General features: G+C 46.2%; 7 protein-coding genes and 2 long non-coding RNA genes across 31 annotated transcripts in view; 3 read left to right on the top strand and 6 right to left on the bottom strand.

Moving 5' to 3' along the window:
• Window positions 1–69,882: 69,882 nt before the first annotated feature.
• INSYN1 (inhibitory synaptic factor 1) lies at window positions 69,883–83,156 on the top strand. Of its 3 annotated transcripts, XM_054078138.1 has the most exons (4): window positions 69,883–70,074; window positions 70,997–71,156; window positions 71,422–72,191; window positions 82,433–83,156. In XM_054078138.1, exons 3-4 carry the CDS (start codon window positions 72,012–72,014, stop codon window positions 83,123–83,125), a joined length of 873 nt encoding a protein of 290 aa, XP_053934113.1. In that variant the 5' UTR covers window positions 69,883–70,074; window positions 70,997–71,156; window positions 71,422–72,011; the 3' UTR covers window positions 83,126–83,156. The 3 variants fall into 3 exon arrangements, with proteins under 3 accessions (XP_053934113.1, XP_053934112.1, XP_053934114.1); XM_054078137.1 differs by lacking the exons at window positions 69,883–70,074; window positions 82,433–83,156 and adding an exon at window positions 70,211–70,661 and having other exon boundaries at window positions 71,422–72,007; XM_054078139.1 differs by lacking the exon at window positions 69,883–70,074 and having other exon boundaries at window positions 70,685–71,156.
• Window positions 83,157–94,441: 11,285 nt separating this feature from the next.
• Window positions 94,442–97,665, bottom strand: LOC104066318 (zona pellucida sperm-binding protein 3). The gene is made up of 9 exons (XM_009568901.2): window positions 97,258–97,665; window positions 96,356–96,474; window positions 96,168–96,271; window positions 95,775–95,952; window positions 95,578–95,698; window positions 95,380–95,471; window positions 95,165–95,310; window positions 94,790–94,909; window positions 94,442–94,572 (listed from the first exon to the last, which is right to left on the bottom strand). The coding sequence occupies exons 1-9, from the start codon at window positions 97,663–97,665 to the stop codon at window positions 94,442–94,444; spliced, it is 1,419 nt and encodes a 472-aa protein (XP_009567196.2).
• A 2,060-nt stretch (window positions 97,666–99,725) lies between these two features.
• Window positions 99,726–114,955, bottom strand: CD276 (CD276 molecule). 2 transcript variants are annotated; one of them, XM_054078109.1, is made up of 8 exons: window positions 114,835–114,955; window positions 112,018–112,165; window positions 110,255–110,605; window positions 109,566–109,862; window positions 108,451–108,591; window positions 106,818–106,859; window positions 106,316–106,351; window positions 99,726–104,949 (listed from the first exon to the last, which is right to left on the bottom strand). In XM_054078109.1, the coding sequence occupies exons 1-8, from the start codon at window positions 114,934–114,936 to the stop codon at window positions 104,927–104,929; spliced, it is 1,140 nt and encodes a 379-aa protein (XP_053934084.1). In that variant the 5' UTR covers window positions 114,937–114,955; the 3' UTR covers window positions 99,726–104,926. The 2 variants fall into 2 exon arrangements, with proteins under 2 accessions (XP_053934084.1, XP_053934085.1); XM_054078110.1 differs by lacking the exon at window positions 114,835–114,955 and adding an exon at window positions 112,297–112,545.
• A 17,848-nt stretch (window positions 114,956–132,803) lies between these two features.
• On the top strand, window positions 132,804–188,926 carry NPTN (neuroplastin). Of its 2 annotated transcripts, none has more exons than XM_054077333.1 (9): window positions 132,804–133,036; window positions 156,701–157,048; window positions 162,312–162,480; window positions 166,701–166,795; window positions 175,709–175,842; window positions 177,085–177,358; window positions 186,894–186,915; window positions 187,387–187,460; window positions 188,456–188,926. In XM_054077333.1, the coding sequence occupies exons 1-8, from the start codon at window positions 132,949–132,951 to the stop codon at window positions 187,445–187,447; spliced, it is 1,191 nt and encodes a 396-aa protein (XP_053933308.1). In that variant the 5' UTR covers window positions 132,804–132,948; the 3' UTR covers window positions 187,448–187,460; window positions 188,456–188,926. The 2 variants fall into 2 exon arrangements, with proteins under 2 accessions (XP_053933308.1, XP_053933307.1); XM_054077332.1 differs by lacking the exon at window positions 188,456–188,926 and adding an exon at window positions 187,889–188,170.
• REC114 (REC114 meiotic recombination protein) lies at window positions 188,314–208,345 on the bottom strand. Its single transcript, XM_054077334.1, has 6 exons — window positions 208,191–208,345; window positions 207,088–207,177; window positions 196,650–196,733; window positions 193,203–193,403; window positions 191,320–191,388; window positions 188,314–189,212 (listed from the first exon to the last, which is right to left on the bottom strand). Exons 1-6 carry the CDS (start codon window positions 208,311–208,313, stop codon window positions 189,051–189,053), a joined length of 729 nt encoding a protein of 242 aa, XP_053933309.1. The 5' UTR covers window positions 208,314–208,345; the 3' UTR covers window positions 188,314–189,050.
• A 491-nt stretch (window positions 208,346–208,836) lies between these two features.
• Window positions 208,837–351,876, top strand: HCN4 (hyperpolarization activated cyclic nucleotide gated potassium channel 4). 4 transcript variants are annotated; one of them, XM_054078238.1, is made up of 9 exons: window positions 208,837–209,137; window positions 216,785–216,876; window positions 275,816–276,239; window positions 308,353–308,514; window positions 316,387–316,605; window positions 330,134–330,280; window positions 332,209–332,449; window positions 334,348–334,512; window positions 347,501–351,876. In XM_054078238.1, exons 2-9 carry the CDS (start codon window positions 216,794–216,796, stop codon window positions 349,072–349,074), a joined length of 3,015 nt encoding a protein of 1,004 aa, XP_053934213.1. In that variant the 5' UTR covers window positions 208,837–209,137; window positions 216,785–216,793; the 3' UTR covers window positions 349,075–351,876. The 4 variants fall into 4 exon arrangements, 3 of the variants coding, with proteins under 3 accessions (XP_053934213.1, XP_053934211.1, XP_053934212.1); XR_008451958.1 differs by lacking the exons at window positions 208,837–209,137; window positions 216,785–216,876 and adding an exon at window positions 247,091–248,427 and having other exon boundaries at window positions 347,501–349,847; window positions 351,338–351,876; XM_054078236.1 differs by lacking the exons at window positions 208,837–209,137; window positions 216,785–216,876 and adding an exon at window positions 247,091–248,427.
• Window positions 351,877–361,760: 9,884 nt separating this feature from the next.
• On the bottom strand, window positions 361,761–536,894 carry NEO1 (neogenin 1). 11 transcript variants are annotated; one of them, XM_054078014.1, is made up of 29 exons: window positions 536,691–536,894; window positions 484,023–484,340; window positions 467,738–468,013; window positions 463,784–463,937; window positions 456,779–456,915; window positions 429,491–429,645; window positions 428,610–428,730; window positions 411,654–411,873; window positions 405,206–405,360; window positions 404,521–404,669; window positions 403,339–403,477; window positions 399,390–399,439; window positions 398,532–398,676; window positions 397,421–397,531; window positions 393,615–393,809; window positions 392,703–392,798; window positions 391,326–391,549; window positions 386,546–386,684; window positions 383,781–383,888; window positions 382,372–382,566; window positions 381,644–381,676; window positions 377,160–377,228; window positions 376,170–376,317; window positions 374,171–374,409; window positions 373,363–373,455; window positions 368,606–368,764; window positions 367,024–367,278; window positions 366,586–366,726; window positions 361,761–364,572 (listed from the first exon to the last, which is right to left on the bottom strand). In XM_054078014.1, the coding sequence occupies exons 1-29, from the start codon at window positions 536,794–536,796 to the stop codon at window positions 364,556–364,558; spliced, it is 4,347 nt and encodes a 1,448-aa protein (XP_053933989.1). In that variant the 5' UTR covers window positions 536,797–536,894; the 3' UTR covers window positions 361,761–364,555. The 11 variants fall into 11 exon arrangements, with proteins under 11 accessions (XP_053933989.1, XP_053933987.1, XP_053933993.1 ...); XM_054078012.1 differs by lacking the exon at window positions 536,691–536,894 and adding an exon at window positions 528,522–528,594 and having other exon boundaries at window positions 366,590–366,726; XM_054078008.1 differs by having other exon boundaries at window positions 361,762–364,572; window positions 366,590–366,726.
• Window positions 536,895–537,600: 706 nt separating this feature from the next.
• LOC128853390 (uncharacterized) lies at window positions 537,601–575,970 on the bottom strand. Of its 6 annotated transcripts, none has more exons than XR_008451909.1 (13): window positions 575,828–575,970; window positions 569,997–570,090; window positions 561,141–561,272; window positions 555,452–559,703; window positions 555,065–555,184; window positions 554,398–554,575; window positions 548,132–548,278; window positions 547,065–547,989; window positions 546,778–546,876; window positions 543,036–543,136; window positions 541,062–542,896; window positions 539,911–540,024; window positions 537,601–538,418 (listed from the first exon to the last, which is right to left on the bottom strand). It is a non-coding gene; the product is annotated as an uncharacterized LOC128853390 (long non-coding RNA). The 6 variants fall into 6 exon arrangements; XR_008451911.1 differs by having other exon boundaries at window positions 541,200–542,896; XR_008451910.1 differs by having other exon boundaries at window positions 537,601–538,582; window positions 539,911–542,896.
• Window positions 575,971–576,423: 453 nt separating this feature from the next.
• Window positions 576,424–576,716, bottom strand: part of LOC128853391 (uncharacterized) — a 3,141-nt gene continuing 2,848 nt past the window's right edge. The window contains exon 4 of the long non-coding RNA XR_008451914.1: window positions 576,424–576,716. This exon is cut by the window's right edge and continues 195 nt beyond it. This is a non-coding gene — a long non-coding RNA (uncharacterized LOC128853391).

Raw genomic sequence — 576,716 nt, 5'->3', positions numbered from 1 at the left:
GAAGAAGAAAAGAAGGTTTATTGCCAAGCTGAGTAGATATGGACTCCTGTCTTATAGCCAAGCCCCACTAGAGACAAAAAAAAAAGTGGTATTAGACCTCTCCATCCTCCCCAAGCATTGGATCAAGGGTTCCTGCTGCAGCTCCTGGCGTGGGGAATAGCTCTTTAAACATTTAACACACTAAAACCAGCAGTGAGCAAGATGGAAAATCAAAAAACACACCCGGAGCAATCTGATTTTCAGCCTTTAGAGACACAGAGCCATTAAACTTTCATGTCTGCCCCTCGCCTCCTTGCTGCCCAGCTCTGATCTGATTTAGTAAACACATGGTCCCAAGGACCAGAACCTGCTGGAGGCGAGGTAGGGAAGATAAATAAGGCACCAGAGCCTGGGCACAGGATGCTGAAACACAAGATGCTAAGAAAAAGGTGGTTTCTTGGGGTTTTTCTTTTCAGGATAACTTTCTTCCTGTGCCAGGAGACAGCCCTTCCACCAGCCCTGCAAGACTGCCTGAAGGGACATCACTGTGCCCATTAGAAAGGTGACCAGAATGAGCACTTATATATAAATGATATAAAGATACATAAATAAAAATACATAAAATACATATAAATAAACACATATTTAATATAAATAGATTATGTATATATTTGTATTTTAGTGACATTTTCATAGAATCATGGAATGGCTTGGGTTGCAAGGGACCTTGGGATGGGCTTTAATGTCCCTTCCAAACCAAACCTTTCTATGATTCTATAAATACAGGAACCTCCCCCTTGAAAACAGGCAGGAGATGGAGATGCCAATGACACCAGCAATAAAACCATGGGACATTTCAGTATCTCGCAGTCAGATAGGTACAGCCATGGGATGCCCTCTTAGGATGATGCCCTTAAAACAGTATCCACTCTAACTGAACATCCTTGCATCCTGACAGGGAAAACCTGCCAGCCCACCTACCCAAGGGGACATTTGGAGAAGGAATGGGTACAGAATAACAGACCCATGATGAGTACAGAATAACAGACCCATGCTCACAGGATCTCCTGGAACCCTCCAGTTCTTCCAGGCAGGCTGGGGGTGGTTAGGGTGAAGTTCAAGTACCTGACGCATCTACAGCAGCATGAAAGTGTTTAATTTTCCAGCACCTTGACTCAAACTTTTGGTACAATTCATCACCTGCTGTTTCTCCACATTAAGTATGTTTGGCCTCCTTCTGCAGAGACCTTTCTGGGACACTTTCCAGCCTTCTGTCTCTGTTTATCTTGCACCCGTGATAAGGAAAGAGAAAAAAATCCCACACAACTCAACCTCCAGGCAGGCAATCTGGTCTCTTTGCTGCACATCGCATCTTCCTTCCCTTTCTTGTTGACCTGCTCTTGTTTCTATTCTTTGTTTTTCCCTCTTCTCCCTTCGGCTGTTCTGATAAAACCTGGCCTTTAGGAGACTGAGGGAGGAGAGGGATTCATTTTGCTGCAGCCCCAAAAGCCAATTTACCTGTCTTTAGTCCTCTTAAATGGACCGCGTTGCTCTGCAGCATCCCAGGCCCAATTAATATCAGAGTGGAAACTGCCTGGTGTGCATCTTTGTGAAAAAAAAAAGGGTAGCATTTTTTGTAGGAAGGATTTGCTGTCAGCCAGGGATGCAAATAAGTGTTGGTTATGCAGGGAGAGAAACTGCTTTTTGCTCAGACCAGGTTTTCCCCCCACCTTGTTGTTTCTGACAGCCCAAAGTTCAAACTTCTTCTGTAATCGTGCTTGGGGTTGCCCTGACCCGGGTGCAGGACCTCGCACTTAGTCTTGTTGAACTTCATGAGGTTTGCTCAACCCATCCTCTCCATGTCCCTGTGGATGGCATCCCTTCCCTCCAGCACATCAACCGCACCACACAGACTGGTGGTGTTGGCAAACCTGCAGAAGGTACACTCAATCCCACTGTCCACATCAGATGGTCCCAGGTTCATCCTGGGGCCACCATCCTATCTCTTGGGCTCCTCTGCCGGGTCGGGCACACCAGGCTTCACAGCACCGGAGAAAGAAAAACAAGAGGGGGAATAGATATCCCAAGAGCCCTCCCAGAAACACAAGGGGAAACAGGATTTTTGAGAAAAGATGAGCAATATTCTAGGTGCAAACATGGGCAGGGGAGGTGCTGGGCTGCTTTGAGCCTATGCCCACGGCTCCTTTTTTGTATCTGCCTGTCTTCACAACATCATCAGGTCCATTATGGCAGAGGGAAGCCCTCCCCAGGGGCAAATAGAGAGAAAAGAAATCCATCCATCTGAATGCATTTGGCCAGCAGACGCATGGTACCAGCTCATCATGATGCCCCCAAGCTGGTGATGCTCCTCTGCCTGCCAACTTGTCCCCACTACTTGAGCATGCCAAAATTTATCCCAACTCTAAGGGCACTGAAAGAAGGGGGAGAAAAAACAAGTGTGAGAAATCCCTGATGCATTTATTAAAGATCATTTTGGTCACAGCAGAAAATTGCTGGCAGCTCAAGGCCCATCATCTAAGCAGCTGCCATGTGGCCTCCAACCCTTCCCTGCTGGAAGCGTGCCTGGAAATGAGCTGGCCCCAGTACCAGAGTCCTACCCGAAGGACTGGAGGGGATTTATTCCTTGAAATCAAACCCAGTGAATATCCTACCTGATTTTGCATAGGGAAACCGATGCACACAGTGTGTTCCTGCTGTGGAGCTGAGCTCTGTAGGGCCAGCCCAGGCTGGCATAGGCATCCCCAAGGGTCTCAGAGTCCTCTGGCAGTGTGAGGTCACCCTGGAAGAGCAAGAGAAAGATTAGGATGCCTAGTACAATTGTGCCAGCCTGGAAACAGGGAGGAAGCATCATTTGGTGCACAGTCCCTGCAAGTGAGCACAGCAATGAGAGTGAAGGTGGGAAAGGATTGTCTCTCCCATCCCCACCATCTGTCCAGCCTGGCCTCCTGCTACACCCCACCAGAGAAGAAACCATCAGCTAGAGCCTGGGTGCTGCCCAAACGCTTCTTTTTCTTTATGCAAATGGTCAAGCCAGAGCTGCCAGGCTCCCACCAGTGCCGGGGCAGAGGGAAGGGTGGAGGTACATCTGCCTGGGTGGAGCCCCTGGTTCCTATGGTGGCATGGTGGCTCCCTATAGACATCCGGTATCACTTCACAGGTGACTCGACACCGCTCAGTGTGGGCATCATCACCCTCCTGCTCCAACCCTAGCACCTGCCAAGGCCATCAGCAGCAGTGGCAATGCAGCATGATGCCACCACTCAGCTGGAGCTGTGTCCCCTGCTCCTCTACCACCAAACTTCCCAACTGCTCCCTGGCTGTGTTGGTCAAGAGTGGTCCTCTGGAGGGGATACCTGGCAGATCCACCATGTGCTCCAACATCCTGCTCCTCCTCAGGAGTCCCAAGCAGGCTGGGGCTGAGCTGATGTCCCAGCTTGGGGACACATTGACCGGTGTGTGCAGGGTGGATGCTCCAAGCCTGCGGCACTGGCGCTGCCAAGGCAAGTCTCATGCAGATTGGCAGTGAAACTTCTCCCAACAGGAAATCTTCACCTTTAATCAGAACATCTCCAAGGCATGACTTTCAAAGGAAAAGCAAGTCTAAGCTGAAGAATTTGAAATCCCTCTTTCATAGCAGGAGACACGTCAGCCTCCCTTCCTCCTCCCACAACCCTCTCTCACCCCCACTTCGCTCAAATGGAATTTAAAAGCCACAGCGTGCCAGCCTGCTATCCCAAGGGGGGTGAGGAGCAATTTCCTCTCCTTTGCGCACTTCAAAGGTGCTCCTGCTCATGATCTGAGAGCGTCTCCCTCTGGTTCCCTTCCCCTGCAGCTTGTTTCCTTGTCTGGCAGCCTCTGTACTTCCAGCTCCTCTTGCTCTCTCCCTCGCCCACGTAGCTGGAAGAGAGCTGCGTGCGGATGGCAGATCGGCTCAGCTTTCAGAGGCGCCAGGTTAGCAACCCTCAAGGACTTTTCTTTAATACTTCTCCAATTTTTCTCCTTTTTTTTTTTTAGCTTTTTCCCTGCCTGTTAACTCATTTCAGCTCCAAGGTGCTGGATGTGTATCTACTTAATGCTTGGATAATAGGAATCCCTGTCTGATACTGCATAAATGTGGATCCTTTATGATTCATTGTAGGAGCATGTGGCTTCAAGCTCCAGTTTCCACCCATTTGTGCAAGGAAACCACATCCCATTCCCCAAGGCCGGGATAAGCCCATACATCAAGCAGGTACATCACAGCACGCCCACCCCAAGAAGATGTACAGAAGCTGGAGATTAGGCAGAAGGTCTCACCAGGGCCCTTCCTACGATATCAGAGGAGAACCAGTTCAGATCCACTTTGGAGAGAGGATCCAATAAAGAAACAAACTCCAGTGTGCCAAACCCAGAAAGGAATTTGGAGCAAGATGCCCCTTAGGGAAGTTTGGACTGAGCACAAATGATTGCTTCTCAAACTGCTCTCATGCCCTGAAGCCTATGCAGCATGAAATTTTACTTGTACGTTTGTGGTCCTTTTGCATCCAAATCAGATGAAAACAGCAAAAACACTGTCCCACAATCTGACTAAGCTCCTACCCCTGCTTCTGCTGGCAGGGGGATAACAGGCGCAGGCACAGCCCAAGGAGGAGAGCATCCTGAACAACGCTAACATGGACAGCCCTTGGCTTTCCAACCAGTGTGTCCTCCTTGCAGGCACAGGTTTCTGGCAGAGGAGATGAAACAGTAGACAAAAGGTGCATTCCAGCACCAATGAGGCTTTTATCATAGGATCATAAAATTGCTTGGTCGGAAAAGACCTTAGAGATGGTAGAAGCCAACCATACTTATCCACTACTAAACCATCTCTGGGCACTAAATCTACTTGTCTTTTAAACGCTTTCAGAGGTGGTGCCTTCACCACTTCTCTGGGCAGCCTGTGCCACTGCCTGAGAAGCCTTCCAGTGACGAAATGTTTCCTAATATCCAGCATAAATGTCCCCTGGTGCAACTTGAGGCCATTCCCTCTCATCCTATCGCCTGTCGCTTGGGAAAAGGGACCAGGACCCATATCACAACAACCTCCTTTCAGTCAGTTCTACACAGTCATAAAGTCTCCCCTCAGCCTCCTCTTCAGCGTAAACAACCCCAGGTCCCTCAGGTGCTTTTCATAGCTTTTAATCAGCTTGCAGAAGAACTAAATCCATTCCTGGTGGTGAGAAGGAAGCACGTGCCCCACCTCGAAGGCTGACAGGAAAGGAAACAACCCCAAACCAGAGGAACTGGAATAAGGTTGGTTCTCCAGCTCATCACAGAATTGCCTTCTGTGTCGGGACCAAGTAACTTGTCCTGTCATTGTCTTTCAACCCCCTACGCTGTAACAGACTAGGTTAAACCTAGTGTTAAACTGAAAAGAGTGAGAATCAAAAAGTCAAATAAATCATAGATGCAGATTGATTTATATGGTTTAAATAAAGCCTTTAAAATGGAGACATTATCCACTGGAAACTCTTAATGAAAAGTTAGCAATGTTCTCAGGAGCAGCAATATTCTCAGCATGAAGGCAGGACATCTATTAAAGCCAGTAAAATTAGATGAATGGGGCTCAAAGCTCGTGATTTTTAATGCACCAGTTGGACATTGTGAATTTAAGCTAATGCCATTCGGAATTAACTCTGCTCCCAAGGTATTTCAAAGAGTAATTTAGCAGATATTTGAGGGATTAGGAGATGCTGAAGTTATAGCAGATGATATTTTAATTTGGACTGTGGAACCTCAAGGAACACCATGAAAGACAGAGGCAACTTCTGCAGACAAGCGAGAGGAAGAGAGTCCTCTTTGCATATTTAAGAAGTCCAAATGCCATGGGTATAATTGGCCTCAGGTGAATCATGTTAACTGTGGTGTTCTCCAGAATAAACGTCAATTGGCTGATGAAATGACCTTCAGAACTATTTCAACACAGAGGCCAAGATGATTTAAGTCAGCAGTCAGCAAGCTGGCTTCTGCAAAGGTGCCCTTTATCTGCTGCCCAAGTAGGGTTCGGAGATTCAGCTGCTGGAAACTTCCTGCCAGGGATGCTTTGGCCTCTCTTCCAGATATCTCCTTAACCATGATGGATACGTTGAGCCGTGATGTGAATTCTAAATCTAAATACGTGTCCTAGAGGAATTAAGATTCCAGCAGTGCTACAGGCTTGGGGAAAAGTGGCTGGAAAGCTGCCTGGTGGAAAAGGACCTGGGGGTGCTGGTTGACAGTGGCTGAACATGAGCCAACAGTGGCCCAGGTGGGCAAGAAGACCAACAGCGTCCTGGCTTGGATCAAAAGTGATGTAGCCAGCAGGAGCAGGGAGGTCATCCTTCTCCTATGCTCAGCATTGGTGAGGCTGCACCTCGAATCCTGTACTCAGTGTTGGGGCCCTCAGTAAAAGAAAGACACTGAAGGGCTGGAGAGCATCCAGAGAAGGGGAACAGAGCTGGTGAAGAGGCTGGAGAACAGGTCTTATGAGGAGCAGCTGAGGAAACTGGGGTTGTTTAGTCTAGAGAAAAGGAGGTTGAGGGGAGACCTTATGACTGCCTACAGCTGCCTGAAAGGAGGTTGTAGCGACATGGGTCCTGGTCTATTCTCCCAACTCACAGGCGCTAGGACAAGAGGGAATGGCCTCAAGTCGCACCAGGGGACATTTAGGCTGGGCATTGAGAAACATTTCTTCACTGGAAGGGTTACCAGGCACTGGTAGAGGCTGCCTAGGGAAGTGGTGGGGCCACCATCCCTGGAGGTACTTCAAAGATAGGTAGATTTAGTGCTCAGATATGGTTTAGTAGTGGACATGTACAGTCAGACTCAATGATCTCAAAGGTCTTTTCCAACTAAAAGGTTCTATGACTTAAAAATGAGTGAGAAATGCAAACAGTCAATGAGAAGATGCTGGGGAAACCCCTGCAATGAGATGTGTGCACATGGTGGTGTCCCACTCTATGGACTGGCCTAGCAGTCTCCAAAACATGAATGAGCTGAATGTCACCAGAGGGCTTCTGGCTGCTCAAATGGACTCCATGACATTATATGGAAGTTTTCCTTTAAAAGAAAAGCTTTAAAAAGTCAAAACTATAAAATTGCCAGGAACCATTTACCTTCAACTGAGCCACCAAGCCACGTCACCTATCCAGGGACCCAGGGCTGGAGATAGCCGTGGTCATCTCCAACACATCCAACCAGAGGGAGAAGGGTCCAAGTCCCGCAGAAAGATTGAGAAGTCCTCGCTGAGCAGTCGCACTAAGAGCTGCTGATTTTCTTCTGTTGCTGACTGAAAAATGAGGAAAAAAGGGGAGGAAAAAAAGACTATTTACCCTGTTTATAATATTGCTCTGGATCAACATATTAATTATTGATACAGCTAGAGACGAAAGCAGTCTCCAAACACCTCCCATCGCATCAAATTCATGTGTGAAGTTTCCATCCATCAAAATCCCTGGAAAGAAACAGCCTGAGAGCAAGTCTTCAGGTGGAGGAGAAAGCAAAGAGAGTGGGAAGACCACCCTGCCAGGAGAGAGGTCCCAAGGTTCAGATCAACTCCAGGAGCAGTAGAGCAAGGAGTCAGTCCTCTGGGATTCACTGCTGGAGTTTGAGTGCAGGGTGACATGACCACCCGCATGGGGACATGCAAATTGATTTTTGGGGAGGGAAGTTGACAATATAAAGACAGGCTCCTGCCGGCTGCAATAACTGCTATGCAGCGGGTGCTCCAGAATTAGGCAGAGCGCTGCTCCAAGAAAGGCTGGCTAGGAATTAATAATTCATGCTAAAAATCTGAGCCAAATTCCTTGATGTGAGTTCACAGCCTCCCTCCCCGAGCCAGCTGGTGCTACCCTGACCACTGTGCCTCCTCCTCAAAGAGGTGCCTGAGCTGGAAAAAGAAGGAAAAGCTCCCATGGTAAGTAGAAAAGTATGATTTTTAAGCCAGGCAGGCAGTGTGTTGGGGATCTGGTCTTATCTCCCTCCCAGAGTCACTCAGACAAGGAGGAGAAGCAAGAAATAACGTTCCTGATTGAAATTCCAGGGAAGGACCAGGGAGACATTGCTCCGCGGTGCAATTACCCGCACTGGATTGCAGCCAGGACGCAGCCCGATATCAGGTCTGGGTCCAGCTGTGCAGCTTCATTACAGCTGAACCACAGCCGTGGCATTGATCTGATTCCTCCTTTGGGGATGAGGAAAGGCCAGTTCGAGCCATGGGGTAAGAAGGTGCTGGAGCAATTCTCCTGCTTGAGAGTGACCACTCCACAGTGGTACCCAGGAAAGTGCCCACATCACTGGACTCCCTGCTTACCCTCGCACGACTCGGGGCTGCCTTTCTCTCCTGCTCACGCATCCCCAGGTGCAGCAGAATCCAAGCATTGGCAGTGATGAAGCTCATCCAGGACCAGCTTTGGCAGTGGGATAGGGGACCACATCACCCCAGCATGGCTCTACAAGGGACATGGGGACACCTCATCTCTGTTAATCTTAAGGGCATCCCGCTGGCAAGGCAGACAATGCGTGTTTTGTTTTTTGCAGTAGGGTTGAAGAATTGAGCACCCATGGGTGTCCCAGTCCACGCCGCAAGGACCGAGGCAGACAGAGGAGGGGCTATTTTGCCTCATCCATTTGAAGGCAGCAGTTTAAGTCCTTGTAGAATCATTGAGGTTGGAAAAGACCTCTAAGATCAAGTCCAACCACGAACACAACCCCACCGTGCCGAATAAACCAACCTCACTGGTGGCCATGTTCAAAGAGACACAGGCAGGTTTGGATGGATAAGTTCTTGGGTACAGACTACTTTTATCTGCTGTCATTGAGGGTCACTGTGGGACATCTCCGGTGACAAAAGAAGGGTTTAATCAGCCTCATTTGACCAAAAAGCCTGGGTCCCATGCTAATTCCCAGGGGACTCTCTACCTTCAGGGGTTTGTACAATCACTGAATACTTAATAGCTTGTCCTCACACAACCCAACTTTTTTTTTTCCTAGTCTAGAAGTTTTCTCTCCTGCTCATCAGCAAATCAAATTTCTTAATAGCAAAGTGAAATAACCTGAGAAGTAATGGAAAAAAGGGAAGGATTGAGTTTTCCCAGGGACCTTGATCTCTTTTATCATCTCATTGTCTTCAGAGGAGTGGTTTCCTTTCAATCTAATTATCTAGTGGATATGTGTTGCCGGCTCTCTTACGCATCCTGGCTTCTATCAAAACAAAAAGAAAAAAAAAAAGAAGATAAATCCGCTTTTATTGTTTTTTGATGAGAAATTCATGCTAATAACTTACATTTGGGAAATAATTTCGGCAAGTTCACTTTGTTTTCCTGAGAGACATCCCACAGGAGCTCTGCAACGGAAGAAATGGCCACAAGGAAGAGACAGCTGTTGCTGAGAAGAAGAAAGGGATATGCACGCTAGTATGCTTCCTGAAGGAATGAACCCAGGTGTTCAGAAACAATAGCCCACGTGAGTCTTCCCATGGCTGGTGGCTGCTTTAGAGAAGAGCTTCCAGTAACCAGGGTCCATCCCTTTGTCCATCAAACAGAGAGGAGACAACCATGGGGAAAAGAGGAGAAGGTTTCTGAAGGCATGAGGGACCTATTAGGAAGACAGTTGCCTCGGACCATGGAGGAAGAAACAGTGCAAGATGAAGACCATGCAGAAAGACGTGATGGACTTCATCATTTCATTATTTCATTTCGCTCTTGAGAAAGGAGATGAAGACAGTAACACAAGAGATGAGTGTGTGCATGGGGAGAGATAGGGCTGGCCAAGAAGAAGGTGGGCTCGGAGGGAAAGCAATAGCATGGAGGGACCATGGGGATCAGGACAGCAGGAAACACAGTGTCCTGCCCTGCCAGGGGACTTAGAAGCAGCAGCACCTGGTAATGAATGTAATTACACAGCTGAATTTCCCTCTAGAAAATGCTCAACATCTATCTCTCCTCAAGCCTGACAATGTCAGGGTCACACAGGTAAATAAGGGATGTGCTTGATTGTCTGTAGGAAAAGCTGAGCTTCTGTCTCAGGCAGCATCAAGACTCAGGCAACTGGGGATTAAAGAAAAAAAATGAGACCGTGAAAACAGAGGAGAAAGGGTAAATCTCCAGACAAGCACCCCCTAGAGCCTGTCCCCCTTGAAACTGAGGTCCTTGCTGTTCCAGCACAGCATGTGTAAGAGCATCCATACCATGAGAACACCAGAGTGGCTCCTAAAGGGTTAAATTGCACTCACCTCCCGCTGATCAAGCAGAGGGGAAGGAAGCCCTGTTTTGCTTTTCTGTCTCCCAGAAGACTCAAATAACTGCCACCAGTACAAACCAAGTTCCACATGACTGGCACTTTACCAGCAACATAGTCAAGAGGCGCTCCATCACTGAACTTCCTACTTGAGAAAGGGATGTTTTCTCTTCTTCATCACTCTTTGTTGCTAATTTGATATAATAACTAGGTACTAGTCTATCAAAACAAACATATTAGTGTCTCTTACCACACCTGTGACTGTTGGAGATGCGCCTCTTGCTGGGGCCACTCAAGCCCTCTGTACCTGGCATGAGGGACAAAGGAGGCTTCTTGGAGAACCATGTTTAGGCAACATCAGCTGCAAAGGTGGAAAGGGCATTGTGTCCAAAGAAAGTATCTGGGGCTTGGAACAGGTTGATTCATGCTCCCCAGGAGGAAGGAGCACTGAGCTGTGCTAGCAAAAGGGACAACATTCTGCTCCATGGTGGCCGTGCCGGCATCAAGAAGGTTAAACATCAGCAGGACAGTGGGGACAGCACAAAATCGAGGTGCGCTGAGAACAAAATTAATCAAGGGCACCACAGGATGCGGCGTGAAAAAAATATTTAACTGCCTGCCCACCAATCTCTGCAGCCTGGTAATGCACAAACAGCACTGAGCTGCTCATTTATAAATGAGCGTTTGACCCGGTCTGTGCGGCTGAGAGCTGGCGGGAAGCAGTACCTGCCAGGAATGCCGAGATGGATCTGAGTCACCCTGGCAGGAGTGAGAGGTGGAGGAGGGACATGGCTTGAAAGCAACCTAACTTGATGTTTGCAACCCCAACGAGAGCATGGAAAGAAGGGTTTATTCATTCCCCAAGACTATGAAGACCTTGCTGACATCTCCTGGGGCTTCAGGTGCCTCCTTGTCACCAACGTTCCTTCATCCCAGCCCATTGCAGGGATGTGCCCCAGCTTCCCATTGCATCCCCAAATGCACAACCCACGTAACTGAGTGAACCCCTCACTACTGATAACAGCCCTAAACTGTTCTGTTCAAGAGGAACGGTGGTCAAAGTTAGGAATAGTTGCAGAATGCAACAGGTAGAGTGAGGAACAGTTCAAAAGCCAAAATACGTTCAAAGAAGACAGAGAGAAAGGGGGAGGTTTATAGTTAGATTGGTGATGATACATAAAGGCGAGAGAGATAATGCAGAAAAGAACAGACAGATATATACTGAAAGATACTCTGGACAAACCAGAGACAGATTAATAGATAGAAATGGATTAGACAAACAGACCATGGGGAGGGAAAGGAGAAAGAACCATGAATCATAGAATGATTTGGGTTGGAAAGGACCTCAAAGCCCATCCACTTCCTGCCCCTTGCCATGGGCAGGGACACCTCCCACTGGATCAGGTTGCTCCAAGCCCCATCCAACCTGGCCTTGAACACCTCCAGGGATGGGGCAGCCACCACTGCTCTGGGCAACCTGGGCCAGGGCCTCCCCACCCTCACAGGAAAATATTTCTTCCTAAGATCTCATCTCAATCTCCCCTCTTTCAGCTGAAAACCCTTCCCTCTCATCCTATCCCTGCACTCCCTGATCAAGAGCCCCTCCCCAGCTTTCCTGGAGCCCCTTTCAGTACTGGAAGCTGCTCTAAGGTCTTCCCAGATACTTCTCTTCTCCAGGCTGAACAACCCCAACTCTCTCAGCCTGTCCTCGTATGGGAGGTGCTCCAGCTTTGTGGCCTCCTCTGGACTTGCTGGAGGTTGCTCCAGCCTCTGCCCTGCTCTCTGCATGCTCTGTCAGGAAGAGACCAAGGGGGTCCTGGTGGCTCTGGCTACCAGGAGCAATACTGTCCTGGAAGGATGCGTGGTGCATCTGTTTCCCCTTGCACCCCCTTGCTCAGAGATCACCCACCCCTGGGGATATCCCCAGCATCCCCCTCCTCAGCTGGCACACATACCATCATGGGCCATGACTCATGCATGCAGCCACCCCTGCTGCACTCCCCCTTCCCTTCCCACCCCGAAGCACCTAAAGATACTTCCAGCTCCACTCTGACACCTTCTCCTGCGCTCACAAACCCCCACGCCTGCTCTCTCCCACGCACCCCCTGCCTCTCAGTGATGCCCCCTGCACCTCATCTCTCCCATAGAATGGGATCCCATGGGGGTGCTGTGGACAGTCCACACCTGGCTGTGATGCTCCAGCCCATTTCTCCCCCACTGCTCGCTTCTGTCAGCATCCTGCTGTTCGTATTAATGCACCTCTCGCAATACAAGCTGAGATGGAGGAGATATATTTAGCCTAAATCTCTCACAGGTGATTTGGGCAGGAGGAGGCAGGGTTTAATTTTTCCACTGTGAGCCTCAGGGTCGTATCTCTCCCATAACTCTTGCTTTGCAGAGCCCTCGATCCCAGTGATGTCCCACAGCCGTGAGCTCCCTGGGCTGGTTGTCCCCTGTGCAAAGCAGGCTGAGCTCGCTTTTCTTTCCCTGAAGGCTCGTGTTAGGAAAGAAAGGACTTTTTTATTCCCTCCCACAGAGTATCACCAGAGCATGGCACAGGTGAGATGGTGCACCCCAAAGTGGTTCTGGCTTGACCTGCTGGCGTCACATCTGTGACCTCCAGAGATGCGAGTTTGCCCCTGCAAAGTCTGGAGCCAATGTGGTGGCTGTCACTGCTGTCAGGTTACACCAGCCAGGCTCTGATCCCACCACCCCATCCCAAGTATAAAAGAATCTCTCCCATCCTTCAAAGGCCCAAAATGGTCATCGGCGCTCACTTTCCATCTACCCAACAGAAACATCTGAGAGGGGCCCAGGTGTACCCACTGAAGGCAAAGGGCACTCAGCATCTGTTCCCAAGATCTGGCCAAAGACAGGCAACCACACATCACACCAACCAACCAGGAAAAAAGAGCTCCCTGAGCATTTTTCCAGCACACTTTTGCTATTTTACATGAAATATTTTCCTGCGCAGCCCCAGAGACACGGGCACCCTGGAGATTTGCACGTAGGCAAGCGCCAGCCGAGCCCTCCTCCTAATGAACAAGAAATCTGGCCATAAAGACTGCCAAAACCCAGAGTGGAAAAAGACAGAAGGCAGCCAGGGGAATGTACATTGATAAATAAGTTTTATGGAAATCCCCATCTTTTATAGAGTTGCTGAGTTTCAAATGAATCTCAACAGCTACTGTGGGATGCCGGGTATGGGTGGGTGGGATACCAGACCCCTCCCTGCATCTGTACCTCATGTTTCCAACATGGCTTCAAAGAAACAAGGGGTTTGTGTTTTCTTTCCTTCCAAAGGGTGGCAGGACACAACCTCTTCTTTGTCCAACTTTGCTGGAGTCAAATATTTCAGCAGAGGCACCTGCATTTGCACGCTGTTGTTGCTACAGCATCACACAGGGGTATCGCTCCCAGCTTCACCGCATCGCTCCATCAGGCCTGATCCTGCATGACCATCAAGGTCAACATCTCCTTTGCCCAAACAGATGGCCTCCTTGACTCATCACATGGTGACAGAGCGATACTGAGAGACGTACACAGCCAGACCTCCATGGAGAGAATTTCCGTGCCACCAGCACAGAGCACACGGCTCCTTTAACCCAGCATCAAATTTATATCCAAAACATGTTTTCTGAAAGATGCTTTAGCCCCATTTTACTCACAACAACCCCGTGTAATGTTCCAGCCTTAGGGAAGAGTGGCTTGAAAGCTGCCCAGTGGAAAAGGATGAACCTGAATGATTCTATGCTTCATTGCAAGGCAAACCCCTCTTAGCGCTGGAGTCCTCCATTGCTACCTCTAACCATGACAGACACACAAATGAGATCCTACCGGATTAATCCAGCATCGTTCCTATGGAGGAGCCTACAAAGAGCATCAGCTCAGGAGAGCTTTGCACTCCCAAAAATAACAAGTGATGGAGATGGCTCAAAGGTATCGATTGGCCCTTCAAGCATAACCCATCCTTGGAGCAGCCACAGGCTGTTTGCAGTCACCCACAGGAGGACAGATACTTCCAGTCTGCTCTTCCTTGCACTTGAACCCTTTTCCAAGGTCCTGGGACACTCTGAGAGAAATCCCTGGGATACATCAACATCAGTGCTGCTTGGAGCAGCTCAGAAACCTCCCCCACAGCTCCGAGATGCCTCTGCCAGCCACATTTCCACATCTAACGCCAGAGCTTCAAGCACCAGGCAGGGTAACAACACACTCAACATCGTTTGGAGGGCACCTTATAAATTTTTTAAGAGTGTTGGCAGCAATAGAGATCGAGGGCTGTGAGCAATGCCGATCTGCTGCAAACAAAATCCAGTTTGTAACTGATTTGTGAGTGTTGGTTTGATGTTGCTGTACTTGCAATGATGCTGAATGTTTCCCAGTCCCATATTCCCCATGGTCCTGCCACTCTGCTTGCCTAAGGGAATCACCTGTGACCATACAGCTGCACTCTGTATCCATGCAGGTCAAAAAGAGGAGGTCCTGGGCTGCAGATGGCTATGCAGGAGCAATGTGTTGGCTTGTTCTAGCCCATTTTGACCCCAGCCATGGATACATCCATATGTAAGGTGCCTATGGGTGTGTACACACAAGGGCTATCACTTCCCTGGTTTTCTTCTGCAAGAAAACAAAAGCCCATAGAAAAATTGGAAAAATGGAAAAAAAATCTGATTTTTGGAAATGTTTTATCATCAACAGGACTCATCTTCTGACAGGGCGACTCCACTGAAACATCCCAAACCCACCTCTGCCTATACATAGCCCCATCACCTACGCATCTTCAGAGGCATCCCAGGTGCTGGTGTGGTCCCACTATGTGCCCAGCAGGGAGAGCACCAGGATCTGGCTCCTCTCGGAGCAGGGAGGTGTAAAGGGTTAAGGGGAACAGCAGTATCCTATGGCTCAGCCCTCCTGTGGTATAAATACTTATTTGTATCCCTCCCAGGACAGAAATGTGTATAAAATCATATATGAAAAGATAACACTCTGGGGCCATGAGTGAGTTTTGCAATGGGGTGCACTCAGCAGCATGGACCGGGAGCACCAGGCTTGGCAAATCCATCCCATGGGGATCATGAGCAGGACTAAGCTGACACCCCCTTAGCAACTTGCCTGGGGTTCAGGCTGGTGGGGTGCAAAATTTTGAAGCTCTGTGCTTACGTGAGACATCGGCAGTGCTGGATGAGACCCAGGAGATGGATACCACCCTCCCTCCGCCCTCTCCTTGAGCGAATGCCCCATGAGCTCAGTCACTGCTCAAATCTGAAGCCTTCCTTCGCCAGCTTTGAGTTTTCCTGTTTAACAAATTCACAAACACTTCTGGGATGACCAGAACAGCTTTTTTTTCCCTGCAATTAGCCATTCTCCTCCCTCTCCTTCCCTCTCTAATGACTCATAACACACAAAGTCAAGTCACACATTGGGGCAGCCTGAGGGATGCTCCAGGCAGGTCCACGCTTCAATAGCTACCAAGCAAGGGCCAGATCCTGCTCCACCACCACTTGTCTCATTACCCTCTGCCTAATTAAATTCAAGACAGTCTCTCACTACCGACAAAGGAGGCTGGGGGCTGGTCTGCTCCTGCTGAGCTGTTGGCTTTACGAAGCTCCTCTGCATGTTTTCAGGCACAGCTACCAAAGAGCAGAGCTGAAGGTGGATGCCAGTGCAACCGGAGACAATGTCCTCCCCAACCTTTTCCATCTGGAAAACATCAGCTCAGAGCGATAAATGCATCTCCAGTTAAAGAATGATAGACAAAAACCCAAAACCAATCCCTGGTTCCCACTGGGCCAAGTGGGAATTTGGCTTCTGGTTGCCCATGTGTGGTCCCACCACGCTGGGCTCACATGAGTCAGGCAGGAGGGACCCTGGAGCCACCTCCTCACTGAATTTTATTCTAATTACTTTTCTAAACTTCTCTTCAAGGTCTAAATTTAACTTACCAGTGCTAAAGGAGGTGTTGCAGCATTAGAAACTCCCCTGCTTATTTCAAACCAGCTCTGCTCACCTGCATTGAACCCTCCCCCATCTCCACTGTGGGGTTTGGCACATCCTTGTGAACCAGAGGCCATGCTGAGTGATATCAAACAAATCTCCTTTGGCAAAATAATGCACTAAACATGAGAACTAGGCTCGGATAGGTCCCAGGGATTAGGTCCTGCCCTGTATCATGCAGCTCCCCTGGGCAGAGGTAGTCTAGCAGGCATCACATTCCAAGTATGTTTTCCCTCTTGCCCATTAAATAGAATCACTGAATGTTTTGGGCTGGAAGGGACCTCAAAGCCCTCCCCATCCCAACCCCCTGCCATGAGCAGGGACACCTTCCACTGGATGAGGCTGTTCAAAGCCCCATCCAACCTGGCCTGGAACACCTCCAGGGATGGGGCAGCCACCACTGCTCTGGGAAACCTGGGCCAGAGCCTCCCCACCCTCACAGGAAAACATTTCTCCCTAAGATCTCATCTCAATCTCCCTTATTTCATCTGAAAACCATTCCCTCTCGTGCTGTCCCTGCACTCCCTGATCCAGAGCCCCTCCCCAGCTTTCCTGGAGCCCCTTTCACTACTGGAAGCTGCTCTAAGGTCTTCCCAGATACTTCTCTTCTCCAGGCTGAACAAGCCCAATCCTTTCAGCCTGTTTTCATAGCAGAGGTGCTTCAGCCCTCAGATTATCTTTATGGCCTCCTCTGGACTCACTCCAACAGCTCCATGTCCTTCCTGTGCTGAGGACTCCAGAACTGGATGCACAGTCCCAGGTAAGTTGTCATGAGAGCAGAGCAGATGGGCAGAATCCCCTCCCTCTCCCTGCTGGTTACATTCCCAAAGCAGCCCAGAATACCCTTGGCTTTCTGAGCTGCAAGTGCATCCCAAAAACTTTTTCTTAAAAAGAAATGTAAAGCAGGAACCACGCAAAACAAAACTTGCAGGAGCAAGGAAATAGTCAAAGTGAGTCCGAGTCCACCATGCCCTAGCACCTGCAAGCAAATATATCGCATAATCCCACTCCTAAATGGATTAAATTCCTTCTTAAACCCAGATGGTCCCTGGCTGTCCTTAAAATCCCTCCAGAAACTCTCCTGCTAGTTGAAAACCTTCCGCTATTTTTTTCAAGTGCCTACATCCTGATGGGCTGTGCTACTCCTTGCTGTGGCTGAGCATCTTGTTTCAGCTGCAGAAACAACAAATACAAGCAGTATTCAATTCCCTCTGTCTTAAAAGCTGCTTTATCACCCAGAGAGGAAAGGATTACCACGTACATTGCAAACACGCAGTACAGAAGCCTCAAATTTTGTACTTTTTAATACGCTCATGTATTTTAAAACCCTCTTTTTTTCTCTGTTTTAAACCAGCATTAAAGTTTGCCTGCAAGTAGTGACTACACTTCAACACAACTAAAAATACAGAGTTTGGGATTGCACTTACTTCCATAGCAGCTTTGCTTGAGCCGACAAAATAGGACTGGAAATGCCACGTGCTTGGTGAGAAATTTAGCTTCAGGTGGCAGGGGACCAATGGCTGGCAGGATGGCAGCGTGTCAATGAGCATCCTCTTCCGTTTGTGCACCTGCTTTTCTATTTCTACACCTACTGGGGAAGAACACAATTATTAATAATTAAGATAATTAAAAGAGTAATCAGAGCAGGGCAACTTCTGGATGCTGAGCACTCTCCTTGAAGACCCTGGAGCTAGAGTTTCATGCTTTGATAGGGGCCCTTCCCTAAATGTTTGGTGCTTGCACTTTGTCTCCGTGATAACTAAGGAGACGCAAGCAAAAACCAAGCAGAGTTCCATATTTGTGTGGCTTCTGACTTTGTTATTCACATTAAAACATGCAGTCTGGAGCCGTAGGGCATGGAGAAGAACTCCAAATGTATCCCAAGTCCAGAGCCCCAGAATATGGATGGGGAGCCTAAACCCATCTGAAGCCTTGGAGTGAAGTGTTATGGATGGGGACCCCAAACCCATCCCATGTCCCAGAGCCATGGGGGCATGGTTGGGAACTCCAAACACATCCCGAGTCCCAGAGTCACAGGACATGAATGTGACCCCAAACATGTTCCATGCCCCAGAGCACAGGGCATGGTTGGAGACCTCAAACCCATCCAGAGCCCCAGAGCCAAAGGATGTGGATAGAGATCCCAACCCCATCCTGAGCCCTAGAACCTTAGGGTGTGGATGGGGACCCCAAATCCACCCAGAGTCTCAGGCTTGGGTGGGGACCTCAAACTCATCCTGAGCCCTAAAGCTATGGGGCATAGCCAGGAGCAATATTAGCTGTTGGAAAGTTTCTTTTTCTGACCTGAACCTCCTCTTCTCTGCACCGTCCAGGACAGCCAGCGTGGTACATTCCCTCCTCTTCCTCCTCCACCTCCTCCTCCTCCTCCTCACCTTCACTGTTTTGTCTGCCTGCTGATTTCCATTTTACGTGTCAATCATATCCCAATCAGAGCTGCTGTTCCCAGGGAGTGGGCTGTGACAGGCAATATTTGCTCCTGGCAAATTGCCTGTCATGCAATGGGCGAGAATCAGCATGTGCAGGCATCTGGCCCATGACTATCCCTGCTACTTGCTCCAATGTCAGCTTCTCCTCCACTACTCCGGGTCCCACCAGGCTGGTCTGTACCACGTGCAATACAAAACACCATCAAATGGAGCTTACAGGCAGGTCAGGCAGCATCCTCAAAAAAGTCTACTAGCCAGAGATGGAAGGTTTGGGGATCTGCAGTGACCCTATAACTTCCCTCAGTGCCTTCCACACAAGTCAAGCTGCTCCATGAAGCCAGGAGGGGATGCCAGCCAACCATACAGCCAAGTTCATCTTGTTTACAATAAGATGCTTGTTATTCTTACAATCTACTTTAAGGAGCGGTTCTGATCCCACCACAGACTCTGGGAACCAGGTGTCCCCCGAGCAGCGTGCCATAGGTGCCCACTTGGGACAATCAAGGTCTCAGAGCAGCCGCAAGTGTGCCTCCACTGTCCAAAGCCAGGACATCTTAGTGACCATGCCACTCCTTCACAATTTATTTCTCCTTTAATTAAGTTGGTGTTCTCCAACAGGGAAAGAAAAGCAACCAAATGCTTCCTCCTGGGAAGTTCTTCCCCACTCCACAAGCCCCTGGTAGCATCAGTTTCCTTCCTCCAGCCCCAGAGCCTGCCCCAGACCCTCAAACCATCACCACTACTAAAACACAAGATCGTCTTTATCAGCCCTCTTCATCTTCTGCCGCATTACCTCATCACCCATACATCAAACTGCATTTTGCGTTTGCCTCAAAATCGAAGAGAATTCAGTTTATTTGATTCTCAGACTCTTAAAGTGCAATATCGTAACAGCTGGAGACGAGGATTTATCCCTTGCCAAAAAAAGGTACAACCCCTTGGAGCAGCACTGGCCAGCATCAAGGGATTTTTCTGAATGGGAAGGAAATGAAAACAAGCTTAAGTTATTTCTGCAGAGGGGCAGAGGGGGAAATAATACCTTTCCTGCTGCTGGCGTGCTGCTTTGATCTTTACTTTGTAGTTACCATAGTGACAAATAAAAAAGGCATAGGTGGAATAAATTGCTGAAAGTTGATGATGTCCTATATATACTCCAGCGCACGCGAGTGCAGCCTGCAAACATTCCCCAGCTGCTGCCATGTATGCTTGGCTACAGCATGCGGCTCACAGAGAGTGTTTATGCTCTGCCTCACAGTAAGTGATATTTATGCGTGTCTCAGAGACAGAAAGCTCCATCATTGGTGTTTCATGGTCTGGAGGAAGGAGGCAGAGAGTTTGTCTTGTCTACAAAATTAAGTGGTACTATTGCAACTCAGTGATGGAGCATCTTCATCCTCATCTGGGACTAGAGGGGACTTGGGTGCTAAGGATGGGGGAAGCAATAAAAAGGACATCTGCTTTTCATAGAGCGGTTAGGGCTGGAAGGGACTTCAAAGCCTATCCTGTTCCAACCCCCTGCCATGGGCAGGGACACCTCCCACTGGATCAGGGGCTCCAAGCCCCATCCAACCTGGCCTTGAACACCTCCAGGGATGGGGCAGCCACCACTGCTCTGGGCAACCTGGGCCAGGGCCTCCCCACCTTCACAGGAAAATATTTCTCCCTAAGATCTCATTTCAATCTCCCCTCTTTCAGCTCAAAACCAACTTCACCCAATCTCCACCAGTGTCTTAAGATGTCTTTCTACGCTAAAAATAAGAAAAACTCTGTTAGCAGCAATTCCTCTTCCATGGAGAGGCTCGTTGCAGGTTTGGATGGATTCCCAGTGAGAAACTGGGATGTGTTTCCACACTGGGCAGCCCCTCTGACTGGCCCGTCCCCGTCCTGTGAAGTATGGGAACACCTGGATGCAAGAAGCCGCGAGATGTTGTTGCAGGCTCTGATCATCGCAATTTTCCCATGCATGGGCAGTTGGACACTGCTAATTCTTATGTGCCCATTGATAGAGCAGCCCAAACATTTGCAGGGCTCTGAGCACAAGGGGCCACATAAAGGTGCTGAGCAAGCAACAATGATGCTGGCCCCCCCTCACGCACATACACATAATAAAACATAACAAAAAACCCCAGACCAGCAGGGCCAGTATCAGCACAGCGGAAGAGCTTTGAGGGCTGAAAAAGAGCTGGGACAAAAGGAGTTACCACAAAGCAAAGACCGCATGGGTTATTGCACCCACCTGGCAGGCAGTGAGATGGGGAAAAAAAACAAAGTCCCAGATAAAGACCATAGGAGATCCCAGCCACTCCTGAGCACCCACCAACTCCTTTAAATCCAAGAACCCCCAAGGATGGAGGCACACTCAAGGGATGCAACCAGCCTCAGGCTTTGCCAGCCTCGCCTTGCTTAGATGCTGTTGACACACAGCTCTTAAGTCAATCCATGCACAACTAATACGCTACATCTGCTGTGTATTTTGCTCGGCATTTGTTTGCTTTAGTTCTGTTGAATCTCTTCCCGTGCTCCCTGGTAAGCTCTAATGATGTGCGGCGGCTGCTGTTGTTGCACCATTACGCCGCGATAATCTTTGGACAATTATTTGCTGGATTCATCCCGTTGCTGGATGAAACGGTGCTTTCACCGTCTGTCAGTTATATATTTCTCCGAGCTGAAGCCAGACCATGGGGAACCATTCTGGCAGTAATTTAAGGGTTCCCAGTGCCAGAAACATCCTACAGAAGCATCTCTGGCTTCAGATGCTTGATAATGATTAACTCTAGGTTGGGTCATGGGGCAGTAGGCAATGCCTGTAGGCAATGGGATAGTCTACATCCAAAGAGGAGATGGGGATGGGTCCTGAGTGCTTGCACACACTTGGTTCCTAAAGATACCACTTCTTGTTCCAAGATTATTCCAGTTTTTATTTTCCCTTAAGTCCTAGGAAAAGCAAGTCTTTTCTAAGCCAGACTCCTAGAGAAAGTCTATAGAATCATAGGATGTCCCAAGTTGGAAGGGACCCACAAGGATCACCAAGTCCGACTTCTGTCCCTGCACAGGACAGCCCCAACATTCACACTGTGCCTGAGGGCATTGGCCAAATGCTTCTGGAATATAGTCAGGCTCGGAACCATGACTGCTTCCCTGGGGAGCTGTTCCAGTGCTCCACCACTCTCTGGGTGAAGAACCCGGTCCTAATACCCAGCCTAAACCTCCCCTGGCACATCTTCCTGCCAGACCCTTAGTCCTCACTGTGATGTCTCCTACAAAGGTCACCCTTCCCTATCCCTCATAGTCCATGCATACTGGTGGGGCTTCCTACACAGAAGAGGCAGCCCATGAATCCAAAGTTAATGCAGCACAGGAAAAAAAAAACCCCACATATCTGGTGAATAGGAAGGTCTGAACTCCAGGCTAAGCTAGGGGAGTAAATTATCCAGCAAAGCTCCATACAGAGCCTTACAGGAGAGAAAGGGATGCTTCCGCACCAGGGAGGGCTAAGGAGATGGCTCAGGCCCCCTGCGTTTAAAGCTTTTTAGTCTCAAAGACACACACAAAAAAGAGATCTTTTTTTTCATTGTTATTATTTTAAAACAAACCCTCAGAAGCTAATTTGACTTGGGGGATCCTCCTTGAACATCTTGGAGGTAACTCCATTGCAGATCAAAACACCTGGTACTTTACATGGAGCTTTCATCTTCCCTCTCCGCCTCTGCTGTTCCTGTAATTAGAGACAAAGGTCTTTTGTCTCCAGCTAAACCTCCCCTTTCCCTCTCCCTTCCAGCAGATACTGACTCTGTTTGATTTTTGATGACCAGCCTATTTTTTTTTTTACCAAGCTTGCTCCTGTGTGCCCCATTAGCCTGGTTTCAAGATGCTACAAGTTGTCTTTTTTTTTTGCAGCATCTTCCTCCCCTGCATCATTAATGTTGTTGCATACACGCTCTTAAGGATGCCCTCCCAACCCATCCAAGTGCATGCTCAAGGCACCACTGGTTTTTAAGTGGCTGCTTCAATTTAACCGATGCCCGCCCAGACCTGGAGCAAGCGCAGGCAGCATTAGGACCTGAGTTTCTCCCCCCCTCCCTCGACCTCCTCTTTTAAAGAGGGCTTTACCTTTCACTCATCTCCAGGTCAGAAAGGAGAGAGGAGGCACTTCCAATGCAGCCCTAGAGCTTTTTTGCCCTGGGACACATATTAATGGGTTATAGAGATAATCAGCTGCTTACATCTGTTCTCCCATTACCTTCTCATCAATATTGCATAAACCCATCTCCGTGGGCTCAACCTGTCCTTGAAAACCCACATTAAGATGGGGAATAAGAGCCCCACCTGGAACAGACCACACCTGACACATCAGCGGGCACTGAGGCCAGTGCCAAAGAGGCCAAATGAGCCAGCAGCATGGGGCAATGCTGTAAAAATACCTTTTTATTTCAGCTGTGCCACTCACAGAAGGAATTGTTTGATTCAAATAAGTATAATGAGTGGGGCCAGTCTGTAAAATGAGCTTTCCCAACGGCAGGAGGAGACAGAAACTTGGCCACCTGCCCCAGCACTGCATCCTCATGTCACTGCTTCCCATCTCACCTTTAATCCTTTACATTATTACAACAGGATATGAAATTGCTGGAGGGGTGAGAGAAGAGATACCGCTGACATTACACCGTTTGCTTTCATTATTCGTGATTAAATGCATCATTCCAATAACCATCTCCAAAGGGGATGGAGAGACTGTACCAAGCACGGGTCACGATGCTCTCAAACTCTGGCAACAAGGAGATCTGGGAGAAAAGAAACTAAGCCAGGACGTCTTGCAGAAATATCCAATGGGATAATAAAATCAGAATCCTGAAGGAGAAACCAAAGTCTTGTTTTCAAAAGCAGACACCAGTTTTCAGATGGCGCAGTAGTCTGGGGGGCTTGACCAAAGTCCTGGGACTCCGCAGTAATGGGTGAGGGACTGACGTGGTACCTGAGCCCAGTACTCGGTGTTTTGCTTGAATATCAATTTGTAGAGCTCATGGGATTTCTGGGGAGATGCTACAACCTCCAACTTGTGATCTATGTCTGGCAGCAGCATTCCTGCCACTGGTACTTCTCTTCCCATCAACCCTGGGTACCTGAACACAGCATCTGCTCTTTAAATGAAGGCTAAGCTGAAGCACCACCTTTATAAGCCTGGAAATACGATGCTGCTTTGAATGGTGCTACCACAAATCCAACATCCAGGGATGCTGGGAGCTCCTTTTCCCCTTCTGATCCATGTCCACAATGTAGATCAAAATCCTGAAGAACCTAAAAACTTGGGAGCTGCCAGAGCATCCTTTGCAGGCATCATTTGTTTATTAAGAGAGGATAATGAAAGAATTAGCAGGGGGAAAAAAGCAACCAGGGAGCAGCAGAGAATACCCGATGTATGTAAAAATATCAAGAAGCCTCATTACTCTCAGAGGGGTCTGCACTCCCCATCCTCTTGCAATACACCAAACCACCCCAAAATTTTCACCAAGAGATTCCTACACTGCTTGTGAACAGGAGAAAGGGGAAACAAGAGGTAAATACCTCCCTTCTTGGTCCAGCATGGTATAGAGGCCATGCACAAGCCAATTGCTTTTTGAGTGTAGATATCCCTATTTCTGTACAATGGGCATTTGCTCCTGTCCGGTCTCCAGTAGGATGAGCCAAACCCAGTAAAAAGCAGAGAACACAAGGCATTTTACTGGTCAGCACTGCTGCCTTTCTAGGAAAGGAGAAAATACAGTGGCGAGTTTCTAGAGCAGCAAGAGTTAAAAACTTCTCCTGTCTGTCAGCACCATCTAGTCTCCTACAAGTTAAGGAAGAAAATGAAAGGGGGGAAGAAAAGGCTGACAACATCAAATTAAACCAGCAGCCATCCTTTTCCCCTGTTACTTTAAAACACAAGCTCATGCAGCATCCTACTTTCAGGGAGAACCAAAGTGATTTTATTCCCCTGCAAAAGAGATGCTCGGGGTCCGGCACGTTAACAGGGATGTGGCCAGGGTTGTACCCTTTGGTCAAGGCACCGCCATGCATCATATCAAACAAGCATCACAATCAGGCGCCTGCATCCATGGTTAAATCAAGCCCAATTATGACAGGTGTGATTTTATATCGCCATTTGGCTTTTATAGCCATTGTAAATGGTCCAGCTGGCATCAGACTGGCAGTAGTTCATAGCGAGAGATGCACTGAGATAACTAAAAGGAGGAGAGGGGTTTTTACTTTCACGCTGTGTCTGAAATACATCCCTGCGTGTCTCAGACTGACCAAGGAGCCAAGGCTGGAGAAAAGCCAAAGCATCACAGGGGAAGCTGCTCTCCAACATTCGCTCTTTGACTGCCATCAGCAAAGCCAGGGAGCACACAATGTCCCCATGGCTGGGGACAGGATGAGGCAATTTGCCTAATAAGGGGCTGCGGCTGATGTGCTTTGCAGTTCACCCCCAAAACCAAAGATGGTGGGATGGCAAGTGGACATTGGATACGGTTTGTGCCCTTTCAGCCAGGCACGATGTACAAGAAGGACCATCCTCAAAGGTAACATTCACCACAGAGCCAAAAGGATGGGTACTGCCTGGGGCTGATGCTATTTTAGCATCTCCCCATCACTTGATCCACAGCCCCTGGGGCTTGAAACTGTGGACCCGATCCTGCTTGTTGCTCATCGCCCTGGACACAATCAGGAGCCGGCGCCTGAGCCAAGGCTGCACCATCCCCAGGTTACTACAAGCCTTTTAAACATATCAGACTAATTCTCATGCCACCCACGAGTGGAGATCAGCCAAGAAGTGACCCTAAAAATCCACGTCCCACCAGCCTTGAGTAGGATGCCTTCTCCTGGAGGAAAATCACTAAGGATGGGAAGAGCAGGATTTTAACAGCAAGCAGGGAAGGCAGCTCCATAACCAACTCTGTGACCTCCGTAAGGCCAGGAGGCACCTGGACGGCCCCAGTGGGAGATGTATGGGACTTTGGTTTGGTTTTAAATTAACATGAGAGATTTTCATTAGCTTAGGAGGCTGGGAAAGGGGTAGAAGCCCTGCGCCAGCCCTCCTCCTCTCCAGCTATTTCGAGTCAATTCAAGGTAAAAAAAAAAATAAAAAGCAAATAAAAAGCAAACATAGCAGGAATCGCCCCGTTTGCCCGAGCGATCGCACTGCTCCAAGTAAACCCCCGGAGAAGGATGAAGTGTCTTGGCCGCTGCGGTAGAGCATCACAGCAGCTGGAGTGTGGAAAGGAGGAAGAGATTTACTATCCCCGGTGCTTGTGTTTCTCCTTCCCTCCCCCTCTTTTTTGTAATAATAATTGTAAAAGGAGGGGGGGGGGGGGGGAACACGACGACGCCTCTCCTGCACCTCCCCATGATGCTGCCTTATTTAAAAAAGTGACAATTAGTCATTTGAAGAAACAACAAAGAGAGCCGGCGCCGGAGAGGCGCGATTTGAATTTCAATGTGTAATGAGAGGGATGGGGAGATGAGGTTCTGGGAGGAGAGCTGCCAATCTCTCCGCAAAAACCCACGGCCACCCCTTTCCACCCCAGCTCTCTCTGCTCAGGGACCCAAATATAGCTCCAAACAAGCAGCCTGCTCCATCTGCCCCAAAATTCACCCTGACTTGCTCCCCTGGCTTCAGCTCCCTGCCAGATTTTGGCATGGGTGCTTTGCATAGGACACTGCACACCCCCTGCAAAGATGCTCTGGAATTAGACACCATGTGCAGAAAGGCTGGGGGGGCCCAAAAATCCCACCTGAAGGTAGCTGGTCCCCAAGGAGCCTGGCCCAAAGGTCCTGAGCAGCTTTTTGTGTCTGGTGCCTGCAGATGCAGGCTGGGGCGGCCAGGATGCAGGAAGGGAGGAAGGAATGCATGTTGGGGCAGACAGGATGCAGGGAAGGAAGAAAGGATGCAGGTTGGGGCAGACAGGATGCAGGGAGGGAGGAAAGAATGCAGGTTGGGGTGGCCAGGATGCAGGGAAGGAGGGAGGGATGGTCATAGGCTGGGGAGGGAAGGATGCAGGGATGGATGGATGCAGGCTGGGGCGACAAGGATGGAGGGCTCAGCACAGGGACCCCCTTCACCACACTTCTCCATCCTTCCCCCTGCAATCCCTCTGGAGAGTTTTAAGTGAAAATGAATTTGCAGGGGGCTGGAGTTCTAATATATAAGCTACGTCTCACCTTGTTTTCAAGAGCGCATTCATGGGCTCACCCTATTTCACACATCCACAGCTCTAGTTTGCCAGGAAAACCCGCAAAACATGACCCAAGGTCACTCTAAAACTGAGCCAAACCCAGGAAAACAGAAGCCAAACACATTTCTCACCACAGCAAAACAAGCCCAAGAGGGCATAAGGAGCTATGAAATGCCCAAAGCCAAAAGCTGGGCTGAAGCAAAGCCCCCCTGGCCCCATCTGCCCCAGGGAGGAGCTTCAGGGGAGGCTCCCAGCTGCTGGCCCTTCTCTTACAGCACATTTCACATTTTACTCAGGACACGGCTCAGAATTCAGAGGCGGAGAGCCGCCAGCCGGAGAGAATATAAATGCAGCCCCACAGCCTGACGAATGAACAATATCTTTATTAGCATCTTCCTTTTATTATAGGTTATAGGGATTTTTTTTTTCCCTTTCGTTGCCTTCCTCCTCCTTCTTTTATTCCCACAGTGACATTTATGGGACTAGACGGGCAGGATGCCTTTGCACAGCATCCTCCAGGGGACATAAAGCCACGCTGGGGACACGGGTTCCCCTTCAAGGAGAGCAGCAGACAGGTACAGCAAAGCGATTGCAATGGCCAAGAAGCGGCTGGCGCATTTCCCCCATCAGCAGCAAAGTGGGAAAAAACACCCATATGACTTTCCAAGGTTTTTGCTTCTCAAGGAAAGTGTGGAGCTGGGGGCTCATTATCCTGACGAGCCAGACGTCGCAGATGGAGGGACGACAGGCAGAGCTAGACACACTCTCTAGCATCAAATATAGGCAACCCATCTTCTTCCTGCCTTGGAGCCAGCCCATTTACACCACAAATTTACACCACTCCATGATTATTGAGTCAGAGCATCCTTTCACTACTGTGTTCCTGACATTGCATTCCCCCAGGGACCTCCCGTGTTCTCCAGCATCTTCAGCCACTGCAGAGAAAGCTCCCTCCCGTCCCCATGGGCTCCTCTTGGTACCCTGCATCCTGGTGGAGACGGAGATGTTCAGTGACGTGTTTAAAAGCAAGCTGACCTCTTTAGCCATGCATGGATGCTGCTGAACAGCTGGCGGGCCGGGGAAACATCTGCGGCTCCCCCTCCTAGGAGATGCAAACAGCCTCTGGGTGAGGCTGGGAGGCTTGGCAGGATCGGGCCCAGCACGGATGCTGGGGGCTTAGGCAGAGGGATCATGCTTAAAAAAAAAAGGATGCCTGTATAATAATAACTATACCAGCGATGTGCCCATCCCAGCAGAGCCATGAGCTTCCCAAAAGCATTCCAACCTGCTACTGAGATTCCGAAGGAGCAACACGACTTGGTTTGCAAAGAGGAGCAATCCCACGGTTTAATCTCATTCTCTCCCCATGGAGTAAAAATGAATTATTTTTTATTATTATTATCCTTTTTCTTCCCATCCTGTAGGTGAGACTTTGCATTTAGAGGAGAAGAGCAGATTGCAGCTTTTAATTAAAAGCTCTAAGCCTTTTCCTGCTTCGAGTTGCTCTCGGAGCAAGCTCTAAACAACATTCAGCATAGAGGAAGCAGCCCTGACTGCTGCTTTTCTTCAAAAAAAAATAAAAAATAAAATAGCACAAGGCACAGAACAGGGAGTCCTTCCAACAATCTGTTTGCTGTACCCTGGAAAATAATAGCAACCCATATGGAAAGCCCACACAGCCATTTTCCAGGTGCTTTGTATGGCGTGAAATCCATGGAATAAATTACCTGTGTAACAGAGGCGGGGATGCTAGAGATGTGTTTATTGGCTGCATCTCATTCCTTTCGGAGGCAAACACACAGCGCAGTGTTGGATTTCCCCCTCCATGGGAAAAGTCACCCTAAATATCAGCAGTGTCAGGCATCACCGTGGCAGAGCCCTGTTCCCAGCCCAGCTGGGAGCAGCCGAGGAGAGGGGAAAAGGAAAAGGCTGAGAAACGTGTTCCAGGCATATCTGATCACAGGGGGTGGCATTTAATGTTTTTTCTCCTTGTTGCTTGTTTGAGGTGTTTATGGGGTGCCTGGATCCTACAGCTGAGCAGTGGGTACGTTTACAGGCTGCAGTGAGGGAGCAAACCTGGCACTAAAAGAGAAACTGAGGCACAGCGACAACAAGACATTTTGTTTCAGGATGATGCTTGAATCATAGAATGACCCGAGTTGGAAGGGAACCACAAGGATCATAGAGTCCAACTCCTGTCCCTTCATAGGACAACCCCAACTCTCACACCGCCTGCCTGAGGACATCGGCCAAGTGCTTCTGCAATGTTGTCAGCCTTGGTGCTGTGACTGCTTCCCTGGGGAGCTCTCCCAGTGCTCCACCACCCTCAATCAGACACATGAGGGAGACCAGAGTAGCTAAAAAAGTGTTGAAAAGATTCAGTTCTTGGAGATGCCAGCAAAGCTTTGGCTGGTCCATGAATAAAACCCCAAAGCCACTTGCAGGCACACAGGTATCTTTCTCACACGCAAAATTGCACTCCCACATCCCCCTGCGAGGGCAACCAGCTCTTCTTTTAAATGAGGGGATGAAGAACACAGAGAAACGCTCCTAAAGAGGATGCTGCTCTTCGATAGACATTTCCTAAACACCTTGAAAACCTGTTTTTTCTCAGAAAACACATGGTAATTCTGTTCTCCTTCTGCTTGGATGGTTTATTTTGTTTTATTCTTTTCCTGGTCAAAAAGCCCATCAGTTCTGGTACATGCACAAGCTGCCTGACCCTCCCTCCAAGCCGGTGAAGGAGCTGCTGCAGGTCCTGGCACAGGGTCATCACCAGCTTGTAGCATCATCAACTCCTCCACACCCTAAGAAATTCTCTGCATCTCCCTTTGAGCCCCCTAAACTGAAAGGTTTAATCCCTTCTCCCTCCTGTTTTTAAACCCAGAGCAAGCAGATTTCCAAGCCAGAGCCTCCAGGACAGGCTCTGCTCCAGGTCCTTGGATGATTTCACCTCCTGGATGTCACACATGGATGGCAAGGACTGAGACAGGCTCCTGCATCCCAAAACTCTATTAGGGATGCCCCTGCAGGTCTGCTCGGATGGGATGCAAAATTTATTTGATTAAACTGGGAAGTAAATGCTTTTTCAACCTGATGGGAAGAAAAACAAGCCTTGCTTTCTGGAGAGCTGGTGCCAGCATCTTCTAGGGTGAAAATGAACAAACCAGTTTGGTTTCTTCCCTCTCCTCAAAAGCAAAGCATCCAAGAGAGAGCTCGGCAAAGACCGCCACAAACTCATCACAGAAGTTCAAGCTCCCACTCCTCCTCCTGAACCATGCCAATGTGTTTTTCCCACCTCCCCATCCTTAAGCCGCTTACTTAGAGAGAGACGTACGCAAATCCAGACAGAAAATTAAAATAATGTGAAAAAAAAGTAAGACTAATTAAAGCTATGATCATCCCACACTGCAGAAGCATTTTAGCTATTCCTAGCTGATAAATTAGAGGGGGATGGCACCTCGGATGCTTGCCTACCTGGCTGAGCTTTTACAGCCGTTTACCCAGCCTTGCAAACATATTATTTGATGAGGGGAGAGTAATTAGGAAGATGCACCATAAACTTTTATAACTATTCGGTTCTTCCCCTCCCTTCATGTCTGCTCCTACCTCAAAGGCATCACCTAGCGCTATCTTTGATCCCATCTCCTCAATCTCCATTATTTCTCTTTTAAACTCTCGACCCCAGCCTGATAATCCACTCCTTGCACAGTGTCAGCTCTGGTCTCACCCTTTGCTTTTCTTTCAAGCATTTCTAGGCCATGGGCAGGGATGTGGTGCAGGCGGTTTTGTCATAGAATCATGGGATGGTTTGAGTTGGAAGGGATCTTAAAGCCCATCCAGTTCCAACCCCTGCCATGGGCAGGGACACCTCCCACTGGATCAGGTTGCTCTAAGCCCCATCCAACCTGGCCTTGAACACCTCCAGGGATGGGGCAGCCACCACTGCTCTGGGCAACCTGGGCCAGGGTCTCACCAGCCTCACAGGAAAACATTTCTTACTAAGGTCTCATCTCAGTCTCATGTCTTTCAAGCTTTAAACCATTCTCCCTTATCCTGTCCCTGCACTCCCTGATCAAAAGCCCCTCCCCAACTTTCCTGGAGCCCCTTTCAGTACTAGAAGGCCACTTCCCTCCTTCACATCCCCATGGGATATCACATCCTCTGCCACAGATGAAACACAGCTTGGCATGGGGACATGCAGCTCCAACATCTCCCCCAGGTCATGGTTGTGGGGAGTTCTATTTCATTGCAAGGTCTTCAGGGAATTAGTGAAATCCTCTGAAGCCCAGCCAGGAAGGAATCATAGAATGTCCTGAGTTGGAAGGGACCCACAAGAATCATCAAGTCCAACTCCCGTCCCCACATGGGACAACCTCAAAATTCACACCACCTGTCTGAGGGTGTTGCCTAAACACTTATTGACTATTGTTAGGTTTTTGCCTCTAAAAGGGTGACCAGTGGCATTTCAATCCATTGCAGCAGGATGCTAATGGGTAAGATAAGCACGTAATCACACTTGCGGCCCATGCCGGTGCTGCTGGGCTCTGCCCCAGCTCTAGCTCAGCCCCTCACCCCAGTGCTGTCTCCAAGCGAGTCCTTCATCGTAGCCCACCCCACATCCCTTCTGCCACAGCACTGCACACACTCAGGACCATGCCTGGTGCAGACCTTGCACAGGGCAGCACCACCCAGGAGCCCATCCTGACCATCTCAGCTCAGCTGGCACCTGTGTAGGCAAGGACCTCCATCCCACAGATCCAAATCTAGAGTCCAAATCCCACCGCCCAGCAAGGAGAGCGGCACCTCAGAAGTACTAAGCAGCCCCCATGCCTGGCAGCAGCCACGATCTGGGGATGCTGAGCCATAGCCTGCTCCCCACAGAGGATGTTAGCAGGGCCAAAGGGCTCTATAAGAGCTTCAGATTCCACCCAGACAGTGAGAAAAGCAGATTATGTGGTTAACCCACAGCTGGAGGTGAGAGCAGGATGTCCCCACACATCAGGGTTTGCCCCTCCAAGGAAGGGACACACAGCACCCTCAGGAGAAGCCCACAGAGGGGACATCTGTTCCTAGGAGAGGGTTACCACTGCGAAAGCCAAACAACTGACAACCCACAGTACCTCCAACTCAACATCCCACCCACTTCAGCAGCCAGCAACAGCCTCCCCTGCCCTTAAACCCCACTCACCTCATGGTACCTCAGTTTTAGGGGACTGGGGATGGCACACAGAAGGGTCCCTGCAAGGACACACACACTCCTGGGGTCCCCATAGCCCTACAGTTGCTCTAAAAATACAGCTGTCCTCGATTCCCCAGCCCTCTAAAATAGCAGCACCCACAGGTGCTGGCAGTTGGGTTCCTGCCCCAAACCCACCCCAGCTGCTGTAGAAGGAGCAGCAATTAGAAAACCCCAATTAGAAAGCTCAATTTCAGCACATTAAAATGCACTGAGACGGGTGCGGTAGCAGAAGGACGAGTCTGGGTCTGCATCCAGAGAGGCAAACATGAAAGATGCTGAAAGCCCTTGCCTGAGCCAGGAACGGAATCAGAGGATGGACAAGCATAAATAAGTTTTTTCCTCTACTAAAATGACTTTTCCTGTCTCTGATTAATTAAAAATACGTGACCACCAGTTTTTCTAAGCAGTGGCAGGAGCCCCTAATCTCTGCTTCACAGCCCTCAGTTGATGTGGCCAGTGGAAAAGGCTCAGGCACATCATTTTGGGCACCTCCTGACACCCCCATTTTCCTCCTTTGGAGCCATCCTGCTGCAAATAAATAGAACCAGAGACACATTTGCCCCCAAGACACCAACCTCTCTTTTAAATTTGATTAAAATTGAACATGGAACAACCTCATGGGAGGAGGATGGGACAGAGAGACACATGCAGAATACCTTGCTTCCTTCAGAACTCCCCCCAGAAAGACATCATGCAGCCCCTGTCCCCATCCTCACTGGGCAGGGAGCAGCACGTATCTCAGGATTGATATTATTCTCATTTTGGGTGCAGGCTACAAAAACCCCATCGTTTGAGCCCAGGGGAGACCCTCCAAGCTCTCGCCCTGGGCAGACCTTGGGGAAGATGCTCATCTCCAAGATGCCTGTCAGCCTCAGTACCAAATTTACAGAATAAAACCAGCCCAGGGTGTGAAGAATTTAATAATACAAGCTGTTGCGTGACAAAGCCTGGAGAGTAATATCCATATTACGGTTATTATTAAATCGGAGCAGCCTCCTATGTTTTGTCCTGCCTGTAATTTAAATGGATCCTTGGCTATATTTGGGTGCTTTCGCAGGGAAAAAAAACCATGAATTATAGCTGAATAACCATAAAAAGTGTCAGACAAGCAACATTTCTCTTTCTAAAATCTAAATATGAAATATATATATTTTCAGTATTTTATAGGTGTTTGCAACCTCCCAGCACTGCCAAAGACTCCACCACTGCCTTGCTGGGCGCCCTTGGCCCAGTGAAGCAAGCATAGAAACATAGAATCATAGCATTGTTAAGGTTGGCAAAGACCTCTAAGCTCACCCAATCCAACCATCAGCCCAACCTCATCGTGCCTTCTCAACCATCCCAAAGTGCAACAGCTACACGCTTTTTGAACCCCCCCCACAAGTGGAGACTCCACCACTGCCCTGGGCAGCCTCTGCCAGGGCTTCACCACTCTTTCTGTAAAGAAATTTTTCTTTATATCCAATCTAAACTTCCCCTGGCACAATTTAAGGCCATTTTCTCTCATCTTGTTACTTGGGAGAAGAGCCCAGCACCCACCTCGCTCCAACCTCCTTTCTGGGAGCTGCAGAGGGCGATGAGATCTCCCTTCAGCCTCCTCTTCTCCGGGTTAAACATCCCCAGGTCTCCCAGCCACCCCCAGAACCCCTGGGCTCCAGACCCTTCCCAGCTCTGTTCCCTTCCCCAGACGTGCTCCAGCCCCTCAATGTCTTTCTTGTACTGAGAGGTCCAAAACTGAATCCAGGGTTCGAGATGTGGCCTCACCAGTTTCAGGTACAGGGGATGACCTTTTCCCTTGTCCTGCCAGCCACACCATGGCTGATCCAAGCCAGGATGCTGTTGGCCTTCTTGGCTACCTGGGCCACTGCTGGCTCATGTTCAGCCACTGTCAAACAGCACCCACAGGTCCGTTTCCACCAGGCAGCTTTCCAGCCACTCTTCCCCCTACATTGCATGGGGTTGTTGGGACTCAGGTGCAGGAGCTGGCACTTGGTCTTGTTGAACTCCATCCCACTGGCCTTGGCCTATGGATCCAGGCTGTTCGTGTCCCTCTGCAGAGCCTTCTTGTCCTCAGCAGATCAAGACCCCAGGCCAACTTGGTGTTGTCTGCAAACTGACTGAGGGAACATTTGATCCCTCATCCAGATCATGGATAAAGATATTAAACAGAGCCAGCCCTGACGCTGAGCCCTGGGGACACCACTTATGACCAGCCAACAACTGGATTTAACTCCAACAGACACAGCAAGGATATTCCTGTCCAAGCCATGAGCCACCAGCTTCTCTGGGAGAATGCTGTGGGAGACAGTGTCCAAGGCTTCACTGAAATTGAGTCAGACAACATCCACAGCCTTTCCCTCATCCACTAAGCGGTCACAGGGTTGTAGAAGTATATCAGGTTGGTCAAACAGAACCTGCCCTTCAGGAACCCGTGCTGGCTGGGCCCGATCCCCTGGTTGGCCTGCACTTGCCTGGTGAGCACATTCAAGATTAACTGCTCCATACTCTTTCCTGGAACTGAGGTCAGGCTGGCAATGGGAAACTTTGCATGAGGAGAGGATATTTCCCCAGAGGTTCCCCTGAGACATTTCAATCCTCATCTGAGGGAATGTTTTCCTTTCTTCTTCGGCTTTTCAATGTCCCTGCTCATTTACTCAGCTGTTGCTCCCGAGTCCCACTGGCCAGCAGCGTTTGATGAACATCACGGAGCTCCTTCCTCATTAAAACCCGAAGCTCTAAAGTTTAATACCCGATAAAATAAGTAAGAAATAAAAGACCTCACCGGTTTCCCCAACTTCAAAGTGCTTTTGAAGATCAGTCAGAAGAGCACCAGTGGAGTTACAGCCTCCCCCATCAGCCTTCTCTCCTGGGAAGTGGTCAGCCCGCGGCACAGAGCCGGTGGTTGATGGAGAGCAATGGGGGGGTCTCAGCAAGGCCCATGGGAAGGGATTTGGGCTGGACAACTTCATGTGAGAGAGCCCAGAGACCACAGGGTTGGCATTTGCAGGGAATTCATGGCTGGGTGTGTTTAAATGTACCTTTTCTAGCACTAAGAATGCTGTTCCTCATGGAGAATGTTGCTGCGAGGAGCCACTTTGCTATCCCCCAAGTGGAAAATCACCTTAAAATTCGATATTTCATGCAAACACTGTGCAGGAAGACCACAGGGGAAAGGAAAACTTGCCTTCACAAGAGATACCTCGCTCACCAGGCCTGACGAGGAGGTGATGGCCACTGACTGCAATGGGGACGAGCCACGCAAATGCCTTGGTTGGGAAACAAAAGCCAGGCTGGCCCAGGCTCTCAGGAGTGAAGGATTAACATCATTTGCTCTGGCGTGTGAGCAGAGGCGCTGAATTAGCAAAGCCAGGCTCAGAGGCAGGCGCCCAAGCTGGTGACAATGCCGTGACTGAGGTCAGGCCTATTTATAAAGAGGCTGAACTTGGCTTTTCCGCTGGCAAGTTTGCAGAGGGAAAATAACTTCTTGGCTTCACCACCAAGTTTTTGATGGGGAATATCGATCAGCAATGCAACAGTGGAGACAGAAACGAGGCTGGTGGTTCTGAACCGGGAAAGCTGCCGCAGGGGACCACAAGTGAAATGAGTTGTGTCGAGTCAATGTAATTCCTGATGCTGGCTTCCCTGTCTTGCTGGATCCTGGATGGGGGAGGAGGGGTGTCCTTCCTTGTGGGAGCAGAACCCCAGGGCCAAATCTATTCCTTTCTGTGCTATCAGGTTTGGGTTGATGCTTGCTCCCCCACGGGATGCACAAGCAAGCACAGACAGGGTGCCACCCAACCTCAGTGGTGACCAAGGTGCTCCTGACCTTGTGCCTCAGTTTCCCCTTCTGCTGCATGGGGACAAGCAACAGAGGGAGTTGTTAATACAGGAGCTTAGCGAAGCAGAGACCACACCAGAAGAATAATGCCTACCCCTACACATCCAAAATTGATCCCTAAAACCCAAGAGAGGACCTAAATAAAACTGAAATTGAGGGAGGGGATTCTGCTCCCCTATTCTGCTCTCGTGACACCTCACCTGGAGCTCTGCTTTCAGTTCTGGAGTCCTCAGCGCCGGAAGGACGTGGAGCTGTTAGAGCAAGCCCAGAAGAGGCCACAAAGGTGATCCGAGGGGTAGAACACTTCCATACAAGGGCAGGCTGAGAGAGTTGGGGTTGTTCAGCCTGGAGAAGAGAAGGCTGAGGGGAAACCTTGAAGCACCATTCCTGTACCTGAAGGGGACTCCAGAAATCTGGGGAGGGGCTCTGGATCAGGAAGCGCAGGGCAGGACGAGGGGGAAGGATTTTAAACTGAAAGAGGAGAGACTGAGTTGAGATCTTAGCAAGAAATATTTTCCCATGAGGGTGGGGAGGCCCTGGCCCAGGCTGCCCAGAGCAGTGGTGGCTGCCCCATCCCTGGAGGGGTTCCAGGCCAGGTTGGATGGGGCTTGGAGCAATGTGATCCAGTGGGAGGTGTCCCTGCCCATGGCAGGGGATTGGAACTGGATAGGCTTTGAGGTCCCTTCCTACCCAAATCATTCCATGATTCTATGATTCTAAATGGAGGTACCACTGGGAGCCAGAGCTAGCAGAGTCCTTGGTCTGCCTCCAACACTCTCTGAAGGGAATGAAGAAGAGCAAACGAACCCCATAATCCCTAAAGAGCACTTTGTAAGATCAACCTCCCCTTTGGAGCACACCCTGCCTGTCTGTAAAACACTTGGGCTCTCTCAGCCCACCAGATTTGAAAACAGAAAAGAAAAGCTGTTTCCCAGTAGGTGAAAATGAGTTTGCTTCTGGGAGGCAGGAATCACCTTTTCGTGGTAATTGTGAACAAAGAGCATCATTTACTAAATGCCTGTGAGGTGGTTAATTAGCAGAGAAGTGAGAGTCTAGCAATTAAAAGGCATTTTTTCCAATGATTCAGGAAGGCAGGGTCAAGAAATAGAAGCGGAGGAACAGAGAAAGCACTCAGCTTTGGTGTCCAGTGGTGTGTGGGGACAAGGAATGGCTCAGACCCAGGTGTGGCCCTCGATCCACCCCCCTCAAAAATTAAGCAAAGGCACTGCTTGCTTTTTGGGTTAGAGAAACCATTTCCCACATAGTCCTTACACTGCATGGTTGCCCTGTGCCTCAGTTTCCCCATCAGCACCACTAACTGGTATGGATGCGGGGGAGATGATGCTGTTGGTGCCGCTCCCAACTGAAAACCATCTGCTTCATGATATCCCGTTCCTCTCCCTGTGAGCATGTCTAACCTCACTTATCCCCCTGCTGAGGCCCTTCCTTGGGAACACAGCTGCCACATCCCCTCCTGTTTGTCCTTAACACCCCCAGGTCTACCTCGGCGGCATTACAATATCAGATGGATTTCAGCAAAGCCCCAGCCCTCTGCACTGTCGGGACCATCCCTATTTAATGGGTTATTTGCTTCCCCTTTCTGCTCTGCCACATTTTAGCATCTGCAAATATGTCCAAGCACTTATTTTTTGTATAATTTTTCAGCTCAGTGACAAATATAGCAAAGAGCAGAAGAGCAACACCAACAATCTCTCCATTAACCGGCTTTTAATCCATTTAACACGGGTTGCGCAGGGCTGGTGCGATGCTGGATTTTTATCAGGCTGGGATGCATGATTAAGTCAAATGCCTCACAGAAGTCAAAGTGCATTAAGTCAAGTTATCTTTATCAGCCAACCTTGCGATTTAATAAGAAAAATAGTCTTGAGGTTGCTTGGCAAGAGCAGGCTCCAGCGTCGCTGCAGGTGGCAATAACCCTCCATCCTGCCTGCTCTGGGATTGAGAAACACGTGTCATGCCCCTGAATTCATCCCGCCTGTCATTTAGCAGCATCGCTTTAGCATGTGGAGGGGATTTTAATACCCATTTAGGGAAAAGTGAGCCTTGGAAAGGGCTCTCCTCCACTCCATGAACAAGGGATTGCTGACCTGGAAGGTCCAGGGTGCTGGGAGAGGGCAGCACCCCTGGGGGAGCCCAGAAGGGGACCAGTTCCCTTCATCCTCAAAGCCATACACGTTGGGGACAAAAGCAGGTGGCAGATAAGGACACCTCGGGCACAAGGGGAAGAGCACAGTGCTGGCAAGAGCTGCTAGGAATGTCCTGCGAACATCATGGGTCAGGATGTGGTGCTGCCCATTTGGGATCTCCAGAGATGGGTAAAGGTGATAACCCGTGGGCACACAAGGGAAGAATTGGCTGCAGTGAGGGGTGACTGGAGAGACACTACCGTCCTTCCAGCCTCCTCAGCCTTGCTGGAGCAAATCAAGGTCAATTCCTATGGAGGATCCCACAGCATATGCCCACAAGACACTGTCTCCTGGTCCCAGTAAGTCAATGCAACTCCAGAACCAGGAGACTCCAATCTTCAGCAATGCAGGACTACCCCAAAAAAGCAACTCTACTGTCCCCACGTCCCTGCCATGAGTCTCCGGATACAAATCATCAGCTATAAAACATTCTGACTGGCAGGACTTCCCTTCTGCAAGCTTTCCAGGCATAGACAACAGCTGAGCAAGGAGAAAGGGAGGAAGGAGAGAGAGGACAGACTACAGAGGAGAAAGTAGACTTGTCCTGTTGGATAAAGCTGGAACGATGAGTATTCAGATGGGGGATGGGAACACCCTCCCACCTCTGAAGGGTAAGGTTTCTGCTCTGTCCTAAGAAAACACCACCAAAACATTTTGTTCTGGGTGGTTTGAAAGCATTGAAATGATGAATAAATCCTGGATGCACCATGGAAACAGGTACAGTAAATCCTGTGCTCTCTAAATCGCATCTCTCCAACTTCATCCCACCCCTAAAGCACTGCCGATACCTAATGACCCCAAGTCCCTAAGGCAGAGCAAGGACTAAAATCCTTCTTTGCACTCACCGTCTCGCCCCCGCCCCAGCCTAGCACCCCCGGCTTCCCACAAGGACTTTTTCTTGCTGTGTTTGACCTTTCTGTTCAATGTTTCATAAACTCCACACAAGATTTAAGTTCAGGCTTTTGGGAGCAACACGTTAAGGCAGGAATTAGAGGGAAAGCACCAAAGCGGCACTACCTGGGATGAAATTCCCTATCTGATCATAATGATTTGAAGCAGATAAAAATTGATGCTTGGAGGTTGATGGCAACACTCTAAATGACTTCACCCACCTCCCCAACCCCCTTTTTAAATATCCCAGTTCAAGGAAATGAGTGTGCGTAATGAAATCAGAACAGCTCAGATTGCCCACAGATGCTGGGATGTACCTCCTCTTCTGCAGAGGGATTTGCTCTAATGGCATCTCCTGGGCTGGGCAGCACAGCACCAGATTTGAGCATCTCTGTGTCAGATGGTCTGGGGTACTGCAGGCCTCCTTTTCTACATGAGAAATGTGGACAGCATCCATTTTTCACAGCCAGACTGCTGATGGCAAACTATTCACATGGCTGGAAGCCTCCACGTGCTGAGGGATACTCAGTCATTGTAGCATGCAAGCAGCACTTTGAAGGCCATCGACATGCAGCCAACATCTGTGTCTGCATTAGTTTTTGTTTCTTTCCTCCCTCACTGAGTAGATTTGTCCATTCCCAAGAGCTCACCATGAACCAGAGAGGGTTTTGCGCTGGTCCCCAGCACTGCAGAGCAACTTGGTTGCAACCGTTGGCAGCAAATGGGCCATTCCTTCAACCCTAGCAACCCTAGCTCAGATTCAGGGTAGGTTTCCCTTTGTTTGGTCCTCACAAGAGCATATCGTGGGACTCTTCACAGACCTATCTCAGCAGATCTAACTTGAAAATGCCTCCTAGAATCATAGAATGCTTTGGGTTGGAAAGAACTTCAAAGCCCATCCAGTTCCAACCTCCTGCTATGGGCAGGGACACCTCCTACTAGACCAGGCTGATCAAGGTCCCGTCCAAGCTGGCTTTGAATGCATCCAGTGAGGGAGCATCCATAACTCCATAACTTGCCCTCTTCAGATACTGGAAGGCCACTATAAGGTCTGCCCAGAGCCTTTTCTTTCTCAGGCTGAACTTTCTCAGCCTGTCCTCATAGCTGAGGTGCTCCAGCCCTTGGATCACCTTTGTGGCCTTCTTGTGGACCCATTCCAACAGTTCCATATCATTCTTATGTTGGAAATTTCAGGACTGGATCATAGAATCATTAAGGTTGGAAAAGATATCTGAGATCATCAGGTCCAACAATCAACACAAAACCACAAAGGAGCACTAGGTGCTTCTACGGCTTATGGTGGCTCTGCTTATGGGTGAATGGTGGGAGCTTGAAGAGCAGTGTTTGGACACGCTGCATCGTGGGATGCAGAGGTCAACCCAAATCAGCTCTTTGGTACTGATGCTCTTCACTGGGTTCGGTGGGAGGAAGGACAGAAGGTACCAGTGTAGACCAGTGTCTATCCCCACATGGAGCAGGTAACAGTATGGATATTTCATTTAGGGAACAAACCAAACATTTGAGTCAAAGAAACCGTATTTCAGTTGCTCTGAAACAGAAATTTTTGCAGAAAGCTTCAGGAAAATCAAAGAGAAAAAAAATGGGCTGAGGACAAGCGGAGCTATTTTCTTTGCCTCAGGATGATGTGTGTTTCTTTGCCCCAGAGTGGCATGTGCTATTTCAGGGTATATTCTCTATTTAGTTTGATTTTTAAATGGGGAAAAAAAAAAAAAAAGAAAAAAAAAAAAGGAAAAAGTCAACCTGGTTGTTTTTTGAAATTAGTGATGTGCCGGGATGGCAGAAACAAATCATTTCATTGAAAAGAAAACAAAAAAGGCAGGATGAAAGATTTCAGAAGTTCCTCCTTCACTTCCCACAAGGGCAAACGTTGACCCAATGCTCCCTGCACCCCTGAAACGCCAACGCCCACATATTGTACTCACAGAAAAAGCTGCATGGACAGCCACGACCAGGCTTTTATGGATGAGTCCTGGCTGGTGGGACCACTGTGAGGGTAGATGTCCAAGCAACTCCTAGATCCTGCTTCTTGGTCCATACCTCTAAATGGTACCACCTCCATCCATGCTCAGATTTGCAGGATCCTCACAGTGATCAATATTGAGCCTCGCCCTTAGGAAGGACTCAGGACACTGTCTTTGCTTGATTTTGGGGTAAGCATGGATGAAGGCCCCTATTCTGGAGCAGGGAGCAGCACCTCCATGCATTGGGTGTGGAAGCTGGAAGGGACCCCACTCCTCGCAGGGATGATATGTGTATCTCACCATCTCCCTTGTTTATCGGCAAGTTTACTAGGGGAAATCTAACCACCATTTTGGAGTTAATCCCTCAAAACAAATCCTTGCAAATCCTTTCATCCAGAAGTTTATTAATATTAGCTCCTCTCGAGCAGAAGTGAATTAAGTGCCTTTACCTCCCATTTGGCTTTTTGTTCCTCTTCTCCTCGCTGCTGTTAACGGGAGCAATTCAATTAAGGAAGAAATGACTTCCCAATAAAAATCCTTCCTTGCTGCCTCCCTCCTCCTTCCGCTCAAGGACTAATAATGTTTAATTGGGGAAATGAGCTCAGCCGGTAGTGCTGGTGGGGGCGAGGAGAGGGCCCAGCGGGCTCTGAGCATGGGCAGAGGGTCTTGACTCATCCCAGAAAAGGCAGATGCTTGACTGGGAAACCCCAGGAATGGAATGGAACAGAATCATTCAGGTTGGAAAAGACTTCTAAGCTCATCCAGTCCAACCATCAACACAACATCACTGTGGGAGACTCCACCAGTGCCCTGGGCAGCCTCTGCCAGTGCTTTACCACTCTTTCAATGAAGAAATTTTTCCTTGTATCCAATCTAAACCTCCCCTGGCACAATTTGAGGCCAATTCCTCTTGTCCTATCCCTTGTTATTTGGGAGAAGAGCCCAGCACCCAGCTCATTACAACTTCCATTCTGAGAGCTGCGGAGAACAACGAGGTCTCCCCTCAGCCTCCTCTTCTCCAGGCTAAACATCCCCAGGTCCCTCAGCTGCTCCTCGTAAGTCTTGTTCTCCATATTCTTCACCAGCTTCATTGCCCTCCTCTGGACACATTCCAGCAGCTCCCATAACTCACCAGGGAAAGGTCTTCCAACCCCAAACCCTTTGTCTCAGTGCCCAGCCAATACCATCCCGCTTTGTTCATGGAAAGGAGAACTCTTGAGGGCTTCACCAAACAGGGGCTGTGGACGGCAGGCAATGCCTGCCAGCTGCCCAGACACTCACTGCTACTCAAAAAGTCCCCAAACCTCCTCTGTCTTCATGAAAAAAAACAAAGGAATTGTAGCAGGTCCACCAGGACACAGATCTGATCTTGGCACCAGCAGAGGTGGTTGTGGTGGTGGGCTCAGGACCTCCATCCAGCACCGTGCAATTGGAAAAAGGGGATAATAACAGCAACAAGGCTTGAAAACAGAACAACAAGCTATGGGTGTAGCAAAAGTACAAGCCCCCTCCCAGAGGGGCTCCAAGAGGTCCCCAAGGGGTCCAAGCCCCTCTCCAAGGAATCCAAGCCTGCCTTTGCAGATTTCATCTCCAAGCATTATGCTGCCGCAGGCTTTGTCCCCGACAAGCGGCACTGGAAGAGGAGGCTCAGCCTGCCCAGGGAGCGGTGCCGCCCGTCAGCTCAGCTCCGTCGCAAAGGCTACGGCATTTCCCAGCTGTCAGAAAGGATTTGTTCAGTGCTGCACGCTCCCTCCTCCACTTCCTGCGGTGACAGCTCTTCTCCTAAACCTGGGGTTAGCCTGGGGAAGGAGGTTGCATCTCTCTGTCCAGTCCAGGCTCCTTCCATGCATTTGGCTTCTACCCATCTGCATCAGTGGCAGGAGGACACAATGGACCAAAGATGCTCAGCCGCAAGCTAAGGTGCTACATGCAGGGAGAAGACAGATGCAGGCAGGGACAGGGAGGAGATCCAGGATACAGAATATGCTGCAGCCTGGGAGAGCTGTCTCAGAGAGGCACATTTAACACTAACGCACATGATACATGCCCATCATCTCCACAGAGCTCCTACTGAAGTTGAGGGGCTACGAAACCCCATGACCCCCTCTATTTGGGGTGTCCCACTTACTGGCCAAACTCTGCCTCTGCCATCCCTGCTCCAGCACAAGCCCAGACGCAAGAAATTGCACTGCACCTTCACCAGGAGTGAAATTCTTTACTGTTGAACTGATGTGAGAAAAAGTCATGATATGTGGTCTGGAATGACCTCTTGACATGCTCCAGTTGCACATCACCCCAGGGCCTGTGTGCACCCAGCAATGGAGACCATCCTCATGCCCTTACTTACAGTTTCCCATGGTTCTCCTTCCAAAATATCCCCTTCCTCAGCCCTCGGTGTCATTCCACAACGCGTTCCTGCCGTGCCTGAGGATGCATTGAGGGGCATCACTTGCCCTGGATGCCAGCAAGGAAGGGTGAGGGATGGACACACAGCCTCACACAGCACCAAGAGAGGTGATAGAGCTTCCGAAGGGCTTGGGAATCCCTTCAGGAGGAAATGTCTCAGCAGCAGTTACTGTAATTGGTGAGACAGGTTTGTTGGGCAGAGGGTGGTTCAGATCAGGACAGATGCCTGTAGATGTTTCACAAGGGCATTTCAGGCCAAGCAAAGTTCTGGCCCCAGTCTTGGGGCTGGTGGCCCTGCATGCTTCCCAGGTGGCCTTTGGGTTGGCAGAGGGCAGAGATGGTACTGCCAGCACAAAAAGGGCTGTGTGATGCTCTGGCAGGGATCACGTCACCTGGACTGACCTGTCTTTATTGCAGGAGGGAACTCAGAACCACACAACTTCACCTCCAGCTTAGTCTATCATGTTGGCCAGTGACTGCCTCTTCTGAGAGCTGCTGGTAAGCTTCCAAGACAGGGCTGCAGCAAAGAGAGCTGCTCATGAAAGAACACTTCCATAAAGCAAAGTAGACTGAGCATGCCAGCGGTGAAGAAGGTTTCGTTTCCTACCTCTGCCTCTTTATATCCCTCTGGAGATAGATTCACAATGGTCGCATCATCACCAGGACCTGCACCTGGGTGTCCTCCACAAACATGTTCCTTCCAGACTATTAAGTTCAGACCCTGAAGTTTTCCACACACACAGAGGTCCCATCTTTATCCCATCAGGGTGCTTACACCCAGCCCATGCCCCAGCAAGTCAGGTCTCACCTTACCATAGCTGACTTAAAGAAACAGCAACCGTGCTCATCCAGGCACATCTGCACAGGGGTCATCACCTGAGGAACAGCAAAAGCTTGGGACTAGTCACAGTCTCATAGAACATCCTGAGTTGGAAGGGACCCACAGGGATTGAGTCCACTGCCTGCCCCCACACAGGGCAACCCTGAAATTTACACTGTGTGTCTGAGGGATTGGCCAAATGCTTCCGGAATATTGTCAGCCTTAGCATCATGACTGCTTTCCCAGGGAGCTGTTCCAGTGCTCCATCACCCTCTGGGTGAAGAACCTTTCCCTAATATTTAACTTAACCCACCCCTGGTCCATCTTCCTGCCATTTCCTCCAGTGCTATTATTGGTCACCAGAGAGAAGAGATCAGTGCCTGCTCCTCCTCCGCCCCTTGCGCTGAAGCTGTAGACCACCATAAGGTCTCCCCTCAGTCTCCTCTTCTCCAGGTTGAACAGACCAAGTGACTTCAGCTGCTCCTCATATGGTTTCCCTTCTAAACACTCAACCAGCTTTGTGGCCTCTGGACACTCCCCAGTAGCTTTACATCAACAAGGATACGCTGGAATCCTTGAGGTGGGGTGGGAATGGGACTGTCCCCCGTCCTGAGGCTGGAAACAGTAAAAAAGCCCCAAGGATGAAGCTCTCTGCATCAACATTTTCTTCTCCCGTGCAAGGGGAAGACACCAAGCTGCTCCACAGGGCAGGTAATACAGCAAGCAGCCAGCCTTCGCCCCTCCTTGGGCTTTGCTGATGGGATGGCTGCTCATTAGCGAGTAGCGCTAATTAAGAGGAATGAACCTAATTAGCAAGAGCAGAGTGAACAGCCACCACCTGCTCCCCTTTGCACCAGGAGCAGTTTTACAGGGGATTATTCGGCTTCTGGACCATGTTGAGGGTAGTAAATGCTGGCCAGACGCATGTCCCACCTGGGATGAAGCAGCTCCTCGGAGACACACAGGCATTTGCAGACCCAGATCACAGGAGTTTCAGCAGAAATCAGGCTTCATTTTTCCTAATGACAGTCACAGAAAAGTACAGTTGAAAGTATTTTCAACCCTTTGACGTGCCTGCCTTTGATTTCTTCAAAACAAAATGAGGTTTCCACAAATAAATTAATTTCTTTTTAACAAGAAGTTTCTTGTCAGGTCCTCTGACACCTGCTGACCCAAAATGGAAACTTTTAAATATATTTTTTTCTGAAAAAAATAAAAATATTCAGTTCACATTGACCCAAATTCTGAGATTTTTTATTATTAGTTTCAACTCTGGACAGTGACTGGAAGAAACAGGTGCCCTCCCAGCACCAAGGGACACTCAGCTAATGCTACCAAACATTGGGAGAACAGAAACATTATAAACCATCCAAGTGGGATCAGCAATTCCTGCCTCTGAAGGAGGCTAAGAGAAGATGTGGAGGCTTGCAAGCAGCAATATGAGACCATAGAGATGCTCTTCCTGTGTTTAAAAACTCATTGCTGGTTTTAGCACAGGAATGCTAGAGGCTGAATCCAGACCATGATGCTTAAAACCCCCTTGAAACCTCTTCTCCACGAGCTGGTGAAGCCCATTTTGTCCTCCAGAGCATCCTGCAGCAAGGAGTCCCACGAGTGAACATCCCATTGCAGTGAAATGCACTAAAAACCAGGTGATTTGGGTTTCTTAATTAAATTAAAAGACATAAACCAAGTTATATAGGACAAGCTTGGCCTTGGAGCTGCCACAGAAACTTGGCAGGACATGGCTTGCAGATGCCAATGGGGAAGGAGGAGAGAGCTGAGCCACCAGCAGTTCCATGAAGCTCTGGATTTCACCTTTAATGTATTTCAGCTCGTGATTCAAACACATTATCTGCATGAAATGCTGCATTAGCATCAAAATGAGGGGAGTTCTGTTCAATATATTAAAGTGTCTCTGATGGGTTTGAAGGTAGCTTAGCACAAGAGAGGCATTAAGGAAGCAAATGCCACATTTGTATTCAAAAGAGCTTTCTTTTTTTCATTTAAAGCCATTGATGTAAGAAGTGGTGCTTAAGACCAGCTTATAAAAGCGGGAGCGCATCTTTGCTATGAGACAAAAAGCGGTGTTTATGGCAAATGGTAAAGGAAAGCAAATAGCCCATTTAGGAAATATATTTCTTTGGGGTTTTGGCACAAGAGCCGTAAGAGTGGAGGGCACGCAGGGACAGGGTCTTCCCATGGCGCTGCCATCCAGAGCCACTTTCTGCACTACTATCCCCTGTGATGCCTTATTTTTGGTTGAAGCCTGGAATTAGAAATGGCTTTTCCCAGCTGGCCACCCCCATCGTGCTTTTTCCTGGAAAAAAAAAAAAGGCAATTTATTGACCTAAGCGCCTGGCAAACACCCAGTTTGCCTTTTTCTGCAAAATTTCAGCAGAAAAAAAAAAATCCCATGTAGGCACTTCTATTTTTTTTTTTTTCATTTTAATTTGGACGGGTTTGTGCTTGACAAAACAGCTTCAAACTTAATTTGAACATCAAAAGTCCAAGTCCTGTCAGAGCAAATGATACCGATGCATCCACCAGGACAATTCCAATAGTCTCGTTCACAAAGAATTTTAAGAAGTGGCAATTCTGCTTCAGAATATTCTTGATATCTTTATGCCACTCAACTGAGGGGAAAAAAAAGCCTATTTTTCACTCTGTTCTGAGAAAAGAAGGTTTTGCCTCAAAATCAGACTCCACACCACAGTCCTGTTTAGAACATGATGAATTTTTCCTTGCTGTTAGTCATCAAACGATTTGGGTCAGGAAGTACCTAAAGCCCATCCAGCGTAGGGACACCTCCCAGTGGATCAGGGGCTCCGAGCCCCATCCAACCTGGCCTTGAACCCCTCCAGGGATGGGGCAGCCACCACTGCTCTGGGCAGCCTGGGCCAGGGCCTCCCCACCCTCACAGGAAAATATTTCTTCCTAAAAATCTCATCTCAATCTCCCCTCTTTCAGCTGAAAATCTTTCTCCTTCATTCTATCCCTGCACTCCATGATCAAGAGCCCCTCCCCAGCTTTCCTGTAGGACCCCTTCAGTTGCAGAAAGGGTGCTTCAAGGTCTCCTCTGAGCCTTTTCTTCTCCAGGCTGAGGAACCCCAACTCACATTGGCTTCTTATCCCCCCCAGCACCCCAAGTCTTTCTCTTCCAGGCTGTTTCAAACCCCTTCTCTGCCCAGCCTGTGTCTGTATTTGGGATTTCCCCAACCCAGGTGCAATGACCTAATGCTCAACAAGGAGCATTGTAGCTAAAAACACTGAGATTTCTGCTGAACTGGGAAGATCGAAATGGTTTGGTTTCATTATCTGAAGAAAACAGAAACTGTGCTGAAAGCTCGGGGCCAGCATTAACTGGCTTCATCCATCTTTGCCACCTCCAAGGGCAATTAATAATCCTTTGTCTTTCCAAATGGAGAAAGCGAGGGGTTAAATTAATTGCTTCTGACCACTTAATGAGTCAGGGAGAGACCCAGGGAAGCTCCGCTCACCGCTGCCTGCAAATCAGCCAGGGGAAAAATAGACTTTTCTTGCCAGAGGTGCATTGCTTTCAGAAATATTGATGCCTCAGAGCTGGCATAGTCATATCACCCCCCAGACACGGGGCTGGCAGAGGCTCTCACTCTGTGAAATTCAACCTGGCCATTGGGGTGAATTAAACAAATCGGGATATTTGTTCCAAAGGGACCTGTGAGCGGCACTTCCAGGGAAAGATGCTTTCTCATAGGCACTGGGAAATTTGGGGTTGTTAACAGAGCAAAATAGACAGATGCTGGGACCATGACCATGCTATGACCTGTCACTGATGTCATCGCTCCCTGGAGAGCCACACCAAGAGGAAAATACACCAGCAGAAAAGCTGGACACGTTGCAAGCCTTAAAAAAATTAACAGCTCCTTCCTGCCAATGGCACTAAATCACAGCCTGCAGGATGCGTGTTTTCCTCACCAGGCCTCCAGCCTTCCTCCCTGCATTCACGGTCTTCCTCCATCACTCCACAAGGCAAAATTAGGCATCTTGGGGACATCTCAGTCATCCCTACTTTTCCACTCAGCTCCTCCAAACACAAGCGCTCCCAGGGGACACCCAGCCAACAGAGCAACCCCCCCCCCCCGAGCCCCGTGAGGATAGAGCTGTTTGCTAGGAGAGCATCTCCCAGTTTGGGGGCAAATCCTGCTCCCACTCAGCTACCTCCCACTCCCAACTTTCTTACCCACCCCGGCTCTTTTTCTCCCTCCTCCCTCAGCCATGTCACGGAAGAAAGGACAGAAACAATGTGGAGGAAATTGATAAGCATGGCTCGAAACTCAGAGAAAGAGAACATTTGCCTGGGAGAAGCTGTGATTAGATCCGTGTGTGTGTATGTGTCCTTTGCCAGCACTCCTAAAAATAGAGCTTGGCTGCACAGACTGTCACACGCATGCAGACATGCTCTCGCTGAAGCTATATTTACCAGTCTTGGAGACAGCCAGATTCCCATAGGAGCCGTACGTCCCCCCAAGTCCAAGAACACAGGGTTCACGTGGCCAGGAAGGGACCACAGCGGTGGCAAGGGACCTCCTTGTGCATCCCTGAGAGCTCAAGGGCATGGAGAGAAATGGGGTGGGGAGCACAACAGTGGGGAAATTCACTTCTGGAAGGTCCTTGAGACCATATTGAAAAACAAAGATCTTGATTTAGAGATGTGCACACAGGACAGACATCAGATGCCAGCCAGATGGCCGGCCCACTCCTGGCCCTATCCCTCTGCCTAGCTCCTAAAGAAGCAGCCCCCAAAAGAGGTACTTATACCCTAACACATCTTTCTATATCTCTTCAAAATCAAGCACTTGTGGTCCAAACAGAAGCTCTCACGGCCAAGTCCTCCAAGCCTGATATCTGGACAGCACAAATACCCACAGCCGTGGCTTGAAGGAGGTCCACAGTGAGCTCCAGCACTTCTTCAATAAATGAGACCACTGCTCAGTGCCATCAGCTGTGATGATGTATTTGTGGGTTTGGGCATGAATAGGTTTGGAAGGAGGAAGGTCCCACAGCTGGTTATTGGAGAAAGAAAAACTGGAGCACGACCTACATCGCCTGCTGGAAACCAGCTCCTCCGCCCCTCTTCACCTCGTGATAGAGCGGGGAGTGTTTAAAGGGACAAAATTGAGGCATTTTAGTCTCATTCATGAGATTTCTGAAGAGGATATTTGACGATCGAGGCATTATTATCTACATAGGTCTTCACAAAGGTTGCGTGCAATTAGCATTATTCAGAGATATGCAATTAGCATTATCCAGAGATATGTATTTGGGGTGGGAAAATAATTGTTTCTTCTCAGAGAAGTTGTTTTGTGCACAGTTTTCACAGCTCTGAGCTTTTTGGTCCAATTAGGAATTGGAAAAGTGCCATTTGCCCCAGCTTACTCCTGGAAATGGAGCAGCCAGCAGCAAAGGATGGTTCTGTGACTGTGGCTTTTAATCAGTGGATTTCGGACAAGCTTGAAGTGCCTGCAGATCCAATGTGCACCTACACAACAAACTGGCCCAAAGCCACATGCAGCATCATTCCCTGGTGACCAATGCCATATCCCAGCAGCTCTGCTCCCCATCCTTCCCAGTGCAGAGCACCTGATCCTGTGCTATCCGCAGGATAGTAAGTCATCTCCAGACCGAGGGTGTGGTTCAGCTTTGGTTGCAAACTTTCCCCCTCCAAAGCTTTGGGGTGATGCTCGGGTGGACCTCGGCTGGAGATAGGTTCTCGGGGCAGGGGAGCAGGTGACTGCAGCTCTAAGGGAGGCGGCACATGGGTTCCTCCTCACAGCCTCTTGGCAAAACAAAATTATCTGTGCAGAGAGCAGCGACCAACTTCTGGGACTTGTCTTCATTTTTCAATTCAAATATCCTGTTTAATCAGCTGGTTACAGTATCACCTTGTGAAATGTCATTAGCAGAGGGCAAGATTTAAGTGCCATCCAGTTAATGAAATGCAGGGTGGCTTGCTCTGAACGTGCAGATTTGGGTGTCTGGGCATAGAGAGGGCACTTTGTGCTCAGCAGCCTCAGAGAACAACATTGAAAGTGGCAGCAGAAGAGAACTCTCCAACAGGGAAAGATCAGTTCAGCGTGCTAACAGCCGCTGGTTCCGGTAGCAAGCTGCAGCACCCTAAATCATGAAAATAAACACTAAAAAAAAACTGCTTTGATTTAGCTTGGTGAAGATCTAAGCTGTATATAGAGTTGTACTGTAAATTAGGAATTCGAGGGTCATTTAGTGAGGACAGCTCCATAAATCCAGCCCCCTTTCGCCCTCTTGCTTTAAGTTTAAAGCCTAGGCAAAGGCAAGGTCTAGACCTACCCAGATGCTCATAGTTACTTTACTGCCTGCAGGAGTTGTCCTTGACATGGGGCTCCAGACAATCATTCACTCGCTCTGCAAATACCACTCGTCTCGGTCCAGGACGGTCCTTTCTCCATTGCTGACAATTTGATCACTACATCCATAGAGTCCTTTGAACTGAATTCAGCCGGTCTCTGGAGACATCAATGCTCTCAGGATCTGACTAAATCCAGATAGCAATGCTTCACAAGCTCTTTAGGCAAGAGAAAAGGCGTTGGGTGACTTAAAATTGCTTGAAGGCATCAGTTGCTTGGACATAGTGGAGTACCTTGACATAGCAGGTGACTTCACTTGAGTTGGGACTCTAGAGCACAGCAAGGAGCACCACTCGCAGCCATGCAATGCTGTGGGAGTACTCATTCCCAAATCCCGCCCCCATCCCTCCTAGGAGGAAGGTTAACTTAATGACAAGCACAGAGAAATCACATCTCAAGGTTAGACACGGGGCTGATGGTCATGCCAAGAACAAACTCCAATGTCCTGACTCCACCATGGACTTGGCAGGCAGGTAGGCATCACTGCACACCTAGCCCAGCTTCCCAGCTCAGAGAGACCACGGGAAGCCACCACATGGTCCTGATGTTTCTTTCAGAAAGAGCTGTGTCTTGCAAAAACACATCAGCTGTCACCAGCAGTGCTTGCTCCCGGGCATCCCACTGCCAGGTGGCTCCACACTGTGCCAGTCCCCAGTGTCACTCCCCGCTCTCCCCTGCTGCAGCCAAGGACCTTTACAAATAAATAATGTTCCACTCCAATCTGTTTGAACAAGCTGGCCTCTTCGCTGCCACCGGGGAGGGCAGCAGATGAGAAAGAGTTGAGGAACCACATGGAAAACACCTGCTCGTTGCCCAGAAATGCTTGTAAAAAGCAAACAGGCTGCCTCAGTTGCGTCTAGCAGTGCGGCAAACAGCATCAACTTCCAAAACACCGGGGTAGCCCTGAGAGAGGACTCAAGGACCTCAGAGCCTCCTATTAAAGACATGAAGACTTTGAGGGGTGGTGGCCTGGGGTGAGGGCCTGGTTGCAGTTGAGGGAGGGCAGGCTCAGGCACCAGGACAAGTTCACCTCTGCTGCAAGAGCATTCACTTGCTGGCAGCTTGAGGCGGGGACGGCGCTTGCTTGGCTGCGCTCAGATGGCTTCGCATCCATCCTCAGGGGTGTTAAACCCCTTCATTTCCCCAGCAAGAGCATCACTTAAACGCAAGCTACAGCAGAGCCACAAGTGGGCTCTAGAGCTAATGCACGAATTATATTTCAAAAGCACTTCTGCCCATCACTGGCTCTGAAATACAGGAAAATTGCTGTAATAAAAAGCCATCCTCTCCAGATGCGAAAGGTGGCGAGGAGGGCAGGAGGGAGCAGGGGCCTTGCTGTGAGGCCAGCAGCAGGGCAGCCCTTTGGGATGGGATTATACAGCACCCTTCACCTCTGCGTACAAGGTGATGCCCCCCAGGCAGCCAGCCAGGGGCAGATCTTTCCCAGCACTGCTGACACAGGGGGATAAAAACCCCACAGGGGATCAGAAGGAGCCAGGGGTGAAGAACCCGTGCTATAAATCAGAGCGAAGGTCCTGTTCCTCCACCAGAGCCTCGAGGGTGGGTTCCGGGGAAGCATCCCTGGGGCACAGTGACCACAGTTTCCTCTACAGACTCTCTCTTTTATAGGTTTTCTAAACCTGAGGATAAGCACCTGATGACATGGGTCATCCTTAAGGCTCTATAGCCACCGTAGGAGCACCTGTTATCAGTAACAAACCAGCACCAGGCCCGGACTCACTGAGTCTAAGAGAAGCAAACGAGCTGCTGTGCCCTTCGTGCTGAACCCAGACACTCTGGAGCAGAGTTGTCCCAATAAATCATGTTTAAATGAGCAATAGGAAAAGGACTGTTCGTAAAAATCATTAGAAGAGTAATTTCCAAGAACGAATCACAGAATCACAAGGTTGGAAAGGACCCATTGGATCATCGAGTCCAACCATTCCTAACACTCCGTAAACCATGTCCCTAAGCACTTCATCCACCCGTTCCTTAAACACCTCCAGGGAAGGCGACTCGACCCCCTCCCTGGGCAGCTGTTCCAGTGCCCGATGACTCTTTCTGTGAAGAATTTTTTTCTGATATCCAACCTGAACCTCCCCTGACAGAGCTTCAGGCCATTCCCTCTAGTAACATTCAGCATTCACTTTTCACAACAGGCTGCAAAACTGCTTGCAACAAGCTGTTCCAGACAGGAGTCAGCAAGAGGAGACACCTCAACCACTTGCCCTTGCATGGCCACGATGCCTCACTGCTGACCACCAAGCCAAGACACAGAAGATGCAAACCACCACAGCCCTTCTACATCTTAGTCTGAAGCAGCATCAACCGCAGCAGAGGCAGCCCCAGGGACTACCTGGAGAGGAAATCATGCTGCGGAACCAGTAATGACAACAGGCACCCCAGGTTGGCACCCACAAAGGTCACTTCGCAATCACTGGATTTCAGGGACCTGTCTCCCATGCCGATAACACTCCTGTCTACACCAGCTGGTTATGTGGTACTGTTTGTCACCATTGGCCAAAAAACCAACCAGCCCAACTTCAGGGAAGCTGCTATGGCTCAGGAGGGACTCACAGTGCAGATCCCCCCTCATGCAAAGCTGAAGCCTCACCCTCTGACCTGCGATTTGATAAGATCAGGCTGATTCTCATTTGGGTTTTTTTTTTTCAGCCCAGAAGTGGATGCAGCAGTGTGCCCAGTAGCTGGGTATAAACGGGAACAACCCCTGGAAGAAAAGCGGGTCTGGAGCTGGCTCAACCCTCCACCCACTCAGAGTTGGAGATAAGACACAGGAGTCCCCAAAACAACCTCAAAAGCCCCATATTCGCTTCATCTTGTGCCCACAGGCCACGTTCTGCACACAGGAGCTGTGGCTGCGAGAGGCCAAAAGCAGTTCCCTGCACTCATTGCTCCTGCTTCCAGCAAAGCAGTGTTTGAGGGGAGGATCAAACAGCATCATCAGTGTTAACCAGAAAGCCCCCGCTCCACTCCACACTGTTGTCAGCTCCCGTTGCTGTGCAACCCCACTGGTTTGGGGATTGCTGCGCAATCGCAGCTGAGCAGCATTGGGAGGATGCAGAAGGCAGCTGCAGTGGCTCTCCCACTCCGAGCACCTTCCCAGCGGAAGAGCCCCAACCCCTTCTGCTACCCCCTCCCCAACACATGGGGTGCCTCCAACCCCACCCTTGCAGCATTCAGAGACAGTGCTGGGATCTTCACCCCTGAATCCAAAAAAGGCTGGAAAACATGACATGGATGGACTCCGAGGATACAGGACACAGAAGCAACCCAACATTTTGCCTAGGTCTAAGAGATGGAGGAGACCAACTCATCCTGGGCTTGGCAAGACAAAGCTGCTCAGCTTTGACAGCACTGAAGACCCCTCTAACGGCAAACCCACCCTCTTGCTCAGCTCCACAGGGTGCGGGATAAAGTCAGCACTTCAACCCATGGGTTAAGGCAAGGCCAGTAGGAGAACATGGAGAAATGCTGCAGGACTTCATGCATGGGGAAGGCCCTGGTGAATAAAGCCCCCAGGGAGCCCAGGCAGGTATTAACCAGGTCCTGCAAACAGTGATACCCACTCATACAGCAAAAGTATCAGGCAAGTGTCTTGTCTGCCCCAGTAAAAGCCCTGGTGGCAGAAAATGATAAAGTTTTCGTGGAAGACGGAAAATATTCAAAGCTGCTTTAATTTCCTGGTGGATCCTCCACTCAGCTCATGCTTCCAAACTCGTTAGCTGCCATCCGATTCTTCCCTGACAGCAGGATCACTAATTTTGCACATCCCAAAATAATATTTGCCAAGCAGCACTCCTCGCTATGATTAAAACAATACTGAGCACTAAAAATATATGGCTCTTGGGGGAATCCTGCCTGCCCAAGACAACAAACTATACAAGACACATAAAGGAGGAGCTTCTTTCTGATTAAAGGCAAAGCAGGTCTATGCTCTGCAATGAGAAGGACAGGAGGGATGAAAGGCAACGAGGGGAAAACTGAGCATGAGGGAGGAGCAACAAGGGGTGAAGGTTTCCTCAAGCACGATACCTGTGATCGGAGAGCCAGGGCTGGGAAAGGGACAGTGGACATCTACCAGCAATTGAGCCCAACACCTGGAGATGATCCCAGATGTCATCTCAGTACTTTCTTGTATGACTCTTGCCTGTAGGAACTCCTGTCACTGGTCAAATCATCTTCTCAAATAGGTTACACTACTAATAGCTCCTGCCAGCTAAGGGATAAAATATCTGTGTGTAAGCGGTTCGTTATTCAAGCAGCCCCCGTGGCTGGATACAATTAATCAAGGCAAATATTTGCATTTTTATTCCATTAACTAGCAAATGAATTGTCAGGCAACACCCGCTCCCAGTCCTCAGCAGCGAGGAATTGTCCCCAGGAGCATCTCTCCATCATGGTGGCTTTACATGTTTGCCAATCAATCCATCCTTTTTACATTTTCTCCCTATTTCCAATTTAAATATATTCCCTACCTGCTCTTGTGCCAATATGGACTTTTAACCTCTCCCCCCACCCCCACCCCGGTCCTCTTTACCCTCAGGATATTGCTCGATGCCCATGTGCTGCAGACCCTCCTCAGAGCCAATATTTTGGTATTTCTAGGTCAATGCAACCCAAGAGCTGCCAAGCCCCGTGCCCTTCCCCAGCTAAGTAATTAATAATCACTTCTCTGATCCTGTGATTAGCATGGCCGGTAGCCAAGGTCACACCACAGAGAGCTTCACGGAGCTCAGCCTCTGATGGATGCCCCATCATCTTCTACAGTCTAGACAAGAGCAAAGCCCTTCTTGGTAGATCACGGGCCGGGTCCCTGCAGAGCAGCCCCAAACATGAGCCGTGGTTTTGAACTCAGTCTGCTCGCTGCTCCCTTTGATCTCCCCTTCATTAGTCTTTCTCCTTTGCTTTCAAACGTAATTAATATTTCCCTGATCAAAAGCTACAGTGCAAGGAGAGCTTTAACAACTCTTGTTTCACTGTGTGTTCCCATTAAAGGAGGGATCAGGCAGAGAGGAGGAATGAGACCTAATTTGGAGACTCAAAACCACAGCAGTTATCCCTCCCTTTGCCCCATCCCCAGGGCCTCACTGCCAGGACCAGCAGCAGAGTCGGAACACACTGCATCCCGCTTCTTCCCAGCCACCAAAGCACAGTTTCTCCAGGGGACTCGGGGTCTATGTGATGGCCACATAGGCTCATGCCAAACACCCATCCAACCCATCAGCAGCACCCGGAGGAGGAGAGGACCAGGGCAAGCACATGGATATTTTTTCCCAGCTGTCACCCCACTCCTGAGCCAGAGGACCATATCTTCCATAACCTTTACTGGATTTCCGCACCAGCCCCAACCTATCCCCAATTCTTGTCACTCAGCAAACTCAAGGCCAAGCTTTGAGAAATCCTAGTCCTCTCCCCAAACCCTTACAACAGCCTCGTTACTTGGCTACTCAATCCACAATCGGATAATCCAAGAGCTACATGATCAAAACCCCTTGGTTTAACACCCTCCACTGCCACAAACCCCCAGCAGATATCCCACAGGGGCCTAACCAGCTCATGGAGCTGCGGAAAGCAGCTGCAATTGCTGAGATCAGAGGGAATAGTGCAGGGCACGAGGTGGCTTCTGAGAAGAGTGAGAGTTTTGGGCACCAACAATGTCCAGGCTGGTCCCTCTCTCCCAGCGCTGACCCGTTGTGAACTATTAGATGCTGCTTGCAAGTACCACAAAGCATCCCACATCTCTTCTGCCAGCCACATGCCTCTCACAGACCAAATTCACCCACTGGGAACAAGCCAGAGCCAAGCTGCATCCCAGCACTCCAGGAAAAAGGTGCTGATCCAATCCCAGCCTTTGCTGCGGACCAAGGGTCTCCGGAGCCCCAGCTCCTCCCTGCACGGGGCAAAACACCATTTCCTTAAGCAAGCTGGGAAGGAGATGCTGATGTTACATTTTCATCTGTCAGTGAGCACTTTTCAGTTTTGCTGAGAGGAAAAAAATCCCAAACCACCATGCAAAGCATGTTCATCCCTGGCCAGAGACACCTTCCCCAGAGACATCTGAATTGTGATAAAAGCATCTTGTCCACACACGGCGTCCCCGGCTCCAGCATCCTCTCCCCTCCTGCTTCCCCTGCGACTGAAAGACAAAAAGAAACTGGAGATATTTTTTACATCAAGGGCTGCTTTTTGGGCTCGCTAGAGCTTTGCTAACCTGCTTGTGTCGAGCCTTTGCAACAGCCAGGACGGCAGCATGTCCCATGCAGGGTCCCACTGACACCAGAGCCAAGGTCACTACACCCAGGTGACGTTACCCAGCAGGCACATCCAAGGGGTTGGCTTTGCTCCCTGGCGCTGTCAGCCTGGCCAGACCTTGCAAAGTCACATAAGGTGACAATTTTCCAAAGAATTTAACTCACCGTGATAAAAAGCTGGCTAAAATATCCTCCTGTCTGTACCTATCCCTGCTGGGAAACAGTTCTGGGGGGGAACAGGCTGTTTTACCAGCATTTTCCAAGGGGGAAGGAAAGGGAGCAAGCTCCTTCCCAAGTTAGGAACCGCAGGAGAAGATTATTTCCTTTGAAAGTGCATTTGATCGGGCTCTATTTTTTATTTGTGCCTCAGCAGGCACAATGATACGTATCTGTTCAAAGGCAAACAGAGAACACAACGCTCTGCTCTGCTCGGACAACCCCAACTGCTCCCCCACCATTATCATGGTTCAGCTTTCCTCTCGCCAAAACCATCAGCTTTTATTCCATCTGTGAGCAAGGGAACCAAGCATCCTGCAATGCTGAGCCCTGGCAGCCCTCAGGCATTTTGGGAATGAGCCTCTGCCCCCAAAACATGGATTTTTTTTTTCCTCCTTTTCATCCTCACAGCAAGCAGGAGAATAATGCATGCTTCAGGGTAAAGAACAGGAAAAGCCTGAAGCTTCTCAGGTCAGAGAAGCTACAAAAGAAGTCTCATTTCAAGATGTTTTCACAACATCTCCTTCACTTGTGCTGCTGCCACAGCCCCTCCCCGACTCAGTCCTAGGGATAGGACAGGGACAATGGCTTTAAATTAAAAGGGGAAAGATTTAGATTAGACATTAGGAAGAAACTCTTCAGGATGAGTGTGGGGAAGCCCTGGCCCAGGTCATCCAGAGAAGCGGTGGCTGCCCCATCCCTGGAAGTGTTCAAGGTCAGGTTGGATGGGGCTTGGAGCAGCCAGCAGGAGGTGCAACCAAATGGGCTTCCAGGTCTCTTCCAACCCACCCAATTCTATTTTATTTGCTTTGCCTTAGTCTCATGCTGACAACATGAGAGTGTGGGAACGGGGTGATCTTCCACCTGAGGTGGGTTTCCAGTAGAGCTGCCGGCCCAGCCCCTGGAGCTCCCATGGCTGGGGAAAGGTTGGTCCTCCTGTGCAGCACAGATGGACCTTGAGAGGGCACATTTCCTCATGGGTAAAGTTGAGAGAAACTTTGAGTTGTTCTGAGGTGTTACTAGAATGGATTTTAAGCAGTAGAAGGCATTTATGCTGGCAGCTTGAGCTTGGGCAGGAGAGAACAAGCAGATTGAGCATGGGAAGAGCATCCCACATCCAGAGCTATTGCATGAGGAAGACATGGGAAGGACAATGTCCAGGAGACATCTCACAAGCTTTGGCCTCCAGGGTTGCCACAGCAGCAGGAAGGGTAGCACGTCCCCTGAGGTCCCATCTCTGTTGCTCTCCCAACTTTCTTCGCGTGAAAGAAATTTGAGGTATCTTAGCCACAAAATCCACACAGTGAGAGCTGGGGAGGTTTTGTGGGAGATGTCCAGTCTGCTGGATTTGCAAAGTGCACTCATTCTGGGTGCACTGGGGAGCACAAAACAGTTGCTGATCAGGCATCAGGACCCAACAAGAGACTGTGGTGCTTCTGCTCCTACAGCCACAGCATCCTTGGAGTTTCTAGCTGGGCAGATAGGATGTGCCTTCAATAGAGCTCACCCTCCTGCCCAATCCCAACACCTTTTCTCCCTTCCTACAGCTGGTGGGGTGGGAGGTCAGGTGGGAGAACAAGGGAAGACAACCCCAGTGAGATGGCAACCGCAGCCCACCTGGCTCCAGGCACTCAAACCCCACAGGAGGATGAATGCCCCATTTTGTGCCCAGGTTGTCCCCCTCCAGGGGATGCAATGCTCCGAGGACAGGATATCACACCAAGATGCAAGGCCCACACATAGCCCTGGGGGTTTGCAGGGTGCTGTGCTTCTCCAGAGTAACAGGTGGTAGGAGGAGAGGAGATGGCCTCAAGTTGTGCCAGGAGACATTTAGACTGGACATCAGGAAAAGTTTCTTCACTGAAAGGGTTCTCTGGCAGAGGCTGCCCAGGGCAGTGGTGGAGTCTCCATCCCTGGAGGTGTCTAAAAGACGGGCAGATGAACTGCTTAGGGATGTGGTTTAGTAGTGGACAAGTACAGTTGGACTCAGTCTCAGAGGTCTTTTCCAACCAAATCATTCCACGATTCAAACAGACCAGAAAGACGCCCAACCACATCTTCAAAGCCTCAGTATGCGCTGGAAGGGCAGAGCCCAGAGTTCGCAGAACTGTCGCAAGGCACCAGCCAGTGGCTCCACAAATGGGTTAATTTTGTCTGCATGGGGAGAGCTGGTGCTTTCCTATCGCTGTGCAGAAGCGGAGCAGATACACTGGATCAGGGTGGGGACAGCACCCTCCAAAAGCACCAGAAGCACTGAAGCCCTACAGTGCACGAGCAGTTCATCACCCCCAGAGCTGTAACTCAACCACAACCCAAACTTGGTGATCTGAGCACACACGTGTGCAATTTTACACCCATCCACCATGAGTGAGATCTCGGATGCTCTAGCAACACGTCCCTGCCTCACCCAAACACACAGCACCCTCCCTCACTCCTGCCCACGCACCCATAAAGCTGTTTAAACAAACCATCCTGGTTTTCCTACAAGCTTTAAGGGAAGATATATATATTGCAGCTGCTTCCATACTTAAGCACTTGGCTCTTACCAAAGAGAGGGAGCAGGGCAGAGTGATGGGTAATCCAAGCCTTGTAGCAAACGTCTGAGTCAGAAAGGTTGGACCCCTGTAACTAAAGTGATGCCTTCTAAAGTTTCAGGCATGGCACACACATCTCACCACCCTCTTTGAGGCAAAAAAATGTTTCAGGAACATTTGTCTAATCCTTTCCAAGTTATGAAGACTTAAATCCTTTGCATTTTCATCAAGTGTATTCCACCTCACGAGGAGGAACAGATCCTCTCTAAGAGCTCAGAGAAAAGCATAGTCAAGCATGGAGTCAGGAGCACTGTTTCACAGCATCCGAGCCACACCCCACCCCTTACAGGACCTTTCGGCAAAGAAATAAATCAGTCACAGAATTATTTATGCCTATTTTCCCCAAAGCTCAGAAGCAGCCAGCTGTATTTTGTTCATCCTGTCCCAAAAGGCTCCTAACAAAGAGGAGACCAAAGCTGGAATGTGTGCCAGCTGATTTTGAAAGCTATGAATGACTGCAAGGAAGCAGCTGGGAAGTCCGCAGGCAGACACAGCCCTTTGGGATGCCCTATGCCCTGTAGGGCCTCCATTTCTTCTTTCGAGATGTGGGAAGAAGAGGGAGAAGAGGCTGCATGTTGTTCTGATAGCTCTCAGCATCACCTAGACCTGCTCCCTGCCCCAGCCTCTCCTCCACAGGCAGTGCTGGAATAAGAAAGGCTTGGAGACAACTCTTGCAGGGGCCAGTAAACCCTCCCAGGCTTATCAGAGCAATTAAACTCCTCCCTCACACCATTCATGAGAGCATGTGTCCTCAAGCAGCTCACCTGGCCCCAGGGACAACAGATTTTGCTTTTAAACTAACAAAAAAGGAGTAGCAATACAGGAAAACCACAGCCACATGAGGACCAACACTCAATAGCAGATGGTAGGAAGGACCTGCTGGTGAAAAAGCTGTAAACCCAGGGCAAAGAGCAGAGTGAAGGAAAGGGGGTGGATGTTTACAGCCCATTTTCTCATTTCCCAACAGAACTGGGAAATGGGGACTGCCCCTCGCTCATCTTCATTTCTAAGCTCTTGAGATGATCTCAAAAAACCTGGAAGTCCCAAACTTCTGTAGCCTACAAAGCCTTTCCACCAGCCTGATGGGTGGGCATCTCCTTGCCAAGCCAAGCACAACACAACCCTGCCTGCACCTCCCCAAATTTCTTCCAATGGGCTGAGACGTTGCTCACCGCAGACCTTGCCTAGTAGCATCCCACCAGGGCAGGGGGACACCAAAATGAACACTTCTTAATGGAAGAAGGAAAGTGAACATCAGTCTGAGGAGGAATAGCCAAAAAGCAGCAAGGCAAAACAACTAGAAGCCATTCAAAGTCAGTCTTTCAAGGTTTGAAGGAACCCTGCCTTAATTTAATCAACTGTGAAAACCCATTTAGCATCTTAAAGTCCATTATAAATATTCATCTGGAGGGTATTTTATGCAAAACTGCCACTGCGACTTAAAAGCTGCTGCAAAACATCAACAGCCACATTAAAATGCCCATCTTGTGGCAGTCACCTCCTGGTGGGTTTAGTGAAGGTGGCAGCAGGAGGTGACCCAAGGGAAGGGACAAACAATGCAAGAAGCCGCTTGCCAGCTCCAGAGAAACGAAGTCTCAAGCAGTGTTTGGTCTCAATCCTGGGTTTCCAGCCTGGTTGGACCCACAGGTCCCTGCGGCACAGTGCGGGGTGATGCACAAGCCCTGCAGCATCAAAAGGCACAAGGATGGGGCTTTCCCAGGGTCACAGCCTAAATCCAAGCAGGATGCAGAAGTCCCTTTCTCCTCCCTACCAGCTCATGGGGGATTTTAGGGGTAATTCTTGGCTTCCCCACCCCCTCAGAGGTACCACAGTTGTTTATTTAACAAGCCCTGGCTCTGCCACAGCAGGAAATTAGAAGGCAAGCAGCTCTCCACTGTGGCCTCTGATTAACAAAATGTATTATTAGCATCCCAAAGTATGCTTTGCCAGAGCCTATAAATACAAGCCAGCAGTGACTCAGCAAAGCTGTAGCTATCCCCTCCCACCCCCCCAGTTTCCCAGGTAGTTGCATCTTGGGGTGTGCATTTGTGCACAGTCCTGGCTCCAGGGATGCTGCACAGGTCGTCATGGAAACCCAACGCTGCTGAAATCATCCCAGAGACTCCTGCATTAAATTCCCCCCTCAGCCAGGCCAGGGATGCCCCAAACAGACGTAGGACCAGGCGGTGGCATAGATTGGCAGAGCGTGACGGAAGAAAATTTGAGTTTGACAGGGGTTTTTTTTAAGCTATTTCTGGACTTCAAAGCCACACAGACAACAAAGATTCATAGAATCATGGAATGGTTTGTGTTGGAAGGGACCTTAAAGCCCATTCACTTCCAACACCCTGCCATGGGCAGGGACACCTCCCACTGGATCAGGAGCTCCAAGCCCCATCCAACCTGGCCTTGAACACCTCCGGGGATGGGGCAGCCACCACTGCTCTGGGCAACCTGGGCCAGGGCCTCCCCATCCTCAGAGGAAAACATTTCTTCCTAAGATCTCATCTCAATCTCCCCTCTCTCAGCCTAAAACTGTTCATCTCCATCCTATCCCTGATCAAGGGCCCCTCTCCAGCTTTCCTGGAGCCCCTTTCAGCACTGAAAGCTGGATGATCTTTAAGGTCCCTTCAAACCCAAACAATTCTATGGTAAAAAGGGTTTCCCACCACCCAGGGTAGCTCTGTCTACCAATTAATCCTGGCCTTGTAAACAAGCAAATTTATACATCTGCTCCCAAAATACATCAACGCCAGTAACATTGGGGCTTCTAGCAGCCTTTCATACATCACATTAATGGACTCACCCAGCCCTAAGGCACAAAACCCTTTGGTTGTTACTAAGCTTAAAGGATTTTCATTTGCAAATTCACCATGCTAAACAGGGCCTTGGAGTAGAGACAGGCAAAGTTTTCCAGGAAAAAACCCTCAGCCCAATAAAACCCCACAGAATGCTTGGCAACCCCCAAATTTCCATGCCTTTGTCCAAGTTTCAAAGAGCTGTTTGTGCCCAGAGGATGCCAGCGCTGTTTTGCTGCAGCATTTAAACAAGCAGCCGCCACAGAAAAGGAGATTTGCATTCAGAAACTCCCTGTGATTTTGCTTTTCCATTCCTATTGCAGAAAAAAAGATTTAGTTTAAAAGCAATTTTGATAGAAATTTCTGTTTTGGCTAATAGCAACTGGAACACCATGGAACGGCTCAGAACATCCTGGACCAGACACCATGGAAATGAGCACTGCTGGGCAAGACGGGAGCTGTAATTAAGTACTCCATTAATAATATATTTCCAGGTAGGTATCAGCAGCTTAATTGGTGAAATAAGAGGGAAATAGCAGCATTTGTGCCCCATCCTAAGTCCTGCCCCAGAAGCAGCCGCATCCCCGTGCCCACAGCCGACTCTGCAGCGACCCATTCACCGCATCGCATGGCTGCCCTCCAGGGCCAGAGGTCCCCCTGATTAATTATTTACTATCACACACCATAAATCATGGAGAATTTGAAAGGCAAACCTATGCATACAACGTAAGCAAGGTCACCTTCCCCCTGCCAGGGCTCAGGTCTCACATTCCTGGGTCCGACACAAAGATACCAGCCCTGCAGGAAAAGATGCTGTAATTACATCCAGCCCTCGTGATGGTCACACACAGCAACCAGAGATTCGGTCTCTCCATCCCAGCACCAAAATGATTCAAGCAAACAAAGAAGCAAGCAAGTCTAGTGTGAAGTTGTCAGGGAATCATAGAATGGTTTGGGTTGGAAGGGACCTCAAAGCTCATCCAATTCTCCTGCCATGGGCAGGGACACCTCCCACTGGATCAGGGGCTCCAAGCCCCATCCAACCTGGCCTTGAATGCCTCCAGGGATGGGGCAGCCACCACTGCTCTGGGCAACCTGGGCCAGGGCCTCACCACCCTCACAGGAAAACATTTCTCCCTAAGATCTTTTCTCAATCTCCCCTCTTTCATCTTGAGATCAAGAAATCCTTAAACTAAAGTCACCTCAGCAAGCAACGCTGTGGCCAGGCTCTGCCAGGACCGCTGATCCCAAAGAATGCTCGGCTAGTCCTGCAGACTTGGCCCTGCAAGTCTAATTTTGCTTTTGGAGACCCCTTAAATCATTTGGGGTCTTCAAAGCCAAGAAAGCAGCAAATCCCTATGCCTGCTAATTTTATCCTTCCTATTTATGGCCATTTTCCCCAGTCCAGCCACGCCAGAGTATCTCTGAGCCCTCGCCAGCACAGCTTGGTCCCCACAGAGCTACAGAAGGAGGAGGAGAGCCAGAAACACTGACAAGGTCAGGGACAAGGCTTTTAAAAATGTAAATGAAGCCCAAGGAGTTGGCCTAATCCTGCAGGCAGGCACTCTGCAACACGCGAAAATGAGATTAACACAAGGTCCCCTTGGCGCAGGTCGGGCCCATCTGCTTGGTATTCTCCTTGCAGAGGGTCTCCCCAAGGACAGGAGCAAGCCCAGGGCTCTCAAGGACATCTCCTGCCCCAACGCCGTCCTGCTCAGGACTAATTATCCCAGTAGGCCTCAAATGGGGGGAAAAAAAATGATACAGTTTTGGGCCAAATCAGCAGTTCATTCAAAGAACATCATTGCTGATGCTGCATCCCTCAAAGGGAAAGGAAAGTGCAAGGGAAGCTGGAAAACCTGCTTCCAAAGCTTTGGGGGAAAGCTTATTTTCCCTTTCAGCATTTATTTGGGTAGGGTTATTCTGAAAAGCAGCTGGAAAAATCCACTTTGCTGTCAAGCTCCAGTGCTGGCCCAGAGCCCTTGGCCACTGCTGGGACTCCTCCAAGCCCAGCCTTGCTGCATCCCTGGTTCCTCCCTGCTCCTCCCAGCTGGGCAGTCCCAGAGAAGCACAAAGCCTGCTGAGCCACGTTTCAAATCAGCGTCTTTAGGAAAGCTTTCCTCTTCAAATATGGCACATCAAATTCCAAACAAGACAGTCGTGTGCAAGTGGAGGATGGCAGGAAAGAGGCTTTAATGCTTAACCCCAGCAGATGCTTTCCAAGGGCTCAATTCCAAGCTAAGGACTGTCTGACTGCTGCCCACCAGCCTCCCAGTACATTCGCTGCTCTTCTGGAGCATTTTCAGCCCAAATACAGAAACAGAAGGGAAATTGAGGCACAGGGGGATTCATGCAATCTGCCAGCTCAGTAGAAAGCAGCACCTGGAGTTTTTCAGCCAAGCGCTTTCCCCCGGAGCCTCTTCCCCTCCATCTCTACTCCTTTAGCAAAAGTAAAAGGATGCATTTTTAAGGCTACCCATTTAGGGCACCTCCAACTCTGCCAGTCTCCGTGCTCAGCCCCTGCTCAAATACCAGCAAGGATATTCTGAGGTCTCCCCTCTGGTAATTCCTGGCTCTGTTTGCACAGGTAAGTCATCCCCGAGCAGACTCGGCTCCCCTCACTGGGGTGATTAATAGTGGTGTTGCTAGTAAAACAAAAGGCCATTAAGAGCGCTAATATTTGCTCTCCCTACTTCATTTCATACTTCAATGCGAGCCCTGTGCACTTTCTCCAACAAGAAACTAATAAGGGTGTGAAGCCACATTGATTTTCCCTGCTACAGGGAATCGGATACACCTCCCTGAGCCAAGGGACACCCAGACCCACCGGCCGTGAAAGCAGGGGTACTCCCAGCTCCATCCACACAGATAAGGAATGAAACCAAGAGCAGGATAGAAATGATGGGCATGGTCTGTCTCCATCTGAGACAGTGTTATAACATAAAGAGCAGCAATTTCATAGGGCTTTTAGCTGACCTTTTTAGTTGGAGAGAGCCCCATACTCATATCCAGCTCAGCCTTACTGCAATATTAACACAGAAAAAGCTTCATCCAAAGCAGCTCCAAGCAGGCCAGATCCCACAGCCTCTAAGGAGTTTGGAAATAAAGAAATAAACCCAAAGGGACCAAATCCCATGAAGAAAAGCCCACCTTTTGGGTTACTCACTGCTTACCAGTGACAGCTCCTTTATAGCCTGCACGGAGACAACCTCCTTTGGACAAAAATCTGAGCCCAAGGAAACTCCTCCTTGCTCTGAGACCCTTTAGGAAACACTGAAGCACCTTCAATCCTTTAATAGGAAGGCCCCACTCTCCTCAGGTGAAATGTGTCTGGGCTGAAAGACCTGGGAGGGAGGCTGATTGCCCTTGGGTTAATTTGGGCTATCAGCTGGGGTGGTGATTTGCTCCAATGCTTTGTACATGAGCTGGAAAAGTCAGCGTAACACAGGCCAATAGCCCCATGTGATGGGATACATATTTCCCATCAGAATACACCAGAATAGAACCTTTTCCTCACCGTAGGAGCAGTTTCCTATTTTGAAAGCATCTTTTATGGGAAGGCAGTTTTCCCATATCCCCTTCCCAACAATGCAGATAGTTTTACAGGTCGCACCCATGTTGCCACCCCAATTTAATTGGCTTTTTCTCTTTTTACATGCTTATAGCAACAAGCTGACCTACAATCACCCAGCTGCAACAAGTGTCCTGAGCATGCTGGCTAAGGAAACCTGTCGCTGCTCAACGCTAGTGACGATTTTTATTCCTCATCCTCACCACAGTCAGGCTGTGATCTCAAATCCAAGGATGCTCTGTTCACTGGAATGAGTGGACACTGGGAATTTGGGGGATATGGACCCTCAATGATGTGGCTTTGGGCTGGAGTTTGATGTTGAGGGTGCCACAACACCAATACCAGGCAGAGCACGCAGTGCTGGAGCTGCCGGCCTCTCCTGGAGAGCAATGGACTCAAGCCCCAAAGAGAGCCCATGGACCATCTCACCTAAAAGAATCCTGAATTATCAGCAAAACCAAGGATTTTGATTTCACTGCATCCCTTGCCCCAGGGAGCCAAGACCCCAGAAGTCAGGGGAGCCCCCTTCTCCCGCAAACCATATGCTGAGCATCACGGACCACGTTCTGGAGCATTTCAGAGATGAATTTCCACATCCCATTGTTTCAAATGACCCAAAGATAAAGTCAATCCAGGAGAAGGCTGTTTCACTATGAGCATCCTGTGGGATTTCTCCCAGGAAAAGGCACCATCTGCTGCTGCGGGAACACAGCACGATGGGACTTGCGGGTCTGCAGGCCAAGGAAGGGAAACGGAGATGGGGAAAAAAAAAAGCAGATTTTGAAATATTGCTCTAAACAGGTCTCTTCAGGGATTATTTTCTTTCTTCTCGGTTTCTTACCACATTCTCTGCAGGTTTTCCCTGGGTAGCTGGGACCCGAGGTGCTCCCTGGCTCAGCGCAGCTAACACATATTTCTGTGTTTTCACATCTCTCCATGCTAATCTTTAGGGAAAGAGGAATTGACAAACTGGTGAAAAACTGACTGACACTCCAATCAAAATACAAAAGAAACAGAAATAAATGGCTCTGAAAAGAATCGCTATTTAATTAGAAATTACATCTGTGCCAGTGAGTCACGGCGGGGAAGCGATACATCAGCGGGCTCGGCAGCGGAGGGCACCTGCCAGCAGCATGACAATGGGGACCAGCTCCATCCTGGAGCTGTGATGGGAGATTCTGGGGGCGACAGAGGGGACCCCCTGCCATGGGAGTCCCCTGCTAAGCCTTGCGGAGCCAGGACCCACCCTGCAGGAACCAGCCTGGCATGACCCTGGAAAATAAAATGCCTGCAAGCTTGCAAGCTTTGCAGAGAAATCCCCTTCCAGCAGTTTTCCTGCTGGAATGGGAAAATCCCAGTAAATCAGATCTAATGAAAGGCATAAATAAAGACTGCAGAATGAGGGAGGGAGGGAGAGAGATTAGGGAGGTGGGAATAAAACCGCTCCTCTCTTCGTTGCGCTCCGGCCATGTCCAGAGAAATGCTGACCCTCTAGCAGCGGGAAACCAAAGCTGGGGAGTGTTTGGGTATTCCCCCGGCTCCTCTGGGAGACGCTCAGGAAGATGGGATGGGGCTGGAGAGGATCTGGCAGGGAGATGGGAAACACGGATCCGTGACAAAGGACATGGGAGACAAGAATCAGTTATGAGGGACGTGAGATGGTGAGAGCAGGGTGGTCCATAACCCCCAGACCTGGGCTGTGATGTGCAGGTGGGAAGCAGCATCCATGGGGTTGCTTCTGCTGAAAGCTGCGTCCTTCACTGAGTTCCTTGCAGGGGGGAACTCGGGCTTTGCAAAGCGGCAAATCAAAGCAGAAAGTAAACTTTTCAAAACAATAAACAACACCCTCTTTCTATTCTTCCTCCACAAATGATGAACCCACCAGTAGCTGTGCTGTGCTGCCCAACAGCAGCTGGAAACACAGAGGCTTTCACAGCAGGAGTAAGGCAGGACAGACGGACATCCCTCCCCTCAGCTACCGCATTGGCCCTCAGGCAATGGGAGTGCTTTGGCATGGAACCAGCTGAGGAAGTCCATCCCGAGCTTTGGAGCAAAGGAAAGCAGGAGGGAAGAGCGGGGTGTGCTGCAGGCTTGGCTTGTCAGGTGCCTCATAAAGGCTGAGCCCTCCTTTCCAGGGGTAGAGCTCAATGGCTCCCCCTCATTTCCCATCCTCCAGGAACCATCTAAATGGTTTTAGAAGGTGGTAGGAAACACAAGTCCAGCCTCTAACCTCACGCTGAAGGCTTTGGACATTCCTGCAGGGACATTTCTGCTGCCTTAGTGTTTCCAAGACTTTCCAAGGAGGGTTTTCGGGCAGCACCAACACTCAGGGTTCTGCTCTCCTGTGCTGGTAGTGGGTATTTTTGAGCAGCTTTTATCAACCTAGCACGGACCTCAAGTCCTAGGGCTGCTGGTACCCATCACACAAGTGATGAGCAGATGCCTACAGAAGTGGAAAAGAGCAAGTCATGGATGGAGCAGTGTTTCTCCCCCATTCCCGCCTGTGGGTTATTCAGATCTTCCTCTGTCCAAAATCATTTAGTGTCTTTTATCGTCTTCCCTGGATCCACTGTGTGTATGTGTGTGTGTGTGTGAGCGCCCGGAGGTGAGATCTCACCTGATCCTGCTTCACTAATTTCCTGGGAGCAGCACCTCCATCTCAGTTTTACCACCTCCACTCTCTCCCCAAATTACTGTCCAAATATTCCCACTGTTTTCCGGCTCTGCTCTCTTAATGGCAGAGACAGCGCGTGAGCTAACCTGCTATGAGAGGGAATCAAAGCCTGGCAGCAGAGGAGAGACCACTGTAGTTGTTGGGGACCTGAGTGGCCACATTATCACCGAGTTTAGGTGTGAATTATTGCATGGAGGAGGTTCCTGCCTAACACTTCCCACCAGCCACACGGTTAACCTGGAAAATAACATTACAATAAGGCTGTGCACAGAGGGGATTCCTCGCCAACATCCGCCACGCACCCCAGCACTCCTGCCATCCCAGGGGTCCAATGCTGGACCTAGACCCAAAAGTCCAGTGGGAATCGGAAGAGCCCCCAAAGCATCATTTCAGGATGAGCTGCTCACTAAAGGATGAGTCAGTTCGGGTCCATGCCAAAAAGTGTGTTCAGCACTTTTGAACATACCCAGTAGGAGGCAATAAATAACACGTATGCGCACACGCTGCCTCGCCGCTGGCAGACCTGGGATTGCCACCTATCGTCACGGTTCAGCTCTAGGACAAGAAAAAATCCTTACTCCCATTGCTGGTTTGACTTTTCCAGGCTGGATCCTCGATTCGGTTCAATTCCCTCTCCTTGTCGGGGTTTCCCCCCCAGGCCAGACCCACAAACACACACACAGAGAGGATCATGGTTGCTCTGAAAAGGCAGCCTGCTCCTGTCCAGGCAGTCGGGACCCTCGCTAGGATGATGCTCCCCCGGGCAGTTATTTACAGGTCCTGTAGAAACTGGCCCCAAATATGACCCACGGGGTGGGGATGGACATTTCGCACCTAGAAGGGACCATCCTTAATGAGACGAGGATTTGCTGGGGGAGGAGGAAGAGCGGGGAAACTGAGGCACAGCCTCCCCCCTCATCCAAGAGCCCCCCCCCGGCGCTGCCTCAGTTTCCCTGAGCGCTGCCCCCTCCCCGCTCGGCACCGTTCGAAGGGGCTCCCGGCTCCTTTAAGCCCCCCCCTCCCGGCGGAGGCTCAGCCCCTTTCTCTGACACAGCAGCCGCCGGGGCGAGCCGAACCGGGAGCCGCGGGGAGCGGGGAGGCTGCGGCCGGGGCCGGGGGCCGGGGGGCCGGGCGCCCACCGCCGCTCCGCCCGCCCCATGGCTCTGCCCGGGCCGCCGGGGGCCGCCGCCCGCCCCGCTCCGCCCGCCCGGAGCCCACGGGGCGGCCGGCCCTGAGCCCGCATCGCCGCCGCCGGTCGGTCCCGGGGGCACCGGGGGAGGCTGCGGGGGCGCGGGCGGCGAGGGAGAGGGGTGCGGGCGGCGGGGATGGGAGGTGCGGGAGCTGAGGAGGGAGAGGATGCACCGGGGATGGAGGATGCGAACAGCGCGGATGAAGGATGCGGGCACGAGGGATGGAGGATGCGGGCACCGGGGATGCGGGCACGGGGGATGGAGGATGCGAACAGCGCGGATGAAGGATGCGGGCACGGGGAATGGAGGATGCGGGCACCGGGGATGGAGGATGCAGGCAACGGGGATGGGGGATGCGGGCACCGAGGATGAAAGATATGAGCAGCAAGGGTGGAGGATGCGGGCACAGGGGATGGAGGATGCGGGTACCGACTTCATCCCCAGTGCCCCAGAGGATGCGGGTACCGGGCATGGAGGGTGCAGGTGCCAGGGATGGAGGATGTGGCTACCGGCTTCTTCCATGCCCAGTGCCCCAGAGGATGGGGGTACCGACCTCTTCCATCCCCAGTGCCCTGGAGGATGCGGGTACCAGGGACAGAGAAAGCAAGCAGTAGGGATAGAGGATGCAGGCAGTGGGGATGGAGGATGCAGGTACTGGGGATGGAAATGCACGCATGCCGCCCCTGCCATCCACCCCTGAGCTGGGGGGATGTGCTCCCCCCCCTCCACTTCTACCTGTGCTGCTTTGCCCCTCCCAGAGGGAAACGGGATGGATTCGGGAGCAAGATGTGTTCCTCCCCCATCCTTGGCTGAGGAGATGTTGGGGCTTGAACCCAGGAGGGAAGGTGGTGTCAGGGAGGAGGCTGCATGACACCCCAGTCAAAGCGGAGGGGTCCCTTGGGACGTGCATGTTCCCCCCCCCCCCCGCTCTTCCCCCCTCCCATGGCAGACTGTCACCTCTAATAACGTCTCACCCCTTCCGACAGCGACCAAAGGAAAGTGGCCCCCGGACTCCTCCTGTGCCACGCAGAAGCCCTGAGGGAGGAGGAAGAGGAGGAGGGGAAGGAAGCCAGAAAAGGAGACGAAAAAAAAAATAAGGACAAGGAAGAGCTTGAACTGGAGCCAAGGGGGGTCTGGATCACAACGGTAAGTTCCTGAGCTGCATGGCTGTCTGTCTGTCCATCTACCCACCCATTTAGCTCAGTGAGAGCCCCCTGTGCCCAGTCTCTGGGTCTCAAACTGGGGAGGGAGCAAAAAGGGGGTGCCAGGGACAGTGCCAGGCTCTATCCTACTCCCCACCAGCGATCAAGGCAAGGCAGGAGTGGGCAGAGCCCCCCCCCCCCCCCCCCTCAGCTAGCTTTCTGGCTCCTGCAGGGATGGCTCCCTGATGTCTGTCTGTCTGTCCTTGCAGGAGGGGACCCTGGGCTTCCCAGGACGCCTGTACCCAGCTGGGAGACCTCCCCCCACCACCACCCAGTGTTGGAGCTGGCGACCTCGGAGCAAGGGCTGGACGCAGGGAGCAGCATTACTCCCCGGGGACACCCAGCCCTGCGTCCCTCTCCCTGGCATCGGGGAGCCGGCAAGGCGTGAGCCACTGGATTTTAGCTTCCTGGGACATCCGAGGGACTCTTCCTCTTCTTCTTCCTCCTCCTCCAGCTCTGCCGCAGCACGCAGGTGAAACCCTGCCCAACCAGGGAGCATTCACCTTCTCCGCTCGCCCCATGGCCACCCCACATCTCCCCACAGCCACTGGCTGAGCCCCCTCTGCAGCGTTCCCAACTCCGCATGGTGCACCCTGAGCCTGCTCCCCACTCTGAACCGGAGCCCCCCGACCTCGCAGGGAGGCGAGCGTGCGGCTGGGACTTTCTTGGAGGCAGGGGAACGTTAAGATGTTGAAAGCTCCCCAGCCGAGAGGGGCTGTGCGGACGCCAGGCCACCCGGCTAGGGGGGAGCAGGATGGACAGAGCCGTTGGGGCCAGGAACGGAGGCCGGTAGGGAAGGATGGACTCCCAGACCTGCCAGGACAGGCAGCCCAGTGACCAGCCCAGCAGCAGCAGCAGCAATTGTAGCAGCAAGAGTAATTGTGAAAGGGAAAGAATACGGAGTCGGATGAAAATGGTGATTGGGCAACTGGAAGGCATCTTACAGGAGCTCAAGGAGGTGGCCAAGGAGCTCCGAGAGGTAGGAAAGCCCTGGGGTGCCATCACATCCCTGCGCGGGTCGTGGTAGCTGCCCTGTTCCCATTCCCTGCCTCTGGGGCTGGGCTGGGGGGAGCGGGCCCAGCTCAGCACCCCCAGACCATCACCTCCCAGGGTGAGTTGCAATAGGATTTGGGGGTAGAGGAAAAAAAAAACCCAGCTATATTTTGTAAAATTATTCCTGACCTTGACACCGAGGTTCGCTCTGGGTCGGGGGTGCAGCCAAGGCACCGGCCCCCGAGGTGCTGTTGGTGGGAGAAGAACCGTGAGGTCACACACTGGGACTGGAGAAGCGGATGCTGCTGGTGCTGTGCGGCAGGCATGGATTTGCCTCTGCTCAGCCTTGTGTGTGTGTGTGGGGGGGGGGGGGGGTGTTTTTCAGGCCCCTTTCGAACTAGAGAGGGGAATGGCAAAGGGATGGTGCATCCCTCTTGCATTGCAGAGGGCACCAAAAATACTGGCATGTGCTCTGGGTGCTGTGAAGGGGGGTCCATAGGCTGGGCAGGGGGCCAAAGGGATTGGTTGTCCCATAGTCTGGCTGTTGGAGTCCATCACTCCTGCAAAAGCACACGTATATAAATGTATATACATAAATACACACACACAAAGTGTGGTTGGAGTTCCCTCCCAGTGTAGAAGCGCGACAGACCCAGTTTGGTGGAGGATTTAATGTGTTTGTGGCTCAAGGATTTGGGCAACACGTTCCTGGCAGAAAGGGATCTGGATGGGGCTGGTAATTTAGGACAGCTCTGCAGGTGACAGTGAAGCAGTGGATGGAAAGTGTGCGGTAGCCTTGAGCATAGCGTGCAGATTGCTTTTGCAATAGGGCAGGTGGGCGTTTGCATCCTCGCTGTGGCCTGAGCTGAGTGCAAAGGGGTTGTACCCAGAACCATGCGAAACCTCATCTGGCCCCAGGAAGGGCAGAAATTGCTGGAGGCTTTGCCATGGGGCCACTGTGGAGCAGCCCTGCGTGAGTCGGTGGCATTTGGGTGTCACTGAAATTGCTGATGGAGGTGCACCAACATCATCCTCTGCGCAGACGTGGCCATGGTCAGGGAGGTGACATCTGCCTGCCTGAAGCATCCCCTGGGATGCAGTGTCCTCCTTTGGGGTGGCTCTGCTCAATCCAGAAGATTTTAAAGAGGTTGTCCTGCTGGGGAAAGCCAGTGCCGGGGTATGTGTCACAGTCCACCACACCACCCAACTGGGTCCCTGCGAGGACTTCACCTGGCCGTGGGACTCCCAAGAGTTCCCTTTCTGTTGTGGCTTTGCTGGTCCTTCATGCAGCAGGAAACAAACCCTGCTACCTAAAGCAAAAAGCCCCCCGATTCCCACAACGCCAAATGGGGGAGCCCAAAACTCCTTCAACAAATCTCCGATGGATTAAAAACAGTCATTATAGTAATAATCAGGAAGCAGAGCTGTTTTCCGTTTAGTCCAAGCTCACTTCATATTCCTCCAGGAGCTTAGAGAGGCTTTAAAATGAGGATGATAGCAATTGGCCCCTTTGATTGAGCCCATGGATTTAAGGCCAAGTGGGACAACCATGATCACAGGAGCATCCCTCCTGCCAAGGATGTGGAGGGGTAAGGAGGACTGGGATAGAACAAATCTCTGACCGTTTCACAGCTGAGGCCAGGTTGTGCTTCCCGCCAAGATTTGAGTGGATCCGCAAGGTCCCTGTCCAGCTCCTAGGGCCAGAAGGACCTTGATCATCCCTGCAGCATTCTTGGTAGGCTGCCCAAGTCAGGTTTTGTCTCAGAGCAGAAAAGAGAAGGCAGGCTGAGGACACAGGGTGGGGTAAAGGGCTCTCAATATTCCTTGTGGACAAGTTTTGGGAAGCAGACTCAAAGGAGGAGGTATAACATTGGAGGGTGAAAGAGCTGAGCGAGGCACAGCAGGTCCCTGTGCTTTAAGGAGCAGAGAGGACACCCGTTCTCTGACCCTCATGCCAGGGAGACCTTGCTCTTGTGCAGCCTGGGGGCTCATTCCCCATAAGGTGGCTTCTCCGGAGAGTGCTGGGAAGCACTGAGGCCTGGAGATGAATTTTCCATGGAGCTGGCACATCCCTAGGCACCAGACTGTATCCCATAGCTGCCCTGGAAGAGCCCCACACACCATGGGACAACGTGGCCAGGCCAGCATAGAGCCAGCCACGAGGTCCCCACCACAAGGTGACTTCTAAACTTCAACCCTTCTCAACAAGCCCTACAACACAGCCATGAAACTTCGCAGCAATTAGTTGAATTTAGAGAAAGCAGCATAAGACTGCATGGGAGAGCAGGTTCTGGAGCTAAAACACAGCGGTCTAACCAGGCTAAACCAGGCTCCGATGACTCAAAAGAAACAGAGGTTCAGTTTTCCCCAAACCAAGGTGATGTTGGGCATTAGAGGCTTTGGAAATTCTGGATCTCTTACATGGAACTCTTTGAAGCCCATCCAGAAAAGTACGTGGTAGACAGCAGGCTGGCGAGTCGTAAGCTCTAGGATATCGGTGAAAGAAAAGAAGTAAACAAAATAAACCCTTGTGGTTTCCTACCTTGCACCTAGTGATGCTCTTCCTCGGCTGGAGGTAAGGGCCAGGACATGGGGACAAGGCTGGGGACAGGCAGCTCTGCAGCCCCAGGCAGGGAGTGATGGCCCCTGAGCCATGGGCTCATGGTGGGGGTCCCAGGAGAGGTGCTCAGGGCCTTTAAAGCCCATTCATCAGTGCCCACAGTGTCCCAGCACTTGTAATATTGGTGTATTCTCCAACAGAGCCACCATGGGGGCTTTGGAAATGTCCATCCCTGCAGCCATCTCCTCTGCTTGGGGCTTTGTCGGTGGGCTGGGGCATGGGGCTGGGTGTGCTCAGTGAGGGCAGTGGTGGACCTGATCCTGCTGCACCAGAGGCACCTGGTGGAGCCAGAAACCCTTCTCTGGGTGATGCTGGAGGGCACAGATAATGCTGAACCTGCTCCTTCCAGGTTCTCCTTGTCAGAGGAGCTGGATGCCAGGGCTTTGCAGGTCTGGAAGAAGAGGACAGGTCACAACCGCCTTGACAAAAATAAACCCTGAAGCATCAAAACCCCTTTGTAGGCACAAGGGATTTCATCTAGTAATGATTCCTGCTTCAAAACCACTCACCAGCTCTGGGTGTAGCTGGTTTTGGCTCACGTTAGGCTTTCCTCACGGGTGATCCTTCCTTCAGCAGAGGTTTTGAGTCCCGGACTCAGCTGAGATTGCAGGACGCTCCAGGGGAAGGCTTTGGTGGGGGACCCCAGAGCAGCTCTACTCCACATGGGGATGCAACATGGGGCCAGACCCTGATTCAGGCTCCATCCGCAGCTCCTGGGAGCAGTTCCCACCTGAAGGCTGTCATTCCAGATGTCCGTTTGATTCATGATGCTGTTTTACCAGTTTCCCCGCTCCCACTCTCCCTCCCTCCCTCTTTCCCTTTTGTGTATATAATTATTCCCCAGCACTCCAAGACAGGGCTGTATTATGTGCAGGGAAAATGATTATTAAAATCTTTGATTGAAATCACACACTGGAAGTAGAAATCAGGCAGGAGGCAGGCAGGGAAGGCGCTTCCGCCGAGCACTTGCCACGCTGCCTGCCCTCCCACACGCCTCCTGCCAGCCCAGTCCTTTCCCCATGGGATGCCACCAGGAAGAAGATATCCCAGGAGGTCCCAGCCATCTTCACTGCAAGGCTGAGCTCCTTCCCAGCCTTGGGGGGATCCCCATCCATGGGGTATACTCAGAGATGGGAAACAAAACAAAACATCTGTGCAAGTCTCCCTGTGTGCAACCCCTGCAAAATCCCATGGGAAGCATCCTATCCCCCCTTCCACCCCCTAACTTAGGAGCAGTGGGATCCCTCTACCAAGGGAAGCAACACCAAGGGGTCCTCTCCAAGCCTCCATTAGGAGGAAAATCCTCCTGCAACCCCTTGTGATAATAAACACCTTAATAATGTTGTAATCAATAGGTGATTAGCTGGGAACGCTTGGGAAAGTTCACAGCAAGAAGGCAGCTTATTATTCTAATAATAACAACGCGGTTTAGAGATCTGCGCGATGATTTTGAACTATTTAGCAGCTGATGATCTAGCAAATGATCCCGAGATCCACAGCCTGCTCATTTATAAGCATCAGCTCAGGAAAGAGAGGCCCCTGTAACCCTGCTTCGGTTTGCGAGCTCCAATTAATCATTTATTCCTTATTAAATATTTACTCAACTCGCCTGCATGGGGAAGTGGTTTGGGAGATGTGGAAAGGTCCATGCTCCGGGAGAGTTTGGCTCTGCTGGAGGTTTTTCCCCCATGGAGGGAAGAATTGATGTTCAAGTCGATGGTGTCAAACGCCTCCGGGATTATTTGATGCTTTGGGAATAGGGTTGGGGATTTTTTCGCGTGAGTCATGTGGTCCCATTGCGCGTCCCCATTGTGCAGCAGCCAGCGGGAAGGGAGGGTGTGAGGCCATGCGGGTTGGATCCAACCTGCAAAAGCAGCTGCGTAGCACAGGAAGATGCTTTGGTCCCCAAAATGTGCGGCTGAAGTGCGCAGTAGGCTTCTGGGGATGGGGACAGAGCCAGCAGCATGGAGCGGGGGAGGAGGGGGTGTACAAAAATCCTCTCTCAGCCCATCTGGGGACAAGAAGTTTGGCTCCAGGTTGGGAAAACAGTTACATCTCATGGGAGGACACACAGAGGGGACACACAGAGGTCCCCCCATCCTTGAAGCAAAGGTAGCTCAGGCAGCGCAGTGCCCTGTGCCCTCTGCTTTGATGTCCCCATCCCGGGCCCCTCTTTTGCCTGGCAGTACCCGCCCCAAGCACCAATCTGCTTCAAAGGCCACACAAGGATGAAGGGGCTGTTAGATCACACCACTTTGATCCCAGCATCTTCCAGCTCCTTCCCTGGCCTTGGGAATATGTGCATTACCAATTATCAGCCATGAAGCCTTTGAAGTCCCCTCTCATCCTTTCACCTCGTCCCTCACCTCTCCAGCATCTTCCCAAGCTTCCAGGAGGTTTAGCTCCTCACAAAGAAACAGCATGGCCAAAAAGTAGAAGCGGGAGCCACCAAGCCAGGAATCCCCATGTTTGATTTGCAGTTGAGACGATAACTAAAAATCCCGTTAAAAACCAACAGCGCTCCAGATGTTCAACATCTGGCTCAGCTGGGGAGGTAGACACGCAATCTGGGGCACCTACGCTTTTACCTGGAAATCTTCTGGCTGCCAGCGATGTTCAGGGGTGGGGGGACTGTACGTGAGGTGAGGGGAGCAACTCCCAGTTGGGCTGAATGGTGGGAACTGGTTTTTGGGGTGAGAGCGAACTTGTCGGCACAGTGGTTTAGCGTATTCTCGCTTGGTGCCGGTCTCTGTAGGGCATCACGGGGACACAGGCCCATCCTTCTGCCTTGCTCTAGGCCGTCCTCCACCTGCTCAAAGCTCATCCTTTTAGACGAAAGCTGAGCATCCTTGGGGCCCCAGCACCTGTTTTCAGGGCACTTGGACACAGCAGGATGAAGCCCCTCAGCGATGCCACACACAAGGTCAAGGGGAATTGGGTTTGCTCCCTAATTTCCCACTGCCAGGCAACCCTGGTTTGACCAAGAACGCTCTGTTGTCACCAAAAAGGTGGCTCTTTGCAAAAGGTGAGCAAGGACAGGGACACTCTCTCTTTGTCACCCCTATGGCACCTCCAGCACTTGCTGGGGACACCCCAGCCCTCCTCGCCTGCTTGTAGGGGTCCGGAGCCACCTTAGTTCCCAGGGGATGAGAGCATTACCGGGGTCTCACCCCAAACCACCCAACCCCAGGTGGTCATCCATCCTTCCCCACTGCTCTCCCTCTGTCTCCCTTTGCCAGCAGCGATGGCCTCAGCTAAAAATCTTTACCAACCTGCCTCAGGAAGGAGGAGAGGGGGGACAAAAGACCAAATCCTACTTTACATTTAAATCCTCAGCGGGTACGAAGTGTCACATAGGTATTTAACACACCCCCCGCGCTGCCACCACCACCACCCCCCGTTCAAAATAGAAAGCACTCTTAAAAATAGCCCCGAGTGAGCTGATGTGACACTAATCCCCGTGTGCTGTGGTGACTGCTGGGATGGGGACAAGGACCAGGATGGAGATGTGCCTCCTCCTGACACTCACCGAGCCTGAATTGCGGCAGGTTCCTTTAATGAGGAGGAGCAGGGACTCCAGGTCACAACGATCCAACTTGAAGCCCAAGGAGATGCTTGCCCTGCACCTGGTGCTGTAATCATGGAGCCTTCGTGCAAACAGAGGTGATCTCATTTTAGCTGAGGGATTCAGCAGAATCATTTGCTACCTTATTAAAAAATAATAATAGCCGGGTGTTTCCCAGAGACAGCTCTTTTCCTGTCCTTTTTCCTAATTCTTTCTTGTCACTGAGAAAGAAGAGGTCACATCATTCTTTTTTTTTTTCTTCTCCTCTTTTCTTCAGTTTCACCCTTTTGCCCCCAAAGAAAAGCATAAAAAAAAAAAAGGAATCTGGTGGTGCCTTGGGAACAGGAGCAATTGTCATTTCTAATTGCAAGACCTTCTTGCAGATGCTGGTGTGGACGCTCCCAGCTTGCCCTCATCACCCTTCAAAGCCAAAGCTTGAAAGACAGATGGGTCTCTGTCTGCCCTCCCCGGAGGTCTTACATGGGCAAGGAGGAAGGAACAATAGTTTGGAGATCGTGGGTGAGGAGCTTAGGTAAAGCCCGTTGCCTGCTGGGGCTTGGGATGAGAAGCACTCAGCTGACTGTCCTCTGCTTTGGGGACCCAAACTCCTTCCAGGAGACAGGGACAAGATGTAGAGCCAAGATCCATCCCCAAGGCAGGATCAGGGAGGGATTTCAATGTTCCTTCAAGAAGGGAAAGACTGTCATCCAGAGGGAGCTGGACAGGCTGGAGAGGGGAGACTATGTGAACCTCATGAGGTTCAACAAGGCCAAGTGCAAGGTCCTGCACCCAGGTAGGGGCAATCCCAAGCACAAACACAGGCTGGGCAGGGAATGGATTGGGAGCAGCCCTGAAGAGAAGGGCTTGGGGTGCTGATGGATGAGAAGCTCAGCATGAGCCAGAAACGCGCGCTTGCAGCCCAAAAAGCCAACCTTGTCCCTGCTCACATCCAAAGCAGTGGGACCAGAGGGACAGGAAGGGGATTCTGCCCCTTTGCTCATGTGAGACCCCACCTGGAGCCCTGCGTTCAGCTCTGGAGTCCTCAGCACAGGAAGGACATGGAGCTGTTGAAGCAAGTCCAGAGGTGTGGGATTGGATGGGCTTTGAGGTCCCTTCTGACCCAAACCATTCTAGGATTCTATGAGCCGGGACAGAAATCACCCACAGGGCTGACAAAAGATCAGGAGAGGACTAGTGCTCCTGGGATGAACTTATATGGGTTCCCAGGCTATGGGCAGGGTGGGGTGGGGTGTGTGTCACAGGTGGGGCTAATTGAGGCTGTTAGGGTGTGTTAATGCCCATCACTATGCACTCAGGTCTGATGGTGGGAGTGCTTCTCTCATTTCCAACCCGATTGTCATCCAGGCTCTCGTGCACCTTTTTTTTACCCAAAAGGTATTTTCTGGCGGCTTTAATTGCCAATGTGTCCAACATGCTCCTGGGCAGCAACCCCATCCCTTCACCCTGCATTTTCCTGGTGACACCAGCCAGTCCCATCTCAGAACAGGTCACCCCATTCCCAGGGGCTCCACAGTTGCTCTTCTCTGTGTTTGTACCAGGCAGCAAACGCACACATCCAGCCTCACCACCCTCATCCAAACTGTATTGCGGTGGTGGCCTATGGAAGTGATGCTATTTTGTCCTCCGGAGGTGCCTCTCCAGCTTAGCCCCGTGTTTTCCCACAGCATTTGGTAGCTCAGAAATGGTCCTCACCATAGCCAGAACCTGGAGATGTTCTGTGGGGACCTGCAGGTGATTTAAAAGAGGGGATGCCGTGTTCCTCCTGCTGGAGCCCCCAACAAGCAAACTGGGGTGGTTGGGGTCTCCCACCCCTGCTGCCATCTCCTTGGGAGCTTGGCAGAGCACGAGAGCTGCATGGGGAGGGCTGTCAAAAAAGTGATGAGCTGAAATAGGGAAATTTTATTCAAATTAGGTCAGCAGAGTGTAATGGAGCCACTTGGGCTGCTGGCAGCACCATCATCTGCTCAGGCTCCTGGTTTCAGATGCCCAGATGTATTAAATTACCCTTAACTCTGCCCACACCTCCTCATCCTCAAAGTCCTGTGAGGGGTTTGCAAGGAGCCCACTCTGCTGAGCTGTGGTTTGTGGTGCATTTCTAGTGATTTATGGTGTTGACCCAAACCTCTGTGCGCTGACGTCTGGCAGAGGGATGCAGAGGTGAAGGGCAACCTGGCACTACGACAGCAGCTTTGGGGTGCCCACCCTTGGCCACCTGTCACAAGGATGGGATGTCTGAGCCCAAGGATTCAGTTTCCCAAAAAAAAGTGCTTGAAAAAATAGAGTTATGGGATAACAACAGCACCAAAATTATGGGGAGATGTGCCGTGATTAATTGTTCTTGGTGGATGAGAAGGTCCAACATCTGTTGATGAACCATGGCACCAGTGGAGACACGGCAGAGTTTTTTGGCAGCACGATGAGAAGGAAACAAAACATATCTGGCAAGATATCACCCATTGATTTGTCTTCCCTCTCTTATTTTGGGAAATTTGTGGCTGATTCCTACCAGGAAAGGACGTGTGGAAGGGCAGGGGGAGGAAAAATGGGAAGAGAAACACAGTAGGGCAAAATAACCAGAAAAACAAAATGTTATGCATGGAGAAATCACCTGGAAAAGCCAAGCAAATTGTGTTTTTTCACTCCCAATTGTTCCTTGTGTGGGTAAAGGTCCAGGGAGCAGCAGGAGGGACACAATCCCGGTGCGCCAGAGGGCACCAATACCCATGAGTGCCTGTGATGGGGAGGGGGGCAAGAACAAAATAGATCAACTGGGTGCACAAATAGGTACGGGGAATGTTGAGGGGTTCCCTCCAGCACCCTCTTAGTCTGCCACTGCCCACCTCCCGCTTGGCAGTGCTGGGATCAGCCAGGCCCTCTGCCAGCTCCCCCGGAGACGGGGGGGGAGGTGAGCCAGAAACTCTGCCAAAAATACACACTTCCAACTGCTGCGGAGTTGAATTTTCGCGTCGTGCTCTGCCTCCTACACAAAATAAAGCCACACACCCCCGCACATATATATACATGCAGAAACACCCGCCAAGAAATACCATGAAGAAACAGTGATGGCTTCATCTGGGTGCCATGGCAGTGGGGGTTTGGGGGGAACTGAGGAACTCCAGGCAGGATTAGCGCTGTGCTCAGTGCTGGACGGCCCTTGAACTGTATGGGATTAAGACTGGAAGGTGGGTGATGAGCCTTTTGCATCAAAAACCTTGGCAAGTTCATTAGATGGAGACTATGGTCCATGAAAGCCACAGGAGGAAGGTGGTCCTTCCTCCCTTCCTTCCCCTTCCAGCCCTGCCGATGGCTTGAACAACAGCCACGTTCAAGCCATATTTTTAATTTTAAGGGCTTTTTATATTCATGCCACATGTGGGGTCCATCCTCTGTGCCGTGGTGGAGCCGCAACACCGCTACCCTGTCCCCAAGCCACCACAGGTCTTGATATACTCAACACCTTGCAAGAGATGAAGGACTTGGGATGGAGCCCATCAGCAACCTAGCCAGGGTGAAGGGTGACAATGCTGTCTCTGCAGCCTTCCCGTGTATTTTGTCTCATGGCCCTGGGATATTTTCCAACGCCTGCCTCAGTTTCCCCACCTGAAGAGCCACCTTTTCCAGGAGGAGATGGTGTCAGTTGCTGGTGGCTCCCCATGGTCAAATGCGAGGGACTAAGGGACACCACATGTGTGGGGATTTGGCGTGGAACTCAGGGTCGCAGGGCGCAAGGAAGACCCCAGGGCCACCCTGGGAAGGGCCAGTCCTGCCACTCTGAGCACCCAGTGGCGCACAAGACTTCACTGCCTGCTTGTGCCCCATGGGAGCTGTGCCACCAGGTGGGCTTTTGTTCCTGCTGAGGGGTTCCTGGAGCAGCTCCACTCAGGCCGAGGCCTCCCGATTCATCACACTGGTGGTGCCAAGGGGAATGGCAGAGATTTAGGGATGTGGTGCTAACATGGAGGAAAACTAGAAGGGTCGTGTCTTGTGGCTCCTCTCTGCCCATCCGTCCATCTGTTCACAGGTGGTGAACCAGATCGACCGACTGACATCTGACTTCGAGTTCGAGCTAGAGCCGGATGACTGGACAACGGCGACGGCCAGCAGCACCTCCAGCAGTGAGAAGGGGGGGGGCGTCTTTGAGCTGGGACCCCTCGATTTCACCACCTCCGACATCCTCTCCGACAGCTGGGAATTCTGCTCCTTCCTGGACGCTTCCACCCCCTCTGACCCCGGCGACGGTCCTGAGCCCCCCCGGCTGCAGCCCCCACCAACTCGCCAGCCCGATTACCGGCTGATGAACGGCGGGATCCCCATCACCAATGGTCCCCGGGGTGGAGGAACCCCGGATTCATCCAGCGAGGAAGCCTTTGGCACGACGACGACCAGCCAGAAGATCTCACATCACCGGCCAGCCGGCACACGGGAACGGGTCCGATTCAGCGACAAGGTGCTTTACCATGCTCTGTGCTGCGATGACGACCGGGATGGTGACAGCACAGTGTCTCTGGGGGATGATGGTCCCGAGGAGCCCAGCCGTAAGGTACTGGCGGGGCCACCCTCCAAGCATCCTTCCACCGGTGGTGGTGGTGGTGGTGGTGGACCCCCGGTGCGGCGGCTGACGAGGAATAGCAGCACGCAGACCGTAGCCGATAAAAGCACCCAGACGGTGCTGCCTTATATCCCGGCCAAGCAGAAAATGAAAAACAAAAACTGACGCCAGCTCCGCCACGCGGATTTGGGGAGGGTGGGGGGATGGGGAGATTCCTGGGGAGGGACAGAAAAAATATATATATATAAATATATATTTCAATAAATCAATACTAATAATAAAATCAACATGAAAAGGTGGCAAAGAAGACAAATGTCCCAACTACCTACCCATCATTTTCGAGGCTCAGGGAATTTTAAACTGCTTTTTTTTGTGGACAGAAGCTTCAGATCAATAAACCGTCCATCATGGAGAAATAAGAACAATAACACATATATATCATATGTATATATGTACCGAGAGAGGGAAGCCTGTATGGAGGGGACAGCCAGAACATCTAAGGTTGTGGATGGGGACGTGAGGATGCTGGAGCCGGGGGGTTGGCTGGACCAGGGATGGGAAACGTCTGAACATGAGCCAGCAGTGGCCCAGGTGACCAAGGAGGCCAACAGCATCCTGGCTTGGATCAGCCATGAGGTGTCCAGCAGGAGCAGGGAAGGAATCTTCCCCCTGTGCTTGGCTCTGGTGAGGCCACATCTCGAATCCTGTGTTCAGTTTTGGGGCCCTCAGTACAAGAAAGACATTGAGGGGCTGCGGTGCATCCGGAGAAGGGAGCAGAGCTGGGAAGAGTCTGGAGCCCAGCGGTTCTGGGAGCGGCTGAGGGACCTGGGGATGCTTAGCCTGGAGAAGAGGAGGCTGAGGGGAGACCTCATCGCTCTCTGCAGCTCCCGGAAAGGAGGTTGGAGCGAGGTGGGTGCTGGGCTCTTCTCCCAGATAACAAGCGATAGGACGAGAGGAAACTGCCTCAGGTTTCATCAGGGGAAGTTTAGATTGGATATTAGGAAAAATGTCTTTACTGACAGAGTGGTTGAAGCCCTGGCAGAGGCTGCAGCAGTGGATTCTCCATCCCTGCAGGGGTTCCAAAAACGTGCGGACACGGCTCCTGAGGACATGGTTTAAAAGGCGTGGTGGTTTTGGGTGGTTGGACTGAATAACATTAGAGGTCTTTTCCAATCTTAATGATTCCATGATTCTGTGATTTTATCCGTTTGTCTTAAGAAGAGCCGATGTGATCTGATCTATCATATCTGATGCCTGCGGAGCAGGGATGTAACCAGGGTTGTCACCCCCCAGCCAGCACATGGAGATAGAGAGGGGCTTGAAGAGAGAAAAACCACACCAGTGCCAAGAGCTGGGGTAGGGAACATCACCACCATCACCCCTCATTTCCATCTTGCATACCAGGTCCTGGGAAACGTTTGTGACCTCCAGATCTTGCAAGTGTCAGACTGATGGGAGAAATGTCTCCAGATTTCCTTTAGGTATCCACTCTTGGTTTTGCATTTCAAAAGCTGCAGCCCCAGTTTGGAAGGGAAAAAAAAGCTGGATTTGCTCTAAAAAATGAAGGAGTCTGGACCTCTGATGCCACTTGGCATTTTTTTTCAGCTTCCAGGTGTTGCCAAAGCCTTCAGCTTCCGAAGGAGTCAGTCCTAGAGACGAACACCCCATGTTCTCCCCATCGGCTCTTTCTCCTGCAGAGATACATTTGTGCCAACAGCCCTCGAGCACCCCTGGCACAAGGGTGTTTTTTCCAAACCTGGCAGCAAAAACCCACCACCTTGCCTCCTTATTTTTAATCCACATCAGAGATGCTCCGTTTCAAGCTTTTTTCCGAGTCTCACCCTGGAGCCTCACTGCTCCATGGGTGAGGGATGAGTGTGTGAAACACCCAACAAAGAGGAAGTGGCAGTGATCAAAACACTCTGAGTTCAACCCAAATCGTTGGAGGAGAAAAGCTTTTCACTTGAATTATATCTAATAATTTTATTTTTTTTAGTTTTTTTTTAATGTGGGGATCAGTGTACATTCCCACGATGTAGGAACCTGGGAAGGCTCAGTGCCTCCAGCTCAGGGAACATCCTTTCAGGTCCCCACCAGGACATCCCATCCTCAGATAATGCTGGGAGAGATAAAGCCCTGCAGAGGGGACCATGGGGAGGAAGGTAATGGTGATACATCATCGTCCTCCACATCTCCCCCTGCCTCCAGTGCTGGAACCCTGAGGGGAGCATCAGCCCCTCGTTCCTCACAACAAGGGATGTGCCCATCCCACATCCCAAGGAGGGGGCAGCCAGGTGGACCCAGCACCAGCACGGGGTGGTGAGCAATGGGGCAGCTTCTTCCGTTGCTCCGCATGCCAACAGCTGGTTACTTATTTATTTTTATGAGCTTTTTACAGCCTGACCCCATTGTAAAAGCATGATTAATAGCTCTAGCTTTGTTCTTTAATAACTCCTCCCGCCCGAAGGATGCCAGGAAGAGGATGAGGGAAAATTTCAGAGCAGACAGAGCTGCATGAGGAGATGTTTTTTGGCTGATCCAGATTTAGGGACATGTGCAACACCTGCAGCCCTGGAATGGGCTGCAAAAGCAGCCGGAGGGGAAACTGAGGCACAGCACAGGAATTCAAAGCTCCGGCTTCTGCACAGCTCAGGGCAAAGCCACTCACCTTGGGGCCAGCGATTTAAAACCAATTGCTGCAGCTAGGGCTGTATGGACAAGGGTAATAGCTTCTTCCCCCACGTTTCTATTAAGAATGAATTTATAGCCGTGCAAGCTTTATTTCCTGCTCTCCAATAAATCCAAGTGACGGCAGCGGTAAGCACTGTATTAACCTCTTGGGCCCACAGATGGAAAACCTTCATAAAACAGGGATAAACAGAGATGGGGCAATTCCTCCAGTCCCATTTGCTCAGGGTAAGGGGTAATAAAAACCACCACTGATATATGGGGAACCACAGGCGATGTCCTTGCTGCTTCTCTGCACACCTAGAGAAGTTTTGCAATTATTACTTAGTGGAAAACCTGCTGGATTTGGGTTTATTTTAGAGTAAAATTCAAGAGGATGTGGATGATTATTAAGACAAATACGGAGAAACCTTTCAAATTAGTCAAAATGTCTCCATTACACCACTAACGAAGTTATTAATGATGTTATTAATTGCACCACCAACCTAGTTATTAATGATATTGAATTAATGGACTTTGCTCTTGCAGGGACAAGATCCAGCTTCTTGGGATTAGCCTGTGGTCATGGGGAGGGTGATGGAGGATGCAGCTGGACCTGGGAAACCACCTCATTTTTTTCTCAACACTGTATCTTAATGAATTAACGAACCTTTCCTCTACAGCATTTCAGTAACGTCTCTGTCCTCCATCCCCAGTCCCTCTCTAGATCTCAAAACCTGTTCAGGAACACCTGGAACAGCAACCAGAGTCATCAGAGCCAGCAAAGGAAGGAGCAAGGGGCTCGTGTTTCCTCCAAGAAGCAGTAAAGAAACCATCAAGAAATAAAATGAGGACACGGACTGGCCAGTGATCCAGAACTGCAGACACCTCTGCCATGCATCCTGCTGTGTTTTGGCCAGGAAGGATGCTCAGTGGCTGTTGTTGCTGGAGCCAGGCTTTGACGGGGTTTAAAGCAGAATTTCAGTTTCACGTTCAAATCCTCCAGCTCTGCCCCCCCCAACACAGCTCCCGTTTGAGTTGACCTGAATTACGAGAGGCTCTGCTGGGGTTTGTGTTCCGAAGAGACTCCTCTGAGCTCACCCAGTCCCTCTGGCTCATGAAATACAGCTGGAAAGTTTGTCCCTAGAAGAAATCGTCTTGCTATATCTCACTTCGGTGAGGGCTGAAAATAGCCCCCAATTGCCTGGAGATTTCACTTCTGAGATCCCTTACATGAAAGACAGCCTTCAAAATGGATAGAAGGGTAATTTCCCACCTAAGGAAGAGTTCCAGTTGGAGGTCAGGCTTTGGAAAGGGCATTTCTGCAGGTAGCGGGAGCCCAAACTGCACCCACGGGTCCCTGTGCTCCTCCTGCCCACCCTGGGAAGCCAAAAATGCAGCTGTCTCCATACACCCCCTATGACAATCCTGTCTCAGGGGATTACAGCAAACTCTTCCCTGCAGGAATGGGCTTTATTTCACATGGCCCTGGCTCACACCAGGCTACAAGCAGCCCCCTTGGATCTCATCAGCTCAGGGAAAAAGCATCCCTGGATTTTTAGCTGCAGCCCCTCCCTGCACTACTCGGGGCTGGTAGCTCGCTGCAGCAGGAAGACAAATGCTTTGTTTTTGAAAGGAGAGTCTATGCCTCCTGCTCTGCTAATGTACAGCATCTTGTCTTGTTTGTTCCTTGCTGTTCCACAGCTGAATGACTGCAAGTGATGGACGGATGCTTGGTGCGATGATGCTTCCTCTTTATAGCTGGAAGAGGAGAGCTCCTTCAACCTCCCCTTCCAGCTTTCAGGAGTCAAATCCATCTTGAGCCCTGTGAGGGATCCACCAAGACTCTTGCTGCTCATCCTCAGCCCTCCGGTCAGGGAGAAAAGGAGCATCTCAGCCCCAGAAAATCATGGATCTGTTAGAGTGTGTTCAGAGGAGTCCACAAAGATGATCCAAGGGCTGGAGGACCTCCCCTTTGAGGACAGGCTGAAAGAATTGGCTTGTTCAGCCTGGAGAAGAGAAGGCTGCGGGGCGACCTTAGAGCAGCTTTCAGGACTGAAAGGGGCTCCAGGAAAGCTGAGGAGCGGCTCTGGATCAGGGAGTGCAGGGAGAGGATGAAGGGGAACAGACTTAATCTGAGAGAGGGGATATTGAGATGAGATCTCAGGAAGGAATGTTTTGCTGTGAGGGTGGGGAGGCCCTGGCCCAGGTTGCCCAGAGCAGTGGTGGCTGCGCCATCTCTGGAGGGGTTCCAGGCCAGGTTGGATGGGGCTTGGAGCAACCTGATCCAGGGGGAGGTGTCCCTGCCCGTGGCAAGGGGTGGAACTGGATGGGCTTTGAGGTCCCTTCCAACTTCTATGATCTCCCAAAAGCCACAGTCCCCATGAGCCAGCGCAGCTCAACTGTACCTTTCCAGCCCGATTTTACTCTGCGGTGCAGCGAGCCAGGGTTAACGTTCTCCACACCTCTGCTTATCTCCAGTCTCAGAGTCAGATAGCTTGCTGGCAGCAGTTATCTCCTTGCAAGAAAAGGCTGCACAGGAAGAAGCGAGGAGCCCTGCACCAAGCAGAGCATATCCATGCTGCTCACAGCATCCTGAAACTGTGCCCATTCCCAGCACCAACCCTCCTCCCTCCTCAGGTAGTTATTGCAGCATCCTGCAGCCCTTCACCTCCTCACCCCCACTCCAGTGTATCCCCATCAGAGGAGAAAGGTGGGTTCGGGGACATCCCCAAGCCACATATCACAGCACTTGGGGACTCAGCACTGGGTTATGGATTCACCCTGATGCAATTTGGCACTAAAACCCCAACCAGAGCAGCTTCCCTGGTCATGCTCCTCTCCAGGTTCTCCCAGCCAAGGCTTCCTGGCAGTCACAGGATGGAGACGTATAAGCCAAGCCCAGCCAGACGTGGGCCTGAAATAGGTGCCCATGGCCATGGCTTGCTAATTAATCCTCATTTGCATACAGCACTTGCCAGTCTGTAAGTTTACATCCTGCTGGAGGCCTCTGTACCACAGGATGGCTGCCAGTCACCCAACAGCCAGGACAGCTTCCCCGTGCTTGGGGATGGAGCAGTGGGCTCCAGTCTTTCCAACGGCTGATAAGCCAAAGAGGGAGAGGCAGCTGCAGGAAACCTGAAGAAAACCTCCTCTGCCAAGGGAAGGATGGGGAGCTGGGATAGATCCTCAGCAGCAGGCAGGAGCCTCTGCCCCACCCTCAGAAAGAGAGCAAGGAGGGGGTGAGTGGGACACTGGTGGCAACAGAAAGCTCAGAGCATCAGGCAAGGTGGGAATAAGTTTGTGTCAATGGGCATAGCTGGGAAGCAGCATCCCAGCAGGGACCAATAAGAGCAGGCTGAGCTTAAATAGGCTCCTGGGGCCACAGGCAGGGTGCAGGTGAGGGTTCCAGGTGAGGTTGCCCAGGCCATTTAATGCCCCCAGGGTGGTGGGAGGGCAGACTTGAGGTGATGGTGTCTGCCTGACACACTGAGCTGGAAGCTCCACCACTACCAGCCCAGCAAAGCCTCCTTCTGCAGCTCAGCCCTCGGTACCTGGTCGTGACCCTTACTGTGCCAATGGGTAATACATGTTCGTTTACTACATTATCTCACCTTATCAAATGTGTTTTGCTGGGTGACAGCTGGGTGCTCTCCCACCACTGGGTGGCAGTGGGCACACACGCACACACAGGGGGTTCCCTCCACCCTCAGCACCCCTTCAGACACCTCCTGAGGTGGGGGGGACCTCTGCCAGGCACCGATGCCATAGTGGTCCCATGTCACATCACCCCATACTTCTTCCCCAGTGGGCACCTGGCCATATTCTGGTGTCAGGAGGAGAGCATCCCCCCAAAATGCATCCAGAAAGAGCAAATGTGAGGCTAAAATGCTTCATACTTCCATACTCTGGAAACAGCAGCAATCTGGGTCTTGTCTTCACACTGGGACAAGGAGGACTTGGCTGGAGCAGCCCTCATTTGCAGTGCAGTGCAGCTCAGCACCACCACCACCATCACCACCACCTCCCAAGAAGAGCCCCAGGCTCTCCAGAGCTGTCGGGTCCAGCTGAGCCTGCCGAAATGCAGCCACGCTGCAGGAGCCCTGGAGGTACTTGTAAGACAAGGGATGACATGCTTGATGGGACTTCTTAATTAGATCTTGCTAAACCAAAATGTACCGGGGCTCCCCTGGCAGAGCAACATCAGACAAAACATTAATCATGCTCCAAATAAATCATTAAAACGTTGGGGCTCTTAGAAGAGGAAAAAAAAAAAAGCCCACCAGAAAATCAAAAGCATCTCCAGCCCAAAATAAGGAGCACTACTCCAGCAATGACCTGGCCTCCAGGTGAAGCAGAGCTGTGTCCCCAGGGCCATCTGAGCCAGGTGGGATCCAATGCTTTCATCAAAATCTGTGCTCAAATATGTCAGGATGAAGCTTGAGACCTCATAACCCACTACCTGGCTTACACCCCACCTCAGCTTTATGTTCAAATGTGTCTTTTCCCAACTACCACCAATGGCCTCAAAGGATTATTTCCCCAGTGGTAGGCTCAGAGGGTGCCCTGGGACATCATCCATAGTCACCTCCAAGATGCTGCCCAGATCCTGGGCTCCAGCAGGTGCCAGATGCAGTGCGGGAAAACCTCCTTCCCCAGCACTTGTGAAACACTTCAGGGAGAAAACAACAAAAACCAGGCTTGGAAAAATAGAAAGCTCTCCCTCCTTGTCCCTCTTCACCAGAGCAGAGATGACAACTCAGTGTGAACAACCCCGAGCGTAAATTAGGCATGTAGCCATTTGCATTAAAATACACAATTGAGTCAAAGTTGGTCCTTCCCACCCAAGCTGGTAGGATGGTGGGAAGGTTCCTTGGGACCCTGCATCCCCCCATCCCTCCATGAGCCTTGGCCAAAGCTTTTGGGGGAAGATGGGAGGAGAGGCGAGACAATGTTTTCCCCTGCATGGCCATCAAAAGCTGCCAGATGCCAGTCTTCAGAACCAAACATCACCCACGCTCTGCTTTCTTCTTCCTTACTTTTCCTGCAATCTCTTTCCTAAGAGCAAACTATTTATTAAAAAGCAAAGCCAGGGCTGTGGTGGGATGGGGCTCTCCCCTGGTTACAATCTGACAGTTGACAAATTTACTGCAATGATTGTATTTTCTAGCTTCTGGTTTTCCTCCTTGTAAGGCTGCGATGCCACAGGGAAACAGGATATTTTCTGCCAAGGGTCGAGCAGCCCCACAGCACTTGGACATCGCCACCAAGAGATGATGCTGCACACTCAGAAGCTGATAGGCACTCATAAAGCCTCACAGATGGGCAGTGCCTCTGAATTTCCTCTTCCTCCTCCCAGTCCATTCCCTACACATGACCTGGGTACAAAGCTAGCTGGGAATGAAGGTTGCCACCAAACCCCACTTTATTACATTAATATTTGCTGGTAATAAAGCTAGCTAGCACTTAGAGCTCCAATCAAATTAGGAAAGCTATAATGAACAATAAGTGGTGCATTAATTCATTAGCAGGGAATTACACTAAATTATCTCCGCAAATACTGCAAAACTTTAATTTACCGGTGGAGTTTTCAAATGGCTTTTGCTCCTTTGTCTCCATTTACACTGCAGCACATTTTTTCCAGCAGCAAAAAGTATGAGAAGTGAATTAACTCCAGCTCCTTGGGGAAACGCTTTTGAGTCTCTGCTGGGAATTAATACCCATAAGAGATACCAGAAGTTTTCCTTTTCTGCTTCTTCTCCAGCCTTGCACAGGGATTCTCAGGAAACACCATAGAATCATACAATGGTTTGGGCTAGAAGAGATTTCAAAGCCCACCCAGTTCCTACCCCCTCCCATGGGCAGGGACACCTCCCACTGGATCAGGTTGCTCCAAGCCCCATCCAACCTGGCCTTGAACACCTCCAGGGATGGGGCAGCCACCACTGCTCTGGGCAACCTGGGCCAGGGCCTCCCCACCAGGAGCTTTTCTGCAGGAGCAGAAATAAGGTACTCGGGACATCACAGATGTTATTCCGCAGTGAGTGGAAGGGAGACCCTCGCACCACAGGGCATCAGTGCCTGCAGCCTCCTGCTTAATGACCAGGTTTGCAGCAATACAGATGAAGCATTGAAGGCAAGAGGGCTCCTGGCTTAAGAAAAAAAGAGCAATAAATAAAGCTGGGAAGTCCTTGGGCTGCACGGAGATACGCCCCTGCAGCTGCAGGGCTCCGCTACACAGGGTCTGTATTTAATTGCAAGGCAGGCAGCTCAGGGATCATTAGGGAGGCTCCTTGCTTTAGAAACTGGAAAATAAACCCCTGCAATGACAGCCTAGCCTCAGCACCCTGGAGTTTTCAATCCAATTTGGAAATTGTTTGCCTTAACATGCCTACCTTACAGACCAGGAATCCCTTGCAGAAAGGTCCCCTCTGCTGTAGGGCAGATGGCAGTGCAATGAAGGAGATGGTCCCATAGGATGGGCTGAACCACCTGGAGTTTCAGTATGTCATATTTCCCACCTAAAAATAAACTGCAGTCCCTCAAGTTGGAGGAGAAAGGCACACCATGGTCAGAGAGAAGGACGTCTGGCTACACAGGCTCCGTGGGTACTGTAACAAGACTCTAAGGGATGGCTAAAATGGATATTACCTCCTTCCCCCTGAGTTTTCGCTCTCCCTGGCAAGGTGATCCCCAAAGAGGTGACCCCTAAAGACCCCTCAGATGCCACAGTAGTGCAAAAAAAGCTTGTGCACTCTTCCCTGGCTGTCTGAACACCCCTATCCCAGCTGGCCCAGGGCTGCTGTTTTCTCTAAAAGGTGAATCCCGTGGGTACATGGCCATGCCACACACCCAGACAGAGGACCTCCAAATCCACCCAGACTCCCTGCAGGCTTGCAAAAACAAGTTGCTACAAACCTTAGCTATCTTTCTGAGAAACCCTATTAACTAATCCTTTTATACTGCCATTAATTGTTCCTGCTGCCTAATAATTAACAGACTATGCCCAGAGAGGCACAGGGCAGAGCAGCTCCTGCTGTGCAGAAAAGAGATGGGCAGTGATGCTCACACCACTTCTACCAGACAGCACAAACCTGCAAATGAATGTACCAAGCAGCTCACTTTACCCTGAAATTCCTGTAAGAAGTACCTGATATTCTCCCATATGGTAAATTACTTTTCTTTTAATTAATTGCCTTGAAGGCCACTTACAGCCCATCACCAACATCTCCCTATAACAGGGCACTTACAAGAAGTTGGAGACGCAAGTGAATAACCGCAATGCATCCTCATTCCCCATTATTAGTTCCCACAAATTGATTGTTCTGCCAGCATCTTACAGCTAGCTAATTAAGCCTTTACTCAGATGCTCATGTGGGCAAGGGAAATGAATGCTAATAAAGTCCAGAAGCAGCAGTTACTGGACAGGGGTTGATGGGGCTCACAATGGGGAAGAGCGGGTAAGTTGATCATCACTGTCACATGCCACACACTTTGTCTTCATCCATCAAGCGATTGCACAGGGCTCAGTTAAACCAGACAGGACCGGTGGACCAGCAACGTCACCTATTACAGGTCCAGTGAGGGATCTCAGTGCCTTTGTGGCCAGGACAGAGACATCAGGCACTACCCAACCCTCAAGAGCATCCAGTGGCAAATTCCTGCACAGTGCTTTTATCAAATAAACACTCCATCCTCCACGAGACACTTTTACCCCTCCAGCTCCTTAACCCACATACAGCAATCCCAGCTTTTAGAACCACAGCTCAGGGCTGGATTTCAGGGAGTCATTTCTCTGCCAAGCCCTTCTCAACCCTTCTACCAAATTTTCTCTTGGTAAAGTCAAATCCTGGTGGCTCAGGACAACAGTAACAAAAGCAGCAGGACCTGCTCAGTAGTAGATGTCTTTGAAGGGAAGGAAGAATTCTAGAATCAAGGCTGGAAGAGAACTAATGGCTGAGGGCCTCCCTTTGCTTTATATTAAAAAAAAAACCTGCTTAAAGTGGATGGATTAGTAGCATTCCCTTTCTTTTCACCACAAAAGCTCCACCTCCCCATCCAGCCACTGGGCTCTGCTCTCCATACAGCAGAGGCCATTTCAGCCTGAAGCAACACATCTTCAGCCCTTGCTTATCCTCCACAAAAGTCTTTTCCCAGTTTTCCCAGCAGCAGAAACCTCATCCAGCCCCAGCACACAAAAATCCCAGATTTAGCTCTGCTGTTGTGTCCTATGGAAGGTGGCGCCTCCTCACCCAGGCTGCAATAACTCACACCAAGCCCAAGATACATCTGTGCTATCACATCCTCTAGTATCACACCTACTAAGGGAGAGCAAAGAGGAGTTCTAGAGTCAGGGATCCATTTAGTATCTGTTAGCAGCATCAATTTTTCCCTCATTCACCTGAAAGTGAGCCATACCTTGCTTGTAGCCAGCATGGAGGAGTCCATGCCACCAGGCCCAACACTGCATGAGAAGAGCACAATGTAGAGGGAGCCTCAACAGCAGCACTGGACACGTGGAAAGTCCGCCTGTGGGGACACACTTCCCATCTCCAAGTCCCATGGCTTGGGAGATGCTTTCAGTGGCAAGAACCCTCCCCTCCCCATTTTTGGTCCCACTAATGGTTCACTACTGGCTTTCTAAAAGTTGGGAGCCACTCCAGGAGATTGCTTACCTTGGAGGATGGAGCAGGAGCACAGCCCCAACTCCCAATCCACTAGAGAAGACCAAAGCAAAGGCTCACTGCTGTCCCTCCTCCCCACTGACGACACAAAGAGAGGACAGAAGCATTTCTCTTTATTACATTTGGGGAGTTACAAGGATGCTCCAGGAGGGCAGCTATGTTTTCGGCACACAAGAAACACTCCAAGAGCAGTTAAGCTCAGCAGAGTGGCTGCTGTGAGCATAGACACTTGGACCAGTGTGGGAAGTCTTTCAGCAGCACCTGGAAAAGACAAGATCCACTTAAATGTATTTAATGGCTTTCCACCCTCCGTCACTGGAGGAACTTGCAGGCAGATTTGGGAAGAAGCTTCCCAGACTGTCTTTTGGTGATTATTCTAGAAAGGCTGTCCGGGTGTGACATCACAGGGGTTTCATGTCTATCCCAACCTGGAGTCACCCTCAATTGTGATCTGAAAGCAGTCAGGACACACACATACCATGTGAGGTCTTCCCTGCTGGTGCAAGACCTCCCGAGGAACTCTGCAATCCCTGAGCTGGATCAAGGATTAATAGTGGTCCAACCGAGACATCAGCCTCTGCCGCCCTTGAGGGACCATCTAAGAAGATATAGACATGAATGAGTTCACAAGGGAGGCAACTCTGGATTTCAGCACTTGAAGAAAGGTGGATCCTGCAAAAGCAAGTTTTCCAGTAGGTTTAAAAGCAAGGACACTGACACAGTTACTTCCCGGAGAAGAGCTGAGTTTGTCCTTAAGACGAGATGCAGTTGTTAATCATTTTCCAGCACCTTGGCCATCCCAGCCAGGACAGTCACTCTGCCTTGGGGACACATTCTGGACACAGAGCCCTACCTTGTTTGGAAGGAATGTCTCTCTTCAACCGCCTCCCAGACCATCTGGCCAGAGGGTTAATTCTCCGGGAGTATCCTCCATAGGACAGACAGTTGCCAGTCTCACAGCAGCTGCAGATGTCTCCAGTACCCTCCAGAGGAACCCAACTGAAACAGAATTACCTGTAAGCCCTCTTCACCAGGCTGGGCCCCTCCCTGGGTGCACCAGCTACTCACAGGCTGCTGGCTCTGTTGAAGGAACAGGCCTTGTTCAATGGATTTGGGGCTTGGTCAGCTGGGGAGACCTTCAAGTGGCAAGTGATGTAGATCTGGAAGGGAAATTAAGCCAACATCCAAGGTTAATTGGATTTGTTCATGCAGAACAACACAGCTTCTGAACACACTGCAAGAGGAGGGATGGGTGCCACATCTCACCAAGTTCCTGTCATCTGCCACAAACTTGAATGCGCCAACCATGAACTGCAGCGTTTCCTGCTTTGGCCTTGGAGAGATGAAGGCTGAAGTGGTATCATCTGATCTCCCATCCACCAAGCACCTGGATAAGGGTCAGAAGTCAGGGACATCCCCAGACAGCTACAGCACCACCACCCAGAGAGCACCACACCTCTTACCCATTGAGGTCAATCAAGGCATATCGGGGAGAGGAGTTCCTGTCTGGAGTCAGAGTAGCAACACAGTCATCCACAAAGAGCCTCAGAGGTACATGACCCCCAGAAGCAACATCAGCCTGGAGGTGCAGGCTTTCCCCCAGCTGGAAGCCGTTAGAGAGCCTCTCAGTGCTCCAGTCATCTGAAAAGTAGATCCAAAGCTACGGGTCACTCCAGGAAAAAAAAGCACATTGCCCTCTCTAGTGCATAGGGCCTCTTAACTGAGCACCAACCCCATGTGTCACTTCCGTAAAATCCAGTTTTAGCCCAGATTGCAGCTCTGAGCGTTCAGCACGTGGCCAAGAGCTGGCAAGAGCAGGAACCAGAGGGAAACGGGACTACCAGGTCTGCACCCACCATTCATGAGACGCAAAGAAAACATCATCTTCTCCTCCGCTGACAGGGTCGAGTGGAAAGGAACCCATGTGGGCCGGACAGCCTTGCTGCTCACGTTGCTTTTCCTAAAGGGAAGAGATACGCGTTAATAAAGATACTGCCATCACCACAGGTCCGAAGGAGCAGAGGCACAGCCCCCATTTGCTCACCTAGGATAGTGACACTCAATAGGAACCACAGCCGTGTTTGTCCTTACAATGACCAGGTTGGCAGAAGGAGTAGGTTTGTAGAACAAACTTGTTTTGTAGATCAAGGAGTCTGGGGTTATCTGGAAGGGACATTTGGGAGAGACTCTAGTAAGTCTGTAAAACAAATCAGTCAACCAGAAGCTCAGCACCATCAGACACTACAGTCAGTACAAGGCAGGACACATGTTCATCAGCTGTAGAGTCACAGGGATGTAAAGTCCACATTCCCAGCCCAGGGCATGCAGGATGCCATGAAGCTTGTATCGGCATCCCAGCACAGGAGAACAAGGGTATCAGCCCCCCCGGAGGGCAGTACTGAGGACTTGGGCACTCCATGCTAGGTAGGTAAGGGGCTGTAGACAGTAGGTCTGCAAACCAAGTGAACTGGGGCACACCAGCTCTGAGCAGCCTTGTCTCCCAGCCAGCCCCTTTCTCCAATTCCTCAGCAACAGTCACTGCAGTTTCAAGCTATGCCAAGTCCTCCCATCTATTCAGGCATCCAGTTGCATCCGAGTCATAAAACCACTATGAGCCTTGCTTACTGTTGAGCGTGCACCTCATCTAGGCCTTGGTGATGGTACCCATACTCCAGAAATAAACTCTGCTGTGGTCATACCACCCCTCACCGGAGAGCTGCTCTAGCCATCCTCACCTCAGGCCCTGGCATCACCATTTCCTGGTCATTTCTAGGCTAAAGATCTTTGCCAAGATGAATGTCAGTGTGATGGCACACCAGAGCACATCAGCTGTCCCCAATAATTCCCATTTACCCACTCTCCACGAGATAAAGCCCAGAAAAGGTCCACTACCTACACACCACTACCAGGTATGGAGCAGCCCCTCACCCCAGTGTCCCACCTCACCTGCAAAGTGCTGCCACACTCATGCAGCCCAGCCACAAAGGTCACCGTGCTCTCAGCAGCGTTCTGGGACACAGGCAAGCAAGCAGACAAGCCAAGGGTCAAGTCCTCAGCCCTGACCAGGCGTCCTGTGCCAAAGAGGTCCCTGTGGACCGTGACCACCACCAGCGCCTCCTGGCACTGCACAGTCACAGGGTGCAACGGGGCAGCAGCCTGGAGTTGGGAAACATCCACCCAAGCCCACGGAGAGGATTGGGAGAAGGAAGGCACACGGGGCCGGCTCCAAGAGGAGTCTCCGCGGACCCTCAAGACCCCTGAGTCCCTTTGAGGGAAACCCCAAGGGATATAAGACATTGTCTCAGTCAGCATCCAGCAGAACAGAGCAACACCCAGGCTGCCTCCAAACCCCATCTTGACCCCAGTAAAACCAGCTCATGAAGGAAAGGCTGCTCAGGAGCCTTTTATACCAGCATTCCCAGCAGCCCAGCCCAATGGGGCACACCTGGGAGCTGCAAGAAGGCCCTCCTCCAGCCAGAACCATCCATGGGCAACAGGACCCAGCTGGGACCATCCTCTCCCTTCAGGGCATGGAGGGTCATTTCCCTGGACTTCCACCTGGGAATTGCCCAGGAGTAGTTTGCTCCACATCCCTCTGTCTTGCATTGGCATCAGCTGCTGTCACCTCAGTGGCCAACTGGCCACAAACCCTCTGCTCTTGTGCCTGTGTCATTCTTGCTACGTGAGAAGGAGCCAATTTTGGCCATCATCGTGACAAGGGTCCAGTCAGTCTCCCACAGCTTTTCTTCCCTCACATTGTCGGCATCAGCAATTGCTCAAATCCCAGGTCCAAGCGCACCATTCAAGGTATCATATTTAGAAATGGAGAGGACCTTAACCGCAATATCCACCTGGGCTCTGGCCTGTGCGTGTTGGCAATCTGTCCATGCTCGATTTCATGGGTATCTGCACTGGGTAATTGTATATCGAGTAATGAAGGCATCACAACCAGCTTATTTGCATAGAAAACAGAGGTACAAAAGCTGATCTTCCCATAACAGCAGCTGATAAGTGAATGGCAGGCATAATCAAGAGATTAATTGGTCCTCGTATGTTAATTATGCTAATTGGCACAGCTGCTCATGTGTACAGTATGATGACTAATGGCTCTACATCGCTGGATGAAGGGGTTGGGGGTCACTGAAAGCTGTTTGCAGTGCTGGCAGAGCCGGGTGAGTGGGATCCCCTTCACACAGGGGTGATGCCCTGCACAGGCTCCTCTTCAATAGTGCGGCTGAACAACCTGGGAGGGGTTTTTAGCCTGAGGAGTTGCATTCATGGTGCGTTTCTAAGGGAGCTTTACATGGGTGCGCAGGGAAATAAGGTTTACTGGACGAAGCATCTTCCTCCTGGTCTGCTAGGATCTGCAGCACGGGTTTGGGGTGGGGTGACCCACACCGATTGCTTATAGGAGAGACTGTAGCAATGAGCTGGATGGGTGAAGCTCCCAACAAGACCAGAAGGTGCACCCAAATTCCTCATGGGACCCCTTTCCCTTGCTGGCCCATGCATTAAGCATTCACAGTTTTCTCCCTGAAACATGCATAATGCCACACACACGCATATTCTCCTTTTCTGACATGATCTACATGTCCCAGCCTTGCCCCTGATATTTTTATGAGTGATGAATAAATGATACAACAAGAAAAACCTCTCCAGCAGCTCAAGGTCTCTTTATTAATTCAACAAGCTATAGGCCATCTCCAAACCTGGCTCATCCCTGTGCTAGGTTGGTGTCTTTTACTCTGCTGCAGGGGTGCTCCTGCAGCCAAAGTCACCCAGTTGGGTGGGAGGTGATGCTCCTGCTGCTCACAGCACCAGCACCCAGCCCTGCAGTAGGACACAGCGTTGAAGGTCCAGGGGTTGATACACCATGCCTCTTGCAAACCATCTCTACGAGGAACCGAGTCTACAAGGATGGGTGCCTGCGCTCCGTGTACCTTTGCTCCTGCTCCAAAGGGAGAGACATAGCTCATCTAGAAATCCAAGGAGCCACGGACACCCTGAGCTCTGCGTGTCATGGTAACACAGCCTAAAGCTTCTCGGCTCGAAGGTGGGTTTCTCACACCGTGCAATAGCTCCAGTCAAGGGATGGCAGGTCAAAGCACCCGGAGCAGGAAGGAGGGAAAAAAATTCAGGCATGTGGGAGGAAAGGGGGATGAGAGGTTCACTGGCCTTGAAAGTCTGAACTTCTTGGGTGGGGAACAGCTTTTACTCTCGTTTGGGTGCAGAAGAGATGAACAGGCAGCAACCCCCCTCGCATCTGCCACCTCCCAGCTCTCCGCAGCTAGTGCTTCACCAAGGCTCCAAGCGAAGAATACAGGACTTGTTGTGTGCAACCAGTTTTTATTTCATTTCCCTTTTGTTTCCCCCCAGTGCTACAATCGGGATACATCAGCTCTGCATCAGCTCAGCTCAGGGAATTTGCTGTCGGAACAGCAGGCAATCCAGAGCCAATGCAAAGCATTAGCACACTCAAATCCTTCTTTTTGGCAGAAAAAAAAGACCTTGGAAAACTCTCCACTTGTGCCATTGGTCCTGGTATCCAGATCCTTTTGATGGGGGATGAAGAGTGACATGGTATTCCTAAGGGAACCGGGTGGAATTGGCACTTTCAGAGCCAATTTCTCCCTCCCAGGACCTGTTTTTCAGAGCTGGATCCCAAGAGGGTTTCTCCCTGCAGCCGCAATGCGTGTGGTCCCGCTAACTCAGAGTTACAAAGGGGCTGAAAGACATTTCAATTACAGATTTGGCTATCCTGCATGATTTATCCTGGTGAACTCAAGCAATTTATCCATCAGTAGTTATAACGGATCTGAAGCAGAAAGAAAGCACAGGGAGTATTTATCGCGGTGACTCAGAAGTCGTTTAAGAGAGATTTGAAACGAAACGGTGATGTTGCTTAAAAAAACCCTACCTGGCATTAAGAAGTTGTCTCCAGCCAGGAAAATTAATGAGCAATATCATTTCCAAACTGCAATTCCCCTCTTTTCCCGCATTAGCCAAGTGCAGTTCATTTCTCTGGGATGCACAGCGTGGCACGGGGGAGAGGGAGCTGGGGGGATGTTTGACTGTCATTTTACGACTGGGTGGCACTTCAATGTCATTTTACCACCACTGTTCACGGTGAGTGAGACAAACCCCTCGGCAATGCTTTTGCTAGCGGGATCTGAGCCGCCGCTCTGCAGGCTCGGTGATAGCATCGTTTCTTGGAGATGGTGAACAGAGGTTGGTGTTGCTTAATGAGCCTTAAAGAAGCATGTGCTGTCTCAGGTAAGGAAATGTTGCTTAAACCTTGCCAGAGAAGCATTCAATTCCCCTATTCATACAGTGTTTAACCCTGCAGTGAAAAAAAAAACACAGCAAATAAACTGATTCCTTCAGATGAGCCATCCAGAGAAAAAGTGCTGACGGTGCAGTTCTTTTCCATGCCTGACAGAGAAATGATTTTTCTCATCTCAGGTGGTGAAGTTGTTGTGTGTAAAATGAAAAATTCAAGAGGAGACCCATCCCAAAGGGAGGATGCAATATTGCTTCTTACAGCATGGATCAAAGACTTCCACCATGCGACTGCATTGGAAATGGGACCAGCAGGGTGAGGGAGGAGACTTCTGCCCCTCCGCTCTCATGAGACCTCACCTGGAGCACTGCATTCAGTTCTGGAGTCCTCAGCACAGGAAGGACATGGAGCTGTTGGAGCGAGTCCAGAGGAGGCCACAAAGATGATCTGAGGGCTGGAGCACCTCTCATAAGAGGACAGGCTGAGTTGGGGTTGTTCATCCTGGAGAAGAGAAGGCTGCGGGGTGACATTAGAGCAGCTTCCAATACTGAAAGGGGCTCCAGAAAAGCCGGGGAGGGGCTCTTGATCAGGGAGTGCAGGGATAGGACGAAGATGAACAGTTTTAGGCTGAAAGAGGGGAGATTGAAACAAGATCTTAGGAATGAATGTTTTCCTGTGAGGGTGGGGAGGCCCTGTCCCAGGTCACCCAGAGCAGTGGTGGCTGCCCCATCCCTGGAGGTATTCAAGGCCAGGTTGGATGGGGCTTGGAGCAACCTGATCCAGTGGGAGGTGTCCCTGCCCATGGCAGGGAGTTAGAACTGGATGGGTTTTAGGATCCCTTCCAACCTAAACCATTCCATGATATGATTCTATGCTTTTTAGAGCAATTAAAATCTTTTTCGGATGCTGCTTCCCACGAGAAGCTACAAGAAGAGCTAGAAAATGTTTTTTTCATATTGCCTCTCCCTGTGACAAGCTCCCCCCACGTTCACAGCCTTGGCTTTGGGGATTTGCTCCTCACCTTCATCAACTGATCTGCAGGAAGATCCAGTCCCTGGTCCTGTTTGTGGGTTCTGCTTTCCCCAGGAAAATCAGATGTTAAGTCTGCAACATCCTTAAAATCAGAATCAGCTCAGCCAGCTGAATTTGGGGCTGGCCTGGCAATTTTGAGGCCAAGAACTGGGTGTTTGGGGCAGTGTAGGGGCTGGACCCCGCTTATCCTGATGAGGTACATCACCCCACAGAAAGAAGCCCGTGTAGAAAATGGTGGTTCTGGCAAATCCGTAATCTCTGGAGAAAAACACTGACCCACATTGCAGGGCAGGGGCACTCACGGGTGTTGGGCACCTCTTTGGTCCACCCCCCCTGGCAGGGTTTCCAGAGCATCCCTGCTCCCAGCAGGGACACAGCTTCATCCATGAGCAGGACAAGGGGACAACAGGGACAGGCAGCAATGCCACTCCAGCATCACAGAGGCACCATCTCCGCCCACGCCCTTGTATCCCATTCTATCCCACCCTCTTGCATCTCATCCCGACGTCTGCCCTCCTGCCTGCGCAGTCCTCAAGGCGAGGCAGCAACACAGCTCAGCAGCTCTCTCCTTCTCTCCCTCCATAATTAGGTCAATACAAGAAACAGGAGCCCTTTATTTATTATTGATGGGGAGAATCAAGCCACTATCGATCGGCACTGGGAAGAGATTCACCCTGGTGCTTTCTGAAATAACCTGCCAAATGTGATTTTTCTGTTGTCTTTTACCTATCAAAGGTGTTTGGATTAACTCACAGCTTTGCTTGCTCCCGGGAGGGATGAGAACAAACGTAAGCAAGCCCCGGCAGCCGAGTTGCTGCCAGCTCTCAGCACCAGGTCCTTTATGCTCTGCATCCCTGTTAAATCCCTTTCCTGGCTGCCAAGTTTGCTGTTATCCAGGAGCAGGTGGAGGATGATGTTGGGGCTTTGAGGGAATGGGAAAACTGTGCTGCATCAGGTACGCAGCATTGCAGCCAGCCAGCCTGCCTCATCCGTGGCTGGGTCTCACTCACAGCACCCATCAAATCATGTGTTGGATTAAGGCGACCTTCAAAAAAAGGATGGATGGTTTCCTCCCCCCAAAAGACCCATCACCTGGACAGCCCCAAAACCAGGATGGCACCTGGGGACAAAGGAGACAACTAAGCTCCTCCTGGGCTGCTTTATCCCATGTCAAAGCGCAGCACATCCTCCCTGGGAGTGTGGTGAGCAGGAGCTCACAGTTCAGGATGGCTCATCTACCTGAGCCCTCTAAGCACCACTTTCCCTCAGCTGCCGCAACTTAATTCTGATTTTATTCCTCAACATCTCCCTTCCCTGCACAGCCCAGATTGCATTTTGCCTAAACCACCTCAGATCTGCCCAAAGAAATGCCCCAGAAAGCTCCCAGCTGGAGACGTCCCTGAGAATGCCTTCTCAGGACCTTTCGAGCCAATCTCAGGACTTTTAAAGATGCCCTGGACCTAGTGACAACTCATCCCACTGTGACAAAGAGCTGGGGGTGGTTAATGGCTTCATTCCCCCAGCCCAGCATCTGGGTGCTAAATAATATTAATGGTACCTCCTGGCATCTCGTTAAAAACTGCACTGGCAGTTAATTCAGGCCATAGATCAAAGTCCCTAAATGAAATCACCATTCATCCCCTCCCTAATCTGAGTTTGATACCAGCCCGCTTTCCCTTGTCTTGCTTTTAGAAATATTTTTCTATTTAAACGTAGAGCCTGGCATCATGCCCGGGGAAGGGCAGCTAAAAATAAACCTCTGCAGGTGACTGAGATAGGTCCCTTTCCCACCAACCTCCATCAGACCCCACTTGCACCCCATCCCAGGGATTAGCCAGCCTGAATTTTAGAGCAATCCCAAACAGATGACAGTGTGCCTTTGGGATGTTGCTCTCTGTTCTGCTCAAGGTATGAAAACAAAGAAGAGGGATGAGGTCAGGCATCTCTCCATTGCTGGAGTGGTCTGCTCCGTGCACCAGGTGCTGCCCCATCCCTGGAGGTGTTCAAGGCCAGGTTGGATGGGGCTTGGAGCAGCCTGATCCAGTGGGAGGTGTCCCTACCCATGGCAGGGCGTTGGAACTGGATGGGCTTTGAGGTCCCTTCTAACCCAAATCATTGCATGCTTCTATGAAAGAGGGACAATAAAGGTTTTACTCTGGGTATTTCAATATTTAAACTAATTACCAGCTAATCTGCCTCCCAGAGACCACATCAAGCCCACAAAGCACTGTCCAAAACAACCCCCGAGTTTATTTGTCAAGGCACAAAAAAACCCCTTCCAATTCTGAATTTTAAATAACGATGAAAACCAGCAGAAGAGCCATCGGGGGGCACAACGGGAACCTGTCCACCCATCAGAGTGGGACAGGGACACACCACGCTGTTCGCCCCCACGCACCCTGTGGGTACCCAGCAGCGAAGGACCCCCAGGACACACAGGAGGGCAAAGACCCCTGATCCCACAGGAAAAACAAAGGCTCGACCCTACAGCACTGGCCAGGTTCATCCCCCAGCAGTGCTTTAGTCCCCAACACATCGTCTTTGTCACCGCAGGGAAGGCAGGGGGGCTTCACCTGGCCAGCAGGTCTCCCTGAGCCCCGACTTCCAACCTCCTTCAAAAATTCAAGGCAGAGGATAACCACCCTGATGGGATTTTGCATTTAAGGCAAAAATAGAAGTCCAGTGGGAACCACTCTGGTGCAATGTGAGAAAATAACCACCGCCGTACATCCCTAGAGCAATGCATATGTCAGAGATGAGAGTACTAGCTCTGTTACACTGTGCCTAGGGATCCCACAGGTCCCATTCATCTTCCTGGAGCCTCTGGAGCTTGACCAGTCACTCCCAAGGACCTCACTGATCCCATCACCTCTATCAAAGCCTCTGGGCTTGGAAAGGGCACTGAAATTTGCCCTGAAAGGCACTTTGAGGGCGGCTGGCTCGGCTGCAGCCACATGGGTGCAGGCACAGAGGGTGCTGGGGGTAAATGGTTGACCCCCGTGTACTCTCAGCCCCACATAGGGACAGACATATGGAAAAGGAGGAGCCTCCACCCCATGGCACACCATCCCTGGGAAGGATGCACTGGTCTTCAGGGCTTGCCGGGGACAAAGAGATGAAGCCTCTCTCCAATTCCAGGGAGCCCCAAAGACATGGCCAGGGTGGGAAGAGGGTGATTGGGCACAGGACCTGGGGGGGGGCAGCAGATCCATGACCTCCGCAGAGCACCTGGAGCACATCCCTACTGGGGACATCTCAGCTGGTCCAGGGCACAGGGTGCTGCTTGGGGTGTCGTAGCTCCCATCAATCGATTTCTTGTTCATTATCTGGAGAGGAAAAAAAAGGACTAAATAAAAATGGGCAAAGACATTAAAAAAGAATAATTCATGAGTCCACATTAATGAGTTCATTTGGTCACTGGCAACTGGGCTCTTCTTGCCCTGGAAAACTGGGATCCACACTCCCAGGGCTGATGCCAGCCTCAGGCAAATACAACCAGGCACATGTAGGTGTGTTTTTATCCTTCCACCCCTCCCTGTGGTTGAACCCCTCCCTCCTGCAGCCAGCAAACCCTGGGAGATGTTATTATTCAAGCTTTGCTTCTGCTGAAAAAGTAGTCGAGGAGTGAGCAAGGGATGTCTTGCACCTGTAGTTAAGGAAACAGGCTGCATTGGATGAAAAGCTGAGGGGCTGGGAAGCCGAGCATGGCCTGCAGCAGCTTGTGAGGGGGAGATAAGGGCAGGGAGGAAGAAAAAAAGGAGGAAAAGCAAAGTCTGTTGATGTTTCACTATAAGGGTGAAAGTAAAGGGAGCGAAGGCTTTTAAAAACCTGTTGGGGTGGGGAGAAAAATTGCATTAGAGAAAAACGTGTTTGGGGCTGTTCATAAAAGAGGGAGGGAGGGTCAAATTAGCAGTGATTCACCAACAGCAGAAGTCAAGCCTCTGCCTTTAATCAGAGAGGAAATAAATTAAAAGATTGAGATCTTGGGACGAGAATGAGTTGGGGAAGAGCGAGGGCGACCAGGAGAGCGCTGGAGCCTATCACTGGGCTGGGCTGGGTGATGAGCAGCACGGAGCCGGGAGTCTGGGAAAAGAGATTGAAAGGCAGAAACCAGAGGTGGGACTCTAATCCTTATGAACTCCCATGAGAAATTCAGTTCTGGGCTGCTGATCGGGAATTCTGCAGGGGGAGGGATGAAGCTCATGCCTCCCTCTCCACAAGGCAAGGAATAACCCCAGCAATTCTTCTCTTCCTCTTAGGAAACCCATGGCAATGCTCAAAAACAGAGCCAAACTCCTCCCAACGACCAAGGTTGGTGGCATGAGGTTTTTCTCAGTCCCAGGCTGCCCAAGAAAAGGAAAGACAAGACAAGAAATGCCACATCAGAGTTGTTGGTTGCATCGCTCCATCACTGCTGGGATACAAGCCAGAGCAAGCACAGCCCAAACTGAAGTGGAAATGGGTGCTGGGAAAAAACTGATCTGCAAAAATTTGATTGAAAACTAGGGAAAGAAACAGAAAAAAATATATTGAAAAAAAAGAAAAACAAAACTCCAAACCCCAGTGACGGATGATGGAGATGCAACAGATACTTTGCACTTAGAACTAAGCATCATCTCCAGTGTGCTTAGGAAGAAACCTCATCATGAGCCAGCTCGTGGTCCTGCACTGTTGCCTGGCAAACACACTCACCGTCTTGGCTCTCTGCACTCTTCAGGGGCCGCAGGGCTGCAAAAAGAAAAAAAGCAAGTGGTCAGACCCCATCGTTTGGGACAGGGGATTTTGCAAGGAAATATCTCTCCAGAGGAAACGGCCAAAAGCCCCATTTTAGGGAATCCAATAATTGTACCCACCAATTGCCATCAAAACCATTCCCCAGCTCCTAAACCTTCCTGGCAGTAAAGGAGTTGTCATCCCAAACTGGCTTGCTTGGCTGCCAGCAGATAAAGGTGATCACTGGGCATATAATTAACCCATTTGATGACAGCAGATTATCACAAGTGCTTTTCTATTAAGAGATGGAGTCGCTTATCAGGGAGCCTGAGGGGATGCAAAGGGCAGGTGAGCATAGGGAGGCCGAGCATCGTCAGAGGGTGCAGAGCACAACAGGGTCTTTGTTTGTGTAGGGGACAGTGGCACAAGCGCATGCAATAATATTCTCACCTATATAAATAAGGAAGCATCGTGCACCCACCTGTCTTGGGTTCTTCTCCCTCTTCATCCTGCTCCTCTGTCCCTGCAAAAGAGCAAGCCTGAGCGTGTGAGGTATCTGTCAGACTCCACCCCAACACCCACGCTGCATCCCACCTCCCCGGGCAGCCAGCTTTGGTGGATGCCTCTTGGATTGCCACCATCCCTGGCAGCTCAGAGCCACCCATGATCCCCGCACATCCTGGGCTGTGCTTGGGACCAGGCACTGCTGAGCTGCTGGTGATGTGAAGGGAGGAGGTGACTGGTACCCACCTGTACCCAGCACCCTGAGGTAGGTATTTCCCCCAACACAAGGCTGTGCTGGGGTGGCACATTCCCTACAAGCCAAGCAGAAAAAGCCACAGCTCTGGGCAACGCAGCACAGCCGCTCACCTCCCTATTTATAGCACACACACCATCTGGAGCACTGCTCGGCGAGGGGCTTAGTGGAGAGCCCATGGATCCCCCAGCACCTCCAGGACACCGAGGGATGAGCATCCCCTTCTTCCTCCTGCAGCGCCCACCAGGCTGCCAGGCTGTCACTCCATCTGGAAGCCCGTGAGCTTCGCACTCCATGGGTAAGACCTGCTGCAATGCTGCTCCTGGCCAGGAAAACCAGCAAAATCTGCTGCTCCTGCCTCCCACAGCTGCCAGGCTCAGGGGCAGGGTCCCTGTCTGGTTTCTGGCTGACCAAGGGCCGCAATAAAAGGTTATTGCTAAGGGTGTGCAGACAACAGTGCTAAACATCACAGGCTGGGAGCTGTGTCCCTGCTAAAGGGCTGAGGTCAGCTGGCCCGAGGCCACGGCTGAACGTCACGGCACTGCAAATCCCCTGACTGAGCAGGAAATGCTGTTAAGGGGCAAAAATGAATAAATATATATATTTCAGTCAGGGGAAAACCCTCTTAATCCCCATCAATAGGGACACCTTACAGCAGGGCATCACAGTGGCATCATCCTTCCTGGCAGAGAGGAGGAGCGAAGTGGGAGCCCCAGGGAGGAAGGCTGTAAGTCCCAGCCCTGCAGCACGATGCTGGCAGGGAAAGGCTTTGGCAGAGCAAATGCCTCTGGAGTCAGGGAGAGAAAACAAATGGGGAACCGAGCAAAGCTGCCTCTGCAGCCATTTTCAGAGCACAGCAGCTTTTTTAAAGCAACAAAGCTCCTGTTTTCCGAGCAAGCACCTCTCCATAATGAAACCAAACAGGAGAAGGATGCAGAAGACAAGAGCGCGGAGCATCTCTCTCATGCTGCTCCTATGTATCAAAGCACTTGGGATTTCCACAGTCATAAGTGCTAGAGGCACATTCTCAGAGGAGATGCTCCACGCATACCTGGTTGTGGGTACCAGATATTCATAGGATGCTTGGACCAGGAAGGTGAATGGCAGAGACACACTGGGTAGCAGGAAAACCAGGTGTATGTTTGAAAGTGCACATCCACCTGGAGTGATGCACACAGCCAGCATGGATCTATCTGCTGGTGCCTGCCAACCCCACTAGCTCTGAGTATCCTTTCATCCTTTAAAAGATGCCACCACCAAGGCAAACCCGTGCCCATTAAAATTTGTCCTAGCTCCTCCCATCCATCACCTCCTGCAAACCCCATCCCTTTCAGGGGGGTGTTCCCCACATCATTACCTGCGTTTTCCTCCTCTTCTTTGCAGCTCTGACGGACTTTCTTCTGGCAGATGTACACCATGACAGCAAACAGCCCCACGACGCAGATGGCCAGTCCCACCGTCACCCAGAGAGCCACAGCAGGGAAGGTGAGGTGTTGGCCTTGCAGAGGAGGAAAGAAAAATACCACCATGGTGAGCATTGCTGCCCGACCAGGGGAAAGTATGCCATGCATCCAGGACCCCGTGGTGGCAGAAGCTGAAGAGATGACGCTGCACCCACTCCCTTTCCCCCCTCATCTCACACCATGGGGCCAGGAAGGATGGGAACACCTCCCCCAAGGTCTGGGATGGCCTGGCAGGCACCATCAGGGCTTTGGGACTATCTCCTGGAGTGCTGGAAATCTGATTTTTCCCTGTCATATTGCTTCTTCTACAAATAAAGTCTTATCCTAGACCTTGATCCTCCACAGACATCACCCCAAGGTTCACCATGTGCCCTTGTGCTTGGGAACCCACACAGAAGCCATTCCTCTGCTCCCAGCCAGCAGCATTCATGCAAGTTTTTGGTGCATCCAGCCAAAATGTTTATGCTCCACCAGGGACTCACTTTCCCAATCCAGCAAGGGTAATTAAACCCTTATTAACAGTAGCAGGGAGTGCACAGATTATAAAGAGCTCTTGGAAGGCAGCAGGAGGAGCTTAAAGCGAAGACACAGGCTGAACATGCTTGATTAAACTTCTCCAGCCTGTATTTCTGAAGTAGGATTGCTGCAGCTGGGATGAAGAAGCCCAAGTTGAGAGCATCCCACAGCCACGTGCTAAGGAGAAGACAACTACCAAGCCCTGTACTGGCTTTCTGGGGTGCTTTAAACTTGGACAGGGCAACTTGAAAAGTTAGAGACTTAGAACTAAGGACGCCCGCTCTATCTGGGATGCTACAGTGGAGTTACAGGGAAGATAGCACAGCGTAAAGTCACCTTTGTAAGTCTGTCAGGAGAGAGGTAGAGTGAGGATATGGCAATGCAACTCCCAGGGCATCTCTGGGCCACAGTAGGGATCACAGTGCCAACACAGTCAGAATCTTCAGGCAGATCCCACCCCTTTCGTCCCCTGGTTTTGGCCCCCCCCGCTCACCTGTGAAGGTGACAGAGGCTTGGGTCTCCTGCTGCAGCACTGGGTTTCGCACCAGGCAGGAGTAGGTGCTGCTGGGTTCCACCAGCACCTGGAGGACGCTGTGCATGTCAAAGAGACCTTCCTCATTGGCCACCTGGGACGTGGTGATATTTTCTGTGATGTTCCTGCCCTGGCTGTCCTGCCAGAGGACACTGGCCTCGGGGTAGCCGCGGGAAGCATGGCAAGTCACGATCGCCAGATCTCCTGGCTTCAAGTCCTTGTGGGGCTCCAGGTTCATAGTTGGCTTGGAGTAGGGAGCTGCAAGGGAAAGGACAGCCAGCATAATGAAGAAGACCAAAGGACCAGGATACAGTGAGTGAGGCTCCAGTGAGGCTGGGCAAGCCCCAGGACAGACTTCCAGATGGAAGTGCCAATCAGCTGAAGCCTCCCCAGCTTCAGTTCGCTCATGGCTGTGCTTCCAGGTGTCTCTCAGCTGAGAGCCTCTGCATCCTGGCAAGAAAGGGACTGCAATCTCCTCCCAGGAATATTTTGGGGAGATGCAGCTGGCTGGTCTCTAACAGAGACCTGACTTGAAGGGAAGACCACAGCAAAGGATGGAGAGAGAAAAGCTCCTCAGAGGAGCAAAGCGTGATTGAGAACCCTCCTCTTTGGGGAGACACGTAGGGACACCCCACCTCTCCATTTCTCACCTGCCACCTGCAATGTCACGGCTGCACTGCTGTAGTGTTGGACCCAAACAAAGCAGGTGAAGCTGCCCTCATCTGAGATCTCCACACGTCGGAGAAGCAGTGAAACGTTGCCCTGGGCCAGCTGGTCATAGAAGAGGGCCGTCCGGTTGGCGTAGCTGTCACCCTGGTTTGCTAGCTGGTCTCGCCCACCGGAGAAGCTATGGACCAAGCGCTTGGTGTCTGTCAGATGCCAGAAGAGGGTCAGGTTGTCAAGGCTGAAGTTGGCCTCTGGGGAGAAGGAGCAGCGCAGGGTGGCATCTTGGCCAAAAAGTGCCACCACAGGCTCTTCCGGGACCTGGATCTCCATGGCACCTGCAGGAAGGTGGCAAGGACAAAAGCACGTGGTGGTGAGACGCTGCAACAGCCCCTCCTTTTCTCCTTTTGATGGACATCTAAGCAAATTGACAGATGCCCACGGGAGGGACCTCTTGCAGGTGGCATCTCAGGATTGTCCCCATCACCAGCCCCCAGCCAAGCCCTCCCTGCCTGCAGGGACACAGTCCCACACTCAGCGCCAAAGCTGGGGCATCACTGCCCTCAGCCACCAGCTGCAGCCATGGGCACCCAAACCCGCACAACCCTGCACACACAGCCCGGTTTCTCCCCATGAGGAGAGGAGGTCAGTGGGTGACTGCAGCCAGGACACAGTCCCATGGCCCCAGGACGAGCCAGCTCCAGCAGCGCCACGGCAGGGCTGGCAGGCACTAGATGGCACCAGTGTGATGCCAACTGACTGCCACAGCAAGATGCCAGCTTCATCCCAGTGCCGTGATGCCAAGCACAAAGCCCTGGCAGGATGCCAACCCTGACATTGCATCAGGGAGCAATGCCAACTATGCCAGGGCTGCCAGGCCCTCCGCACTCGGAGCTGGTCCTGAGGTGCTTGTCGGCAGCGAGCTGCGATGTCCCCCAAACCAGACCCAGGGCACCATCAGTGCTTCCTTCAGTAATTTCTCCCAACCCCAAAACAGGAAGGAAAACGGGAAAAATCTCACCTCAGAACAAGGGTTTGCTTTATAGTCTGACCTCAACATCATTGCAGGATAGAGCAAAGCCATTACCCACAGCAAATATCTCCCTGGAGATGATGCCAGCAATGAGACGTTAACTTTTAAGCAAGAGCCCGAATGGGAAGGATGAGGAGCTGCAGGAAGGAGCCAGGCTGGAGAAGATCTGCCAGGGGCCGCAGACAGGCAGACAGGCAGGAGGGGAGCACTTGGGCAGCCTGCCTGGCTCTTGGCAGACTCAAGAGTGTCACGTTTCCCTCCAGCTAATAATAAACGCCACTGGGTTTTAAGAACAGGATCCTGCCTGGCCAGAACTGCTGCCGAGCATCCCGAAAGGATTCAGCCTCAACATCTCTCCCAGGTTGAGGTGCTGCAGCCTAGGGGACAAGGAGCTGCAGTGCATGGGGACAGACCCAGGTAATCCAGCAACCTTCAGGATTTGGTCCTCCCATGGCTTTGTCATTCAACTGTGGCACATGGGAGGTGGTGGCCCCTGTTACAAGGGTGGCTCACGTGCACCAGAAGCCCTCACACCCACAGGGTGATGCTCTGGGCAGCTGGAGGACCACAAAATCAGGAAAAACACCCTGCAGGTGCTGCCCACAGGAACCACAGTTCGAAGGCAGCTTTTGCAGGATGAACGTGGTGTCCACGACATCTCCTTTGGGGTGGTGACATGCAGACCATGTCAACCCCAAACCCCCCAGCCCTACTCACCTGCCAGGCCGAGCACCAGCGCTCCCAGGGCAAGCAGTGGGTAGAGCATCTTTGGCACAAGCAAACGTTGAGTGAGAAAGCAGAAGTGAGCACAGCCCAGGCTGTCGTTCTCAAAGGAAATCTTCTCTCTCACTGCAAGTGTTCCAAGCTGGGGAAAAACAGAAGGAAACACTGAAAAGCTGCTGGGAACCAGGGGTAGAGAGTGGGAAACTGGCAACAGGCAGAGGATCCCATGCCAGCCATCCCCTTTGTCCACTATGCAGCAGCTGGAGCACCCACCCCGCCATAAAACACAGGATGAGGTTTGCTTCCAGTCTGGCACCAGCCAAAGGACCAATGCATCTCTGCATCAGGGACCCAGAAGCAGCTCCTGTGCCGGAGGCGTGTGCTGGTGCTCAGGGAAACCACAGTGAGCCTCTTCCCCTCCTCACTGCTTCTCCTCCCCTTTTGTTTCTCTCTTTCCCAGCTGTTCCCTGCAGCATTGGGCTGCTACATCCCTGTCCTCCAAGAGGAGGCAACTCACTCCCTGTGTCCAAACTGGCCAAAAATCAAACATGAAGTTTGCAGATTCCTGGCTCCGTCAGCAGCTCAAGGGCTGCGAGGTTCATCCCTGCTCCTGGCAGGAAAACCTCCAGCACGAGGCTGCCCGAAAAAAATAGGCAATAAAACCAGAGCATCTCAGAACTGGATGTGGGGAGAGGTGAGGGCAAGCTGCCCAGCACCGCTGGCTACCACAGCTCGCTTCTCAAGCATCCCTCCCAGCCATGCCAAGAGCTTGCCGGGCCCCTCGTGACTCGCATTCCTCCCTCATAGCATAAATGAGTCCCAGATATCACAGCCGGCATCACCGCTGCCCTGTTCCACCCCTGTCCCAGCGCAACCCAGATCCCTGCTGCTCCACCCAGAGCCTTTAGTGCTGATGGATTTCAGCACAATAGTTATATTGGCAATAAATTGGTGTCGTGGCACCAGTTTCCCAGTGTGCAGCAGGAACAATTTCAGCTATCTTCTCCCATGGGGGACACTGAGGCACATGGAGAGGGGAAACTGAGGCACAAATCTGCCCCAAGAGCTCCCAGGGAGCATCTCATCTTCTTCTCTCCTGAGCAAAAGGCTTTTTTTGGGGGAAAAAAAGCTTTTTTTCTTAACCCATATCCCTAACTCTTGCCTTTTCTCAAACAGACAAGCCTGGAGCCAGCCCCATGCCAAACGTCAGGAAGCTGAAAAGGGAGAGATCTGTGATGGGAGAGGGCAATGGGACATCACTCAGCTGCCCGGGCAAGGGAAATCATGACTCATCTCCCTCACGCTTTGCCTTGGAACTCTTTCCTTTTCCTGCTCATGCTGAAATAAATTACATTTTAAAGGTTTCATGACCTACAAGTCGTGCTGGACTGTCTCAGAGGTGTGACAGGAAGAGGACGGTCATGTCCCCAACACTCCTTCTGCAGTCAGGAGCCAGCGAGGAGTTTCTTTGCCTTTTGATGGGTCTCTCAGCAACTCAGTTTCTCCATCCCTGACGTATAAGCCCAGACGAAGGATGGGCTGCGTCCCAAAATGAAGATTTTATCTCAAGTTGGGGTACAACAAACCCCACAAACACATCCCTTGGAAGAGGGATGCCCTTGTGCACAGCAAGCCAGCAAGGCTGAACCCTCCAGAAACCCATGGGATAAGTAAATCCCCCGTTGCAACAGTCTTTTGGGACCATACATTACTCGATGTCCATGTAATACTTACTATCATGCAGCCAAAACACTGCTTTTTATAACACCCAGCCCCTTAGTTGCCAGACTATCACCCTGGGATGGGTGGAGAGGTCAAGAAAACATCTGCTGTCCTCAACACCTCTCCGGGTCAGTCCGAGAGTTTGCGTGTGCCTGGGCTGCGCCCTCCACTTTGCTCCTCTCTGTTTGGTCCCAGCTTTTTGGGGTGCTTGGGTTGAGCCGAGTTGGTGCCCAGCTCTGCTCCAGACTATTTTCAGTCCCCACTTAACTTCTGAGTGAGGAACAGAAGCTCCCTGTGTGCAAAGGGGGACCTTATGGGGAAAGGGGGGGCATGTTAGAGCGAGTCCACAGAAGTGCCACAATGATCCGAGGGCTGGAGCACCCCCTAATCGAGGATGGGCTGAGAGAGTTGGGGTTGTTCAGCCTGGAGAAGAGAAGGTTCCAGGGAGACCTTAGAGCAGCTTCCAGTACTGAAAGGGGCTCCAGGAAAGCTGGGGAGGGGCTCTGGATCAGGGAGTGCAGGGAGAGGACAAGGGGGAAGGGTTTTCAGCTGAAAGAGAGGAGACTGAGAAGAGATCTTAGGGAGAAATGTTTTCCTGTGAGGGTGGGGAGGCTCTGGCCCAGGTTGCCCAGAGCAGTGGTGGCTGCCCCATCCCTGGAGGGGTTCCAGGCCAGGTTGGATGGGGCTTGGAGCCCCCGATCCGGTGGGAGGTGTCCCTGCCCAGGGCAGGGGTGGGACTGGGTGGGCTCTTGAGATCCCTTCCAACCCAACCCATTCCATGGCTCTGTGCAGCCCCAGCTCCCGGCCAGGATGCGGTGCAAGGGACGGGTTCTCCTCTTGCTCACCCCGAGGAAAAAGGGAACAACCGCTTCCCCTCGGAGCGCGGGGTGCGTTTCAGCACCGCACAGTAACCCCAGATCAAAGCTGCCCCTTCCAGCCGCACGGATTTAGAAGGCTCGGGGGGTGTCGCCTGCCCTACGCCCACGGGAAACGGGGAGGTGTGGGGACTCCGCCTGCCAGAGGAGGGCCCCGCACCCCCCCAGGGCCCCCGGAGCCCCATTCATTCCGCCCCCCCCTCCGGGCACTTACCGGGCAGGCGGCGCGCGACGGGCGGGAGCGCGCGCTCCCTGCGGGCCGGGCCGGGCTGGGGCGGTGGCCACGGCCCTCATTGGCTGCGGCACCGCCCCTCATTGGCTGAGATCCCGCCCACCTCGACTATGGCCCCGCCCCCTCATTGATGAGGCCCCGCCCACATTGCATGGTCCCGCTCACATTGGTTGTGTCCTCGCCCACATTGGCCGCAGCCCCGCCTCTCTGTGGCTCTCATTGGCGAAGGCCCCCTCCCCCGCTGGTTCTCATTGGCTGAGACCACGCCCATGTTGGCTGAGAGCCCGCCTCTCATTGGCTCGCATTGACTTAGGCCACGCCCACAGCCCCTGAGGCTCCGCCCCTTTGGCTGCGGGCGCTTCCGCCTAGTGGCAGAGGGAGGAGGAGCTGGGCTTGGAATGGATGGGTCTGGTCGGGGTGGGGGGCGGGACTTGGGAGTGCACCGGGTTAAGGCACCGGGGTGCACGAAGCCAGGGATATTGGGGTGCACAGGGCCGGGGGATCGGGGTGTCTGGAGCCAGGGATGTTGGGGTGCAGAGGGGTGGGGGATTGGGGTGCAGGGGGCCATGACATTAGGGTGCGTGGAGCCAGGGATATTGGGGTGCAAGGAGCTCTGGATGCAGAGGGGCAGGGGACTGGGGTGCACGGAGCCAGCGATATTGGGGTGCGGGGGGCCAGGGATATTGGGTACAGGGGAGTGCACAAGGCTAGGGCACTGGGGTGCACAGAGACAGGGATATTGGGGTGCATGGGACTGCAGCGCTGGGAAATAGGTTTGCATAGTGCTGAAGCATTGGGGTGCACACGGCCAGGGGCTTGGGGTGCACAGTGATAGGGGCATAGGATGCGGTAAGCTGAGGCATGGGGGTACACGCATCCATGGAACTGGGGTACACACTGAGCCAGAGCATTGCTGTGTATAGAGCCGGGGGGGCACCAACCAGGAGATGCTGGCGTGCACAGAGCTGAGGAACCAGGACACACCTGTCCAGAGGAGTGGGGTCCACAGAGGTCCAGGACGCGTGGAACCTGGGGCGCTAAGGTGTACAGAGCCAGGGTGGGAAGGCCTCAAACCGGGAGGTGCAGACACATAGACCCAGGGGACCAGGGAGCACAGAGCCAGGGCATTGGAGTGCTCCTAGTCAAGGAACTGGGGTGCACAGAGCCAGGGCATTGGAGTGCTCATAGTCGAGGAACTGGGGTGCACAGAGCCAGGGCATTGGAGTGCTCATAGTCAAGGAACTGGGGTGCACAGAGCCAGGGCATTGGAGTGCTCCTAGTCAAGGAACTGGGGTGCACAGAGCCAGGGCATTGGAGTGCTCATAGTCGAGGAACTGGGGAGCATAGAGCCAGGTCCTGGCGAGGCAGGAGGGCTGAGCTATCTTCACCTAGAACATAAGGCAGCTGGAGTTCCCCTGCGGACACACACACCACTTCCCAGGATAAAACCTGGCTAATAATTCACTCACACCAGCTGCCCAGAGGCAGCAGCACCCCCACACTGTGCTCTGTGGGAAATGCTTCTGGGGGGTTAGGGGGTTCACCCCCAAATGGTTTGGAGCTGCAGTGCTGGAAGGGGTCATCCACAAGGGTCCCCCATCATGAAGAGCAGGACCTCGCAAACATGAGGCATCAGGGCAGCCTCCCTCCTGCATCAACCATTCAAAGGGACTGCAGTTTCCTCGGAAAATCCATCTTGCCGCCTTTTGGAGTTTGCTTTTCTGGGGGTGCAGCCTGGCTGGGCTCCAGGGGGATGCTGCGATCCCTCCTACAACTCATCGGGTTTCTCTTGGCCAGGGCAAGGCTGCAGTGCTGAGCTCCCTCCCACACTCCCGCACACAATGTCTTCTTTTATACAGCCCTGGGCAGGCGGATACCCAGTGCCGCTCCCCAACACGCACCAAGGGATGAGAGCAGGGAAGGGAGCCCAGGAGGAGAGGAGGAAGAGGAGGAGGAAGAGCAGGGCCTGGGGAGGGAGCCAGGCTCTTTGCAAGGGGGATTTTTCAATGGCACATGGAACAGATGTTGCCCCAAAGGGAGAGGCTTCTTAGTTTTAACTTGTTTTTCACACAGGGCCCCTCAACATCAGGTGTTGGGGTGCACAGAGGGACCAGGACACACCAATCCAGAGGACTTGGGTGCACAGAGCCAGGAGATGTTGGGATGCATGGAGATGGGGGACAAGGACACATCAATCCAAAGGACTGGGGTGCACACAGGCAAGGTACCAGGACACACCAATCCAGAGGACTGGGGTGCACAGAACCAGAGGCTCAGGGTCTCTCATGTGTCCCTGAGGCTCCGGTGGGTGCAGTCCGTGTCCCAGCACCAGGTGCCCGCGTGGGAGGTTTAGGTCTTCAGTTGCTCTAGAGCAGAGGAAGCTCCTCACCCTTTTGATTACAGAGGAAATCTGGAACAACCGAACCTGGGCAGTTTAAAACTAAAAGGTGAATAAAAATAACCCCAAACATCCTATGCTTAAAATAATTTGATTCTTTTTTTGGTGCTTGCAGGCAAAGAAGGATTTTACAGTGCCAAAACTGGTAATAAGGCTGCACAACTTGACCCAGGCACCGTGGGTGACAGCAGCAAGAACAAGAAAGGATGAAGTCAATATACTTCAAAAGCCTGTGACTAAATCAGGCAGTCTGTGCTCGATTCGCCGATGTGCCCTGCAAATCAAGAGCGTTTCCCTTTCCATGCCCAGCCTGGCGTGGGTAGTGCTTGATGTGCAGAGCGGCTGTGTGATCCCAGCCAGGGTTGGCTCTGTCTGAGGAGCTCCTGCAGACCAGACATGAGCCATGTCAACCCGGTTGGCAGATTGTCCCCATTTTGGGGGCTGATGGAGAAGATCCAACCATCAGGCTGAGGGAGTTGGGCTTGTTCAGCCTGGAGAAGAGAAGCCTCTGGAGACACCTTACACTGACCTTCCAGTACTGAAAGGGGCTCCAGGAAAGCTGGAGAGGGCAGGGATAGGATGGGGGGGGAATGATTTTGAGTTGAAAGAGGTAAGATTGAGATGACATCTTAGGAAGAAATGTTTTCTGTGAGGCTGGGGAGGCCCTGGCCCAGGTTACCCAGAGAAGTGGTGGCTGCCCCATCCCTGGAGGTGTTCCAGGCCAGGTTGGATGGGGATTTGAGCAACCTGATTGAGTTAAAGATATCTCTGTTCCTGAGAGGAACAGATGAAATGGTACTATGATCAGAAACTAATGCTGCAAGAGGGAGAAAGGAATGCGTTGCAGACATGCTCTGCATGAGCCGATTCCTTCTCCCAAGCCATCTCCAATGGGTCTACCTCCAGCATCAAAGCTCAGCAACCCTCAAAAAAGCAAGTGAAGCCAAATGGTTTCACCAAGACTCCCCCCAAAAAAGACAGGAACTCTCAGCATGGTGCAGGACAGGGCTTCACACCATCACAGTTTCATCCCTTTGTCCCTTCTCCCAAGTCTTCACATGATAAAAGCAGCATCGCAGCTTTCATATCTTAACTGTGAGTGCAACTCTGCTCCTGGTAGGCTTTGAAGATACAAAGTGATCATCTGAGCATCAGGAGCTTCCTTAGCATTAAATACAAACACACAAAAAAAGAGTGGAAACTATGAAGCTTTGGAAACAAAGGCAGATTTCTGAACATCAAACTAGCTAAAAATCAAAATCCATTACTGCTTGCAAGTCTGCTCATAATTAACAATGAAAGGGCTTCTGGGGAAGAACTCAAATAGTAGATGTTCTGCATCTCAAATGATTATTTTTGGCTAATCTCCCTTCCTCAAACCCTGCGGTACCCAAGTACGTGCATAAGAAATGTGCATAATAATGAAGCTGACAACATACAAATACAGAAAAGCAAAGAAAAGGTCTGTAAATCCAAAGTTTAATTTCATGCTTAGCCCCAATTTGATCAAGAAGAAGAGGGAGAGGGAAAGGGATGCTGGGGGGGAAAGGGTGCTGGGGTTAAATTGGAGCTTCCTGACAAGGTGTCCATAGTGCGCAGGTCAGCTCTGCACATCCCAAGGTTTGCATGCTTGCTTCTCCTTCCCATCAACAGCATGGAAATACTGCACAGCACCAGCAGTTTCCAGCTGCAAAGATGGAGAAATCAAATGTGTGATGCCCAGGAGGCTCTCCTGTATTTCCTTCCAGCACAGGGCATCTGGCATACATCATCTAAGAATCGTAGAATGGTTTGGGTTGGAAGACGCCTCAAAGATCATCCAGATCCAACCCCCTTGCCATAAGCAGGGACACCTCCCACTGATCAGGTTGCTCAAAGACCCATCCAACCTGGCTTTGAACACCTCCAGAGATGGGGCATCCATGACTTTTCTGCACAACCTGGGCCAGGGCTTCCCTACCCTCACAGAAAAACATTTCTTCCTTAGATCTCATCTCAATTTCCCTTCTTTCAGCCTCAAACTGCTCCCCCTTGTCCTACCCCTGCACTCCCTGACAAAAAACAGCCCCTCCCCAGCTTTCCTGGAGCCTGTTTCAGTACTGGAAGCTGCTCTAAGGTCTCCTTGGGGCCTTCTCTTCTCCAGGATGAGTGAGTCTAACTCTCAGCCTGTCCTCAAATGGGAGGTGCTCCAGCCCTCGGATCATCTTTGTGGCTTCCTCTGAACTCGCTCCAACAGCTCCACGTCCTTCCTGTGCTGAGGACTCCAGAGCTGGAGGCAGGGCTTCAGGTGAGGTCTCATGAGAGTGGAGTAGAGGGGCAGAATCCCTTCCCTCACCCCGCTGGTCCCACCGCTTTGGATGCAGCCCAGGACACGGTTGGCTTTCTGGACTGCAAGGGCATGATGGATTCAGCACAAGGCAGGGCAGTGGTGGGTAAATCCCAACTTGGCTATGTGCAGATTTCCATTGCCCCAAGGCTGCCTAAATCATCCATTCTGGAGCCCTCAGGAACCAAACATCAGCTGGATCCACGTGGTAGTAACTGCATTATCTCTATAGGTGAGCAGCTGCAGTTTCTCCACTGCAGAATCCTTGGACATATGCAAAACAGCTCTGCCTCAACTCACTGCAGCCTCAAATGAGTGCAAGAAACATCACATGCACAAAATGCAAAGGATGTGGAGGAGCAGGAAGGGGGTTTTGAGGCTGCTTTGAATCCAGAGGCAGAGCAGCAACCCAGTCCCAGGAGTTGACACACACCACAACACTTAACGTGAGGTTCCCGAGCCTTATTTTGATGAGGTTGCATCTGGATAACCTCAATGCTGCTCACTCAGGAGGAACAGAGCTAAAACACTTTGGATGTGGCTGTCTCGAGACATAGGGTCAAGCTGGAGACAGTGACTCACTCACCACTGGCCGAGCGCAGATGTTTTAGGTCTGTGCATGTGGCTTGAGGCTGCTTTAGAGACAGACTCAGTGTTTTTGCACCACACAAGGGTCATTCATAAGCAGAGCGCCCAGCAATGGACTCCAGATGCAGAACCACCCAGGTGGGATGCTAGCAAAACTGGGATGAGTTCCCAGATGTGGGTGCACACCTGGCCAAACCCTGATCCTGCACCTGGGTGGCATCCAGGTATGCACCAACCCTTCTCCTCTCCTTTCCAAGTCACCACCACCAGGAGATGCTCAAAATGCGGGCTTTGAGCCTTGGTTTGTCCTTCAGTTCAGACCATCTACTGCAAATGATTCCCCCCTAAATTCAGGAGGGGCTTATCCATCCTAAACTCCAGATGGGACCCAGAACAGCAATAGCCGAAGATGCTGGAGGTCTGGATTGCCAGTGCTGGTGCTCCCACAACTGCAGATGAACCAATCTCGCTGATTTTTCAAATAAAAGCTAACAATGTAGTGGGATGAGCACTTCAAATTCACATGGGGGAGCCCCAGTGCGAGAGAAGGGGTGGGAGCATGCACAGGGGAGTGAGAAAGGGTCAGCACAACGACCTTTACTCTCTTTTCCCCAGACTCTTGTGAAATAGCCCTGAGGGGTTGGCAAGGGGGAATGAGAGAGGGCAAGCACAATGTTACCCCATGACATGGGGCATTGCTACTCCCTGGAAAATGCTTATGAAAGCTCTTGTCAGCAGAGCCCTGCCGACACATATGTGTGCCAACAATGCTTATTTGCACCAAAGGGCTCTCAGAAGCAGGATGGTGAAGTTGTCCTGTTTGCAGAGGCTGTTCTACTGCACTGCAGGATGAAACAGATCCATTTTTCTTTCTGTTGCATTACCTTTGAGGCACAAAGGCGCAAGTTCTTAGGCTGAGCCACACACCAGGCCCTGAGAGAGGACTTCCCCTCCCCCAGACATGGAAAATTAGACTTTTTTCCTGTCTTCCGTTCCTCCCCCTTTGTTTCCACATCCTTCCCAGGCATTCCTTTCATCCCTTCCAGCCACCCTTGAGGCCATCAGCATCCACAGCAGGAAGCCTGCAGCCACCACCTCGGCTCTCCCCAACCGCCCTGTATGGTGCTAAGGGAGGCTGGGACTCATCACCAAAGAGCCAGCAAGGACAGAAGGAATTGCCCCAAATTTGAGAAAAAGAACTGCTCCATGGCAGGTGGTTGGCACTGGAGGGGCTTTAAGGTCCCTTTCAATCCAAACCATCCTATGATTGATTCTATGACAGCAACTATATGCACCTTCCTAAACACTGCCGCATATGCGGTCACCTCCTCCCTGCTCACTATCATTCCCAGCAAATGAATTTACCTGGTGTCCCCGTACCCATCTCCATTGCATCATGGCCTCTGTCTCCCAACCACGCCAGACAAATTGCCTCTTCATCGAAAAGCAGATAGGGGTTCAGGGTTTGCTGGTTTGGTCACAAAGCATGAACTGCATTTTGATCTCCTGGGGAATTAATTCAGCTCAGAGCAGGGCAGCTATCTGGAAATATTAGTAAGATGTTTTCTTATCAGAGAAAAGTCATGAGGCTTTTCTTTTCTCCAATACCACCTCTGCAAGATTACTTTCACCATGGTTTTCATCAGTTTGTGATTTGGAATTAAAAAAGTAAGTTTTATCTCTAAAGCCTTTCCTTATGGTGTTTTTTTTCTTCAATGAACTCAAACCCTCCCCATCGCAACAATAAGCAAACACCATGGAGGCAGCACAGCAGCAACAGCACAGCCGACCTCAAGTGCTCATACAAGGGAAATCAAGCAGAATAAATACCTGGGCAGTGCCGAAGTGGAGCTGTAACACCACAGGACAGGATCACCTCGTCCCAAGGGAAGCGGTGACACCACAGTCCAGCCATGCAGAACTTCAAAAGATCTCGCATTGGTGAAGAACAAACCCTGCCTGGGCCATTAAGGTACTCAACCCACTTACAGACAAGATAAGCTGCAAAAGATACGTGCTGCTCACAATTTGCGTGCACACAAATACCAGGTTCAGCTAAAAAACGTGCGGATTCTTAATGCAAACTCTTAATGGTTGATTCAACACTTCTACTTACAATTAGAAGCCATGTGAAGCTGGCTGAATCTTAGAGCAGGGCACAAATGAGCTAATGCAGTTTTATGTTATTCTACCACTAAATACAACCTTAATCACCCATGGGGCTACCTTGATGTAAATGGTGGGGAGTCTGAGGCTGCACTACATCCTAACACACTTTGGACCTCAGCTCCTGCCTGGGAGATGCCCACCAGCAATGGTGCAGGACCTGGCAGAGCTGCGGGCAGCAGGGCTCGCTTAGCAGCCTCCACCGGGGCGCTGCTCACCATCTGCTGTGTTAGCTCCTAAGGCAGAGCCTGCTGTCATCCTGCAGACGGACACACAGTCCAAATCCCTCCAGCACAAACTTCCATGGCACAGCAGCAGCCCTACAGGAAAAGAACCACGATGCCATTAGTGCCCCTGCGGTGAAACGTGCCAAACACCCCTTTGAAGCCCAGTTTCCTAGAGAAACTAAGTGCTGATCATATAGTTGGCTGACCCTCCTCTCCCTAGGGATGCAGTAGCAAACTTTACCTAAGTCTGAAACGAGGTCAGAGCCTAAGGGGTGGTTTGGTTCCTACCAGCTTTGGTAGAAATTCAGCAGCAAAAGTCAGAGCAATGCAGGTAGTCCGGGCTGGCAGCCAGCTGGCATTGCAGCACACGTCCTGGCTGCCCATCAGCTGCTCCCTCCCAGCCACAATCCATGCCATTACTGTCCAGAAGGGTCATGGAGGAGGAGGAGTTATTACAGTGGTGGGAAAGGGATGATCTGAAGGAAATTGAAGCTGTGAGAGGGAATAACCCCCACACTGCTGCTCCCGGAGCAGCTGATTTCAGGAAGCTAAGCACTAGCACATCACATTTCCAGACTCACCCACACATTTCTGGAGCCCACCCTGTGCTGCGCAGAACAGAGCTTTTTCCAAGAAAAGCCTTTCCCAAAGCAGCTCCTCCATCTTAGCACCATCCTCCTCTTCCTTCTCATTCTCCTCTTCCTCCGAGGCTGCTGCCAGCAAGGAAGGGAATACGGCAACAGCAGAAGTCACCATGAAGCTCATCTCCAGCTGATGCTTTAGGCTTATAAATCGCAGCTGTCCCGTGGCAAGGTGTCAAATGTGTCATGTACAAGATGCCACATTCACACCATTATCCCCATCACAGTCCTCCTCACCACCATCTGTTTGGAGCTGGGCCCCCTCGACAGGTGGCTGGTGGGACGGCAAGAGGAACCGTCAGCTTTTTAGGGGATCTTGCAGCACGGGATACACCGACTTTCTCCCAAATACCCTGCCACCCGCTTAGGAACAGTCCCACAGGGAGATTCCCACTCACAAAGCCAGGCAAAGATGTTGTCATGACAAATTGAAGATCAGCTGTTTGCTCCCCCACACTTTTTCAGCAGTTTGATGAGCCAGGGAGACCTGGGAGGGTGAATTGCAGCATGGATGGCCTTGTCCCGTAGCAGGACCCACCAGGGGATGCAGCCATAGGTCCTACCTGGCCTGCCCACCCAAGCAAATGGACTGAGAGCAGCCCTGAGGAGAAGGACTTGGGGTGCTGGTGGATGAGAAGCTCAACAGGAGACAGCAAAGTACAATTGCAGCCTAGAAAGATAACCACGCCCTGGGCTACATCCAAAGCAGTGGGACCAGCAGGGCAACGGAGGGGATTCTGCCCCTCTGCTCTGCTCTGCTCTGCTCTGGTAAAACCTCAACCGGAGCCCTGTGTTCAGTTCTGAAGTCCTCAGTGCAAGAAGAATATGGAGCTATTGCAGCAAGTCTAGAGGAGGCCACAAAGATGATCTGAGGGGTGGAGCAACTCTGCTATGAGGACAGGCTGAGAGAGTTGGGGTTGTTCAGCCTGGGAGGAGAGAAGGCTCCAGGGAGACATTAGAGCAGCTTCCAGTACTGAAAGGGGCTCCAGGAAAGCTGGGGAGGGGCTCTGGATCAGGGAGTGCAGGGAGAGGACAAGGGGGAAGGGTTTTCAGCTGAAAGAGGGAGACTGAGAAGAGATCTTAGGGAGAAATGTTTTGCTGTGAGGGTGGGGAGGCCCTGGCCCAGGTTGTCCAGAGCAGTGGTGGCTGCCCCATCCCTGGAGGTGTTCAAGGCCAGGTTGGATGAGGCTTGGTGCAACTGGGTCCATTGGGAGGTGTCCCTGCCCATTTCAGAGGGGTGGAACTGGGTGGGCTTTAAGGTCCCTTCCAGCCATGATTCTATGATTCAAACCTGTCAGGAATATAGGCAGATTCATGACAGTTTTTTGAGTCCATGTAAATACAGTCCTCTGGCAGATTTTTTTTAACCTTCTGCCTGTGGTTTGTTTGCATTGTGCTCAAATCGAGCCCAAAGGGCAAATGTCAGCAGAAACCTGAAATAACCACATACCTCTGCACCCTCCTCATCTGCTCTTTCTGGAAATCACATGGCCTCGGGACTGAGCTTTAACTAAAGGTTTGGAACCATTCCCAAAGCCCAACAGCATCATGGAGTGCAATGCTACTTGCTGGAGCCTGGAGATGCTGGAGAGGGGATGGAGGGTGAAGAGATGCTCCTTGTCACCCCTGAACAGCACCCACCCCTGCTTCTAGCACCCCAGCCTTATCAGAGCACAGCAATCAGAGCACACCCACCCAACCACAGGCTTTGAGAGGCAAAGCAGCCAGGACCACTGGCAAGGACCTCAGGAGATGAGATTTCCAGTCTTCCTGCTACTTTTCAGCCTTTTGCAGACTTGCCTCTTGCTCCTGGCAAGCTCAGAGATGGTTCTCTTTCCACTAACACATCCCCCAGGCTCGGCATCTAGAATCATAGAATCATAGAATGGTTTGGGTTGGAAGGGATCTCAAAGCCCATCCAGTTCCACTGCCATCAGCAGGGACACTTCCCACTGGATCAAGTTGCTCAAAGTCCCATCCAGCCTGGCCTTGAACGCCTCCAGGGATGGGGCAGCCACCACTGCTCTGGGCAGCCTGTGCCACTGCCTCACCACCCTCATCATGCAAAATTTCTTCCTAATGTCTAATCTAAATCTTCCCCCTCCTGATTGAAAGTCATTCCCCCTCATCCTATCACTACAAGGCATTGTAAAAAGTTCTTCCCCAGTTCTTTCCTGTAGCCCCCTTCAGTACTGGAGGCTGCTGTAAGATCTCCCTGGAGCCTTCTCTTCTCCAGGCTGAACAACCCCAACTCTACCAGTCTGTCCTAGCAGAATCCCCTCCCTTGACCTGCTGTCCACGCTTCTTTTGATGCAGCCCAGGATATGGTTGGCCTTCTGGGCTGTGAGGGCACATTGCCAGGTCATGAGTGTCTCATCAATCAGCACCCGGAGGTGCTTCTCCATAGGGCTGCTCTCAATCAAGTTGTCTCTCTTTTAACACATCCTTCGCTCTTCTTTAGGAGTTGCCCTGCCTACTTTATAATCCTGTATTCTAAATCTAGTTCTGCTTTCTCAAAGCACATGGGAAGGAGGTTTCAGTCTTTCCACTGAAACTGACTTTTTCCTTCACCCGTGTTTCCCTAAAACTGTAATTCAAATAACTTTAATTGTATGTTACTTTCTTTCTGAATTGCCCCATGGATAATTTATCTTCTTTCACTGTAGCTGTAGGGAGTACAATCTTATCTTACAGCTCCAGCAATGCTGACAATTTCCTATCTTCTGATGCCTTCTGCTCTTTACTATGTTGGGGCTTTGTTACAGAGTTGATTAAACCAAAATTGCTTTTTGCTGCAATTTTACTGCGATCTAACCCAGAAATGCCCAAAGAATCACACTCATCTTTCACAATGCTCATCTGTTCACTGCTATAAAAGTCCTCCCTGCTCAGTCTGGAGTGTCTCTAATTCTGTACCAGCCATAATGTTTGCCATCAATTAAACCTCCCCTATTGACACTCCTCCGAGCTTTTGTAGGTGAGATTCTGGAGATACTCAGCGGAGCCCACGGTCACTCACTGCTATCTCCTATTGTTCATTTTCTCCTATTGATAAAAAATGCTTCTGCTCATAAATTACTTTTCTTTTTGTGTTTGCATCCACAAGCTTTTCCCATCCCTCTCCACCGCAGCTTCCTCAGTAGCTTTTGTTTCTCAAAGGTGCCAGAAAGTCTGAAGCCCAAACATCATTCCCAATGCACACACAGCCTAAAAGCTCCATGAGAAACCCTTGATTGTCCCTCTTTATCTCATATCCAGGCCTTAGCAGGGCCTGGCACTGAGCAACACGGCCCCAGCCCCGAATCCAGATGATCTCTGCATGACAGCAAATCCACTGTCTTCCCTTCAGTGAGCAACAGGAGTGGGATTTAACCAGGAGACTAAGGCAATCACAGCACAGGCAGTGACCTCACCAACAAGGAGCATCCTGCACGATCAAAGCAGGACCAGGAACGTGACAGCCTCAAACAGCTCCTGGAATCATAGAATCATAGAATGGCTTGGATTGGAAGGGACCTTAAAGCCCATCCAGTTCCAATCCCCTTGCCATGGGCAGGGACACCTTCTACTGCATCAAGCTGCTCAAAGCCCCATCTAGCCTGGCCTTGAACCCCTCCAGGGATGGGGCAGCCACAACCTCCCTGGGAAACCTGTTCCACTGTCTCACCACTCTCATAATAAAGAAAGTCCAGCTAATATCTTTAATTTTGATTTAGCTGGTAAAGGCTGACCTGCAGTGGTCGTGTCTGATGTGACAACCAGCACACACAACGCATGTGGTCTCCTGCTGCCAACCATCATGAGCAATCTGTGCTGCTACAGGCTGTTGTTTGTCAGCTCCATAATGCACTCCGGGTCCGGCTGTTCCCTCTGTCATCCCCCCAGTGATCCAAGCCTGATCGTCTTCATTACATTTTAATCATCGGTGTTTAGTCAAACGTATCGGTGTTTCTGCCTGGTTGGCTGCACACGGCTGGGACCCAGGGGGAGGCAGCGAGAGGACTGTGGTCGATGTGAAGCCATGATAGCACAGCTGCCATCGATGTCTGGGTCACTGGGCTGCCTCCAGCCCCATCAAACCAGGCTTGAGCATCCACATAGATACACCCGTATGTGTGTGCTCCTTTAGGAAGAGACACACCTCTTAGGGGAGCTGGGACCAGGAACCACCAGCCCAGAGGGAAGAGTAGAGAGCCAGAGCCAAATATAGCCCCAACAAATACAGCCAAATACAGCCCCAACAAGGAGTTGAGGGACTACGTGCCTCACTGAGTTGTCCCATAATACAAAACCAAGCGTGCAGTGCTTTGAGAACAGGGCAAGCTCTTCTACTTTTTGAGCAAGCTATGCTTGCAGGCCGGAGAACAAGTCCTGGGGCACTAAAAGCCCTGAGCAGCCCCATCTAGGATCCATGAGCTTAGGAGCCCACTTAAGCTCAGCCTAGAACCCCCAGTCCTTCTTTGTATTGTAGGAGTGCTGGTCTCTTCACTTCAGTTCCTATATTTGTACCCAGTTATGGGCCCTGTTGATCTGAATCCTGATCCAGACTGATTTCCCAGCATAATCTCAGGTCTGTTTTGTTACCTTGGACCTGCCTGGAGATCATGTGGCAGTGTCTGACCCTGGCTACTCTCACCATAATTGATCCTGATCTGTGGATTGATTTCCCAGCTTGATCTTGAGCCCACCTTGGTGCTACAGATGTACCTGACTGGGACTCTCGGCTGCCCCTGGCTCCCTTCTGCTCTCCTTACTCGGATACCTTGGGGCTGATTTTCCCCTGCCAGCCATGATACCGCCTCATTTCCACATTCCTTGCTGAGCAGTGCCCTTGCTGCTCCCTGGTACAACACCTCTGCCTGCTATGGGCACCCCTTGACTAGAGCCATGCCTAGTTTCCAGGCTAACATAATGTGACGGGAATAGCCTGAGTGATAAAGTGTCCCAGGCCACCCCAGACAGGACACAGAGATGTCCCCGCATGCAATGAACAGCACTCATCTCTGTGCTCTTCCACCTCTTCAAGGAGATGAAGCTAGACCCTCACTGCAGGCATTGCCCAGCCTGGCTCACACTCACCCAGAGCAAGCCCTGTGCTAATCCATGGGTGCCACCTGCCGTCTACTTCTGACGGCATCAGCCCCAGCTGTGCCTTTGCATCATGCAAATTGCTCCAGATGTTAGGGTTTTCCCCCGTGCCTTCTTGGAGGGCTCTTGTTGAGACCCTCAGTGTGCGAGAGCGAGTTGAGGTGAAGCAATGCTGTTTCTGTGCCTCCTGCCCGTGGCTGGCTGGAGCTGCTCCCAGCAAGAGCAGGAGGTTAACAAGATAAGGGAATAGCTCTTGTGTGTCTGTAACTGGAAACTAAGCTGTTGGACCTGGCCCCCTAAAAAATGGGGGGAAGAAAAACATTGCTGCATGGCTGAGCTGTATGAAAAACTTGCAATTGAGAGAAATAACTTTGGGATTGGGTCAGAGAGAGGGAAGAAAAACACTTTCATTTTGTTCCTCTTGCTCCTTTTCTGCAGAAAGTAAGGTTAGACAAACTTCAAGTTTATATCATAATAAAGCTGAAATCAAATAAGCCAAAAGCTCTCATCGGGCTCTTTGTTTACATTGCAAAGCATTCTGACCAAAATTACCCTCGCTGTCACAGTGTTTGTTTAGCGTGAAAAGAAATTTCTTCTTTGGAGAAAAAAAACCCTCAGTTAAAACATTTTGACCAGTTCTGACAAGAATATTTGAACATGTAGGAGGATGGGAGTGAGCTCGAAATAACCCAAACCCATTACCCAGCGGGGCTGGGATGTGTAAAGCCAGCTTTCTGCAAAGGAAGAAAGCACATCGATATTCTCTTCTCATCACTACCCCAGGGGCTTTCACAAAGCCTGTTTCTCTCTCATTTTACAAGTTTTTCCTTGCCCTGTCATTCCTCAAAGCACATTTCTCTCCTACTTTACAAGCTTTTCCTCTCTTCCTCCTTCTTTACTTTTTCCATTCATTCCTTCTCTTCAGGATGAAAGCTTGGAAGGAGTGTCCTCTGCAGCACAGCCTTGTTTGCAAGAGCCTGAGTGCTTTTCTGGTGACTCATGGAGATGGGTGCCACCTCTGTCTAGTGGCTCCATTCTGTTATCTGATTAGGTTAACGGTATTCCCTGCCTGCCACTGTGCCTTTGGGGAGATGAATATACATTAATCTATTGCGTAAGCCAAAGGGCAGAGCTACCGCTTAGGATGGCTGGTACACCTCTGCCAAGCAGCAAGGCAGGCAGCAACCGCGGGCCAGCAGCCGGAGCTGGAGTCTGTCTGGCCTTACGGAATGTATATACACCCATGTATTGCATTGTGTTTGCTCAGTCATCTCTTCCCCTCCAGCACAAAACAAACACAGTGCGTTATCTTGATCATGCACTCAACAATGCAGCCTCACAGTGCCAGGCATTTGCGTTTGCAAATACACCTTGTCCGTCTCTTGATTTCAGCCTGTGGATCTGGATCTGTGCTCTCTTTAGCATGTCGCCCCTCAAAGTATTAACCAATGTTGTTCAGCATTTCTGAGTCCTGAAAACAGCCGCAATGGCTGTTTCACTGCCAGACGTCAGCCAGTGTTTCGTGCTCTACCCTACATTTTCAACTTGTCAATAACAGATTCAAAAGAAGGTAACTGCGAGTGAGACTTCCAGAGGCAAAGCTTTCTTCAAGTGCCAAAGTGTATCAATAAATACAGGGATATAACAGGGATCTCAAGTGTTTCCCATTGCAAGAAGACAGGCTCCAAGATGATACATCTGATGCCTCTGCTGTTCTGCAATGTGTGAACTGAAACTGTTTCCTGAATTTGCTGCTGCTGGGTTTTATTCTTCCTCTTTGCTTTTTTCAAATCCAAGATGTTCTCTCCTGCTTTTGCCGAAATCCTAAGGAATAAATGGAGAATAGTCAAAATTGAGACATCCCAGGTGAAAAGAAGATGGGTCTTGATTGAAGGAGAAATATGGGGACTTGGAGTTACTGTATTTGGAAGCTCTCTGAGTTCCCCTGCCACTCTCAAAGTCAGGAACCACCATGGCCACACAAACACCCTACACAACACTCAATCCACCTCTGTAAGAAATCTCTTTCCTCACGATAGAGCCACTGTGCTGAACCCAGTGCTGGCAAGTTTTGTTTTTCTCCACAACTCCACTGTAGGAGCAACCTGTTGTAAGAGGATACACTCCTATGTGGTAGAATAACAGGCTTTTAGCATATATTAGCCATGGCTGTATACATGAGTGAGGCAGGAATAGATCCTGAAGTATTAGGGATTTGAAGGAACCCTGTGTATGTCCCCTAAGAGACTCTTAAAGGCAATAGCAAGCTTGGGATCAGGTCCATCAGCACAGTCCTCTTCTGGCCATGGCAACCTTCTGCTTCAGTTTCTTGTGTTGTGTGTTCACAGCACCTCTGCATCAACCACAAATCCACAGGTTAGCTCAATCTGTGCAGTGTCTTCGTTAACCGCTGTGAGTAACTCTCTCTTTTCAGAGCCTTCAAGGGAAATCCCGGCAGCCACAGCCCCACAGTCTGGCCAAGCAAAGCTCCCAGCAAGCACCCACACCGGGATGAAACCAGCAGTAAACAGGGCAGCGTTGTCCCAGGGTTGTCCCCGGGACAGAGCCAGAGGAATGCAAACGTGACAAGTGAGTTACGCAATTGTGGGGAGAAGATCCAGCAAAACAACAGTGTGCTGAGGTGGTTACAGAGGGGAAAAAAAAAAGCCTTCTGCTAACTTGGGCGCAGGCCTCTGGCAGCATGAGTCACTGTGAGCTGCCATGGTTACGAAACGAGTATTACTGTGCAGCTACAAATCCTGCTCAGAGGCAAGTACATCACTAACTAGTTCCAAACTTGGAAAATGTTCAAGTGTAGGTAAGGCCTAATACCGAGTGGGTGTCTGCAAAAGCAGAGTTAGAGCAAAAGCCTCTGGAGCTAATATTCAGCAGGCAAAGCAGCATGCAAAAAGCAGAAAGGACACTGCCATGTGAAATCTTGATTTCTGGGTGCTTTTTGCCTATTCCTTCTGGTTTGCAAGGGATACTGTCAGAACTGTTCCACAGAGAAGTAAAAAGAGGATGTTTCTGCGCCATGGCAAGAAAACAAACAGTAGTGTCACAGATGATTCAGCTGGCACAAATCGTGAGTCATGGAAATGCACCATGGAAATCCTTCAGCACAGGATGCACGGCACAGTGGAATATCTGATGCACATCAAATCTAGTTCCAGGACATCCTTGGAGAGTTAGGCACAGCCAGGACTATGTACAGCACCAGCAGGTGCCCAAATGTTTCTCATGTTCCTGCGAAGCTGCAGTCGTTCAGCCCATGATGATTGTCAGCAGAAGTCCTGAAACGCTCCATCAGCAATTTCACTGGCTTCCAGTGAGTAGCAGCGCTTTTATAAAAGACTTGTCTGATCCTCCTTTTCAGTCTCCAAGGCATAGCAGCAATAAAAGGACTTGGACTCTGCTAACCAGATGCGATGGGACAGGCATCATGGTAAAGGATGAGGGATGCACAGTCAAGCAGCTTTGGGGGTCATCAGCGCAGCACAGAGCCAAGTGCAAGGAACAGATCTGACCTGGTATCTGTGTTTTAAAGACAGGACTATAAAGAGACACCCTGCCTAAAGCTCAACCACAGGCATTTTGCAGGATGCCTGGCAGATCTGGACAACTAGGAGTGAATTTTTGTGCTTTCTGCCCCCAACTCCACCACTAATCCGGAACATCCTCCCTGCAGTGCCCTGAGGGCACCATCATCCCCTGAAGGAACAACAGCCCCTGGCAGGGCCCTCATCCTCCCTGCAGTGCCCTGAGGGAATCACGGCCCACAGTGGGGCCCTGCGGTATTGTGTCCAGTTTGGAGTCCCCAACATAAGGATATGGAACTGTTGGAATAAGCCACGAAGATGAACCCAAGGCTGGAACACCACCCATCCAAGGATAGGCTGAGAGAGTTGGGTCTGTTCAGCTTGGAAAAGGCTCCAGAAAGACCTTAGAGAAACTTCTAGTACTGGAAAGCGCTCCAGGAAAGCTGGGGAGGGACTTTTTACAAGGGCATGGAGTGACAGGATGAGGGAGAATGACTTTAATTCAGAAGGGGGAAGATTTAGATTAGACATTAGGAAGATATTTTGCATGATGAAGCCGGAGAGGCCCTGGCCCAGGCTGCCCAGAGCAGTGGTGGCTGCCCCATCCCTGGAGGTGTTCAAGGCCAGGTTGGATGGGGCTTGGAGCAGCCTGATCCAGTGGGAGGTGTCCCTGCCCATGGCAGAAGGCTGGAACTGGTTGGGCTTTAAGGTCCCTTCCAACCCAAACCATTCCATGATTCTATGATTTTTAAATGGAGGTGATTCTGTGACCCCATCGCAGCCCCTGAGGGCACCATGGGCTCAAACAGGAGCGGCAGAGCTCGCCCCGGCGCCCCTGGAGCAGAGGGGACAGGGAAGGGGGACAGAAGAGTAACAGAAGGCAGGCGGCTCATGGGGCAACATGGCGGGCAGGCTGTCACGTGACACCCGCGAGGCTGACACGTGACCCCGCGCGCACCTCCCGCCTTCCTCCTCCTCTCGCAGAGTCTCGCGAGAGCGCGCGCTGCGCTGCGGTGCGGCAGGAGAGGTCGGCGGAGAAGGACGGAGCGGAGCCTCCTCGCTCCCGCCGCCGCCCGCCTCGCCCCGCCGCCCCGCGCCTCCCCCTTCGGCCGCGGGCAGGAGGATGCCGCGCTCCGGGCCGCTCCCCGCCGCCCTCTCGCTGCTCTTGGTCACGGCCGCGCTCCTGCCGGGACCCGCCGCGGCGCAGAACGGTGAGGAGGGGAGGGAGAGGGGGGGCGGGGGCGGCTACGGCGGGGGACGAGGGTCAAGAGGGAGCGGGAGCGCTCCTCGCGGCGCGCATCAGTGGGGGCAAGGGTTTCGGGGGGAAGTGCCCGTGTTTTGGGGTCCCGCAGGGGAAGGGAGGGGGTGACAGGGCCGCGGCGGTGTCGCGGTGTCCCGTCCCCCCCTCCCGTCCCTTTTCCTGAGGCTGCCGGTGGAATGGAACATCTCCCCCCCGCCTACTGAACCTGCATCTGCCGGGCTGCCTTAAATCATTTATAATGCCATAAACCCGTAGTTCCTTAGCAACTGCAGAGGTCCTCTGATAGGAGCGTAAAAGGAGAAGGAAAAAAACCCCCTTCTCTCTCCTTGGTAGGATAGCGTGAGCTAAATCGAGCGCGGCGTGCCTCCTCCCCGATGAGTTTGCAGCCAAGTGCAAGGCAATTGGTGGCGGGAGGGAGCGGGGCCGGAGCCTGGCTCCTGCCTGGAGGGAGGTCCTGCAGCGCTCATAAAAATGCGTGTCTTATCGTGCCATCCGAAGGAGAGAGCGAGCCGCCAAGGCAGGTTTGATCACATCCAGAAGTGCCCTTTCTGGAGCTGCTTCATATGTAGCATCACGGTGGAACTGATATCGGGGATGCTCTGGCCTATAAATGCAGCGAAGGGCAGAGATCTTGGCACAAAAAAGACTGATCTATGGCCATTTCATCTTTCTTTCTCTCTCGTTTCTCCCTGCTATGCAGACGTTATTCAGTCCTAGCATTTTCCTTCCATTGAGGTAAATTTTTGCCTTGCAGCATCAGGTCAGCTTAGTTGGCTGCTTGCTCTAGAACATGGGTGCTTTTGGTGTGTTTGATAATGATAGGAGAGATGTAGGTGAAAGAAATAACATTCCAAAGATCTCGTATCAGAATTATTGCATCATTATATGCAGGTTTTGCAGTCTGAAACCAGAACCGAGCCTCATTTTTCCTGTGAGGGTGGTGAGGCACTTGCCCAGGTTGCCCAGGGAAGCTATGGCTGCCCCATCCCTGTAAGTGTTCAAGGCCAGGTTGGATGGGGCTTTGAGCAGCCTGATCCAGTGGGAGGTGTCCCTACCTGTGGCGGGAGGCTGGACCTAGGTGAGCTTTAAGGTCCCTTCCAACCCAAACTATTCTTTGATGATTCTATGATATCTGTTAACAGAAGCAGCTTTGGCATCCATGCTGTCTGAATGAAAACTGTAGGCTTTCTGCAATATGAAGGAGTTCTTGCAGGGCCTGAGAGTGTCTAGGCAAATTCCATTGGTGTTCAGTGAGAATTAGGGACCTGACTCCCATGAACTTCTGGGAGTGTGCTGGTTGAGCTGTGTCGTGATAAAGTCTGGCTCTCTGTTGCAGGGGTGCTGTCTGCTCCCTGTGATAGCTGTGTCATCTGAGAATCTGCTTGGCAGGCTTAATCTGCCTGGTCTGTGTTTCCCGTGTATTTGGGTGAAGCAAGGTGAGCAGCCTTTCGGCACACAAGTTAAAGGGGTTGTGTGTCTGGAGCTGTTCCTGTGCAGAGCTACCAGGCAAGGTGTCAAATGCTGGTAGCTGCTGTAACAGTTCCAAATAGCTGTTTGGTTTGCAGTGCAAACATTCAGCGTTTAACAGTAGTTAAGCATTGTGACTGTATGAAATGAATTTTTGGGATAGATCGAAGGCTTCAGCCTCTGTGTTGTAATCATGACTTCCATTCCTGACATGAAGCTGGCCAAGCAGCAGCAGATCTTGGCAAGAGGTGAGGCTGCGACCCCAGGTGTATCTTGAAAGCTCATTAATTTTTATTTGGTTAACCAGGATCATCCTATCAGTGAAATGGAAAGGGAGGTTCTGAGTATCTGTCCTGCTGTAGGAGTTCACACAGGTGGGTGAAAACCTGCCTGTAAAGGAGTGGAGTGTTTGAAGCCAGGTGAAATGTGTCTGCCCTTCGGGATAAGGTGCATTGCTGCTGTTCCATTTTTACCCCAGTTTGATTGCTGTTGTCACAGAGGGAAAATGAATTTCAAGATCGTAGGCCCTGCCACAGAGGAACTGTGTTCTTTCAGAAAATAACAGCCAATGAGATGCTTAATGAAACAGAACAATTCCTGTTTTGCTTCAGGATGAAGAATAGGTACAGCCATTTCCTGAGCTGTGCACGCTCCTTGTAAGTAATTAAAAACACAGTGCTATGGTTTGAACAGATGTTAGTATGTCAGTGACAACATGTTTAAAAATGAAACATAGCTGACACACAGGTGTGTGCTTTGCAGGTATATGGAAGGATCCCAAAGCGTATGTGCAAGAATTGCATTATCCATTATTGATACGGAGCCGCCAGGGTAGGGAAAGGTGATAGTCCAAGTGCGGTTAAACATACAGTAACACTATGTGCGTGTAGGGTCATAAAGGAGTGGTCGTGTACTTGTTGAAACTGGAGGGCATGTCACCTCTCACTTGGCACAGAAAACACCCAGTGAAATCCTGAGTGTGTCTGGCCTTTGTTCTGCTTCTGACAGGAGCTCACTGTTGAATCACTGGTGATTTTTCCAGAATTAAGGTAATTCAGTTATTTTTCAATTGGATTCACCTATAGGTTTAAGCTCGCTGAAACTGCAAGTAGGTGTTTGACACTTCTATGGATTTTTTTTAAAGCAGTTGCATAAACACCTAAAGATCACAGCAAAATCTGGATGTCAGTAATCTAACTTTTTCTGAGTATTTGTCTGAGAAACTTGTCAGGTCCTTCAAGGCCACATTTCTGACGCACACTAGCTCTTTGCTCGTATCCAGAACACAGCTGAGATGAAGTGACAGAGAGGAGGGTTAGGAAAGAGATGAGGAAACATGGAGAGGAACAGCTGGAAAAAGCCAGTCTGTCAAGATCTGTCTTAAACCTGTAGTTTCCAACTGGTGTTTGTTGGAAAATCACTTTAGTGCTTCAAAACAGACAGCATCCTCCTTATGGAATGAATGGTGCTGGACCTGCTGCTTGGTGACGAATAACATGCCTTTTCCATTGCTGTTTTTTTACCTTAGCATTATCTGTCTTTCTTCAGCTGCTTGTTTAAAAATAAAGACTTCAGTGTGTTAATACTTTCACCTTAGAGTGTTGGGATTTAAAGGAGCATGGTTGTATTTTTGCCGTTGTCTAAAATAGGTGCTTGCACTGCTCGTGTGGAATCACGCCAACGCGTGAGTCGAATTGGTAGCGAGTCTTAAGGTTCTTCCCTTTTCAAGAGCTTTGGTCTGGCAAAGAGCGCTTCAAACCAGCGTTTATCATGAGTTGTGTAGAGGAGGGAATTCTTAAACATCAAGTTCTAAAATTGTGACTGCTCACTTAATAAAGACTGCTGGGGTTACTCAAAGCTAGAAATAGGTGGAAATAAAACCAAATTAAATTAGGTGGTACTTGTTTAGCTCGGCTCTCTTCACCCTCTGTTTGGATGAATAAGAAGGAGCTGACTAGCTAAAAATAGAAAGTGGCTTTTCTGTTGGCAGAAACCAGTGTATAATGACCATAAAATCAGGAAAGAATAGCTTCCTAGCGTGAGTTTGTTCTTAAGAGAGCAAGTGAAAAACCTTCTTTTCATCCTTGTAATGCTGTTTCTAACTGCTGATTTTTATCCATTTTGCACTGATTGTTTTCTGACTTGATTTTAATGATCCCCAGATAAAACTAAGAAACAGTTCCATGCAGCGTTTATGAAGCGTGAGTGTGGGCTGAGCATTGAGGAGAGTGTTCAAAGTTCTCTTTCCCACCATTGCTGTTCTCCTTCCTCCTACGGCTCCTGCATAGGAAACTGAAATACAAGGGATATGACTAATGGGTATAGCTCAAAAATTGCACCGAGTTCTGCCAGGTCTCAGCTGAGGGGTAAAGAGGCAACAGCTGCTGGTAGTGACACTTGAAACAATCATTTTAATTATGTTGAGAAAGGTTCAAAGCCTGGAACTGCTTTGCAGTGATAAAATACACTGAGTGTTAAGTATCCTTACAACGGGCTACTGTATGAAAACTACTTGTTAAATCCATGAATAAGGTGCATTCTCCACTTCACAAAGAGCTGTCTGTTGTTGTAAGGACTGCTTTGGAAGAGGCGGTGGTGAAAACTTGCATTATAAAGGACAGTGCTCACCTGTGATTCATCCTTGGGCTGTGAAAACAGTATTCAAACTCTTCTCAACTTCAAGTGCTGGAGGTTCTGCAGCTCTCACCGAGGAACCTACTTAAACTTTCAGCTTATCTGTTAGCTGAGATCTTTTGTAACTCTAAACTTGCTTTCCTGTCATCATTTTAGGCTTTTTATTCCTTTAATCCATGCAATTTAGAGAGAGCAGGGTGTTACCTTCTCATCAGTAATTCTTTTCTGTACTTCTCCAGGTTAATTGTCAGGATGTTCTTGGCAAGTTTCATTTTCCTGGCTGTTCTGGTGCCTCTCCCTGGATTTCCTTCAGTCACATTTTCTGGAGTGTGATGTGTAAAGCTGGACATGCTTCCAGTTGGGACCTGACCAAGGTTCAGCAGAGTGGAAGGATCGCTCAATGTGTCTGCAATGTGGCATTCACGTTTGCGTCACAAGACAAATGGTTTCTTACCATAAACCACTGTTGGCTCATGTCCAGTGAGATCCTTATGGTCATCAGATCTTACATGGGAGGGCTGCTGCTTTGCTTTCCTTTACTGCTTAAAATCAGATGTTCCTGTTACATGGCATCTCGACTGCTTCTGGTGTCTTCCCCCAGCTGTTTTGTATTTTATTTTCTTGAGCACCCTCTCCTTGCCTTGATATTTATCAGCTTAAATACCTTCTAGCCTGTCATTGGTCTTACTTTACTCTGTTTTCCATCTTCTTGCTTGTGTGCGCTTGTATGCTATATCTCATAAAAACCCACATGTGGTACACCAGCCTGCGTTAATGAGGTCCCTTGTATAGGGCAGTATTAAGAGCTTTACTAAAATTAGGAAATCTGTGCCTGTTCTTTCTCTTCTAGGGTCACCTTTGGTTTTTAACTTTGTAGTATGGGGTCAGATTGTCATGGGGAAGCTGTGTTGCATCACAAGTAGGCGATACAGCTCTGTTCTTCCATCCCTCAAGCCCTTCTCCATTTTTGAGCACTTCCAAACAGATTTATTCTGTGCCTTCTGGAGACTGAAACTGGATTGACTGGTCTGCAACTCATTGGGTTTTCCACTTTAAATGGAGTCACTGTTTGCCCTTTTCACCCGTCTTCCATGAGTCCTGCAGAAGAAGTTGCACCTAGCACCTTGACACCCTCAAGCTTCCCAGAGCAGTTGGTAATCTGATTCTAGGGCTCTTCTCCAAGACAGTTTATCTCTATGATCCTCCTTTTTTTGAATGGCATCTGTGACAGCAGGAGCTCTTTCCAGTTTTTCCCATGCACCCAAGATTCTGCCCACTCCAAAGCTGTGCTGAGGTTCACAGAAACCCAGCAGTGGTGAAGGTGCTGCTCCTGCTGGCAGAACCGGGCGCTTGATGTGCAGGTTTACTGTCTGATACAGCACATGAATGCTTGAGGATGGCTTTTGTATGTGCAGTCAAACTTCTTAAAGCAACCTGCTTGTCTGTGTTTCATAGTGATTGTTGTGACCAGGGATTATTTTCAGTTACTGCTAGAATAGGAAACCTGAGTTGTACAAAGTCAGAGGGGGGAGAATGTCTGCTAAAACATAACTCTGGAATTATCAAAAGCTCTACATCAAATATAATATCCAGTTGTTTGCACTGTGATAATTATCTGAAATGGTATTTGCATGCTTTTAGGACTCTTACTTGAAATATTAAATTTATTTTCACTCTGTAAGTTAAACACTTTTTTTGATATCTTGTACTACGTGGTCTTTTTTGGGGGGTTGGAGGAGATTGAGTCTAAACTAAATACAATTTCAACCTGGATTGAATGTCTGTATCTGTGTCAAAACTTGAGAGTATCTATCCACTAGTAAGATAAATACTGTAGGCTTTTAAAAATTCATGGCCTGTTGATAAGCTTGAAGCTTATTTGGGCCATCTGTGTGGATGAAGTCACCACTTAACGCGCTGACGCAAACTCATTCAAGAAAAAAAGACAATAACTTTTGAAGCTGTGAAGGGTTCTTCGTCATACGGTGTCAGAAGCTGTAGATCTCTGCTATAATTAAGAAAGAGGAGGTTTTTGAGAGTGAGGTTGGTTTTTTTCACCGTTCCTGTTCAGAGCGCAGTGGGTAACAGCACCGTCATGTCACCATAGTATTTTGGTTGCTGGTAGGTGTGCATGCATGGGAGAGAGTGTGAGCAGTGGGCTCTGATCCTGGGAAGCAGATGCCGAGTAAATGACCCCAAAGGCACACTGCTGAGGAGCTGTCAGGTAGGAGAGCCTTTATCCTTTCCTAATGGCTTTCATGTTGAAATGGGGTAGGAAGCAGAAATCTCTGCATTGCAGCTGATTTTGAAGCAGAGAGGAAGAGACATCGAAAGAGGGAGGAAGAGGCATCATGCTTGTCTTCTGCTCTTTGGAGATGTAAGTGGAACTCCAGCAGGTGTGATGGAGTCTTGGGGACACAGCGTTAGCTGCAATAGCTTTTGCTATCAGGTTGGAAGTGTTTTGATGTATCGAAGAAAAAGCAGAGGCGGGAACAAATTGTCCAGATGAGGAGGAGGAAAGTGCCCAAGACTAGGTGACTGGCTAAGTGGATTAGCATTGTGAGACCTTTTTGTAGAGGAAAATTAGATCATAATGTCCTGTTCTGGCTTGAATAAAGAGAAGAAGGCCTTAGATTGCTCTAATTTGTATAGGCTTCTTTTACATTACATGTTTTAAAATGAAGCATTAATGAATCTGTTGAGCCAAAGTGCTGCTTAGTGCAGCGTAGCAGTGGAGCTCCTTACTACTGCCCACATTCTGTGGGTTATTGCAAGCTTTGAGTGCACATCAGGAGTGTGGTGCCTCTCCCTAGAGCTTGTGCGGGTGGTTGGAAACCTAAACTCACTGCATTTTCTAACAGGCATAGTGAAGACAAAAGAGGAAGGGGAATATAATGGACTAGAAAAAGGAAGATGCAATCAGACCAGATCTTCAGCAGTAAAAGTGGAGGAAAAAAGGGTTTAATTCTGGGAAGCTGATAAAACTGTCAAAGAATATATTTTAAATTGAAAAAGAGAAAATTGAACTTAACTGCCTACCAGAGAGCTTGACAAGGATTCTGGCAATGCAGAAGGCTCCCAGCAGACATCACGGCAGACCAAAGGCAGACTGAAATAATTCGGTGAAGGCGTACAGCAGGAGTTTGAAAAAACAGATGCTTGAGTGCATTTTTAAAGAACGAGTCGATACCATATTGACTGATTGCTCTTGGATTTTTTTTTTCTTGTCCTAGTTTGTTAGAAAAGCTTTGTGATAGTTCACTAGGATGGTCTGCCTCAGCAGGCTCAAGCTGTAAACACAGAAGTATTCTAATTCCTATCTTATCCATTCAAAACTCCTAATAATGAATTAAGTGATGCCGAACTGGTTACAATGCAGTTATGAACTGGGATTCAGCTGCACTGTTTCTATTAGTGTTGTTCGATTCATGCAAGTGTTGTGATGTGAAGAAGCTCTTGTCTTTCTGTGATGCTAAATGTTGTATGTAGTGACTGACATAAGTATTTGAAATATTATGTGATGCCTTCTTGCTTGAGGAAAATCTGAAATGAATGTGACAGGCCAGAGCTTAAAAGAGCAGAGGAGATGGCTGTGTGAGTTCAGGTCCCTTGGCTTGGGAAGGAAAGGAAGGTGCCTTGGTAACAGGGTACCTTCCTGAGACCGTGGAAGGCGGTGTGAGAGTTGGATATGGGTGGGTTTGGTTTCTGTTGGTTTTGTTTTAATTCTCAGGCAGTAAAGGATAATTAGTAAAGCAGTGATTGAGAATGACAATATAACTGCTCCATGGAGATTGCTTTGATCTGTGATACGTAGCTTTTCGTGGCACTGTGAAAGCTGGTCTCTTGTCTTGGGCACAAGACTGGTGAGATTAGCCAGGCTGCTGCGTCCAAGGATTAATTTTCCCCTGCATTGTTGGTGGGGTGAGGGCAGCCTGGTGGTGGCAATCCCTAGTGTTACAGAACCGCAGCTTTTAATTTTTTTTTTTTATGATGCCAGACTACCTAAACGGTGAGTTCAGCAGTTAGTGGCTGTTGAGGGTTGCTGCTCCACTAGGAGAGAGTTGCCTTGGGGCTGGAGCACCTCTACTATGAGGACAGACTAGAGGATTGAGCTTCTTCAGCCTGGAGAAGAGAAGGCTTCCTGTACCTGAAGGGGGCTCCAGGAAAGCTGGGGAGGGACTTTTCACAAGGGCTTGTAGTGATAGGATGAGAGGTAATGACTTTAAATTGGAATGGGGAAGATTTAGACTAGATATTAGGAAGAAATTCAACATGATGAGGGTGGGGAGGCGCTGGCACAGGTTGTCCAGGGAAGTTGTGGCTGCCCCATTCCTGGAGGTTGGATGGGGCTTTGAGCAGCCAGATCCAGTGGGAGGTGTCCCTGCCCCTGGCAGGATGGTTGGAACTGGATGGATGGGTTTTAAAGTCTCTTCCAACCCAAACCATTCTATGATTCTATGAAATATTTTCAAATTCCGGAAGCGATTGAACCCCTTGGGTTTGCGACTCGGAGCCTGTCTGCTCCTGGTCTTTGGAAGTGGATGGGCTCCTGTATCTGTGCATGTTGGGAAGCTAGAGCTTCCCTGGTCTGGCTCTTACGGATTTTCCACTGCTTTTTAGTGCTGAGGAAGAAGTCTGACAAAGGGAGCAGAGCTCTTACTGGCCCTACGCTGCCTATGACCCATCCCATTAGAAATAAGTGGGTTGTAGGTAACCTGATGGTAAGATCTGAGTATGTCTTGGGTGTACTAGTGGGTTTGGTGCAGGTACTTCCAAATCACTGGTGAGAGGATTATCTTCAGCAGTTATTTCAGCAGTTAGACATTCTAGTTATACTTGGGAAGCTTTTCTTTTGTACAATTGCTCTAAGTCTGACCTGAGAGAGAAATATATTCAGGTTACCCCTCCCTTTGTGCTTAGCTTTGCTTTAAGAAGTGGTATATTTGGTGCCTCATCCGTCCCCATAGTGTAGATACTAACACTGCCACTTATTTCTGTTGATCTGGTTTCCTTTGGAGCCCTTTTGTTCTTAAAGCTTCATCCCTTTTCGTGGGCCTGAGGCTGACCATCAGTCTCTGCTGTGATGCGGTGTCTTCAGGACTGCCAAAGAAATGTTGCCTTTTGCAAAGTTGTCCTCTCCCTTCTAATACGTTTGGCTTTGTGTGTCTGTTGATGACTAACACCCATCAAATAATGCTTTAAGATTGCATTCACTTTTGCGTTTCCCTTTCCAGTGTAAGTGCTATCACCTCTGACCCTTGTATTTTTGGAAGTATTTGAGCTTTATCCTATCTCTTCCAATTCTTTCTTTATGCAAAATAGTTGGGAGTGATGCTTGAGTACCTGGCTGTAATCGTTCTGTACTGTGAGAGCTTCTCTGCTTGTTGTCAAACATGCCAGCAGTTTAAATGTTTTCATTTCCTTCTATAATTTCATTTGTATTTAGATTGGACATGGTGCAACTCTCCCCATTTTCCCCCTGTAACTTTGGCAGAGGGCAGTCTGTGGTGATGCAGCATTCCCTTCCTGGCTGTTTGTTTCCAGAAACAAACTGCTTGATGTCACCAGGACAGTTTGCATCTCTCTGCAGTTTTGAGGGTGCTGAGACTTAGATGTTTGCATGAGACTTAGGTGCACCTTATCAATGGTTTACTTCAGACTTAGTTTGCTAAATTTCTAAGTCACAGGTTGTTCAACACTTTGCTGCAAGCTCTGCAGTGCTCAATAGCAGCTTGTGGTCTCCCTTAAGGGTATAAGATAGCTTTAAGCAAAGTTGCATGTTTTGGGTCTCAGACTCCAAAGCTCGTATTTTTAGCAATACTAAGATCAATGTGGTGACCCCAATCTTGAGCCATATGGAGTAAGGAGAAAAAAAGAAAGGTTGGTTTTGGTTTCTAGGAAGAGAATTAGTTGGGAAAATGGAGCAAAAATGACAGGACAGAGAGAAATAGCTTTTAAGGAGCTATAAATAATGGCCAAGGCAGGAACTGTAAAAGGCCATGGCTGAACACAGAACTGTTTAGAGCATTCTTTTTCCCTATACCTCCATCTTCTCAAATTGTGCTTTAAGTAGATACAATGTGGTGTGCGGCTTTTCAGTGCACAACAAGCATCTGGGAGCTGTAGTTTTTTGTCAATGGCCTGTATCCATGTTTTTCAGCAAAGTGTTATCGCATTCTTTTCTCTTGTCCCAGTATTTGTCTCTTCTAGGCAGTAAATGAACCGCAGAGATGATTTCTCCTTTTAACAGCACCTACTAAATGTGCACCTGGTATGAGTGTGTACCCTGTCCTGCATCGCTGCTCTCCTCTTTGGGGCCTAGTGTCACAAAAAAGTGGATTTATAGTTCCCAAAGGGCTTTCCAAATAACGTACTGTCCTCTTTTTGCAAACTGAACCAGAGCTGTTGCCTCTCAGAGATGGAAAATTGCTAAATAAAGCTTTTGGGTTTCTTTGTGGAAGAGCAAACTTGCTCTGTGATGGCAATGAGGACATCACCTCTGTTTGGGAAAACCCTCAGCTGCAAACTCTTGAATGCTGACAGATCACTCCACGTTTCCCCCATTCTTACATTCTTGCTGTGAGCACCACTGTTAGAGGCCTGGTACAGAATAAATTCTTTCAGTGCTTTCATCTGCTCTCTAGTAAGGTATTGAAAAAAAATATCTCTTAATGCTGTTGTACTATAACTGCACAATTGGACAGGATTTTTGGTTCAAGAGCATGGGAAAGTCTTCTTAGCATCGTCATTGTGTTAAGCGTGACAGCTCTTTAACAGGGCTATGATATAAAGTAGATTAAGTATCTTTTACTGAGTTTAGGGAGATGATTCAAATTAGATATTAACCAAATTGTTTGGGTCAACATTTGTACTCTTCTCAGAGAACAAAATACCTCTGAAATGTAGTTAAATATACTTAAATATATCTCAGCTGTGAGTCTGGAGCAAGCTGGACTTGAGTTCTCTCAGTGGTTCATATGTGCTGGATCTTGCCACGGACTTCTGTGTAGAACTTAATTTTCTTTCATATCTCATGATTTTTACAGTGAAGTCATCTCGGACCTTGCCTTTATAGCTTTTCACTCCCATCAACCTATCTGTTTAAATGTGTTACCAGTGATGTGGTGGTACTGCTGCCAAGTTAAACTCAAGGCTTTCCGAATTAATGGCTTAGTGAGCTGTTCAGAGCTTTCCTGCTTTGATCCTTGCAGAAGCCTTCTAGCACATACAGGTTTGGGCTTTCTTTCCCCTGTTAATTAGTATTGGTAGCATGATGGTGGTGTTCTGTAAATATTCTTTATACAGAGCAAAGGGACAGGTTTCTGTCAGTACTTCATGTCAGCTCCCTTTTGTGCTGCCTGTATGAGACCAAATCTGTTTGGCCCTTGAGTGGATTGCTGCTTTTGCTGCGGAAGATATTGGGGTTAGGGAGCCCACTTGGGAGATTCCAGGTTGTGTTTGGACCTGTAAGGCTGACTTGCTTAGCTGGAAAACCCAGAAGCTCAAAAGTGGAGCTCTTCAACAACGACTGTCACTCCAGGGATTTGTTGCCCTTCAGCATGTAATTTGTGTGAGGTGTTAGGACAAAGTCAATGGATGGAGTGTCTCGGTTCCCTGGGATGAGCAGCCTGTGGCTGCAGGAAGGTGGTTTCTGCATACGGATTAGGATGCACAGTGTGAGTAATCACCAGTTGGGCTTGCGTTAATCTTGGCTGGTGTTGGACTTGAATTTCATCTCATATTTAGCGGTATTTGATGCTGAGGAGGAGCTGCCCCCAGAAGCTGATTTTTGAACTAACACTCTAGTGGTGTCAGAATGCCATGTGGGATCAGACCCCCGGTCCAAAGATGGATCTGATTTATGATGTGACCCTGAGGCCGCTGCGTGTGCTGGCAGACAGCGGTTGAAGGGCAAGGCTATTTCTATTGGCATGTCCTATATATGAGTGATAAGTGCTGGCAGGCAGCTTGATGTGGATGTTGGGGCAAGCAAAGCCTTCCTGTGGTCAAAGGCGTGTTTGTGGGCTGAGACCCATCCAAACAGGGAGAAGCTGAACTGTGCTGTGGGAATGGCTTGGGGAAAAAAGTGATTCCAAAATGCAACTTGGAACAAGCATCTCTCAGTTTGCACAGGAGCATAAGTAAATCTGGTAGACAAATTGTCATCTCTGCTACGTTTTTTAATACATTTCCTTTCTGCCTGCCTTCCTCTTTATTCCCTGTAACTGGGATGCTGTAATGGTGTTCTGCTGGAGAGCAGCCTGGCTTTGGGCTGTGTACACCTCACAGCTTGTGTGAGCAGTGAGATGGAGACTTAGCTTGCTAGAGATGTGCTGCTCTGGAGTTAGCAGGTAGTAGGCAATAATTCTCTCCAGCTGTGAAGAGCCTAAACTTTTGAACTAAATAAAGCATCCTTCCTCTAACCCCATCCCTGCAGTGGGGCTGATATTTTACACATTGTGCTCTGCTAAAGCCTGAGCTCTGGTTTACATGAAAATATATTGTACACAAAATGTATTGTAGCTTCTGCTAACAGCATTTTTTTTTTTTGCTGAATGATTTGCTTTAGCTCTGCCTCAGATTGTGTGATCTCTTACATAAGCCAACAGTTCTGCAAAGGGCATTTCTTTAAAAAGGTCGGTGTATTAAAATGCTCTGCTTCTTCATCACGGATGAGAGTGAGCAGCTTGTACTGCTGCAGAATGCATAAAAGGGAAAAAGAGGGTTTGCCATTCAGTGTGTGCTTCCTTTCTGCTGAAGAGGGATGTAATCAGTGGCCTCTCAAACAGGTTTGTTGGATGAGGAAAGGTCAAAGTAAAATTAAGGAGTACTTTAAACCTTTAGCTCTCTAGTGGCATAGTCTGGCGATTTTAAATAGCTAATCTGAACACAAGGTATTTTTGTTATCCTCAACAACGTTTTATAGTGTTTTCAATGGCTTTAGTTGCAAATCTGGTGCTCTTAAACATTGAGATCTTTACCATGCAGACTTTGGTTGCTGTGTTACATGTGAACACTGGAACGTTTAAATCGCTTTCTACTGCAACTCAGCTTCTCAGTGTTGCAAAGCTGATTTCCTTCCCACTTATTTTGAGGGAATCGGTTCCTAATTTATTTTCTTGCAGCGTACAGGAGCTTTTCTGCTCCTGTGTGTTTTTGCTTTAGAGAAATTCTTGTGTATTTCTTAGCTGCAGCGACAATATTTCTGTAGTGGCCTCAAAAAAGGAGTTAAAGATATTAAATGCTGGCTTGCTTATTTGTTTTTTCTCCCTCCATGGTTGATTGTAAATATTTCCTTCCTAAGCTGTGCCAGAGAGAAGCATAAATGTATAGAATGGGAAAATGATGCCTGTCTATTCTGAGGATGAGGCAAACTTAATCGTTGGAAAAACCATTTGAGAAACTAGCCTAAAAATTCACCTTGGAAGCAAATCTCTTGTGATAAACACTGGTTCAAATACATCAAGAGTTCCCTGACAGTGTGTGCTCTTTTGAACAGCCGGGCATGCAAAAGCAGCCGTTGCTGCACAATTACAGAGCTTCAAAAAAGCCTGGTGTCACATCCTGCACTGTGCGGGCATCAGGAAGCAGCAGTTCCAGCCTCTTCAGGGGGTGAGGTTGTGTGCCTGATGCCAGCGGCCAGTGTGAGTATTTGTTCTTGGAGCGTCTGTATATAACGGGATCATTTGCCTTCAGATTAGAAGAGTTTATAGCTAAAGGTCTTACTAGAGGGGGAGTGTGGATGCTTTGTGAACCCAATAACTGTTTTACGTGTCTGCTCTGAATTCTCAGTTGACTGGAGAATGAAAGCCGCCTTAAGTCACTTGGTTCTTGCATCACTCCTGCAATGCTGAACCCTTTGGTGTGTAGTCAGCCCAGGGGAATGTTTTCTGGTCATGTGTAGCAGCCAGGAACGTGATGATGACAAGAAACCTCTTTGGGATTTTTAGATATAATGGTAAGACTTCCTTATGTTGTGCTGGCGTTGCCCTGAATTGAGATGCCGGTTTCCTGGAGTCACTCAAATGGCTTTGTCATCTACACTTGTTTAATTGGCATTATGCAAGTTGTTGGTCCACATGAGCTACCAAATAGTTACCCCGCCTTGCCTTTCTTAAAGCACAATTGAAATGCCACAGAGCCAAATACAGTTCTGGTTAGGGTGTTGTCTTCTGTGCTGTGTGTGGTGTATGTGAGTTACTTCAGAGATGGTTCTTGACTGAGATCCTTTAGTATTTCTTTGAAATATGAAGAAATGTGCTTTTTGAGGCCCTGAACAAATTCATGGCCTTGCTGTTGATCTGGATATTGCTAGCTGTTTCACAGGCAAGTTAACATGTGCTTCAGCTTGATCAGATCTGGCTTCATAAAGTCTCTGTTAATCTAGCATTCATTTGGAGAGCATTGGGCCAAGCAATGTAAAGCGAATGAGAGTTTTCTATACCTCCTATAGGAGTGAATGCTTTAATACTGTCTGCAATGATATTTAAGTGTCCATCCAACCAGGATGCCTGAAGCAGAAAGAATTGCTTTAAGACACTAAGTCTAGGGCAGAGAGGCTTGGAGCTTTCTAGTTTATACTCCTTCAGTGCCTCTAAGCAGATGGGCTTACACAAAACAGCAGGCTTTGATAAGGAAGAAGCTATAAACTGAAAATAGAACTTGCAGTTGAAAATGAGCTATGATGGGGACTGCGGAACACACTTTAGGGACAAGTTTGTGCAAAAATAGCATCTTTTTACCCCATGTCTGCTCCTCATGTGTCAGCAGAATAGTTCATTTAGACATGTATACATAACTGCTTTAGTTACCAGCACTTTCAAGTCCTTTGCAGAAAAATATTTGGGTTGGTGGGATAGAGATCCTTAACAAAGAGAGCAATTAAATGTTGATCTCAAGCAATGCTTACTGTTTTGAAGTGGCCTGTATCTCAGTTTTATTCCATTGGTTTTCCATTAGCTCAGTGAAATACCAAGTTCCCCAGCTGTTTGTAAAGACTTAAGTCAGTGTTCCAGGTACTTCTCCAGACTGTGCTCTATTATAGTCCCAGAGAATTACAGGAACTTTGTTCTTTGCAGCTAAAGAACTAGGAAAAAAGATCTGTGGACTCCTGCACTTCAAACTGTGATGGTAGCTAGCAGGCTGGCATCAAAGTGGAGCCAGAATGAGGGAGCAGATACTGATTTCTTGTTATGACTGTTGTTCTCCTCCTGCTGGATATTCTAGGCTTGAATCTATTTCCACATCGTCTGCCTTGTGGTATCAAGCATACAGGTATGAGGTCATTGGAAAAGTAGAAATTAGCACTGTCTGCAGCTCATGGAATTGTGTGTGAGACAGATGTCCCAAGAAGGTTTCTGAACCCAAATGGTTTATGAAATGGCAATGTATTTGAAGTGAAAGTAATGTCCTGAAACTGGAAGTGCGGAGCTGTAATTGCTATGATACTCCAGTGCCTTTTCCACCCAGAGGTATTCCTGTGAACCTTGCCTTGTTGTGGGGTTTCTTCAGTGAATTATGCTTACCAAGATCAGATTTTGCACGATAGAAGTGACTGTAAAATAATAGTTGAACTTCAAAGTCATTATGGTGCGAGTTAAGCATTGCTGCTTTTATTCCAAGGGAACTTTTGAATAAAAGCATCCACAGCATGAATGTGCGTGGAAGATAAATCGGCAGCTTGAGACCTCAGCCTGATCTAAGTTCGCGTTTGAGGGAGGCAGCTGGGCCAGAGGACCTTTGGAAATCCTTTCTAGTCTGAGTTGGCTGGTTTGTAACTGAGAAGCTGATCACTGTATCCTTTCTCCATCCCTCTGCATCCATGCAGAGAAGTCTTTTTTGGCTGTGTGGAGCATATTCCCAGGATGGCTTCTCAGCAGTGAAGGCTCTAAACCATTTATTTGAAGACTTTTTACTTCAACAAACAAATGAAATTGATTTGTCCACAGATCTTTTTGCATGTCAAACTAAGTGAGGTTTTCTAATGCAGGGAGAAATGAGGAATGTTGGTCTGCATCCAGAAAATGTTAATCTTCATGTCTGCAGACCTGGAGAAAGTAATCCTCAGGTTTCTTTCTCTGTGAAATGAACCTAATGCTGCATCATGGGCTCATGCATTTTGTATGATGCTCTGTGGGTAATGTCTTTCTCTGTAGCAAGTCATAACCCACCTTCAGCTGTATAAAGCTGCACGATGAGATTGCAGGAATTAATGTCATGTATTGCTCCAGTTCTCGGTATGCTTACAGGCAACGTGGGCCTATCTGGACATCTGATGCGTGTGTCAAAGGGCTGCGTCTGTAGTTGGCTAAGGAATAGGGGAAAGCAGGCCAAGAGAAGTAATGTCATTTGTTGAGTTTAAGGAACTGGTGCCGTCCTTTTAGGAGACAAAGGTGGTCTGTGATGGTTATGGGTGCAGGGGCAGCTGTTGAGTTATGCTCAGCAAAGAGGGCAGGGAGTGCACTGTAACACTGAAACCCTTCTTTTATCAGTGAAGTGATTAAGAACAAACCCATTTCTTATCAGCGATATGATTAAAAACCACACTCTGCTGATAAAAGAATGGGAAACTATCAAGCCTGTTAGATGGTAGGTGAGAAAATGCAGGTGCTTTCCATGGAATTGAGGTATCTTAGCCTCCAGCTGGTGGGCAGTTCTCACTTTTTTGTAGATTTGCCTCATTTCAGATACTTTTGCTTTGTATAGGTAAACATTGGAAAGAAAGTCAACATTAATTAGGTGGCCTTTTTTCCATCCTGAATTGAAGGAAAAATGCAATATTTTGTCAAAGTGGTGGTATCTCAAAAATTTTACACTTAATTAACACTCTTCAGTGAAGAAGAAAAGGGTGTTAATTAGACAGAGGACCAGTTTAAGCAGTAGACCCTTGGTGCTCAGGTTTTCAAAGTCTATGATGAGTACAGTGGGAAAATGGAAGGAGGAGAGGAGAGGAGAAGGGCAGCTGCTCCTTGCAGTTTGCTTTGGTATCCTGGCACAAGTTACAAGTGTTGCCATGTAATGAAGGGGACAATAAGCTCAAGAACCTCAGGAGCGCAGGGTTGATGACATTTGCGAGGGTAACGTCTTGATACCTTGATAGCTGCATATCAATATGCAACCTGGAGCATTTTGGGTAACATGAGTCTATAGAATATGTAAAACTTCACTTTTTGTTATCCCACTGAGGAAAAGCATTCCTGAATTCATGGATTTACAAAAATGAATGACACTGTTAATAAGGGAGTCATCTTAGTTGGCCTTCAGGGAAGCAAAAATGGATCAGCCAGGCTCTTCTTTATTCAGTTTACAAGTAAGTGGAATTGCAGGCAAAGCTCTCGCTCAATACACAGAAATAAAATCTCCAGCTCTGTGCTGAAGGCTTGAGAGTAGTGGAGAAACGCTGAAATACAGACGTGTGTAGAGCTCATAGGACAAATGGGAGCCACCAGCCTCTTGCTGTGTACATTGCGGTTTTCACTGTGATTATAGTCAGGCTGGAAAGCATTCAGTCTCTAAGCAGGGTGTAAAGATGTGGACTGCTGTGTTGTGGGTTTGTGCTGAAAATCAGGTTTATTTTTGCACTAGCTTTGCATATGCTCTCTTTTTGAGCTTTGAACTCTGTTTTCATTCTTGATGTAAGTGGCATTCACTAAAATATAAAGATAGTATCAGGATAGAATAGGAGCTTTGTCTTGCTTGGTGTGCGCTGCTTTGCCCTCGACTATAAAATTGCTTTTTACAGTTATGTTCCTTGTGGTGGAAAATGCTCTTGGAAATATATTGCATCTCCTTCATTTGGGTCACCTTCGTATGCTCTTGTGTGCATGTCCTGCTTTGAACCTCCCTGAAGAGCCCCTTGTGCTCTTGGCCCACAGAGCTGTTTCTTGCCTGATCTTTGTAGGCTCTGTTTTCAAGATGGGCTCCTCTTAATGTTTGATGTTGATGGGCTTGGTCTTGTTTTTTGCCTTACTCTTCATGCTCAATACATGTGTAACTGACAGAAATTAGTTTGTTAGGGCTTTTTGCAATACTTGCATTTCATTTAAACTGGGATGTTTCTGTCCTTGCTGGGGCTGGTTTAACATTTCCTTTCCTCAGCTAACTCTTACGTACATTTTCTTAAGGCAAAACCTAGCTGTATTTTTTTTAAACCTCTTTCTCTAGACCAGACTTTAACTTGGGAAGACCAGTATTCCCGCTGCATGGCTTCTCCATTGCCATTGGCATTGATTCTCTTGCAATCCAGTGCATCTGATGTTAAATTTCAGTGAACATAAAGATATTTAAGTCAGTAATGCAATCATTTCTGCAGCGTGGGGGTTATGCCCATGGCAGGGGAGTTGGAACTAGATGATCTTCAAGATTCCTTCCAACCCTAACTATTCTATGTTTTTGAGGTATTGCTTTCTGTGTATTCTTAGATGAGTAGATTGCTGCTGGCATTGTATGCTTAATTGTTGATACCTCTATCAAGATCCTCTTTATGTGTGTTCATTGTAGCAGGTGAGGATGTTGGGAACCTCTTTGGCCATAGCAATAGTGGTCTTAAACTACTCAGGAGTTGCCTTTTGTGTCGTTCTTTCATTTGGGCTCCGGCCAATGTAGAACAGAAGCAGCTCTACAGGCATCTGAAGTTTGTCATGATTAAAGATTTCCATGTGCTTCAGATCTGTATGCATTTCTAGCTGTGTGCTGTATTTAACCCTGCAGTGTGGTGGTCATGTCAGCAAGAGGATGAGCCTTGTTCCTTCTACCAGCACCTCTTCTAGAGGTACACAGTCACTAACTCTCATCCAACTTCTGTTGATAAGGGAAGTGGCTGTAGTGGAAAGGGTGCTGCTGCCATGGGAAGCTGGACAGGGTGTTGACAGTACATAAAGCTGAGGTTCAGTTATGGGCCAGAGCTGGAATGTAGCTTGTCATGGCCTCCCTTGCTTTTGGCCAACAGGTAGCTCAAATATTGGCAGAAGAAAAATTAATCTTTCAAAGGTGTCTGTCATTGATAAAGTCTCATTAATGAAAGCAGTTTGCTTCGAGCGGTGAAGCTCTTACCCTTATTTAAATTATCTCTCTTTAGGGTTCTTGTCCACTCTCCTCTTCTGAACTTTACATTTGTTTAACATGGAGCTTTTCCAGCTCTCTGGCTCTGGTCTCTGCTGTACGTGTTTCTTTTACTGCATATGGAAATGTTTGGCTGCCCTTTTGAATAGCTCTGTGCTTCTCCTCGCCCCCCCGTTCGCATGCACCTGCCTTTCAGAGTGCGTTTTTAAACCAGGATTTAGTGGTTTATCACTGTGGTACCAGTTGTTAACACACAGGTTTTGCAAATGGGAAGAGCCCTACTGTGCGCTGGATCTCATTCATCTTTGGCAGAGTTTTATGTAGAGACTCATTTGTTTCTCTAATTTTAGAGCATTAGTCCCTTGCTTCCCTCACCTTTATCCTTACAATTGGTGGATGAGATCAAATTTTCAATAAACAACTCCCACTTCAGAAGTGATTTAATTTAATTGCCACTTGTTCTTCGTTCTGTCCTCCAGGCAGACAACCATCAATTATTAACAGCAACAAAATTGGTTGGAAACAGAGCAGCGTACTGGAATAGCTACACCTTTGGGACCATCATGTGTTCTTTTTCTTGCATTCTGGTACATCATGAACATTTGTGAAGACCTTCAGAGGGATGCTTAACAATAGATTTTTCCCTTGTTCTTTTACGCATGGTAGCAATTAGCTTTGAAAACATCCAACTGCCAAACACAACCCACCTCCTCAAACACCTTTTAATGAGGATAACTCCCTCTGTAATAGTGTAGCTCATTAGGACTGTAATGAAATCAACGCAGCTGTCAGTGCAATGAAAATTTAGCATCAAAACTTCATAAGAATATTTTCTTGTAAGCACTTGAAGAAGCGTGTTCCTGTTATCCTTGACATTAAGAATTCACTTAAGATTGGGGCTGTTCTGCTTCCCATGGGTCTGTATGGCTGTAAGCTGTGATCTGTGAATTACCGGCTCCTTTCTCCGCCCTCCCAGGAGCCCTGACCTTTGTGAGCTGTTGGATGTTGGCCCCGGTTCTGTACAGGGCTGACACTTTAAGCTGCAGCTGAAAAGGATTCTTGCAGACAGTGCTTCCTGCGGTTTACGCCTTGGAAATGACAGCTATAAATTACAAATAAGGTTTTCTGTTTTAAACAGGTATTGTATAATGACTTAAGCCAAGAGGTCAAGGCTTTGTTAGATTTGTTTGCATTTTGATATATATTTGTTCTTTTGATGCTCCCATCTCCAGAACTGCAGAACACGGTAATAACAAAGCAGTGAGTACTGTGCTTGGAGAAGACCAAGTAAGGAAACTGCTGTGCTCCGAGAGGCTCTTATGTAAGCAGTGAAATCTGTGTAGTGTCATTCCTGTTTGCTTTTGAGCAATTATGGAAATAACTGCCTGTTGCCAAGAAGCAGGAGTGCTTCAGTCTCCAGACTCCTGTTGTGTTACAGGGAGCATTCTCTAATATTCAGCCTTTTTTTTTTTCTTTTCTTTTTAAATGTGTCTGCCTTGGTACTGGCAGATTGCAGCTCTCTTTGTAGCCTCTGGTTGTATATCTTCATCGGAAATGGCCCTCTGGCAGATGTACAGTGGCTGGAAGCATCGCCTCGACTTACTGATGCTGTTTGATGTATTGCCTCTGCTATTTCTGAACGACTCGAATGCAGAACATTAACCCTAGACTCCAGTGTGGAGTTTTTAATAGCACTGCCGGTCCTTTGTAATGCTAAGGTTTTATTAATTTGCATATGGGGGCTTTTCTGCTATCTTCATTCCCATTTATCTTTCCAGGATTTTATTCTAACCTGGAATACCTTTTGAAAGAGCAAGTTTTTATCTTTTGATGGGGTGGAGAAGGCCGCCAAATCCAATTTGTGTTTTTTCTTTGCCTTTATGGAGTTATCTGTGCTGATGACCTGGTTGCTCAAATGAAGACAGCTCTGCATTGAAATTCATTGTAATCTGAGACATTGTTTTTCAAGAGGATTTGAAACTGACGGAAAGGTGGAGTTTAACACTGAAACCCGGAGAATATTTACTATAGAGACTTTTTGATGCGATTGTCCAGTTTAAAAGTGTTAAATTATTTTTAGGCTCAGTGCAGAAGTTATAAAGCATTTAACGGCTTAGCGAATGCAGAAAGTAATTCAAAACTGAAAGCTTTGACAGCTTGTTTTATTCAAATTCCTGCTACTCCTTTTTATAAGAGGATGTACAGTACTCTTTCACAGCACACATGTCTATTGTGTAGCCCCAGCAGCAGTGCAGATCACAGCTGGTTTAAAATACACTATTACAGCCCTTTGTCCCTGGCACAGCAGCCAGGTGAGAGGCCTTTCTTGGAGAAATGGTTGCTTGGTAGCCAGGAGAGCTGGAAAAGCGGGATTGAATTGCAGCTTTATGGTTTTAGGTCACTTCGCCTTTGACTTCAGGGATGCATTTCACTCCAGAGGAATTAATCGTCTTTTTGCGTCGGTGTTTAGTGGAAACTGGGGACCTGTAGGAGGGGGATCCCTACCTGAGCGATCACTATCTCTCTGATTGAGAGTGGCATCTGGATATTGTGGTGGAAGGTGGGGAAAAAGAAGGCTCTACTATAGGGGGGAGAACCACGTATGTTTGGAAAGAAGCTGGGCTGTTTTATATGCTGCTGTTTCAGCCTTTTACGCCTAGCACACTACACTAAGACAGATGCCAGTTTCGTAGTTTTACATATGCCTCTAAGGGAATACAAAGTCTTCCTTGTTCAACACCCCTTGAAACGCGGACAGTCCAGCAGAGCAAGATCATAACCCGGTCTCCTGTGTTCCCTTAAGCAACAGTGCAAAACCAGTGTGATGCTTGTTAACGTTGAGAAACAACAACAGTGTTGAGTGGAGTTTGTAACTGTGAGTAATTATGGCTCTTCAGAGCCATAGCTTTTCTCCTGTTTCCCTGCAGCAGTGGATTGTTTGCTATGGTATTTCTTTGGAGCATAGAGCTCGCCTCCTTTAGTGCTACAGGACACGGCTGGAGAATCCTTGTCAAATGAGTTTGTAATTGAAACCATTTCTGGGGGTGATATTACCTATCTTTGAGCATTGGTAGTGTTTCTTGCAGCTCAGTTGCTCCTCAGACAGGACTGTGCTGGGAGGGGGCGCTTCCTGCTTGTGCTCTGGAGACTCTTGGTCTTGTGTTCTTGTCCAAATGATTCTTTAGGGATGCATCCCTAGTGCAGGCTGTGTAACTGTCAGTGCACAGCTCTGTATTCCACTGCTCCCCGAGTGAGGTCCAGCAGTGTGGTGGGGAATGCTGTTTAATGAGCGTGCATCAGAAATCTTTCCAAGGCTTCAAGTTCACCTTTCCTTCTTCTAAAATCTGTCAAATTCTCTTTCTGAAAATAAGCTGGGAATTTCAGGAGAGGGATGAAACAATCTGAGCTTTATCAGCTGTGAGGCACTCTGACTCTGTGTGCCGATGAGAAGCCCTGCTGCCAGGGGAGCACAGCAACAGGACAGGGTTTGCTGCATAATCTGTCTGGCCAGCTGTATTCTAATCTCTTAGTTTTGGGGGAGGGCACGCGGGGGAAGAGACAAGCTTTAGGGCAACACTGTTTTCAATAGATACCTTGGAAAATAGGATTGAAGGACAATTTAGTATGTCTGTGCTCTTAATTGGTAAGTATTGAAGGATTTCACGCCGTAATACTGATATTTTGGCCTGATCATGAATGTTAGCACAGCATCTCCTTTCAGAAAGCAAAAACTGTGGTCTGTTGAAGTACCTTTGCTGTGTGTTTCCTAATGAACGGAACGATCTTTCTGCCTGTGTATGTATATACCACTGAAATTCCCTTTACCTTAGAAGGTTGTGACATTCCTGGAGCTGTCATGATCCAGCTACTTCAGGAAAGTATGTCACTTGTATCTTGGGAAATTCCCTTGCCTTGGAAGTCTGAAATAGATGGTCAAAGCAAGAGTTCACAATTGTGAGCTGTGTAGGGCAGGAGATTAGAGTTTTACCCTTTTTACCCCTGTAGATAGGTCACATAGAGCATGAAAACTCATCGGAGAATTTCATCTGGCCATGAACGCTTAATCCTTCCCAATTTTAAGGTCTGTGCAACTGAAAAAGGTTTATAAGCCCATCAGGCTGCTCTGCAGCTTGGAGGTACCTCCTAGCCACTGTGCATTGCAGCCCATGGCTTCCCAAATACAACTGCTACAGTTGGATCACCGGAGTGGGGAGGACAGGCACTTTGTGCTATGAAGCCGTGTCTCCTCTGAATACTCCAAGTGAGAGCACACTGTTCTCAAACTATCACCCTCCATCCACAAGTGCTCTGTTGTGCTTTTTCTATGACAATTGTGTTGTTGTAGATGCTAATGTCTTCTCTAACTGTTTTCTGCACCTCATTGCTTTGTTCTATATGAGATCTTCTGTTTTCTGCCACTCTGTCACTGCGTTTCTGCTGCCCCTCCATCTAGCTGGGTTTGTCAAGTCGCCCATGTCAGAAACTAAGCTCACGGGGGACGCCTTTGAACTGTACTGTGATGTGGTTGGGAACCCCACTCCAGAGATCCAGTGGTGGTATGCGGAAGTCAACCGGGCTGAGGCTTTCAAACAGCTGTGGGATGGCGCGCGGAAGCGCCGTGTCACCATTAACACTGCCTACGGGGCGAATGGGGTGAGTGTGCTGAGAATAACCCGCCTTACCTTGGAAGACTCTGGGACTTACGAGTGCAGGGCCAGCAACGATCCCAGGAGGAATGACTTGAGGCAAAATCCCTCCATAACGTGGATTCGAGCCCAGGCTACTATAAGCGTCCTTCAGAGTGAGTCCGGCCCCCCACAGTAGTGGTACTGTAGTAGCTAGAGGCAGTCTAGTGACCCTGCCCTCCCCTTACCCTGATGAAACCCTCTGCTACCTTCTCCTGCTGTTTGAACCCGAGACCGCTCCTCCGCCTGTAGTGCTGACGTTGTCTGCCATCTGTGTCTCTTCTCCGTAGGATCAAAGGACTTGAGGAAAATCTGTGGAGCTGTTTTATAGCTTCTGTATGAAAACAAACCCAGTGTTGAACTTGTGTTTCTTCCCTACCCCCTTTAGCTTTGTAGTAGGTTTCCAGCCACCCCACTGCTGCCTTCTCCGTGAGTGCCTTTCTATTTTATTTCTGTGTTCTTCCCAGGTCTAACAATTTTGTTTTTATTTCTTCTGTTCTCTTGGAATTGCTCTGAATGCCTTCTCACATGGTGTTGGTTGCATATATGCTTCTGTACAAACCCTTCCCTTTCAGTTCTATGTGACCTTTATTTACTGTGTAGATTTTTCCATGAAGTCATGGTGTTTCTTTTCCTTCCTGGACAGCGGTGTGTTCCTAACGCTTTCTCTGATGCAGCAGTGCTGACCTGATGCTGCCATTCTTAATCCAGCGTCTGCAAGGAGGGGGCATATCCTCCCTCAGCGCCGAACTAATAACTTGAGCCAAATGACTTTCATCTGAGAATGCAACTTTTGGCAGCAGCAAAGCTGTCAAAAGCAGATATTATGGTTGACCCAGAACTGCTTTTTCTTCTGTATTGTTACAAGACTTTTCCTATGTGTTCCGCCTGCTTTTAAAGCAGGCCCAGACGACTTTGGAAATCTGTTATCATCAGAGTCAGCAGAGAAGAACCCCATTTCATGTTGTGAAAGATGCAGAGCTCTTGCATTTGATGCAGACTTCTGAGTTGTAGGTAGAGTGAATTAAATCCACAACATGAGCCTGCTGCATGGAGGTACAGGAGAATTTCCTTTCTTGGTGATTTCTCAGTGTCCTAAGGTGGCAAAGAGTAGAGCATAGGTGTTGTCTTGCCATGAAAATATATATATATATATGAGAAAATAAGCCTTTTATGTACCGCTTTGTGTTTTGTCTGGTTACGAAGATGTCAAACTCTGTACTTAAGTCTCGGTTATGTTTTTTGATACCTTAAAGACACACCCAAAACTTCCCTCAAAGCACGGTGCTGCAGTCAGCACTGCTGGATCAGAGACCTGCCCTCTGGAAAATGGAAACAACATTGATGTCTGTGGAAAAATAGACAGTGAACCCAGTGATGTGGATTGACTTGAAACTTTAAGTGGCATTGGATCATTCAGTTCGACCTGCTCAGCTTTCAGTCCTCATGCCTGATCCCTCCTTTGTCCTTTGTGGTCCCAAAGGACTTGGATTGGTGGATTGCTTGCATGACCCACAACAGCAAGAGCCATGTAATTTTAGGAAATAATACTGCCTTAAGACAAAGCTAAAATAATTGTCTTGTGGGGAGTAACGTCTCCTGGAAGTCCTCACTGGCCCTGCTAAGATCTTTAGTTTTTCTTGAGTGTGGTCAGCCTGTGGTGGTCCTGTGCTCCTCTCTTTCTGCCTGGTCAGTTCTAGTAAACTGAGGGAGAAAATCCTTTGCATATGAAAAGTCACCATTTGGAAATTAATTAAGGTGAAGGTGTCTCCATATGGAAAGTGGGTTTTTACTCTCTCAGGCTTTGACACGACTACTAACCTGGTCCAGGGATTCAAGTTTAACCTTTCATCTTCCTCCCCAGTTAACATCATCTTATTGCATCTGGTGCTACTAATCCTGGAATGTGTACGGTGACTCCACTGCCAAGTGCCTTGTGCCTGGGATAATTCTTCTGCGTTTGTGTTTTGTTCATGGGGGGAATGTTGAACGGAATGCTTTAACAGTTTTACTCTGTAGTATTGTGTGTATTAAAAGATCTGAGCAGCTGCTGTCTGGGAAATGGACCGCGTGGACAACCAACTCCTGCGTGGCTGTGCTGGAAATGGAGATAAAGCAGGTTTCCAAGCAGTCCCAAGAAGATAGGGACAGCCTTATCTGAAGCTGCCGACAATGTCTCAGAGGCCGCATTGTGTGCGTGAACACGGTTTATCTCTGAAATGAGAATTTCTGACTGAACAGTGTTGGAGCTTCCAACTGTGTTGCTGCCGGCCTTATCTGACATCAGCATTACTGAAGAGGAACATCAAATGTATCAAAAGAGCAAAACCCCTTCTCACTGCCTTTTGAATCACAGCTTGTCTCCAAGACCAAAATGTGAATGCAAAGGGGTCAAGTGTGACATGATTTTTAAGTTAGCACCCAAAACCAGCATCTGACTTCTGTCTCATTCCTTGTGTGGGGAAAGAACTTCAGTTATGGATGGTTTTTGTTACTGTTGTCTTAAAAACTAATCCTACATAAAATGGGCAGTTTAAATGATGTGTAAAAATATACTCTTCAGTAACTTGCTCTTTGAAGTGGACGTCCTTCTTCAGATGTCACTCTCCTAGGAGTATTCCATTTGCAGTTTGTCTTCCAATTAAATTGGGTTAAGACTGCCCGATTGCTTTTTTTTTTAAATAAATAAATTGAAGTAACCTAAATGAAGGTAGAAGCTGTAAATGGGACTGTAGTTGCCTTTTATTTTTAATCCTAAAACTTAAAGAAGCTGCAAGTCAGACGCAAAAGACCCCAGCAAACTCCAGCAATGCAAGCTTTAGGCAGCTGGAAATATTCTCTGGATGCTTCAGCTCAGCAGAGACGTAGGTGGGAATAGGTGGGAATCAGCAGAAGCTGTTATGGTTCGTTGCTCTTAAAGGCTGAAGAGTCCATTAGCAACAGAACATGAAAGCCAGAAGATTATCGCTGTCAAAACCCTTCTGGATTAAGTCTTTCTGGTTTCTGAGGGACTAGATTCAAAATGTGGTGACTTTTCCCTGTTGCTGGGATTTGTGCAATGCTTTCCGATGGCAGCGTGTGTGCTCTCTGTGCCCTGGGTGGCTGCAGGCTGTGGCTCAGCACAACACGATCAGCAGCAGCATCTGTCCTAACAGTGCTTGTGAGATGCAGTTTGGTCCTGGTGACACCTGTCCTGCCAGCATTCTCCTCCTGAAAGGAAACCCAGCATTTATTTCACAGGCCGCAAACTTGCGGACACCACTTTCATCATCTAAGGAAAAGGTTTAAACCAAACCCCAGTGTAATCAGTGAAGTCTAGCAAAAGTTTCGTTCTCTGGATAATTGTCCTGACAGAGTTCCTATTTCTAACATGTTGCTCCACGTATTTTCAGAGCCCTATTAGTATCTGAGAATGCCACAAACTTTTTGTGGGGAGTTTGTATGGCTTTATATGCCTTTAACAAAATAATTTTGTGCCCAATAGGACCCAAACAGATCCTTCCCTGGTTAAAATTCCCAGCTTGGGAACAATGAGGCAGAAGCACAGTTGAAAATGTGTGATAACTGCAAAGCGTCTGAGAAGTGTCGGAAACCCCTCCGTTACTGCAGCACCTGCCAGTTTTGCTGCAATTAAATGACAGCCCTAGTTTTAAATAGCTGTGAAAGAAGCTGTGTAGCCAGCCTGTAAGAAAGGGGAGAGGACATAGAGGAGTCAAATGGCTTTGTCAGCATGTTAGTAGGTGGATATTTTTCCTCCTTGCCTCTCTAGGCAATGATCTGAGTTCCATGCTATTGGATGGGTGAATGTTTTATGAGTTAAAATGCAGCGTTTCTGACCTTACTGGTATTTTCCACTTCCCCTGGTTTTATGTCATCATTTGTATTCCAAGTGAATATCCCAAAGGCTGCATGGGTATGACTAAATCTATATTCCAAATATGTTACCACAAGGCATAACAATTTAGAAGATTAGAAATCCTTTGCTGACTGGCAAAAATAATGACTACGGTCATTGCTGACCGCCTTCCATGCCCTCCTGCGCCCTGCTGCTGACCAGAGGAGGCAGTCTGTGTCCTCAGAGAGGCTGGTGCTGTGGCAGTGCTGCTAGTGAATCGAGCAGCTGCCAACAGCCACGGCTGTGGAATCCATTTCACCCTCTAGAGTAAGGAAATGCATCGAAGTCTGAGGACACAGTGACATGTACACAGCAGAGGCTGCTGCAGGAGCGACCTTTGATTCACGCTGAAACTATAGCCTATACCAAATCTTGATATTCTTGGAAGACTAATAGCAAGAATTCTTAAGTTTCCCTTCAGCTCTGTCATCCTGTGTCAGGGGGTTGGGTTTTAGAACAGAATACTTGAAACTGTATATGAGCCACGAGACCTTCAATAGAAAGGTCTCTTTTTCTATGTTTGGGAAGAAACTTTTCTCCAGGTATTCTAAAAATCCCCTGGTCTTGTTTGTTAGAGTAGTAGCCAGCTGCCACATCTTAAGAAAACATGGAGGATAGTGCCCTTGTACTAATCCTACCATTTCTGAAAGGTTTTCCCCTAAAAATTGTGGATGGGGTGTCACCAGGTAAGGTTGTGGTGGGAAACAGCCAGAGTTGCAGCCAGCAAAGTGTGTAACTCTCAGTCTGTTTGTGAACAAGATTCACATTTTTTGTCTTCCTAAATGTTATTTTAGAAACAAAATAGCTCCCAACTCTAATAACAGCCTGGTGTATATTCTTACTTTTTATTGTTAAGCTTTACGGGCTGCTTTCAGCCATTCTTCATCACATTGTGCCTTACTTTCCCTGCGTGTTTGCTCAGCTTTCAGCCATCAGAAGAGTTGTGCTGTTTGAAATACCTTGCGTGCACGGGATATTTTCACTAGGTAGGTCTTTTTGCAGGGGGAAGGCAGAAATATGCAGAAGACTGTTTAACTTTGAGGGTTCTTCTGTATAGAAATGGGTTTGTTTTAAACCTCAAAGTAAGGAGAAAAACCAAGGACTATCCAGAAAGAAGTTGCCTGCGAGGACCGGCTGGTCTCTTATGTCCAGTCACAGGGCACACGTCCTCCGATGGCACCGTCAGTAGTGTGTGAGAAGTGATGAGCGGTATTGCATAGAGATCTGTAGTGATGTTAAATGTTAAAATAAACAATCTAAACTTAACAGTTCTCTTTTTTCCATGTAGGGGCGCTGATCCGTAAGGTGCTGCCTTCGCTAGTGGTCAGCTCTTCTGTTGTGACTTTCTTGGTGTCTCCCAACTTAGTGCAGTGCCATTCCTTGTGTAGTCTTTTTTCCTTCCTGATCCCCCTTTGGAGTTTTAGGCTAGTGTGGTACGGTTGCCAGTGAAGATTTGTTGCTATTTGACGTGTCCTTTGTTTCAGAGCCCAGGATCAATGCCAGCGAGGATGTAGTCATTCAGCGGTATGATTCGGCCGTCACATTGCAGTGTAACCTCACCACAAGTCCCAGCCCCCTTTCTGCCAGCTACTGGGTGAAGAACGGAGAGGAGATCCCTGGCACTAGGAAATCTTCAAACACTACAGAATACAAGTAAGGCTCTTGGGAATAATCTTCATGCTACACTGGAGACTGACAGACCTGGTAGACGTACAGCTTTGGAATAGGGAATGGGGTGCTGGGAGTCTGCGTTCACCTTCACAGTGGTCAGACAAATGGAGTTGATCTGCGTGAGAGGCTCCCCCAAAAGCACACTTGTGAATAGAGGAGCGATTCTGGAAAGGTGATTGTCTACATCTGTCCCAGCTGGCTCTTATAAATGTAGTGTCAGCACAAACATAATGTAAACATCTTAATCTAAACTCATTTAGTTCTTCTGTGGAGTATACCTGATGTGTGGATGCAGGCACAGACATACAGCCTAGTTTTCTTTTCTTCGGAGTACATTGCAGTCTCTATCTTGCTTATCTCTGTGAAGATGGATCTGCAGCTGTGAATCTCTATCATGCAGGGAAATGCAGCATATAAATCACTGCTGGTATCGGCTGTTGTAGTAGTTCTCTATCCTTGGGAGATGACAACATTCTTGGAGCTATTACTGATTGCCAGACCACTACTATGATATGATACCAAATCTTGATTAAGTCGGTGCAGCTGTATCACTTGTGCTTCTTATTTCTTGTATGTCCACATTTTAGCATTAACCTGTTCTCTGTGTGCGTGCTTTGGCTTTCTCTCTGCCTTCCATCAAAGGGTGTGAAGGAGAACATAATGTGTACAGCCACCTCTTTCATTTCACTGTAGTTTGCATCCAGCAGAAATCCTTTGAGTGTTCCTGTATACCTGACATGGGGCCTTTTTGCCCTGGAGCTGAGGAGCGAATGAAGCTTGCTCAGTTATCCCATCACTGCTTTGTAGGTGCCACTTTCTTGCTCTTTTTGTTTTCTTTCCATTTTCTTCACTTGAAGCCAGCGTGGGTAGCAAATACTGTTCAGTGTTAGGCTAAGAAAGAGCACAGCCCTTCGGACACGTTTTAACCACTGCTGGTAACTCACTCTTCTGAGACATTAGACCACTTCTGACCCACTACTCAGCTGTTACACCAGAAAGAAATGCTTATGTCTGGTCGAGGCCCTCTGTATTACAGAGCGTTGGGTGTACTCTTCCTTCTCGGTACACTACAGAAAGGAAATATGTCTACACACACAACTGCCTTTTCTCACCATCCAGCAGAGGACTGTGGGCTCTTTATAACACTTGTGTTGCCTCCTGGAACAGAACTGAGAAATATTCCAGGGTTTTATTGCCTTAGCAAAGCAGCCTTTCACCCACAGGATTATTGTGGAAGTTGTGCTTGATTCTGATAAAGATGTGTTCAGATTTTTCCTTCTGTTTTCCAATTTAGCTCACTTTGTATTATCTGTTCGGTTCTGTAGTTAAAAAGGTAGTCCCATTTAGATCAATAACTGCATCCTGGTATTTTCTCAGTGTGCTGTTTAACACTAGGGCTGAGTTTTAAAGGCTCTGCTTTCTTACCTAGCAGTTAACTTGATGAGTGGGCTTATCCAAAAGCACAGCTTGAGTGGTACAAAAGACAAATTGTATTGTGGTCACTGAAAATCACACATTGTTATTCAGGAAACCAAGTCTTGAGGCTCACCTCTCTGTAATCCATTCCAAGGAGAACTTTTCCTTCTAAATTCCTCTGTGAAGGAAGAATTAAACTTTGCTTCTGTTTTATCTTCCTGGAGAAGGCAGAAGTCAGGTGGCCAGCTGTAAGACACTTGGTTCCCAGTGAGTGAAGGCTTGGTAGAGCATGCTGCCCATCAAATTCCGCTTATTTGTGAGCTGCTTTGCTGTATATTGTGGTTTCAGGCTTTCTGTGGCACTTCTTCATTGCATTGTGGTCACACTGCATTTGATCTGTTCATTAACTTCTGGTTTGATTTGGTTACTTATTTCTTTTAGATCCAGAAATAACCACGTTCATGCAAGCAGTGTCAACATAGTTACAGTTTAAAGAGCTTATTTAACTTCAGCTTTTTTGTGGTTGATTGGTCTTGTGCATTCTACTTACTTGCCTTAAAATTGTTTCAGGTTCTTGGTGTTAAAGTCATTAAGATGTGGAGTTTTGCTCCAGTTCATTGAAGTTCGGTGGTGTTTACCATTCAGAAAGCTTCAGAATTTCTAAGTTAAAGAACTTGCCTTAAAAATCCTCCTTCATACGCTGTGTTAGAGATCAAACGCATCTTTCCTAAATCTTCATTCAGACCTGGCGTAGCTTGCTCGTGCTGGAAGGCAGCCGTAGTCAGAAAGCTCAGAATAGCTTTGCAGTTCACTATTTTCATTAAAAATGGGCAAGAATTATTGGTAGCATATTCTTGTACAAGCAGTCAGTGCTCGGAAGTGGTTCTGGCACTCCTGCACTTCGATTCCAGTAACCTGTCCCTAGGCTGCGATCATAGCTTAGAGGAGCAAAGTGGTGACTGCTTTCCCAATTCCCTGTCAATTAATTCTGAGTTGGGTAGCAGTTTACTGAGATAAATTGAAGAAAAAGGGATTTTTGCATCTGCTGAGAAATCTCCATCTCCAAAAAGCTCAGCTCTTCCTAAAACTCCGGGACTGGAGGGAGTTGTTGGCTAAACAAACTTGTTTGAGGTGCTCATCTGTCTTTAATGCTTTGCGGCTGTTTGTACTCACTTTAATGATTTATGTTGATAACACTGCAGTAGAGGCTGCCAGTCTCACACTTTAAAAGGAAGCTTATGTAGAACTGTAAGAATACAACACCTTCCTTTTTTCTTGCTTGTTAAGCATTCAATGTAGTGGGTAAAACCACAAATATGATTTCTTAACTATTACGGTCCTAAACACCAGGCATTCCCTGCCCTTCCTCACTATTGCAGAGTCTTAGGGCAGCTCAATAATGGAAGCAGTTGGGTGGGTTTTCCCCTCGCAGCTGGGTGAGGGGCAAACATTTACTGGCCCCTGCCAGCAGCATCCGGGTTGCTGCATGCTTCCTCGGACACTTCACCTGCCCGCAGCGCAAACAACAGTCATCACTGTGGTGTTTGATGCTACTGAATCGTTCCTTCTGCCATTAGAATAATCTTTGATTTGAACTCTGAAAAGTGGGTGTGTTGTTGCTTATCTGAAACACATTAACTTTACAACTGACTGGAGACTTTCACCAGTGACTGGAAAGTAAGTGCTGTGAAAACTTGAGTCAAAGTATTATGTTAAACTGAACAGTTTTTTCCATGTGCCTAAGCAGTTTCCATGTGTAATTACATTATTTATTACAGTGCTCTTCTGCAAGTTTTCTGTTCATCTTCCTGCTGTTTATTTAATGTCTTTTTGTGGAAGTTAATAATAAAAAAAGAAAGCCAAGAGGCCTTTCAGTAAAGGGACGGGTGAGAACTCTGCCGTACTCTGGACTGGGGGAGCTGTAAATTGTGTGTCCCATGGTAGCGTGCTGCTCTATTCTGAGATGTCCTCGATAGGTAAATAGCTGAAGAACATATGCCTAGAGCTTTTAAGTCATGTGTACCCAAAAGCTTTTTAAAGGACAGCAAAAGCTGGTACACCACCTCGAGGGTAAATTAGCTTGATTTTTTCGTTTCAATTTTTGCATTTGTTGCTGCTCTGATGTTCGCCTTGGTTGGCTTGCTTTTGTTTTGTTCTGCTAGTTGTTACTGTATTGGTCTTCCCTGTCTTTAAGTGGCATTGGATTCCTGGGTGGTGTCTTCCTTCAGGAGTTAACCAGCTTTAACAGTTTTTCCATATCCAGCCTGAATTAGAAAACCATTAACTGCCCAGTCCTGTGGCTGTTACAAACAAAGAGCAGCTTTGAGATGACAGTGGCAGCCTCGATTGTGTTTGTAAGCTGCAGCTTTCCCACTGGCCACATGTGATTTTATCAGTGCGGATAGTGCCTGTGAATCCTGTTGCTCCCTCAGTGGGAGGCGATATCCGCCCTGGGGGCTGGTGACTTGAGGATGCTGTGCATCAAACTGAGCGTAGTGCATAATTACCAGGTGTCAGGCTCCTTTGCTTGTCAACTAAGTGCAACTTCTCCAGCTGAATTGGTACTGACTTTCCAGTCTAGAGCTCACCCTTTCTGTAGACGAACAACATCCTTTGTATAAAGCAGGTACCTCTGTACGGCATACCTTGAAATAACAAGAAATAGCTGTGAAATTCAGTTACAAATCAAAGCGGGGGGTGGGGAGGGGCAGTAAATTCCTAGCCTGCTCGTTTTTGTTGCTAATACTCTACTTAACACAGGTCGTGTGTTCTCTCCCTGTCTGCAGGATTTTGAAGCCCAGAGCAGAAGAATCAGGGGAATACTTGTGCGTGTTTGTGTTTTCAAACTCTCCTGTAGCCAACGCCACTATAGAAGTGAGAGGTACTCCTTTTTGTTTCATTTTGTTTCCTCTCCCTGTGAAGGTGTTGTCACTGCCTCTGCCACCTCACCTGGTGTCCCTACAAGAGAGCTAACAAGACACCTTTCCTTGTGATATAGAGCCTGTGTCCAAGCCTTGGTTATAATTTCAAGGGAAAGTCTTGCATGCAATCATAGGTGAAAGATCTCATGGATATGGGAATATGACTGTTGCATTTGTGGTCCACATAGGGATGCTAAAACACTCTAATGTACATGCTGTGTTCCTCTGGAAAATCTGGCTGTCTGGCAGGATAGCAATTACTGCAGAATGTGTTTATGCTCATCCAAAGATAGCCATTTCCTCAATATTTCACAGTAAATGGGGCCATCAAAATGTGTTCAATGTATTTGGAATTTGTCTGTTCTGAATAGGGAAAAGGTAATGGTCAGCATCTTACCTGTAGCAGCTTGGGACCAGTTTTTTGTTTGCAGAGAACATTTCAGTTGCGTGGCTTCTGGTTCGGACAGATGCTCTGTTCAAGATAGGGCGGTTTTACTCTCGTGTACCTTTTTTTGTCTTGTGTGTGTTAGTAGTCTTTTGCCATCTTTGGACCCTAAAATCATGGATAGAAACTGCAAAATATAAGGGTTTGCACTGCATTTTACTGCAGTTTTTGAACGAAGGAACGGTGTTTCTGTTACACGTAAAACACAGAGGTAATGCAGAGGTGATGGTGTTTATATAGGGTTAAACTGCTGCCACAGTACAGTTTGTTCATGAATAACTGGAAATTCCCAGCCCGCTGCTCTGCAGCAGCTGTGATTTGCCCCTTGTGTGCTGCAGTATGATGGAGTTGATGCATTGTGGCAGCTTTTTCAGTCCAAGGCAGATGAATGCATGCAAAAATGTGTTAAAAATCTTGCAACCAGCCTATGTGGGACTATCCCAACACTTGCTTTATGAAGGTGCACTGCAAGCCTGTTTGAAATCTAAGCTAGCATTTCTTACCATCTTCTTACACCCCCAACTTAAACATAGAGCTTCCTCTGCTGCCATTTGAAAATAGCAAATGGGAAGGAGGCTGCTTCGCACTATTTCTTACCATCCCTGCACCAGTGACGCAGCCTCTCCTGATCTGTATTGTGATCGCTGCTCTTTAAATTAGCTGCCGTGGATCTGCAGCAAAAGCTGAGCGCTGACTTCTTTGCTGGGGATTTCTGGTGCCTCACTGCATGATCAGGTTCTTGAATGCAAAGCAAGGAAGTGGGAGTAATGCAGCAGCCTTTCTGAGATGACAAATGCACGGTGTTATTCCGAATGCCATCTTTCCTCTCCAGAGAACAGTGTCTTTTGAACTGTAAAAACGGTTTCCTGAGGAAGAGAAATATTGCTGTATAAATAAGGATTCTGACTGATACTGTCCCAAGAAAGGCTTGCTGATTTCCTGCATTGATCTGAAAAGTATTTTTTCAGTGATCTTGCATAAAGCAACCCATCAAAATATTCCCAGTGTTCAACCACCTCTGGCGCAGGGAAAAAGGAAATCGAAAATACATGCTCGTGTTAATGCCCGCCCCCCCCTTGCTGTTGGCCCAGCTAAGGGATGTGTGGTGTGTGAACACGTAAGAATGGGCTTTTACTGATTAAAAGCTGATGACTGCACCTCTAAAAGTAAACAATGCTTTGCTGGCAGCCTGTTGAGTTCAGCCTTGGTTGTACCTCTGATGAGCTCGTCCCTCGATGTTCAGTCCATGTGGGTGCAGGGAGGGTCTTCTGTTGTAGGGATTATTTTGCACTCTGCTCTTACACTCTAATTGCTAAATCTTCTAATATTATCTTAAGTCCTTTCTGCTTTCTCTGGGCTGCTGTGGGTGACAGACCACTTCCAGAGATAGGGAATTTAACTCTGGTAATAGATTAAGACCTTTTTTCAGCTTTATATAAATCTCTCAAAAGACCTTTTAGCAACGTTTGGCTCAGGGCTTCTCTGCTGTCCAATGCCAGGTGGGGCCGCCAGGAGAACTTGGCATAGAGGTTTGCAGGGATGTAGGATTTAACATTGTAGAAAGAAAAGCCAATATATCTGATTGCAGTACTGGCACGAGAAGCAGAGGGAGAATGATAATTAATCCTACTAACAACTTTTCACAGCAATTTATATATAAATACAAATGAGTTGTCATCAGCTGAAAGTTAATGACTCTGGTACCACTCTGGGAAGGTGTTGCAGCTGTAGCTTGCTCAGCAATCACAATTCCAGCACTTGATAGCCCTGTTTTCCTGCTGCCTTGTATGGAATCAGAGGAGTGAGTGATGGGCCTCAAATTCCTCCTGGGCAGAGAGAAGTACCAGGGCTCTCTGTAGTGGGAGTACTCTGGCAAGTCGTCTGCTAAGAAAGCTGGAGATCGGAATATTTGTACACTTCTGACCTGAAAAAGATGTGCTCCTAACTCCTGTTCCTTGGAAACCTGTGTGTTAATAAATGGGGACTGCATTGAAAGCACGAGTTAAAGAGAACTTTGCAGTCTCATTGCAATCCTAGTGCTGCACATAAATTCGTTCTGATCAGAGAGTGCTCATTTAAGTTACTACTCCTGGAAGAGCCACACAGGTATCTTTGTGTGTTATCGCACAGATTTTCTTGGATGTAAATGTCTCTGAATAATACCCATGCTAGTTGCAAAGAATACATAGGCTTTTTTCACTTTGCAAACAAAGGCATTCTCAGATTCCTGCAGTTTAGTGTAAATATTCTGTGTTCTGCAAGAGCTGTTCTAGTTCTCAAGGCAAATGGCTTTTTGATTCTACTTCATGCGCAGAAACATTACCTAGTTGTTAACCCAGGTGTCTGTCATGCCTCAGTGATGCATGAACCTTCTTTGACCACGCAGATGTTGTTATTTAATGCTTACCTGCATGCATGGCCTCTCATGGTGGTGGTGGATAAGCAATTGTACATAAATTTAATTGCTAACTGTAATTATATTGCATTTTTTAACTGCTGATGCACACAGAAAACATGGTTCTGAATACGAAAGCGCTCGTGGACCAAAATAGTGACTTTCTGACAACTTGTGAACAAATTTAACAAATGCCTGGCAGCAGATGTAATCCAGGGTACACCAGTGCCACTTGCCTTTTATGTAATGCTGCCTCTTTTCTTCCCGATTCCCTCCATGTGCCGTGTAAGGAGATGAAAAGGCAGAAACAGGAGCATCACTGTCCGAACTGCTGGGTGTGCTTGCACATTTAAAGCAGATTTTCTTGGATAAAGAAATTGCTAGGGCAGCACTAGTGTAGCAGCAGCTGGAAATACCAGGTTTTAATGTCAGTCTCGGAGTTCCCAGGAATGGCCAAAGTTGAGCTTCCCTTGCACTGTCAGTATTCGGATGAAGAGTCTGGTGGAGACCTTGAATACTCTTGCTCAAGTTATCTCAGACCTGCTAAGTGAGTGCAGCTCTAAGCCTGGAACAACAGGCTGCCGTGTAAATGCTGGTTCTGGGATTCTGCCTTGGAACAGGGATCTTCACCCCTTGCTTTGGCAGTGAAGTTGTTGCAGGTGAGCAGCTGGTGGTGTCTGATGTGGTCATTGTCAGCGGTGGTCGTGCCAAGCACAGCTGAGATGCAGTGCGCTCTCTGCTCCCTGCCTGGAAGGAGGCTTTTTTGTCATTACGGTATTGCCATCCAGTGGAAGTACCTGCAGTGCTTTTGCTGGTGGTGGTGGGTGCCAGAGCTCTGAAAACTTGAAGATTTTAAGGAAAAAAACCAGATAGTAGCTCTGAAGACTTCAGCTTCTGTAATCTTTCTGCTCTTATCAAGACCTTGGGAGGAAGGGGAGGAAATGAGTTTGTCTTTCCGTCTTCTGATGCTCCACGGGCCGTGGACTGGAGCTGAGCAGCAGCTGAGAAACAGATGGGGAAGAATGCACTGATGGTTTCCTCTGGCTGCCCGGAAGCAGGACACATGTCAAGAAACACATTGAGGCACGTAGCATGACTGACGGAGGGCATCTGTTCTCCCTGCCCTGCCTTCCCACCAAAGGCTCTCTTCTTTCCACGTGCCTGGAGAGGCAGAGCTTTTTTGTGCCTCTTCCTGTAAGGCCCTTCTGCCATTATCTCATCGAGGGCATTCCCCTGACTTCCCTCCTCATCCATCGCTCATTTTCACCTTCCTCTCCTATCCTCCACAACAGTTGCTGTTGATTCCCCAATAACAAGTGCTCAGACCTGTCCCGTTCCCTGCTTCTGAGACCTAAAAACACTATTGAAAAATGCTTCCCTACCCTCAAACTCCAGCTCAGCCAGAGGCTCTTGGTTCACACCCCGTACCTGCACCCAGAATGTTACTCTTCCCCTTTCCCTCTGGCTTCAGTCCGAGCAGCGTGGTGGAAAACAAGTGGTTATTGCAGCAGCTTTGGGAGATCTTGGTTCCTTGACTACAGTCTGTTTAACAAAACCTCTACTGTGTTTCACAACGAATGTGTTAAGAAATCAGACGCTTTCGTAGCACAACTGCAGCTTGGAGTGATCCGAAGCGTTACTCAGAAGATGGGAGGTCACGTTCTCGCTTCTTGCGATACCTTTGGTGTTCCAGCTCCCTGCCCAGGTATGAAGGTAGACACAGATTAGAATTATAATGCAGAAAAACAAATCTTTCAGAGCGCTTTTACTAGGTCACCCATAGGCATGGAATAGTTTTTACATGCAAGAATATTTTTAGGCACTTTTGCCCTTAAAGCGTTTTGTCTTTTAATGGGAAAACCTGAAGGGGTTTTGTTAACTGGGACATGGTTTGGAGGTGTTCTGCATATTAGATCTCCTTTCCTTTTAGTAATTCAGGTAAAGTATCTTGAAAATACCTGGAAATTAGGGGCTGAATACCTCCTGTATTTTAAGAAATAACATTGCATGCCCTATAACGAGAATAAAAACCTATTTTCTGGGCTGTGTTTGGAGCAGTCCATTCAGACGCACTGGTTGCACAGTCTATTTTGTGCCCTTTGGGGACTTGAGGTGTAAAGGCCCCATGTTTACACCGGCACAAACCCCCTTTCTATTGTGATTCAGTTAAAAACCATCACTAGAATGATGCTTTTCACAAGTTCACGCTTGTGACAAGAATGCTTAAACCTGTACTTAAATTATTTTGTAGTAGCAATTAATGTAAATTAACCCTGCCTCTGTTTGCCCTTCATTGGCTGCTTCAAACAAACTGTAGGTATTTTGTTTTCCTGTTTCACAATGTGAGAATAAAAATGCTGCTTGCTTTTTTGGCATTATCCTTGTTTGGTGGATGTCGGAGCTGACTGAGCGCGATGTGCCCACATCTCTACAGCCAGCTGCATCTGAACAGAGATGTGGAGTCTGCTGCTTAAAAGCTGAAGGGAGATCTAAATCCTTTCTGAACAAACCCTGCTTCATTCCATGCCTTATCTGTTACTGCAATGGAGCAGAACCGTGTGAGAGCAATCCTGACTTGAAACGCTTCACAGGGAAACATTGCTCTATGCTAAATCTGTGATTGAGGTCAGTTGCAGCGATGTTTTAATTGTAGTTTATACAGCAGAACGCCATTAGCCACGCAGTTCGGTAGATTAAGTACTGGATTAATATCTCAGCCATGTCTTGAAACTGGCTGGCATGAGATGCCCTGAAATATTAATATTGCACATAGAGCTCCCCTCAGACTGTGAACAGAAATAGTGTCTGTCCTGGGAGAGCTGGAAACGGCTGCCGCATAACCGTGCCCAGCAAGGCGAGAGCAGGATGTATTCTTGTCACTGATGTTCTCCCTGGGGTAACCCAGCAAAGATATCCTCTTCTTAAAGAAATAGTTATCCGTGGGCTGCAGGAGAACACTGGGTCACTCTGCAGTAGAAGTTCAGGTGGCCTAAAAAGCTTTTCCTCTTCCTTTATCTGTCAGCAGCAACCCGATGCAAAAGTAGGCCGGCTGCAGAGCGCTGACTTGGTGCACCCTGCTCCCCGCAAGGCTCTGCCATGCCTCCCTCTCTGCTGGTAGGTGGCAAAAACAAATGCTGACAGATGGAGACACTGTGGGGCTTCAGCTTTAAGCTGATGAATCCTATTGCTTCTTTTCCTAATGGGGGTAATTTGCAATCGGTTTTGACAGCCCTTCAGTCCCAGGTTTGGGACCATCGCCTTGCCTCTTGAAGTCTGTCACTTGGGCTCCACTGCTGCAGGCTTTTTGTTTCCCTTAGGCTGGATGTGATCTCTGCGCGTCAGCCTCGCGTAAGCAAAAATCACAGGGAAGTCACTGGGCTTACCTAGTTCCTGCTGAAGGGAGAACTCTCCCCACCTAGCAAGGAGGAGATGATGCCTTTCTGTATTTCACAAGATAGCATTCACTTCTTGCTGAACTGCCATCTGTTGGAATAGATGCTACATTCCTCTTAGAGGCTGCAGGCAGGGCTTTGGAAGGACATTGCAGCTGCCCACTGATGCTTAATATCCTGAAGATGTAATGCAGCACACTCAACTTTAAAGCTGATTTATTTTCTTCTTTGAGACCTTCAGCTTGAAAGCTTAATTTCCTCCAAGTATTCCTGCCCTTGGAGGCACAGGTACTCTGCAATGACTTGGCAGTGTGGAGCATTCTTTCCCTCCCAGCTCGCTTCAGTTTCTGTGCGTGGCATCTGCTCTTTGCACAAGGCCAGAGGATTGTTACAATCTGCAGTCTTCATTCAGTTTATAATTTTGTCTCTCAAAGTATTTTCGTGTTTGATGTGTAAAGACACATTTTAGGTGTCAGGTTTTTTGCAGATAAATAAAACCACTGGCACCTTGTTCTTACAATTTATATCCTGGTGTGTTTAGCATCATCTTGCAACTGGTTGGCATTTGTCTAGAGTGATCCACCGGTTTTGCTGTACAGTCATGTGTATTGAAGGTTGTTAGCAAATCCATTGCTTGCCTTTGTGGATCCTTACAGACTTGGATCAAGAACTTCCTTCACCCCCTTCCTTATGGGATAATACATTCATAGCATTTTTCTTCTGTAATGAGCTTTTATCAGCTCCTCGTTGAAAAGATGTTTACTTTAAAAAAAAAAAAAAAAAGAGGATCTTTAACATATTAGACTGTTTTGAAATGGCATCACTTCCTTAGGGGTCCTGCTGGCAGTCCTGGAGGTAGTTTTAATTTCTGGTGGGCACCGTTTCTGCCGAGAAGCTGGCCTTTGCACCCCTGCAGCAGCATCCGGCAGTGCATGCCGGCAGCTCTGGCTGTGGTTGAGTTGGAGCGAATCGCCTGTTAGAGAATGCAACTAAGAGTTGATGATTCTGGAAGCAGCAAGCCATGTTTCATTACATGGCAAATGGTCCGAGCTCCTGCGAAGCTCCTGGGTGTTGGAAATCCCATGTAGATTTACACAGGTGTTTTGAGAAAAGCCTGGGCTGATCAGCCTCTCCTGGTGGAGCCGTTTCAGGCAGATACACACGCACACACTAAGGAATGCTGGAGCTTAACTGTTGTTACAACCGTGACTGTTCTGTTGTTCAGAAGCTTATTGTAATTCTGCCTCTAACAACATTATCCACCAGTAGCATTACTGTCCCAAAAGAACCTTGTAGGAAGACGTGGGGTGTGTTCTGTTTCACAAGCCCTTGTCTTTGAATGACGAAAATTCCTTTAGTACTTAAACTTGCCAAACGTTTTCTCAGAGAGTCATGATGTAATTTTGGGGAGGAGCAGGTTCAGCTGATGTTGTCTGCCTGCCCAAGGTGTTTTGCTTGGTTTTTGTTCACTGCCACTGACGACAAGGTGAAATTTGCTTCATTCTTCCAGCTTGCAGCTGCAGTCAAGCTACCACAAACCTGTGCTCCCTCTCTGTTCCTGTCTGTAGGATCTGCTAGTGGTAAAGGGAACGTTCCTGGAGTAGATCCTAGAGTAAATTCCGGTGCCTGGGGGTCTTTTCCTGGAGCACTCAGATTGGACTTTGACTGGATTAACAGATCAGCATCCTGCAATCACACAGCAGGCCACGTGTGACATAATTAGCAAGCTAGAAAGCGAATGGGCTTTAAAGGTGGTCAGTACGGCACCAAAGCCATCTGCTTAAGCGAAGGTTCAGCTCAGGCAGTCCATTGATCCAGCGTAATCTCTCGTGAGGTCTTAGGCTGCAGAGGGCTGTTGTGTCAAATGTGGCAGTGAGCGGTGATGTTATTTATAGACAAATGAATTCAGAAGACCCTCTGTGGATATTCAGGGCTGTGTTTTGCTTGCGGTTGCCCAGCTTCTCCTGCAGCACTCTGTAGAATGCATGTATTTGTGGGTCGGCTGAATGAAATGATCTATGCTGGAGAGATTTTGACTTCTGCTGCGTTAAAGAACCCAGGAGCAGTGTCGCTGTAAGGCATAACAAGCGTAAAGTGTGACAAGTCACAGTGTGTTCGTGGACCAAATCTAAGATCTTGCTGCAAGGAAGAACACCTTGATTCAGCTGTCAGAAATTCATGTTAAGACAGTATCGATTCAGAGTCCTGACGCGAGGGGCAAGCTGTAACCAGAATCTCCAACAGCTGTTTCAAAGCTGAAGGTACTGCAGAGCCGCAGGGATGTGAGCAGTGGGGAGGGAGGCGTGGGTGTTTCCCAGCTTCCCGCTCCAGGGAACAGCTGGGACACCTTAGTTTCACAGGTTTGTGATAGGTAAGTCAAGTCTGATGATGCAATTTCTCCCTTGCCCCTCCATTTGTCTGCAAGCTAAGCCTGAAGGGCATTCTTATAGTTCTTCGGTTGAGATGCTGCTGGGAGAGACATGGGAATCGCAGTTTTCCTGCTCAAAGATAGGCTCAGCGCAGGAAAGGCAACAGCTTCCAGGGAGCCTCTCACTTATTCTCTGTTGAAATTCAGAGCTTGCAATAACTCCTTCTGCAAGGAGCTGCCTGTAAACACAGAGGTTTCTGGTTTGTTCCATAGCTATTCCTGACATCACTGGCCACAAGCGGAGTGAAAATAAAAATGAGGGGCAGGAGGCACTCATGTACTGCAAGTCTGTGGGCTTCCCGCATCCTGAGTGGGTGTGGCGCAAGAAGGTCAACGGAGTATTTGAGGTAAGGAAACCGAGTACGGGATGTGTGTGAACCTGCCAGAACCCCAGTAAGGGAGGAAATGGGCACATGGGTTTAGGGTTATATTACTTAGGGTGCCTTACAACTTCTCAAAATGCAGCTCCTCAGAAGTCGGAGTGAACCTGACATTTTTCAGTGAGTATAAAATAGGTATTTATATTGTTGCTGTGTGTACAGAGCTGCTTTTTGCGTTGCTGTTGGGCAAAGTATGAACTCGAGAAAGATAGGATGTTTGTGGTATCTGCTAGAGGTTACAAAATGTGACTTATGAAATGTGATTTAAAAATGCATTTGGTTATATAGTTCTCAAGCTATTCTCAGGATTTACTGGTTGAGTTCACAAGACTGAATATGAGCAGTGGTACCGGTTATGATTTAACGATCATACTTTTCCCATGAGGCAACTGACCTGGTGGGCCAAACAACTTGACCAGCAATTACAGCAGAAGAGAAGCTGGAGGTTGCTAAATCCTCAGCCCACTTGATGTTACGTTGCTATATGATCTGCCAGAGAGGGAGCGATTTGATTGATAGATAAGGAAAAATCATTAAGCAACTTAATAGTATGGGGTTATTGTTTATTGTCATGTCTGAGCTTAAGTTTTTGAGAGGCAGTGCTGTACGAGTGACTTTCCAAGTGCCGCAAGTCATCAGAGCCCTGTGTGGATTCCCCCTCACTGCCTTTCTGGTGAAGTTATTTGATGTGTTCATCCGGTATTAACTTTAAAGAACGTCCACACTTTGTCAAAAGTTTTATCACTTTTTAATTCTTTAAACGTAAGCAACTCTGGAAGTCTCTTTATCAAACGTAGGAAGAAGTGGTGGCTCAAATTCCAGCTTCTTTAAATATTCCTGAAGTCAGTGGCTTAGGCTGCCTGGACCACCGATCTGTGAGCAGTGCGTGTTTCTTTCAAATCCAGCAAAGGCAGAGTTTATTAGGGCCATCATACCTTAAATAGTTGAGAGTGCTGTCTAACACAGTGTGGAATAATCTTAACTGGTACTGTTGTTTCTTTCTCTCCCCTCTACATTGACATCGTTTTGTCCCCTGCTAGGGAATGTGTCCTTTCTCCTGGTGGTGGGCTTGTCTGTTGTCCTAAGGAACCAGCCTCTTCACAAGAATCCCTCACATCTTTTATAGTTTCCATGACACAGACATGAAAAGGCACCAGCACTTACTAAAGCTCTTCGTCTTCTTTTCTTTCACCTTTCTGCTCTTCTCAGGACATCAACAACTCCTCCGGCAGATTCTTTATTTTAAATAAAGACAACTACACCGAGCTCAGCATCACAAACCTACAGATAAATGAGGATCCTGGAGAGTACCAGTGCAATGCAACCAACCAGGTCGGCTCTGTCTCAGTCACAACCATCCTCCGTGTCCGCAGCCACCTGGCTCCCCTCTGGCCCTTTTTGGGGATTTTGGCAGAAATCGTTATCCTCGTTGTCATCATAGTTATTTATGAGAAAAGGAAGCGGCCGGATGAAGTCCCAGACGGTAAGTGTGCTCAAAGCCGCTTGTGAAGAGGGAAACAGAAGGCAAAGCGAACTTGTGGAAGCAGGACAGAGCGGGGCTTTGTGGCAGGAAGGATCAGCAGCGCAGCTTGCTCGGCTCTGAGCTCTTTCATTTCTCGTCTGCTCACTCTCCAGGGGTTAAGACCACCAAGCGCAGAGTGTCCCAGTGCTGTGCAAAGTCCTAGTGCTGGATTTCCCCAGGATCTCAGACTATGGGGTGGGAGGGCAGTTATTTCAATACCTTTAAAGCTCTTGTCGCACAAGGTGGGTCTTGTGCTTCCGTCTCTTTTCTTCTGTAGTAGCCCTGAGAAATCCTGCATGTTAGTCCTAAGGAGCGTAAGGCAGCACAGGGGAGAGCCAGAAACACTCTCATCCATGATGGCACTCCCTCTTCTGTGTGGCACCCGGATTGGACACTGGCCAGGGTTTGTAAGGACACGTTACACTTAAAGAGATTGGGACCACACAGGCGCTTCAAAAATAGAACATGTTTTCAGTGTTAAAAGAGTAGGGGTAGTGCTTTTAATTTGGTGTGTAACTGGGTTTGTATTTAGCAATACTGTGCAAACACTCTAATCCTGATAGCCACTGACTGTTATTTTCTAAAGATTAGGTGTTTATTGTCAGGTTTGATGGTAGCACTAATTTGTTAAATTGTTTGGTATACACAAAAAGTAGTAACTGCTGCATCTTCAAGCTTCTCCTTCCAAAGAAGGGGAAAGGGCAGTTTGAGGCTAAAGTGAGTATTGGGAAGAACCACATCAAGAAACAGGCTTTAATGTGACTCCTGACTGCTTACTACAGTTTATCAAGAAAACCTATCCAAGGAATCTTTTTGAGAAGAGGCTGCTATGCCATCGTGCTGTAGGAACGTGACCAGTCCAAGGGATGGAGCAGGCGCTTTAGAGTGCGTGGAGGGCGAGATGCTGCATCAGCACAGGGAGCACTGAATCTTAGTGTCTTCCTTGGCTGGATGAGCCTTTTGGCATGGTAGATTAACTTCCAAAGGCAGCTGTGTTGTAGCCTCTGCAGCAGCAACGAGTTGTTGAGCTGCACAAGGGATCGATACCACACAGCTTGATGTTTGCCTTTTGGGATGAAAATGTAGATGCGGAAACAGCGATCTGCTTGTGAAGTCTGAGCAAAGCCAGCTTCACGGTTCCTGAGCTGTGTTTCAGAGAATGAAAAAGAATAAGATGATAAATGTTCATCCTTTGAGAATGGCTGAGGCTTGGATCACTTCTGTAGGAGATCAAAACTGTCTCAAATAGCGCACACCTAGAGGAAACTGGCTTTGACTTTCACTACTTGAATAGCATTTACTAACTGCTTATACAGCATGCATTGAGAGTGGGGTGTGTATCCAGCGCATCTAAACTGTGTAGTGCATGTTCCTCTGCATAACTAACAGCTTCACAATCGCCAAGGGGTTTATACTGCAGGGATTTGTCCTCAAAGTGGCTCTCGACCAGTCCGGAAAACTTCGTGTGTATTTGAAAGACCAGTTTTTAGTGTTCTCTTGTCCCATATTGCTATGCCAGATTGACCTAACCTTGGTGTTGGGTTCGCCAGGGAGAAGCTCATCTCTGGTGGCTGTAGTTCCTTGTGCTTCAGACTTGCATTTGGTGAAGTGCAACAGGGACAGAAATGAGGTATTGGCGATTGTCATTTGATATGAAACTATGCATTGCAGGGAGCCTCAGATGAGCTTAACCCAACAGGAATTGTCTTTGACATGATCAGATTGCAGTGCAGTGACTACGTTTGCACAATTAGGCACACAGTGGAAGTGAGGGGCTGAAGTTTTCCTGGCTGGTCTGGCCACTCTTGGGTGCCAGAGCAATCTGGGCTCATCATCCGTGAGGGAAGTGTCCAAGATAATGAGCTAAGTAACCGAGGTTACGAAGTTCACTTGCTTGGTCTGCTGTTACTTTAAAGGCAGCTGAGCTTGAGTCCTGGAGAGTGATGCACCTCTGTGGTGGACAGGTGTTCTCTCTGTGCACTTTCTTGAAGGACAAAATCCATATCACAGTCACTATCTGTGTATTGGGTTTGCCTGGATGAAGGGACGCAGTCAGCGAAACATCGTCTCAGGTGATGGCCAGCTTGAGTCCCACATTCTCTGGGATATTCCTGCACGTTCTGTAACGGGCTTTGAAGCTTTCTGTGATGGGAAACACCCTACAAGAGGGGCATTTCACAAATGCAGATGTCAGAAATTGTTGATAGTCTGCTGATTCCCACACTTGGATGTTTTATATAGGTTATTCTTAGTTTTATTATGTTAAATAAATTGTTATGAAATGCCAAAGTTAATGTTTTAACGCAATGGCGTGATTATCATTTGAAATTTAAACTCTGCTTCCAAAACCCCACATCGGCCTCTGCACGCTGCAGCAAGCTGTAGCGGATAACATCAGTGAGCGACCCAGGCGAGTATTGGTCTGAACACCATGTTACATCATATAAATGTTGACAGCAGCTGGGATCTCTCTCAAATATCAGCTGTTTTCTCAAATTTTGGCGGCTTTTAGTCTTTGTTTTCTTGTGTTGTGCTTTAAGGACAAGGGTTCTCCTTGTGACAGACCTTCACATGAGGGTGTGGCTAACGGCAGTTGAGCTGTTAGTGCCTCCCTGCTAACAGGAGAAAAGAGCAGTCTCATCACCAGAGGAACCTCACTGGTGGCCCTTCTTGCTGGGAATTTTGTCCTTGGAACACTCTAAACATTCCCTCAGATACAGATTACTTTGTATTGCCCACCATCACCCCTCTCCCAGTCTTCCCTTGCGGAATAACTCTGGACTCTCCTTAGTCCCTCGATTTCCTTTGCTTTCATCGAGCTTGGTGCATCCTCCTGCTGCAGAGGAGGGGTCTTCTCCCACTAAACAGCCCAAGTGTTGGGGTGCAAGCCTTGCACCGGTACTCTGGCCCCTCTGCAGTGCTTCGGGGTGGCCATAGATCCCACCACAGGGAGAGGATGGAGGCGTCTCCCATGTTGTCAGGCTTGCTTTCCCCTTGAGACTCCCTGGAGGTACTGGCTAATGTCTGTCCTGCCAGGAGGCTCTTGGAAGCGAGAGTTTCTGCTTAGACCTTGTGCAGCGATGGCTTATTCAGAACACTAAAGACTTTTTAGAAAGTTTTGGAGAATGACAGTGATGCTAAAAGTGGCAACTCCCCCCCTGCATGCAGAAAAGCCAAAGCACTGCTGGAGCTGAAGGAACTGTTAAATCCTCAGTCTAGAAGTGCACTTGCAGCCCAAGCGGGCAGAGTCTGACTGGTGACAGTGTAGGATGAACTGCATGAGCTGCGTTTGTCCCAGGTCTTGCTGGGTGACACTGGTACCCACGCCGAGCTCTTGCCTCGTGCAGCACCCAGGCAGTGCTGTTCCCAGGTCCAGCTCAGTGAAGCCTTCACAAGTTAGTGGCAGCTCCTCGAGGGTGTCCAGCCCCTCAGAGGAAACCAGCCCAAGGTGAAGTGTGGAGCACAATGGCTCCAGGCTCCACTGGAATCATGGAATCACAGAATGGTCTGTGTTTGAAGGGACCTTAAAGCCCAACCAGTTCCAGCCTCCTGCCATGGGCAAGGACTCCTTCCACTGGATCAGGTTGCTCAAAGCCCCATCCAACCTGGCCTTGAACACCTCCAGGGATGGGGCAGCCGGCACTTCCCTGGGCAGCCTGGGCCAGTTCCCTTTCTCAGCTGTACCAGCCCACCTTCACGGAGGTGCTGCCTCCCAGGAACTGCTCAGCTTGCTTTTGGAGGAGTGTATTGAACTACTTAATACTTCTGCATCTCCAAGGAATTGCCCAGCTCTGTGTAACTTAAGGTAATGAGGTGGCATATCCTGAGCCCCGCCCCCCCAGTCCATCCTGACTGATGAAGAGCTGGTTTTAGGTGAACATGATGTTCCTCAGATGGATCATTGCACTGGTTTTATGTGCAGTGCCTTTGTACGCACACAAACAGGTTTTTGTGAGAACTTCATGGAAAAGCCTTACAGCCAAAAGAAAATAAGCAAGGCTTGAGGGCTGCACCTTCTTGGCGAGTCTAAACAAAGAAGTGCCCAGAAAGACTTTTGATAAGCGATGCTGAACAGAAGCACCCAGTTATTAGCAGGGGATGTGACTGTTTTGGAGAGAAACGTTATCCCTGTCCTGGATGGTGTCTGGGATGCTTTCCAGAGTGCTTAGGAACTCTAACTGGCCAGCCAAAATAAAGCCAATTGAATTAATTCCCCTTCTCTCATCTCCATGTTCCACAGGCTAAAAATGACCTGGTTTGTGTGCCAGCTACCTCATCTCTTGGCAGATAGGTAGGGTGACAGATAACCCGGTTGCTCTCCATTTCCCATTTCGCTGGAGAGCGAGGCCGCTCGGGTTCCAGAGCCTGTGGGGGACAAAAGGCTCTGTGTTACCAGACACTTTCCCAATGTGTTTGCTGCCCTTAGGAACGGTGTTACCTCTGGCTAGAGGCGCTGCTCTGCTGGAAGGGCGAGGACACTCCTTTAACTTTGGCATTTCCTGACTGCAGTTTTTTTGCATGGACCTTGCTTTTCACGTTTAGTTGAGTTGCTTTTCGTGCCATGGAACAGGGCTGCTCGGTAGCTCCTTTGCTGATGTTTCCTCCTTCACATAATTCAGTTTACTTTTTCTTCTGCTGCTGCATAGCAGAAAAAAGGACTCTGTATTTCCACCAGAAATGGTGCAAGGATGGGATTAGCAGATGCCCAGTGCAGGTTCTTGCTGTCATGCCTGTGGATTTAGGGGCATTCTCGTCCTCCTGCGAGGAGAGGTGGCTGCAGTGAGTCCCTCCAGTGACCTGCCCGCAATTGCGAGCTCCCTTGCACCCAAATTATGTGCCGGAAGGAGGAAGGGAGGACAGATTGTGCTTGAATTCCTGCATCTTTTCAAAATGAGAGTTTTGACTTGCTTTACCTATGGTGAAGCAATATACAGATCACATACCTTCCCCAGAGAGTGGCCAGGATGTGTAAAATCAGGAGTGGGTGAATAATGTGCAGCTCCCCATGGCTTCTGGTGATGAAAGCTGCATGTACGTGGCATGTCGAGGCCAGAGACGCTGGTGCATCATTGCATGTCCGATGGGAAAGGGGACTGCTGATGCGTTTTGCTCAGAATGCAAGCTGCTTGCACTTCCCCTGACAGTAAAAGGAAGCAAATGGCTTTTTATTCCCCTGTGGTATAGCTTAAGCTGCTTATTTTTGATAGACTTAGCAATCGGCCATTGTGACCTGAATGTAGTATATCAATGATCCTAAAGAAAGTGGTTTTCTGTTGTTATTGGATCAAATGGCCTAAAATTAGCCAAGACTATTTTAAAGGGTGTGCTCTGGGGTAAGTAGAAAGTAAAAACTTCTTGGCTACATTCCCCTGTCGGAATGTAACAGTTTTTACTTTAAAATCCATATTCTACATGACCTTTAGTTCACAGCCATGAGGAGACTGGGTTATAACATGTCCTTTTGCATTCTTCCCTTCTCGTTTCTCCACTTAATACTCAGACTTTCCATCAATGTTTTTCTGCTCCGGCTCTGTAGAAGCTCCATCCATATCCCCACTTTCTTTCTAATACTCTTTTTTTTCCCTTGACTTTCCCTGTTCCTGCTTTACTGTAAGTAATTTAAAGAACAAAATGTTTTCACTGAAATGGTTTACCTTGTAACGAGTTGATTTGGGGGTGTTTTTTTCCTGTTACCCACACCTTTCTCTCCCGTGCTTAAAATTCATCGAGGGGAGATTTTCAGACAGGCACACTGTGTGCAGCTATTGACCTGACTGAACGGCGCACATCATTGTGTCAGTGGTAATCGAATAGCCCGACTCCTCTGGGCTGTTACATCCTGATGTGTTAGATGCTATTCCAGGGTCAGAATTCCTCCAGCCTGATGTGAGTAATTGTGGCCAGAGAGTCTCTGCTGCTGACACACTTGTTCCTTCATTCCATTTCGGAGCACCTGCTTTAGTTTCATTGGTTTGCTTTGTGGAGCAAGACGAACGTCTCCATGCACCTCGTCTTTCCGCTCCCTCCCAAAGGTTCCTGTTAACACCACCAAAGGGAAGAGCACTGTAAGGTGGGGGTCCTTGCAAGAAAGCATCACGGTCCTGCACAACCATGGACCACCCCAAGTACTCGCTGTGGAGCCTTCCCAGAGTTTTATGAGTCAAGAACTGAAAAATTTATAGATTTCTTTTTCTGATTTGGGCAAATGCATCTAAAATCTTCTTCTCTAAAATGTTCTTCTCTAAAGTTTTTGAGCCACTGTCAGATTTTCTCTTTTCCAGAAAGGAAAACCTTACATTAGCTTTTAAATACAGAAATCCCCAATGGTCTCTAATACAAATTGCTTTGCAGACTGCAGAAGCTCTATGGCAGCACAGACCCCAGAGCTGCTGCAGACACTGGCTTTGCCTTTTGAACCTAAGTTTCATTCCAATAAAGCTTCCCTGCACTATTGATCTAGAATTGGTCAGAGTGGTGCTGGGTGCAGCGTAGGAACCATCGCTGCGGCTTTGGCTCCTCTGTGTGCAGATCCCTCTGCGAGTTTTATAGCCAAGTCCCTCCCAATGCAAAAATTGGAATGTGGAAGGATCCGTTAGTGTTTTGTTTTTAACCACCTCCAGTCACAAGAGGCTACGGAAGATTCATTTGATATTAAAAATAAATACTGTAATCTTCCACAAGAGGTAAAATAGCTGAGTAATGATTAAAATGCCTGATTAATTAAGGCTGAAAGTAAAGCGGGGCACAAAACACAGCCCCCTTCTCTGTCTGCCAGAGTGTGAATTGCATTCCCAGGCAGGTAACACAAGTGGAGGGGCTAAAGCAAATTTGTCATCCCCTTACAGCTTTAATGCCCAGGTATTTTTGCCTGGAAGGATTGATTACACTTGTTACACGATGCTTTAAAGGCAGCAGCAATTTTAACCTGTCAGTTCGGAATTGTGCTCTTTCAGGGTAGCACTGAGTGATGATCGCTGTGCCCACAGGGAAGGGTCGTCTGGTGGCATTTTTTACTTTTTATTAAACAAACAGTGGGGGTTTGGAGTCTGCAGATCCCCCCGAAAAGCAAATTCCTGCCAAGGGAGGGGTTTAGCGTGGTCAATTCTAAAACAGCTGCGTACCTGGCAGCGTTTCTGGAGCGGAATGGAATGAAGCAGCGTGCTGGGAGGATGCTCTCCATGGCCACAGGGTTACGCTTCGTTATAGAGCAGGGCTTCTGGCATAAAGGTTTTGAGTTATATTGATACTTGTCGGTTACTATGACTTCTTTTTTTTTCCCCCCTTCAATTGCATCATACCCTTAAAAAAATGGTGGTAAGTGAGAGATCTGCATGCTTTGGAGTTTGTTTAATCTCCGCTTCAGTCTATACAATGCACAAGTCATAACGTTAACACTTTTTCTTAAAACTTCTTCATTCACGTTCACGACTAATTTGGATTTCAGTTTGCTGTTTTTAATCTTTATTTAGTCTAATTTTGTACTTATTTTTCTGTTGTTCTGTTGCCCCCTGGTTTCGCTAAGGTTTCGGTCTCTGTCTGTACTGTACTAGGGATGCTTTTCCAGCAGTTCAGTGCTGGCCAGGGTAGGCACACACAGAGAAGTTTCCCTCAGTCTTGTTTTATCACTGCTTAGTGTGTAGCTGGGAAAGGGATGAGTGGTGGTGATCCACCATGTAATCTTAAGTATTCCAGTATTTTTGTTGGATCTTTGTTAGGAAAACACCCGATGGCAACCTCTGTAAATGTGATGCTTCTTTTTAAACACACAGAACTACTTATTCAAAATAGGCATCTAAATATTACGATTATTATATAGTGAGAGAGAGAGCTCATAATGGTGCAGTTTGATATTTCTGAAGTCCAGCAAAACAAACTCTCAAAGATGTTGATTACGCTTGTTAGTAAGCTGGGATAGTCAAGTCTTAAAGCAGAGTGGCATCGGTAGCAGTACTGATCCAGGATGGGGGACGAAGGGCTTCCCGTCTGTCCCAGGCTCTTCCCACCCCGCCTGCGGAGTGCGGCGCGCAGCCTGCTTTAAGATCTTCTGTGCCTCAAAAGATGCTTGTGGAGGGCAGTTCTAGATTTACTCTGCCGTGCTCTGTGTTTCAGTACCTGATGATGTGTCTCTGTATATCTCACTGTATATACAACAGCACATTGATGTCTGGTTGTCCCGACTAGTCCTAGTTCTCTGTACCTTGTCCGATAGTGTACTGTTGCTGGTAATGGACTTCTGTGGACACTGGTGTGTCGCTAGTCTGTTCTTTTGGCTGTAAAGCTCTTGGTTTGTGGTTAGTTCTTTATTTTTTTGAAGTATTTTTTTTGTTCCGGTCACTGTCTGTGCTAGCGGTGGCTTTGCCTATCCGTTGCCTTGAAGGACCAGGTGGAGTAATGTCCCCTCTGCCCGACATTACTCCCAGCGTGTGCTCATGCGGATGCCTACACTGTTAAGACTGTAATTTCCATAACTGCTTCATGTGCACTAAGCACCCTTGTGGAATCCTGCTGAGAGTTTCTTAAAGGCTTTGGTGAAAACCCCGTCTGGCACGAGGTGGGAACGGCAACTCTCGCGTGCCGGAACAGCAGGGCCTGAATTGATCCCCCAAAACAGGAGCCCTAACCTGACACTTTGGATTGGTTTTTGTACTGCTGTTAAAGTGCGCTGCAGCACGGGGGCAAAATAAGGTGGTTTCTAATTGAAAAAATGCTCAATTGGTCATGGAAGAGCCAGTGTGAAACTTCACCCGCTGGCAGATGTTTTTCCATTTCCTAAAAGAGAATATTTTTGCCTAGAGATGCAGGCAGAGCAGTGCTGTCAGCCTTTCTGTAGCTGATCTGTTGTGACTGGAAGTATTGCTGAGCCCTGGGCTCTGTTGGACACATGCACACTGCCTGTTGCTGTCCAAGGATTGCGCTTGGATACTTGGTTTACACCTTCAGCCTCCTCCTAACCTGGTCTGTTCTAATCAGACATTGAGAAAACTGGAGTGCGTAGAGGTTCTATCACCCATGGGGGAAGATGAGCCTGCGGCGTGTGCCCTGCTGTGCATACACCTGCAGTTACCCATCAGCGGTTGAAGAGTGGCTTAAAATAGATATATGTTAAAACCAAAATCAGTGCAAGAAAACCACCAGCAGGATTTTACAACTGAAACGTTGGTTTGTCTTCTCATCTATTTTATGAGATTGAACCACTGGAACTTGGGGACAAGATAAGCCTGACCATATTGCAACAATCTGTCCGCTACAGTTGCAGTTCTTCATGATAAGCATTCCAAGTGTTAACTAAACTCATTGAAGCAACATACCCGCCATTACAACCTGAACCCAGAAAAGTAACTCCATGAATCCTTGCACTCCCGGTGGAATGGCCTTTAATGCTGTAGATAGCTCGGTTTGCTGTTTGCGCTTCCGCTGGGGTTACGCTGCAAAAACTGACTCCTTTTTCTTTCCTTCCCTTGTCTTTCCCTGGATTGCATCGGAATTCTTGCGGCAGATGATGAACCAGCTGGGCCAATGTAAGTGCAACTTCAAGTAAACAACATCACTGGGCTTAAAATGGGTTTAGGGAAGTTTCCAGAACCCAGGACTGATGTTGGGTGCGATATCGCTGATGGTGATGGAGCCTTTTCTGTTGGTCATTGGCTCTGGAGGGACAAAAAGTGATCCCTGCAAGGTCCCTTGCTATAAAAACAAATCCTGCTGGATGAATCCAGAGCAGGGATTCGTGCTGAGGCCACTGCCTGGTGTAGCTGATTTGATAACTTCTTACAAACACTGTAAGTTGTACCAAGAAAGTAGTAAAACAGAATGAGTGATGCGGGAGGTCCGCTGCACTGGGCAAGATACCAGCAGGCTGGAAGTTGTGTTGTCTGTAGCTACGTCAGAGGGGGACATGTGAAATGCTCTTTAACCTAGTATGTACGACAGCATCTTTTCCTACACTCGGGATTGACTTTGGTGCATTGTCTTATTCTTTCTTTCTCCAGGAAAACCAATTCTACAAACAATCACAAAGACAAAAACTTACGCCAGAGAAACACAAATTAAAAATGCTTATCATGTAAGTATGACTCGCACGCATCTCGGGATGGTCAGGCTAAACCCTCCCCTTTCTGGCGTGGTCGGGGTGCGTAGCCAACACTTGTTCCATGCACTAAAACATTAGCAGCGGCTCAGCAGATGGCAGTGGCCTTCCTGCCACGCTCCACAGCACCTGGGGCTATCGGAAGATTTTGTTCATAAAACGCACAGGCAGTTTAATAATTCAGTAACTGTCGAACTTGGCACAATCACTACTATGGCTAATAAAAACCCCAACCCCTTCCTCTGCCCACCTTAACTCTGGACGCTGACCTTGGCAGGGCAGCCCGTACCTGCATTTAAGGCCGAAAGGGACGTTAAGCGCTTTGATTGCACGCTGTTAACGTCACGGGATGTTGAAAAACGCTGCCAGGCATTGACTGGCACCTTTTCTCATTTCTTTTTTAGAGCTTTAAGTTTCTGAGAGACTGATGGCAATAGGACCTGCTAAATTTAAGGGTTGGAACTCTTGGTTCTAGAACTCCAGTTCTGATTTTGTTTTTCCTTTCCAAGTGAGCACCAATCTGACTGTCTAACGCATGCCTTATTTAGCCTTTCCCGCAAGGATGACCTAGCCAGAGCAACTCTAATAACGCTTCAGTGTAGAAGGTGTAAACTATTTTGGGCTTGATGTGCTGTGAATGTTGCTTTTTTCTTTTCCTCCTGACTCTATTTAAAGATGAGGAGTAGTCAGCCGGTTCCGCATGCGCCATTTTTTACTTCCTGTAGCTGTTAACCTCGGCACAGCTCGAAGCCGCACCGCTGCCATCTCGTGATACTTTTTGTAAAGTACAGCAAAACTGAAAAAATCTCTACAGTATATATTTATATTGGGGGGAGGGGGAAAACCAAAATACAGTCATTGTGTTTCATTTTTAAGCTGCTGATATTCATTCCTTACTGTATGTCTGAAAGATGAGAGAATTATACTGTTCTGGTACTTAGAGAAATAATATAAATTGAAATTATCTTAAGGGCTTAACCTATAGAGAGAGAGACTGGGGTGTCCTGCAATCAGTCTTCACAAGCTGGAATGGTTCGACAGGTGGTGGAATGCAGTTGAAAACAAAAACAAACCTTCAGTTTATAAATATATATATATGATTGCTTTTTAAGTGATTTTTTTTTTTGTTAAATCATGTAAATTCTCAAATCCTTTTGCACTGATGTGTTCAACATATTCTTGTACATTCAATTCAGGCAAACTTTTATAATTTTCTTTTTTTTTTTTTGTTTTGTTTAAATGATGAAATGTTACAGCATGGTGATATTCTATGCAACTAGTTATACTCTTTAGTTTGACACTGTAATTTCTCATGATTTCAAGATTGTAGAACTAGACCTAACAGGGTTCTCATGATGTGCGTAACTGTAGATGCATGAACTTGTGTTCTGTGTATTTGTTGAAGTGCAATGATGTATAAAAAGTGGATTCACCTGTTTTTAAAAATAAAACACTGACCAAAATTGTGTGAGATTCTCAGATATTTAATCACGTGGAAGCTTGTGTCTCGCACGTGCTGGCTCCCCTGCAGCGTGTACGCAGGGGCAGGTAGCATGCCGGTGTTCCTCAGCCTTCTGCAAGCTTTTTCAGCTCCTTCTCCACATCTTCCACAAAAGCTGGGAAACTCTGATCCATGAGGCACAGGCGGATGAAGGGCCTTAGCTCCTGGGCGTTCCACACTGCATGCTGGTATGTGAGGGGGAGCTCACTGTTCTTTTTCAGCACCAACTGCAGACAGAAACAGAGGCTGCACTGCTCTGGGACAGAACAGGTACTGTCACCCAGGTTTTGTGACTGTGGCTGTGTCAACGCTTCCTTTCAGTGGTTAATAAAGATGTACCCACCATGTTATTAATGATGTTTGCACCCTTTCCCTCAGATGTGATTTAGGTGTGTGATTTTCTCATACCCAGCTTCAGTTACACAGGTCTGAATTCCTGCGCAATGATTTAAACCAGAAATGCCTTTATCCTGGGGAACACAGCTTCCTCGTGAATATCCATTCTGGGTGAGAGAAGGATCCTGAATGAAGCATATGTATGGCCTCTTGAATTGTGTAAGGACAACCACGCCTGTAGGTCTAAGCTCTGAATTTGGTGAGATGTCTTTTAGAAGTTATGGGGCACTTTTATAAGCTACGACATGCTTTTCCCGCCCCCTGAACCGCCTCCCCCAGCTCTTCCCCTTGACAGTGGCTGCACTGTGTGCATCGCACCACTCGTCAGCGTAAAACCAGAGTGGGGGGGTGCACAGCGTCACATGCTGAGGCTGAGGAAGTCCTGACCACCTCCTGGCATCCCTGGGCAATGCTGTGCTCATCCATTGGATGCACTGGAGAAACGTGCAGGTCCAACGGATTGGGAGGATACTGGGCAGCTCACAAGCATGTTCCAGGCTGCGGTTACTATGTCAGCAAGCTGAAACAGCTCAACGAACCTTTATTGTGGTGGGCTGCCAGCCTTCCTGCTGGGTGTAAGCCATGTTAATCAGTAACATCCCAGTTGAGAGCCCGGCTGCAGCCGGGGCTGGTGCTCCTTGTAAGCCACGTTACCCACAGTACGCGTTAATGACTGAGTGTACCACACTCTTCCATTGTTTGGGCTGCGGGTGTTTTCCAGACATCATCACCTTTAGCCTCCTTCACCCACCTGTGCTGAAGTCATTAAAGCCACAGCATTGGTTATGGATGCTTTTTGGATACATCACATGGGAGAATGCAAGCAAAGGAGGTCACTGCAGAGCTACTCTGAGGTAGGTGTGATGTGCAGAGGCAATCTGAGGTGAATGGAGTTATTCCACAGAGAATACCTAATCCTGCTCAGTCTGCATCTGCCTTTAAAAAACTTAAAATGCTGAGTTTGGCCTGTGTGTGCTGATACGAGAGGCACAGGCTAAACCAAGCCTCTCCCTATGGCAAAGGTGGAATAGCTGTTCGGTTCGGTCAGACTCTGACTTCTGCTGCCCCTGAACCTGCACCAGTGCAAGAGAACTGGCAGATGGACAGGACACTTGACAGTTTATTTATATTTTAATATTATTCTGCAAGAATTCAAGTAGGGAAAAGCAGTTCAGCCCTGAGCAAACTATGGCAAGCCTGGGGGCAGGGCACCAGAAATCACAGCTGTGGTCAGAAGTAGAGGAGGATACAGGAAACTACTCCATCAGGGAGTCTCCCTTTGTGCTAGGGAATCTGTTAGTAATTCAAGTGAGATGTGGATGAAAGCATACAGCAAACACAGGATGCAGATGTCACGCTCCTGCCTTACACAGCGACCACAGAACAATAGATTTAGGTGCTAAGTTGTTTATGATGTTGGTGTTAGTTTACATTTCCTAGTGTGACCTCTTAAAGCACAGACTGGCCACGAAAAATAAAGCTGCTGAAGGCAAACTGCCTTGTTTGATTGCTCGTACTTATCGATGCAGTCTGGCTGCATTGAACAAAGGCAATAACAAAACTGAGAATGGGAGAGCAGGGCCTGTAATACAGCTCTCGCCTCTGAGAGGAGAGTACAGGCAGCTCCGCTTTCTGAAAAGAGGTGTTTAGACATGAGAGTAACAAAGCCAAACAGTTGGATGTGACCTGGGTATTTGCTCCCAGTGTGGTGCTTTTCTCCTATGCAAATGGGGTGATTACGCCACAAAATACCTGGGCTTGCAGCTTATTTTCTAGCAGCAGATCATTACACAGGATCCAGTGGTGTTGGTAGAGCTGGTGGCATCCCGATGTTCAGTGAGACATTTACCAGAGGCTTACATCACAAGGAAGCTCACTCTCTGTGCTCAGCAGATATCGTTACAGGATCTAAATCTTGGATATTGGGTTTTTTTTTACCTGCGCTAGCTGTGTCACAGATCTTCTTTCTCCAAGGCTTGTGCAGTAATCTGGTAGAGGCTCATCTGGCTGGAAAATACCAAATGCAAATAAGGGCTCGTTACCAAGTGGAGTGTGGGTATGTGCGAGAAGGGAAGTAGTTCCATTTTTAGAGATGATGGGAAGAGAATGTGCTCAGCTACCTTACACAGTAAAAAGGCATCTTTTTATGGAACCTGAATGCACATCTGCTCAAGTGTTGAAAAACTAAAGAGATGAACTAATGGGCCTGTAGTTGACAGTTACCTTAGTTTTGACATGGCAGTTTAAACTACCTAGTGGAACTACCTTTAAATATGCTGCATGTGAGTGCTTACCAGGAGCATGCTTTTCCCTGCCCATAGGTCACATCACCAAGAAGATGTTTTAAGTTGTGAGTTCTATTTCCTGAGCAAGGTTTTCAGTCTTCCCTTCTGAAGCAAGGGCATTATTAATGACTGCTGGTGTTCAAGAGCACTCCACCTTGAAATACTTTACCTTTAATTCTTTGCTTTAGCCTATAAGGAAATGAGCAAAGCCCAAAGTGTAGGTAACCTGCTTAAAGAACAAACTGTATCTTGAATCTCTGCTGCTGAAGATCTTCCATGTGCCTGCCTGGAAATGGTGTGAGTCAAATTAGCAATGTGGGGTTTTGCCCTGCACTTGCTCTACTAAATGATTCCTCTGTCCAGTAGAGTAGGACCTTCCTAGATTATATCATGAAAATGCTGAAAGCCCTGATATTCCTTTTCCAGGGCTCAGTCTTGGTTCCAGTACTTTTATCACATATCCATGAGCTATCCTTGCTGAGCTGGTTTTAGAGCTGGTAAATGTGATCCTCTGGATACTCAAGAGAGCACGTATTTAAGAATTAGTCACCTGCAGAATCACTATCTGCCTTTGCCTTTTTCATTTCCCTTAGGTCTTTGTCTTGGAGAGGGGAAACGTTCTGTTTCTGGAAACATTCTACCCCAAAATCACTTTTAAATGTGTGGGGCTGAGCTCAAATGGATACAGTTCCACATTTGCAATTAGTAACCCTGCAGAACAGAAGGTAAACTCAATTTATGTAAATGGCTGCGCTCTGTCATTTTCTTGCTCTATAATTTATTGGAAAGTCTGCTGGGTGGTTCCCAGCAGTCCTCATTGAAAACCACACTGATGGAATTGCAGATGTGTTTTTTCGGTAACGGTCCAGCTCTCATGTTCTCGCCCCATTCTTTATTAATCTCAGGAGAAAGCATCAGAGACTTCCATCAAGCGACCACTGACTGGAAACTGGTAAATAACACTTGGCTGTAGCTTTTCTTCCATTTCTTCTAATGTTTGGTCATTTCCTATGTTTGCCTGAGCCCTGCTACATTGTGTCCTGCATTACCAGGCTCCTCAGCTATGGAAATTGAAACCCCAAGAGCAAAGCTTTTCCCCCACATATAAATCTCATTCCATGTGCTTACCAATTTTCTTCCTATAAGCACATGAAATACATTAATTCTGGGATTAGTGACCTTTTGGAGGTGAAACAATGGCACCCCATTGCTCCAATGTATATTACAATCGGCTAGTAAGGAGCCAGAACCACTGAACCATTTGTTTAAGCATTGTCCTATTACCCTTTTTTCCAGGCACTCTAAGAAAACAGGATGCTGACAGCCAGCTTAAGCAGCCGACTTCCCAACTAAAACACCCTGTTCACAGTCTCAGTTCCTCTGCATATCAAGTGAACTTTGGGGTTCACAAATCCTATTCCATATAGGTAGTCTCATAGTTGGAAGAAACTTTCTTCAGAAGTAAAATTTGTTGTTTGCAGATCTGAGACGAATAGCTGATTATTTTCTACCTGTCTCTGGGCTCTTTTCACTCACCGTATGCAGTCCTGATGCGCTTTGTTCAGGGTCCCTTGCTGGATTCTTGCTGTCACCCAGCTGACTGACCTGCTGGCTTTGTTCATCAGGGACTTGAACCGGCACGTACTCTGTGAGTTTCTGAACGCAACTGCAGCAGTGTTCCAGCATCTGTTCTTTGGAATCCCCACCAAATTGAACACGAAACATGCGGCATTCATTCTGCCGAGAAACCAAAGAGAAATTAAATCAACTGTGAATCCCCTCAAACTATTTTGATTTAATTGAATTCCTATGTCTTACAGTTAGGAAGGCAGCAATACATTTTTGGATCACTGCACTAACTTTAAAACAAAGAGACAAGTTTTCCCTGCAGGATCTTCACTTTGCCTAGAAGCTAAACAACAACAATAATTATTCCCAGTTTGAAAACCAGTTTTAAAGCCCAAGAAAAGCGAACAGGGTCACTTGTCAGCTAATTAAAAGTATGCCAACTCTGAGCAGTTATTTGTGACAAAAAATGACGCGGTACTGAAGTAAGCATAAGCCAACTCTGGAATGTGAAGTAAAAATTATGGGAACTATGTTCCATTTAGGATGTATGTTACTGTCTGCATCAAACCCAACCTTCCCTTCCTGCCTGGTGTCTGTGTGGAGCTTAAACATACACACTCAGTTTGGCACTGCAACTGAATGCTGCTGGTCCTGAAACAGCTGCTAACACAGTTGCTGAGGAGTGGAAGAAACTAATGCTTCAAGAGAAGTTCTGTTAAAACAGAGAGTTACTCACTAACACCTCCTTGCACACAGTCATTGCAAGCGTTCATAGCAAAACCCTGCTGCTCTCACAATGCTGCTGCCCATCAGGCCCTGGCTCGCTGCCATTCTCCCTAGCCAGGAAAGGGCGGATACTGTCTGCAGGGATGAATACCACAGACTCACAGAAAGCATCTTCCTCTTAAGTAATGAAATAATACTGAAAATAAAAAATTCCTAGGGAGAAGTGACATCCAGTTTGCGTTGTTGGGCTGCAACATAATAGGTATTATTTTTAAGCACCTGATGTCCAGCAAAGTGCACTACAAAAGGCATCTGAGGGGTCCGTCATGCAGGATAAGCTTGTCCTGAGAGCATTCAATTGATGGAAGGCAGATGCACATTCAATGCTCTTGTTTAAGGAGTGAGTTAATGGGACTTTCAGTTTCATCTTAAAATTTCAAATTTAAAACACAGTTAAAGTACTAGAAAAGAATAAAGTTTTCCTTGGACCAACCTAGATTATTTAAGTCTTCATCTTCTTGAGATTTCAATGTTTAACCCATTTCTTTAATGACTGGACATGCTGCTAGACTGCTGATTACACGGAGAGCTTTCACTTTAAAAAGTTCTGTCTCAAAAGATGAGCCAGCTTTTCATGACAGCCTGTGTGTTTACACGCATGTTATTTTAAGATGATTGCATTGCATAAAATGGTTTTTAGGACACTGTAAGCAGAAACGTTTATCTTGGTGCCTTCTAAAGGGAAAAAATGTCAAAATAATTCAAACTTAAGCACTCATTTTACCAGTTCCCAGTTACATTTCTTCTAATTAACTAAGATGTCAGCTTAACTGGGTCAGCCTCATGTAACCAGGAACTGATTTGTGCATGTGCCAGACAGGTAAGTGCTCATTAAAATGAGAGAAAGGTAACTTGCATCTTCATTTGAATTCCTTTGGGAGACTCGCAAAGAACACTTGTTTTAGTTACCCATGCGATCCTCTGAACTATTTGTATCGCCCTCTGCTTTTTCACTTAAGATTGCAGTTTATAAAAAACAGACTCTGGAAATTAAACAATTTTTCCCTTATTGGAAAGAGAGAGCACTCAAATTTGGCTAAGGTGATATCCGGTTTTAGTATAAAGATTAAAGATTTCAGTTCTGTTTTATGTCTTTATCCATGACCTGGACAAGGGGAGACCTTATCGCTCTTTGCAGTTCCCTGAAAGTAGGTTGTAGCAAGGTGGGTGCTGGTCTCTCCTCCCACATAACATGCAACAGGACAAGAGGAAATGGCCTCAAGTGCACCAGGGGAGGTTTAGATTGGATATTAGGAAATATGACTTCGCCAAAAGAGGTGTGACCATCCCTGGAGGAAGACATGTAGATGTGGCACTTAGGGACATGGCTTGACTGGACTTGGCAGTATTAGGTTTATGGTTGGACTTGATGATCTTTTTTTTTAGGTTTTCCAACCTAAATGATTCTGTGGTAAACTGAGTACTGGGCAGTAACACCAGAACCATATAAGAACTGAAGTCTTAAAGAACCTTGAGGTCACTTGTATCATCAGCTTTGCACCTCTTCCCTTTCTAGGGTGCAGAAGTAAGTTTAATGAAAATCGTATGAAGAGAAATTACAAGAATAAGAACATTTGTCTCGCTGCTTTTTGCAGATTGTTTCATATAAAAAAGTATTTATACATAGAGGCAGGTCAAAGACTAACCTGACAAAAGTGACTACTAGAGATGGAGCTGTATGAAGGGCAGTCACAGCCAGGCAGCTCTTCTGCCAGCAAAGTGTAAGACAAGAGCGTGCGTCTGACAGGTACGGCCTCAGGATCAGACACCCCTATGCTTCACTGAGTAAAACTTCCACTAGTACAGCTGAGTTTCAGTAGTGATCCCAACAGGTATCTGAACAAGGTACTGAACAAGGGGCTCACTATTATTTTCCAGAATTCCTGCTTCTAAGCTAAAGATGAATTCTCTTGTTGAGTAGGAATACTTCAACTAGAGGAGCTGCTTCTGCTGAAATAACAAAGCCTAGAAACCATCAGGGGAGAAGGGACAGATCTCAGTTTGAAACAGGCTTTGTTTCTGAAAAAGCCTGGTGAGAGCTCAGTCTAGATCAATAAGAAACTTCTGAGAGTTCACCTAAGAACCAAGAAAACTGAGATCGATGCAGAAGCTGGTAACAAGCAAGTAGGCTACCCAACCACTTTTCATGAGATCTGAGGGCAACACCAGGAACCCAAGTCCCTCTCATTGCCTTGAATACCAAATGCCTGAATTGCCAGCCTGCCCCTCCTGTGCCAGGTGTCAGCGCCACAAAATGGCCAAATAATCGTGTAGGTACTTTGCTTGCCAAAGTGAAGTATGAGTCATGGATAGCATGTTCCTGTACTGGTAGGAGAATTATTTCATCTTAGCTGTTGGCTACAGCAAATAGATTCTAAAATAAATACTAGTCTAGCTGTTTTAGCAGCTACCTCTCAGAAAGCAGCCCAAAAGACGTGAATTTTAGCAGTTACAAAATACATTAAAATAATTCAATCCATTCTTGCTTAATATCTGAAGTAAAAAAAAAATATTTTAATTCATACAATTTACAGTACCTCAGAACAGCCGGTTTAATTTGTCCCACGTTAAGAAATCTTATAGAGAAGTCCGTTAACTATTAGAAACATTAAAAGAAACTTGGCTTACCTTTGCCTGTGTGCGCAGCAGCAGACAGTCTGCTCTTCTTACCACCTTCAGCCACTTGTGGGAATCAATTAGTGAAAAGCCTTCCTGAAATAAAACAGGACAGCAAACATGTAACACTCAGAAGTAGATACTTAAGTTATGTGATGTAATTTAATCCCTAATGAAGATCACTCAGCTGCATATGTGCCACTTTTGCATCTGTCAAGCAATTGCCAGCCCTCAAAATTACAGCTGAATCTGTAGCTCCAGTAACAACAGCATGTCAAGGAACTCTCTAATCTCCATATATATTTGACATTTATATTTGTGCATGTTATGAAAGTCTCCATGAAATGCATAATAAAGCAGCTGTGACAGAGCTTTCAGTTCTTCTGCATCCTGTGAAGTTGCCCGGGAGGGCAGCAGAGGGCAGGCAAACCCGGAGAACGGGACAGCAGTGGGTTCAGCCAAGGCCCAGGGAGGCATTTCCTCCAGATGGAATCCAGGTAAACAAGAAGCAATTTTGATAACTTGATAAAGATGTTTTTACACTCCAGTTGCATCAACTGTCAGTCTCCTCAAACACGACAGACTGCTCAGCATTCTGTAAAAATACCCCAGGCAGCTGAAAAACATCATATACAAATTGCAAGGCAACAGCGTATGTTTCCCAAGGTGCTGCAAGGACTGCCACATAGTCAGTAGGGAGCAAAAAGACTAAGGGAATCACCAGACAAATTTAAGGGCGGAGAGGAAATTACCTCTGTCTTATCTGAACTTACAATGCTTTCAATGACCACAACTTTTTGCAAAGGCTACTTTTCAGAGGTGTCCTAAGGGCAAAGAATCCCAAGTTTTATCATCCTGTACCACCAAAAGTGTGTTTTTACCAGTTACTGTCCACCTTACATAGGTCCAGGCTGGGACACCATCTGCCAGTCTGTTTTGGTACAAGGAGTCACCTCGGTGAGATGCTGCCCCTTTAATGTGCTGGCACTGGCTTCATTGTCTCCTGCAGCAACTGCATGTAGCGTTTCAACTGATCCTTTAGGAGAGGAATGTCTAGAAAGCATTGCAGAGTTGAACTGAAGGCAAATGGGATCACAGACACATAGCTGACCAGACACCTGCTCTGGCAGAGCCACGGGAAGTATCCTTCCCAAAAGATTTGGGGTCAGAGGGAGAAAAGAATTCCCCTCTTCACTGCAAACCCAGGTGCTGATAGCAGGTGAGATGGGCCAGTCGCTCACAGCATGTCTGCACTGAGCGCTTTCAAAATGTCTCAAGGTATGACTTACTGAAGTGTGAAAGGCCGCAAGGTCAACATAGGAAGAGCTCACTTTGTGACCAATGGGAAGTACCAAGCCATCCTTTTATAGGAAACAGTAAAGGAATCTATATCCCACGAGGGAGAAACTTAAAACGATAGACCTCACAACAGACAAGAGCATCTCTCTTGGCAATTGCACCACAGAATCGTAGAACAGTTGACTACAGGAGTTTGGATTGTATATTGCCAAGCAAAACAAGTAACTAAGAACAGCAAAACCAAACAGAACAACTCAGCACAGCACTTGAGCAATACAATAGACTTAACTGGGCACAAGCAAGCTGTCTGGGAAAGAAGGGGATGTTTCAGAGAAGCTCAGCACTGCAGAGCTACTCAGATGAAACTTCACCTTTCAGTTATCATTACAGTAGGATCCTCTATATTTTCCTTAGTTCTAAGCAGCAAATAAGACTGATTCCGCAACATGTTAAGGTGGTGTGTTCTGTTGCTCATGGCTTTTCCGTGCTACCTCAGTCAGCACAGACTGTATTTGGGGCTGCCTGAATTACGACAAAGTAAGATTCTTCCTAACAAACTGACAATTAATGACAATTCTCTTTGTTGATGATATAGTTATGAACCTGCATATGCAGTTAGGTAAATGGATTCAGAGCAACAAGAAAGAAAAGCACAATAAATCTGTCCCTTGTCCCTCACGATTGCTGCTGACAGAAATACAGGAACAAAGCAGCTGTGGTCACTGCTCTTAAGAAGGCAACATTCCTAACTGCTTCATATCCTGAGCAGGGCTCTGCTGAGCAGTACTGGGCATGAGCAAAGACAGATGGCAGTATGAGATTAATCAGGAATAGAGACAAAAAGGCAACCTTAGAGCGGGCAGGAACCTAAGACTTCAAACATTCACCATTTGATGATATAAACAACAGCACTTTTTTAATGTTGGATCATTAAGTTTTGATCATGCACTCCTTACATTATTCTCCAGGGTTATGCATGTGAGAGCACTGTACTAAAGGAAAACAGCTTCATACAACTCTGACACAAATCCAAGTCTCTCAGAGGGAGGACTCTGAGAAGAACTACACTGAAGCAGAAAGCAAAGGAAGGCATTTCCCAAGTGTTTTGGAAGCAGGCAAGATGCCACCACACCCTGCATAAGGCAGAGAGCCACTAACGCTGGTCTGACCTTACAGCCCTCTAGTCTGCCACTAACTGGGAAATACTTGTGCTCCAATTTTACAGTTCAGCATTCAGAAAGCTGCTGGGTAACAAGGTCTGTGATCAATGTTGGAAGGTACTGCATATTATTTAGGAATATTTTCATTACTGTATCATCTAGAAACCCTATGGTGCTAGGCAACATGAACTAGGAACAGATTATCCATTTCTGTTAGATTGCAAGGCCTTTAGGCAATGCTATCTCTACTAAAAATATATATTTAAGAAATATTATTTATATAATGGTTCGGCTATGCTGGCTTACATCATTTAGTTTGTATTTACTCATTCTGGAGAAAGATCTTTTCAAATGAAACGGAACTACACGTGAATAATAGCTTAGAAAGAAAAACTTTTTTTTTGCCACAAATACTATATATTCTGACACTAAATTACAACTGATATTATAAAAGGCAAATGAGAACCCAGAGCAACAGACACAAAGACACATATTCTCCAGTCTCAGCTGCTACTTGTAACAGGCTCATGAAACGCAAATGAAACAGTTTGTTCTCAGAGTTCGCAGCTCAGAATGAATGCATGCACAGTATCATGTAATGGATTATGGAGTCAGCTGGGTATCCCACAGACTGGGATAGTGCATTTGCAAGAAATGATGAGCACAGCATGAGATCAAAGGAATTTATTGTATTAATTAATATCCCAGTGCATAGCTACCAGAGTGGTGCTGTCTGATAACTGAAGCAGGATGGCAGAAGACAAAAGCTAACGGCCTCAGACAGCATCCTGCTGCCACCGTTCTGAGCCAGGCTGGGCAGCATCGTGGTACACAATTTCCCAGAACACAAAGCAATCTCCTACTTGCAAAGGCCACACTCAGTTTGCAGGGAGGCACCTGTGAAAGTTCTTTAATCCAGTCATTTCCTAACATACCTAGAAACAGAAATTTTCCTTACTTGTATCTTTCTCAGAGATCTAAATAAGGCCAAATACTTTTTTTTTTATTTCTGCAGTATGAGCTGTCTTGAAAACTGAGTTGAGAGTAGGATTGTCAGTGTGATCAAAAAAAATGCCCCCCAGACATGGCAACTTGCAGTGTAAGTAAAGCAGAAAGTTGTCCCTGCAAAAATTTCCTGGCTACCCGTCAGTATCCAAATGTGTCACAGATAGCATTGTTGGGAAGATAAGAGCGCAGCAGAAACCATCTCAGTGTAAGCATGAGCCATCCCAACAGCTCTGCAGAATACAGAATAAGATGTGGAAAGAGGTAAAAGGCTAAAAACAACCACAGGCTGACAGCGAGCTAACTGGAACAAGGAATAAAAGGATGTTAATCTCTACATTATCTTTTTGAGTGCAATTTTTTTAACCCCCAATCTCTTAGATGCTAGAATCTTGCTGTTAAGCTCCTTTGATACTGGAAAAGAACTCATCAGGGCTGAACTCATTAAACAGAGTGCTCTGTCTCTGCAGAGGCTGGGAAACCCAGCAAACACATGACACAGGTCCCTCCTGAAACGCTGTGCCATCGGGACTCAGCAACCCATGGATGTCTTTGCCCGAAGTGCACAATGCTGGGTGGAGATGCTGGTGCTACTGGATATCAGCCTCTAGGAAGAGTTCCCCAGGATGGTACAAAACTGGGATTGTTCATCCTGGAGAAGAAAAGACTTTGGAGAGACCTTAGAGCAGCCTTCCAGTACCTGAACGGGGCCTACAGGAAAGGTGGGGGAGGGACTTTTTATAAGGACATATAGTGAAAGGACAAGGGACAATGGTTTTAAATTGGAAGGGGGAAGATTGAGTTTAGACATTAGTAAGAAATTCTTCACAATGAGGGTGGGGAGCCAGTGGCCCAGGTTGCCCCAGGAAGTGGTGGCAGGAAGTGTTCAAGGTCAGGCTGGATGGAGCCTTGAGCAACATGATCCAGTGGGAGATATCCCTGGCCTTGGCAGGGGGGTTGGAATGGGTGACCTTTAAGGTCCCTTCCAACCCAAACCATTCTATGATTCTATCATTGTGGTACTAAGTCAATAAAACTAAGATTCCTTCTACTCTTTCAAACAGCAATTATAGGACATTTAATAAAAACTGAGCCTGCCTCTAGCTTTGCAATGTGCTGCCACAAGGAGCATTAGCAACCTGCTCACTTCCCTAAGTTTCCATCAAATGTCCTCATTCACTGCGCAGGGACCTTCCTCTACCCAAGGTGCTGCTGTGAATACCATCTCAAACATTTGGTGCATAAGTTTCAGCACTGCAAAGAGAGCATCAGGAACATCAGAGTGTCTGCAGAATGCTTGCCTAATTAATGAGGTTAGAATCTACTGTATCCTAAGCACTGTTAGCTTATTAGGAGTCGTAAGGGGACCAGGAGGGCACTAAGGACGCTTAGTCTACACTTTAAAAGATCAGATCACAAATCGATTCCTCCGGATTAATTTTATCCTATTAAATAAGTCCTCTTCACAATTTCAATTTGTTTAATTTGTAGGATATTAAGAATTCTACCACCAGAATTAATTGCATTGAATAAAACAAACAATTTCAAGATATTCTGATATGCAGGAGGGCAAGGAGACAAGATTTGTGGTAAACAAACATGATGTATCTGGAGAATATGGCCAGCAATTGACAGAGATACTGTTGAGATATTCCTGTTAAAATTCCATTATCTACAGTATGCAAGAATGAGATTTTTTTCTACTAAAAAATGTGCAGTCAGCTAGACAACACTGCAGCAAAACCAGGTCCTAAAAATCTCATGTAATTTAATTCTAAATCAAAATATTGTTTTAGAAAAACAAAACCACAAAACCCAAACCACCCTTTTCATTTGTATTACACATTAAGGATTTTTTATGTTCCACACTCTGAAGTTCTATTTACCCCCCTCTTCATTCGGTTTGGTTGATCACAAGAAGTAGAGAGTATTTTAAAAGAAAAACAGTTGTCTCCTTGTTAAGTGTGTTTCATGTAGATCTCTGTCTCCTTTAAACATTATTTGTTATTATATGTTATTTGTAATAACAGCATGGATGTACTTTAATGACTGGTTCTGGAGCTTTCTCAGATACCATAACCGGCTTTCGAAGGACGCCTCATCCCAGCATATGCAGCACAAGGTATTTACTGAGCTGCCCGGTTCAGAAGTGCTGACACTCAGTGTATATGTTGTGGCATTCTTTTTGGCAAGAAAATAGTATTTCAATTTCCCTTACTGAAATGCCTGCTGAAAGGGAATTCACTAAATATTCTACCATTTTATGGCTCGTGAAAGTAATTTTGTAGTCTCCCTTACATATTAAAAAAAAAAAAAAATCAGTTGTTAGGGTATGTGAATATTTCATTACTATTTTATAAAAGTTCTTACAAGTGGATCATAAAAGAGTCATAGTCTCACTTGGCTCTAAATAGCTGCCTGTTCTTCAAGAAAAATAAAAGTTTTCTTAACACTCCTGCTTTAAGAAAATAAAACAGACTAAAAGAATACATAAATACATCCATTTCAGAGAAAAATATTTTGATATTAAGTTAGGAACACTTGAATATTCTTCCTAGAATGGGAAGAATCCTGTTAATCCAACCGCGAATGAAATAAAGATTTCAATTTCTACACAACACTTTTACCTCAGTTTTGTGCAAATGGCAGTGTAGTGAAGGTTGTACGTAGGTGAAAGGTAGGCACCAAAGAAGAGGATTCACTAACTAAATAACTCACAGAAAATTGCTCTCCTCTTGTTTAAACACTGAAAGGAGAGTACGTTACAGAAAACAGTTCATGTATTTTAGTATTTCATAAACCATCACTTGAATGAAAAAAATTTGATGAAAGAATCATTAAACAATGCAAGAAAATATGCCCTCATCCAAAAAAAGGGATGCTCACAAAGAGAGCAAACACTGGGAACTCTCTCCAGCATGTTGGCCAACCAAGATTAGTTTACCTGCAAACTAACTGAAGCTTATCAACACTGAGTTGAGGCAAGCATTAGTTCAGTTAACATCGCTGTTCACTGCAGAAGAATGAACAAAGAAAAGTTCTATGTGAAATGCAAAACAGCCAAAGCCTGCAAGTTCACACTTTTCAGTGTGTGATTTTGATTTTTTGCTGGCCTTTTTAAAAGCATCCATCCATAGCATTATCAGCGCAACACAGAGCTTGCCAGCAGCTACAAAGGTTTGTTTGGGCTTTTGTAAAACGTACACACCACTGAAGAACAGATGCATTCTGACTTCCATCTTCCTAAAGAAAACAGAAGGTACAAACCAAGATAGTTTACATCTAATAATGCACTGAGTTTACTACACTCCTTGCCAATTTTAAAGCAGAAGAGATAAGAATATCTCATACTACAGTACCGCACGTTTTAAAAGCATCCAATTAATAAGTTTTCTTTGTTACAGATGCGGGATGAAAAAAAACTGTTCCTGAGGGAGATTGTGTAAAAATTCTTGGGGTGGGGCGAAGATTCCTGCTCTGGCATTACTGCTGTGCTCAAGTAAAAAAGTTAGGAGCGTTCACCACTGACTGAATTCTTGAATTTAGTTCGCAGTTCAATTCAGTCTCGGATTACTGTTAGAAGGGAAAAAACCCCTTTATTTTTCATCAATAGAAATTTTACAAAAATACGATGTAGTGATTCAAGTTGAGAAGAAAATGCTGTCCCGGTGACACAGATCTTGTGCCTCGCTGTGTTCCTGCGCAGAGGTACAAGGTACAAAGCTATGATAATTGTTATCCAGTTCCCTCAAAACCAAGAGCCTGTAGTACATCAAAAGGTCTGAAAAGTAGGGATTAGAAGTTAGATCAAAAGGCTAGACATCAACAACTTAAAGGATGCAGTTACTACATTGCATGGAACAGTTCTGTAACTACATCAAAGAGAATTTCAATGCAAGTGAGTAAGGCAGCACGTATGCATTGGAGAATGCCTTGGCCATAAAAAGGAAATATTCAGTAGCCCAGGCCAGCAAGGAAATGTGAGCATACACAGTAAAAACATGAGCATTCTGTCAAACTTGATATGTTCCTTCTGGAGCAGAAATGCATGCATTATACTCTGTGACAAAATGTCCATTATAATGGACCCCCCATGAGAAGATGTGGTCTGTGACAGATTCAAAAGGACTGTCTGTACTAAGTGGTGCAAAGCCTGTTTAAATATTGTGACAGGTTTCTGACAGCTCCAGAGCGCTAGAGACTAGAGGGAGATAGAACCAGTGAGACGAACCACTTCTAAGGTTTGATTACTTCTACAGCAATGACATAGACTGCATGATACTGACACTTTTTTGTGATATGGCATCTCAATAAGGAGTTTGCAAAATTCTACCCCCGGCCTGTGCAGTTCTGGCGAGCTCAGAGTTTACTACACTGTAAGTTACTTCTGCTGTCCAGATCCTGTTGTCATCAGGCCTTAGAAGACTTCTGTCCAAAACCAGTGGTGTAAACTGTCCTTGGACAGTGACACAGAGTTTCCAGTGCCCCTGCCTGCTACTTGAAGCAAACCACGCAGAGATCCGGTAACAGCCATACTAATTTTGATATCAATGCTGTTATCAGCTACTGGCCAACAGCATCCCCACCTGTACTATCTTTTTCAGCACAGTCCCTGTGCATCACCTTGCTGTTCCGACAATGCTGGCTGCTCTCCTAAAGAGATTCCACAGCCTGTTCTTCGGAGACAGAAAAGATACCTGCAGACTGGATCGTCCCAGGAAGAATGATTTTATCACTGCATATCAGTCTTGCACAGCGCTGCGAAAAGAGACACACAGGCTTAAGGAAGAAATCTAGGCAGTAAGGCTAAGACAGATGTGCCGGACCAAATCCTTTGTAAACCGGAAACCTAACATAGCTCTGAAGATCCTGCCAATGTTCAGAACTGGCAGACTGGGTATTTGCTCAGTTTTTCAGGGAGTTGGATATGTTTAAGAGGAACAGTGGGAGGACTGCAACTGCTCCCACCTATAAGAAACAGAAATCGGCAAGAGTATGTTATACAGATGTATTTCAAACTAGTTTAGCTCTGTACACACAGAACATAGTGCAGCACGATCCCAGCTACGTGCACTCAGAAAACTGCACCCAAAGGAACTGACAACTGAGTTTTAAAATACATACACCACCAGTTTTAGGTAATTTTTGTCTAAAACTTAGTAAAATGTTGTTAGTGTTGGCACTAAGGTTGGTATGGAAGCCTTGCCAAAATAAAGAGGTTGGGTTTTTCTTTCAAACTTTCATTATTGGCTATCAGTCACGTTCACCGAGCACGGCCATTCCACCTCCAGTCTGCACTATTCTTACTGCAATACCTCAGTGTCTCTCAGAAGCTTAAATAGACCTGACAGAGCTCAGAAATCCCTCATCTGGCTTTTCAAGCAAGGCAGCTGCCTGAAAGCTTCACTGACCACTAAACCCAAGAGCTGGAAGGAAGTGCTTGTCCCAGCCAAGTCTTTAGAAACCTTTTCTTATACTTCCCGCGCTTTCATCTGCCCACTGTTCACTTGCCAGATCCAGCCTTTGCCAGATGCAGACTTTTAAGGCTACAGCTTTTGCCAGATGCAGTCTTTTAAGGCTACAGCTTTTGTCTGTGTCTTTTTTGCTCTGTAGTTAGTTATCAAAACTTGCTTTCAGTTACCCTTTATATGGCTATTTCAAGGACACTCTATAGCATAATAGCTGAAAATAGGCCCAGGCCCCGGAGAGGCTCATGCTGCACTGATTGATTCCAAGCAGAATCTGGCAAGAGATGGTAGCGAGTCGCGTTTCAGTTGTGTTTCTTTTGCCTACCTGGACTTTAAATGACTCCCTTCCTTTTTCTTATTCAGTGCAACTGCTGAATAACTTTTCCATGTTCCGTTTTTACCTTGTGCAAGAACATTCAACTTATCCTTACAAAATACGTGAGCCAAAGGCCGTGTCTTGTATGAGGAATATCCAGACCGAGAGCTGACAGCTCTCTGTTAGCTTATTCATTACCTATTCAATACTCTAAACACACTCACTGCCCCAAAAAAATCAAGGGTATCCTCGATTCTACCTCTACACTTGCAAGATATTTCTCCAAGTTTAAGATCTTTCAAGAGGCAAGCAAAAAACAGTTTATAAGTTTATACCTTTTTAAAGCTACAACATTCTTTCTTACATAGTCTGTTTTTTTTAAAAAAGCCTTTGTTATTTTAATACCGCAGCATCTTCTGGTGGCTCTCTAATATACTTATCAGCCAATTCTTACTTGTTATCATCACTGAGTACTGGCAATATGCACTGAACACGCTTGATTTCACTTTCCAGCACAGGCTTCTCTGTCACGAGCATCAAACCAGCTCCTTCCATAGGGAATGCACCTGTGAGCCTCTGCTGTCACTGTGAGATCTTTACAGTTTAGTAGCTGGGCATAGTTCAGTACAGGCAACAGCTGACACATCTCTGAAGCTGTTATTTTATCTCCATGAACAGAACATCTATGTTAGATCACATCACCCAACATTAAAAAAAACACTTTAGCCTTTGATAAACCAGATTATCAAAACCAAAACACTAACAGGTCATTAGCAAGAAAGTAGCTGGATCACACAGCAAATCTTATAGGGACTAGTAGTTACGTTTTTATCTATTTCTAAACAGTGTATTTTATCTGTCTTCTTAGGCAGAAGAAACATGAAACAACAAGTGCATATCTGTCAACACCAGCAGCAACATGAAACAACAAATGCATATCTGTCAATACCAGCAGCCATTTGTATTATATTTTAATGTAGATTTTTAGAGCAGCAGAAGAAACGTTGCTCCTCAGCATGAAATAATGCATTTAGTATTACTCCGATAAACATAAAGAGAAAGCAGCACAGGAGAATTACCATGAGTGAAATAAAACTGGAGTTTCATTTGGGCAGGAAAGAACACGAAACTGAGAGCAGAAACAAAGTTAATACTGGTGCTAATGTGAATGGAGAAAAGTTCTTTATCCATAAGAAACTTACCAGTACTGTTCTCCCCTGGGAAATAAAGAAATGGCCAGACACAACGATGGTAAGGATAAGGTGGCCCGATTCTTCATTTGATTCAAAAACCTTTAAAAAGACAGACAAAATAAAAACCTAGTCCCGCAAGCACAGAATCTGCAGTTTTCATTTCTAGTGCAAAATAAAACAGTTTCAGAGGTCAGTGCTAAAGTCAGGCATATAGTTCACCTCTCAGCAATGCAACTTGTCCTCCACTCCCATAGACAGGGGGCACATTTAAGTATGTGTTACTAATCACAGAATCGTAGAATTGTTAAGGTTGGAAAAGACCTCTAAGATCATGCAGCCCAACCCCACCGTCCCTACAAAACCATTACCCAAAGCACTACATTCAGAGTTTTTTTAAACCCCTCCAGGGACAGAGATTCCACCACTGCCCTGGGCAGCCTCTGCCAGTGCTTCACCACTCTTTTAATAAAGAAATGTTTCCTAACATCCAATCTAAACCTTGCTTGGTGCAGCTTGAGGCCATTTCCTCTCATCCTATCCTTTGTCACCTAGGAGAATAGACCAGCACCACCTCGCTACAACCTCCTCTCCAGAGCTGCAAAGAGTGATGAGGTTTCCCCTCAGCCTCCTCTTCTCCAGGCTCAACAGCTCCAGGTCCCTCAGCTGCTCCCAGAACCCCTAGGCTCCAGACCCTTCCCCAGCTCCATTCCCCTCTCTGGACACGCTCCAGCCCCTCAATGTCTTTCTTGTAGCGAGGGGCCAAAAACTGAACCCAGGATTCGAGATGTGGCCTCATCAGAATCAAACACAGGAGGACGATCCCTGCCCACACCATTGATCATTATAACTCCACACACAGATTTAAACACCTTAAACAGCTACACTGGCTCTCCCAATTATCTCTATAGTTTTTAATACCCTAAGTGTGACGAAAGGAAAGAAAAAAAAAAAAAAGGAAAAAGTGTCACTAACTACCCGACCACGGATGCGTTCGCACTAACAACACGTGAAGCAAAATCTCTGACTTTGGACTCGCCAAACGAGACCCGCAAAGGCCTCACGCGCCGCGGGGCGTCCACAGTGAACCCGAGCTGGGACAGCCCACCCATCACCTTCCAAGAGGAAACGTTGTGTCCTTCATCTCGATCCTCCATCGGGGGCTGGAAGCGGCCGTAGCGCTTCAAGGGCCACGTCGTGGCGCTGCCGAGGAGGGAGGCGTGACCCGGCGCCGCCATCGCGGCCCTGCGGGAAGCACGAGCCTCGCGCCGGCGGGCGGGAAGCGCAAACCAATGGGAGGGGCGAGAGAGAGCGCGAGCCAATGGGAGGCACGAGGTAGTGCGCGAGCCAATGGGACGCGTGAGTGAGTGCACGAGCCAATGAGAGGCGCGAGAGAGAGCGCGAGCCAGTGGGACGCGTGAGTGAGTGCACGAGCCAATGAGAGACGCGAGCTAGTGCGCGAGCCAATGGGACGCGTGAGCGAGTGCACGAGCCAATGAGAGGCGCGAGAGAGAGAGAGCGAGCCAGTGGGAGTCACGAGAGCGAGCGCGAGCCAATGGGAGGCGCAAGCGAGTGCGCGGGGGCGGGAAAGAGCCACCAATTAGAGGCGGCTGGGAAGCACGAGCCAATGAGAGGGGAGAAAGACAGTGCGTGGGCGGGAAAGTCCCGCCCACCGAGCCTATAAAAGGAGTGCACCCGGAAAGTGGGCGCGAGGTCGTTGGGCGTTGTTCTGGGGGCTGCGTGGTCCGGATCCGCCCAAGCAAACTGTGTCCGAGTCTCTGTGGAAAAGCTGTCCTGAACACTGACCTGCTTTTCTATGTCTGCCCGGGGCAATGGTGGATTTTGGATGCTTGGCAGGGTGTTGCACCAGCTCGTTGGAACTAGAGATCACCTAAAGGACCAGGTGATCCCTCAGGACCCTCCCAGCCTGACGGTCTGCGGTGCTGTGGCGCCTTTGTGGCACCTGAAGCAGGACCTGTGTTAAACAAGTTGAAGGACAGAACTTCCAAAGCCCCTTGCGTTCTAGCACTCCTCTCAGAAGCAGGAGGCCAGGTGTGGCTGGGTAAGGAGTTGAGATAATGGCTTAATAACATCTGGGTGGTCGTTATTAAGCAGATATTCTTTTATTTGCAGTGCTGGGGGTGTAGGGGTTTTGCACCTCTAAGCACACAGACCAAGCAAGAAGACCGCGTGTCTTTAAGTTACAAATCTATGAATATTCATTTCATCTCCCCAAAGTGTTCTACATATTCATTCTTTTTCGAGGCATCCTTAGCATCTCTCCATGCCTCATTCACATACACGGTTGGTCCTTTGAGTCGTTCTGAGGACCCCTTCTGAGGGTCCAAAGATGAAGGCTCGAAGCCTTCCTCCTTGGTAAACTTTTGACCTTAGGGGTTGCAGCCCAAACTTGTAAAAAAAAGGGTCCTTTTCTGCTTCCCTGCTTCCTTATCTTACCTTATAGGATGTCTGTTCCTTGCATAACTGGTCCTCCTTTAGAGAAAAATTTTGCTTAGCTCAAAGCATATATACTATAAGGTATAAAGGCTTAGACAATTGCCATTTATAAATGTCAAAAAGTAGTCCTGTTTTCAGTGCACGTTGTTAGGCTTGTTAGATTTGTACCACTGGATAAATGGGAATTGTCCTCCTCTCCCTTCCCATGTTGCTCCCTCTGTGCCATGTGGTTGCTCCTACAATTGCATGATATTGCCCTTTCTCTGGAAAAAAGAGTTGATGGTGGGATGACTCATAATGACTATGCTCCTGATCCTGAAAATGTCAGCAAATAAAACTCTCCAAGTCTCATTTTGGAGTTTTAGAAAGAGAGCATCCTTTATCAGGGCTGGGCAACATGCAGGAGTGATGTCCATCAATCAAGTGCAATGAGACAAAGGCTGTTATGGACTATATTTACCACTTACATGCAGATGTATAAATTTTTCTGGAAGTCTTATGCATATTCTATTACTTTCCAAGGTCTAATTTTAATGTTATGAAACTTTACAACAGCCAAAACTTGTTAATTTGGAGCTGGCTCCAGCTCTATGCTTGACCTTGGCTTTAAGATAGAAAAATACTGCAAACAGAGGTGAATACAGAAGAAGAGACATCTGTTCAGCACAGGTCACACTTCATGCAAGGTGTTATCATCTTCAAGGGACAATGTCTGGAAAACACCGTTTTAAGGAAAACATTCTATGAGACAAAGAAAACATGCTATCATAGGGACGTTCTGTCTAACTTTCAAAAACCACAACTGTTTAGACAAAACTTAGCTGTACTTTAGCTTAAATCGAAATGTTCCACTTTTAAATATTCCACGTATTGTATCACTCTAGTATTCCATTTATAGTGAAATGAAATACAAATGTGTGCATCAGCTGGCTGAGGTCATCGGTGGGGCATGGAGGGGCCAGCTACCCATCAGGAAGTTGTGCAGGAGAGTCCACTGACCTGCACGGGCTCAGGGATGGCGGTCACAGCTAGCTGCTGCTCAGCCATTCACATGGAGACCTTATAGTGACCTTCCAGTATCTGAAGGGGCTACAAGAAAGCTGAGGAGGAACTGTTTACAAAGGCTTGTAGTGATAGGACTAGGGGCAATGGCTATAAACTGGAGAGGGGCAGATTTAGACTGGACATGAGGAATTTCCTCACGGTGAGGGTGGTGAGGCACTGGCACAGGTTGCCCAGGGAAGTTGTGGCTGCCCTATCCCTGGAGGTGTTCAAGGCCAGGCTGGATGGGGCCAAGTGGGAGGTGTCCGTGCCCATGGTAGGGGGTTTGGAACTAGATGATCTTTAAGATCCCTTCCAACCCAAACTGTTCTATGATTCTTTGCCTGAGCGTGCCAGTCCAGCAGCTTTAATGATACGGTTGAAATGGAATGAGTAGCTACTGTCTTCTCTGAAATGAAACCTCCTGGTATAAGGGTATCCTGTTATTTAAACTGCGGTGGTTTAATCTGTTAAAAAATACTAGACTGACATATGTTATGTGGATGTTGTATTTTTCATCTGCTGTTACACTCCAGCAGCCAGATTAACATCTGAGGAACTATTTCCATGATAATTTTACAGTGTTTTCAAAAGGAGGGTGTTTATCTGAATGTTTTGCAGATTGGGAAATGCAGATGCAGAAGGGCATTAAATGACTTGACAAGGTCATCCAGAAAAATCTGTAATGAAACAGGGAATACAGCATGGGCCTCCTAGCTGCCAGTTCCCTGCTCTAATCACTGCTTCCCCAGGAGGACTTCACAAATTATGCTTGTCAAACATTCAGAATTGGCCTGTAGACTTGGGACTTTCTTGGAAACTACAGAAGAAACTAAATATTATTGTCAGAGAAAGATAGTATGAGTGCGTATATTGAATCTATTTGCCCCTAATTCAGCTGAAGTTCTGTGGAAAATTGTTTGTTTGCAGCATCTTCTAGTCTCTAGTTTACAAGAGTAATTTCTGGCAGACATGCTAAAGGCTTCTATAGGATGAAAACAGAAGCTTAGTTTTTCACCAAACTAGAAATTTCAAAGTGTGGTTTTGAAAGAGGCAGAAGTAAACCAGGAGTGTCAGGTACTCCCATCAAATCCTTCAAAAGTAATGTATTCTTGAAGTGGCACATGAAAAGAAGGAATTACTAGGGAGACAGAAGCAAGTCTCCATGTGTCAAAGGCTATCCAATTCTTCCCTTCACCTCATCAGTGTATGCTGTACCTTGCAGTTTATTTAGATCCAAAGCTCAGCCAGTGCAACTCAGCCATGACTGGGCAGTATCTCCTGCCATTCTTACCTAGACATACCATTCACAATTGTGTTTACTTTGGAAGCTGAAGCTTAAACATGGTTCTAGCACCCTTTAATTTTCTGATTGTAGGTTTTTGCTTCACCAGGGTCTACTAGTTTGCTTTTGGTTTTTGGATGTGAATGTATTATGCTTTTACAGGTGTATAAAGTAAGGTTTGAATGAGGACAATTGAGCATTGCATTAAGACTGACACATAAGCTCTTGCTGAATCTGATTTTGTTTGGGGAATTGAATGATTAGTTCTGTATTCAGAGAGCAGACATAGGAAGATGGTTAAAGTGCTTTTTTTTTTTTTTTGTAAAAGGCTACAGAGGTTGCCAATTTTTTTAAATTACAGAATAGAATGTAGAAGAAGGAGACTGTGAGGTGAGCCTGACAGATTAAAATGTGTTTCATCAGAGATGAGATAGCAAATCCCATGTACGTGCTGAGGGTTTATCATTGTGGAGTACTTCAGATTTGCTTGAGATTTCACAGACTGCAGTGGTAAAAGTTAATTCTCTCACTGCAGAAGTACATAGTCCAGTTAATTCTTGCTCAATAAGGATTCAATAACATGCTAATTGTTTTTTATGTAGAGAAGATGAGAAAGGATTTGTATTACTTGTGAGCAAAGCAAAACGATGCAGTGATTTACTAACCTGGATTATGTAGACTGTTGTTTTTGGCAGTAGGTTTTATTTAGGCAGTTGGTTTTGGCAGTGGGTATTTCACTAAGCCATCTACATTACTGATTTGTTATAGTAATGGTGGTGATAACAGCAATAATAAAATCATAGCACCATAACTTTACTGTCAAGTGTCAGTGTAGATTTGCCACAGGTGCAATGGATGAACTGGAGTAACATACAAATTGGACAAATATTAAGAAAATAGAGGCTACCAGATACACGAAATACGTAAAATAGACAACAAAAGTTGTATTTTAGAAATTCTGGAGGTTTCTCTGTGATACTGAAAACTTACTGCCTACTTCTGCCCAGCTGTTAAAGGAGTAAATAGGATTATGTACAGTGACATAAATATCAGGCTGGTGAAAAAGTCCTATTCAGAATACTTGATTATTGCTTTGATTTTTATAAGAAACTGCATTATCTTTTGTTTTAATTGGTCTGACTTCCTCAGCAACTGACAGATTCAGTCCACTAATCAGCGTTTCACGTGGATATTTGTTCCTCCTTTCATCCGAATGCAATCTGACAGTCAGCAGCCTCACTGCCCAGATATCTCAGTGCTATAATGACATTATGGTATTTGATTATTGCATAGCAGTGCTATACCCATCACAAAAATATCTTCATCCAGTTCTCTCAGTGTATGTCAGCATTGAAGGAAATGAATTTAAGAGTTTTCTTTTGCAGAAATTGGAAGCTGTGAAGGACCATGTGGTATTCTGGTCTCTGGTAGGATGGCCACTGTTGTCCTGAGCACTGTCATACATTGACATACCTGCTAGGAGACCTTATTCCACAGCTGTTGTGAACTGCAGTCGCTGCATTTCACTCATTAGTTTTATCCTTCTTTGCTGTCTCCCTTGCTAAAATGTACCCCTTGCAATTAGCTTTAAAATTTAAAGTGAAACACAGAAATCAAAGTGGTGTATTTCAGACTGAAAGTACTTCAAGAATTGCTGTAAGGTAGGAGCGAAGTCTGATGACTTGCATTAGGCATCAGGCTCAAATTATAATCTGCTGTTGTACTTCATAGTCTCTCTTTTCAATGGCCATGTCAAGATTGAGGTTGGATTAAGAATCCACCATTTAAGCACCACAAGAATTAAAGGAGCCTTCTGACTCAGTCTTCCAGAATTTTATGCAACTTATCTTTCTAATTTTCCAAAGTCAAAATGCCTTCTTCAATGAAGTCTTCAATTAGCCTCCTTTTCCAGAAGTTATTAATTTTCAATGTCTCCAGAAGTTGATTCCATAAGTTTGTATATTTTCTGTTTATATAATAGTAGCATTCCTAACTTGTCAAGTGTTGCATACCTAAATGACACTTTCATCTTACTCCCTGAATTACATTATTTGTGAGGATGCTTGAGATTTACAAGGAAGCTGTGGAAGCTGATGTAGACGTGTGTGTTGATGTGCACACTTAGTTACGTGACAGAAAATGTAGCCATGTTGTCTGTGGTTTGCTTGCCTTAATTGTCAGCTGCCAGGGGATCTGCTGGAGTGTTTCGATCTGAGCCAGGAGCTTTAAATGGATGGGTGGTTATAAAAATCTGTCTACATGAGGTTTCTGTGGCTGCTGTGCAACAAGAGGAATACCCCTGTGCCAGTTCTTTTACAAACAGCCAGTGTTGATAGAAAGCAGAGCTTGTCCACAGTCAGCAGGGACAGACGAAAGACAGCGTGACTGAATTTATATGAAGACCCCAGAGTTAATGACGTCTTTGGACTCGTTGTGTGTTTTGAGACTCTGTTCCTTAAAGCCTTAGACTTGTTCTAGGGAAAGGCACATTTATTCAAAGCATAGTTTACTTGCATTCCCTTTCTTTCCTTTCAAGTTTTCTGACTTTAGCACTCATGGCACAGGCAAAGGAGCCTCTGCCTCACAGATTTGCCATTTACATAAAACCCTCCACCCACAAACAGTCTCCACAGTGCATCCGTTTTACTGAGCGCCTTTCATTTTCCATGACCTTGAAAACATGAGGACATTTATTAATTAATTCAGATTTACAGGTGGGTGGAGGGGAGAATTGCAGATTGGAGAGAAGCAATTTATTGTATGCCCCTTATTTGATAAGGATTGTGGAAGGAGAAATAGACCTTGCTGTTACCAGGATTTCCCATGCCAATCAACCGTGTTTTTCATTTAACCATTAGGTAAATAGTGACCCTAGCAGGAAGAGAAGAGGCTGGACATAGAGTAATTATTGAGTTCCTGACAGTTTTGGATATGGACAGAAGCTGTAATTATCTCTGGTTTTTTAACTCTTGCACTGGTTAACTCTGTGTGTTTCCTAATGTAAGCCTGTATATACTGCTACAAACACAGCAATAATGGGACTCTGACTTGGATACAACTCCATCAAAGTTTTTTTTCTGCCCAATTATGTACTGGACTATTAAGAGATTTTGTAAAGAAAAAAAAAGCCGATTTTTTTTCGCTTGGGCTGCATTTGACTGGATTTAGCAGTTCTTGCAGTGTACTTGTAAGGAGATGTACCCCTTTGATTTGACCTGTAAGTCTCAGCCGCAGTGCTGCTGTCCTGAGAGTTGCCTGTGCATAGAAAAGAGAGAATAAGCCCTGACCTTTTGTGCATTCACAACGAAAGATATTCTCTCCCCAGTACCCAACTTAATTCCAAATTCTTTCTAGTATGCTGGATCTTGAGGACTTAGTGGAGCAGGTGAACAGAGCACTCTAAATATGTCTTGCTAGTGTAGTATATCTATGGCTCTTTCTCTATGCCTGGATAGAATAGAGTAGAATATTTCAGTTGGAACAACCCACATTAGAATCACTTAGAGCTTAATGATAGATAGGTCCAAGACTCAAAGCATCCTGTTCCAATTATGCAGCCATTTTGAGCAGAGACGAGTCTTTTCTAGCAGTCAGTAATATGAGATTTTGACATGAACTGAACAGTGGCCGTGCCTTTCACAAAGTGTAAACCCACCTTGCCACATTCAGCTATACCTCTGACATACAGCTGGAATATGTACCACACGAGAAGGAGCCTCGAGTCCCCTGAATCCCACACTGTTTAGGAAGCAAGCAGCGGAATGCTAATAAATTTAATTTACTTGCTTAATCTCCCCTGTGGTTTGTATTAATATGAATAGCATTATAGGAGCAGGGATGTGCTTATATAACAGTGTTCTCCTTCAGCTTAAGGTTAATGTAGTTACTCCTATTTACCACAAATGAAATGGAGGTCTTAATCTCTTGCGGCAGGATCCAAGTAACTTCCATGAGAGTTAGCTACGTTCTATTCCAGGAGTTTCTGAGTCAGGGAATGGGTATCAAGCATTTGTTTCCACAAATCCTGTAATATTTGATCCTGGAGACATTCGCATCTCACCAAAGATGACAGAATCAGTATATGTTAAAGAAGAATATTGATTAGAAATCTGCAGTGTTACACAGAAAATCTTTTTTTGTTGTAATAGCCTAGGACAAAATTAAAGACCTATTATTTCTCCAGCCCTCAAAGACTTCTGCTTTGATATTGGATTGCATGGTTCAGGGTCAAAACTGTGCTATACTGACATGCACACTATTATTTTCTTTTTAACTAAAAGTGGTGGGACTCATCATTTTTTCCTGTCAGTGCTTTGGGTCAGGTTCACTTTAGCCTACACTGATGAATTCTCACTGATGAAATCTCACTGATAATTGTAGACTGAAACAACATTACAGCCTCTTGGCATTTCACTCAAAGACATTTAACATAAGGGAATATTCTGATAGATTATCTTTTCTGAATCAGTATCACGCATATGATATCTCCCTGTTCTTGAGTGATATCTTCCTCTATATCATAAGAAATTAATCTGTTACATTGTGAGAAGTACAAATAAAAATCTCTTATGCTCCTATATATTAAAGGTGGCCAAAAACAACTCTTCTCCATTGTCCCTGGTTTCTTTGCGGCCACTTGCCAAGTAGGCAAATACGATTAAGCTGTAGATATTTCTTCGAGAGGTAGTTTTTTAATAATGCATTTTAATCTCTGAGCCTGCCTTAGTACCTCCTGGACAAGAACTGAGTTTTTTTTCCCTCCCATGTTTTTATAGAACCAAGCATAACATTACTGTTTCATAAATCTGGAATGTTTTCTCCATACTCTGTTATGTTTTTAGTAATTTTAATATAGGTAGTTGCTTAGTCCAGTCTAAGTTAGTTGCTGCATGGAAACTAAGAGGTATCTATTGTCATTCTTTGCAGAACCTCTGTATGATTCTGATCACCCAGCACATTCACAGCAGAACAGTTTTGCCAGCTTCAGCTGATTTCTTCCTGATACTGTTTGACAGAAGGTAAGAATGAGAACCTCTCTTGGTCTTATTTGTTATTGTTACACAAGACCTGAATAGACAGGGACGCAAATAAACACAATCTTAGTTGTTATTCTCAGCAAAAAAATCAAGTGTGATAGATGGAATGCCATTTGTGATAGAAGATATTTTGTTTTCCTGTCTTAGCATTACAGAGATACAGTGTTTGCTAGCATTCCTGGTGTCAGTGGAAAATTCAGATGTCATTTGACATAAGCTCTCACATTAATCAAGAAAAATGTAATTTTTAAGAGACATTGCTGCTGCCTGAACAGAAGTGAGGCTTAGGGTCACAGTGGGAGGCTGGAGATCATTCTCAAGCTGCTTTTTTTTCCTCATGTGCCGCAAAGCAATGTTTTTCAAAAAACAGCCCTTTCCAAAGTAAAACAATTTAATGGCTCCACTACATTAATTATAAAGGTAAATGTAAAAATATCTTAATTACCTGTTTGCGTATCGCCTATAGCCAGCTGTGGGCATACAGCACCGCAGCTTCAGAGTTTGCTTGCAGTCAGTCACCTAAGATGCAGTTAGGTTCTTACTTACTGCTCTGGTCTAAGACCAGTGCTGACAGCCATAATTTAATGGGATATTTTTACTCTAAAAGCGTAGTCTGAAAAGGCTAACTTGTTCTACCATATCAATGGATGCGTCTGCTGAGCCACCTGGAAGGCCTCTATTTTTAGGCATTTTCCTTAGAGCAGTTGTAATTTGAAATGACATATTGTTAGCTAAATACATGGCACAGTGGGCATTAATACATCTGGAGCCATGCAGGTCCTTGATTGTTAGCAGTGTAGAATCAGAGGCCTAGCGAGAGCCAGTTTGCTTTATCCAAGCAGGAAAACAAGCACAGATTACGTGGTATAGGACTTGCTTTCAACAGCCAGAGCTGCGCAGCGTTAACAAGTCAGCTACACAAAGATTGCAAAATGGTGAAGGACACGTATTCTGTCTAGGGCAAATTCAGACCATCAGTTGCCAGCTGATATGTGAGGCAGACACCAGTGACCATACACAGCAGGTTTGCAGTTTTGGCTGACATTGGTACGTTGTTATTTTTTAAAGAATTTAGCGAACTTAGTAGCAATAGCCATTATGAATGTGTTTATTTATGAAATTATTTCTTCAGCACGTTCACACAGTTTACGTGAACTTGATTGGGAATTAACATATCTTAAACTGCACATTTTGTGCATGCGTCAGCTACCTGCACGTGCTTGACTGATGAGGTCATGTCATCTGCCTGCTCACTCTGCAGTTGCTGTTGCAAATATAGTGGTAGACTTCTTTCTGTATGTATATGTGTTAGTGCAGAAAAGAGTGAGTGCTGGCCTACAGTGTTTCTCCTCTAATGATAATACACATTCTAGAGATCAGTGTGTTACCTGGTAATTTCAACTGACTGTAGGAGTTGTTTTCTTCTGTAATATCTATCTGCAGCAATGTGAAGGTGAGGAAGTCAATAGAACACTGGCCTGTTTGGTCTCACACTTTTTGTGAACTCATATATACACCCTAGATGTGCAATTGTATGTAGGAAATAGGTATTCTGAAGCACTTCATTTCTCCTGAAGTGCAGAACTGTTCTTATGACGTGGAGGGAAACTGCAGGACAGTAATTTCTCTGGTATTATTGATAGGAGGGCAAGAAAGAAAATGACAAAATCTGCTTGTTGGTATTGGTTTATTGGTTGCTAGGCAGAGCAGAGAGATAATCTTTGCCTTTTCTGTTCAGTCTCTATTGCCAGATGTTCTTCATGTAGCTGTGAAAAGACTAAACGAATGAGGATCCTAGAACACAGAGACACCCACAAAACAGGGGACACTTTCTGGTTTGTCTCCAAGCATTCTTTGCAATGAAAAGATTCTCTGTATTCCTCCATCTGTGCTGTGCCTCTGTCCTCTGGTTAGGACATGGGAATGATGCTGCTCTGCTTTATGGTTGTGAGGAGAGAGAAGAAACGCTAAAATGAATTCACAGTTGTGATGCATTCCTACTGCAAGAGGATGGAGAGCAGCGTGACTCGATAGACTAAAGCTGCTTCCTAAGTAATGCTGAACTCTTTCATTATGTCCCCATTAATTATATAGGAATGCAGCTCCAATTGCTTGTTGTGATTGTAGGAAAAGTCAGTAATTTCTATCAAGTGTATGTGGTTTCATTCCAACTAGAATGTCTGTTTCCAGATAATATATGGTTCCAGTCAGTCAGATGCTGCCATTATACCTTCAGTTCACCAAATGCTGTAGCTGTTCAGAAATCCAGGGTAATTGCGCTACAAACTTTGACCCTTCTTGTCAAAACAATCAGTAACTCAGGGAGAGAATATCTATCAAGGCTGCAGCATATTCCTGTGGGATATGGAAAACTTGCCCCCGTGGAACACGGGACGTGATTAATTCTGACTGTGTTAACACAAGAAGGTTATTGAATAGGATTTCCTTGTGAATGCTCAAATCCATTCCCACCAGAAAACCATTACAGCGATGTCAAACATACTTGCATTGTATTTTGAAAAACCACACTAAGATTGCATCAAAACAGCTCAGGGATTGCACAACTAAAAGTTAGAGAAGCATCTACAAACTTGTGCATTTTGTAGTATCACGTATTGCAAAACAATACGGGGACCCATTTTATTGAAGAAAAAGATTAGCTTTGCAGGTTCTCTGTGTCTCCTCAGTCTCCCTGTCTGTGTTTCCAGTAGCAACGATCCATTAGTCTCTCAGACTGGAATTTTCGTTCATGCTTCCATGTGTCCAGAGACTGGTTCCCACTCAAGGCAGTATATAATCACATTCCCCATTTCCAGCAGCTTAGCAGGTCACTGGGTTCCCCAGACACAGTGTCAGTATCACCTGGAATGAGGTTGGCCCACGAGGAAAGAATAGGTGGCAGCAATTCCAGCCATGATGCTGTCAGGTAGAGAGATGTCTTCCCTGGTGCTTGTAACCTCTGCTGTCTGAGGGCATGCCTGTGCTTGACAACTGCAGCTAGTGAATCAGGGAAGTGGGGGAACCTTTCCTGGTAGCACAGGTAGGATTTATTTCCCCTAGTGTACAACTTTGCATGTTGGATGTTTGCATCAAGCTGGTCACAACATAGCTCACTTTATAACTGTTGGAGAGAAGGAGATACTACCAGTGTCCAACCCATTGTAGAGACAGGTATACACATTTAGAGTGAGGGATTGTGCTTCCATTATGAATTGAGATGAGTAAATGATTTAGATCTACACTGCAGACATCCATGTTTGGTCAAACAAATCATACATCCGAGTGACGCATTCATCACTATTATCCTCTAGAAAGAAACTAAGGAGCTTGACAAATGTGTTCGGTTTTTGCTTCAAATGCAAGGTGTGCATCATCTCAACATTTGACAGCAAATCTGTGCACGTGTAGCTGGGTAACAAGTGACCTGCGTAGATTTTTCTCCCTCATGAGAGGATGCAGGAACAAGTAAGTGACAGATATTACTCATGATGCTGTAAGCACCGTTGAAAGATATTTTGGTGCAAAGTAATGGATGTAGTGTAGATGTGTAGAAGTCCCGATGAATTCAGTAAGATTTAAGTGTGCTTTAAAACTGCTTGAGTGCTGCACTAAGGTGAGCTCCCCTTAGACAGCAGTCGCCTTTCTGTTGCTCCATTAAGCTCACTAAAGTCCGTGGAAAGACTTGCAGCTATTAAAAGCCACGGGGAGGTAAGTGTCAACCTCTCCATGAAGTTCTAAAATCCTCCTTTAGCAACCGTTAAAAAGCTTTGCCCATGACTCACAAAGGCTTTGCTTTTTCTGTAGCTGTTTCTGGCAGGTACATGTTGGTGGACAGAGCAGTATGTCCTTCTGGAAGGTATAGAGAGCTGTACCATTTGATACTTTTCTGGTGCCACAAAAGGACTGGACACATCATCACAAAGCAGTTGACAAGATTGGTGTGGTTGCAGAGGTCCTCTTTATTGTCTGGTTACCTATATTCCCTTGAGAGAGTTTACTGCTTTTCATGGTCGTAATAATAAAGAGTGCTGGGCAGAGCACAAGTCACAAAACAAGCAATAAAAACGTGATTTCTGCCATCTCATTCATATATTGAACGCTTTCCAACTAGAATGTAGAGAGGACTCTGTAAAGAATCAAGACATCTTGTACATTTTCTTGCCATAAGATGTGTAATGCACAGGGTGTGGTTTGGAATGTATTGATTTACTCTCCGAGTCCCTGCCACAACTTTCTAAGAGCATCAAGCACCTTAGGAGATTATCTGCTAAGATACTGGATGCTATTAGGAGTTGCTTGGTTAGTGGAAATATGATATTAGGAATCTCACTCTTAATATAAGTTCAAAAATTCAGTAGAGCCATGGGAAAGGAACTAGTTTTCTGTCTTCCACACACCAAGACTTAGGCTATAGGGTTTTTGAACTTCACGTACTAACTAATGGTTCGTATACAAAGTGCTAGGAATAACCCACGTGTCACAAATTCTTCAGGAGCAACTAGTGTATTAGCTCTATAAATTATTCATGTTGTTAGTGTGAAATCTGAGAACACACTTTTATATGGACAAATCTTACTGATCAAATACAAGTTTTTCCAAGTAAAATCTAAATTCCTAGTAAATTTTAGTCTTTGTCGCAAAGAACAAATAAACAAGCAGAATATATATTGGTCACACAGCACTGCACAGTTCTAAGGCACAGGAGGAACACTAAACACTGTAATTGGTGCTGTATGCGGAAATTTCAAAGCAGTGGGCATAGTCCTTAGATGTTTAAAAAATTAATAAAATTAAATGTTATTTTCAGCATTGTGCCTATTTCAGAATTTCATAGGATTCCAGGTAGTTGCTTGGTCTATTTATTTTTGCTTTTGTGTAGTAATTTGTTACATCATTCCTTCTGCTCCTGAGGTCTGGAGATAGAAGCTTTACAGCTTCATTCATCAGTGCTTTTGCTATTTTTATGGTTGTTGTGGGATTTGGAATTGGTTAGGGTTCTATATCTGCTCTTAGCAATGTTTGGACCCATTTGCATTTTGCCCTGTGTGTGTGTAAGAAAGCACCCCATGCCTAAAGAATCTGAATGTTCTCACAGATGTTGTGACTGCTGTAAGGATTTTGGAATGTATAACTTCAAGCACTGGCTTCAATGTTACTGAAGCTCATTTGTAATGATGGGCAAAAGTGCGGGTCTGATTTTTTTTTTTTGTCAACTTGGATATCAAAATAAGCATTTCTTGCTCGTACAATGTCTTTGAGATACAATAAATTAACTGCAAATATTTGCTTCTTGATGTCTGCAAGGCAAGTCCCCACTTAAGCAGTTAACCCACCTTTGAGGGAACGGTGCTGGTGACCAAATGGCTGCTAATTTGCAGTCAATATTTTGCAACATGTGGTCAACTTTTGGGCTTCAACTCTGCTCTCTGTCTCACTGACCATACAGCCAGAAACTCATCCTGATGCCATCAGTGGAGTTACTCTGGAGTTTCTTACATTAAATCGAATTTTTAAAAATTTCATTGTTCTGCCTTCTGTGGTGGCATAAGGAATTCAAATTGCCTTTGCCATCTGCAGTGGACTGTTGGATCACTTTTCCCATGTGAGTGAACAGCTCACTGGTAGAACTTTGATGTATTATCAGTTTGCCTCTGACTAAGCTTGTCAGCTGTGGCAGTTTAAATACAGTTTCATCAACAACATAGTTAGATCTCAAAGGTTTTTTTGAAAGGAGCAGGTAGATTTCTGCTGTGCTGTGAAATTCCTGGTTTCACTTTAGAAGGTTTCCTTCTGTAGCTGTAAGGAGTATTTTTTTATGATAGCTGTACAGTCTGTAGAAATACCAAATCCTTATCACAGACTCAAGCAAATAAGCTAATTCCTGATTTTCTAGATCTAAGGAGTGGGTATATGGAGGCTGTATGCGGCTTTTTTCATGTGTTTGTCTATCTGAATAGCATTGGATGTGATGCATGAATATCTGTTAAGTTTTTTTTTTAAAGAGCACTGTTTAGATTGGGCATATATTGGATAAGAAACCCTGCCTCTGATGTCTGTTTCATTGTTTGTTGTCCAGATATATGCATGCTCATTTATATACATGTACACATATAGATGCGTGTCTACCTAGACCCTGGAAATAAACCCTCAGTTTTGAGCTTGGATCTTGTTGCTGGTCTGCCTATGTGATTAGAAGATGGTATGGTAGAGACTTCAGATTACTGCCAGAGCTGGATCATTCAGTTATCTGAATGCTGCATTTTGTAGAGTTCAGCATTGCTTCTTGGATTATGGCTCATTCATGGCCTAGAAGTGCAGTTGAAGGAAGAGGAATTGTTCAGCAGCTTAAGATTGCTCAATGTTAGTACCAGTCAGGGACTTGCTTTCCTGTATCCCAAGTCAGTAGGTGCCTGAACTGTAAGGAGAGGTTCATGTCATTCATGTGCTGGCTGTTTAATGGACACCACACTTCGGATTCATTTGAGAATGCTGCTTCCATAGCCCCATCTTTTTTTTGACCTCAGAGAAAATATTGGACCACCACTCTTCAGTTCAGTTTGAGCTGAAAGACTGAGTTAGAAAATCAAGTACTTGCTGGTAAAGGAGCACAAAAAAGAAATATGTATCGTACTCAGACCAGTGGGGTGTACAAGGTAGTACTAAAGCTGGGCAGCAGCAGATGCCTCCAGGTTAATACAGATCTAAGACCAACTCAAAAGAACCCCAGAACTTCAGTGGGGAGAAAAAAGTGAAAATATATAGTGTAGGAAATGGCTTTTATCTGAGTTTGGTTATTAACAGGGCACCTCTTTGTCCAGGACATCATCAATTATATCTTTCCCCCCCCAGAGCTGTTTACTGTAAAAATCTATTTTCAGAGCCTGCAGTAGTAGGAACAACAAGAAGAAAGGCAAAGGAAACCAACATTTTACCCTTCAGGTACAGAGAAAAAGGATCTATTAGTGGCAGGGAATGCTATTTTAGAAGCATTACCACTGTCCCACTTATTCACTGGTCTGATCCATCCATCTACCTTTCAAAAACCTGTAACAATGGCAGGAGAGGAAAAAAAAAGCCTTTAGAAATAGCTGTGTGTCTTGCTCCTGTTTAATTGGTGTATTGGGTGACTAAGCTCAAAGGGCTTTTTCCTTGCCTGTCCCTGTCCCAGTTCCTGCACTGCTGTGAAAGGTTGTCCTCACCTTGTTCCTGCTGGTGCAACACAATGCTCCAGCACAGCTGCAGAATGCTTTGGGTCCCTCTGCTGTATGTTACTGTCACTGACAGCAGGAAGGAGGATGAACTCCGATGAAAAGCATAGATGCACACAGTGCCTTTTTAACTGCAGGAAAAGGTGTCGTTCCTTTCTAACTGCAGTGAAGAATTTAAGTACTATAAAGGGCCAAAATCACCAGTCTGTGCAAGCCTTGCTCCACAGAATCCCGATAAGGCTTTTGGCTTATTAATTTTAAGGCACTGTGTTTTAGGGCAGGATGTGAGGGAGTTTGCACAGGAATGACGTTTGATGTAGTTTAGATTGTCCATCGAATAGTTCTAGGTGCCAGAAGTCACTGGGGGTTCAGTGCACCACTCCTGACCTTCCTTTTATCCAGGTAAACTTAAGAGCAAGAGAAGCAAATGTATGTCTGACAAATAATCCTTTGCAGAGTTAGAGCTGCTCTGGTTTTTACGCAGTTTTTTTCCTGGAGATCTTACCCACTTTAATAGTTACACTGTAACCTTGGGGAAGTCATGACCTTGCGTATGACCTCTGTGTAAGTTTGGGATATTAATCCTCTTCTTGAAGAAGGGCAAGAAAATGTCTATTAGGTTTCTTAGGAGGAGGACTGCTGTGAAAGTGAGCATCATTGCAATTCACATGCTTGAGTAAGACATGACTGCAGTTTGCTGTGAGCTCTGCAGTCATTAACAGTATTTTCTTAATTCTCTTGGACCAAGATTTTATAATTCTCTTACTTTAAAATCGATATAACATGAAGGCAAATCAGCCTATGGAATGGAAACGTACTTCAGGGCATACTCTTGTCCTTTTTAATGTCTTTAGACAGGAGTACATCCCACTGGAAGTAGTTCATGCCTATGTTGTGAAAAGCTTAATATGGGCAATTGAAGCCTACACATCCTTCAGATTACTCTCCTGCCCAAAAGCTCATCCCTTCTTTCAATCTACAGCCCTGCACTTAAATATGTATGATTTTCATAATGATAAATATTTAACAGCCTTGAAGAACTCCAGACTTTTACATATCTATCAAAGAATTCAAGCAGAAAAACTTGTCCTATCCTTGCATGTGCTGCTCTAAAAAGGGAGAAGTTTTGCTTTCCATGGATCATCCAGTTTTTAATAGGCGAGCAAGTTTGTGTCAGGGGACAGTAATCAAGAGAAGGCATTGATTCTGGCTCACTACTGTTGTAAGCACATGAGCTTGATTTAAGACTGTGGTTACTGGTGCCCGCCTCTAGTCGCTCTGTCTTCTTTTTGACCCTGCCCCAAATCCATAGTCCATATCCACCACCCCAGTTAGTCCTGAGACTGCAACTTCTTTTTGTTACTGACAGTGAATTACAGCTGCACAACAGAAGTGTATGGAAAAGGACAGAACTATGAATGAGAAAGTAATTGTGAAAGAATTGCTTCTTTAGTTCCCGTCCATGCATCCCTATCCCTCCCATCCACACACATCTTGGCCTCGCCAAGGAGTTCTAGGAGAAATTACCAAGTTTCAGGGAGCAGCAATAGCAGGGCTGTTCCTTAAGGAAGAGCAAGACAGCAGCTGATGGAGAGCACAGGCAGGGACAGCATCCTTACACAGTGCCAACTCACATTGTGAATGCAGAGTTGCTGTTCTCTTCATTCAAATGAAATGAATCTACTACAGCCAGTCACAGCCTGCACATTGCAAGCAATTTGTGGTAACACAATTCTTTTGTTTTCCAAAGTGTCAGCGCAAGCCAATTTGAAACAAGGGTTTATCTCCCCATTTCTTTAACTGGCTGTTTCCTGCAGATTCATAGGATAGAATAAATGAAGAGCACATAATAAGAAATTACTCTTGTTGAGGCTGCTGAGCCTCCAAAACTGCAGACAGGAAGAGACGTCACATCATTGTTATGGTGACAGTGAAGTCAGTGGAGGATGATCCTTCCTCCACCCTCAACTCTAGTTATGGCAATTCCACTATCCTGTCCTTATTCCTGATGCGTGCCAGCTGCCACTCATTAAGCAACAGGAGAGAACTTGCATCCACATAGGATTTACTAACCAAAAATAGGGAACATTTTCAAAAGGAAAATGTTTTTTGTTTCCTCCCTCTTTTCTACATACAGCAGCTTGAAGCATAAGTATCTTTTCTTCCTCAATTCCTAATTATTTATTTTTGAGGCATTCAGATAGCTGAACTGTTTTCTTGCCCACTCTGGGCTTTTCCATGGGCTGCTGCTGAACTGTCCTTTCAGACACTGCATTTTGATTTCTGTTCCATACGATACTTTGCTCCAATTGAAGACTAAAGCATTAGGCTATTCCCCAAAAGAGAAAGTCCATATTTCAGTCAAATGCTACAGCTGAGTCCTTGCAGTCCCATGCATGAGAAGCACCACAGAAGTTGCTTGTTGAGGGAGAAGCTATGTTTTCTCCTTTAGTGTTGTTTTTATGAGGTACAGTTTAGTCATGGGCTCTGTGCTTTGGGCTTGCCTGAGGCATTGCATCTAAAAGAGCTGTTTTAAAAGATACTTTGCATTAGATTCCTGAGAGTTAAAGATGATCTGACAACATTTAGTGCCATAACTGGTCTTCTTTGTGTTCCCTATTTTAGCACATTCTTAGTAAGAGAGCTTTGTGATAATCTCTCCCTAATCCTGCAGAAACCTGTTTTTTACTGGGTTGCCAAGGGCTGTGATCTATAGACATTGGATTTGGGATATAGATGCACTCTGGATCATGGTCCTTCTTACACCTGACCGGATCTTCCCAGGATTGATCATCTGGGTTCTCACCCTCTTCTTTTTGACTCTCATTTTCGGCTACTGAGAAGAGTTTTGAAAGTAGGATGTTCTTCCACAGATAAGCCATGATCGGCTTACAAGCCTGTTTACCTTCCTTTTCCTTTTTGATGACAAATAAACCTCCTTCTACCTTCAGTTTACTGATTGAAGAGAAGGCAGCTGCCTGAGTACAGCTTACATTCTCCAAAATAAACCAGATGCTCCTGTGAGGGTCAGTATGTTGAGTCTTGTACCAGTGTGAACCAGGCTGCAACTGATGACCCGAGCGCAGATAGTTGCTGCTTCTTTTTGTTCTACCAGACATCTGATTTCATAGAAGGTGATATAAATATTAACAAATAATTGGTGTTGTGGTTAATAAAGGAACGACATTTTTCCCTCGTCCTAGGAGCAGACACTGATTTTTGTAAAAATCTAGAGATCTCTGACCCAGAGAACAGATCTGTTCACTATTTATCACCTGCAGTGAATAACTTTCTTAACAACTAGTGAGTCAGGGATTTGATCTTGAATGATTCATGAAAATCAGAAGAATCGATCCCCAAGAAGGTCTGATAAGCAATTCACAGTCACAGCAGCATCCTCTCAGACTTCATTCCTGTTGTTCAGTTAACATCCTTGAACTTCTGCTAGTCTGTTTTTTTTCTACCTTGCCTCTAACCATGCTGAGTGAATCTAGGGAAAGCAATTCTGTCACTGTCTCTGTTAAGCTCACAGCATTGGTTTCTGAGTTACCACAACAACAAGGATTACGTGACAAGCAAATGAAGAACCAGACAGAGAATGGAGTTTTTAAAATGGGGATTACTGGTGGTGAAGATGTAATGGCCTCTTTGATGCTGTTACTATCTATAGCATAAATCCTTCTCAGTCTTTGGACTATTGACCTGCACACTGAAAAGGCTCCTTTGCAGCCCCTGTTGTCCAAAGACAGGGGAAAGCTTTGAGCAGAGGCATCTTCAAGGCACAGGAAAAACACAAGGCCAAGAGATAAGCTTGGTACTTTGAAGGCATTTTCTTTCAAGCACAATCCCAATGTTTTAGCTGAAACTGATATCTCGATTTTATCTGTGTTGCTTTTTCTCCAAGGTGTTCATTCAATACTGTGTGATTTCTAAAGATATCCTAAGCTGATCTCCTCAGGAGCCTCACAAATCAGCATTGCTGAAAAGAACTGTCTAATGACGTTTTGGAAACAATAATTTTCCCTGGCACTTGGGCCACTGTGCCTCTTGGAGTGTCTTCAGGCCTCCTGAGCAGTACAGCTGATCTTAGCAGTAGCGTTGTTCGTGTAGCAGCAACATCTCACTGTCAGGAAGCTCTCTTGGACTTTAGCCTATGCTGTCTTTATTCCACTCCCTTTTCCTTCATTCTCATTATAGCACTTCATAACCAATTAAATTTCCCTCTCTCCTTGGGTTCAAACCCTTCAGCGATTATGGGTGGCTATCATGGGTTTGCAGTCATTCCTGAGCCAAGCTATACACATTTAATTTTGTTAATTTAATCTGTCTCCACAAGTCAATCCCTTCAGCTTCCTAACCACTTGTGTTGCTTTTTACTGAACTCCCTACAAAATCTGTAGGGCCCCATCACAAAACACAGTGTTATAGATGTGGTTTCACCCTAGTAGGAGAGAAGACCTTTTCCTGTTTCCTGTTTCATAATACACTGCCACTACAGATTTTTCACCAAATTTGCTTTTTTTTTCTCTTCCTTTTTGCTGATACATTTTAGTGAAAACTTCCCTGCCATTTTCTGCCTACCCTAAGGCCTCAGGCCGTGCCCGTGGTCACATATAGAATGCAGGACTCGGGGAAGCTATTTGCCTTAGGTTGTTTGTAAGAGCAGTCCAACATTTTTAGATTGTTTTTTGTTGGGGGGAAGGATGATGGTCTTATTTACCAGGGTGGATAGAGCGAGTGGCAGGAGCCCTTCAAGGTGTAACAATTTAAATAGAACTAGTTTCAGGTAAGGAGTCATGGCCAGGGCTGAGAATAGGAGACAGGAATTCTGGTTATTAACTTTCTGCATCAGCCTTTGACCTCACACCTCAGATACAGAGGCACCTTCCTGACCAAGGAATGGCTCTGTCTGAAACTGCTTATTTTTAACTGCCCCTGGCAAGCTGAACAGAATCGGTTACAAATGTGTGTTTATCTCGTGTGCAAGCACAGCAGCGCCAGTCTGCAAGCCCCGCAGGGAGAACAAAGTTTATTCCAAAGGCAGCTATACACATTCTGACCTGTTTAGATTGGAGCTGGTTTAGGTGTTACCTGTTACATAGATAGTGATAAGGTGAAACTGTGCAAACAGCAAATTAGTTGAAAGTGTCAGTGTTGTAACAGAAACAGCATTGGTATATTGAATGGGGTTGGTGCTCAGGAGACCTTGGCCCTACAGCTGCCTTCAACACTGAATGACTACACCAGAATGATAAAATCACCTTCCCATCCTCATCCCCTCTTTGACTCTTTAGCTGGAACATTAACCTCTGAAACAAAAAGTGCCTGTCAGGGTGTGTTTTATGCAGTGCCTAACACAGCAGGGTCTGCTTTAGCTAGGATTCTCCTGTAAATCAACACAATGAAGCCTAGGACAATAGAACAAACTGCAGAAATAGAGCAGAGTGATCACCTCCTTACTGAGGCTGAACCATAACGGGGGTGATATCCCACAGAATTTGCTATGGACAAGAGTGGAAGCAAAGGGAATGCAATGAATCTAAACTGCTTATGAGCTAAGATACCCTGGGACAAGAATACATGGCCATAAGCTGGGCACAAGTGAGACTTAGGCTGAATAGCAGAAGAAGAGCTTCCTAATTGTCAAGCCAAGGATATTCTGGGAGTTTCTCACTAAGGAAGTTGGAGGCAAAAGACCTAACTTTTTGTACTAACTATAATGCCCTCTTTAAAGTTCATTAGTAACAGCATATAGGGCTTGCTTAATACTTTATTAAAACATGCGCAAGGCATAGAGTTTAGGGATAGATGCCTACTCCACATTTTCCTTTCTCAAAGCTATGTCAGAACTTTATTTCTCCTCTGTTCTTTTTTAACATTAATTTCTATGATGAATTTCATTCAGTTAACCTGAACAAGAATCAAAAACAAATTTGTGAAATCAGTTAAGCTCAAAGAGAGAGTTTGACCTGTCCATATTAAACCTGAGAAACTGTGGCTTCAGGGTCGAGACTTTTAACAGGACCTTTGTCTGGAGCACATTACCATAATGGAGATAATTTGTTCCTTGATTGCATCAGCCCACTTATGGAAGTTTGCAACTCAAGTGTACAAGCAAATGCACATTCTTCACTATCAGCGGGAATCGAGCCTCTGCTCCCCTGCCTGCCACATTTGATTTATGCCGCACACTCCCTAGGACTTGCCTGTTTCTTAAATAGGTCGGTCAATATGTAAAGTGGAACCTGAGCTAGTTATCGCAGGTGAGAAAATCGGTGTCTTGGGTTTCAGCACAATCTGCTGATACAACCTGGTGGGAAAATTACTTCAGTGTAAAAAGCTACTTTTGTGAAGGAACAAAGCAGAGAGGAATTTGAATCTACTTCAGGGTAGCTGAGAGACTCCACTTGGCATCTGCCTGTCTTTGTCCCACCTAACAATACATTTGCTTTAAAGTATATAGCAGAAGACAAAGCCTGATACTTCTTGGACTGTAATATCACAGGAATTCTGCCTGAGCAGATCAGTGTCTCTCCTGCTGGGATGCCAAGCCCAGCCAGAGCCAGTCATAACCTCGAAGCCCTGGCAACCCTTTGTTGTAAGAGCTGGCTTTACAGCATCCTTTTCCAGAAGGTTTTGCAGGGTAATGCTGACTGGCAGGCAGGACAATCTCATGTAGACCCTGCACGTGAAGAATTAACACAGTACATGGAGTGGGAAATACAGAGTAGGAAATACAGTCTGGGTCAGTTGTTTCTCCTTGGCATCTTCCTTCGGTCCGTGATTCACTGCTTTGTCCTTTCTCACAAGATGGCTCGTCCTGGAAGGAGAATCAAAATTGCTCCATCCTTTTTAACAGGGCGTGATGTAGGCTGCTGAAATTAGGGAACTGACACCCTTGTGAAGGCACTGCCCAGTACTGCGCAGTCGGAGCCCAGCACAGAAAGTTCTTCAGGGCTTCCCACACTTCTTCCTAAAAACATCTCAGCAGCTTTCCTGGTAAGGAATCCCTCCCTGATGTCTCTACCTTACCTTGTTATTTTGTGTGTCAGAGTGAAGCTGATCAAAAAGGTTACTGCTGCTGAAAGAGGGAAGCTTTATTTCCCCAGCTACCTCCTACACTCTGCTGCTTTTACTGCCTCTGGCTCTCATCAAGTGCTTTAATAAACTGATGTAGTCCACTGATCTGTCAGATAGCTGGAGAAGCAAACCAGACCCCCCCACACTTTTTCTGGATTAGTGAACAGAAATGTTTGTTCATGAAGGTCCCATGAGTGCAAGGAAAGGGGAAGGGAGAGCAGAGTTGGAGGGTGAAGACGACCTCTCCTCTTACAGCATCTGCCAGCTGGTAGATCAGTGTGTGAAACCACAGCTGTTGTTTCATCCTATTATTTCCTTAAACATTAGGGAAAACTGAAAACCTAAAAATAATTTTATGGTTCAGGGAGATCTATCTCATAATAATGCAAAAATACCTACAGGGTAATTATCACAGACAACAAAGCACATGAATGTGGTTTCCCTTGTAATTCTATTTCTAGATATATTTTGGCAGAGCTCAACCCTTAAGAGTGACTAGTCTTTTCCTTGGGTGGAATCTAAGCCAGACTCCTAGGTTAAAGAAAACAAAGGAGCTTGTCTCAGCGAGACACAGGGTGGTGATTGTACGTCCATATTGCTGTTCGAACTCCAACGTGTTATTCTGGGTGCAGGCTGTTCTCCTCTGGTCCATAGTTTGCCTGGTTTCGTCTGTCTGGAAATGGCAGCTGAGAGCATTTGATAAATGGATTGCAAGGTTGTCCAGCTCCACTGCGAGTGTCAGCCTCAGAAACGAGCTTATATAATGAGCTCCTGGATTCCCAGCAGCTATCCCTGCCGGAGCTGCCAGAGTCAGCTGGGAGAACCATTCTCCTGCTCTCTAGTGGCAGAAGCACAAAAAAGCCAAAAGCATTCTGCTTCAGAACAAACTCATATGTGCATGCCTTGTTTGAACAGTGCAGACCTGAAAATGGCTGCCAAATTCCCAGTTTGTAACTTGGAAAATGGGAGCATCTGAACTACCCCAAAAAGAACAAGGAACAGTTGAGTCCAGTATATATGTGTATGCATAGCGTTACCTGCAAGTGTCAGAGCAATTGTTATGCTGAAGTCTGGAAGCTTTTAAAGTGACAACATTTTGCTTTTCTAGAAGCCCTTGCAGGAATGATTTTGCAAAATCAAAGTTTTTCCCTGCTGTTGGCAGCAGTCAGCCCAGGACACGCAGTCACTCACTTTGGTGACAGCCAGTAGACAGCAGCCATAGGCAGACTCACTCACCAGCCTGCTGCTACTTCATGCTGGGATAGGTAAAGCAGCACTCGGGGAAGCAACAGCATTTTCATGCTAAGGGAGCAAACCTGCAACGTGGTTCATTGAGGAATAAAAGTGATGTCTGAGGCAGTCCTGAACACTGAAAGGAAGTGGCAGCCTTGTGCAGAAGATGGTCACCAGCATTGTCTGCCAGGGCTATCTCAAAGGCCACTCCTGGCAGTTCATGGAAAGTGAGGGAGATGTACCTTCATTCTTGGGAGAGCAGGGGTCCCGCATCAATTCATAGCTAACTGGTTTCTTGCAAAGCAGATGCACGCTGTCTTTTCAAAGACTGGAAAACTGAGAGATGAGCCAGTAAAACTGGAGGCAAAACTAGAGATCAAGTCCTTACCCACCTCTCTGCCTCTTACCTGAGCGGTGTCTAACTCATTGTTCCATTGTGGCTCACAAGTAGCCACTGAGGACACCAGCAGTGTTACACATCATCTACGATCCCTTATGCTGGTATAGACACTGTGATCCACCTGGAGCGACCCTTCCAAGACTGTGGTTATGTAGTAAAAGTAGTAATATCCGGGAGGTCACAGGCTTGTTGCCTGCCTGTCAGCTAAGGACACAGTCCTTAAACACATACCTGCAAATGCAGACCTACAAATATAGTTGAGTCCATCCTAATTAAAGGTGAATCTGGATTTTAAACATGCAAACATTTCAGAACGGTGAGGTGTATCAGAGCTTCTCTACACTCCTGTGTAATAAAATAAACAAAAAGTTCCCTTAAAGGCTTTAGCACAGGCAACTCAGAACAGATGAGTCAGTGCTGGAAAGCTGCAGATTATTCCCTTCTCCTTCCTCATCCAGTGGTAAATCAGGAATGAAAGCTTTTTCCTACAGTCACCTGCTGACATGCAAGTAGTACATGGTGTGATACCTGGATAGGCAATCCTCAGCTTAACTGCCTTGGTTGTTGAAGTATCTGTTTTAATCAGTGTTGCACAGCACCCTCTTCTGCTGAGAGGTGATGGGAAGTGGAACTCCCTGGTCTGTCCCTCTTTCCTTGTCTCTGAGAGGCATTTATATACTGAAGAACAAGGTAAGTATAAAAACTCAATTACAGCAAACACGGGGAGAATCAATATAGGAATGAGAAGCTGGCAGCCACGCAGATGGGGGTTTATCTCCGCAGCAGAATCCTGACACACGACATTACGAGAACATAGAGTGCTCAGATGAGTTATGAAGATTGATATTTATGCTGATGACTTGCAATTGTGCTATTTAAAAAACCCACCTATTTTGTAATGAAAACCTGCTGGCAAGATCTGATCAAAGAGACGAAATTGCAGGAAGAGTAAAATAAGATCAGTAAATCAAATGCTCTAAACCATCAGTGAGGCACTCTACAATTAGGGCTGAATTCAAGAAGGCAGAATTATTGGAACTGCAAGCATAAATCCATGTCATGCATGTGCTGCCATTTCTTCTGGGAAACACATGCTTACCTCTAGTATATCCAGGCTGACCTCTGTCAAGGGCAAAACGCTAACAACTGTCTCCTAACATAATGATTCCCATCAACTGTGGCATGTTTCAGTTCAACAGAGGCTACATACGTTTTCAGGATCTGTGCTTTATTACCTTAGGAAGGCTCTCAGATTGTGTGTTTTCACATCAGCTTACACAGAATATAGTCTGTGATGTTGATTCACGTGTGGAAGTGGCCACATAGCTGGGTAGGAGCAGAGGGACCTTGTGGCTGTTTGTGGAGGCTCAGAGACCTGGCTTTGCCGGGGAGATTGTTCAGTGTTATTGATATGAAGTGCAAAGCAACCTTGAAGCAGCAGCACCTTCTACCTTTTCTGACTGCAAGCTTTGTCTCTTTATTCTTTAATTCCACTTGTTCTATTTGTGTTATGAAAACTTCAGTTCCTGAAGTTCCAGTGTACAGTATCTGCAGTGCAGGAATTAACTGTGAATGAGGCCCTCTGAACAATGCAGGAAAACCTTCTGTACACTGCATTATTATCTCTTGTCTTGTACAGTGGAAGAAGAAAATGTGAGACTATCTAGTCATGAAGTTCCAGCCTGGGATTTCTTTTTTGGTCAGAGATGTCTACTTAGTGATCAATCCTATCGGATGGAGATTGAACAGGGTTGTTCCAATTTCAATGGTATGGCAGCTGGTAGAGGTTTAGTGAAAACAAACATGTTTTGGGATGCATTTGGGGAAATGCTTGACAGAAGATGCTTTGAGTTCAGTAACAACAGATGGATTTTGGTTTTAAGAGGCAGCATTGAACAAGCACAAATGGAGAGAAATAGCATGTTCCAATGGACTGATTATGAGATGAGGAATTAGGAAATCCTTTGTGTTAGTTTCTGGCCTGCCACTGCTTTGCTGAGAGGCCTTGGTGACATCTTCTAGATTCTCTGTAGTGAGCATCTTACTTATTTCATCTCATGTAGCATTAAAACTTGCTTCAGTGAACAGCCACAAAGATGAGCAGCTTGATGTGGTATAAATGTGCCTTGCTTAGAAAATTAAGCAGTGCATATGGTTCCCCTCTTTTAATTCTTAGTAGAAAGGAAAACACTGGTGATTGGCATTGTCCCAGCAGTGGACATGGGAGCAGTAATATGTGTGAATTTCTTGTTTGCACAGGGAGAAAAAACACAGATCCCAGAGCACTTCTGTCTAGTTTTCCTCTGTTTCAGGAAATCCTCCCTCTTTAGTCCCTTTATAAAGAGGAGCTAGAATGGAAGAGTGGAATTACAAAGAAAAAACCCCTCAAACTGCTTTGGATTTTGGGGAATCTTTAGGTTTTTAACTCACTTTCTTTGTAATATGCTGCAGAATCGTGACCAATGATTGGGAAGTGGCAGCAAAATTGTTACAGGTTTTTAATTCTGGATCCAGCACTGACTTTGTTGTGGTAATCTGGGCCAGATAACATCTTTTCCTCCTCTTTCCTATGGAGAAACTGGACAGGAGGTGTTGAAGTGAATTTGTGCACTTACAGGAAATAGCATATTTGGTGTGAAGTAGAGTGAACTTATTTCAGTAGCTTCATGTTTTTCATTCTGCGTATACTGAAAAACTGCTAGAGGGACCTTAGTAAATGAATGGTTAGTTATTATTCAGTCCTCAGTATGGCTCCATCCAGATCTTTAAAATGCCAGTTTATTAGTCATTTTACTTAGCTACAAGGCATTAATAAAACATGAAAGGCTAAAGCTGACTTCATTGCATTTGGAAATGCATGCAGTATAGTTACACAGACTGGGAAATCTTGTTATGTTGTCTTCATTTTCTACAGGAAAATTAATATTATGCACCCGCAAAGTTTACCATTTGTGGCTTTTAATTTAGATTCACCAATAGGCTACACTGCTGCGCTCCCAGCAAGATATCTGCAAGAAGCAGAGATCACCCTGTGAGTCTTTCTTAGCAGCAAGTCTACATTAAAATGGAATTGTGATTGTCCAGCCTGGTAGAAGCTCTCAGTGCTCAGCCCATGAAAAACAAAAGTCTCTATGTACTCCCATTTCATGTAGGCGTAAGCATCTGACCAGTGCGTGGGAACCCTCAAGGGACAATGACCCAAAGGCCATACGACACTATCATTTTCCACGTGGGCATATTAGGAGTTCCATCAGGAGTCTGAGAGAAGCCAAGGAATAGGAAGGAGAGGTGTTATCTTAGCGTCAGGCACATGTGACTAACGATTCCTCTCCAGGCTGATTTTAATCGGAATGCCAGAGCTGTCTCTGAAAAGTATCAGAAGTGTAAGCAAATCATAAAGCAAAACATGAGGAGGATGGTACAATTTCAACAAGAAGAGTGTGGAAAGATCTTAACTGACATGCAAAGTTATGTAGTGGGATAAGGCTCAATATTAAGCAAGAATTCTGCTGCATGCCAGCTCAAATAAGCAGTAGTTCAGTATTCTTGTCCTTTGAGTACAGTAACTACGTGATATACGCCCTCTATGTAGGCCAGGATTTACTCAACAGACTGCTCTGACCCCTGTTCTTACTGCTCCTCTGCTCTGGAGAGATACTTGCCACTCCAGGTAATGGACCAGCATGCATCTGAGGGTTCGCAGATGTTTGCAGAAGATGTTGGCATGAATGGAGTGAGGATATTGCAAGTCAGATGCGTTGTCACGTGGGTGTTATGGCAGTAGTATTAACAGCTCGAGGAAAGGTCGGTCCATTTCTGTTTTACATTTACTGGTTTTATAAACGACACATGCAGTGCTCGTTTACGATCCTAACTAAAGTGCAGCACATCCAAACCTGTGAATAGCTAGCTATTTTTCCCAGCTTAGAAGTAAATTTTTAAATCTTAGTCAAACAGATCACTTTAATAAAAAACAGAATCCTGAACTTCTGAGGACCAGAAACCTCCTACATGAACTTGGATAAATATGATCTAGTGCAGTCTTCCTGGGAAGGGTCAGAATGGCTTCTGTAAAGTGGAGTCCTAACAGTTTACAAATCTCCTGGACATCTTTGAAAAGTCACCAATAAATAGAGTAAGTGTGATCTGATTTATATTGTCCATTTGAATTTTCAAATGGCTTTGGTGATCTACTTTTTGAGGAAACTAAGCAGCCAAAGAGAATAAGGGAAGGTCCTAGCATGGGTAAGTGGTTGGGTAAACAAAAGAAACAGATGGTGAAAGTAAATGATCAAGCCTTACAGTAGTGCCAGCAGAGTTCTTTGGGGATTTGTGCTGGGATGTAGGCAGTTCATATTCATAAATGACCCAGGAAAGGGTGCAAGCATTCTAGCCACTAATACTAGTCATTTACTTTTCCAGTCGTCAGATTTTAATGTAGAAAGGAACATCGTTAACATTTACTTTAGCCTTTTGTGTGACAGGATCTAGGACTAACATGAATTAATTGCAGACTCAAGTCTAGTACCTAGGATTGAGCTAAAGCAGTTCTTTATTAGAAATACCTAATCTTGTTCATAAAATTTCCTGTGACACGGAATCTACGAAGAACTTCATCATGTTAATCTAGAGGTTAGTTGCCCTCAACATTAAAAATTATTAAATTAATTTTGGCCTGAATGTGTGTAGCTTTCAGGCAACGTTGCTATTGCAGCTGTCTGCTGATGTGAGGGTTCCTTTGTGTTCAGGTCTCCACCTCTCCATGTGGGTACTTACAGATTATTATCAAATAATTACTTATCCTGCTTTTTGCTTAACTAAAAAAGATTAAGCTCGTAGGATCTTCTCTGTTAAAGCATGTCTTCCAGCTCTTTTCCAGTGTGCAGGATCTTCAGTTTAGTTTTGGTGCTAACATCTTCTACTCCAAGCAGCAGAGGCAGTCCTGAGGACAGCTGAACCACCTCTTGAGACTCTTCTGCACTGGGAAGACCTGCCAAGGAAAGGGGAAGGGCAAAGCCACTAAAACAGCTCAGATACCACCCTCCTGTAGAGCCAGGAGTAAGTATGTGGTCGAGGGCTGCATGTTCCAGCCAGCTTAGACTAATAAATCTGTCTCTTGTAAAAAGCCAAAGTAAGCTGTCAAAGTCTTTAGACTACTTAAAGTCACAGGCAGATGTTTTAATGAATTCTGTGTTGGCCTTAGACTTGATGGTAAGATCAAGTCATTTTGGATTTCACGTTCTTTAGATCTCACAGCAAGACTCAATCTTCTCTATTTATTCCACTCCAGTCTTCTCCCTGCTAGAACAAGTAAAGCATTCTTGAGTACGGAGAAGTGTGGGTGGCAAACACCTGATCTGAACCTCTTCCCCTGCTGAGAAGTTTGAATTAAAAAAGGAACAACAAAATTGTGAGCTTTTCTCCCCCATTACTCATAAGCTGGGTATTTTTATCACCACACATTTCTAAATAAATCCTGTCACCTAATCCTGTTAAGTGAAACTTGTGAATCCAAGGAAGTAGAAGTCTGTTGCTCCACTGAAGCGGGGATTTGTGAAGGGTTTGCAGAATGGTGAAAAACAAAGAAAGAATTACAAGCAGAGGTGGCTAATAATATTTACAGTTTTACTTCAGCAGACCTTGAACAGCAGCCCATGGAGTACCCACTATGACTTGAAGTTGCTCAGGAGGAAAGTGGTGTTCAATGTTGTTTAACCTTAGGTGCCTCCTCTGGTTTAGCGTATGCACTGAGACATCGCCAGCATCAGAGTGCTGTTTAGTCTGACATCCCTCTAAGAGAGTAGGAGGAGAAAACGATTGCAGTGCCTAGTTCTGCTTTATTAAGTTACTTTTTATATCTATGTATACAAGTTTTTGTACAGCAGTAGCAAGGAGGAGCAGCAAGCAGAGATACATGCTCTTGACTAGTAATGTTCAGTTAGACAATGTAGGAACATGTATAACTGGAAAAGCTAAATGGACAGATGTCTTGTGTTACCTTGGGCAAGATTTTTATGCCAGATCCAGTGAAGGATGTAGGTGCTCAAAGGTGTTGTGTGTTGCAGTGTGTAACCCTTGGGAGCCCAGAGTGGGAACCTTTCCGGCTCTGCAGTGCTGATGAGCCAGCCTGTGTGCTAAGCAGCAGCAACCTGGCCACGAGAGGAATGCTGACAAAACCAAGGAGCCACAAATGGCTTCTCCCCATCGCCTCATCACAGTTCAGACTGGTGTGGGGCTGCATATACTTTCACATCATCTAGAACCCTGTCAGAAAGAATGAAGCTCTTTTTTATTTAAACAAAAGCAGAACAATTCTCACTCTTTCCTCCTAAATCGCAGCTGGTGAAGCAAATATCACTTTCCTGTTCCCATAGTGTCCCACAGGAAGCATCTTTGTGAAGTTGCTCCATTGAACAGGAGATTTAAGAGTCCATCAGTTGGTGGGAGAGCACAGGAGGGAATCTGGTTTAGGGGAAAATCAGGGAGGCTTGGCTTCTGGTCTTGCTCCCAGGAATGTTTCTACAAATCACACGGGAAAGGGCATTGTCTGAAAAGAAGACAGAGTCCAGGAAGCAGCATCTAGGACTGCTGTGTATTGCCATACCCTTACACCAAGCAGCGCAGAGCAGTAACATTAGATGCAGTGTGAAGTTTTCTCATTGATTTAATTGAAAAAGCTTCAGCATTCGCTGAAGAGCCAGGTGAGTGGGACCCTCCCCTTGCAAAAACACAGCACAAACACAAGACTACCATCTGCTGAGACAAATTTGTACAATGATGAACTGACACTATCAAGGCAGTGGCCTCAAGTGTCTGTAAAGCTTTGTTTAAATTCTTACACAAAGGTCAGTGGAGTGTCGAAAACAAATGAAAGCACAGGCTGTGAAAATCAATCAATGGGGAGTCCCTGGGTGACTTCTAGAACTGCCTTGGGGCAGGACTGGTGGCTCCCTCCTGTGCAGCTCAGCTCCAGGAGCATCTCAGCATCTGACATTGTTTAATCTGGGCCAGTTTGTGGGGCACTGAGGGAGATAAAAACTTAGTTTGTCCTTAGTCTGTATGCCTGAGAACTAGGGAGTTGTCTGCATGATGAATACTGCTTAATACTGCAGCATACAGTCTGGATAGATGGAGCATCCAGGAAAGGAGAGGCACAGATAGGAAAAAGTGGAATGAACTTTCTGCCTCCACCCTTCTGGGTTAATCTCTCTGTCAAGTGTACAGCACTTGCACTTCCTTTTATTAGGAAGTCCAAATCTCATTTTATTAGTAGCCACTGGGCTAATACATTGATTCCTAAAATACCATTTAGAGAAGAGAACAGAAAAAGTGCATTTTCTCCTACACATAGAACTTTCCCATTTCCAAACCCAGCTGGTTTTGTTTTAACTTTCAAAAAAAAAAAAAAAAAAAAAAGAAATAAAGACATTCACTTTTTGGTAAAGGTTTCCAGAATGTCAGCTTGGTTGAGAATGACCATAGAGAAGCTTAGAATGTGGAAGCTCATATCCTCCTTAACTGTAGCATCGCAGCACAACTTTATCATGCAGAAGAGCAAATGCAATGAAGGCAATTCTCTCTCTGCCCTTTTCCCGTGTTCTTAGTTTCTTCCCTTCTGCTGTGGATCCACCCTTCTGTATAGTTTGTCCTTGCTCGAGCTCCTCTCAACAAACCTTCCCTAAAACTAAATGCAAAAAGGAAACACACAGCTCTGAACTGGGACTCAAAGGCCATGAGATTGTTTATGCTGCTGCTATGTTCTGTTCCTCTGCTGTTTAGACTGGGATTGGACTAACTTCTTCTGCTGGGACTTTAGTATCAACAGAATCTTCAAGATGCCTCAGTAACACAATTAAACAAAAGTAGCAGATGAAAGACAGAGGCCTAAACTGGACCTAGAATGTTTTTTTGATCTGGAATTGAGGTAAAAGCTTGGTTAGCAGAAACATAATCGTGCATGTGCCAACTCAGGGAGTAATCTTCAGCTTTAGGATAACCACAACATCTTCCTGGAGTTGAGCAGGTTATATGCAGCACCTCTGAAGGGCTGGTTTCTAAAAGCAAAGCCCACACAGAGAAGGCCTTTATTTTAATCTCATAGAATTATTTGCAGCCTTATCAATTGAAGCCTCTTCCCTTTCCTCCATTTATCCCCTGGCTCAGAGAGACATGCAGCATTGCTGACAGCTGCAGACACTGCTGCTGAGCAACAGCCATGGCAGTGGCACCGATCGCCCTTTCCTCTTGTAAGATAATGGGAAAGTCTCGAGGACTCGGCCCCGGTTGTTTGCAAAGGTTGTACTTATGCCAGTACAGAACAAAATGCAGGCAGAAATACTGTATCTGCCTTGCCTTGTTTTTCTTGGCAGTGAAATTCTACTCCATGTAAGTTACTGAGCAGGAAGGATAACTACCTGAAACATCCCCTTGTGGATGGGTATCTGTAAGGCTATGATAAACTAGGATTCTTTGCTTGAAGCTCTCCTACTGCCACGTTGTTTAGACATGCTGGCTAAGCTTGTTTTTGCAATTGTGCTGTCTTCAGGAGTTCAGAAACCATGAATAAGCATGGAAATGTCTGAGTTTGTTCTCCAAAGTCATTAAGTGACTTCTAGCTGCTTACCCGAGGAAAGGAAGCTTATACAGTCATGCCTTGTATCCATAAGTCTGTCAGTGCCCTCCTAGCAATATGTCAACCTGTTTGATGGTTAAAACCAAATTTGACAGAGGGATTTTGTCTCAAAGACAGTATCTCCCTCTGTATTTGTGACAGTAGGTAGCTGGAGTAAAGAGAGGATTCCCTTTGAGTCATAGAATCATACAATTAAAGAATAATTTAGCTGGGAAGGAATCTCTGACAGTCTTCTGCTCAAAGCTGCTGCTGCCTACAGCACCAGCACTTTCTAAATTACCTGACATTAGAGAATTCATGACAGTACAATGCTGAATTATGGAAGAAAAGTTTGTGTTGAATCATGCATATTAGACATGGGAGAGTCGAGTCACAAGGCATAAATCTATGGGACATTTCATTTGTAGTGATTTTGCACACAGAGTATCTTGTTTCTGTCTCTTATTTCAAATTTAAAAATCTTCTGGCTGTCTTCAGCATTTGCTGCCAGGAGGCATTGTTAAGATACATCCATAGGGATTACAAGTTCTTAAATCAGAGCTGTACAAGTGCCTGACAGCTGGTATGGCTGTGAAACTTCAGTTTGCAGTTCCATCAACAACATGATGTTGGGTTCATTCAATTCACTTTCTGAAGAAGAGAACGGGTTAAAGTCAGCCCTGACAGAATTCAGCTCACCAAGAGCAGAGTCTGGACTTCCCAAAGGTGGGAGCTGCCCTTACTGTTGCTGGAGACAATAGCCCATTTCCTATCAAATCCAGCACTGTGATAATCAGGACTAGCACAACTCATGTAAACAGAAGGTAAATCGGCAGGACAGGCTTGTGAGGGGGAAGCCAATATTCTCTGTGAAGCTATAGCTCATTCAATGCTGGTGAAAGGCACTGTTTTGAGCAGGAGTTGTTTGATAGTCACTGAACTGATCCCTTTGAGCAAACCTTTGCATGCTGTCTCAGCCCTCTCCTGAATAATTCCAGGTGAGGCTAGATAAATAAACTAGTCCTCAGTCTTTAAATAGAAATTTGGTGGAATATACATTTGGAAGGCAATTTCTATTGAAGTCCAAGATACAAGCTTGATTGGAGCATTTCAGTGTGAATACTGGAAAATTCATTGGTAGAGTTTAGACCCTAATATAAAAATGTAGATACTTTGTAAACTAAGAGTACTAAATCATGTAGTTGCTCTAATCTCAGCAACTTCTCAGGTGCTGTGGAATCTCTCTCTTCCTCACAACTTCATAACTGGTTACCTGGCTCTATTTTTCTGTTTCTGTGAAGTTTCCTACAAGGGGAATATTGACAATCAGGTGGGAAGATGCTCTTGCTAATCAACGTGTTTCTTGCTCTGATTTTCAGCTACTTGCTTCAGTGAGGATTAGCAGCTTTTGCAAAATGTTTAAACATCCTGAGAAATCTCAGAGCTTTATTTTCTGCACAGTCTGTGACTTCTTTCCATAGATACCAACATGGCTGGTTCTTTGGATAATGTCCTCTTTTTGCAGTCCAATAGCAAAGCTGTGTGTGAGTTATAAGCGCATTCCCAGCAGCCCCCACGATATCCCAGACAAGTGCTCCTATTCTGGCCTTGGTGAAGAGAGAGGGATTGCTCCAGAGCTGTTTACCACTGGAAGCTGGAATGAATACAGCTTTCCAAGTACTTCCTGATTCAAGCTTTTCTGTCCTGTTGTGTATCTCATCTCCTGCCTCTCTTGCCAGGCTCTGCAGCCCATTGTTGTTAGGGATCTGTTTAGCATCTCTCAGCTCCTGCTGATAGACTTTGAACTGTTCTTTCTCTCAACCCAAAACAATTCTTGCACAGCCAAGGTGGACTTCTTCTTTCCCCCCTGACATCCAGTTCTGTTAGAGTCTTCTGTCTGCCCCCTGCTTCTGCCCTGGACTTCCCAGGGTCCAGCATCCATCCTGGCATGGATCTCATTTCCCATTGCTCAGCTGTTTCCTTTATCCTGGCCAGATGCTCAGGTGCTCTCTTTGCCTTAAATAGGTTTCAACATAAATTCCAGCAGTTCAATCCCCCACTTTACAGTTTGTATAAGGAACATAACAGAGCAATAAGAAAGCACTGGCTGAATTTCAATGAGTACAAGTGTGACAGCACACTTGTGTAATTAATGGGGGTGAGGGAGAGATAGGATTTGTGTATTTATGATGATTATTTCTTTATTATCTTCTAGGTATGATATAAAATGCAGCAGCAGTGAGTGCAAACTCTGCCACTAAGACTCTGAGGTAGAATTTCCCTGGTTTGTAGTGTTGAATATTTCATGAATTTCAAACGCCTATTATGAGTTACTTGCTGCCTGCTATGAACAATAGGCAGCTTTGAAAGGACTTGCTCCCATTCTTCTAGTCTATACTGTGTATTTGTTGACTCATTTTTTTATCTGAGAATCCAGAGGTTCTAGGGTGAAGACTGAAACTCTCACCCAAGAAAAGGTAGCCCTACCAAGCCCATGTGCAGAAAGCTTACAGGGCTGCTTTCTGTTCCCTAAGCTAGAGGGTGTCTGTTTTATGGCTCTCAGTCTATTCTTCTGTAGTCTGAACTCGTTGGGAGCGTGATTTTTCACATTTGCATTGCAACGCTGGGTTTTTATTAAAATAGCACTGGATATATATGTACATATATATGTATATATGAGCTGCCAGAATCCCCTGAGAAACAAATGAATCTTTGGCTGCTTCACCTGCATTCTCCCTACTCAATGCATTCCTTCCGTATCTATGCCAAGTCTTGAAGCAGTATCCGACAGACATTGTTAAAATGGAGATTATTTCCCTCAAAAACAGTTCTCTATTTTCCTGGCAGGTGGGTTCTTCGTACCCCCTTTGAATGTACTGGGCAGGTAATGATAGAAAAGACTGAGTCCTACAACAGCCTTAGCTTTTCTGCAGTGTTCTAAAAATGTGCCTGTACAGGTCCATTTGCTGACACGGAGAGCGCTGCCATAATGCTGACAATAAATAATGTCTGTGATAGTAGTTTCATACCATTAGACAAGAATAATTCCCAGCCTCCTGCATTTAGTTCTTGGAAGGCTCTCAAATAAAATATCATTACTTTGAAGTTCTCTGGACACAAAATTGCCATTGCATTTTAAGAACTTTAAAACTTTCTCTGAGTTTGGTACCAATAACTCCTGGAGCCAAGCTTTTAGAAGTGTTCTGGAACCCCCACTGGAGTTCAGAATAGCTACACAAGAAAGCACCTTCTAGTGTCCAGCCCTTTGGACTGCCTGCTCTGGGCTACCTGCTAGAAAAGGCCTAGATTTGAGACAGCACGTAGGTTCTTCTTTCAGGTTAAGCATTTCTTTTTTCAAAACAAGAATATAGTATTTGCTAAAATGGAGTGCTCAGAAAATTACTTCAGAGCAGACGTGATACTGAAGTGAAGCTTAATGCTTTGTAGATAGGTGTAAAGGTAACAAATGTGGTCCCAAAACAATAACTTCAGAAACTGCTCTCTGTCTGAGGAATCATGTGCATCATGTATAGACTGGACGCTGGTGGCTGGGAAGTGCTAGCTGGGGTTCTGGGCACAGGGATATCTGCATGCCTCTGTGATTGCACAGCAGCGTGCCAGTCATCCTGACTCAGTCTTGCACCTGATAATGTCTTTCCTAGCTACAGGAGTGATAAAGGAGCGTTCTGCTCCTCGGATGCTCTGTTGTGTTCTTTCCCCACTTCAGGGCTGTAAGAGAATCTTATTTGTGTCACCAAATAAGGCAGCACTCAGAGAACAATCCCAGAGAGGCCAGGAGATAAAGAGCTGTGGTATTTTCCGAGAGCCGGCTAGAATACCTATAGCCAAAAGAGGACGAATGGCTTGATTCCTTGAGCATGTCCTTTATTGCTCTGTCATTCTCTGGGAACATTAGGGACTGTGTTTAAGAAGCTGCATCAGTTTCAGATGTTATGCACCTCATTAATCAAAACCCATCCTTTTGGAAGGCAGTTGATTGCAGCTTAGGCACAGAAGTGCTTACACCTCAGCATCCCTAGTGTCTGGAGGAGGGAAGAAGAGGAAAAAACCCTGTAATGCTATCACTGGCTTAGTGCACATTATCTAATCTACAGGAGCATTTGAAAATTGAGATTTATTTTCCCCCCAAAAAGCTTGTTCTACCAGAAATTGAGATGAAAATAATAATATTAAATGATATTTGCACTGGGTAGCCTTACCGTAGAGTGTTTCCAATGAGTCACAGCCAGTCTAGGTTGTGCCAGGAGGTGGGAGGGAAAGAAGAGCAGGTGAATGCTTCAGAGAAAAGATTCAAGGGAGAGAGCAAGAGAGCAGGCAAACAAAGCTGAGGAAGCATGTGCTTGTCTGTGTGTGTGGTGAAGTCATTGCTGATGGCTGCATTTCCTCCGAGTAAGAGCTTTAAGGAATACCCTGCTGCTTTGAATGCCAGTGCTATCTTAGGCCAGTGGCAGGTGGGAAAGGTGGATATTTGCTTAGGAAAGCAAAAGCCTGGAGCTGGGGTGAGGATTTCCTCCCTACTTGTGGTGGGCATTCCTTGCTTGTGCTGAGCTTCCCTGCTTGTCTGCACAGTTCATGTGGTTTCCTTTTCCTAGGAGGTAGGATTTTAAATGTATAAAACAACAAACATTATAGAAAGCCTCAGATACCAGATCTATGCAAAACCAGATGCAAACAGCCTCTCATATAGTGAAACAGATTCTTAATTTGACTTCACTGGTTTCAAAGGCTTAGCACTAGGAAATAATTTGAATTAGTTTATCAATCCAAGGACTTCTTAACCATAACAGAATGAACAGCCATTCCCAAAGGAGCGCAGGGCCAGACTGGTTGCCACATCTTTTCCTCCTTTTCTCCAAAAATAGTTTCAACGAAAAGTAGAAGAAAACCTGATTGTAGCCTTTTCCCACTGCTTCGGCCTCTATTACACGAGGTGCGTTGCAGTGAAAGGAAGGATTCCCACCCGGAGAAAGGGAATGCCGCAGCAAAGCGCTGGCTCAGGAGCCCATGGGAAGGGGCTTCCCTGCGCGGAGGGGACCCCGCGCTTCCCGGCTCCTCGCCATCCTGCCCCGGAGCTCTTGGAGAGACAACTGCCTTTCTTTTTTTTGAATGACTTATACAGATCCAGCCCCGCAGGGGAGAACTAGCAGTGTTTTGTGTGTCTAAGCAAAACAAGGAAGGAAAAAGGCTCCTTCCAAACCTTGGCCGGTTGGCAGGCAGGTACGGACCCCAGCGTGCTTCCCAGCAGGCAAACTTGTGCCGGAGGAGGCAGGCGCTCCCCCAGCCCCTGCTTGGCATGCAGGGGAGGTTCTCAAGGTGAACCGCTGCTTTCCTCTAGATTGGGATTCGCCCCTGCCCGCAAATTGCCGCGTCTCCACAAGCAAACCTGCGACAAAACAGCCGCAACTCCAGAAGGAGACAGGATCGGCGGCAGCTCGGGAAAAAGGAATCGCCTTCCTGCTATTTTGTGTGTGTTTGTGCCGCTGCTGCGTTCGAACTCCCGGCAGCTTTCGCCGTTCCCGCAGGGGTGGCAGGAGCCGGGCAGTGCCTGCTGGCAGCCAGGCGTTGCCCTTTTAAGAAGCTCGGGTGCTGGCTCAGGTAGGCAGAGCCTGGGTGCAGTAGGCGCTCCTATGGCAACCCAATAGAACGGGATCGCTTCATGAATATTCCCCGGAGCAGGGGCTGCATGAGGAATAAGTGATGGCAGTGATGTAAGCAAGCAGTGGCTGCTGCAGGTTGCAGTTCATTGTGTTATTGGCCGGCAGGTTGAGGAGTTTGAGGCACCCGGGCTCGAGCTCCGCTTTCCGGATGATGTCTGCCCGCCGGGAGACACGGCACATTTGCATCTCGAAGCCAACATGGCAAGGCGGCTGCTGCTGCCGCTGCCGCCCTCCCTCGCCTTCCAGCCAGAAGTGTGTGGCTCTCCTCTAGACTTCTTGCCCGGTGCTCTGGATCTGAGCAGACAGGGATTGCAGTAACACTCACCAAGGGGAGGCGAGCAGCAAGTAGCCAAATCGGGACCACGGAGGAGAGGGGAGGGTTGCTTTTTTTGCCTTCCCTCTTCCCCCCCCTCCCCTCCCTCTGGATGCAGAGCCCGTGTTTTGATGCAGAGCCAGTGGATGCCACAGTCTGGTAAGGAGATGATGCGCCAGTCTCTGGTCCCGTCTGCCCCTTGAGCCGGGGGCAGGGGCCTGGGACAGAGCCAGTTGCCCCCCTCGGGCAGACCGGGGTCTCCCACCTCCGTGAGCAGCAGCAGCAGCAGAGGCAGCCCCGGCCATGGACAAGCTGCCCCCCTCCATGCGCAAGCGGCTCTACAGCCTGCCCCAGCAGATAGGACCCAAGGCGTCGATCATGGACGAGGAGGAAGACAGCGACAAGGACACCCGGAGGAAAAGCATACGGCTGAAGCCACTGCCTTCGCCCTCTGCTGGGAGCACCCGGGCGCTCGGGGGAGACCCCGGCCGAGGGGGGGACCCCGGCCTCTTGGAGACGGAGTCGGGCGGCAAGGGCGGCAAGACCAGCACCAACGGGGACTGCCGCCGCTTCAAAGGGAGCCTGTCCTCGCTGGCCAGCAGGCACCTCCACGACGCCGCTGAGGAGAAGAGGCTGATCGGCGGGGAAGGGGAGCCGGGGTCTCCCAGCGAGGACAAGAGCCCCCCCGGCAGCGGGGACCTGGAGCAGGGGCTGCCCGCACCGCCGCCGCCGGCATCCCCGCCGGAGCCCCCGCAGCAGCAGCCGCCCCGGGCTTGCTCCTCCACCTCCATCAAAGTGGAAGGGGGTGGAGGGTGCGACCAGATCACCCCAGATGAGGAGCAGAGGCTGGGCCAAGCCGGTTTCATGCAGAGGCAGTTCGGGGCCATGCTCCAGCCGGGGGTCAACAAATTCTCCTTGAGGATGTTTGGCAGCCAGAAGGCCGTGGAGAGGGAGCAGGAAAGGGTTAAGTCTGCCGGGTTCTGGATCATCCATCCTTACAGCGACTTCAGGTACTATCCCTCCTCCTGACCCGCTCAGGGAACTGCCCCTTCCCCTGCCGTCCAGCTCAGACCCTTCTGCACAGCGCACACACCCAGATGTAACTTTCCTTACTAATTTCCCAGGCAGAGGAGCTGGAGGATACATCCGAGATCTGCTCCAGTCAAAGAATCTGCAGATTTCGTTTATACTTTATTTTAGTGTCCCTACAGTACCATTAATTTTAAATTGTGTTCTTAAACCGACAAATGTCTTTTGCTTTGGCTTTTTATAAGGGAAAGCGTCTCCATAAGTTCAGTGTGAATGGGGAAAAATGTTCCCACCTGATGCACAACTCTAGACTAAAAGCGTGGTGCCTGCTGCTTAACTAGTCTCACATCTCCAGTCAGAACGCATGGTCTGCCTGATTAATGTTTCAGTTCTCATTTCATACCTCAAAGTCCTCTCCCTTCTCCTTCCCCAAGAGCTAAGGAAGGATGATGGTACTGTTGCTGTTCTGTACAGCTTCTTACTGCAGCATCGCTTATCAGGAATTGGTATGTGCATGGGGTAGCAGCATTTGTTAAGAAGGAACTTAACAGCTTCACAGTCTTAGAATAATTTTCTCTTTTGCATCTGTAGATCCTTATTTGAAAAAAACTGATTTGGTTAAGGAATAGTTAACATCATCTTTAGGAAAGTAATGGTTTGCTTTCACTCAGACTGTAACATTTCCATGAAGATTAATAAGGAGTTTAACTTGTAAACCCTAAAGCCAATTTTTATATAGTTCTGTATAACAGAGGGGTTGTGTTTGGGTATTTCTGAGTAAAGTATTGCCCACTGCACAGGTAAATTGTCCTCTGCAATATGTATGTAAAGTACAGCAATCAATAATTAATTACTTAGTGCAATCAATGGCTAAGGTTTATTGCTTCAACTTTAATTACAACTGGCTTACATCTCACATTTAAAAACACGCAGTAGAAGAACATTATTCTAGCACATATCTATCAAATGACATGTTTTATTGAATTCTCCAAGTCTTCAAGAAACCTTGCACTGTTCCCTAAAATGAAGAGAAGGAGTTCCAGGATGGATTTGGGTGCCCAAAGACAAGAATGACAGACGTCTCTTGGCACTGCCTTGTAGGGATTTAGCAAGCAGTCCACACGCTTAGAAGTTTCAGCACTGGCACTGGACAGATTCCTTGATATTTGCTTGGATTAACAAATGTTATTAGAAGGCTATGTGAATTGGAAGGCTGCACTGTCGCTTAAATTCAGTGCATTCAAGTGTCGCAAGCACACAGCTGACCAAGCATATGAGGGTTTCCAGTAGCTACATCGTGATACACAATCTTTGCAAGTACAATCTTCTTCAAACCCAGATTGGAAAGATTGGAAAGAGTGTAAGATTGCATCCTGATTGTGACTGATCAAGTAATACCTCACAAGCACAGTGAAATGATAGAGCTCTGAAAAGAACAAAACCAATTTCATATTCCTGGCTATAGATCTTTATACAAAGTATTATTTGCCAGGATTCTGCAGTTAAAAACAAACTACTGCGCTTTCATGGGTTATTCTAGCAAGGTGTTCTCTGTGTGTTATGCCCTCCTGGCATTTTGGGTTTAGTCTCTGGATTTTATTTGGTTTTATGCAAAAGCAGTGTTCAGTTTGCATATCTTTTATGGATCTGAGCAGTGGATTTAGTCTCTTCCATTTTTATGGCTACTTTTTCAGCACAGAACCAGACTGTCAAACTTCAGTAACAGGACTGTAGCAGTAGCTAGGGTAACTACCTTGCCCAAGGTGAGGTGAGTTCATTCCTCTAAGATTCCTAGCTAACCAGTGCTTATTCCTTAAAATGCCACAGTAGATGATGAGGTAAGTTTTTATTTCTGAGGTGCTTGGCTATAGAGCCACTCCTAGCCTTACACAAAGAAATGGAATTTGCAGGCAAGCTGGACTCTCCGGAGCCAGATGATCATAGTGAGTCTGCTAACATTCAAATGTTCATGTGTATGTAGATATATAAGAATGCATGGATGACTTGTTAGTATTAATAATAAACCCCTCTCCTAGTGTAGCTTTGCATTTCCACAGAGAAAGCACGGTGAGTTGGGTATCCGTGCCCTGGTTCAAGACGTTCTCTGCTTGGGCTCAGATTCCAAGCAGGCTGATACCTTGCTGCTTTGAGTTTCCCCTAAACTGATGCTAGGAGCCTTGCACACAAATAGGTGCTTTCTCCCCACTGCTCTGTACCAACATCAGGTGGGGCAGTGGTGTTGGTTGTACAGAGAGGAGCTGGATGCACTACTGTATGGTCAGGATGTAGATTTTTGGGGGAACCTTGTTCATTCCCATTTTGAGGGCACTTGAGCGTGTCTGTGTGTAGAGGGAACGCATGAAAAATGACCTATATACAATGACTACATTGAAGGAGAAGAAGTGGGAGCTCTCCCAGATTCTGTTTGGATTTTGTATTCCCTCCTTCTCTGAATGCTACTAAAGCATCTGGCTTGGAAACAACTCACATGAATAACGTTTTTTGACCTCTGAAATGCAGCAGATTGCACCAAAGAGCAGATAGTATCAAAATATTTGCAAGAGCTGTATCCTTGACCCAAAGGACTCTGTTCTCTGCTTTGCAAATTACGCAGTGCAATGCGTGATTGCAGATTTGGGAGCTTTAGGATCTCCTAAGAGGAATGAGTCTCTATTATCGTGCACTTTGCTGTCACCAAAGCTGTGCAGTGCTGATTGGTGTGCAAGTTCCAAGCTCTTATATACTTAGACCTAAATTTTGGGTTCTGCCTTTTTGGAGAAACCAGTTTCACCTCTGAGAGTGAGGTGCATCTCCAGGCATTTTGGTAGAGCTCTAGACTTCATGGCTCCTGTCTCCGTATTGTCTGAGATGTGAAGTTTTCAATGGAACACTCCAGCCCTGTTTGCTGGAGCTTGGTTCTGCTGTGAAATGACATTGGTGTAATTTCTCTGACTACGTGGAGTCGCTTCTTCTTCGTGCTGCGTGAGAGGAGTTTCTGTTCTAGAATAGAACAGAGGCTTTCATCACAATGTCATTAAGTTACCATTTTAGCCTCTAATATAGCTAATTCCAGTGGCAAATCTGTGACCCTCCAAGAGTCAAGCGAATTAATATAGATTCAGGCTCTGTTGATTTGTGCTTTTAGTCCATTGTGAGGGGAAAAGAGGCCAAATGACCTTTATGAAAACCAAACTCGGTGTCCCTGAGTTCTCATGACTAATGCAGTGGACTAGTTCTAGAAGCACTTAAAAGGTGTCTTAGCAATTCCTAATGAAAATAAGAATACTAGGTCCTGTTTCAAGGTGCAGATGTATGTGCCAGCTGCTTGAGTTCATTTGCATCTCTGGTTGATGGCACATCAGTGCAGAGCCCAACTATTTCCTGGATGAGGATTTATCTGTGACTTTGAAAGCTTTTTCACTGTGTAGATTGAATTGTAATTTATTGCTTAGAGGAAGCATTGATCCAGTACAATTGGTTTAATAAAAAAATTGCAGACAAACAGTGATCTATCTAGTTTGTAGCTGACTGAAACATATTGGTCGGAGCTGCTATCCAGAAGGGTTTGCAAAAAAGTGCAGCATGCTGCTTTTTGAAAAGCCTGAGGACAGATACGCTATCTGCCGGACCAAAATAGTCATTCAGGGGATGTAAATAGAAGTGCATTATTCACTGCCTGGTAATCTATCAACTTCTTCACAGAAAAGAGAAGCTGCTGCCTCCTTGAAAACAAACGGGAAGTATTCCACTCAGTAGCAGTCCCAACTTCAGATGTTAGAATTTCTTTTCTCTCTTCTCTGTAATACTTGTCTGTGAACAGCTCCTGCTTTTCATTTGCTTCCTCAGCCAGAGCCCCTGTCTGCTAGGGAGCCTTGGGACATTTCTGCGGCACCAAACGGTACAGATGCTTGGTTGCGATGTGTAAGGTAGGGACATTCCTGAAGAACAAAATTGCTTTCTCCCCTTCATGCTGCTCCAGACCTCTGAGCAGTGTCATCCAGACTGCCTTCTCCTGGGGAATCTGGAGGATTGACTCATTGTGGTACCCAATACCCAACCTGGTACCTCTGGGGAGACTGAGCAAGAATGGGAAAGATGCGTGTTTACCTTTCCCGCTCTCCTGAGCAGAACTGATTTCCAGAATGCCTCCTGGAGCGCTGCTCTGTTTGTCAGGTTTTCACTGTTCTTTTAGAAGGGTGAACAATTTGTGAAGCATACAACACTGCTCACTGACTTCAGCAGTTCCGTTAGGTGGGTGTTGGTCTTCCTGCTCTCAGATGACAATAACTCCCTTTTCTTTACCTGCTGCCCGGAATGCTGCTGCTTGTGCCAGCCTCGCTTTGTGCCTGTCCTCATTCAGAGGCTGCCCACAGTGGCAAACACTGATCTTGTGACTTGCCCACTGCTCACAGCAGAGTGTAATGAAAGCTAGCTGGTGTGTGAGCTTTACGTACAGCAAAATGAAATTCTGGCTCCGTGACACCTCTGCTTAGAGGGGAAGGTCGGGGAAACAATTGCGTTGGTAGCAGAAACTGTCTGCATTAGAATAAAAGTACAAATCAAGCATAGGTTTATTGATAAGCAGCTCATAGACTTGGCTGTCTTTTCCTGTTTGTGCCCACGGCAGTGTGGAAACACAGCTAGCTGAGGAAAGGGAGATGCTTTCCTCAAGTCAGATCTTGCCATCTTTACTGCAAACAGCTTTCCTGTCAATTCCCAGGGCAGTTTTGCTGGAATAAAATGAGGAGACCCAAACACGAATAATATGAGGAATAATCCAATTCCTGCTGAACCGCATGGATTGGACTTCTGTGCTCTCCAGTGGACTGTTAGTCAGTCTGCAGAAGAAGAAACATGGTTTTGTGTCCATGAACTGAGGGGACCAAACTAGTGCAGCCATAATTCCCATCTCTACAGGAAAGTCATTGCATGTTTCATGCTACTGTTCACGTCATGAGGCGGAAGATAAAAAATCCCATGCTAGACAATCCATGTGAGGATATTGTTTTTTGTATGAGATGTTCAGGTGCTGCAAAAGGCAACATTTCAAAGGCCTCAGTAAATGAAACACCCCAGAGTATCTTCATAGTATGGTTTTGCACTACAGTCGTATAATATTGAGGTATTTTCATGTATGTTCATGTGCAGAAAATGAAATGAAAGAATATAAGTAAATACTAAAGCAAGCACTGAGATTTAAGGAAGTGCTATGATTAAGATTTTCCGCATAGAGTGTAAATCAGGCCTTTTGTACAAATCTCTGCCAATACATAAACACACTGTCTACTTGGTGTAGTCAGCTTGAGGACCTGTTTCACAGAGTGCGTAGCATTCCCCAGCGTATCTGACATTCAGAGCTCTGCCTCTGTGGGTGCTGAGTAGGGAATCAAGATGTTTCTGTGACCCGGAAGACAAGGGCAGGGAAATGATGGCTGCCTGTCTTAAGAATAATGGGTGCTTTCAGAGGACTGGGTTATTCTGATTTGGACCGTTTCTTAGCCTCGCCTGCTGAGCAACCAGACTGAGAACAGGCATGCTGATCCCAGCCTCCTTCTTCCCGAGCCTCTGAGGTTTGGTAGTTTATCTGTTGTTATAGCAAAAAAAAAAAAAAAATCATAGCTGTAAACAATGGCATAGTGTTCTCTTCAATCATTGCCTAAGAATATTATTCTAATTCTAATTACCGGTTTGGATTGAGTGGTTTGCCTAACACCTCTGCAGGAACTTGTTGGCAGGGATGGAATCTCCAGGGCACCGCTCATCTGCTCAAGCCATCACATCTCATCCTGCAGTTCCTTATCTCTTTTATTGCAAACCTTCCAGATTGTGCAAGAAATGAGCTCCTACAGAAAATCTCTTCCCTGCACACATCTGCCTCAAGCTCTTCTTCTCATCCTGAACGAAGCATGGATTCTATGCGAAGAATGGTTTTGAATCCTGCAATGACTGTAACACAATATATGTGTACAGCAGACCTCTGTCTTGCTATTTCATAACCTGGGCTTTTGACTCTGCAGTCTAATTTTTAAGACAGTATTGTTTTACAGTTTTTAAGGTTTTAAAAAACAAATCAGTCCCTGTCCTCATTGTAATATCCTTGAGTTCATTAGCAGGTATGGATCTTTTTGAGGATATGTTGCAGTGCCCTCTGCTCTGAATTAAGCAATGGCCACAGCTGGCATTTACAGCAAAAGAATGGTCATGCCCCAGATTCTTGGGTTGCTCTCCAGTCTTCAAAGGGAAATGTACTCTGCTTGTTACAAACTCTTTGCCTGTTTTCTCCCCAGTACTTAAGTATGATGCCTTCTGCCCCACTCTTTCCAACCTGTTGTTTTCCCATCCCTCACTTCAAGTTTCTGTTTCTTCTTCCACCAGTCCCATCTTCTTTTTCTAGGCTTCTCATGGCAGGTTCCTTGTCCACCTAGTTCTGGGTCCCAACACCAAGCTTTCCATCTGGGTGCTGTTTTCCACCTCATCTCAGTTTTCAGTAATGCCTCTCTCCCCCACCCTGTGCTCCAGTTACAGTGCGCTGTGCTCAGCACTGTACTCAGTCCAGTTCCCTCCTTTGCCAGACTCCATCCTTATCATTCAGGTTTTTCCTGGGTGGGTCTTCCCAAATTAGTTTCTTCTCCATCTATATATTCTTAGTCGCTGTTGTCCCTCTGACTCTTCAATCTTAGCTTTCTCAGTTCCTGCTTTCCTTCCTGATTTACGAGTGGAACATTTTGCCTAGTGATTTATAACTCTTCCACATTATCCCGCTTTCCATCCTCAAACGCTACCAGCTCAGCAATGTTAAGACAGATTCTACCCACTTTTTATTTTTTAAACCTGAAATATCTTAATCCTTGGAGCATAGCATTTAAAATGATGAATTTGTATAGAAGCACAATATCCAGCGCGTTAGTGTGAAACAGATTTTATTTAAGGGGAAAAAATGTGTTCCAACGGTGTTTATGGGTAGGCACGCACAAAGACAGTGTAATGCTGTTCAGTGCTGTTATAAGCAGGTAAACTTCTAGTTCTCAGTACAATGTTAGTCTGGTTAGGTAACTGCGAGTGCTTTCTGCTGCACTCTTTTCTGCTGTGGTGTCACTGCTGCAGCACCGAAATCCATTTATTGTACAGATAAAAGGGTGATCTTTGTCTGCAGATAACATAGTGTCATTTTAGCTTGAAACCACTGAAATTTGTCTTTGTTTCTGATGTGTTATGAGCATCTCATTAGCAAGCCCATGAATCCCTCAGTTTGCTCTTGAAACCCACTATCTGAGCTCTCATCTCTGCCAGAGCATAGATTTCTTGTTTCTCTTACTTTTGAAAGCTGTGTGGGTGCCAAGGCAGTTATAGGTCAATTGAGTTATTGTTGGTTCTAATTGGCGCTCCAACAAGCTATTAAATTAATTTACCTACAGATGAATGTCACTCAAAAAGAAAGGTGCCAACTCCTTTTCTGTCTTTGAGAATTTAAAAAAAAAAACATTTTCACTGATGAGTGAAGGGAAAGGCCTGTCCCTATGGAAGTGGTTTGTGAGAGTGAAAGATTGCACCCCTGAATGTTTGTGCTGTAAAGTCTGTGACTGAGCAAGGTCCAGGCTGTTCCTGTATGTGGAGGTGTGAGACTGTTTCCAGGACTCAGGTCTGAGAGGAAGAATTAAGAAAATCACCAACTCTGACAAATGCTCTTCCGTCCTTTCCCTGGTTTGTAACAGAGGGGGTTCTCTCTGTGTGGCTAGGCCTCCGTCCTTTATGGGTTCTCGGGGTCCCACATGCATTCCTGTGACTGATGATGCAGGTGCAGCATCCACAACCGTCGTCCAAACCATATGGTGCCTGGCTGGTGACGTCATTGACTATTTGGTGTTGAGTGATCAACGGCTTAATGAGATTTACTTACTCTGTGCTACAGAAGAGTCAGAGTTATTATGGTTAGTAGGGTTAATTGAAGTTCTGAAACGTTTAGATGACCTCTTCCTCTAGCAGTAGTACAGTGCTCGTTCCAATGTTAGGAGAGTATTTCTTAGGGAGAGGGCTGTAAACCAATTGCTCTTCAGCCAACAAGTCAGGACAGGGTTTCCTGACCAAGCAAGCACTGGCAGTTCATCCTGGGGTCTCCAAATCAAAGCTGCTTTATCTATGACAAGCAGCAAGAACTGCTCAGGTTTCTTTGCTTAAGTGGGCAATTTTTTTGGTGAGGCAGAAGACAGATGAGAACGCAGCTTGGCTTTGAGCAGCTCTACAGCTCTGCAGTGCTGACAGCACTATACCCAGGGTTTTGTCAGCAGACAGAGCAGTTAAGACTCCAGGAACACAGAAGAGAGCGCAGATGTGTGCTGGGCTAACAAGGTGCTATTGTAGAGACCTTTTCCTGACTATTTTCCGTGTTGAATGGTTTTCTGCCTGCAAAGTCCCTTTACAAACTGAAATTATGCATTCCATGCAGTATATTCACAGTGGCTGACATCAAATATGGTCACCCCATGCCAGTATTAGCACCAGACTGTAGGAAACACAAGCTCTTAACTCCTGATGAGAGGCTGCATGCAGCGGGGAAAGAGTGCTAGTGAGAGCAAAGCAAACGAGCATCCGAACGGGAATTCCAAGGTCAGCTTGAGGGCCCACCACTTGGACATTATAGGGGCACAACTGCTTCCCCAGTGATGCACAAAAGCTAATCTCATTTGTGGTGACTCGTCCAAATGTGCTAATTAAGGATTTAAATCTCTGCCTCTTTGGATGGAGAGGTTGTCTGTGTTTGTGCATCTATTGTTACAGAGCTTAGAGGCAGGAGAGGTGCTGCAGGTTGCCAGCTGACTCTGGTGTAGGAGCTATAACTCCCTTTTTTTTTTGTTTTCAGAGCTGTGCCCAGGGTTCTTGTGACTGCCAGAAAATAAGTAGCCATACACTGAGTAACTTCTCGCCCCTGTGTGCAGCTCCAGTGAGACTGTATGCAGAGAACCCCAATGGGGTTCTGTTTTCCTGGTCAGAGCTGCTGAGCACTGTTGCAGCCTGATGCTCAGTTCCACCCCCGGCATGTTTGGGGGATGGAAAACCTAGTGAAATGCATTTAGATTTGCCCAAGTGTGGGAAAGAAATGTCTTGCAAAGTTATCAGCATTCCAAAGCTTGTGAGGGAGATAATAGCATTCCAAAGACTTGGGGACTCCACATTAATAAGTCCCTTCCTCCCAGCCGTTGCTTCACACGTGATTTCAGGGCAAGGTGCTAACTCATCACAGCACTAACATCATTGCCCCCAGTGTGATGTCTCATCTGCGCTGCATGTGCAAGTCTCTGGGGGATGGGAGGAAGTGAAGGCCCCTGAGATCCAGTCCTGCTCTGCCCGTTCTGGCACCTCTGTCCACCTTTGTGACTGGGCTGAGGGATGGTGCAGAGTACCGGGGTGTGGGCTGAGCGAGCACAGTGACACCTTGGCTCTCTGCAGAGATGCAGAACTTGCATTAGGCACAGTGAAGTGGTGCAAAGGTGACGTTTCCTGGCACTGTCGGGTTTGGACTGGCTCTCCCAACAGTCAAAATGATAATAGGAATGATAATGATGACTGACTCTGTGCAGCTTTTTTAACAGTAGCAAACCCGCTTTCATTAAGCTCAAATTCTTGATGCTTGATCTTGCCTCCCCTTTGCTTTAAAGCACTAATGTGTGCATAGGTTATACTTCTATTAATAACAAGAGGAATATTTTTTTCCATCCCTGCATTTCTGTGATCTGTGGGGAGGGCAGGAGAAAGGACCAGTCTCTACCACAAATCGTGTTCTGTTCTCCTTGATGCCTATGCATTGTGTCATTCTCCAATGCTCATTTAACTGTAGATACACTTTGAATCATAAGCAGTGTGGAAGGACAAACTGGAAGGCAAGTCAGGCTTCTAGGTTTGACCCTACGAGCCATCCCGAACAGAATACACTAAGCCTTGATTTCTCCAGCTTTGAAAATGGGATGATGGTACTGCCAGGGGCCACAGAAGATGCTGTAAACTCTGAAATGTTTGAATGTAACAGGATGCCAGAGTAGATGTCAGCAAGGCTGTGGTTAATACCTGCAAGGCAGTTTCATGCGAATTTCTTCATGATTACCCTTTTCTGTGTACTGCTGTAGATTTGGTTACATTTCTTGACCATCTTTTGTTAGGACCACAAAAATGAGTAGATCTATGTGATCTCTGTATAATTGGTTCTTTTGTCTTAATAGGGAAGCTGGTCACCAGCACCTGTACAGTTCCTGTACGCTGCTATATTGTGTGGCACATTTAGAACTAGGCTTGAAAGGCAGGAGAAATAAAGACTATGCAGGGAGAGAGACAAGATGAATTTTATCTTTTGTGTCTGTAAATGAGAATTGTATGGCCCCTGCATGGGGTTTGGAGATGCTCTAGAAAGAAAATGTTCCATCTTTCCCTCACTGGTCACATGTACTGCAAGGTGTGCTGCCCTTTTCTTCAGGACTACGGGACTTCCTGACTTCAGTAAACACTCAAGAATAAGAGGTCTGGCACAGGAACTAGAAAGATGTCTGTCCTGTTCTGTAGTGTGGTAGCTTTAGAAAACATCCTCTAAACTCACCAGCCAGTGAATCTTTTGGATAATCTGTTATGACCCTTGGCTGTTAGTGCAAAGGTGGGTGTGCTTCAGGTCATGCCAGCCACGGTTAAGGTAATGTACTGTGTGTGCTATGGTTAGAGAGCAACTAGGCTTGTCCCACCACTGGGAATTGGTACAAGTGCCTGGGTTGATGGCACACTTAAATGAAACTCCAGATTCAGCAATGACTGTTGGCTTATTTCTGACTGCATTTGGAAAGCTCCTGGTCCTCACATTTGCAAAACACGGTGTAAAGTTGTATTGTTTGAAGCTTCTCTTAGTGTATTCCCATCATGACTGGGCTTGTCTGCTGTCTTCTTGCACCACAGACACTTCTCTCCCGTCTGCTCCTGATCCATCACCCGAATGGGGTGAATTCCTCTGGCTTCTTCTTGTCTACATACTTGGATCGAAAGTTGGACCAAAGCACAGGTGTCTAAACAAGGGCGGTGCGCTCCTTTTGGAGCACAAAGAAGAGTTTATGCTAACAGTGGCAGATGTGGGTAAGGCCTAGGGCTCCTACCTCTGAACAGGGGACCTGGTAGCCTCATCTGTAAGTAAATTCACACAGCAAAATCTGCACTGCAGACAGAAAAAGATTTGCTTTGATATCATCTGCCCTGCTTTGAGATCCACAGTCAGTCAGGAGAGCAGCGCACGGCTCCCAGCCTCTCTAGCTCAGTAGAATTAAGACCAAGCTTCATCATGAGCTAATGCAAGCTGTTCCCACCTCAAATAATTGGCTGCTGGATGGCTTTGTGTCTGTCTGAGCATTACTGTATGTGGGTGGATGTGTTATGTGTGTATGAATGAGTCTGCATTGGAAATTAAGACATAACATCGGGGGTGCATCTAATAATACAATACCTCATGAGTGGTAAGGATGTGAGAAGCGTAAAGCAGAGCTGAGCAAGTCAAACATCTGTACAAAAATCTTATACTCTCCTTATACCAGAGGATGGGCAGTCCCATGTCTAGACCATCATCACCTGCTTTTTGCTCTTCTCACCCTAAACTGCCTCAGATGCCTTTCCAAACCTGTTTCCAGTAGTTGAAATCTAAAAGCAGGAAAAAGCAAGCAGTGACGTTTCTCGGAGGCTCAGTCCCCACTCAGCACGCCCCTCTTTGGGGGGCAGCCCATGGCAAATAAGAAATGGCAGAGGTGGGGGCTTGTCCGGAGAGTGGAAAGACAATGCCTATCCGTGAGCGTAGCTGTTGGAGACACTGATGTATGGAAGTCATGCGTGAGTTGGAGAACCAGGAGGTGGAACCCCCCTGGGACTTAGCAGCTGTTGTAGGGTATTATTTTCACAAGGCTGAGCTGTTCTTAAATGCTTCCTCTAGTGTAATCATCACACACACTTTTTCTCTGTAATGGCAGGCCATCAGCATTTCTTTCTGGTCTTCTTAGAGAAGATGTAGAGGGACAAGCTGTGAAAGAGCTGAACAAGTTGCTTTGCCTTAGCCATTCATGTTTCCTCAGCTTGGCCTGCAAACAGGTTTTGCTTTCTGTACACATCCTTGTGGCTGTTTTTTTTTCAGGGAAAGAGCACCCCTTTCAAAGTAAGGACTGATGAGTAGAAGCTTGTGCCTGCCCCATGTGTGGATGCTAACATCTGGAGGCCAGTTAGGGAAAAATATATACTTGGCTGTAGTTGTAGGGGTTCAAGGTGGAGCACAGCTTTCTTACAGCTGGTCACTAGAGGAGATGAGAGATTTCTTCACAAGCTCTTAGACAACTGTTTTTCAAAGGAAAAATGCATATGGTCCTGGTTAGCTCAGAAAGCAGAAGGGAAGGTGCTTCAAATAAAGTAGTTTTGTAGGAATACACACTGCCCTGATAATTCAAAATCCATGGCTGTTGACAGAGCAGCCTACTCGCCTGCATGGGCAGCCAGGGAACACTTCCGGTATAGTTTAAATAGTGTGCTTTGGCATTGTTCCTGCCCTGCCCTGCCCTGAAGCAGTAGTTGTCGTTCTGCTGTGTGCTAACTGCTGCAGCTCACCCCAGAGTTCACCTTCCTACGGTGCTGGGCAAATTCATTTCTCCACAAACTGGAGTTCTTGTGCATGCAGAAGAATGCATTTCTTTGAAATTGGTTTTTATCAGTAGATATTTGGAGCCAAATTCCCCAGTGGGCATCCACGTTACTCCTTGTAGCTACTTATGGCCTGTCTCTCTTGTACATACCCCTGACGCACACACGGGCCCTGTGTCTTGCACTGCCCGAGACTGACCAGTATCGCACTACAGGCAGACGTACAGATTACATTCAAGTTTTGCTGTTTGTGGAATGGATCTGCAAAGCAGGATTTCATGAGGGTTGCCGTCTTTTGCTACAGTGGAAGTATTTTAGAGCACTGAATTTTCTGCTCTTCGCCCACAAAATAGCTATTTCTGATTCAATGATGTCTTCCATAAAGGAGATCCCTCATTTACGGTCTGAATATCTAATGAGCTAAAATCTTTTTGGATATACTTGAAAGCAGAGCTAATCAGGCCTTCTGCTTCTCCTCACTGAAACCAGGGAGTGCTGAGGATGTTGGCTCAAGTGCCTTGCAGAGCTTTTTTCCAAGTACCCTCATCCCTGAACCATCCTTATACTTCTCTGTTAGACCTCCTGTGATTTCCAGATCATTTGGGCTGAGTCACGTCACGTGTATTTCTGGTAAGATGAATTTGAAAGAACAGAGAGGAAACTCCTCACTTTTGCCTTACCTACACAGAAGGACTAGATTAACTAAAAAGAAGAATAACATACAAATCATGTAATCAAGCGTCATCGAAGTGCACAAATTCCTGGCTAATTTACATAATATGCTATCACATCCCTCCTCCTGCTGAAATCAAAGGTGAAGTCAGTGCCTGCTACAGTGGCCTTGAAATTGCATCCTGTATGTGTGCAAGTAAAAAACTAGAGAAGAGAGCCTTTGAGAGTGCACTCTTGTGTGGCCTCATGAAAAAGCTGGTATTCGCTGAGACGTTGCTGCCATCCTGGGTACCCACACCAGGGCAGGGAACAGACTTGCCTCTAGGCACTGCAAGCAAAGGATGTCTTTTCTTTTAAAACACAGCATATAAAAGTCTGGAGCAGTCTTTTTGGGTGTAATTTTCAGTACCCAGAGCACGTTTACGTTCTTTTAGGGTTTCTTCTCCCATACTTGGGACACCAGAAATACACCTCTCCACATTGGTGAGGTGAGCTATGGCATCCACAAAGCACCATTACCCATCTTGAAGATGCGTGTGCTTCGCTAGGTGTCAGGCACGAATAGACCCTGTCCTCACCAAAGGAGAAAAAGGAAAGAGGAAGAGCTCACTGATGAGTTCCTGCCTTGATGAAAGGGAATTTAAAATTGAAACCAGGTAGATTTAAAATATACACTTGTGCCTCATTTGTCAGTGGAATCTGCACCTTAAATAGCAGGAAAGTGCTTGAGTATCAGTGCCTTGGCATAGATACCTGTCCCCCTCTCCTTTCGGTAGCTGTGTGCTGTGTCAACAAAGCTGCTTGCATGTTTCAGTCACCACTGAAGCCTGTGGTCACTACAGTGGTCATATGTCCAAAAATTTTCAGAGTGATTGTTATTTCACATTCACTTTGCAGCATGTCTGAGTCTGATGCTGAAGTGCAAATGCAGGGGATGTGTGTTTCATTTATTGGGTTTTCAGGCCTATCATATCTGCACCATTCCAGCTATTTGCAGAAATAGATTCCTAATATTCCTGTGGAATAGCAAGGATATTCCTGTTTTATGTTTGGAAAACTTACATGCAGAGAAACTGCATTATTTTCTAACGAATTGTTCACTGTATCTCAACTTAAGTCATGCAGACAGCACAAGGAGTTCCTACTGACAGGGCTGTCCCACCTGTCCCTGTCCCTCCAGGTCGGGTGGAAGCTGGCAGGCTGGAGCCTCCTTGTTGTGTGTTGATGGAAAACGGGCTGCATCAATCTGAATATATTTCTGAAACAACTTGTTTCTGGCAGGTTGTTCATTCTAAAAATATATTTATTTCTAATTGCTGAGTGGAATACTTAATGAATTCTTCCTTCCCAAGAACAATTAATCAAAGCAATGATTTAGGGCTGGCACTTGCTCCCCCAGGCCTCAATGGCTTTATTCCACTGACTAAAATAGAGCAGAGCAGGCCTGGCCCAAACTAGGAGAGATTTATCTGAGCATTTTTTAATGGTGCCTGTCGCTATTTGTCTGGATGCTCAGGCAGGCAAGTACTGTGTATATTGAAGAAGCAGCATTGGACATTAGAGTTACAGCAAGCTACTGTCTTCTGCAACCATTGTTTTCCTGCTTTGTATGTTTTTCAAAGAGAAATATCATGCAAACTCCCACTAACTGTAATGGGGATTCTGAATGGTGAAGAAGGAAGTGGCTGTAGTTGCAACTTGCTCGTTGAGGTTTCTTGACTGGAACAAACAGCTGGAGAGGACTGAGACCCTGTGACGGGGATTAGAGCTTTGGTAAAGGAGAATCCCCACCACACACAGACACGTGCCCTTTCCATAAAATATCAGAAGTCAGAAAATTGCAGCGTGTGCTGGAAAGAGCAGGAGAGGTCCATCCCCATCCTGCATCGCAGCAAAGGCCAGGTAAGTATGAGGTGCAGGTGCTCAGATCGCCTGGCACCCGCTTCCTTTACAGGAGCATATGTAACACGCTCCGTACCACACAGGAAGGTGAGGAGCCAAAGTGGCTCCTCGCAATTTGACCTGAGGGGAGAGGTCTTGCATGCCCCGTATCTGGCCACTGGATTTTTAATATTGCATATCATTGGTGATTCAAAGAATCACATTTGGGTGAAGAGTGTGTCTGACTGTATCAATTCTAGGGGAGTAGGTATTTTAAATGTCCAGTTCCTGAGTTTTCCATTTTCCAATCTCGGAGTGCCACCAAATCCTCCTCATTTTTCTCCAAGTCTCCTGGTGCCCTTAGGCTCCTGCTGGGTTTCCTCATTTTGGGCAGCTGAATGCAGAAATGTTTTTGGGGACAACAAACAATGGTTTCTCAGAAACTGAAAAAGGCTTTGGAGCACAGTGGCTCCTTGCATATGGAACTGCCTTTCTGTGGAGCTGAAGTGCCTAGTAGTGAGCTGAGTTGAGTGTCCTTAAGACACTGGAGTGAGTGTCAGGATTCCTGGACTCTCTTCTGCTGTGGACCTGCATGTGAGTGATGCACTCAGGCAATGAGTGCCTCTCCATGCCTCAGTTTCCCCAGCTGACAGAGGCTGATGGTGAAGCTCAGCTGCCTGCCATGAAGTGCTTTGAGGTCAAAAGGAAGAATTCTCTTGTGAGCTACGTACTGTTTCAGTACAGGCAGTAATTAATTCAGCATCTGATGTTTGGAACGGATAGTGGATTCACGTGGATGCCTTAGATAAGCATAGCCTTAGCACAGTATGTTTCTTCTGAGACCTAAAATAATCAAAGGCAATTGGACTTCTTTTTTTTCCCTTAACTGCTGCATTTTTAGAAGGTGATTCATCTCTCGTCTGGGGTCTCAGATACCTGAACAGCCCCAAGATCCCAGCAGCATTAGTCTTTTTGAAGATTCATTGTGCTCCACTCCAGCCGGAATAACTCATTGCAAACAAGTCTGGTGTTAGCAGCAGAGTTGGGAGGAACAATGTTTTCTGCTTTTGAAACTGAAACACACATAGTCACTACCTCGTTACCCTCTCCACCCCCTTCCACCCCCATCTTCTCCTCCCCACAAAAAGAGGGTTACGGCTGGCACTTTGTTCTGAAGCTTGTCTAGAACAGTGATACCAGCCTGCAGTAACATTTCCCACTAGGGCTGAAATATGAATCAATGTTCTTCTGTTGTTTCTCATGGAATAATACTGATTGGTAGGAGCCAGAGCTCAGAAACAGTGCAAACTATTGACTCCATCCACCCCAGGCCATAATTCTTACGCATTGCTCCTTTGGCATTTCCTCAGCCTCCAACACTTGAAGCCATACTGCTGTTCACAGACTAGGCAGGACATTTCCTCTAGAGTTGGAATCCTTATTGGCCAAAGTGTTTTGAATCCACAAGCAATACCTATTAAAGAAGATATTTGACTTGGAATTGTACATTGGGAGTGAACACTATATTCCAGGCCTTCTTACCCCTGTGCTACATAAGCATGAGGCCTGTTGTGAAGCGTCCTTGTCAGGAGTGAAAGCTGCTTGCCCAGAACATGTTCTGTCACTCCAGCCTTCTCTCTCCTCAGTGAGCATGTGATTTAGGACAGTTTGAGCCTTCAGAGTAACACGTCTTTGAATGTGATCATACCAGCAGACCATTGGAAAACCCCAAACTGCTTTCCATCACCTCATTCTGGCAGCTTTTTCGATTCCCATCCTGCCATTGAACAGGAAAGAGGTTAAACTTTTTCTCCCTGTTCCATCTGGCATATCCAGAGCTCACACAGAGTTGTGGGAATGAGGGTGTCTGGGTGCTGAAGTCTGGCAGGTGCTGCTGCTTGTCTCGGACACAAATCCTGGTAACTCTGAGAGCTGAAGAGGGAATGTGAGAGAGCACTTGTGCCTTGTCCTGCAAGCAGAGTTGCATCTCAAATTACTTCATACAGCTGAACAACAGCTTGATTGGGATCAGGTTTGGTCCATCCTCAGGCACAGACGGCTCTTCCTCTGTTTGTTGGTCTTTCATCATGAAATAACTGGATGTAAATGGCCAGCTGCCCAGATAAATGACACACAGAGTAGTTTCTAAGGCCACTTAATCCCACCAGTGACCTGCTGCAGAGGTGCTTGTCCTGGTGGTGCATGGTTCAAAGGTTATGGGGGGTACCCCCAAACCTGGCTCCCCGGAGCCTAGATGTTGTAATAGGAGACCTTCTGTTTCACTCCGCTTTCCATTTGGGGAGACTGCAGTTGTGATTCCTGATCAACACCAAGCTGTGACATAGCAATACTGAAGATAAACACTTTTAGCATCTTGAATGGCTAGAAAATCTTTCTCTTGGCCTGGCCAACGACTTAGCTATGTACTCATGCATTTGTCACCTCTTTGTGGCCTACTGCAGAGCGGGAGGGCATAAATTTGTGAATCCAAAGCAAAACAACAGCTAGCAGAAGGCACAGCAATGTCCTTTCCACTGTCCCCCACTTTCTAAACTGTGATTCTTATCTAGTTATGTGACTCATGCCACCTCTCTGCCCTGTTTTACAGTTTAATTTTAGTAAATTTGGGTTCCTAGTGGTAAAGCTGACACCCTCATCTTATGCCAACTCATTTTATGTCAAGAGAGTCATGTCAATACAACATAGTTAAGAATGCAGCCTGTTGTCCTTGTAACTTACCAAGAAGAAAAGTTGGTGAAAGATGCCCATTGCATCAGGTGGTTTGGTGTGTTCTCTACCACACTTGCAGTAACACTTACTCTGAACTCACGTATGTAATCTGTATCATCTACGTAGATGTAAGGTCTGTACCTGTGGCACTGAGTCCTCTAAGTGTGGATTGCTGTCAATACTCTGGCAAGAAACAGTGAAAGATCAGACTCAAAGAAGTAGGCTTTGAAACCTCTACCTGTATGTCTCCAAGAAACTGGAGTCTGAACACTCTGAAAGAAGATACCGTCTATTTCCTTTATATACTTGGGTACAAAGCAAGCCCCTGGCCCAATATTGCCGCTTTATGAGACAATTCAGAACTCCCTAGCGCAGATCCACCTTTCTAACAGACTGCCCAAACGTTGAATGAGTCATCCTAAATGTTGGACGTGGGCCAGGGCCTGAACTTCATAATGTCACAACTTATGTATATCTTCAGGCTTTCGTCCTTCACATTCCACAACTCATTCGTGATGACTTGGAAGCTGCAGCCGTTATTGATCTATCCGTTCTCTACAACAACAACATATGGCATGTTTCCATGGCAATAGGTTCCCCTAAAGGGGCTTCCTTCCTTTCCTCAGTTTATTGGTCTTTTTCATTATTAAATCATCAGAGATAAATGCACACAGAGAAGGGTCAATGTGTGGATCAATGGACAGCAAATAAAGAGGAACTTTTCCATATTCATACAAGTGAGAGATTTCAGAAGATCAAACACCACAGAATTGCGAGGCCCTTAGCGTGTCAGTCTCATACATAATGTATTGTAGGAGCTGTGTGGGATCAATACACACCTAACACCTTTGGGACTCAGAACTGGGAGGGTGGGCAGGGGAGGGGGAAATGGAGACATATTTATGAGCACAGTAGGGTAGGAAATGAAGAGAGGGTTAAGCTCTCTGGCCTGGGCTCTCTGCCAGGAGTGCATTCTAGTTTAGTGCTACAAATATAAAATTGTACTTGGTTCTTTAACTCTGGGAGGATGTGGGGTTGCAGGTTGCCCCAGATGAAGTTCAACGAGACAGCCATAGCATGGAACACATCTTAGGTAGTGCTGCAGCTGTGTAGGACTTAATCCCAGATCACTAGCAGCTGGCATGCAGTATATGTCTGTACCTCCCCTCCACCAGGACCCTGAAATGGTCCCAGTCCCACCATTAAGGAGAGGAGTCCATTCAGACAGGTTAGGGCTTGGTTTGCTGGTGGTTGCGCTGACCTGCTTCCTTCCTGCATGAGGAAACTCATGCTTACAAATCTCCCACTAAATCTGTTCTGTATTGTCTACCCAGTGGTGTCTCCAGCCTCTGCTGTGATGAGTTTCCACTGCAGAACAGTTTATAGCTTCAATCACCTCTGTGATGCTATGAGAGCAACAATACATTGTGTAGATTCAGTGTCTAAATGTTCTTTCTTTGGGCATTCAGAAAGAGAGGGAATAAGCTTTCCTAGAGGTAGTACCCGCAAAGCTTTCACTGCTTTTGCAGCTTGTTCCAGGGGAATTCTCCATGAGCTAGGAATAGTCGCATCCAGGCAAGTGAGAAAAGATGATTAATGCTGGTTTTAGTCGGAAATGGGATGTGTGCTCTATTGGCCTCTGTACTCCAAATTTAGAGCCGGAACAAATGAAGTCTCTTGTGGTTATCTCTGTGTCTGTGTGCATTCCCCAAAGAGAGAAATGAAATCTTGCTTATTTTTACCTTTCCGGGAAGATTTGATTCTAAGTATAGATTTAAGATAGGGTTTAATTTCTTAGGATGGTATCTGCAGGCAAGAAGGCAGCGAGCACTGAGGAGAGAGGTCAATTGACTACTTCGTGCAGAATCCACCATGACTTTTCTGATTCTTGTGACATGTTTCTATTTTGGCATTATTGGAAAAGCAGGGCAGGAGCATAGAGTTTCTGTGTGACACAGCATGTCTGTCGGCCACAGACCAGGTGAAAGTATTCCAATGCATTGCATTTATCAAATGGCAGATGACCCTTCAAACTCTTCAAAATGCTGATACAGTTTCTGTTAAGCACACTTGCAGGGTTAGGTGGTAGATGTTGACTTTACAGATTAGATGTCCAGAACTCTAATTATGCCAGGACACCTGCAAGCCAGGCAGCAGCACCATAGCCTCCATGAACTCCTCTGTCCTGCCTTGCCTCAGGCTGTGATGAACCGACACCTCACAAGATTTGCTTCCTCTCAGTGAAACACTTGCTGTGAGTTCACATACACTGTGTGGCTTCTGGAGGAACTGGAGTGGAAGATAGCACTGTCAAGTGGTTAAAGTGCAGTCTTCCAAGCCAAGTCACTTAAGTTCTATCATCATCAGCTTCCCTTTCTGAGTGAGAGTTAAATACACTTCTGAGAAGGGGTATCAGGAGCTCTTTGGGATAAGGTTCTATAATTTTTTTACACGCTTAAACAATCCATTTCGTAGCACAGTTTTGGTTGATGACTGGTTCACTTCAGTGCAAAGGTAATACAAAGCTCTTGGGGTTTCAGAGACAGAAAACCAGGAAAGAATTAAGTTGTTCCAACAAAGACGTGGAAGGTTGGAACTGTCTGATGTGGCTGATTTACAAAGCCAGTTTCAAACTGACTTGGTGGAGGCCGTAGAAGTGTCTCTGTCTTGATAAATCCAGGTTTTGTGTAGGACAGTGCGTTTGTAGTGGCTCTTCTAGCAACTCTGGTAGGCAGTGCTGAGCGTTCCAGCTATCCAGAAGAGACCCAGAGGGGAGATTTCCCTGGGGCTGGTGGTGGTATGTTCTCCCTTCCCCAAGAGGCCAGAGCCTGGGCAAGATGAAGGCTTGGCCACGTCTGCTTAGCTAATACTTGGTGAAAAGGGCAACCCCCTAGTAATGAGCTCATGTTGTGTTTTGCAGTTCTTGACCAGAGCCGGTGGGAAATGCAAGGCCCAGGCTTTTACAGGCATGGCAATAAAATCCTAGGCTCACCCGAGGGGACCACCCGCTGCAGTGCTGTCAGTGGGCCCCCCGAGCGCCCTAGCAGCACCAACAGGTACCAAACCCTGTGTTTATTCAGAGCACTGGGCCGTTCCCTTCGACACAAAGTCCAGTTTATTAGTCCCCAGGTCCTTGAATTCTGTAAAAATTTCTGTCACGCACATCTTTGTCTCTTTAAGAAGCCTGACAGGAGAGTGGGTGTATTGTGCAAATCAAAGAACTAATAATTTAAGCTCACTCATATTGATATGATGCATTGTATGTTGTAAGCTAAAGAAAGGGCATAATTCATAATGTACTATCTTATAATTGAGTAAATGCATCAGTGCCTCAAACGGGTTGTTTGCAAATTGTCAACTATTACAGCTGGAGTAAAAATATTGCTAAGTAATGTCTGTATTTATATTTTTACAATGGAAGAGGAAGGAAATTTCCCATTTGCTGCTACTGATCAAATGACAGTGTATAACATGACTGGAAACCAGGCAACCATGTTTTCAGGATAGTAGTTCTACCTCTGAATAAGTTACTTAAATCTCTAGCATTTCATAGCCCATCTATTTGTAAGATAGGCTGGTAATACTTCCTGAATTCTGTCTGTTGGGATTTAATTAATTAATGGACATTACTTTGAAAAATGCAAGGTGTTGATTATTGTTTAATTATATAGTGTTTAATTTAAAAATCAGTAGTGGAGAGCAATAAAAAGCACACACACTACCTTGCTTGGGCTGCAAATGCCATTTTAAAGTATTACACGTGCAACTTTCTTAATTTTGCCCTCACCAAGATCCGTGTGATTATGTGCAGGGGGGATTAGGTGAGTGGTTATGTAGATTGGGGATAATTGAAGGCAAAGGCTACATGCAGACCTTGGAAAATATCTCACCTCAAGTAAAATTGACAGCACAGTTCCATGGAAATTTTGGCCAAGACGACAGATAAGCATTAAGAAATCTCGATGCCAAGTGCTCCAAGGCCTCCACCTTGTTTGTGGCAGACGCTGGATGTGGGAGATCTCTAATCATACACCTGGTGATGTAAGCACTGAATGTTCATCGCTAACTCATAGTCTTTAGCTCCTGAGAGGGAAGCGATCACATGCAGAACTGTGTCCCATCTCAGTAACTGACCGATGCCCTTACGCTCTGATACCCAGCTGAGACATCATGGTGACTGCAGCATCTAAGTTCAAAAGAGGCATGAATAGTTCAGCCGACTGGCTGTCCAGAGCTCCCAGTCCTGCCTCCGTACTGTCACCAGGACGAGATGGTTGGAACGCCTTCCTTAGACCCACAGGCACAAATAACTCTTGGTGTTCACCTGAACCGCAATGTCAGCCTGGGGTGATCCCCGCTGTTTATCCTCTATGGATTTGCATGGACAGTAGCAGGCAGGGAGGCTGCATTTGGCGCAGCCCATGTTCTGTAACAGACAGGGACAGCCATGGCTGAATGCAAAGCAGACAGGGAATTCTAGAGGAGGATGGGACACAGCAGAGCTCCTCTCCTCGTGCTATCGTAATGCATGGCTAATTATCCGTGCTCTTGAAGGGATTATTCAGGATGGCAGAGGATACATACTATTTGCATAGATTGGTCAGAACGAATTAGAACTGTTTGTCTTGTTCTTTATCTGGGTTGCCCCAATCATTTCCCTTCCTACAGCATACAGGATATTTTTGTAAGTCATTTGACTTTTTTTTGGTGGGTATTCATTTAAAAGAGGTTTGCAAGTGCACAGGTATTTGAATAACTCACGTTAAATAAATGAATTCTTCTAGCAAGTGAATTCTTGGACTCAGTCGCAGGTGAAGTGTCCTTTAGTGTGTTTAGGAGCAGTGAATCACCATGTTCCTCCTATTATCTCTATGAATAATGCAAAGTTTGTAACTCTCCAGTAGAAATACGCCTACTCATATCTGGGAGAAGTAATGCTTCCAAAGACAGGGAAGGCTCTCTTCCTGATCCTTTCTCTGTGCTCAGTTACCTACATGAATGGCTGCTTTCTGGAGTAAACTTTCCTCCCACCGTTGCTGCTCCAGCCACGCTGACATCCACTAATGCTCTTTTTGAAAGATGATTTCTATTTCTAGCTCAACTAGCAGTCCTGGGAATTAAAGTGCGACCTCTTTCCTGCCAGGATAGTTGCTGGTGCGCACAGCAGTGGCTCATTCAGCGTACAATCCAGAGGGGGAGGGGAGCTGCCACTCTGGCAAAAAGAGCAGGTTTTCAGCAGCTCTTCAAAGGAGTGATGTAGAATTCCTGCCCGTGCAAAGCTGAGGATGGGATGTCATTTGTGACTCAGTAGGTGGCACTCTGTTTCTGGAGTCAGCACCGAGCTCTTGCTCCTGCCTGGCTTTGGGAGAGGATTGGATTTGTCTTTGGTTTGGTTTTAGCAAGAGACATTCATTAAAGATCTTTTCTTGTAAGGTTAGAAGGGTTGGCCGTGGTGTCTGAGCTGAATTCCAGTGCTAGGGAGAAGAGCCTGGCTCCCTGGCACTTTCAATTAGATGCATTTTTATTTTTGCTCCCTTTCTGTGCATTTCAGGCAGTGTCTCGGCTCAGCCCAGAGTTGGCTGCCTTTCAGCAAAAGCTGAAAACATCCAGAAAGCCTTGTTAATTTAGAGGTGAGGTGCTCAAGTCTATTTTCTTTTGACTGCAAACACTACAGAATAAGAACAGAAGTTAAAGCCACAGATGTGCCTCACTTGGGGCAGGCGTTGAATGCCATTCTGACACAGTGATGCTGACTGGGCTCACCTCTGCAGTTTGCTTTTCTCTCTCCAACTGGTCACAGTCCTTCCGGAACTCATGCGGTGTAATTGCTTACACTGCATCATCGAATAGTTTTGAAAAATCAAGGTTTATTTAATTAAAAAAATGACATCCGAAAGCAATATTCCTAGCCTGCTGTTACACAGGGCATTAGACAGAGCAGAAAGATGATCTAACTTTCTGGTCAAGAGGCGCCTCCAAAGTGTATGTACGATCAAATCGACTGAGTGACACCAGCTGTGCTTATGGCATATATTCCTGAAGTATGACTGCCACACTAATCCTCAGATGCATTCTGTTAAAAATAAATAATATATTAGGAATTAAAAGATGGGTGCATGTTAAACCGTGGTTTTCAGATCTAAAAAGCATGCATAGAGTAGGATGTGGTGTGAAAAACAAGGATGTTTGAACTAGACTTCTGGTTTATATCGTGCTGACTGTTCTCTGAGCTGTGAGCTGTTCAGTCGCGCTGAGTCAACTCTAATAAACCCATACATTCATAGTTATTAATTTTTTATGTAGGCTTTTGAAAACAGGAAGAGAAGTGAGAAGAAGGCAGGATATCAGGGGAAGATGTCCATGAGATGCATTGCTGTTAAACTCTTTTTCAAACCACATGAACAGCTCCGGCTCTGTTTAGACTGAAGGATCAAATTCAGGTCCTAACCCTTATTTAGCCTGAGATTTCCATGCACAAATCCTATTCTCTTAATTTTGCCATGTGGCTTCTTTATCTGCAAGACAGGGATAATAACTCTGTCTGCCTCTCATGGGAGCAGCAGAGCCAGTTTCATCACTGTCAGCTCTGTGGAATCCCTGAGTGAAAGGAACAACACAAATACAGAAACCATGGGTTATTAATAGCGGGTGCTTGCCCTTGCATACATCACATTCACAGTTAGTCGTTTTGGCCAATAATTTACAGGGAGTGAAAAGATGTTCCTCAGCATAAATACAACATGACACACGGATGATATCAGACCTCAAAGGTGTTGCAGTCCCTGGGAATCTATTCAGTCTGAACCCAGGGATGTCATGCTGAGCAGATCATAATTCATAGGTGGGTAAAATTAAAAGGTGCAGGAGTTATAGGATCTTAATAGTTAAATTTTAACTTCTAGGTGGTCTTCATTGGAAAGGTAGGTGAATCTCCTGTGCTGGAGTTGGTGTGCAGAACACAATCTTGGTGGCTTTCTTTTTCTGCCTCCTCGTGAGAGTCCAAAGGTTCCCTCCTGTCTGACACATTGTATAACTTTTTATTAGCAGGGGTACAGTGGATACAAAACTTTAGCTTCTGTGTTTTGTAAGTGATGGCTTTAAAGGTCAGAACAGAGGGAAGCCTGTGACAATAATCGTAAGTCCCTAGTACACCCTTGAGGAGAGCTGTGCTTTAAGAAACAGATGGCAATGAATTCTAGCACTTCATCTTTGCTCGTCCACCTTGCAAACCATAATTTTCTGTAGGCGATTCAGCAGTAAAAGCAGGCTGTGATGAAGAGTGTGTGTGAAGTGAGTCTGAAGATCTTAGGATCTTGGAACAGCAAGAAATGCTGTAAATCAGGTTGCAGGTCAGCTGACCGTGCTATGACCACACTTGACCGTAAGAGACTGGGGTAGCAGGAGGTGTTATCATTAAGCAGAAAGCATTTTACTGGGGTTGTGTGTGTGGAAAACATCTTATTTACACTGTGAGCCATCCTGTCCATTACTGTCACTGTCGCTGGTTCCCACCAAGTACTGAAATCACCAGCCAGCGTAGAAATAATCACGGAATCTTAGAATCACAGAATGGTTTGGGTTGGAAGGAACTTTAAAGCTCATCCAGTTCCAACCCCATTCCAGTGGATCGGGTTGCTCAAAGCCCCACCCAGCCTGGCCTCAAACACCTCCTGGGATGGAGCATCCATAACTTCTCTGGGCGACTTGGTTCAAAGAGGCAGAAGGATCCAAAGATCAGTGAAGCAAGGCACTTTCCTTTGCATCTCTGCATGTCTGGTCATGTCTGTCTCCTGGTAGTAATCTGAAACTTGGGAAAAATCATTTTCTTTGCACTTATCTCCTCCTGTATCCCCCAAGGCAAATTAGAGATGGCTGGGAAGTTATTTATTTTCAGTAATAATACAGACACTGCTTCCAGACTTCCTGCTATTGTGCAATTATTTAGATTAATTGACTGGGAAAGCTGCGGCATCATCTCAGGCCCTTAATAAGGAAGACCACAACATGGATTTCTTCAGTATTAATGCATACTGTGTGACAGGGCTTTGTTTTTAGAAGCATATGGATGTCTCATTGCTGAGTGTCTACAGCACCAACTGTACTTGTATACTAAGGGAGAGATTGCGTGTTCCCTTCCCTGCAGGGCTATGGCACCTTGGGAGTAAGAAAGAGACTGCTGGTGACATTTTTAGAACCCTTGTTAGTGGATAGCTTTGCTCATGTGAAGTCAGTTCCCGTCAGCCTCTGCTGGCTCTTTCTGGGAATTGCTGGTGTGCTCCTGGTTTGTGACCCTGTCTGTACATGTGTAATAGCTGGGACCTTAAATATGCTTTTAGGTGCTTTACAGTGTTGTGTTCTTAATAGGGAGAGAGAATCTACTCAGAGAAGGCTTTTAAGATGTATCCTGCCCTTGTTGTTTTCCTGCTGAGGGTTAGAAAATTGATGTTGTTGCCTCCTTGTAGTGACACTGCTCTGCACTGGCTTGGTCTGGTCCAAGACCCAGGCTTGAGCTGAACAGCTCTTCCCAAAGTGAGATTATAAGGATCTTCAAGGCAAATCTAATTTATCCTGAAACATTTCAGTGATTTTGACTGTAATCCATCAGACAGACAGAGAAGCAGCTTGTCCTTCTTCAGCAAACCCAGCAGTTTCCTTCATTACATCATTGTAAATCCAGAGTCGCTCTCTTGACTTCACTGCTTTTGAGATGGCTGGTTTGAAGGAAGGTTCAGTTCTCTCCCTTGTGTTAACGTGCTGTCACCTTTTTAATGGTCGAGGGAGTTCAGCTTATTTGGTACTCAAGAGATTAATAATAACAATAATAGAAACACCATGCTAATTTGTGTGACTGACTGGAAGAGCTGCTGCAGCTTTCTGAATGTTCTATCCTCAGGTTTAACAATCAGGGCTGGTAATTGGTTTGCTCTGTGTACTTTTCTCATTTGCTGCGACAAGTGCACCTTAATACAAGTTGTTTATGACACCTCACAATGTTGTAGTACCTGCCCTGTAGTACGCAGTATAGGCCTGATGAAATCTTGGCAGTGGGAAACCACAGTACGCTGGCATCTCTGCCTGTGGAACATCTGGAGGGGAACGAAGCACCACTGGGTTGGACAGTGAGGTTCCTTTGTGAGCCCTCATCAAAGCAGGAGACCCAGGAAAATGTTTAGTCTTTACTCTGGTTGTATTCTGACAACATTGTGTGATTGTGTATCTTTGACACAAATACCTAGGGGAAATTTTAAAAAATCCCAAACAAATAAGTTAGGAACTGTGTTTGGACTGTGTGCGCCTTCAGAAGTGCGCACTCTGAGTGTATCAGGCAGACTGGCAGAGCACAGGGGATAAATGGCCATGGAGATGTATAAATCACATAGTTTTCAGCTGGCTCCCTGATCTCCTATGTTATAGCTGATCTCACACATCTTTTGTCTTGCTGTCCAGGTTTTATTGGGATTTGACCATGCTGCTCCTGATGGTAGGGAACCTGATCATCATCCCTGTGGGCATCACTTTCTTCAAGGACGAAAACACTACCCCGTGGATTGTTTTCAATGTGGTTTCAGACACATTCTTCCTCATCGACCTTGTCCTCAACTTCCGAACAGGCATTGTGGTGGAGGACAACACAGAGATCATCCTAGACCCACAGAGGATCAAGATGAAGTACCTGAAGAGCTGGTTCGTGGTGGATTTTATCTCCTCCATCCCCGTGGACTATATCTTCCTGATTGTTGAAACCCGCATTGATTCCGAGGTGTACAAGACAGCCCGGGCACTGCGCATTGTGCGCTTCACCAAGATCCTCAGCCTCCTGCGGCTGCTGCGGCTCTCCCGGCTCATCCGCTATATTCACCAGTGGGAGGAGGTGAGCAGAGGCTGTGGTGCGCTTGCATCCTAAATCTTTTCTCCACTTATGCTGGTATTACACAAAAGTGCTTTTTTTGAATGCCCATTCTCCTACTTTATACTAGTGTGAATGCTGAAGAATTGTGTCTTGAGTCTAATGCTTTGCTTTTAGCAGGTTCCCAAGAGGGCCTTCAGCATATCATTCCTTAGTCCCTTGAGACTGCTATCCGTCTCCTAAACCCTTATAACACATATAATCTGTGGAGAGGATGCGTGGGCTGGGAGGAGAGCAAGTACCGGTGGAGCCCTGCAAGGAGGGTGTGGTTAGAGAGCTGCCAGTGGAGTGGTGACCCAGGCAGCAGGACCTTGCACTTAGAGCCCCGGAAGGTCTAGAAAGAGCTTAGCAGAAGGTCTGGAGACAGCTGGTTTGCACAACCTGTGACATTTGTTTACCCAAACATCTTCTTTAATGTGCTTATCTCAATAAATGTCTTGATGATACATTTATTACCTTATTGTTTCAGAATTCTGACACTATGTTAAGGGGAAGAGGAAAAAAGAGCAATCTGCAGACAAGTAGGCTCTGTTTAAAGACACAAAGGTCTGTTGAAAAAGACCTTTTTGAAAAAGGGCCCCGCTACTCCTGGACTCTATGCTGGTCCCAGAGGAGTTCCAATCTGCAGGATGACTTGTCAAGCCTTGTGTGAATGCAGCCACAACCTTACAAGCAGCTTGCAAATCAGTTACTCTTCCTCGTCTCTGTGCTCTCCCTGCAGCTTTCTCCACATGTTAGGAGCATATTTTCAGGACAATGGAAGCTGGTCAAGGCAATTTCATCTTCTTCCCCATAATTTCTCCTCTGCTTTGGAGCAGAGCCTGATGCAGAGCATGGTCTAATGCAGAGTGTGCTCCTGGGAATGTGATGGGAAGGCAGCCATGCAAGTCATGGGTAGGTTGCACCAAGCTGTCAGAACACTAATTCACAATGGAGCTGAACCGTTTCCTCCTCCCAGCGTTTCAGACTCAGAGGGAGGGCACTGGGGCATAGTTTACAAATTTCAGGCTTCATCTTTTTGGTGTTAGGATTTGTGAATGCTTCGCTTACAGCAAAGGCAACACCTTGATGCAGTTTGGGATGACACAGTGCAAGGTGCTGTACAGACGTGAAGGGAGTGACGGCTGCAGCCCTGAAGAATTTCCTGCTGGGTTAATTTGCTTCCTAGCACAGGCAAGCAGGAAATGCATAGAGAGAGAGAAGTAAATAAGGCGAAAGTGTCCTTCCCGGTGTGACTCAGTAAGTCAGAGAGTGAGCAGAGCAATGAAGTATCTCCAGGTCTGGTGTCTTGTACCTTGGTGGCATTGCTTCTCTGCCCTCTAATCCAAGAACGGCCAGGAAAGGCAAGTCAGTGGCTTCAGCTGTTGTGAAAGTAGCTCCTTCATGCAGATTTACGTGTAGCGACAGCAGTACAGAGCTCAGTGCTTGCTCATCTCTGCCCCTTGACTGCCTTTCTGTAAGGTGGCTGAAGGGGATTTAAGTACATTTGCTGTTGATTGTACTGGATTTGTTTTAAAAAATAATGAAATGAAAGCAAATCAGTGCCCTTTCCCCATTTTCCTCCTCACACAGTTTCACTGAGCAGCCATTTCTAGTTTCAGTCTCGCAATACAAATCACTGAGGCATTTCTCCCTTTTGCTGACGGTCGTGGGTGCTGGGGGACAGCACAGTCAGGCACTCCCTGGGTGCCCCCTGAAGAGCAGACTTCCTGGAGCAATGCAGTGCTGCAAGTGGAAGGGACAGATGGTGTTGGATTGCAGTTTGAGACTGCAATGCAGGCTCTTTATGCATTGCAGAGCCCAGCAGAGCAAACATGCTGGTCTTGTTTTGAAACAGGGCTTGAACCAAGCTGCACTTTGCCCAAGAGAGGGCAATTCTAGGAGCTTGTCTGCCTTTTCAAATGAGGGAGGACAGCAGAGGGAGAAAGGGCGATCCCTTGTCATTGGTGCAGTGCATGCTAAAGCAACAAGGAAACAGGGAAGAGAAGGGCTTTGCATCTTTGTGTGGGAGTGAACGGTTGTGCTCCTTGGAGCCACACCGACAGTCCTTCTGGCTTCTTACTCCGAAGTGTGCAGAGATGACCCATCTCTGGAAGTTCACATCAATCTTTCCTCACTGCACAGATCAGCAGTGCTGATAGAAGTGGTAATTCCTGCAAGATGGAGCAGTATTGGACTAGACTTCCTCTGGGTATATGCAAGGGGCAGGTTCCTGTGCAGCGTTACAGAAGGAGGAGAGCTGCTGGGAGACAGGGGTGCTGAAGACTTCTGTTCTGCTTTGCTCCCCTACACTGTCCCACTCTGTGTCTTGTCTGCTAGGTAGCATCATTCTTTCTTAGGCTCTTTGTGTACGACCAGGATTGTGAGTAGAGGGCACTGCTCCACTGGAGAAGAGAATGTGGGTAAACTGAAGGAATGTGCATAGGACAGTCTGAGACAGGGTCAACAGAGGTGGATGGACTAGCAGTGAGGCAGTGTCCCGTGTTGTGTCTGGATAGAGCATCCTCGCTCACCTGTACTGAGCTTATGCAGTGACTTTTGATGGAGCAGTTGCTGCTGCCTTGCTTGTAACTACCGCTGAGACTCCTGCTCCTGTATGAGGAGAGGAGGATCCGGCAAACACAGAGGTGTTAATCTGCTCACTCTGCCTCCTAGATGAACATTACATCTGTGCATTCATGTAACTCTGAGTAACTAGCGAGGTACGTGGCCACTTCCTGAGTTCACAGTGAGCCTCTCCATTTCTTCCCCTGCAATTGTCCATGCTCTGCATGAATTTATCACTCACCCTGCAGTGAGGAGAGAGCAGCCTTCTCTGAGGCTGCAATGCTGTAAAACAGCCAGCCACTCATCAGTTCCAGATCAATGCTAGTCATGAGTCTGTGGGCTCAAGAGCCAGTGGTTTGAAGTGCCTGCACCACTCTGGCTCAGCGGCAGACGACTCTTACATCCTCCCCCATCTGAAACGCAAGTTTTGGGGACTGCAGCTGGGCAAGCACCCTAAAGAAGAAAGGAAAGAAAGAAAGAAAAAAAAGAAGAAAAAAATCTGATGCACTCATGTACATTGGAGTACAGAAATAAGCTTAATTCCAAATGTAGCAGTTTCATTTGCATTATCCCTCTGCATGAGTGGTCCAGTGAATGAATTTACCAGTAGGGCAGAATATAAATAGAGTCTTTTTGAAGTGTCTGCCCTATCTACCCTGCAGTAGGAAGCTTGATTGCAATGTAGGAAGGCATACTTGCACTGGCTTGAGCCTGGCTTGCCTCAATATCGTATTATAAACTTCAGCATCCAGTAGTTACCAAGTCCATAGCAGAAATCCGAGAGGGCTGGCAGCATCTGTGCTTGAAGCTGCGCTGCCAAGGTTAGAACAGGTGTGGGTACAGCAGTCACCTTGTGCCTTGTTCACATCTGGGGGAGTTCTCAGCCACTCCAATGGCTCCTCGGGCTATCTGTGTTGGTCAGTGGTCCCTGGCCATGTGAACATGGAGCCACATTATCACTCACAGAGCCAGGAGCTGGGCTTTCACTCTGTTGTCTCTGAGAAACTGTTCAAGAAAGACGACTTGACCATTAACATGCTGAAAACCTTATCCTAACGTCACCCAGCAAAACAAAGAAAAGCAGAATAATACCATTTAACTCACATACCAAATCTAAATGAACCGATGCTGTGAATGTTAGATGGAAAAAAAGGATTTAGATTTTCCTAAGTAAAATTGTTTGTTTGTTTTCCTGCTGAGCTTTCCCTGTTTTATGCACAGCTTTTACTTCTGTGCTTGGTGCGAGAACGCAGTGACCTATATTTAAGATCAAACTATTTTGACTTATGAACGAGGAATGTTTGTTGGGACAACAGTAAAATCCTGCTCCAATAAACTGGTTTCCAAATAGCACAGAGGCTTAGATAACCAAAATATTTTGATTTCAGAATCTATACAAGGGTTTATGACGGGAAAGAAAGGAACAAACTGGTTTTGATATATATCACAATTGTAAGATTATTTTAAGTGAGAGCACTTTTAAAGATTTTTGTCAGAAAAAAATACAATTTTCAATTTTGCCAGCTGTAACCTGAGGAAAAGGACAATCTGGTGATTTGCAAACTGTTAATGCCAATGAAAACTTGAAAACTTTCCTGACTGCTGTCCTTTTATTCCCTTGAGTTTCCATATTATATAGAAGATTTAGCATGGAGGGAATGCATTTTCCCAGGTCTCTTGTTGGCTGCAGATGACATTGTCTGATTGATGACATCACTTTAAGAAGATTCAGAGCCGTACAGAAAACCTGGCCGGTGTGGCAGGACTAGGAGAAAGCTTCCAAAGCCTATGGGAATATAGCTCCCACTGGTGTTCATTTCGATTTGAACAGCCAATTCCCTTTGTTTCTTCTGAACTATTTGTAGCCTTCCTTAAATTAAATGAAAATAACGTGGCCAGTGGCCTGGGGGATGTAATCTTAGGCCAAATGCATAGTTGGATCCTGAGTGAGGAGGAGCTGGGTGGAATGATTGTCCTCAAGTAGCACAGCAGGGTCCCATTCCATAAGCAGCATAAAATAGCTTAGCAGATTTTTTATCGATAGGATTTGCAATTCTGTCGTGTTAAACAGCAAGGCAGACCCATGAGAGTAAATCATTAAAACCTCTGGCCACCCTTGAGGCAAGCAGACTCAACAACCACTGGCAATGTGGCAGGGAGGCGGAGGAGAGGCTGGTTTGCTTCCGAAATTTGCATTACCTCATTTCTGAAAGCAGCATTATCAACCATCGGTCTTTAATGTCATTACAGCATCTTATTAGAACCATAATGCAAGTTACAGTGATTTGCATTCTCACTGCACAGAGTGACCCAAAACTCAAGCATTTTTCCTTTTAGAGAAAATCCTGGTTGTACAGAAATCGATGGCAAAAAAACTCTTGTTGACATATTAGAAGGAGGTTGTTTAGGATTTTACCACTGCCTTTACATTGAACTGTTTTCACTTGTGCAGCACAACATCCTCTCAGAGAGGGGACAGACAGTAGAAGGAAAGAGATAGTCTCCATTTCAGAATGACCACTGTGTTTTCCCTCGCTTGTGTGTGGCACATCCCCTGCCCTGTGCCATGTTGCCTTTCAGGAGAAAGAAACCAAAGCAAGGTTTTTGGTGGTGTTTGTCCATAGCAGGAAGTTCCACTGTTATAATGCAAATGAAGCTTCCCACCTGGGCACTGGGAATACAGTTTCAAAGAGAATATCATAAAAAATGGGTTATAATGAATTACCGGGAACCAGGCAAATATTTGAATAGCTGTGCAGCTACAGAGGTTGCCATAAAAAGGAAAATCCTTCTATTTTTTTTTTGCAGTCACCTTCTGGCAATGCTTAATGTGTCTTCTGTCAACAGGATGGTATGATAGGGGAAATAGATGGCTCAAGGGGATAGGATCAGGGCATGGAGCCATTTGTCTCCAGGTCAGTAGTTCAGATCCAGCTGGTGGTAAGAGAAAGCCATTTGCCTTGTCATGGATGGTTTTTCCCTGATCTGTTCTTAGTAGGCAGGTTACCTATGTGATGGGATCATCCTGGAGCTGGCCCTGGGGTCCTCAGTGAAGTCCCCTGTGACCAGGGTGTAAGGCCTGTCAGTAAGGGATCCTGCCTGTGCCCAGCCTCTGATTCTCTGTGTCACCAGGGCCCTCAGTCTGGGCTCTTGTGCTGGATGGAATTAGTGATGTTTTCAACAGAGACAGGCTGAGCTCCTCATGACCACTAATCACTGTGATAGCTGGGTGCTGCTCCTGCCTTTCCTTTCATTTGCGTCTTCCCTCAGACTACTCCCAGCCAGCTCCTTCTCATTTCACTGGCCGCTGTGGTAAGTTTGCCTTTCTCTTGGGAAGCTCACGTCTCTGGATTTCTCTGCCAGCACCAGCTGCCTGCAGCTCAGCACCCATGTCTTGCCAGCTGCCGGTCATTTTTCTTCAGACCATTGTTTGTGGAGGAGGGTCCTGCCAGGCTTCATTGTTGCTGTTGGGTTACAGTACCAGAGGGTCCTCAAAGGAGAAGTGCTGGAGTCTGGCATGAGGAGATTCCTCCTGCAGTCAGATAATTTTCTAAGATTTAATGCCATGGAGGCATCGCACTTTGTTGATGAGGCTCCAGCTGCGGTGACGCAGGGACCCGGGACCCTCGGCATATCAACACAGCCTGCCATGTTGGTGTCCTGTAGCATGAAAGCATGCTGACCTGTGGTGTGGTGACCTGCATCAAGTGTGTACATAACAGGGAGAGGGGTCTGGAGGACCCTGTACTGGAAAGCAGAAGGAAAACTTGTGGGAGCCATAGAAGACACCGCAGTAATATCCTTTGAGCTCAGAACCCAGCAAGGGCAGTACCCAGTGCCCTTAGATGTGCAGGAACAGACATCCACACCTCAATAGGGCTGTGCCCCATGGGGAAAGCCCAGCCTGAAAAGGCTGTTCCCTCCATGGAGCTGGAATTGAGCACCTCAGGTTGTGAATGTGTTCCTGCACAGTGCTGAGCCCTGTGTCAGTAGATCGCAGGGTGTATACGTGATGCACATATTCATAGTGCTGATGCTAGGAACAGCCAATACAGCTTCGGAAGCCATTCTCAGGGAGATTCCTGTTACCATTTGGGTTGCTGATGCCATGCCAAATCTGTTTTTATCTTTTAGCAGTATGGGACTCATGTTCTGCCAAACTCACCCTCTTCTTTAAGGCCTGCGTGTCTAAGGCCCATTAGCCTTGGCAAGTGGTAGTAAATTAATTGCTCCTCTTGTTGAAGCTTCTTCCGAGAAGGCGCTATCGATTGCCTTCGTATCAAGTGAAAAACTTTAATGAGGTAGCTGAAGAGAACAGCATTTCCTTGCCTCACTTTTTTGTATTTAGCAAGACAGGGTTGGAAAGGAACGTGCCAGATTTGTAAGTGGTGTGAATAAAACAGAATCTTGGCCCAAACAGGGCCATGGCAAAAAAAAAATCAAGTTGGTTAGTGGGAGAGGAAGAAAAGGGGATTTTGGAGTGTAAGAAGGAGCATGGAAGCATGGAGTTGCTTTTTGCCAAGAAAGGTTGAAGCCAGTTACTCCATCTCCTCACAGCATCCTCCTGTGCTCTGAGTCAGGCCCTGGGCAAGGGGAGGTGCCATCTGGGGACTTGAGCAGCTGCTTCTGCTGGAGTTGGGGTGGAAGGGAGAGCAAAGCTCTGCTAGCAGAAAATGCCCCACTCGCAGGGAGAATTAAGGGGTTAGATTCTGGAAAAAGGCCTTTGTCTGAGCAGCTCTTTAGATATATGTGTAGTCTCTTTGGTCTGGTTTGCTGTGCTGGTCTCCTGCTTGAAGCTGGTGGGTACTCTGTGGCACCACTGGACCCCAGAAGAGCCCATGGTAAAGCTTACCTACCTCAGCTATTTTGTTCTAGTTAGTGGATAGGGCTGGTGGGAGAGAAGAACCCATTATCAATGCACCTTCCTGTGCAGACACAACACCCTGTGGCCAGTGCTGTCACACTGTGGAGCTCAAGGCAGAGCAGAAGCCCAAGTCCCTCTCCCAGACAAAGCTCACTAGAATGGAGTGCAGTGTTCAGACCTCAGGCTTCATTACCACCACCAGATAATACTGAGAGCTGAAGAATTCATATGTTGCCATGCGACCAAGGTAGCTGAAGGCAAGCTCTTGCCTTGTATTGGTGCTGTGCACTGAGAGAGTGAAAGTTCAGGACCCGGCCTGCTGGCACAGCCGCACAAGGGTTCCGCTGGCTGGAGGGGTCTGACCCTGGTCAGACTGGTTGGGAAAAGAAGGAATGCTCTTCCGCAGGACAGCAAAACCCATGGCCAAGCTTTGGATGCAAGCAATTCTCACTTCCACGCTAGCGGAAAAGTTGCCAGCCACAGTACAAGACTCTCTGCCACTATGTGTGGGAAACCCCAGCCCGGAGAACATGTTTGGTTTTCACCATCTTTTTTTCTTGCGAGAAATATGCTAATATAGTGCAAAACAGCCTTACTTTCCCCACGAGTTTGAGGTGAAAGGAAGAAGTCTTTCTTGGGAAAGACAAACCTCACTCCTGAGCAAGGCATAGAGAGATGCGAAGGTTTAATGGGCAAGAGCCTTATTGATGAAGTTATTTTCCGAGCACTGCTGTGAAAAGAGCTGTTTCGAAGACAGTTTCAGGACATGCAATTATCCAGTTTGCCAGCTTAATGCATTCAACTTAACCTCATTTTTATGAAGCAGAAATCAATGTGGTAACTTTTTCAGAGCTGAGAGACGACATTTTATTCTTGCTTCTCTCATAAGGATGCATATTTTTAAGCTTTCTCTCCTACTTTTTCTCCTCCTTCTCCCAGTTTTGATTAAGCAGAAACAGCCCAAGGGGTTGAGGAAGGGGTGAGGCACTTTCCACATTCCCAAACTTACATTAGAATGGGAAGTGTTTCTCAAGTCTTTTTGCTATACATGGCAAAATATTCCTTATTTTCTTCTGGGAAGAGGGCTTGGAAGTACATGTATGACTTCAGTACAAGAACCTTTTTATTCATCTCATTCGAGCACCACTTCACCAGGGAAAAACTCTAAAGTGTTGTTTGATGGTGCTGACCTTCACCACGTTTTTTCGTTCCATAGAACATGTGTCCCCTGTTCTCTCCCAGCGTCTATCACCTTCTCTGCTCCCACATGGGCAGGGATATTTTGGGAACTATTCCTCCCTTGTGTCTTCTCTCCTTCCTAAGCAAGAAGTCCTGCAGAGCAGCAGCTGTCAGAGCTGTGAGCTGGATAATGCCTGTCCAGAAGTTCCTTAACAAGAGTGTGCCCTAAAACTAAAGAGAGTAATTGCCCCGTTTCTTGTTAACAGGCCTCCTCTCCTACTGCAGGCGCTTCATGAAGTGAGTTGCACCACACATATAGTGTTTGAGTCTAGAGAAACACATGAAGTCCTTGCAGAGTAGAGGTGAAGCTTTACAGTCAAGATTTTCAGCCCAGGCTTGCTCTCATATGTTCCAGGAACTAAACCTGCTTTAGTTTTTGATTCTTCCAGGTAAACATGAGTTGTACCTGTGTCCCTCCCCCCAGTCGATGCCCCACCACTGGTTTTTTTATTGTAGAAGTTGACAAACCCATTTCATTTGGGCCTCTTGTTTCAAGGCTTTTGTAGTAGTTGGATGGCACAAGGGACCCAAAGAGCAGAGCAGCCCCAGGCTGCCCCACAGCTCCTGTGTGGCTCCGCGCATGACTTAGCAGTGCTGCTGCTGGATGCACTGCCGCAGCGGAGGAACGGATGGTGGCAGCCGGCCACACGCTGTGCAGCGCTGAGCTGGGTCAGCTGCCGAGGAGCCTGGACCATGCAGCACTCTCAGTTCTCAGTGGTTCTCTACACCATCAGGTTGGTCAAGGGCAGGATGCAAGGGTGAATGTGTGCATATATGGAGAGAAAGGGGAACGAAGACTGTGGATTTTGGCATTTTAATCTAAAGACAAAACTCTTTTCCCTGACAGTGTCAAATGGCAGTGGTGGCTCTGTGTGCCTTTGCAGAGCCATGTAGCAGGCGGATCCCCACTGAACTGCTGGGGATTGTATCTTTGCCATTTGTTTGTCTGGTATTTATGAGGGAAAAAACAGAAATCAAGGAGGGCCTGATCACAGGAAATATTCTGCCTTTTGTGATAACTGGAAAAAGAAAGGGAGAGATGTGATGTGAAAAATGAAACACCAGAATTCTCCCTTCTGCCTTCCTTCTCAGCTCGGGACATATCACACGCCTGTAGTCCTGCGACGTTCCTTTCCATAAAATGAAGATAATAATGTAGTCACCTCACCGATCTTAAACAGCTGCAATTCATTCACACTTCTGAGGGGCTGTTAGGCCTGGGATCTGCTCAGACATGGACTCTGAGGAACCCCACTGTGATATGACGTAAACATCTACTTCTCTGCTAAGTGCCCTTTGGCAGGGTGTGCCCTGGGACCTGGGGGACACTGTTCCTACTCTTCTCTAGGAACAAAGCCCTGACCCAATGTGGGACATAAGTAGCTTTATCTTAGCACACCCTGCTGTCTCATGCGGCTTTTCATTATTGTGGGATGTATCCAATATCCACTCCCTCGACCTGTTGGCTTGGGATTGTCAAGGTAGAAAAGTACAGAAGATGATGGCGTCATGGTTGCTCAGTATCTTTGGTCCCTGATGGTTAGGAGAAGGTCAGGAGTGTGTTTCTTAAGTTTGGATCCAGCCAGGGTAGATAATCAAGACAGGATAATGGTCTCTGCAGTGTGTAACTGGATTTGGAGCAGAAGGAGATGGGCTGGAGGGGAAATACTGAGTTAAGGAGTGAGTCGGGTGTGGGCCAGGAGCTGAAGAATGGAAAAGAAGGGACTTGGTGTAGTGCTAGTGGAGAAGAAAGCAGCAATGCTGGGCAGCGAGCTCAGGAGGGGACTCTGAGAAAGTCTTCCTGGCATGGGGCTGTGCACAGTGCCAAATCCCAGGGAGCAGCTGGAGTCAGCCCTTGTGCAGGGTCATTTTAGGTCTGTCTCCATTCTCAGGTGATGGAGCCTGTGGAGGGTGAACTTCAAGAGAACCTCTCTCTGCGCTGGCAGTGACAAGCGATCAAACAAGCGGCAGCAGTGCTTCCTTGTAAACACTGGGAAGAAACTGTGAGGATAATGTCCCTTAAAGCAGCTGACAGGCCTGTTCTTCCTCAAGTCCCTGGAGCGGGTGGAGAGCAGTTAAGACACAGCAGCTGTGTTTGTTTCTTTTTTCATATATTTTTTTTTATCCAGCAAACTGCCGGGTGTTAATTCCTCTTGATTTGCTGTGTCTGAGTGCAGCCCAGTTTGGAGAGGCTGTCCCTCAAATAGGGTTGATTAGACTCCTCCCCACTATGCAGCACCCAAACATCCACTAATTCCACTTTATCCCAACATTGTGACTGGCTTTTCTGATGCTACAAAGAATTCAGCTGAAATTCTGTAGTTACTTGTACAAACTTGATGCAGCCGAAGTCCAGAGGCCTCTGGCAGGGCCAGCAGTGATCGATGAACGGTCCTCAGCAGAGAAATCATTTCCATTTGTCCTCTAGTCGCCATCCCCCAAACTGATCCTATGCACTGGGCCCAGCTCTAACCAATCTTTGCAAGTGGCAGGATGTACCTAGGGGAGATGAGACACCTCAGCACGACCATATCACTAAGAAAGCTCCTGCCTTTCAGACTAAAGGAATGCAGACACACACCTCACCTCAAAATTCACCATGCTTACGAATCTTCCCTGAAAAACACAAGTGGTGGGGCAGTTGTGTGTCTGCTGCCCTGGGGGGCTGCTACAGCACATCATAGAGGTCAGAAGAGCTTGGCAGCAGCCTTGACAAATGGCTTTACTGGCAAAGCCTTACGACGGCCCACTCCTGCCCTTATTGCCACAGGGATAACTGGAGCACCTCTAGAGAAAGCCCAGCCAACTGCACTGCCTATATCTCCCTGTCTCCCTGTCTCTCTGTCCCTGTCTTATGCTGGAGCATCTATGGGAGATGTGAAGGGGAGCCACTTAATGTGTCATAGGGAGCTTGTGCTGTGATCACCTTCCTCTCCATTTCCAGATTACTCTTTCATGCACAGAAAGGATAAAAAGGGCTGTCATTTGCATACAGGTGGACAGAGGAAAATCATGTGTGTGATTTGGATCAGTTGAGCTTTCTACAGCAGGCTTTTCACCCTGTCCACAGGCCTGGCTGGTGGTTGAGCCTGGCTCCTCTGCACTCTGAGCACTTCCACAGAAGCCTGTTCTCTGCCAGGCTGCACAGGCATCTCACCAACTGCCCTTTTCAGTCAATAAATCACCTCAAGCTTGGGGGTATGAGGGAGGACAGATAGCAACTTCTCCCTTTATCTCTCTTCCCTCTAGACTTGAAAGATGCCTTCGTCTGTTGTTTCGAGCACAACGCAGACCCTGTCCAAAAGAAATATGGAGGAAGGCCAGCAGGGCAGGAGCAAGGCAGAACAGAGAGGGCTTCTGTGCACTGAGACAGTAGAAATGAGGGATGAGGAAGGGCTGCTGCATCATCTAGTGCATCCTGGCACAGGACTGTCTGTTTGATCTTCAAGGGCTGTTGTCAGGTCAGTTTGAAATGTGTCAAGTAGCAATACGTTGTCGCTTTTTCTGAGATGTTCATCTTGCAGAATTGTCCTCTTTGCTGTGCACAGGACTGCTTACTTTCCAACACAGTAGGTTGTCATGCTTAGCCAGAGTCTGACTGGGCTTTGGCCCACAGAGAACAGGTGGGCCAGACAGTGGAGAGCTGGTCTGTGCTGTTGCTGGGAGAAGAGGTTGGTTTCTCCAGCATGGAAAGAAAAGGAGACATCTCTCTGGTATCCACTTTGAGGGAGAGGGGTGAGCCTGTAGCAGTGAGTGTAGCAGATTGCAGCTCCATCCTGCTTTGCTGCCTTCAACAGTGCATGCCAGGAGTGCGTGTGGGTATTACAGCTGTGCTACCAGAGAACATGAGGAATCCTTCCTGGAGCTTCTCTCATGACCCGTGGCAAGAGTGTTGCTGGAGATGAGATGTGAGCACATGGTGCTGCTGCTTCTTATATACAGACTTTTGCCCCTCTCCTTGCCTCTTGAAGGTCATTGTAGTAGCTGGCAGGGAAGGAAGAACACAACCCATTTTAGGAAGATGGAAAAAACCTTCAGTTTCCATCCTGGCTCCCTATGAGTGCTGGGAATGCAGACGATGAAGTCTGGAGCCAGTCTGGAACACGTTCCTCTGGCCTTTACCCTCTCCTTCTTCCCCCTTCCCAATGCACAGCATGCCACAAGCTCCTCCAGGAGATGGTGTCTTTAAAAGGAACCTTATCGCAAACCACTCACCTCTTATCTGCAGCTTTCAGATGTGGAAGTGCTGCACAGAGTGCTGACTGAGGACCTGCAGCAGCTGGCAACAGTATTCCATCTGCTGCTGGAAAGAGGATACGCTCTGGACCTCCCTCCCAGCCTGTCTGCAGCCATGCATCCGCAAAACCAGCCATGCACAGGCATGGGAGAGACATCCCTCCTCCTTTTAAAGACTTGACAGCATTGCAGAAACATGCATACGTATCTCTGCTGACTTTGCTCTAGTCTGGCTATCAATAGCAGCATGGAGGGGGGTTCTTACACATCTGAGCAGGATCATACTGTGGACCCTGGTGAGATTTGTGTAGCCCCTGGGGAGGCTGGAACTGCTTCCTCTTCCCTCCTGTTTGTGTTCAAGCAAACCTTCTACTGTGAGCTACAAGGGCAATGCACCAGGCTCCTGTGGGTGAGAGCTGTACACCATTCCCTTGCCTTGATTCATGTTGCCCCGGCCTGGGCAACTGCCGGCTGCAGGATGTGCTGCTCACTTCAGCCTTTCCTTCCTACCTCTGCAGCCTCTGGACAGCAGCAGCAGGCAGAGGAAAAGCAGTCTCTGAGCCCAGCATTTGACCCTGATCAACTAATGGAGTGAGGGAAGGGAGAAGAGCCAGGGCTACAATCAGTCACTGGAGCGAGGCAGCGCCTGTTTTGATTAGCTAGCAATTTTACTGGTCATTTAGAGGAAAAGTCAGCTGCTTGTGTTCCCTCCTTCTTGAGGGAGACAAGAGCTGTAGGACATCACCCCAAAACTTCCTGTGTTTTGGAAGGGGGAAGAAACTATTCTGTGGAGAGATTTTTCAGAAAGAAGAGGGGGGAGAGGATATTTCCAAAGTAATTGAAGGGGAAAAACCAATCTAAAAGGAATGGGGAACATATTTGGTTCCAGACAAAGCATCTCCTCAGTCTGAGGACTGGGCATCAGCACCCCCCTGGTGGCTTCTTGCTCCCATCACTTGTTTGCAGATGGTGCACAGCTTACCCTGTCTGACAGCTAACAACCCACTCCCTGCCTCTGAGGCTGGCACTTCAGTACACTGTGGGTTGCTTTTGGAGCCAGGAAGGTGGGAAGGTGGCACCGATGTGCCAGCTTAACTGACAGCTGGCACAGAAAAGGGAATGTGTCAATGGATGGGAGGCAGCTGCCAACTCCAGATGCCAGCACTGGCATCAGAAAAGTGGCAGGAGAAAGGGCCAGGAGTGAGCCAGGGTGGTGGTTGGGTAACAAGTCTGGGATATAATGCTATGATAGAGGTTGGTGCACAACTCTGTGTTGAAAGCCTCAGAAATGTGGCAGAGCAGGTGGCTGGCTGGGAGGCTTGACTGTGAGGGCAGCAATTTAGGGTTTTCCCTAATTACATCCCAGTACTTTCTACTCCATACCCTCACCCCACCTCTAATGATCCTCAGCTCTTGCCTTCTCACCTCCATCCAGCAGATGTGTAGAAGAGACAACTGTCAAACTCTTTCTCATTAGTCTTGTCCAAAGTATTTGTATCCTCTCTGATATTTAGATGAGAGATGGGAGATGGGATCTGTAATGAATGGGATGTGTAATGAAACCCTCATGTTCAGGTCATTTCTTGTCTCTGTGGTAGGGAGAGTTATGTAGCTTGGATTCAAACAGCAATCATCGTTTGGATACCAGTCTCATCCTTCCAGAGACTGAAGTGCCTGGGATTGCGTGGAGATCCAAACTAATAACTAGGATATCAGACAGCTGTTCCTGACTCCCTTCCATTTTCAGTCTTCCCACGGAGGGCTGTGAAATACTTGATCCCTCGGATTATGTTGTTTTCTGCTCTCAGAGTGCCCACACCCATTTGCGAGCTGCAGAGCAAATTCTCTTGAGGAAGTTACCAGTTTGTAGGTGGCCATGAAGTGAAACTTCACTGCAATTCCCATGTCTCAGTAGCTGTCCACGACGTGCATAAAATCCTGAATTACAATGGTGATGTGAACCCAAAAGTTATTATACATTTAGCAAAAGGAAGCTAGATCTTCCATCTTCTTGAATTTTCAGCTGAATCAGACATAGAGCTGGGAAATCAGATCCCATGCTTCTGAATTCATGCTAAGTCCTAAACTGATGGAACAGCCTCATATCTAGGTTCTCCTCTTTAGGCTTTGAAATCTGAAGATGTCACGTTTGGAGTCCTGCATTTGCTTCATCCCATGCTCAGTTTAACTTCTCTTTTTGAGGCATCCCACCACCCTTCTTTGGCTGCTGGGGTGACAAGAGTCTGAGAAGGGGTCAAGTTTGCCTGAAGGTGGGTTTCCAAACAGCTTTTCTTACACTGTGTTGCTCCGGCAGAACTCTTTGTCTGCAATGTAACTCCCTGTTCATTTTGTGGAAGGGAAAGCACCGTAAACACAAAGAAAGAAACCAATATTGTTATTTACCACAGAATCGTGTAGTCTTAGTGCTAAAGCTTTCTGAAAAGAGTGCTTTGATGTTGTCTAGGAAGAACATCCCTGCTGCCCTGCTGGTTCTCCCTGCCTGATCCCATATGTTGCAGCTGCTCCTGGTATCTGCATCCTCTGCCTGGTGTGCTTGTGTCCTGATTCACATTTCTTGCTCTGCCAAAGCTTTACGGGGTCAGGGATCGGCTTCATTTATAATCACTGCTGACACTTAATAATAATTCTGCCTTAGGTTAGAGGCGCTCATGGAACAGACACTCGTTACAGTAAATGCAAACCACTGACGCACTGCACTGGTCCCTTCTCCATCCCTTCTTACAGCACAGCTTGCTCTCTAGGGCAGAAATCTAATCCTGTGTTGCAGCTTTACTACTCTGTTAGTACTAGATTTGGGGGAAGAAAATGCAATCTCTGCTGTTCTCAATTCCTGCTGTCTGAACCACCTCTTGAGTCCTAACTTGTCCGCTGTCTGTACTGCATCTGTACAAGTACACATCCAGGCACACTGCACCGTGGCCTCGCTTCTTCCAGGGTGGAGGGCCCGAGTATTTGCTGCCCTTTTGCACAGCTCTCATTCATGTGATCTGGACAGATCAAGCGTGACAGAGGCTGGAAACCATCCACGAGCAGACACCCTGAGATACTCAGCCCCCCTAAATTCACTGTTGGTACTTTGAATGGATGCTACAGCTACAGCCACTGCTAGGGGTGGAATGGTGTGTGCCACAAGGCTGGCTCCACATGCAAACTGCTTGCTTGGAGTCCATTCTTGCTCTCCAGTGTAGATACAGCCTTTATGCACATAGTCTGTAGCTTTTGTGGATGTATCCAATGTAGACACAGCCCTTGTAAAGCCCAGTCAGTCACAGAGGTAAAGCAAATTCTACTCTGGACTTAATTTTTCTGACTGAATATTCAGAGGTATTGACAAGAGAGGCTGTGCTGCGGCAGCATGCAGTGAGCTGCTAGGGCACTGTACAGAGTCATCAGCGCTGTCATTTTTATGTACTTCATTCCCCTGGTAATTTTTCAGTGCTGCTACCACCATTTCTTCTGCCCATGTCTTCTGATGCTGATGGAGGCAAATTTTCCTGCTGCTGGACGAGGGGCTTTCACTGCGATGAGGGGCCATTAAATCAGACGAGGCAGTAGAAGGTGAGGAATGAGGGCAAGGTGGGAGAGGTCGAATGAGCAGGTTATGAAATGAATTCCGAAAGGACTCAGTTTCTTTTAAAACTGAACAAGAAACCAAAGAGAGTAAATATGAATGCTTTATGCAGCTCCATTTGTGTTTCATAGTATATCTTCTTTCTCGAATCTTCTGCTGTGTAGCCGCTTGCTGTCTGGCCTCTGCCAGGTGGGATGAGAGCAGAACTGGGACTAGGGGAGCACAGACTGGAGACAAGCCTTGAAAAATAATATAAATGGCCATCGTAGGATAACTGAGGATAAAAATATCCCAATTATAGTTACTTGGGCTACTTCTGCACTGTAGGAGTAAAGTGAATTTAAAGAAAACTGATGAGAATGAGAACAATCTGGAATAAATGGAAAGTTGGAAATTCTTTCCTTTAAGGGGCAGAGAAAAAGCCTGTAAGTTAATAAGCAAGCTAGAAAAAGATCAGGGCCTTATATATTTTCCCTGCTGTATTCAGCAAAGATATGGAGCAGTCAGTGAAATTGAAAAGGCAGCAAAATCCAAATGCATTCAAGGAAATAGTTTTTCAGACAGCATGTATTCAGACACAGAGCTCCTTCCTCAGACAACACAATTCAAGGGCAGTTTGGATGTTTATGTGAGCTATAAGTATGTCCAGAGCTATAACGTAGGCAAGAGCTTTGGAAGGTTAAAAATCACTCCTGCTTCCAAGTTTAAATCAATCTCTTACTATTATGCATTCGGGTGAAGGTTTCCAAGGAAGTGGGTTCTCATCCCTCTCCCTGATAAGAGGTTTCTTAGGCTTTGTTCTGAATTGACTGACCCTGGATGCTGCCAAGGAGCTTTCTGGGGCAACTGGGCTCCACAGCTGAGGTAGCTTCACCTTATTCTCTACGTGCGGTTTCAATGGGGAGTGAATTATTCTTTGTGTACGCAGGTGTGAAGGAAACCAGGCTCACAGCCCAGGAGGAAGGGAGTGAACTGGGAGAGAGTAGTAGTTCCTGTTTGCATCAGTATTAAAAGGAAATGTTGAATAGATGTAGCAGCAAGACCATTTCAGAAGGGCATTAGCCAAAATTGCACTGAAGCAAGTACCTTTGTTTAAATAATTCTATCCTGCTATGTGCAGGAAAAATACCAATAAAGTACTTTCTGATTCCATGGTGCACCAAGAAGAAAAGGTTTCATTGGAATGTTGTTAACATTTGTGGGAGCATCTCACAATGCTGTGGTGGTGTCTGGGTGGTTCCCACACTGACAGACAAGTACTCTGTATCCAATGCCTCTGCCTTTCCAGCAGAAGAGGGCAAAAAACCTGTCTGTGGAAGGGGTGGCTTTTTAAAAGCCCTTGCTAGGATCTTTGGCCCTTTGGAGGATGGCTTGGGATGGGTTTGCTGCAAAGGCAGGGTGGCAGAGTCTGGAGAGGCGTTACAAGAACAGAAAAGCCCTATACTGCGAGTATGAAGAGGGACTGCGCTTCCCATGATCAGCTTGCTGACATGTCTCCAGATCTCAGCCTCAGAGGCACAGCTGGAGACAGAGGGGACAGTAGCACTTTCTTATAATGCCCTGGTACTTTGCTTGAATGTACAACATCCTTGTCAAACTATTATTATTGTTATTACTATGATTATTATAATATTGTTGTGTTATACCCTTAAAAGAGCTGTGCAAATCTCTTCCTTTTCCCAGCTGCAACTCTGGGGATTTTTGCCTACATACCTGTCATCAAGCAGCATTTTCTGTTGGATTTGTAATTAAAATGGCAGCCTTTAGGGACCATGTTCCTGCCCAGCATATATTCACAGAGGTTCAAGAGCATTTTAGATAGAGTTTAAATACTGCTTTTAACCATCTTAGTGCTGACTTATTTCATCATTCTGTAATCAGCCAAAGTATCTGTATACAGCTGCAGCAGGAATCATAAATATAGTCTACACTGCTTGCTGAGTGAAAGACAGTTTTCCCTGCCCCAGATTCTTAAAGCAAATAAAAAAAGCACCCACCCGCTTCAAGCCCACCTTCTGCTGTCCGGGGATCAGGGCAGCCACATGCATGCGATAGTAATGGCTGTGTTTCCTCCAGCAGCTCCTCTTCCTCTTGTTCCTCTCGTTCTCCTCAGCCTCAGCTCTGTGAAGGTTAGAGGAGGGCACAGGTTTTCTGGGGTAGATTATGCAGGGAGTTATTTTCACTGAGCTTTTCTTCCGAGGATGTCTCCTTTCAGGTGCATGTTGCAATAATGAAAAGGTTACATTGCTGTTATTGCTCTAAGGAACAGGAGGGCATTTGTCTTGGGCCGGACACACCAGGTGTGACACGCTGTATGCAGATTAATGTGCGTCAGGCTGTGCGGTGAAATCTCTTGGCACTGCACTGGCAAACTGTTGAGGTCCCCCAAAAGGTGATTCAGATCCTTGTTTGAAATATTCAGACCAATCTCTGTCAAAGCTATTCAGGAAAAGCTCCAGCACTAACAAAGACATTGAAGTTTAATGCCACTAGGGACCAAAGAACATCCTGCCCAGCAAGCTGGGCCATCTCTCTTCTGAATGTGGCCAGGGCTGATATCAACTGTTTATCACTGTGGTGTGAACACACCAGTCATTTCATCTGCTGCTTCAGAAACATTACTAGCAGGTGAAAGCCAGAGTGCCCAAAGTGGATCAACAGAGACTTTGCAGGCAAACACTCAACACACCTGAAAATCAGTCTGTTTGCTGAGCAGCCTCAGTCTGCAAACTTCGGTTAAAATACAGTGCCACCACGCTGGCAGCCAGAGGAGCCTTCATTATCTTAGCTGACACTCATGGCACAGGAAACCGTTCACATCTCCAGGTCTGCCAGGCCAGTTCCTTTCATGGATGTTACAATCGCTAACAGCATAAAAGAAGTCAAGGGTGGAAGTTGTGCTTGGTTGCTGTGGTTTTAATCGAATTAAAGTAGAGGATTGAGTTAGGTGGTGAGTACTTAGTCTCTCCGCAGCACGCAACCTGCCCTGGCTGAGCTGTGCTGTGCTGTAAGCAGCGGTAGGTTGGGGCTTTGTACCTAAACGCCATCCAAGGAACACACTGCCAGCCCCAGCAGGTAGAAATTTACATTATGGGCTCTGTTTCAAAACCAGAGGAGAAAACTTGCCATCACTTCAGTTGACAGAAGGCCTGATCCTTCAAACAAAATGCTCACTGCAGAGCCAAGATCAGTGTGGGAACATGGGTTAAAGAGCCCGCAGGACTCATTCTGGCTGCTGTCTTGATCTCTGTGCGCTGCTTGTACAGTGTGCCCCATACAGGGCTCAGGTGTGGGGCCCGAGGCCAGGTTTCTGTAGGGAAAAAGCCTATATATAAACTCTTCGGCTTCCAGCTGCGTGAACCTGTTCTAGGATGAGGTGGGGCCTCAGCTGTGTGTGCAAATATTGCTTTGCTTGTGCTGAGAGAAGTATTTTGAAGACAAAGAGGCCACGCTCACTCCATTCTGGGTGTGTATTTTTTGGCCCAACTTCTTTTGAGTGCACTGTGTTACAGTCATGTGAATAGGGATTGATAGAGGGTGAAAACACATGTGCTTTTTTCTCTTGATTGAAGTGCAAGATGTGTAAAGCAGTACTAATTGATGAAGAGTAAACTGCATGAGTTCTGTAGTTCTGCAGCAAAGCTGTGCTTACTGAGCAGGACTGGATGAGTTTCTGCTCTGTCCCAAGTGGGAATCCTATGAATCCACAAGTGCATTAAGTGACAGCTTTGGGTTTTGAAAAATCTATTCTGAATTTTAAACTAAAAAAATCAGGTATGACTGACTGAAATGTGAAGACAAAGGTCACAACTAATTTATTTTACGATGGTTTTCTCTCAAATGGGAACTAAGGCTGTTCTGCAGGCAATCTGAATTTTGAGAAGACAATTTTCTTTCTCATTTGAAAGGTCTGAATGATCTGATTTTCTTTCTCCCATGTCCTGGTTGTGTATTTATGGATACAAATATGGGTGGCAGTCCCCAGTTCTCCTGATTAGGCGCATTCATGTAAGTGGACATGGGGAGGTGCTGTGACAGACCAGATGTTTGTTTAGTCCACTCTTCTGCTCCTCACAGTGATAAAATGCTTCAGAGGGAGCATGTGGTGAGTTCCAAAACAATAGCTCTAAAGCGATCTGCTTACAGGTAGGTTTATTCCTTAGGGCTTTTTTAAACACTGAAAGGGAAGAATACAAACCGATTTTTAGAAGTTGCTATTTTTAGTCAGCCATTTATTTACTTGGGCATCTATTTAATATCCTGCCAGCTTCCTGACCTAAAGGATTCCTGCAGCAATGTATTCCGCAGGCTACACTGCGTGTTGTTTGGAACAAAGAGCATTTCCTCTCATCACCTGATCCTTCACTTTGATAGGAAGCCTTTGGGTAAGAGAGGGCAGGTAGGAGCTCTAGGCCTATCCCATGAGGCTGACGTTTTTCTGTGATACCTCTGTCTTACCTACCTGTCACCATTTCCTCCCTGGGCCAGACTGTTCCAGGAAGTGTTCTGTAGTGACGAGATTTTAGACTGTGAGTCAGGCATCCTTGAAGTATGGTATCAAAGTATCACTTTGTGGAAGGCAAGCAGCTCCCAAGCAGTGTGAGATGTGGTCCAGCTTTGGGATCTAATGTTCCTACTGGAAGGAAAGAAGACTGGGATTTCTTTGCTCAGGACACCTATTTATACTTCTTTTTAACAGTAGATTTGTGCTCAAAAGGAAAGGGTGTCACTGATCTAGGTAACATCATAACCTGGTCAATATTGCCATTAGTATTTTGTTGCATGACTTCTCTGCACTAACGGTTTTAATTCATTTTGTGCCCAGTAGTTTGGTGCACTCAGGGTGTTTTCCCACTTAGCTCAGTGAATTTTTGATCAGACCACAAGTGAGGTGCCTGTGACATACTCTGCAGCCTGGACTCACCTACCTTGTCTGAGTCATGCATCAATTACTGCAGCTCGCTGCTCAGCTGCCTCTTCCAGCTATGAGTACCTTCACCAAGTGCCCATTCAATGCAGAACCATGTAGATCAGCCACTCACACCACCCTGTGCTCCTTCTTGATGCCATTTCCAGGCCTCGCCAGGCTCCACTTCTTACCCTGTGGTAGCCACATTTTCCTTTATATACTTATAGAATCATAGAATGATTTGGTTGAAAAAGACCTTTGAGATCATCAAGTCCAACTGTACCTGTCCACTAATGAACCATAGTCCTGAGCACTTCATCTGCCTGTCTTTTAAACACCTCCAGGGATGGTGACTCCACCGCTGCCCTAGACAGCTTCTGCCAGTGCCCGAGAACCCTTTTGGTGAAGAAACTTTTCCTGATATCCAATCTAAACCTCTCCGGCACAACTTGAGGCCATTTCCTCTCATCCTGTTGCTCATTATTAGGGAGAAGAGACAGCACGCACCTCGCTAGAACCTCCTTTCAGGTAGTTGTAGACTCAAGCACCAGTTTCAAACTGGTTATGCTCCTCATCTCCTTCTCAGATATTTATGCTTCCTTTCCCCTCAGCCTCCCAGATATTTCTTTCCCCAGGCATATCTATGTATAGCTACTGAGCTAGACAGACCCTTTGCCCGATGACTGCGGTCATTCTTAAACTTCAAAAAAAGCCTGTGACCTATTTCCAGCAGTGATTCATTGCTCGCCTCTCAGAAGAACTACAATTCCCAAAGATGCAGATAAGAGCCAGGAGAGATTAAAAAAAAAAAGCAAACCCTAGGCAGGTAACATATCTAAATTCCCACTGCGAGCGAGACACCTAACCTACTTACAGCTTGGGGGCTGGGTTGTTTTTTTCCTTTTTTCCCAAAACATTTAACTGTATCAAGACATGAGGGTGTTGATCAACAGCCCCTGAATGTGAGCCAGCAGTGGCCCAGGTGGCCAAGAAGGCCAACAGCATCCTGGCTTGGATCAGCCACGGTGTGTCCAGCAGGAGCAGGGGAAGGATCATCCCTGTGTGCTCGGTGCTGGTGAGGCCACACCTCGAATTGTGGGTTCAGTTTTGAGCTCTTCAGTACAAGAAAGACATTGAGGGGCTGGAGCACATCCAGAGAAGAAGCTGGGGAAGGGTCTGGAGCCCAGGGGTTCTGGTAGTGGCTGAGGGACCCGGCGCTGTTTAACCTGGAGAAGAGAAGGCTGAGGGGAGACCTCATCGCTCTCTGCAGGTTGGAGCAAAGTGGGTGCTGGTCTCTTCTCCCAAGGAACAAGGGATAGCATGCGAGGGAACGGCCTCAAGTTGCACCAGGGGAGGTTTAGATTGGATATTAGGAAATATTACTTCACTGAAAAGGTTGCCAGGTATTGGAACCGGCTGCCCAGAGCAGTGGTGTAGTCTCCATGCCTGGAGGGGTTCAAAAAAGAATGTAGACGTGCCATGGTTTAGTCGGCACGGTGGTGTTGGGCTGATGGTTGGACTGGACAATCTTAGAGGTCTTTTCAACCTTATTGATTCTGTTGAAAACCTTTGCTGTGGCTGTAGGAGAGCATAAGCATCATTGAAAAGCACAGGGGTGCATTCTCCAGAGTCAAAGAGGTTCCTGGAAAAGCTCTGGCCCAGGCGCTGGCGTTTCTGCTCTAGAACACGTTCCCTGGGAGGTGAAACTGCCATTGTCCCTCTGTGCTGGAGGCGGGATGCAGCTCCTGTCTCTGCTAGCCAGCATCACTGGGCAGCTTACATCTCGGTTCCGTGGAGGCACGATCCAGCCCTAAATGTTTTTTCCCGGAGGTTTGAAGCAAACCATGCTGGGAAGACAGTCCTTTGAGTTGTGCTAGAAAATATTTTTAAAAGTCTGTGTCACGTTGCTGTGGTGACAAAAGTTCTTAAAATGATGAAGATTAAAGTCTAGGCTGGGAATTGTGGCACGGGGAGGGGAGGGGGGCTGTTGTCATAGCAACCGCAACTCGGAGAGTGCAAGAGGCAAAACACATGGTCGCGGCAGGATCTTTGGGGTTTATATAGCTCTACAAACAGCTGCCATTTGTGCCAGCTTTCTCAGTGCTAATTAGTCCTGCTATTTCACCTTTCTCTGCTGTAAATATTTTCCAGCAGACACAAGTCTCTGAGGGAGAAGGCAAGAAAACACTTCCTTTTTTCTTTCACTTTTGCATGGGCTTTCTGCTGTTCGCTGTCTGTGGCCCCTCCGCCCCACCTGCAGAAGAACTTCCAGTAGCTGGAAGCAACCTGCTCAGGAAGAGTTAAATCATTTTGGGGGGATGTCAGGGCTTGCGATCTTGCATCAAGCTCTTACAGGACTTTGCCAGCACCAGGCTGCTGCAAGACCAGTTCTCCGTGCCCTGCTCTGGCTTTTCTTGTTGCTGAGGTGGCTGTTTCTGAACATGAAAGGTACCTCTGAGGACTCCAGGTAGTTGCCACAACACCTGTGCGGTGTTTAGAGCAGGGATCAAAGCTGGCATCCCGAGATTTGGCACAAAATTTAACTGTTGGCTTTCTTTGCAACCTCTGGCAAATGGCTTTTTCCTTTTGTGTGCCTCATTTTGCCCATCTAGAATGATAGAGATCAAACATTCGCTGGAGATACCGAAACACACGAGCTTAGTGGCAGCCAAGCCCCTTGAGACAGTCCGATGAAATCTGCCACAGCAGCACAAAGGATTATTATATTTTAAGTATAAAATCTACTTAGATATCTCTCTTAACACCTGGCACTCCATGCCCTTCCCTCAAACGTGCTGTTCCAGGCAGCCCTGAGCCAAGCACACTCTTCTATGTCTTCCCCTGTGAGCGTTAAACCTAATGAATCATGGACCTGATTCTCCTCTCACACTGACTCAAGGCAGCATCAGCAACTCTGCTGACATTGATTATGTCATTTGGTGCAAAGCAAGCATAAAAAGAGAACCGACCTCAAACTCCAACTTTCATCTAAAACTTGATCTTCTGACTATAGTTTTCCTTGCTGGCACAACAAAAAGCAGGCAAACCCAAATCCCAGACCATCTCCAAATGTCGAGTGTGTCCCTGAATCTGCACACTGCTTGCAGATGTATCTGTGCACTACAGATGATTTCCTGTCTCCAGCCCATCTGCTCTGTGCTGGCTGATGCTTTCAGCGTTGTCCCAATACAATCTGGATCCCAAAGCTTCCTCCTTCCCATACCATGGTGCTATCTTGCCAAGCACACTGTCAGTAGCACAGCCCAAAGTGTTCTGCCCTGAAACTGACCCTTCATAAGGGACTTCTGCTTCCCAATACACTATGAGGCTGTACATAAGCCCAACTGTCATCCTTTCCATCATTTTTCCTCTGTAGCTAAGCCCCTTCTCAGCTGGCCAGTCTGAGAAACAGTTGCCTCAGAAATTCAGAATTTATATCTTTATATTAGTGGCAAGAGAAGCATTTTGTCCATTCTTCCAAAAGAACCAAATGTGTGGCCTGCTGAGCAACTCAACACAGCAAACCTTTTGGAGTAAGATTAGCTTATGTTTTGGCACAGCTTAAAGATGACATCACTGGAGGAATAAATAGAAAGTTGAGGAAGGTGAGGAAGGAGCAAGTGAAGGGGTTGATGATGAATTTCCCATAGGAGCATCAGGGGAGGGAAGAGAGCAGCTGAGCTCTTCTGTTTTGCTTTGACAAAACATTGTGTTTCCCAGTGGTGTGGGTTTATCCAACAGGTTGGATTTCTTAGGGAGCAGCCCTTTCTCTCTCTACTCGGCTTTCTTGTGTGTCCTCACAGTGTCTGAGTTGCTCAGGGGTTTTGGCTCTGTGTGTGCCTTGTGTATGCCCATGGCTTCCATGCTTCAGTGCCCTAATATGCATAATACTGTGTGTGCCTGGAGAGGATTTTTCCTCCTGGGGAAGGCCATCCTATGAGTTTTGCATGTCGTTTGTCTCTCCCCTTCAGCCTTGCAGGATGGGTCTTCACATCCAGGCTCCCAAGCCGTTCCCCTCTTACATGGGTTGTGTTGGGCAAGACTCCTGCTGGGTGTGGAGAAGGTGACATTTTGCCGCTCACCTCAAAATCTGGCACCGATTTGTGGTAGGGATCTCTAAAAAAGCATTGTTTTTTTCGGTAAGCTGCCTTTAGTTTGCATGTTGACCAAAACGAGTAAGAGCATCAGCCACTGTCCAGTCAGTTGTTATAACTGAGCAGAATGAGGCCCTGTCAGTGATGAGATGGGTGATGCAGGGACACTGTAGCTGGTGCTGCAGGGCCATGGCACAGCCACCCCACAGTAATCTGCCTGACGGCATTTTAGGCTCAGGAAAGCTCTTCACAGCAAACACCTATCCCCAGTATATTGAGCGATTAACACCTGGATTTGAAAAGGCAGCTAATGCCTCTGTGAGGAAAATGTATCTGTACCTCTGTTATCTACAAAAGCCACGTAAAGAAAGGAAGAGTGAAAGGCATCTCAACTTTCTCCCTCGTAGTCCACAAATGCTCTTCTTAGATGTGGGTAAACCCATATTTTCTCACAGCTGAACAGCCTGAATTTCTGACCCTGGAGCACTCAGAATGACCCGTGATACTATTTTGTCTCTCTTTTGAGATTTGTATTTCCTTTTAACAGTTTTGGTTTTTTTTAAGACATAAATTAGGAGTAAATTCTTTGCTTTCTATTAAGCTGGAGCGGTGTCACAGCTACTTGATTATCCTTAGGGCATTTATCTCTGTTAACCACAGTGTGGATGTAGACACCAGCACTGGCTCGGGAGCAGCAGGCTTTCTTAGTTTGGATGTAGTGCTACAGGAATACTGCTAGATTGTTTGTAGAGGTAGTGAAGGGCAACACGCAGTGTCACTGCTTTCCTGTGGTGCAGAATCTGTTCCTAAACCCTGTGGATGGAGTCAGTTCTGTGCAGAGCCAGTGTTCAGCTAGCGAGCGTGGATGCTGTTAGCTCTCTGGTGGGGCATTTAGCTCCAGCTCAGCCATGCTGTTCGAAGCAAAATCATTACTATGCCTCTGTGTCGCGGTCCCCAGACCCTGAGGAAAGCCCATTTGTTCCAAGCATAGCACCTCCGGTACATGCAGAGCCAGCAGAGATGTGCGATCTCACCCCAGCCTGCAAAGCTTGATGTGCTGGGGAGCAAAGTGCAGAGACTGAGGCTTTGCTGGAGCTGGCAGGGCTGGTGCAGTGCTGCCTCCCCCTCAGCGCTCCCGCAACGTCCTCGCGGTGGGCTCTTGGAGCAGTCCAGCCTTCACGGCCCTACAGAGTCACTGATGCAGCATAGCTCTCAAGGATCTGAGAAACCCTGGTGGCCTGTTGGTTTGGAAAGCCACACCGAGCCGTGTGCCAACATAACACAACACGCCTAATTAAACATACAACTTTGACTCCAGTCAGAGCCCTCGTTTCACTGCCAGAGCCAGGCCCCCTCTTCTCCAAGGTGTCCTTGATTTCTTCCAGCTCAAGTGTGCAGATTAGAGGAATCCTGCTGCAGTACAGAGCCAATTGAGGAGCATTGTACAGAGTCATTCGGGGCTGACAAGAGTTCGGATTCATACCAATAGGATCCTGGTAGCTTATTTGTATAAGTGGGATTTCCAAGATGGAGCTCTTATGTAACTTGAGATGACTTTGTGGAGGAAAATTTTGGTCCTCCGACTTTCCCAAGCTGTCCTTTCAGAAAGCGTTCCAAGGTGTCCTTTGGGCAGAAGCACAGAGCCGACTTGGTAACACGGATTCTGAAGCCACAGCTTGTTTTGGACAATCAAGAAACAGGATATTTGCTCTATCAGAGAATTCCCTTGGAAAGAGGTGCTTTTAAGCTGGAATCCGTGCTTTGTCCTTTTCCTCCTTCTCACTCCCTTTTTCCAAATCATAGGCAGCGGAAAGCCGGAAAGCACGAGCAGTTCCTGGGGCGGGAGATGCAATGCTTTGGGACTCAGCCTGGGTTGTGTTACAACAGGACGAGAACACCCCAAATATTAATGATGAAAACCAGAGAAGTTCCAACTACCACACATGTTCCTCTGCGTATTGACCAGCTCTTCTAGAATGTTTCCTCCTCTCCGCTCCCTGGTGAGCTGTAGACTGGTCTATGGCACTGCAGCACCAGCCTAGACACTCTCCAGCGTGCTGCTGGAATTTATATTCCTTGCAACACAGGCACCCATTTATGGTAGGATCTGCTTCTCAGTGGAAGGTGTTCCTTCACACCCCTTCACAGCTATTCCTGTGTGCCACAGAGCAAGTGTTTCTTATTTTGCTCTTGCATGCAGATGCAAAGGTATTCCAAGGAGTGAGCGTGAGCTGGTAGCTCCTGAGACTGACAGTTGAAACTGTCTCACCTGCAGTTCAGACATTTGCTGTTGGGAGTTCATTATCTAGGCTTACTTTATGGTCAGCAGAGGGAAACGGGAATTCCTGAGTCACAGCACGTCTCCTTCTCAGGTAAAGAAGTGCCACAGACCAGATGTGTCACCCTCTGGGTGTGAGTTTCCATCAAGTGACTCTAATGACACAGTCCAGATCTCAAGGTCCAAAGTTGGTGAGCTGAATCCACTCTTGCATAAAGCAGACATTGTCCCTACCTGTGGGGGAAATTTGTGTCAGCTCTGTTGTGATCCATCCCTCTGGTCGGTGCTGGGCATTAGAGCACAGTCCCAAGTGGCCACTGAGCTCCTGGCCTGTCTGAGCTCTGTGCTGGGAACATCCCTGCACTGCAAGGACAGACACATCCCGGTGTTAATGCAGAGGCATTAATCCTCTCCTCCCCTTTGTGCTTCAGCACTGGGTCCTGCACCTACAGGTGAGTTAATGGTGGGTGGTGACCCAGCAATGAAGGAAGACCTGTGAGCCAAGACGTACGCAGACTCGGCGCAGAGCTGCCATTTCTCAGCCTCTAGCAAACGTGTGAATTATTAGTGTGCGAGAGAAGGCAGCAGGGCCTAACGGTAGAAGCAAACACTCATTTATGCCTGTTCCTCAGAGGTGCACCAAAGGATGAAGGCTTTCTGCCCTAGCCTGACTAGAATAGATCCCAATCATCATATAAGAAGCCTGTATCCATTCATCTTTCCCCTGAACCATCCATTCCCTCAGGCTCTTCACTTTCGGCTTTGAATAAATGAAAGGAAGAAAGACACTTCCTAAATCTGACAGGGTTTCTCCCTGTCCCTGGCTGGAGTTCCCTGGATTACAGGAGGGCTGGAGCTCTTTGAAAACCGTGCATAGGTGGGAGAAGAAAAGTCATTAGCACAATAAAACCCTGGTGATACAAAAGATCCATTCAGAGATCTGCCTGCAAACTGCTGCTCTGGCTTCATTAAAAGGGTAGCCTGTGGCTGTCATTCACACAGGCTGGATTCACTTTGGGTTATCTAACTGAGAATGATCATTTCTGCAGTGGGAAAAAAAAAGATGAAACCAGTAGGAATTATTCTTTATTAATTATGTGCTTGGCTTGTATACTGACCTATTGTGTTAGCATTGAAAGTCGGATTTCCTAGAACAGCCTTTCATCCTGGATTTGGGAAATTTTCTTCTTTTCAGTCCAGAGATATTGCTGGAGTGCCCTTTCTCATGCTAAGGGCCACAGTGGACTCTAGCTGCATCTTGAGTGCAGCAGAAATAGTGGGGTTTAAAAGCAGTTATCCAAATCATTCATCCTTCTGGTTTCCGGTATTCTTTGCGGCTCCCTCCCAGTCTGGATTGAGCCTGTTGCATCTCTCAATGCATCTCACCTCGTGGCATCCTGATTAGGTGAGGCAGTGGTAATGTCTGCTGTGGAAACAGGCATTCAAATTGCATGGCTACCTCTGACAACAGTGATGAGCCAATTTAGGCAGCTAAAGCGACAAACCATGATTCCTTTGTTTTAAAACAAAAGTTTTCTGCCTTTTTAGCTGCTTGAACTGACTCACTACAGGGTCAGAGAAGGCCCATCCCTGGTATAGGCAAAGAGGGCCGGTACACACTGCCCTGAGTGGCTGGAGGAAGCAGGACCACCCCTGTCAGAGCAGCAAAGCCTATGGCTTATCCCCTGCTTCAGATACTTCCCTGACAGTCCTCTCCCTCAGTAATCATCCAGAGGTGATTCCACATTGGCAAAGTCACCCGCTGCATGTCCATCTTCCTGCGCTGAGGCTCTCTGGAGCCCAGGCAGTGATGTGGTGGAGTTCAGTGTTCAGCGCCAGGTGCACTTCTCCCTGCTGTTCAGTCACCGCACTGACAATTTGTACTAATAGCATGGCAAACTGAAAATAACTTTGCTCTCTTATATCAGCTTGTGTCAGCGTGTCTGTGCCTTTTGACGCCCTGCCTGGTGCCCTGTAAGAAAGTTTTGTTTACAGGTTTATTTTACCGAGTTAATCCTGCCACATCCCTATGGAAATGATGGGTTTGGGTGGGTGTCACTGTGTCCTCGGCATGGCTCGCTCAGAGGTCAGTTTTACAACAGCCCTGAGAAGCACCCTGTAAGAGGTGCGGTGGCGGGTCAGAAGACAGTGACCACACAGGGCTGGGGTAGCACGACAGAGCGAGGTAGTAAAGTGGAGCTGTGGAAGGGCACTCTGCAGGTGACAGAGCCAAAACACTGTGGGCCAGAGTGGAGGGGCTGTGGCAGGGCTGTGGGGCAGTCCAGGCAGCAGGAGAGGCTGCTCTGCTGGAAGCTTCAAGCTGATGTAGCTGGGTTAGGACAGAGCTTATTTAAATATACCTGGATGGAAGGACCATCCTCCAGGTCAGGCTGGAAATGCGGGAATAGAGCTGGGACATGCAGCCTCATCTGATTCGCAGTAGTCATCTTTGTTCCTCACATTGCTCTGCTTTTTGTTCCCTTCCATTAAATTCAACTCGGACGTTGTGTCACCAGATTGCAGACTGGGCTGCAACACAGCCAGGTTGCTTGTGCCTTCAAACCATGGGGAAGCCTCCTGAGAAAGCCCAGCCACGGCAGCTGACAGCAGTGAGTCTCTCCGCTTCATTCACACACAGATGTCCAAATATTTCTCTCCTCCTGTCCCAGAAAAAGCAAGACCATGTGTGGGGAGCAGTGATTAACGTTTCTGCAGACTTGGCTCTTAGGCAGAACACATTGTCACAGAGGCACCCACAAAACAAACAACCAGTAAACCAAAATGGAGATTAATTCTTACCAAAATTACTTAAAGCTCCAACAAACAAACTAAACCACAAGTTCAGATGCCAGTCAGGAATATTACCACATGACTATTCCTAAGTTGCATAAACAATCCTCTAGGAAGATGACCACCCCAAATGTACACTCACTCACTCACTCACTCACTCACTTACTCACAAAAGAAAACCTCTCTCTCAGGGGTACCCAGAGATAGAATTGCTCACCCAGAGGGAGGAGGGCTCACTCAAGGATCTATCAAGAGAAATAACCACCCACTGAAAGGTGAGGGCACTCAGTCCTGGGAGGTTACCTTAGATAATGTCCCAATCCCAAAGTGAGAGTTTTCCAGTTGGAAAACTCCAACTTCTCCTTCCAGCCTGTTGCTCCAAGGAGAACCACTCAAAGGTGCTTTCCAGCAAAACCCCATTTTGTACACAGTCAAGTCTGATCTGTGGTCAGTTCTAATGGGCTGGGAGCCCACATCTTCTGGGGTGGTGGGCCTGGCAACAGTTCTCTACCTCCTTCCCACTCCCAATGGCGCAGGGAGCAGAAGGAATGTGGATTTCAGTCATTGTATCACTGAGCTTAGTGTTCTGTGCAATGAAAGAACATCTTCGCCAGCTCCTCCTTGAAACCTGAAAGAAGTAATCAGGTATCTTAGGTCAGCCCAGTGTTTCTCAGGTCCATGACAGGCTATGATCTTTGTCACATCCTTGGCAGGCCCAAATCTTTATCTAGTCCTTGTCGATAAAGTCCTTGTCAGGGGGCTCACTCCTGCCACACATTTCATCAGAGCTGGGGCATGGCCTCCATCCATCCCACAAATTGCTGTCGCAACACCACAGCACGTGGGAGAGGATGCCAGATGTGCTCAGGGTCTCTGTCTTCAGGGTGATGTTGGAGTGAGAGGATGTCTCTCATGGCAGGAGCACTAGGCTTCCTTGCTGAAAACCACTATACAGCTCTGCTGTGTTTCTCTTTTTCTTCCACACCTTCATGTAAGACTGGACTTGTCACAGCAGCAGAATACAGGAAAGTGGAATCAGATCCTCTTCTAGAAGCCTCTGCTGAGTTTGAGTCCATTCTTCTTTGCCTTTGATACTTGCAGAGACTGCATCTGACATCCCATACAAAGGCAGCTTCCACCGTGTGTCGGTGTGTAGCAGATATTCAGCAAGAGCAGAAATCAAAGAAGGGCATTGCAGTTGAAAAGATGGAATGATAGAGTTTAATTCTAAGGAGTGGCTGATGCTCCACAAATTTTATTTTATAAAATGAGTTCTGGAGCTTTGAGTGTGAATGAGAAGGCAATATCAAAGGGCAAGAGGTGTGAATGGTTATGATTTTGTATTTTGTCTTTTAATCTGGTTTTTTTTCAGCCAGTTCTGCTTGCATACTGTGACCAACTGGAGCTGAGCTAATGCAGCCTTTTCTGTTACTTTAGCAAGGTTCTTGACCCTGATACTGCATCTAATTATGGAGGGTTGGTTGTTTGGGGAGCTGCCATCTCATCTGATCCCTGTTGGCCCCTGCAGATCTTCCACATGACCTACGATCTGGCCAGTGCAGTGGTGCGGATTGTGAACCTGATTGGGATGATGCTGCTGTTGTGTCACTGGGATGGCTGCCTCCAGTTCCTCGTGCCGATGCTGCAGGACTTCCCTGATGACTGCTGGGTGTCCCTCAACCGCATGGTGGTAAGTGTCGCCCTGCTTGCTCCCTCAGGCCCTCAGCCCAGGCCCTCATCACCCTTTCAGCATCAGCCTCCCGGCACTAACACAGCATCCCCCAGCTTCCTAGATCCCCACACCTCCTTTTGGGGCCTTCCTTCACCATCCAGCAGGCACTTCCAAAGCAACGGTCCTCTGGCCATGGAGGCTCCTTGGAGGCAGTCACTGCACCGAGACAGTCCCCGGGCTGCAGAGCCCGGACCAGCCCCAGCAGAGCCTGCTGCCTGCAGCAGAAGGCAGGAGCCAAGCTCCCCCTCCTGGCAGCGAGGAGCGAAGAGCAAGAATGGAGATGGTTTTCTGATGGGATCCCAGCATCCTGAGCCAAAGGCAGGAGGCATAGGGGGTCCTGAAGCCATAGCTGGGTCTAATCTATAATCCTCATTACTAGTCCCAAGAAAAATGTTAAGCCTTCTGCGCCATATCCACTTGAAGGGTTGGTGTGATCACCCAACCTGTTCCCTGGGGAGCTGCACAATATTCCATTAGAGTGGGCTGTAACAGACCCTGCCAAGTCACACTTTGGTCTCCCGTCATGGGATCAGTAGCCAGACTTTCCAATAGCGTCCCAAGCTGTGCTGTGCACTCTGCTGTTTGCTGTGGGGGAGATTTATACCATACGATAAACGCATGGGGAGTTCATGGTACCTTTCAACCCTCTTGCTGAGAATTCAGGATCTTTTATTCAAAGGGACAATGTCCAGTTGATTAAGCAGCAAAAACTGACAGAGCTTAAAAAATTGCCTCTTATTGCAGCTCTTAACCTCCAGATTCCCTCAGCCAATTTCTTCTTATAAAATAAAAAAAACCAAACCACATAATTAGGCACTCGGGCAGAACAGAACAAATGTAAAAATGTATAAAAGATCTGCCAGCTTCCCATGCCTCCCACATGCCGAGCTGTGGGCACATGCTGCCCATGCCTGAGAAGAGTGAGCATCCATGAAAAAGTCATCTGTTTGGTGTTTATTTATTAATTTCTTCCCTCTGCAACAGTCATTCACTTCCTGCTGTTCATAGGTGCCAGACTGACAGTTCTGGAGACTGCAACCCTTTATTTATCTGCAGCAGAAGAACAACCCATGCAGCAGCTGTCTTATCTTCCCCCATGCTGCCGTTTTATTATTTGTATGGCAGGAGCAATGAGAGATTAGGGCCCCATTGTGCTTGTGCTCTTCAGGTTCAAAAGGACATCCAGCTCGTCCTCCTGGAGAGCGTAGACAGAAATCATCTCCATCCCATGAAGTGACATGGCCATGGTGCCCTTGCAGGACAGCTTCAGAGGAGCAGATTTGAACCATGTTTCTTTTATCCTGACACTTGGGTAGAGGCTGCTGTGTGATGGCAACAACTTCTCTTTGCTTCTCCCATCCAACCCTTGGAGAAGAGGTCAAAGCTAGGGTTACAGATTTACAAGCGTGAGTGTCACACTCAGGTGACAGGACAAAGGAAGAAAATGTTTAGCCTGGGCACTTTCCTAGCAGGAAGGCTGAGAAAAGGGGGGGAAGGATGCATCCCACAGGCTCAGCAAAGTCTCAGGGAGTATCAGGGTAGAAACTTTCTAGCAGAGCTTCACCAGGCAAGAACTCGTGCTGCAGTTCTTGTCTTCCCAACCTTGAGAGTCTGTGAAGCTGGGAATTAAGCTTGCTTTGTGTGATTTTTTTTTTCCACTACTCCTCTGCAGCTAAATCACCTCCACTTTTTTGACTTAATAAAAGTGAAAAAAAATTATTATCTCAGTGCCTGCCTCAGATATGGAGCCTTAGGAAAGTGAGATGAAGAACTGGAGAGGTGGTTAAATGCCCCACCTATAGTCCAAGTGGCTTCCACTCCAGAAGCTGTACAGGAATATGCCAGCCCCAAAATAGCTTGGGTTTAGAACATTTAAAAAAAAGAGAATAGTTCTGGAATCAGATAGTTTCTTCTCACAGTAAAGTTCTGTCCTCTAATCTTCTGAGAAGATTTCCAGGCATGTCACTGGGACCAGTGATGGACGTGGATATCACAATTAGTGCAACAGTTTATGTTAAGTCTATCGTGGAGTAATAGGAGAGACCACCTATTCAGGAAACAAGAAGAAACTGGTGGTCTGGGCTCTTCTCAGATTTTGGGACCAAGATCTTGATGGCAGTTCCCAGAATGGCTCTGTTTGAGAGCTATGACGGACAGAGTTAGGGAGTGGGGAGCTAGGATGTCATCTGTCTGTGACAGAGAGTCGGTAGGTTGGATTTGGGGACATTCTGTACTGACGTGGTCACGACATTGAGGAGATACATATACCTGGTGCACAATCGCCCTGATTGCACACAGGAACTAAAAAGCTGGGATGGAACCACTGTAGGAAAAAACGAATCTTCTGAGGCTGCTACCACCAAGAAGAGCTGAAAGTGAGGTACCATATGCTTTGGAGGCTTTCTCCTTGCGTATGCTGGTGCTGCTCTTCTGCCACACTGGAGTTTCCCACCTAGCCACTTGGCAGTCCATGAAACCACCTCTGATTCCAACGCAGCAGGGGAAGAAGATCCATCGCCTCCCATCTGCTTCATAAAGGTTTGATCCTCTTCCAGGGGATCTGTGAATGGTCTGATGTTGCCAAAAGCATATCAGGGGCTCAATAAATCCCTGGGTCCGGTTCATCTTGGTGTTTTCTACATAGACCATGTTTCATCATTAGCAATTGCAGAAGGTGTGAGTCTCTGCACGACTCCTTCCTGGCTCTCACACGGCAGGGAAGGATGTGTTCAGTATTAATTGCTCAGCCCCAGTCTCAGGGGTTTCAGCATCAGCTTCCCTACAGGGCACTTTATTAAAATGAGAAATGCTGGTGAGTCCATCACAGAGCGGTGTGTGTGCAGGCAGCAGCATCTCCCCACGACCCTTGCCTGGCAGCTCCTCGTCAGAGAAACCTGAGCTCTGCTGAGACCTGAAAGCTGCTGGGAACACGTGGCTCACTCCCCTGAGAATTGTGCTGAACTGCTAAACCCTGCAGGGAAGGCAAATATCCCCATGTCAAACACAGCGACCTTGCATAGGAAATACTAATCGTCTTCCCTTCTACCAGAAGAAGGAGAGTAGCTTTCCTTTTGGCTTAAACTCCACACCAAACACATTGTTGTAGTGTTGATGACAGAAAAGAGGAAGAGAAATGGATGCAGCATGGTTGTGGAAGACAGCAATCCTGCATAAATCTCCTGTGTGATTTCTAACTCTCTCCAAGACTCTGGTCCAGCAGATCCCTCGTACTCACTCAGACGTATGAAGCTGTTTAGTATATGATTGTGTTCTATAAAATCTGTCAGGGAGCAGCAAGGGTAAGGCTGCTGCATGATGGGAAATGAGCCAGGAGCCAAGGGTGACCCCTGCGCAGGCAGTGCCCTCAGCAGCTAGGACAGTCCGAAACAGTGCGGGCAGCGCAGAAGTGATAACAGGGTCCATCAGCCATTCCAGTGATGGCAGGGTGACAAGTCATGCCCAGGGTCTGCCCAGGGAGTCCGGTTAGTCAGAGGCAAGGCTGGAAACAAGAGTAGTGCATATGCTCAGGGCCCAGGGGTGGGCACAGGTACAGCTGGCTCAGGCAAGATGTGGACATCCAGGCCTGGGCTGAAATGGAGTTCCAGGACCAATGGATCCATGGGTAGAGGTCCCAGGCAAGGCTGGCTGGGCAATTAGAAGTGGTGCACCCAGAGTCCTGAGAAAATCTCTTCTGTTGGGTGAAGCCCATTGCAAAGCTGTCCTGTAAGTAAGCCAGAACAGGCAGGTTCTCTCCATTGCAGAGTCTGACCTACCATCTCCATTTCTTGTCCCACTATTCCCTTCCTTTTTACTGGATCTGAAGATTTGTTTTCCCAGCGTAGTGGTTACAGCACAGTCCAGGGGAGGGCAGTGATGTTCAGAGGCTTTTTTTCGCAGCTCAGCCTAAGTGGAGTGCTACAGCAAACCCCGAGTAACAACTCTGCCTCCAGATATGATCACTGTTGAGACAGATGTGGGAGATCACGAGGCTGAAACGTGCCCTTTCACTACAGACAGCTCCTTAATACTGTGAAATGTCAGTGGTGTAAGTGAGTCTTAACATTGTGCCTGTGGACTATGCTCCTGCCCCAAGAATTCACCAGCACTTCTCTTTGTCTTTACTGCTCCCTCTGTCTGGTCTTCTCCTGTGAGGGCTCAGCCAGGTATGCTCACAGCTACGTCAGACCCAGACCATCCTGTAAGACACCAGTCTGCTTCTTTATGTGCTTCCATAAAGCACTGCAGAACCAAACGCTGCCTGTGAAGAGTTCCAGGAATGCATGTGCAAGTATTCAAGGGTGGATCTGGGCAGAGGCTCTACAGTTCAGGCAGTAATCCCACAGAAACCCTTATAGTCCTGCCAATGTGGATGTTACAAACAAACCAGTCTGAGAAACAGCTTCAGTCATTTTAACTCCCTTTTGCAAACGCTCTTAATACCTGGCATGTTGTCTGAGGTAACATTCCTCTTGACTATGTTCAAGCACATATCTGTAGCTCCATTTTAGCTTGGGATTTGGTTAACGAGGAGTCATTTTCTTTCTGTAGTTGAAGGCCTCATTTCCCTACCCTAATGGGCCATTTCAGCCACTCAGTGCATTTGAAGTAGCACAACCCTGCCACTGTGGGGACTGGCACATTATTGAGTGTGAGGGAATGGCTCTTATGGAAACAAGCTTTATCAGTATAAGGCACCGTGATGCCAGTAAACTTGTGTCCATTGTACATTTGGAACCACTACTGCTAGTCTGGCTTAAAGAACAGCATCTTGACCTGCTTGCTTATTCTGTGGAAGACAAAAAGGTGTAGAGCAGACCTAAAAACTAGTGATATACTGAGACCTATAAGCAAAGAGTCATCACACAGACTGCTGTGAGGATGGCACAGATGCTGAAATAGCTCAGAGGCTGGGTCCTGAAGGAAATTGCTCTGACAGGTTTCCCTTTCATGGAAGTGCCTCTCTTTCAGCAGTCCTTGATCTCTTCTCCCAGCAGACAACATTGTTCAGGACTGTTTTTTTAAACACTTCGTGTTCTCCTTTAGCTCTCGCCCCTCAGTTTGTTGTTACTCAGCGCTCTCAGTCTGGCACGAAGCAGGTTGTCCTCTTGGGGAGCTGAGCTGCTGATGGGAGCTGGGGTTGTGACTTGCGAGTGTGGAGTTCCCAGGGAGCCAGAAATGTTTCTGCAGGCTACAGGGGCTCAGCAGTCTTGGATGTTGTAGTTTTGGATGACTAATTCCTACAAAACACTGGCAAGCTTTCTCATAAACGGCACTCCTGAGCAACAAGCTGCTGGAAGAATGGCTTTTAAAACTTCAACCTGCCTGATACCCAGATGTTCCTCTTAGGCTTTGATCATTTGTGGCCATTAGAGACCCTGGCAACCAGTTTCCTGGTATATCAAATTCCAGCTCAGCTCTTCTTAGTCTGTCTCCCCAAATTCCCTTTGGAATTTCAGCTCGGCATTCCTTTTCTCCCTGCTCTCAGTTCTTTCTGGCAGCATGCAGCCCTGTTAAACTACACACGGAAGCAGTGTTTCTGAAGGTTCCACTGAGAAATGCCTGCATGGGAAAGGAATTCATTTAACACAGAAGGGACGGGAGAGGACACATGCCTCTGCCCCAGCAAAGCTTTAGCTTTTAGCCCACAGTAAAGGCCCGCCTTTACTGGCGATTTTAAGCAAAGGTTGGTCAAGTGGGACTGCTCCTGCCTGTTGTCTCAGGATAATGACTTCCCTGCTGAAACATGGACCATGGATGGGCTAAAGCTGTAGAGTGTACAGCGTTTGCCATGCTGTAAGTGCAGGGGCCGTGGTTTTGTGGCTGCTAGTACTCCAGGGCTGAGGGAAGGGGATTGTAGCTCCTGGAACTGTTAACAGTGAAGATGGAGGGCTGCCTATATAAGGTGTGTGACATGCTCAATGCCTTCACAGATCAGAAGCGGGTCTGCAAAATTACTCAAAACCTGGGTGGTGGAAAAATGGGACCCGCGCTTCTTTGACCAGGACTTTGGGAGCCACAGCACAGACATGAGAGGCAAAGGAGCGAGCAGATTCACTCATTGGATGCTTTCACCTCAGGCAGCCTCTGTGGTGGGATCCTTCCTGCTGCCTTGTTCAGACAGCAGAGCGCAAATGCTCTTCGCCTTCACCTGTAGCTAGTTTGCCTTTAGGCTGCGGCTCCACAAACACTGGCAAGGCAACTGCGTAGCCAGGAAGGGAGACACCAATGGCCACATTGTCCCTTGTCTCTCTCTCTTGGCTCAAGGGCAGTTTTTTCCAGTGCAGGAGGTGAAGAGGTTCCTACTTTGTTAGGGAGGTGAGCCCAGACAGGCAGGCGCCGGCAGGGAGCAGTCTCTCCTGGGGCTGTGAATGCGCTTCTTCTTCTGTGTCCGCTTTGCTGTAACTTCTGTCGCTTTGCCCTTCTTGTTGCAGTGTGAACCAGGCCTGTCTTGCATAACGTAACTGAATATGGCCAGGGTAATGCTATCGCCTGTCTTTGTCCATGTGTTTATCTCGTCCCAGCTCTTTGCCACCACTCACAAACAGCAACAGTGCACTTTGCTTCTGTTTACTATGTTTAAGCTTCCTGAAAACTTTCCATCAACATTAGTGACACTTGGAGGGCAGTTTGCAGAGAGGTCATCAGCCATCTGTCTGACCGGGACTGGAAACCTCTGAGGAGGTGTCCAGTAAACTCCAGAGCTCCCAGCATCGCTTATCCCTGGTGCTGAGGCTGCTGCATCTCTCCGAATGGAGTTCACAAAAGCACTACTTGTCTGTTTGTTGAGCCACAAACCAGGCCTCTGTACAATGACCTTCTAAGTTGCCATGGTAGGTGTATCCGCACAGCTATATCCATAATGTTAACACCTTCCTAGGGAACAGAAAGATGACTGATGAACGTACAGTTTATGTGCTGTGATGAATGTCACTCTAGCAGAGGTATTTTTTCACATGCCTTGTAATAGCAATGTGTGATGACAGTGCATTTACTTTACAAGGCTTTGTGGCAAGGACTTGGTAGCATATAATACCCACAGGATAGTAAATGTACCTTAAGCTGTTCCATGAACTCAAGCTAATCAGAATAATCATGCTGTTTATGCTGTTTTTTTCCTCCCTGTCCCATGATGTAATTGCTGAGGTGCTCCTTGCGTTAGTGGCACTGGGAGAGCACAGGGTGTCCCAAAGAAGCGGTTGCCCTCAGCCAGCTTCTCATCGTGGTTTATTGCACCTCTCAAATGAGGCCATTTGTAGATTTCTCAGCTCCATGAAAAAAACTCCATTTTGCACTGAGAAGAACTTGCTGTCTGGACATTATCACATGAATTTTCTGGCCTTCCCAGAAAATCTCTTCAGGTAATGACCACAGGTCCTGACCATTTCCTAAATTGCTAGGGAGTGATTTTCCTCGCCCAAAGCTCTTGCTGCTGGCAGCCTTGTTCAGGCTCTCTTTTACCAGTTCGTTGTTAAATTCTTTTTCCCAGTGGAACAATCATTTGCTTCAGTTCCTTCTCCCACATGTGGGTCATTTTGAAACTATCCCAATGCACCCTCTCAGTTTATCCCAGGCTATCAGTGTGTCAGACCGCCTGGCTTCCTTTCTGGAAAGTATTGCTGAAAGTAGTTCATGGAATCTGTAAAAACCCTGGCCAAAGTCAGTTAATGTCGAATAACTAAAGCCATCAAACAGTTAAATTCCTTGTTGTATAGAGGTGCTTTAAAAATGGACTTTTGAGTCTCGTGTTAGGTATCCTTTTCTGAAATGTGTTCACCTCGGAGAATGTCTTGTCCCTCTGCTAAAGCTGTGTCTGTCTATCTGTCTCTTTAGAATGACTCCTGGGGGAAGCAGTATTCCTATGCGCTGTTCAAGGCCATGAGCCACATGCTCTGCATTGGGTACGGGCAGCAGGCGCCTGTTGGCATGTCAGACGTGTGGCTCACCATGCTGAGCATGATTGTGGGTGCCACCTGCTATGCCATGTTCATCGGCCATGCCACAGCCCTAATCCAGTCTCTGGACTCCTCACGGCGTCAGTACCAGGAGAAGGTAAGGACGGAGCTTTGCACACCCTTATGTGACCCAGGGGCGGGTTACGCACTCTCTGGAGGTAGCCAGGGCTGTCAGTGAGCCATGTGAGAGGCCAAAGGTGTGGTTTCTCTGTCACCACAGCACTTTATTGGTAATTTGTACCCATCCATTCACTCAAACAGACCCTCAGGAGGGAACTGATGAAAGATCAGGTAGGGCAAGCGGATGATTCTTATTGTCTCTGAGTGCCTTTTTAGATCGACATTATCAATGTCACTGGTATCGAAAACTGTAAGTCACTTTTTCCTTTCCGAGATCTTGTTTCAAATCCCAAGTGAATGTTCCAGAATGCACAGCTTTTGTTTAGCAAGTACTTTCTTTAAAAGTATCCAGATTATTCACTTCAGTGCTCATGAGTGAAGCTGCGTTAACAAACCCCAAAGCGCGGATCAAAGCTCGGGAGCACCGTGCAGGTTCCCCAGGTAGCTATCGAATTAACTGCACAGGTGTTGAATTGCATAATGCAGGGCACGGAAAGAAGTGTCACAACAGCTCAGGTTACCTCGCAGCAGCGGCAGTAACTGGTGGTGGAGGGTTTGGGGCAGTGCTGTGAATTCGTAAGGTGGTAAGGGGCAAATAGGGTCAGTCACTGTGGTTCACCGATGAAGGGTAACTCACGGAACTGCATCGATTCCTTCCTTCTTTCCATGCCTTCCTTATATTGCTGTCTGCACAATGACATTTTGTTCTCCACATCAAAGGGGCTGTGGTTATAATGATACTTTTCCCTCTAGGACATAGAGAGGCAAAGCTGCTGCCTTCAACTTCACCTTAAGCTGGTAGACCTGCAGCTCCACAAAGCAGGAGAGCTCATTGGAAAGCAACCGTGTCCAACTAAGAGCAAGGCCCTGGGTGGCTCAGAGCTGAGGAAGGGGCTTCCCCAAAAAGACAGTAGGTTACCTTCAGGCACCAACAGAAGCAACTGCCCTTGGTTACCAGGGCTGAGCATGCCATAGGAAAGAAGGTGTGATGGTCAGGGACTGATGGATACGTTTGGTCTAAAGATTAAGAGAAAGAATGAGGCACTAGCCCTAACCCTGCCACTGCAGTTAGATTAGGTGAAAGGGCAGCTGTTATTCAGTGGACACGCTATGGCTAGCGCATCCAGGCTAGGTGAATCCTAAGATCAGGGAGGAGATGGGAGAAAGGATTTGTTAGATAGCCTAAGAACATGTTTGAGAGACAATTACAGTTGGATTACAATGCCGGGCCACAGATAGACCTTATAGCAGGGCAGGGAGTGGAAGCAAAGAAGAGAGAGGCTGAATCATGCTCTGAGGACAGGGAGGGTCTCAAAGTGCAGCTATAGCTGAAAGAGAGAGAAAGCCCAAGTGAAGAAGAATGGAGGGCTGGGGCGCGATTAGAGTGCTGGCCTTTGGATAGAGTTTTACTGCGGTGTTACAGGTGATTCCAGTTGAGGGTGAGGCATGCCAAAGAGAAGGACACTGCAGCACCAGGAGTGCAAGCTGATCGAATCTGTGTATGCAGAGTATTTATTCAAATGTGTTTGAAGTAGCACAGAAGTCAAGGACTGATTTGCAAATCCAACCACCTGGTCAGCTTAACCGCAGCCAAGTTTACACCTGCAGGACTGGGCACTACGCTTTTTTTCTCAAGCCGGGTCTGAAGACAAGGGCAGAGCCTGACCCTAGGAGTTGGATTGCAGTCAGCACTCAGGGAAACCAGTCACCAGTGAGGCAGCAGGGACTGCTGGTGTGGCAGCAGAACAAGTGCGAAATGTTACAACCTTTTTAGAATGTGGAGATGTGAATGAGAGGGTTAATAGATGCAGGAGAAAAGCTTTGTGACAAAAGCAGTGGGTAGAGGATTTAACACAGGGTGTATTTCATGTGTAGTGGTTATAGCAGGTTCATTTCCCAAGATACTTGCCTAGGATTAAAGCCTCAAGGACTGAGTATGTTCATTTTCTTCTTGCAAATGGGACAAATGATGGTCTAAAAACAAATATGTATTTACTTTCTGCATTCCTTAGCACTTGAATAGCTGTGATTAAAATGAGGCTGCTTCGTGCTTTGCAGCCCTGCAACTCAATTTAGTTCAGTCCTCATGGGACAATGTGTCTGTTGAAGCATATTATAAGCAAAGAATCTCAACAAGTTTGGAGGTCGATTGGTAGGAGCAGACAGCAGTTGAGAGACCTCTGCTGAGTGCACCTTTGGGCTGCACACAGGGCTCTGCCTTTTACTGCAGCAGAGACTCGGGCTCCAGAGACTTCCGCAGTTGTTCCGGGTGCAAATAAAGAATGGGAAGACAGTGGAGAGGAGAGGATCAGCAGAAATAACACAGTAGCAGGACAGAAGGCTATAGCTGGTAACTGTTCTGATGGGCTTTGCTTTGTGTAACCTTCAGGACGAGCTTCAGGAGTGAGGTTGTGGTGAAGTTTCAGACTGTCTAGCTTTCTGCCACACCAACTTGTTCTTCCCTTGTAAAAATAGGGAATTTGAGAAGAGGAATAAAAGCCAAGTTGTGCTGTCTGTTGGCTTCAGTATGAGGCCTGTCTCACTCTGGGTTGGATCCATTGAACATTTGGACACTCAACCCCTGTTCTGTCTAAATCTCTTCCTGTAGCATCTGACTTCAGGCTCTGCTGGTTTCTGCAAGGCAGGGAAGCTGTGTAGGATTGATGGGCTGGTAGAAAGCATGGAGGATTTGGAGAGGGAAGTTGCACCCTCCAAGACAGTGCCAGGGTTTCTGAGTGCAAGAGGAGAGTCCCATGTGACACACACCAGCTCAGGCGCTGCAAGTGGCACAGCCATCATCTAAGTCTGGCTCTGTGCCTCTCTTAAAAAGCTCTGAATCAGAATAGCTCTTTAGATCTGGCACTCTAAAGTGTCTGTTTTATTTCCAGTCCCAGAGGCACAGTTAGAAGGGGCCTGTCTGTCCCATCTTGCGTTGCCGAGTGTGCTATGCCCTGAACTACTTGCCTGTGGTCTCACAGTCAGTGGCAGGATCAGGAGCTGAGTATCTCTTAAGCTCATTCTGGTGCCTTGCTTCAAAACATCTTTGCACCCAGACTGAGGGCTGTTTCCTACATGCTAAAGGATGTTACTGCCAGTCCATCCTGAAGGATTCTGTTAGAAAAATTTCCCGAAGTCCTGTTATGCTGTTCCATTTTATAGCTGAATTGACCTCGCAGCTTTGACCAAAGATGGGAAGCCTCACATCCCTGTTCTTAGCCAGGGGTCCCTGCCGCTATACTCAGCTGCCCTGTTTCACTCTTGTACACCACCTTTCATACTTCTCAGACCTTCACTGAGCCGATTTCTTTCTTCTGGGTTAGTTTTCTGCCATCTTAGTGGGTTGAATCAGCTTACTGTAGAGTCCAGTGAGTACCAGAGCTGGGGCAGGGTGATGGTGGAGACTTCTCTAAGCAAGAGCAGAGATACAAGGCCCTTGTCAGCTGTTCTTGCACCGGCTTAAACCTTAACATGTAAGTTCATAATTGGCTGCTAAATTACCCCACAACCTGCAGGAATTCTGGCTCGCAAGAGAGGAAGAGTGTTTCCTGCCCAGGAGATGAATAAACAAGACTGATAGACAAGTTATTATATTGTTGTGCTTTTTTGCAGGTTCTCCTATTAATTTCTTTCTCTAATCCAGCTCAGCTGGATTAATATTTATGTCAAGTCACCACACACACACACACTCATCCTCCCCAGCAGATTCAGTAACCTTGAGGCTTTGGGGAGCGGTGATTATGCTGCTTACTGCAGCCATGCTGCTTGGAACAACACAGAGAGAGGCTCTGGGCTTCACTCTCCCATCCCAGCAGGATGCAAGCAGTGATGGGAATCCTGCAGAGAGCCTGGGCTCTCCTGTCTTATCTTCTCAGGTACATGCGGAAGAATGACTGATGAGAAGTAGGAATTGCTGCTGTCAGCGTAGCAGAGCCCAGCAGTGCCGTAATCTCTCCTTGCAGAGCCTCATCTCTCCTCGAGATCTGTCTGCTACACTGGCATTTTCTCAAGCTCTCTGCTCTCCACGTTCATCCCCCTGCTCCTCCTCCCCCCGAAAAGTCTTTCCAATGCCTCTTGTTCTTAGAATATCTCGTGAAACTGGGTAGATACTGGCATATTCACTCATCATTATTCTGAAGAAGCACCAGCTGCAGCCCAGTTGCAAGGGGGCAAGCAGGTAAAGAGAAAATCACTTTATAAATGCTACAGAAGCACCTCTTAGTTCCTGAACAGCTCTGCCTAAACATCACCCCAGTCTTTCATGCCACGGTCTTATCCCATGCTCTGGCTATCCAAGCAAAAAAAGCACTTTACTGTCCAGCTATCAACATTGCAGCCCTTCTGCCATCAGCCTGACTGCAACAAAGAGCTATCGGGGAAAATCTAGCAACTGTGAAGGCTGAAGCTTAACAACTGGAACATTCAGTTTCTGTTGAAGGACAAAGCAGATGTTAGACCAATATTCATTAGAGGGGATGTGAGACTCTGCCATTGTGTCTGCTGACTACAATGAGAGCTGCAAATCCATCTCTGGGCTTATTCTTGACCCTTTCTTAGAGACCAGCAGTAGAGTCTTCTTAGGCAGCAGGTGTAAGGAGTGATTTTTTTCAGTGGTGTGTAATTAAGCTGTGGAACTCGTGGCTCCAGAGTGCTGTGGAGATCCAAAGTGTTATTAGCCCCGAAATGTTTAGATAAATTCACATAAGGAAAATCTTTCAAGCGCTATCGAATGCCCAGATGCAGGTACAACCCCTGGCAGTGTGTATGTATTCCCAATCTGCTTTTGTTGGAGAGCTAGGAGGGTAAGGCCAGGAGCTGGATTGCTGTGTGCCTCTGCTCTTCCTCAAGGCCCCTAGATCTGTCAGAGACACAGCACCAGGTGAGAGGAACCCTCAGCCCAACACTGCTTGGCTGCTCCAGTGGGTTTAGGCTAATTTACGATACAGTTTGGTTGTTCTAAACTGCCTTCAACTGAATGTGTGCAGGGAATTGGGTGCAGAGATCCTAGCTGGGGTCCTGGATGCAGTGTAATCACATTAGCCTGGCAACATGCCCTTGCTGATTAACTCCCGTCCACCCCTCCTTTAAGCAGAGCTAATTAACTGAAGCGCAGCACTGTACTAAAGCTGTGTTCATTCTGGTGGCTCCAGGACTAGCTTAGGCATCGCCGCCGTGGGGACGATGCAGCACAGATACATTAAGATAACCAATGTCAGCTGCTCTGTTAGCTTGGAGCGTGGCAAAGGCTGCCATTATTCCCACGCTGGCTCTGCCACAGAGATGTCAGATGGCAGATTTCATGTTCATTACCACTCCGGACAGGATTTGAAGTGCCGTTCCCAAGATGATTGGTTACCACTGTCTGTAGGTTCTCAGGTGGCATTCCCAGATTCCTAGAGTACAAAGGCCTTATGTGGAAGTCCCCTCGAGAGCTAGCATCTCAGTTCTGGATGTCCGGAAAGCTGCAGAGCTCCCTTACTCTTCTGGTAATGTGTGAAGGAGAGAGTAGGGAACGTGCAGCACTCCAGAAATTAAAGGAGTCTGGAAAATTTAATCAAATGCAAAATTTTGTCAAATTTCCTAACTGGAAAAAGATTGGAGTGTCTTGCTTTATCCTGTTATGACTGCATTAGTTGTATCGGTCGTACCTTGGTTTGTTAAAAGATGGCCTGAGAACTATCATGTCCCATTTACTGTCAATCTGAGCATGTGGGGTTGATAACAAGGCTTATAAAAGACGTGCTTTATCGATTGTGTCTAGAAGCAAAGGCCTCTGATGTGCACTGGGCTTCGTGTCTTGGCATGGCCTCAAGGTAGTTTCCTGTGTAATCAGGGCTGGGTTTTCTTTGGCTGGATGGCAGTCCAGAGCCAGCCAGACAAAGGAGCTAGGTGAGACGCAGTTCAAGTTAACAGGAGGCGTCCAGCTCTAAGAAAGATGGGGATAACTTTAGCGGGGCCCGTAGCAATAGGACAGGAGGGAATAGTTCTAAACTGAAAGGAGAAGAGTTTATACTAGATCTTAGGAAGAAATATTTTCCTGTGAGGGTGGTGAGGCGCTGGCACAGATTGCCCAGAGAAGTCATAGATGCCCCATCCCTGGAAACATTCAAGGTCAGGTTGGATGGGGCAACCTGATCTGAGCACCCTGATGCAGCGGAAGGTGTCCCTGCTCACTGCAGAGGGGTTGGACTGGGTGACCTTCATGGTTCCTTCCAATCCAAACCCTTGTATGATTCCCTCCTGACATATTAAAGAATGGTTGAAATAGCAAAAAGGTTCCCCTACCCCCACATGTGATGGTAGGTCCAAGGACGTGGCCAGAAAACTACACCTCAATATACACTGGTTCTCTTTTGATCCTTTCCATCTCATGTCATCCTGTGACCCTGTGGTTCAAAGTCCCTAAGTGCTTTCAGGCAGGGAGCAGTCACAATTCAGTGAGAACAGCTGGCTCAGAGATGTGCCTCCAGTGCTGCAAGGCAGCTCTCCTTTTACAGAGACCACAATACACCTAATTCCAGAAGAATGTTTGTAAAAAAGAGGTGATGGAGCAGTATGAATAATGATTTGTTCAGTTCAGCTCAACCATCAGAAAACGGTATCAGTTGTTTCAAGGTTATTTAATCCTTTCCATGAGAGAATCTTGGGTTGGTTATACAATGGAAATATTTTCTGAATGAAAACCTGATGGTTTCTTTTATAAACATCTTGCAGTGCAAACTGCCTTCCCTTTGTGGCCTTAACTAAACTGGGGTTGAGTAGTTTTTGTTCTTGCAGAAGAATATTTCATTGGTGAATACCGTTTGGAACTGTTTACCCATGCGTTACTGAGAGAAGCCCTGTTTGGAAGCTGTAAAACCTCTCCTAGACATCCCCGTGGTGGGGATCAGTCAGACAGCTCAGTGCCCAGATGGGTGAGGGTGTCTGTGCCTGTTTGGAGTGTACGACTGCCATGAGGTGCAGGGGAACATGCAGTGTCCTCTCCATGCTCACACAATCGAGGAAAGGAAGGAGTCAGGGACGTTGTCATGTGTTTGTAGCACATCTTTACCAAAGGAAAAATGAAGCTGCTATGTGTATTGCCTTCTGTCAGTGGGTTTACATTGGGGATTCATCTTGGTTTGCTGTACCAGAGTTACTGTGATAATAGCTAGGATCTTAACATCTTATTTCTGCGAGTGAAAGGCAAACAGATAGTGCTGTTCTTTGAGCAATGCTGATGACAGCCTGGTCTGAGCAGGACGTTTGTGCATGCACGAGCACTGCCTGTGTTGCCACAAGAAGGAAAGTGCTGGTGCCTCAGCAGTTCTTCCTATCTCAATGTGGGATTTCAAACTTCATTATCAGTTTTGAAATTCATTTTGGCACTTGAACTCTAAATAAATAAATAAATACATCATAATGCGAAGAGCTAAGCCTCCCTGCTGAGCCGTCTCTCCTGGCAAAAGGCTGCTTCCAGCAATACTGATTTCAAATTGCACAGACTCACTGTTCCCTTTTTCCCATCTCTGGCATTTGTCTGATGGCAGATTTTACCTCGTCTCGCTCGTTCTGCTCTTCTGATGAAAATAATGTTGATCTTTTTTCCCCCATCACGCCTCCGTGATCTAGTGATATGGTCTAGTGATATGTGGATCTAGTGATATGATCTGACATGTCCAAAATGTCCTGTGATATGAGTTTCACAGTGTTAATGAATGATAAAAGATTCATTGACCAGGTCTGAAAGTTCCTCGTGCTGGGGTTCTGGCTTATGCTAAGATGTGACCTCTCAAACTAGCACAGCATTCTTCTCAGGTGCCTTTCCCAGTCATGGAAAACAAGCTGTTTCTGTAGCCGTGATGTCCACATCCATACATAATACATTCATCATGGCACCCCTTTGCCGTGATGCAAAGGATTAGACCTTAAGGCTGAACACCTGTGAGACCAGACAATTGAGGCATTGCCCACAGTATTTAATGCAGAGAAATTGTCCCAAAGGTCTTGGATCTGCTCTCCTAGGACCTCTGAAGTAAGCAGACATTTCCATTGCCTGCAGCAAAGTCTGGCCATGTCCTCTGGGTATGACTGTCAGCTCAGCACTGTATGCGAAGGCACCATCCCCCATGGGGGACTTCCCTGGCTGGCGCTGCGGCTGCTGCAGCTATACAGCCGATGGGAGGAAGAACACTTTCATCAGGCTCATAATTGACCCTACTCAGTCTGTTGACATCTCGCAGCCCAGAAATGGGTTTGTCTGCAGCATAATTCTTGCCTGAATAGGTACTGATTAACAGCAAGGAGAGGCAGCTACAGCAGCTGATCATTACAGCCATCCTCAGTGTAATGTGTGTTGTAGAAAGTGGAAAAAAGCTCCAAGAATTTTCTGCAGTAGTCTGTGATCTTTGTAACACAGGAAGAGGTAAAGAGCCTGACCCAAGGCAAGATAATTTCTGAAGGTGTCACTGCAATAAGGGGAAAGTGTTCCATGTTTTTCAGCATGTAACATGCAACACTTAAAAATCATCTTCCTGTAGCAGACTGGGCTCGTGCCATGGTACAAAAATGAATTCAGTGTTTGGAAGAGCTCAGAACCAGAATGCTATGTAAAGCTTTTTGCAGAATGGAGGTAGCTGTTGATTATCTTCCAAAGCTGAAGAGTAGATGGATCTGTGTTTGAATTTAGCTCATTAATCAGAAAGCAAAAGTAGCACTGATAATGTTTGGTGCTGCACTAGAAGTGGTCTGAGTTGTTCTGGTTGAATTGGATTTGAAATAACCACTCATTCCCGAACAACGTGCTGCAGTTTGCTTGTAGCACACTGATGCTCCCCCAATGCCACCCCCCATGCAGGCATCCCCTCTGCCTGCCCACTTACTGGTTCACTTAGAGTTTCTTCTGAGCCCTTCTGTGAAGGAATCCAGCTCCTGCTTTAGCCTTATCTTTAAGCCCACCTTCTTGCCGGAGATTATGGAAAGGACAGCATGTGCCTGAATGCAGTTCCCTTCAATCACTTCCCTGTTGCTGTGGAGAACACGATGCTGTGCACATTTAGTTTTATGAATGTCCGTAGTCCTGTTGAAAAGCAGCAGGACAGTGCTCAGGAGCACGAGTAGGGATGGAGAACCAGCTGCACTCGTGAGTGTTAGCAGGTTCTGGATAAACTGTGATAGCCCACACCAGTTACAGCTGTCAGCAGAATTTCAGGAAGAGAAAGAGCAAAATTATATGAGGTAGGGCTGATGTTAAATATTATTAAGCATGGAGCTCTGCAAAGAGAACCAACAAAGATCACACCAGCAATGTTAGCATGATTTTATTGTGTTAGAAGAGTTCACATTCCTTGAGTCAGTCACTCCTAGAGGCATTTGCCTCCATGAGAATGTGTGTCTTGATCATTTTGGTCATAGAACAAATCCTGAGGATAGGGCTATGAATGGCTTAACAGACAACAAAAATGGAACTTAGCATTTATTTGGTTTTGATGATTACTAAATGCTGGGGAGCTGCTCAGTTTTGCACCTAATCATAGGCAGAGCAAATAAAACAAAGCTGCAACTGTGTCCCATCAAGACGCTCCATCTGGTGAATCTCATGGCTTGATCTTTACCCCTGACACTCCATCTGGTGAATCTCATGGCTTGATCTTTACCCCTGCGAAGCACTAATACACTGGAGAGAGTCACAACATTGTAAATCGTGGCTGATTATGTGTGCCTTAACCCACTCTCGTGGGATATACACTACCAGCATTCAAAATACTGCCAGAGCATCGTAATTTTTCACCTAATTGAAAATGCTGTCCTCTGAGTCTCCTTTTTCTTACACAAGCGCATCGCTATTGACTCCATGGAGTCCAGATGTGGAGACTGTGACCAAGATTAAACTCTGTCCCATGGTGATTTCAGCCTATTTCTGGCAGGATGCAAGCAGTACAGCTCCGTATAGGAAATGTATATTTATTTTTGGATAGAGGGAGATGAGCATCCCAAGTGCCTGCATTCCAGCAGGTTTTGTGTGTGTGCTCTTGTCAGTGGGCATACTGTGAACGTGTGTAAGTGTTCTTGAATTGACTGAGATGCAAACATGGAAAGTAACGTTTCTCTGAAGCTGAAATGTGTGTGGACCAAAAGAGAACTCAAAGAGGTGTCAGTGCCAGGACTAGGATAGGAGCAGCTCTTCTCAGATGCATGATCTTTTTATTTTAAAAGTAGGGCGAGAAAGTAGTCCAGCCTTCCTAGCTAGTGATTCATTACTGCTAGAGAGAGTAGTATTCATGGCAGAGATTGAGGGCATGGAAGGAGTTAAAAATATTTAGTTCCCTTTGGATCTGAGCTTTGGTAGAAGGGGAGGGAGGTGGTGAGACAACTCAGGAAAGTGGCCAGTTACAGAAGGAAAAATACTCTGCTAAATGGTTCTCTTTTGATATATTAATACCTCCTTCAAGGGCTTATTTGAGGAAAAACAGACTTAAGAAAATGAGTTAGGATTTAAATGGGCTCAATTGTCTTCAGAGAGATTTAAATAATTCCTAAATGAGTCTTTTTAGTTGAACTCAGAGGGGCCACTAATCTCTGAGCGCAGGTCAGACTGAGGACATGGAGACAGTAGGAAGGCTGAACAGACAAGCGCATAGGAAAAAGGAGGCAAAAGGGGCTGTCAGGTTAGGCCTGGCCACATCAGAACGGCACTCAAAGGGGTGCAACTCAAGGAGCCAAGAAATGGCTTTAGAGAGTGACAGAGCTGCACATATCAGGCCCCAGCTAAATAAGGAAGACCTGCAAATGCAGGGTTATCAGGCGAAGTCTTTAATCCGCATGCACTCTGCTGTTGATGTTCACCACATGGTTGCCCTCACCCCTTTGTTTTGGCCCATCGCTGAGTGTTGCTGGTGACTTCAGGAGCTCAGAGCCGCAAAGAGACATGTACATCCCGTTACACTTTGTCAGGCCCTCCCTCACGGTGTTCTAGTGGCCTCTTGTTTACTGACTGTTGGTAAGAGTGATGGCCTTCAGCCTGGCTGTGCAGCCCTGAGGAAAGGGGGGAGAACCCACATGGATCTTCCATTTCCCAAACAGAGAGAAAAGGGGTTGGTGCTGTCCTTACTGAGCACCTCTGCAGACTCCATCTCTGCACAAGGGAGAGTTAAGAACCCACTGAACTCTCTAACTGGCAGGGGTACCACGAGCAAAGACAAGAGAGCCAAGATGTGTACCTCTTGTTAGCTGTAACAGAATTATGTTATCTTATTTTACAATTTGCTTTTGTAACCATGTTTTAATTTGTAATCAGAAGTTGAACCTTTCAATCTGGTGAGGTAAATTTGTCCTATTTTTACTCTGGGCCTCATCTAGGGGTGCTGGTTGTAGGAGAATCTGACAAGCCCTGGGGACTTTGCAGAGCAGGCATTTATTGTTACAAAGCAATAAATAAGCAAAGAGTCTGAGTTGCCCCATCCAACCTGTGCTTGTGACTCTGAGAAGCTGGGAGTGTTTATCCCAAGAAGCAAAGGTCAGATGAGGATTGGTAGCAAGCGCTTATGGTGGAGAGAAGAGGGGTAGAGGGCAGGTGGCTGGCAGCAGGCAATGAGAGGCGTCTTCTGACACAATGTTCTAATTCAAGACATGGACTTAAAAATGAGAGTATAAGGTGATATTTTTGGCAAATAATATAGTCAACAAATACGTGGCGTTAAAACAAGCCGACTTGTTTGTGGATTTAGGATAAATTTAATAAACTCGAGTCAGCAAAAGCTAGTTCTCAATGATTTCCCTTTCCATAACGAGTGCCATGCACACCAATTTGCCACATCCATGGATGTCTCAGATGCTGCAGTGCCTCTCCAGTGGCAGCAAACATCTATATGTAGGCACCTGAGCCAAGCCCTGAAACTTTCTGCATTTAAGAGCGTAACCTGCAAAATGCTCGTCAGTCTCAGAGCAGTGAGTTGTCCCCATGTGAGATGCTGCTTTCTGTTCTCTTGTCCCCCCTGTTCGAGAGCAGCGGGCTGCAGCACACAGCACAGCACTGGGTGACACCACGGTCTGCCAGTCTCTACAGAGCTTAAGCGATCCAAACAATCAAGTGCAGCCTTCATCGCCAAGTCCCTGCCCCGCTCCCTGTGGCAAGATGGTGACTCGCTTGACTTTGATCATACCATAGTGATCGTGAATATTTACAGTCAGCTCCTCTGCTCCTAGCTACAGGCACAAAGCTCTGGAAATGCCAGGAAACCCCGAGTCTCTCCTCTGCCACCTTGTCTTCTTAGAGTAATTCCTTCTCTTTGGTGCTGATCGAGTTGTTAGCATGCAAGGCAACGCTGGCACAGACTGTACTGAGAGTAGAGTCAGTGCTGTGTGCAGGGGAGCTCTGTAACAAGCAGAAGTTTGGTAATTACACTCTTCAGCACAAGCTGCAGTAAAGGGACAATCAGGGACAGATTTAGCAGGGACAAGAGGGATGGCGAAGGGGGAGCAGAGTCCCTTTGTCAGCATTATGTAGTGTGGTACATGCTCAGGTTCATATTCTGCATCAGTGGGAGCGAGCATGACCATTGCAATGCACACACGTTGTCTCTGCAGCACCTTCAAGGCAAGCAGACCCATTTACAGTACTGTGCCCTTGAGGAAGTGTCACTTGCTCACCATAAGCACCCTTCACCCCCAGAAGCTGCTCTGACATCAGTCAGTGTGCCCTTGTATTCCCCGCTAAATGACATGATGGAAATGCAAATCATTAGATAAAAATATAGACAAGTTAGACAGCACGAGTGCAGGGGGCAAGGAGGACCTGGCAGGGGGTGAAGAACACCTGGATCTGTGCAACCCTAAGTGGGAGAGCAAAGGCACCATCATAGCTGGCACTGATGGGAACACAGAGGAGAGGGAAAGCAAGGTACTACGGCTTCAGCTGAGTAACTGGGAAGAGTTCTGTCTGTGTGTCCTTCAGTTTGTGGCGGTGAACATCCATGGCAAAGCAGTGTTCTGCTGTTCTGTCTGGGCCGTGGTACAGGGGGTTGCTGTGCTTGAGTGGTGCCTGGAGGTGCTGCCCATCACTTGCACCTTGGACACCATTCTGCGGTGTGTCATGGAAAAGCCTCTGTGGGGCTGATGCTGTACTTTCCTTGCTCTCATTGTGCACAGGGCATTATTTGCTGAGAGGAGATCCCCAGCTCTCAGCTTCTTACTCATCTCTGCTTCTGGACTTCACTGTGCGTAGGAGGGAGAACAGGCGCCTGGGCAGCTTGGTGCCCAGGGAGTGAGGAGTTGTCTCCACAGTGTAACTGGTCAAGGATAGGTTAAAGGGCTGAAACATGGTGCAGCCATTTTGTGTATTATGATAAAGGTGCCTGTAAATTCCCTATATGTTGACAGCTACTCTCTTTGCACCAGATTTGTTGGCCAGGGCCTCATCTGGTGTGAAGGAAGCGGGTACAGGTGCAGTCTAGCATGTGCTTGTCCATTTGGACTGGGGGCTATTTGTTCATGTCCTGGTAACTCCTTCTCCACCTCTCTTCCCTGTGCAGTACAAACAAGTGGAACAGTATATGTCCTTCCACAAGCTCCCTGCAGACATGCGGCAGCGCATCCATGATTACTATGAGCACCGCTACCAGGGGAAGATGTTTGATGAGGAGAGCATCCTGGGAGAGCTGAGTGAGCCCCTGCGAGAGGTAAGGAGTGGGCGGCGAATGGGCAGTACATGTTCCTGTTGTCTTTGTCGGCTGTGGAGTTCCCAGTGTGCAGTGTCCTGTGCCAGTGCTTTGCAGAGGACACTATCAGTTGATGGGAGCGGTGGGAGGCCAGCTTTCCCATTAGCACTGGCTCTGGGTGTGTTCTAGTGCCATGTCCAACAGAGACAATGCATCCCTGTGTCTGAGCAGTCATAAAGGCCTCGTTTGGCTTGGCACTGCACCTGTTCCTGTGCTGTGCCTGACTTTCTGGAACAGCAAAGCCAAGAAGAACATGGTCCATAGCTTGGCTATATTCACACAGAGGGAGTGACTGTTCTAGCCGCTCGTGTGTGTCTGGATTCCCTTGATTATGGCAGAAGTCTCTGCCATAGTGAGAGAAACCCAGGCCATCTGCAGGACTCCTGCCTGAGTCTGTTAATTGCTGCAGCACAACTGATGTCTGACATAAAGACAGTGGGAGCTACAGTACGCAGGCCCTGCTGCCCACTCATCATGTGAACAGGTCGTCTTGGCACCTTTTGAGGCCATGGCAATGTCTGGCAATGTCATCTGCTTGCCCAAGAGCCCCTGCAGGAGACTGCTCTGGAAAGTGCCTTGCTATTATCTCATGCTTCCCTCCCACACAAACATGCACCACTGCCTGGTACGCCATCTCTGAGCTCCCACCGCATGCTCCCGAATATTAATCTGTATCTCTTGTATTTATACAAACCTTTCTGCCACGTGCTGGCTTGATCAATGCCCCACCCATCAGCTGTACCAGCATGCAGAATCAAAGGAAAGGAGGAGCAGGGCCTGTGCTTGAGTCTCTGCAGAAAACCCTCTTTCATAGCTGAAGCTGAGCAATGCAAGTTCTCCCTGGCATGTGCCTCCCGTGTGTGAATGTGTGACCCACAAGCCCTAGAAGTGGTCTTCCATCTGCCCTCCTTCTCTCACCCTCGGGTTGTGTACCTCCAGGAGAGAGAAGGACCAGCCTCAGGTACCTGTAAAACTGGTTCTGCCAAAGCCTAAAAGGCCAACCCTGAAAACAACCCCAGTGAGGAGGAGAGGGGGGGCTTCCCAAGCCCTCTTTCTTCCTTCACCAGTCATCCTAGTGCTCCTTCCTTCCGAGCTTGGTTGGGGAGCATTGTGCTGAGATGATTTACTCAACACCACTTTCTGCTGCTTTTTGAATCTGAGCTGATGGCACAGAACAGCTCCTGTGCAGTGGAAAGTGCTGTTGTACCACCTCCGAGTGACACCGAGCCACAGGAGGAGGCACAGTCCCTGTCTGCTCTATGACAGCTGAACAGCTGAATTGGGTTTTCATCAGAGGGTGGTGATCCAGCCTGTGCCCCAGTGACTTGGGGGCACGTCTCCCTCCCCTCCCTTGCCACTGTCCCCAGCTGCTCAGGATGATTCTTTCTCTGAGCACCTCGGCACATTTGTGCTGTTTAATATCTCATTGACAAGGAAGGGCGGCAGAGAACATAGAGCTGCCAAGGTGAGTTATGACATTTTCCCAGAGAGGAGCCTTGGGCTTTTTCATCAGCATTTCCTCAGTGCTGTGCACCTCTCGCTCAGTCCAGGGTTTCCTGCCGAAAGGGGCATGTTGTGTGTATTTGGGAGGCTGGGGTCTACTGTCTGCACAAAGAGAAGCATATGAATGAAAGCAGTGAAGCATGGGTGTCGAGCATGCTGCTGCCTGCTCTGTGCACCCAGAGCCCATTCCAGCTTGCACTGGGGAGCCAGGCTAAGGAAACAGTGGGTTTTTGCCCCCCACTTTATAATGTACAGGTCAAGTGGATTATCAGATATTGACTAAAAATATGTGTATGTCTTTTCTGGTCCCTGTCCTATCTTTTCTCTTCCTCCCTCTCTGTCTTTCTCTCTCTCTCTCTCTCTCTTTTGCATCACGTCATGGTCAGGAAATCATAAACTTCAACTGCCGGAAGTTGGTTGCCTCCATGCCCCTCTTTGCCAATGCAGATCCCAACTTTGTGACATCCATGTTGACCAAGTTGCGGTTCGAGGTGTTTCAGCCAGGGGATTACATCATCCGAGAGGGCACAATTGGCAAGAAGATGTACTTCATCCAGCACGGCGTAGTGAGCGTCCTCACCAAAGGCAACAAAGAGACCAAGCTGGCAGATGGCTCCTACTTTGGAGGTGTGTATTAATCAATTATCCTTATGCAGCAATACCCGCTGCTATTGCTCATACGTTCCTTAACTTGTCCTGAACGCACAGGGGCAACAGCCTGTGGAGCTGACACCCCAGCCACCTCCTCCTCCACCCTCTGTTCAATTTACCTGTCTTGCAGCTTCCCATATAGTAAATTCTGCAATGGAAGGGGATTTACAAGCATTGCAGGAATCTAGATAATAAATAAGAACAAAATGGAGAAGGGAAACTTATTTCTTGTAGGTTCATTTCTTTTTGCCCCCAGCAAACTGACAGATCTGTGAAGCTGACAACCTCAAGGGAAAAAAATGGAGCATTCTCAGTTCTTCAAGCACATTTATAGTGTTCCCTAGTCTTACTGTCTGGCATCTATCATACGAGGTACTATATAAACATGGAGGGAAAAACATAATCCATCATCTCCCCAGCCTGTGGCTCAGCAAAATGTTGTGAAGGTCAGCAGGCAGGCATAATGCATCAGCAGCAGAGGTCTGGAACAGTGAAACTAGCACGAGGTCAGAAGATTGTAAGAGAAGATTTAGGATATTGCTCTTATGAGTAACACAGAGACACACCTCCTATCAGGGTCCCATAGAGGCCTCACCAACAGCCCAGGTTTTCCGGTAGATGCATGTTTCAATACAAGCATTGAATACACCAGTGGCCTGCTGAGAGGAGACAGAAAAAAACCTGCCATTCTTTCTCTTATATTAAGCCTTTTCTCTATTAAAAAATCCCTATTCTGCATTTCCTACACTCTTCTTAGACTCTTAGTTCCTGTGAAACAGCCTGTCTGTGCCTACCTGGCGTACAAGGATTTGGCACATCCCTAGCAAGCTGGGTCGCTTTGCTAGGGCTTGGAGTTATGGGGCTGTAGCCAAGATACCCTGACAAATTTGTTTAAAATTGCCAGTGCCGTTACATGTGGTCTAGATAGCGTCCACACAACTCCTCATGCACATTCAAAGCTAGCACAGTCTCATAAGCATCATTTCCTTCAGAAAGCAGCCTAATAACACATTTATAACCTGGTAGTGCTGCTGTACCAGAGCTCTGGGGTAGACCCAGAAGGAATGCTGAGAGCAGTGTTGGTGGATTGACACTCAGCGCACAGCAGAGAGAAGAGTGCTGTCACCTTTAGGTCACACTGCCTGTCTTTAAGTGCCTGTCCTAGCTGCCCACACTCTGTGTGTAATCAGTGGAAAAGCAGGACTCGGAAGCTCTCTGCTAAGTCATCGAGCAGCATCTGTGCCCAAGTCAGGCCTCTGTGGTAGAGTCAAGAGTTTTCTTTTCTGTAACCAGTGCAGCATCCTTCTAGGAGTGGCCAACTGCAGTGTAGCTACACCAAGAGTTAGTAGGTGCTGTTCACTTGGCTTTCCCTGACAATCTATGAGCTTGTGGCACATCTACAAAAGCTTTGAAAACTTCGGAAAGACAAATGTTGCAGCTGCGGGGATCAAAATGACTACCAGACACCAAAACCAGGTCTTTTACTACAAACCTAGAGAGAGAATTAGCTTCAATGAGAGCATGGCTTGACCTTCTGCTCCCAGTGCCCACGAGATGCTGGAGAAAGGCAGTTCTCCACTCTGAATGGTATCTTTGATAATCCACCATAACAAGACTTGACTGGGTAGTCAGATCAGCAGAATCCCTGAGGTGCAATTGTGCGTAGAAGCTTCCACAACTGAGCCCCCGGTATTTTTAAATGTGACTGCATACGCAGAATATTGCACTGCTCATGTATTTGGTGGCAGGGCAGGTAGAGTCTAGCAAGGAGACTGAGTGACACGCAGAGCCGCCCATGAATGATAGTGCCAGGTCTTGTATTGCAGGGGTGATGGTGTCATCCCTGTGTTCTCAGGCTGGGTCTTTCATTCCAGAAATTTGCCTGCTGACCCGTGGCCGGCGCACAGCCAGTGTGCGAGCCGATACCTACTGCCGGCTCTACTCCCTTTCAGTGGACAACTTCAATGAGGTGCTGGAAGAGTATCCCATGATGCGACGAGCTTTTGAAACCGTGGCTCTCGACAGGCTGGACAGGATTGGTAAGTAGAAGGTGTGAGTGTCTCCTTCCGAGCTTAGTTCTTGTTTCCTTTGCTGGAGATGTGAACTGAAGGAAATCTCAGCCTGTCTCTCCTTGCTTGACTTCAGCTCCTACAAAGAGCCCCACTCAAAAGCAGTTAAATCCACATCCTTCTTTCTCTTTCTCTGTCACACATACACATTTCTGCTGGCTCCTGCTTCCTTTTGTTCCTCTTTCCAAGAGTTCCTTTTGAAGACCTGAGATCTGCAATCTGAGGCCATCAGGGCCATGGTGGTGAATTCACTAGATTTTGAATTTTAGCTCAGATTATGTAAATAGTGACAGCTTCCCAGGCCAAGAGAAAACAGACCAAGCTGTGAGCCCAAAGATCTTCAAGCAAACCCTGATATTCCAGCAAAGCATTCTGTGGCACAAATCATCTCTCATGTGAGTGTTTGTTAGTGTAACCTGGTTTTGCAGGGATGCTGGCTGGGGTGTGACTGTGTGGGCTATCAGGATTTTTTTTTTTTTCTAAGACAAAAACTAGCAGCCACATTGATGAGGAAGAACATTCTTCTCTGATAAGCAGTTCGTAATGAAATGCAGACCATAATGCTCCCTTTTGGGACAGGTTTTTTTCTGGCCATAGTTGACAAGCAGCTGGAGAAACAAGGAGTGTTGTAGGGAGGGGAAAGCTTATGATCTGAAAGAGCCTCTTGTGCAAAGCAATCAGCAAAACACAACAATAAAGCACCTGCCCAGTTGTCCATTAGAGTCCAACTATAAGTATATTCAGTAGGAATAGGCACCTGATTGAACAATGATATGGAACAATTGATAATAATCTAGGCCCCCCCAGCCCAAATTAAACACAATTAACCAAAGAATGTTACTGAATTGCTGCAGTTCATAGTGACCCATCCCAGGATGCTGCCGTGTCCTGACAGAAGCATAACCTGTGCTGCTAACATCCCTGTCTAACTAGAGGAGACCAGGATAATGTTCTTTGGTCACAGCCAGAGACATTTAACACAGAGGGAGATTAAGTGACTTATGCAAGGTCATGCAAGAAGTCTTTGCAGAGCTGAAGACTGGGCATTTCAGAGCCCCAGTCTAACTTCTTCAGCTTTTTATTATACATCTCTTAAAACTGCATGCATTTTCATTGCTTTTCAGAATCATAAAGGTCAGTGCAGGTCTGACTGCAAGGCAGAAGGCAAGGAGGATAATGGGGTTGGGGGGGGGGTAGGGAATATGCTGGCATCCCAGCAAGGGGTGCAGTGTCTCTGGGGCTTTTCATGCCAGGAACATTGTATTCTTTGCATCTCATTACCTGCTGCAAATCAGAAAGTGTGACCCCTGAGCAAAAGGTCATGAGCTAAATATGTGGAGTTTGGCAAAGCCCATGCTAATGAGGCCCTAGTGTAAGTGGCAGTAGTCCCATCACTGAGGTTATTTAAATTAGACTCAACAAACCACTAAGAAAATGTAATGTCAGGCACAACTGGGGATGGGCCAGCTTGACATTAACTCAAATTCTTTGGCTTTAGATGGTCGGTGCTGCTGAGCTGCCCAGCCTGCTACTCTCCATGATTGTGTATACAGGCATGCTGCTGCACATGTAACTAAAATTCAAAGAGAATTCAGAACCAGCATAAATAACCTCACATGCCTCTTCCCCTAGGAGAAATTCCCTTCCATGCAGCTGTAAAATGCCAACATAAGGTCAGAAAGTGACATGGAGCAACTGGAATAACATGCCCTTTGGTGCAGAGCTCCAGCATTGTCCTCTCCGCCTGTTGCCATTTTGCTGAGCTAAGGTCTCTGTGCCGTAGAAAAGACCTTCAGAGTTTTACATTGAAAATCCTAGTGCTCCCCCTGTTTTCCTATCAATCAGACTTCAGAGCTGCCTGTTGTTTCAACTTCACATTCTCTACTATTGCAAAACAGCCTCTTCCTAGCACCTTCCAAACCTGTCTTGCCCAGCACTCCTTAGCTGGATTTTTCCCCAAAGAGCCTAAGAGAGTTATTGAAATTGGCAGATCCCATGGGAATCCCTGTCTTTATAAATAAGGCAGTTCTTCACCTTCCCCTGAAACATGCAGCATCCAGAAAGAGCAGCGCAGTAGCCGTGTGACAGCACGTGATGTTTTAGGGAAGTCAAGATTACCGCATTCTGCTGAGACTCTGAAAGTAGAGGGATTATTCTAGAGGAATAAGTTAAGGGAAAAGAAAAGGGTAAAGGCCAATTATGAACAGAAGCAGGACCATATTTTTGGTTCCTGTTAAATTCAGCTCAGGATCTGTACACAAGATGGAAGCAAATGGGAGCCTCTTTCCAAGTCAGTGGTGCGTTCAGTAACTCCCTTCTACCCAGATGACAGCGTGTCCTTGAGAGGCCAATGCTTCACTGAGTACATGAAATGATTCAGAGGGCTCTATCACTATACTAGTACCAGGATAAGACCTATCCACTATTCCCCCTGTGCAGAGAGGAATCAAGAAGGCTGGGAGAAAATTCTTATCCATCCAGTCACAGTGACTAGGGAGATATTTGCAGGATTTCCTGCTATATGGAGGATTTGGAAAGCATGGTCCAAGGTTGTTTAGGTAGCAGAGATACAGGATGAGAACTGAAGGCCTCGTCCCTTGAAGCAACAAGAGCAGTACTGATTGACTGGAGGTGCGATGAGGCATTCACTTTGAGAGTAAATGCAGTTTGAAAGCATGTGGCTGGGCAGACGGGAAGGAGAAGGGCTGGTGCACCATGATCTTTGTGCCCCTTGCTTCCCGCTGGTAGATGGTCAGTGCAGCAGCAGGAAGGGCACAGCCCCCGAGGAGCTGTCAACTATGTCCATCACTTGACAAAAAGCATGTTGATGTATCCTTTTAACCCCTGTTGTTAATGGGAATTGATATTGGCGTCCTGCCTGTGCCATGAATGGCTAGGGAAGAAGTTTTCCAGGTGTTTTGCACTTGCAAAGCTCTAAAAACTGGAAGGGATTGGTTTCCATGAACTGGCTAAGGCTGGGATTCTGTATGGATTTATGTGCCTGCTTAACTCTGCTCTCTGAGTAACCTCAGACTCTAAAAAACTCTTCAGCCTACAGAATATCACATGCGCAACTCTGCACAGGCACAGGGCCTGAAGGCTGAGACTCCAGGAAATTTGGCTGATTAATGATCATTTTATCACTGATTAAATCTTCCTCTTTTTCTTGCTCTTCACCAAGCTGTAGAATTCTGTGTAGTATTTGTGTGTTGAGATGATTTGTTCATTTCTGCAATGAGTAATTCTTGGTCTGACAAGCATTTCTGAATTGTCCCAGTTTGTGATGCATCCGTTACGTAAGCTGCATCATTCTGCTCATGACCGGCTTTGAAACTGGCTCTCAGTGACCACCGAAGCTTAAAATTAGATTTTCACAAGTATTTGCACTTGTAAAACACAACTGTTCAAATGTTCATTAGGAGGAAATACAATACAGATCGTGAATATTGTTGAATCAAAAGTCACTGATGCGAACAAAAAAAATCGGGGGGCAATTATTTGCCATTGTTTGTTGTGCTGTAATAAATAGCATAAAGGCCTTTCATAAGGTTGCTTACCAACCGTATCAAGGTCGCTGGTGAGACCTGAAGGTGTGCTTGAAGACAGAGGAAGTTATTTTTTGATTTTTACCAGGAATTTTTTGCCACACCATTTAACATGTGTATATTTTGAATGCCCGTTAAATATGTTTTGATACAGGGATCGCAGTTAACCCAGGATTAAAAGTGCCTTGCGTTTCCTCCAGGCATTGCAGGTGCTAAAAAACCAAAGAAAAGCTTGAGACAACACAATACTGGTCTCTAAATGTAATTAGATAATATTATTGCAGTACAAAATATTACAGTGTTTTAAAAGTTTTAAAAGCTTTGTCATATAAACAAGTTACAAAAATAGCTGTTCCCAAACTTTTTGACAAGGCACCCTATTTGTCAGCTTATGATCACGCTTCTGCAATTGAAACCTGGTTGGGTTTGCAACCCTGCTTGTCTAGGTCGTGAGTAATACGCTGGGATCTGCTGCCTGGGAGGAAGGACTGGCCTGTGGCAGGCTAGGTGAGCTGTGAATGAGAGGATCTGGGATCCGTGCCAAGCTCTGCCATGGATTCGCTGTTTGTCCTTGTCACGCCTTTGCTCCGTGCCTCAGTTCCTCAGCTCTTCTACAGGGAAAATAATACCAGCAAAGGTGGAGCTCAGTCTCTGAATGCCTCTTAGCTGCCTGCTCCCTTGTGGCAGGAGCCCTGCGAGATTGTGTGAATAAATTGAACAGACTGAAATGGGTATAAAGAAAACAGTATGTACTCAGCGTAAATTTTACCCTGTATCAACATTGTACTCCCAAATTTGTTTACTGTATGCAGGTGAGTAGCCTCCGAAGAGCAGCTCATGTGAGATGAGCAAGCAGGTTTGGTCATACAGAGAGAAATATTTTTATATAATTGTATATATATGCTGCTTGTTTGAGGCTGCTGATACAGGCATGGGTGGTGTAAAGATGCAAGTTCCCGTGGCCCAGGTGTACAAAGCCAGACCGTGTGCTTTGGGAAGAGGCTTTATTTCAATTTCAAAAGCACATTGAACTCTGCCCAGCCCTTTCAGGAGATGGAATCTTATTGTCCAGGTGCTGAGCAGGTGAGGGTATCAGTGGCTGACAAGAGGTAACATAACTTCTCCTGTGATGCATCCTCTCTGATCACCTGAATAACCCGCAAACATAACTATTTGTAAGGAATCAAAGTTCAAATACCACTGTGTGCATTCCTCTGACTTGAAACCCTCTCCCATAATTTCCAACAGTACAACATGGAGATCTGAATCTGACTTTTATAATCAGCAGAGAGAAAAAGGCAGCTGAAGTGTGGTTCGTCTTCTCCAAAGAGGGCTAAAATGGCTCGGATGTCTCACACCCTGGAAATGCTACGTAGCACAGATAGGCAGGGTAGGAGCTTGGACTTGAGTTGAAGCAGGAACTGACTATTTGAATGTCCTCTTATCTGGAAGTGAGGACCAGACTCAGAGTATTTTCTAAAATTCAGCTTAAGGAATGATATCAGCAACTCACCAGCCATCAGTGAATGCTGATTACTTCAGTATAATTAAGGTGAAGTGGCAACCCTGTTCACCTGAATATGAAGTGCTATTTCTCATGCAAATCTAGAAGGAAATTAAAGCCTAAGACACCCCAGCTGGAGGGACAGTGCAGTGTGATGGTGGTGTCTTGGAGACCTGTCTTTGACTTTGTAAATGACCTTCATCACATCACTTTATCCCAATCCACGTTTGTCTCACAGTGTGTGAGTTCTCTGGGAAGTTTGGTGGTCGAGGCAGGAGTCAGTGGTCCCACAGATGGATGGATGGGCAGCCAGGAGACATGAAGCAGAAGTGAGAGACTTAGGGGTGCCATAGGAGATGCAATATATTTGTGCTTCGTCTCCATGGGTCCACCAAGTTAATGGATTCCTTTTATATTTAGAGAGTCACATCCACAGCTCCTTGCTATCTGCACCAAAGTCAAACACCTGTTCAGGTAACATTTCATCATTCCAATGCCTTTAAAAATCAATTTCAACCCCCTATTTAAATACATGAAGCAGGACATGCTTAAGAACCACACCTCTAGGCACCAGGAACTTCTCTTGCCTTGAAAGCAGTCCAGTAGCTGTCTGCAACCAGACCACACTACAAAGCACACAGCTGACAGAAAAACAGTGCCAGAATGTCCAGAGTCTTCCAGAATCTGTCCCTATCACAGCTGCCAGCTTCAGCAGGACACGGAGACTTGAGTGCAGGAGCTTTCGCTTCTGACACAAGCTTTCGCTTCTGCCACTTGAGGAGAAGCACCAAAGAAACCCTTTGGTGATAAGTAACAGCCAGGACACCACGCTTCAGGCAGCACAGAGCTTCACAGGCACTCCAAGATTATACAATTCTTACATCCATTCATAGGTATTCACAAATCGTTTGCTCTAAACAGCTCTATATACTAATTACTGTTTTCTGCCAAGCTCTGTATGATGCCCATAACTGCAAAGACTGGAGGGAGGAGCTTAATTTAATTTAAGTTCAGTTTACCTGTCCAGAGATTCATCAGATAACATTTTTCACTGTTTATCATTTGCCTTACAGCAGTTTGGCCCAGTTACAGGCGGTATTCTGTCTGTTAAAAGAGTTGCCTTGTGTTTTGGAAGATACCTATTCGGTTTATGGGAGAGGAGAAGTGATCAGTGGTAGGCCTGAGCCATACAGGGAGGGAAGATCTCCACTTGGAAAGACAGGGAATTGCCCATTTGACAATTTTTAAGTCATTATTGATTGGGAAGATGGTGAGAAGAAAACTGATTCAGTTCTACGCTGGGCTCTATACTGATAAAATGTGTTTCCCTTTCAGTATGGTGTTTGGCTTTCCTGCAATAAACCCCTGCATACAGGTGTAATTCCACATAGGTTTGCAGAGGAGAGAGCAGGGGAGAAGGAGATATGGTTGTACTTTAAATGTGCCCCCAGAGTTCAAAGGATACCGCTTTTGCAAGAGAGAAATGAAGCTGTCTTTGCTGGTGGGTGCTGCCTCGTGTGTATTGGGGCACGTGAGCACAGATGCGGCAACGGCTGCAGAGCAGTTTGTTGAGAACTACACGTCCAGTCTGCAATGTATTTGCAGAGCCAGGCTCTCAGGAAAGTTGATCGGAATTAGTTTCTAGAGCAGATTTATTCAGTGCACTGAACTCCTCTGTGGATGGTCTTAGAGTTGATCCAGCTGGCTTTGCTTTGCTTGCAAGAGCTACCTCAATTCTGAGCAGAAACCATGACATGAGAGTTAATACAGTTCAGCGTGGGTTTACTTATATCTGAGAGATAATGAGTTAAGAACTATTTTGCAATCTCTGTTCTAGCTCATGTCCCTGTATACATGGAGAGTGGCACAGGCTGGTGCAGCGAGGCCTTCCAGCCAGCACGATCCCGTGCAGAAGAGTTCCCCCGTGGCATAGAAGCAGCCGTGGCAAACTGCCAGTTACCGAGGGTGGCCCAGGGCTGCTTGGGCTGCAGTTGCCAGTTGCTGTTTTGCCCCTCTGGGGACGACAGTCACAAGCTGAATTACCAGAATACACAAGCTCAGGACACAAGTAACCCATAGGCACAGGGAGGGCAAAGTCTCCCTTCAAAGCTGCAATGTGCTGTGAGCCCTTTGCTGCAACCAGTGATCCAAGCCAGGCATTTGGTACCCAGGAGTATAAATAATAAGAAGCGAAGGCCTGAAAAAAGTAACCGTGTGTCTGGGAGCAGCCTCTTTGACAGCAGGGCCAGGGTAAAAGCCAGCCTAATAAAGAGATTATTTCAAATGCATGCAAATTCAGAAAGCAATTTAGTGACCTGAATTCTTAAACTGCAGCCAGTGGGCTTAGACAAAACTGAAAAGAGAACTGAACAGAAAGTCAAAGCTAATTTTCCCTGTGTCTGTGCAGAATTTTAACAACTGAAGGCTAATTTTGATTATTTGATACAAGAGTTATTGTTGGGTGCTGGCTCCTTTTATGAAATCACATGAGCCTCTCTCCCTGTTCTTTAGTGCCTTATCGACAGTTGAGGAAAATCTGACTTTGCAATCCTTTATTAAGGGAGCAACATCTAGTTGCTTAGTTTCCATAATTTTACATATCCCACTCCACTTCAAAGCATGTAGCTTTGCTATGAACATTTTTTTAGGCTCTAAAATCTTCCTTTTTTTTCTGTACTGAGCTTGTTGTTGCAGAGAGAAAAATAGGGAATTTTTAGAACCCAGAGCACTCCATTGATGATTTTTATTTTTGTCTGGCTCTGAGAAAGAGTAATCCTGTGTCAGGAGCTTCATCAGTTGAGCTGTCCCTCACTCCTGGTTCAGGGGCACATCCAGCCCACATGGCTGCTTGGGATAACCCTTAATCAGGTTATCCCACACCTCTTGCCCTGCAGAAACTTGAGACAGTGTCTCTTTCCTCAGCAGAAATGTTGGGAACTTCAAGTTACCAGAGGGTAAGTGAGTTTGGGAGTTGGTAGGTGAGGTGGTTGCAGGTGACTCCTGTGCCGGCCCCGTGGCATCTCAGTAAATCTCTATCGTGCTCTTGGCTTTAGGAGAAATGCTTGGGGGGATTGTTTATCAGTACCTTAGACTCTGCTCAGCACTAGGATAAACACCACAGAGGAACTTGGTGACACATGAGGGATGAGATTGAAGGGGTAACTGGGATCTGGTCTCCTCTCCCCTGATGAAGCTTCCCTGCGGCTGAGCACGGGGCTCTATTGCAGTTCACAGGGTGTGCCTGTGAGCTGCAGAACGTCCACACATTTCGGGTTACCCAGAGCCAAACTAATCAGCCTTTCAGTCCTTTGATTGCTCTCTTTTTTGCTCTTCCTTTGAGGCAGGGGCTGTGACAATAAACCAGGAGCAGGAAAAATGAATTTGAAACTGAAGCAATTTCATAAATAAGATGAAGGGGAGAAATAATCTCAGAACCACTGGCCCAAGCAAACTCGCTCCGACTATTGGCTTGTGTATCATGCAGGATCTTATTTCAAGCAGCCAGTAAAATGGTTTGCTCCCAGCAGGACTCTGCTGTCTGCCTGTTCTCATCTGGCACTGGCCTGAACCAGGGTTTTCTCCAGAAACAGCTAGTAAAACTTAGAGTAGTGTGCGGAAAGATCATGTAAATGATGCCATTAATTAAGTGGTGGAACCAATTAACATTTCCATTTGCTAGCCAATTGCAATTTTAAAAAATGATTTTGAAAATTTCCTCTCCCCTTCAATAATTGAAAGGACATACTCAGCAATTATTTAGATGTTCTGAAGCAGAAATTTGAGATTTTCTTGGCAAAATAGAAAAGTTGGTCTAATGCGACAGTTGATGCATTCAAGTTAGCTCAAGAAAACAGTAAATTGTAATGTAATTTCAGAGCCAAATTGAAATGTTCTGTTTTAAAAACTAAAAAAAAATTATACTAATCCCAAGGTTTGTGCCAGAATTATATTATCAATTTGAGATAAATTTAAGGAGCTTTGATCAAACCATTTTCCAGTAAATAGTACGCCTGTTTGGAAACTGTTAGCATATTCTCTACTGAGTGTTCTGCCAAGGAAACCAGAGTCTGCTGTTCAGCTCTTTCTGTGTTTTCAAGAGCTCTGGTTATGAAAACATCCATCCCTCAACTCATCCGTGCAGCTCTGATTAACATCACTGTGGGTTCTCATTTGAATTGAGGGCAGCACTGGAAATTGCAGGCTATTCAAGCACAGACAAGCATATCAGAAGCCAAAGGCAGGTGACATGGAATTAAGAGACTGAGATGAGGTGCAGTGATGGGAACACAGAGCCGTCACTGGTATTGAGCTTTTTGGAAAGCAGCGCTAACAACATCTGCTGTTTCTCCTTCTCCCCTCACCAGTCCTCCTCAGGCCGCTATCAAGAAAGCAAGTGTGGTGTGGTGGCTTTTTTGCCTGTGAGCTTTGAACTCAGCATGCCGTCTCCCATCCACCTCCTGACCTCGCAGTCGTGCAAGATAGCTACAGATTCCCCATGCTGGGATTTTTTACCTGCAACCCCAGGAAGAGAATGATTACAAACCTGCAGTCTGAATCCCCTTTAACTAAAGCGTGCTGGCCAGGTTCTCCCTTACCTGTCAGGGTTATTTGGATAGGTTGCTCCTCCTCTTCAGCCCTGGAGCAGTTGATGTCTCTGTTTCTGTGTCAGCAGCTCTCTGTGATCACATCTGTTTGTGAGCATGAATGTGATTCTGGTAGATATCAGGTAGACGTTACTCAGTGTGTGTGTGTGTGTGTGCAGCAAGATCCTCTGTGCTGTTAACTCCCTTTCACTCTGTGTTCACTGCAAAAATGCTCAGAAGTTTAAAGGTGACATCCACACTCCCTCTGGCGTGCCTGGCTGGACAAACGGCTCATGGAACTGGTCTGTCTTTTTAGGGATAGCCAGTGCTCTCTGTTCCAATCTGCTATATGTACCCTACACAGGCACTTCCAGTGCAGAAAGGCTCTCCAGCCCCTGTAGTGTTGTTAGCAGCTCAGAACACTGCCTTCGACACTGTGTCCTTCCAGGGCTGGTAGCTTTCTTTCTCCGCAGTGATAAAAGAAAGGCCAGATAGTTCTGCCTAGTGAGGGAGTGATTAGCAGTAGGTAAAACACAAAAGCATTAAGCATCCCATTGCACTAGTCACAACAGACACATGCCAAACGTACCAGTTGCAGATCCAGAATCAAAACTCTGCCAGCATTTTAGTGGTTTGGTTTTGTCGTGCAGTTCAGCTTTATCCGCTCTGAATAATTGTGTAGCACTGTTGCATAGCACTCAGTTGCTAAAGCCACAATGTCCTTTATAGAGGGAGAGATGCTTGATTTTAAAAAGTGCAGGAAAGGAAAAGCCCTCAGTGTGTTCTTCCAGTGCTTAACTACAATTGCATTTAGATTGCTCCTTCTGGTTTTTTATGAGCTTGTCTAAAATCACATTAAGTTTTTGGAACCTTCTGGGAGTTGTCCTTAGCAGTGTCCTTCATCTGTGAAGTTCCCTGTAAATCAGTATCAAATCACCTCTTCCCTGAGAAAACCCAAATACGTTGTACTTATTAACTGATGTTTTTAAGCCTGATTCTTGTGGATATTTTCTGTACCTGTTCATGCTTTGCAGCTAGGCATTAGAACTTAAACATCACCCCATATGCCTTCTGAGCATTGTGTGTGGCCAGGACTGGTACCTCCCTATGCTTTACAGTTTCCTCCCTGTTTGTACAATAATTGTTTCACCTTTTTCTGGTGGTACGTTTGGAACTCAGCTCGTTAGATTCAAAACTCAGCCATTTCAGAGTTACTTTTTTGGACACCAGGATACCAGCCACCTTCTTCAGAGAGTCATTCATGCTGCCAGGTGTTTGATGTTACATTTGGCTGGAGTTGCAGCATGTCCTTAAACTCTTACTCTTTGATCTGTTACAGATGCAAAAGATACATCATACACTAAAAATCCAAACCAACAATCTGGCTGTCATTAATGCACAGACACGCACCCACACATAAGATCATACATACATAAAGATCCAAGATCTGACTGGTAAGGGATTGAAAGGACAGTCCTTCTGAATCTCCCTGGGCACTGCTACCCAACCTGGCAGTTCGCTCTTAACCATTCCTTCTTGGAAATTGTCAGCTGACCAGTTTAAACTACAATGCTGGACGGGACAAATTACTTATATTGGTCTTAGTCAATAATGTCAATTGTTGACTTACCTTGAAAACTGTGATTTCATGGAAGTGTGGAAACGGGTTTAATGGACAAGTCCTTGTCTGCAAAAAATTTAATTGACATGAGCTGTGCTACCAGGCTTTAAACCTTAATATATAAGAGGATTTGAGGGTTAAAATACAGAAAAAGAGGCCCTTCCATATCCAGGCCTCCACTCCATGCCTGCCGCTTGTTCTCTGTAAATCTGCAGCGATTGGCAAGCGGCTGTTTGCCCTGATCTTGTCCAGGAACCAGAAGTGATCACACAGGAACCAGCAGAAACGGTGTTTGAATCAGAGCAGAGGTTTGCCGATGGGTGCGGGGCCTGAGCATGCATTTGGTTCAGGAGAAGGAGACTTGCTACAGCTTTTGATCTGATCCAAACTGGCTGGTGCCTCAGTTGGAGGTGACCCTTCTGCACTCATCCCCTGAGCTTCAGCTACACAGTGAGCTGTGTACATGCCCGTACAGACGGCCAGGTATGCACGTGCACACACACAGCCACACGTACACAGAACTTACGGGGCTGAATCCTTCGCATCCAAACAGCTCCAGTAAACAAAAGTGAAAAGGAAGCCCATAGGCAGGTGTTGTCATCAATTCAAACTTGCATATGTTGTCAGGATAGAGGACCCTTGAAAAGGCAAGAACAGGGATCTAATCCACACTAATTTTGTACAAAAAATCATTCAAATCAGCATAGACAAACACCTTATAAATCAATGCTGGCACAGTTGCTGATTTGCTTGCTGGTGTGAGAAAAAAAGATATGAAAGCTGCTAAGCAGAGAGCCTGTCCACGCCAGAAATCCTCTCCTTTGAGAAGGCATTTGTGCTCTTGAAAGGGCATCACTGGCAACATCTCCTCCCCTCGAATGGTTCTGTCCTTTAGTCCAGGAGTGTGCATCCCTTCAGTGCCAGGTGCACCCTCAGACCAGACAAACTACTTACGCCACGTTTTCCAGCCCATTGAAAAGGCAAAATGCTCAGCTAATATTTTACTGCAGGCTAGGAAGTCCATCTGGAACATGACATTTGCTAGCCTGCAGTTTCCTTAAAGCTGGGAGTAGAAGGGCATGGCCAAGTAAGATGGGAACTGCAGCACTCCTGAGGGTTCTTACTTGGGCCAGATGAGCTTTCCCTGCACGTAAAGTCCTTCTGTCCCTCATTCATAGAGAAATTTCCTTTCAACTGGAAACATATACTTGCTTTCAGAGTGAACAAGTTGCGAGAGACAGATGAGGAAAAGGTGTCACTGGAGAGTAGCTGAAGGCTTGGGAGACTTCACTGAGCTTACATTGTTGAGGTTTGCCTTTGCAAACACAAAACAATTACAGCCTTTGCGTTTATTCTCTCTTTCTCATGGAAGTTCAGGTTATGAGGTGCAAAATGAGAGTCTTGCAGACTGCTAAGTTTGCTACCAGTCTGTCACACTTATCAAAAGTGGTTTTGCTGTCTAACTAACAGTATTATGTCCTGATGGGCATATTTTTATGGAATCTTGAGGTCTATTGATCATACCACAAAAGCTGAAGATGTGAAGTCTGTCATCTTGGTGGGGCACAGAGACTGTACACAGACCCCATAATGCCAGTGGAGGGGCGACAATGCCAACAATTTGAGGAAGGTCTGGTGGGAAGTTCTAAGGAAGCCTCCCATGCTTTGACATAGCAGAATGACTCTTTCTCCACTTTCTCTACAGGTAAGAAAAATTCCATTCTGCTGCATAAAGTCCAGCATGACCTCAATTCGGGTGTTTTCAACTACCAAGAGAATGAGATCATCCAGCAGATTGTGCAGCACGACAGAGAGATGGCACACTGTGCTCACAATGTCCAGGCTGCCGCCGCCGCTGCCGCCGCTGCCGCATCCACACCCACTCCTGTCATCTGGACTCCACTGATCCAGGCACCCCTGCAAGCTGCAGCAGCCACTACTTCTGTTGCTATAGCTCTGACCCACCACCCACGCCTCCCAACAGCCATCTTCCGTCCTCCAGTGTCTGTCTTGGGTTCCCTGGGACAGCAGTCCAGCCAGACTCCGAGACAGTTGAAAAGACTTCAGTCTCTAATCCCATCAACTGGGCCTTCTGCCGTTGGCTCTCCCTCCAGTACTCCATCCCAGCTGCATACACCAGGAGCAGAAACCCCTTCGTCCTCTTCCTTCCACATCCAGCAGCTTGCAGGATTCTCAGCTGCTGCCGGCTTAGGCCAGTTCCAGGTGGGATCCCCTCCAGGTGGCTCAAGCCAGCCAGGTCTGAGCAGCGCATCCTCAGTGGGACTGAGCCAGTTCCAACAAGCATCTTCTGGATCACCCCTGGGGACAGCTCAGCCCGTGCAGCAGCAGCAGCAGCAGCAGCAGCCGTCAGCCCTTTCCAGCAGTGGATTTGGGCACTTCCAGCAAGCCACAGCTAGTTCCCCGTCAACATCACTCACCCAGCTCTCATCAAACTCACCTCCCAGTCTTCTCAACCAGTTCCAGCCCACCACAAGACCACTGCAAGGGGGACAGTTACAGCAGCTCTCAGGCAGTGGGACTTTGGGGGGAACAAATCACTTCCAGCCCCCTCCTTCTTCCAACTCTCCATCTTCCAGCCTAAGCCAGCTGGCACAGGCCTCTGGTGGGCTGTCCTCAGGCTTGTGCCAAACACATCCAAGTGCATTAGGATCTTTAACCGGATCGGTAGCCCAGCTCCACCAAGAACGACCACCTTTTGCCTCCATGTCTCCACTACAACAGTCTGGTGTCGCTTCTCCCTGTTACACCCCTTCTGGCCTTAGTCCTCCTAGTCAGAGTCCCGTGGCAACAAGAACTTTTCAATGTGGCCCTTCTGGGGCCTCAGGCTCTCATGGATCTCTGCTGCTGCCTCAGACCGCTAGTCCGCCTCCACAGATCTTGCAATCCAAGAGCACGCCGCCCGTGCCACTGGGACGTCTGAGCCAGGACATCAAGTTGATTTCTGCTTCCCAACCATCGTTGCCCCAAGAGCTGGCTCAGACGCTGAGCCAAAGTTCTCCTCATTCCTCTAGAGAATCTATTTCCAGCTTCTTTCCTTTTCCTGGTGGAGGGACTGGACTTCTTGGGAAGCCTTGTAGCTCAATTCCTGGGCGTGTGACTTTACCGCGTCAGATGTCCTCAGGTTCTTTACCACATCCACTGGTGTTTGGGGCCAGCGCTGCAGGCGCTGCTTCTCTGACTGCTGGTGGGCAGAAAGAATCCATAGTGTTCACAGGGGATCTGGAACCTGTCAGATCCAAACTGCCCTCCAATTTGTGAGGACTCCTTCTGAGAGCTGGTTATGTCAGCCGTGCAATCCAATTCCTGATTAGACATTCATGAATCATGTTTTCCTTTTCTTCCCCATCCCCCCTTTTTTTCTCCATTTCTTTTGTTTAGGTTTAACTGTGATTAGAAACAAACAAAAACAAACAAAGAAAAAAAAAACAACAAAAAAAAGAAGATAACCAGGTATTCTTAGAGCTATAGATTTTTGGTCACTTGATTTTATAGAATATTTTAATACATGGAACAAAAGGATATGAGCAAATTTAATCCAATGAGGTAATGCACAGACAAGGCGTGTGCCTGAGCTGGAACATGTGAATGATCAGCCATAGAAGCCACCAAAATGATTTTTCTGTTGAGACAACAATCCGAGGTTGACGTGGGCTGTAAAAGGAAACATCAGGTCAGGCCTGTAGCTGGTGTGTTTGGAACAGCTCTGATTTGCCCCAGCTTTGCCTCGCTTTGCACCAACTGTGAACCTGGCCCGCAGCGCCTATTTCTGGGGGACTTGGATGTCCCTCTGTGCATCAGAAAGTTTCACTGCCTACCGGGTTTCTTCTATGATCCACAGGTTGCAGAGGAAGCAAGAAATGGGGCGAGTTTCATTAATGCAGTCCCCTCCAGGGACTTCAGAAGGGCTGAGTTTTTGCTTGGACTCCGTCTGAAGAAGATAAAAGTGACCAGGAGATGGACAGGCCTGACTTCCAATGCTTGTCTCTTTCTTATTCCACTGATGCCCTAGTGGGAACAAGAGACAATCCCTTGTAAGTCACAGGGAAGGCAGTAAATATCCTCTCTGTATTTTCGTAGGCGTTGTGGATGTGTGTTGTGGGAGAAGTCCTGTCTCTCTGCCAGGTGGCTGACCTCAGCCAGCAGAAGAACCCAAGCCTCAACCTCTCCGTGGTTTGGAAAGCATGCGTGCTGCCTTCCAGGTTGGGGCGTGCAAAGCAAGGAGAGGGATGAAGAAAGAGGCAGCACTTTAACTTTCCCTCTCTCACTTTAATGTCTCAGTGTCCATGGGCTGACTGCTTTGAAGAGAACTGAGTAGAAAGAGATGAAAAGAGTGGGGTGCAGTCACCCCAGCCCTCTTCCTCCTTAGCCCAGGGGAGTCTGGGCTTTGAGGCACCGAGGGTAACACTGGTGCCAAGCCAAGAACCCTCCAGATTTGCAACTATATTTATACCATTAAACCAGATTAGACCAGAAATTTGGCCAGCCATGGCCCATGCTTCTCCTGTGATGGGGAAACTGGAATCGTTTGATTTCACCAGCAATAACAGCCTGCACCTGATTGGCTTTGGTCTCGCCCTGCAGTTGCAGCAGCACTGGACGCATCTGGGGCCTGGCAGGCACCGTGAGGTCGGATATTTTGGGCTCCTCTGCTATAAGGCAGTCAAAGTGAGAGGGAGGCAGTCGGGGGCCATTGGGTGCACACAGCACTGAGAAGCTACAGCCTTTACCTCTAGAGAAAATGTCTCCTTTTCTTTTTCTTTGATCTTTTCTTTACCTTTTGTTTTTCCTTGGGCCAAGAGGTGTCTTCAGCCACCTCACTGTAAAGAGTCAGGTGCTCAATTTTTCTAACACATGTTAGAAACACATGTCCAGCCTCCCTCTGTTTCCAGCTATCGTGGGGGCCCTCAGGCCCTCAGAGGGAAAGCAGGACTTGATGCAGCAGTGCCAAAAAACTCATTGTTATCACAGTAACGATACAGACTCGTGTAACTCCCTCTCTTACCTCCTCCCATCCCCAACTCTCTTCCGAAACACTGGCTGACGGTTGTTTTTTATACTGAATTGTTTGCAAAACTCTTGATATGTGCCTGTATCTTGAATGTTGCTACAAGCATTACTGGGCACTCCTGCTTCAACATGCTTTGGTGGCTCAGAATTCAGATGTAATCAGCTTTGGTCTTCCTTAAAGGGTCAGGGGAACTCTAGGAAAGGTTTTTCCACTAGCTACATACAACTATGTATGTGTGAGTGTGTGTGGTGGGAGGGGTGCACGAGTGTGTGTTTGTATAGATTTTATATAGATATCTATATATACACACATGCTTTTCTATATATAGTATACAGTTACACACATATGTAGTCTATTTATGCACATGTGTAAGCACGCACACACACACACACATTTTTTTACTATATATATATCTCCTAGTTTTAAAATCCAGGCCAATTTTGACCCTCCTGTAGGACTAATTGGCAGGTGATAATTATAATATATAGATCCTACTTTTCCAAATATGTACAGGTTCATCTTGAAACAGAATCAGTTGACAGCGTTGAAGCAGAGTCACAGACCCTCTCGTATTTTCAAAAGCACGAGGCAATTCCTAGGAGGAAGACTCACAATATCCTTTTAAGTTTTATATTTGTTTTAGTCTTTTTTCCCCGTATGCTAGAGGGCCCCTAGACTGAGCATCTCCAGAGGTTGGGAGCTAGGCTGTGTGGGGCTGAGGGATCCAATATTAGCCGGTGGGAAAGGTCTTCAGCCCAGCAATGCCGAGCCCTCATGGATGACTGTCCTGTGACTGCTGCATTGGTACTTGAATCTCAACAACCCCTGTGGACACTCAGACAAATGGAGGTGCACAGAAACACCCCGAGGGCTGTCTCTGGTAGATGTGCGTTTCATCCACCATCTGGTGAACATCCTTCTTTGGTTGGGTTCCTTTGCTTTGTTTTTTACAGGGATACTGTTTAATTTTCCAGTTCTTAGCAGTGCAGTAGCCAATATTGAGTTATTCCGACTGGACCTCAGTCAACACTAGGCTCGTCTCAGTAGGTGGAACTACTACTATTATTATTATTATTATTATTATTATTATTATTATTATTATTTTGTTTTATTTTGGGGGGAAGGGAGGGAAGAGTTCTAGGGATGGGGTTTGCAATATAAAACACAATAAAAACCTTAGTAAATAAAAACGTGAAAAACCCATCCCTCTGACTTGCTGTCTGCTTTCAGTGTTGAACTTCAGGCAACAGGAGATGAAGTTTAAAGAAGAAAAACAAAACCCTTTGGGGGGCATTTCAGTCCTCTCTTTCCTGTTGAACAGAGAAGATGCAGGGGTTTGTTTTCAGTGGTGTGTTACCCTGCTGCCACATCACCTCATCCTCCTGTGGGAAGTGTGCACTGAGCCATTGGCAGCAAAAGTGTAAAACTTTTGCCAGCGCTTGCGTGTTTAACAGTGCGGAGGAGAAGTCTGGTAGTTGCTTTGCAAACGTGTGTATGAAAATCCTTCACATAAATGACAGACATGAAAACTCTGGCTGACATCGTGATCCTTGGAGAAGTGCCTAAGGAGCACAGCCGCAGGACACAGACCTTAACAACGTGGAACAGGAACTAACACAGAAAGCGGACAAAAAGTGGGAGAAAGGAAGTTGCAGTTCTGAGGTCTCAGACAGATGGATGATGATGCCAAGGTCAGGACCTGTTGTATTTTAGGGAGGTAACACTAGCCTCAACTCTTAGCTTTCATTCCACTCGTGTGATGCCTTCTTTGAGTCTTTGTCCAAACACAGTCAAGGAAGTGTGCACAAAATTGATGGTGTGGGTCTTTCGCTCCCATGGGAGCTGTATGGCCTTGTTCGTTTTCTTTGTAGACAAAAAAATAGGGCAAAACCACCCAGCTGCTGGAGTGTGTGTTAAGGAGATGTAGCTAGGCACCATCCTCTCTGCGCCCTCTCCACTAACCAATATCAAGAGCCTCGCCTCCCTGCAGTGCCTCACCTCTGCCTTGATGATGGTCACACATTTGTTTTTCCTTCTCTGAAATCTCACTTTCTTTGTATCTTCTTATCCAATGATTGCATTTAACCCTCTGACATCTTGCCCAGCCTCTGAAAGACTTAAATTTGCTATAACATATTCAGGGTCTTTCCTGCTGAGATAAGGTCTAGGGCCTTCTTTACCAGGACTCCCAATGCCAGATGGCAAAAAAGAAAACAAAGACCCCAAGGGCCGTGAATGAAATCAGTATTTTGCAGAGAAGTATGTGCAGACGCGCATACTCACACACACAGCAGGGCATGGGCTCTGTCCAAGCAGGACATTGCTTTTCTCTTCCCTCCTGCTTCTGATGGTACTGGAAAGTGAGTAACCCTTGCAGATATCCTGCTGCCAGAGCTGGAGCAGGTCGCCCACGTGAGCTGCTCTGCAGCCACCTCAGGCCAGGCTGCCCATTATGCCATGTCATTGCAAAGAACATGAGTGACCGAAGGGGCCCCCAAACCTCCCTGTGGGAACGGAGGCATGGAAAGCCTGGAGGGCACAGACAATATGTGCATATCCTCAGGTGATGGGGTGGGCAAAAATTGTTCCAGCCCATCTCTGCCAGCAGGCCAAGTCCTTTGCTAGGACAAGGGTACAGAACAGGTACAGACCTCAGGGAGACGCCACGGTGGGAGCAAAGTCGTGTAGCTGAGGGAACTGGAGCCCAGCAAGGGAAGGGAGACGGCCCAGGGTTGGCTTCTTAACAACCCTAGCAGTGAGGATCCTCTGGCTTGAACTGAAAGGTTGACCAGGAATTTCTGCTTCCCACAGGCAAGGGCAGTGTTACAGCTTAACCATTAGGTGAACCAGAGACCAGCATAGACCCAACACCTGATGAGGCACAGCCCATGAAGGTAATCTCCCTGCCCAGCACTGATGGGTGGCAGCCACCTCTCCAAGACCCTGGGAGGTTCAGCTGGGGCTTCAGTACCATGTGAGCCCCTAGAGAAGGGATGGAAGGGGCCAAGCTGTGCCGGAACTCTGAGAACCCAGTGCCACAGCTCTGCTGATCCCCTTTGGCAGCTGGTGGGGCAGTGCTGCAGAAGAGCCAAACCCAGGTGATGGCTGCAGGGGGTAAAGGCCCAGAAACTAAGATGTACTAGAATACAACAGTCCATTTTTGCTGCTGGCACTTTAACGCCCTCCCCATCCATCATGACACACTTGCAGACAGCATCCCATCCCTCCATCACGAGGCTGAGGTGACTGACTGGTTGCCAATGACTGGGGATGCGAGGAGCGCTTTCCCACTGTTGAACTAAAGCTGGGCTCAGGGGGAAGAGAATCAGGCAGGGAAAGATCCAGGTTGGGTTTGCGCTCCAGAATTGGGGTTGGAAGTGGTTTTGCAGCTGCTTTGCATCACCCATGTAGTTTCTCGGTCATGTTTTTCCCATACAGGGAGATGCTCAGTTTGTGATGCCAGGTTTCGTGTGGTCCCTCAGCCAGAGTGTGACCAGCAGTCGGTTTGGTTTCTAAGCTCAAGCCTGTGCTCAGAAATCTACATTTAGGCACATTGTGAGCCATATTAAACCCACAGAGGACACGCCCAACGACCCAGTATGTGAGCTGGCTGTTCTCAGTGCCACCCACACTCAGGACCCTGTTAGCAGCACCTCAGTGAAGCTGTGGGGCAGCTGAGGATCTGTGCTGTGATCAGAGCCAGGGCACTGCTGGGCCCTTTCCAGCATCACCAGCCTGTCTCTGCTCCCAGCAATCCCACAGAACTGCTGTCTGGATCAGCAAGGCATCTTCAAACAAATCTTGTCACTCCTTGCATTCTACCTGTTGGTAAAAGGAGGTGGATTTTCACACGTGACTGTATGTGCATTGCTTTTGTCACTTCAGTCACCTGCAGGGGCCTCAGACATTTTTTCTTACTAATCCCAGCACACCGAGGCTGTGCCCGAGCTTCACTTTGACTTTAGGCTCTGATTTTAATGGAGCTGAATATGGTACCATCTACTGTTGGCAAGTGAAGGAAAGAAAATCCTGACTTGGCTCTACCACTTACAGTTGCAGGAAAGTAGATTGATTTTTCTTTTAAGAAGGCATCGCAAAAGAGCTGCCTTTCAGCCTCCAGCTACCAGCTGACCCTAATCACCAGCAGTGCTGCTCTGCTGAGTTCACCTTTCAGCAGGCACCTGATTAGAAAAGGCATTGACTGAAGTCTCTTCAAAGAGGTGAATGCTCTTTTGTTTTAACTGAGGAGAAAAAAACAGCTTTCTAGGTTAAAACAGGAGCTTTTGCCCTGCAAATGCCCGGCCCTTTGTAGGACTTTCACTGAGTGACCTTTCTTCTGCATGTAGGACACTGTAGGACTCAGCTTTCCTGCGCTGGGTGGGCTGGCCAGAAATCCCCCACGGCTGCGTGCTGTGCCCTGTCAGGCTAGACAGGAAGGTGTTAACAGCATCTCCCAGTGCCACATGTCTGAACACCTTCCCCTCTCTGGGAAGCTGCCTCCCTGACTGTGCTGCAAATTAGACAGCTCTTCAGGGTCGTTTTTTCCCCTCTTTTATTTTATTTTTTATACTCACGCTTTCTTCAGCCGTGGTGGGAAGGGCTGGGGTTCGCCTACTCACAGCTCGCAGCAGCCTCTCCGGAGGAGCACGCAAGCTCTCCCCCCCAGCTCTGCTGGTGACAGTGTGCAGGGCCAGCGGGGGTGGCTCATGGGAGGCCATGGCCAGCTGCCCTCCCCAGACCTGGTGCTGGCTCTCAGGTGTCCTGTCCACCCACACTGGCCTCCTGCTGTGGCCAAAGGATGCTGTCCGCTCTGGCCTTGTGCACACCAATCACTGTCAGCTCCTCTCTGCAGAGATTCAGTGCTGATGTGCTCAGCCACACCGTGTGGGCCAGCACAGCCCCTGGGGTGGCTCGCCAGGGAGCTGGAGATAGGAGCTGCTCTTTGCTATTGCTGATGCTCCAGTTGGCCCAGCAGCCTCACCATCCTGCGATCAGCAGCCTGGGAGCTCCTTGCCACCACGCAGCATGCAGTGGGTACAGCACAGCCTGGCACTGCTGGAGCAAACCCACCGGTCAGGAGGGCCTAACAGACTTGGGAGTGACTTCTTGTACTTAGCAGGTGAGGAAGGATGGAGGACAGGTCTCAGTGCTCCTCCTTTGTAAGTGTTTCTGCTTCCCTTCTCAAGAGCAGCTTGAATATATTGCCAGGAACAGAGGACCCCTGGCCAGCCTGGGGAGGGAGGTGGCGCAGTGTTGGGGGAAGCACTTTACTGGCCTGAACCATATCTGTAGCTCATGCCTTATGGATTAGGTACCTCAGGCCCCTCTTGCTGCTCTTGGTTTGTGGCAAAGATTTAAGGCCAGGACAACTTGATATTTCATGTCACTGTAAGCTTTGTGCTCCTGGGAGGCCTGTGGCAATTAAGGACATATATCTTTAGCTCTAGAAAGATGCCTAACTTGTAGCTTTTAATCAGCTCTACCATGAGGGCTTGAGTGTGACACCATACAGCCATGGTGAGGGTACCTACTGGAGCAGCAGATACGTTAGGGACGAACAGGGAGACCTGGAGGCACTTGTGCATGGACACAACACACACTTTTTTGTTCCCTGCCTCCAGCAAAATGGTCTCCAAAATCATAGGGTTTGGTTCCAGTACTGTGAAAACAGGTAGATACACCAGCTGTGGGGACTCAGGACTCTAAGGACCAGTGAATCACAAGCACTGGAGACCCCAAATCTGTCTCTAGTTTGTCATGATGCTGCTGTTTGCTTGCTGGGTGTTATTAGATCTTAATAGCTTGTAGCAAAACTCACACAGCATCTAAAGCAAGGTGAAAAGGGTTGTCCCCACTTGTCCTCCACTGCTGCCCAGCCCCCGATTGCAGGCCTGCTTGCCCAGCCAGGTGGCCAGAATGAGCCCACAGCCATGAGCAGCACCGGGTTGGGCACTCAGGCCAGTTCCCTGCAGCTGGGTGGGGTGGAGATGGAGATGGGAAACACCTGGGGAGGATGGGGCATAGGGGCAGGCTCCAGGCAGTCTCCTCAGAGCTCCTGCTTCCTCACAGACGGCTCTTCCAGGTCTGGCCAGGTAAGAGGGGTGGTGGTGGGGATTTCGGGGTGGCTTGCTGTCTGAAGCTCACTTTGGGGGGGGTCCTCCTGTTTTCTGGCTGTTGGGAGCAACTGGGGGGAGAGTCTGAGCCCTGACTCTGTAGCCCCTGGTCCACACGGGGACTCTGTAGCCACTGGCTGTGGCTGCCCTCCACGCAGACATAGCCCCAGGGACACAGCTGGAGTGAAAGGGTCTGGAAGGTGCCAAGGGCTGCAGTGTGTTGGGCACTGGGCTGTGTGCCCTGTATTTAGGCTCCTCTCAGTGCTGGCAGGTTTGGGGCCAGGACTGGGAAACACTTCCCCCTGTCTAGGGGTGCCTTGTCCTTTTGGCTTCTTCCCCTGGCCTTGTCCTTTTGGCTTCTTCCCCTGCCTTGCACACCCAGCCCCACTCCACCACCACCAGCTGTATGTTTTTTTTTCCCCTTCCAACTAGGGCTGATCCCACAGGGGGCTGAGGTGACCCCAGCTCAGGAATCCTGCTCGGTGTTCCTGAGCCCATTGCAGCGTTTGGCTGCTGGAGCCCTCTGGAAAGGCAGTAATAGGGACTAGGGGAAGTGCTGCAAGCCAGGTATTAACTGCTCAGGGAGCCCAGACAGGCTGGGAGGAACCACCCTGGTTGTCTGGGTTTGTGCCCAGAGATGGGCAAGGGAGGACAGCAAGTGCTGTAGGGGTCCAGGACGAAATGCAGCCAAGGGAGACACAGTGAAGCACCTCCTCATGCAGCTCTGCATGTTGTGAGGGCCACCTGCCTCTTCAGAAGAGGGTAGAGAAATGCTGTGACCTTAAGTTTGCTCCAGAGGAATGAGAACAGTCAGGCAAAGGCAGAGATGAAAGGAAGAGGGCCGAGGCTGGGGAGGACAAGATATGAGCCAGCTGCTCCCTGGGCTTGGCAGGGTGGCTCTTCCTGAGGCACAGCAGTGACAGCCCTGCACAGGATAACACGGGGGCGGCCCCGAGGTTGAGGGGTGCCAGCAAGGGGTTTATGGATGGCACTGGGGAGTGGCACAGAGCCCCTGAGGAAGGTTTCACTGGCAGCTGCTCACTGCCAATACCTCAGCGCCCTTCTCCACTGACAAGGTTTTTTGTCACAAGGCATCGAACCCTCACTGCTGTCACTGAGATCGATACGAACAGTGTGGGACTGAAGCTGTGCCTCATAAACCAGCCGCAGCTGCCAGGGAAACCCCTGTGCGGGAGGGAAGCCGCCCCAGCCTCACTGCGGAGCTTGTCTGGATTAAGTGGATGCTGTTGCCATGGTGATGGTGCCCACGGAGGAGAAATGGAGTCTGGTGTTTTCCTCACGTACAAGGATGCCAGGATCTGGGAGGATGCTGGGCGGGAGGGGGCTGCCAGGCACACAGCCATCCTCGGCTTCCCCTTATCCACCAGGGAACCCCTCGCCGGGCTCTCCCTGGCCAGGGCACAGGGCGTGTGTCTGATCACAGCCGGGCTCGGCTGAGCCCGAGGACGAACCTCTGTGTCCTGCAGCCCCCTTGGATGGTGCTGCACCCCCAAGAGCTCGGTGTCCCCACCCCAGTCCCTCTGTCCTGCTGCGAGAGGGCACCTGGGTGTCTGCCTTAGCGGTGCCCTTGGAAGGCTGAGCTTTGGCAGTGGCCCTGTGCTCCCTGGGGTCCAAAGGGAGCCCTGAAGGAAGGGCAGGTCTTTCCAACACCCATCTGAGCATCCCAGGAACCTCGCCAGCCAGGGACAGTGACCAAGCTCACAAATGGTTCTTTCTTTTCCTGTCAGGTTTGCGGCCCAGAACAGAAACCCCTCTTTACAGAATGATAAAATTGTAGGAGATAAGAGGTGCTAACAGCCAGCCTAAAATGAAAGAAGGGGAAAAGGGACACAGCAAGATCTCCAGGCAGAGGTGCCTGGAGCAGCCGGGTCTTCCCTGGCCTGGAGCCCACCAAGGGTGAGTACAACTGATCTGGATTAAGTTAACGTGTGTTTATGCTATTGGTGCTCCTCCAGCATGTCTCATTCAATTCTCTGAGCCCTGGCAGTGCTGGGGTTGCTGCAGGATATTGGAACCAGGGCTGTCCTGTGTCTGGCTCAGGTGGGGAGGGTTTGTGGATACTAGAGCAGCACTACATTGTGTTTCTGAGGTTGACAGTGGTGTGTCCAACAAAAGGGCTGTGGTTAAACTGTCACCAAGACCAGCACTTAATGGGCAGAATTCATTTCCCCACAGCAAGGAGGCCCAGCAGCACTCAGAGTGTGCTGGATCCTTCTTTGCCACCCCCACTCCCCTCTCTGACTGGATTTTAGTTTGTCTCCCTGGCACTCTATCCCATTCCGGCTTTTCCTGCCCGTTTTGAAAAGGCAGGTGCACGGTCTGTATTTGTGGCTGTTTGCCACCCTTTCAGTCTTACCCTCATGTTCTCATTGCCACTTTTTCCATATTATGCCTGCCTTTGGCTTTCCTTTTCTGAAACTGCTGGTCCTGCCTCTGCCCCACCCGCCCTCCATGTGTGCTTGCTTGGATGATTGTCCCTTTGACTCCCAGCGTGTCCATCACTCTGGAGAGCTGGCAGGCATTTCTGGATGTAGGAATTTTGCTGTTTCTGCTTATGGAAAGTTCCAGAGAGTCACAAAGCAGCTCAGCATTAGGTTGTGAAGAGTCACATGGGCTGGATGTGTCCACAGCCCTGTGTGGGAAGGGGAGACTGAGCCTGGCTGCAGCCTCTGCTGGGATAGGGGACACCTGGTCCCACGGAAAAGTTGAAATGGCTTCACATGTTTGGCAAAGGTGGTTTAGTTAAATCATGCTGAGCCCTAAAGGAGTGCTTTCATTGGTGGTGAACAGTGATTTGCTGTGAGTTTCTTTAAATCCTGTCTGAATTCACTTTAAGACAAAGAGATCTTAATAGCTTGCAAACCTTGCACCGATGGAGCAAAGGTGTTTGAGGGCTACAAAGAAACCAGCGCTGGGCAGGCAAAAGCTACTGTTTTAAGTGTAAGCTCTTTCCTGAACTGCTGACAGGAAAGCATCCTAACCTCGAAGCACTGACCGAGGCTGAAGAGACACCAGAGATGCTCGTGCGGCTGTATGCGAACACTGTGCATGCTGAGGGTTTCTGCTGCCGCCTTAACAGCGATTCACTGCTGCCCTCCTGTGTCCCCGTCCTGCACAGCTCTCTGCAGGTACCGCTGTCACCTCTGCCTTCCTGTGTCCCCATCCCTCACAGTTCTCTGCAGGTCCCACTGTCACCTCTTTCATTCTGTGTCCCCATCCTGCACAGATCCCCTCAGGCACTGCTGTCACCTCTTTCCTTGCACGTCCCTGTCCCACTCAGCTCCCTGCAGGAACCATTGCCACCTCTGCCCTTCTTTGTCCCCATCCTTCACACCTCCCCGTGGATACTGCTGTCACCCCTGCCCTCCCACGTCCCCATCCCGCACAGCTCCCTGCAGGTACCACTGTCACCTCTGCCCTCCCATGTCCCCCATCCCACACAGCTCCCCATAGGCACTGCTGTCACCTCTGTCCTCCCATGTTCCCATTGCACACAGCTCCCACTGTCACCTCTTTCATTCCGTGTCCCCATCCTGCACAGCTCCCTGCAGGTCCCGCTGTCACCTCTGCCCTCCCATGTCCCCCGTCCCACACAGCTCCCCGCAGGTCCTGCTGTCACCTTTCCTCCCACATCCTTATCCTGCACAGCTCCCCACAGGTCCCGCTGTCACCCCTTTCTTCCCATGTCCCCTGTCCCATGCGGCTCCGTGCGGGTCCCGCTGTCACCTCTTTCCTCCCACATCCCCATTCCGCACAGCTCCCCACAGGTCCTGCTGTCACCTCTCTCCCTGGCTGCTCCACCGGCCCATCTACTGGCCTGTGTCCCTCCTGCCCCTCGTCCCCCTGCCTGCCCCAGACCCCGTGTGTTGCTGCAGCCCTGGCCTCGCAGGCTGCACTCGCTCCTGGAGCTCAGGGTTTGTTAGCTCGGGGTTGGCGTGGGGTGTTTTTGCTCTATCCACTCTGCCTCCCTGCATCAAAAATGTTCCTCGTGATGCTCCCAACTTAACAATTAATGCTTTTCTGTCCCATTGCTCCCGTCCTCCACTCATATACCCCTGCACACCCCACCAATTCTAGCGTGGTTGGGAAGTCCCTGAAGCTGCAGGATCGTGGCATCCCTTCAGAATTTTGGGGTCTGGTTCCCACCTGAGGGGACCTCAATGTGGCTGCACAAGTCAATGATTAAACAGAAGGATCAGAGTACCAAAATAGGGATGCCCGGAGCAGGGGCTGTAACCACTGCAGTAGTGTGTATTCCTGTTTGCAGGGGTCAGGATGAGGAATGCCTCACACCCCCAAGAACACGGGACACAAGCAATGGGAAGGGGCTGGCGGAGCAGAGGCTGCTGATCAGTGAGAGTCTCTGGTGTTGGAAGAGCCTGGAGTCACCGTGAGGGCAACCATGAGGGTGTCACTAACTGCACTTTGAAAGCTATGGAGAGTAAGTGCTGCATTCAAAGAACTGTAGTGTGATTTTTCTGGTTTGCTAAGGCCGTTAAATGTGCTCTCAGTGAACGGGCGCCCTTCCTCCTGCGGTTTGCCCACTCGAAGGCAATCCTTGTGCTACTGCGCTTTGCCACGGAGGGGAGGAGCCAGACACACTGCACACTCAGTGTCTGCACAGAGATAGGGAGGAGGTGATATTTCCCTTTCTTTCTTTGCCGGCCACAACCTACCAAACCACAACAAAAAGGTGCGAGTAAAATTCCAAACCTGCGCACAAAACGATTTAGAAAGAAAAAAAAGTTATAGGAATAAGTGGAAAGAGAACAAACTCTCCAAGGAGACCAGAACTTGATTGGATTAAAAAAAGTGTATTGGATGTCCAATACAAAATAATAAACATGAAGGTATTAAAAAAAGCCATAGAGTATACAGCAAACACTACAGAAAAGCAAAAAAATGTACAGAAAGGGAGACGTCTACAGCAGTCCTCAAAATCCTTCTACATGGGAATCATAAACCAATGTACAGGGTTGGTTTTCTCCCCCTGTGCCGCTGAGGGAAGCTGCCAGGGAACAGCTCGACAAGGACGCTACAAGGGTACACAATGTTCCAAATTGAAAATCACAGGATAGGTAAGAAAACGTAGCATTAAAATGTGAAAAAAGTGCAATACAGATTGTACACTGAATAAATGTTTTTTTTTTCTTTTAGTTTAACCTTAAAAAACCAACTTTGAACAGTTGTTTTATCATTAAAAATATTCCCCCGCCCCAATTCAATGACGATATTAACATTCATGGTGTTATACATAGGTAATATTCACAAAGACCCACCAGCTAGGAATACTGCTTGTGTACAATGGCATCTCTTTGGGTACAGGTAAAAAATAGGCAAAGGGAAACAAACCCCCCTCCTCTCTGGACAGAGTGTGTAGTTTATTATTTAAATACATATTCTGTAGCTTATTTTTGCCCTGAATTGGATTGATCAGAAGCCCAAACATCAATTATCCAGGTGGCCCACAGTGCTCTGAGGCATTTGATTCCTTCCCACCCCTCAAATAATAAATAAAACCAGGAAATGGCCTAGAAATGGCAACACAGAGTCCAGGAAAAGAAGGGAAGGGAAGCCTCAAGTCCAGCCCCTGCTGCTCTCCGGCTGATCCACTGGCTCTCCCTTCTGTTACTGACAGGGCCCAGAGCTTCAAGTTTTAATCACACCGATAAAAGAAATAAATGGACCCAAGTTCTTGAGTTTTATATTTCAATTTAAGCAGCCCATAGCATTTCCCTTCATGTTTCAGCAGGCACAGCCATAGAGGCACCTGCACGTGCGGCGCCTGCTACCTGCCTGGCCTCCACCGTCACCGCTGAGCTCCCGTGGTCACAGATCCGATGCTCAAGAAGAGCAGATTCACCATCTGAAGCACCAGTAAGTTTTGAGTTTCCTTTCACCATAAAAGTGAAATTGCACATGTTCGTTCGGCAGCTGGGTATGGTTTCCTTTTCTTTTTACTACAATACAGTCCCTCTCTTTAAGCCGTTCCTCCCCATCGCGTAAGGCAGAGCCAGGCAGCCGTACCAGGGCAAAAGAAAAGCCCCACTCCTTCCACTCGCACAGGAGTTCCCTCTTAGCTTTCCTTCCTTTCTAGGCAGGCACAGGAACAGCTCTGGAGTCACTAATATGCATTTGCTTTTAAATTGGTCTCCAGAGTGTAAAAAAAAAAATACATTTTTGCCTTGCTTGTGTCTCTGAGGAATCCTTAAGGGAAGGATTCTTGTGTAATTGGCTTGGGACAGCAGAACCGCGCTGGGGCTGGGCTGGGCGCCGAAGGACCCTGTGGGCATGCAGTGTTCTCACAGTAAGACGTGGTGCTGTGCTGCTGCTGCAAAGCAGTCCCCACCTCCCTCTCCTGGGAGGCGCAGGTGGCTCCGAGGGAAGCAGAGGAGCCGCGGGTGCTGCCCATCATGGCCTGCACCAACAGCTCCGCGCTCAATCTGCGCCCTGAAGTTTTGTGATGCCATCTTTAAACTACCACCAACAAGGCAGAGCCCCGCTGCCGAAATAAGCTGTAGCGTCACCCCAATAGAAGGAGCCCTGCTTTCAGGAGGAAGCTTTTTAATGCTTCTAAATGAGTCTCACTGCAATCTGGTAACCAGGGACAGAGGATGCTGAAGGTACAAGGAAGGACATTACAGAAGATGCTTTAGTTTCCTTCAGTCTTTCGAGTCAATGTAGAAAGACAGGAAAATGATAATGAAACCTCCCACGGGATCCCCTCCCCTTCCCCGTCTACTTTTCCCCACTCAAAATATTAAAACTGCACAAAAAGCGACAAACAAGCCTTTCAAATTACACTTCGATTCAAACAGACTGGTAATCTCACAGTGATGAGAGGAGAAAGTCAGGCTTTAATAATTATAATATAAAAATAATAAAAAAAGCTTACAAATAGCAGTGCAGCATCCCAAAGGCCATGGATTAACTGCCAGAAGGGGACGTAATTATACGCAGAATAAAAACCAAAACAGAACAACCCACGCTGGCAATGAATTTTCATACACAATAGAACAAGCAGTCAAACGTCGGTCTAGGCTGTGGAAAACAACAGTTTCTCCTTTTTTTTTTTTTTGATTACGATAGTTTTTTCCTTTTTATAAAAAAAGATAAAATAAAAACACAAATAAAATTGTACATAAAAGCAAATGTCCAACACTGAAAAGGCAGGGCAACCACACCACTGAGACAAAACCTGACCAGAAAAAAAAACGGGAAGTCCACCTTTTTTCGTTTTGTCCAGATGCTGGATGTCAGCCCGATGCGTCCCACCCTGCACGGTCTCAGCAGCTAAATGGAATTCCACCTGGCAATGACTTCCTTGCAGGACGATGAAAAGAAAGGTCACCTCTCTTACCAGCTGCAGCACGAATGCGCTGGCTGGTTCGTTCGTGTACTGTGTGGGCTCTCGTGTGCTGTCCCTCTTCCTGTTTTTTTCCTCTTGTTTTTTATTTTCCTCTGTACAATTCCTTGTGTTCCAAGGCTGAGTCCCAAGACTTGTCTGGAGTCACGTCCTGGCGAAGGTGGTCACGCTGTAGTGATGGCGTTAAGGTCCTTCATCAGTCCTTCCAGGTGGGCCATCTCTTTGGTCAGCTCATCCGGTTCGTAGTTCTGTGGGAGACGTAAAATGTTAATGACAAGGTGCCTTCCTTGTCTTTCAAGAGGGACAGAGCAAGAAAGAAGAAGAAACAGCCAGTGAGTCTGGTGTGGATTGTGACCCTGACACATGAATAAGCAGCAGCAGCAGATCCATTGGTGGTTACAGGAATTAATAATTTGGAATAACTCACTATTTTAAGCGTGGGTCTTTTTGCAATAGTTTCACTGACTTTTAAGACTGTGATCATCTTATCTGCTTTCATTCTATCAATTCCTGCTTCAAGATAAACACATCCTTTGAACCATAGGACACATTTTAGTAAATTCTTCCTAGCCTAATCAAAAAAAAAGTTCGAAGGAATCACTTCAGAGAAACTGCTTTGAGAATCATGGTTGGCTTCATCGGCATCACACTGAGAACAGAATTACTACTGCTGTTCATGTACATAGGTAGATACCATGGACCAGTTCATGCCAAACCCTTCTACTGCTCCCCACTTCTGTGCAGTTTCCAATCCATGAGGTTCTCGAAGCCTTTCTCCACACCCTTTTCGTGCTCTCCCACTGTTGCACAGAAAGCAAGCCAGGCTGCACAATCGGAGACAATCAAACACCAGTTTGGTAGTTTCCCACTTCATGTATTTAGGGTCATTATCAGACCTTCTGGCTAGAGTCCAATATTAAAGCCACTGCCCGGCTGCTTGCGTACCATAAAACCGAAGCCCTTCCTGGAGCCCATCCCTGACCCTGATCTCACTTTCCTCAGCAGCAGCACTCTCCAGCTTCCCGAGCAATCGGGATCGCACTAAAAAAGTGGTCCCTGTCCCCTGTCCAGCACATTATCTGCCACCTGCCGACAGCGCCAAACAGCAGGGAGCTGGAGGTACTCAGACTCCTACAGGTGCTCATAAAAAGGCAGTATCAGTTCAAATCACGACCTAATCCTGATTTTTAAAACTCAATTTAACTAGTGTTTAGTGTGCTGTGGTGACTTTATGGTACCAATTTATTAAAACACTTAGTAATGGATATATTTAAATATTATGAATTTGTTGATGAAAAAACTAATGAGCGTATTTTCAGTACCAACCAGATGTACCAAATTCAGACACGTGAATATCTAAAACCATATTTAGGCTGATGGCGTTAAACATTTTGGCTTCAATGCTGAATTTTCCATTTGCAAAGACCCTTTGGGGGTTCTGCAGCAGCACAGGGAGCTGCAGCCGCGCAACTTTAACGGGGCCCAGGCACAGTGTGCTTGCAAAATGGACAGAAATAAATGACATTTCAAAGTGGTCATGAACGCATCATCTTAAGCTGTGCAAAAGAGTGAACAGCATTGTTAGAGGTCTTCAGCTCTGTGAACAAAGATGCTCTTTACATCAAGATAAGCAAGCAAAACACAGATGTGCAGGGCATTGCCACAGCTCTGGTATGGATGCCTGTGTAAAAAAGCCCAAGCCCTAAAGAATGCTCAGTCAGGGACTACATCCAATGAATTAAAAAAAGGACTGGTGCTACTGATGGGATCTGTCTCTCCTGTCCTCCTCTTGTAATTGCAATAGGCCAGCAAAAACCAGCAGCGCTTGGCATGAGCCAGGAGGGGCAATCTTGGAGAGCACTGCTCTGTCACCGCCCCGTTGAGCCAAACCAGTGTCCAAGGTTCTTCAGTTTTAGACTGAAGGGCCCTTGTGGACTGGAAGAGATGGAAGCACTGCATCCCTTTAGTGTTGTGGAATTGGGAATGAAGGTAGGCTCTTGAGCAATCTTCAGATTAAGAAAGCACCACTAGTACTTGCAATTAAAGTGCTTATTCTCTGAATTTCCTGCCTCGTGATTGCAATAGATCTTTTATATAGGTTAACAGGCAGTGGCACTTGGTGAAAGTCAGAGGCTTCACTATCCTCTGCCTTTAAAAGTCTCAGTGCAGACATTACTCAAGTTTACAAGTGTCACATAAAGAGAGATTGGCCACCATTTGTTAAGCATTGCCAAAGAAGGCCCCTGGCAGTATAAGAGTACCTACGCTTTCCGAGTCCTCAAGCATCCTGGTGGTTTCCTGCACATCAGGGGCACTGGGAACCACCACTGGCATAGGAGGTCGAGTTCTTCCTAAAGTCCCAATCGACGCTGTCTTCACCGAGTGAACTGGATGGTTCGGAGCTTAAAATAAATTGTGATACAGTTACACCTCAGTTAATTAGTTCTTTGGCCTATTCAGAAAACTCTTGAAAGTAGGAGAATAAAAAGGATTCAATTGGAGGGAAAAAAATGCTTCAAATTACGCAATGCTGAATTTGAATTTGTCTGCTTTATCTAAGTATGTGACATAAGAGGGCCTTGAAAGTTATAGCAACAAAATTCAGTCCAGTCTCTGACACATTTCCTTTGATGCCCAGATCTGCCTCCCCCTCAAGGGGCTTCTCTCCTCCTCTCTCTTTCTGCCTGGCCCGTTCTCACCTTGCTGGGTCAGTAACGGTGTGCTGGGCAGTGCAGGGTCATAGCTGGCGCCCGCAGGTGGAACTGCCGGCACCGCAAAACTCTTCAGTGGGTGGGAAGGCCGGACATGTGCCGTAGGGAGGTTCTGGGCTGAATCCTCCTCTTGTGCATTAGCCAAGTAAGATCCTGTGGCGCTTTCAGGATCCTGGTGGTCAGCACACGCCTGAGCCGAGGATGCCGGCATGGTATCTGTGCTGGGTGTGTTCCGAACAGATTCTGCAACAGCCAAAACAAACAGAAAAGGGGCTTATTTCTTTACTTATTTCATGTTTTCTGTGGTCAGAAGGAAATAAATCAGTAGCGTTTGCGAGCGCCTTTTCCACGATCGCTGTTATAAGCTGAGAAGTGGACTCAGATGAATTATCTGTGTAGCAAATAACAGCGACCCTGGGTAACTGTTGTGTTTTAAAGTGAATGGCAATAGCTGTCTGATAACAAAAGGCGCTTGAGAACTGGCTGACTGCACAGGAATAATTCCAAATCAACAGGTTTGCACAAACAACTACAAGCGTAAGACCTCAGATAAACAGCGTGGAACATAAATCTCCATTTTCATCTTATCCTTCAATATTTCATAGTATTGGCAGTCTTAAACAGGCCCGCGTTAAAGCCTGAATCACTGTTGTGCACACAGAAGAGCCAATATTTTTTCCAAGATAGACCTGAAATCTCTTTGCTTGGTGAAAGCTACAATGAAATCATGGGCTTCACTTGTTTGTCTGCAGCAGGCTCCGCCCTAAGAGAAGAGGGAGGTGGGACACTGAATTTAGGGCATCCTGATCCTCCTTGGACCGCATGCAGGGAAAGAATTAAAATCAGAGGAAGGGAAACCTCTTCCTCTAACACATCATCTGGCTGTGTGTTTGCAGCCTTGTGAACTGCTGTTCTAAGGAAACAGGAAATAATACTGTTGACTGTGGCATCCTAATTAAAATGTAGAACTTAAAACTAGAGAAGCTCAGCATTCACTTCATCTCAAGACGTTACCTACGTGCAATTTAGCAATACTGCTGCCTTAGAATTTCTCAGAGCACTGGAGACATTACAAAAACATTAAATGATTGTGCTTCGAGCCTGAAAATGCCACATAAAACCACCGTGAATTTCTGTCTGCTTCAGGAATATTAACTAATGTCAGGTCTCAGTAGCAAGTCTGGATTTTTGCCCTCTCTTGGTTTTAAATGCAACTAATTAGCAAAAAAGTTAATATATTACGTAGCTTGAATTAGATCTAATCTGATGTTTCAGGCTCCAGGGCTGAAGGCATGAGAATAAGGAATCTTCCTATTTGAAGCTGTATATAGAACATTACAGGCTCCTTTTCCAGGGACATCATCGTGCATCATTGGGATCAATATCTGATCTACACAAGACACCATTTATAGGAATCTCTGCCTATCAAAGCTATTGTCTGTTCTTAAATCCATCCCTCTGCCACTCATGGAATACCACAACGGAGAAGGACCAAGTTTCAGGCTTTGATTTCCACGCTTCACCCACTGTTCCATTACAAGCAAAATCTACCTGCTCATTTATGTCTCACCTGTGGAATTGGCCCTGTCTGAATGGGACATGGATGTGCCAATCGGCCACGGGCTGACCTGGTGATGGAGATAGCTGCGAGTTGGAGAAGCGAGGCTGCCGGAGTGGAAATGATGGTGAGGGTTATCGAGTGAATGGATGGGATGAGCACTAATCACAGCTGTGAATGAATACAAGACAGAAAAACACTTAACATATGGACAAGCATGCATGTGTACTGAAAGACATCGCATCCCTCCCTTCGCCCACAGAGCCTCTGAACAGGGAGCTGGCAGCCCCGCAGATTCACAGGGACGCCATGATGACACGTTTAACAGCAATTTCCCAATGCTGCTCCAGCATTTCAGCTCCCTCTGTGCCAAGACAAACCCCCAGAGGAGGCAGAGCTCTGCGTTTCCATGCAGAAAGCACACCTCTCTCAGCTCTCTTCCAAGTGCTTTCTGTTACACTTGAGAAAAACAAAGTTCAGCTCCCTTTAGAACTTCCATGTGTTTCATGCTTTGCTATAAATGTCAGAGCTAAGACAGGAGACACGAGCACAAATTCCAAAATAATTTCTGGCTGTCACTGAATTTCTGAACACTGTAACCAAACGTGACATCTTCCGTTAATTAAACAATGCAAGACAAATGATCCAGGCAGAGCAAGACACCAAGGGCTCCATTCATCCCCTCTGTGCCAACTTAGTAAAGCTCTACTCCAGCACAAAAAAAAATCAAACCTAAAAAAAGCCTCTTTTTCCTTTTTTTTCCCTCTTTTTTCATCTTGCTTTTTCCTGTTTGAGACATATGAATTTTATCATGTAAATCTTCCTTTGCTCTTCACATTTTGTGGATCCAGCAAAACAAACTCTCACTGCTCCCCAGCTGGGAGGAAAAGCCCATGCAGAACTTGGTTCTTCTGACAGGCTAAAATACTGATTTGCTTAAAATGCTCCAAAAGCAAGAGTCTCCACACAAAAAAACAGGAGGGAAACGTTGCCACTAGCACTCGAAAGAAAACATAGGTGATGGCTGGTTATTTTCTTTTGACCCCTTTCTGGAAACTCCAGAGTAATGAAAAAATATCCCACAATGTAATTCTGCAATGAAAAAATAACCAAATTCTAATGCTGGGTAATTGGCAGGTTCTAGATTTCAGTCCTGTGAGATAACTGTCACAAGGATGTGAAAAGGCAGATATTCTCACTAAGACCTTCAAGCAAAATTAAAACACCCCTTTTCGTTTTGTAGGGAACTGGAGGGATAACCTACAAAAGCCTGGCAACCAGAAATATGGGCTGAGGCAACAGTCAGACACCAGGAGTTCCCTTACAAGTCAGCAAGGTAGGAGGCATAAAGATTTTAGGGCTTAAGATTTTACCGGCATATACATTTTAATTACTTCTATAGGCAGAAACCACTGGTCTATACCTGTGCTCCATCAAGCATGCCCACCATTTTCAAATGATGGATCTGAATCCATTTTTCAAATATAAAATGTTTTTGCAGCCACAATGAAAAATCTTGCAGACCCACTGCACCTTTCCAGACTCTTCTGAAAATCTTGGGGCTGGGGAGAAGAACACAAGATCATAGTAGCTCTGGAAGATTACCCAGAGCAGAATCCAGTGAGCAAATGGGGGAAACCGAACCCAGACAAAAGCCTCGTCCCCTGAATGCTCCTCTTGCCCCGAGCTGTCCAATCACAACTGCTGGACACTTTGCTAATAATTTGCTGGGTCATCAGCCCTACAGCTCAATACAGCTCAAAAATCAGGCACTGTATCACCAACTCTTAACAGAGATCACAATGTACTGTTTAATTGCAAGGAAGAGAAAAATTCAGATGAAGAGTTGGATAAGGAGAAATGTGGTCTCTTAGTCATTTGCTTCCAAATATTCCAGAATTCTGCTTGTCCAGTTGTCAAAGAAGGAACTAATTAGGCATACAACACTGCTGTTGCATTACTGTAAATTATAGTACAGGTGAACCTACTAAATTAGGAAAATTTGCTATTTACAAGGTAAGTAATTAGATCTGAATTCCACAATGTGGAGGAAAAGCACAATAGGAAGGTATCTGCAGGGACACACTAAATGGTCCTGCCTTCTGTGTGGCCTGCTGAGAAAGGGCCTTGTGTACCACTGTCAGTTTTCTGAGCAGTTCCTGCAAAAAGGTATCTAAAGACATTACATTAATGTTTCCGCTTACTATAAAACAGAAGTGAACAGTTGGAAGCCCTCAGAGCTTTTGCAAACAGGATAAAAAGTCAAACAAAGTCACAAACCCGATTTCAAGCCCTAAGGCACCAAAAGACCTTACATATTCTTCCTGACATTTGGTGCATAAGGCTAACCTGCCACACCGAGCCAGCTGTGTCTGTCTGGTTCGTTCTTTCTGGGCAAGACAATATCTAATAAAGAGTGGGAAAACAGATAGGTTTTTCAAGCGAACACAGCAGGACTGGTATCAAGAAGGGATGTCAAAGCTGGGTTTAGTGCTGCAAGGGAAAAATCATATCCACAGCTGTATCTGCCAGCATAATCACATCAGCTGGAATACCACCAAGAGGCAGAATACTCCCTCTGTAAAATAAGCACCACCGCTGTTGTCTGTCACTGGTGTCAGCAGGAAATCTTTTCACCCTGTCCGGGACTGATCACAAAAGTTCAAAAATCATTCCATAGAACACAAGAGCTTTTGGTAGCCACCACCCCGCTACTACATGAATATAGTGCTCACACCAAATAAGCACTGTGTAATTTTGCCTTATGGTTCTGTCACTGCATGTCAACTTTTATACTTCTTACTTGTGGCCTCAAGTGAGGGTTTCATTCAGTTTTTTCTGAGGTTTATCCAGTCCTTTCCATCTCAGAGCTATCATTTGCAAATTGGATGTATTGTTTAATTCTTAAAATATTTCACAATAATAATTAAAATCTATTTCTACTGCCTCAACAAAATTCCAATTCAGCACTTTTGCTTAAATCGTCAGTAACTGATAAGGAAATAGCCAGCCACCCGCCTCATTTAAGAGTCTGCTCAGCCTCCATCACTGGTCTATCCACGTTCTAACAGATTGGTAAAACAGACACATATCTCAGGCTTTTGTCTTTCCAGAAGATGCAGTGCTGCTCCTTTGGAGCCATCTCTTCTGCTCCGTAGCTTAGAGGACCAGCTCACCAGTGGGGATGTCCTGCACTGAAACACGGGGTGATCTATAGTTCCAGCTCTCCAATTCTCTCCCGCTGGATGAGCAGCTGAATTGTTTCTGAAGCTGCTCCTGAGCCACTACTGCGTTTTAGCATAAATCCATACTGATTGTGGTTTGCTGTAGAGGGCAGATTACAGCCTACAGCTGGTGGAGAACCACTTCACAAATAGCTGTCCCTGCAGTGGGGACACCAGTTAGGTTTCATGTTTCGGTATAGGAGTAAGATCACTGCAGGTAAGGGTAAATGATGTCACTTAGCAAAGAGGAAACCTGACTCCTGTGAAATTAAATCCTGCTTCTCTAACCTCAGAGTTTCAAGACAGATTCAGTAGATATGTCACTAAAGGGAATTTGTGAATATAATACAGCTAAATTTTCAAAAACGGCTCTGACAAGGCTCCACTCCGAAGTTTAAATACTAAGCTGCTGTTGGAGGGAAAGCTCTCCATGGACTGAAAGCTGGTTACAGCTGGGAAGGGCTTGATGCTCAATTTTCAAGACAGAGGAGATTCAACAGAATATTCCCCCAGGTATCAGTGATAGGAATGGTTTTAATCAATTACCTTTCTCAGTGACTGAGACATGGAAGCAATCAGAGAAACCTTCAGGTTTGTCAGTAATTCTAAGGCCTTTGGAGTAGTCAAATGCTATTTTGATGGCAAGAAACTCCAAAAGGCCCTCAGAAAACCAAGTGAGTAGGCAAAAAGATGGCAGACGGACTTTAGCATTGCTTCAGCATACAGTAATACATGGAGGGAAACCCAATCCAAACAGCACTTACATGCTGCTGTGCTCAGGGCTGGCAGTTACAACTCAGCAAAGGGTTCTGGGGATACAGCTGGCAACCTCTGGCATCACCACTGCAATACGCAATGACAGCCAAGGAGCCAGCAGAACACAGTGGCTCCTTCAGCAAGGAAGGCCTTAAGACTAAGGCAGAGGACACTGTTTCCTGTCCTGAGACCTCGGTGGTACTGCCTGCAGCTCTGGCCTCTCTGCATCTCACGAAGCACATACTAGAGTTAGAGGAGGTTCTGGGAACAGCTACTGATAAAGGGGATGGAGGAGCTGCCTCATGACAGAAGGCTAAAAAGGTGCTTACTGTTTGGTCTGGAGAGGAGGAAATTAACAGTGGACACCCCGACAGAGCTTCACCAGCCCTCTCCAGTTCCTGTGCAACAGCGAGATGTTGGCAGACTACAAAGGGAATGGACTGTAAAAAGCAGTGCGGCTCCTCCGCTGTCCCTAAGCAGCACCTGCAGCTGCCACTGCTGGGACTGGGGCAGACAGGCTGTCGGACACACTGCTAACTCCTCTCCACTTCCACAGCACGTCTCCTGCTCGCTCAAAACCAGCTAATCAGTTTCGCTTTTTAACTTATCTAACTCTGCCATCACGATGAAGGATTCAGGATGCCTTCTCTGAGTTGTTTCACCGCAGATATGACAGAACTACTCAGGAGAGGTAAGAGTGTGAGCGTGTGTGCCTGCGCACAAAGTATCGACACGGCTTGTCTGGGTGTGCCCAGCTTCAACCAGCTGGTCGGTGGGCTGGTGACTTACGCTGGGGTGGCTGAGAATCGAAAGGCATCATCATCTTGGGCCTCATCCCCCTTCTTCCTGCCAGTGTGGACATGCTATCCTCCGACTCATGCCCTGAGGGAAAAATACTGAAGGTTATTTACCACTGCAGTAAGCCTTCTGTTATACCATACCAGATGATTTCAATCCTCCTCTCTTTATTTCTGGGCTCTCCTCTTAGTAAGCAGTTCTGTGACTCATAATTGATAAATCAGCTCTTTCATCCTTCACTAGAAGGTAGAAAAGAGGACAGTTAGAGTAAAGATTATATTGGGCACTGGAGAAACTCTCCAAGCCATAAAGCAAATGGAAACCTCTGGCAGTACAGCTCTGGGCAACGAGTACAGCACAAGGAGTCACCCACGGGGGTAAGACGCTGCATGAACAAATTAACCACTCACCAAGGGAAAACTCACCCACACCTCCAGCTGAGCAGTAGCTGGTTAAAGCACCGAAACCTGACAGTGTGTTTGACCACTGAAAAAATGTCATGCACATCTCGCAGCAGTTTAATATGAAACTTGTTAAGATGATCTTCTGATTACTAATCAGTATTTACCAAGGGAAATCCATTATTTAACTCTTGGGCACTCATTAGTCTCACTAAAATATGGGCTCTGTCACTTTCAGAGTCTTACAGACTAGGCACAAACCCAATTCACTACTTGGACAATAAAACCAAAAAAAGATAAGAGTAACTGAATAATATGTCAATAAAGTGGTTTCACCAGATACAGTAAAATGCATTTAATCTTAAACATCATGGCCAAAGTTCTCGTTGATAGCTCACCTCTATAGGAATTCCGCCTTTGATGGATATTGCTGTCCATGGAATTATCAACTGGGGTGATGTCTTGGGAGTTGCGAGGGATTGGGGTATCTGTCATGATTGGATTGGGATCTGGAGATTTATCAATAGGTTTTAGCTCCAGCCTTTCGTGATGGATCCAGAGGTCCGGAGGCTTGACATCTTTGGAGTTGCCTTTGTACTTATGGGACCCGTTCACTGATTTGCAGGCAGCTCGTTTCCTTGGGAAGGAAAACAAATGAATTGTTCTTAGATGTTGGCTCCCTTTCACTTATTGAAAAAGGCAAATTTTCACTAGATTCCCTTCGGAACTTGTACCCAGCTGAGCCAGAGCCACTCACTGCACAGGATGCTTTGAATTTTACATATAAGCACAAAGCCTACTCTGCAACTCTGATGCCATGAAATTTGTCTCAAATGCTGCAGAACTGTGCTCTACAGACCAAGCTTTCATTAACAAAAGTGAAGTTTCCAGAACTGATGATTATTAAGAGAATATTCTAAACATGAAGCATGTGTATATCAGGCTGTGCCCGAACTCCACTGCTGACAAACAACCTCAAACAACAGCTGTAGAAGGAGCGTGGAAATCGCCAGATATCCCCGTAGGACGGTTAACTGCAATGAGAAGAACATTTCCGGTCCCACTCCTTGCGTCAGGCAAACCTAACCAGCGCGCTTTTCCAGCGGAGCAGCAGCAAACCTGGGAGAGCGCTTGTGAGGCAGACAGCGGACATGACGGAACTTGGGAAAAGTAAAACATGAAGTTCCAGACCCACTCCTTGCTTTGGCCCCTGACAGTGATGGAGGAAGACGTCCCTTCTGGGCAGCACGCTGGCTAGAAATGGCTCAGATATAGCTAAGTGCAATTTTGAAGCTAACAGTGACTGGAGCCTCTCGTGCAGGTGACGCAGCTGGATGGGCTGCTGGGACACTGCCCTGGCCAGTGGGGCTGGACAATTAAAATACATCGTGTGGTTATTTACTGGCTGTGGGCTGCTGTGCATAGGAGAGGCAGCATTCAGAAACTAGGAAAACAAACACAAGATTTCACAGGGCTATTGCTTCTCTTTGAAAATAAAATACATCTCTTTTAGCACCGGCCTGTGAATTCTGCTCTCTCCCAGTTGCTACACCATCACACATATATCCTTGCTCTCCTCAGCTGAAGAACTTGTGTTTTGGCAGGACAGCTCAGCTTCACCAAAGCAAGTGGAGGTTATATTCTAAGCCTGGCTTATAATCACTGTCTCAAAACGCTATTTTGACGGAGTCTTTTTAAACTTATAAAAAGCTTCCAGCTCTGTTCAGTTCTTTTAAAGAACATGCAGAAACAACCTTTAGGAGCCTATAAATGGAAGCACTGCTGCTGTAGTCTTATTTCAGATGCTCTGTATGAGGGAAGGGTTCAGACGCACACCTACCCTTAGGATTTTGTAACGCTTTTCTAAGGAGCCCAGCACCAGATCCAGACTCCATTCCACTAATCTATCTATAAATTGGATATTCACATGTACAGTTTGTAAACCTACTCCCCACAGTGGAGTGCCTGCTAAGAACAGAAGTGAGAACCTGGGCTGAGGTGTTGAGCTCTCACAGCCCTAAACAGATGTATTTGCTCCAGTTTGGAAACAGTATTGTAAACACTTAATTCCTCCGCAGAAAGAGGCAAGTGCAGGTACACATGAAAGTATTGCCCCAGGTTGCTTCTAAACTCTTGATGGTTTGTAAACTCTGAAACACACAATCACACGTGATAACTTAGCTGTATTCACAGAATCATAGAATCGTTTGGTTGGAAAAGACCTTTGAGATTGAATCCAACCGTGTTGATGCGTGTTATTTTCTGAACACAGTTATTCTAACCTCATGACTGATCTGTCGTCAGAATTTCTACTCAAAAGCATCCTAAAAACAAGATTAAATTATAGAGTTGAGAGAGAAAGGTAGGACAGGGCGAAGTGCCGCTTGGACGTCTTACTTTTTTTGGTGAGAAGTCGTACGGCGAGTGCAGAAGACAGCGACTATCACCACTATGACAATGGTGATCACTCCAACGGAGACGATGATTACAAGGAGCATGTTGCTGTCCAAGGGAGAAGTAGGGCTTCCATGGGGACTGTTACTGCCTGAAAGAGGTTGAGTCAGAAGAAAGGGGTTATTTATATCGAGTTTCCTTGGAAAAGATTGCTGTCAAAAGCAAGGAGTGCCCAGCAGAGACCGCAAGAATCAAAGCATCAGAGTGAGAAAGCTGGTTTGTCTTGTGAGGGAAGCGATGCTTCCTTTTTTGTCATTTGTCACTGTGTTTCTGTACAACTGTTAAATCTATAAGGTGCTTTAGAGACCTTTTCAACTAACAGCGTATGAAAATCTCTGCTCACCTACTCAAATAGTCATCATAAAAAATTCAATCATTTGGAGTCTAAGGAGAGTTAACCCAGGACCTTGCTGAAACTCCAGCACTATAGGCATCCCCCAGGACCCGATCACCTGAACCGCTATCAGTATTCTACAGCGGTCACTTTCCTCTGAACAAAACCACATTTTCTGTAGCACTAATGAGCGTTACCTTAGGGCAAGGCTTCTGCAATGCACAGTGCTAATAAGGAGAAGGAGTTAAGATTTTTTTTCCCCCTCCCTAGTATGTTCTTACTGAATTAATTTTACACTCGTGCACTATAGCAGCCATTTAAAACTAAACTGGGAACAAGTTCTGCTTACCAAGACCAAAATGTAAATGCATGCGATGATATTTTTCCCACGTACCCCGCACAGCAGGCGAGAACACTATGGCAGAAGTATGATACTATTTCTTAAGTGGGAACAACTATCACCACTAAGAGAAAAAGTTACTGGAACAGATGTCCTCGGGGCTGTAAACAGCGCACTGTTTTCAGTGGGATACAGCAGCCCTCAGCGAGACACTGAAAAACACTGCAATTAAACTGAAAAGCTCTGTAACGACACTTACCACCAAGCGGTGGTTTGTAATCTGGTCCTATGTCCACCGGGCGGCTGCCTTTCCCTGCAGATCCTGAAGCTGAAAAGGGCACATTGTGGGAATTTTATATACAGATACATACAGACACGTACACATAAACACACCCTTTAGCACTTCTAAGGTAGCTGGTTCAGAACTTCTCTGAGCCACTGTGAGCATTTTGTCTCCTTTTCTCTCCCCTACAACATCATCTGGCTTTGAACAGCACCTGTGATTCTCCAAGAACGGAACCACTTCTTCCAAAGAGCTATTTAATAATTAGTTTCCTGCATTTCTCTTCTCCTAAGTGAGCTTAGGAGCCTCCACTAGTATTCATTTCTAAAAATAACAAGGATTATTTGCAGTAACACACAGGTATATATTGAGGCAAAAGGCTTTGCCATTCTGTACAGACAGTTTATCATCTTGAAACAGTAATTAGAGGTTTCTTTTCCTAATACTCAATTACAGTAAGGATGGGAGACTGGAAATATGTGGAGGATAAAAAGCACAGTAAATATGAAGTTCCTGCTGATCCACAAAATCTTGCTTTCAACTTCTCCCCATTCTTTTCTGTTCTGCTTCACCTTCGCCACAAATGACAATGAAGTATCACAAAAACGAATTCTTTCTTTTCAAAACATTACATGTAGAGGATGAGAACAGAAGTAAACACACCTGTACATCAGCGGTTACAAACTGAGGGAAACGACAGAGTGCTGCTAGAACCTCAGCTGCTGCTGTGGGCTCTGAGGAGCCAAATGCACCAGCGGAAAACCGCTCTTCTTTTTCCCTACTTCCATGTGCATAGCTCAGGTCTCATCTAGATCACCTCCTGCCTCGGTCAGACACATGAAGACCCAAATTCCCCTCTACCGTTAAGACCTCTCCCAAATTAGCCAACTGCTTCCCACAGATAAAGATAACACAAACTCCTGGTTCTTTCCTTCTGTGTTTGCATTAGAATGCACTAATGCAAAATTAACATGGATGGTAAACATACCGTAGTAGGGGAAACACACAGTGAGATGCAAAGAACAACATTCTTCCTCTTAAAGGAATCCATAATGCTTTGCACATTTTTACAGCAATGGGCACAAAACCCAAACCCACAAAGAAGTTGGCACATTCAGCAGTTTCATAATAAGGATTTTCTCAGTTAAAAATACACTTTACTCGGGAAGTAACAGGAGTTAAAGGATGTAAAACAAATGGAAATCGTGAACCTAAAGTCAAAGCCTCTAAATTAGTCACTGTGAAATAAAGACAATTGGTAAAACCAGGAAAAGGTACCAGCAAGAGCACTGACCCAACCCCGGGAAGGATAAAAAGGAATGGTGTGTAGGTCAGATGCAGTCTGAAATAATGGAAAAGACATATTGCACCTGTCAGCCTAGAGAGGACACTGTGCTCCGTGGGAACGCATTCTCTTTCGAAGTCCCACGCTAATAATTTTGGAGCAGCAATGAAATATTTTAACATAATTTTAAGCAGTTTGTATTTAACATATTTACATCTGTATGCCCAGATAACTTGGACTGAAAAGACTGAAGTAACCCCTCTGAATTCTCTGGCTGAAGATCTGCTGGACCAGAGAAGCTGTGGAAGAGAGGGGCAATACAAATAACTGGCGATAGTTAGAAGGACAGATAGGCACCCTGTGCCTTGTCAGCACAGCAGGTGGAGCCTTAACACAGGCAAGATCAGGGAAAAGGTGACAGACAGGACATGGTGGCACACTTTATGCCCATCCTTCTGGGTTTATGAACACAGATATTTTCAAACAAACTACATGTCAGGCTAAAAATGTAGCCGGTAGGAGTAACTATGCAGACGTACTGTATTTAGACTCCCATAAAACATTTTACTGAGTATTGTACAATGCATTGTTAAAAATAGCATAATAAAAAAAAGCAACGTGGCACTAATTAACAAGATTAATTACTCAGTAACTGATAAGAATAAGAATTATAATTGCAGAAACATTATTCATAAGCGATATTTCTAATGAGTTCTGCAAAGACCTGTGTTTGGCCTGGGGAAATTCAATATCCTTAATGACACCATGAAAGAAAATCAAAATAACTTGTTGCTGAGGTTAACAGGTGATATAAAATAATGGAATAGCTCACAAGATCCACAAAATCACTTGCACAGCCCAAAGAGACCATGCGGCACAGGTGGGCGTAACACACTGAGCCAGTGCGGTTCATCGTGGGGTCTGCACCTCCTGAACAAGGCGCACTGCACACAACCAGCTGCAGCTTTTATATAACCCTCTCTAAGCGTGTGTGTGCACAGGACAAAGCGTATCCATCATACGGAGATGATAAAAACGTCAGAAGGCAGCAATAGGGAGAAAGCTATGTTCTGGCAAGCAATCTTATTTCCAAAGGAACAACTATCTGCGCATAAGCATCGCAGAGCGCAGCAGCTCAGGGATGCCCGATGCTGGCACTGCCTGCACGGTTTCAGTGCCTGTGCACTTCCAAAAATGCAAAGGTAACCACAAGATAAAGTCCAGTTTTCAAAAACCAATTGAATTCAGGTACCTAATTGAGAAACTTCTCAGTATCTAATTCCTGAAACCAGGGACCAAAAGGTTTGCCTTTAGATTTAGGGCAGCTCCTCTCTTACATAGCATAACCTGAGAGATGACACCTGGCTTTTCTCTGCAGTGTGAGAGGGCATAAGGACTGCGACCCGCCACCCCTCACAGCAGCATCTACTGGAGTGTAAGCTTTGCTTCCAGAGGGTATGCTCTGCACAAGCGTGTGCACGCGCTGCATCCTCCGTATGGACACCAGCCTTTTCCCCAGGATCTTACAAAGCTTGTTGTGGAGGCTTTCCCTTTCCTTCCAGATTCAGGAACAATGTAAGAGAACATTTACTTGAACCTGGGTTTTGGGTTGGTTATTTTGTTGTCCACCTCCATGTTACCCATTAGGTATCTGCAGCCAAACAACTCACTGTAACTCACTGTCACCTGAGGACAGCATCCCTGGGAGCAGCGCAATCCTGACAGCCCCCACCTGCTCCTAACACAAGCTCTGCGCTATAGCAGTGGGCAGAAGAGCAATACAGAGCGCTTCATACAGATGAACAACATTAAAGTAGAGGAGAGGAAGAAGAGAGAGAACCACTGAGGCAAGAGAGTCAATCCTAGTGGAGTTTGGTTCTTCCCCAGTCTCGAATAACTTGACTACTCTTTCCTGAAAGACACAATTCTGCAATGCAGTGGTACTGTCACAGAGCTTTTCTGCTCTTCAGTTCGTCTTCTCCTCGACATTTAGCCTACTGCCATGATTTATAATCTCTGAGTGTTCTAATAGGAATTCCGAAACAAAATTCCTGGCTACTATGCAGGGTTTTACCATTAGTAAATTACATAATTTGATAAAAAATAATCAAATCTGTTATTATTGGATGATAACGATGGATGAGAGGCTTTAGTTATCTGCTGAAATGAGGTTAGAACAGGGCAGAACAGGAACCATTAACTTTGCCATAAAATCTTTTAATCCCCCCCCCCCCATTTCCCCCTCTGCAGCTGAGCGCTAAGGACACGGTGAGCTGCTTCCCCGTGGACTGGCCTGACTCTCAGCTACCGTCTCCGTTACACAAGGCTAGGCAGGAATTTTCCCTGTAACTGTCTGGTATCAGCATTATTTGGTACACAGAAAGGGAAAGCATATTTAATAAATTACTTCTAAAGAACAAGTTGAAAAGCAAGTAAAACCCCCCAGCTCATCCTCAGCCCCTTTAGGAGCTATTTAATTGTATGTCTAAGCTGCTTGCCAATGTCCTTTTAAACTCATCCCTTTAGACTAATTCTTCTCCTCTTTATTGGGCTTGTAGGTTATTTGGAAGAAAGCAAAAAGAGCCCTGGGACATCCACCTTATAATTCAATATAGTAAACTCAAAGCTATCATTTTTCAAGCTAGCGTTTTAAAACCTTAAAGCTTTTAGTGTCTAATGCTGTGCTCTTCAGGAGAGCCTGGAGTCGAAATAAGCTGACAAGCAGAATCTCTCCTGCAGAAAAGCTTTCTACAGCAGGCATACTTCCCTTTATTATGGAAATAATTATAGCTGTAGAGCTTACAAACCAGCACTTGAGCTAATTAGATAACTCTGTGATCTCCCACCTCTGTGTACTGAGATCTTGCATCACTGGTCAGAGGCTGGCCAGAGCATCGCTTACTCCAAATTCAGTTTGACAGCACGATTCAGCTCTGGCACGACCTGCATGTCTCTCTGTGTGACATCTGACTAGAGAGATCACTTCTTATCCCTAATGCCCAAACCATAAACAGCACTTCCAGTTCTCCCACTATGACGAGCACAACAGGAACATGTTCATTTACAGTCAGAGCAGCAGATAGGCGTTTCATTTAGGAAATGCAACAGCACATGGACAGGAAAAACAAAATGTGTGATCGATGGAATACAAAAGAAAGCGTGGCTGCTCATTTACCTTGATCATTAGGCATTTTATCTGAGGATTCAGCTAGCGGGACAAGCACAGGGGAGGAAAAAAAAAGAAAGGTCACAAGCTTGAAGGAGTGAGCGACAGAATTTAACGTTTCACATAGCAAAAGCAGACCAGGCAGAGCTCTTGTGTCTAACCACCGATACTCATGGAAACAGTACTGTTAAAGATCTACCTTAACTTTTTATTTTTCCCCTCCCCTCAGGTACTTTTCCCAAGCTATCATGCATTCGTACTACTTCACCAGTGACCCAGCACTTCTTGATTTAAGAGCCTGTTGTGTCACACAAGTTCCCATGATATCATCCCAGTCAGCGGGCAGGCGTGGCGCGGGCTGCCAGCTCCGGAGTCGCTGCTTTGTACCATTCCAGCACCAGCAGACTTGACACACAAGACCCAAAATCTTAAAGAAACTCACAACTGGCTTTCTACAAAGCATATTTAGGATGTGGACTTTTGGCATTAATAACTAGATGACCTAAGTGCCCACCAGGAATTCTGAAACTACATAATTAATCAAACAGCTGAGCAACATTTGCATTTGTATTAACCACGTGCAAGGGCAATCCAATAGAAAATTCCATTTGCGTCAAACTCCACGGTCTTCCTGTTTTTTCCAGTTTAAATATGAATTCATGCTACTGGTACGCTACCCCTGCAGAGGCCACGCTCGGAGCCCACGGAGGAAGACACAGACACAGGTGATACTTTACCTTTGGGGGTTCTGAACTGGACAGCCTCAGACATCGGCCCCATGCCCTTCGAGTTGCGGGCCTGGATTTTGAAATAATACGGCGTATCAAGGGTCAGTTCTTGTATCTGATGGGTCAGCCTGTTTCCCACCACAGGTTCAATAACCCAGTCATGTATTTCGGCATTCACATCCGTGCTGTAGTAAATGATGTACCCTAATCAAAGGAAACAGCAGAAGAACTTTATACGCAAAAGAACAGGACGGTTGTAGTGTCACAGACAGGTTCTACTGACTCGTAATGACATTAGCACAGCTGAACGGTTACAGGCTTTCTGAAAGCATACTCTTACTTTTTCACAGACTAAGAATGTATTCAAATGTTAGAAGGCCTTCCTCTCTTCAACTGAAAACTGTTCGAAAGTATACGTGGAGAGGAAAAATGCCATTTAAAATATTAAAATGATTTTTAACCACTGTGCACTGAATATGGAACCCCCTCATTTCTATCCCTTTACGTCTTCATAGACCAAATAATATAAAACAAATATAATATAAAGCTGTTATCAAAACACCCTCAAAGTATCAATATTTATAGAAAATAGCATTACAACAACAAAACATTCTTATGCATGAATAAGGAACACATGCTCAATAGCTTCTACCTATTGTATTACTTTTTGGTTTATTAACACAGATGACAAGAATCTGAAGAGAGCTAAACTTATCCTGCATGTCCCAGAAAAAAAGGTATCAGAAGAGTTTATGTTCTGTTATTAAAGGACATCGCAAATAGAAACCAGAAGCCACTCAAAGCCTGGGGTAAGAAAGGAAAATCGAAGTGAATTATTTCAGAAAGCCTTTAGAAATGGGAATCCAAATAGAAATTTCAGAAAGGAAACACTAACAATTCATTTCTGTGAAGTGATTTTTCCTACATGAAAGCGATGCAGTTACAAAGATGCAGGTAACAGTTTACTCCTGGTGAGTATGTCAGGGGACTCAAACTGACTTCAAGCCTGTCCTGTGCCCCCCTAAATAACATGAAGATGTCACAGAGCCCTGGGAAGGAGCTTTCTCAATGCAGACCTGATGGGCCAAGGTGCATTACAGATGTATTTCTGGAGGTGTGTTATTAGAGTAGCATGAGCTGATGAAGGCAAAGGTTATTGTGATATTTAAGCTTTCAATTATATTTCTGGTTAGACTCCAATTTCACACTGCAGTTACTTTATTTCTTAGCATATTTTTACTAGGTACAGAAGTAAATAATTAATCTGAGCTACTAAAAAGATTGACAAAGAAGATATAGACCTCTTGGCCAGCTCTAGGCTAAATGAGGTATGGAACACGTTCACAAAGTTATGCAAATTATATTCTGCTGTTAACCAGGCATCTCATATCCGCCTTTATCGCTCACACAAACTGCACCTGTAATTTTGCCATTGGCTTCAGACGGAGGCTGCCAGTTAATGATTATTGTCCGAGGTTTTCCCTCTTTGCTCACCACAGTCACGTCTTTGGGTGGAGAAGTAGGAACTGCAAACAAGCAAAAGCAGGTTATCAGAAACAGGTTCCAGATTTCACTAGATATAAACAATCACCTGAGCACCTTTGCTTTTTATTTATTTTAGCACTGATAAAAAGGCACATACAGCAATAAAATGCTGAATGTTCAATCTTCAAGTAGATCTACCATCCTAGTATAGCGATCGTACCAATTCACTCTGTTCAACTGGCAAACGCCATCTGGTAAGCAGCAGCTCCTTTCCATCAGGAGTTACCTGTTCCTAAAGCATCTCTATCAACAGATGCTGCGACTCGTGACTGAATGAGCCCACATGTCTTTACAAACAGCATCTTGTATAACCCTAACGGCTGCAGTTGATGTCTTCTAACCTGAAGTTCTTTGGTCATAAAAACTACATGAACTTGTGAAATAAATACATTTTCTAAGCCCAGACATATGAAGTATCTCCATATTTGCAGGTTTATGGTGGGACCAAGACTTAGTAATGCCATTTTGCCTCTCAAATCTGAATCGGCAAAGTAAATTCCCTAGAGATTTAAAACTATACCCTGTAACTACTGCTCTATTGTAGTGAAGAATTAATTAGGATTTGCATGGAAATCTGCATCACCAGAGCATCTGACATCTAGAAAACTTTGCGGCACACAACCATCCAACCTTTCTCCTTGGGTTGCTGGGGAGTATGACTGAGAGGCAGGGAGTGAGCACGTCCTTCTCCCTCCTGCCTAAGATCCAGGAAATGGCACAAGTTGCTCTGGCAAAAGACTGAAATCCGAGACCCTTCTTGCTGTGAAGTAAAATATCCAGCTGGGGCTTAGATTAATGGCTTTCAAATGTCTCCAAAGGTACAGTAACCAGCCCCAGTTTGCAATGCCACGTTAGGAAAAACATGAGACTCCTAATTAGGGAACTTTTAGCAATGTAAATCTGCCTTGGATATTTAATACTATCACGGTAACATTTAGTGCTTACATAGTGCTTTCTGCATTTACAGGGCTTCGTGTACACTGCCTACCATCAATCAATCTGCCCATCCTCTGGGATGGCTGCACATTACGCTTGTGCAGAACTGCAGTTGGAAACCAGGGGCAGCAAAAGCTCACGAGCCACTGTAACGATTATCCCAAGTACTTAAAAACATCAACAGAAATGTACAGACTGAAAGCAGGACTCAGGGCCCTACAGTTCTCCAGAGAGCAGCAAAGTCAGGACTAGACCTCACGAGATGACTGATTCACAGACCAACAGTGAAGCCAGTATCTCCTAGTTTTGTTCAGCGCTGGCTTAGGAGCAAGCCCTGAAAGGTGCTGCTGCTCACGACCATTCAAAACCAGTGAGGCACACATGCAGGAATTCAGCAAGTAATACTAAGCACAAGGTCTGCTAAGAGAAAATACATTTAGCTCTTTTTTAGTTTTTCAGTTGCTGCTTAGTTCCCAAGCTTTTAGGTCATGTTTGCAGATGTTTTTTACAATGACCTCAAGCGGAAAATTACTTTCTATTTCAGTGAAATGAGACCTCACCTTTGCTCCTGGACTGTCTTAAGTTTCAAATTCTCTTTGAAGACCTTTATTTGTGCACCTTTGCAATCACCCCTCTCAGTGTTACGGATGAGAATTGTACATCTGACACCAAAAATACCGAACAAAGTGTTTTAATCTGGGATAGGCACAATAACTGGGATGGGAAAGGATCCCCAGACCAGACCTGTGCTGTCAGAAGGGCACCTCACTCCACATCATGAGGTTCTCGCCACAAATTAAAGCAACTGAAGCTCAAAAAAAAAACTAGGGGACTTCAGACTAAGTTAGGAGCTTTCCAATTTTATCTTGGTTTTCATTTTCCTTAGGCCTTGTTAGAGAATATCTGGATGATCTCATCACTTCTCTGCATACTTGAATTTTTTTTGTTGTATTTTAATTGACCATCAGAACGACCGGGTCATTTGGATAAGCTCACTTTTGCCTGTACAGTTCAAACTGACAGAAACCTAAGCATAACAAGCAGTAAATTTAACGGTACAAAGAACATTTCACACTTCAGGATAAGAGGAGGGCATGAGGGACACGTCCTGGGGACCTCGCAGCTCCTCAGTGGGCCCCAGTTCCTCCCAGCAGCTCCAACCCCTGCTCTGTGCTGCACTCCGAGTGCATCATTTTGACAGCACTGCAGCAGCAATTCCTGCTGGAGAACGAGAATGGCGGTCTGACCTGGATGTCTTAATTTCTACTGGGAGTTTTTTTCCATTCATTGCCTCTTGCACTTCCTCACTCTGTAATAATTACCATCATAATTATAGCAAATTTTAATTATTATTTGCTAAAGTATTTTCTTTGTATTTCCTATTAACATGCAATTTCTGAGACGTTTCAAATGTGGGCTTCTTTATTCTCTCCTGTCCGTGAGCTGTGGTACATTATTCATTACTTCTCTGTAATTTCATGTAAATTCTTTGGCATACAATCATCCCTTTGAATTCTGAAGTGTGTTGTTGGGTTTTAATCAGACTTTCTGACTAAACTATATAAGAAAAGAAGCCCCCAGCAAGTATTCATCAGCATAATCATTTTAAATATATGCTTTCTGTGCTCCAGAATTCTGGCAGGCTTGACTTCACTCGTCCCATCAGGAATGTCAGCCCTCGCAGAAAGACACGGAGCAGTACCTAATTCAAAAGTCGTTCCATGTGCTGTCATGCTCCAAGTACTTGACCTTCGACCTTTAGTCACCATCACAGAGAATTCATACAAGGTATTCGGTTTTAACCCCGTCACTAAATAGCTCAGAGTGGTTGCATTTGCGGTCTGAAAGACAAAGAAAGAAAGAGTTAGTCAGTTCTGAACTGAGCTCCCTCCCCGCCACCTCTGAGGCACCCTGGTCTCAGGTAAGTGTTTAAAACATTTTAGCATCACTACATTTTCATAACCGCGTCACTAATTCTGCGACATTTTTGCTCTGTCATGCAAATTCATTCATCAAGCCTTAATGTGCTTTGTTTCATCCTGAACTAGAAACTCTTTGTGCAATCAGCAAGGGCATTTAATAGCAGTCAATTACAAACTGGAAAACCAGAAAGCAATCTGAGGGCGAGGGCACGCTTGTTATGCAGCAGCTAAATCTCTGTCTGCTTGGGGGGTTAACTTCCAGCGCTGCATTAACTGCTCTGGCTAGGGACAACCACGAAACACAGCTCACGCAGCCCTTCTGGCAATCGGTAGCTGCCTGCCAAACTCCTGTTAGAATTTTCAGTAAATATTTAACGTACTTTAAAAAAAAAATAAAAATCAAGTGCAAGCACAGGTGCTGGGAGACACCAAAGCTTTATTAGTAGGTAGGTATTTGTCAGAAACCAACGGTTATCTACAATCACACACTGAAACTACATGTGGGTTATAGTGGGGTTTGTAACTGAGCATTTAGGGAGAATATTTAACCTTTAGGTTAAAGTATCTGGTATTTGTTATAAGCAACTTCAACAAACACAAGGTACTTGAGGCCTCTGGAAAAGAAATCACACACCTACATAGATGTGTGCTCCTTACCTTGCCCTAAGGCAATGTAAACATGAACAGAGAAGCTATTTCAGTGTTTGATAGGACCGTCCAACAGCTGTACACAGCTGCTGCTCACCTAATTCTTTTGCAAGAAAAAGGCCTTCTATAAAACACGGGCTCCTTGAAGACTATGAATAATATAGTCCAAATTCTGCAAAGAAACCCATATTTCTCAAATATCCATAATAGGTTTTTTCATCACACAGGTGAAAGTTCAGAAAGCTGATGGCCAAGTGATGCTTGCGTTTGTACAAAGCGTCTCCCTTGTTCACAGATGCCTTTTGCCAGTTAGAAATCACAGCGATGGAGAGACAACACAGACATCATAAATGTAATTAAAATAAAATCTGTTGTGAACTTTAAACCTTACAAAACTCAGCGTAGTTTCAAAGGAAATGGGATTGTGGCTGAACGGTTCAAACATTTACGTTAGCTCAGCGACAGAGCTAGGCCAAACGCAACCTCCCCATCCTGAAGGTGAAGCCATGCATCCAGAGGCTTTCATCAGCTCCTGAGATGCCAAACAACATTGTTTCCCAGCTCTGTGCAGCGCAGCCGTGGTGGCACGAGTCCCTGGGCCGTGATTCCCCTCCCTCTCTAGGCTACTCACTGACCTAGGGAAGGCCAGTCATGCCTTGGGAGAGAATCCTCCCCTGACAGCCTGGTACACCTGCTACCTGGAGCGTGGCCCAAGGGGCGATAACCAGAACTATACAACTTGATAAATTCTGGACTTGTGCAACCAGTGGGAAGGACCGGAAATGCCTCATCTGAGTTTTGGCCAAAAGGAAAAAGTACTGACCAAAGTCAGTCATTGTGGATCCTCCAAGTCAGTGATCACAGGCGGCCTTTGGCCTCTCCTGGATCGCAGTGGGCTGTGAGCAGCTCCCCCAAGCTGAGGCCACTCAGGAGCACACAGATCAGTCGCTGACAAAGCAGGCAGAAAGGCCAAGACGACGGTAACACCTCAGGCTCCGCTATCATTGCTGAGCAATGCCGAAGCATCACGAGTTCTCTCACTGCACTCGAGAGGAGGGACATTTTGACTGTAAGGCCAGCCTCTCCACTTACCTCTCTGTCTACTGATGTGTTTAAACACACACGTACACCTCTGTAGGTGTGGATATCCAAATATTGCTGTTCACGTGAATATCCATCTATCTGTGTCTGTGTGTGTATATCTATATATTATGTGTGTATAACTGCATGTTTCATACTTGTATATATACGTTCTCATTTAGGATACTCTGTAGTAAACGAGAGTGAATTTTGTCATCTTTGAATCCGTAATTAAGTTGCTGTTTTAATCATACCAAACTCCTTTTAATCATCTTGTCAAATATTAAATTGGTGAATGATTAATTGCTGCTAAGGATCCTACCTTGTAATCTACCTCTATTAAAAAAAATCTAAATTGCTGCTAAATCTTAGCTGTGCAAAAAGTATTGCTCTTGCAACAGCGGCTCAGGGATGGTAGGAAATAGCTGATGCTTCAGGAGAGGCTGCAAAGACCTTTGGCCTGGACAATCATGTAGTGACAAGTCCAAAGGAGAAATCTTTCCCTAGTGTGTTGCATTACGAGCTGACTTATCCCTGAAAAGCAGACTATACGCTCCAGAATGCCTATGCAAACTCCTATGCTATTTAAGCACTGAATTGTGTTCTTCGCACTTTTTGCTCCTAGCTGCAGTCACGTGGGGCAGCCGGAGTCTTTTTTACAGGTTAAAGTTGTGTTTTTCATCTATGGCTTTGAAACTTGTTATCTTTTAGTTTCACTGCACATCACACCGAACGTAAATGGCACATAAAAGGCTACACCAGAGCATCAGACTTCTCTGCTTTCTTCATTTTTCAACACCACTTACTGTTTTTAAGATCACAACACGGCCCATGATACTGCCCATGGCCCGTGATCCTGCTGCTAGAAAGAAACTTCATAAATATTGCCCTGTAGAATTTATTCTCCTTTTATACAGCCCTAAAAGATCTAATATTTTAGCTTATGCTTGTGAGCACGCTGATAAATCACCAGCAGCCTGCGAGCAGGACAACGCCCCCCCCCAACAAAGATGCTTTGAAAAGTGCCCTCTGATCCACATCAGTGAAACTACCCGGTTCAAGGCACAGCGGAGTGTTCCAGCTTCAGCATCACCTCTGCTCTGTGTTTGTTGGCTCTGGATTGACATGGCACCTACTCACATTCAAGAAAATAAGACTCCTTAAGGTGGAACATCTTAACTTGTATTGGAAGCGTGCAGCCTCTTCTTTGAGTAACAGTTTGTGAATGCCAGCATAGAAGGGGGAACTATGAATGAACTAAATCAGCAGCCAACCTTCTGACAAGAGGGGTGGATGAAACAACACTGGTTTGAACAGACGTAGCTTTGGCTAGGAGGGAACTGACACAAAGTTAAGATTTCTGTGTGCAAGACTGTGTAATAGAGAAGCTCTAACGCATCTGGGTGAACAGCCTCAAAACATGCAATATCTCAAAACACAGCTTTTAGAGATGCCATGACGAACAATGCACCAGCTCACAGTCAATAAAATCACCAACGGTGTGAAATACGGCAACTCGTGAACAGCACTGCTGGAGAGAGGTTTGGCCTCTCTTAAAATGAGCAATTGGCATTGTTCACCAGAGTAGTACAGAATTCGTGATTGAATCCACGAAAGAAAAGCAGGACTTGAGTTCTCCAAACACCACCGGTTAAAAATGATTAAAGCAAATGTTCTCCAACTTCTGTCTTTTCAGGCAAATGCTTTTTACAATGAGTAATTCTGAACCATATTCCACTATTATGTATTATTTTTAGTCTACAATAAAACCTCTTGATCATTGGTCACCAGCACCAAGGCCGGCAGGAATATTTCACTGACCACTGAAAGTCAGGATTTAAGCATTTAACTAATGAAAATGCAGCATTATAAATCACTCCTGAGACATCCTCTGCACGTCTCAGGAATGTGGGTTCACCAATAACTTGTTTTTAGATGAAGAACACACATATATGCAACTTTTCATTTCAATAAAAAACATATCTGTTTTGTAACAAGACTGCTCTGCAAGAGCATAAAGGGAGCTCCACTGGCTGGATATTTTAACAGCCATTTCCTTTGAGTCTCATTTCAAATGTGCAATTTGCTGTCAGCATTTTTGAGGTCTCCTGGTAACTCTGAAAATTAAAAAAATCCAACCAACCAAATGAAAAAAATCCCAAGTCATTAAACCAAACCCCCAATTCAGTCTCCAAATTAAAATAGTAGATGAAAATCAAGGAAAACGGGGATATCATAAAGTTATTGTTATATATTTTGCATCCTTTCAGTTCCCAAAGGAAAGGTTCATTATCAGCTGTGTATGAACAGAAAAGGTTGTGAAACAGGAGTTAAAACCATCACGGTAAGTATTTTCCCTGCCTCACTTACCCCACGAATCCCGATTCTTGGGTTAAACTGCCAAGCAGTCATTAGTTATGCCCTAATTATCTAGTAATACCCTATCAATGAGGTACTGGCTCTGCTAACGGTGAGCCCACGTCTGTCACACAGAGCCAGAGCGTTAGGGGGAAGCAGAAAGGGAAAAAGTGTCACCATGTCTATGTCTCCACAGCAGAATGCAATGCTGGAAGAGTCTGCCTTCCTGCCCTGAGCCAGCCCTTCAGCCTCTTGCACACAACACCCCATCCCAAGCTCTTTCCTGCACACACGCAAGAGTGACCACACAACCAACCAGCTCCTTGAACTCATCAGCTCAAATGGAGCTGGACACATCTCTACACCGTGTTCTAGTGCCTGTCTCTGCTCTCAGCTCTCACGCTACTCTAACCTGAATGTGAAACTTCTCTCTGAAATAACACAGCTGTGTTAGTGCCATTGAAACTCCAGTACCTTGTACTTTGTATTGGCAGGGATATTGGTTTTCCAGCGAACCGTGTAGTAGCGAGCATCCGTGATCTTCTGGTTCTTCGGCAGAGAGTTGTCTGCCCAAGTGATCCGTATGGTGTCATGGCTCAGAATGGAAGCCTGAACTCCCACCGGGGGCATCATGGGAGACGGATCTGGCACTGGAGTGTATGGAGCATTAATAACAAACAAATCAACTTCGGAAGTGTCTAGGGAATTGATGGGTAAAAAGTAGTGTATTATAATTAAAAAGGGAGAAGGTGGCATTTTAATGTAAACAAAAACAAAAAAGGGGAAATGCAGGGTAGTACAATGAAATGAAAGGTGAGACATGGAGAGAAAGAGAGAAAAGCCAGAGTTAATAGGTGACATAAGACTGGCTAATAAAATTACTCTTGCATCATGTCCCTTTCTTAAGGCAGTAAGGCAACACAGACATGCTAACATATATACAAACACCTCATCGTATTAGTACTCAGTACGTTCAACCACAGCCTAAGAACCCCAAAGGTACAGAAACTGTAATTTTGACTGTATTTGCCTCTGAAAGTCCGCTCACTCCTCTTCCAGAGAACAACGAGGAGGAAAAAGAGCTGAACAACTTCTAGATGGGTAAATGCCTCTTTATAAAATTACAGGGAACTCCCATGGTCTTTTAAAGAATGGTAATGGCAGTCAAGTTCCCAGTATCATACACATTTGCAATAACTGAAGTAACAACGGTTTCAATGTCCTCTATAAAATCTGTTAGAACCCCTGCTCTTCAGAAGACTGAAACTAATAGAAGTGCTGGCATCTGCACAAACTAAACAAGTCATGTCAATAGGCTCGTGGGGAGCACAGTGAGCCACAGTAAGGCAACAGCTCACAGCAAACAGATTTTCTCTGCTTAAAATCTTTTATTAAAATGTATTACAAAATTAAAAAAAAAATGCCCACAACTTATTTAGTGTTAAGCGACAGCAGACAGCCTTGGACAAAGAAAATGAAGCATCACATCCATAATCTCAGTGTAAAAGACCAAACAATAGCAATCTGTACTTGTCCATAAAAATCAACATAAGGGCAATACCTTTAGAACTGCACCCACCCAACGCGTGCTAATGGAACAGCAACTCTTGGTTTAAGAACATCTATGAGTAGTTGAAAGGTAAGTTTTGTAATTTAAAAATGAAACCAATTTTAGTTGGCTTAATAAAGGCGCGAGGCAATCACAGAAACAGTAAGGTCAATCAGTTACAGCGATGGAATGTACATGATGACACCAGGAGCCACCCCTGCCGTTACATATCCCATGTTCGCTGCTGTGCACGTCAACAACCTTCAGCTGTGCACAACGTCACAGCAGCCCTTTGCCCTTACCTGAGTGTGGCCTGGTCACGGCACTCTCGTAGAGAGGGATTCCTTCCCCAACGTTGTTGAACGCTTTCAGAGTTATGACATAGTGGGAGCTCGGGTCTACAGGGGAAGAAAACGAAATATATTTTTAGTGCTAACTGTTAGTGAATCCTATTTCCTGCTTCTCCATTCTCTGTTCAGAGTATCATTTTTTAACCGACCTACATGGAATACCCAGAATAAATTTGAATGGCGAAGGGCTCCAGACAGGGCTTCTGCTAGCGGTCAGCAGCTCTCATGCAGCAGAAGCCGAGAGCCACAGCAAATCGACCTTAGGTTCAGCCAAAATAGTAGGGAGGAAAAACATTTTAAAATGAACATTTTAAGTTGCTCTACTATAATATTTCTCAAAACTCCAATTTTATGGACCTTCTCAGTAGCTCCCCATACCAATATTTATTTTGCTTTCAGGATATCTTACCTACCACAGAGAAGTCTGTGGAAGAGCGAGTCTATGTTTCTCTTTGAAAGCAGATGCCAGTGAATCTTGGTGACATTTGAGTTTCTTTTTTGCCTGGAGCCACCTGCTCTGCTGCTCCAGAAAGAGAGCGAGGGAACACTGCTCAGCAGGGAGGGTTTTGTAATAAGCGTTGAAGGGAAAGCATCAAATCAAAATGCACTGTGCTTCAAACCCAGGGAATTTAGGATTCAGGGTTTGGGGTTTTTTTTATTCCTCTGCCTCTTTTTCTATCAGCAGAAAACTGAGTTTATTTGAACTTTATCAACACTCTGGCATCCAACAGAATATCTGAATAATTAAAAAGATCCCTTTAAAAACATATCTGTAGTTTTATTTATTTTTAATACCATAGCTAGAAAACAGTACCATAAATAAGAGGTAGAACTTGGGCACTGATGTCAATCCACTTTCCTTACCTAGGTTTTCAATGGTGTAGTACCGCTGTTTATAGTCCACCTTGATGGTCTGCGCGTGAGGGCTGCCCACCCCGTACCCGATGGCGTAGCCCCTCACCACGATGTTCTGGTTCTCGGGGGGAGTCCAGCTCACGACAATACTGGTGACGAGCGGGCGGACATGTAAGGAACTCGGAACTTCAGGAACCCGCGTTTCTGTTAAAGAAAAGCAATGCATTTAAAGGAATCCTCTGAAATAAAGGCAATTACATGAAGAGCTTTGAGCTAATGAGGTCAAATGCAACACTTGTACCCTGCGCCAGTATTGAATGGAGTGTGCTCCGAAGGAGAGAGCTTCATCGTACAAGAGAGAGCAAAGGACTCTAACAAGCAGATGAAAATTACCATAGTCTTGTAGTCTAATATATTTTAATAGATGCCCTTTTTAAAAGAAAGGACAGTCGCACTGAAAGAAGGTATCAGATCTGCTTCAAGGCAGACGTTTTGATGTTTGTGCATGTTCTTGCCAATTTGTAATTTTTCAAAACATGCATTACATTTATCAGATCATTCCCCTCCACAAAGCAATCTCCTTTTAGTTCCATCGTATTTCTTACTTGTGGGCATTAAAATAATTACATTGAAAACACATTGACAATGAAAGAAAGGTTCCTGAGCTTGTGGTAGGATGAAAGAGAAGATTCCAAAATTCTAGAAGTCATGAGTAAACTGGATATTGTCTGTGCTGCAAAGGTTTGCTGTGATATTTAAGCTGAAAGAGGGGAGATTGAGATGAGATCTTGGGAAGAAATGTTTTGCTGTGAGGGTGGGGAGGCCCTGGCCCAGGTTGCCCAGAGCAGTGGTGGCTGCCCCATCCCTGGAAGGGTTCCAAGGTCAGGTTGGATGGGGCTTTGAGCCCCCGATCCAGTGGGAGGTGTCCCTGCCTCTGGTAGTGGGGGTGGAACTGGATGGGCTTTGAGGTCCCTTCCTACCCAAATCATTCTGTGATTCTATGATTTGTCCTACGTTTCTCACTGCTTAAATCCTTGAGTCTCTTTAACATAATTCACAGAATATCTGCAGGGACTAGATCAAAAATACTCAGAGTCCATACCAAATGTTGCAACCCCACCCCGACAAGCAACACAAACCTGAGCACAACCCAACCGAGTGAGGGAATGTGGATCCTTAACAACAGAGAATTTCCACAGTGTGTCACGGGATGTGTCACGGGAATCTCCTAACATTGTTACTAATGGGATTTTTCCCCACCACCGATTACAGCTTAAAAGCAATCTAAACCTACACCCATTAGTGTCCATACATTCGTTTTAACACCTCAGCAATGAAATGAGGACTTTTCTCAGGCCACTGGAGCCTGCCGTATACTGACAGATTTTAAATAACTCCCTGCAATACTAAGTTGAGTTCCCCACTCTAAAATAAAATAAGTTTAGAGAATTCTGCTTCCTGCAGGGATTTCATTTGAATGAAGCATGCTGCCTTTATCTAAAAACATTTAATAAACCACCACAACAGGATTATGTGGATCATAACACACCACTGGCCTGCTAGCCCAGGGAGTTTATGGTCTCCAGCTGACACAGCTGATCAATTAAAGTTCACAACTATTAAATACAGAAATGCTACAGAATTGCCGTATAAGAGATGACATTTTTAATGGCACAGAAGTCAGTGCATTGGGGATAAACTCTGTACAACTGTTCGACACCTCCTGTGTCTGCACTCCTAGGGGGACTTGCACTGACTTTGCAAAATTACACAGCCCTACTAACACTGAGCTGCAACAGCCTGGCTCCCTTTTGCATGGGTGACACTATAAAGGGAATTACTTTCTATTGAAATAAAAAAAATAGATATGAAATAAAAAGGATTTGTGTCTTACACGTCTACCGAACCTGAGAAATTAAAGATGAGCTGTAAATACATGGTATTAAAACTATCCACAAGCTTACTGAAGAATAACAAAAAATACACATCATCTTTCCAGAGTGCACTGACACAGTTATCTCATACATGTCATAGAATGACATGAATACCACACTACATTGTCTTAACAGTGAATTTTTACTACTTTATAAATTGTAAAGCTCATGTATAAATAAAGTCAGATTTCCTGCCAGGACTGCAACTTTCCATTTTCAAAAAGGCTAAAATTATAAAATCAACACAGACAGAAAGGGTTCTTTTCTCCTCTCTCCCTCTGCCCTATCTCAATCAAATCCTGATGCTATCCTCTTGCACAGTATTGTCAATGCAAATACAAAAGCAGAGCGTGCATTCATCACATTGCGCAAGTGCTGCCTCTTTACAGAGCTCCGGTTGAGTCTGGGCAACCAGTGGTTTCCCAAAGCTGCCAGGCCACATCCTGCCCAGTTAGAGGGAGGCAGAGACACTAATGGCAGTAATTTCAACTCTAAAAAATAATTTAAATAACTACAAATCTGGACCCTACTGCCAACATTGGGGTTTGTGCTGTTCTTGATGAACCAACGGAGAGTAAGCATTAAGGGGCCGAGTGTTAAGTTGAGCATCAACATTGCATAACGCAAAGATGAAGCGTGGGCTCTCAAGGGCTTTACCCAGATGACTGGTGAAGCGATCTTCTGTGGTGTAGAGCAAATATTGAAGCTCTTTTATTAGTCTGCCTCCAGCTGCCCGTATAACTGAACCTCAAGCCAGACAGATGTGAAGTCATTATTACATTACTGGATCCTGTGGCCATCAGCCAGAATGACCCTCCAGCTCCTTCAACCAAGCCAAGAGGGAGACTGGCCTGCGAGAAGCATACAGTAACTCATGTGCAGCAGCACTAATTAAATGCTTTTCTGAGATAGGAACAGTCTACACAGAATCACTGGCTCCATGGAGGGAGTTCCAAAGGGATTCACACTCAGCCATCCCTCTAAAAATGGCACTTTCCTTCCATCTTAATCGCTCTCAGTCAGATTCTGGGAGATGCTCACAAATTTGCTCATTAGAATTCTGCTAGAACCAGGTTTCCCTTGCAAATTATTCCAGTGTAGGAAACATCAAACACCTGGACCAGCTACCATTTTTTTCACAGACCATTTTCTACTGTTATTGTTCAATTCTACATTGAAAAGAGAAAACGTTAACGTGGTTCCATGTACCACGCACTGTGAATCTATGGACTTCATGTAAAAGACTTCTTTTCTGATGGAAGGTCCAGTCCTACAGGTTTACTGCTACTGCAAATATAATAAATCTCCCTTTTCTTTTAAAGTAGCAAAATAATTTCTGGGGGTTGCACACTGCACCTCTGAGTATCCTGTCCCCACCTGGGCTCTCCGAGGTTACTATAAGGGCTTCGTCAGAATAACTCCAGTGCTACACAGGCACAGAATCACTGTTCTACTGCCCTCAAGGAAAACAGTCCTCCTAGCTCTGTTTCATTGCATGTAACTCCCTGCATGGTTAACAAGATGAATTTTATTATAATATGAAAATCATATAAATATCACAATGTATTACTATTTAAATATTGAAGCACTGATATTGTCATTCATAATTGGGTATTTGTTAGTAGAAAAGACATAATGCCAACATACAGCACTAAAAAGTGCAGATGCAGGTTTAATTTCAAGCTATTTAATTGACCTGGCAAGAATTTTGTGTTTTAAAAAAAAATTATTTTATTTAATCATAAATCAAGCATGTTGTATAAACTGAATACAGTAAAACCAACTGAACAAAATCAGGTTTGCCTTTAAAAAAGGCAGCCAAACATTACCGTGCCCTGTCCATGAGTTCTAACAGTTTTAAAGTCAGACTTCTGATCTCACCATCCAGATCGCTCTCAAATGTTTCTGCTGACACCCAGTCGGTAGCTGGCCCAGTGCCGTTCACAGTCAGGGCAGCGACGCGAAAGCTGTATTCTGTACCTCGCTCCAGACCTGAAGGACAAAGAGCACCCAAGAGATCAGAAGAGGAATTCCAGCTCTGAGCACAGGAATCATGGTTCCTAATTAAAACACAACAGGTACAAGCTGATGGCAAAAAGTCTTTCACAACGTGACCCTCCAGCATGCCCTGAGGTCCAGAATGGGAACAGCAGGGCCCACTGTGCCCCCCAGGTGTTGCTAGCACCTGGCTCTGGGTTCTGGCTATTAGGGAGTTGTCTGGAACCACTCACATCCATAACCAAACACAGGTGTGGAGTATAGACAAAAAGTGACCAAAATGAGCAAAGAGTTGGTTTATGGTATCTAAGAGCGTATAATTAATAATCAAAGCAGTATGAAAGCGTACTCAAAATTTGATCTATGGAACTTTATAAGCAGCATTTGCTGCCGGCACAAACACATTCTGGTTACAGGCATGTATCAACCTCTGCTCTGAGTAAACAAAAACTTGCTCAGTCACAGCTGGAGTTTCTGAGAGCAAATCTAAACACCTCAGTAAAACGAGTATATTCATTTTCTAGAGAGACACAATTTCTTCTCTTTTGACCAACTGCTCACTTACAGAGATTTAGCAAATGAACATTCTGTAGCCTTGCTCCTGTCCTCATGTATTTTTATTTTTGCTATACAAAATCCTAGTCCTGGTAATAATACATAGTTTATACTAAGTAATGCATAGGGTGGATTTTCTCAGTGTACAAAGGGGGGATGAGTGCCTTTCTCCATGCAAGCCCTATGCCTTTCTTTTGAAAGGACTTACCCAGTCCACTTAGCAAATCAATGACAAAATTAGGGCCAGAAGACACATCACGAGATTTGGGTTACAATCACCAAGCCCACACTACCTCGTAACCTACAAACAGTGATTTTACATGTTTCCATCTTTTCTTCCAAGGCAAGGGCCCTACATAAACATGTTTCTGAGCCTCAGCCCACTAAAAGTACCTAAATCCCCCTTTCTGATAATAAAAGCTTGTAAATAACAGCTCACCTTCAATTAGCTGAAAAAGCTGGGTCCCACCAATGCTCTCAGTTACATCACTCTTGCGCGACACCTTCCGGTATCGGATTTTGTAGCCAGTGATTTGCCCACTCTGAGTCTCTGCAGGAGGTGGCTGCCAGTGCAGCATTATGCTCTGCAGAAGGCAGACAGGCATTATAAAGTCAGAGAAACTAGTGCTAAAACTTCATGAAACACAAGATAAAAACCATGCATACAGCAAAGACCTCAGTTTCATATCGTAAAACACAGGCTCTCTGTAAAAAAGCAGAAGACCCAGCAGCAGCCCAGGTCACACCCGTGCCTGTAGGAGTTCACCTCAATGTGTTCCAATCTCATTAGACTCTCTGATTCCAATTTCACAAACAGCCACTTGGGTTCCCCTTCCATTTTCTTTAGGTTATCTTAAGATATGGTTTAATTGAGGATCTATCTTTAAGAACTGGTATTTTCTTCAGAAGGCAAAAGTCATCCGAACTGTACATTATGTGCAGGAAGCTGTTGATTTTTAATCATCCAGGCAGTAGAAAAGGGTATTTGGAAAACAGTTTATAAAAGGCTTCTTAAAAAAATTTCCAATCATCATCACTTAAGTCATACAGAGCAAGTGTCTAATTTCCTCTTCTAAAGTGCCCAGGACACTATAAATGCACGCGTGAATGAACGCACACTGTGAACACTGCACTCCAAGCCCCCTGTTCTGATACTCTCCCATTGGACAACTCACACACAAATTGCTGAAAAGCAGCACGGTAGAAAAGAAACCCAAACAGCTCTGAATTGTGGTTGCTCTAAGACCCACCGACCTTTTGTTTATCCGGCACCAACAGGAATTGCTCCATATCTTACCTTGGAGTTCCGCACCTCCAGCGTCAGATTCTGTGGTGGAGCACTGGGGACTGGAAATATTAAAGGAATTACAACTCCAAAATTTCCATATGCTGTATCAAATACTGCATTTCCACACACGGCTACTCCTTACTATCATTCATTAACAAAGAACAAACCACTCCGGTTAGAGACACCGTAGAAAGGAACTACCACTGCCAGAGGTTCTTTAGGACAGACATAGTAACTAGCTTAGGCGGTTTGACTATTGTCAACACAAAGAACAAACTCACTTTGTATTCCAGTCTTTACTTATCACAGGTATCTAAATAAAATATGTTTTATATTTAAAGCTACTTCCCATAAACTCCAAGGAAAGAGTTCACAGTCCGTACTTTGAAAAACCAAATCTTTAATTTGCATGATAGATTCTGGGAACGCACATCTAAAATTCAAGCCATGGGTTTTGTTATCACGATTTTCTGTAACAAAAAAACTCAGAGCCAACATGTCCCTGTGTCACTGAAGAGGTGTGAAGTGCATCACAAAGACAGCTTCTGCTTACACATCTTCCTTTTTTGTTAGCTCTTCCCTAGCTGCAGCGTCTTGCTGACCAAAAAAAAGGCACTGGAAGAGTGAGCCTGAGACTGAGGGAAGCCTTGTCACAGTACTTCACACTCAGAAATGTTATCTCGGAGGCAGAGATAAGGGTTCCCTGGTAGGAAGGTGAGGCTCCAGCAAAGCACAAGGACATGGAAGTAGCACAAGAAGGCTAAAGATTGTTCTGGCCTGAACAATGTATTTTCCAAATAACTCACTCCAGTCACAGAAGTACCTTAGGACATACTCCTGAGTGCATGAAGTAGCCCTGCAATAAGTGAAAGGTACACTGGAGTGCGCTTAAATAAACACCCTCTCCCACGATTCCACAGCAGAAATGGAGGCAACGAGGATTTGGTTCTCCCTCTCTCTTGCCAACTGAGTTTGCAATTACCAGACCTAGGGATTAAGTGCTACATCCTTCAAACAGCAAGAATGCAGGTCAGGAGAAGAAAACTAAATAAACCTAAACTCTTTTTTCTTTTGCTGTCTGTTTTACGCAGAAGGTGCCTACTTTCAGCACAACCTAAATCAAAGTCATGGGTTTCACACGGAGGGATGAATGTATGTATTGCAGATTCGGTGAGAGAATGAATCAGTAGGACACAGAAAAGGACACAGGTATGTAAACATATTCATATACACATATCTCACCATGTGCATAGTTCATTTTATTTTGAAGTAAGCTTAAACAAGATCAGATCAAGAACTTAAGCAAGCCAGGAGATAAAATTCCTTTGGCCTGATACCCCAAGCTTTGGTAGGAAAGGCAGAGCCCAGCTTAGTATGTTGTACAGCAACCACCCAGGCATGAGAAGCACGACACACTGACGGTTCTAAGCCTGCAAGGACGAGGTGATGAGGGAAACGCCCTCAGTCGAGGTGTGATGCAGGGATTACAGTTCTAGCTGCGATGCATGATTGCTTCCTACAGACAAGAAGACCATAAGGACAGAAGCAATCCTTGTAAGCAGCACATAAGCCTCAATTCATATTGTAATACCTGAAGAGCTGCCCTGCAACAGACCACCATTCGTACCTAGATTAGGAGGGAGCAAAAACCTACATAAAAATACGGCAGCTTGTTAAATGGAAGCTAAAAGGCAGCTTAGAATGAAATCCCTGCAGGAAACAGAGAGATTGCTTAGAGACACCACAATAAGATGACATAAGAAGAAAATGTGCATCTTTCATCCGGAAAGATTTGAGAGACTGAAGAGAACAGAGTGGTTAAGCAGCAGGGTTATAAGATTCTAAGAAGCAAGACAACATCCTTCAGAAAGCTGTAGAAAATGAATTTCAATACATTAAATGTACAAATGCAAGTTGGGCCAGGAAGATCTTCAGGAAAACTTGAAAATGACATCATAGCTAATAATAAATTCTTCTTCAAACAAATGAGGCACAGGAAGCCCTTGGGAGAAACTGTAGTGTTAGCAAATGATCAGGGTATGACAGGAAAAGATGAGGCCACCCAATGAACTTCTGTGCATTTGTAATGAGCAGAAGGAAGAGGAAAGGATTCCATGACAGACTGTACAAGGGACAGGATCTCTGAAACAGAAACGTCAATAGAAAGGATTATAGAAGAGGCAGACAGAAGCAACAGCAGTGTGTGGCCAGGGTTAGATGCTGTTCATCCAAGATTTCTAAAGGAATTTAAGAATGATACGGTTGCGTGACTTATTGTAGGGTGTAACCTCTCAAGTTACTTGGGTACTGGGAGATGGGAAATCTGATGCCAGTATTTACAAGGCGTTCCATCCGAGACACCTCAAGTAGTCAGTCAGAAAACCATATTAGCCAATAAACCAAAGCATGAATAAAGCATGAAATTCATCCATCCATGGAGTAATAATAGTTATTTGTCACTTTTTGAAGGGAAATCTCGCATTGCAAACCTGCTGGAGTGCTATTAAAAAGCAACAAGGGGATAGGAGAGAAGTCCTTGTCTGAGCAAACTACTGGTTAAAAGAAAGGAAAGAGAAAGCAGGAGCATCCACAGTGGAAAATGACCCACAAAGTTCCACTGCTGTATAAGCCTGGCCCCCAGTCGCTCAACACATTCCCAAGTGATGAAAGAGGGGTGAAGAGCAAGTTGACAAATGTTACTGCAGACATCTGACGGTAACGAACTGCAGAAAGACCTTAGGACAGTTTGCGCCTGGACATTAAAGTGACAGATGAAATTCACGACAGACACAGTTACACACATGGGAAAAATGAGCCTGCCTCTACATGCAAAATGATGGCTCTAAGCAGACCAATTACAACAAGATCTACCCCAAAAATGTCACCACAGTGCTCAGAACAAGCCAAAAAACTCAGTCAAACGCTAGTAATGACACACTGGCATCCCCGATACAATTTGAGTCCCCTCCATCTCCATTTTTAAAAGCATGTAGGAGAAAAGAAACCCAGGAAAGGTTCAGAAAAGGGCACTGAAAGCTGACAACAAATGATGCTAATGTACAGCAGGCACAAAACTGACAAAAAAGGAGTGATTTTTCACAGAAAATGTAGAAGGATCTTTATCAATTTGGTGTCGTGGATGACAAAAGCTGACGTGGGTTAAAGAGGATGCTGACAGGGTTCTTGGAAAAGAAACTGAGCGGTGAACACACAGAAAGCACAGCACAGTCAAGAATTTTCAGAGAAATAAATTTTTGGACACAGAGAATTTGGGACAATGCTCCAATCTGGGCATCTATTCTGGTTTTGGTCACTCCTGGAAAGACAATTTCTAGCTAGACTACTTTTGGTCTGGCTGTTCTTTCTCATAAAGAAACTTCTCTACAGAAAATAAGAGTTAACATTAACTCTGATCATGTTACAATTGTTGATATATCATATATACCACTACCACTTCCTGCTTCCATTACTATATGCAACTGATTTAACAGTATCTGTGCTGGTGTCCAAAGAAAGACACGCAACATCTTCCCATACAACCACAACTAAAACAAAAACACTCCGAAAGCAAAGTCTGTTCATATGTAAAAATATTAGAGAAGTTAAACAATAACATGGAGTTGTTGCCTTCAACATAATTGTGTTTCCGTCCACTCTTAATACTCTGCAGACTCAATAACCCATGAAACAAACTGCTGGTATTGAAATGAAGGACGCCGTTGTTTCGTAATCAGAATATCAGGCACTTCTGCAGGTACAGTAATTTTCCTTTACCCAATTTGGGAAGCCTCGGGGGAACTTTTGGCATTCACAGCCATATACAGCAATCATGTTATTAATAAACGTGAACAAAACAATGAACAAAACCTGTATAAGTCTTTCTGGTTAAAAATGCACTTCAAGGAAATTACCACACAATTCCTGAGGAAAAAAAAAATGTTGGAATAAAGCAGCTTACCATCTGACAGCGTTCGTACCACCACGTCTTGGGTCGAGACTCCAGGGCCATGTTTATTGTAAGCCACCACTCGGAAACTGTATTCTGTGTACTTCTTTAATCCGTTAATGGTGTAGGAGAGCCCTGCTACATCAACATCCTGTTCATAAACACACATACAAGTCAAGGTCAGAATCAGGTCTGCAACTACTATAAATGTCTTCAGTCTTTCGGTACAGTTGCACTCCAAGCCCAAAGCAGGAATGAGCCCTTTCTGTAGCATCTGCAGACCAGATCCACACTTCACATACAGCCAGGACTCGTACAGATGCTAACAGTGACCTTGAAGAGAAAGTTCTACCTATCCAATCTAGACCACACCACGGACACTGGGCCTGTAAATGAAAAAGGACCTGGCAAACCTGACCAAGAGTAACAACTATTACTCTACTTTGAACACTGGGACGGAGCAACGGAAAATGTAATTTTATCAGAGGAATACAACAGTCCTATTTAAAAATTTATGTCAGAAATTATTTTAAATGCTAAGAAAAATATTCTTCCCTTTAGTTTTTTTCATAGCGGGATTTATATTCCCCTACAATCAGATAGGAAATTAAATGACTGGGATGAATTTTCCCAAAGCTGTGAATACTCTCAAGGTGCAGCCTTCCTCTGGTACAGAACATTCTGAGTATTTCCAGTGGAATCATAAGAAAACATACTCAATTAGACACTCACCACAATCAAATATCAATCATGGGCTGAGAGAACTCAAAAAGTAACAGTTCAGATTAAGGATCATGCTAAAATCAGTAATCACTCTGCTTTACTAAAATAAAAGCAGCAACCTACAGGAACTACGCAAGCGTCCGTTACATCTCAACCAGCACCGCTAACAAATGATACAGGCATTATTGGAGTTTTCCTCTTGTGCTACGATGGACATCCCCAAACACAATTTGGTGCAGCAGAACACCTAAATAAGCCACCACAAAGCATACTGGTTTAATTCCAAGAAGCATAAATTTCATGCTGGATTTTTAATTTTAAATATTTCTGTATTTTGGGCTGATGGATTCAGTCGATCAGAAAAAAGAACACCTGGCAAAGTGCTTCTAGAAATGTAAGGTAAAAACACAATAAAAGAAAAAATGCTGCGAATGGCATTGTGTATCATGCAGGAAGAGCCAGGCTCTGTACCTGTTCAGTGTCCTGTCCCTTCTCCATGTAATACAGCTTGTAGTTCTGGATTTCTCCATTGCCAGACAAGGGCGTTTCCCAGGTGACACTGACAGAGGTGGGTGAGCTGGCGTACGCTCGGATGTTGGGTGCTGGGCCAGGAAGCTGAACTGAAATGTAAGCAAGAAACTTTGCTAGTCACCACGCCTGACCATTAAGGTTTCAGTAGCTACTTCTTTTAGCATCAATTCCACTGTTCATCAACTCCAGTAAAAAAACGGGTTGCCTTTCACTTTTCACCCTTTCACACAGATTCATGGAGGGGTATAAAGGTGGGACCAAGTTTCTGAAGGAGATATTTCTCCCTGGGCCAGATCCAATTTGTCCTGAATGATCCCAAAAAAGAACACACTTCACATTTCTTAAAAGTCTGCTTTTTTCCTCTTTCAGTTAACATCAATTTAAAAGTATTTCTTCTATAACAGTAACTGCAGAAAATTTTACAAGGAATGCCTCAACAGTCCTTCTCAAGGGTGAGAATAAATCAAACAAGCATCCCACCATGTAACTTGGAAAGTCATTTTGGAGCTATGGGCTGCGAGTGCAACATTTAAGGATATCGGTTTATTATGGGAAAGGTCATGAATGGGGAAAACAAAAAAATTCTATCCCAAAGCGAAGATGACTGGAGATATTCAGAGCTTACCCTCAGGCTGAGTCGCCACCTTCAGCGGGACCGAGCTCTCTCCGGGGCCATGCTTGTTCTGAGCCACAACTCTGAAGACATAAACTGTTTCAGGCATCAGGTTTTGGATTGTCACTTGTGTCTCTCCGGGACGACTTGTGTTTTCCACACGTTCCCTTCAGGTAACAAAAGGGTTGGGCACAGAAACAAGCACTGATTAGTAAGGAGGTTTTTGAGGTGTAAATAAAGGAATAGTTGCTCCTGAGACACATCCTGTATGAATTTATCTAATGCGCTAATGCTGTGGATATTTACACTGCAGGGATTGCACGACAGAACAATAATAGAACAAAACTGCTGGTGACAGACAGCTTTGAATTTTGTAACTTCTCTTTGAAAAAAAGACATGCACTGAAGTAAAAGAACAAATTAGACTCGGCATCACAAAACTCTAAGTAGTTTCTTTGTTGTTCTTGTAATAGCATGCGATAATTCACAGTGACAGTTCATCCCGCTACACTGAAACCAGACAAAAAAACATTTAGACAGCACATACAGCCTGGTATTTTTGTTAATACTGTGGGGTTGTTTTTTGCGTATTTTTTAAAGCAGCCATTTTAATGCATTCGACTTCCAAACTGAGCTGCTCGCCAATATTTAGATTGTTTAAAAGCCCCCATGGGCTGTGACTCGTACGCTCCTGGGCAGAAGCTGTGGCATTTACGCTCTTGCCACACAAGGAGGAGGGCCAACAAACAGCAACATCTGCCTGGGTCCCTCCTGCCCTCGTTCGGCCTAACAGACAAGCAGAAAACTGTCCCTCAGCAGCATTTTACGCTTGTGTCATGCCCAGGGACTCAGGCATCTTGGAAGGGCTTCCATCAGCCCAGCGTGGAGCTGCTCCCCTCCAGCAGCGCCCAGGAGCCCGCACGGGGCTGCAGGAGCCCAGCCTGTCTGCCAGGGCCCGAGGGAAAACTGCACTGTCTGCCAACGAGCAGTTACGTTCTGCTCAGCAAAAAAGCCAACGTTTTGCAAGCTGGAGGCTGTAGCCCAGCTGGGAGAAGACCCTTTGTGCAAAGAGGGAAGGGGGAGGATTCCTGCCCTGTACTGAGAGAACACCCATCGCACTCCCACCACGGGGACTGGCGCCCAGCGCTGAGCAGGAAACTCGACTGGTTCTTATCAAGCTCAGGATTGAGGGAGAGATTAAAAGATTAATCTTCAACTAAATACAGCCTTCGTTTTCAACACACTGCCGCTCTGACAAGGAATTTCAGAGCTGCACCTGGGCAGCACACACACACACTGCCGGTCCTCAGCGAGGAGCTTCCCGCACCCTGCAAATACCAACAACAGCGCTGTGACAAGAGAAGACATCAAAAACTTCCATGCTGAGAAAATACAGGGGAAACGTGACAGCTTTGAACACAATCCTCTCCCTTTTGTCTGCTAGACTTTGTTCAGCTCTACAGTAGAGGGCAGGCGATTCTCATCCCAATCATTCGCTGCTATTCAAGCATTTTTAATGCAGAAGCCTACGCAAAATTATCCCACAGTCTCCCCCTTCTTACCTTCCAGCCATTACGGTTTCATTTGTATCACAGAAATATGATCCCCATTTGTAATTTATTTGTTTTCAAATCTACTTGGTACAGTTGATTTACAATAACTTCGTTGAAAACATTTGGAAACTCCTGTTGATTTTTGCATTCTTACACTGTGTCTGTACAGAGTGAAACAATGCACTGACTGTAACTAAAGATCTGCTCAAGCACATTTTCTAGAATATTCTTTCTAGAATGTCTTTCCTAAAGAAGGCTCCAGGAAAACTGGGGAGGGGCTCTTAATCAGGGAGTGCAGGGATAGGACAAAGGATAAAGGTTTTCAGCTGAAAGAGAGGAGACTGAGATGAGATTTTAGGGAGAAATGTTGTCCTGTGAGGCCCTGGCCCAGGGTGCCCAGAGCAGTGGTGGCTGCCCCCTCCCTGGAGGTGTTCCAGGCCAGGTTGGATGAGGCTTGGAGCCCCTGATCCAGTGGGAGGTGTCCCTGCCCATGGCAGGGGTTAGAATTGGATGGGCTTTGAGGTCCTTTTCAATCCAGACCATTCCATGATTCTATGATTCTCCATGAATGCCGAGCTAAAACAGCATTGCATAAGCAGCTTAATTTATTTCCAATTTTAAAATAATTTCCACTGTTAAATGAGCAACACCATTATGGCAGATTCGAATTAAAAAACTTTACAAAAGATTTTTCTTCTTCTAACGTTCATGAAGTATTTTTTGTGAGAAAGAAGCTGACAGAGAAGCGAGACGCATGCTAAAGAAATCTCATACCCACCACAGAATGAAACGGAGGGATGGGGGGCAGAGAAAAAGATAAATATTTTCCCTCACTAACTTCCCCAGCTATAGCAGCCCAAAGTGTTTGCTTGAAAATGTGTTTTCTAGGGGATAGTTTCCTTTAAGACGTGTCTTCTATGCAATGATGATATTTGAAAACCCAGAATAAGTGCCAACTGATTCACAGCTGTGGAATAACATTCATCTCCCATTGACATGCAAAATATATTGCATTTTCTGCCTCAAGTGTAAATGCACTCACTGATGTTATCTAGGAAAGAATCAGCAATCCAAGGTTATTTTTTTAAATTACCAAAAAAAATAGAATTATTTTAATGGAAAGACAACATTTATCAAAAAATAAATAGACATGCCAAAGCAGTGCAATTGTCAGTAATAACTAGGAACAGTGCTTTCCCTCACAACAGTTTGTTAAAAATATGGTGAGATTAATCTCATTAAGTGCTACATGAATCTCTCATTTCTGCCCTTTCTTACGGAGCCTTGAGCACCTTTTACGAGCTCTGATGTGTTTGGGTAGGCATAGCAGGTAACAGACAGATGGTCTCTATGAATAACCATATTACCCTGCAGAACATTATGGCTGTTCTAACTCATTCCAGTTTAATCCCCCATTACAGAGCTTTGTAAACTAGAGTTAAGGTTTAAAACAGTCATCAGGTACCTAAGGGGAAAAAAGCCTGCAGTTCAAACCCAGAAACAAGTGTTTTTCTGGAAATGGGAAGTTTAAAGTTCCCCTTGTAACACAACACAGCCTTCAGGGAATTATTAAAGAGCGACTACGGTCTGTGCCAGCCGAGTCAGCTGTAGAGCCTGGCAGGGAGCTCAGAGACGTTTTGACAGCGTGATTACACACAATTAAACTCCATTTGCTGTGCTTGAAGCACACTACACCTAACGGTGGGTTCAATGTTATTTGAATCTCACACATGTGATTTACCATCCTGTACCAGCAATGTGCTGTTTCTCTTGGTTTTGTCCAAATCCTGGATGTCTGGAGTTGTTCTGCCTAAGTGCTTGTCTGAAGTTGTCCAAACCTCTCTTTGTCCCCAACACATCTGAAGGTTTACGCCCTTTGCAGGGAACTGCCCTCAATCTGGACTGCCTAATGCAAGGATGAGATAATTGTGTACCTGGACAACCTATAAGGAAGCCAAGAATTTCTGTCTTATCAGGTGACTTCAGTTCTTCTAGAGCTGTGTCAGTAAAGCCAGGAGATGCCCACTTCATTCGTACGCACATGCCTGCAGAAAAGCACCTCTGACACCTCCAGGCCAATGTGAGCAGACATCTCCGATGTGAGGAGACGTCTCCAGCTGGTGACATTGTGCAGCCACACAAGACACAAGCTGCCATCGCGGCCAGTCTCCATGCTCTGAAAGGCTCTTTTCCCACAGTTTTGGTTTCTGTGTTGAAGAGTCCCCTCCAAGGCTCACAAATCTTTCCTCTCCTCAGCAGACACCATGTATTGTCAAATCCAGCCTTCATCAGTTCAGAGTGATAAAAGCTACCACTACAACTTTGGCAGCGTTTGTGGTTCTGCTGCAATTCCTTGTTTTCTGCTGCTTACAAATCTTCTTAAACACTCTTGGAGACCAACACTCAGCTTGGGGGCCAATGTTTTTCTGCCAGGAGACACTGAGTTTGAAAGGTGAAATCTGTCATTTCTCCGGGTTGGAGGGCCCCCTCGGCAGCTGAGGGCACAAAAGAAGAGCTGTTGGCAGGAGAGCACTGTGATTACAGGGGGAAAATCATGTTCCAGCTATCTTGCAGTCCTCTACATTGGTTCAAAGGGCAAAGTTAAGGAACACCTTACCACGCTTCTGTGTGTATCTCCTGTCACTGACAGATCAAACCAAAAGGGATGTAAAACCAGTGGTGGCAGAAGCAGCTGGTACCTCTGGCACCACACCCCCGTGGTAAGCTGCAGAGATGCGAGTGCTCCTTCAATTCACAGCACGGCGATGACTCTACAGCCCTTTAAAGCTGGCTGAGCAATGTCAGAATACCTAGCTAAGCCTTTCCAGGTTGTGTGTACTTTTTCCCTTTTTCACAAGCCTGATTTAAAAGATAAACAAATCAAATATCCAGCTTGATCACTGCTCAAATACAAGTGAGGAAGAGACAACGCTTAGGTTACTGAAAGCATCCAGTAATGTATGCAACAAAAATGGTACACATAGCAAAAACATAACAGTACAAGGAGATGGTGCACATGCACTTAAAACCACGGCCGAGATCTATGATCATGTATAATTCAAGGGCTACGAAGTGATCATTTAAGCGTTGCTTTATAATGCTGAGAAAGAAAGGCAGGCTGCACATCCAAGCTTGACTTCCAAGCTCTCTGATTCCAAACTGCTCAGGTGTGTAGGACATGCTCCTCTGTTTTTCTACTCAGTAACCCAGCAACGTTTCCAAATGCCCATCCAACTGGTCCAAGCGCCACAGGACATCCAAATGGTACATTCAGGTACGTTCAGTTTTTCTTTCCTTTTTTTACAGTTTTATTGTTCTCATTCTCCAAATTCAGGCTGAAAGGTAGGATTCCATCCTATTTCCATTACTGATCTGTGAAAGGTGTGACACCGACTGTCTGCACGAGGCATAATAAAAAACCTCCCAAAAAGCGAAGGAAAAAGTTGAAAAAATAGTGAGTACGTGCTAAGAAACCCTTTCAGAGCCTACTTCAAATCCTGTTCCAGGACACCTAAACAAACAATGATCTCACTGAAGTCCATGAAATCACCTGCTCACATCTAAGCACCAGTTAAGCGCTCGGCTGTGTGAGCTTTCTGTGGGCTCATTACCCCAGGCCTCAAGGGCTGCTGCGCAGCAACTGGCAAGAGCAGTTCCTGCAGGTTGTCCTGGCATTTCCCAACTGAGTCACCACAAAGTAGGAGATCGCTCTTTCCCTTTGTTTTGCACATGCTTTTGGCCGAAGATGAATATTGTCTAGATTTCTATAGTCCTGTATGCAGTGGAAGGGGAAGCCTCTTGTTTCCTCAAAAGCAAGACCCGGTAAAGGGAGAGGCACGAAGCCATCTCCAGCAAATTACTTCCTTACAACCCAGTGGGCAGAGTGGTCACAACCAGGAATGTGAAGGAGGAAAGCAAGAAGCAAGAATGGCTGACAAAATCCCACCATTTTTTCTGTCTCACTTAAAACATCTCCAATAGGAATAAACATACCCAAAAGTAGAAAAAACCCACATTTGTGAGGCAAGGAAAATGTTACTAATTGCCTCAATTAATTGCCACAAACCTGGATGAGACATCTAGCCACAGAATTAGAAGGGTGGCAATTCACTATGAGTTGCACTGCGTTTTATATCCTCTTCAGATGACTTTCCTAACTTTGAGTCTCATGCTCCAGTCAGTAAGCAGACAGATAATTTTCTCTTGAGTAATATATCTGATAATCATGCTAATTTGCAATTAATTAAGCACTGCTCAAAACGATCGTTAGCTCCAACTTCTGCAAACTTATTACAACAATTTGAAACTGTAATGCTGAGCAGTAGATCCCATCAGTAAGAAAAAAACCACAGGGATAACAGGTGAAAAATTCCTGAATGTTTCACATTAATTACATTTCTACTTACAGAGATTACTAGGGAGGATCAACATTTACTGACACCTACCACAACATTTAACCGACACCTACCACATGGCTCCCTCTAGACTCAGAGTGCATTTACAGGGTTTCAAAGCAGGAGGTGACTACTCGCTCTTGACAGCACGTGGATTATCTGTAGGATGTTTCTGTGCCCATGGTAGATGGCATTACGGCAGTGTTAAGTGTTCCTGAAGAGGTGTTACAGTCTGAGTTTCTAAGCAGTCTGCTACCAGCAGGTAGCAACTGTTTGCAGTCAATCAAAAATATGCACAGGCACTGCTAATATGAACACGTATATGCAGCAGTGAGGCAAGAAAAATGCACTTCCTCTACACAGGGTGAAGGAGGGAAGAGAACACAACCCCCCAGACTCTCCAGCCTGTAGGACTTTGAGCACTGAAGCCTTAAGATTTGTAGTTCTAAGCAAATCTAGCATGAAGAAGAGTCATGAAAGAGCAAACCCCATTTTACACATCAAGATCCTTACCTGTTTATACCTTCCTTGGTGTAGAAGATTGAATAGGTGAGGTTGTCCCCTTGAGGGTCCGATACAGGCGTCCGCCATGTCAGTCGGATGAAGCGAGTGGAGACGAGGGTGGCCACAACGTCCCGCGGGGCTGAAGGCAACGGTCCTGTTGTAGCTGGTGCTAGATGGTCATTAGTGGCACTGGTCAGTGAAGTGGGAGGTAATGTTGGGATGGCAACATCTTGTCATGTGCAAACATTGGGGAATATGAAGGGCAAACATCACCACGGTTTAAAAAAAGAAAACAGAAAAAAAACACAAAAGAAATAAACAAAACCACGATGGGAAACAAAAGAAAATGAACACACACAAAAAAGGCCATTAAACTGAAGGCTGACATGCAGGCAAAGGTAACTACTGAAAACTAATGGGAAGTACTAACGGACACGTCACCGTCGAGCAAGCAGACCAATCTCTATTGTAATGGAAGTGGCAAGGGAAAGGGAAAGGGAAAGGGAAAACTGAGGAAAAAATATGGCCTCGGAAGAGGACATACCAGTGGCAAACAGTACTTTCACTTCTTTGTAACCCAGATGTGATACCAAACATTTATCAATAGAAACCCCATTTTATACTATTTACTCAAAAATCCATCCAGACCCAATTTTCTACTTTACTTCATAACTGTGCAGCATTAATTGATGCTATTCCCATTCACAAAAAATGACAGACAAACACACACAAGTCATTGAAGGAGTGCAAACTCCTCCAGGTTGTGCAATTAGCGCTGCAGTCCATTCACATGGTGACTGAGTCCTGAACTGGCTGGGACCTGCTCTCCCGCCCCTGCTAAGACGTGGTGACAAACTTGCTACAGCAGTGGGAACAGAGGCTTTTTCCTCACTTTCACCAAGACCACTGTTTCCTTCCATAAATGCTTCTCCTCCCTCTCCTAATACCATTTTTAAAAGGTACTACCAAGCATGAACAACTCTTGCTCCGTATTATACAAAGACTTTACAAACTTTGTACATGAAGCCATATACGTCTCCCTGCGTTTCTACTTCAAAGCTGGGATAAATCTCCAGGATTATTGCATTAAAAGGACGGCAGGTTAAGAGCAGAAGCTGTAATGCATAAAGAGATGTTCTCCAAATCCCATTAGAGCAATCCCTCCAGTAAATCTAACAGCAATATTCCAAGCAGCTGGACCCCAATTACCACAGAGCATTACAGGAGGCACCATTAGTAACAGAACGTTCAAGCTCACGATACCCTGATTTTTTCTGGATTCTTAACTACTTACCAAGTTTAAGCCACCCAATGACATTTTCCACATGGGAATCTATGCAGCAAAATACTTTTCACTTATTAATTATGGAAGCTATCTAAAATGGCTCAGGTTTTCCACAGAAAGAGTTCAGGACTAGTACAGCTTTGTCGAGAGCTGCAGCATCTCCACCTAACATCCTACCAGAACACGTACACTTGTGTCTCGATAGGGAAGGAGAAAACCACACACAAAACCCGTGGCTAATCCAGGAAATGCTGTCTGAACAACTGACCTTGCTTGGACTGGAGGCTTATCCACTGCACCTATTGCTACTCTTCCACAGCATTCTGCCACTGAGGAACCAGGCACAGTGCTCTGCAGGACACCTCTCTGGTGCCCGTATTTTCAGCATCTTTCCCAGAATCACTTGATTGACTTCCATTTCATTTCCAATTTCAAACTTCTCTTCAATTTACATTTCAATTGAATATTTTCGCCTTGCAGAAAGCTGCAATTTCCTACCCTTCTATAAACTAATTACATTAATAATATTATTTAAAGCCATGAAACCATTTGAGGAATAATCTGTAGAGAGGCTGTTATACAAACAAACTGGTGTTTTACAGCAGCATCAGGCCAAGGCGTTCTGAAGCAGCATCTTCTGAAACATCCTGGTGAACTCTTTTGATTGATTGCCTCACACATTTATTTAAACCACTTCACATATGAAGCATCTCCAGTTTTTAAACAGAAAGTTGAGACACTTCACATCCAGCACAACAGGTGGTTGCTAGGGCAGTACAGAAATGCCTTATAACCACAATTCCAGTTCATATTCAGATTAATTTCTGCTGTATGAACTCACAAATAACAAAACTCCAGAGGATGGCATTAGCCTGCAATTTGCCAGTACAGCTGGTGCCTTTTTAGACCTGGGATACCCCTTTCACATTCGAAATGCAATCCATGCACCTTCCATCCCCTTCCATCAATACTCTGTTTTCTCCTGTGTTGCTCAGTAATCTTGTCGGGTGATCTGCTTCAAATTACACTCTTGATGCAAAAGCTGCCTCTTACCTATCTTTAAAAATCAGTGTTTAGTTAACACAAAACACACATGTTTTAAAAAGATAATTAAATTGAAGCAAAATGCTGAAATTTCTCAAAGGAAAATTATTCCCCTAATAGTTTTTTTAAATCCATCTGCTTAATCTAAACCACACCCCTCATACTCATCTATTTGCTTTCCTATATAATGAAAAAATCCACCTTTTCCTTAAGTGATCTGCAAACAGTGCTGGGAGAACCTGCAGGCCTCAGGATGAAGGCTCTGGGAAAGCTGCCAAGATTTCCTAGATGAACCAAAACCCAGTTTTATCCTAAGACTCAACTCCAGAGACGTGCCTTCTGACAGCACCAGAGGTAGATTGGTCAAACAAAACAAAAATTAGCAGTGGCTGAAAAATAAACTGTGAACCAGGTAAGAGCACAAAGAATCTCTAAATCATACAAGTAAGGTAAGCAGCGAACAGGCAAAAAAACCCACCCTCTGGAAGCTGCAATTAAATACTAGCTTGGCAGCAGTTTGGTACTGTCAATAGCTGTGGAATGTACTTAGGAGACCAGGTTATTTCCTTCTCTTTTTTTCCCCATTCTTCCTCAAAAGCCCCGAGTGCCATTCCAAACTGATTTGTACACAGCCGTGTGAGCCTAACACTCAGCAGTGCAGAGCTGTGTTAATGAGTAATTACACTAAAATTAGTTTTAATGCCAGTAAGGGAGTAGCTTTATTGCTTCAAGCTTTTAAGCATGGTGGAACAAGTAACATGCAAAACAAGTCTCTTCTTTCTGACACGCATTTCATCACTTTTTAAGAAGTGCCTACGCTCTGGAATATTCCTCGCAGCCCTATTCCTGCATGGTTTCGCATTAATCTCATTTTAAAAAATAGTATAAAATGTGCATATTCAGCACGTGACATGCTAAGAACATGGGGAAAGAATGAGATTGTTCCATGCCAGACACATACACCACAGAGCTATCTTTTCAATCACTGCTAATGTGTCAGCTTTTCTGAGCTTATATATTTCCAGGGGATGAAGAAAAAGCCTTCGCTTAAACTGGCATCACACAGGGGACGTACAGTCCAGATATGGCACACTGTCTTGAACAGTGTTTTAGAGAAATCATTCGGCAGAAGAGCTGGCATAAAACGCCCCTCCCCTACAAGCAGTGGTTCCACTGCAGTTGGGAGTCGAGAGGGGAGACCCAGGTTAAATAAATGTTGCTAAGAGGATACATTAAAACTGTCACAATGCAATTTCAGTTCTGGATCAATAGACAAGGCAAGTTGGTCAATTTATCTGTCTGCATCTAACAAAGTTAAAAGCTAACAAAATAAGTTAAAAACACAGCAAAATATTTCAAGCAGTCTTTTTGCTGGATCATATCATAATTTTTCTAGTGCTTATGGAGTAACCTGGGCAACAGAACAACATCTACAAGAAAACGGCCACTGCAGGACACCAGCTGCCCACCAGCAGGGTGAGGGAGGCAAGAAAATCGGAAAGCAGGAGCTGGTTACCTGTCCACTGGGAACTGTTTTTCCCCACGGTACTTATAGTTTATATGGGATTCCAACACACAGCACTGTGCATTTGTGCTGCCCTGGTGCACCACCAGCACTTAGGCTGTCTTAGACTTGCAGCTACGACAACCCTAGCATGAGTCCCACTGACCCAGTGCTGGAGAAGGTTCCTTCTCTCTGTGTTTCGTGAACTGAAAGGTCTCAGCTCGTTTTGCTGTGCAGGATGAAGGTGCAGGGGCACACGCTTGGACTGCCAGTTTCTCAAATCCCTTCTGTCAGGCTGCTCTTTCTGAAGGTTTCCGCTGAGCAGACATCACCTTTCGCAGCTATGTTATCAAAAATCTGCTGTGGAGTGCGCAACACCCACAAGGAGCTGGACTCTAAGTCCAAGTGAACAACCCTCAATAACTTTCTGTAACCTGAATCATCCATCAGCAGCAGCACAATGTTATAATTTCACCAGTATTAGGTCAGTCCCAGGCAAAGGTTATGGGTGTCTATCAGTTTGCTGCACTAATGTGGTACCCAGCTTTTAACCATGACCCCCACTGCTCTTAGCGTAATTCACTGGGCAAGATAACAAACAATTGGAACGTGTGTCTGGGGTGCTATTCTATCAGCATCGTTTCAGGATGCTGATGTGATCTTTTAAAAACAACCCTGTCAAACATGCCACACCTGAACACCAGTGATTGAAATGCTCTATTTGTTAGCTAATCATTAGAAATATTTTCCATGTTGTCCAGCCCCTCCGGTTTAGATTTCCTTTTTCCTCCTTTTTTCTGCCTCTGGCACATTATTGGCATATTCACAGCTTCCTCCTGCTTTGGGCAATAACATTCCAATTATACCATCGGATACAGTACACAAAGGAAAAGCGGAATGGGAATGTTATCTGCTCCAGCTCTGCTACTGTTATCTGAACAACCTGGGGCGACTCCAATTCCCCTGGCTACCTCACGTGTATAACGAGCATGCCCCTGCTACAACCTTCCTCATGAAGGTAGGCATTGAAATGTATAGAATTAAGATGCACAAGCACTTTAAAAACTCACCAGTGGCCATAGTTGGACTATTCTTGGCCACATTTAACCACTTACAAAGTCACAGTTACAGTGCCCGTCAAACGAGAGCGTTGGGAATTTCTGAACTGTGGTTGAGCCTTCGTCCATATCGGAAGGCAGCAGGACAGGCACCGGCATGTGCCAGCACCCACATCGTACAGACTCTAAGTTTCCCTTTGGATTAGCTCTTACCCTGAACACTCAACAGGGACTGGAGTGCTTTCCAACTCAGTTTCATTCCAAAGTCATTGAGTTGCACTGGAACAGGCTGCCCAGGGAGGTGGTTGAGTCACCATTCCTGGACGTAGTTAAAAGATGGGTGGATGAGGTGCTCAGGGACATGGTTTGGTGGCAGATAGGAACGGTTGGACTCGATAACCTAAGGGTTTTTTTCCAACCCAGTGATTCTATGATTATTGATGAGAAAACAAGGTGAGCTTGTCTGGAGTTTGTCTGCTGAACGGTAGAGATCCCATCTCCACGTGCCTCTCACACTGTAGAGCTGGCTGTACTCACATATTCTCATACGCAAAGCCTTGCCTTGGCTTTATGGCCCAGACCCCATAACCAAGTCACCTTAGCACTCCAGAAAAAAAAGAAAATAGAGCTTTCTGTGCAGGCTGCAAGAAAGCTCGAGGTATTGACAGGGTATGACAGACACCAGAACAGTCAGAGGACCCAGGCTACGAGTAGCACCCAGCAGAGCATCTCCCAGCTCTACCCTAGGAAGGAGCCATTCACCTGAAGTTTTGGGAAGCCCTTTCAAGGAGCTAAATCTGGACATAGTTACCCTCTTCTCTGCACTATAAATTTTTTTTCTGCTTTATCATCCCAAAACAACTAACTACTTCCTCACCCAAGCATTTCCCACATCACCTCAAAGAAGGCAGAGGACCGAGAACCAGATCCCACCACAACTCCCTGCATCTGCTTCGTCTCCAGCAGACTGAAAACCGCAATGCAACCCCCATCCCGAGGAACAGACCCTCCCCCAAACACAAGCAGCCCTCATTTTTTTCATAAATGAAATGGAGATGCTTGCTTACTCGTTTCTCTGTGCTGACATTTTTTGCCTAAAGCAGGCAAGCAAAATGACTTTTTTTTGTTTTTAATTGCCTTTGATTAATTTACATCACCATTGGGAATGAGAACTGTTATTTACTCTTCACTCAGTGCACACTCTGGGCAAAAAGCTCACCAAAAATACATAACAGGGAAATTCCTAAACAATACCCCATGATTATGATTTTTAAGCATTAATTTGTTCTAAGTTCTCATGTCAAATGGACACTGATAAATTGTGACTACGTAAATGTACCGATAAACACATTCTGACCACGAGCATGTTTTTTAAAGGAAGTCATAAAATCTATTCTGATAAAGCACCCTCCTCCCATTTTCACTTCACAATGAAATGCTTTGGTGTAGAGGAAGCAATTTGATTTTCCCTGTCTCATCCAGGAGCCATTCCCGAGGCGCGCCAGGCTCAGCTGACGCACTGCCCACGGGGCAGGCAGCCGTTCCGACAGCCCGGAGCAGGAGCCCCGCAGTTCAGATCAGAGACCGGTGTTGCAAGGGAGGATGTAAAGTAAAAAAAGCCTCACGTGCATTTTGATCACGCGACTCATGCTGTAAAAAAGAAGGAAGAAAGCCAAACACATCTCTACCTATCCCCAAGGAGTTTGACTACTTCTAAAGAGGTTGAGTTAGTGGAACAAAATTCAAACCAGAACCATGTGTTGCAAAATGATGGGCATAATCTGAAAATTCAGTATTAGATAGTCCATTTTTAAAAAAGATGTAGTTGTTTTTAATGACCACTTCTTGAGTAGTGAGAGTCAAAGGCCCTATACAAAACACGCAAGTAAAACCCCAGGCAACAACAGTGCATGTAAATGCCCCAAATGCCCCAAGGATATGCCCTTCATGTCAATAGTCGTAAACTGAATTCCTATGCAGAATAAAAATCTCCCAAGAACCATAGAGCCTGCAGCAACACGTTGTAATTTGGCTTTAATAGTAACAGGAAAGCAATAATTTTATTTGAAAAGCAAATGTGCTATATTTGAGCAAAGCTCTCTATGGAATAAAAAAGCATGTCCAGAGAAGGCATGGATGGATCCTTGGAGGTGTTCAAGGCCAGGTTGGATGGGGCTTTGAGCAATATGATCCAGTGGGAGGTGTCCCTGCCTATGGCAGAGGGTAGGAACTGGATGGGCTTTGGGGCCCCTTCTGGCCCAAACTATTCCATGATTATATGATCGAGTAGTTACTAATGGATGTACTGCATTATTTGGAACATGTCTGCTTTCACAGTGTTTGACCATTGGAGGAAACAAGCAGGACTGCTCCCTCAGTCTGAAGGCTCACTGGGCCTCTGCCGATAACTCACTTTATCACCTAGAACAAATCCCTTCCCCATTCCTTCACTTCCAGCCTCATCTGCCATGGTTTGGCAGGGATGTTCCTCCTTCACAGCTGCGAGGTGACTGACCCCCAGATGCTGTGAATCCTGATTAACTACAACAATTCCAACCAGCTGGCTCAGGACTAACCAACTGCTGCGAGGGCAGAGCAGTACCAGCACACTGATCAAAGCCCACTGCCTGCCCAGTTAAGGACATGCTTTCAAAGGAACCCCACCACGTCACTGCGCTCTCTTGCCTTTCTCACTAACAGCCTGGGCTGAAATAATCCAACCCATCCTCGAGCTGCGGTGCCAATTCACCCACTGCAGTTCCTTCTACAACCATAGCCTCCTCTGGAAAACTCCCCTAGAACTGAATGCCATATGATGAACAATCCAAACTGCCACACGACAACCCTACCTGCTCACACCTGCATTTGTGCAATTCCATTCCTGAGTGCCCGGCTTTGGTTCTTGGCAGGAACCATTGCTGACCATAGCGAGGCAGCAGCGTAAGAGGACAAACAGAAAATGAAATTGGTGAACAGTATCACAGTAAGTCTATTGGGTTTTATTAGCCTTTCTGGTGGCAAAAAGACTTTTATTGGACTGAGAAACTTAACTGGGAATTCAGGTAACCTAGTAGACATGATATCAAACAGGGACTCAAAGCCTTTAAGCCTGTCTCACAGTTGTCATACCGTGCATACAGATCTCAGTTCATTCCTCTTTATTCCCTATAGAATAAATACAGGTGAGGGGTATAAAATGTATTAACGTGTTGAATATTTCTCAAAATCCATTGAAGCCTTTCACTCCCACAGGTTCTTTCTCTGCCTCCACCTAACACTCCTTACATATTACTTCTGTTCACGATATGACATATAATTTCTTTAAACACAAGCACTTTTAAACCATTAATTTCACTCACGAAAACCCAAATTAAATGGGTGACACAGTCCAAGTGTTTCAAAGCAAAACTGCATTGTTAGCAACCACCATAACCCATATTTGCACTGAGCAGACTGAAGTCCCGGGGCACACGGAGATATATCCCTTCACAGGGTTTCAAATTCCTTTGCCAAGTCAACTGTAAATACAGTCATAAAACAAGAAATGAAAACGAATAAGTGCAATCAAAGCATCCTATAAATTTTGTTATGCCTCCCTGCAATTCACCGCGCACTGGCAAACATTAATCTATTACTAATTTAATCTAAATTAGAGCAATTTATTTACAGTGCATGCCAGCTTTAAACATGAACAGTCTATTGAGCGCAGAACAGGAGAACTGTTTAAGTCCCAGTTTCATGAAGCTAAAACTCAAGGCGTTTGTGAGCTCATGTGGTTTACTTTAATCAGTTCATCTTCTCAGTAAGACTACATAGAAGTGGGGCCATAAAAAGGGAATAAATGAAGGCCATGTTTTAAACAGGGATTCAGTAAAGATGAAACTAACTGAATTAAACAGCTTTTTGGCAATTTGAACATACACACAGCTATGAGAAACACAAACACTGACTTGCGCTGAGGAAAACTAGCTAAGCAATGTAAATTAAAATCAAAACGAAACAAAAAAGAAAGTCTTTCAGCATGCAAGAGGAGAACATACTGCTATGTTTACAGAAAATTAGCAATGAAGTGTACACACCCAGTAGCAAAATATTCTCCAAGTTTGGCTTTGGTTTTGGTTTTACAAAACACTGTTGGAAGTCAGTTTGTGATTTCAGATGCTGTTTGCATTCCTAAAACACAACTCCCAAAACGAGCCTTCCAAGCTGTTCATCCATCATCCACATGAAGCCATTCTGAGATTACAAGACAGAGACTGAGGCAGCAAGTTTGGAAAAGCCTTCCCCTACTCAGAACACATGCACTGCCATTGTTTAGGAACGGCATTGTGCCCTCAGTGCTGAGGTCAGGTTTGTGACATTTGCTGCTGCTAGAGTTTCTCCAAGAACTGTAGCTTCTACAGCACCCAAGAACTCTTTCATTTAAAATTATGCATATTTATGCATGCAGGAATTTTACAGAGGTGAATATGTGTGCACACAAAGAAGAGCAGAGCACTTAGTGCATGAACCGTGGTTTGTGTGGCAATTCCTCGGATTTTATAATAAAAGAAATGCCCTGAATAGCCAAACTGTTTTAATAGTATCTATCACAGAGAAGAGATTTGGCTCAAAAAGCACAGTCCCATAACCTTTGGTATTATTTTCTAAATCCAAGACAGAATTTTTGACAGAAACGGTGATAACTAGTGTATGAATGTCATGTTTTAACACGAAAACTCACCTGCTTACATTAAGAAAAACCTTAAGTCTGCTGAGTCAAAAGCCCACATGGATCTATGATGATATCGTGACAGGCAAAAGCAGGGAGATTTCTTGCAGGGAGAGGAGATTCCCCTGCTAGTCTTGTCTCTGAAGACACTCATCACATAGCGGGATTTCCCATGCTCCTACTTTTGGATCTTCTCCCCATTTGAAACCAGACAGGACCTCTCAAACCTCAGGAGGTTTTGGATGCTGGCAGGGCTGGGTGCACTCAGCACAGACCTGCTGGCAGGGCTCACTGCCAGCTCAAACTCCTGAGAGCCACAGTGCGTTTCTTTCAAGTACTTATTCCTCTTTACAGAAAAGCTGAATTCTTGGCTGCAAGGGTTGCTTTAATTTACAAATCATTTCTTCTCTGGTGGACATTGAAAGCCCCTCATGTGAAGCACAGGAACCTCTTCCTCATTTTCCTTGCATAAAGGCACAAAATTGTACAAGACAGAAAGCACGTGAAGACACTTCTGGTTGAGTGAAAAAGCAGAACAGTCTTCAGGAAGAACACCCAGAGGCCCTCACTTTTATTCAATGAGCCTTTTTTCATCCCTACTCTGACATTTCACTCACAATACCCTGCATATTTTTCAAGTTTCAGACAACTCTATAGAATTCCAGGCAGTGAGAAAAATATTTACTGTACTGCCTTGACAACAACACAACACATTCTTGATTCACAGCAAGTGACTGCATACAAAATACACTAAAAAATCACCTCTGTAAAGTGTGACAGAGCCCAAGAGATTGCGTTTGGTATCTGTGAAGTCATCCAAAATAGTTCCTGAAGTACCACATGAGTCACCTGCCTCTGAGCTGGAACCAGACCAAGGGCAGAACATAAATTTATGTAAGTTTTTACACATGGAAAATACCCAAAAGCACAACCGAGTTTTACAAATCAGAGTGCAAACTTGTTAGTGCCAGCTTGTGGGTTTCTATCCGCAGAAGCCTATATTTTTCAAGAAGAAATCATATTTGCCTCCTACAACAGAATAATGGAACTTACAGATAAGGAAACACAGGTATTTCACATGGCTTGATTTAAATAAGGTTTTTGCCATTGCCTTGCAGGACATTTTCAAAACTAAACAAACACATTCCGGAAAACCACACTCAGAATAGATCCCCGTGCTTTGGTATCGGAAGGAAAGGCGATGTTGAGCTGAGGCGTATGCCGAGTTCCAGATTATTCAATAGATTTTTTTTTAAACATCTCAGATGATGGAGTAGAGAAACGCTTGCAAGACTTAAATGAATGCAGAGTCAGGAGGACTGCAAGTTCCCCAAAGGGCACAGTTAGGATTTCAAAGCATGTTATCATGACTGAAAAAAAGCCAAGGTTCAACGCTCTGTAAGTTAAGCAAAAAATGGTCCAGGGTTTGACTAACAAGAAGTTGGAAATACAACTACAGCTGGAAATGGTTTTAATTGGTGCCAGTCGAAGGGAGCTGAAGTAGCTTCTAAGAGAGGAATCTGACTCACTGAAATCTCCGAGACTGTCATCCTCAAACAATCGAATACCACTGGTGGTACAGAAATGTCAGATTTTCAGCACTATCTTACCTAAAATGTGCTGGCTCCAGAAAGCCTTGATCAGAATTCTGATGGTCTCCAGCCCACTGCACGCCAGGGAATCCCCCATCAGACCTCAGCAGGAGTCCTATCCACCACCGCACTTCACTGCTATCGGATCCTGAGACAGCTCACGGCCAAACTCTGGCAGAGCAGCATCAACGTAAAATGGAATTATCCATTCAGCAAAGGTACTGGACATAACTCAGTTGCTCAACAGCACCAATTTAGGACAATAAATGATGTCTTTAAAATTCACTTAGAATTAGGATTCACGTTATGAATTAATATCATACAGTGCTACTGAAGTGGTGTTATACTTTAATCAAATTTGGTTTGTAATGTCAAACTGTGCCACCAGTACCAGTCATTTATGTTTCTCACCGGGAGATCAGCAGGGAAACGTGTTCCGCAAAGCTGCCATAATTGGACTGTTACATTAAGACTACACACACAGAGATAAACGAGATCCATTCACACCTCAGAGTGACAGCCTTTCTTAGTCACAGAATACTACTAGTTCAGATGGATCTAAGGAGCTTGCCTCTGCAATGCCTTGATCAGAGCAGAGCCACCTACGACCAGGTTGTTCAGGCCCTGTCTGGGTCTGCCTCTTGAGAATCTCCAAGAACCAAGATTTCACAACCTGCCTGGGCAACCTGTTACGACTGCAACTACCCTCGCTATGAAACTCGTTTAGCTGATCAGAAATTCCCTTTCTAGCCAGCCAGCCAGTCAGACACAGATAACTGGTGTCAAGTCTCTTCAGTCTGCTCCAGGAACTCCCTACATTACCTCTACACCACAAAGTTGTCATTCCAGCACACACGAGATGGTTAAAACACCCTACAGAAACACCAGGTCCTGCAATATCCAGTTGGGTGAAGAAGAGGCTTCATCTACTTCTTCCCCTTGATTAGTTAGTCTCTCTAGCAGACATGCAGGACAACATTGTCCTTCTGCCCTCTGATCCTTACACATAAGGCTCCTGGCTACCTCACCACCCTCGCCAAGGCAAGGCACACATACATTCAAGGTCAGCCCCCTGCACACAGCATGACCCTCTTCCCTGCTTCCCTATGCTGCCACCCTTCCCAAAGAGCCTGTATCCTTTCCCTGCAGTTATCCTGAAATGTCTCTGTAATCCTAAATGCCACACAGTTCTGCAACTACATGCAACCTTCTAATTCTCCTCCCTATCTCTCAGACTGGTAGCATTAACTCACACACAGAATACCCTTGCTTGGCTATAGACTATTATTTGTGAAAATTAAAGTTTTCAGAAGCGGGCAGTTCCACCTCAGAGCATCCCAATACGGTGCCCTGCTGGGTACCAGCAGCACGCTCAGTATGTTCTGCTGGAGATCCCGCTGCTCCTTCACCAGTATGGCACAGAGCAGCAAACACTGACTGTTGCAATATTAAAGTACAAAAATCACACTCTATCCTACTCTTTGGAATTTTGAAGGTGATACGGAGCATCTCGGATAATGTTTTGAAATTGTTCTTTAAATAACATGGCATATTTGTTTACAGCCTCTGACTTTTCTTTACACAGCAGTCACTAATCACTCCTTTTTCTGGTACCTCGGTACTTGTCCAATGCCTGTCACACAGGGGTGACAGGGAACCATCTGCCTTCCTCCCCCAAAGGCTCCTCCTTCTCCTCATTACCACCTGTTCTTGTTTCAGTTCCCAAACGGACAATTCTGAGGAATGCCAGGCACTGGGAAAGGGCAGGTTATGGGTCCTGGTGGAATTTTTCAGTCTTGTCACCAACAGTGAACCTCCACCAAGAAAACCAAATGTATCCGTTACTGAGGTTTTCACACAAAATGATGCCGTAAAAACAACGACAAGAAAGACTTTTGTCATTAACTGAGCGCATTCGTGGATCTGCTCTGTAACGGTGATGGTCAGCAGACGACCCACCAGGATCTGACTAGAAGTAAATGGTGTGTAAACAGGGAGAGGGGAAACTTTGAGATCATTCCCAAGGCACAAATGAGGTTTTTCCTTCACACTGGGATATGCAGGAGTCCTCTTTGGTGGCACTGGCAGGACAGAAGGAAAGACCATTCGATCTCCCAATCAATGAGACAAAGTGAGGAGCACCACAGCTGCCAAAGGCTGGCAGAGAACACGTGCAGAAGCCCATAGGAATTGAGGCACATCGCATTCTTTAGATAAAGAAAAGGCAGACCAGGCAGCAGAGCCACAGCTCCACTAACATTCCCAAAGGTACTTAGACTCCTGGGGAAGGCCGGTAGCTGAGAAAGAGGGATACAGCTCCAAACTTCAAAGCAGCTGGGACGCTTTCCAACCTTCTTGCAAAATTCTACCCCTGAAGTTAAATACAGGGGATACTGATAGAGTATTTAATTAAGACCATTTTAGCTGAATCCTACTGCTTCTCCTCCTCTTTTAGTCTTCTCATTTAATCAGTTGTCCTAAAATCACTTGTTCTTCGTGCCACAGTTCTCTTCTATACTTTGCAGAAAATGCAGGAGTTAAGAGATTCTGTACAGCCAATCCTTTCCGAGTGCAGTCTTCTGAGCTTACTAACAGAAAATCACAGAAGGTGAAAATAAAAAAGCCACTCTACTCAGCCTCTAAATTACCTTTTTTGAGCCAGTCAGTTCTTAGCTGGAATATTTTCCAAAAATAACTTCTGCACATAGTGCAAGCTTTTCACAATTAACCTCAGATGAAAAAAAAAAAAAAAGACCAACCCAAAAGAAACCTGTGTCGGATCAGCAATTCTACTAGGCTTATTCTCACGGATAAGAGTCTGTACCAGCCTGTGTGGCCATGCACAACATGCTCTCCCATAAAACATGGACTGAAACCATCACTGCACACAGGCCCCAGTGAATCACCAAAACATCACTACCTGTGAAGTCAGAGATCAGTACCCAAGTGCAGAAGGCTTTGTTGGAGCAGATAATCACGTTCTATACTTCACGTTTATTGTTTTTAAAAACTATGCCACCTTCCAAGACTGCAGAAAGCACAGATTTGGCATTGGGCTCTCCGACTCCTCAGAAGTCCTCAATAAAGCTATAAGAAAGCAGCAATGGTCTGGCCAGCAAACCCAACATGCTGGGCGATTTCCATACAAAGGGTTTACACTGAAATAAGATAATGCACAGAAAAGACAACAAAGTTCTGCTCTGATAGGCAAAGCACAAGTAGTTTTATTGGTCTATGTCTACCTAACCTTTCTCAGCAGATCTTTCTTGAAGACTGAGTAACTCTGCCTTTTCCAGCTACACCCACTCCTCTCTTCTGGCAATGAATTATCTCCTTCCTCATTGTCAGTCACATCCAGACCAATGCTGGGTCCATTTACAGAAGCCCACACAACAGGCCTGGTCCATTTCTTCAACACTGGCCCACAAAGAATGCATGTAGCCTCTCTGAGAAATTCCATAATGTTTCTACTTTCCAACTTAAATTTAATTTATTAAAGAGCAAATTGATATAATAAGCCAAAGGGCTATCTGGAAATAGTTTGTAAATAGCCAGATGTTAGCCAGTTCCACTTAGGAAGGAGAACACAGAGAACAGCAAGGGAAGGGATACACTGCTAACTGGGAAGAACTTCAATGAACACTTCATCAATGTTTTTGCACTGAAATTACCTTTCAAATGGGCAAAGTAGGTATTTCTCATCAGCAGGTATGAAGTTAAAAAAAAGATACCTTTCTGAATTAATGATCAAAGCATTCAGAATATATTTTGCTCAAATTAGTCTTTTTAACTTTGTTACCAAGATACCTGTCATGAAAGAACTGCTACATATGATACCTTCGCTCTGTCCCTGAATATTGGTTCCTTCCTTGCTGTTCATATATTGGGAAAAGGTATTAAAATATCAAATATCTGTATATTCTTTGCCTGCATGTACCAGTTTTCATATATCACAACCAGGTAAGGCACAGTCCATTCAGCCCTGGTTGCAGTGCTCAATGCCACCACTCAGCACCAGAACAACATAAAGCTCTTCCAGCGGTGAACAGGTGGTTATCGCTACTGTTGGAAAACAACAGCTAAGATGCATTGGTGTTACACAGGCAGTGCATTGCTAAAAACACTGCAGGCCACATAACAGAGCAATACAGCTTCCCGGGTGCATCTGTACACCCAAACGAGACTCCACCAACATTGCATCCACAATCCTTTGGCAGCATGCAAAAGAAAAAGGACAGCATTATAAGGCAAAGTCCTTCAGTATAACCAGACGAGTTGCCAGAGCAGAACAGGAAGGAGAAACCCACCATGGAGGGAAAGGAAGAAGAATGAGACCACAGGAACTACAGCAATAACAGTAATAGCAATTCATAAACCACTACTGGGAGCTGGGTGAAAGCACAACCTCAGGCAGGGCTTCAAAACCCAAGGACATCAATTATTGAGTATTTTTCAAACATGTAAAATATGGAATAATGCTTCCACTTGAAAGGTTTGGATCAGGTGATTCATATGTAGAGCAGAAATAAAACCACTTTTAACACTTTTTCTGTCAATCCGATGACAGTAGGACTGCTGCGGGATCCAGACACCTCGCCCTGCTCAGAGGCTGAAATCCCATGGCTCTACAGCATCACAGCTACTGAATTCAGCAGAGGGCACCTTCCATTCCCCAAATACTGGTGGAAGCGCATGCATCTCTCCAGCCAGCAATGGCACAGACCCATGTCCAAAGGAGAATTCAACAGAAGTTATAGGTGCGCAACTACTCTACAAAACAATCAGAAGAAATGAGAAATGTCTCTCCCTGTGGCAATTAACAGTTTACTCTGTACGCTGAATTCCAAATCCAGCTCTAGCAGATTCACATCTGTCAGCACTGCGAGTCACATCATGCCCTGGATGGTACAAGACCATGCTTCTCCTAAATCCTTTCCACCCAAATAAAAACCAAATCAAAATTGTGAAACAATACCCTCAAAAGACAGGCCTCCAAAAATACAGAACAAAGCTCCCAAAAATACAGAACAAATATATTCTTGTCTGACTTCTCTCCCCTCATTCCCCTGACTATTGGTTTACCTCCTCATGCTCCTATAAATTATTTTTAAGAAGTGTGTGATCTAAAAAGCAAAACAAGCTGATGCCTTAGCATATATTTGCACTACCTTTGTTTCTGGAAGTTAATCGTAACAGCAATTATTCTCTTTTAACACCCAAAATGTGGTGAGCGCTGTTAGCAATCCCACCGACTGGAGCACAGTAACAAACATTTATCTTAACCTGCACCTAAACTCCAAAAAAACTTTGCAGTTGCAGTTTGCAGCAATGACAACACTTAGAACTCTTCACACTAACAACAGAAAAGAAGCTTCTGACACTGGAATGACTTCAATACAAAATACTTAATCTGTGGTGCTTATTTTTCAGATTTGTGATTTTGGGGATTATTTTCGTTTTGGCTATCCTCTTATTTTTCAAAAATCTCAGCCTGCAACAATATTTCAGATTTCTGGCTATGGTTTATTACTGCCCTAAAAACTTCAAATATATTTTCCAAAACAGAAGGTGAATCCTACAGAACTCTTTATTTTCTCCTTAATCGCTCCTAAGCACCTTTAACTGTACAGAAGACCACCCTGAAACACTCGTCTGATTTTAACAAAACTTTCTACTCTAGCCAAGTTATAGGTACAACACCTCATCTGGAAACGGTCCCTGAAACAGCCCCTCCCCACCTCTTGGTGCTGTATTGTCACAGTTTATCTTACCAAGGTCAAGTATTATCAGCTGGGCTCCAGCTTGTGCGTTTCCAACATCATTTTCTGCAATGCACTGATAGAATCCTTCATCTGATTTCACCAGACCCAAAACTTGCAGATTATGTTCTTTCTGAGGAGTAAAGGAAAATCACAACACTTAAAAATGGGTTGCATTTGCAAAAACAATGGTGTCATTATGGCACATTACCATGACAGGAGAAACTTCTCAACAGTAGCATGGAAAAGTGTATTTGGAGTTCCTGGCAGATTTCATCTCTCTTGCACTGAATCCTCAAATTATATGGTATCAAAAAGCAGCAGCATCTCTTGCTAATGGCTATCATTTCCTAGCATCACATATCACCGAAAGTCATAACATTTCCACAGCCATTTTTGCGATATTTTAAGCACTGCCTATAACTGCATAGCTCACTGTTACACCCCCACGGCCTCAGGTAGATGCAATTACACAACCATTAAGTTCTCAACCATGTCTCAGTAATGACTATCACTATAGCTACAATTTCCCTCTAGAAGTACCAGTGCACAAAACTCACGATCCACAACTCAGTTATATTTATATCAGAACTCCTGTTTGCAATTGTGATTTTCATCGATCACAGATGACTGCAGAAAGCACAGCAGGCAGCGCTCACAGCGAGGCTGCGCTTCAACAGGTTCAACCCACAAAGTGAGTCTTGTCACTGTGCATGCATCTGTGTCTCATAGAATACCTAAGCTACAAACTGTTTCTCTGTTGGGCCCCAAATATCAATATTACAAAAGTAGAAATCTGGACCCATAAAAGAACCAAACTCTCATGTGTACATGTAGAGGACTAACAGACAGGTCAGCAGCTTAAAAATATGCAAAATGGACAATATACTTACAACAATTTTGAAATAGTCACTGGGGATCACCATGTCTCCATTCTTGACCCATTTCACCGTTGGAGTTGGTTTTCCAATCACTTCGCATTCAAACACAATGTCCATCGATTCATGAGCATAAATGTTTGCCGGCCGCTTCAGAAATTCAGGAGGAACTTCAAATAAAACGGAAGAAAGAGAAAAGATGGTGTTAGCATCCCCAAACCCACACCAGCTGTGCTCACACAGTAAGACTCCACACAAAAAGACAGCTTCAGGTACTCAAGCCCAAACAGCAGCAATGCTGGTAGAAGACTACAGAACTGGGTTTGAAAGCACAGAGCTTGCATCACCTTCTATTTAAAAAATTTACATTTGGGTCAGCTAAACAGCCACCCATTTTAATGTGAAATGACCTCTTGAAAACACACGAGAGAAGAAATCAAACTGAGATGTATAAAGTGTAAAGTTAAAACGTATTTTAAAACTAAGAGACATAAATGTCATTTGGAAAAGAAATCCTTCCATTGTTGAAGACGACATTGTGGTCCCTTATCTGCGGCAGGCACGTTGCTGCATGCTAAAGAGCCGGCACAGCAGGCAGCGCACACAACAAGGATTCCAGACATCACTCACACCCGCCTTCAGATGCTCCGAGTTCAGCTAAGCCAATCATTTAGGGCTTAATTGTGCAACAGTTTTGTGTGCCTTTCATAAATAAAGAAGGGCAAGCTCCCAGCAAGACAATGAAAGCTAAACAAAAGCCTTCAGGCCCTCCTGAAACAAAGTTTATTAATTTGTAAAACAAAAAGATTGTAAGTTAGATTTGAAATTAAAAACTCAAACCATGATGAGAAGGCCTGTCTACAGCTTTGTCAGTATCTGCACTGCGACACACGGCCCGTGCAGCTGGAGCCCCATAAAACACCTAATGGTGGCGGCGCAGGCTGTGCTAGGAAAGGGTGCGTCAGGATCAGCAACAATTTATCTATTCAGATAAATTCATTCAGCTGATACAGCAAAGATTTCTCAGGGAGTTCTTTGTACTCAATACTCAAGTCAGTAAGCAACCAAATGTTACAATTATATTTAAAAGACTATTAAAGATGAATGGACACAAAACTCAGATGAAACTTTCCTAGGGTACCACTGCCTTGTGTTCCTGTGAAGAACCTCAGCTGATCAAACAGACAGTGCTGTATTCACTCAAATATTATCTTCTCTGGTTTGTGTAAGGCCACAGAACACAATGTGCAGGACCAAAGAGCCCCTTGATTTATATTGGTAATGTGTTACAGATACGTACGACCAGAGCCGTGTACATTACAACACAGAGCAATAGGAAGGCTCCTCAGTTAATACATGTACCAAAGTTGTTATTGCTGAGTCTTGGCTGCCTTTTAAAATGGCCTCTTGTACACAGACTGAGATTAATTAAAGGTATTTTATATCCATAGAAACTCAGATACATAGAACTCTTTGGGAATAAAAGCCCCGAGGTGTCTGATGTAGAGGCACATGAAACCCTTCTGCGAATGACTGTGCCACTAGGAAGCACCGAGCTGCAGATGAGGACTTTCTGCTCCTTTATCTAAGTGGCAGAAAGAAGAGCTGCTTGCAGGCACGTACAATTTGAATATCTTCTGTTGGGAAGAACATTCACCTATTTATTTGTTCTTACTCCCCTCAACAACATGGGGGCAGTTTGCTTACTTTTGTTGGCAGGTCTGATTGTTCAGGTTCCAGGAAAGTCAAAAGCAGCCTTCTGCCCTTTAATATTTATCAAAGAAAGTCAATACGGAAGGGCTGCAGTGTTTACGCAAACATTTTACATGCTTCACTTGTCAATGGGATTTATGTCCTGCTAGGGAAGAAGGAATACTAGATCGTGTTTTACTTCTCCCACAAAATAATTGTGAAGGTTTATAGGTGGATTGAATATTTTTCAGAACAGAACTGGAGACAAGCAACTCTCCAAAACCCCGTCACGTTCTGGATTATAAATTAAATGAAAGCACTAACATATGGAATAATTTATTTATAGAGGAAGAAGATGGTTTAGCTCTCAGATAAGCAGGTAAATCTGTAACACAACCTAACTAAAGATGTATGTATATGTTCACTGTTCAAAATCTCTCACATACGAGTATAAATCTGGATGGGGCCGAGTCCAGCTGCCCTTTGAGTCCAGAAATCTATTTCACATCATCATTTCCCTAAATTTACCAACACCACCACAAACTCCACCTTAAACAGATTTAGATATTTCTGTACTTACTATCTGTATCAGATGGTTGTTATAACTCTATATAACTCTGACATTTTAAAACTGCTGAATTTATCGGTGGCCAGATTGCGATTACTTATTCTTCCAGAAAGCAGTGCTTTTTATTCTGGTTTTTTACTCCTCTCTGGCATTTATCGTCAGCATTTTTATTTATTGTGAGCTGAACTCCTCCACTCCCTTCTCACATCCCAGCCTTTATTTTGATAGGCTCAACAAGTCATGTTTGCTTAATCCTGGTCTGACAAGTCAGCCACAGCTTACTCGCAGACCCTCTATATTTGTTCTAGTCTGAATTAATCTCTGTAGCCTGCAGAGTTTCAATTATCCACATGCAATTTCAGATGTGTCTCACCAGTGACTTGAAAAATTGCATAAATACAGTGTTATCACCACAGCAAATATCTTACCCAATTCACTCTACTACTGTATTTGCCCTTTCCTAGATGCATCACACTGATGTGAGCCTATGATAGATCATTGCTCACTCATCATTAGCCATTTTTAACTAATGAGTAATCTTGTTCCAGTCGACTTGATCAATAGTTTATGTTCTAATTTGCTTCCCTTCCCTTTCTCCATACGTACAGACACACAAGTTGATTCCTGAAGCGCTTACAGAGGTGAAAAAAGGGAACATAAATATTGGAAAGGCGAAAAGTTAGTTTTTCTGTGAATTTACAACACTGCTATTTTCACAGCATTCCTTACAGGCTGACATTTAATTCCTTAGCCATACATTTAACTTCTTACAGGAATCCAACCAAACACAAGCCGACAGCATTCACTGTCAAAAGCACAAAGCTTTTTTAAACTAAATATACTATGACCTGAGAAAACACGCAAAGTTATGTACTGAATGGCTGCACAGTGAATCTCGAGGATGAGAAAAGGGGTAGATAAGAGAAGTTCAATAAAATCACCAGTGGCTCCACACAGGAAAAAAGCTGCTCTGGGTTCAAGCCGGCCCCCACTAAAGTTACCTTATCAAAAGCAATATCATGATACAATTTACCCTTAACTAAACACATTTTTATCCACTTTTCCATGTACTTATGCGCTTGCCGGTTCTCTCTTTCACATTTAGATACCCTTTTGTTTCAGGAACAATGAGCATAAGGCTCACAGAGGAGACACATCAGACCTCCCCTCAGGAAGAGAAGCAACTCAAAGGGCATGTCCCTGCTCCTCAGGGTACACAGTGCCTACCCTGTACTGTACAACACGGCAGGATCCCATCACAAAGTCTGGGAGATCAATGCCTCTAGCGACATGCTGCGTGTTTTCCTCTTTGAATACGCTGCCAGTAGTTCAGACTTCCCTCAACATCCACCCACCGGGTGAGAGACTTCCGTGATACCCAGCAAAAAACAGACAGCTTTTTAAAAGTGAATAAAACCAGAACCACAGAACAGTGACCAGTAATCAGTTGTGAATGGCCATCGCTAACCCTAAAGATTGAGAATCGAGGGGAGGGAGAAGCACCATGAAAGAACTCATGGACCATCAAGTGATGGCCCATCATATCTGGAACTAAATTAGTGCAGTAAAGTTCAGGGACTATTTCTGTTTTCACCACTACTGCCTGACTCACAATGAAGACATTTGGAACACACTCAAATATCTTTAGCAACTCACAGAGCTGTAACTCGGGGGATCACCCACAGGCAGGCGTTGATATTGAATCATTAGATTTGCCAGTAAATGAAAGCTGAACTAGATATCCTATCACCTGCTCTCAAATATTCTTGATTCAGGAGATTAAGAATTGCAAACACGTTATTTTTTCAAAGAGACTTTGCTTTTCTGGCTTTCAGAGCAAAAGCTGAGTGCTTACAAATGGGTAATAACATGAGAAGTGCTCACTTTATTATCATTTACTTTCCAGTTAATGAATTAAAAAATGCTTTTCAAATACACTTTTATAGTTTAAATATGTCAATGTTTAGCATTCACACAGATTAACGCAATGCCAGTACAGATGTTTGTGGTAGAGAAGTTGAATTGATAACCAGAGTGCAAATGAGCCAATTACCATATAAAATAAGATTTGTAATGGGAGATCACGTGTTCCCTTACCAAACAGACAATTAAACATCAAAGGACACTTGGCGGCTCTGCCCACTCTTCTATCCCTCTTAATCTTAGCACGTAAACATCTACTATTTAAACTGCAAGATGTTTGCACAGAATTACTGGGGCACCCTTCGAGATTCCCTACACAAGAGCATCTTCCATCCTTTTGTAGCTTTAAAAGGCAAAATAATTTGATAACAACAGTGATCCAAAAAAAGAAAAAACCCAATCTCTGTCAGTAGTTGATTCAAACTTCCAAGCTAAACCCCAGTTAAGATGAGATATGCAAAAAAGAGCTGTAAAATGACAGGAAGGGCTGAGGAACTACACATGTGCAAGAGGAATTGCACCCAAGTCAAAGTGGAAACGGGAACAGATGCCAGGCATGGGTCCCTTTCCATGTATACAGGTGATAGAAGGAAATGTAACCCAATTGCCCCAACGCCCTGCTCCTCTGTCTCTTCAAGGATGAGTGGCCAAAGGTGCGCCACTGCCACACAGGACTGACACTCCAACCTGATTCATTCAACCTTGTGTGCCTGCACCACCCATCATGGCAAATTCTCAAAGGAAAACACTGGCTCAGGATCCACAGTGCTTGTGCATTGTTTTTTAAACGCTGAAGGATTAGAAACCTCTGAATAGCTACGTGGAGAGTGTTAAAGCAGCACCATTTACTCTGAACTCTACAGAATGACTGTTCCATCAACGGCTTTTCAGTGGTCAGCAGCCCTTGTCTGCTCACTCTCATTAAGACAGAAATTCTGTGGCCTTCAGGGGCACAGTTGAAGAATCTATTTTCAACTCAGCCATCTGTACTGCTTCAAATGAGAGAGAAATTAATTACATTCAGCCCTCCTCTCCAGCTCTTGAAGAGCTTTCCTTTCAGTCGTCCAATCACCAACGTAAGAACAAAGGTTTCTGGTTTCACAATCCCATTTTAAACCTCAAACATTAAGCTAAGCTGTAACTGCACAAGAAAAGGGAAAATTGAAGTTCTGCACAATTAACTAATCAGAACTTTCAGCCTCCTTAGTTACAAGCACAATGAACCTTCTCCTACAATAACCAAATCAAAATGCTGCTATTCTAGGTAAGATCTCATTTTCATGCATGTTAACCTTTCCCAGAAGTCCAATCCCCTCTACGTTGCTCCCCAGCAGGAAGAAGAAAACCCTAACAGTGCAAGGCAGCGATCCCTGATCGCCAGCCTTGAGCAACAAAGAAAATTTTGCAGAGGCAGAGAAGTGATCTCAAGTAGACAGGCCATTCAGCCCTCCAGAATATGTAAAAATGTATAAGTCTATAATATTTTTTAAGAAAGCATCCAGACGTGAATGAGCCATTTGGTGCCAAGGACTCCTGGAGGGACCGGCAGCTGCAGCTGCAGCATTAGCTCACTTCCCAATATACTTAAAACACTTTGTCATACATGAAGTGCATAAGAATAGCCTAATTTTGATGCAACAGAAACACAGATTGCAAACAACACTTAAAATGCTTATTCCCTTTTCAAACAGCATTAACAAATACAGCTGTTGGTCCAAGCACAGCATCAGACAGACCCAGCAGACACAAGAGTGACTGTAAAAGGCAGATATCATCTCTAGCACAGCGTTTTCCTGTTTCCCTCATCCTCTATCACCTTTCTTGCTCTGTACAGACAAATCACTTTTGCTCCCTTCAGTTTACCCGACCCTGCAAACCTGACCTGCTGTTGGCCATCAGTCCTTCAGGAGCTCAGTGACTATATGAGCATCCTGTACGTACAAGTGCTTGGCTGACCGCACAGGTGCAACCACCACCTCATGGTCTTCCCTGATTGTAAGGGAAAACTCACGAGTAACCCTAACCAAAGGCACAGCCCAATTTGATGCCCTAACTGCATGCTGGCATTAAACCTTTGGCAGGATTGCAACATCCCCCACACTTCCGTTAATGCTCTCTAGACAGAAGTTAAGTGGAAAAAGTGTCCACTACTATCAGCTGATCTGTTCAGCAACAGTGAGAAGTGTTCAGAGACACTCCTGTATCCAGCCAGCATCTGCTGAAGAAGCCGCATCTGCTCTGCACTTTCAGAGTAACCATCCCGATTCCAGGCAAACAGAGGCTGCTCATCGACTGGACACATCCTGGAACACCAAACCACAGCGAAGGTTGCACAGTGCCACACAGCAGCCAACTGCAAGTACCAAGAAAGGAAACCAGAAAAGAAAAGCCAAAACACAATACATCTCCATATCTTCTCCTAGCGTTGGGCAATCCTCGAAAGAGGAACTTCCTGAGGAAGAGAAGATACTTTTGTGTTTACTAGTGTTTCCTGGTTAGATTTTACCTCTAAAAAAATGTCTTACTGCTTCTTGGATAATGGGAAGCCTTTAACAGCTCCAGTGCTCACAGAGAGCAGTGCCATTCAACGCTCCCTGAGAAAACAGATCTTTTGCATGTCTCTTGGTTAGAATCACAGAATCACTGAGGTTGGAAAAGACGTCTAAGCTCATCCAGTCCAACCATCAGGCTAACAGCACCATGTCTACTAAACGATGTCCTGAAGTGCCATGCCCACACATTTTTTAATCCCTCCAGGGATGGAGACTTCACCACTGCCCTGGGCAGCCTCTGCCACGGCTTCACCACTCTTTTAATAAAGAAATGTTTCCTAATATCCAGTCTGAAACTCCCCTGGTGCAACTTGAGGCAGTTTCATCTCATCCTGTCACTTGTTACTTGGGAGAAAGACCAGCACCCACCTTGCCACAATCTCCCTTCCAGGAGCTGCAGAGAGTGATGAGGTCTCCCCTCAGCCTCCTCTTCTCCAGCACAAACAGCACCAGCTCCCTCAGCCACTTCTCATAATCCTTATTCTCCAGACCCTTCCCCAGCTCTGTTCCTCTCCTCCGGATGTGCTCCAGCCCCTCAATGTTTTTCCTGCACTGAGGGGCCCAAAACTGAACCCAGGAGTCAACGTGTGGCCTCACCAGCACTGACTACAGGGGGACAATCCCTTCCCTGCTCCTGCTGGCCACACCAGGGCTGATCCAAGCCAGGATGCTGTTGGCCTTCTTGGACACCTGGGTCACTGCTGGCTCATATTCAGGTGTCATCGACCAACAACCCTGAATCTTTTTCTGCTGGGAAATACTGTATATTGATTCTTGCAGCTGAAGAGGAACAAGCATTCATTTCCTATTTGCTTTCCCCACGTCATTCCTGATTTTACAGAACAGAACAGTTCTCAATATCCCAGGGAACTTGGACCATACTTGCTACATCTTAGGCTTTACTACATCCGAGAGCTTTGTCACATTTAAAGGGAAGGGCACAAGAACTGCTCTAGACATTCAATAGTTGGGGCTGTCACAGCTTTAGACAGTGCCATAATGATTTTTCTGTTCAGGTGCCCATTCCTTTCCTAACAATTCCTATTGTTTCTTTTGTTTTTTAAGATCATGCATTTTCCAAAGACCTACATATTACAGCCTCAATGGTTTATGCCCATGCAACGCACAGCAGTTCTCAAACCACCACGACAGCGATGTACAGAGCAGCACTTAACTGCTCACACTGCTTTAGAACATATTGAACTTAACCTGCTATTTAAGTGCTGAACTGTTTCTTGCACAACGAGGTGCCTCTGCAGTGCTTCACTGCCAGCTTTCATCCTCACAGCCCAAATCAGCTCAGAAGCAACAGCAAGGTTCCTCACCTTATAGCCCTCTCTTCCAGATCACTCACAAAAATGATGAACAGTGCAGACTCAGTGCCACCGATGAAACAAACTTCCTAGCCTGGCTCTACTTACGTCTCTCCAATAAATCATCTATTTATTCTCTTTCATCTCAAAGAGGTCATTCCCTGTGACGCCACAGACCAATCATCTAAGGCTCTAGGTGGGAGAGACCGTTAGAAATGTTCTGGAAAGAGCCTGCAACACCCTTCAGAAGGTTCACACTTGTGAAGTCTGGCTTTTTCTTCCCAAAATATGCAGAAATGGATATATACAATATTTCCCAAACGTCTACCACCACTACATTTTATTATGAGTTCTGTCAATGTAAAGTGGTCCAATCAGATTAACGCATCCAGTTTCCTAGATTTCCCCCATAGGGCTTTTAAAAAACCCCATGTCACACTGACCAAATATCTTTAGTCTGTTTTTTTCAGCCTGATTAGCCAGTTTAAGTGATAGGTTACACAGCACACTTGGTAACTCACGATTTCACACCTAAACTCGTCAAGAAATTTTGAGTGAAAACCATCTGGTCCTGATGATTTCCTACTGTTCACTTCATGGATCTGTTTTGAAATACATTTTACCAGCTCTACAGTTTCAGGTAGTAGTAAGCTTCCTCGCTATTATGTAGATCTCCCTTTTATAAGGCTAAGTGCTGGAGATCAATGTCTCCACCCTGGAGAGGCAATCAGCCGTACAGCCCTGACACTGGCTTTCAAACTTAAGTCTGGAATCTCGATTTAACAAGATTGTGTGTTTAAAATTTCAAACAAACCCAGTGTATCACCCACTTCAGGAACACAAGGCATTGCACCTCCTCTGCTCTGTGTGAGCCTCGAGCACTTGGACAGAAACTGATTCCATCACAGGGGGAAGAACGCACACCCAGCAATACGATGCTGCAAGGCCAACTTCTTCAGCAGCGCAAGCAGGAGAGGGGCTGTGACTCCTGTGCATCACCAACCCCAACCTGCCCAAATACTACCTCCATGAGTGGGTGCAATAGGGTTCAGTGGAGCCCAGCTCCCTTTCTGACCAGTCTGTCTTGCATTCTGCAGCAGCAGCTCAGCTCCAGCCCACCCTGGTTCCTCCCTGGGCTCTCTGCTCCTACACCACAACTCTCTAGGCTCAATGGTACCAGCTCACCCGACTGGTGTTTGGGTATGTCTCTCTAATGATGAGATGGCCATGAAAGTGCAAATGAAATGCTTCCCTCAGCATGGGCTATCACTTGCTTAGTCTGCTTAACAAATCGAGCTGATCAGTGTCACACTGTCTGGTGCCAGTTCCCCATCACCCTCCACGACACAAACAAGCAAGGAGCACAGGCAAGCCTCAGAGGATGGTGTACAGACAGCTTTTGGGACAGCCCCTGGGGAAGAACTGGCACTAAGCAGGCAGCATGGCATAACAAGAGCAACACAAAGTATCATTTTCCAGGTAGAGCTCAACAGCAAGGGGCAAGAGCAGCTGTGGAAACAGCAGAGCCCTTCCATAACTTCATTTCCAACGCGCTTGGCATGCTGGCCTGTGTGTCATACAGCCCCTGCACTCCGACCACAGCATCCACCACAGATCAAGGGGCAGAGTACAGCAATGACCCGTGCAGTCTGAGCTAGGGGAGAAGAGATGCCAGAATCTCCCCAGGTAGTCTCTGCATGGATGGCACTCTGAACTTCTTACCAGGATTGATGAAAAAATGCTTCCATAAGCTTTAAGAGCACCGGGACCCACCAGTGGGTACACGTGTGTTCATAACACCTTCTGCACTCATCTCCTCTCCAGTGCTTGCACTAAACCCCTTCTGAGACCACTTTAGACACCAAAGATACATTTCCTTTCTGTTCAGACGGAGCCCAGCCTTTGTGTATGGGCACCCTCTGCGAAAACTTCCAAAGACAGAGTCTGGAATTAATGTGGTGTTATCAGGGTGATCCTCACAATTAAGGAAGAACTCATGACAAAGAACAAATGACAAAATAGATTTAGACATTGAAACGAGATAACCAGATCACATGCAAAAGCTTATCAATCATAATAAACTAAAACAGAGCTCACTCACAGTGCTTATCAGCACCTATTACTGATCACTATTCAATGCAAGCCTTCTAAACAACTTCTAGGATGGTTTTTAGAAGTTAAAACCTTAATCTAATCATCAGTAATGTTCAAATGTTACATTCATTATTGCAGTGTTTTACTAAGCCTTTCTTCCCAGAGAAATCAAGCCTGTTTGACCCTGAATCTGCTCCAAGTACCATGGAAACATCTGGATAACAAGAAAGCTCATCAAAATTTAAACTTATTACAGCAGTGCCACAGGCAATGAAAATTTTATTGAATTCCAGCACCCGACTCTTCTACACACAGAGCACACAGCGAAGCGCCAGCAAAGCAGGCCCTCTGCGAGGCAGAGCCTGCAGCCTTAAGGCCCTTGTTCCAAATTTTCAGTGCAAAGCTGCTCCCCATTGCAGCCCTCTGTTCCATTACTATCACAGCAGCTCACATCAGCAAAGCTCCAAGAGAAGCTTGGGAATCAGATCCCCCTTCCCCTTCTAAAACAACATACTAACACGGATCCTCCATTTACACTGAGACTGTTCAACGGCAGGATTGGCAGCACTGCTTCAATCGCTGTGGAAAATCAGCATCATTACTTCTTACATTTACAGATATTTATTCTGGATACAGGGATTATTCCACCTGAAAGGTCTGTTTAAAGCAGCTGCCAGCATCACAGCATGTGGCAGGACACAAGCTCAAATGTATCCCCTAAAAAGTTCAGTCCTCAGTAAAAGGCGTTATCACATGATTTATCATTACTCACTTATTATTGTATAATGACTACTTTAAGACGACTGCCACACTTCGTGCATGTGTGAACACTGTAGTGTTACCATAAAACTGTTAAACAGTTATGTGCTTCCGAGAGCTGAAGATGAGCCGTTCCAGTGGACTGCACCACACAGGCCTGGTTGCTTTCCGAATTACTGCTCAGGTGAGGCTGGTGCCTCCAGCTGCACTGAACGACAAGCGAGTGCTTTCGTATAGCAAGTTTCTAGCCTGCCAAAAGAGGAACATAGCAAATTTTCCATGGATATTTTCTGCCTCAAACTGCATTTTTCAAAACCTCAAACTGTAAGTTCACTATCATTCCAATCTTTTCGATCAGTGAAGGAAAAAAATAGATTTTTTTTAAATTTTTCAATTTGTCAAAGGGAGGGAGATGCCCGGAGAAGGAGCTGGAGGATGGGATGAAAAAGCTGGGACAAGTGGGATAAATTCAGCACCAAGATGAAGGGAAAGAACACAGTAAAAGAAACAGTCTAGATGAACCAAGAAAGTGAGAGTGATTGTGTGCTGAGAGCATTTGTAAGGCTCTCAGGAAGGTCAAGGGACTAACAAATATGGAGAACAAGAAGGAAGTGATGAAGGAAAAAGGGCAAAAAAGGCCTGAACTGACTGCAGAGCCAGAGCATCAGGGACTGACTGAGACAAGAGCATCTGAAGATACCCAAAACGTGATGAGTAGGATTTAGTGAGACACTAGAGAGAATAAGTTTGGTAGAAAAAGACAGTGATGAATGTGGCTTACAAGAAAGGTCAGGACAGGTTGGGACATCAGAGAAAGGAGAGGACAACACTGAAAGAAATTCAGTATGGGCTGCCCATCAGCAGCTGGAGGTACCCAGGAAGGCCATCCTCCCCTCCTGCATCTTCTTCAAAGGGACATAAACCTCTCCACTATCCCCAGCCAGCAGAGTCCCCACCGAGCTGGGCACAGCAACAGAGCCTGGCCCTTACCCTCCTGGCTCCAGTGGCAGAGGACAGGACAACAGCTCCCGACTGCAGCACAATTGCTGCCAGAGGCCAGCAGAGGCTGGCAAAGCTACCGGGAGAAGGGAATGAATGGTCCTGCATCTACACGGGCCCTATGAAACCAGATGCCTTCCCTGCCTCCGTCTCGCTGGTGGCATTGGGGGGATATTGAAAAAGAAAATCCCATTTTTGAAGGTGACTGTGACCTGTCAGCCCTGGGATCTGGGTCAGTGGCTGGACAGGGCAGCAGAGCTGCTTCCCCGCTCCAGTGCCCTTTGGCAATCACAGCTCTGAAGGGACACACTGAAAGATGCATGCTCTGAAAAAATTAATGTTTAAGTGTCTCAAACTGGGCACTAAAACAGCTGGATACATTGCATCTTAATTTTTCTGCATCTCAGTCAATTCTTAAAACGGATTCAATATCATTGCACTTCAGCAGAGTGCAAAAATACGTATTAGTGTTTATAAATGATTCAGATTCCACAGTGCTGAATATCAGAACAGAAATAAATATGGATTTCAACTAGGCATAAATAAATAAGTCATGGTACTATCCTTTGAAAAAGAAAAAAATATCAAATATTGAATATTTTCTCAATAAATTAGTCCTGTGGAGTTCATGCACTGCACAAGGCAGTAAGATTTGGGGAGAAGCAGCAGGAGAACACATATTTTAAGACTGCCATAACTTCCTCACAGAACAAGGGGGAAGGAGGAGGTAACAAATTAAAGACAGCTAGCCTTGAAATCTCTTATTTTTGAGTCTTTGCCTGCACAGCCTTCGCAACAGGCTGTGTATTTCTGTGCTGGAGGACTTAGGAGCTGTCAAAGGCCAAACAGGGCTTAGAGTTCAAGATATTTCAAGCGTTAACCCTTTTGTTCAGTGGGTACAGATTGCCTCAGATCACTTGGGAAAACAGAACAAACTAGGCCTGCAGAGAGTAAAATAACTGATTGGATCTGCTGCTCCACTACGTGTCTCGTCTTTACCAAAGCGCAGGATGAGCTTCCAACAGCACGCTACTGCAGGAGCCAGGCACATCCCCACAGCCATCGTTCACCAGAAAAACACACTTTTTTTTCTGATCAGGTCAAAATAAAGATGGAGAGGTTACGATTTTCCCCTTGTTTTGTCTTGGAACGACTCACATTCTGCAGGCTTGCCTTACACATCAATTAAGAGTTACCCAATTGCTTTCATTTCCAGATCAATGAACGCAGGCCCATCTTCACATCAAAGTCCCTTCTAATTTACAAATCTCCAAAACAACCTTAATTACAATCTACTTCAATAATGGTTTCCATATAAGGAAGCAGCAAACAAGTGAAGATCCTGCAGTCTGAAAAGAAACAACTGAAAAGGCTACAACAAAGGCACAGGGGAAATAAGGAGAGTGCCACAGCTTTTCCCATGCATGCTAAGGAAAGAAAAATCACATTAAGTTCACAGAGATTGGCTTCAAAACAAACAAAAAGAAGGTGCTGTTCCTCCTGGTGCCATGAGATGCTGCAAACATAAGATGTTTACATGGGGGAAGGGGGCAGGAACAGGAGATTGATTTAATAGAAAAGAAATCTACTGAGGATTGCTGGATAACGTGGGAATGACACAGAAAATCCCCAATTTGCAAATGGCTGGAGAATGGGACATTACTCAAGGGAGGCAACATATATTCTTGCCCTTCACTGAAGTCTCTCAACCATCTGCTTTTGGATGCCATTAGGAACAAGAAGCCACACACCAAGCCTCTCACTGGGGCCAGCACAGCCACTGCGGTATTGCCGTGCTTACCTTACTCCCTAAAGTGTATGTGGAACAGCATTCTGCTGTCACACGCCTGTGTTTGCATGTGTTGCTGTTGGAGGACAATGACTTTAGCTGCATAGACACTAAAGCAGCAGACACTGTTCAGTGTCCAGAGCCCCATGACCAAAAGCCCCCACCCCAATCCACCCATGGGCAGCTCCACCACTTGCACTCCCTTCTCCTGGTCCCATGTCAGCCATGCTCCTTTCACTGAAGCACACAGGAGTACGTGTCAGGCACCAGGCCTGGGTAGAGGCCCCCTCTTGCAGCAAGAGGGTAAGCGCGTAGATCTGATACTGAAGAAAGCCCCAGCTGCGTCACACAAAGGCAGTGCCGCCTCGACCAGCAGGACTTTACTGAGAGAGCACACCAGGAGAGCTCTCCAACAGCACTAAACACACTCCGAAAGCCCTGTGTGACAGAGGGGAACAGGCCCTTTCGCACCTAGAGTGCTCTGCATTGTATTTCAGCCCATACGGAAACCTTAAAGCCATCTCACTGTGCTGAAAGATCAAAAGTCTGACAAACGTAAATTCAACAGTGACCACTTCATCATTAATAAAGCACTAGAATCTTCCCAGAAACAAGCTACCATACCAGAAGAGCATTCTGTGACATCTAGTATGTTTTGTAAACACCGCCAATAAATGATCACCGGTTTAATAAAAAGGGAAGAGCACTTAGGAGTTTTATACACCACAGCTATTCTAGGCAAGCAAGAAAAACAATACTACTTTGCTTCCTCTTCCCAGGCACCCTTTTTTGTGCTTTAAACAAATTTCTCTTTTACTTAGAAAACAGTGATGGACAATTACAATCCAACATGAAACTAAAGAAACCAAAAGAAAAAATAGCTCAAGATCTGCAGTCACAATATTTTGCCCAAGTACCTAAACTACAGGTTCAGCAACACTGTATCGTTAACGTGACAATGCAGAGCTCTCCTAGCAGCAGTGAAAAAAATCCAATAGAAACCACCTAAGAGGCTCCATAAAAGCTTTATTTCTTGTCTTCTACTGCACTTGCTTACAATCCAGCTACATTTTCCGTAAGTGAATAGGTTTAAATCCTCAGTTTTCTTGCTTGTAATCCTCTGAGTTCATGCCTGCACCATTCCAGTTAGAATCAAAAGAAGTAGCAGGGAGCTTAGCAACTCTGAAAACCGCTCTTATAATAGTTAATCACACTAATGATAATTTGAGCAAATTAGTAGAGCAATAACCACGCAACACTGAGATTAAGCACATGACTGGCAGGAGATGTACAGTCAGTGCCAAGGACAAACGCACTCCAGTCCACAGAGCCTCAGAAGCCCAGTCTCACATTACATTCCCTCCCTTTCCACCTCCTCGGAGCCTTCAGTGGCTACTGCTCCTCCCCACTCCATGCTAATTCTTGGAGTGCTGTCTAAAAAAAACTTTCACCTAATTATTTAAAGCTCATATGCTCTATTTTTCTATTGCCTTCTCACTCAAATTGCCCTCCTCAGAGATGGTTTATTCTGCCCAGGTGCCATTTCACAGTGTGCTAGAGAAGCAAACGGGCGAAAGATAAACACTGTAAGTCAGACCCATGTTATTGTTGACATTATCCATAAACAAAGTTATTAATTATACATGTACTGGAAAAGCTGAAGAAAAGTTATTTGCCCAGTGGGGACAGGAATGGCAATTTTAAACGTTCTCCCCAAAGTGTCACACACAGCTCACAGCAAAACACGTGAATTACTAAAAATGTATGTTTAACAGCATTGACTCAACTCTCAAAAGCTATAAACTGCTAAATTCCTCTTGAAGGAGATTTTCATTACAGCAAACTGACATTTTAAACTGCACTCCAAACCTCTTGGCTTCATCCCTAGGTGAAAAGCCTGGCAGCAGCTTCGCAAAAGACAGCACACCGACTCGCAAAAATGAAGTGCATCATCCATTTCATAACAGGTATTCCATTAGAATAAACAAAGAAAATTAATTTGAAGTCAGAGCTCCCAAATATTGTTGAGCTTGAGGAGTTATAGGCATGAATTGTGATTATTCTTGAAGGCTGCCTTTTCTCCTTCAAGTACAATTCCAGTGTGCAACACCCATGCAGTCCCACCTCAGTGAAAGCATGTTGTCCTTGTACTTACAGAGCCATTGCTTTATGGATAAAAAGCACTTTTAGGGAAAATTTTGCAACTTATATCCCTACCACCATTGCGGGCAACGTTCTTATTCTTCTATAAGGAGAACTCTTTAGTAACCTATGCTCGGTGTATTAACTTTGCAGTGACACTGACGTTACAGTACCAATCCTGGAGGTTTAGATCAGGCCTTTCAATATTGTAACTTCTAACAAGCACAAAAGAAACCCTTGGCACTTAAGATGTATTTACAGAACAAAATGCTTTACTGCAGCTAAAACCATCTGATGGGAGTCAAGAGTCATGTAACCTGTGGAACTTCACTCCTAGAGCCACTGTTTTTATAGCCCGCTGGTGCTATGAATTATCATCCAGTATAGCAATTAATGTCCTCGTTTGTAAAATGCTTTCTTTAACACGATGCTGAGACCATATCCAAACTCCAAAGAATGCAAAAATTAAAGAAAAGACCTTATAGCAGCCTTCCAGTGCTGAAAGGGGCTACACGAAAGCTGGAGAGGGGCTCTTGATCAGCAGGTGCAGGAACAGGGTGAGGGGGAACAGTCTGATGCTGGAAGAGGGGAGACCGAGATGAGATCTTGGGGAGAAATATTTTCCTGTGAGGGTGATGAGGCCCTGGCCCAGGTTTCCCAGAGAAGTGGTGGCTGCCCCATCCCTGGAGGGGCCAGGCTAGCTGAGGCTTTGAGCAACCTGATCTGGTGGGAGGTGTCCCCGCTCATGGCAGGGCGTGGGACTGGATGGGCTCTAAGGTCCTTTCCACCACTTTATAATTGTATGAAAGGCAATAGAAGAAAACATTGAGTCAGCACCTGAAAACAAGCAAGGCTAGCAGAGCTGCCAGAAATCAGGACTGATTAGAAAAATACACACCATAAAGGCATCCTACCATTTACTAACCATGAACTGGCCTGCTGTGAGCCTGGTTTTCTTCCATTTAACACTTGAGATCATGTTTGCATTGCATTATACGCCTCGTTCCAGTCCCCTTCTGAGAGGAGAACCTCGAAAGCATCACTGAAGAGCACAGAACACCTTTATTCCACGGACCACACCTGCCTCAAAGGTCTTCACATCTGCTACAAAACAGCTGGTTTAACTTAAATCAACACTGAAACTAAAGAAGCTGTGTTAACCGGAGGAATCAAAACTCTGTGGTGTCTTGCTTTTAAATTATTCTCATCATGAAGACAAACTAATTAACTGCAAGGCTGAGTAGGGAATAAGTCACCACAGATAACAGCCCGCCTCCTCACAACAAATTACTGAACTGTTTCATCTCCGTAACTTTAGGACGAACTGCCCTGCCAAGGACTAGAGTTTTTATAATGAGACATCTACTAACTGCAATAATCTAGCTCCCATTAGAGACATAAATTATCTGGTGGTATAAGAGCCAGCATAACCATCATAAAGATTTAACTTGAAAGACGGTATGGGTATGCTTTATGGTATGGGCTCTCTCGAGGGACTTAAAGTAATGCACAGTGTTCTTCAGCATTTCCATTTTAACATCACCCTCAGATTTCTTCATGAAATTTGGTGGTGCAAAAACAACATAGAAGTGTCTGTTGAAATGGAAAAAAAACGAAACCCCAGAAATCCAAGAATAAAAATTCAAGCTTTATTCAACCAATTAAACGTGGAAGGATGACCCTGATATACAGAAAGAAATACTTGCCATTTAGGACACAATTTCTATAAAAAGAGTTCTCACTTAGAGAAAAACGGTATTTTAATGAGCTGCTTAGTTCACACATTCAAAGCTCTGGGAAGTCTTTGGCATATGCAACTTAAAAATTACAAGTGAATCTTTCAGCTTTTATTGTTTAATTGAAATTCTGTCATCTCTGTCTGATACAGACCAAAAACAATAATAAAACCCTTAGAGTCTATCTCTCATTTGATTATATCTACTATATCCTCAATCCTTAACAAGTATCCAAGTGCACTTGAAACAATGAACCAGCTGGGCTACCTGCCTGGCATACCCTTCCCTGTGTGAAACAAGGGCATCATTCCTAACACCAGGGCAGCTCCTGCCTAAGGCACAAGGAACCTAACAGCGTGCTTCATGTAGTGCCGGTGTAATACAGTCACACATGACATACATGATACAACAGAATTCATGGAATTAGACTGTTTGTAACAAAAAGCTTTAATGTTTAATTTAAAAGATACAATGTCCAGGATGAGGGTGAAACAAGGTACAAACAATGGAGATGGCAGGCTTTACACCTCTACCCAAAGTTAAAGAGTTGTCTCCACGGTGGCATTTCTGATGGACGTTTTGGTGCAAGGAAGCAGCATAAAATGGAACCCTGGGAAAGGCTGCTAAGGCAGACCTGACAGCCCTGTATGGTACCGTGCTTCCCTCCTTTCCAACAGGCAGCTTTCCAGACACCACCAGCACTGACTGATCTCAGAACCACGGCAGCAGACCTGGGTCAGGTATACCTGGCTCCACCTAAACAAATATCTCCAAATATGAAACTTGGTAAAAAGGGTATTTTTTGTAACTGTCTAGGCCAAAGGCATTGATAACAACCTTAGCTTATTCTTTTAAAAGACATGCTGAGGGAGAAAGTCATTCTTCCCATAAAGCAGCAGCTGGTTCAAACCCCCATTAATATTATCGTAATTTATTAGAAATTCTAGCTGAAAGAGAAACCAGCTTTTACAATTCCCTTAGTTCAATATCAATTTCTACATCGCAGATATTTAAGACACTGCTGCTTAATTTAGTAACGCTTTCATTATCCCCAAGGATTACTCAAGAACATTTACAAGGAAAACCATTTGTGTGAATTGTATGGGTTACTGATAATTTGGTTTTGTCTTTCTTAATGGTATTTTATATGTATATATAAATAAATCACAAAGCTTTTCTAAAATTCAAACTGTATCTCATCTTCCTTGCCTGTTCTGGAAGCGTAACTTTCCACCTCCATGCAATTCAGTTATCGGCACTTGGCCAAAAGGATCTAATCTTTTTCCCCATTAACACTTAACTATTTTGGGCTGGTTTGCACTGATTTCTGTGCTGCCAAAATCTGTTTGAAAACTATGCAACATCCATTTAACACACAATGTTTTTCCGAATAGAAGTGAATTAATTGTCTAGTGAGTTACAGTTGTCAGGTACTCAGAAAAAATGCTCTTTAGAACAAAAGCCTACCTGGCAGCACTGCTATCACCTACAGACCACTGCAGCTCCACCCGCACGGCACTGCTACCACTGCTGGGCTGCTCCAGAGAGCTTGTACTCATTGTCCAAATCCAGAGAACTGCCATATCCATGGTCCTTCCTGCAGGTTGGCAGGAAGTCCCCACTGCTGGGAAGAACATGTGCTGTGAGCTGGTGTTCCTGGATGCAGCAGGGGTGTGACATTCCCAGTCACAGCATGATCAGAGCATGAGAATGATTTCAGGTTCCCAAACACAGCCTTTCACATCCTGTGCCAGAAGCTTTGGTGAGGTGGTACACCCATTTCCAGCTCCTCATCCCGGTCTGTCAGTGGGTGGACAGCATGCTCTGACAGTTGAACACACCACATTTGCACCTCTGCAGCACATTTTAAACCAAACCCTTCTGTTAGGGTAATGTGTGCCTACTCTGAGAAGCTTCCACACCCCCTCATCAACCTGAGGATGGCTCACAGAGGCGATGAACCTCTACAAGGCACACACATCACACTGCCTTGACTACCAGCTTTCAGTCATCACCCCTGACCACGGGCATTCAACTCCACTCACATACACAGCACAGAGGGCAGTTGTCTCTGCTCAACCCTGCCCCAGGTAAGGGGCTGCCCTAACCTCATGGAGTGTCTGCCCCCTTTCAACACGGAAAAAACAAGAGGAAGCAGCAGGGCAGAAAACACTGCTTAGGAAGATTCCCCAGTGCTGCTCATTGCACTCTTCTGTTTTTATTCTTCTGTAACGCCATCACTGAATTTAACTGTCTGCACTGCTACACGAGAATCCTCCTTCAAAATTCTAGCAAAGCTCATTCATCATTTTTGGAAATACGAGTAAAGAAAACAAGTTTTTTGTACCCCTATTAAGAACCACAGTGAGCTTCTTCAACAAGCTTTATTGTCCTTTGTCTCTAAAATAGAGCAGTGACTGGACAAACATTCCGCCTGTACCTAGAAGAATATCAAGATACCAAAAAAATTTACAGCGGTTCACCACTGCAGAGCATCATTTAGAGAGTGAGCAGCTACAAGCTGAGGCAAGCAGAGGTTCTGCTGAGCCCATGTCCTGCACAGTAGAGGAGGGCAACAGAAACCAGACCATTGTATCTTTAAACACAACAGAAGTGTGGTGCTTGGCATGATGCAAAGAATGACTTATGTCTGTGGAAGTTTACATTTGGTATTAGAAATTATGTATCTCACGTAGCTGGGTAGTTCTGGCACCCAGGTAGAGCCTGAGCTAGTGATGCAGTCTTAAAATATAGCTACAGTCGCTTTCCTCCCCATTCCACGGGTGTTTCTGAGTATTTGGTTATAACTTTTTCAGCAGCAAAATTACACTTGAACACAAACGTGACAGAGCCAAAATTCACTCAAGAAGTGTATTTATATCTAGTTGAATTCACAAGTAAACCACACAACTCTGTGAACACCAAACTACACTTAGGAGTAGCAGCAAGGGCTGTTGAAAGCCTCTTTGGAGAATCCAGCAAAGTACAGTGCTCCTGACCAAAATCAGAGCGAGCCCAACTCCTACACCCTTCCCATATCAGACCCCTCTCACCCACTTTTGTACCAGTGCAGAACCAGGATTGTTAATGGAAGTCACATTACAGTTTCTAGGGAAAGAAATAACCTGTATGAAGCTGAGGTTATTCTTTTAACTATGAACAGTTCCCCCCAAGCCAAGTTCTGTGATAACCAGAAAGGACAATACTTTGTCCCAGGTATGCGCCTTTGACAGCATAGGTTTAGTGCTGTATCTTCTCAATCTATAATTGGAGTGCAGCCTATTATCAAGATACAGTGCTGAGCTTAATTAGAAACAGGAATCAATGAAGATAATCTAGAAGGCAGGAGGAAAGTTTTAGCAAGTTTCAGTGTCAGTTCAAATTTCTTCCCTAGAATTGTTTCCCATAGTAATGAAAGCCTAATGCAAAAATAACTCACCCAGACATAAGACGCTGTTGCTACAGGATTTAATGCACTCTCCAATCATCTACAGTTCCCAGAGAAGGATGGCATTATCTCTCACCAAAGTCTCTGTCACAGATGAGGACATAGGCATATGTCTGTGGGAAGGTAGCCTAAGATTCATTATGCTAAGGCTCTTCTTCTACAGCAGTTTTGGTTTGATTTTACAGGAAGTCTTAACAAGTTTAACTCAGGCTAGTTCATAAATAAAACTGAATAAAATCTCTCTCTGTGCAAGGCAAGGAAACTGAATGGGTAGACTGGTGCTCTCTGCAACCTCAGTAGTAAACAAAGCACCCGTGCCTGACAGATTACAACGATGCCACTGAAGTCGGCTTCCTTCCTATACACTAAGTTTGCAAATAGTCCTTTTTCAGTGTTTTTGAGATGTTTAAAAAAATGTTTAAAATGAGATGTTCAAAATAAAGCTACAGGTAAAGTGCCACAGGTTTAACTCCCCTCACACTGCCTGGTGCATTATCTCCTCATTTGAGTGCTGTGAGGGGAGTTTTTACCCCAGTCCTGCTTTGCAGCAGCCATGTGAAGTGGAGTCTCTTTTCAAACTACTTTTATAGCCTCAACTCCTTTAAACTACACCAGCTCTAAATACAAACACCAGTAAATAAATCCATAAATAAAACCAGAAAAAAATTCACATATCAATAGCAGCTGGAGTGTTTCTGCACGACAAACGCCCACTGCCCCACTGCAGAGGGGCTGAACGAAAAGTGCAGTGGAATGACTGCTAAGGTTGCAAACTGCTTCCCAGGAACTCACACCTACAGGCACCTCTCAGATCTGGGAAAACAACCATAGATGTCACCATCTCGGGCAGCTGTGCATTAGGTGTGCTCTGTTGCCAGAGGAATGATTCAGCTGTAGAGCCCAGACCATCAATCACACGTGGTTCCGCTGCATCCTCATAACAGCATCTTCCCAAATCTCTTTTGTGTCACTAATGATTAATTTAAAAGCTATTGGCTAGACAAAATATCGACTTTATCCAGCTTTCTTTTATTATCCACACTGCTCCCCAGCCCTTGGACCAAGAGTACAAGCCTCTGTTCTCTTACACTGCAGGACCAACACCGCAATAGATGCATTTTTTGCTAGAATAAAGCTTTGCCATTAGCATAGGGCTTCTCAGCTACACTGAAAATACTTCCAGCATTTCTTTTCAAAGCACAAAACTGATAACTCTATCAAAACACCTATGCTGTTGGTTTTTTCCATACAATTTGCTTTGGCAGCACAAATGCAGTAGTGTCCAGCCCGCTGCCATGTCCAGCCTCCAGCTTATCACTGCAGATACCCAAAATGAAGCTTTCCTCTAATCTTATTTTTTTATTTTAGTACACTAACACAGCGAAGTATTTAATGCCTAGTAGTTAAGATACACTATCAGACATGGAAAGTCAATAACACCGACTACAAAAAAGAGCAATTCTGACTCCTCTCACACAAACGCGGTGATTCATTTATTTTAAAGACTTCAGCTCAGTCATATTAATTTTAGTAAAAATGACAATGGAATTTTTTTTTGGTTTATTATTTTCTGCTCCATTGTGAACTGCAGTAAATATTTCAGCAGAAGGAGAAAACTCCCTCCAAACACATTACCTACCCCCTAAGCACAGAGACTGGCGGCAGGATGCTCACGCAGTGCTCTGACTCACGTCACAGTATTTGCACAACTCCCAGGGGCGCTGGGCACAGCAATAAATGTGAAATATTTCCCAGATGAAGAATGAACTTGTAACCCTCTTGGTATTTAACTGCCATACGGCTCTGCCAGGCCACAGGTTTTAGACTGAACAGAAGCCAGCCGACCGCATTTTAAATACATTCAATACTTGTTTCCACCCTTATCTATCGGAAATACTACAGATTCTTTCATTGCTAGTGAGAGCAAAACACATTTTTCCAGTGCTCTCAATTCACTACACGTGTGGTAAACAACCCTGGTCCCCAGCAGCCCTCCTCCTGCCACCAGCAATACAGTCACAGCTGAAAGAAATCTGTGTACCAAAAGATTTTCAGACACCAAATCACCTCCTCCCTTCACAGGGAATAACCTACCCTAGCGCAAAGGCGCCTTCAAGGTGCCTGGCACAAGACAGCGATGATGGACACTTTGTGCCCAAGGTAAACTCAAGGAAAAGAGAGCTGTGGATGCATTAATCTATCTGACATTTGTCCCTAAAGACTATTTCCAACGGGGATGGAAGTCAGAAATGTTAAGCTTTAGGGGCCAGGACTCTCTCAGCTGCAGGTCACCCCCAAGACATTGTGTTCTCTTCCATTTTCAAACCACTAAAACGTGCAAGTCAAAAAAATCAGTGCATGACACACAGATCCAGGAATCTTCCAATTCACACACACATCACTAGAAACTTGTATTTTCTGTAACTTTGATGAAGAGCAGTCTTGTGCATCTAAGACTTCTCCTTGCATTGTGACAAGACGAAGATGTGCGCTGCCAAGGAAAACGCCTGGGAATCGTGCTTCCAACAGATCCATTGCTGAGCTGTTCAGTCCCTTGCTTCTTAAATCATCTCAGTCAAAATGATCTAAGATAGCTCAAACCAGCCTCAAAAAGCCTAGTTTAAGCTAAGTGGAGTGCCTTAGAGCTGAGCAAAAGCAGCTGAGCCCGCAGATTAGAAAGTGGGGAGACAGATGTGGAGAAATGCCTGCCTTCCCAGTGAGTACCGTTTGAGGGAGCTCAGAACCATTTGTGTCCCTCAGCAGGACACACAGAAATAATCATAAAATCACAAAATCTTAGAATAGTTTCAGTTTGAAGGGAACTTAAGGCCCAGCCAGTTCCACCCCTCCAGCCACCGGCAGGGACACCTCCCACTGGATCAGGTTGCTCCAAGCCTCATCCAACCTGGCCTTCAACACCTCCAGGGATGGGGCAGCCACCACTGCTCTGGGCAACCTGGGCCAGGGCCTCCTCATCCTCACAGGAGAACATTTCTTCCCAAGATCTCATCTCAATCTCCCCTCTTTCAGCTAGAAACTATTCCCACTCCTCCTATACCCACGTTCCCTGATCAAGAGCCCCTCCCCAGCTTTCTTGTAGGCCCTCTTTTAATGCCACTTGGCCGATGGGAGCTGTACGAAAAAACATCACCTTCCACAACTTATTTCAATTTTTTAGTATTTTGGATTCTCTGTGCATTTCTCAAAAAAAAAAAAAAAAACAAAACAAAAAACCCCAAACCCTTCATACCATCTCAAGGAACAATCAGGTTTAACAAAGGGCTGGAATTCAAAGATGTTTCAGGGGTAAAGGTACAAGAACGTTACCAATGACCACCAGGTGTGAAATACTGCTTTACCCTGTATTCTTAGGACCTGTACTGCACACCTTTTGCATATTCTTAGAACAGTCTTCAACACATTTCATTAATTTTCTGTCACCCTCTGAATAAAACAGAATTCTCATGACTCTGCTCCCAGATACAATTTGTAGATAGAGGTTGAGGAAACAGATTTGTGTAATATGCTTTTGACCCCTTAAGAACCTTTCTACACAAGTGCTCCTTTCCAGTTAAAGCCATTTTTCCACATTTAGTCCTTCTGTGATGCATGTAGGGAAAGTAAATCAAAGCAAACCACGCACCAGGGCAATAGAAGGCTCCTCTAACACTATTTAAAAAAAAAATAAAAAATTACACAGGGTAGCTTGTTCAATGGACCAGCTCCAGGTACATGAAACAGATGGTATCTTTAAGTGTCATCAACAGGAGCCGAGTAAAGCTCATCAGCTTAAGGTAACATTTATCTGAATCCAAAATGGTGCCAATTTAACAGAGAAAACCCGTGAACTCCGGAGGCTGATCACTTCATATCCTTGTATGCAGCTGGGAATAAGCTGTCTTCAGTAATCTACCTCATGCAAACACACAACAGCACAGCAAAACACACAACTGGATAAAGTGGGTTGTCATTAACCACCCACAAATTCCAGTTAATCCATACCTGGCACCACAGGGAAATCTCTGGTAAGAGGCAACAACAGGAATGCCATTTCTCTTTAACCATCCTAACACTGCCAAGTAGCGCCACTTCGCCCACCCATAAGCAGAGATGTCCACACATTTCACCAAATTTCCATCATGCAATGTTAACTGAAGGAAAAAAACACCTGACTGCCTTCCCGCAACCTCCTGTATGCTACTGAAACTGCTGGAATTGCTTTGAGAGTGATGCAGAAAAATAGATGAGACAAAGGAATTAAATACTCAGAAAAAGGATTTCTTGTTTGAACTTCTGCCAGACTAATTTCTAAGAATGACAGAAGCAGCTTAAATTAAGATAAATCCTGCAGTTATTAGGTGGGAAGAGGTGGCAGCTTTCCTAGTCCAGAAGAAAATCATACAGTGACAGAGAAGAGTTACTCAAACTATTCAGCCCTTCACGAAACTACAGTCATGCAGAAATCCAATTACTCTCTACAGTGACCTCTCAAAGTAAAGTAGAATCAAGAGTAGAGCAAAGAGGTAAAATCAGAAGAGCAACTTTCCCAAATGCATTCTGTATAATCTGTAATATATTTTAATACTCAAGCACTAAAAGAAATATTTTTTTCTGCTTGCACCAGGCATATAAGAAAAATTCAGCACAAAAAACCTGGCAGAACATATTCCAAATCCTTACATCCACCTAAAGAAACCCCTTCCATTAGTTTAGGTAAAGAGTTAAGAGTGATTCTAAGGTCGCTTTTGTCTCCCAAGTGACCTGGCCATCCAGCCTACATTAAGGCTATAATCTCAGTCTCATCTATGGCTTTCCTAGCTTAATTGCATCCTATCATAAATATTATTAATTTGTGCCATTGCCCATAAAACTCAAACCCTCGCACCAATTCTGGAAAATATATAGGTTGGAACTGCATTAAAAACAGCACACAGGGAGCTGCATAAAACTGTCAAAAGTGCTGTGGAGCATCAAGCATGTCAGTATTTAAATGACAGAGCACCTATCTTTATTCTTTTGGCCAAGAAACAAGATAAGAAAATGGGGGAAGGGGCCAGAGGGCTCTGCAAGACCAGGGTCTTGCATTCGGGCAGGCCTCACAGAGAAGGCGTCTGTCAGATCTTCTCCAGATTTCAAGGACAGGCAGAGCTTCCTAAATGCTCCTGGGCCAGCAACCTACAGAGCACAATACATGTTCAGAAAGTGAGTTCCAAGACTGCAGGGAACAAAACGGACGGTGAAGCTGAAGTTGCAGGCAGCAGGTAACAGTGCAAAGTGAGTACTGGCCATATGCTCTCTGGAGACCGTTCCCGCAGCATGTTCACAAAATATTTATGCCCAGTTTTGCACAGCCATGCTCAAATACAGCTGTGACAGCGCAGAATTGCTGTGGATGCCAATGAAAACCATGCACACTCCACTTTCCTACAGAGGAAGACTTCAGCTGTTCAATGCTAAGCACTTCAAACACCCAACTTTCTTTGAAAATATGCTGTCCCCTCTCAAACCCAACTGACCCTCTCCAGCTCCTCTCTATCACAAACAGGTGCATTTCAGAAGCTCTAAGTAAGACACGTAAAGTGTATCACATTCCTTATGGAATGTACAAAAGGTGAAGAAGCCAAAGCTATGCCTTTATTTTCCCACTCCTTATTAAGTCTACCTTATTTGCACAGGTTACACAAGTAAGATGTTTCCAAAATCCTGTTATGAACATTTCAGTGCTGTTTCTACTAAAAAATAGCTTTCAGGAGTAAGCAAGAAGTTATACACACAACACATCAAAGCAATACTAGATAAATGACTCAGCTTTCATCTTCTGTCAAGCTCTGTGAAAACAACAGCATACAAGGATCATGTAGAATACTTTATATGTGCCCATTTCAAGGAAGCCCTAAGGAGCAGTACTGTCAGTCAGCCTTCAGACAGGATTAGCCACATGGTGTCTGCTCTCTTTCAGAAAAGTCTACCGCACTGACCACATTTAAGATTATATAAGCATATACAGCAGCTGCTAACCGTGCTCAAGATGCATTATATAAACACATTGTTCATCTGAATATTTATGAAATCATCAGCAGTTTGAATAATAAGTCACAGTAACACACAACACAGTGTAACTGAACGGGGCGGGGGGACAGTTTGTTGTTGTTGGGGTTGTTTATTTGGTGGTTTGTTTTAAAAATGGCACAGAAACCCCACCAGGGTCTTTAACTGACCCCTCAATAAAACTTATGTGAGAAGTCATCTGGAGATCTGTTCTCTCTGACAATTAAATATTTGACCTACCTTGAACTGTAAGTTCTGCCTGAGCCTCAATCGTCTCATTTCCACTGCCCGCGATGCAGGTATATGTCCCCGCATCCTCTTCCATCACATCCCTGATCTCCAGACTGCCTCCCGCAAGCAGAAGAAACCTTTCAGAGCTGTGAAAACGGGACATGAAGGTGAGTTGATGACAAACTGACTGAAATAAATAGTTACCAGAGAGAAGCCTCTGCCTGCAACGACAGCACAGACTGAAGAAGTGTTTCCGTAGAATATTCCAGGCTGAATTTGCAAGGAGCCATGTCAGAGAGGGATTTTTAACTAGATGGTCAAAATCCATACTTTGGCTTCACTTTAAAATGAATTTCAACTAAATCAGCTCCACAAGAGAAGCTCATCCTTGCAATTTCAGCTTCAGTTCTTTTTAATTAAATGTAATCCCAGGTATTTAGACAGTAAGAACTAAAACGGAAGAAAAACAAAATAACAGCCACATCATAAAAACGATCTTGCACATACAGTTGGAATGATTTCTTGCCTGAGAAGTTAAGCGAACTCTAATGTGACAGACTTACACCTGTACAACCCAAGGAGCAATGTATAATGTGTATGGTACAGTCACTGCAGTTGTGTAGAAAACTATTTCAGTAAGACCTAAGATTTCAGAATAAGAGACAGGTTAAAAAAAAATTCAAAACAAATTCAATAAGCTGGCAAAGTTTCTGTATTGAATTTTTTTCCCTTTAGCTTGTAAAGGCTGGGGAAGGGTCTGTAAATCAGCCTTTACAAATGATCTGCTTTTTATGCTAAATGTAGTAGCTAAATGTAATGGTTTATGCTGGATGTAGTTCCCTCAGCATCCTTCTCCCAGTGCAACCATCATTCCCCTTTATGTGACACAAGTTTTTGCACAAGTTTTTCAAGATTTTTCATCACTACAAGTGTCCAAAATACGATGCCAGGAACATTACCAAAAACCCCAAGCCAAGACAGCAAATCTCAACTGGATGCTAATCCAGAACCACTCTTAATCTGCAACTGAAGATACTGAAAGCATCCCTTCCCCTCTGGCATCCAGCAACAGCTCAGCCAGCAGGAACAGACTGGACTCTTTCCAAATAATAACTGAATAGTACCTTACAACAATTAACTTTCTTTGGTCTCTATAGAGTGGACAATGTACAAGAATCAACCTCATTGCTCATTTTCCCATAGCCAGTCTCTGGAAAAGCCAAGTAAAATGTGGATGGTGAGGCTGCAGACTGCCATGGTTACTGACAGCAATTAAGATGTTACTGAAACTATTAAAAAAAAAAAAGTAGACCTCATATTAGCACCGTTTGCTATACAGGGAGGGACTCACGAACTACTCGCAACACTGACATGAATTCTCTGGTTTGGCAAGAAACATGGTTATATAGCTTTCAGCGATCTAAATTCAGTGCTATGCTTTTATTCTCTTGGGTTATTTTCCTCAAGAAATGCTAGAGCCGAGTTCAGAGTTTACTGGTACACTATCCAAGTTCACTACTGTTAAAATATGGAAGAAAATGACTGATCTGTCAGACTCTTTGGTGATCCCTTCAGTGTGCATCGCCTGTGGAAGAGTCTGGGGCTTAGAGCAAAACCAATTTGTAATAAAGCAAAAACATCTCAATGTTGTAATGACACTGAAGCACTTCCAAACAGTGAAGGCATCAGATTGCAGACATCAGACACAAAGAATCAGTTTTATATTAAAGTGATAATATATTTTAAAGTTCATTAAAAACACCAAAGATTGATTATTCAAATGTCAAAGAAAATGAAAATCAAATTCAAGCCTTTTATATGAATCCCATACAGCCCTCAGTTACACACTCATAACATGCAGTTACTTGAGCTACTTTGGATACCTACCTCGCATTCTTCTTTGTGTTTCATTATCACAAAATACAGTGAGCTTTTATTAATTTACTGCATTCAAACAGCCAGTTATACCCTGAGGTTTTGGCTTTTTCTTTTTTCTCTTTTAAATTAGTATTCCCAAAACATCTTATAATCTACTTGCAGTCTTGGTGAAGTACAGCAGATAAAATTAGACAGTAAATTAGATTATTTTGTGGAAACTACTACCAGAAAAGTCTCTGTAATTACTCTGCTATGTTTAACCTTTACTGAGTTGGGCAAGTGTAATTCACTTACTACAAATCACTCACAGTGCCTTGCAAACAATAATATGGAATAATTAAAAATATCTCCCAATCATGTGAAGTATTAAGGACAAAACCTGCATTAGGAATATCTATGTGATCATACAATTAAAGACTTCATTTAACCACATACAGGAACAGCATAACATTAATCCTGCACGTGCTTCCTCAGCTTTGCAATTTCCTCACTTTAAAAAAGAATCAGCCATGCATCCATGTTAGTTTTCCACAGCCATTCTTCAATGACATGAAATTTTGCTAGATTCCACAGCCCTGAATCCCCGTGGAGTTAGCTGTACTTCAACAGCCTTCTTAAAACAGACCACTATTCTTCAGGGTCCTTTCAATTGTTTGTTTTCAGATTCATCATCTCACGTAACACAGCTTTTTAAGGGATTTGTGGTACCTGCATTTGTGATTTATTCCATATATGCATCCAAACAGAAACCAGGCCATACACTACACGCACTGGGAAGGCTGTAAAGCAGAAGACCATCTGCCAAACATTCGAAACTGCCCATCTTCCAAGCTCTGAAATCCATCCCGGCAGCCACCTCACCTGAAACATCCGTTCTTGACTTTAGAATCAGTAAAAGAACAAGAGTACTCCTGCATTTGCTAAAAAGCAGACTGTGCACAGTAGGGTCCTTGGCCAGACAAGACAGTTATAAAAAAATGTGTGAAAGACTCAAAGCTGGTAAAATTTGGAAAACTATTTGACCTGTACAGGTTCCATCACAGCCTTTTGTGTCAGGTAACAGTGATGCTATCATCAATGTCACCTCAGAAAGGTGTCTATCACTTCTACTTCTTTATAATCTTATGCCGACGAGTTCTGAAAGGATTCATTAAAGTTCTAGCAGCTTTACCAAAGAGAAACCTTTCACAATGCATTCACTTCACCATTCTCACGCAACATTCAAAGATTCCTTCTCTTTCACTCAAACTGGTTTGGAAAAATCTCATCACAGCAAATTCACCTCACAGTACATTGCATTACAGGCTGCCTGTCTGAACATTAAAGCCATCATTAAAGTTCACTCATATTTATCCCTTAATATAACTGACTACAATCTTTGACATGACAAACACTCCACTGAAATTAAACACTTTCCCTTTTTTCAGGTCTTATATAACAAACACTTAATTCCAATGTCCCTGAACTCCCAATACTTAAAAATAATCTATTTTTCCTATAAATACAGGCTCTTACTTATATTCTCCTTAGCAATAAAGCTTGAAAGGATAACATTTAATTTTGTTCTATACTAATTATTTTCAGTTCTGGAGTCCTCAGCACAGGAAGGACATGGACCTGTTGGAGCGAATCCAGAGGAGGCCACAAAGATGATGCAAGAGCTGAAGCACGTTCCATACAATGACAGGCTGAGAGAGTTGGGGTTGTTCAGCCTGGAGAAGAGAAGGCTCTGGAAAGACTTTAAAGCAGCTTCCAGTACTGAAAGGGGCTCCAGGAAAGCTGGGGAGGGACTCTTGATCAGGGAGTGCAGGGACAGGATGAGGGGGAATGGTTTGAAGCTGAGGGAGGAGAGCTTGAGATGAGATCTTAAAAAGAAATGTTTTCCTCAGAGCGGGGAGGCCCTGGCCCAGGTTGCCCAGAGCAGTTGTGGCTGCCCCATCCCTGGAGGTGTTCAAGAGCAGGTTGGATGGGACTTTGAGCAACCTGATCCCATGGCTGGAACTGGCTGAGCCTTAAGGTCTCTTCTATCCCAAAACATTCTATGATTCTTGTCATTCCAATTGCCACGGTTAAAAAGAGAAGAGGAAAAATAGGGTTGCGTACCTAAAGCAAGGGGTTAATGTTACACACACATCTGGCCATGCTCTCCTGAGTTTTGTTTCCTAACCCCCTACATACACACACAGAGCCATATATCAATGCACACAGATGTTAATGGCTGTAGTGTGTGCCAGCCAGAAAGTACAAAAAAACCTGCCCAGATGAAAATGTCAGATTTTTCTTCGGACAAAGAAAAGCCATGCTAAGAAGAAAAGACCTTTTTTATACCAAAAGTGGATTTTAATACAAATTAAAGGTGATTTAATTTGTAATTAGATTAACAGAACCTGCATAACAAGCTAAGGTAGCTATTTTGCAGCTGTTTCACTGCAGGCTTTACTCCAACAAAGAACCTTAACTTTTAGTTCTAGAGACTTCCTATTTTTCTATTCAAAAGAGTAGCACAACAGCTGTCTACGTAACTGGAGTTTCAGAACTACTTGTTGTCTGCTGTCTGGATCTCTTCTCTGTTAACCTGCAGTCACAAATAGCAGACTGGGGAGTTTTGGCACAGTGTGATCACTTTATCGAACAATAACGGAAGCTTACTCCTTCAGAAGGAAAAAAATAAAAATTAAAAAAAAAATCACATTTTCTCCTTCACCTACCTTAAAAGTCAACTCTATAACAAGCACACACTTCACTGTAAGGAAAAAAAAAAAAAGCTCAGTGTTGTAACAGGAAAAAAGAAATTAAAAACGTTTACAAATCCATTTCCTCAGCACAGTAAGGTGACTGTCAGCCAAACCAGAGCAGTTCTGAAGCACACTGTCAAAAGAAATACAACTTTCATTCTGCAAAATCCTGATTTACTCCTTTTGGATTCTATTTTTGAGCAGAATAAAACATTTATTTCCAATGAAAGAGGACTGTTTCCTTGTTTTTTCAACTTTATCCTCCTCAGTGAACACAGCCAGAGGACAGGATACCCAGCAGACGCCAAGAACAGACAGGCGTCCACAGCGTTCAGTTTGGCGAGCGGCTCTCCTTGGGCTTGGCCAAGGACAGACAGAGCTCATCTGCTGCAGGAGTAGAGGCGTGGGAACCATGTCTGGGAAAACAGGCGGCCTTAAAGCTTCTGTTCCCAGCTCACCACCCAGGGTCCAGAGGATGATGGAAAGATGCTCAAGGAAAAGCGGCTTCAAGCAAAGCGCTGGTGAGAGCAGAGGATGCACTGCTCTGACTGCCCATATAACAATCAGACACTCATCAGGGGTAATTCACACTGGCAGCAAAAGCCAATCTGGATCTGTTCTTGTAACAAAGGGACGTCGTGCTAAAAACTTACGCTAAATATTCCGAAATAACAGGTCATACATCATTCAAACTGTGCACACATGAAAATCAAATATGTTTACTAATGTTATGCCTCAGCTCTGCAATAATATTTCTCACTTTGAATTTTGAAAAGAAGAACACCCTTGTGAAACTCTCAGAAGTTACCAGGGCAATCTGCACAGAAAAGCTCCTAAGAGAATTAACAGCACCATATTTGGAGCAGGATTTGAAAATTGGGGCTCTATAGCAAAAAACAATAAGACAATAAAAAGGAAAACTCTCAAGTAAGTGAGCTTTATTCTCCTTGCACACTAATGTGACAAAACCTAGACAGGGATGGAGCCGGGGGGCAGCAGAAAGCTGTAAAGATATGAAGTGACATCAATTTATATACAAGGAAAACAAATCCAACTCTTACCAGGCACATTTATTCTGACATTTCATCACAGTTGATCATGCAGCTCTAATGAGTCTGTACCATTCCTCGTAAGTGAATGATTTATATTTATGAAAAAATGAATCTAAATCCTGTGCCATCAGATTGACACCAACACAATTTCTCTGTGCCAGTAGAACTGTTAATCATTACCCACAGGAGCTTGCATTTTCCAGACAAAGACAATTAAAATTACAAGTCCCTGGGTTTTTTTCATTTCAGAGTTGACAAAAGAGATCTGTCACCATCCCTGGTACTGTAGAAACTTGCATATTCCTTTAGCTGCCCTCTGCATCAACCATGCCACTTCCCCTCTCGTTGCTTCACGATTAACCTGTTTCTACATTAATCTCACCATCAACTTTGAGACATTGAGAACATGCGATAGGATGAGAGGAAACGGCTTCAAGTTGCACCAGGGGACATTTAGACTGCATATGAAGAAAAATTTCTTCACAGAAAGAGTAGTGATGCATTGGAAGAGGCTGCCCAGGGCAGCGGTGGAGTCACCATCCCTGGAGGGGTTCAAAAAGTGTGTGGTTGGGGCACTTGGTGATATGGTTTAGTAGGCACAGTGGGGTTAGGCTGACAGTTGGACTGGATGAGCTTAGAGAGCTTTTCCAACCTCAACAATTCTACAACTCTATTACTCAAGTATTTGTGTGTAATTTCCTTGTTCCAGTATGTTCATCAGATGGACAAAAATCTTCCTCATAAGATCTGTTCGGTTCTCTTATAAGTATTACTGGATGAACACACCAGCAGTGGCAACGTATAACAGAACGGCAATTAGTTAATGCATTCTTGAAAGTCTACAATATTTTTAATCATGCCTGACATTTTAATATTCTGTTTTAATGAGAAATTATGAAACTTTGCTTTAAAAACTTATTTTTAAATTCTTATAGAACCTTTAGGTGCATACTGGAAATTTTCACTGCAGAAAGAGTAACGCAAGCGCAGGGCTTCACACGCGTAACATGCCAACACAAAGAAGTCTGAGCTTTTCAGCAGTGTCCTTATGCCCTTAATTGCTTCTTTAACTCCAGCGGCAATCTGAAAGTAATATGTTCTTAATAACCTTCCTGCTTCAGATAAGATTTCTTGGTTTCAGGTGTCTATGACAAGAAGCCCTATGAGATTGTTCCATGAGCCTCGCTTGTCATAACACCCAGCACAGACGCCCTCCAGCACCAGAAAACTTCTGTTCTCTTCTCCTGGTTTAAAATTAAGTCGAAAGCGAATTGTACTCTCATCTGAAATTGTAACTGTGGCTGGATTCCTACCACTATATGAAGACACAAATGTCAGCCATTACTCACCTGTCTGCGATAAGCTCCTCTTCATTTCTTGTCCACCTGATATACGGAGCTGGAAATCCTACGGCAACACATGGGAAGACCGCACTCTGTCCTGTGACTCTGGTAAGTGAAGACGGCTGCCGCACAAACATCAGGCTCTGTGCCTCCTCAGGATCTGCAGATATTTTGTACACGACAAGGGTGTTACCACAGGCAGAATCATATTACAAAGAAGAAATGAAACTTCCAATTTCTCTCCTGCATCTTCCCAGGGCTGAATCACCACCTGACCCACAGAAACTGGTCTCTGTGAGAGACTCCCCCCAACCTGCAACCCAAACAGCTTTCTACCATCACCTCCAGACACGCACACTGACCTCCCACTGCTGGGATTCTGACTCTTCAGACTCGCTGGGAAACCATTCCAGCTAAAAGCTGCAGCCCTGAACCAAGAGCACAGCCCACAGGGACATAGCGGTGAAAGGCACAGCTTTGCCTTTGCCCAACCTTGGCAACGCTCTGACTCCACTGGGCAGCTGCCCCAGAAAGTGCTTCTACGCAGTAGGAAACAAAATGACTGCAGCAGGGAGCCAGCCCTGAGCAACACAAAATAACCAAGTGATTTGCACTCTGAAGTAACACAAGATTTATACTAAAAGGAAAATTCACCGTGGTTTTCCATCCTTATCGAAACAATGAATCTTCTGAATTGGTTTTAGTTTGAACTGGGCTGAAGAAGGGGTTATTTCTTTTTTCTCCCCCCTTAAGAACAAACACAAAGTGCCTGTTTCGTCAGCCTTTCACCATAGGGAAGGACCAATTTGTGTGCAAGAACTGAACACACACCCACCACCACAGGCTGCCCAGCACCCCTTCTGAACTGAGCCTCCACAAATAAATATTCAGAACAAAAGGCTATTTTCCTACTTTACTAAAAATATCCAGCACTCCTCAAAATGTAACCTTAGGAAAAGGTTCCAAAATCAGTTTTAACCAGAACTGTAACCAGGTACTCACAGCCCCAGTAACACCTTAGCAGAGAAGACAGTTCTTTCCCTTTGTCTCTGCAGTAACTGCAGCAGTGCCATGCCCCATAATTAAAGTAATTAGCGTTTCTACTAACCAGCAACAGCATTTCTACCATGTTGCTTATCACAACTGCTCAACCCTCAGTCTTTGCAGGAGCAATTGCTGGTCTCTCAGCTGGATGCTTACCAGTTCGATGGAAAGCTCCAGAAGGGGACAAGCTACATTTGGCCCCCAAATGGGGACAGACTACTCTGCACCTACACTACTTGTGCCCACTGAAGCCCACTTTGTGCCTGTTACACACTGCATTCAGCCCCTGCCTCACCTGGAACCAACATGATACTCACAGGAGCTCCTGAGAGTTGCTGGTTTTGGTGTTCCTCAGCTCAAAGTGCTGTAAATACCAACAGCACTAAGCTAAGGGCACACGCTTGCTTCCAGGCACCACAGGATGAGGTTGCCAGGGCATTGTAGAGAAACAGGCCTGAGGGAAATCCTGTTTGAGAACAGTCCTAGGCAGATGGAGCCAAACATGGAGCGGTGTGGGGCTGCACCAGCTGTCCTAGGTCCACACAAAGCAGTGCAGCAGCCCTGCCCACATTCCCTACCAGGAGGAACTAGTCTGCTTGCCCCAGAAATAAGGGACGTGTGAACAGGCGGGCAGCAAGAGTGACCTGGACAGGCACATGGAGCAAGCTGAATTGCAAAAATGGATATAACAGATTTCCAGGAAGCAATCATCACACTAGGGAGAGGACTTGGAGCAATTCACTGGAGACAGAGCTCATCAGTGCTCCAAGCTCACAAAAACAGGTTCTGCTCTCAGGTTAGTGGGAACAGGATTCAAAATGAAGTTATTTTTGCCCTTGCGTTCTGATATTGGAAAGCACCTGCTATCAAGCAGCGCTCCAAAATGCACCATCCTGCTTGCTCGGACGTAGATGAGTGGCAGACTGAAGGTTCTGAGAAAGCACACTATCCAAAAAAGTGGAACACTGTCTGTAGATGTACGTCTGTGCAATGTAAGCACACACTGGACGCATTTCAAAGCTTCAGAAGCAGAGCAGCAGGGTCACCATCAGGCACACATCAGATAGTGGTTTAAAAAGGGAATAAAGTGAATGAAGAACAGAATAATTCAAATCCTTCTTCTGCATACACCTCGGAGAAAACAATCAATTATAGGGCCTCTCAAGATTCCCAGAGATTTCTGTGCAACAGTTTAATCCCATTTCAAATAATGCTTGCTGGGAGGGATTGCACACAACTTCCCTATCACCACTTTCAGAAAAGAAACAGCACTATTTGTATTCCCTAACAGAGTGATATTTAATTACTTTCAGCAAAACATTACAAAAGCAAGTGAACTATAGCTTGAGCCAAAAGAACTCAAAAGACCAACACAATATGGAAGTTTATCAGGAAACCTTCAATTGCCAAAAATCAGACAAGTCTGAACCACTCATTGGAGCAGCTACAGAAACAGGAAGGCAAAATAAACTAAAAACATTGAATTAAGCATCTTTTCAAAAGTGCTCCTCTTCAAAGACCGTACCTTTTGCTGAAGAAGAGATGAGTCTTTCTTTTCAGAAGGGTTAAAGAACTTAATGACACAAATTCTTAATGACACAAATTAATTGAACATGATTCATTTCCAAAGCCTAGCAAACACCTCAATTTTAAGAGAGGGAGGTTGTAATTGTGAAATTGGGGTATTGTAAAGCACATTTTAGCATTTTAAATAGAAAAGTGATGTAGTCATTGGAAACAGAAGGGAATTCTGCAAATGCCTCACACAACCACCTGCTGCCAACCAGGATACTGCCCAGCCTAGCCCTGCAAATCTCCGAAGATGGAAATCCAGCAGCCTTCCCTGGCACTTCTCCAAGCATTAAAAACTGAAACAGAATTCACCAAGACGACTCATTCAGAAGATTCAGTGCAAAGTTCTGGGAGTAATTAAGAAGAGCTCTACAAAACAGTCCCCATTTCCCTAGTATGGGAAAGTGCAATTCACATTCCAGACTTATTCTTGGTCAGGTTTCAAACCTTTGTGTTAGAACACATGGTGACAAGACAACTCTGTGCAACAGGGTCAGTCCAAAGAGAACACACAAAACGCAGGAAGAGTTCACATCAGCACTAGGCTTCTGTTCTTATAAAACATCTGTACATTTCATGTACAGTACAATAGGCATGGCAAAACCTTTCAAAATCAAAAGTCTGCCCATCCTTTCCTGGGCTCTGGAGCCTTACCCAAAAGGTCCAGCATTTAAAGAATCAGAACTTTCTAAATACTGGGACAATTAAAAGTGCCTCAGCTTAGGTATCCCAAGAGTAAGGGAATAAGCACCGATTTCTTTAGGACACCTCAACAGTATTTTAAACACACTATTCCAGCCTGAGAAACTTAGAAATCCCCAAATGTTTATATTCAAATAAACACCCCATTCCCTCTTTGTAACACATCACAAGGGTAGTGTTTTACTAGTGACTTCTTAAAATAACTCTTTCCCAAAAACCCCTAAAAGCTAAACCATTAAGCACAGAAAATGGTTTGGGCAGGTCTCCAGCCCATCTCCAACCTCCACAAACTCAGGCACTGATAACTGATTTTGCTTTTCTGTTTCCCAGTTGCAGGATCCAGGCTAGCCTTCCCAAGGGCCCATATCCTCTATTTTAGAGCCTGCACACAGTTTAAACTACATAACAAAAACAAACCCAAAATCAAACCAAGAACTCCAGCCACCAGCTGGACCAGAGTTAAAATACATGAACATTCTACAGCACAGACCCCTTTGTAAGTGTCTCAGTGTCTCACGCATCCCCCTTTGTAAGTGTTCTCAGTGGATTCCCCCGTCCCTGACCCTATCACTTGAGTAAAGTTTTAATTATTATTTAAAAAAAAACAACCAACCAACCAAACAAACAAAAACAGATCAATACCTGGAAGAATTTTGAGCTCTGCTTCGTCACTGTATTTGGGGGTCCCACCACTTTCAATGACGCAGCGGTAGAGTCCTCTGTCCTCATCAGTAGCGTTGCTAATGATCAGAGCTCCGCTTGGCAGTTTAAACACCCGGTCGTCCAGAAAGACTGGCTGGCGATCCTGCTCCCACCTCACAAATGGCGCAAGGTCCACATTGACTTCACAGTTAAGGACTGCACTGTTTCCTTTAGAGACAGATGACGGTTCGGGCTGACTGGTGAACCTGGGGAGGCCTGCAAGGAGGAAGCACAGAAGTTACAGAATTAACAAATCAGAGGTATTTTGAAGATGACATCAAAGTTCTCAAGTCCAAGTCAAGATTCATTAATGTAGTTTTAAATAAATTCAGCTCCTCTCCAGCTCCTTAAAAATCTTAACCTTTGACAGCACAACACTGAGCACAGCTGATGTGAGGCAAATCAAACCAGTAACAGCAGTACTAATTCAAAACCAAACAGTTTTACCAACAAGCAAATGTCAACAACAAAACAGAAGTCAAAAATGCAAGTAGACTCTGTCCTTAAGGAGGATGCAGAACAGAAGCAGCAAAATCCAAGACAAGGTCTCTGCCTGGCACCTCTGAATCGGCACAGTCGGAGCCCTGTTTTACACGAGCTGCTGGTGCCCTTGCTGGGAAGCACGATGCCCTCTGGCACTCACAGAGGGACAAGGGGAGGAGGTCTTGTATGCCTCCCCACTGGAGTTTACAGTCTACATGACAGCTTAGTTTACCACCTACAGCTATAAAAGCCTCACGTATGTGCCATAAGGTACAAACTGTGCTTGTTCCTCTGCAAACGTTTGCCTTTCTCACACGAACGTACCCAAGAGCCAAGTTTCTCACAGCATAACACGACCCGCCACTGCCATGCCACTCAACCAGTGGCGTGGTTGCACAGGCAACCTTTTGAGGGAAAGTGTTCTCCAGAAACCCCAAAGGCCTGCTGAACTGCTTCACATTTGGCCCAGGAGGCCATGTCTGAACTCGCCAGTGGCACCTCTGTGAAAGCACCATGGAGCACCTCTCCATGGTGTCACCTACAGGATCAGCCCGTGCAGAGGCGGCTGTGCCAGCACTGGCACAAGGCAAGGCACAGACCGTTCACTGTGGTCACAGTCTCAAAGCAGAACTTCCTTTGTTTATGCTTGCAGTTAGAACAGGTACCGTCACAAAAACAGCCCATCCATGCTCCCGACCCCTCAACCTACTCCCTCAATAGCACACAGCTTCAGGTACAAACTGTTTTTTGCTTTAAAGTCAGTACACCATGTGCCTTCAATTAACAGATAGAAAGTAGGACTCCAGGTTGCACAAATTAAACCATTCGAGTACAATTATTCAAGCATGAGAACGCAGCCCGCTGAGAAGCAGTAGGCGCTGGTAACCTCTATTCAATGCCCTGCCCACAGCCAGGACCCCAGAGCAAACACAAACAGCAGCTCTCAGCACAGTGATGATTAGACATGAATGAGGCTGGGACACCTGAGGGTGGATCTCACCTTTTCCACTCCTTCTAGCAAGCTGAAGGGTGCAATCCCTTACTTGTTATCTTCCATTTTCAAAAGTTTGACCTAAATGGAAAAATTCTCTCTATTGAAGATGATTCTTTCACCGTGTTTTAGACATTCGACTAATTTCCAAACAACCCAATAGGTCCCAACACCTATCAACAAAGCACTGAGAATTTCACAGTAATCAGACCCGTGTTTTCTACATTGTCATTTATTTCTGAAATACCTAATACCTAGTTCAGTGCTTTGCAATTCTTTCTTCCTTTGAACAGGAAATAACCAATCACTCAGATAAGGGGCTTTAACTTGATGTTGAAGTATGCAGAATACTCACAGATAAAAAAATACTGCATGGCTTTTCAGTGTGAAGGGGCAGGAAAAGGATGGACGAGTTATCCAGCCCTTGTGCCTCCGTGTCCTGGTACAGTACATTATCTCATACTGCTCATGGAGTCAGTACTGGTGCTGAAACTCCATCTCCTATATTCTTCTCTGTCCATATTCACTCCATGTGACTGCCTACAAAGGAATCTATAACATGTATTTCTTCAGTTAAATGGTCCTTTCTCTCTTCCAGCTTGAACCCCTATCTTCTTTCAAGAATACCCCACAGGTTTTTTTTGTCTGTTTGTCTTTTGATCCATCTGATCTTTGCCCTCCAATTCTTTTTAGACATCTTTGGAGAAGTGAGAGGAAGCAATAGCTGCTGTCATCTGTCCACACTTTTCTCATGTGAAAGAAAATCTTCACTTGGACTGTAGAACACTTCATTATTAGCACCGACTTCAGTACATATTTTAATATGTACTTATAAAACCTTTTATGCCTATTTCTCCCACAGAAAAAATGACTCTGAACCAGACCAAGAGCGCCAACTCCCGTGCCCTGCAATCAAAGCCAACCACATCAGAGATTTATTTGAGCAAGCCACAAAACACCATCTTCACCTCCTACACTAAACAGGAGAACTACAGAAAAAGACCAAAATCCACAAGTTTCCCACCATGTGAGAGATCAAAACCATTAGTGCCACGAGGAGCAGACACGTACCTGCTCTCTATTCATGGCCAATCTCTGGTATAGAGAGAGACCAAACTGAACATAAAGCCTGTAAACAACTGAGGAGGGAGTGCAGACCCAGCAATCTCCCTAATCCTTCACAACAGCTGGACTGAATCCTCACACGTTACCTTTCCAATACACAGCTCACTTCTGTTTTGTCAACTAATTCCTTCCAGAACACTGTAAGGCCCATCTCCAACCATTACGTACTTTCCCCCTTCTTGGAGTTCTGTCTGGGGGCTTCTTCCACCATTTCATTCCTCTGAGAAGCAAGTCTCTCATTTCCCCTCCCAATGTATTTACAACCAACTCCTGGCCCTTTGATCTTGACCTTGTTTCAGTATTCATTATTTTGCATCTTTGCTATTTATCCATGAGTCCCCCCCCTCTGAGGTATTCCTATGAATACAAATCAGAGCTGCTTCCAGCTTTCCTGCTGCTTTGTTAATGAGGCTGCAGTCTTTAGTTTCTTGTCCTCCTTCCCCCAACTGTCCTATCCACCCTTAAAGACTCAGAACTGCAGAACCATTTGGGTAGAATTAGCCAGAACAGAGTCAGCTACGAGGTCAGAGCAGGTTACTGAGTGATTTGTTCTGTCAGATGTTGAAAATCTCCATAGATGGAGACTGTTCAGTCTTTTGGGCAACCTGTTCTCTCACCCGACTGCTCACAGTGAAGAACTTCCTCCTTAATCCCAGTCAGAACCTCTTTTGCTTCAGCTGACATCTCAGCACCTCTTACTCTCCCACCGTGCGCTGCTGCCAGAACAAAGAGACAACAGACATACTGAAGCGCCTGTTGTAATTTAAGATCACAAACACCCACGGAAATATAACAAAATTGCTTCCCCATGTCTATTGAAAATGTCTTCCCAATAGATTTAAAAATCACATCAGCTCTCTGCCCACTGGCAGGCTGCAGCCAGCCCGATCTTCCACCAACCAGCCTCCCCCTCCCTCGTAAAATCACCAGTCCTTCCGTCCCAGCTTTGCACCACACTAAGAACACTGCTGCACCCGCATGACTTTGCACACCATGCTAAGTTTCACCACTATCCAGTCCATGGCATCATTTAATTCTCCCTACAAGCCCCTCAAAGCCACCTGAGCAGTAACCAGGTCTCCCAGATTTGCCACACTTGCTCATTTTGTAGGCACACACTTTGTTCTTGTAGCAAAATGACTGATGATAATGTCATACAGAATCTTTCTAAAGCCTAGTCTGAGGCTTCTTGCCATTCTGACCATCTCTCTCTCAGTGTAACCCATCACATTCTCATAACCACCTCAGATTCTTATCAATCTCAATATTCTCATTTAAATTTCTATCAGTTTGACCTTCAATAATTTCTAGCAGGACAGCATATCAAAGGGCAAGTGTTATGTTATGCCCATTGTATTATAGTGCTCAAAGTCATCAACTGATTCATCAAGAAACTGCAATGCAAACCATGGGCAAAAGGCACGTTACAGCTCAGCCTTCTTTCCCCTTCAGTCTCTCTGAATTACCCTTGCCTTCAAAATCCATTAAAATGGGGACGGTGTTGAGACCGGAATAACTGGTCTATAATCACCCCTTGCCTTTTTGAACATGTGTTATACATCAGTTATCATTCAAGAAGAATGTACTGGCCTCTGTATTCACAGGTCATTAGAAACTCTTATTAACAGACCTGCGTATTAGGGCAACTCTTTACCAGCCTGGAAAGGAGCCCTGGGACTGCTCTAACTTCTGTTTTCACCTCAGCCTGGAGAAGAGAAGGCTCAGAGGAGATCTTATGACGACCTTCCAGTACCTGAATGGGGCCTACAGGAAAGCTGGAGGGGGCTATTCGTAAAGGCTTGTGGGAATAGGTATAAACTGGAGAGGGGCAGATTTAGACTGGACATTAGGAAGACTTTCTTCACCGTGAGAGTAGTGAGACACTGGCACAGGTTGCCCAGGGGGGTTGTGGCTGCCCCATCCCTGGAGGTGTTCAAGGCCAGGTTGGATGGGGCCTTGGGCAGCCTGATCTAGTGGGATGTCCTTGCCCATGGACATCCATGGGGAGTTGGAACTAGATGATCTTTAAGCTCTCTTCCAACCCTAACTATACTATGATACCTCTGCTGTTGCCATCTCTGTGCCCTACACAACCACCAGTCATACAATCATTATCATATCAACAACTTAGAGCTCGAGTGAGAACGCTGCTGGAGGACTACAACCCTGTAGTTTCCAATGTGAAGCTCAATGAGGCTTTCCTTTAACTCCCTTACCAGCACCACTCACTTTTGGACAGGATAGGCGTTCTATATTGTTGTGTGCATGTGCTCCATTAAGGGTAAATAAGCTTTATTTAAGATGGTCTCATTACTTACTAGCAATGAAATCACAGTTCATTGTCCAAGTCATCTTAAATGCCAGGAAAACCTCTATTTAATCATAATACTGTGTGGTTTTAAAACATATATTTTAACCTAGGCTATAATTTTGTCCTAAAGAATAATTTTCTCTTATTCTATGATTATTTGTAATCTGCACTGCTTAAAAGCCTCCATTGCAGAGCAGGCCCCTTCTGCTTTAGCCAACAGACAACCACAAATGATAATGATGGATTACAAAGGTGCTCTAAACATAAGCCTTAATTACTATTCATTCTGAGACCTGTTTGTGAGCACAGTAGCAGGCCCTGAGGTGCTGGCACACCTCCCGCAGCAGCGCACTCCTAGAACACACCCTTCATCTCTCCATTACAGAGCCTCTCTTCTCCTCCTTCTCATATTATCAATGGATGAATGTGTAAGCCTGCATTTCCTTAACTTTCTATAACAGTTTTCAAAGCTGTTACTGTGTAAGCAAATCCAGTCTCTACTTAAACTACAAATACACTTAAAATTTAACTGAAAAAAAGAGTTTTAAGAAAACAGGTATTTTTTTCTCAGCGGTTTTTAATTTCCCAGTCAGTTCAATCAAGGCTATGCAAGAACATCTAATGGAAATCAGTTACATTTCTAATGTGCAAGCAGCACCCACTCCTCACCCACATGTTGCAGGACATTCAGTTGAAGATATTATGCCCTTTTTTGCTAAATGAACATGATGATAAACGATGCTTTGGGGCTCTGATATTAACTATAATTTTTTTCACATTTGTATGTGCATTTATCATCCCGTGTCAGCACAAATACGTTATGTATCGATTTAGGACACAAAAGGAAAATACTACTGACCTAGCAAGACCACAGGTTAATACATTCAATTTAGGAAGGCTGATTTTCCACTTGGAATGTGCTCTAAACACTATAAACATACAAGCATATATAAACATATATATATAAGGATACGGAGCTGTTGGAACAGGTCCAGAGGAGGGCTACAAAGATGATCAGAGGGCTGGAGAACCTTCCGTATGACGACAGGCTGAGAGAGTTGGGCTTATATAGCCTGGAGAAGTCTCCAAGGAGATCTTATAGAGACCTGAAGGAGGCCTACAGGAAAGCTGGAGAGGGACTGTTCATAAAGGCTTGTAGTGATAGGACGAGGGGGAATGGGTATAAACTGGAGAGGGGCGGATTTAGACTGGACATTAGGAAGAATTTCTTCACCATCAGAGTAGTGACACTGGAACACGTTGCCAAGGGAAGCTGTGGATGCCCCATCCCTGGAGGTGTTCAAGGCCAGGTTGGATGGGGCCTTGGGCAGCCTAATTTAGTGGGATGTCCCTGCCCATGGCAGGGGGGTTGGAACTAGATGATCTTTAAGCTCCCTTCCAATCCAAACTATTCTACGATTCTAAACATATAAGCAACAAGATGATTCTCACATCCATACAACAGGCATCAGAAGCACCGCAAGACTGACTCACTCCTCACTGGGGCAGGCTCTGTACCTGCACAACCTGGCCACAGCCTGGACCCATCGAGGCTCTGCCAGCACTTCTGTTGTGTGCCCGAGCCTCCTCTGGTGCTACTCCCAATTGTAATTTAACCTAATGCTTTGTATGGGCATTGAGCAGCTCTAAACACATACACACACATATTCTATATTTTTGCAGTTTACTGTTCCCCAAAGCTGGTTTCAGCCTCTTTTGCATCTCAGTGTGCTCAGCAAACGTTTTCACTGGTTTTGCCTTGATTATTCCTATTGCAGTACAGAAGCAGCACAACAGAAGAGCGGCGGATGGTTTTACCAACCTGTCACCTCCTGGATGCCAGCTCTGGAAACTCTCTGCTGCCCAATGCTACTCTACATAAGTTGCTCATAATTTACCCAAGTCTAAACTACACTCTTAGCAGTATCACCTATAAACATTGCCATCCCACAGCTTTCACCTCACAGTCCTTCAGCATTGAACTGTTCCATTTAACAGACTGTGAACGATTACACAAACTGCTTTAAGGTTTTCCTCATTCTCGTTTGCCTGATCGCATCTGGACTTAGGAGGAATCCATAGCTCTATCACTACTCTATTGAAATAGCCTCTTGGGAGGTGTGAAGATTGTAGTACTATGAGCAGATAAAGGAGTACAGAAACATGATGCCCTATTGTTAAAATAGCTACAACATCTGCCACCCTTCAGTGAAGCAGTGGATCTTAAAGATGCCGCATATTTTGTTAGCACATCAGCTTCTCACCCCAGCCCTGTTAAAAAATTAATAAGTCCAGCCATCTGTGGACACTTCATTAAATTATCACAGCTCCTTTTCTTCTCCTTCACTTGAACACTATTCAGCATCACTTGTCTGAGTGGCTGAAGTGTGAAACATGATTTAAAATACAATTTCGTTAATAAGACATATTTCATGAATCTCACTAGCAAACATATTAGACTTCATAATTACAAAACACTCATGGAGAACAGAAGTTCAGCATTACCTGAATTAAGACAAGGCCAAATGCTTAAAGTCCTTTCTACAAAGAAGAGACGCACACTATCACATATTTCCCTCCCACCCTTGCTTAGGCAAACCAGGCATAAACTGGCCTCAAACCTGGGCAGGAGACAACTGGTCTGGGCAAGAAAGAAGGAACGTTCTTAGAAGGACTATAACATGCAGAGAGGAAAACCTACCCGGCATCCTTGCTGGCTGAACCAAAGGGAGAAGTAAGCAGAATATAGGGAATTTCAGCCCATAATCAGAATTCCAAGTGTTAAATCCAGCCTTAGTAGGACAAGTAATGTGGCAGATACTGATCATAAAAGGTTATGAAACAGAGGAAGCAGGAGAGGATGACATTGTCCATAGCAGTAACTCACAGGAAAAGCTGCAGTAGCCATCAACAATTTGATCCACGCAGACACTGAGAAACACAGCCAGCAGATGTTTCCAATACTGCAGAAAAATTAACTGAGGGCATGCAAACTACGGAGTAATTTATTTGGTACTGTTGAAGATCATTCTAATAGTGAGAACAACGAAAAAAGCACTTTGGACTTTTAAGAGAAGGCCTGAAGATAAGCTATGCAGATTACCTCATAATTTAAGGAACCTCGGGTCTTCATAATAAACTGCTTAAAACCAGCACAGGCTTGCAATCACTTTTTCTAAAACAAAATCAATAGCCATTACAAAAGAAGAATAAGATCCAAGTATCCTGGTGCAAGAAGAGAGCTTGACAAGTTAAATAATTTTAGATCCAGGCGAGGCTATCAGTTACGAAAGCTCATGTGGACAAGCTATTCAAAGAAGATTAATGCCCAGAGAGAGCTGCCATGATAAATTCATCAAGAACACAGAAGAAAGGAAAGATCAGAAAAACTTTTGGAGGCAACTCTATAGACAGTGACAAAGACAGCTGGTACCTGACAAAAGACATTGAGGGATAGGAAATAACCAAAATAACTCCACAGAGAAATACTCAGCAAAGAAACCCCTCAAAAACAATGCACTTGAACACTGACATAATAGGAGACATAAATACAAAGCAGAAAGAACTTCGACGGACACAAACACCGAGCTGAGAAAGATGATGTCTGGAGACAAGAAGGATGCATGTCAGGAAGGAGAAGAAAATCTAAAAGGACTGTAACTAGCAGGTTGTTCGACAAAGCTGTAGTTCACTCCAAGGGGTATGGAGACAGAGAGCCATGGTGTGGGTTATCACACCAGTGACCCTTGAACCAGGGACAGTTGCTAGCAATTAAGCTCACCATATCATAGAGTTTTTTAAAGGTCTCTCCATAACGAAGCCTTTCCTTGCTTTATTTTTAATGTGTTCAATTTAAGAACAGTCATGGAAGAGCAGGCTGACAGGGCACCTAATCCCAGACTGTGACTTCAGAAGGAAGAGTAATAGCGCTACAGAAGCCTATGAGTTATCTGGAGACACTTCCCCATGCTCTCCCTCCCCAAAACAGCCTTTACATGTGCAAATATGCAGGAGTTGGAATTTTAATAACTAACATGTTTACTTTTAGTGTACTCGAGTGAATGATGAGAAACATCTATGCTTTTAAGAATGTTACCAAGAATTACCTCAGTGTAACCAACCATAGCAAGTTTCATAACTTAATTTTTCCTCATTAAAAATATTTTTCTTCTGATTCCTTTTCAGTGTCAAACTTCCTCTTGAATTTCTATTATGAAAAAATAAAGAATGTATCATGACAGAAGCGGGCCTTTGATATTCCTTACCCTTACTGTTTCTGTGTCACCCTTGGTCTGGGTAGGTGTGGTAGCACAAGTTCTTATTGCTTTCAAAACACAACATTCAGTGGATCACCAGTCCAATCCCTTCACTTCTGTACTGTCTGACTAACGGTGAAGCCTCTTATTGAATCCCATTCCAGAATCTGCAGCGAGTTAAGAAGATAGCCAAAAAATGCAGCTATCACTTGCCTGACAGTTTGGGGTTTGGTGAGCAATCTATGTGCTAACTTGTCCAGCAGCTACAGAAGGGATTGCTGGGACTGACACACAGGCCATAAATAAGGAAAAATACATATTTGAGTGAAAACATTAACAAATAACAAAGCTAATCTCAACAAAGTTCATCCAACTTTCATGTTGCCGGCTGCTGATGCATCATCAACATGCTTCACTTTCCACTCTGCATCGGCATCTTGAGTCACCCATCAACAGACCATCCGCTGCAAACCCAGACAGATGCTCTTTGCTTTCAGTCCAAGCACCAATATAGATCAGTCCAAGGACTCACATAGATTTTTTTTTCCTACTTTGACTGGACAAACGTGGATCATAAGAATTTAGAATGACTTTTAAAGTAGAATATTTGTCAAAAATGTCTGAACTCTCGTGTTTTTATAACAGCTGACAAACTGTACAACCGGCAATTCTGCTAAAACCACTTTTCTCATGGTACATTGTGACCTAGCCAATTTACGAAAAATGCAGATGCTTTTTTCATAGAAAACATATTTTTGCAAGGAAAAATCTTCACCTAGTCTCTTACTTTTATGGGTAAAGTGCTCTCAAGTACCCTCCAACAAAGTGTCTATACTCTTAGGTTGTTCCCAGTTCCAAGGAACAGAAAGTTCTTTATTCATGATGATCAGATCGAGATTCACCCCACACACATCCCCTTGCTCTTAAAGGGAACGTGCATCCCGAGTGAAAAACACGCTGCTATTTCCAGCCTAACTGCATCTCTGAAGATCTGGTCACGGAGCTCAGCTTCTCTTCTACCTGTCCAGGATGGCATAGACAAACACACAGCCCAGTAAGACAGTTCAGTTGTAACCTCTAAAGTCAGGCACACTGAGCAAAAGCCATGCAATCCCAGAGCTGCACAGCATGCTGACTTTTTATGCCATTCTTAGTAGTTAAGGAAAAAAAACAGAGATAAAATTAATGTTTGAGCAAAATTCTTAACTATTCACCACTGTTTTTTGACCAGTGATTTGGATATTAAATAGCTAAATACCATGACTCACAGAAGATCAAGTCCTCACACCCATGACACGTCTCTCTGATGATGTGCCTTGCAGAGACCTAGCCTTAATTGCAGGAACACATCCATCGAGGTCCTCCTCTCTCCCACAAGCTGGGCTCAAAGAACGTCTTGGGCAATCATTTCTTGGGCACAACTTTACCTGCTGCATATCATCCAAAAACTGTAATGGATACAGAATTACTTATTGCTACACGGCCTTCTCTCAGTGTGCTCATTTACAGCATCGCAGCACACTATGAAAAGTAATACTCTAAATTTATTGAAGAAAAACTCTTTATTGGCACATTGAGGAAAAGGCAAAGCATGGAGATCTTCTTGAGAGATTATAAGGAGCCTGCAGTATAAGCAGGATCAAACAGCAGCATCTCCTGGCTCATAACTCCATTAATTCCTCCAAGCCACATCACATTAATTACCACCATGGTGGCTCATCCAGGCCTCCTGTAATCTCAGTGGTGGTTATACAGACAACTCTCCTAGTCATCACTTGGGAAGACCAAAGCTAGACATATTCAAGATGCAAATCTTGAAAAGACAATCTAGTCAGCTAGAAATTGGAATCATTTCTCAAGTGAAGATCATGATCTCTGATCTCATATCTCTATCTCAGACCTCAAGTAAATCGCTCTGGTCAAGCATCACACAAAGGCCTGGTGTCCTCCTCACTGAGCAGCTCCATGCAGTGCCATGAAGCAGGGCACAGAACACACTTCCCAGTCTTCCTACTCTGTTCTCAGTCTCCCGCTCCCCAGGGAATCTCCCTCTCTTTCTGTCACCCACTGACAAAGGAGCTGTGTACCTTCCAAGCCATACGAGACCGAAGGAAGCAACATTATGGAGCAGTTCCTTCACCACACAGCCCTACCCCATGCCCTGTCCCTCAGGCTTGAGTATGTACCCGTATGGAGACAGGTCAGCAGAAGGATACACAGTCAACACATTCAGATGTTTAGCCTTCAGATACTCGATTTCACAGACATAAACACTAGTACAAAGGTTTTAAATTAAGTTCTGTAAAGAAAAACAGTAAAGATTTTTGTCACTAACCAGAGTAATTCCTCCACTGAGCCCCATCAGCAGGATCCAGGGCCAGAGGCTTCAGTCTCCAGTGGAGCCTGAGCCACAGAAGCAGTTCCCTGACTGAGCAGGAGGAGAAAGATTCATTCCGGCCAGGAGGATTCATTCCAGCGAGGACTACAGAGATCATCCTGCCAAAGACCACGCAATGCTAGGGCACACAGGGAGTTCACTCCAAACCTTTCTTCCATTCAAGTACCCTTGTGCCCCACGCACAGAAGTCACCAGGTATTACTGGGTGTGAAAGAGAAACTGGAGTCAACTGAGGTTTCAGTGTTTGTGTTTTCAACACAAAACAATTCCTGAAGCTTCACCCAGGATCATTCCCAGGATCACTTTTCAGATAGAAACAATGCTCATTCTGGACGGTGCTGTATCTGCAATGTTTTAGATGGTTCCAAAAGTAATATAACATTTTTACCCAATACAACCCTGCCTTTTGCAGCTGTTGAACGCTGTTAAGATTTTGACACTACACAGTAGGAGCATTTATTACCAGAAGTCATTTGCCTGCATTTTTTCTAAAAGGCATTACAAAATGAAGGTTTGAAAATAAAATTTCTATAAATATTTAAATAAGAAAAAATAATACAAGAAGGTTATTTAGTGAGGTGGGGGGAAGAATAAAGAGTCATAAGTTAGTCATAAGTCACTAAGCACTTATGCTTAGTGCTTTTAGAACCAATAAAACTTGGGCATACCAACAGTCAGTACCAATGCAAGACACAGCTACCTCACCACAGCCAAGCAAATTACACACAGAGCTCAAAGCCAAGTACTACCCAATGCAGAGATAAGTGGGAGAGGAGGAAGGAAAACAGATGAATTCACTTGGGGGAAAAAAAGGAAGACAAGAGGTGAAATAAATAATTTAGAGAACAGTCTTTAAATGGATATATAGAACCAACAAATCTTCAAGATGAAACTCAGTGCTGCTGTCATGCTTCAGACCTTTTATATCTCATCTCTCAAGAAAAGCTTTAGGAAGGCTTTAACCAAGTAGTAGTAAACAGGGACTGAAAAAAAAAAAGATCATCTTGGGAATATTTTTAAGTTAGTACTGTGATACTTTTGACTAAAATACCTACAGGTTTATTTTTCCAAGGTGAATGATAGACAGTTCTCCCAAACTTTCTAAATCTTTTTTCAATCTGTGTTTTGTAAGAGATATCCCGACCCTCTACCCTTCCAAAGATCTCCCTGGCACTTAAGTATCAAAGGCAGATTTGCATTTCAAAAGCCAATTAAAGACTGTAGCGAGGCACTAATTAAAGTGTTGTGGCTTTACATAAATCAGGCCAACCCTTTGACTTTCCCCAGTTCAAATCCATCACAATAACAGCAAAACCTGTAAACTCCATTGGCTATGAGCACCACGCCACCTCCCGCCCCACCCTGATGTCTGTGTGGTTTCAAAGAAAGCAAACCCGCTTTTACAAATATATGACTAAATTCACAGGCGCAGCTTAGAGCATGATAACATGGTGAAGGCTGCACAGCGAGAGGAAGCAACAAAGGAAAGAAACGTAGGAAACTACAATCTCAACCTTCGTTTGCCAGAAGGAACCAAAACATGGAAGTTCACACAGATTCTTCAGGACAGACTTACACCTGTCCTGAAACTGCTGATTGCTAAAGAAAGCAGACAGTTAGCAACATCCTTGCTATTGACAACCGGGAAAAATCAAACCTTTTCAACCAGAAGCCTGGCAGAAGTGGGAAAACTCACCATTCTGCAGTACCACACAATTTCAATCACAGGCCAGTCAGGCTGCTATGAAGTATTCTCCATAATGGGATATTTTACCGTAACTTCTGAATTGCTTTTTAAAACACATGAGAAATTAAAGAAGGAAAAGTGCAGTCTCTAAGGGAGTCTCAGATGCTGCAGAAATTTTGCTTCTCACACCTCAAAAAGCCTTAAGAGCAATGGTTCCTCACCCATTACCACACAGGGAAAGGCTCTGAAAAGCACATTGTCCAACACACTACAAACTTGCGATCCATGCCATCGTCAATTTTCCCCTGCCACAACATGCTTATAGCACTGTGTCCAGAACACAAACTGAAGGAAGAAACCCACAAGTAGGTCTGTAACACAGAGCTCTCCGTCACTGTCTGAACATCAGTGCCCAGGTACCGAGAGTGCGCTTTGGCTTGGCTCTTCCATACAGTCACTGACTAAGCCCCTTTGCCATCTCGTTTTGTAACCATCCGTCATCCTACGGCAGTAAGAGAGCTTCAGGTTCTGACATTCAAAAACTTCAGATCTGTAAAACTGATTATATAAAGTCCTTTGAATCATTTGAAAAGTGAATTAAAGTTTTCCAGCCTGTTCAACCTTGCCGCCAGCCTCCACGCCGGCAGAGCACTCTGTGTAACCCTCTGGCTCCCAGGGACAACAGGACAGCAACAAGACTGAAAACTCAAAACCCATGTTCTTACTTAGATACAACATACTACGGCTTGTGGTTACAGGATTTTCTGGGCTGCATTACTCACCAGGACCTGCCATCTTCGGGTAATGAGGTTATTTAATGAATAAGTAGTAGTTAAAACACGCAAGCCACATTTCCTGATATTCTCTTTTACAGAAATTAGGTGCATCGCAGTACAGCATTCCCACACCCTGTACGAATTCAGCACACCGCTGCTCAATTAAGAAGGGAATGAGCTGCCTCCCACTGTTATCTCGGGGCTGAGGAGAGACCTCATGATGCAAACAACCCTCACACTTACCGCAGCCTGAAAGCTTCCAATTAAAACAAAGGGCAGGGGGAATATTACAAACCACTGGCAAAACTGAGGGATTCAGAGGAGGTCAAGAAAAGCAATGTAGTCAAACCTGAATTTAAATATTCTCTCTCTTTCTCTCTTGTTTCAAAGCCTTTGGCAGCCACAGCTCCCCTTCCCCCAGCTAAAGGAGGAGACTGCAGCCTCACACAGCTCTCAGCACGGAGCAGTCAGTAAATAGGTTTGCACTCCGCAACAACTGACCAATCCTTTGGGATGGCAGAACCCCTCACGCCAGCCAGAGGATGCTCTTCTGCTGATCTACACCATAACAGCAGGGCATAAGGCGACACAGAGCAGACATCGGAAACAACTTCTCCAGTTCTTAAGAAACATTACATGGAATCCATCAGTAATCTCACCTTAATCTCTCTGGGCAGTAACCATTGGTGCCAGCTTGGGCTAGCCTGCATTTGTTCTCTTCCAGCAAAGATTATTTGAAAACAAAACTAATCAGAATTGTGGGGGTTTAATACAAGAAGGCTCTTGTAGATTCCATCCCTTCACAACCAACCAGATAAAATACTAACTTCTGAAAAATTAATGGGAAATTTGAAGACATTTTGGATTACTTTCATTTTTAACCCCATTAACCTTACCTAACGATCATACAGACCAGAATGATAACAGAAGCAATGCGCCAAATGATCTCATGTGGAAAGGAGCAGAATTAATCACACAGCAGCAGCTTAAGAAGGTGGTAATTGCCCAAGATAAGTGCCTGAGAACTGCTTTTACTGTCCTCTTTTCCAAACTTAGAAATTTCTTTCTCATTCAGAGACTTTGAAATTCACTCCTTTAAGGCATAAACCCCCTATTTTTTTATTTCTGACATCTCTGATGTTCCACAACAATGCTACAAGCTACCTTAATCGAAACAACATCGGAATACAAATGACAGTAAGCAGCAGCTCTGGGAGATGCTCATGAGTCAGATAGAATTCATTACCTCAAGACATTTATTAAGCAAAGAAAAAAGCTGTTTGAAAAAGGCTGGCAAACATCATTAGAGAAACAAAAGGAAATTGCTTTATAGGGCTTTTTTCCTAGTTACAATGCCTTAGTTTACCTACTTTTTGTTGGGTTTTGTAAGAGTGAGACAGACTTCAAAGTCATTCAAAGTCTCTTCCAGCTCTATGGTTTACAGCGCAGACACAGTCTGACACTCCTGATCTCCAAGATATAGGCAAACGACATTCCAAAACCAGATAGCCATCCCAATCACATTCTTTATTTCCACCTGCAAGCTTCACCTACTACTGCTTCCTCTCTCTGACATAAAAGCTATTACCAAGGCATGTTAAAGGTCACTCAAACCAAGGTGAGGCTATCACTTGAGTTTCTTAATGTCTGTCACCAAAGTTCTAAGCATTCGGTTTTACTTTTCAAACTCCTTATTCACACCTGATATTCATGAAACAAATACAAAATCCAGCACTCCTGCTTTCTCAACTGTTCTTCCAGTTTTTCAAGGACTGTGCACATTGCTAGCTTTTAGGAGCTTCCTAAACGTTCCATGACAGTGGGCAGAGAAATCTCAACATATAAGAGCAAGAGAAAATTATTTGTAAGGGCATTTTACATAAAGAAAGTAGAACTCTGCTCTTTTTCTCCCTTCTAAGCTGTGGTAAATCTTCATTGTGATTACATGCACCTGACACTCCATCCGTTTCAGTTTTCCTGATCCTCAGCATTTCCTGAGAAATACTCCCACACTAAGCCGCTTAGATGAACAAAATGTATGACAACTTTCAGCTAGGAGAGATAAGACACCAGTTTCACTGATAAGTTATGAAATTATCATTTCCTCTCTTGGAGAACGCCCTCCTCTTTTTGCCAGGACATGGTATACATCCACATTACCAGGCTGATAGGTATACTGAACAACAAGAGCAACTTACCTGCTACGGTGAGCTTTGCTGTTCTGCTGACAATAGTCCCCAGGCTCTCCACAGTCGCCACACACTGATAATATCCTTCATCAGGTTTATTATGCTTGGAATGCACCACACTGTTTATTAATAAAGATCCATCTGGTAGCAACTGGCGGCGGTCATCCGACACCAGGTTGAGAAAAGTCCCATCTTTCTTCCATTCAATTTTCGGAGCAGTCTCACAATAAGCGGAGCAGTTCATGATAACAGCAGCCCCACGAACTGACAGGACGTCCATGGGCTCCACCAGAAAGTAAAAAGGAGTGAAGGTTCTCACAAGGGATTCTGTAAAACACAAACCACAGCACACAGTTTGGGGTTAGCCTTGCACGTTTTTTAAACACAGAGTGCATCCTCATTTCAAAACACTGTAATGTGCGTGACTCGCAGTACCGCCCCCCTGAACGTGTTAGAAACAGCTCAGTCTACATGGCAGGATTCTCTGCTCTGTTTACACCAGTGGACTCTCAAATTCAAACAAGTTTTCATCCTTATAACGTATTTGTCTGCTTATAGTGGAATCCATGTGGGTACCAGTCCTGAGCAATCCACTGCAGACACAAGTCTGCCTCATCAAAACCCACGCAAACTAATGGTTGTGCTTGAGTGCCACACTCGTAGCAAGCAACACACACTCTCAGTGCTCTTCTCTCGACCTTCTGTGTACGGCTGCCATACCACAGCTGTGCCGTAATTTGTTTTTATAGCAAATATTAAGAAACATTAAAAATAATTCAGCCCTCAAGAGAAAAAGAGTCTCTGATTCTGAGCTTAACACATCACACAAGTGCCAGAAAGCATTTTTTGCTTCCATTCTAGTTCAGGATAAACATGATTACTTCTCCATTTTAAGTATTCCCAAAAGACTTCTATAATCAACATCTACTTTCCATTAAGAAGAGAATTTTAATTACTGTGTTTCTGGTGTATTTGGTCAACCAGAAAGACTGTGTGCCAATATCATTTTGACTTAACTTAATCATCTATAAATAATAGAAGGAAGAAAAATTCTTTCAGGAAAGAACAGGTTTCCAAATCAGCATAAGGTTGGGTGGAGAGAAAGTGGGGTCTTTGTTGTGGGAGCCAACCTTAGGGATAAAACCCAGACTCCCCACCTGCACCGACACACCCCACCTTCCCTCCACTTGGAGAGCAGGAGTGGGAGACCATCACAGTAACACAAACTGAAATACTGCCAGCTGCCTGCCAGCAAACAAACCAAAAAAGGCAGAGAGAAAAAGCCAGCAGGGCTTTAGAGGCGAGAGCCCCTTCAACGCCAAGGCACAGGGACCCCTCCTGTCTCACACAGACAGCAGCTGTGAAAGGGTACACTTCACACAAAAATGCCAGCTGAACGCACACAGCCAAACATACCAGAGCATCTTGCAAGGCCTAGAAAACACGTGTTCCATAGATGCAGCAATTAAAACGCAATCCTAATGAATAAAGCCTATTTCGCAAGCACTGCGTCTGCTAATGCACTAAGTGTGCGGTGGCAGAGTCAGACTACTTGTCTAGAAATTTTAGAAGTAACTTGAAGCACAACTACCCCTGAACCAGTTCACACGATCTCACAGTAAGAATACGTGAAACCCTTAAGCGTGTGGCTTTCCTTTTCAGAACTTCTAAGGACATGCAGGCAATCCATAACGCTTGTGAAGGGCACTGTTTGAAAAGGGTTAAAATGCATTCACAAAGACAAAATTAAGCTTCCACCACATAAAGCAAGCCCTTCCGAAAGGGTCATAAAAATACCCATCTCAAAATTATTTAATCATTCACAATGAGGTCAATAATGAATTGCTTAAGTATGCTAAGACCATCTTGAAGAGGAATACACATTTAATAGCCAGATTTGTATCACGAACTCACAGAATAATGATGAACCCTGTGTTTAGAGAAAACACAAAGAGGAAGGAGACCTTTCCTTGTAGAGAAAGTCTGTCCTGTCAGCATTTTAGCTTTGTCAATCACTTGTGGGTTTGTTTTTTTAATCAGATTTACCTTCTAAAACAGCCTTAATTAACAAATCTACATGATTGCGTCTATCATTGGATTGTATAGAAAGTTTCTTTTCTCTAAAGAGACACTCTGGCTTCCCTGGAGAGGGACTCCAGCTTCCCCACACAAAGCCTGTTGTCTCTGCTACTCAGAATTCACAGCAATTCACAGATAAGGCATGAGTGGTGCAAAAGAAACAACACATAAATTATGCTTGTGTAGGTTATATTGCTCAAATCTTCTTCTCCCTTCAAGAATTCAAAGATGAAATAAGAAAAGTACAGAAAGATTGAAGTTTCCCTAGTGACAGAAGTCTTGGATAAAACTGGAGACCAGATATTTTGGTACCCAAATCCCTGAGATGATGTCTTTCCTGAGGATAAACAAAAGACGAAAAAACACATACATCAAAAAAAAACCAGAACAACCTATAAAACCTTTAGGCACTGCTTCTGTTACTTTGGTTTCCACAATCACATGCATGTGCGGATGCACTCGACTCTGTGCAGAGCTCGGGTTTGGGTCTAACGTACCAAACAGCAGAAAACAAATGAATCGGCAGCACAAAGGAAATATTTTAACCTGCTTATCTGTGTGATCTCTTCCATTGCTCCAGAAAGTTACTGGTTTGTTCACCCTTATTGTCCCTGAGTTTTCCAGCCAAGCTTCCTACCCAAGATATCAGCCTTTTTTCTCCCCATTCACATATTCCTGCAAGTTCTTCCAGTAAAGACCCAGCCCCCTACTGGAACAAACACAAACGCCCTTGAGTTTTGTTTTTCTGTGCCCTTCTCTGGCTTTTCAAATAAGGCCTAGGAAGCCCTTGAAAAGGGGAGGCTGGGTTCTTGTTTGCCTTGCCTGCCTTTGGAGCAGAGAGTCCATTGAAGGGATAAGATTGTTCTTATCCTGGAAGCAAGAAGGTGCCCAAGGAAATGACGTTGCAGAGCAGAGAGCAGAGAGCAGAGGATGTCAAGGGAGAGCACGCCAAGAAGAAACAGCAGCACAGAAGGGAAAGAATGGGAAGCAGATTCCCAGCCAGCTTCCAGAATTAACATTAAAAAAGCTCTTGCCAAGAGCCCTGTGAAGACATCACACAGGCTGCTGTGACTAAGGATACTACGAGACTCCTGCACAGAGAGTAGTGGGAAGAAAATAAATGGGCTGGGAAATAACTATGTCTCATCTTGAAGGCAACTGGACAAGAATTGAGACCCTTTTGGTGTGCACTCTCAGCACAGGTCTGCAGCTGAGAGTGAGGTGCACGGCAGCAGTGTGCACCCAGACCCCAGCAACAGAGTCCACATTTCAGCCCCTACTCAGCATGAAAGTGCTCAGTACACAGAAGAAACTTCTCTCGCACCATCAACCTATTGATTGAATGAGACTTTGTTATTTAGGGCAGAATCGGGGTATTTTATGCAGGGAATCCCTCCTCTTCCACGTACTTGCTTTGGCGGGGTGTATGTCCATAGATATGTAAACAGCACTGGCTTGATTTGTATTAATATTGGCACAAGAAATTGATAAGTCAAGACAAGTCTACCCTCTGCTCAGAAACAGGCACAGTTAAATCTTGCTCATTCCCAGCAGATTTTTTCCCCTCAGACCAGCACTAGGGACCCCATAGCTCCTACAGACATCCAGTTGCAGTGCTCTACACTATCACCAGGATCATCAAGTAGCATTGCCATGATTTAAGCACATTTCTTTTTGCACTGTGGGCATGGAGAAAAGGCTGCCCATCTTTCTCAGTGTTCTACATATTTGAGGACTTCTCTAAGCTTTTCTTTAGGCTTAGTTTAGCACTAGGAAGAAAATCTAATACTGTGTAGGTAGTAGGGCTCATAAATAACTCTGAATCCCCTCCAATCAGCCCATGTTCTTCCCAAAGTGTTGTGCCCAAAACATATGCAGCACTCCTGCAGAGACCAGATCAGCGTTAGGTGCAGGTACGGTGCCATTCCACGTGTTTGGGAAGCTCTACAAGTCCTTTCTTCACCCCTCCCAACATATAGGCCTCAGAGTTTAGCGTAGAAGCATTAACACTACCAACTACATCAACCCATAATCTCTTCACTACTGTAATCCCTGGATCCTTCTCGGAAACTGCTGCGAGGCTTCCCCGTTTCCATTTAATGTTTGACTAGCTGATCACTCCTGCCTAACTGTATTAACTTTTACTCAGCTCCTCCCGATTTTTCTCCTTCCAAAAAAAGTGTACCATTTTTGAACTCTAACCTTGTCTTTCCTCTTCCAGCTTTAAGTCGCATAAGACTTTAACCAACAGTTCTGAAATTGCTTCAGTCAAGATAACAGTTCTCACAGAGGGCTAATCTGAAAACATTTCCCAGTGAAGTACTTTGAGACAGCTCTGTGCTAACCTAACTACTCCTTTACTCTCTCTGTGTTAGGAGAAAGGACCACAAGCATGCAGCTCTTCTCTGTGAAAGAGGACCAAAGGAAGCACATTTGAACTACGACATCTAGCTCACAAAGTTGCAATGAATCTGCCTGAATATCTCTTACAGAATGCTTCCTTAAAGACCACAAGAAAAAGCTTTTAAACATAAAAGAAAGAAGATTTAATATACCATTTTCCAGCAACAGGAAATCTGGAAGCACTAGGAAGGACAGAGCTCATCAATCATTTCCAAGTCCCAAATCCTGCATTTTCAAAAGGTAGTATAGCTCAGGGGAAGAAAGAAACCCAAGGCTTCTTTTAGCCTCCCCTTTACTGCTATCACTCCTACAGAAAGATTGCTTTGAGTTTGTATATCACACCTTGTGCAGCAGCACATCCTTACCAAGGCTCCAGGTCAAGAGATGCACAGAACTGTAAATGCAAAGTGGGAAGAAGGTTCCCTTCATTATCCAGTTAATTTCTAAGACAAAAGCATTCCAGTATCAAGCTGAAAACATTTAAATATGTGTTTTATCAACTGCCTGACACAAGCTCATCAGAAACTCTGGTACTGAGGACAGTGGCTTCAGACAGAACCCCTCTGCTCTCACTTCCACTACGCACACACAGATCATTCCCAGCTGGTGCACAGCAGAACGTGTCAGAAGAGTTCCCTATCACCAGTGCTATTGATTCCACTTCAGTTCACTGCTGCCATGAAAACTGTTTGGTAGTGATGTTTTCCTGATGACGACCATCAACTGCACTCAAAGCAGAGGATTTTAACAGCAGGTTTCAAATAACTTTTAGAAGGAAACTCATTCCATTTTATAAGGACCAAACGCAATAATCATCCCGAATGAAAATGTAAAGCACAGGTGTCACTTCAGAACCACTGTTTCCAAACAGAATGATAAATTAAGGCAACCAAACACATCTTTCATCAAAAGCACCTGACTTTAGATTAACAGTACATGAGGATTCAATGCTGGAAAGAGTCATCCGGGGCTTTGATGAAGATTACTTACTTCTACATGTTAAGGAAAGATGTGTCAATAGAGAGGATCCTTTTAAGTTAGACTCAAAAGCAATTTAAGAGTACACATATAACAACCTTGAAAATTGACATTTGAAATAGAAGCATTTGACAAAACCCTCATCAGACCAGAAGGAACTATTATAAAGCCCCTTTTTATGTATCACAAGTCAATGAGTAAAGACCCAAGCTCTCTTGCTGCAGGATTGAACTTTTAAAAGGCTTTGCACCAGAATTTAATTAACATTCCCAATGGCCCTTGTAATCCTAAAAAAACAGTACGGCATGCCCTTCCTATCCCTCATCATTAAAAATGCTGTCTTCCAGAATTAGCCAAACGTATTTTAATGGAAGATGTTAAAAACATCATTCTTTGCAAGCTGCCAGCAAGAGCTCAAGATGAACTTGTTTTGTGGTTTCGTTAAAAGATTCCTTGCCAAGGAGCGCGTTACCTATACAGATAAATTGCTACACGCACTAATCTCTAACTAAAATGCGAGCATTAGCAGGTTGGTAATTTTATTTTCTTTGATAACATTAGAAACATTCTGCACTATCCAGTAAGCAAAATTTATATCTGACATTACAACATATGCCAGCAGAACAAATTTTTAGGCAAAGACAGATTTTCTACTTAATGCTACATTTTTCCCTCTACAGGAAAGAGAGTGCAGACCGCCTGACCAAATTAAACCGCATCTCATGGCAACATACATTGGCCAACCTGAGCTCCTCAGGATTTTATGTTTTTAAAGCACATCCAAAGCCCAACTACACAGATGGTGGATGGCAAGTTCACTCAATAATGGAGAACCAAGGTCAAATTCTCTAAACCTAAACCACATGATCTAAACCCCACTTCATTTCTTTCTTTGCAAAGACTACAATCTGTAACTTCTGAGTCAAAAATTATCAAGAAGTAAAGGAAAACATGACAGCACTCCCCTCAAATGCAGATGTACAATGTAAACCCTGCTGGTACTTTAATATTCCAGGGGTAGGGCTGACAGTGGAACCTCAGAGAGCAAGTGATGTAACGCGATAAGTAATGTCCTGTATAAATCTCAACTTGTCTAGACTTAGCAGATTCCTTTCTCCTTCGGCTTGTGCAGATTTCCTCTTTTTATGACTTAATGCACTCTAACAAATATATTCATTAAAAAGCATGACACCCCTCTGCCCCAGCGTCACTGTGCCAGCACTGATGTCTGGGGGATGGTCCAGCAGCTTGGGCTGGCCCTGGCCCACAAGGGAAGGGGCCATGTCCCACGGTCCACGACGGAGGGACACCCTTGTCTCTGCCACATGGGGAAACAACGCATTACAGAGCCCCTTCACTACAAAGGGCTTACTTCATGCTGCAAAAAGGCTAGAAGCAAACTGTTCCTTCAAGCAAGTTCTGAAAGAGCATGGCAGAAAGGAGGATGCTTTTGTACCTCCCTTCCCTTCAGCTGTCAACCCCGCACATGATGACTTCTCACAGCACAGCTCACACAGACAATAACAAATGAATACCACCAGCCAAGGGTACCCCAGAAAACCTGTGACCTCACTCATTCTCCTCACTGAATGGGGAAGTTCAGAGATATCACTTGTTATGGCCCATGGTGAAGAGCACCAGCAGGTCTGTGCGAGGCTCTCAGCAGCATGGATGGCAGCTTCTGAGGTAAGGAACTCTGCTCTGCCCCTTTGCACTCATGTTTTTGTTTGCATCCACCTAGAAATACAAAGCTGCGAATAAGCTAAGTATTTTTGCGTATTATTCTCTAATGGTCTAATGCTACTGAGTTGAGATGGTTTTTGATACCATGTACTAACACACAAGTCACAATATTCATCATCCCAGGAATTACTGTAACACAGAAAGAAATAACAGATATTTCCTGACTTTGCCCTTTGAGGAATCCCTGCCTTTCCCACAGCACAGCCAATAAACAAAGAACAAATTCAAGCAAACAAAGGTACATTTTGCAATGATTCTTTTACAGCTTTGTCTGTACTTCCAGTACCTCTCACTTGTTGATAACAAATTATTATTGGTTTAATCTTAACTGACCTTCCTGACAGATCTCCAGCACAAACTTATATTAAGAAAAAAAAAAATAGCCCATTACAGAAGCCATACACAGAAGGAGAATTAAGGAAAAAGTATCCAGACAGCGTGCAGTGTGCCTACAGCAGAACACTGGACAGTAAGCAGCCATGCATTTACTCTGACCACTCTTTCTGTAAGTGATCCCATCTCCTCATATATTATTAAATAATGGGAAGGAAAACAAGATAATGATCAACAGCAAAATCCAAACAACGATTGTAATCTCAAATATCAAAGGTCTTAGGAGATGCGTTTGTGTCTGGTGTGTAGCTGCACGGCCTGTCGAACACCTCCAGGGAGTCAGACAGTTTTACCTGAGTTGTGAACGCAGGGAAGCAGTTACATTATTTACCACCTTGCTGTTTACCTGCCAAACACTCTGAGAGGAGGATCCCTGTACCCGCCAGCTCACACAGGCTGCGCGCCACGTCACAGCCCTTCATTAAGGGGCTGCTATTCCATCAAGCTTGAAAAAGTGAAGAAGAAAAGATGGCATAAACTCCTCTTGCAGTGATTTCCCCTACAACCATTTCTCATGTAACTCTGGTGCAGCTTGTCCTGATAGAACTCCCTCCAAGAAGTGGTTCCTCCCTGTCTGGCCCACAGTGCCACAGTCCTGTGATGACCTGGGGAGTATTCCTTCAGCTGCCTGAAACCTGCACTAAAGCTTAGGAAACTGCCTACCAGCCATGCTTCAAAACCCAGTCTGTGGGACTTTATAACCACTAAGACCAAAACTGGGATTTCTTTCAGGTTGCTCTAAGAGTAGACAACTTCACACCTGAGGTACAGTGCTTTCAGGGTGATGATTGTCACCAGGGCAGCGAGCACCACGAGAATCCATGTGCTTCCTACCCCCTAACGAAGCCTTCAGCCAACATCAAACTGCTCTCTTCTCACCTGTCAAAATAAGCCGAAGGATCACCTTTCATATGAAATTAACAGTATGCCAGGAGATTTTTCTTACCCATCCCAGCCCATTCTTAAATGCTTTGTAGAGCTCTTATTCCCCTGCAATTTTCTTCCTCATACTTCAAGCAAAAAGATAAATTAGTTTCTTTGCCTGTAACTTCCCAGCCCTGGCTGAACCCCATTGCTGGAACACTCCATTTACAGCTGTCAGTCCTGCGAGCTGTTAGAGTAATTTGACTGCAGAGGGCTTACAGCTTTCATATTCTTCGTCGTCAAGTAGAAAAAAAGAAGAGAATGGCAAGCAATTTTTACGTATCTTTAATATTAGCAGTGCTTCCTTGGGAAAGCACATCACTCACAGGGACCAGAACTCAGCGAGTTATTTTATTTTTAATTCTTCCAGTGACCATTTCCATTACTTTCCTAAACCAGTCTGAGACTCATCCAGCATTTCTGCGGGAGATTACTAGAGGGCACTGTAAAGACACCTACAAAAGGAAGAAATGTATTGCTGTTCATCACTGTGAACAATAGCACTTTGACTTTTCAACAAAAATAGCTACCATATGTGAGCTACTGACAATACTACATTTGTTAACACAGGTGAAGAGGAATTTCCATCTTTTCCTGGAGTAATGGATTTCCTCTCCTAGAGTTCCAGTCTTCTGGGCAGTCAGGCTCACAGTTTACCTCTTCAGCTACGTGTGGCAGTAAAACCAAACAGTGGCTTTCAAAAGGTTACAAAAGCCCAGAAAACCCATTTGTAAGCCTCAAAATACTCATTGCACACAACACAGCAAGACGTTAAACATGCAGCAAAAGGTTCCTCCATCTTCCTTTGCTTCCAGCCTGCCTGGGCTTCGGTCCAGCCATCCAAGGCTCCCCCAGCTCTGCATGCTCAGACCCGCATCTCTGCCTTGCCCACGCTCTCACCGGGAGAGGCCAGGAGAAGCGGCTCAGCTCCCTGTGGAGGTACCCTGCTTGTCTGCAAACCAGGCCCAGGTCGGTCATCGGGGAGCCTCAGTCACTGTTTTTTGCCAGACCAGTACTTCAAAACTGGTTTACAATATAAATACAGAAAAAATCCCCACACATCACAAGGGAATTATTTGCTGAATCCTGTTACTTAAACATTTTCCAAGTAGTAAACACACTGAGGTGCCCAAGAACTCTGCATGAAGGGTGAAGTGATATTACTACTCCTCAGATGTCAATGAGGTTATGGAGCACCCAAGAGAACATACAGGATGTACCAAATTCATTTACAGATGCATAAAAATCAAGACAGGAGTTGCACTTCAACAGTCTGTCTCCTCTGTGCTGCGATTTCCTGCTGCCCACTTACTCAATTCACCGTGCCAGGGTGATTACAGAGATTACAAGGGATGCTTCCCAAGGGAGAAGCGTGAAGGGCAAGGGGGAATGCTGCTACAGAGCAAGGAGTGCTCCAGGCACAGGCAAGAGACAAAAACAGCACACAGGAAGAGATGCAAGGAGGAAAAGAAACCTTGTTTGCATGGGAAGCTTCAAGTGAAGAAAGGGTCGAACATTAAAAAAAAAGATGCAAGTAAAAACCAAACTGAAAGTTGTTGTACACCATTTCCACTGTCTTTCTAAAGAGAGATTTGTAAAAGGGGAAAAAAAAACCTTAACAAATACCTTTAATGCTAGATCAAGCCCAGACTGTCTAAGAGGACCTGAAAACAGAAGAACAGCTGCAGTAGATCAGAGCAGACGGAACCCTTTTAACTCGGTTCCTTGTCAAGCAGCCGGGAGCAGATGCTAGGGAGCACCTGAGCACAGAGTAAACACAGCAAACCTCTCCATATCCAGGCTCTGCGCATACCACCCCACATGGTGGAGGCTACTGCAGCCCCACATGGGCTGTGGGGCTGTTCCACAGCTCATGTAACTGCCAGCCACCCCCAAACTGCCCTGGGGGAGAGGAAAGGAGGAAGGGGAGGGGGCAGAAGGATATGAGCTTCTGCATTCCCTTTGAGGGTCCCTGATTTCAGGGGCTAACGCTGACAGAGTGAGAAAGCCAGTTAACTCCGTACACTCAGCACAGTGAGCTGTACAGCCCCTTCACTCCTTTGGTTCCCAACACCAGTAAAGCACCCCTGTACAGTCACATTATCAATCCACAACATACAGATATAATAACCTTAGCAATTCTTAAATGAGGATTGCATTGACAAGTCATAGTGTGGCTCCTGTGGAAGCAAGTTGGCCACTGCAGGGTTCGAAGCAAGGCCTTTTGAGCAGCGCAGTGCAGAGCCAGGCAATAGGCACAACATCAGGTGCATGGAGAGGAATGAGACACAGCCGGGCCCCCAGCTGACATGGAGAGCCTTGGTCCATTCTAGCTCTGGCACTAAGGCAAATAATGCATCAGGGAACCAGCAGAACTAACCAGCAGCATCACCAATCTGTGTAGATTTGCTGTTGAGGGTAAGGGTTTGCTAGAGGAGTTGCTAGTGAAACACAAGGCTCTGACACAGAGCCACAAGGGCTGTGGCTGGCCCAGTGCCCTTCCCAATAGGGAACAGCTATCTTGAACAAGACTGCTTTACAGCAAACCTGAGTCCCGGCTCTACACCACTGACTCTGGGCGACATTCATGCATTAAACACGCTGCCCCAGGGACAGCACCGCTACCTTAGAAGCTTCACCACTGTAAGTTAACCTCGCTTCATACCCTGAGCCAATACACAACAGAGGCATTTGCAGATCTTGCTTATCCTTTATTGTGAAAGGTGCAAACTTGACCTGGAACAAAAAAAATCCCCAAGTCCTATTTACTGCGACTTAATTATTTTAAGTGCACTGAACATACAATGCATAGAACAAACTGCTGGATTTTTGTTTATGACTTTTTACATATGAAATAAAAAAGTTATCCTTCAGGAAGGCAATTGCACACTATCCGCAACACATTCATATTCAAAACAGATCTATGAAAACAATCGAATTGCACTAAGCCTTCATTCTAACTTTGCAGTCCTGCTACTTGACCCAGTTGACTTTTTCTGTAACAGATTCCTACTCAGCTGTTGGTGAGCTCTTCATAAGCCACGCAAAGCTAAAAGAAAACCAGCCAAATGCCTCCACTTAGCTCCCAAATCCGAGTCTGTGGGCCACAGCTCCAGCCATGCAGGCTCGCTCCAGCTCAGTGACACCCTTGCCACCAACATGCTGGGGAGCCCCAAACTGGCAGGCGCAGGCCATGTTTGAGTCTGACGGGCACCTAAAAGGTTCCGGTTCAAGACTGTTCTCTGAATATGAAGCAGAATTTTTCAGCTGACATGATGTCAAAACAGGACCCAGATCTGAACTTCGTGTATCACATGGGAGGACAGTACCAAACTCACACAACTCCATTTTGAGGCTGTTATACAGACAGACTTGATGAAATATTTTGACTAATTATGGCAACAGACCCCCAGAAGGACTAACAGCTCCACAGAAACAGAGTGATACCTGTTGCCCATGCTGACAACTGCACAAGCTTCAGACACCCAACAGATGGCTCAGAAAACCTGGGCAAGCTGTGCTGGTATCACCCTGTGCTTTGGCAGGACCTCCCAGGTGTCTGAGATGCAAAAGCTCACCTGACTGGGGAGAGCTGAAGTGGGAGCTACTCAGCAGAAGTTTGAAGTATTAACACTTAGCATTTCTTCCTGTTCATAGACTGTAATCAGATCTTAAGTGTTCCCACAAGAGAAACGCTTACCTTCATGTGACAAAAAGCTCTTCAGCCTGCTTGGACAGTGAAATCTACTTGGCAACTCACTGCCCAAAGTAAAATTCCAGCTGATAGCACATCATAAAACATAATTTGGCTGCAGCTTTCTGTGGAAGAGGTCTCTGAAGGGCATCCAGCCCGGCCCCCTACTCCGAGCAGGTCTATTCGGACCAGGCTGCTCAGGCACCTGCCCAGCCAAGCTTTACCCTTCCCCGAGGACATGTAAGAACAAAAGGCAAGCAAGAAGTGTACAAGTGTCCAAAGCAGGGAACGATGGTGAGAGACAGACCCTCAAACTAGCTTTCCATTATTTCATCTCTGACACTTTGTAACAGTGAGCTTCAGTCAAATATCTTCAAATAAAAAGGCACCAGAGGAAGTAGCACGTGAAGCCACAACAATGGTATCATCAGGAAAGACCTATTCTGAAGAAAACAGCAATAAATGCCACACAAATTTCCTGACCAACCTGTTACCATAGTAAGAAACAAGGAAGACGGCACATTATACCAATACACTCCGAAAATCCCACCATCTAAGCATTCCCACTGGCAGCCAGAGAGGCAGATCCAATTCTCCATGTAATACTGCTCAGAACTGCACCTGCCATTCATTCTGGAAGCAGGAGCGTGCAGACCTGTTTGAAGAAAACCACAGACTCTTGCAGGGACCACTGTAACACAGCCTCATCTGCTCCACACACAGCGCCGACCACAATAACAATAGCTGTGCTGATGCTACCAGCAACGTGGAAGAACATTGTTCTGGACTAAGAACAGAGCACACCAGCCCAGTGACCAGACTGGTGACTACCTGGGCCTTGACAAGCAACTGCTCATCACTTTGACATCCTTCCATGTTCCCAAACCCCTCTCCGCATCAGTTCCTGACTTCAGCTGAGCTCCAAACTGCAGAAGCTGATCTGTTCATCTGTGGTGGGATCCAGTTTGGCAGTTTGTGATAGCGTATTCATTAGCTTCACAGCCACTGTGAAGTGGAGCCAATGTGGAGTGAGGGCTCCAGTCCCTCTGCTGTGGAGCTGAGGATAGAGGGCTGCCACTTCCCAGGTGTGAGTGTCACACCAACACCAGCAGGGAATGCAAGTGCCTCAACACCCTGCTGCTGGAGGCTTTTTCATTCCCTTTAACTGTAACCTACCACACACCGGCAGGCCAGGGTTTTTCCTCTATTTCAGGTCTCTAGCTGGCATTAAGGTAAGGTTTTGGCACATCCTTCACATTTGGATTGTGGTCAGTGCCTGCTGCAACAAGCTTTCTATTTTAAATAATGTATGTGGATAGAACTGCATTAAAATACAAAGCAATTTACACTAGCTCAAGCATCCCAGCATAAAACCAAGCTCCAGAAGATGTTACAGCAAAGCTTTTCCCAGATTCTGTAACAATCCCTGCCATAATTTGTCCCAGTCACCAGGTACTGCCTCTAAGATAAAGCCACAAACATTTTTACCCGAAGGCAGATCCGCTTCACCAAGGCACCCACCACTGACCACTGTCACATGCTATTATAGAGCTAAAAATTCCCGTGGTCTCACCCTCCCTGCCCATTCTGAGGTTTTATGTAAATAGCCTTCTCCTGAGAAACTTTCCCAGCTCACACAAACTTTAATTGCAGCAGAATCAGACTATGAGATTGCAGTTCCTGCTAAGACTGCTGTTAACGCTGAGAAGCTATGTTTAAGGGGAAAAAGCTCTATTTCAATCAATTCCCAGAACATGACAACCATCCCAAATGCAAAGCCCTGTTTTCTAGCAGGATAATTTACACTTTTTAAACAACAAAAAAAATCCAGTTAAAAAAACCTGTCAAATAACGTGTGGTGGGGATTTCTGTTTAGCTTCTGTGGCAGGGTATTTTATTGAGTTTTTGGTGGTTTTCAAGAACTACAGCTACAATACATAACTAAGAACCACCTCCTTTCAGCCATAAGAGGGATGAAACTTTCTAGGAGACCCAATCATTGGAGTCACTGCTAACCACAAAACAGTCCCAGACAAGAGCATGGAAAGTTACTGTATTAGCTTCGTAAGACAGACGCCCACTGCCCCAAATTTGATTATAGGAGGAGGTGGGCAAACTGAAGTCAGGAGCTGGCCAAAAGCAGCACCAGCATCTAAGAGGTGATGCACTTTACCAGCAGCACCATTTTGCACATACAAATATGACCAATATGGTCACTGTTTGGTTTTTGTTTTTTTTTTTAAATCAAAAACTATTAAGCTTCAGTAAAATATTATTTATCTTAGATTTTCCAGCACTGTCTTAGCCAATAACATGCACTACAGAGGTCCCTCACTCACTGCACCACTGCCTTGCTTGCACATGGAAGGGGAGATATACCACAGAACACTAAATAAAGACACTTTGCCCTTATTTCATGAGGGTTTCTATGCAGCAGAAATTTCTTGCAGCCAATATTAAAATGGAATTGCTTTGTCTCCCAAAGTTTTATATTACACAGCTTGCATGCATTAAAATTTGCTTTCATCTTTGTAAACATGGAATAACAGAAGCAGGGACAAGTTATTCCCATGCTCAGATTTAACAGTTCCCATTCCAACGGCATACCCTTCCCAGAGGCAGATCACCTTTGTTTCACACACAGCACAGACACCCCAAACGCAAGCTTATGGAAACCTTGTGCTGAATTAGACACTGATTTTTACATATTTTTATACACAAAATACACACATCAGCACAGCTTTACAAATGTACACATGTAATGATTTATAACGTAAAATGAAGCTAGAATTATTGATGGAGCAAACAAATTCATGGGTTTTGATGAAGCATAGAGCAGATCATTTGAGAGAACTCATCATGGCATTAGAGCTACCTCAGTATTCAGATGGATTTCATTGCTAGGGCAGCCCAAGTGCTCCTCACACCTATGTTCAGTGAGGCAGTGAGGTGCTGGTCCAGAACGTCCCCTACACAACATATCACTTCTTACATGTTTTCAGTCCCAGGCAATCTAGGGAAAATTGCTCAGGCTTCATCTCACCAGTTTAACTGCTTAAATATACAGAGAAAAGCCAAACCTTGGCTACCAGGGCTGCCTAATTCAAATGGGTAATCGAGGGGAGCTGGTTTCACCAGGGTGATATCTCCTTGGGAACCACAGCTGTCCAGAGAGCTTAGAAAAGTCAGGGCTAAACTGCAGGACCACATGATGGAAAAAGACCAACAAACCTAAGAGGACACTGTGTAATGAGAGCCTCACCAGGGACGGGGCAGTGGGTAACAGCAGTGCAAAGCCAGGTCTCACACCTCCAGTGCCGGAGGGGCAATCCTCCCAGGGGAAGGAGAGCACCTTCTGCTGAGCAGTTCTCACTGGTTGAAGTGTGCCTTTTCAATACAAAATGGGTGCACATAGAACCAGATGCACAAACCAAGCAAGGAGCCCCAGTGAAGAGGGAAGTTCCCCTTGAGCAGACTCCAGGTAAGGCTATAGCAGGAAAACCTGCCGTGCCACTTCCAGAGCTGCAGTCCAGAGCAGGTGCTGTCATGAGGTCATTCCGCCAATGCTCCATCCTCCACCAGGCCAAATGCCCAAATGGCTGGGGACTGAAAAACACCCCAGCACACCATGGGCGTATCAGATGCAAGGTTCAAACAGCAAGCTGAGGAAAACACCACAAGAGCAGCTCATTAGGTTTGCATAACTTGCATTTAGTTCAGAGGGGAACAGAATCGGTATGAACATGGTCAAAACATTATTAGACTGAGGTGCCTGTGCTATCTCACTGATTAAATTAAATATCATTAATTTTGAATGCAACTCGTAGATCATTCTCTAAATGCTATGCCAGAAATATAATTGAGTCTTCAGCAAGAGATCAGGTGGGAAGCGGGTGCTCCTTCTCCATGATACAGCTCAAGGTTAATCTGCAGGGATTGTTCAGAACTGCCATGCACCCTCACCTTCAGTGACCATGCAGAGAAAAAGGTCTGTATCTATTCACTCCAGATTACCCCCCTTACCACCCAACTCCTCCTTCCAGCTAACGGGTAGCCTTGAAAGAACGAGACGCATGCAGCTACTAAATGAAGGCAGATTTGTCCGTGTGGTCAAAGGGGCTTATGAAAAAGGAAATTGTTTCCAGCTACAATTAGAGTATAGTACCTGCCTTCACTGTGCTGTTTCAGAGTTTCAGTTTAAATGAATTAAAAATAAAACAAGCTGTGTTTCCAGCCACCTGCTAAGAACTTCATCTTCACGATAACAGGGTCAGGACAAAGCACCTCCCGGCTTTACCTTACCTACACACTGCCACAGCTGTATTGGTCACCCGTCTGTTATTTGTATACAATGTTCCAACAAATCTACTCCAGTGTCTCCCAAGTAGACTCACAAAAACACGGGGGTAATTCAATACAGAAAAGATCACAACACAGGTATAAGAGAGCAAACAGCAAAGTAGGAGACGCACTGTAGTTTATCACTGCAGAGAGGGTACGCTGCTTGCAAAGTAAATCTGACAGATAACTCTGCTCACAGTCAGGATCTAAAGTTAATTGCTCTAAAAGATAGAATTGGAAAAGCCCTCGGGTAATGCCACACCAGGCAAGAGGCACGGCAAGAGGCACGGCAAGGGGCACGGCAAGGGGCACGGCAAGGGGCACGGCAAGGGGCACGGCAAGGGGCACGGCAGCAGCAGGGGCAGCCTCCAATGGCAGAGGGATGATGCGGGCTGCTATGGCAGAGCCAAAGGCAAGGACCAGGATGCAAAGAACAGACCTGGCACAGCACTCCAGGTTTGTAGAGGCTTTTAACAATCACTTCGGTGCTCTGGTTGAATAAGATCATGCTCTGGGGCACAGACAAGTGATCCCTTAAATGCGGTCATTCTGGGTGGTTCATGGCATGTTTTTTTATTCTATTTAAACTTTAAGTTCCAGAAGTGAACACCTGCCAGTGAAACCGCCCCAGAACACGACCCATGCTTACAACTGCATCTTCGTCTTCATAGATGCTTCCTTGGCTCAACCTTTTCAAGCACGACCTTGGATTTCTGTACCCAGTCCAAACCATGTTCCCCTTTGTGTTACACTGCAGGAGAAGGAATATTAACAAAATCCAAGTCATAAATGTTTTCCTCACTGCCCCAAAACTGTACACTGAGATTCAGCTTTCATCGTCCTGTCTTAAAATTATGCCTCTAGATCCCAAGTTTCTTATTAGAGCATTTTCTCAGCATAACTGGTTTCAGCTACAAATACATTTTTACCATGAGAAATATTTTGTAGTGGTGGTATTTTCAGTCTCCCCAAATCACTGACGCTTTATTGATCTACAATGAAAACACACTATCAGTTTCTCGCTGAACTATTGATCAAGCTGGGTCATCCCCAGCGGGATGTGCAGAGTACAGAAATCCACAAGTAAACAGCTGGAATGAGCTACCGCACTTCCAATCACATAAGGAAAGGAATTTAGAAAACAATATTTAAATGCCTTGTTGGACTCCAAACTACTTGTAGGAGGGCTTCTGTAGATCATGTACTGATTACAGTGAAAAAATGTGAACCCCATTTGCAGAAAAGTAAAGAATGAATCTGGTTTTGAAAACCGATTCTAGGGAAGCAGGCAATGTCCGTGTGCCTGTGCGGGCACCCAGCGGGTTCTGCTCAGGTGCACCCACCCAGTGATACCTCCCATTCCCATACACTCACCAAAAATGTTGGTACATGAGGGCTGACTGATGACAACCAGAGTTTTAAACAGCCCCATCCAAAGACAAAATCATTTGCTTAAGTAATTACTACAGCTTATTATCCCCCGATTTCCTTTGTTTTCATTCCAAGGATGGTGAAGTGAGGCCACTGTTTCACCATTCACCAAGTCAGAACCACTGCTCTTCCACACTACGCCAGAACCCAGAGGACAGAGAACTGGCTTTACTGGGAAGCTGTCTAGGGGTAAAGGCGGTTTCGCGGGAGCATCCCACCCCACAACCCCCTTCCGCCCAAGAAGCCCTGTGCCCCCAGCCCCTATGGCGAGAGAGGGGGATGGGAATCCCGCGGGAATCCCATCCTGCCGTTTCCATGGCTACACCAGTTGAGCAGGGAGCCTCGTACAATATCCAGCCTGCTGACACTCCATGGACCCTCTCGGAGGGAAGGGCGGGTGGAGTGGGGGCAGCTCCTCAAGCGGGGGGGAAGCAGAGGGGGCCCCTCCCAGGTTGAAACATGCTTGGAGCCTTGCAGTCATCTTTCTATCGTGTGACTATAAAAGAAAAATAAATGCTGCTTATCTCAATTAAGGTGAGCCATGGAGAGCGCACGAATTGCAGGAAGGCAAGGGAATGCAAATATTAAGAGTGAATGTCAAATACCAGCTCTGCCTCGACAGTCAGGCATTTCATTTGCTGTGGTAGGAGGGAGGGGAAAAAAAAGAACCTTTTCTACACGCTCCTACCGTCCCAAGAACTGGTGTTCACAAAGTTACAGCAAAGCTTGAGTAAAGAGCACAGGCACAGGCACGCTAGTCACTGTGTGCACAGAGCAATATCCAGCTCCATCCGTGGGGTAGCATTTGAATCACCCAGCTGGCTCCCTGGTAAAGCTTCTTTTGTTTTATTTTCCCATTTTCCTACAGTGTAGTTCATGAAATGATAACAAAAAACAGGAGTAACCCTCGTAACAATCCTGGAGACATAACTTACTCTTAGTTACCTTTTGAAATGATGGCATCCAATTACTTTTCTGCTACACTTCTTTAAAACAGACTATTATGAGATTTGTATTGAAAATCAATCACCGAAAGCTGCAGGTAGTCCTGGCCTTCTTTTGTGTTACCAGGCACATTAGTCACTCTGAAATACAGCATTATCATTTGACTTGCAGCCCACGCCAAGTAAATCCTGGATGTGTTGTGCTGCAAGTCCTGAAGACAATGACATCACTCGTCTCCGAGTGGGATTTGTTGAAGGTAAAAGCGTTATGATTCTTTTTAACTATTATTTCAGAAACTACAGCTAAAATGAGAGTGTTGCCCTCACATCAATGGTGAAATAAAAAGAATGACTGGAAGAACAGTTTTCCAGTCAATGCCACTCCAGCAGTAGTGTTTTTTCCAACTAGGCTTTCAGCAGTCGAAACTGGGACAGATTATAGACACAGAGCCTGCAATTCAATTCAAAAAGATCTTTGTTAGCAGCAGCAATGAAACGAAGAAAAAAGCCCACAAAATTCCTGCACTTAAAGCTCAATCTCAGAACATATGCTGACAGTCCTGGACAGCTTTGAGAGACTCAGAGTTAAACAGCTGCAGCTGCGCTCAGAGCCAACACTGCAAATAAATGCTAATGAAGCGCTTATAGATCCTGAACAAATTGATTTACTAAGATCTTGTCGAGTGTCTCCTATCAAGGGTTTGTCAGAGTAAACAACCAAATCCTCATAAACAGAAGTGACTCACTCATTACAACTGGAAAAAGACAGAAGTAATAAGCCTGGCTTTAGTTCAGGAAGATGATTAAACAAGCTACACACACATATATGCACACATTATGTAGGAAGAAAAAAAAGTTATACTTCTGAAATCACAATTAGATTTTCCCACATAAGAAATTTGTCAGCAAGGGACGCAGTGAAGGGTCTCAGTAAAAAACACAGAAAAATGAGACGGAGAAACTCAAATTCTCAGGACTGGGATAAAAAACGGGTGCCAGTCGAATATCAATAGCCTTTGGGGAGGTTGTGCATAACCGTATTCAGTAGGAAAAGCAAAGAAATCCAAGGGAAATGAATCCCTTCACCCCTTCTCCACAGCTCCACTTACTGAAATCCTGGTAGCTCCTAAGCGAGATCCAATTCACCAGTCCCAGCCTCCTGCAGAAGCAGGAGCAGCCCTGGAGCCCCACATCCCACGGCTACAGCTGGTAGGTGATGCACAGCAGATCCTCATGCCGGGGTGAGGTACTCTGCTGTTGCTGGATCCCCAGCACATGCCTGCAGTTACACACAGAACTGGGTCCTCAGAATAACATCCCCTTCCAACAAGGGGAAGGATTGGGAGGTTTCCTGCAATGGTGCCACAGATCTTCATACACGACACCTCTCTTGGCCGCTCGCACAGAGCAGAACAATGTCAGCTGCTATACAGAGAGCATGTTCCCTTGGAACTAAACAAATCCAGCCCTTCCAAGGCTTCAGATTCTCTGTTAGGACCAGGTGAGCACCTCCAACAGAGTACAAGTCTCCAGGTTTTCTATGCTCTTTATTTTAAGCAACATAAAGCAACTCCAATGACTCTTGCAGCACCATTAGGAGAAACAAACTCAAGGCTTTCTTCCCGAGACTCGAACCTCCCATCAAAATGACAAACACAGTTCCAGCAACTGCAAGGGGCAAAAAGAAGAAGAAAGCTATCATGGGAATTCTAGGGAAAATACCAAGTTCCCACTGTTTTGTGCACAACAGAACTCTTGCTAGGAAAGTTCCTGCTCACGTATCATCTCATTCCTGTGCGGGTGCACCACCGTCGTGGCATGACTTGCTCCTGCATCCCCCCCATCTCTGTTGGGCTAGTTTTGAAGTACATACCCCTGTGAGGCAGCAACAGCTTCCTTCTTACAGAGATGGTGATCGATGGAACATTGTCACCTTTTCAAATTCGAGTCATTTACAGAGTCAGTGCAAGGATGCCAAAATACGCAAGAAGCTCTTCTACTTTCTATTTCACAAGCCAAAAGTACAATACAGCCAGACCACACAATAGAAAGTGTCCTTTGTCAGAAACACTCCTATTTCTGTAAAACAGCTCTTATGGAGAAGAAAAGATTAGGGTAACTGACTTTCCAGCCCTCCAACTGTGAAGCCTCAGACCAAATCAACTCAGGGTTCCAGACACAAGGCCGCCTACAACACCTGCGTACTGTGCCTTGACCCTACTGATGTTGTCTGACTATGTTTTAGGACTCTCATAAGCTGCAAAACACAAGAGATCTGCACTTACACATATCTGCACTTCACAAAACTTGTTTTTAAAGCTATGTCAAGGCAAGCGAGATTAAAACATAACAGGTATTAACTGCAGTAAGAAGACATTCTTGAAGAAAGGATAAAGCTATGAGTTTTCCATCCAAAATTTCAAACATTCATAATGATAGCCTGCAAGTTCAACAGGTTTTTATAATTTAAACAGTATTTTATAAAACAGGATTAAGTTGTGCAATTTCAAACAATGAAAGAATGTTAGGAGATAGCACCAGTAACATTCTGGTAGTAGAAGTCCCAATAATAGTGTTTCGGATAGTTCACTTCCATCCTCCACAGAACAGTAATGGGATTTTACCCATATACAAAAGAGAACTGCCAGATCTGGATTACCAGTGTCACAACACACTCAAAGGAAAGCTGGTTCTTAACTCTGAAGGCTAACTGAAGGCTACTGTGAGCTGCTTATTTTCCCCAGGATGCCTTTTTGCCTTTAAAAACATTCCACTGAAAAAAAAAAATAAGCTATTATTTAACCAATTGTAGCAAAAATTAAATGGAACCAAACACACAAATGTTCTTAAACATGGAGCAATCTGGGAAGATGGGGATCACTCACACAAACAGTGTTAGTTTTCCCACATTTAGGGAGTCAGTGTTCTTGAAGGTTAAGCGTTTTACGAAACAAAGTACCTCCTCAGTGCTTCAGTCAATGAGTTCATCTGGCATCAGCTAGAAAGACATTGCTGGAAGTCACAATTTCAGCTGTTCCTGAAGCCAAGCTTTCCTTTCCCAAGAGAAAACACGTTCTCTAAACTCAGCCAAAGGTGTGCCTGAAAGATCTGCTTGCTTTGGAGCCCCTCAACCCACACAAACCTTAAATTCTATGTAACTTAGAACTCCTTTTCTGTCACGTGAACCACTTTGGTATGTTGCTTTGTCCTTTAAGTGTAGTAGAATAAATACTGTCTCACACTGGAAAATAAGTGTGTGATATCAAAAGAACCATTCCAGTCCCACAAGCATAAGTCTTTTTCTCACAAGTATAGTGCAGTCTCATACAGCTCCAACCTTCTCTCATGCATTCCAGACTGCCCTGTTCCTTTGTTCCTTTGAGAAAAGAACTCACAAAAGTCTAATAATCAGCTCTTCAAGAGGAGCACCACAGAAAAGTTTCAAAGTTCGGACTGGGGGGGGGTTGGGGGTGTGTGTGTAATTTTAATTGGTGTCTTCAAGGAAAACTTAAATAAACGCAACAAATGCACAGGTCTTTCAAATGTTTACTTTTCCCATAAAACCAGCAGCTTTTTTTTTGTAAATACTTTGGGCCTTATCCCATGCTAAAAAACTGCAATACAACTGTGATGCCTTTCCCCTGTCCTGATGAAGCGCTGGTACTCAGGAAGGGTGGACAAGGGGTCACTGACATTCAGACTCACATTTTCTCCTTGTCAAACTGCACACCTTGAGCCCCAGATTCACAGCTAAGTGCGTGCTAGTGGTAACTCACTGCCCAACACGCACTTACTCCGCAAAGCTTTTCTGTATGTAGCGTAATAAGCACAAGGTGCTTCCAGGGACAAGTTTCTTCTCACCCTCCTCTAAATTTAGAAGCTCCATTTCAAACCTACCATGTTATTACTACCAATCACTTGGAATTCAACTCATGCTTTCAGACACAGCATACTAAGCACTGCTTCAAGCCTGAAAGGTTCAGGTGAAACAGCCCCATCCCAGACCTGCCCAACCTCCATCTCCTGTGACAGGCATTAACCCAACCACTCACTCTCCCACTTCCCAGAGTGCCAAAGCCAGGCACCGAGCCTCAGGAAACTCGCAGTCTCCTGGCCGCAGAGATGACCACGCGTTCCATGCCAGCATTACCACTAACTCCAAAGGGTAAGCTTACTCATTACATAGCTTTTGCTAATCAGTTTCTCATTCCTTATCAATGGGAGCTCTCTTTGATCCACTTGGCAGCGAGGCTTTGGTGACTGTAAACACCTCAAGAAGGGCACAAAATAAAAGGTTTATTTGCAATTAAGACAAACATAGGTTTCAAAGTTTTCAACGAAAAACATGGTAAACACATTCCATGCCTCCCCTATCACATTAACTTTGAGGATACCAGCACTATCCTGCTGGTATTAAAGAAAACTCAAATCCTGAGCAATCACAGAATCATGGAATCATTTAGGCTGGAAAAGACTCTTAAGATGACATCAAGTCCAACCATTAACCTAGCACTGCCAAGCCCACCACTAAACCGTGTCCCCAAGGGCCACATACTCTAGTGCTGCCTGTATGAATGGAAAAGCACGTGCTGTAACTCCCTCTGCAGTCAAAACACCACACAAGTTTAACATGCATCATTAATTCTGCCACTGATAAGGGTCAGACCTCACTAGAAATCTATATTTGGATCCATCTCCTACAGCACAGGTCAAACTTACAAACTGAGAAGACAACTACAGCAGAAGCCTACAAAAGTAATCAATGTAGAGTCCCTCCAGATGAGCTCAGACCTAATTTTTACTGAGGACATTAGAAGGCATCTCGAAAGCAGTAATTACTTTTACAGAATAATGCCATAAAACATCAGAATGCATTTCAATTCCTTGTGTCACCTCTGTCCACAAGCTTTAATTACAGGCATTATGCTTTTAAGATGAGTAATTAAGCACTTGACTGGATGACCAACAAGTTGGAAAGCTCCCCATCACTTAGATTCCTCTGATCAGAGCTGGAATATTCCCAAGGATGCATCTGCCACTACAGAGCACCCTGCACTGCAGAAACACACTTGTTTGAATTTTTTTTTAGGAAGCAGCCACATCTAAATCCTCTAAGTTTAAACAGCTACCAAATGTCAAAAGATTGGAAAGCTGGTCACATACGAACAGTTCACATTTCTAGTCACGAAAATGGAGCATCATTCCTCTTTTCTAACTGATGGTACAGTGCACGAGTAACAAAGACAACATCCCTTGCAGTAGAGGACAGACATAGTGTGTCACAACAACTCCAGGATTTACAAAACTCCATGAATGGAGAGGTGTAGAGGCAGCGTCACAAAAGGAAGTAGAGAAATGCATGACAAAAGGCTGGAAGGTTCATTTTTGTTTCAGTAGGATGCATTTCCTAGTGCTGCCTCCACTTAGGTTAACAAAACATACATGATGCCACACGGGTGACAGACTCACAGTCTCGTTTCTAGCAACAGCAGCAACTTCTTTTTGGTTTTTTTTGAAGTGCAGACACCAAAGCCTGGCCATTCTCTCTAGCCCATTCTGTTATTCTCCCCCAGAAGCTATGCTGTTACAAAGGAACTGCAGGGGGCAAATTGCTGCTTCGACTTTTGCTGTCCTGTTACTGACCCGCCATTCATCAGCAGCCTGCCTAGTGCCATCTGCCTCCTGCGGCAGCAAGTTCCAGAAGTTCAACCCCCCCAAGTACCTGTTCTTAGCTAAGCCATTGCTCCCCACCAGTGACTCATGCCTGTGGTCCTTCAGGGTTTGCTGAAGGGTGTTCACTCACCCACTGCCTGCGCTGCCAACCTCCAGCTCCTCTCCAGTCTCAGCCTTCTCCATCCCAGACCAAATGCTTGTCAGTTTTAACCTTCTCTAAATTCACATCATCTTTCTGGATATGCTGAGGAGACAATAGAGCTGCTCGCACCATGGGCGTTATAAATAGCAGCAGACCATGTCCCCACATCTCTCCCAGCTGCCCGGGGTACTACAACGCCGATTCATTGGGCGGCTGCTGCGTATGGCACTTAATGACACCAAAGCACGGTCAGCCCTGACCCCACGGGCTGCAACTGCCAGCACACTGCAGCAGGTAAGGTCACTCTGGATTCTCTAAGTGACATCCACTCGCTGCCTGTCTTCCCTGGATGCTGTGAGGTCCTTCCAAAGCTTCTCACCAACCAGCACAGCCCATGACCACCCTGATCCATGATCTGGCACATTCTGCTACACAGTAAAACGGCGGAAGAAAACACCTAACTGAAATACAGCAGTCGTCCATAAGAGATTGTTTTCTGATATGTACCCCAAGGTGTGCGTGCACAACACCAACACCCACTGAGACCATGTTTTCTGCCACATGGCCACTAAGGAAATCGTTTTAAAAAAGCTACAGTGAATTAAGGCCTTTTTGCCTTGAGCGTAACATGTCAGACACTAACAGGACAAATGCTTTCAGATCACAGCAACTTCCTTTTAGGACCACCACAGCAATTAAATATTGACACTATTTTCTTTTGTACAATTTAAGGCAAACTATAAGGACAAGTCATAGTAACACTAAATGAGATGTCACAAAGTGCTCAGTTAGGAACCAGACAGGAAACCACAACGCTTCACAATTCCTCCTTCCCATCATCAAGGCCAATACTGCTTCTCCTCATCTGCTGTCCTTGCAGAAGGGGGGATACTTTAAACACCATTACCATCTCTCCAAAGACATAATTTCCCTATCTACCTTCAGTGTGCTCTCCTCAGTGTTTTAGTGCTCGGGATAAAGCACCTGTAGAACAAAGCTGGACATGGTCACAAACTTAATCTGCGACCTAAAGAAAAGTGCCTACTTCCCATAACAAGTCCAAAAGCAGGGTCCACGATTACCAAAACCAAACAAAAATTACCCCTCAAAAAATAAAAAAAAAAACACCTCCCACAAAACCCAGGGGAAAAAACCTAGACAAAATAACCCAACACATCACAAAGACAGACAAAGTGGAGAGTAACAGTATTACAGAATTTACCTATTTATATACTTACAGGAGGCCTTTGCCTCTTGGATAATTGCTAAAATGAGAGAAAGAATATAATTTCACACTTTCTTCAAATTACAAAGGAAACACATTCTTGAAAAATAAGGTGGCACAAATGTGATGGAAGCAATCAACACTTCAGGCTTGTGGGATTTAGAGAGGGTTGAGTGTTTGGCTTGGGGGGTTTGTTTTGTTCTTTAATGAAACCAACATCTTGTAACTTCAAAATTACCTGGTCTGAAGATACTGCTTCATAAATGTATTAAAGTATCACAAATCATGTCTTATAACCAGTACAAAATTGCACTTTATGTAAGTGACTGTCTAAAAAACTGCCTACGGTAACAGAGTACACACCATGAAACCTTTTAAACAGGACCTACCTACAGTATTTAACATTACGGTGAGAATTTTTATGCAACTTTTAATTGTTTTTGAAAACACTAGTTTAAAAACGCAAAATAATTTTTCGAAAATTAAAATGTAACTTAGTATGCAGCTTAAATTCTAGCAATTTTACTCGACTTCAGCCATGGAAGAGAATTTTTAAGTGAAGCTGCATTAATTCCTCAACATTGAAAATGAACAGTGTATGAATAATTTATTGATGCCTTTTGCTTCATGTCAGCAGCTTTGCTGGAGGAAGTGATATTTATGAAGTCCCCCAGGACACCCAGAGTTAAGGATGGGCAAAGAAACTGCAGGGTAACACCACCAGCTCTGCAGAAGGACACTATAGGTATACAGGTGTCACAGGCAGCTTCCCATGGTGAAGGAGCTATACAAAGCCAAAATTCACATGGCTGAGATCAATGAGCTCATCCCAAGAAGGTCATCGGTACCTCTCAAATCACTGATACAGCAACAGGATCTTTTATGCATAACAGGTATTGCAGGAGAGCAATTCTAATTTGGAGTGGCTTTCAGGCTCCACTTTAAGCACGCTCCTGCAGGATACACCTCCTTAATCCAGATCTGGGAGCTCCTGGAAAACAAGTGGGACATGCTGCTGTGCAACGAGTCTTGGGAAGTTCAGAAAGGTGCTGGGTGGAGAAGAGGAAACCAGATCAGAGGAAAGCAGCTAGGACACAGTTAGGAAACAGGATTGGAACAAGGGGAAACACTTCACTAGGGAGGAAGACCAAGAGTTCATAGTTAAGAAATGCACCCCCAGCTCTTAAGCACCATCACGGAACAGCACAATTGTGATAAGCAAGAGGGAGCAGCAGTTCCCAACATCCATTCATCTCTTTACACTTCCTGCCAGAAACTTATCATCATTATGATTATTGCATCACATCTTCATCCCTGACTAGTTTCTTCCCATGCAATTCCCTTGCCCAACCAGCTGCATCTCCTAAGCACCACACCTCTTTGTCCTCCGAGTTTGAGTGGGAGCATCTAAACACAAATCTATTTGGGCACCTGCAAACAGCCACTCAGCTTTCTTTCCTACAGCACCTCCCATTCCACACTGCCACCACTGCCAGAACAAGTTTTCATGTAAAGGAAGCTCACATTTGTAGCTGAACTTGGGTCCGAACGCAGTACCCCATCAGACATTTACCCTGTCACCCTCATACGTTTTGTACAGAACACTACATCAAGCAGTGTTTCTGGCTTCAAAAGCATCATTCACATATACCAAAAGAATGAATTGGGTTTTTTCCTCCTCACAAGACACCATGGCATTAATGCCTCAGACTGCAGTGACTCTGGATTAGGCTAGTTCTGTCAATAATTAATGCAGCTCTATAGTGCAAAAGCATAACAACAAGCTAGATCAACCAAAATCCCTTCCGCTTGGACACAGGCTTTTTTTTTCCCTTCGAGTCTGCATACAGAAGGCTGCTGGAATAGGACAAGATCCTTTATGACCTTGATGGAAGAGTTCTGAATATCAGGGTTGGTTGGGTTTTCTATCCCTCTCTTCATTTAAAAAGATACTTCATAAAATTTTAAATATTTTTATTGTAACAATTCAATAAATTGAAACTGTAGCAAATATCACCTTTAAACTGGCCTCAAATGTATCCAAAATCTTTATCATGCAAGTTCTTTTTTAGTCTTCAGAATCCTAATGTAGACAATAAAAGCAACAAAGAATAGCATCAATACTATTCCATCAGCTTGGGCACCGTGATCCATCACCTTCACAAACAACAGAGAAGGCAGTGACAGCCCCTCCGTATATGAGCTTTAGCACCCATCCTCCAGGGAGAGATTATCCGTGCCACTAAAACAGTTATGAACTGCAAATTTGGATTGCGACTCATTAAGAGATGGAGATGGCAAGCGACAGGCAGCGTTTATGTACACTCCGTCTTCTCTCTCTATTCTGATCTTGCTGTAACAGTGAAACAGAAGTACTGAAGCTATTAAATCTACAAATGGCTTGAGAGCAAAAAAAAAAAAGAGTTTGCAAATTAGCAGATCATTAAAAAAAATATTTTAACAATTCTAAGTATCAACAGATGAAATACAGCACAGCAATCTAATCAGTTGTAGCCTAAATTAATTTCTCTAAGAACGTTTTGCTCCAACACAACCCCTCTCCTAGATAATCCTGGATTGCAGCCGTTTGTTCATCATGCAATCTTAATGAGGCCACTGCTACTGAAGGACATGACCTGATTTCTTCCCAGGTCAGTGGTTATCAGTAGAATTTGAACACTCCACATGTCTACCCTGGAACTCCAGAAAAGCACCAAATCTGCATACTTTTGTGCATTTTCACATCTGACACTTCATTTTGCCAAAGTTCTCCCAACAGACATAGGACTCCATTTTCGCAGTACGGCAAGCAGCTGCATTTGCTCCATGTCCTCAGATTGATGGAAATGGTGCTTGCAGCTTCAAGAAACAGAAGAAATGCTGCACGTTAGTCACGAACCATGCAACTGCCACAACATTAGACATAAACATCCTTCAGAACAGGTGTTCAGAGTGTTTGATTTTATTTTCCCAGGCAAAGAAAGCCTTTTTGTGAAAAGTAGAACAAATACAGCTAACGATAGAGTTCTGCTATTCGAGGCCAGGAAACAAAAGTATTAACTTTATCACTCAATTCACATATTTTAATAAACAGCAGTTTAAACACATTTCTATTATAATCCCTAGAGCTGTTAAGAGACAGAGCACTTAACCCTAGCTGTCCTTCTGGCAGCGTTCTCTCTTCCTTCACTCAGTGAGGACTACAGTCTCACCGAAGGTTTCCTTCCCCTTAGTGTCACCTGCAGCAGCCTTGGACCTCTCTGGACATCTGCATGTAGCAGCAATAACAAACGAACCATTCTTCTCAACTAGTCTCAGGTGAGCTGAGCTCAGCAAGGAGGATGGTGAGTTGTTAAGACAGTCAACAGCAATTAATTAACGTCCTTCGTTCAAGAAACTGTCTACACCTCCATTCAAACACAGGGCAATTAAAAGCAGTACTTATGAATAAGCACTAGTCGCATAATAGCTGAAGAAAAGCCACTATTTCAAGGAAAATTGCAGAACAGACCCTTTTAAAAAGCTGTGTCGCTTCTGGAACTTTCAATTAGTGAATTACATCATAAACAACAATTCTGAAGTAAGTGAATACATCTGCCTGCAGTACAGCAAGCTGCTGCTGCCCAGGGCTTCACACCTTTACAGGGCAGAGGGTTCTGGGGACCCCAACACCCTGAGGAAATGTTCCTGTTTGAGAAGGCAGGCACCCCAACCTTTCTGACTTGGGAGATAAAAGCATGAGGTCCTAATGAGAATCCCTAGCACTTTCAAACACAAACCACAGCAAACACTACGAGGGGCTTCCAGAGAAACAGCACAGAGACTGGAGAAAACCAGCAGGCTGAGCTCTTACACAGAAACAGGCAGAAATCAGAAGCTGTTTTGGATAAAATTTTGGAACCCTACTAATGTTGACTCATACTCGTGGAAAATTTTCCACAAAAATCACCGATGCTGGCCCTGTTAGGAACTCCATGTGTGGCAAGCCTCAAACACGGTGGTATTTTATAATAAATCCCACCGAGCAGGTAGTTCTACCCATATACCGTTAGAGGCTTTGTTTAAACACAGCTAGATCCTACATTTAAACTTTCCCTTTAGGCTAAAATTTGTCTCCTCATTCAAAAGCCTTATCCCTGCCCCAAACTACATTTAGTCAATATTTACTAGACTAACATGCAGTTTAATAAATCAAATTGCTTTTTTCTTGCCCTTTTGCTTACTCATACAGAGGTTTTACCAACCAAATCTGCTACGACACAGGTCCACGCAAGCTTGAAGCTACAGGAGGCAGTACACTGCAAAAAAATTCAATACATAACCACAAGGGCCACATCAAAGTAATATAGCATAACCAGAAAACTCGCTAAGTCAAAGCAAACCCCAATTCTTTCATTAGTGGATGGGGAAGTCTATTTAAGTTCTGGCATTCTCTACTTAAAAATCACCCAGGAATCGTCCTTGGAAAGTTTGCTGCCGAATTCCTTAAAGCCTGAGTGGTGTTGGTGCCGTTGTTTTTCTTTCCAAGTTTGTAGATCCGGGTTATCAGTTCTTGAACTCTACAGCCCTAGGCCCAACAGCTTGCAAATTAGATTCAAACAAATGGCAGCTCTCCAGATGCTGGGCAATCCAAAGGAAATTGTGGATTAAGGTGAGGTGAGAGCACTCTCCCATGTCCCCACATCTGCTTGTGGCTCTCTGGTGAGCTGAGGAGAGATGAAGCAGCCCTGCACAGAATGTAGGTGGGCTATAATTTATAATAATCATATAAGCAAGCAGATGGTTTCTTTCCCTAAAATCCAGTATTTCAAGACTCAAGCGGGAAACACGTAGCATGTTACAATCGTGAGAACATCATTAGCTCCCCAGCACCAGTTTGGGGACCGGGTGAGGATTCTCACAGCTAGTGATCCTTGACTGAAACATAGATCCATGCTTCAGCTGAAAACAGATTGATCACTACTTTCGCAGACCTTCTACGCAAGTTCTCCTCAAGAGGTTTAACAAGCATCTATCAGCTCCTATAAAAAACCTAAATGAAGTATTTCAAGAAACTCTTACAGTTAACATACACTGGAACTTTATCACTTTCAGACTACAGAGGTATCAACACATCAGCAATGACAGAAGTGCACCGCATCTGCCATCAATGAACCTAGCACGCAGTTGGGTACAACCCATACTTGCCATCAGGGAGAAGGCTAAGCAAGAGGCACCAATGCATGATATGCATTGAAGAGAAAGGCAGATGGAGTTAGATAAGCACAAGAGTTCTCAGCTAGGTCTCACCTGCCCTGTAACACCACGATTACCTGCTCCAAGGATCAAATTGCAGGAATAGCAGCAAACAGTGATTTCCAGCGATTACGGAAAGTAAAGGAACTAGGCAGCACAGGGACACGCAGAACTCTTCCCAATTTAATTCTTTTCAACACTCTTCTTGAGGACTCCACAATTCTTTCAGCTTTAAGAGGTTATTAAAAATGTGAATTTTAAACTGTCCTCATGAGGCTCTCCTAACTCTTGCAGCAGGAATCTATAAATATTGGATCAAATTCCAACACCACCTCTTACATTATTACTTCTAGAATAAAATTGCTTTCAAATTTCTTTTCCTTTATCAAATTAATTTCTAAACCCAGGAGAGGGGCAGGGAGGGACGAGATGAGCCCTGCACATTCATGCTTAAGTGCTCCTTACATTGCACTGTGCCTGAAGGTCTTAAAAATTTAGAGATTACCGAATCTGGTGCTGCCCAAACATACCTTACTGCAAGCCCTGCAAAGTTTCCAGTTTAAGCAGGAAGATGTGCAGAAGGAAGAACAACCAAGTCAAACAACCTTCCAGAGTTCATTAATGATGTATTTCGGTTTTTGTTCTCCTCATCAGTAAATCAGGTTAATCACACCCCAGTTCGTTCAGTTCAAGCAAGCATGGCCAGCTATGATTAAACTGTGCAGAACAACAGACTGAGTTTTGCTCACTCATTCATAAGCTGTTAAAGCATCCAAACCCACAGAGAGGTCATAGCTAAAAAAGAACCCAAAAACCTATGTTCAAGCTATAACTTAGCTGAGCAGTGAAAACCATCTGCAGCTCAGAGATGGAAAGAGGAAGCAAGTCCAAAATGCTTCTGCCCACCAAACAGCCACCATACTCATATCACCATTTCTAGCTGCTTTAAGTAAATAAGTCAAATTTTGTACACATGCACATATATGTGGACACAGTCCCCACCTGCAGACACTCCTCAGTCTATACTTGCAAATTTTAAGCAAATTTGACAGAAGTAATTATTTCTAAGAGGCCCCACAAAATTAATTAAAAAAAGCAATCATATCAAGGAGGAAGACTTACTGCTCCCAAGAGGAAAAAGTCCACAACTTTTTAGACCATCAAAAAATCTGTATAGTACTTCAATGCTAATTACAAATACTTTGAAAGAATTATTCATTACATTGCTTGCAGGCTATTAATTACTTCTCTTCTTCCTCCCAGATTTGTGTTATAGAAACAAAACAAAGCAACAGAAACACCGAATCCTCTTTTTGGAAGCTGTACACACACACTGGCAGTCGCTGGCAACAGTGCTCCTTTTAGCCGCAGTGCCAACTGCAAGGGTACAGCGCAGGGCGATAACAGTGCTGACGGGAAGTGCCTCACCTGATTTCCCCATAAGCAGGACAGAGTCTGCAGCCCATAACCAGCCAGGACAGCTCCCCTCCTCTCCTCCAGATAAGGACTTCACCTCAGCACCTTCCCATATTCCTGTTCAAGGTGTAGCCCACAGCTCGCTACATTCCCAGCTGCCCTTCAAGAAAACTTTTACTAACACTGAACACAGCGGTTGTCTCCTCTCAAGGCAGAGGGTGACAAAGAAACCGAATGCAACCTCTTCCAGCAGCTTGGCCAGCTTCCAGCATCAGTCTGTGAACTGGTTCTGACTTTCAGAGCAACTGCCCTTGCTGCAGACAGAATTTCAGTTTGTGAAGCACTATTGCAGTGGCGCTCCTCTGGGATAATGCAGATGTGCAAACTAACTCTGACCACATCAACAGAGTCGGTCTGTCCCACTTCACGAGGCCCATCACAGGTTTGCTCTGCCAGTATCCCAGTGTCTCACCAAGTCAGGCAAAGCTTTAGGAAGAGGAAAGAGAAAATGAAGTAGCTGGACAGGGTTCTAGCGTGGTCTGTGCAGCAGGAAGCGACCCCAAAGCAGATGACAAAATTAACAGGACAAACGCTGCACTTGGCAGTTTGAAAACTATGTTCCAGCTCCCTCAATCACCTTTTGCTGGAGCCTTGCAGTAAAACGAGTGAACAGCATCAGCGCCAAATGGCAGAAGTACCACCACAAAATACACATTACGCTATCGAGAGCGGGGCACGGAGAGACAGGGGAGACAGCTGTGCGTGCCAGTGGGGTTGTTCCAGGTCACCATCCTTCCTTCACACCTTCAGCATTACAGAAGTATCTCCAGTTTCTCAGTTCTCCTCAAGAAGATGCTCAAACTGAACTCAAACAGTCATGTTCAAATACAGAAACAACTATTCCTTATCTACATTATCACATGGAAAGAGGACAGACCGATTTTCATTGTGCACTTGTGTAACACTTGCAGTTCACTAATCGTTATTCCGCCTGGGACTATGTACCTCCACACTGACAGTTCTGATTCACATTAATAAGACTAAAAGAAATCACACCTTTTACAGCAGCCAAAAAACACAATCGTCTAAAATTTTTTCTACTCCCATAGACTTCAGTTCTCCCCCAAAAAACATAAAGGGTGTTTAACCACATGAAAGAGATACTCCTTTCTGTTAAAAGCAATCTAAACTGGTGAGGATAACACACAGGACTGAGAGCGCAGCAGCAGAGTGACTCTGACCCTGTATCAGACTAACCAGGTCTGGCTGGAGGGGGACACCAAACAAAACCACATTATGGCACTCTGCCGCTAATAAAGTGTTACAGAGAAAGCACAAGGCAGGCAACAACTGCAAGGCTGTTTTCAGAGGAGAGGAAGTTCAAGTAAGTAAAAACAGGGGGGCCCTATGAAACCAGATGGGAACAGACAGAAATTCAAGTTCACCTTCTCTCCTGCCTCCTTTCTGGGGCCAGCCTCACTTTGTTCGCCTTTTATATTCCTTTCTGGTTTTCCCAGACAGAAGTACAGTGAAGCTGACAAGCTGGCTTTCAAAGCTAAAACTGGAGCAACAAGAAAATGAAAATTGGATCCATTTCTACTAGCAGTGGAGAGGACTGCACATCATCAGGAACAGCCATGAACCATTTCTCTCAGGGTAGCTAAGAACCTTTCTAAAAGCAGTACTTGATGTCACATCCCTGACAGCTAGTCTATTAAAAAAGTTTCCTATTATTGAGGAACAAGTCCTTTTTTCCAGCATGCAGGCTGGCGCTCTTGAAAGTGTGAGCCCTTCGCATTGTCAGCACACAGGAGCAGAAGTTCATGTTTCCTAATAGCTTCCTGGATATTCTACAATTGCTTCCGCTTGGGAAGTTTACTCAGTTTTTGCAGCTCCAACACCAACAATCCTTATTGGGAGGCAAGTTGCCCAAGAATATCAAAAGCACATTCCTAAAGGCAGACCCAGACCTGTGTCTGGCTCACTAACAATAGGTTTTTCTTTTGGCCTAACCTGTCGCTATCAGGAAGAACTGGAATGCAGTGATCAGGCAATGCTCGATGTCTCAGTCTGTTTATAATTCATCTGGGAACAGCACGCTCCCCGATCACAAATGGAACAGCGAGCTGGGGAGCAAGTCTGGAAGAAGAAAAGCAATACGTAGTAAATCCCCACAAAGATTGCAGGGGCAAGAAAAGGATTTCTTTCATGGTTCATGTAACCTGATGCTTTGCCGTGCTCCAAAACCTGCCTCCTTGAGGAAACAAATAATTCCCTCCAAAACAGTAATGTGTCTGGACACACAACAGATCCTTTTTGTTCTATTTTTACATAATAACATTTCACCTGTAACTGATCTTAACGTGCAATGGACTCATTACTTCATAAAATCCCACCGGACTTACTTTCTAAAGAAGTGCTGTTCTTGAAAGTAAAAAATCAAGTCACCAACACTCATCAGTCGGCAGCTTGTCAGGCTGTGGCCTTCCAGTGCTTGGTCAGATCAAAGGCAGGAGATACACTATCTACTCTTTCTATTGCTCTGAAGAACAAGAACAGTGAGTTTTGTCCTGTCATCCCACCCTTCAATTGTTCTAAAAATAATGACTTTATTCTTATAACCCACCCCCAAAACCAGCTTGTTAATTTTCAAGACCATACCCTGTAATCGTGACAGCAAACCTTAATTTTTGGACAGAGAAGACTATTTTCTGTGTATGATCAGGCAATCACACTAGTTAAGACACCTGTAACATCTTTGTACACATTACTACTTTAGACAGGAATATGTATTACATAATATTATTTAATATCAGTGTCTAGCTGCTTTTCTAGAGAATTCACTTGAATGCTGCAAATACAAAGAAAAGGGTGTTGCTTATTTAAACAATAGATATTAAGTGTTGCTGACTTACAAGTTCACTATATTCTGCACATTTAAGATCTATCTGTTGAACAAAAGTGTCTGCAGTTGGTAAGTGGAACAGCTTTGATCACAACGCCCTATGATCTCTGCTTCTCACAAACACTTCTAATTTACAGATGGAGCAGAAGGCACAGTTGCCCCGATTTTTCCCTATTAATATTTTAAGGTTGTGTGAAGCATCTACTGCACTCCCGTCGCAGTGACTGTTTCCTGCACTAGCATAGAGCCTGATGCCTGTCAGAACCCAGCTGATCACTTAAACTCTGCTTCCAGTGCTTATCTAGTGACTTCCCTCTCCTACGCATATTAATTTCTTTTAAATGTCAGGCTTATACTGCCAGAATATTTAGTTACGCATTGATATAAATGTTGATCTTAAAAGTAGGAAAAACTTTAAATATTTAGCTTTTTTAAAAAAAATCAGCTTTAAATGATACCCTGTATTTAAATAATACCCTAACGGCCTTGCGAAAAAATATTCAGATAGGATTAAGCAAAATTTACAGGAATTAATGGGTCAGAAATTGCTTGAAAATGAGATCTCAGATTTTGTAAAAATGGAAAATACTGATCATTTCTCATGAATTTTTTTCCAACTTGTTATTATTAACCAAATCCACGAGAGAAAATCACCGTAACCAGAAGTATTTAAGCGGATAGTTATGAACTATTTTGCCATAGATGTGACTCATATCTGCCATCTCCTTCACGTGTTCATCAGTCTGACTAACTCTGCCTCAGGATGAAGCCTACTCATCACTCTTGCACCACTTGACATCTCTGAAGCTCTGCAACAACTTCCACCGGTTAGCAGCAACAAGACTGTCCACTAGTCCCAAGTCTGAGTAATAAAAATGTGGCAGCTTCAACACCAGCTTTTCACTAAAGAGAATTTGTTTTAAATGCAGACAGCAGGAAAGCTCAACCAGAAGAGCACTAGGAAAGACAGACATATTTAATACATCCTGCCTGCAATCCAGAAACAGTAGAGACCCTAACATACATGCCTGTTCTCCACTACAAATAATTAAGAGCTGAGTCTCAATGCAGCGGGCTAACAGAACTGAACATACCAAGCACAAATGACCAAGAAACTGGAGAGACCAGGAGAGAGGTGACTGGAAGAAAACAAGATTTTAAGAGAACGCGCATGCTGACGTTCTGCACCCAGAGCTTTTAGCGGTAAACAGATTAATGCAGGCTCCAGAAGCTGTACTGTAAGCCTGAAAGCAGCCAAGCAGGGAGCAGAGGGAACACTGGTGCCAAGTTTCAGTAATTGATGGTGTATGATTGCACGCTGTATCTTTCCCTCAAACTACATTTTGCCTGCATAAGGTTTCTTTCTGCCACTTTTAAATTGATTTATGCTCTTCAGAACGAGAATTAAGTCTTATTTTGCTCAAATATTTAGGACTTTTTAGACATTAAATGCCACAGATTACAGAGAAGGAAGGTCAAAAACAGTAAAGCAAGATTAAAATTGTAGATAAGCCACAAATACTGAAGCAAGGCATGAACAAACAACTAGCAAAACAAGATTCCAAGAACTAAAAGCCTTATGTGCCGTCCTTGCCACATCTGGCTCCTTACTGCTAAGAAACTGCTACAAAGCGCTTCACCGCACAGGAGCTGATGAAAGAGGTCTTAATATAGGTCAGCACACAGCTTCTGGATCCAACTACAGACACTAATTAAATCGCTTGCAGTTATTAAAAACAAGAGAAAAGAAAAACCTCCAAAACAAAGGGTTTGCCCCTCCAAACAGTCCGAAATTTCTCTTCTCTCTAATTGTCAGTGGCCCTTGGTTCCAAAGCAGCCAGCTGCTGCCCTGATCCAAAACCGGCACCAAGCATGCACACTGCACATCAGCACCGGGCCCGCGGCACCCACCAGCACGAGCAAGGCTCGACAACATGTGCAGCAACACACAAAGACTGGGGTGGGCGATTTAAATTTGTTTTCAAGATACAAAGGAATTCTTTAGTTTTTCTAGGAGAACACTGGCTGTTTTGTTTGATGCTGCCAAAACCTAAAGGCCAAGAAAAGCCTGACTCTTTTCCCCTGCTGTACACAGCACAGCTCAGTTCATACAGGGTGCCTTGTACCAGCTTGTTTATGCCTTCTCTTCTGTGAAACAAGCCTTTATGTCTCCATAGTGGAAAAACCCACTGGTTTATATCCTTTTCGAGATGTATGCAGCCAATTAAATTGTAAAGCAATACCTGTTTCAAAGTCTAACTCAAAGGAACGATACATTCCGGGGCTGGGACCAGAGCCAAGGAGGTCACCTTACACCCTGTGGTCACGTGAGAAAATCCAGGTTTGGGAACGCAGTATTTTGATTTCCATATAAAGTGAAATTGGAGGTTGAAAGGATGAAATATTGTGTATTCTATGCACACCAATTGTGCTTGTTTCTCAACTGATAAAGTTAATATTCCAAGGAAGAAGAGAAGACGGTTCAAGAGTTCACAGTGATTTCAAGCCGTTCAGAGACACTCAGGAAAGCGACAACCGCCAGCAGCTCTGCACCTCTCCAAAATAATTTCCAGTCATGAATAAACTATGATGTGACCAGACTATATGCATAAGAATGGTATAATCTGCACCAAAGAACAGGGAAACAACACATTACAATAAAATCCACTTGTCAAAGCAACAAGCCAAGTAGACATTTCCATATGAAATCTGTTATGAAGCAACTGACACATTTTATTTTAATTTCCCGTTTTCTTCAAAACAAGCAGCACACATGCAAAGTGCTGAGTGCCACCAGAAACAGGGTCTGCAGCCGGGTACACGCAGCAGAGTACAGTGCACAACCAACTGCCAGTGCAGGTTCACAGCTACAGAATTCCTTTACATCCACACGGCAGCCAAAAGAGGTAAAAAAAAAACCACAGGAAAAGTATACCACAAACGTGACAAATCCTGCTGAAGGAAACAAAAAGTGCATATAAACATATATTAACATTTACCAGTGTGTCAGAAAACACAGCCCCACCTGACCAGCAGGTCCTCACGGGGACCAGCTCCAGAACAAAGTCGTATGGAAGCCCCATCAGCAGCCACTGCTTCCACGCCCACTGCTCGTGCCAGGCACCTGCCGACCACATTCGACAGCCACACCCTTACACTAAGCCAAAGAACCCAATAATTCCTCAAATAATTCCTATATTTTGGAAAGCAAGCAAGCAGTATGGCCCAAACAATGCAATATAATTCCTGTTGTCAGCACCCACCACCTTCCCAATTCCCAGGCTCATGAAAAGGTGCAACGAAGGAATCGGATTGGCACCTTCTTACCTGCCCTGTACAGCTGCTTCAGTATAGTGATGGTACTTAAGTTGTGCTTGCCTGCTCTTCAAGCTCCAGCAGCGAGCGTCATCCCCTCCCGCTCCCATCCTCTCCGGTACACCTCTGTTGCATTGGGAGAGCAGCCTTTGGCATGAGGAGGGGGTTTACCACTCCCACACAGTGAGTCTGTGCTGCTCTACAGCAAGAGACAAGTACACAGTCAACATCATTTCTAAGCACGTCTTTGAGCTAAACATTATGCTTTGTATCTGAGCCTGGCAGCACAAATCTGTATGCACGGAACTGTCTCCAGCTGATGCAAATTAAAAATGTATCCTGAAGTTCTCACGCCATGGAGATTTTTGGATGCATACTGCAAGTCTAGCAAATTCACCAAAACAAGAACTTAAGAGGGTTTTGTGACATCTGAGTTTGATTGAAGCTGTTGAGACAAATTCATAGGTTGTATTCTTCTGAATTAGTGAAGTGAATGTAATTACAGTCCCTTCTTCAGAGTTTTCAAGACACAGGGCAGCCAGCTGTGTTGCATTCTCACAAACCTCTCTGTTCAAATAAAAGCTCTGTCTGAGTTAAAAACTATATTCTTTAGCTCACATGAAAAACCCTTGCAATGACTATATACACGTAATTCCTCTGACACACAACTGAGATCCACAGAAAAGATACTTCACTGTTAAAATAACGTCCTGAGAAGTCAGGAAAGCTAAAGACAGGTCAGGGGTGTTAAAATCAATTTTTGGCACAAAACACCTCTGTATATTGATCAGCTATTCAGTTTTCAGAGAAAGAATTGACTTTGTATCGCCATCGTTAATATCTAAGGGTGAGATTCATAACACTTCTCAAGGGAAGGATACATCAAAGGGCTGTACCATCACTAATGGTTGGACAAATGCGCAATTACATTTCCACGTAACCTGTCCTTACCCTCGTACTGGGCTATGTTCCATAACAATATTTCAACTGTTTAACGTCAGATATCAAAAAAGTAAATTTTCGTGTTTAAGTCATGTGCCAAATCAATTGTGTTGACAGAAACATAATTTGAACATATTTACTTCTTAGCAGCTTTTCTGCATTTGTCTTTGGGGTAATGAGATTCATAGTATATGAATTTTTCTTGCCAAGTAAAACTCGGGATCTATTTATATCTCTGCAAAAACCTTCCAGTGTGAGAGTGAACAACGAACAAGGACCTGCCTGGACAGACTGCCACGGCAGAGGGTGAGAGGCACTGTCTCTGACAGCCACTGTGTTAGACGCAATGGTTTATGATCTTTGACTCTCTAGCATTTGTCACCACTAAAAACTGATGTAGTTCTGGTTCAGCTGTTGCACAAAGCTGGTATCGGAGTGGCATGGCAGGGCAAGGGCCCCCAGGTATAAAGCAATTAGTTGTAATCCTGGTCTTTAGTGTCCATAGTTACAGAAAGGCATTTCATTTCTTGAGCAAATAAAGCTGCATAAATTCAGCCTTTATCTCTTCCTGCAGCACAAGACAAGTGTGCCGTGTGGTGCATGAGCTACTCCTCACTCAGGGAAGGACAATCTGCTGGGCTCCAGCCCCGTCTCTCCACAGGCAGGGGGTACAGAGCCTGCCCCAGCCCAGCTCCATCCTGCCGCCACCGACGGCTGGCTGTCTCCCCGGCCCCCGCTGCGGCCTCAGACATTCCTCTGCTCTCTCAAGCAACACAAATATCGGCCACGGGATGAGAGCAAGCCTCTGAGAGAACAACCAGCTCTCTACAGCCACAGTCTAGGAGAGAACACGGGCAGCTTTGGGGCTTACAACACTGGCAATGACTAAATCACAACCCTTAATAGCCTTTCTGGAGCTTCAGATCTCTAAAAACCTCATGATACCTTTTCATTATTAAAAGTCCATACATTCCTGCAGGATGCAACCGAAGTTCATCAGTGTTCATTAAGCAGGACAGACTCTTGCACTAATATGTACTAGGAAACAGAGGACAGACCAAAAGAGGAGGCAATAGTTCCTATTTCAAACCTTGGTATAGGCACAGCCAGCTACTGTAGACACTATCCAGCTTCACGTGGGAACAGTCAGGCATTAAACTGGTTTAAAGAAGAGGGAAAGGGTTAAAGTGGTTTAAAACAAGCACTGAGGAACAAGAGGCACTAGAGAAAGGCTCCAAGCACGGCACTAATTGAAAGAAAACAAACCCAAGGAAGGAGGCCCTCACTACAGCATTGAGGCTTGGATTTCCCATGCAACTACTTAGCCAAGTAAATACACTAAATAAAATTATTCAATCACAGTGCACCTTCCAGACCACATTAAGGTACTAAAGATCTCATTATTATAGTCCTCTTCACAGATTTAAAAATCCCGTCAATGTTTACTTGCAAAGCTAATTGCTGCCAGCTAGAAAGAGTGAAAGTGCTATCCTTTCCAGTTCTGGGATGGAGGAGAGTATCTTCCCCTTCCCGCCCCAGTCCTCAGGAGCCCTATTCCCCACAGAGCTCTGCTGAGTCGCTTCAATACCTTCAGAGTCGTGCAGCTTCACAGCAAGTCACAAAGCAAACACGGCCTTCTCCCTAAAGAAACTGCTTTATCATCTGACACCGCAGAACAAATTTAAAACCATCAGAGCCTCGTAAGTGCATTTTGCATCTTAAAACAATTCCCTAATTTTGCTCTGTGACAAGAGTCGTACATTTTTTAAAAACACATACATCTTCAGTCTTTGGGCTGCTGATACAAACCGTTAGGTCTGCCTACAATCCACTTTCCTTCCTCAAAACAACTGCCATACAGTAAGACTGCACGAGTTACAAGAAATCAGATGCTGGTGACATAGGTAGTTCACCGAGTGTGCTGTGATTTGAAGGTCAGCTTACCAATTCAGTCCAGCTGCTTTGTATCCCAAGGGAATCGCAGTCAGGATCAACCAGTGAATCTGGCGTTGCAGTTGCCAATAACTCAGCATGGCACCTGACACCACCAGTAGCTAAGAGGCAAAGGCCTTTTTTTGTTTTTAAAATGACCCGCTCACTCCTCCTCCACCGCTCCCTGCACCCACAGTAACCCACAGCCCTGCATCATGCACATTAACATTTCTCATTTTACAGGAACTATACTAGATTTAAGCTCCATATATTAACCTCTAATCGTAACAGAAACAATTGGTTGGTATCCCTTCACAGCCTTCCGCAGAAACAGGAATGACCTGTCTATAGGCTAAACTGGGGGAAAAAGGTTCTGTAGGATCATATAAGACAAAAAATAAAGGCTAAAATCTGTTTCTTACAGGTCCTTGCCCATTTATGAAAGCTAAAAAGGACATGCCTGAGAGTGTTATACCCAATTAATAAAGGCTGTGCACAATGAACATGAAAGCCTAGATGATCCAACTCCAAAGCACAGGCTCCATCTCCACCATGGAGTCATGACCAATGCTGCCTACAGAGTACGTTCCACAGAGAACAAAAAAAAAATTGATCAAATAGACATCCAGCTCCAATCCAGTACAGACAGACCCTTCCAGCTACCGTGAATGCCATCTTTTATCCTTTAAATTGATTTCCATAGTAGAATTAAAAGCTGGCAACAATAGCAAATAAAGAAACAATGGGAAAACACTACTTTAAAAAACAGCATTTCAGATTTGGGGCTGATAATGCTGTTACCATGAGCACAAGAAGATATTTCAGTCGAGTTGAATCAAAATAAGCCTTTAACTAGCACTAGAAGTCAGAATATATCAGATCCTGCATTGGACGCATTTGATTCCTAGCTTCTCCTCCCTCCATGTTCAGAAATCAACTTCTGTTCCATCCAAAAGCCTCCAGATTCAAATCTGAAAACCTCTATTCACATACTGTGGTGTTACCTTGCAGATTCTGCCTCCTCTTTTCAGACTGGACCTAGGTACCTATTACATCAGCTGTAAGGAATACTACTCACCCGTAGTCAAAGACAGCAAACTGAAAGGTGAAGAACACCGATTTACACCCAACAGCGCCACTGAAAACACTTCACTGGTTCCAGTATGACTCTAAATTTCCCACAGCCATGGTCTGCATGCTTTTTCTTTCACCTGCATCTCAAAACAATTACGTAAAGCCCACGCGCAGAAATGGTTACCAAATCACTGAGGATATCCAAGCCCTTTTGGGCCTCTTAGTATTTACATATTTTTCAAAAATGACCATAACTTCAAGGAGATAAGAAAAAAATCCATAACAAAAAAATACCTAACCTAAAATTAAGGCTCCAAAGCCTTGAACTAGGTAGAAGCAAACAACTAGAAGTGAAGATTAGGGTAAATAAGCTATTTTACACTTCAAACAGAAGACAAGCCATGTCAGATTCCAGAAAAGGAACCAACTTGGGAAAATCGTGAAGAAGGGCTGTCACACCCAACATTTGCAGTATACTCTCTAATAGCTCTTAATGCTAATAAAAAAAGTGCATCCCATAAAACATATGTAAGTCTGCCCTCACATGTGAATAAGAACACACTCCTGTAATTTCAGACACAATCTCCGAGCTGTCCCTTCACCAGCACCTAAACAAAGCAAAATGCATCGCACGGTTGTGTTGCGTTGGTCGGAAGAATCAGGTCTATCAGCATAACAATGACTTCTACCTCTGTACTATCATCTCTGTAAGTAAAATGGAATAACAAACTTATTTCAGAAAGCCCTCCCCCTAGGTAGCTTTGCAGAGCCACCAAAACCGCCCTGAGACAAGTGCAGTGCAGAAGGGAGCAGCCCTCTGCCTGTCCTGGCCGAAAAGCCTGAGCACACCACCTTCGTGCCAGCCTCCCAGCACATACACAGCCCCAACACTCCATCCCAACACGCACTGGTGCTGGAGAAAAACAGGGCAATGTCCCTCTATGCCATGGAATTGGCTGGCAGTCTCCACGCATCAGGGACCAATTTGGCTGCCAGGATGCTCCCCACACACCTTCTTCACTGGCATGTTGTCCCATCACACGACATCCGTCAGCTCTTATGCTCCCAACCAGGCTTCAATCCAGTGTTATCCTCACCTGATTTCACTGTCGGTACAGGGGTGGTGGCAAAAGCTCTGGCCTCACAAGGCTACACTGCTATCAGTATGTGACAGACTCAGACACTCTAAGCGATACCCTCATAAGGTTTCCTCTGTACTCAGAGCAAGTTAAGTGACCAGCGCCTTCCAGGAATCACCAGGTCACTATCACTCTCAGCAAGCGTAACTTACTCAGTAGTTTCAGATTCCTTTTCCTCAACGCTACATATCTGAAGATGAAACTTGTAGCTTTATTCCCACTTCAGAATCAGTCAGACAAATGAAATTTCAGGGCGAGAAGGGAGTAATCAACGCAAACAGTAATTAAAGCTACACTGAATTCATCATTAATCTAAAGATGAACTGCTATGAAACACTTCAGTAGCAATTTCAGTTAAAAAAAAATAATGCACACTTTCTGACAAAATTTTACTCTATAGATATGAAATCTACATGTTACAAATATATTATAATATTAAAGATCAATATGGTGACAGAAGCCATGGGACATATTTTGTTCTTAGTGCTTTTCATGTTCAAGTACTGAGCCAATCTCTGCCCCCAGAAAAGGCAGGCTGGCTTTCCCTTGACACTGTTCCCCTATGCTCCTGTCACCTCACCCTTCCAATAAGACCAGCCATCATGCAGGCACACGGAGCAGCAGACCAGGGAACCCATCCAGTTCTATACATCCTCTAAACATGCTTGTGAAAGCAAATGGAAGGGCACAGGATGCAGGTCCTCCTCCTTTAATGGCACTGCCAGCTTGAAATGCTGAAACTAAACACATGAAAACAAGATTAACATGCGGCAACTACTTCAAATCTGCCATGTTTCATATCTGCCCAGACATATTTCTGGTTAATGGATTCACAAACCGATAGCAACATACCTGAATTTTCTGCTTCGTAAGCACTGACAGCCCAACAGCAAAACCACCAATTCCAGCTGCATGCAGTACACTACAAACTGTTTGGGGGTCCTATCACACCAACAAATGTTTTAGATGCAGTTTTCATACCTCCTTCCCTGTTGTTTTCAAACAGGCTTTATAAACGACTTTTGGAAATAGTCCATCTTCTTGTTAATACCCAGTTCCCATCTCTGTTACATGCTACACTGCAACAGCCACTTGTTTCGAGCAGTTACTTAACCAACGTGACAGTAAGCCCTCAAAGCTACACTCCCCTCTCGGCACACGCTCCAGAGATTTTAAAACCCATGACAAGTCTAATGACTTAAATGGCTCTTGGCAGCCTGCTCTACTTTTAGAAGGAGTATCCCAATGCCTCTATTTGTAGCTCTCTTTCTTGCTAGTTATTTTATAAGGTTTCAGTCCATGAACCACAGAGCAATGCTAAAGGAGATGCTCAGGTTCATTAACTACAGAGCAAATTGAGGGTGATGAAGCCCATGCAGAAGACCTGGATGTCCCCTCAGCCCAAGCAGAAGTGAGCTGCCAGATACCACCCTGAAAACTGAGCTGAAAATGGACTAGATTGCCCCAAGCGCTCCAGTCTGCAGCAGCTGCTAGCAAAGTCTGCAATACAAACACCTCTCTGCCAAAAGTAAGGTAAAAGAAATCTGTGTGTATCCAAGCATGCTGGTCCAGCTTTCACATCACAGACAATGCAGTGAAGAGTGCAGACACAATAATACTCTACGTGTTCATATATTCACAGAAATGCAAAGACAAACTGATCTTCCATGGCTCAAAATAACTTAGTAAAAAAAAACACTAAATAAAGAGAAAGTTTTATAGAAACACACTCGTTACCTGGCAGTAGACTACACACAGAACATTAAATAGATGGAGAAAAGCACACCATCCCTTCCAGACAATATGAAGTCTAAATTAATTATTTTAATAGGGAAGAAACCCCAGTTAAACCTCCATTGGTACAAACCTCAGACTACAGGTACCATACACACAGTAGCCGTGCTGCTACATTCACCTTTAAGTCAACAACATTGGACACATGCCAAAAAAGCTAAAAGCACATCAAACAAGACAAATGTATCAAAGTATAATAATGGAAGAGAACTGTGCCGGCTACTGACACATGCTTTGACCCAGCACCACAAAATGCGACAGCTTCAAGACATGTAAAAAAGACATCAAATACGCAAGTGAAATATTAAGAGCCCACATATGTGCAAAGGCAGAAAGCTAGAGTCAGAAACACTCAAACTGTCTGTACTTTGCAGCCAAAGAGAAAGATAACAACACATAAACAGGTGATGAAGTTCACCAGAGCTCTACTGATGGAGCAGAAACACAGCCTCACCAGATCCCAAGGGGAGAGGAGTATACAAGTCATTAGAAAACCAAGAGAAAAGTGAAATCAAAGAAGCAGAGGGCAGAAGTACAAAAGACACAAGAATCATGATTCACGCTGAACAAGACATCAACAGGCAGGCCAGCAGCAGCAGCCAAACACTGAGGTTTCTTTGGGATGGCTCTCCAGTCACCTTGGGTGGCCTGGAGGGCTGAAATGCCTGGTGGGCCCGCAAGACCTGGCTCAGCTCCTCCACGGAGCTAACATGCTGCCTGCGCTTTTGCTGCTGATCAACTGAAAATGGCAAAAGCACACAGCTCTGGGATTTTTAACACAACAGTAAAAACATTAGGAAAGCAGGGCAAGATTCACTTCTATATGGGTATCTTAACTCAAATCTTACCCAATTAACTACAAAAGACAGTTATCTACTCACATTCCTCTAACAAATGAAGTACTGGTCAATTTAATCACAGGACAGTTTTTCCAATTTTAAAGGCCCTCTGGAAATAACTAGATGACGACAGGATATCAAAACATGTAAGGCTTTGGTGAGGCACCAAGTAACTGAATCACCAGAACTCACCAGGGCAAAGCCATTCCCGTGAGCTAACACCTACCTGAGGCACTAAGGAAAAGACTAGCAACAGATTCACTTTGCAAATGAAGAATTCCAGCACAAGTAGAGCGTGTGGATGACTTCAGTCCAAGCAGTACCAAGTCAGCTGCACAAACCACCGCACAGCAAAGGACATTCACTGCTAATGCATGCAGAACAACATGCCTGGAAAGAGAAAAGCTCTCTAACGTGCAAGTCACTGTTTCTTAATCACTTACCAATTCAAGACAAGATCTCTTACTAAGTAACTATAAAAACCAGAAGACAAGAGGAACAGGAAGGATAAATCATTGTCCCACCACACATTACCTGTACATTCCCTCCTAACAATGCTACACTCAGCCCTGCTCAGTGCACACCACAAAACCAAGGTTAAGCCGGGAAAGACCAAAGACTGGCAACTAGATTCTGTCAACATCATAAAACAAACAAAACCTGATGGTGTTTGGGGGCCAGCAGGTTCCTGAGTTGGGCAGCCCCCTCCCAAATGGCACCTTTAGGGATTCGGGATTTTTTTTCCCCACTAACATCTCTAATCACTTTCCAGTATCCCAAAATGTCCAGAAACAATGAGTGGAGTGATATTGTTTAGCTACAGTGTAAAAAAATATACTCTCCTTAGTTTGTAGTAATGTGCTGCTTAATCGGATTGTTAGAGGGACATTACATAGCTTTTATTAAAACAAAAATTAAATCTCATCACTTTCTACACAATTCAAATACCTTATGGTTGTTCCATACTCTGGGGAGTTACTCAAACTCCCAAGAAAGTTTAGCAGCAGTATTGCCAATCCTCCACTGCCTTTGATTGGGGCAGCTTTCATTAAAAAAAAAAAAGCTATTTAAACTGACACAAAAAAGGTTTATCACTAATTGATCGTCTGTTTATTTTGTGAAATTAAGATCTTCTCTTCGGCTTGAATACTAAATGGTAAAAAACACTTAAAAGTAAAGCATCTGAAACACCACATAAAGCTAGGGTTTCAGTTTTCCTAAAGAACTCTGTGCCTGTATACACACAATGGTGCTTATCTGTTTCTATGGAATTAATCAGGATTACCACTTTCATCTTGGCAATTTAGCTGGAGAACTAAATCAATAGCATCCAATCAGTAAAATACGGCTGTTGTTTCATCAGGGCTGAGATTTTTCTCTGTTTTCAGCCTGGCGGCCTCTGAGCACCACCCCGACCACCCGGGGTGCAGAGCTGTGTGCCGTCCCACCGCCCCGAGCACAGGGCAGGGGCTCTGCACCCGGCTGGAGCCAACACTGCCCACCATCTCAGCACACCCCCCCCCAGCCCCATGCCAGGACTCCTTGCTTTCCCGGCCTTGCACACCCAGTTCCCACCATTTGTAGGGAAGCAACACAGCCCATCCTGTAACTGGTGCTGAAACTGGGCACAGGATGATCTGTGCTCTGTGCCCTGCAGCCATCTGAATCCTGAGCCGGTTAAAGAGCAGCGGGATGAGGCCTCCCTCCCACCAACAGCTCCACACTGGGACAGACTCCTCATGGAAAAGGAGGTTAATTAGCTATTGGCAAGAATTTCAGTTACGCTTCCTCATGGACAATACAAAGTGAAACCTTAAAACTCCCAAACGATTAGAAAAGTGAGCTACAAACACATCAGCACACCTTTTACACATGAAATTGTTACGCCAGACTAGTGATGGTACAAGAATTTGTTTCAAACCGTGTACCAGGCTCCAGCTGATGCTGCACGGTTAAGCATTTTTACAGTTTGACAGTTGTGGTTCAGAACGTATTGTATTGCTCTGTCCTTTCGTAAACACCCACTCCATTTCCAGGCTCACTCCTGCCCACTCTTCTCTTCTGGGCAAGGCAGCAAACCTGAGGGAGGTGCCTACACATTTTGCAGACATTTCCAAACACCTCTGGCTAAGGATGAGGTCTTGTAAATAAGAAGGTCACCCCATCACCAGGAATAACCAATTACTCTCGTTTATATGAAGAAAAATGTAAAGAAAATGTAACACCCTTACTAAAGCCATGCTGAGAAGTCAGCAGCGGGTGACTGAGCCAAGGGATTGGGGTTTATTTTTAAAAGATGACGACTCCATTTTTGCTCACTTTTCCACTGTGATAAACGCTGAGCACAGGTGAGTACACATAGCTCACAATTCTGAAATGGAAATGTTACTTTATTAGGACAGCTTCATTAGCAAGTCAAACCACTTTCTCAAATGACTAATGACACAAACTGATGCCATAAAAGCTGTGTGCGACTCGGGTCCTTCTGCCGAGGAGAGGTGACAGCGCGTTACCTCAGCCCCAGTGAGGGGCAGCCCGACTCACAGGTTATCAGAACAGAAACACTCCAGCACCGGCACACCAAGGCACTGCAGCCTATGGACAGCAGCGTGTGTGCGGTGGCATGTGTCTCCACACACCACAGGAGCAATGAGCAATCTGTTGGCTTCCCTCAGATCATAGGCAACACCCGGAATACAGGAGGCCGGCACATACCATATTTATACGGCAGAGTAATATCAACTGGAGATCCAGCCTCCAGTGCCTTGGGATGTAACTGAGACCTGGATAGTTCTGCCCTATTTTTAACTTGTGATATATTTAGAAATAATCAAGTGCATACAAAACAGAAACCAGTTATGACCTTATGTTTCTAAGAGATCCAGAAGATTGATGCTCCAACCTTCTCTGGCTTCCAACAGGCTACTCCCTCCACCCAGAAGAAGCATCCTACAGACCCACACATGCTGCCAGTGCTCTGGAATCAACACATTGCCAAAAAGGCCCATGCAGTGCCGGGAATCTCGTGCAGCTTTCATGCTCACCAATTTCTAATAGCATTGGATTGCAGACCTCCAAAACTGCCAGCTTGCCCTTTACAACAAAATTCATGTCGATTCCAGGGACTTCAAGAATAGCAGGGAGAGGCAGAACAAATCTCCTGCCTCTGAATAATCCAACTGCCAACCTTAATGGTGGGTATAGGTTATCACAGCTCTTCTATTGAAAATTAAGTGACCCCCACTTCCATTTTATTCTGAATAATGCAATCCTGTATAGATCAAAGTTCTTACATTAATCTCAAGGCGCTTTCAAATGGTACGAGAAGCAGGATTTAGCTCCAGTTGCTGCTTCTTCCTTACTGGGGATTTTTGGAGTTTTACTCCCTTGGTTAAGTGCCGCAGGCGTAATACCAACACCAGCCACTCATTGTACCGTATCTGCACGGCGACCAAACAGGCAAGGGAACACCCCATTGCTCACAGGTACACAAATAAACTGAGTTATACAGTTTTTTTTCCTAAAATAATTCATCTACGCTCTTTTCTTCTTCAGAGAGCAATGACCAGCTATTTATAGATGGGATCAAATGTCGCCCCAACATCCACAGATACATACAAAGAATACAGGCTCCCAGCTCCACAATTTCTGCTCCTTTACGCCATCTGCCCCAACACCAAAACGCCGGCTTCTCTTCCTTGCAGCAACACCCTGCTGTTTGGCTGCAGCAAGCAGCACTTCAGCCACGTCGAGGAGAGCTGTGAGTCCTGCAGCTGAGCCTCCCCCAGCCTCAGAAACCAGGTGCTCCTCCAGTCCCCAGCCCATCACCTCAGCCTGACACGGCTCTTCAGGGAATGCCAAAGGGACTGAGCCCCACACAGCGCACACGGCAGAGGACAGTGCCATCACGCTGGCATCTAAAGCACACAGGGGAGCGCTGTCACGCAGGACATAGAACACGCGCACTCAGCCCCCTCTCCCTCGAGCACAGAGGGACACAAATGCCCCTCTCCCACATCGTCGATTTAAAAGAAAACAATAACAACCAAGTGGAAAATAGCACGAATTCAGATGAAGTTCATCCACTATACATCAAGCATCCCATCTTCGGTGAGACAAAGAATGAAGAAAGCCTCTCCCTCCGGGGTTACTCTCCCCTCTGCGTAATTGGCACAGGCACCCCTCCAGGTTAGTGAGAGCCCAGCTTCTGGTCCTCACCAGGGATGAAACAGGAGAGCACCTGTCAACAGGGCATAAAGCACCTTCCACAAAGAGAAAGAGCAGACAGTACGGGTTCACTAGGACTACCAAGTACCATGCCATTACTTCTAAATTCCCACTCCGACGAACAGCCAGATGCAAGGAAGGTTTTATTTCACACTTTCACCACACCACTCCCCCTCTGCTGAATTAATTCATGCATTTGGGTTTATCAGACAAAACTTCACCTATAGGTTTGATTTCCTCAAACCACAAAAGATTGTTTAATGTAGCAAAGAGAGCCAAGCCAACTGTAACTACACACAGCGAGCTGTCAGGAGAGCTGGGAACACTGACAAAGAATCTCACATGGTGAGATTTTACACATCAAAAAAGAAACTTATCTATCACAGGTAACTCTGCACATCTGTGAACCCAAATACATTTTTTTATTATTTTTTTTTCCTCTGCTTCAGACCCACAATCTGCAAAGCTGGCACTGTAGGAGAGGATGAACAAACACATCCCTGTCAACAGGAGTCAGCAGCCGCGGTTGCACAGTGGCACCTAAGCCCGGACCACGGACATTTCTGTCTTCTGTGATTTGAAACACAACAATTACACCATTTAATGCCAGTTTCACCACTCTCACTTTTACAAGTAGCTAAAAAACAACCAATTAACCAGCAGTTTCTCCCACATCCCACTTGCACAGAGCTTTCTTTTAAAATATCAGGATTCAATCTACAGGGGAGCTTTTAAAACAAAATCCCAGCATCCAACACTCGCGACCAGATTTCCTTTCAAGCTTTCTGCAAGTTTGTCCCTGACAAGGAGAAAAAAGACCCTACTTTTCACAGCCAGCACGTCAGGAGGGGAGCAGCCACCAGCGCGGGGCCGGGAGCCGCTGCCAGCGCCCGCAGAGCCTCCGCGCCCGCACTGGGCTCCACCGGGACGAGGCGAGAGATTCCGTAGCCTCAGGGGAGCCGCGTTCGGTGCGGGATCGCTACCGGTAAGAGCAGGAGAAGGTGCGGGAGCCTCCGTGCGCGGGGTGCCCTCCTCCCTGCGGTGCCCGTGCGGGTCTGCCCGTGCCGAGATGCCCCCGGGATGTCCTCGGGATGCCCTCCTCTCCCCGCGATAACCGTAACAGGACGCCCCTGTCCCCGCGATTCCTGTGCCGGGGTGACCTCCCCATAGGATTCCCTTACCGGGATGCCCTCCTCCCCGCGATTCCCGTGCCAGGATAGTCCCCTTTCCCTGGGCTGCCTGTACCGGGATGCCCCCATGCCCGCGGGATGCCCCGCTCCTCGTGACTCCCGTGCCAGGATGCCCTCCTCTCCCCGAGATGCCGGTACGGGATGCTCTCCTCTCCCCGGGATGCCGGTACCGGGATGCCCCCCTTCACATGATCCCCGTGCTGGGATGCTCTCCCTACCGTGTCCATACGAGGATACTCTCCTCTTCACTGCCCGTACCGGGATACCCTCCTCTCCCCGCGATTCCCATACCGGAATGCCGTCCCTGCCGTGCCCATACTGGGATGCCCTCCTCCCAGCGATTCCCGTGCCAGAATGCCCTCCCCTCCCCGGGATGCCCATACCGGGATGGCCCCTCTCTGCGATTCCCACACCGGGATGCCCTCGCTACTGTGCCCATACCAGGATACCCCCCCCCGCCCACAGGAATCCCGTACCGGGACGATCGCCTCCCTGCCGTGCCCGTACCGGGATGCCCCCCCTCGCGGTTCCCATACCGGGACACCCCCTCGCTGCCGTGCCCGAACCGGGATGCCCCCGCGGCCCCCCGTGAGGCGGCGCGGGCAGCGGTCGCGGACGCCGGGCGGGGAGCAGTGTCCGCTGCCGGGCGGGGGAGCCCCGCGCCTCGCCCCCCACCCACCCCCCACCCTCCGCCGGTACCTGCGAGGCCGTGGGAGCCGCTGCGGGCGGCGGCGGGCGCGGGCTGCCCGAGGAGCAGCGCGATGCAGAGGGAGCCGAGCAGCCGGCGGGCTCTGCCCGGCGCCATCGCTGCCCGCCGAGCGCTGAGGCGGCCGGGAGGCTCCGCGCGGGCCGGTCCCACCGCGCGCTCCGCCTCGCGCGCGGCCACAGGGGCGCGCGCCGCCCCCGCCCGGCCCCGCCGCGCGCCTGCGCACGCGCGCTCCTCACACACCCCACACCCCCCCGCCTCGCGCCCGGCCCCGCCGCCGCCGACCCTCGAGCCAGGTGTGCGCGCGCCCGCCCCGCCCCGCGCCTGCGCGCGCCGGCACCGCCCCCCCGCGGGGACCTAGGACCGCGGCGGCCGCGGCGACAGCACCGGCGCCACTGCCCCGCACCGAGCCTGGAGCCGCGCCAGCCCCGCAGCCCGCACCGAGCCCTTTGTTCCGCACCGAGCCTGAGCCACACCGAACCGTGTGCCCCGCGCCGACCCCTGTGCCCCGCACCAGCACATTTGCCCCACGCTGCCCCGCAGCGAGCCCTGTGCCCTGCGCTGCCTACACCAAACCCTGTGCCCCGCACCGACCCTGAACTGCACCGACGCCTCTGCCCCGCACCGCCCCCCCGGTTGTCCCCAGGCACGGCGGGCTGGGAGCAGCCGGGACCGGGAATAGCGGGGGGGGGCGCGGTCTCCGGAGCGACTGGGGGAACCTCCTGCTGACCCCCCAAAGCCAGGAACGTGGGTGCGGGTGCATCGTTGTGGCTCCGTCCCTGGTGCCGCTGTGTAAGGTGCCCGTTTCTCAGCAAACCAAAACAAACAAATGTGAGGGAAGAGCCCAAACCTCCTCTGAGAAGGCAAATGAAATGTATTTTCATCCTCCTGGGGGTAATTGATTTCATACAGCATTTGCCATTCAAATCCCAGTGGCTGGAATTTTGCATCCTTACCAGCCGGTCCTCGTCTCACTGTTGGATTTGCATCCTTCCAAAGGACATAATCAGCACTATAAATATGCATCCCTTCCTCATCACACCAATTGTACCCTGGTATTTTTTTCCATCTTAGCTTGTTGCCCACTAAGTTGTGTTTTTACACTGTGCCTCTTTGCTCATTTTACCCTTGACTAATTGAGTTGTCTCTTTCAATCCATTAATGATGTAGTACCGGGGCTCCAGAAGCAGGAGCCGGGGAACACCCGTACCCCTGGGGCGCTGCAAGACGTGGAACGCAGGTACAGCCCCCAGAACGTGTGTTTACACCACCAAATGTTTCAAAATTGGTTTAAATTATTTGTTCCAGACAGAACCAGGCTTTTCCACTGCAGTGTGGCTCCTGCTAAGGCCCGAGGACTGAGTTCAGGGAAGTTTACTTTGATCACCTTCTGTGCATGTGGCGAGGGTGTCCCCCTCGATGTGGGCACCTCTGTATTCCCATGGAATCATCCCTGATCCATTGGGATTTGTGGATCTGTTTGTTTAGAGGCTTTTCAGCGAGGCAGATGCCGACACATGTTGCCATGCTCCGGATGCAGGAGTGCACAGAGATGTGCACGACTAACGAAACAGCGCTGTGGATCCAGAGAGCCAGCGAATCCAGGTGTCTCCGCTGTTTCTCATCGTGAAACTTGCTTCATTCTTTTATAACTGTGTTCGGTGTTTCTGCTGGGAAACAGGTGGTTTGTCCTCCACTAAAAATATCCCAGAGCAGTGTCACTGTGAGGAATAATTGCCACCTCAGAAAGATGTTTGGGTTTCCCCATATCACGCTTGCCGAGTTACGCTGATATCTGATATGCCAGAAGGATTACCAGCAATGCGCTGTGATTTATACTGGAAATGGCAGCACTGACTGAAAGGCGGGACGGGCAGTGTAACTCCTGTAAAGTTGGTCAGCAATTCCCATCATAAAATCCTACCTTCAGTCACTGTTAATAGCGCCAGATTAACCACTGCGTTGAAAGTTAAGTTTCTTAAGTTCATAGCCCAGGTAAATTATAAGCATTTCACAGAATCACAAAATGGTTTGGATTGGAAGGGACCTTAAAGCCCATCCAGCTACAACCCCCTGCCATGGGCAGGGACACCTCCCACTGGATCAGGTTGCTCCAAGCCCCATCCAACCTGGCCTTGAACACCTCCAGGGATGGGGCAGCCACCACTGCTCTGGGCAACCTGGGCCAGGGCCTCCCCACCCTCACAGGAAAACATTTCTTCCTAAAATCTCATCTCAATCTCCCCTCTTTCAGCTTAAAACACACACACACACACACACACACCCCCACACACACACCCACCCACCCACCCCCTACCCCTGCACTCCTATTTTTTCCTTTGTTCCTGCTGTTGGGAATCCTTGAGTCTGAAAAGGAGAATGGTGACTTTGTCAGAGGCATTCCCTCAAAACCTGCCATGAAAACCCTGCTGCAAATCCCGTCTGCACTGGTGAGGGCTTTACGAGCGCCTCGCAGTGCGGTTCTCCCGCGGTTCTGTGCTCAGCCAGCACATCACAGCCCAAAGCTGCCAGAGTGGGACTTGCAGTTCCAGTTCCTGTCTGCTCTGGACTGTGCCAAGTCTGCAGGTAGGAAGGGCAAGTGGGGAACCTGTGCTTCCAGTCCTCTCAGGAAACACTGAGCAGGAAGTTCCTTGAATACCAGCTGGTGGGGACGAGAACTGGATTGGGATGAGTGGCAGGAACAAAAGGTCTGGAGAAAGATGAGTTCTCTAGGACAGTGAAAGGGAACAGTGAATTGGAAGGGGAAAGTAGGTCTGCCAGGAGGGAGGGATAAAGCAAAGCTCATAACAAGAGTCAGGAAGCCAGCCTGCTGGGATGAGACTTGAAAATAGACTGGGAATGGGAGCAAATTGCCAGGAGAAGGGCATGCAGGAGAACTGGGGCTATCAGGACCACTACGTTATCCGGCTATAGGCTGAAGGAGGACTTGCTGGACTAAAGTGATCAGACAGGAGAGCTGGTGCAGGGCAAGGGAGGAGGCTGTGCAGTCCTGAGGCTGGGTGTGGGATGCAGTAAGGGCAACGGGAAGAAGGAATCCGCTAGAGACAGCGATGTAGAAATGGTAAGGATGGAGGCTGAGGAAGACAGGCAGAGCAGAAAGGTGAGGATTTAGGAACAGGAAGACAGACCACCTGGAAAAAAGTCCTGTCTCTACTGGCAGCAAGTATGTGAAGTGAGAACATGAGAACGTACCTTTTCCTGTGAGTGCTGGACTGCATGGACACTGTTCCGTTCCTCATACAGCATGAGTTTCCACCTTGTTGATGGCCTGCATCGATGTCAAGCCAGGGACGGTTTTTACACTATCTTTAAATGGAAGAGAAATGGACAAGTATTAGAGGAACAGCAGTTAGGCTGCAAAATGAAACATTCCCCAGTCCTGAAATACAAGAATAAAAGCTGTCAGTGCAAAAGGATAAGCCTGGCTTAGATGCCAACCAAGGCCAAGGAGCCAAGGTAAGGCCTCAACAACTTCCAGTGAAGTTAACTACAAATTCAGAGGTAGATGTTTCATGTACCTTGCGAGGAGCTGCAGGGAAAGGAAGTACGGAGCTGGGGCTGTGGTGGGTGACTTCAGCCTCCGAGCTCCTCTGGGATGCAAAGCATAGGGCATTAAACAGAGACTTCACTCATTGTGCAGTCTTCACTTCTGAGGTGCCCGATCTGACAGTTTGAGGTCTGATTTGCAAAAGTGAAGAGCCCTTGCAGACATAACTGCATTAAATGAGCATTTATTCAACTTTTAACTAAATTAGATGCTTTGCCATGTTCTGTTTTCTGGCAAAATCAGGGCGTGGGTATTTCTAATTGTATATCTTCAATTAAAAGATATTTCTTGCTGTTCTGTCTGTATGCCTAAGTTCCTCATCTGTAAAATGAGGATAATACCAGTTCTTGCACCAGTGTTGAGAAAATGAATTAGAGTTTGTGAAGCATTTGGATACCATAGTGATGAGCACCGTGGAGAAGCCCAGGAGGAAATGAATAAATCTGTCTGCAGAACAATATTTGAATAGTGAGCAGTAAATAAAGCACGGGCCACACAGTGAAGAGCGAGGAGAAAATAAAATTATTACTTAGTGAGCAGACTATTTTGTACAATGAGTGAGGCCGGGAACCTGTCAAAAGAACAGCGTGTGATCTAATTACAATTAAATAGTGTCTCATAATGCAAGTGCACAAAGGGGACAAATTACAGTTGCACGGGCCACCTTAATGCCAGCATTTCTAAACTTTGAACTTCTTGAATTAAAAAAAAAAACCCACCTTCAGGCTGCAAATGTGTAAATATACGTGTCTAAACAATTCCCTCACCCTTTAATAGTTGGAGACAATATACTTACCTCATCTACCTCAGCCGCTGCTACACGGTTGAGTGGAAAAAGTGTTTTTCTCCTCTTGGAGATATCTCAGCCTTACAGCAAAGATTTAATGCTGTCATTCACACCTTGACGCTGTACAGCTTTAAATTCAAAACGTACCTTCTTTGGGAGTCTGGGCATGATGACCGGAGACAGACAATGTTCTCCAGAGAGGGATCCAGAGGAAGACCTTCATTTCAGGGATTAAAATCTTGTCTTTTGCTTGGAGCGCTTCATATTTCAAACCAGCCTACTGTTTTTCAGTGCAGAAGCAAGGTTATGGAACGATGACGACAACTTCACTGAGCATTCGCGACTCCTCACTCCTGAGGCCGACTCTGAGCTTTTCTGACTCCTGCTGAGACTTGGAGCCGCTTCAGAGCTGCTGTAAATTGCACTGGGTTATCTGCTGCCCGCAAGAGGGGGGATGAAATTAGGATTCAACTCTTCGGGGGCACTCCGGTTGTGTCCATTTTTCTGATCATCATTTCTCTGTTGCTTAGCAGGATGTGAGGTGACACTGAACTGTTACACCGCTTTATTGTTATCTATAGAATTTCCCATTACCAGGCCATCCTCTGGCAGTTGGTTAAGGCAATTTTGGGATAAGAAGAGGCTGCAGCAGGAATAAAGACCTGGCTCATTAAGTTTAAGACTTACAGCTGTGAGATACTCACCTTCAGTTTAATCGCTGTGCTGCCTCCCGTATGCGTGAGCTATCAGCTACATCCACAGACACCTTCTGGCAACGATGACCTGTTTGATTATTTCTGCACAGGTCTCTGTGCTGATTCCAGCACCATAGTGCCCAGCAAGGGATGCTGCCTTTCGTCATTCAGTCAGGACTAGATTTTTTTTTTCCCCCAGTTTTCCGTATTTATTGGTCACCAATGTAGTTTTGCAAACTGCTCTGAGGTGAAAAGTAATCTTCCTGACTTTGCAGAGCAAATTCTAGGTTAGTGGGCCATGTGCCAGAAACCCTCTAACCCCTGCACATATCGATGTCATTCCTGATGTCAACAGCTAAACAATCCCACCTCCTCGCTGGAGTCAGGGAGGGTCATGAATGGAGACAGATAACCTTCCAATAACTAAGGGTAGTTCCCTGGGAAGTTTGAGAGGAAGATGGAGTTCCTTCACTTGAGTCAGTGCTTAACAGAGCCCGAAACACTCGCTGAGCTGTTGGTGTGAAATGCTTTTAAAGGCTTCAGTTGCTGAGTGGAGGGAGCTGTTGAGGTCTAATCCAATGTTTGTTTATTTAGGGATTTCAGATGTAGATAGAGGGAACCTAGAGTCCAAAATGCAGGGTTTACCAAATCCAATCCACACTTTAAAGGAAAAGAATAATTTATTTGTTATTGGAATGTGCATAATGTGGGATGTGGCTGGCTGTGCATTCCAAAGGAGAGAAATCTGGGTAACCCCCAAGGGGGAAAGCCTGATGTTACTGCAGTCAACAGGATTTTTTGCCATTCAGTTAACCAGAGTGAGATTTCATCTCCGGAAGCCTGTCATGGGCTGACACTGTGCCACAGGCATTCACAGTGCTATCAGTGACACTTAATTTGGTAATTGTCTCTGTTTTGGTGGTTGTCATATAGCCCTTGCGCTCAGGCGAGATCAGTGCTGGAGACACACTGATAATTGAGTCTCAATTCTTCCTCCCTCACTGGCAATGCCCTCATTTTTCCAGCTTCCCATTTCTCACTACGGTACTGTAACTCACCTTTGGACTGAGAGACTTCCTGCACATCCAGCAAGAGAAGAGCCTTATGGTCCATGCCCTCTCGTGTGAACAGGATCAGCCTCCTCTGCACCTTAAAATCCACAGAAGCCAGCTGAGAATTCCAGGTGGTGTTTATCCCAAAGCATTTCCAACAATCCCACAAGAATGTTAATTACTGACACCAACAATATTGTTCTCATTCATAGAACCAGAGTGCCTAAAGGTCTTACCTGAGGTTGGGCCCTGTTGTATTAACACCGTAAGATCACACAATAAAAGCACGGCCTTTCCCCAGAGAGGCTGTAGTCCAGAAGGTCAACCTGGCAGGGAGCTAGAAGGAAAGCAGAGCCACAGAGAGGCGGTGTGAGTCACTAAAGGTAAAGCAGCAAGTCCACGTTTCACATCTCCTGAGTCCTGGCACTTCGTTGCTGTGTAAACACATCTTCTCCTGGTATCTGTGCCAGCAAAAGCAGGGAAGTGAGACCGTGGCAGTCTGAGAGCAATTCAAAATGGAGAGGAAAAGAGTAGAGAGGAGAAAGGCTAAAACCAAAGAAGAGAATTGATACTTAGCACATAGAGACAGTCATTTGCCTCTGGCCTTGGGAAATCAAAGAAACAATCTTAGACCAGCAACAGAAGATGCCTGGAAAATACACCTTCCATTGCTCCTAGTGATCTCAGCACACTTTACAGACGCTCATTAAGCCTCACCCTTGCTCAGTGTGGTGTGTTGCCAACAGCAGCACAGCCCACTCACAGGTTTTTTGTTATGCGATAGGCACAGCTAATGTGTTGGGTTGTACGGCTGGAATCCTTCATTCCCCTCATCCTTGGCACATGCCAGTTGCTTCCCATTTCCCTGCACACACCCAGACCCGTACACCCTTGGCTCACATGACAGAAGAGGCCAAGGCACACTGCCCGGTGGCTACGCAGCACTATCCACATCTCTCTACAGCACTGGGACCCATCCGCTGGCTGGGGGGGCTGATCAGCTGTGTTTGTGGAGTCCTGGAAGTGGAAAGCAAAAGCCACCTGCATGAGACCCAAATGGATCAGCCGGAGCTAGATGAGCAAGTCTCATGCATAGAACTTGAGAAGAGATAGATTGGACTGTTGCATCAACACCTGCAACCCCACAATGTCCTTTGCAGTTGGTGGTCTGTCTTGGCTGGCTTGTGTCTTCAGGCTACTTTAGGTGTTTAAAACCAAATATACATACATAATGATTCCAGCAGCCTGTTTGAAAACAGTGGCTAAAGCATCCCTCTGCTTTAAACAGCAGAAACTTGAGGCGTAGGGTAGTTTTGTGATAGAATGGTAAATATGAACAAAATTACCCTAGTCCATCCATGTAGTAGTTCAAAACCATTGGCACCCCTAGTTATTATGATGTAGTGAGGACAGTGACAATGATCTGCAGAAACTGGAAAGAATACTGACATTGGACAGTAGGGGAGGACAGGAGTGGAGTCCTGCTTGCTGTAAAGAGCAATCATACACTTCTCGGGCAGCCCCTTAAAGTTAGAGGCTTGGATCTGCTTCCTCGTGCTGGAATGCTCTGCAAACCCTCATCACCCTTTCAAATGCTGTGAAGGGATTTCCAATAAATATAATGGATTTTTCGTGGAAGAAAGATTGAACGTCTTCATTTTTACTAGTTCATCCGAAAAAGGGACAGGCTAAAACAGTTGCAAAATTAAACTTTTCAGAACAGATCTTCAGGTTCACCTGTCAGATACTTTGAAGATCTCACTGTGCAGTTTTACATGTACATTTAGCCATGCATAAAAGTGCAGAGACCTAATTTTACTCTATCCAGTAAGTTAAATAACTTGATTCCATGAAGGAAGAGATCGAAGACCTCATTCAGACATGGTTTCCACTCCCCAAGTGCACAAGGGGCCACTGAAGGCTGCCTGGAGCCCTGGAGGACTTGTCTTTTGCCAGCAATCTCCTGCCACATCATCTGTGCACCACGACCATGGGTGTCTCTCAAAGCACCTTCCTGTCGAGCAAGGAGGGGAATGTGGACAGCACCAGGACACACTGCAAAAGTCCAGGCAAGCCCTTGGTGATGTAGATCTCAGAGGAGAGCATGGAGGTCTCTTTCCAGAGAGCAACAACAGTGATACAGCCCTGATTTGCTAAGGAGAGACACAAGCGTCTGTTCCCAGCAGTTTCTAGCTGGAACGCAGAGCTACGCCTTGAATAGTTCTGCATAAATTTTCGTTCTAAATCATTTCTAGCCTCTTGCAAATTTGAAGCATCTCCAAAACCAGGGCAAATTTGCCAGCATTTCTTCCTAGCTTTCAGCAGTCCAACTTCCTACCCCCATTAGCGCTGTCTGAACCTTTCTCAGATGCAGGACTGAGCAATTTGGAGACACAAGGACAGTTTAAATAGAGAAGAATACATTTTGTGCTGAGGAATGGTGCTATGCTGACAGCTCCAGCAGATAAAACGTGGGTAGCCTTCAAATAGGTAGAGTGCTTTACTCACTAAAGCTGTCAATCTGGCACTTTTCACACACATTAATTTTACTTTCTTTCTTTGTTTAAACATTCCTTCAGGGCAACAGTTCTGGAAAAACACCACCATTCTGCCACCCTCTATGCTCCTCCCAGGGGACTGGTGATCAAAGCCAGGAGAGCAAAACATGCAATTCTGATGGGATATAAACTGTGGGTGCTCATGCCATGAACCCTTGTCTCCTCCTGACAGGTACGCTGCATGTCAAACACATCAGGATCTATACGTCTGCTGTCACAATATGGTTTTACCACATATTTTTATATCCTTAGTATCTGAATGGCAGTTTTAGAAATCAAATTATAGTCTGAGTGCTACAGGCTGCAGCCCCCTGACTGAGCCACTAAATCAGACTAATTGAAACAACAAATATGCCTGAATCACAGTTCCTTACAAAAATGTTGCCTTACAACACACCACTTTTGCTTCTAACACAACTTGACTGGTCTTATTGACTGGTTGGTATTTCTGCTACTGCATTTGAAGTTTATTGATTCTAAGAAATATGAAATGAGTTTCAAAGAGGTCAGAATGTGACGTTGTGTCCAAGTGAGACACAAAGACATTTGGAGATACTAAACAGAACAGACGGAACTGCAGGAAACCTTGTTCATATCAATAGAGATCAGTGGGGTTTGAACATCACTGCCCATTGACTGGCCTGGCCCAAAAAGAGGCGAAAGTCCTAATCCGCCTTCTAGTGCCTCGGTAATGCCATATCCTAAGTGTTGCTGAGGCTGTGGCTCATCTGCTTTCTGCTCCACTAGTACGTGTTTGGGGAGATGCTCTTTGGAAGGCCAATGGTTGAAATGGCTCATCCTCCTTCACTGCAGTGGGAGGTATGTGCTCTACAGAAATCTGAAAATATTCATGTAATACATGCAGCGGGCATTTTGTGTAACTGCAAGATGCCTTCACATTCCCAAAGGAATTCAGTTAGAAAGGATCACTACCAAACATTGGAGAGAATTTAGATGTTTGGAACAAATTTACATTGCTAGAAATGGGGAATTGGTAGAGAAAGAGGGTAAGGCTATCAGAAGTACCTTTCACTTCTGAAAGTACAGAAGTGTGTGTATTCAACCAGAAATCCATTTCTCAAACAGACTCTCATATCATGTTCAAAAACCTACAGAGAAGGCTAAGAAGAAATCGAGGTTTATGTCTATATCATCTGGAATGAACATTTACATTCTATGAAGGAAAGAAATGGCATTTTTCAGATGCGAGCCCTCTGAGGCAGGTAACAAAAAAGATATATTTGACAAGGGAAGAAAAGCTTTCTCACAAATCTAATGTTTTCCTAGCCCCAAATGGCTGCAATCTGCCTCTATAACCCTCTTTCAGGCTGATGCTTGCTCCACAGTCTGATAGTTTTTTTCTAAACCATCCTCTCCAATGGGAGTCCGTCTTTTTCCTTCTGACCTCTAGCCCACTCACCAGATATCAGGTAGCACTCATCTGGTCCTGCTGGGGTTGTCATCGCAGTACCTATGGTGAGACATTACTTCTCACGCTGCCAGGTCACTCTAGGAAGTACTGCTTTTGGAGAAGGCAGCATAGGGGAATGACAAGAAATAGTATTACTATCATGCTTTTGATGTTTACTGCTACTAATGCTGTTAATGTGTGTTTTTACTAAAGAGCAGAAGTCACATATTATGCTTAGCTTAAAAAGAAAGCTATAAAGAGGTACTAGTGAAAGACACCAGGAAGAAAAACCTCACCTGACCCTCCTATGCTCTTATTCTCTCTCCCTTTTTAAGTATTAAGTGCCAATTTCTGGCAAATGTCATAGTCCTTGGGTACGGTGCTTCCAGAAGTCTCCCAAAGAAGTATATGCTGAGCACAGGCTCCTGCTGCCGGAAGGGAGCGGTGAGAACTCTGACACTGAGTGAGGCAAATACCTCACAGTGAGCAATTGCCAAACCAGAAGAATTAAGAAGTCAGTCTTGTAGTCGGCTACGGTCAGTTCTGACACATGAAAGGTTTTACTTGTTTTCAGTTGAAGGAGATGAACGGCGTTAGAAGTGACAAATGTAAAAAATCTTGCACTCCACCTAAAAATGACAGATGTGATGTATGTACAGAAGGACTGAACACAGAAAGTTCTGCGACTCTTTCACCTGAATAGCTTATTTGCAGTGTTGAAAGACTAACTGAACTCAGGTGACAGGTCAGATCTTGACTGGGTTTTGGAACAAACCACTCAAAAGTAGATTTTTTATTCTCAATTAACATGAGTCCAGCACGGAATGTGCTGGGCCACAGCAGCTCGCTTGGAGACCACTTTCAATCTGAGAGTCTGAAGTCAGTGAACTGATCAGTTAGAACACCACTGGGAAGTCACCGTGTCTATACTGAAGTTGACTGAGAGAAGAGAGATACAATAATCCAAAAGTCTACAACAGAAGGGAGTAGGGCAGAGATCTGTAGTAGTCAGAAGCAGTCTGCAAAACACCCGCACCATGGAACAGAACAGTAGGGCGAGCAACAGAAACCAGTCCCTGCCTTCAGGAAAAGGGGCTACAAGCAATGATACCAAGAATGTGTGTCAACGCAGCGATCAGTGGGTGACATCTGCACTCAGAGTACTTCCTGGGCCAGGGGTGGGTGGGGTGACTCTGTAGCAGAGGGTGAGCAAATCACAGCCTGAAAGGTAAATGGATGTTAATTAGTATAAATTGTGCACCAGCTTATGCAGTGCTACGAACTTAATTACCCCCCCAAAAAAAGCTACAAATGTATCCTTGAAATTGAGCAGGGAGTGAAACTGCTCCAAGGCAGCACTTACGGCGGGGATCTTCTGTCTGTCCAAAGGAATCCATTGTTAAATGTATGGGGGAACAGCACGCAGCAAAAGAGACGGTCTGACAAATCAGCAGCGTACATGGTTGTGTTGAGGAGCCTTGTTCCCATTGGAACAGCTTGAGCAGGGTACCTGAAGAAGAGAGTGAGGATATTAAAACAAGCAGAGAGGCCTGCACAGGGTGCTGAGTAAACCTGAATGCAGCCCACCCATCCTAACGCTCATCTCCTAGGTGGAATTCTTATGTGGAGTGTAGCAGAGAGCAGAGGAAGGGGTGAAAAGGCTTACAGCTCTGTGAAAGGTAAGAGGAACTGCAGAACTGACAGCAAGCAGACACTCATGGGTCACGAGAGAAAGGGGAAAAAATGCAACCCTCTGTGATTACAGTTCAGCACAAATAAACATGTAGGAAAAGTACATATTCCGTTTCCTGCAAGGAGTAAAATTGGGGGGGAAATGGCCTATGCCAAATATTTTTCTCTGCTGGAGGCATCAGCAGGGTTCTGACAGGCACGTTAGGAAAACAGATCATACCTTTGTGCATATTCAACAGCCCCTATGGGAGACATAATTTTCTCAGGCTGCTGTTTGGGTTGCGTTTGGCACTTGAACTGTTTCAGGGGCTTTGATAGCCTAGGATCTGTGGAGATCATGTTTTGTTCTGTGGGAAGAGAGTGGAAGCACATGACCAAAAGCTCTGATCAGCTTTTGAAAGACCAAGACCAGCAGAGCTCAACCAACAATACGCCTTTGTAATGGAAATGTCATACCTAGGCATGAAATTAGAAAACCAATGTGTACAAGGAGATTACAGTAAGATTGAAGTCATCCCCAGTATTCCTGCCCCAGCAGAAAAGGATGCAAAGTTAAGATTCCTTTGAGTAGTGAACTGTCTACCCAATTTAGCTGCCCAAGCAATCAATGACAGATCTTTATGTGCAAGAGCGTTCAGTAGGCTTAACATACAGATCTTCACAGGGAAACTGAAAGGAGCTAATTAATTGCCCCCAGATAGACAGAATTAAGTACAAAACTGGAAATAGATCTTTACAGACTGGTGCTGACTGAGCTGAATTCTCTCCTTGCACTCTTTCAAACACTTATGACCCTAGTGAGGCATAAAGATTAATGCTTATACAAAAAGCCCTTTACTTTCTGTAAAACACTGGGAGGCTGCCTACTCAAAGGTTCCGTCTGGTTTCAATTACAGATAGTATTGGTCTTTACTTGCAGTCTGAGCTGGGTGTAGTTTTGCTCTGGACAATTCAAGCTGCTCACCCCTGTGCCATTCCAGAGAAGCCTGAAGCATGCCCTCCTCTCCTTACCTCTGCCATTGCTAAGAAGTAAATTGTTATTAAGTCAGGGGCTGTTTACACTCCAAATTGACCAGCTCTGCTCATGTCAGTGGGGTTGCCCTTTTTGCAATCCAGTTTGAAACCCTCTGTTGCCCTGAACTCCAAAGAGGTAATGACTGTTATTCTCAGTTAACACACAAATCACTAGACAGGCAGATGCTGAAAAGTCATGCAAATTGTCTTTGTTCCCGGGAGGCTGCAGCATAAGTGGCCTCGTAGGAGCTTATGGAGGAGTTTTAAGGCTATCCTTGAGCATGGAATGTTTCCTGGGGCATGGCAAATGCCAAGGGAATTTGTTTCTTTAACTGCTTGGATAAATTCCACTGCTGTGGTGTGCAAAGGGGACACTAAAGGGTAGAGCCTATGCTGTGAAGGCAAGCACTTCAGTGGGCTGAAATCACTGAACAGCCCGACAGAGTCAAGCTGCACAGGTCGGCTCACTGTGTAAGTATCGAGACTCTGCAGATGTGTAGCCTGACACAACACCCAGAGGGGCAGCGTCTTCCTGTTTGACTCCACTTGCAATCTTAATTGGGCTTCTGTAATCACAGAATCATGATACAACGATAGGAAAAAGCCATCTCCCTTTGGAGAAATATTGCTGTAGTGCAGAAGTGGATAATGCAGATTTCCCACCAAGGCCAATCTAATAGTAGGAAGTGTGTCGCAGCCCTCACTATGCACCCGGAGAAGCTCACGGACAGATACTGGGCATCATTTGGCCTTTTCTAGAAAAGGTAAAAGGACAAGAAGAAGACATGGATTCACTCCGAGGACGGGACTCCTCATGATGCACTCATTTACAGGGTATCTACCAGCACAGACAGGCAGGCCAGTGGAAGCAGCCACTGCCCTCCTCCACCAGACCAATTCATTTTGCCCCAAGTGTTTTAGGGAGAAATCCCAGCCAGTCTTCCCAGCAGGTTAGAAGAAAGGTCTGTCTGGCTGACATAGCCCAAGTGCCTTTGAGAAGGCACAGGAAGAAGTTAAACACTGAAAATGAAGAGTCTGCAGTACACAGGCAGCTCCTGCAGCTGAGAAAGCTGAGAGCAGGTTTTTCAGGATCAGGACTTTGGGCTAAGGTGACTAAATTCTGGGTAAGTTTCACTTCAGATGTCTGCTTGCATCTGGCCTTAAATCTCCCTTTATTTCTGCAAAAACAGCAAGACTTCCACAGTGTTTCATAGTGTCACTGTTAAACTCTGTAATCCCTCTTTGAGACCTCGGCATGGAAGGTCTCACACAAATATAGCTTCTATTTTATACCTATAACTAAGGCGAAAGAGGACGTGAAATAACAGAACCAGCCTGAAGGCACTGAGAGGATTTCCAGAGATGTAATATGTTGAGAAAGGTAAATCTTGGGCTGGAGGGCTGCAGCTGATCTCGGGCCCCTCACCTCAGTGGGCACAGCAGCCTCAGCGCTGCACAGCTACGTCATTCCTCAAGCAAGGTCTCTGGGCTCCAGTTTCTCTGTAAAAGCTAAAGATCATTAAAATCATCTAGAGGACAACCATGAGATCCAGCCAACATTCCTCCCTTCAATAAATAAAACAGTTCCTAGCACTGGCAGCTCTGTGAATTATTGCAGAGCACATAGTAGTCCATGTATTTGCCTACGCAATCACTGTGCTCCCCAGATCTAACTCATTACTGTGCTTAGTGAAGCGCTTTGAACTGCCTCAAGCATGAAAAGCACCATATAAGAACAATTTTTATTCTCATAAAAAGGTATTAAGGCAAGTTAGAGGCACTATTGACACACGTGGTATGTTATAATTGGCAAATGTTCACAAAGGCAAAATCCAGCTTTGTGCACCAGGCTGGAGGGCACCTGTGTGTGCATAGAGTCTGTCTGAGAGCATCTTCTCCTCTGCCCTACAGTACTCTCAGCTCCCCCAGACAAGCTGGCGTTTGAGAGCCGCCACTTCCTAAACTTCCCCTTTTGCTTAGGGGGAGAAAGTAGGACTCTGCTTGACCTGATTCCAAAGGGAGACACAAACCCCACTGGCTAATCTCTGGTGTTATCCAGCTGCACCTCAGTGTTCCCTGACCCATCGTTCCCCCACAATCATTTTGGTCACTGTCTCAACACAGCCCAGCACCCGAAGGATCACAGCTGTGGTGCTTCCCCTTCCCTGGAGCATGCGGCACCCTTCACCAGCCACCAGCTGGGATCTGCAGCACCCTCTGGTTTTCACCCAGCTTGCCCTCCCTACCAGGACTACGCTTTTCCCATTCCATTTACTGTCTTCCTAAAAGCTATAAGGGCACCACCATTATGCCAATCTGTTTGGTCCGGACTTTCAGAGTTTGGTCTGGACTCTCAGAAGGACACTGTGGCTGCCCAGTCCCTGCAGGTGTTCAAGGCCAGGCTGGATAGGGCTTTGAGCACCCTGATCCAGTGGGAGGTGTCCCTGCCCATGGCAGGAGGCTGGAACTGGGTGATCTTTAAGATCCCTTCCAACTCAAACCATTCTGTGATTCTGTGATTCCATCTAGGTGTAAAACTGAGCTGAAATCCTTACTAGGAAGAGGTACAACTCAAATAGCTTCTAAGTACCCAGAAGTCCTGGAAAAGAAATAATATTTGGAAATGTCAAGTCATTCATCTACACAGAAGTCCTCCTATCAGCTCTGTCCTTACAGAAGCTCGACAGAGAAGCTACGAATGTTCTTGGGGCTGGAGGGTATTGGGCAGAACATTTTTTTGCAGTCCCACACAAAAATGTTGAGTTGTCTCAAGCCAACATCATGTCCCAGGGGGGCACCACCGTCAGCACTTTCACTGCTCTTACTACCAGCAACCAAGATAAATACATTAAATATTAATGGGGATATTGAGAAATAACAAAAGCTAATACAGAAACCACAATGGTATGTGCTTGCAGGCACATATGCTTGCATGTGTGTGCAGTCCGATGGACTCGTGATCATCCAAGAGCCCGTTTCACAAGCCATGTTCAGTTCCTGAAACTTTCCACTGTCTGGAATTCCTTCTGTACAGAGGAAGCCTTGTGGCCCATTTTAAAGCTAGAAAGCACAGTACTTTTCAGGAGCTCATTCTGGATTATAAGAGTTTTGGAAAGTTGCAAAGATTGTGTGATCATTCTGGGAAAGAAAACTGTGTCCCCTCATCACACACTCTGTGCCCACAAACCTGCCTTCCAGACTCATCCTGCAACCTTGACCCTTAAAGACAAGAGCAGGTGGTGGAAGGAGAGACTATAAACCTCCGAAAACCTGGTGTGCTCAAGGCTTCCTTTACAATGGGATTGAGGAAGGGGGAAAGCACATGCATTGGCACCTTCTCCGAAGGCTGCACACCAAGAAGCCAAATCACTCCTGATTCCAGCACTTCCCATAGGCTCCAAGAGGAATTCAGTTGAGCTGGAGTCTTGGGACTTAACTCACAATGAACCCAGACATAAATGATCTGCACATAGAAGTGTCCACCAGAACCTGCAAGAACCTGGCTATGAGATGCAACACGGGGCCCACTGTGGCAGCCGTATTGAATGAATGTTGCCAGAGAAAGGGTCTGGTGCGTGCAGTGTCTCTGTGGTCAAGCATCCACAAGGAAACACCGCTTGAGAGTTTGCACCTCAAGTGTGCACTAAAAGGGTTTTTATATTTCTCAGTCTGGATAAATTTTATTGGCTGCCCTCCAATCTGCCCACAAAGTGCTGCTGGGAAAGGAGGGAACTCTTATTTGCATGCACAAAGACTTGGAGTTTTCCTCCTCTGTGCAGTGATAAACTCTTCAATGGAAGTTAAATCCAACAAGTCCCTTGCTGTGTGTCCGGTGGCCTGATCACCACTGCTTTAGCTGAGCATGAATCCTGTGGACTGAGCTCCATGTCAGCAAGCAGGAAGAGACCTCGCCTGGTGATGTGCTCATAGAGCTTAATTTTTAGATCTTTCCTGCTGGGAAAAATTGAGAACTAAAGATGTTCCACCAAAGCTACTCATTCTATTACCGGAGCGCTTTGAAAACATGATATGGATCAGTCTAACACCCAAGCTTCTCCCGGAACACAATCTGAGTGTGCAGACACTGCATTTTTGAGAAGTGTCAAGAGCCAGACAGATTAGCTTTGTGGTTTTTGTTAGTTGGTTCTGACTTGCTTTGGATTACTTGCCTGCTCACTATTAACATCCCATGGTGCAGTTGTGTTTGACATCCCTGTGACAAACCCTGATTTATATGGCCCCACACAATTCCTCTGCCCTTGTGAGGCCTTGAGAACAGCATAGCAGACATATTAAAATGGAACCCATTTAAATCAGACACTACCAAAGGAGCAGACACCTTCAAAGAGTGTTATCTTTGTGAATCAAACTTCACCCTTCATGAATAATCAGGTTTTTTTTTAATGAAATGTAGCTTTTGAGGGTTGGCAGAAGTGGACAAATACTTACTCCAGTAAGTAGACCTAAAAAAAAACGTGAAAGCATGACTGAGATGCACAAAGCTACAGAATAAAAGAGAGAAAAGATGCAGAGAAAAATCGAATGTGCTACATTCATCACTCAGTCATTCCATTCCAAGTATTTGAGCAGCTGTCCAGTGAAAGGAATTCAAGCTCCCTATTTTCCAGCATGCCTCTGAACATCCCTGATGCTTTTCCACAGTGCAGTGAGCAGATGAGCTCTACTCCTTTCCATAGCTATTGCCCGTAGAAAATCTGCAAACCACCATCACTGATGCTCACTAATTTAGGATCCATGTATAATACACTCTGCCTCCAAAGCACGGCCACTACTTAACGCACTGCTTGCTTTAGGAATGTGGTTTTTCTCTGGTACGATGTGAACACTGTGATTATGTGCTGCATGTGCCAACCCGGCAGGGCTGGGAAAGAGAAGGGAGGCTTCAGCTCAGAATGATAGTACCTATTTTTGGCTCCCAAAGCCAAGCTGTGCTGCTCCCACTCTGTTCTGATGATCCAACACTTATCATTCGAGATGTCACCAATCCCAGGCAGTCATGACAGTTTGGGGTGCTGGGCCTCAGCGTCTTGGGGGAGGGAAGATAAGCAGCAATTTTTCTAAAGTCTGTGGCAGGAACAAACTGTATCACAGTAACGGTTATGTTATTATTATGATTTAGATGAGGTTGTTTTTCAGCCTGAACACATCACTACAACAGAGGGGATGGTTCTTCCCACTCTGACAACCCTCCACCAGAATGTGGAAGGAAACAACCTTCTCTGAAACATCCTTCATGAAAGCCTGTGGGATCTGGTTAAACACGTCGCAGAACCAAATGCCCTTTTGCTCACTGCTGCCTGGGGCACACCGAATATGGTCTAATTGGAGTAAATTTATGTCCCAACTCTGCTTTACATAACTACAGCATCTACTGAGGGCTGCACAGTATTTTCACAGCACTTCAAGTGCTACAGTTCCCACTTCCCTTCGAGATCTGGCCTGCAAGCAGTTCTCCACACATCTGCTTTGCAGTAAGAGCCCTCCACATGCTTTTAACCTACCACCAGCACAAGGCAGGCTTAGCTTAGACCTCCCTCGACAGCCCCACAGCGACAACTTATTCACATACCAGAACCCTCAGGCAGTGCAAGCCAAAGTCTCTGCTCTCATCACCTGCTGTAGGCACCCTCAGGCGGTTGTCACAGCCTCTGCTCCTCATGCCTTTGCAGCAAGGTAGCGTAGGGCAGCCCTGTGAAGGAGACAGTCCAAAAACTCTCTTGAAACACAACATTTAACCTGGGCATCTCTCTTCATGGCTGAAGGGGCTGCCCACAGACACAGCACCTTCTCCTCCCCGATACCAGCAGCCTGTTCCTCACCTGGCACCACCTACTCAGTCCTGCTCACGCAACTGTTTGTGGTGAGACAAATCCAGCTGGGAAACTGTTTAGCGTGAAACCCTACAGCTATCTGCACAGACCAGGAAGACCAGGTGGGGTGAAGAAGAGCAGCTTACCTGGGCACTGCTGCCAGAGGAAGTTGCTGCAGAACCCAGCCTCAGCCAGACATCTCTGATGAGCAGCACTGGGTACAGCTGGAGCCAGGCCAGTGCTTTTCAGGAAAGCACAGAACCAAAATCCAGCCTTGTAGGTCCTCAGCTCACCTACCCACAGAAGCATCTTTTCTGTCTTCAGCTTCATTACATTATCCTTCAGTACACCGAGCTATCAAGCAATCAGAAACACACACATAACAGTTTCTCAAAACACCAGAGCATTTATCTTCAGAAATCTAATGGTGAAAGAAAATGACCCCATAAAAAGAAAGGGTTCACTGTATTTTAAAAATAAATAAATAAATAAAAAAAATAGTAACATTCTTGATCAAGGAACAAACCAGTATGAATAATCACAATCACATTTTGCAGCCATGTGACTCTTTTCATCTTTTTCTCTCCCAGGCATCTGAGGAATACGAATGGACATCTGAATCCTTTACAGCGGAATCACTTAAACCAGCAGAGAGAGAAAATACACAGCAGCGTAGTGACCTGGAAAGAGAGAGACAGTTCAAACCCGAGTGAACAGTCCCTGATCTTGAGCAGGGGCTGGCAGAGCTCACCTCTGCTCAGGACCAGCCCCAGCCTCGGTTACTGCCAGCCACACAGCCTGCGAGTGCTCCAGCTCAACTCATTTAAGTGCAGGCTGGCTGAAGGAACACAGCACCATTTTATTTAATCACAGTGTAAGTTTGGTATCCAGAGGAAAAAATCCTGGAACCAGAGTGTATTTCCATGATCGGTTACTAGCGAGTGGTATAACATGTCTGCGCTGCTTCTCTCCACTCCAGCCTGTGCCTTTGAAGTCATGGTAACAGCTTTTGGATTCAAATCCTCTGATGAGACTCCTTGATTTATTAGGTAAAACATCTGGAAAAAATGAAGACTTGTGGCAGTGTAAATCCTGCAGAAGAAGCAGAGAGGGGTTTCATCTGAACAGTACTCCTGTCAAAAGGCAAGGAAATCTGAGCCCTGGCGACTGGCGTAAGGTTGCTCTGAGGCTGAAAAGCTCCAGCTCAGAATGGGCCTGTTCACGTTTCACCCACTGGCCCAGAAACCAGGAGGCAGACTCGGCGGAGACTGCGAGCAGAGAGCGGAATGTCCATCAGCCAACAGCCCTCGGTGCTGGGATCATGCCACAGCTAACTAAGTGATTTTCATATGCTCTTGCAGCCTGAACGGCAGTAGTAGCAATCCTGCCCTTGACATTAATAAGGTAGCTCCTGCTATAAATCACTGCATACTGCGGGAGTAGTATGAAATGTTAAATACCTGCCTCTCTCCCACAAAGAAAAAGGCAACAGTGAAATACAGATGGGCAGAAAAGCACAGTTCAGGTCACCTACGCTGCATTGTTGTGATGAAGAGGGGTGTCACGGCGCCTTTTCCATTCCCCAGTTATAATAGCTTATGCAAGAAAAGGAATGTCGGCCTTGGAAGGAGAAGAAAATCACCAGCCTCGATGGCCCTGATTTGAAAGGAATAAAATCCACACAGGTAACAAACAAGAAGACAAAAATTTTATGAGGCAGATTTCTCCTTTTATTTGGAAACAGCCCTGAATGAAGGCAGAAAAAAAAGAGAGGAGAAAGCGAACAGCAGGAACAGCTTGCTGTGCTATGGAGTTACTGCTAACAGCTCCTATGAAATGCGGGTGCGGGGGCACACGTGTGTGAGCTTGTGCATGTGCACCTGTGAGCGTCTGTGTAAGATGTTTGTTAGGTGAGGGCAAAGGTAGAAATCATGGAGGTACTTGACTCAGAATTATTTACTCTCTCTGCCTCCTCCATACAACAACCCATGTTCCACATTTCAGAGCTCACGCTTCTTTTCCCCAGAGAGATGTCTTTTGGCAGTTATTTTCCAATCAAAATCCCCCCTTCCAGCAATTGAATAGTACGGTTCAAACAGCAGCCTGAGTGCCAATGTTCTTTTTGGAGGGGGCATAGAACCAGGAGAGGAAGGGGAGTTAGGGGAGTATTTTTTTAATCAGATAAATTATTGCTGGGAAGCGAGCCACTTCTCTCCATTCAATTTATACTCTATGGGGAATCCATCTAATACCCCTCTTCTTAGTGTGAAGCAGGACCAGCAAGATGCTGCATCAACCAGGGAGGAACACAAAAGATGGGATGGAGTGCAGGGAACGAACAAACAATGGGATGAAGGGGCTCTGCAGAAGCCAGCAGACAAGAAGAAACGCCAGAGAGGCATGTACACACCTCCTCAGACAAGGGTGGAAAGGAGAAAATGGCTTTGCTCGTTTCTCTGCTGGCAAATTGGAGCAGGCTCAAGCCTACGCAGTGTGGGCTGGGAGTGGGATGAGATGGCTCTGAGCTTCAGGGCTGACGTAAGGAGCTTTTCACCTGCAGGGAGGTGGCGCAGCTCCAGGCAGGTCCGTAGCTGTGTGGGATGGAGGTTCCTATCAGGCACTGCTTGAGTTTACAAAATGAGTTTAGTGATTTCACACTGGTTCCCAGTGGAACTGGGAGTGTGCCAGTTCACCTCACCATTGTAATTGGAACTGGGTAACGCTTTGCTGGCTGGCTGAGAGAAGCCAAGGACTGGGAACAGAGACAGCTCCCAGCACATCAGGTTTCAGACTGCTCGCAGGGCAGCAAGTCTGGGAAGCTTGCCTTGCTGTCTGGGCATACCTTTTATTCTTGTTTGTATTACTTGAACACCTAAGGCCCCAGCTGAGACAAGGCTCCATTGTGCTGAGACGCTGTACGTACATGCAGCGAGAGACGGGCTGCGTCCTGAAGAGCTCCTTGTCTAAACAGAGAGACAATTAGAGGTGGGGAGTGGAAACAGGTGTACGGAGAAGGGAAATTATTTCCCTGGGCTCACCACGTGAGTCAGTGTCCAAACCAAAACCAGAACGTGGTGCCCAATGCCAGGCCACAGCGCTTGCTTCTCTTTCATGTGCTAGCACCAATTTAGTCCACAGGCTCCCCACTCCAGCACTTCTCAGCGACTAGAAATGCATCTAGGGCTTTGAAGGAATTACAGGGTAATGGCACCTGAATGGGTATCACCGTGCACTTTTCTGGCTTTGTATTCTTCTTTATAACAATGAATGAAAAGCTTTAGTGGGAGAGTTGGCAGTCAGCTCAGGAGACAAGGAGACTCCTGAGGAAGCTCCCCCAGACTCTAGGAGTGACTACAGTACAAATAATGGTGGAAAATAAAGGAATTGACTCAGCAGGAGGCAAAAGGGAGCAAGTGGAAGAGTAACTCTGCTCCGGAAAGCTGCCTGAAGAATGAGACGCACAAAGTACAAAAGGGAAATAAGGCAAACCAATGTTCAGACAGGTACAGTTTGCATTTCGGACAGCTTCCTTCTGACAGCCTGAGAGTCAAAAAACTGCTGAGCACTCATTCTTAGGGAATCAGGCCTTATGCCAAGTTCAGTTATTTTGGGACCAAAACAAACAAAAGAGACTTTTAATTCAGAGTTCATTTCTATCTGCCATAACAGACAATGGCCTTTTGCCATTCCCAGCTGATTTTCAGTCTCCATATCTAAGTAGAGTAAAGGTGTCGTTCCCAGTACTACAGACTCCTTTGCCAGGCAAAATTAATGCTTAAAGCAACACAAACCTAACCACATAATAAAACCCCACTCTAGCCCACCTACCAAATATTTTCAGTTAGCCTCCAAGGGCACTATTTAGAATTACAGGTGTCCCTAGAAATGCCAGAACTGCTTGGGCATGGATGAAGTGAGCCCACTTGTTCTGCAAGTGTCAGGTTCTGGGGATCATCTTAACCTTGTCCAGCTGAGACGTTCTCAGGAAAACAATTGATAACTTTTTGGCATTTTCTCCTTTTCTAAGAAATGGAGGAAGTCTTATCTCTTCCTCCTACTTTATTCTTGTATTTTGGGTCTCCAGACATGTGTACTTTATTAACACTGTCCATTTCAGAAGCTTTATCTGGGTCTGGATGAACTCTGGTGGAAGGTATATTCAAGCTGCTTTGTGTATTCAGTTGTCCCTACATGTCTTTTTGGGAATCTGTTCCAGATCCTAATCATGTTACATTGGGACTCAGCAATCTCTCCACTATCGACCACCAAGAAAAATAAAAACACCATCTCTTCAACCCACGCTCAAGCACAAACCTCTAAAATCCCAACCTGGAACCATCCTTCAGAGGTCTCTTTTCTCCATGATACTTGCACTGCCCAAGGTCTGCTGTCGTCTCCCTGTCCAAGGGAAGAAAACACATGATGTGAATCAGGACCTCTTCTTGACAGGAACGAGGTGGAGGGGCTGGTACACACAAAATTGCAGTTTAAGCCTCTCCAACATTTCTGGAGACTCACTGGGCTGGGGGAAGTTTTGGGCTGCTTCATTCTTCCACGCTGGTTATCATCTTTCATTGCTTTTACACCTGATACCATGTGGTTTATGGAAATCTCCCTGGGCTCAATAAACTAAAGCAGTGAGCCTCCTTACCCTGTTTTCTTTCTTTTCCTGACCTGTTTTATTCATTTCCTGGCTAAGCAACCAAATCCCCTTGGGTTCACTGCTCAGCAAAGGATGGCTAGAAATGGCAGGGGAAAGGGTCCTGCCCAGCTAGGAGAGAAAAGTGAGGAGGAGTTCCCAGCCCTCTAACGGGGGAAGACACCCGCCTGCTTGCTTCACTCTTTTACAGAGGGTAAGGGAAGGACAAGAAAACACAGAATTCACGTAGTCAAGGATCCTCCCTTCAGAAAACAATTCACGTGCTGCTTCTTGGGGGTAGCTAGATGGGCCTGGAGGTTTGCCAACACCCAGCCTGAAGGCCTTGACAGGTTATGTCAGCACTAGGCTTTGCTCCCCACTCCTCCTGCAACTCTCCCCTTGGTGCCTGTGGGAGCAGACATGGCAGGACAGACAGACCGGCTACACTTCACACACGAAGCTCATGCATCCTGGTTCTCTTCACTATTGCTCCGCTAATGGAACACGTGCAGCAACAAGTGGATCCCTGAGACGCAGAAGTATCCAAGCCAGGCTATTATGGAATTGGATCCCACAGATCTCCTTCCTCCCGCCCTTCCCCAGAGCATTCCTGCTCACTTCCACGTCTTGTATGTGCTTGGCTGGACAAAGGGCAGCACACACTAGTTTGGAGCAGCATGTGCTGCCTGGCCAGCTGCTGCTTCACCAAACAGAGACGTGGTTGAGGTTTCTTCCACCACTGAGGACTCTACTTTTTCCCCCAACCAGCTGCAAACCTTGAGGTAACTTGTGGGAATTTTGTATCATTGAAATTACGACCCAATTGACTGACAGTTTCAGAAATAATTCAAGGGGAGGGAGGAAGGACAGAAACAGTAGGATACTATTTTGGAATATAGTAATATTCCAAATATTACTATATTGGGAATCCTAGTATAAAAAATCCTAGTAAAAAAATCCTAGTATAAAAGGGCTGACGGAAATCTTGTTTTCATCACTCACAAATGCCCTCATGCTGGAAAACGTACCCCGCTTTCTTATATTCTCCAATTTGCAACAAGTTCTAACATGAACAGCTTCTCCTGGGAATAGCTGACTGTGCCAGAATACGATAGTTGCTGTTCCTACACCGTCCTTCCTTCCCCAGATTATCACATTTCAACCCAGAAAATGAAAGTTGCTCAGTGTTTGCTAACCGTTCTGCTCCACAAGGACCTCTGTGGGAGAGCCAGATCTCTGCTGTTTACAAGCCCATCTGCTTCTGTTGTTTTTCTTCACCTGAAGTTAGAAGGCTCTGTTCAGGATATTGCTCGCAGTTGTGTTGGGAACTGCAAAGAACAGATGCGGATTTCAGACGGTAAGCAAGCAACATGAAGAGAAGAATGCAAATCTGTCCTCATCTAAATAAGCCCTAAAAATAATTTAAAAAAGAAAAAGATGAAAGAGGAAATTCCAAAAAGGCAACAATGGTTCCAGCAGCGCAATTGTTCCAAGGAGAGTTTTTCCCACATTTCTATGAGAATTTGAACAGTTAGAACCAGAAGGGAAAAAGTAGAGGCGCTCCAATGACTATTTCCCTGAAATTACACTGATCCCTCTGGCCTCTGCATTTTCAAGTCCGTAGAAGTAGAGCTACAAGACTCCACTTTGCCCAAACGTGTACTGCAGCAGTGAGCTGCTTAGTTGAGCGTTCTCCATGTAGTTTAACTCAAGGCCACACATTTCCAGGAGTAAGTGAGGGACCCTTGGGAGTCAGAGACAGATTGGAAATGTCTGCCTGCCCCTGTTGCCTTCGTCAGGGTGCCCAGAGACTAACCCCAAACCCAGAGCTGCTGTCCTTAAGGCCTGAGCCTGCAGCCTCCCGGCTGCAGGAGGGACTGAAGGGGGCTCTCCAGACTCTGATGCATTTAAAACACCCTCAGGTAGCCCAGTATGCTGCTGGTGGCTAAGCACACTGCATGGCATGCCTGGGCAGGCTGCAGACATCCACAGGCTCTGTGAGAGGCAGCAGCATGGCTGGGAGGCAGACAGGCTGAGGAGCACACTGTGCTCACAGACGCTGGTGTAGGTGGAGTGAATACCTCTGAGACCCACGGTTCTGCTGGGCCACAGCCACTGTGTGCGGCTCAGCTGGTGGAAAGGGGCTGCACTGCTACCTCTGGGCTCTGCCTCTGCTGACAGGGAGCCATGGACTGCGACAGCCACTCTTTGCTCTCAGCTGCAGGCTTCCAGTCCACAGTGTCAGTGTCCAGCTTGGAAGAGAGCAGAAATTGTTGCTGTTTCTGAGCCCTTCTGAGAGTTAGTGAACATGAGAAGAGCCCAAAGACAGGAGCTGAACTGCCCCTGCCCAGAAAACACAGGTGGCCAAAATACCTTTACTCAAGCCCCTTCTGCATTTTACATCTCGAGTTCTTAATTCAGGACAAGAACTGGCTAAAGAAGGGGAGCTAAAGAAGGGGAGCAGCAGCAGCATTTGGAATGGTTTCTGTGCTGTGCCATTTGCTTTGGGAGGGTCAGCCTACCACGAGACGCTTGCCATTCCGTGTGGCAGAGCAGATGTGGCATTTTACAGAACAAACATAAACTGACATTCATCCTTTGTGTAAAGACAAACTTTACACAGCCCGGAGAGCTGTAAGCACTGGAAGACAGAGAGGATATAAGATCTCAGGGAGGAATAGCCCACTGTAGGTTCCTTCTAACTGTCCCTTGGTGCAATCAGATCATGGTTTAGCTGCTGTACCATCTCACAGCCAGAAATTTGCCCAGTTTAGAGAGGAACATGATGTCCTGCTTAGCAGCTTCCTGGCCCTGTCCTAGTGGCTCAGCACAGCTTGCACAGAGCACATCCCAAGGATTTAGGCTGTTGAGAAGGGAGGCTGCAAGCTCCCAGGAAGGGAGGAGCTTGCCAAGGCACGCACTCTGCTCAGACAAGCAACCTGCAGAGAACATTTCCTCACCTCTGCAATACCAATACTCATTCCCCCAAAGGGGATTACTTCTTTTTGAGGACTTCGCAGTAACTGATCCAAGTGCAGAGCGAGATCCGAAGACCTCAGACCTGCTCAAAGACATCGAGTGCTGGTTCTGCTTCCCATAGCTCACACCCTGCACCTCTGAGGATGGCATGTGCCTCGTTCCCAAGCTCCAGCACAGCTCAGCCCTTCGCTGGGCACTAAAGCAAACTCCATGATTTACAAAGATGCTCTCACACTGGTGCCAGCAAGGAGTTGGAATGATCTGAAAATGTAATGCTAAGTGGGTGAGAGGAGAAAGACTGAAATTAGAGTTTGAAAAAAGTTCCTGTCTTGTTCAGTGCCAAGGAATCTTCTCTTTCAGCCTAACTGTTCCTTGGAATAGCTATATACAACACCCAGGCAGAAAACCATGCTTTAGCAATGCTGCAGCTCTCCAGGCCTGGATCAAGACCTCTCAAGCACACATGCTCTTCATTAATGCTAATCCAGGAGCAGAAATGATCCAAGAGCAAAACCTCCGAGAGGATTAAGTACACAGATACTGCCTCATCAAGCTGTGATACAGGGAGGGTTCCAACCTGAACTCCCTCCAAAGCACACAGACAGATCTGGTTGCTCTGGTTTGGACCCAACTCTGGCAAATGGAAAGCAGCTCAGTGAGATGTTGGAAGAGAAGAACAGAAAGAAAGGAAAACAGCCCGCTCCCTCTTTCCCCCCAAAAGCAGTGTTTTGCTTCTGGGGCTGTAAGTGCGCACAATAAACTTGTCTCCCTTCCCTCACTCCGGGTTACATTGTTCGCTTTCCTGCAAATTGTTTCCACATTCTGTATAAATAACCCCAGTGCCAGCGAGGGGGAGGGAGAGCCCGGGAGAGCGCAGGGGAGAGCAGAGAAAGGGTGGGAGGAAGGCAAATGGCTTTGTTACTTTTGAAAAAGGACGTGGAGGATGTCGAGAAGCAGTTTGGAGCTGGAGCCTTGGCAGACAGAGCAGAGAGTTGCCATCAAGCTTACGTTCAGACCTGGAGGAAGAAGAGTAAACAAGGCGGAGATTATATATAATTATAGACAATCATGTTGCTGGGGATAAACAGGAATCAAAAGCATGGAGGCACTGAAGTCTGGCACATCCCCAAGCACAGAACAGAAGCCAGCCAGCAAGAGGCAATGTGGCTGGAAAGTGCTTCCCTTTGGGCCTGTTTTCAGTTAGCTCGGGGGCTGGGGTTCTTCCCTCTCTTTTCTAGCCGGAGGCAGTCACCCATAAAGAGAGGAGCCCATCCAATGGGAAACAGAAGCCAAACTGAAGTCAGCAGAATCCTTGTCTGCGACATTAATAGATTACTCTGTGAGAAACGTCAGAAACATTTGGAAAAGATACAGCTTGCTTAGGTCAGCAAAAACAACAACAGGAATTTCTGAACAAAAATGGCTTTAGAAATGCTCCAGAAGCTGTGCCTGCATGTCCTCATCACAGGATGGAAAGAGTGAGCTGCAGCTAAGGGTGGCAGGTGGGTCCAAGTGGATCCAGAGCTGGTGACAAAAAGGTGTTGGGGCTCCTCAACTGTGTCCCTGGCCCCTAGCGCACATGGCACTGAGCTCCTCTTGGAGAGCCATCTATTTGGCGTAACCCTCTCCTTAGTTTACTGCAAATCAAAGACAAAAGGATGAGCCGTCAGCCTGTACCATGGGACACCCCCTGTGCTCCCTCCTGCCCCTGCATCTGTAGAGGGAATGAGTGGGAAGCCAAGCATGAGGGGACCCTCCCTCTGCCACCTGCCTGCTTGGTGGTGGGAATGGGAGGCACCAGAGGCCTGGCCACGCAGCAGGGCAGCAATCCCCCCACCACCTGCCTGCCTTCACTAGGAGCAGCAGGGGCAACCAATGGGGTGCCTTGCTTCTTCTGCCTCACTGCCAGCATCCCGCTTCCCCAGCAGATCAGACACAGCTTGGCTTTTGCAGATCCTGGGAGAGGGAAATAAGACGACTGTAGGTGGTGGAGATGGCTCTGGCCACGGCAGGCTCTGATGCTACAAGTGCTGCAGAGGAGACTGAGGATGCTGCGCTGCCTCTGCGCAGCTCTCCCTGCGTGCCTGACGGTGCGCTGCAAAGGGGCAAGGAGGGGGAAATGATGAAGAAATGAAGCCAAGAAGCACAACTAAAACAAATGCAGATGGCCCATATGAGTCGGGGGTTTTTTAAAGAAGGACTTGGAGGGATTTTAAAAAAAGAAAAAGAAAAGAAACCTCATTCCTCCTTCTTTTCCTTTCCTTGAAGGCTCTGGAGAGTTAGAGGGAAGGCAACGTCATGAGGAACAAAGGACGGCAACCTCAGGCAGTGACAGGAGGATTGTTTAGCAAGGCAGTGTAAAAAACCTCTCTCCCAGGCACTATTTTATATACAAATAGCTTACAGCCCACTGAATTCTTAAGCCATTTTCCTGATCTCTGAGCTGTTCTTCACTGAGAACACAAGCAGACATTTCAAAGCAAAAAAGCAGAGACAAAAAATAAATATATATATATAAAATGAAATAACCAAACCTGGGTTTAGAATCTGCATAATAGCACAGGGAGCAGGACCTGTTCACAGGCTCTCCCACCCTCTCCCATTCAGATCAGGTGCTCTGAATGTCCTTTCTTTTCAGGAAAGAAAATAAATAGATTTTTTAAGGGGAATTACGTTTGCTCTACAAGAACAGCGTTACCCTTTGGTGAATAACACTACTTGGCTATCTGAGTATCGTATTTTGGGTATTTCCTATGAATTCATCATTGTGGGCATTTTTCCTACAGGATTTCTTGTACTGACAAATCCTCCTCCAGTGGTGGGTGCCTGTGTGCGCATGGGGATAAGGGCAAGGTCTCTCTACTGGCCGTGTAGAAACTGCTTGGGTATCACAGGTGAGGTCGGTCAAAGCATAAAACAGGAGCCATGTTCACCTCAGAATTGCTGGAAATAAGATCAGAAAGAAACAGCAGAGGGAGTGGAATTGGAATAAAACGACAGTAATGGGTTAATAAAAAGGCATTTGGGGTCCAAGTCTTATCTGCTACAAATTCACATTGACTTTGTGAGGTAATATTTAAGCAATCTACTCCGGTGCCAAGTTACAGCAGCTACTTCCAAATATCCCAGATGTTAGTGTACAGAACCAAGAATAAAAACAAGATAACAGAACGACATCAAAAATAAGCCGGCTGAGTCCTTTAAACATGTGCCCATATGCCACGCTGGACAGAAACAGTATCAGAAGTTTGGTGAGAGAGTATAAGTGAGTCAGACTGACAGATCTGGACAGATCATATCCACATTACTTTCTCTTTCATTTATATGTGACCAAGAAGGGAGAAGGATACAGAGCACTTGCCCCGATGTTCTGTCAAAAATGCAATGAAGTTACTGGTTTCCTGCAAGCGCAGGTGAACATCAATCACAAAACCCTCATAAAGGCATGAAACACAGTCCCTCGGTGTTATTAGAAAGCAAGAATTAAAAGTTTATCAAGATGGAAAGAGCAGATCCTCAAGGGAGAACGGATTTCATAAGCAATCAGCAAATCCTTCTCCAGGCACCTCAGTGTGACTTGCAAGGCAGCGAGAAAATCAAAAGAGCTGCTACCTAAAGAGAAACATACTGTGCCTGTTCCCAGCAGGCATCTTAGGAAAAGCCTTCGATAGGATAAAGTGTCAATCTTTCCTCGCCTCTTCCTGCTTTCCTGAAGCAAAGGGTGAAAAAAAGCCAGGGGAAGGGAAAAAAAGGAGTAGGATGTTTGCATTACTGCTTGTTTTTGCCTTGCAAAACATATTTGTCTGTGCAGGATGAAAGGTTTCCATTGGCCTGTCACAACATCTCTGCAGTTGGGTATGTCAGTTGGCCATCTTGGCTTAGGACAGGCTTAAAGCAGGAATATTGGACAGACACATCAGTACAGAGGTGCATCCCAAGAGCTCTCCAGGGACCTAAGGCTGGAACAGCAGCTGCTGAAGGTCAGCAGAGGTGAAATTCAACTGCATCTCACTTCTGGTAATCCCATTTTGGGTATTGGAACCTGGCCATGGGGAATGAAAACATGACTGAATCATTTCTTTATTCCAAGCCTGCCTGGCTGCTGAAGCAATGCTTTGGAGCGCTGGCCTGCAAGTCCCACTTCTGGCAAATCCAACACTTGAAAGCAAATATACTAATGAGATTTTTCCCCCAGCTCCTCGCTGGTGCTGCTGGAAATCCTTATATTCCCAGCCCTAGAGACCACTATCACTTCCTAAAATGTCCAAGTGCATATGCAACTGCACAGAGGCAGTGGAGAGCGAGGGAGGACTTCTCCCAGGCCAGGGTTTAGAACACTGGCTAAAGGGAGACTTGGAGGAAGAGCTGCACTCATCATCAACTGCACCCTTCATCACCAGGGACTTTTCTTGAGGCCTCCGTCTCCCTGTTGATGCTCAGGTGGCAGATGTATGAACAAGAAAATGTGCTTCCCGCTATGCTGTTCCTCACAGCTCTGATGTTCCTCTCATCCCTTACACATCCACTTTTGAACCAAATATTTCCATTGCTTCTGAAATAACTCACGGCACTGACTGAGACGGATGAGTGCAGCCTCCAGGGCAGAACTGCTGGGTGCAGGCACCTTCCAATCCGCTGCCTGTAATGAATGCAGCAGGAGGAATGCAACATTTTGTTTAATGAAAAACAAAACTGCTTCAAGCCTCTGAAAAGCTATTATAAGCTGTGGCAAGATGAAACTTGAGATATAAGCCTCTTTATATTTAATAATACATGTTATAGATTTTTTTCCTGCAGAGAAAGTTCAATGAACAGCTTTTTTTGTTTAAATCTTTTGTTAAAATTATTGATTATTCATTGAAAATATAAGTCCCAAAGATCTGACCAAATGATTTTACAAAAAGTTCAGATTCCTACACCAAAGCAGACATCTCCAAAATGTTACAATCGTTTTGCCGCACGGTGATTGTTAGCTGAAAAGAACTCTGATGGTAAGTTTGTAATTAGCCCATACAAATGTCCCTAACTGCATTTTAGATTAAATCATTTATCCCCTAAAATAAAAATGTATATACAATAGAAGCTACAGAAAAGCAGCAAGCAAAAGTATTCTGACCTTAGCATTTAAAGAAAAGCAGATTAATAAAGACGATTTATCTCATCCTGCCAAACCAGGCCTCCCAAACTATCCAGAAAAAGCCTCCCACCACACCAGACTTCAAGAGCTGACATCCAGGCTGCGCCCGCCGAAGTGATACCGTTCCCCGAGTTTCTTATTACAATGCTTTCTCAAAGAGAAACCTGATTCAAACATCTGTATTGTTATAACTGATGCAACAGGAAGGCATCGGTGTTTAAAACATGTATTTGTACTTATTAAAAACATCAGATCCTGAATACTGGCTGTAATGTGTCTCTGATTTGCTTTTATTTGCTGAATTGGACGGGGCTGGGAGGAGGGTGAAGCAGCCATCTGAAGAAGGGAATTGAGACACAGCGGAGTCAGAAGGAAGAGAAAGAAGGAAGGTCAATTAACGATCTGATCCCAGTGAGGAAACAAGTACAAATGTGGTCCCTAAAGTTAACAGCGTTGGTTGCAGTGAGGAGCCTGATCGATAGATGTTAGCGATGGTGCAGGGTGGAATGCAGAGCTACGTGGCAGGGCTCAGCGCCGGGTTACAGCGCACAGGGTGAAAGTCCCCAGATTACAATAAAGCAGCTTGAAGGTGACAGATTTCATTGTTGAAGGTGATAAAATTGCACGTGGCGCGCTGCAAAACAAGGGCTGGAGCTCAGCCCACAGAAAGGGAGGCAGCGCTCCAGACAATGCGGTCGGAGATTTCTCCTCTTCTCCTTCCCCTGGAAATCAGCAGAGAAGCGCTCGAGGTGGGTGACAGGTTTCCTCTTGCCTGACACTTGTGAACTAAACCTCACTAATTCCACATGTGTGGTGGAAGTGCAACAGCTCTGTCCCAGACCAGTATCTCCTGTGGGTGGGCACTGGACACACAGCAGGAAACAATAGGGGCTGTCACCTGTAGACAGTCCTGCAGTAGGCGGGAGCCTGCAGGATCTGTCAGCATGAGCAAATTGGTTATGGCACCTTCTCCTGGTCATGTTTCATTTAACTGGTCTCCCCCAGATTGCTAAAAAGGTCTCTGACAGGGTTTACACCAGTACATGTCCATCAAGAATATGGTGTCCCAAAGCATCAGGCTTTGTTTTCCAGAACAGTCCCCAATGCTGTTACAGAGGCAAAACACCCATCCAGCAAGAGTCTGACCCTCACTGCCTTCAACTTACACCCACTTTCCCGCAAACGCTTGGTGGAAGGGTTCAGGAAGGACAGGTACTGTCTCATTCGGTCTAACGGAGGTTCTGTTTGGTCTGAACGCTGCCCACAATCAGGCTGCTTGAAATGCAGGAAAGACTCAGCAGCAGAGATGTGAAAGCAACACGAAAATCAAAGCCTGAGACTAAACTAGCAATTAGACCAGCCTCGGAATATATTTAAGTCAAATCAATCTATACAAGAATTTCAGTCACGGTGCGCTCCTGCCCACACTCCTCCCTCCCTTCCTCTCCCACAACTCAGCACTGAGATCCAGCATTGCAGTCTGCTTCATCAGAATATGCAAGCAGTGTAGTGACAACACAGCTCCTGCGATACTTTATCAGTTTTGCAAAGTCCCAGTTCATCCTCCTCTCGCGGATCTATTTACATATTGATGTATTTATTCGACGCTCTCCACCAGCCATGTCCCATGAGATTAAACTGTTTTATTTACAAAGACATTGGGGTTGCAGCTCCTAACAATTAAGTCAGCCAAGATATAACTTTGTGCTTTCAGATTGATGTGCAAACAGACAAATCGGCCTCGTCAGCGGTTAAGGAGCAGCCGGGGGGGGAGGACTGATTAAACCCCATCTATATAAACCAGTCAATAGCTGCTGCAACTGGGAAAAATGAATTGGGGTGGTGGAGGCACAAATATGCAGAAAGGAAAGATAATGAGCCAGCAGAAGGAGTGATGGATAAAACCCAGAGGAGAAACTTTGCCAAGAGGGCTCACCTTAAAAGGCTAGTGCTTCAGAGTAGCTTGTGCTTCACGGGAACTTGAAGGCTCTTGGGAGTTGCCTCTGCTCCACCTTACCCATCAAAGTCACCTATTCAGAAAGAGCAAAGCTGTTCCTCACTGAGGATACACTTGGAGGAAAAGGAAAGTGGGAGAGAGAAACACCTTGTGAGACAAAGATCAGCAAAAGGTCACTGAAGAGAGGCAAAGTGCCACCCTTTCACTGACGTAGTGCTCCAGGAAAGGTACTATAGTCCTTTCCACAGAGAGCTTCTCCCTGGGCAGATCTCAGTAGAACATCTCTCGTACCTCTCCTCTCCAGCAGCATCTGATCAGGCTGCATCCATCAACACTTCCTTCTCTGTACCCCCTCCCTTCTCTGTACCCTCTCCTTTCTCATTCACACTTAGTGGTGTCTCCAAGGAGGAAATATCAAGGTGCCATTCACACACTGATGCCATTTGCAGCGTGCCAGGCTGTGGATGGGGGGGGGACATCAGCACAGGGCAACAACACACTGGGTTCTGCTCCAAGCCCCACAGTTCCTGCCCTGGCCTCTCAGCCACCACACCTAAGCCCTGGCACTCACCTAGCCCATCAGCAGTGCTGGATCACAGCTAAAACAGCTTTACTGGAGGCGCGTGGTTGTCCAAAGGCATCAGCAATAGACACCTACAGGTGTACAAATCCATAGCACATGTCCCTGCTGGTTCCTCTGCCTCCCTCCAGATGAAGTATGTCCATCAAAGCATTTTAGGCTCAAATCACCTCCGTATTTAGACAAATATAAATCTGGCCTGCTATTGTGTCTTCCTGACAGCAACCTCACCTGGTGCCAGCATTCTTCTCAGCATCTCTGACATTTCAAAATACTATTTAGAGACCTGGATGGGAATTTTAATTTTGCAGTTTTCTTCTGAGCACTGTTATATAAATATTCTGCACCACCTGCCCATGGTTCTATCGGTGCACAGCGAGTAGGTGCCATTGCCCTTCATTAAACAGGCAGAGGAAGCCCAAGGAAGGAGCACTAAATAGCAGTCTAACCATCGTAAAAGTAGCATTTGTCTCCCTATTAATTCTCACCCTGATCTTTTGCATAGTGCTGTCGCCAGGCTAATTAATCACAGGTGCAAGCTCAAGCATTAATTGCAACAATGAATCTTTTTTTTTGTCTGTGCCCGGCCATTTCTAGCTCATAGGAATGCAGCTACTCCCGCTACTTTTATAATTATTATAACTATAAAGCCAGCAACACACACTACATTTTGTAGGCATTAAAAAAGACACGGTATTTGGCCCGGAGCGTTAACAGCCTGGTGCATGTTCAGGGGAGTGACGAATGCATCTCACCAGCAGTCTGAAAATGCGTTTCCTGAATCATTTTAATTCAGGAAACTTTACAAAGGTGTTGGGTAAACCACAGGTTTTAGGTATCCAGTGTCTGCAGCTCTCCTCGTCAACATGCTTCGGCAGGTTTTGGCCATTCATGGCTTGTTGGACTTCCAAGGCGCACGGCAGGCTCCCATTCCCATGGCATGCCGGGGTCCTGGTGCGGCTGGGGCTGCCAGGCGGACACCCCTGGTCTGGCGCCGGGGCAGAGGCCGTGGGCTCCCAGGGCTCACCAGGCAGACGGACTCCTCAAAGCCCACGTCTGGCAGAGGTGCAGGCAGGAGGCAGCACAGGGAGCTGATGCCACCGCGGCCTTTGCTGGGGGGAATTGGGAGCCATCCACCCCAGTGCCGGGTGAGCCAACACTTCCTGCTGGCGTGGGCACAGGGATGGAAACATGCCTCAAAGCACGAGGAGTAAGAAAAACCGCTGATGGCGCTGTCCCGAGAGATTAGATTATGAATGTATTAAACAAGTAACGTGCATTATGCATCCTTCCCGGGCCCAACCACCTGCATACACAACGCACGGCGATGATGTGAGGTTGACAGGTTCAGGCAGATGGTTCAGAACTGATTTTTCAGTGTCAGACCAGCAGAATGCACTCCAGGCAGAGGCTTTTGATGCTGGGGAAGACAAAGCTTCAAAACCAGTGCGTATTAGGGAGAAAACAAAACCTAAATTTTGAACAGCTATAAAAATAAAATTTTTCATCTGAACTACAGTGAATATTTCCTGTCTTTGCTAGCACAGAGGCTGGGGAGCAGAAGTGCCTGAAGGAGAGCTCAAGGTGAGCGCCCGTTATTTACTGCTGCTGATGAATAAGCAAACCCCCACACTGTGTTTTCCTACAGGACAGCAAAAGCTCTGGCCTGCTTAACAGTCTGGTTAGCTGTTATTTTTTCCCCTCCTGGGGTGCGTTTTACATGCTGTTCCAGTGAAATGCCGCACCACTATTAATTGTTCGCAAACACATAAAACACATGGCATTCTCCTTCACCATCGCTGCAGTCCCAGCAGATCAAATGGGGGAGAGCTGGAAAAGTCACCTACCAAGATAGAGGTTGGGAGAATAACGCAAAAAAGACCCAAAAGGATTGGTGTGGGTTTGGTTTGGTTTTTTTTTTTTTCAAATATAATATGCTTCTCTCTGCCTATTTAAAAGCATGGGCTTGTCTGAACTTCCTAGGGAAGTCGAGAGCATTGAAGAGAAATTGGCAGGCTCCGATCTGGCTGCTTTTCCTTATTATGAGAAAATACACTCTCGTCTCCTTGTCTAAGGGTATGAATTCTTCATCTCATATTGTGTTTGCACAGAAGCGTGAAATGTATCCTGAACATTGGTCCTCGTCCACACTTCACAATGCGAGAACGACAAGGGCAGTGAGACATGCAATGAGAACGGGGATGCCACAGAAGTGGGGGAGCGGGTGGTCGCCTCTGTTCCAAGGCCTGGACTCTGGCCCCACATTCACCATATCCATGGTATTGCAAAGGAAAACCTGAGGCATGTCTTTCCTCCGAGATGCTCGGGGGCCCTGGTTTACGAGCTGTCGTCCCTGTGGGAAGCTCCCGCCTTCCTTTCCGTCAATGTTCCCCCTGCTGCCGCTGAATCACCAAATAATCTGGAGACCCGTGGGAAGGGAATTAAATGGTGGTGATCACACTGCCGTGTTCTGCTCACTTTATTTGTTTTAAATGACCATGAAAGCAAAGGGGGGAGAAAGAAAACACACAAGTGGAAACTTAATTGAGCTGCTGAAATGTCTTTAAAGGACCATTATGGGCTGGATCATGATGCCTCAGCTCCCACTGGTGGCATTTGCTCACATGAGTGGGCATCTGATTAGGCAGTTCATGGGGCCCCTTGCTCTAAATGATCTGTATCTCTCACTGTTGGTTTGGAGCTGAGGGCAACCAAAGACATCTAGGGACCTGACCAGGACTCTCAGAAAACTACATTCTCCAAAAATGGCTGCAGGCACCTAATATCATTGTGGGCTACAAGGCTTTGTGTCCTTGTTTCACAGCAGGGTGTGCTGCTCCAAGGCCAAGAGGGCAGTTGGCCCGGCTGGGCTCTGGCACCAGGAGGGAAAAGCTGTACCTCATCTGCCTCAGCCACCTTCTCCCTCAGAAGCTCCTCTTCTGGGCAGGAGGAAGGGGAACCCACTCTGCTCTCTTCATGGGCACTGAAGTGCAAAGGCCCCTCAGGCACTAGGTGACAAAAACAGTCAAAGCCACAAAGCAGCCGTGGTTAAATGCCTTCTCAGGGCAGGGGTGTGGGAAGAGCCCATGAAGCGGCCACAGAGCCTGAGGAGGATGTGTGGGCAGCAGCCAGACTGGGATAGGAGAGCAATTGGAGGGACAAGAGTGCCACAGGAACAGGAGGGAACTTCCCATGGAGGTGGTCAGTAAAAAAAAAGACCAAAATGTGGGGAGAAGATTCTAGCAGACAAGCAGGAGGAGCTGCCCTGATCACCTTGCTGGAACTTGGATCTAGGAGATAGGGAGCAAAGAAAACCCAAGATGTGGAAAGGCAGGTACTGCAATTCAGCACAAACCAAGCCACCCACACCTGCAGAAGTCAGGGCAGGACCGTGTGAGAAAAGGGGGCTCAAGAGATCTGCTGTGGGAGCCCAGGGATCAGACAGGGAACCTGCTGGACCTGCTGGAGCAGCTGCGCATGGGCTAATCTCCAAATGGAAGAGAACTTGCCTCCGGCTTGTTACACCTGAATTTTATTATGAGTCCAATATGCTCTGAGGTAACTAAAATGTGTTATTCAGTCTTCTGCTAAATCTTAAAACCCTCTAACCTGCAGGAAACTATAAAAAACCCTTCTTGAAGGATCCTTGCATGTTTATGCATAAGTTCGGAGTCCTGTGCAAATCCAAAGAAGGGCATATGGGAGGAGGGAGAGCTGAGCTCCCCTGCCCTGCTGTGTGTGTCCCTTTAACCCTGGCCAGGCACTGCACATAGTCCGCAGCTCCTTCCCAATCCATTTGTCAAGCTTCCTGCCCATGCAGTGGCCTGTGCCAGCCCCGGGAAAGGAGGCAATCCCTCACTACCAGTTCTAGGGATCCAGAAGCAGCTTTTGGGATGCCTTGTCTCCCACTCAGCTCCTTCTCCCCCTGCCCTCCATCCCCTAGATGTGTTCCCAGGAGCCTTCCAACCACAGGAGCTCCCATGGCACCGGAGCTCTGAAATGGAGGCAGGTAGCAGGGGTGAGGTGGGGGTACACATCCTACTTTGGTTGGCAAACCATTGAAAGGGCAGTTAGGGATAGGAGAGGATGGAGACCTCCCTCAGCACCTCCTGCTCCGCTGGGTCTCACTGGGTCAGCACTTTCTGGGAATTGCTGTATTGCTACATGTTGATTAGACATCTGACAGAAGATGAATAAAGCCAATAAAGTTCTTATTTCTGGCTATAAAAAATAATAATAAAAAGCAGACAGAGATGGAGGATAGGCTGCCCAAAGCTCTCTCGGGTTGCACTGAGCTGAATGTAGAAAGAGTCACCTTCATCTGCCTTTCCTTGTATTTGCTCCTGCCTGTGTGCCATGAGCAACAGCCCTTAGATTCCGCAGCTGGATATTTTCCAGTCAGAAGTATTCTTCAATTCCTGTCAAAGGGACTCTTTTACATATTTTGCATGACCTTTTCCCAGTGGCAGTGCCAGAGCTCCCCAGCCATAACCTTCCTTCAGAGTCTGTGGCGCTGAGCCATCCCCATCATGAGTTCAGGACTCACAGCCCAAGGGTCTGCAAACCAAAGCAGTTCAAACGTTTCCATGAAGGTCAAGTCACCTTCTTTCAATAACAACTATTATGCCTTTAGGTCTGCAAGGGAGAGCTCCTGTTACCATGTCAAAGGCTGCCTGCCTCTTCGTACCTCTCTCCCCAGAGGTACAAACATGCCCGTGCTTTCAGGTCTTGTGTAGCTAAAGACCAAGTTCTGAATATCAACGATTTCCTTCATGCTCTGCCATACCAGCCGGGGGATGTCTGGCTAAGGAGCTCTGAGTAGCTCTGAGATTTTAAGATGGATTTTTGTAAAGACATTTGCTACAGTCGCTGTCACAAGAACTGCCTTTGTCCCTGTCTGCAACAGTGATACCTCTCCTCTTAGGAAGTCTGCAAAAGCTACAGACCCTATCATGCCAACAGCACCTAAGGTCAGGCGATAGCTGCTCCGAGTCCAGATTTAGAGGCTGGAGGGGATATATGAAACCAGTTCCTGGGTTTGCAACTCTCTAACCCTGAGATCTAAGTGGCCGCATTTACAGGTCCTGAACAACCCACAAAACTTGAGGGCGGGCAAAGGTATCTCTCTGCCACCTCAGTGCCTGCCCCATTCACAGCTGATACAGAGTCTGAAACTCCTGTAGTTCCAGCGCCAGTGTGGCCCTGCTGTGTTGGGAACACTGGCACATACCTGCAGACACCTTGACTGGTTTGATGATCAGCTTGCAGATCCATCTCATTCCATCGCAATCCACGGCCCTGTTCCCTGCCGAGATCTAGGTTGGTAACTGAAAAGAAATATTCAAACTGTTCATTAATGCTGCTTTACAAGATGGGCACCACCACAAGAAGAATGTCCAGAACAGCTGTCCCTTCCTCTCCACAGGCTGGCTTGAAGTGAAGCTGCATTATTGTGGGGAGCTTCAACGCAGCAGGTAGCTCCTACGTATCTCATAAAGCCAGGAACAAACGTTCTTCTGGAACAATAACAGCTTCAGCCCAGAAATGGATGCAATCTGCATGGGAAAACCTTCTGCTGGACCTCCAAAGGCCAAAGAAGAGTTAATTACTGATCTGAAAACCAGCAAGTTGCTTGAATACTACAGGGCATGATCTGGTTACATTTGTGCAAACAATCTGGCACCAGGCAGTGACGCACACACCTATGCATTTAACATCTCTATTTTCCCAAGCCTTAACCTCAGTTGCCAGCATAATGGACTGGGAATATACATTTAAAGTGGAAAGCATTCCTGGAAACTGGCTGTTCTTCAAAGGCATATTTACTGGATGTTCTAGTAGACACAATTCAATAAATGTACAGCAATATTGCACTGGGTAAAAGTATCTGGGATAAAAGAAGAGTGAAACTCCCATTACCATTTTATTCAATATTTTTATCAATGATCTAAATGACGCTATAAAAATCCTTGTTGTGGCGAAGTTTGCAGGTGCCAACATGATTGGCGGTAGGAAAACAACAGGCAGGACTGGACTATCAATACACAACAATCTGAAACAACTGAGAGTTGGCCACACTCCAGTGGAACATGATTTGAAAAGTCAAATGCAAGGTAAGA

The sequence above is a fragment of the Cuculus canorus genome, chromosome 12 (genome assembly GCF_017976375.1).
Source record: "Cuculus canorus isolate bCucCan1 chromosome 12, bCucCan1.pri, whole genome shotgun sequence".
NCBI classification, from domain to species: Eukaryota; Metazoa; Chordata; class Aves; order Cuculiformes; family Cuculidae; genus Cuculus; species Cuculus canorus.
The sequence above is the reverse complement of the archived record's forward strand: the minus strand, read 5'-3'. Positions and strand labels throughout refer to the sequence as shown.

Excerpts from the sequence above, each read along its gene's own strand:
- INSYN1 (XM_054078138.1), top strand. The coding sequence starts at position 72,012 with ATGGACTCCCAGACCTGCCAGGACAGGCAGCCCAGTGACCAGCCCAGC. Across the intron at positions 72,192-82,432 it reads TGGCCAAGGAGCTCCGAGAG|GTGGTGAACCAGATCGACCG; the intron begins GTAGGAAAGCCC and ends ATCTGTTCACAG.
- LOC104066318 (XM_009568901.2), bottom strand. The coding sequence starts at position 97,665 with ATGGGGTTTGGAGGCAGCCTGGGTGTTGCTCTGTTCTGCTGGATGCTG. Across the intron at positions 96,272-96,355 it reads ATTGAGTGTCACTATCCTAG|GAAAAGCAACGTGAGCAGCA; the intron begins GTGAGCAAATGG and ends TCTTCCCTTTAG. Across the intron at positions 95,953-96,167 it reads TTCTTTGCGTCTCATGAATG|ATGACTGGAGCACTGAGAGG; the intron begins GTGGGTGCAGAC and ends TCTACTTTTCAG.
- CD276 (XM_054078109.1), bottom strand. The coding sequence starts at position 114,936 with ATGAGGGGCGGTGCCGCAGCCAATGAGGGCCGTGGCCACCGCCCCAGC. Across the intron at positions 110,606-112,017 it reads GCTGGTGCTCGGCCTGGCAG|GTGCCATGGAGATCCAGGTC; the intron begins GTGAGTAGGGCT and ends ACCTTCCTGCAG. Across the intron at positions 108,592-109,565 it reads AGCCTCTGTCACCTTCACAG|GCCAACACCTCACCTTCCCT; the intron begins GTGAGCGGGGGG and ends CTCCTCTGCAAG.
- NPTN (XM_054077333.1), top strand. The coding sequence starts at position 132,949 with ATGCCGCGCTCCGGGCCGCTCCCCGCCGCCCTCTCGCTGCTCTTGGTC. Across the intron at positions 157,049-162,311 it reads TACTATAAGCGTCCTTCAGA|AGCCCAGGATCAATGCCAGC; the intron begins GTGAGTCCGGCC and ends CCTTTGTTTCAG. Across the intron at positions 175,843-177,084 it reads AGGTCAACGGAGTATTTGAG|GACATCAACAACTCCTCCGG; the intron begins GTAAGGAAACCG and ends TGCTCTTCTCAG.
- REC114 (XM_054077334.1), bottom strand. The coding sequence starts at position 208,313 with ATGGCGGCGCCGGGTCACGCCTCCCTCCTCGGCAGCGCCACGACGTGG. Across the intron at positions 191,389-193,202 it reads GCGCATCAGGACTGCATACG|CCAGATGAGCCTCTACCAGA; the intron begins GTGAGTGAAAAG and ends GGTATTTTCCAG. Across the intron at positions 189,213-191,319 it reads CTGTGACACAGCTAGCGCAG|TTGGTGCTGAAAAAGAACAG; the intron begins GTAAAAAAAAAC and ends TTCTGTCTGCAG.
- HCN4 (XM_054078236.1), top strand. The coding sequence starts at position 247,721 with ATGGACAAGCTGCCCCCCTCCATGCGCAAGCGGCTCTACAGCCTGCCC. Across the intron at positions 248,428-275,815 it reads CATCCTTACAGCGACTTCAG|GTTTTATTGGGATTTGACCA; the intron begins GTACTATCCCTC and ends CTTGCTGTCCAG. Across the intron at positions 276,240-308,352 it reads ATATTCACCAGTGGGAGGAG|ATCTTCCACATGACCTACGA; the intron begins GTGAGCAGAGGC and ends TGGCCCCTGCAG.
- NEO1 (XM_054078008.1), bottom strand. The coding sequence starts at position 536,796 with ATGGCGCCGGGCAGAGCCCGCCGGCTGCTCGGCTCCCTCTGCATCGCG. Across the intron at positions 382,567-383,780 it reads AGCCAATGGCAAAATTACAG|GGTACATCATTTACTACAGC; the intron begins GTGCAGTTTGTG and ends TCCTTTGATTAG. Across the intron at positions 373,456-374,170 it reads AAGGCGGAATTCCTATAGAG|GGCATGAGTCGGAGGATAGC; the intron begins GTGAGCTATCAA and ends TTTTTCCCTCAG.